Genomic DNA, 547,109 nt, shown 5'->3' on the forward strand with positions numbered 1-547,109 from the left:
GCATCAGTGTAGATTACAGGCTCCCAAGTGTTGCAGTCCAGGCAGGTCATCTGACATGTTGTACAGGGGTGGTGGCAGGGTATGGTACCCAAAAAACTCTGGTGGGTTTCCATCCAAGTGGTGAATGGAGTGACATTTAAACAGAAAACGCCATTTTAATTTTTTTTGAAAAATAAAAAATACGTCTTCATATCCTCCACTTATACATAATTTCCTGGACTGAACTCTGAGCCCAGAGCCAGGATGAAAGCTACACCAGATCAGTTTTCCCCCTACAGGTGAAAGGGTTCTGAGACTTAGCTCAGGTCTACTGGAAAGGAAATGCTTGTGTTCAGGGTTGCTTGCTGGCTGAGGGATGAGGACTGGGTTAATTTCCTATGTTGTCCTCCAGTGTGTGCAGGAATGGGCCAAGAGAAGACACTGAATGGGAGATGTAGCTCTGCCATCCATACCAGTGCAATGCTGGGGATTCCCAGGGATTCACTACCAGGGAAGCTGCTCTACCTTCCACTTTACAGCAGAGTCTGTGGTGACAGGATTTCTGTCCTTCAGCTGTTTGGGATCTGTTTAACCCTACCATCAGACTTTCCTTCTAAATGATTGCCTGATTGCATTCCTGCATTATGAGGAGCTGGCAGTCAACAAATACAGTTTGATCACTGCTTTGCTCTTTACCTCTTTTCTTTCTCTGAGCTGCTCTCAACCCTCACCATCCCTTCAACCTCAGCTAAAGGGTGCAGCTCCCTTTACAGTTGCTTTCTCTCCTAAAAGCACAGTTGTTTAACCAGTTGGAGCCTTACTTTGAGGACAAAAAGGAGCAGACCAGGACAGCTGAGAGAGATAGTTGAAGTTAAATTTCTCAGTAGATGTGAGCAATTCTAATGTATCTCTTGTCCACTTGTGAGTGGACAGAGCAAGCTCAAATACAAGGCAGTCAAAATTACTGACAGTCAAAACATCTAACTTCCCCTCCCAATCAGAAGTTAGATGTAGTTTTCCCTTGGTAAGGTGTGCTGATTTGAAGCATTCCCAGCATCTCCCAGAGTTACTATCTCCTTGGCTTCACACTGGAAAGTCATGTGTTACTCAAAAGTTTCAAATTCATATTAATACATCAACAAAGGACCTTCTCTTACAAAGAATCCGTAGTGCAATACAGACAACAGATCAAAGCTTGTACTGGGAAATTGCTGTAAAACTTACTGTTTAAACTCAGTCTGAATAAGATTAAGGTGTACATGAGCTATAGCCCCTGTGTAGAGGAACACAACTACCCTTTGGGTCCAGTGCTAGCTCTGAGGGTTCAACAGCAAAAAACAACAGTGCACAAGTGAACTTAAAACCTTCCAAAGAGGCAATGGCAGAAGGGACTCAAAGAGACAGCATGTAGTTTTTGGAAAGACACCAAGTTTGGAACCCCAAAATTTGGAAGAATACCCTGGGAATGACAGTGTCAACACTTGTTGGGGCCTTGCTTTCTGAATGAGGTGATCATGGTGGAGCAGTGGCTCTGCAGTGATTCAAAAGGAACACTGCCATCTAGTGCACTTCGAACAGAGAATTTTCATACTATAAAAACGTGATTTGCATCTGTTTGGGCAAGGGCTGGAGGCACTGCCAGATAGAGAAGAGAAGGCATTGTATTTTTGTTGAATAGAGAAGCAGCATTTTAACTCATAGGTGATCACTAAGTATGAAGATGAGGAGAAATTAACAACCCCCTTCTAATACCCATTATGCAGAAGTAATTATTTTAACTGAAATCTGTGCTTGATCTATGCAATAGGCTTTCACCAGCTGGCAGTGGGTAATGTGTCAGGAGGGTGACATGCTCACCTATCTCCTGTGCTCACTTGCACCCAGACTGTTCCATGTCCACAGGCTTTCTCTGTGTACCAGCAAGACTCACGGTTGTAAGAAATTGCTGGTTGTAAAACTGGATTGCTATCTTATGTTTAAGAGAGGTGGCCTAATAGGCTCTATTAAAGCAGTAACAGAGCAGAAGTGGCAGCCCTTCCCCTGCTTGGGAATAACTCTTTTGCTCTAGCATTGAGATCCCCAGATGCTGAGATGCAGGGTGGGAAATGCCTGTGTGTGGCACCAACAGCAGATGTCTGCCTGGTGGCAGACAGCTGAGCTCTGCACTGTGCAGCTGCAGGGGGCCAGTGGGGAATGAGACTCAGGGGCTGGCAGAATGAACTCTTCTCAAGAAGGAGCCACTCAAGCTCATTTTCAAACCCATCAGAAACCACCCCCTCATTACTTCAGTGCACGTCAAAATAATCTGTTCAGATGGTTCAGTCCACTGTCACTAGGTTGGTTTGTGACATGCCCTGCTTACCTGACCTGCTGGTGAACAATGCCTTCTTTCAGATAAGGACAACTGAACAGGTTTTGGCTCTGCAGCCTCTTCCATGGAGGAAGAAAGGATACCATACTCTCCATCCTGCCTGTGAAGTAGATGAAAGTTCTTTAAAGTTGGATCATGATCCTTATGGGGCTTCGGGAGGATTCAGAGGGAATTGCAAAGTGTTTGTTAGCCTCAAAATGGCTAATTAGTTTTAATCATTGGCAGCAACTCAGAAATTACAGCTGGTTCTCATGCTGATGCCCTGGAGCAGCAAAGCTGTTGCCCACAGTTAAAGGTAGCCAGTTGTTCCTTCCTACTGCAAACGCCTGACATCAGGGTAAACTTTCAGACTTAATTTTATGTCAAGAAATGTACCCAATTCATTCTGCATGGGGTGAATCACCACTGTGAGCATGCTGTGTGGACTGCTTGCATTCTGATGAGGATGATAGCTCTGCTCCTACACTCACAAGCAGAAGTATGTGCTTACTTAGCAACAAGCAGCTGACGAATTCATCTGATCCCTCCACTAGATGGGATGCAAGCACCATAATTTCTAAGCATTTCTGGTGGAAATGTGAAGTTCCAGCACAGCCTGCTCAATATAACTGACTCCCATGCCAGATATTGCTAGCCAGGGGCTATGAAAGGCAAAAGCGTTTAGTTCCAGTTCCTCTTCATCAGAAAGAGCACAAAAAGGGAATGATTCAGTGCCCCAGAAACATGATACATAAGTGATTGGGGATGACATCATTCAGCAATCAGGCAACACGGTGTCCTGCAACCCTCTAGGTCCTAACCTAATGTGAACAGAAATGAGGGAGCAAGCCAGGGTTGAGACTTGTCACTTCAGCGTTGTCACTAGATACAGCAAGTGCTGTCAGCTGTCCAGAGAGAGACAAGCTTATTTTTGGAAGCAGTAAGAAAGTTAACATTTTTATAGATCTCTAACCTTAACACAGTACATTCCCCCTCCATTACTGCTAGTATAGTTATGTCCACTGTACCACTAAATGTACTTACTCATTATCCTAGATTAATGATAGTAGATATTATGAGTAATAACTCTACCCCTCTTTCTTTATGCTTTTAATATTTTGTGTAGAAGTTAGGAATATTGTTATTACTACTTTCTCTTTGGGGAGAGTGGGGTGGGGTGGGGTTATTTACACAACAAATAACTAATCTGTCCAAATACCCTGAGCAAGCAGTACCTGCATTCTGGACAAGCAGTCCTGGTTCCCAGCCTCTTGAACAATGTTCTGCACTATCAGGGCCCTTCATCACCATGAAATTCATAGGCAGCTAGACACAGTCCCTTTTAAAAGCCTCTTGGATTTTTATCTTGACAGTGCAGCAGACTAGATATTGATTGTGTTGACTCTAATCTTAAAGGTACATTTTTTTCCAAAATTAAATGTGAAAATAAATACAATCTTGAGGTCACTAAGTCACGTGGTATATTTTTATATATTTAATCAGGTTTGTTTAATCTCTTTACTTTCAGTTTTCAGATTGCCAAACACTTTTGTCCTGACACCACTCAGACAGAGCTCATGTACTGTCAGTCCAAATCGGACAGTTGAGTAGAAAGCAACATGAGCTTGTGGGACCTGGCAAGGTGTAAGGAATAAGTAAGAACTCTAGTATGAGCATGAGTTGATTAGCAGTGCAATGATTATATGCTTTGTAATTTAATGCCTAGCATTATGTTCCAGAGTTAATGTCCCCTGGAGAGGAACTGAATGCTTGTAATTCCCCCCAAGCTAAAGCCTTGGAGGCCACAGAAGCAGTTAGGCTATACTGCATCAGGTACCTTCAGCTCATGCTTTCACTGCTTCCCTAGGAAAGACTTACATTCTAAAGCAGTTTCATGGCAAAATGATGGATGCTATTCCCAGGGAATCAGGGAATACCCTGGCCTCTTCAGGTTATGTTTACTTTGAGCTAATGGCCTCTCAACTTCATTTTGGTACAGCTTTGTTTCATTTATCCCTAATGGTGCAGTCGCTACCACTCTAACTGTGGCTCCTTTGATATCCAGCAAGCATTGTCACATATCAGATACCATAGGCAAGGCAAAATCCCCTTTGTTCTGCGTGACAAAGTAATATTAGAGGGTCAGAAATGCAGACACAAGTCTCCTGGAAGTTCCCTTGATGTGCTGACATCGCTCACTTTTCAGCAACAATTGCAACTGAAAGAGCAGCACAAGTGCCTAGTATGTGCCTCTGGTATGCCTGGAAGCAGCATTTTCTTACACTATAACTTTTGACTATAATTGCTGTTGTTTCCTCACTGTCCTTCTCAAGAGGTTTGCAGGTCACCTTTGTGTGCTGCTATTTAGTTATTGCTTCTTGAGATGTGTATCATTCATGCTTTCATGTGTATCATGGCTTTCATATTTCACCGGTGTCAGCACAATTGTAAGAGAACAGCATTTTTCTCCCATTGCAGACTTCTCCTGGCTCAGGTGATACCCACCTTGCCTGTGATGATGGACCAGTTTAGACAGATGCTGGCCACATTGCCTGCTGTCTGTGTTCAGAAGCTGTGTTCCACAGTGAGGTCCTCATTCAGCAGACAATAACAGATAGTTCCCACCCACTGAGAGCTCGCTGCCTAGGGTTATGGAAAAATATATCAAGTGGAGGTCAAAGAATAGTAGAGGGCAATAATAAAACACTGGCCACCCTGCTTTCCATGGGCCTCTTGCCTCAGGGGTAACAGTCAACCTTGCCTGTGTAGGACCAGCTGTCTCTTGCTTAATACATACATACACACATGCACACACACACAGCCTGAGCATAAATTAAACAGCCTTTAGAGCGCTAACGAAGAGCAAATGCTAAATTCAAGCCAGATGTGACCCACTACTTAGACACCAGCAAACAGCTTTGGGCTGGAGTTCCATGCTCTTGGAGGTGACTGGGATTGCAGACCTCATGGAAGGTCTGCAAAATCCACGTAAAATCCAGTGGAGGTTCTGGAAGGTCTCGCCCTTCCTCCAGTTTACAGCATTCCTGCACCCAGGCTGTCATCCAACGGGCAGGCTGGCTGTCCTGGTGCCCCTGCACTTTGCCTAAAGATAATACTTTTTGGAAGAAAGCAGGTGAGGAGGGATTTATGCCAGTAATGTTGTTTTAACTATGTTCTAATTAGATACTTGGAAAACATATGGATGTAAACCTTTAGAGCCTGACAATCTAGAGGATCTCATTCCTACGTATCCTATTCAGTGTAGGCATCTTTCAGGGCCCATGTAATCCAGACTTTTCCTGGTAATGTTGGCTCTGAGTCTCTCATATCCAGTGTAGCAGACAACTGAGTCAATGCAGGGCCAAGCAGGCAAGATGGAGCAGAAATCCTGCTGCAGAGTGTCCTGCTCCATGGCTTCAAAATGAACAGCAAACCTGGAGAAAATATCAGTGGCCTTGGTGCTTAGAGCCAATGCCTGTGGGAAAAGAGCCATTGGAACGGATTTGTGGATTAGGAAATCCCTTGTGAACAGGTCCAAAGCTGTCCTGGAAATTACATTTTTAATTTCAAAAGACAGCTTCTTCTGAATTTTTTTCCTTTTCGATTAACTAGGAATTGCATCAGCATCCCCATTATTTTTTGCTAACTAAAACTCTGTTTGAGTTTCAGTCCATAAAGCTCGATCAAATGCATTTTACTATTGCTGTCTAAACATTTCATCTGGTTAATGTCTAACTCCAAGTATTTTTAATATTTGTACTTACTAAATTATTCGGAGAGAAGCTACTGATCCCAGGCCAAACGCTGATGTCATTTACACCAACAATTAGCACAACATTGCCCAACTCCCCTCAGGTGCTGGCAGGGCTGGAGGCTCCACTGTCCTCCCTGGTTCCTCCCACAGATGGCAGCCTCCAGATTTGGCTTTTCCCCGCTCAGCTGCTGAGTGAAAAGGCGGCAGGGAAAACGGCCTGGCTGGATTTTCGCCTTGAACATGAAAGATTCTTGTCCTCCTCGATTTAACCTTCGCTTGTCAGACTAATGGTGGCGGGGGGAAGAAGCCAATAACCAAAGTCCGGAGAAAAAGGACGGGATTTCACATTAGTGCATGAAATATCAGGGACAATGGCACAGTCATGAAATAGCTGTCAGAAAAGTCTGAGTCAAACGCAAAGTGAAATCTTCACAGGAAAAGTAAGCAGGTCCAGCTGAGCCCCCCTGCAATGGCATGTTTTGGGGTACAGCTACCTCTTGCAAACACTTTTTAGAGACTTAAAAAAGCTCTGTCACTGGCTAAAAATAAGCCTTGGCAGATTTCATGCAGACGTTGCAAAGCCCTGTTGCAGATAGGAACTAAAGCCCTGCAAGGTATGATCTAAAAGTATTTTCTACATGGAAAGTGAGGCAGCAAAGGTGGGCTGTGCACACATCAGTATTAAGTAGAAGTATTTTGGCAAGGGGTGAGATTTTTATCTTTTTGCTGTAAGTGTGCTCCCTGCTGTGCCAGCAGTTGTAATGGTACAAAGGTGTGTTATAGTGGTAAGATTTGCCCAGCATGAGCGTATTATTCTGATAAAAGTACTGGGATGCCAACATAGTCATGTTAATACTAGAGTTTGTATAGATTTACTGAACTAAAGTTGAGCAGTACAACCTTGGTATATAGATAAGGACAAAGTATCTTAACCAAATATATGGAGCAAGTAAATGACTGATCTGGGAATAGCTCACAGCAGTCGTTCTTCCCAAGCTGCTTCTCAGACTGCCCAAAGCTATTCTGTTCACATTTCTTCTCACCCAAGGGTAACACAAAGCATCATTGTTTGTCAAAATGTCATGGCTTAAAAAGAGATGCTGCACTCTTATTTATAAAACCGAGAGGAACAAAACATTGGAAAGTATTTGTGTCCTGTCTGTCCTCCTTTCAGTAATACCTCTAATTTTTGTGTGTGCTTCTAGAGGAGTGAGTTTAGTCAGGCCTGGCAAAATACAGATGTTTCTGTGGAATCACTTGTGATAGTGATTTGGGTTGTTTGGGTATTTTTTTTAATGTATATTTACCAATGTAAATTTATGCAGAGACCAGCATACCCATCTGTCAAGTGAAAGTACAACAGTGGCTTAACAGTATACATCTAACTACTTGTAATATGTTCATTATTGGAAATGGCTCTGTCCCTGAGGAATTTCACGAAGCCTTGGATCTCAGGTTTTCTCTCCATGTAGGTGTGGGACTCAGCTCACAGAGCCCTGCAATAGAGACAGCCTTAATAAGAGAATAAACAAGGAGGAATGCAGTCTCCAAAGGGAGAAGGAAGCGAGAGGACGGGGACAAGGGAAGGCTCGATAGAGCTACCAAAAGTTTAATGGGATGTTCAGTAATACCAAATGAAAAGGAAATTACCCTTTATTGGGGGAAGCAGTAGGGGGGGCAGATTCACTGCTGCACCCCATGTGAAGGTTATGCTTTAGTGGTGCTGTTCTCCATTTGAGCTGCTTTATTTCCATGGCTCTGCATCCCTGTCTGAGCCACCATATACCTCACTTTTGTAGCAGTTCAGGTAATGGAAGTTCTTGTTATCCTCTTCAGATCTTTGCCAGCTGTCTTCCCTGCATGTCACACCAAAACTTGTCTTCTTTGCTCCCCACAGAAAAGCTGTGTGGGCAAGGTGGAATGGCCATGGAGCTGTTCTCTCCAAGGAGTACAGAGAAGCAAGACCATAGAGCACTGGTCACATGAGAGTCACTAGGGGCAGCTGGAACAGGCACAGATGGCTCTTCAGCTAAGCCAGACTGAAAAATTTTAAGACAGTCATCAAATCCAAATTAAATATTTCTGAAGTTCAGAATATTTTTTTTTCTTTTCGAACTTCATTTTTCTGTGGAAAAACTCTGTTAATTCAGTATTTTGGGACAAAAATTAATTTTGAATTATCTGGATTTCCCTCGGGAAGGAAATTCTGCTTTTCTATGAGCTGGAAGTGATGTATCTTAAAATTCCCAGGCAACAATCTTATATTGGTATTTTTAATTCTGAGGACCATTCCCATGAGTTTCTAGTGTTTTTAAAGTAGGTCAAATTTTGAACACAAAAAAACCTTAAGAGTTATGCCCCTTTCATCTTTTCTTAGGAGCAATAAGCCTTTTTGGTATTATTGCTGGCTTAAATATTAAACAGGAAGCAAATTACATTTCCAGTCATTAAAGTACAATAGAACAGCTCTATTGTCTGAATCAGTGCAATATTAGGTCAGATTGTCACAAAATGCTCGAAAATGAAGTCATATTGAAAGAATGCAATAAATTAGACTTTTTATGCTTTCACTAGGAGCTCTGCCTGATGAAGGGCTATTTCTTCAGCCCTACCAATTAAGGTAGGGCATTCATCCCCCAAAACTTGAATTCTATAAACATCTATATGGCATTTGATATTCACATGCATAAAGCCATCACAAAATTGCAACACATTTCAATGTTGCTGTTTGTAAGAGTCCAATCTTACTTCACCAATAATGGCATTTGCTTGCAACTCCATTGGTGTGAAGAAGTTTTTCCCTGTACCATTTGAGCTCAGGCAGCACAAAGATGTGGATCTACAGAGCGGCCTTTTGTTATGGCGCTCTTCCAGTCAAACCCCTGCTGACAAGAATGTAATGCTAGGACAGACCTGAAAGGTCTTGCAGGGGCAAGCGTAGACAACTCTCGACAGGATCTGACACCTAGTGCCTGGTAGCTTCCCAGAGTGTTGTCCTGACTGTATTTGTAGTCTTGGATTTGCCATGAAACCCAACAACAAAGCTAGGCAGCAGCTGGTACACGCTGCTGCTAAGAGAGGTGACATGGAGCTGACTGGTGCTATCATGGCTTCAGGAGGAGCAGGAGCTGCTGGCTGTTGCTGAGAGCCCTGGGGAGGTTTGGGTTGTTTCTGGCAGATGCTCTGTTCCCAGTGTTAGAGTTCCCAGCCTGTCCCAGCAAGGCAGCGTGCCACTCAGGATCCTCCTGCTTTGCTGCCTTGGGCAACTGTCCAGAGGGCAGCTGACCCCAATCTGTTGTAATTTTTAAAGCATCCACCATCAGGGATCCTATGGCCTCTGAAGACTGTTAAGAGTGTTGAACCCACAGGAGTTTATTGCCAGAACTTTGTTCTGTTCTCCTCATTCATTCTTCCCTTTTCTAGTCTAAACAAATCTCGTTCCTTTGTTCTTCTTTTGTAGGCCATGTTTTCTAGGACCCTTACCATTGCCACTTCAAAGATTTTAGTCTCTGATCTTTATAACCTCTTCTAAATGTAGTATATGAAACCAAACACAGTATTTCAGCTGAGATCTCCTTGGCACTGGGTACAGAAGAACTATTTCTCCCTGGGCTTACTGTTGGTATGACTCTTGTGTTTGAATACCTTAGCATGAGATTTGCCCTCTTCTCCTTTGCTTTTTATTTCACTTGTGATTTACCCTGATCTCTATAGTCTCCTTATGTCATCTTTTTGCCTCCTCAAGGAGGAAACTTGTTAACTATAGTTCTTCTAGAGTTAATGTATATTTCTATTTCATGTTAAGCAATTCTATTAAATACCAGGTTGTTGGTTGGATTGCTTCCTGAAATTAACACAGCTGGTTCTCATCAGAGCTTCTGAGATGTTTGTAACATATTTGAGCACGATTTCTAACCGTAAATTTTAAAAGTGTGCTCGCTATCTTACAATTGTAAATGATGACATCAAAAGGAAGCAGACCCACATCACCACTGGAAATACTGTTCCCTCTCGTGTGAGGAAATCACCTCTAACTTGCTGGGCATCACTGATACAACTGCAATTCCCACCAGAAATGTGGCCTTATGAACCATGGTGGACAATAAACAGTGTTCAAGGAAAAGAACTCCCTCTTCTGCATCTCTTTGAAATCAGGACCCTGTCCCTCCATGGCATTAATCATAAATATAGATTATGAGTTAATCCATGTATTAATTCATTGCCATGTCCACATGGAGTTACCTGGAGTTACTAACTGGGAGATATCTGCTCTCTAATGGTCACATTATTGTCTCACTCAGTGGAATAGCTCAGCTACAGGAGCCTTCAGCTCATTCTTGATACTTAGTTACAGATTGAAAGATTTATGTATATGAAGTGTGCTCAGTTTTACTGTCATGCGACATTGTTTTGACAGCCTAGATGAAGTTCCAGGTATGACATTATCAAACAGAATATGCCCTAGAGAAATTATTTTTCTGAGGATTTTATTTCACACTCTGTCTCATCTTAAAAATGCAGAACAGGCCACAAGAAACGAGAAGGAAATTAAAGCTTTGATTCGGCACAGAACCTCAGCATATGCTTATGTTGAAGCAGCTATGCAGTCAGAATATGCCCATGGTTGAAATCCTAGTGCTTCACTACAATACTGATCTGAGTCTGATGGGGGTGTTTACCTTCTTCTAGTACCGGATTTAATTTGCTTACTCCCATTATATTAAAAAACCCAAAAATTTCCCTCCAATGTACAAACAGCTTCAAAGACAAAAAAAAGAGAGTATCTTCTAATTGTTATAATTGGGCAAAAGAGATGTAACGCCTATAAGTGGAATAAAAATATAAAGGTAATGCCATGTTCAAGGTGGTAAAGGGGGAGGAAGAGAGATGGCCTTGTTTTTTATACACCAGTTCTGAAATGGAACATACCAAGGGAGTGAGGGTTGCTTCAAGAGAAGCCCTTGGGAATGATGAGAGCAAAGAAGCCAGGCCCTGTCCTGGTAAGGACCTCCCACAAACACCAAGTCATGGCACAGAGGAGCTTTCTCCAAACAGGTAGTGGAACCACCCAAGCTCCTGGGAATGGGAACATGTGGCTGCGCAGGAAGGACCACAAGGGGCGCTCCCTGGAACACTGGTGACAAACTTTGGCATGGAAGATGGAGAAAGCACCTGGAATGGGAATGCGTCCCTGCATGGCTCCAAGAGACACACATAAACACTTGTGATAGGAATTTATAAAAGAAACTTGGGTAAGGGTGATGACTTTACATTGGGTGATCCACGCAACCAGAAGGACAGAGAAAAGCAAAAATAACTGATCTCTAGGATGAGGGAACTGAAGTGTTATGCTGGATCACACAGGAAAAGTTGGGCAGGAAAGAAGTCAAGTAGGAAGCACAGCGTTCTTCAAAGGAATGATAACCACCAAATCTCAACTAACCTAGTATACAGAGGAAGAAAGGATAGTAAGAGAATAATTTAGACAAAGTGTGAGTTTAATTTGACCGGAAACAAGAAGGAAGCATCAGAAAGGGGAAGGTAGGTCAGATGGGCAGTTCTGAAAGAACAGTGCAACCATCAAGGACTACAATCACAAACACCAGCAAAACCCAAAAAAAACCCCAGAGATGTTGATAACAGTTAAAACCCCCATAAATACAGTAATGGTGTAAGAACAAAGGAAGGCCTGGGCCTTCTCTTTAATGGCAAAGGAGGGAAGCTGACACGGCCCATTCCTCCGGTCCCTCCTGAGGAACCAGCGCCTGGGAGGCTCACGGAACGCTGTGGCTCCTCGCTCTGGGCCTGGCGGCAAACACAGCACCTACACAGGCCGCCTTCGCTGCGAGAACACCTGTGGGCTCTGCCTGAGGGGCTCTCTGCTCCACCTCTAGGGACAGAGGACTCATTGCGCCAGGCGAGGGATCCCTGGGCCAGAGCGGGGACGAGAGAGGCGCTCCTGGGAAAACGCCTTTCCCTCGCTTCCCGCGGTGAGCGCCTCACACAGGCTGCGGGGCGGGCGCGCTGCCGCGGCTCCTGCGGGCGAGGAAGGAAACGATTGTGTATCCCTTCCTCCCTCCCTCCCACCCCCGGGACACCCGGGCCGCCCCCCCGTTCCCTGTTCCCAGTTCCCGGCCCGGCCCCCCGGGGACCCGCCGCGGGCTCCGGGCGGGGGCGGGGGCGCCGCCCCATTGGCCGAGCGCGGCCCGTCTGCCGCTCGCCCGTTGGCCCGCGCCGCCGCCGGCCCCGCCCCGCTGCCGCTCTCCCATTGGCCGTCCACGCCGGCGGGGCCCCGCCCCGGCCCCGCCCCCTCCGGGGTCATTTAAGTTTATGGAGCAAAATAAATAAATAAAGCGGGAAATAGAAATGCGTAGAAGGCGGGGGGGGTGGGGCGGGGGGGGAGCGCAACCTAACTTGCTGCCTGCCCCGCGGCGGCCAATCGCTACCCGAGTGCCGGCAGGACTGACACCTCCGCCCAGCCAGTCAGCGCTCCCGAGCGGCGAAGGCGGCCGCTAGCGTTCCAAAATTCTGCCAATGAGAAGCGCCGTCCGTTTGACCGACGTTTGCGCCTTCCAATAGAATGGGAGAGTAGCGGACCGGCTTCGCCTATCGAGAACTAGCCGTGAGTCGCGAGCAGGGGGGCGGGCCCAGACGGCGGCGAGAGGCGGGGCCCGACCCTGAGTGGCGGCGCTGCGAGCCAATGGGTGCGGGCCGGCGGGGCGGGGGGGCCGGGGGGCCAATGAGGGGCCCCTGCGAGGCGGCGGCGGCCGCCTCTGAAAGTGCCGCGAGCCGGCGGCGCCCAGCGCGGGGCAGGGGAAGATGAGAGAGGTACCGGCGCTTCCGGGGTCAGCGCGCGGCCGGGGGCGGGGCCAGGGCGTGCTCCGCCCACAAGGGGCGGGGCGGGCGGTGAGGGGCGGTGGGGGGGGCGAGGGGCTCCGGCGGCCCGGCGGGAGGGAGAGATCCCATCCCGGGAGGGAGAATTCCTGTCCCGGGAGAGAGCGGAGCCGGTGGTCCCGGGCGGGGAGGGGGAACGGCTCGCACTCGCCGCCTCCCGGAGTTTTTTCACCGTCCCGAAAAAAGTTTGGGAGGCGGCGGGGCCACTCCCCTGAGGGTGCGCGCGGCCGGAGAGGGAGACTTGGCACCGACATTCCCCCCGCTCGTCCCCCCCGCGCCGCTCCTCCTCCTCCTCCTCCTCCTCCTCCTCCGCCGCTGGGAAAAGTTGGCGGCGCTGGTTTGTGTGAGCGAGGGTCGGGGAGGGAAGAGATGCCCGAGAAGCGCCTGGACACAATCCCGTGCAGAGCGCTCTGGGATGACCCCGCTCGGGCGAGAGGGTGGACCGGATGGCCCAGTGCGGCCCCTTCCAGCCCGGCCCGGCCCGTGCTGCTGTGGCCGTGAGGGGCAGGTCGGGGTTATCCCGGTGCCGGTGCCCGGGAAGGAGCTGCTCATCCCCCGCACCGAAGGGCTCAGCTCCTGAGGGGAGTTTGGCTTTGGATCGGTTTTGCTGCCGTCCCCTCAGGCTCACGGCGCCGATCAGCTGTTCCCTGTTGTTCCTGCCCGGCTGTGGCAGCGCGGTCCCGCCCGAGCGCGGCCGGCAGCGCTCCCAGAGCCGGCGGTGCCCTGTCCTCGCTGCCAGGGCCCGTGCCCAGGGGACAGGGCTGTGCCCCCCATTCCCTGTCCCTGCCGGCACACAGGGCTCGGCGCTTGCCGCTCGGAGCGCAGGGAATAAATGGATTTACAGGTTGGGAAGGGAAGGGGCTGCCGCGCTGCCCGTCCTTGTTCCCAGACTTCACGACCTTCTGTAGCCGAGCCTTGTAGCCTGAGTGTTTCTAAGGTTAAAAATCCCTCCTGTCAGCCTTGGAGCCCTCTGTGGGAATGGCAAATGGGAGATTGTGAGAAAGTAAAACTCACCGTCGAGTGAAGCAAACTAATGTGCAAAGCCTGAAGCTCGGCACTCTGAGCAGAGTAATTATTTAGGAGCAAAGAGTATCTCCATAAAAGCTGTTATTGTCTACAGCTACTGGGTCACAGTCCTGAAATCCGAGCGCCTTCCTGGGTCTTTCTGGATGCCTGGGATGTGCCCTCATATACGAATTATGTCTTTGGAATTTACGGGGCTGAGGTTGTAGAAATGCAGAGCCTTTTCGCATCTGTGAGTCTCGGGGTGCTCTGCAATAAAGAGTAACTCAAGAGAAAAATAAATCTGTGATAGGAAAGTACTGTATCCTTCTCTTACACACACAAAACCCTCTCAGAGGCAAGAGCTCTTTCAGCTGTTCAGAGGATGCAATGAGGACACGGTGCTAGAGCTGGCTGGGAGGATCCTTCCCTCCCCAGTGGAAAATGTGGTATTTGTGAAGTTGCAGTTTTCTGCAAGAAAGTTCCAGTTTTACTGGGGAAAAAAAAAAAGTTATATTATTCTGTCCGGAAAATTAAAGTGATGGTTCATGGCTACCTGCCTTGCAGACTTTTGTCAATTTTATTTTCTGCTTGCAGGGAGAAACCACATTTAACAAAATCTTCCCCTTAGAGACTTCGACCTTTTCATTTTTTTTTCATTCCCCCTGTTTTCCTGCCTTTAAAGGATTTGCTTGGAATTTTTATTCCACAAAGGACATGAGAGCTTTACTTCTTACTCTGAAATGCAACTAAATATTTTTTCATAGCATGAAAATTCCAGTATTTGGCCAGCCTGATTCAAAACTTCTGGAAACTTGGGGCCAGATCTTCGGCTTGTACAAACTGGCTAGTTCCATTGTGTTTAGTCCACAGAGGATTTGGCCCTGGTTAATTAATGGTTCACTCGAGGTCATGCAGCGAGTTGATTTTTAAAGCTGGAGACTGAATCCAGAGCTGTTATTATTCGATCCTGTCATATATCTTGAAGTTTACTGCACAACATTATATTTTTCTTAGACAAGCTGGATTAATAAGAGGCAGAATCCACGAGGCTCTGATTGCAACTTTTCTTAAAAATCATGTTCTTAAAAAAAAAATCTATTCAATCGTGATCTTACTAGAAAAGCGAGTAAATATGTTGTAATTAGTGCATAGGTGACACTGACTACCGAGGGAGAGAGAGGCCTGAAAAACTGCTTTTGTTATTTAAACCTTTCTTTCAAAGTACAAAAGCATTTGATTGGCACTTCACTGATTTAATAGTCCATTTGTAATGCAGGAAGAACATTACAGAAAATTTTAGCATTATTTTAAATGTCATCATTTAATCTGTAGGTGTTTTTTAAAAATCCTCATTTCTAGGAGGAGAAAACTTTCTGATAGCATGTGGAATCTGTGACTAGTCAGTTGATAAAGCTGTGAATGCCTTGGGTCTTCCAAAACTAAATAGTTTATGAGTCTTAAAATGTATCCTGTTTGTTGTGTTAGCACAAAAGTAAAATACATGAAAAATCCTTCTGGCTGAATATTTAATGTTTGGTTTTACTATGATGTAACTTTAGGAATGGAACCAAAACCCTCTGGTTTAAAATTAGGATTTCCAGCATTCATATTAAAGGGAAGAACTGTTCGGATCCTGTGCAGCAGCAGTGCTAGATGTATGAGATACCAGCTAGCCCATTCCATCACCTGCATTTACAGAGGTGCTCTTTCACCTGTACTTGCAGAAAGATGCTTTATGAAGGTCGATTTTTTTTTCCTGTTTTACACATGGGGAAGATAAAAAGGCCAGAAATCCAAACAGACTGGCTGCACACACCCCTTTCACCCAATGCTGCTGATTTTTCAGGGGAAAATAAATTTTCATAAAGTTCATAAAGGCTTGTCTCTGCCTTCCAAATGTTTAAGGAGTGGCTCCATTGCTAAAATTTTATATGCTAGAAAGAGTCAGAATTAAACAGCACTGAAATGACTTCCCAATGTCAAAGAGACAGAGTTTGAACAGACCTTCTGCCTCCCAGGCCACAGCTGCACCTATTGGCTTCATTGTCCCATCCCTCCTACGCACATGCATGCCTGGCATTGTTTTGGAAATACAGCAGAAACTTGATAATTCAAACCGATGACTTGGAGAGTCACTTGTGGAATTAATTTATTGGGTAAATTAATGACTAGATATGCAGGCAGATTAAAAAAAAAAAAAAAAAAAAAAGAGACAGTGTGTCATAGTGTATGGTTTGTTCTGTTACCTCAGAGTGATTTATTTGCCACTGCATGAATTGAGCATCCTGGAAAATATTTTGTTAGAAATTTTGTAAGTAAAGTCTTAAATCTCAGCACGGTTTTGTTCTTGTTATGTAAATCTGTGAGGGGAATTGGGTTTTCAGCTCTTCAATGATGAGTTATAATTTGGGATTAGAAATTAATCCATAGCACCTATTTTGTGGCACAGGATTTATAGCATGCCTCAGAGGTTAAACCATAGCCTTAGTATACTGATCTGTGCTGTAGGCTTATTTGATTTCGGCAGGGCTGCCTGCCTAAGACAAATAGGATTTGATCCTTGCTGGGTAACCTTGGTCAAATTCCAGGCGGCCCTCAAGACTTACTATTTCCATCTTGGTATTAGAAAATAAGTGTGTTCTTTCTGTTTATTTTTCACAGGGCCTCAGTATTGTTCAGTATAGTTTGTCATGTGAGGCTGTAAATCCCTTCAAGCGAGGTGGAATTTTAGATTTGCAAACTGTTCCCAAATGATTGCATGTGTATCATGAAGGAAAAGGCAGTCCTCTAGCCAAGAATGGACAGAACTTACCGAGTTTAGCTCATTAAGATTCCAGAGTGACTGCAGATATTAATGTAGATGATTCTATTGGGAAAAAATAATTATTTTTAATTTGCTCAAAGTACCAAATTAATGTTAAGTAAGCGGAATTCATCTGTAATTGCCCAAGAAATCTTACCAGCAGTTTAAGCTATCTGAAGAGGTATTGCAGAGAGTGTGTACAAATCATTACATTATTGATAAACAAACAAAAAAAAATACAGTGTCTCAAACTGGCAGCTATTAGTAAACTTTGCTTGTTTACCCTTACATAAGTGTGCTGACCCTTGATCTGGGGTATCAGAGCAACTGAAGCAAGTCAAAATTCAGTTCTTCAATTTTCATTAGCAGTATATTAACTGAGAGGAATCATTGAGCTTATCTGAAACAGAAGAAAATAGTTGCCATTGACTGATTTTCACAACCAGAGGTGATTTTGGAAGGTCTGTGTTGCTTTGGGAAGTCCCGTGTTTGTGGCCTGAGTAGGGTGAGCAGGAAAAAAATATTTTGGTGTGTAGATAATTTTGTGCTTTCTGATATCAGTGGATGTCAGATTATACTCTGATTTTCCCAGATATTCATGAAAGATGCCTCAAGGAATACCAGAATAAGACGTTTCGTTATCAACTTTTCTTGTAAGAGAAAGTTCTGATTTTGACTCTTTGACAGCTTAATCAAAGAAATAATAATTCCTTCATCTTTCCTTATTTTTTTAATCCAATATGGGGTCCAACCCAGTTATTGCTTCTTATATTTTTTTGAAAGCATACTGAAGACTGAGTACTTCTTTACTGGTCTGGATTCCTGGCTTAAGACTTGGGCCTCATGAAGATCTCTGCCACGAATAGCATATTTGACTTTAGGGAAAAATTGCTCAGTCTTTGTTTCCTATCTGTACAGCAGGAATAATACCATGTGCTGTCATCACGAATATTTGCAAAGATATGTACGCAGAGAATTTCAAAATGCAGCCATCAGGGTTATAAATAATATCTAAAGTAATAATTTCAGATGGTAGGTGCCAATTTTTCCATTGGCTGTTTGGTTTGACAATAAATGCCAGTGTCAGGAGTTTTATAAACTTTGGTGTAGTTATTCTGGGTTTGCATCAGAAAACAGAAGGTGGCTTAGACATGAATTTCCTCTTTGAAATGACTGAAGTGACATCAGTGGAATTATACAGGAATGATTTTGGCATTGATACTGCTGAAAGACATAGTGCTCTCTGAGTGCTTTGGCCTCATACAAAGTGAGCTGTATTAGTAGTACAGGAGTTCAAAGCTTTGGAATTGTAGTCTCCTCTTTACCATTTTAAGTTTTCAAGTACTGCAGCTAGCAAGTAGTGTTTCTGGAAGAACTTCCAGGATTCAAAAATGAGTGTCTCCCACCCAGCAGTAATTGTGCACACGAATTACTTAATTTCCCATATGACTTTTAGAATATCCATTTGACTAAAGCTTAATAAGAAAGTAGAAGTTTTAAAGGATTTTTGTAACAAACTGCAGTCAGACATCTAGGCTGCTTTTCTTATATCTAGGCTGCTTTTCTTATACATAACACTTTCTATTTCCAGACACTGTAAATATTGGCCTTCAGAATAGCTTTGTGCAGTGTTTACCCACATCACTTTATGGAAGATGAAGAAAGCAGAAAATACCCACTGTTTCCAAAACTGGTGATAATTTTTAACTGCTTGTATTTTTGCGTGCATCTTTTGAGACCCTGAGGCTTTATTTCCACCACCACTGGTTCTGGACACTTCCCTCTCCCACCAGTGCTAGTTGTAAGTTGCAGTCATTAAGGGTAGAAGGTAGATATTGAACACTGTCAAAACTCCTGTAGAAACTATGGCTTTTAGGTGCAGTGAAACCAGGGCAAAGTTCTGGGAAACAGGTTGGAAGTGCCTGAAGTTTGGGCAGAAAAGCTGTCATTCTTCTCTATTTTTAAATGTACCAGAATGAAATTAGGGATTGAAATGGCAGGTGCTGCTGTTCTTCTGTTAAAAGCGGCAATATCTATTTTGTTAAGCAGTTTTCTGTTTCATAACTGTAAAGTAAATAAATAAAGTCTTTGTGCTGTTTAGGTGGAGTTTAAATGTGGGGTCCAGATTGTCTCCAAAACAATTTGTAGGACTTCTCCCCCCATTGTAGTGTATGAATAACACCCACCGAACTCAATGTGAGGGTTTTTTAATCGTGTGGCTGAAAAGAAGGGTCCCTATTTATAGCATTCAAACGTTGGCAGGTGCAAGACTGGTGAGAAATGTTAGTCTCACACATACAAACTAGTTGTTTAGGAGAGACTTCTCCGTGGTGGGAGCTGCTCCTCGCTGGGCCGCTAGAATCAACAGCAGCGTTGCTCAGTGGCTGTCTTCTTGTTGAGATCAATCAGCTTGCATTTCCAGGAGGGTGTGTAACGAAGAAGGGCCTGATGGTGCTGATTGCAGTAATATACATAGCTATGGCAGCCTTAGCTATTATTTATAGAAGTGCTAATTATATCAATAGAAATAGCAATATTAATACTGTTAAGTGTCAGAATCCACGCTTGACAGCATGAACTAAACACAGCTACTGTGAAACAAAGCAGCCAGCTTGTCTCCCTTGTCAAACCACCAATATGCATTTCAGGAAGAGTACACACCCACCTTAATTGCTTGGGGTCTCACCATTTTTGCTCATCTTGTTATGTCACTATCATTTGAAGCTGAAAACTCACAAGACCGGCTGTTCCCATGAAGTATAGACTGTATTCAAAGTCAGTCTGGAAAATTCAAACTGTGACTAGAAGTGTTACAGTGGATTCCAGTTTAAAGCTGTCATCCTACAATGCTGGAGACTGCAAGTGTCTTGAAGTTCAGAATCAGACCCAGACTTTTTTTTTTTTTTTTTAGTTTGTATCCTACCACTTCTTGTTTACAACGTAGTTGGTGAGGACACACGTAGATTTCAGTACCCACAGTTACCTTCAGACTACGTTATAGCCAGCCTTAATTGGCATCTTTTAAAGGGCAGAAAACATATTACCAAAGAATAAACAAAACTAAAAGAAAACAAGAGCATATTGAGACTTATTGTCTGGCTGCTTTTTTAACATTTAAAATATGCTTGATTTCCTGTCACAGCTCTTGTTACATCTGCCTACCTCTTGTGACAGTGTTTTAGACTGACTTCCCACAGGAGCTTACAAATCAAGCAGGTTAATGTCTTCATTAAAACTGAATAACAGTTTACTTTGGGAAAAAAACATATTAAATATTTCAGGATATTGAACACCAAACTACTATTAAGATTTAACTAATGCATTTACTTTGCTGACACTTGCTCTCCGGTGGGACGTGTAGCTCAAGTTAATGTCACTCGAAGTGATGTTTAAGACTTCATGAGAAAGTGTTTCCAATCCCTTCTAGATGATTTTACTCTAATTCTATCACTCTGTACTTGAGAAAAAGTTTTAAATAAGTTATTTCAGCAACTTGCCATCCTTATTTTGGAAGTGTACTGGGTATAAATGTCTCCTTTAGAGTTTTAAATAATCCTTTCTATGTCCTAGATACATGTGGTGCATTGTGTAAAGACGGTGACAGGCTGTTGGCCTCTGGACACGTAAAGAATGTCCTTAGCAAGCTCTGCCTTTGGGAGGAAAATACAAGGATTGTTGCAAACAGAAAAGGTTTTGGGTTTTGTCACTCATGACTGAGATCTACCTTAAGGCATGACTGATTTAGTGGATCAGGGGGATAGAATTGGAGGCACATGGCCAGTAGGTCAAGGTTTCTCAGCTGGCAAGTGGAGATATGCTGCGTGGGCTGCTGCTACTGCAGAGCTGTGGGCTTGTGTCGTTCTCACTCTCTGCAGAAACCATTTGCAGTGATGCCATGTGGGACACAGGGGCATCCCATCAGTAATAGGAATGGGGTTTGTTTGGGTTTCTTTTGTTCATGTTGCAATGCAAATTCTGTTGGTGTAATTTGCTTTATCAGCTCTTTTGTTTTTGTTGGGATTTTTTTTTTTTTTTTGACCTCTTCATTTGGCAATCCTACAGTTTACTTATCTATTATCAGAGCTATGTCAGACAGTGATGCGTCATTCTTTCTGGATCCGACTGCAGCAGCATCCCAGTGCATGATGCAATCAAACAACATTCCTCCACTGGCAGATTTAGACCAATCCTTTTGAAGTTTGTTAATGTATCCAAAATCAAAGCCACTTTCAGTTCTACGCTGTAAGAATACTGATACTTTATTGTAACCCTTCCTGTAGATGGTCTGTAATAATCCTAGAACTCTTCTGACATCCCTTTAAACTCTGTGAACAGGTGATCTGTGAGTAAATCTCCCTGAGGAGTTACAAACTTGCTTGAATTATTTACATCTACTGTAGGAATCCTGTCTTGCATTGCATACTGGGCTGATTGCATAGATGATACAAACTGAGCAATGCAGAAAGAAATGGAGGATGTGCCTAGAACATAAAGATATGCCTTAGACTCATGAATATATTACATAAAAAATAATTCCGACTATAATGCTGCTGGTTTTTGCCGTGTTAACTTCAGGGGAAAAAACTGTCCACAAAACTTAGGATCTTGGTTATAGCCATAAAGAAATTGTTGAGAAAGATAAATGGCTTAGAGAATAATTTATGCAATAGAACAAAAATAAAAAGCCTGTTTTAACTACTAGTGGGTATCTGAAAGACGTCATTTCTCAGTGGTGATGTTCTGCAATATAATGAACACTGGCCTCATCTCATTTGGCAAACATGGTAATTCCTGGTAGGACAGGAGATAATTAATGAGTGCACATGGAATATGAATTTTTTTTTTTTATTTTAACTCATGGTCACAATGCATTCAAGTTCAGTAGAGTAGAAAAAAGTAATTATTAATTTTAGTAGTATAATTCTGTGGGGCACTTTTTGAATAAACAAATACAGATCAATATTTTTTTGGATTTACTGGTCATGCACATTTATTCAGTATATTGTCATTCACTCCCTTTAAGTAGTTCCACATGTCACATTTTTGGGAATTTTACATTTGTGCCTTGAAAACAAAAATTGTTGTGCCTAATCCTGCCTTGCAAGATAAATAAGACAGACCTGATTTTTTTTTACCACAGTGGCTGAGTACTTGCACCCTTTTGGTGCAAATACATACTCGGGTTCATGATTTGCTTTCTGAAAGGCGTCATGGACGTTTGTTAAGGCTTTGCATTTTGTTCCAGTAAACTGTAACATTTTGGTCAAAGGGCGTTGACTTTAGTGGAACAGAAGTTACCAAAACCCAAAGACTGAGATGAAGAGGGTTAATAATTGCCCTTTTTCAATGATGGCTCACCTTGGTGCCACTGGGAGACATTTACCCAGCCTTGCTCTGTGGATGCCATTCACTGGGGCTGATAATGTGGTGTTTTTACCTAAGCAGCACTGCTCCTGGACAGCATGATAACCTGGACCTGACCTGATAAGCTTGATAACTCCAGGTTCCCAATTAGTATTGATGTTATTTGCATGTGTATGTTCTAATAGGAATTGAGGAGTCCCAGATGAGATCAGTGCCCCCCCATCACTGCTGCTGGGTATTTTACATGCTGTAAAAGAGGCACTGCCTCAGGAAGCTTTTAGTTAAAAAGGCAAGTCAGGAGAGAGGTGAAGGGAACAAAAAGTTAGAATTTCCACTGTTGTGGTTGCAGACCAAGACACAGGGAAAAATTAAATAATTGTATTGGGATAATACAGGGAAAGGAAATAGAGGTTTTCAGAGGCAAGTAACTCCCACTAAAGCAAGTATGGGAGTGATGTGCCAACCTGCCATTTGTGCCTTTGAAAATTTCCCCAGGGAGTCTATTGTAGAGCCAAGCATGGAACTCTGATCTTCAGTCCCCCACAAGACAATCGTTCCTTTCTGCTTTAAGAGTTTTTAATTGAAAAATACCATCTGAACAGTGTCTGTAAAGAATTACTTTTCCTCAGAACCTCCAAAAGAAAAGCAAAATGATGTGCTGCAGCAATAAATTAACCAGGGATCAAAATAAAAACCACAGTCTTGTTATGAAAACCAGAACTGGTGGGTAAATACTGTGAATTTATGACACCACTGGAAAAATAAATCCACTCTGGTAAATGTTAATACTTTTAGAACTAAAGATTTTTGGTTTAATTATTAAACTATTCAAAACTCTTCTAAGCAGACTTCACATGTAAAAGCTACAGAATGTTTAAAAAAACATACAGAAGTTCATCCCTTGCTTTTCTGCAGGCACTATTTATATCTATGTCGGTGTTTGTTTCAGAGGAGAGAGTAAAACTGAAGACCACATGACCCTATCTTACTCTCCCCAAACAGCAGTGACACTTTTCCTTTTTCTATAGGGTTGTATGTATATTCACTCACACGTTCTCATCACTTTGTCAGGAAAGACTCCTTTCCCGTTTTGCAGGTTGGGAAACACTGGCAGAACTCAAGGTTACACAAATACAGAGAAATCGTGAGAGTCAGATTACTCTGCTGGAGTGACCCATGTTCAGGCCACTCCAACACGTTCCCTAATAATATTTTACAAGCCTGAGCCATCTGTGTGTGATGAGATCAGAAGTAAGGAAGTCTGTAGTTGCCAAGAGAATTTTAGCAAGCAGAATTGTACAACTACAAAGAAATCCTACAGCATCAACAAAGGAAGCTCAGAGAAATATTCACACTGAGCTCTTTTTGAGTCTTTTAATTGGAGACTGTTCCTGTTAAATTTTACAGGTTTGTTCTTCCTGTTGCACACCTAATTGTTATTGACCGTACTGTGAGCTTTGCATACATTATTAGGAGTCTCCAAAATGGCTAATCCCATATTTTGCAAAAGCAAGAAGAAGCTATTGCTGCATCTGCACATGGAAGGGTAGTCAACCCCTACATCTTGGCTGCATCCCAGTGGTTTCGCTTCCTTCCCCTCACAGACACACACAAGCTCAGAAGTATCCCAAACGAGAGACCTCCTGAGAATTCCCTGTCTTCTTCTGATCCATGGACTTCTTGCCATGTGTGGACTTCACATCAGTGAGATGGGCTATTACTTACATCTTCCTTCTTTTACTTTGTGTAAGATGAAACTTCACAAAAACAAATAAGTACAAAGTATAGGCCTTTCTAAAGCTCTCAGCATCAGTTTCACTTTTCTCCCTTTGAACACAACCAGGACTTGACTTGACTGGAGGTGGAATTAAGCCCACACTGAGCATTTTCAACACTTGCTTTCACAGAATAATTTATAATCCTACGAAAGGGATTCTGAAGTTCTTCAAAGGATATGAATCTTTAGCTCTCAAGAATGGTTCTGATTCTGGAACAGAAAGTCCCTTGAGCTGCTTTCTTGGTCACTATGAGTTAAGTTCAAGTAGGTTTTCTCCCAGTTTGTTTTATTAGAAAATGGTATTTATTTGACTGTGGTATGCTACCTAAAATTGTTATAATTTGTTTCTTTATTTCCATAAACATTTCTCTGTTTGTTTTGGAAGAGTGGTTACTTAAGGAAGAAAAAAATACAACAAAAAAACCAAAGTACACTTAAAAATATATTGCTTGTCTCCCATATCAAATTTCTCTTCTAATCAGTGTATATAATTTTCCTATGGCACCAATCTAAACAAAAAAGGGCAAACAAAAGAAAAGAGAGGGAAGAGAGACATTAGAATCTATTTTCAGGATGGCATATCAGACCACACGCACTAATGGGGTAGAATAGATTTATTATTTTGGGCAGTACAGTGGAACTTATGAGAAGCTTTCTTTTTTTATACAAAGTTAGTTCAGAGTAGATTAAAGTTTATTTCAAACTCAGCATATTTGACCTCAAGCATCATAAGAGTCATGTAGAATTGGCTCATGCTATTAAATTCCTACAGCGAACTCCATAATAATGATTAATTTCTTTCATAAACTCTCTTCATAATTAATACAGGTTTCATTGTGGGCACTGCTATTCTCATATTGATTATCTCTACAATTTAGATTGGACTCGTAAAATGATGTCTTTGTTTACTCTGATGGCCAGACATTTATTTTACTTGGATAATTCTCATCATTTGCAAACTGGACTGGGGATATTGCTATCATAGAAATTACAAATATTTCAGACCTATTCCATGCAAGAGCAGGGATAATTTTTTGGCACCTGAGATTAATAATACTTTGGTGTTTTCTGATGCTTTTCATCTGAGGATCTGAGTTCTTTATGAACAATTAATTAAGCTTTAAGACACCCTCCTGAAATAGAAAAGCATTAGTAGCCTCCTGCACTGGATAAACTCATATTTAGAGATGTTGACTGACTTAGTTCAAGTCACCTGTCAAGTTGTCTACATGCAAGTTGGATATAACCCATATTTGCTGATTTGCTATCTTATCCTTCAGTTCTGAGTTTTTCTCACCTGGCATGACAATTTTTGATGCGGCATAGTTCCTTTTGGCAGAATACACATTTTAAAAATTATAATAGCTGGGTATGCTTCAGCTGCTTGAACAAGTGTAGACCTTTCTTGTTGCTTGTTTCTTTTAAAAATAATTTTATTTTATTTCTAAGAGTCTTTAGTAAACAACAGTAAAATCAGTAGACTTCTAAAATTCTAATAATCCCTTGTAAAAAAACCTCAAAACGTGACTTTCACATTTCAGACAGACTTCAGGAGAAGCAGCTTTAGCTGGAAAAGTAGAAAATAGCAAATGATGGTATGGAGAATGTAAAGAGCCACAACCTGGATTTTGTAACATTACCCTGTGCACGCCGTGCAATGTTGTGCAACAGGTGAGCCTTTCTCTTGGTCAGTCTTGTGTATGTTAACAATATAAATCCACTTTATTGCAATATTAAAGTAAAACCTTCTCATATAACTGAGAGACTTCAAGGATGGGACCAGTACATTTTGTTTAGTTCAGTTGCCCAGACCCTAGAGGGTCCTGAGCCCCATGGTAGATGCTGAGCTCTCCTTGTTTTGTTAACTTCAGAGGATGCTGGGGGGAAGTTGCAATGACAGGCAGAAGTTGATCTTTGGACAGCCTTGGAGCCAAACAGGAATTCCATTTTTTGAGTTGAATTCAGCCATCATGCTGTTGCCAAATCTACAAGCAGAAGGAAATGTGGATGTAAAAAGCAGCACGTATATACATATTAATGCTTCCAGTAAAACATCCCCCATGCCTGAGGACAGTAAGTGCAACTGAGGACATAGTGAGGTTTACAAGAGTACCTCACATGTTGAGATGCTTTATAGTCCCCCCTGTGAATAGCCTAGCGAAAACCATATGTGAAATATAAATATACTGGGACTTAAAAATGGAGCTGCATTCCAGCCTTTTAAGTTAATTTTGTAACATGCTGCATCTGAGGGCTTGATGTGTGTTGTATCCAATGCTAGCTGAATACTGCAGGGCTTAATAAATGCAGCGTGTACTGGAGACACCAGAGGGTCTGATGGAAGACGTGAGAGGAGGAGAGGAAGATGGTGGAAATAGCACATTTTAGTGAAAGAACAAATCAGGTTTGAACCAACTGCATGCTTGTTTCCTTCAGTTCGAAGGCAACAATGAACTCCCCTTGTCATGCTGAGTCAGTTGGCAGTGACTCACTTTATCAGTCTCAAAATTGTCCAGCATTTCATCAGAACAGGATTACACAATGGGTTTTTCCTTTCCCCCCCTTTTTTTTTTTCCCAATACACTTTTAGTATTAATAGGCCCGTGAATCATCTGATGTTAACATGTTTCCTCATTAACTTCTACTTTTTTAATTATAAGATTAATAATCATACAACTTCCCAAAGAGGGAAGTACAGTAATCCCAACTTGACTTGAAATTCTCAAGGAAAAACTTTTGTAGTTATGCGATTCTCTCAGTTAAAAATAAGTTAAAGCCTTTTGTTACTTTCAACAGGATATTGGCATAGCTAACATATGCTCACAATTGTTCAGCTGAGCTATGTGTTCTCTGTTGGGTGTGGAGAGAAAACTTGTACGTGGAAACAGCAGCCAATGTATCAAAGTTGAATTTTTCTCCCCAGCATGAATTTTTTTTTGGTTTTTTTTCTGCAAAAGCCTGTTGGAGAAAACACTCAAATGCAGTATATTATCCACAGAAACGGTGCATACAAATGATGTGTTGTATTTTATGGGTGTATTTATCCCTTGAACACAAAAAGACACCTGAAGTTACCTAAAATGCAAAGTCTGTGGTTCTGTACTTAAAAACAAGAACATCTTCACAGATTCTGTAGTTAATGAGAAAATTTAGGTCTATGAGGCTTTATATCAAACTCTGCATATTGGTGCACTTCACCAGATTCTTTGACTTTAGCACCTACACAGTTACACAGTTTCAATGAAAGCGATATGAATAAACTAAAAATGTGTAAAAAGTGATGTTGAGTTGGCTGGACAGCAATGCATCTGTTCTAAAATCCAGCATTTCTAAGTTCAGCCATCTTGTCTGCCCTAATTTAACATCTGTATTTTCCACCTGCATGATTAAATGAATTGTGTTCAATCAAATCCATTTTTTAATCACATATTGAGGGCAACACATGTATCTTCAGTTTTTAATCTTAGAATGTTTGAGATACCTGGAATACGTTCAATGCCTGTCCCAACACTGACGTCTTATCCTGGTTTTAATCCCATCCGTCTGTGTTTCAAATCCGTCCTGGTGGACGGATGGAAAGCTTCCAAGAGTCTTTGAATAATTTTTTAATTTTGTTCTTCAGTGGTTCTAGTTCTTTGTTGTTAATTAGATCAAACCACATTTCCACTGAGGCTGTAATGGTAGTGTCATCAGCCTGTAATCTGTCAAGTCCCTCTGAAACCTCCTTCAACTGCTTTTGTAAATTTAGTACCTCTCTGTAAAGTTCCTTGCAGAGAAAAAATGTGTGCTATTTTTTGATCAAAGTCCTTCTTGTTCTCAGTGCAAATTTCAAGACACTTGTTGATGTAAATGCAGAATCACGTGTTCCTGAGAGGAACACTGAGTGTCTCTGGGAACCAGGGGCACTTTTTTCACTCAGGTTATCCTTTTTCACTCGAGTTATCCAGCCTGCTAGTGAGAGCAGATTTGTCTTTAGGCTCTATAGTACAGGTTTGGAAAAGTTTGGCCGTTACTTTTTCATTTAATGTGGCTGAAATACAGCACTGAGCAGCCATATGTCAGAAGCAGAAGAAATAGTTTTAAGCATTCTTGTTTCCAATTTGTTTTTTTCTGTCTAACCAAATAGTAAACACAGCTTTCTCATGCATTTCTCATTGCTGGATGGTATCTTTGGTATAAGTGCACCAATATCTGTGGTTTTCATTTTTTAATAGCAGCATACAAAGCATACACATACATTTCATTGTCTGTAAACTTGTGGTCATTCAAAGATCATTTGTCATGTTCAGACAGGCAACCTGCACTAATGTCACTCTTCAATGCTGTTACTTTTTCTTTTATTATCCTCCTGTTTCTTCTCTTGGAGATTCTTGTAGTGGACAGCTGAATTTACAAGTCTCTAAAAGAAATGTTTCAATCATTGCTATCAATTGCTCCTTTTGTGTTCCACTGAAGGCAATATCATTAAGACAAAATAAGGTTGCATCTGTCTTGTTAAGCGGAGCTTTTCTTTACAGCATAATCAACTGGTAAGCTTTTTTCTGGGTCTTCAAGACACAAAGGTGTCTAATGTTTAAGAGCATCTAGGAGGCTTGGAACACAGATTTAAATCATCATTACAGCTACGTTTAATAATGATAATGACAGCATTAAAACATCTCACTTTTAGGATCATCAAACTCATCAGAGTCCTGCTTCAGTAGTTTCACTTAAAAGAACATGTCATCTGGAAGAGACTGCAAAAATGAATTGTCTGCATTTTTTGAGATGGATATGAAGTCATCCTAACTTCTTGAACAATTTCGACAATGCCTACATTATAGTGTTAAAGAATTATCTTGGGTTTTGTTACTTTGGTACATGCATACACTTGTTGCTTTCTCCAACTTCCCTTGAAGTCAGATAAATGAATATTTTTATGTGCCTTAACCATTAAGCTCCAGTTTGTAATACTGGTATCTTTAATATTAACAGCAGAGCAAGAAGCCTGTAGTCTGGATTTAACAGTTAGGATGGAAAACCTGTGTGAGAACTCTGGCTTTTGTTAGAGTTGTTATCGAACACTCAGATTACTTAATGGAAGTTTTTAGATACTAGAAGTATTGTATGTTCATGTTCAAAACTTGTTTCATGTGTTACTTTCTTTTTAGCATAAATTGGAAAATGATTCCATTGACTAGCAGCATCTCTCTCATCAGGCCCTGAAAGTGTTATTCCCCATGTAAGTAGGAAGGCAAGAGTTTATGTTTTTTGCTGTCTTTTAAGAGGGACAGAACCGCTTTACTTGTGTCACTTTCCTGTTGAGTCTTAGAATGTTTAAATTTCTCATTTGCAGATAGAAAATAGAGCCTATTTTTCAAGCATCACTTCTTCCTATTCTTTGTTATTTTCATGTAAACATTTCTAAGTGTCAGATCCTGAATAGTCAGCCCTGGATTGTTTCTGTATCTGACATTGTAAATATAGGTAACATGACTCATGGTCTCTTTGCCAAACTATATATAAGCAAACCCTGCAGCAAAATCTATTAACATCTTCCTTGGCTCTATTGTGAGGGGCTGAGCAGGCCATCTTGGGTCAAATGTATTTCTGCTTTTGAAACCCTAGTTTTGTCTGTCAGGGCTCTGTCTCACCAATTACATCTGTGTGAATTTTGGGTTGGTGTTTACATGGGAGAGCATGGGGAGCATGCTCTCTAAAAGCCAGTGCAACTCAGATGCTTTCAATTGCTGAGAAATAAAAATATGCTAATCTACCAGTACCATACAATTTGTGCTGCTTGTGTTCATATTTATCATATTTAGTGGTCCTCAATGGTTCATTGCCATTTTTTGCCTCTGGGGATTTTTTTTTGTTTGTTTGTTTTTTCAGTTTCTCTCACAGCTGCAAAGTAGTGTGCATCCATGTGCCAGCAGTGTGCAAGGCCAGATTTGGGTTCGAACAACCTGGTGAAAGATGTCCCTGCCCAAGGCAGGGGGTTGGAACTGGATGATCTTTAAGGTCCCTTCCAACCCAAACCATTCCATGATGCTATAATTACCCTCTCTGTGCAGTCATAGGTGTAGTTCTCTTAAATGAGAATCTAGCTGTCAGTTTGGCAAGTAACTATTTAAACTGTTTATTGATGTTTTCTCAAAGATGGAAGTGCATGTACTGCTTTAAGAGGGAGAAGGACGTATCGGGTACTGCAGGAAATTCCAAGAAGCTTTCTGTGGGTTGTAAATGTGGCCACAGTGGGAGAAATGTGTGGAGCGGTAACTGTGTGGGATGGTTGGCTCTTTATCCATCAAGTCCTTCCTTGGCCCCACAGGGATGGTCTTAGGCCTGAGCTCTGCTTAGAAATTCCCAGGACTTGATCTAATCTTGAGTGCACGTGAGAGAAGCGAGGACTGAAAGGCTGAGTTAGCTGGGAGGAGATGGAGAATGAAGGTGCTAAGAGGAGCAGGGTAAAGGCTGCAACTCAGTCCTGGTGTTTTACTGTACTTTTTTAATTACATGCCACAATCCACTGCCCTTCCCACACTTGTGCAGATCTCCATGATAAGCCTAAAGACTGCTGTAGGAGATACTTTTTTAGCTCAAGTAGTATTGCCTAGGAATTTTATTTTGAGCAGAAGGATTTCAGTTCAGAGTAAAACTTGTGATGTTAGAGGCGCTTATGGCTACTCCTAAAACATTCAAATAATTTCTGGCCATTTAATTGTGACAATTGAGTAATTCATGGTACAATGTTTTACTTCCAGCTTTATGATCTGCCTTTGCCACAGTTTTCAATCTACTTTCTAGTCTTTACACTTCTTTTTAGCTGTTAGAAAACAAACTGGAAACATCTTCTTTTACTCTGGTAGGAAGGTTTTTATTTTACTCCTTGAGGAGACTGAGATAACTTTATGCACTTTTCCCTTACTTTATTCCCCATTTTGCCTGTCTCGTTCCTTGATGGCTTTCATTCTTCGATCAATTCCACCAATTTTAATTGGAATTTTTTTTCCCGTCTTCTCTTGTGATAAAAAGATATTTTCAAGTAATCTCTTTCTTTAGGCCCAGTGGTAAAAGGGCTGTCTTTGGGAATTTGGACATCTATTTTCCATTAACATGAATGGAATGAAGTGTTAGTGTCTGGCAGGGATTTGAACACCTTTGAGCTATTGTGAAGCAAGTCTTCTCATTCCTCTGAAAGTGAACTCTTATTGTAGATAGGGATGGATAATCTTAAGCTTTGAGACCTGTGATGGTGTTGTAACATGAATGTGGATAGAACCTGTAAGTCAGATTTTTTTGCTTTATTTGTCTTGCACATAACATTTCTCAGAGGACTAGCCTGCAATTATCCCAAAGAACTTCCAGCATCATTAAGTACCTAATACTAAAAATTCATAGCAATTGTTATATCTTGTCTGTGCCAGAAAATGATGTAATTTATCACTTACCTTCGTATTTTGAAACAGGGGTCAGACTGAGTTGACTTTTAGCAGTATGGTGAACTGGCGCTTTTGTTCCCTGGAGGTTGACTTCTTTTGCTCCAAAATTACAGCTTGAATTTAGGATGTAAAAAGCTTGTAGCCTGCTTGACTGGGAGGTTCTAATTAAAGATTGCATTAGATGTGAGCTGACACTTGTTTGTTTCCAGTCAGTCTCCTAATACAAGAATTCTTGGATGTGTCAAGCAGTGTTGACTCTGAAGACTATTGTCAGTCATTTAAATGTAGAAACTATTTGCTGCTTTACTGGGTTTTTTTTCTCAAGAAATAAGGCAGGAAAAAGAAGAGATAACTCTGTTACAGAGACCTTCAGCATTGTCACATTTTGGTACTCGGAGCCCTGAATACTGTTTATATTGAAACGGCAATTTGGGAGAGTAGTGCCCCATAAATTCTCTTCATTATAACCCTGTGGCTCCTTTTCTCATAGCTATTTTAAAGATGCTTACACGAGCTGCACATGGTGCCTAAACAGGCAGCCCCAGTCTCAGTCATTCCAGTGCTGCACCAGGTAACCATTAACAGCTTGCTCACAGTTTGCCCCTATAATCCCATATCTGAAAATCCTCAGTGAATTTTTATGGTACATTGCAGCTTTACTCTGGGAATCCCTAGGAATTTCAGGCTGAAACTCATTTGCTTACTCAGTTGGATGGATGTGTGATGTATAGCTCGATACTTACGCAGGAATTCTATCAGACATGGTTTTCTTCCATTGCTTGGTGCATGGCCCTCAAATGGTTTCCTGAAGCTGGTGAGAATTCCCTTTAGCTGTGGTGGTAGTACCTTTGTTTCTGAAACAGAAAGTGTAAAGGTATACTGGCATTTACGGTTCTAACATCTGTGATGTTATCACAGTGTGTTAAAAACAAATGTTGATGCATTCTGAGACTACAACAGAGACTACTTAAAGTCATATTTGTATCCTGATTCTTACCAATATTTTGTTGGCTTCAGGACAACTCAACAAATGGAACAGTAGGACAGCAAAGTACCAGTTAATATAAAGTTATCTTTATTCCAACTTCTGTTTATTTTGCTGAGTTTTTTGTTGCATATTATCAAATGGTTTCACAATGTGACCTCTGACTTTGAAACAAAACAAATTAAATGTTAGTTAGTACTGATTAGTGCAACGTTAACATTGATTCTTTATTTACTCAAAAGTCAGGAAATTAACGTTCCTCTGACAAACTTAATTATGCCTAATTGCACATATATTACAAAGGGGATCTCTCATTATATAATCATAGATAATCCTGGTAGCAATACAAAATCTTACAGTCCTAGCTAATATTTGCAAAGAAAGTTATAGAAAAAGAGCCCTTTGACCATAAAATAGTATCTGAGTTGGGCTCATTACAAAACCTGACTGAAGAGTAGCATTGAAGTTGGTACACTTTGTTTCTATTATATCATTTTGAAAATATTATGTCACCTTGTTCTGTACGTTCTAGTTCTGTAATGAAAGGCCCTTTTGTTCAAACACAGGCAAAATAAAAGAGTTGTTTGTCTGTAGGATACCAAAGCTCATTTCTGTCAGACTTACACCACCACTAACCTTGCTAGATTTTCCAATTTTTGACAGGTTTGATCGAGAGAAAGGTTCTTATCTCTTTTCTTGTGTAAAATAAGACCTGAGGTTTAATTTTCAGTTATTACAACTTTTTGCTTTTACTTTCTTTGGCTTTAAATAATAAACTCTCTCATCTATTCCTTTCAAAATGGACTTCAATTAAATCTTCAGGAAAAGAAATGCACCTCTAAATGTGTCCTTTAAAACAGCTGAGCAACCTGTGTTCACTTTATCAAAAAATATTGTCCTTTAGGCTAAAACTAAAGGACTAATTGGACTCAGTCTAGTCTTTCTAATAGAACTCAGCTTATAGAAAAGTAAAATAAAAAAACCACCAAAAACCCCCCCCCAAAAAACCCCAGGAGAGACCAGGACATTTCTTTTCTTTATTACATCTACTGCATCTTGGTTCTTTATTCTTCAGAAACATCCTTGATTAAATGTTTCAAAGCCAACAAATCCTGCCCACCTAGACACAAAAATAATCCTGAGGTGGTCTACACATAATCAAGGCTTGTGAACATGAAACTTTTATACTTAATGTTGAGGGCACTGCTGTTAATAAAAGGGTTATGTCCTTACTAGTGTTTTCAGTGTGTGTGAGACAGGGCTCAGCAGTTAAGTTTGTTCTTGGAGAGGGCTTCTGAGGCTATCAAAGACAAACCTTTGCTTGATGTTTTACTCATTTCTACTGCTTTACTGAATGGTCTTACAATATTTAGTTAGCCCTGAAACAGAATCAGGCACTTTTTTATACTCACAGGTCAGAGCCACTTGGTCTAAATGCCCCCAAGTCCCTGGTCTTTATGTTTTCTCTTAGCTGGCAGTGGGATTTTAGGGGCACATATCCAGAAACACTAAGCACAGGGACTTAGCAGGAATTTGGGGCAGCTGAAAACAGTGAAATTGGTCCTATGGTGAAATTTTGGGCTGAAATGCTTCCAAGTGAGAAACAAGCCTAAGAGCTAAAGTCCAGTCTTTTCAGCAACTTACAACTTCAGTTTGTCTGGTAAATGGATTGGCTTACCCTTGCCTAGAATACGTGGAGAAAAGTCTTGTAGAGGAACTTTCTCACAATGACTGAATTTGAGGAAAATAATCCTACAGCCACTGAAGGGATGTCATGGTGAAGTATTAGATGAATAATGACACTTCTTGCTGCTTCTTTCAAATAGTACAGCATTATTGTAAATACTATGATTTTTTACTTTTGGTCATATATCCTTAGCTTTATGAAAATACATAAAGGAATATCTAGTTTTAATAATGCATTAAAAAGATTTTTTTAAAAATTCTGATCATAATAGAGCTTTTTAAAAATCCCTGGCTTTTAAGATAATCACATAACTGAAGAGTTTTTAGATGTTTGAAGTTTCAACACTGTTTGTCTCTTTTCTGTAGAGGAGTTTTGTCCACTTCATGTATAGTCAATAAAAGTTAAAGTAGGAAATTTGTATCTGTATATATCTGATACACTGAAATTGCATTTTTGTTTTTATTTTTCCAGAAATGGCTATTCATTTAGGGGGCAGTATTCTCAGATGTGATATTCTAAACTAGGAGATAATTACCTCTTGAATGAGTAGCATCTTTGAAAATGCTGACATAAATATTTTCCAGGTAGAATGGATTCACGCTGATAAGCTTATGAAAATATTGTTGCACTCAGAGGGTAAAATAAAACCTTCCAAAATATTGCTAGTGATGTGTCTCAGTTTTTTCACCCATCTAGATCAGATCTTCATTCATGGTAAACTTAGTGCATCTCAGCTGCTACAATCACTGGAGTTGTAGAAGTTTGTGTTGATTTGTTGGCTGGTTTCCCTCCTACTATTTAAACAAGGTAAAAGTAGAAATGCTGACCACCTTGAACTTCCAAATTTTCACTGTGGTTTATGTCTGAAATCATTATGACTGAAATCATCCTGCAATCAATAGTTTGCATGCTCCTTAACTTTCTATGGCAAAAATAGAGATCTTTGATAGCTTTCATCCTGGTTATCTGGCAGAAGAGAGTGATGAATGCTGATTTGTTTGTTACCAAAGCTCTTTTCATGTGATAAAACTACTTTTTACTATTTGTTGTTGAGTTTGGGATGGATTCAGTGTGGATTTTCATAAGAAATTAATCCAATTTCTAGTCCTTAAGTGTTGACTGAACTGCAATGTCTCTAAAATGGAATCAGGCGTAACCTGTGGAAACTGTATAGTTATATAGTAGAGGGTGCACCATACAATGCAGTGGGCTATGTAACAAGATCTGACTTCATTGTAACTCCACAGCTTGCATGAGGGCCTGGCAGCTTAGCTCAACAGCTAAATTGGTCACTAATGGCCTGCCCATGCAAAAAAAGGTAATATCCCAGCACCCTGTAAGTGGAGAGGATGAACATATATGTACAGCCAAGGCTACACATAACTACACCTTGTTAGGGGTTAAATAATTGCAACACAATCTACACATCCAGGACAGAAAGCTAACAATAACACCTGGACGTCCCAAGTTCATGTGCATGTATGTGTGAGGGCTTTTTGTATGGTTTTGGTTTTTGAATTGGAAAGCAATATGTTGGTGCGATACTGTCTTCTGGAGTTGATGAGGTTCTCAATCCCTCTAGGTGGTGATTGATATACACCATGTTGATGAGTATAAAAGCAAGGGATTGGCCTTGCTGGTACAAAATTTGTTATGTTGTGGGATCTCACTCTCACAATTTACTGATGTAGCAGTAACATTTACCCAACTCAGTACTAGAGAAATGTATGACATGGGATGATTATGCAACAGAAACACTGTTTTGCAGCCTTAACATAAGGTGGCCTAGGGGAGCAGTCATTGTGCAAAGTGTTCCTGCACTGAAGTACAGGTGGTGTCAGCACAAAGGAAAGTGGGTATTTGGTACACACTGCTTGCACACAGATTTACACAAATCTATTTAAGTTGTTGGAGACATGTCAGCTTTGCATCTGGTTTGTTATTCAGGATATTCTGCGATTAAAACAAAACAAAACAAAAAAAACAAAAAAACCCCACAACAACAACAACAACAAAAAACAGTAGAAAAGTTCTGGTTCAGTTAGTGCATCCCATTTCTTGCCAGTCAGCTGAACTGTCTGAGAGACTGATCCATAGAGGCAACATAGCCTGAACTTGTGATCAGGAGAGGCTAACATGCCAATCTCACTTTCTGTTCTCAACAGAGTGATTAACTTTTTCCTTTTTTTTTTTTTTCTATCTGTAAAATGAGAATGGCAGTAGTTTTGTTGCCAAAGGAAGTAGTGAGATTTGATTTTTTTATGATTACATGCACTGAAATATGTTATGATGGACCAAAGTGGCTATTTTAAAGGAAGGTATTACTTATTTGGAGATCTGGCAGTAAGTAGTGACTGCTGAGATGGGAGAACAATTGAGATTCTTTGCGTACTGAAAGGCACCACCAGAAGTGCACTGTATTTCCCCTTTCCTGTCCTCAACATCATCACCAGTTAATCTGCAAGAATAAAAAGCTTTGTGTGGTCCCTCTATGTTTTTTGTTGGCCCCTGCTGATGTAAATCGAACATACTGTCCTCCTGTTATCTTCAGGTTTAAAAAAACTATTTTTAATCACTTCATACAGGTATCTAATTTGAATCAGCCTGCCACACTGCAGGACTCTTGAGCTTTTTTAATTGGCATCTCATTACATTTGCACAAAGTTGCAGAGACACTGCAGGACACCAGTAGAGACATGTGAATCACCAATCCTGTTGGGCTGGCAACAAGATGGTGTGATACACCAGGGGAGTCTCAGAGACCCGTGTATGCGGTTAACGGGACTGAGTGGAAGCAATCAAGTTCAGACATGTTGCTGTGACTGCTTCTAGGTCCTGCCTGTACCATCTGAAACAGAATCGTGATGGAAGCTTGCCTGGGATTTTTAACAGCAGTATGGTGTTAAACCAGCCTGGTTTCTAGGAACAGTTCCTGGGATTCTGGTAGTGCAGAGCTCCCTGAAGTTATTAATGGAAATGTCATGGGGTAAATATGTGAAGTACATCAAAAGCCATGTTTTAGCCCATCACAGGGATAGGCAAGGTAGCCAACCAGTTCATGGAGTCAGTCTCACTTAAATTTCTTCAGCATTTGAAAATCAACCCTTAGGTATCTGCTAAGAGGCTAATGTATTTTTTCTGAAGGAAGTAGCTCTTATCCTCAGACATGTTTATATGATGCCGTGACTCCTTTTCCAGTTTTGGCTGCCAACAAGATATGTCTAAACTTAGCATGTTGGTGTGCCTGGAGACATAAAGTGGAGAGGAGAGACTAGAGCAGTCTAGAATATGTTATTAGGCACTGAAGTGCCTACCTTCCCTCTCAGTCCGTCATCCAGAATCTTTTCATTTGCAACAAGATCTTTCACAGTTATGGTGGGGGCTTTGGTTTTCCCTATGTTCCCCTTACTACTGAAAATCAGGGCTCTGCAACTCTTTGGATGCTCTGGCTGCACCAAACACGACAACTTTTCACCTGCCTTTATGATGCTAGTTATTGTTTCTCATTCTTTTGGAGGCTTTGCTAGAGGGGTTAGGGCTCTTTTGCCTTCCTAATGACAGTTGCTAGAGACTAACTCTGAACTGAAAAGACAAATTTGCAGAAAAAGAAAAGCAGGAGTATCATCTACTGGGTAGACCAGCATTGCTTGTTCTTGCATTCACAATGGGTAGTGCAGCCTTTCACTAAGTGAGCCGGGAGCCCTGTTCCAGACTCTTTTCTCCTGGGGTGACACTGTGCATGGCCTAACCAAAATTTGGTGTCTGTGCCATGGGAGATGTACGATCCTGGCACATGAGAAGGGCTTGCCTGCCTGTTCTGCTGCATGGCCAGGCCCAGGCCAGCCGTGTGACTGCCATGCAGGCCCTCACTGTCACACGGCAGCTCTGTGTCCAGTCCTGTGACAGAGATGAAAGCTGCCAGCAGCCACACGTCCTCCTTCCTCTTCTTGCAAATGATCCAAGTACATAGCCATTGACCTCCTTGTGTAATGGAGAGGAGGAATTGCAGACCCACAGGAGTGTGGTGTGGTGGTGAGCAGGATTTCATTAAGCATTTTGAATCAAGCAAATGGGCAGCTTTATGCTGGCAAAACATTAAATCAGGGTTCTCCATTCAAATCGCACCACTCAGGATTTTTTAAAATGGTTTAGATGGATTAAATGATTAATAAGACAACCCAGAATCGAGCCATTGATGGTTAGGATCTAAGTCTAAGAAAGACTTCCAGGCAAGGAACCAGTTGTGCCAATCACATCTTGTGGGGTTTTTTTTCATTCAGGTCAAACATATATTTGGACTTTATAATGATTATGGTTAATTTGATTAATTTCTGATTGAGGGCCAAGACTAGCTTAAGTTGGAATCTACTCCATATTTGCTTTCCAACAATCCTGAGGTTTGAAAATGTTTGGTTTAGTTCTATAGTTCTGTGAGTACACAAACCCCATGAGACTTTGGAAGGGGTGGCTTTGGGTTCCAGTTTGGGTCTGGCCCTAAGCATTGTTGTAAGTGAGGGGAACTGGGCTCAGTTCTAGCGTTCTTACTCAGATTCAGACTTCCTCAAAACATGAAGGAATTTGTTATCCTGGTTCAGATGCATATATGACGTCTCTAGAAAGTTAGAGGAAAGTTAAAAATCTATGTGCCTCCCAAATTACAGGTTTTGGATCTGTATCAATTGCAAATCTGAACATTTTTCAAACTTTAGTGTTTCTGACTCAGTACTCAGATTTCTACCTGAATGTCTTATATTTGAAGGGTCAAGTCTGTTTTTTTTTTATCCAAAGCCGGTACATTTTAAATATCTCTTCAGATTTGTATGTGTAAGGTTGGTAGGACAAAGGAATTAATGTTAGTTTGGGGTCAAATATTCCAGGCTGCCAAGAACTTCTCACATCTGATATCCTCATTTTGAGATAGACCTGTTTTTTAAATTTTTAATTCAGAGACTATTCCTATTATTTGAACTGAATATAAGGATACGAGAACTTGTGATTTTCATCAGCTGGCTTTGACACAAGTCCCCTTGACAAAGTATTTATATTTTTCCCATGATATTTGCCATCGTAAAACTCTGAGAGATGCCAGGCCAAGATGGGAAGACTCTTCACATATTTACAGTACCATCTACTCATGGAACTACAGTTGAGTCTGTTTTACAGATGGAAAAACTGAGGCAGTGACTGCTCAATTGGTACTTACACAGCCAGATCGAGTTACCACAGTTAGAAGCAAAGTCTACAAATGCCCCTTCTGCTTTCCTGACCTTACATACCCTTCAATAAGGTGATTATGGTCATAAAGTCCGGAGAAGAAAATATGTAATATGACTAAATGTTTGTAATATATATTTGGAGTAACTTGGAGAGCTGCCTCTACATATGCCAGGTGTGTACGTAGCTAAATATTACAGAAGGAGTTGAACTAAGTAATGTATTAGAGCTTCTTCTCTTTATATTTTACCCTAAGGTAAGAGAGGCTGTGTTTTGATGAAAAAACTAATGAAAATTAACCTTTTAAAATAAATTACTTAATCCTTCTGTATTTACTGTACATCTGGATGAAACCAGAATGTTTATAAGCGAAATACAAAAATGTGTACCATCTACCAGTGAACAAAACTAATCAAATTCACCAGTCACCAGGCTGGTTAATATTATAAAGACTCTGTGAATCATGAATATCCAGCCAGCCTGAGGGTACAAATCCATGAATCTAGGGAGTTTACCTGTCTCTTTTAGTCAGCAGGCTATCCCTTTTCCATCACTACAATTTAGGCATATATTGCCTAATAATAAATGTGATAATAAAAATGTATTTTGGGAAGCGGGATGTTTTAATAGAGCTTTAGATCAAAAGTGAGATTCATTTTACTTAATTTAGCCAACTACAAGCTAGCTGCTTAGCCTAATCTAGTTGTGTAGGCTCCCTGTTTAGTGGGGAGACAGAGAAAGCTGGGATGAATTGCTTTTGGGAGGTGCCTGTCTCTCCACTGACAATAGAGGGAGCCTACACAACTGGCTTAGACAGGACACTTAACTTTTAGGTGGGTATGAGTTACTCCAGGAAAAGTCTGTTTTGCTTCAGGAGATTTGAGTTCTCATCTGGTTTTTCTACTGATTTACAGCATAACCTTGGGAATATCACTTAACCTTTTTTATATATATATATATATATATATATATATATATAATATTTTTTTTAACCTAGTATCTCCATCTAAAAAATACTCTATGGATAAAGTTCTTGGAGAACCTTTGCCAAAGATGAAATACAGGTGCAAAATGTTTTTTCCCTGTTCTTCCTACTTTGACGCGTCTGTTGTCATTACAGTAAACAGAATTTTTGTGATAGCATAAGCTTACGTGTGATGAGAAGCAGGGCTGAGTGAAAATTATTTTAGAAGCAGCGTGCATCTTCTTCAGATGTGACACAATACTGTAAAAATAAAAATATAGATACTGGTTACATATATTGTTTCTCCTATCTTTGCTTCTGCTTTGCACCTTCCACCACCCATCCATCCCCTCTCCTCCCCCCGGCAAAAATATATAAGGAATGGGGAGAACATTCTTCAGATTAGACCTGTATTTTAAATAACCTTGGCCTGTTTGCAACTGGGAAAATGTTTTTTTTACTTGAGAGATTTATTTCTGTCCTTGTAACACCATGTACTATATGCATTGCACCTGTTCAGACATAAGCACAGCACATTATTATAGCTGTAGGGGTAGAAGCTTCCCAATATATATATTTTTGAAAGGAGGGAATGCTGGGGAGAATAGCCCTCTCTTTTCAATTGTTTACCGAGCAGTCTCTTAGGAAGACTTCTTCCTCATCAAGATCAATTTTCCCTGCTCCCCTATTGTCTGGGGAAACCTATCTTCAGGAGCGTCTTTTCTTGAAAAGATCTCATGACTTTAAAATCATCAGTGGGCTTTGTGTAGTCTGCCTGTCAAAAGAGATATGTTTACACCTTCCCCGCATGTGTTAGAGCTATAAGGTTACGGAGCAGAATGGCTGATAGCTTCACGCTAATACGCACAAAAAAAAAAAAAAAAATGTATTTATGATAATCATATGGGCTGCCTGAAACAATGCGCTCCAACATCCTGTAACATAAATAAGAAAGGTGGAGCCAGGCGGCAGCGGAGTGTTTATTTGCCAGCGAGGCTGCTGAGCCCCGTGTACCTTTGCTAGGCTGCCTCAGCCTGGCGGTATTGAACCTGTTGCTGCATTAGCCGAGTTGTATTTTGCTAGCTCGGGGAAGGAGGGTTGTCTGCTGTCTGGTAGGAGGGCTTTGTCTGTGTGCGCCTTTCTCTCTCTCTCTCTCTCTCCCTCCCCGGCTCTGCCTGTCTCTCGCACTCTCGCTCGCTCTCGCTCGCTCTCTCTCGCTCGCTCTCCCTTCCCCGTCTCTGTGGTTTGTAAGGTAGGTTGCAGTGTGTGTATATACACAACATCAAGAGCAGGAAAATGGACTCATTAGGGAGGCAGGCAGTCATTACCACTCACACTGTACTTCCAGGGAGACAGCGACTATGAGGAGACAAACTGAGGACTGGGGAACAAGGTAGGCCAGTCAACTTTTATAAAACATAAAAGAATAAAGCCTCTACTCTCCTTAAACCACCAGCAGTTCTTTATTCTCCCCCCCCCCCTGCCCCCCCCCTCGATTTTTAATTTAGAGATGTAAGTTTGCCAGACCTATTTGCCAGCTTAAAATTCGGAACATCTATAGAAGGCCTTACCCTGTACAAATGTTCCCCCCTCCCCGACTTATTTAAGGGTGTGCCCCCTTATGATTCACTTTAATTACTTTTTTTTTTTTTCCTAATCATGAAGGAAACAAATACGTTTGTTTTCCAACACTAGTTCCAAGTAAATCAATATCTTTCACTCTTTTAAAACAGCTCTGTCCGTATGTTTGTGGGTCTCTCTGCTTTTTCTTTTCTGTTTATGCAGTTCCATCTGTCCGTCCATATATCATGTTCTCCTTATTTACTGCTAAATGGGGGTTTATTAATATTTGCCAATGACTTTTAACTGTAATGCCGGTGACCAGGGTTAACGGTGACTCTCGTTCTTTGTTTTCTATATATATGCACACTGTAAGTTTAAAGTCCATGCTTGGCATACAGTAAATAAAAGCAAAAAAAGAGAAAGCAGGTTCCACTCTTCCTGACAGGATTTTTATACAGAGATTTTGCTGTTTATCTGTTTTGGTGTGGGGGCAGAGGGGGTTAATTCTGCTTATTGTACGTGTACTTTTTCCTCCTGGATATTTTTAACATCTATATTTCATTATTAGTGTTTTTGCAGTTTCCTTTGCTAGCAAGAAAGGAGATGTATATTCTAACTTTTGTGTTGCTGGTCTAATACAACATTATGGAGGCATCACTGGGTTAATAAGAATTCAAACTTTCTAAGAGGGAGTTTGTATCCTTGGCTGCCCCCCACCCTCCCACTTTATGCATGGTTATGCTTGTGTTTCCGTGTGTACTGACGGGGAAGGGAGGGGGGAAGGGAATAGATATTTTTTTACAGTGGTGGCAAAATTATGAAATCTATCGAGCCATTTTGTCCAGAAATAGTAACTATTTATTTACCAATTTTCACTCCACAAATATGCTGCTTATTTGTATTTTCAAACATTGAAGCTTTTCTCTGAATTGATTTTTTTTTTTTTTTTTTTTTTATACTTTTTTTTTTTTTTTCCTGGGGAGGGATTTGTGATGCATTTCATAGCCCATTTAGCATTGTCGAGTTTTTGGAGCCCAGATTTATCATGGGTTCTAAAGACTGCTTAAACTGATCCATTTGAAATGGTCTTTTTATCTGAGCTCTTGTCATTTCTGTTGGAGAGTAAAACTGTTACTCTGCTGGTAACAGAAAAAAAAAAAAAAAAAAAAAGAAAAAAAGAAATAGGAAAAGGGATAGTGGAAGTGAGTTACATAAAATGTTCTGGAGAATCCTAAGTAATTATATAAAATGGACGCTGATCAGTGGAGGTTTCTGAACAGTAACAATCACCTTTTTTTAGTAGAAAATTATTTATTTAATAGCAAGAGGCGGACTTCTTAAAAACATGCATTAGGCCTTCCTTTTAGCACAAAGAAGTCCATAATGCAATATTCCTAACCCACCTGAGGCTGCCTAGGAGAGTCTCCAAAACCTTCAGATCCTTTGAAATGTTTCTTAAAAATCCATTATTTTGCAGCCAGAAAGAACTTTCGCTGCCAACAGGTTTTTTTGCTGTTGTTTGGTGGTTTTTTTTAGCTGTCCTTTAACTTACGAGTCCCCATTTCTACAGAAGTGCCTCCTCACTGAACAAACTAAGTTAATTGAAATCCAAAGCAGCAGATCTATTCACTGGCACTATAACTACAGAAACTACTTGCTCCATTTTATTAGCAGCTTTTCCAGAACATGAGTGAAACTTTTCAAGGTTTTATATATCAGTGTGCCAAAATTTAGCGGCTCATTTCTTAGCTGGGGAGTGACATTTATTGTTTACTAATTTTTTTCCTCCTTATTTTTATTAAAACTTCTAAATTAATAATTTGTTGATAGACTTTAAATGTGTTTGTTGCTCTAAATGACCCGTTAACTGTAGCAAGGTATTTCTTCCTCTCCTAAAGTTTGAATCTCAGGCTTTGAAACTCAGATTGGTCGTAGAGGGGATGCTGAAGTTATGCCAAAAAAATGTAGGGGTCTTAAAGGTGGATTTGCTGATGCCTCTAGGTGGTGGTAAGCCTGGAGTGAGGCAGCAGGAGTGTTTGCAGCCATCCTCCTCGGGGGATGGGTGAGGGGTTTTCAGGCACCTGTCATTTTCTCCTGCACCAGTGCAGGTGTATGTTCCTCCACAGCCCAGGTTTTTCGTAGGAGAGCACATGGACCTGTCCTCAGGATTCTTGCATGTACTTTTAGCAGAAGCTCAGACTCGTCTGAACATTTTTGAAAAACTTTAAAAATTACTACAAGATACCTCTTGATTTTATGAAAACTCCAGGCAAGAGGAATTCAAGCAGAGAAAGAGAGTCACAGTAGGGGAAACATTTTTCGTTATCCGGTAAGATTTCTTTCTAATAGTAAAACCGCTTTCACTAGGAGGATGTAATTTTCCTTGAACCCCAACTATATTCTATTAAAAAAAAAACAAACCAACAACTTAGCTTTTTCAATGGCACAAAGTCCGTTTGCAATCTGGATGCAGCAGCAAAGGGTAAAGTATGCCTAAGTAAACTTAAATCCAGCATATGGTGATGTATCTGGAACTCGGGGAATGCCAGAGCTGTTGGCACAGGGGTTGGGTGGCGCGGGGCAACGCGGGGTGCTCCGGGTCCCCTGCCCGCAGCCTGGGCAGCTGTGCAGGGCAGCGCTGGCGCTGCTCATTGGGTCACACTGTGCTTTATTTTAGTGTTGGAGCAGACAGTTATCTAACACACCCACATGAGGAAGTGCTCTGGAGCAGTTATTTCATGCCTTGCCATGCCCTGTAGCTAGAGCAATTTTGGGCTGAATGGCGTGTGTATGTGCCGCTCTCACTCCTGGGAGACGAGAAGCAATGCTGTTGGAGTTTTCGTGTCTGTGTTTTTGTGCTGGGGTTTGGGTGCTTTGTTGGTGTTTTTTTTTTTTTTTTTTTTTTTTTTAACAGGATCAAAAAATGGGATATAAGACAGTTAAATCCAAATACCAAACAAATACCAAGTCAAATTATTTTTAATAGTGCAGGATTTTCTTTTCTCTTAAAGGAGGAAAAAATATCTCTCTTGTTTATTTTGATAAAGACAGTTGTAGCAATTTCCTGAGTTGACTATATCATTATTATAAATATTACTCACAGTTTTCCTATTTTCACATTTTCTTCATAGGCCTGGCTTATTCATAAGGGAAAACAGCTGCAGAATATTAAGAAAAAATTGTAATATTATTTATATAAAACTTTGATGTAAATAGGGAATAGTGTCCCCTGCTAGAGAATTCTGTGGGATGGCTTACAAATCCCATACAAGAGAGATTACAGTCTTAGATAAATTGTTATTTAAATCGTTTCAAGAAAACCTTGCTCATTTTTGCAGACCATATGAGGTTTTAAGCAGAACAATTTGAATAGAAGTTCTGTTTAGAAATTGATGGCATGCTGTGGCCTTATAGATTTCAGTTGGTTTCACTCCAGTCTGTTTTTATAGGACTTCTTTAAACTGCGATCTGTATGGTAAAGAGCTTCTGCTGAAAGACATTCATAAATGTTAATGAGAATTTAAAAATTGAAATTTGACTTCAAGTTATTTAGATTTTTTTTAAGCAAAACTTTTAGAAAATCCAAATCCTTTATAAAAGTATTTTTTTTCTTTTTTTTTCTTTTTTCTGTTTTTTTCTGAAACAATGGGCTGGGAATAGTTACTGTTAAAAAGTAACTTGTTCTTTCTGAAGGATCTGACATTCGCACTGTGGTGCAGAGGGAAAATGATGGCAAATCACAGTGAAACGGACTTCACTGTTCTTGTTAGTTTGGTCCAAGAAAATTTTAGAAAGTAAACAAACAGCATCAACTGTGAAAAATAACTTGGCTTTTTCATAATCTATCTATGCCAGTTTTCTCTTGGTGAAAAGTAGTGTTTGACCATACACCAAATTTTGAGATACTTTTGTAAGATCTGTACCATTTTAACTTGAAGAGATTTTAACGGATGTATTCAACTTTCAGTTAGGAGGAAATAAAGGCAAATGCTTTTGTCCAGGTGGTTTTTCCTTTGATAGTGTTGACTGTATTCTTAGTTAGTATTTATTATAAAAGTTAATATTTAGTTCTAGTCTTTGTTCTACGGCACTGATCCAATTCTTCTCTAATAGGAGCATTTCAGAATGACTACTGCTTATGTCTCTCATATTTTCTTACACTTTTGTACTTAATCCTCCAGCACCATTGTGTGCTCTGACGGCATTTTGACCACCCAGCGCTGGCAGGAGCTCTCTTTGCAGATGGGTCTTGTAAAATGGTCACCAGAGGCACGGGGCCATGTGCCACCTCCTCTTCTGTAGCTGCTGGGGCAGCCAGGGCTGCTGGTGCCACAGGGCAGGTTGCTACACATGCCAGAGGTTTGCAAGAAGAAAGAAGTTCAGCTTTTGCCACGTGCAGAGAAGAAGGGAAGACTGTATCTTGAAGTAGAGAGAGTACAGGAATGGGAAATTGGGCTCATGGGATAAAGCTGTCTTTAAGGAAAAACACCCCACTGTACTTCTGACAGCAGGCTGTTGGCTTTGGGGAAAGGAGTGTGGAGGGTCCCAGGCTGTTTGAGGAGGCAGATGTTCACCTCCCAGACAAGTGACCCACTGGCTCAGTTGGCACTAGGTGGCACTATGTGAGGAAAGGCCATGGACTATTCCAGAACAAAGGCTAAAATCCTTTCATGCCAAGAATGGCCTCATCCCACCAGTGACAACCTGCTCCACCAGCCCATGGAGGGCAGATTTGCAGCTTGTGCTGTACTTGCTGTTCTCAGGCACTGCTCCTCAAGATCTTTCATGGCAGGCAGGGACTCTAACACAAAGTAGTTCTACCTAATCAAACACTGGCAGCATCTGTAGGACTTTCTCCTGTCGTAGTTCTTTCCTTGTGCTTTTCTGCAGTGAGTGGACACAGATCACTAGGTAATATTTTATGTCCAGTTTGTACAAATGTAAATGACACTACCAAAGGTGAACAAGAACCTATAGGTCTTCCAGAATCTTTGAGCTACTATCAAACCAGTGGGTACAGAAGTCTGAATCAAAACCAGTTTGTAACTACAGCAAAGAAGAAAGGAAACCCGAATAGGCAGTGCTTTCACCCTGCTTCAGAGCACCTATGGGAAATCTTTACAGGACAGACCATTCTGTAAGCTACACCAGTAGATGACCTCTTAATGTTACACTTTCAGAGTGCATTTATCTTGGGGTTATGGTACAGCTAAAAATGAAAGCAAGTATAGTGTGTCATTTGATTCAGAGTATGGGAATTACTGATTTTTCCCTTTTTGTTCCTTCTCAACAAAAATACATGCTTTCTAATATCTTATTTCTAAGATCATCAATAGCTGTGTGACAAATCTCTTGAGGATACAAAAGTAGGACTGGGAAAGTTGTGTTACGGACTTCTGAGTTGTCCTTTCAGCTGACTGAAAGTTAATTATTGATTTCTATTTCCTCCCTAGAGATGCCTTTCTTTCTGACTAGAAAGTTAGTGGTCACAGTGCAGGAATGTGAAAGTAGTTGTCATGTGGCAGTACAAGATTTCATGGGCAGGATGTCAGGAATGTGTAAGATGGAGGTTGATATGGGGAGAAAGTGAAGAAAGACAACTAGGTAAAAGCTTGTGTCCACTGTCATTTTATGTGGGTTGGATGTGGAGTCTGCTATTCTCCATGGCTCTGGCTCCTAAACTCCCAGCAATCTGAGAGCTAAGTGAGTCACAGGCATTAGTGACAGAGGAATGCTGAGAATAAAAACAAAACAACAACAAAAAACCCAACCAAAAAATCTCATTGTTTAGGCACAAACACAAGAAAACCATGTTTAATTGCTGATGTGCTCCCTCTGCTGGTTCTCTAAAACTAACAAATGCTATTCCCAGGAGACCGGGCCACACCCTCTGGGACACTGCCTGACAAAAATTGTGCCAAATGAATGGCTTTGAGCTCTCTTGCAACGAGCGGTAGTAACAGCAAAAGAAGTCTTCTGATGAAGGGTGTTAAAACCTTGGATACCAGGCATGACTGCTGAGAGGTCATGAAATGTTCAATCTGTAATTCAGCCTTTTTTCCCCCCAGTCTTATATTTGATAGGTGTTCCTTTTCCTATGATTTCCCAAAGTTTGTATTTTCTTTTTTGCTGTGGCTGCTTCTAGGATTTTTCCCATCTGAAGGGGTTTTATCAAATCTTCTCACTGATGGTTTTAGTTTCAATTTTAGTGTATGTAGTATCTGAAGAAGCCCTAATGTAGCTTGGGCTTTGGCAGCTTCCAATTCTTTCTGTCTCTGTCAGTTAAATCTGCTTGTCAGCTTTATACTGTTGTGCCCACTTCATCCTGTCCTTTGGCTTGAATACCGGCTGTTTTTTCAGGATACTCTTGAACATCCTTCCTCGTTGTGATGAATCTGTATTTCTTTTCCAAACATAGACTGAATTGTTTAATATGTTTCCCTACACAGCATATTTCCCCAGTAGATAAGTTTTTTAAATGCAGCATTTTGTGCTTTTATGCTATGAAAAAAATGTCCTGGGTAAGAATGAGTACTGGAGACAAAAAAACTGAATAAAGCTGTGTTAATTTCCATTGAATATTTAGAATGTGTGGAAGATTTCTGACATAGTAATTATTCAGTAAAAAGTAGTCCTGTGTTTCCCATATTTTCCACCTATGTGGACTGTCACGAAAAAGAGCTTCATCTTGCAGCCATTGACACACCAGTGGGAATCAGCTGTGCAGAGCTGTTGCAGGACTAGGCTCAAGTTTTCCATGTAGAGTAATGAAAAGTTTCCTTTCTGCAAGTCTCATGTTTCCCATCTAGGTGACTGCTTATTAAATCTTTATCCAGTAGGGACAATAAACCAAACAGCCTGGTGGGTAGCTAATTGTCTGGAGTGACTCAAGCCACGTATAAATCTCATTTGTACTCAGTACGTTGACTCTCTCTGGCCTCGTCGCTCTCTCAAGTATTCATTCATTTTGAGACATCTAGAATGAATGTAATGCAAAGAAAAGAATCCCTGGTCTTTCTATCTCGCTGTCTCAGAGGATCTTTGTAAACTGATGCTCCTTTATTTCCCTTTCACAGGCCCTGCAGTTTGGGATCCCGTCCTTCTGAAAGATAGTGCAGGGTACTGGCCCCCGTGTGGGCAGTCACAGCACTGAGACCTCATCGCCCTCCTCTCACCAGCTCCCTGGATGGGAGGAATTGTAGCAGGGCTTGGCATCTCTGTGATAGCCTGCCATCCTGCTGTACCTGCTCTGGGGATAAATAGAGAGTGCAGCGCCTGGGGCTACCAATCTGGCACCTTTTGCTGGTGCTAAACTAATACAAGTGATTAGAGGTGACATGAGTTCCCGGCGAAGGCCCAGCCTGTCCTGGTGGACCGTTTGAAGTCCAAGCCCTGTTTTGTAATTTCCAGCATTTCATGAAAATGCTGCTTTCATTTTTCTCTCCGAGCCATGGCCAAGTTTGGAAAGCTTCAAAGCTTGCTCCAATTGATAAAAAATAAAAAGTGTTTTTAAGATGGTGACATGTCCTAAACGAGCTGGTTCCTTATGAGCTATACCAACCTCAAATCATTTATCCACCAAGTCAGTCAGGCTCATCCTGAAACGTTTCACTGCTGTGAAAGCAGCTGCTCCTGAATGAGATTAAAAGCCAGTTGTGCTTTTGCAGTACAGTCAGCTATGCACAACTTAGTGTCGGACAAGAGAAAGTACAGTTATTTTTCCCTACTGCTGGGCATTTCTGGATTCTCAAATTAACTTGCTTTTTCTACTAGTGCCTGAGTCCCTTTTTACAGGGGACTAGATCCCATTCCAAGCCTTTCTTAGTACTTTGGTAGACAACATATTTTTTCCCCAGTGTGTTTACAGGGATGTTAAATATTTTTGTCAGCACAAAGTCATAGTGCAGTATCTGAAGTTTTAATCAGATTGCAGTGCAGTTACTACTGTATTCAAGGAACTACTGAGGATAAGCTGTGCATTATGGAAGCAAGATTCACAGTCTGTTTCTAGTTTTCTTTGTTATTTTCAACCAGTCACTTCATGTCCTAGTGTCTCAGTTACCTGTCTTCAAGACAGAGATAATGAGATTTATCAGTTTCTGAAAGCAGATAGGAGAGTTAGTTATAGCTGAACTAGCAAGTTTTATCCTTCCCTCTTGAGTCTGTGCCTTGTCATCACCCTGAAGTGCATTGCAACTTCTTTCTTTACTCTATTGGCTTTTCTTTAGCCTCCCCTTGAAGTTCTTGAATATTTGTGGTCTTTCTCTGGCATGTCAGACTAGAACTGACACCTGAAGTCTTGGAGTTAGGGTTTCAGCTGGGTTTTTGGGTTTTGTTTTTTATTTTTTTGGAAAGGTTTTTTACCTCACGGAGGTGAAGAGCTACTGTTTGCTTAGGTAGTTTGGATGACATTAAAACTGTTCTGCCCTGCTCATGCAGGCTGTATCCTGATGGCTCTCAGCTGAATTTAGCATGTATTTTGAGTCATGTAATTTCACAGCATTCAGCCCTAGGTTGTCTTGACCAAACTCCTATTAATAATTGAGCTATCTCAGTTAAAACTGTCTCTGTGCTGGAGTGAGAATCTTCTTGTCTAGATCACATCCATATCCAGCCCTGTGATAATTTATTCTGCTACCAGAATTTATTTAATTTTCATTCCGTATCTTTTGCATATAAAAGGTTGAAAACAAAAAGAAGTGAGCTAAAATGAACTTTTCTGGAGTTTCTTGGTGAAGTCTGCTGGTGCAGGAACATGGTTTAATAGACTGTAGGCTGTTTTAAGTTATTAGAATCTGGACTAACGTTACTATGGAACATTGGCTTCAGTGTGGTAGAAGGATACAAATGGAGCATTTAGGAGGGAGGTTTGTGAAGAATGTGAGCAGCTAGAAGAAATAAAAGCTGAGACACAGGCAGGGGGCAGAGCTGTTCAAAGAAAATGTGGACAAAAAGTCTGAACTTCATGCAAAAAGTGGGGCTAACTTAGTCTCACTGGCAAGAGAGGGAGAAAATTTTAGCAGGAGGGTTCTGTATGAGTAGGACCCGAGAGGGGTGGGATGAAGCCGCAGCCCTTTCCTTTTTCCTTATGAGCTGTGAGCTGGAATAGTCATCATACAGTAATCATCTTCAGAGGACTGGGCTCTTGGGTTTAAAAGAGGTTCCATGTAAAATTTCTGAATGTCTGTGTATCTGTTAAAATGTTTATGGATTTTATTTTGCCCTATGTTACATTTTTATAAAAGTGGACCAATTCCATGAAATTTAGAAGAACCAGCCTTGAACCAAGAGCTGAATTTAGCTTTGTATTTCTCCCTACTGGCTGCAGCTGGCATATGTCTGAAGCAGTAAAGATGATGCATGGTACTCCACAAGTGATTTGTGACCAGGAGACAGTTTTCTTTAGGACAGTGCTGCTGCATTTGACCTCATTTCTGCTGTGTTAGATACTGTCTCCCTTGTGGCAGCATACATAGGTGTACTAATAAGATTCTTCCCAGATCTCTCTTTGAAATCTCAGCTTATAGAGTTGATGAAAGGGCTTGCTTTTACAAGATATTGGTGATTATTCTCTTAATGCTCGAGCAAAGGCAGCAAAGAATTTAACAACCAAAATCATGCCTTTTTTTCTCATCTGCAAAAGTTTAATCCTGAGACCCTGTGTGATTTCTTTTTGTTGTTGTGGTTGTTTTGGTTTGCTTTGTTCCCATTAACCAAAAAAGTGAGATGCCAGTTCTGTCTAAGTCTTTCCCAGGCTTTTTTAGATAAAGGAGTTACACATGTCCTTCAAAACAAAGAACAGTTGTCAGCTGAGTTCAGCAGGAGGAGAGAATGCTCACAAAAGGTTCTAGGACAGTTTAGCCATAGATAGCTGCTGATATGCATAAATAGCACTTTGCATTTCTGAAGAAACTTATTCAAATATCTTACAGTGTTTCATGAAAGTAGCTAATTTAGTTTTGCCTAATTTCAGTAGCTGAATCAACATTATTATTTCCATTTTTTAATCAGAAACAATCGAGGCACAGAGAGAAGAAGGAAGTGAGGCCTTTCTTTCTTCCTTCCTCAGTGTATTGTACATGCAGATGGGAGTTGGAAAAGTAAAGACCATGTACCATGGACAAAGGAAGCTCAGATGATTCTTGGCTATGTTAAAGACTGTTAGACTTCGTTTGTTTTTTTTTTTTTTTTTTTTTTTACACCATTGTGGTATTATACCACATATGCGACTTCTTTGCCATTAGTCTTATCTCTGCTTCCAAAATGAGATAAAAGACCTTACAGTAACAGGATATTGAGGCCAAATACATTTAATATACCAACATGTCAACAAAGTCTTTAACAGCAGATTTTTTTTTAGAAAAAAAACCTTTTTGGTATTTTGTTTGCTTATTTTTTATAGTTACTCTGTTAACTGAGTTAAAGTAACTTGAATTTTTTTCTTTTCCCATGGTTGAATTTCTTTAATCTGGACGTACCCTGATGAGCCCCAGTGTTAGCTTTGCCTAAGAAGTAGATGTTCAAAAACTGGACCAGTCTGTCACCTCTTCTTGTATGGCAATAATCAAAGGCCAAAGTTTCATCTGGCTGAGATACATAGTGGTGCTGCTTGATCCATTAAATAGTCATCAAGAGAAGACAGGAGCTCCCTATCACATATAAGGACAAATGTGCCTTCAAATAGTTACGTTGTTCTGAACTTCTTGTGTGTATTTCTGCTCTGTGCACAGCGGCTGCTAACGTCTGAGAACTGCCATGTGGAGAGAAGAAAGCTGCCCCTGAGGGTTCTTTGGGCACAAGCATTTAAAGAGGATTGTTACTTGTCTGTGTAAACTTGTCAGTGGGGACAAAGCCTATGGGAACTCTCTGGATCTGGGCAGAGCACAGGTGTGTTGCTGCTGAGGCATCTCTCAGAGAATGAACAGTAGGAGGAACTGAGTTGCTTGTATATTCAACCTGAAAGCTGGACAAGGAATAGCTGCATTTAACTTCTTGTTACTCGAGAATGAGATTCTCAAGATCTTGAGATCTCAGTTCTTGAAAACTTGCAAACAAGTTTTGGGTTTGTACCGTTCTCTGATATTTTTTCACTTTCCAGGAGCCAGTTTTAATGTCTGTTGATGCTTAGAAGACCAGATTGGAAGGACAGCAACAGAAAGTTTTATTAGCCAGCACAATTAATACTTTCTTCCTTGAGAGCCAAATTCATCTAGTGTAGTATGTTTACAAAATCAAAAGCTGGAATGCACAATAAGGTTTTGCCTTTATCAGAGACATATGGACTCACCATCACTGGATGTATCTGTGAGACTATAACAAAGAACACTCTTCAGGCATGTCTCACTATTCAGGGGTCGAAAGGCAAATTGGATGAATGTCCCTTCTAAAAACTGGATGAACCAGCTTTTTCTTATGCAATTTCCAATTTCAATAATCCCCAAGAATCTTGTAAGAGCCAGGATGGAGTCAGTAAAACCTTGTCTTATTAACCTCCAGAAGGACACAAAGGAGTTTGGATCTTGAGGCTGGTTGGGATGCCAAGTGCACCTCTTAAGTGTTCTCATACTGTTTCTCAGCCTGCTGGAACTTTTGGCAGACACAACACAGTAAAGTTCACAAAGCAGATGAACAGAGAGATGGAGACCAGGTTTACTGAGGTAATTCCCACCTGAGAAAGGCAAGTCAAGCCTCTTTGTACAGGAAAGGCAGTAAATACCTTTCCCCCCTCTACATCTCCTAAGTAGAGGTCTTTCTCCTGTGACTCTTTCATATATATATGACCTGGTTTTTAGATTGAATGGTCTCTCAGATTTATTCTGCTGATAAGCACTGGTCAATTGTATTTGAGTCCTCTTAGTCTTTAGGATACTTGTGTCCACTATACATGCAAAATTCAGACACAAGAATATTCTACAAAGGTTCCCTACTGCACAGTTACCTCTGCATCTTGTTGTGGTAGTAAAAACTGCCAGGTTTTTTCTGTCATTAAGGATCTTCAGTGTTATGCATTTACTTTAATAAATCAGTTTCTGGATTTGGTTTTTAACTTACTGAGGTACAATGTTTGCTACATTTAATTAGGATGTACATAGTATTCAGAAATGCCAAAGCAGTGCTTTATAGGACACCCCATTTTTCCTTTTGGTGCCATGAGACCCCTATATATCTGTATGGGTTTGGGGAAAAGATGGGTTAAAGAGTCAACAACAATGTAGTCATTAAGTCAGCAAATCTAGTGGACACTTACTTCTTAACCATTTTATTGAGCTCACATCTTTTGTGGCCCTTCCTTGGTTTTTGATGGGGGTTACTGATGTGTTTAAGGGAAAGTTCTTCTTAGCTGTCCTGTTTTCCTAAGTTTAAATGTGCCTAAAGAACAGTGAGAACACAGTGGAGAGTTTGGAATCTGGAAGAATGACAGGCCATGGATTTCTCCAGACTTTCTGGGAAGCCTGAGCAAATGAGCTGAACTTCTGGGTGAGTCTCTCTTAACCAGAAGTGTTGAGGCTCCTTGCTTTGTCAGAGAGAATCTTGCTTCCTCTCAGAGGAAATAATTCTGCATGATTTGAGAGAGACTTTAATGGTCTATATTCCATTTTTTAGGAAATATGCAGGAAAAAGCCGACTTTGTCGTATGCATAAAGCTGTAAAGCTTCAAGTCTTTATTGCTCTTTGTTTATTTTATAAAGCTTTTACTTTTCTATATCCTTATTCTGAATGCCTGTATATTTCACCTTGACAAAGGAAGCACAGTAAGCCGAGCAAATGGAGTGGTGAACACACCACTGAGGAGTGGTGTTCAATTTTCTTCCTTATTTTCTGCCTCAGCAGGTCAGGAACCCGCTCCTTGTGGCAGAAGGGGCCATATGCCACGGTTCCTGCTCTGCAGTGTAATCAGATCTGCTGTGTGTGCACAGTCAAACCGAGCTGGGCAGAATTCGGGCAAGGTGCACCAAGCTCACCGCTAGTGAGCAAGGCAACTGTAGTAATTCCCATGCTCAGGAGCCTCAAAGCTTCTTGGAATCACTGAGTTTACTGAGAATGCACCATAATTGAATTGGATGTTTAGAATACACTCAGTATATCCCAAACTTGCCTGACTGAGTTCATGGTAGTTTTCTCAGCAGCTGTGCTGGATTTGTATGGGAGTAGGTTCTTCTGGATAAGCAGCATTAGGAGAAGGTCCTGAGTGAGATAAGTACAAATCAAGGATCCTGAGTACAATCCTCAGATACTGAATTTACTTTATTTTTTTAATTCAGGTCCTATTTTTAATGACCTTAGCTATGACTCATGCAAGAAGAGAAGATATGAAACATATAAATAAGAGAATGTTTTGTGTAGACTTTCATACTGATCTGAGTATTTTACCTCTGCTCTTCTGTTCCCTAGCAGTGAACTAGAGTGATGGGAGAACCTTCTGCATCCCTTGAAGTTTCATGAACAGCTTGTGAAATGCTCTGAAACCTTTAGGTAAAAAAGGCTGGGGATAACACGATAATTATTGCTACATTTAACTTCTCTTGATCTGGGAGGAGTGAGTGGAAAATGCAAACACATATGTTACCCTGAGAAATTAAGATATGCTCATTTCAGAAAATTTCCCAATAAGGAAACCATCTTCTTTGGCTTTTATCGTTTCCCTCTCTATAGTGTTTTGCCTGATGATGTCATCAGTGGAAAAATACACAAGTGGAAGAAAGGGTAGTAGGGCTGAAAGGCAAATTTTGACACTTCTAAGCCTTGTATATTACTGATGTCAATGAAAGTTTTCATTCCAGTTCAGGGCTGCAGTTCTTTTCAGAGTTGCAGAAGATGAGCAGAGGTGGGCATTTGGGTGGAGGGGAGAATTATCTGCAAGTGTCCACCTGGGTTCTGCAAAGGACCCAGTTGAGAGGCTGATTCCCCAGTGATGGATAAACATGGCTTTGGCATTATGAGCAGTGCTGATGTTGTTTGTATCTTAACCCCTGGCAGAGAGAAGGGTTCAGGACAAGATTTAGAAGTAGGATAAAGTGAATCTAAATTCGAGGGAAACAAAGGGTAAGGAAGAAGAGGAAGGCTCAGTTCCATACTGGTGCACAGATTCCTGTGTTTGTTCTGGAGTTCATGGTGGGGCTGAGTGTCACCAGCAGCACCACTGCATTTAGTCTGCTCAGTGTGAATAGAATCTGTAAACAGTTTTGTGAACTGTCAGGGTATTGCTTGTGGAGTCACTCTTATGGTGACTCTTGCCTCTGCCATTTCTTTCCTTACCTTGTTGGTGGGCTGAAGTTACTGTAGCTTAGCCCAAATTCACATGTATGAATATGCTTTGTTTATCTGTCTCTGTCTATCTCTCTGTGCGCCTGCTGCTTGTCTGCCTGCCAGTTTTTTCTTTGTCTCTATCACTTCATCATTGAACCCATCTGTGTAGAAAATGGGATATTTGGCTGTCTCCTATTCTTTTTATTATTTTTTTTATATTATTTTTGTCATTTTGTTCCCTCAGACTTACGAGAATGAAACTCGTACTCCTGGGGGTGCCAGGCATTTTAGATCTTGCGTTTAGGAGGAGCCGTGATGCTTTTTGCGTCTGTTTGTCTGTCCATCTGTCTGCTGGTCTATAATAAGCTGTGCAGCGAGACAGCAGCTTACTATCTGTGTGTGTGAAATTAGCTAATTGGTGTTAGCAGCAATATTTTCACATGTTTTATAAGCAAAGTGCAGCAAGGTATATAAATGTAGATATGATCCAGAGACACACACACATACACACACACACGCGCGCACGCAAGCCTGTCGCTGCTCATGCATAGACGCTCAGAAGTAATTAATGTTAATAAGATTTTAATGTGCTTGTGAGATCATAATGAGGAGAAATGAATGCTCTGATTAGAAAAAGGTAACTGTGTGTGTGTTTTGGCTTAGAACAAGATTTCCTCTCTTTTTTTATAAATCGCAATTTCAGAACTTGTTTGTGATTGCATCAATCGGTTTTTATTTTCAAATTAGAGGTCTGTTTAGCCATTTGAATGATTATCCAAATCAATGGGTAAACCCCTGATCATAAGGAATCGTGCAGATTTTTTTTCCCCTTAGAAAGCAAAGCTACTACATGACAGGGCTGGGCAGCCTCATCTTTCTAGCATTACATTTTTTTGATGTTGCTTTTAAAGCCTCATCAGCAACTGTTCTCAGAGACAGTGCTCGTTTTTTACAAATAGAGATGTTTATCTATAGGTGTCTGCGGTGCATAATCAACCACTGAAACCATTGTGCCAAGGCACATTCCTGTTCATCAGTAATGATGAATCCTCAGAGTCCAGGTGATCACATGATACCTTGATTATATTTTGAAATAATTAGTTTAGGAAAGCAGAACTGTATTTATATTTTTTTTCCCTTTCATCAGTCAGTTTCCAAATAAGAGGGATGGTAAAGTGTTTGCAGGAAATATTTTACAGGCTAGGATGTTTTTTCATCCTGGATGCTGTGTAGTCACCAGACCCCAGGCTGGCCAAAATCCAGCTGGACACTAGGGGTCCTTCTCTCCAGCAAATCAATGAAAATATTGTCCAGAGGGCTTCACTTCCATTTGCATACTTATTTTTGTTATAAATCCCTTCGGGATTGGGATTTTATTTTTTTTTCTAATTGACACTGAGAGGTTAGATAATTTGTTTTAAAAACATATAGAATTGAAAATGCAAATTTGAGCAGTCCATGCTCCAGTGCATCCCATGTTGTCTACGACCCACTGGATTCTGGTGGTGCCTGGCTTGAGTGGTGTTTTAAGGTGTTAGATCTGTGATTGAATCCATGGAATAAGGTTCATTTCCAGAAAGTGCTGGGGTACTGCAACAGCGGTTGTGCTGAAAAATGTTAGAACATGGTGATAAGACTGCAGTTTCCAAATTGTGCTGAACACATACCAGTGTCAGCAAATACAGCTTTGACAGGTTTTGAAGTCTCTAAAGATGATGATGTTCGTTTATAATGAATGAATTTATTTTGGGGAAAGGAAGTGGCAGGCATTATGTATATTTGTTTATTCCTCTAAGCACTCCTTTCAGCTGGCTGCTGTACAGTCAGGCCTCTAACACTAGTTCATCATTCTGATAACTCAGTCAATGAACTTACTTTCAGGAGGTACCTTGGGATATTGTCTGCACGAGTGTGTGTCTGTGTGGGTACACTCAAACCTGCACATCCATGCAGTAAGGCCAAAACAAAGCATTCCCCAAGTACTGCCACCATCCAGGTAAGTTTTAATGACCCTGGATGGAAAACAGACATCTTTACCTTTCCTAAGTGCTTATAGTTGGAGAGGTGCTTTACATTTTGGCCTAAATGAAATGGCAGTCTGAGCTCTCACAGTAAGGAAGCAACTAATTTGGTTTAAAAACCATCAATCCTTTCTATAGGTAATTTTGTTAGAATATTTTGAAAAATATCAACCCCGGTTTAGGATTGGTATTGAACTGAATTAGTATTGAATTAATGAGATATGATTAATTTCCAGAGAGTGCTGAGGTACCACAGCAGTGGTTGTGATGAGAGGCAGTAGAACACGGTGATATATTGCCATTTCCAAATCATGAGGAGCAAAACCAGTATCAGTAGATTATGGCTTCGACACAGTTTGAAGCCTCTGAAGAAGATGATGTGACAGATCAAATCCCACTTTGGAATTAGTGTCTACCTGCATTACTTTCATTGCATTTCTTCTTTTTTTTTTTTTTTTTTTTTTTTTTAATATGTGTGTGTATGTGTGAACATGCCAGTTTCCAAGAACTGTCTTCCACAAAGTTGAAGACTGAGAGTAGAGGAGCAAGGTAATTATAAACTCTAAGTCCAATGAATTGTCACCTTGGAACAGGAAGCAGCTAAGCAATGCAAGGAATTTCCCTTTAAATTTGGGTGGTTCTTTCTGTGTTCTAGAAGTAAAATGTTAAGGAAAACACTCAGTTTGGTGTTCACAGCTTCGGAGATGAAGTAGCCAAGCTCCCTTCAGCTGTGGGCCAAAAACTCCATAAGGCTTGGGGAACTCAGGAGGAGCTGAGGCAAATTGGTTAAGTGCATGAAGTTAGTATGCAAAAATGAGTTGTGCTGAGTCCTTGGGGGACTGCTTTAATTCAGGAGTAAATTAGTCTTAGACCAATCTAGTTTAACTGAATAAGGAGCTACAGGGAGCTTTGCTGTTGAATTAGAGCATCCACTCACAGCTTCAAGACAATTAAATGTGTGCACATTGGTGTCAAACCTTTAGTTGATTTGTCTTAACATTCTCAGTGTCCCCATGAAGGCTTGGCTTAAGAGATGGATAAACTGTCCCAAGTAATTAGTTCTGTACTGGGGATTCAAAACAAAACAAATTTCAATATCTTGTTTGCTTTGAGGGAAATACCATAATGCCAACTATTGCACTGTTGTTGACAGAGCAGTACTGATTGCCCTCCCTCTCCTTGGACACCATGGTTTTCCTGTGCAGTTCTTGAAGGGCCCACAGATACTGAGGGTGGCTTTCTGTTACAGTCAGTTTGTACATTAAAAATTCCAATATAAAACATAACAAAGTTAGAGATACCCTGTATTTGCAATGAATTCTAGAATTATTACAAGAAAAGCGAGCGTATTCCCAAGTTCTCTTTCTGCTTTACTTATATTTGAGTACTCCAGTGTAGTTCAAAGATGAGAAAGAGGGTTTGGGGATGGGTTTGTTAGATTGTGATGGCAGAACAGAATATGGTGGGAGCATAGTAATGACAAGCTGCTTGGGAGAAACTCATTCTCTCTTAAAGAGGGGGCAAACTCATTCTCTCTTAAAGAGGCCTATGCACAGTGTGAAAATAGGAGCTCATAATTGTATGTTGAGATTGTGCTCTGAAGAGTCTTTTAGAGTCCATTTGCCAACCTTACTTATATTACAGCTGTTCAATTTGACTTTGTTCCTAAGTACACATATAAGGTTAAAATTTATTAAATCATAAATTCCATAATTAGTGAATAATTGTGAGTTAGTTGATAAAACTTCCATACTAAACAACATTGGGTTTGCACAGTGAAAGCCCTCTGCATGAGGATGGATTTTGAAAATATCTGTAGGTTCTAGTTCGGTCAGGCTAGGACAGAAAGTAGTAATCAACTTGAAAGCTTCATTGGAGATAGTCCCCTGCTAGCATCAAAGAAGGAGTGTTTGTTCAGTGTGCTAACCAATCCAAGTTTTTTTCATATGAAAACATATGTCCTAAAACTGTCAAGACTTAAGCTCTGAAAGAACTCTTTCTCATCCTACTTGCCCAATTCTATATTTATGTTTCTAAAGAAGGAGACGCTTTTCTACCAAAGTTTTTAATCCCCAGAAGCACCTGCTGAAGCTGCTGGATGTAAAGAACTTCTACTGGTATATGCATTTAGAAGAACAATTTTAGCTAATAGTTGGCCAGAAGGCTCTTTGGTGTAGCGAGTTTATAAATTCCCAATAAATGGCATGACATTTCTGCCAAAAAAGTTGTTTTAAGAAGTTGTTTAATTGCAGAGTGTGATATTTACATGAAAGTAACAAGTATGGCTATCTGTAGGAAGGCAGGAGCTGTTAAAGAAATCAAGTTGTGTGCATGCTTTGGTCAGCTCAGCTTATGAAAATACCAAACACTTTTGGAGTAGGTAAGGTCTGGAAAAAACTAGCCATGGAGGAAGTTCCTGCCTTAGTCTGTCATGGCAGATTTGGCCAAGTCTTTGAACAATGTAGGTTTTCAATCAGTTGGAGTTCTGTTTGACTTAGTAATGGATATTCATACTTAGCCATATGAAAGAGATTTTTTTTGTTTATTTATTTTTAATAAGCTCTTCGTCTCGCTGTTAATTTGCACTAGATATTATGCAATCTACAGGTTGATTCACACATGAAAGGAAATGGCTTCATTTTTCTGAAGTTTTATGTGTGGATGTTGGGAAAACTGTTTGGATATTTGAGGTTTCAAGTAATGTAGAAACAGACAGCACTGAGCAACTAGACAGAGTTAGAAACATGAATCACTATGGCATAGATTTGCTTCCTGGTATTTCAGTCTTGTTATATTGTGGACATGTGTCTTGTCATTAGCAGAATTTCAGTGGCTTCAGGGTTAGCTGCAGTCATTACAGAAATGCACAGAGTAGTTTATATGTGTGCTTACTCCTACAGTTAGGCCTGTGTTTACTAGTAGTGCATTTGGAAAGTCTGAATGTATAAGAAGTATTTGAATAATGAGTTTGAGTAATGGTTCAATTTCTTCAAAAAAATGTTAAAACCTAATCTTGTTCTCATTCTCCAAACTGCCACCACTTTAGTAGGAACAGACCTTTATACCTATGCCTGTGTTTTTATTCAAAAAGAATTGCAAACTTACTGTGTTTCCTGAGGCAATAGATACTATGTATTTACGTCTCTTTAAGACGTGATTGTTATTTTATAGCTCCCTGTCAAGTAGGTTGACTTTAATCGATGGGAAGAGCCTTTGTGTTCTTTTATGTGAAGATCTTTCAGATCTGCAGGGCACCGTGAGGTTTGGGACTTGCCCATAGGATCACTCTCTGCATCACACTTCTCAGCCTTGCTGTGTGCAATCCTTGTCTTGGCAAAAGCAGCACAGCAGCCTCTACTTCTGCTCTGGGTCTCTGTATTTGAGATGCATCAGACCACCCTACTGGCCAGCTGTGTCTTCTGTGTGTGATCCTGGGAATCAGACACCACGGTGCTTAGCAGTGTCTGCAGGGTTTTCTGCCTCCACGTGATGCCCTGAGCTCAGGGAGATGTGTCTGCCAGCAGGCATTTTGTCTGGAGTGACAGCCCAGGTAACACGAACTGCTGTGTGAAGTCTTATACATTGGGACAGCTGAGGTGCCTGTCTTCTAGGCAGGCAAAAAGCTATGAAGTCTGACTTGGGAAATCATTTCTCTGCAGTGTTCTTTCATGATATTTGCCACAGACTGGAGCAATCCATTGAGACATTCGAGCCACTCAAACAGCTAGAAGCTCCCAGCACTGCTGCCAAGATTCTTATCTGACCACATGATAAACATTCTTCCTCAGGTATTTGCCCCGAACATCTGAAGAAAAGCGCTTGAGGCAAGTGATGTGGCAGGTTGTAACTTGGTTCTCTTGGTGGTGGTAACCCAGCCTGCTCCACCCCAGCAGCTGCTGCTGAGACACTGACCCTGGCAGCAGGATCTGCACCCTCTCCTCAGGACAAGGGAAGAGACCCAAGGCAGTGGGAAACAGAGCAAGGAGTGGGGTAGGGGTAAGAGGAGGGGATTTTGAGGGGGTGAGGAAGGCAGGGAAGGAAAGAAGCAGGGACCAGCGCCATGGGATTAGCCATAGCAGAAGGGCGTGGACAGTGACTTGTGTGAATAGCTGGTGTGAGCAGAATCTGCGTTAGAAAGATGGGAAGGTGACAGGGTGGAGAGGTCTGTTTTGAAGGGAAACAAGGAACAGTACAGACATGTCTCCACCTGTGCACACTTTGGGGTTCATCGCAGAACTGGGAGATGTCATTGCCAATGTGTTGGTACCAAGAAACTTCCTTGCTTTTGGAAGAGTTTGAAAACTCATGGAAACTAAATGGAGTTGAAGTCCACTTATTAGATTTTCTGCTCTCTTAATACAGTCTTGATGAATGTATTAACAAATTTGTCAAGTTTTTGTCAAAACACAAAATTGTGCCCTGGTACAATAGATTTCCAATGCTCTACCTTTGCTGATGCTTTCAAGGAGTTTTGTACCTTTTATTAGTTTTTCTTTCCCTGATAGTGAGCAGATGACCATTTTTTCTTTTTTAATTTTCTGTTGCTACTTTGGTGAGACTTGTTGCTGGCATTGGGCTAGTGGAAAGGTGTAGCAAGTTTTGGATTCTTTTCTATAGACTTTCTGTTAGTCTCTAACACAGGAGTTTTTTGGTGGGAACTTCACATCTTCTTTGAAAGCACAACCCATAATTTGTCTTCTTACATCCTGAAACTTGTCCAAATTGAATAGAGCTGGAAGATTACTTCCTCTAGAAGTAATCCTCTGGAAGCCTTTGAAGCTACATCTCTATCTAGAAACCTTAAAATGTTGATTGACTCCTTGTTTGTCAAATATTGCTGACATATATCAAGCTTATAATTCACAGAAACATTAGATCTTTTTCTGGAAAACTTCTGCCTGCTCAGTTATCACCATCTTGTATTAGTGCCATTAATAATTTCTGCCCAGGTGCATTGCTTGTAGTCCTGTTGAATCTCATCCAGTGCCTCTTGAGGTTTCTTTTATTTGCCAAGGTAATTTTGAATTTTATTTAGCTGCTCACTGCCCTCCCAGGTTCATTTTTCTACAGATTTAATAAAAAATGTTTTCTATTCCATCATCTAGGTTATTAATAAAAATGTCAAATAGAACAAAACTTAGGGCAGAAACCCAGCTGATGCATTCTTGTATTTTGATAATTACTTCATGGATTCCCTTATCCAAAATAGATTTGCATCTGTGTGATACTGTGGATAAGCTTGTTTTGCTCCTAGCATGCATATAAAAATATATAAGATGTCAAAGGCCAAAATAAAGTCAAGGTACATGACATTTGCTTTCTACAAGGTTTCTTTTCCTATTGAGAAGGAAATTAGGCTGTTTTGGCATGATTTGTTCTTAAATCAGTGTTGAGTGTTACTCATCTTTTATACTTAAAAGCTTAAAAGGTGGTTTGATTCATTGTTCATTAGTTTTTCTGGGAATTAAGGTTAAATTCTGTGGTCTGGAATTTCCCCATTCTCTCTTTTTTTTTTTTTTTTTTTTTTTCTCCTCTCTCTTTGCATGGTAGGTACTAGATTTATTCTTTGAGTCTTTGTTGTCTTCTACAAAGTCACAAAATCTGTTTCAGACAATTCTTTAAGGAGACCAGGATGAATTCACATACAAATGACTTGAAAAATATTTAACTTAGCTTAGTACTCTCTAATTTGTTTGCCATTTCTTCTGGAGTAAGACCATACTCCTCTTCATGGGTATTAAGTTAGATAAGAATTATCCTTGTCTCTCCACTTGAAATTTTCAATGAATGGTGGTAAAAAAAAAGGTGTTAAGCATTTCAGCCTACTCACATCATCTGTCAATTGAACTTCCTCTACATTGATTAACAGAGCCACATTTTTCCTCATCTACCTAAATGTGCTAATAGAATGGTTTCTTGCTATTCTTGACATTCCTTGTTAATTTTGTGCTTTGAACCATTATGATTTTGTCTCTACAAGTTTGTGTAATTTTTATACTTATATATTCTGATACCCTATTTGCTTCAGGGTTTTTATCCAGTCTTTGTAGCAGTAAAGAGCTCCTACTTCAGTGATGTTGAAACCCTGCTATTCTCTTTCTTTCCTCTTTATTAGGATAGCCTCTGCTTTTATTATTACTGTATGACATTATTATTACTGTTGTTGTTATGTTTCATTATAAATTGTTGTTTGTACTTAGCTGTTAGATTTTTTTTACCACCTGCCCCTTTTAGTTCTTGTTAAAAGAATTTCCAGTGGGTTGGCAAGTTAGTGCCCAGGCATCCTTCTTCTTTTGTGAGAGGTCAATGTCCTCTTGTCCTTAACCACATTTCCCAGAGTTAGATAAGTAAAATCTCTTGTGAGAGGTGCCCATTGTATCCATGTGTGATGCAGTTACCTCTAGTCTTTGTGTCCTTGCCTGATCCCTGCCTCTGCTGTGAGGACAATGTGGAACACCAATTCCTTCAGCCTTGCCTCTAGGAAATGGTAGTCACTTTTGAGCCTTGTAATCCTTCAGGTAGTTTTCTGTAGTGTTTGGAGAGATTTTCTGTGTTGGTTTTTGTTTTGTTTTTTTAATTCCTTATGGTCTCTTTGTTGTACCTTCTTCCAGTGTTGCCTCGCTGAGATGCAGTGTTCAGGAGAGTACCCTGACCTCACTTAAAAGCCACTTAATTCCTTTGTAATATGAATTTACTGACTTAAAATGGTTTCTATTATCAATGTATTATGTTTATTTTCTTATACTTCTGGTTTCCATTTTCTTTTTAAACACCCCCTTCTTTTCTTCTTTAAAATTATTTCCTTTCTCTTAGCTTGTGCATTCCTTGTGGCAAGTGTTTGTGTTTTCTCATGTCAGCTATGTCTTAATAGACTCACTCTTCTTCTCTCACTATTCCTCAGACATAATTTTCTGGAAGTTTTTGGAATTTTGCAGATCAGTGCCATTGCAACCATATGGTTTCCTATAATTGTCCTCTAAAACTAAACTTTTTTGCCCTGTTTCTGTCCCAGCTTTGCATGTGTCTTCTCTATTGAGTAACTTTGTTCATGCTCATTTTCTGTTTCAGCCTGCTGTAAACCAGATGAAGGTTGAATGCTCTTTGCCAGACTTTAGTCACTTAATAGCCACTTCAGAGCATTTGAACCCTACCTCTAAAGGCAGTGGCAGATTTCTGTCATCCTGAAAGTCTCATGTTGCTACAAATATTCAGAGGCTTGTATGGAAGGAAATCATCCATGAAAGCATGAAAGCAGATATTCAGTAGTCCTTGATTTGGCACTTGAAAAGTTGGAGGACATATAAATATGAATCTGTACCCTTTTTTTTTTTCTTGGTGTTTTTTTTTTTTTTTTTTTTTTTTTTTTTTTTTTTTTTTTTTTTTTTTGTGGGAGAGGGGTTTGTTTGTTTGTTTTGGTTTGGGGTTTTTTGTTTGTTTGGTTTTTTTTTGGTTAGTTGGTTGCTTGCTTTTTAATACCAAATAATTGGAAAATTCCAGAGAAGATAATATTCAAAGTGCCTGGACAATCTGATTATTTACATTAATTTCTTTAGAGACCAGCTGCTATAAACGATGTTTGGGTACAGGTTACTTAACTTCAGTCATCTTCAAGGAAAATGCAGTCGAGACAGCTATTTAGTCTCCCTCTGTCATCAGTGGAGAGGAGGAGAAATACCTCTAGAGAGCTATTCATCCTAAATATATTACAGTTTTAGGATGGGATTAATGGCTCTCTGGAGATGATTAAGGTGGCTTCAGTTAGATATCTAACTTTTAGGAAGATAATAGTTAGATTATATGCATCCTGGTCCCATGCCTGATCAGATTTATCTGAAGAATATTTCTACAGTCCCAATATACAACACAGAAAGCTACCATGTTTTCTCTTATTTTGTAGAGATTTTGTATGCTTCAATTTTCCAGAGTTTGGAAGAGTGGTATCTTAAAAAGCAAGGTATTTTAAAATACTTTCTTTTTTAAATGTTAGTTTGTCGCCTTACCTCTTTGATTGTTATTTGCTCCTTAGTTTGATTTTTGGTGAAGAAACTGTATTCTTTGTTTCTGTGTGGTCCCTTTTCTGTGAGTCCTGTCTTTTGAGACTTCCCTTCAGCCATTTGCTCTGGAATATTGCAGGTGAATACTGTTCCATGTCACCTTCCTTATGGATGACATGAAGACTAATTGAACACAGGTTTGAGGATATTAAACTCTTGTCTCTGAGTTAGTATTTTTAGGTGGATATTTGTACTTTTATTTCATGATGTAGCCACTAAAAATAAGTGATCCTGAACAACAGATTAAACATATTTGTTGATTTTTGGGGAAGAGCTAATGTCATTTTGGTGTTGCACAAGTTTCCCTCTTCATCTCTGTACAGCCGTAAGGTGTCCATGACACTATTATTCTGGCCACTCTGTTGCCAAAAACTTGTCAAGAATTCAGTGGAGAAATCAGAGAAGAGCAACAGAAGTTAAGAGGCTGAAGAGATTGAAATATGAGCAAAGATTACAAGATTTTAATATGTACAGTTTGGACTAAATGATGACTAAGACATATGATAACAATCTACAAGTATTTGAAGGGTGTAAAATATTAAGACAAAAAAGGAATTATTTTAAGATGTTCAAGGGGGTAAAACTCAGCAAGGAAAAATTTCAGCATGAATCATAAAAAACTTCCTGAGACTTGCATGAGCTGGAGTCCTGGAGTGTGTTCTGCACGAAGGTGGTAAAAACCCCACAGCCTCACTTAGCCCAGAGATCCCACAAAAGAGCACACAAAATCTCTGCCACCCATTTCCGAGAGCTGCCACAAGAACAAGTGGTGCTGTTGGACACTGGGCAGACAGATTCACCTGTGTCCCAAGCTGGGCTTTCTCAAGGGCTCCTGCAGGATGAGCTGCAGCAGGGAGGGTTCATTCTGGTGGCAGCAAGCTGCCCTCAGCTGCTGTTCTTATGGAGCAGCCCTTTTCCCATCGTATGGCTATACATTCCCATCCATTTGATAAGCGTAGGCGGAATCAAGCTGTCACTAACAGAATATATGCACAAGACTCAAGGAAATGTAATGAAGTATAGCATTTTGGAATATCCTGGCAAAGGATTAACATGACATGTTAGGTGTTTTCTTTTTCCTTTTATCCTTTTCTTTCATCTCTGTAAGTTGGTGCAATCACATTAAAAACTGTTTTTTCATAAACTTTCCCCTGCAACTCAAGAGTCATCAACATGTACTTATTCAATCTGATAAAGGCTGCAAATTTAGACTGTATGTTTAGTTTAGTTAGGAGGTTCTAGTGAATTGTAGTGGATTAATTTAAGTCTAAAAATATTAAACTGTCATGACCACTGTGTAATTGGGATGGCATTTTTGCTAAATAGGGACTTCTTTACTGTTTACAGCTGGTTTTGCACTCACAACAGATACAGACAGAAGGAGTGAGGACTACAGTTCTTGCTCCCCCCTCTGCCCTCTGTTCCTCATTTTTATTTTCCTGTGTGCAAAACCATCCTGCATGCCAGCTTGGGAAGCTGGCATCCCTCCTGTTAAGACCAAACTTGCTCTCTGTTGCAGTATAAATAGTGCTTGCTTCCAACTTCAGAGCAGTACCCAGCATTGCATGCATACTGTAACTCACTGCAAAGCAATAGCTGTGTTAAAGGTTTTCTGTGCATAGAATGGGTTTGTGGCTTTGAATTCACTCGAGAACTCTGAGCAAACATCTGGGGATAGGCCCTTAAGCTTGTGTGATATTGGGTTACTGTAATATTTCAGTTCTGGAGTGGCTGAATATAAGGAGGTCTTACTTCACAGGTATGTACAGGAGAAAGCAAACCAAATGCCATTCTTTATAGCACTCCAGATAGAAATCTGGGAGCACACCCAACTTCAGTAGTTTTTAAACTTCAAACTGCTGGAAGTGGAGGGGGGAATTGCGCCAGGTGAGCCAGATATGTTTTGAAATGTCCTCTAGTATGCTGGACTGGGGATTTTGATTTCATAAAAGTACATTGTTCTGCTTTGTACAAGTACCTGACTGGGCAAAATGGGAGACTGTTTTTTAAGACAGAGGCCACAAAGAAAAGCTGTCGAGGGAAGGCTGAAGGGATGGGCCATTTTCAATTACAGAAGAGATTTGTTCTGGGAAACCACTACAGTCTTCGTTGACAGCACGTGAGGTTTTGCTGTGACCTGTTTAGTTCTTCTGCTATTGAAAAAATATCTTCGAAAAAGTTACAAGATAGAAAGCAGTTGCTGTTTTCCTTAGGTTCACTAGAGCTGATATCTTCCCAACTGAAAATGCTGGGCTGTCTGCTCCAGTCATACTCTAGGGAAGAGCCTTTCCATTCTTAACTATCTGTCCACCTACAGTCTAAAACCTCAAGAATAAGAATTCTTTTATCCTTCTGTCAGTTGTTTCATTTTCCAAGTGTGGATGATTCTGCTTCTGCACCACCAGCCGTTGTTTTAGCTTCAGCCTGGATGCACCAGAGCAAGTGCTGCCGAGAGGGATGCTGGGTTTTGGGGTTATGCTGTGTTGCTACAGATCATGTCACCTCAGTGGGTAAACAGTCCAAAAATAAAACCAGCAAATGATACAAAAAAGGAATCCAGTTATATTTGTATATCTCATTAGGTTTCGCTCCTCCTTCTCATTTTATTGGCAGAGATATCAGGGGAGGGTACATCTTCATTGGAGAAGAGGTAACTTTTTTTTTTTTTTTTTTTTTTTTTTTTTTTTTTTTTTTTTTTTTTTTTTTTTTTTTTTTCTCTTCCTATGGAGATTAAGTAGGAAGAAGTTTAGGATCTCCCACACCAGTCTCATTTGAGGAAATCCTTATTTTATCATGTTTAGAAAACAGCTGCTGATTTAAGATTTGTTACTAGTAGCGTGCCTGGGGCTTCTTTGTTTAGTTACTGGGCTCAAAGAGCTGCTGTCCCAAGCTGTCATTTAACAGAGAAGATTGCTTAATATTGCTGGGAGCCAAAGGTATAGGTGGGTGGACTGTCTTTTGAACCTGAACTTGCCCTGTAGTATAGTGACAGATGAGCAAGGGTAGAAAAAAGGTGAGATTCCACCAACAAGGGCTTTGGGGTCAACACGTGGTCTGCCCCCAGAGCTCTGCATGACCTTTATTCATTTTTGCAGAATACTGGCTACAAGAGGCTCTTCTTTTCAGTCCCTATGTTTCAGTGTTAGATTGATAACTAATCATTCATGTTTTCTTCCGTGATTGTTGGGGTGTCCCCGACTGACTGCTTGTCCATTCCAGGGGGATAGCTGAGAATTGGCTGGATAATTTTGTAGGAACTCAACCTGCATTCTCCATTCAAACACTTAGTGCTCTAAATCAAAAAAGGCAGTAGGAAAAAAATATTGTATACCTTTGAGTTTAGTACACCTGGGCCCAGTGAGCATTTCTTTACTTACTGGGGGAGTTTGTTGTTGCTTTTCTCTAGCTTTGTGCTCCAGCATGCTCAGCACCTATGTGGTTAATGGTTTTTCTGGAAGTGAATTACATCACTCAGGATAGCTATGGCCCTATCCTGGGTATGTTTCCAGATCACATTTAAAGTTCTTTCTCAGATTATGGTCCAGCCAGCTTTTGTTGCTTTTGAGTTGGAATGGAGAACCTTTGCCTTAGATTCGTCTGTAGTAAATGTTTTACCTCTGCCCGATTTCGATCTTGAAAAAAACTTGTTTTTCAGACAGCAGCTATGGGTTTGATAGAATGGGAGTTATTATGACTCTCTTTATAACCATAATCCTGTGCTGTAAGAATTCTGTATGTCTCATGTCCCCTACTTAGGATTTTTATGTAGTTATTTATAGCATGTCTGCTGGATCTGGGATGCGTGCGGAAGGGGCATGACTCCCCAGTGCTTGGATCTGCAAACATGATGGTGCAGGGAAAATTGTATCTAATGGACTTCTTCATATATTCAGTATTAAGACATTGCTGAGAATACAAGCCTTGACAAGTAGAAGTGTCAGCTTTTTTGTATCTTTTTCTTTAATACTCAAAACACTGAATTTAAGCCCACTTGAACTCAGTAGCTAGAGGAAAACATGCGATTTCCCTAAAGTAATTTCTGTAAGTTGATATTTTATTATAGCCTCGCAAAGGCCAAAAAATGAGGTATTCCCAGTGAAAGAGTTAAAAAAACCCCCCATAATTACAGAAAACCTTTGGTATGAAGAAGTTGTTACTATTTTTTCTCTGAAAACACCACTGTTTCTGTCACTTCACAGAAGTTTCTTTGTACAGTAGACAAAGAAACATGAGGAAAATAAAACACATTGCATCTGGGATTTAAAAAACCCCAGTATTTTCTTTGTTCCAGCTAATCCATACTGTTAATTCTAAAAGCTAAATAGAATATTTTTCTAAAAACTTAGTATGCAGTTCATGCATTTTCATGGAATGTCCTTAACTATTCACTGACTCACTCCCTATTCATTTATAGCTAATATATGGCACTTTTATTGTGGTTTCTAAAGTATGGAGGTTATGTGAGTCAGATGCAATTTAGAATAGAGATTATCTTTAAATAATCAAAAACATACTTTGCCAAAAATACTAAAAAAAGGAAAGAAAGCACCCAGTGTTCTCAAAATATGAAGTGCTTTCTAAAAAGACTTTTTTTTCAATAAATAAGGGAGAAGAAATGTTATGTAAACTTAAGTGTTTGGCAGACATCTGTTTACTTCCTCCAAGGAGACATGGGGTTTTAAGATTTTCTGAGAAAATGAGAAAGGCACATCCTTGAGTTCTTGCACCAAGGACGTCATGGAAGCATTTTTCCTTGAAAATTTTCAATAAGAAGACATAAGGTTAGAGCTGGCATGAATGATAACTTTCTTGAAGAATTTAATCAAGGACATTATGGAGAATGTGGGCGTTTGGATCTCTCCTTCAAAAAGGGGGGAAAAAATAAACAACCAAATACCCCTCTGCCTACCTCTTTCATTTTTTAAATTTTTATTTTTATTCTTCTTTTTCCTTCTTAAACTGATTCTTATTCTCTACAAAGTTTTTCATTAATGATACAGTGTTAGTAAGGGCAATTGTTAGTTTTTTTGCTGTGACTTTGAAGTCCCTTTGTTGTGACAGCTGCTAGGCTGGCATTTCCTGGACATCAGTGGGATATGATGATAGCTTGCCTGCTTCCCTTCTTTCTGATGGATTTTCTCAGAAAGGATAGCAAACTGGCAGACTCGGATTCCTGTATGTAGAAAAGCAGCCGTTGGATCGTGGTGGGCTGGAGTTGAGAGAAATACGGCGATCCAAAGAATTATCTTCTGTTTTGTAACATAATCAGCAGTTTGATCTACAGGCAGAATCAAAGAGATCTCAGACTTAGGAAAACATTCATCCTCCTGCTTACATCTCCCCGTCCTCCCCTCCCATCCCCACCCCACTTGATTTCTTTTTTAAGAGTTTAGTGCAGCAACAAGTGGTGCTGGCCTGTCAACCTGGTGCCAGCCTAAGTAGAAGCTGCATTATAATAAATGCATATTTTCACTATCAAAAGATACCATACTGTTGGCTTAGAAAAATTCCAAACAGCCTTGCACAGAAGGCTTTTCAACAATATATTAAGCCTCATATTTTTCAATTACAACAGAGCTTTTTTCCCTCTGCTGATCTTTTTTTTTAATAGCCCAAGGAGCAAATATGTCTTGGTTTTGAGCTTTAATCTGGTGCTTTGTGTACTCTGATGACCTCCTAATCACACTCTCCATGACATGTCAATCTGCTGCAATGGAAAGTGGGTGATTTGGGCTGTCATGAAAGTGTTGATATGCTCATATATCCTGTGCACTTAGGACAGAGGAGTTCAAAGAAATGCATTAACCAAAGGAATGAAATGTTATGGGAACTCATAATTCAAATATCGAGTATTCCTTTCCCAGTTCATGAGTGGTTCTATATCTGTGTTGTGACTTTAATTGTGAACACCAGGTGTGAAGATTCCTGTTTATTTTTATTTAAGCAAAACCAAACACAAAATATTTCAGAGCTGATGCAGATGATGAAATGTAAAGATGTGTGATGTGTTTAGTAAATAGTCAGGGTGCATATGTCTAAACAAGGAAAGAGTTTGTAGAATGTGGTTTTAGTTTACAATGCTCCCCTTTCATAACTGTATAACCATCTGCCTCTGGCATGTTCCTTAAAATCTGGTGAGCCTACACTTCAGTCTGTAGCCTTCACTGCTACACTGCTGTTTCCTTTACTGAGCTAGTGGGATCAAGATCCCACAAGTTGTCAACATCTGCAGTGTTATTTTTTATAAAAACTGAAAGGTGGGAGTGACCATTGTTATAAAATGGAGGCTGGTCTAGCGTGCAATTTGAGAGGTACAGTGTGAATGTGAGTCTAAGGGTGGGGGGGTCTTCTCAAACCCTGGGCACTGATAGGACTTCCCCTGTGCTCTGAGGTGTGTTACCCAACTATTCTGCCTGGGATTTCCCATCTGTAGTGTGAAGGGAATGACACCTGCCTTCCTGGGGAAGTTTGTGTCACCAGTAAACTGAAGACTGTCTAAGGAACCACTTTCACCTTCATAATCCAGCACCTTTTATGCTGTTGTTTAATGAGAAAGGCATAGATTTATGACTCTGTGGTATTACTGTTGTTTGAGGAAGGCCTGGTTCATCTGGAACATCTGAACATCTGGAACATCTGAACATCTGGAACATCTGAAATACACTTTTCTGGTTTTTCCTGAGTAACAACGTCATCATTTAAAACATTACTAAATCTTTGCTCTGAAATGTTTTACTAAGGTTTTTCATCAGCTGTTCTGTTTCAGCAAGAGATGAGGAGATGTAGATTTCTGGGTCTGCATCTCTATCCATCCTTGGCTTGCTAGAAATCCTGAGCGAGTTAATTTGGCTGCCATGCACTAAATCTTGACAGATCTCCTTGGATCTGCCTATTGAATACTGTGGTGAAGAAAGCATAAAACTTGCCCATGGATACACACTTGAGGCTTTAAAATTGATGTTCCACTTTTCCTGTCCATAAATCGGTTACAAGGGTGAAAAGAGAATAATGATCTATATGGTGTTTTAATCATTTGCACACCTCACTGAATATATGATGTGGCTTTAAGGGTTGTGCATATTTCTTTTTGATGCATGGTCTTGGACAAGGGGTTAAAGGATGAGGAAGTCTGAACTCAGGTTAGTGGTTCTTGTGGTTTTGTGGTCTTTTGTTGCTGAGACTTTCTATTTTGTTGTGGGGTTGAGATTTTTTGTTGGGTTTTGGTGGTGGGTTTTGTGAGGTTTTTATTTTTTTCTTTTTTAGTTTTTATTTTAGGTGCTTTTTGATGAAAAGAAACTTGAAGCTCCTTGTCTAGGCTGTTCTTGAGTTGTGGTGTAGATACTTTGAGGGTATAAACCACAGAGGAAGTTGGGATAAAATAGCTACTTAAAAAGAGATTAAGGGATTTACTTCAGTGCCTCTATGGGTTGTGATTTAAAGGGAGAAGGACCTAATTTTTCATATTACAGCTGGTTTTATTAGCTACAGGTTTTAACTTTTTGGAAAGATTCTCACATCTTTCTGTCAGCCAATTTTGGGAGTTAATCCAGACCAGTCAACAGAACTGTATGTTGCACTTGATTTCTTGGTAATTTTAAAAGCTTTTCAGTATCTAATCTGTCCAGTATAACTCCCTAGTCTTTTGCCACAGATGGTATTGATCAGCAAGAATAACAGATAACTATACTTAAACTCCATTTTCCAGAGTAAAAAAAATAAAAAATAATAAAAAAAAAATTAAATTGGGGTGTGGAGGGAAGAAGGCATTACATAAACCAGAACTAAATACCAAATGATGACTCCAGATCAAAAGACTTGAAACTTCTACTTGTGGTTAGTTAATATTTTCTTTTTCCTGCAGAGTTATATTTGGGACAGGAGCTGAACTTTGTCTTCCAACTTGCTTTTGCCAGTGTTGATCACAGCTTTGTCAATCTTTGAGTTTGCTGGCACCCTTAGAATTTTATGACCACAGTACTAAATGCAGTATTTTTGTAGAGGTTCTTTACTGGAAACTGGTTTCTGTGTGAGAGATAAATTGAGGATGGTGTGACATTGGTCAGTTGAGAAGGAAAGCTCAGTACTATTATCACTTTAGTAACTGGAGGATTTTTCAGTAGTCCCAAAAGAACAAAATTATATGCTAGGTAGTTGGTGTTTGCATTTGAAAGGGTTTTCTCACTGGTTCTTATTCACTTATATCTGTCTATCCTGTATGAAAACCACCTTGAACCTCCTTAAATTTTGTTTCACGAAAGCTTTACTCTAGAATTGGTCTCCATTTGTACACATTTATTTTGTCTTTTTCAAATGTCAGCTCAGTATTTCAAAAGTAGATTCAATCATGCCTGAAGTTCTTACCATCCATTTTCAGTAGTGGATCATCCATTAGGAAATAATACCCTCTGCATTCTGTTTTTCAGGCTTGATTTGTGCTGGGATCAGAAATACCCAAAGTCTCTTTTGAAAATGAGTTGTAACCAAAATGTGAGGTTTCTGTGCTGGCCCATATGCATCCCTCCTGTTCATCTGTGTTTGGGTTACTTGTCTTGCCTGGGAAAGGCAATAGAGGATTTGTTTGATTCTGTGAGCATAGTTGCTTTCTTTCCTCTTTGACATATTGCTACTTCTTAGAGTAGTTGGAATGTTCTTTAGTGGGTTCCTGTGGAAGTCATTCAGTGGTAAAAATGTTTTCTTTCTTGGGAAATGTTTAATAAACATGAACAGAAATCCAACACAGTCCAACCCCCAGTGGTTTCTCTCATGTAACTTTTCCTTATTTCTTACATTTCATTGTACTTGCTTTTAACCAAAACCAGCTAGCTTTAAGTCTACATTAAGACCACATTAAGGTCTAACTTCAAATTTTGGTCTAGAGTTTGGAAATAGGAATGTCTGATGTTTAGAAAAATACATATTTTTTTTTCTGTGTGAATTAAACCCCAGTTGATGGATTAAGTGGGGGTTTTTTTAAGGTAAATGGGATAGTGATGGTGTTGGAAAACAAGTGGAAAGAACAAAAGCTTTATGTTCAGGCTGTAGTCCAGAAGTCTTAAAGTTTCTTTTTCATTTTAAACTTCTGGAAAGTTTTGGTTGGATATGAGAGCTCAAAGTGCAAATAAGAAAATAAATTAAGAAACTTTTCAGGTTAAATCTTTTCAATCTGTTTTTCTCCATAATGCCTTCCAGCATCTTGTGTTTTCTCTTTGCATTCCATTCCCTAAAAGCCTCTTCTAGTTTCATGCCTCTTTTATGACTAGCATATTATTCAAAGGTCTCACAACTTTTGTGGCACTGAAACTGTAGTATTTATTCCCTTCACTCCATTTCTCTAAAAGTGAGGGAGAGGCACAGATGAGAAAAGTAGCTGCTGTGCATGTGTTCTGTAGCTTTAGTCCAATACGCCATAAATTTAATCCTAACCCACCTTTGGCTTTCAGCATGGAAAGCCCTGAGTGAAAACAAATAATTGTTCAGTCTTCAGTAACAGGGAGTGATACCCCTCTTACTCTCATATTTACTAACAGAACCTTAACATGGTTGGTCATGCAACACTGATGGAGAGGCAGAGCTGTTGTTTTCATTTCTTAGATGATGAATTGAAGCGTGGTGAGGTTGCCACTTGCCACAGCATTTGTGCAGAGCCTCTGGGTGAACCTGATGCTCCACAGCCTATGGCTGGTGCTCCAGAGCATTGATCATCCTTTCATGACAAACTATTAGTACATGCAGCATGTGCCAAGCCATTGTGGGGAGATCTATCACAGCCACTTAGGAAATCTTTTGTACAGTTCTCTCACTCCTAGGGAGGAAAAAAAAAAACATCTAAAGTCTAGTCTGCTTTGAAGCGAGGTTTCTGTGTTTGTATGTTAAAACACAACCTGTTTGTGTTGTGGGACTTCAGAAAAGTCCTAATCTCTACAAAGATTTGAACTTCAGAGATTTCTTTGGCACCTTTACAGAATCCCTTTCACGCACACACCTTCTTGAGTGAAAATAGATCATGAACTTACTGTAAAAGGGAAGAGACAGAGATTGAGAACAGTAATTTCCTGCCCAGGTGACACCTAGAGGGCAAGTTCGGGATACGGGCAGGCATTGTTCTTGGAAGCACCTTATGTCTGTGAAAGAAGACAGGAAACTGAAAATTATCCTCTTACTATCTTTAATGAAATAAAAATACTGGAAATCAGAAAGATTTTGCCAACTGTGAGTGCAGAAGTCATAGCAGGATGCATTTTACTGGAGGCCTCTGGTCCCCCTGTTGTCATTATCCTTCAAGGTGCGAGACAAACCAGGAATGTAAAGCTTGCATGCTTGATTTTCTCCACCTACCCTTTGCATCCCAAGGCTTTGATTTTCAAGAAGCCAAAAAGAAATTGAGGTTTCAGCTGTATTGTTTAAAGACTGAATCAGAAAACTTGATCTCTGATTTGTTCCACTGTATCCCTCTGAAATGAATGTCAGGTGAAAAAAATTAGATCTGGTGGAAGTCCACTTGTGCAGTCACTGTAAGTTGGTGAAGGCTTGGCTCTGCAACTTCTGAGTTTGGAACCAAGGCCTCATTCCAGTTCTCATTGCAGAATTGAAATCTTCTGAATTGGCTTTAGTAGCTTTGGCCCAGCATAAACCTTTGTGGTACTTCTGAGATGCCTAAAAGCTCTGGTGATGATTTGTTATGGTAGTTGGTCACCCAACTGCTCCCATCACGTTCCCTGTGCTTCAGTCTCCCTGTGTTTGCAAGGGTGCTAAAGAAAGCTAGGCCAAGCCTGAGGTCTCCCGGGCCACCTGAAGATCTATTTGGACCTCTGTCTTCCATTGGAGTCCCTTTTTTGTTTTAAAGATAATTATACTTCCCTTAAAGTTTCATCAACTTTCCAGTGAAGCTTGGTAGCCAGGAAAAGGACTTGCAAACAACTGTGTGCAAATACACTTAGAAAAAGTTATCTTCTCAGAGAAACTGATATTTAATGATAATATATGGTAGTATTGTCATTAGCGGAGATCGAATTTGGTTTCAGTGGCGTTATTCCTGCATGGGTTTTTTTTTCATAGTGTTTTTCCAGATCTTATTAATGATTCCCTGGGTTTTATAGCATTCATTAAAAAAAAACCCAAACAAAAACCCTCCAAAAAGAAAAGAAACCCAAACAATCAAACCAAATAAAAAAAACCCCAAGAATGATCAGCTGCCTTATGATCAAGTCACTTTACATGAGATTGGGACCTACCATGTACAAGTTCTCCTTTTAAATAAGATGGAAAATCTCTTGAAACCAGGGGAGAATTCTGCTCTGGTCTAGAAAATGCTGAAGCAATGCTTTCAGCATTAAAGAAAACAAAGTTTTATAAAATGACTGTATTTTAAAACAAGATAGAGAATCACAGCTTCTACTATGTTGCCCATGAGGAGCAGAGTCAACGTTCTTTAAAAAGCAAAGTTGTAGTGAATAAGGACTTTGGTTTCCTCCAACACTAAGTTAGAGAGACCTACTCGAAAAGAGAGAAAATAAGTAAGCCCTTGAGCTTACACACATTTCTTGAAGAGAATCTTTAGAGAACTGCAGTGAATGCAGCTGAGTGCAGGGTGTGAGGAGACACCTGCTTACAGAACTGGGACCTCCTGACTCCATAGACAAGCTGTGAATCTTTTTATTACACAAGCCCTGAAGTGCTCATGCAATGAAAATTGAATAAGGGTTTCTTCCACTACCATATTTCAATTCTGTAACTTTTAACCATATTAAGGACAAAAACTTGCAGAGAAATTTTTATTTTTCCAAGTGAAAGACATTTTTTTACAAGAGGTTTTCAATTATTTTAACAATCTACTTGTTAAGTACCATTCTGCTTGTCAACATTCCTTGGGCTGAGAAGGTGGCAGTGCAGTTCTCTGATAGGGAATTCTACCCAAAGTTCAATATCTGTAGGGTACATCCTCTGTCCTTCTGCACTACCTGAAGTACACAGTAGGATTGTACTTCTTGTAGGATTGTTTGTTTTTATTTGCAGTAGTGGTCTTACAGGAAGTTCTGTCAGATAAGGTCCTGAAAAAGGCTGAAAGGATGGGAAGTATTACCAGGTAATGAACATTTACATGTTTTTGAACAGATCTGACTCTTACTCCATTTTCTTTTCCTAATGACTGCAAGCAAAGGCACAGTTAGGCTTCTGCAATGACATTTATTTGATCCTAGTTAAGTAGAGATTTTAAGAATTGTTCTTGAAGTCACTGCCTGTGCCAGAAGAGCATGAATTTAGACAGAGCAATGAAATAATACGAAAATATCCCTTGATCTTAGCAAAGTAGAATATAACCTGTCTAGGCACTGTTTGCTGATAATTTGCTTTCTAAGGTGTGCTTATAATCCATTCAAAAATACAGTTGAGAAGTTACTAGAATTGCAGAGAGCAGTATTTAGAGTTTGGGCAGTGGTGGAAGTCAAGACTGGACATTTCTTTGCCAAGGGGAGACTGGCAACTTAAAATCATCACTTTTCCCTCCTCACTGTTGTTAATTGTCTGTAGTGCTTTTATAGCTGAGGGCTGAAGAAAAAGCGTGTGTTACATATGTTTGGTAGACCTTCAGGAGAGCAGTTTGCCTCCTTGTTTTATGTATTTTACACTGTACATTGATGTCTCACACAGGAGGAGGAGAAGGAAAAAGCAATAAGAAAAATGGTAAAATATTGATCATGGAAGGAAAAAGTAAAGACATGCTCATAAAACTCTGAACATTCCTAGGGCATCTCAGGAGGAACATTAAAAGCAGACCTCTGTCTAGATAATTTCATAAAAAAAGGAATAGATTTCACAAGGGTGGTACATCAAATGGCTTTATGGTATGACTTACGTGGATGTTGCAGTGGGATGCATGATAATTTGTAGTAGTGGAGGAGCATAGATTAGACTTTTCTCCACCTGCTAGAATTTTTTCTCTTATAGGTATTTGTTTTTCGTTGGCTGACCCACTTTAAAACAGTTACACCTTTGCATTTTGTCTCTTGGAAACAAAGTGGCATTTTAAATGAAATACTTTTATCTGCTACTAGCATTTTTTAGATTCAGAAGAAAAGGAAACCTTGAATTAAATATCAAATGCATGTAATTGATCTACTGGTAAACTTTCTATATTGTATCCTGCACCATGATTCAAAGTCTTTTAGCAGCCTTTTGAGGGTTTGTTCCTCAGTTGTATCTGGTTATTCACATACTTTTTGGCTACACTTTGGTATTTCATCAATACACAGGGCATCCATAACAAGGGCAGTATTGTAGAAAGCCCTACAACATCCACCTGTGTGGGCATGGAGCAGCTTATGAGGAAACCAGGATATGAGTAAGAAAGAGAAGAAAGGCTGTTGCATGTTCACTTTGGTTTGGATTGAGATCTTCTGAGTGTTTTCTTAGGAACTGTAATGAAAACCTGGAATCTGTGCCCCTCATTCTAGCTCATATCTCTGTGGCCTGGGAAAATCTGGCCTCCCTGTTCTAACACTGGCCTTTGGGAGGGAGTCAGCAGGAAGAAGAGCATTCAGCAAAGAGCTGCTGGTTCAGCCTCCAAGACTGGGGTACTCACCCTGTGTGTGATGCATCCTCTTGCACATCACCCAACACAAAGAAAGGCACTCGCTGGTCCTGTTCTGCTGAATGCCACAACCCAAGAGCTGCTGTGTTTGTCATGAGCCAGGGCCCAGCCCTGCATGCAGTGTCAGTGGGTCCTCCCTGGTGCTCAGCTCACTTTCTCTGAGTGCTGGTGGAGGCAGATTCTGTGTGTGCCTTACCTCTGCAGGGCAGTCCTTCAGGCAGCTTTCCTCCCCTATCTTCCATCCACCTCTGCTCATTTCACCACTGCCCCAGAGGCAGAACCTTGGTGTAGTTACTGTTACTGAGTGGGTAGTTTATTACTAGGTAGATTTTCTTTATCTGAAGGTCTGCTATTCATTCTGGGTGGAGGTGTTTGGCTCCAGTCACATTTATCTGTCTGTGTCCACATTTCAAGGATTTCCATGGTATTGACATTTCCATTACAGGAATTTGAAGAATGTTCAATTATATACAGGCCATGAAACATATTTACTTTTTTTTTTTTAATTTTTTTTTTTTCTAATGTCTGCCAACTGTTCTCTGCCAAACTTTAAACTAGTCTGCCATGGCTCTCAAGATTTTAATTTTTTTTTAACATATTTGCTATATTGTTGTATACACGTAGCACACGCGCAAATAAAAGCTCATACTGTAGTATTAGAAGACAGGACCAGATTTTATCTGGAGGATTATTGTAGGCCTGTTTCTAATTTATATAATGTTTTTGTTAATAGCAATACCTCTTTTAAATGCCCAATAAAATACTGTAGCATTAATTTAAATAGAAATTTCAGTCATTTTAGATATTCCCCCATTATAACAGGTCAGGCTTTTAACAGATGTCTCAATAACTTTGCTATTAGCAGGAATATTTCGTGAATTAAAATCAGGCCTCTTTGTCTCTGTCACTCGTTGAAATGACCTACATATTTGGCAGATGGAGAGGACTTGCTTGTGCATTAGTACTGCTGGGGTAGGGTTTTTTCAGCTGTGTATTTTTGGAGAAGAGAGGAGGATTTAACATAAGTTAACATAGTTTATTTTTTATTAATACCATACTTCAGTTGCTCTTTACAGAAAAATCATATTAGGCACATCTTGCCTTTTAAGCATAGAAAACATCTAGGACATTTCTCCTGGGCACCAGACTCCTGCCTTAATGTAAACCTTTCAGTGAAGCAGTGGACAACTTTTTGCAAGCGTGTGGACTAATGGGGCTGGAGCAGAAGGTGCAATAACTCAGCTGCTGCAGAGGTCCTAGAAGAAATCTCCTCTGGAGACCTGAGTGCTTTCCAGGCCTTTCTGGGGTGTTGATTTTTGTGATTAAGTATTTTCATTCCCCTTCCTGGCATAGAGTGTGCTTTTAAGCAGTATGCGAAGGGTTTCGCCTAAAATGGCTCTCTGACACATTGTTGTGCTGGCACATGGCTCTGTTTTCTCTGAAGAATCAAAAAGGACCTCTTGAGCTGAGTGATGGCAGCAGAGCCCGAGTTCTTCTGCAAAGGGGCAAACTCTAGAGAGAGATTTAGTTGTAGATGTGGCCTGTTTATCTCCTTCAAAATCACTCTCTGACGTCCTGTGCGTTAGTGCAGGTAGAAATGATTTCGTATTATTTTTATTCTAAGTTTGATTGAAATGTAGCTAATTAGATGAGGAAGTAGAAAAGCTCCACACATGAATGTGCTGCCTGAGCAAGCAATATATCCCACAGTCATTAATCAAGAGTTAAAAAACACCTGGGATCAAGTGAAGGTACTTATGGGATACATTTGGACCCCAATTCAGTTTATTCTGAAGGCCCAAGTCAAGGAATGATACTAAATTTCTATAATTTCCATTGACATCCCAGAGAGCTGCAAGTATTTACTATTTTTCGAGTTAGTTATTTGCTGTCAAGTATATCAGTACTGTCAGATCCAATTTAAGGGCGTTTTGCCAACAAGTTCAGAAAACAGCAAAATTAGTATTTAGAGCTATTACAATGGTATTCTATTGCCAAGGATTCTCCCTGCCTGCAAGGAAATATAACTTTTCTTGCCCAGTGAGAACAGCTTACAGGCCAATTGGCAGCCAGGAGTGCTTTACCAGTCATCTCTCAAACCTTAAAGTTATTCCAGGAACTAAAGAGGCAAATCAGGAAAGGTGTTACATTATCATAAACCTGTCATAACATAGTACTGTTCCCCTGGCCTGGACTCCTTAGGACTCCAATTGGGAATATCATTATCAATATATCATAATCAATAATATTGAGTATCAGGTTATTGTGGTGGTGATGATGATAGTAATGAATACCACAGTTGTCAGCTCTTAACTAAACTAGTTGTTTAGGAGAATATGAATAAATTCATGCAAGGGACCTGGTTCCCCTTCTTGGAATTTTTGGTCTTTTTCTTACTTTATTCAAGTAGAATCTTAAGTCTTGTCTGGAGTGAGATGGCCTAGTACATTTAAAATTAAGGTGTACTGTTTTAAGGAGTTTCCAGGGAAATAGGAGCTTCCTTAATTCCACCTGGCCTGTTCTGTTATATGGTTTACACCTGTGTGCTGTCAGAGGAAAAGAAAGCATACACCTTTTCAAAGGGAACATCAATTCTTGAGGTGGAAACAGTAAATCATTGGGTTAATAATTGTCTAGCTGGGTATTGTGCTGTCTCTGAAATAGGAAGGGAGGTTTCTGATTTATTAGAGATTTTGTTCTAACAGGGATGGAAACACAGCCCCACAGAATATCACTGGATGTTTATTATTTGTGTGTCTAAGTAAAAATGTTGTCTTTTAACTCTTTTTCGTCTTGTACAAAGAATGGCTGTAAGGACTGTGAAAGACACTTAGGCAGAGACAACAGGGGAAAGGATGTGGTACATCCCGCGCCCATTAACACTGTCAATTAGCACCATTTATCTTGAAATTTGTCCAGCTTGGAACACAAAGTATGCACATCAGGGTTTGGGCCAGACAGAAACATAGAAAATGATGGTATTTGTGGAGACACCCGCCAATGTGGGGGAGAGAGCAAAGGCACACAGTGATTCTAGAAAGAGCTGCATTTTTTTGTGTGTGTGAAAATTTGATTATAAGATTACTCTTTCAACATAAACACAATTCCCTAAAGACTTATTAATGCTTCAGTAGCATAGTGGAAAGACTCTAGTGCAGTCCGCTTTAATAGCTTTCTGGCTTGAACCCCAATACATAATGTTCTAGTAATAGTTTATGGGTGACTGCAATAAATTGGTAGCAAGTGTTTTCCATTTTTTGGCTCTTCTTATCAGTTCTGCTGGTGGAACATTTTGTTTTGAGAATATTGCAAAGGCAATTGATCTGCTTTGGATGCGCGCTCTAGAGTTTTGTGTCTTTTAAAATATATGTATATATGAGCTTTTTCTCCATGTCCCACGATGTACCATGCAAAGCTGAGGGCCACTAAAATGTTACAAGGAATCTGAGCAGTTGGTTAGACCCAGCAGGACTCCACCTACCCTAACTAGTGCTCTGCAAGTACTGCCAAAAAGGCAGAGCTTTGCTCCCCCCTCCCACTTCCCTTCCCAGTACTTTCATTGTTCTAGTCTTTTCATGCAGCAGTGGAAAATTTGTTCCTGTCTGTGCAAGAATAAAGATCTTTCTCACAGGTTCACTTTAGACCCAGGTGGCTTTTTGAAATAGAAAGAAACAAGGAATATTTTACACTTAGTGGTTAGGGAAAAGAGCCACTTTTGATTAGAGATGGGCCTTATATGGTCACCTTTGATTTCTATTGGATTTGGAGCTGAACTTAACTGTAATTACAGAGTGAAATTCCATGGCCTCTATTATGCAGGAGCTGTCCCTCTTGGTCTTCAAATCAATTAATTCATAGCTCCAGATCATCTCTATAGCCAGGCTAATTGAAACAGCCTGCTTTCATCTCCATTCCCAGGACTAGAAGAAGAGTTGGGTAGCTGAACCCAGACTGGAAATGCCTAGCTGTTTTCTGTGTGTAGGAGGCCAGACAAAACCCACCGCCAGCCTGATTGTCTCTGGATTCCAATCCTCTGGGTATGATAAATAAAGTCAAAAGTACCAAGAGAGTAAGCAAACGTTAGCCAGTGGATTTTGCCACTGAACATCCTGTGCTTGTTCCTGGCTCCATTTTATTTCTTTAAGCAGCTGTCATGCTGACTCTTTGTGCAATCATCCAACATAGTTTGTAGATCAGATTCAAAATGAAAATAGGTACATTTCTCCAAGATAACATTAAACACATGTAAAATTAAAGGACAGCTGAATGCTTTCTTCATTCCTTTAATCTTCTGCATGTACTGGAACATTTGTTTTATATAAAGGTTATATCATAAAAATACTGGACTTGGGGCAAAAAATCAAATTTTAAAGAATGTAAACTGAAGTCTGGAGATCACTAAAGCACAGAGTGAATAGTTACTCAAGAAATATTTAAAGTAACTGAGTGTGGACTTTGCCCAGTTAAAGGATCCCAAATGACAGCAGGGGAGTCAGTTTGTCATACAAAGCTGCAGACAGAGAGCTGGAGATGAACAGAAAGTACTGAAAATCTGGCCTTGAGACAATAAATGGAAGTGTTAAGTGGATGAGAGCAAGCATTGACAAGGGAAGTTAGAAATGGAGAAGTGCAAAATGAGGGTTGTCATACCAGAACCGCTTCTAATGGTGTTTACATTGTCATGAGCCTAATAAATGTGGATATTTCTTGTCTGATGCATACTAGTGATATTATAAAAGCGTGTTATGGACTCACAGGAAGAGAAGAGCATCTCAGTAAAAGGGTATGCAAGTTGGACTCTGACCACAGAGCCTCAGTGCTACTTCTGGGCAGTTCCCATCCTGCAGTCCTGCCCTGCTTTCACTGCCTCTTGTGAACATGGACCTCTTTTTCTTGTTGCTTACTTATTTAACCGAGTTATTAAGATAATCCTGTCAATTACTTGGGAATGCTGCCTAAACAATTTGATTTCCTTATTTTCCAAGGGGAAAAACCCAGGAGCCGTGTTCAGATGCAGGTCTGGGAATCTGTTGCGTATTTTATTCATGTAGGATCTGCAGTTTTCCATCTTTCATCCTTTGTGGCAGAGGACAGCTTACAAGCATTGCTGCTAATGATGCCCTAGGCTGGCTCTTTATCTCCACAAACTGAAATTTGTCCCATTTCAAACCAAGGATTCTGGGCAGGGTTGTCCAATAGGTAATTTCCCATGGTAAACATTATGGTAACTGGAGTTATTATTCCAGAGCACTGAACTTTCAGTGTCTTTTATTAGTGCATCACAGAAATCGTGCAAGAAGCAACAGCAGTCAGATGTGGCCATTGTTATTAATTTCCATTGTGCAAAAGCAAATATGCAATGTGAAAAATTCAGAAACTAGATGTGTTTCTAATCATTTATATTATTAATATGCCCTTAAAATAGATGTGCAAGAACAATCATGCAACTTAAAGACCAAAGAGGGTAATGGAAGAAGAATAGTTAAAACCCCATTTCCACAAAAAGTCCTGCTTTTTTGTGCTTATCTTATTTATTAAGCAGTTTGTTTATTTTTATTGAGGATCAGGTTTGCAAGTGTATGTTTAGAAAGCTACTCACATTACAGACAATCAGTAAGGTCTAGTCTAATAGATATTAAAATGAGCATAATATTTAAATTAACAAAATTCAAAAATGTGATGATGTTGAGAATGAGCAATGAGCAAGAAGACTCAGTGAGGTTTCATTCAAATTATCTGCTCTGGTTTATAGAAAGCAATAGTTTTCTTGATTTTGGGGGGATTTTTTCGATAGGTCAGAAGCAGACAATTTGCAGGAGAATGTTCTTTTCTTGATGTGTGTTCCTTTTACATTTAACTGTATTTCTCTGCTGCATAAAGTGGGCTACTTACAATGCCATGATGTGTTTGGAATAAACAGCAGAGTGCTATATTTCACTGTAAGTTCTGTCTATAGAAAGTGCTGGCTCCCAGATCAGCTGTTTACATTTTTCTGAAAAAGCTTCCATCTGTTACGTCAAACTTGTTAATATAGGTCCTCAGGATACAATAACATTAATGCTTTAAGTATCCAAATGAAATGTCAGCGTCCAGTCGCAGATACCAATTTCAAATGTGTCAGTGTCCTGAATCCACCTCTCTTTACTAACAGGCCATTTAATAATCCATATAAGTATCTCTGGATGTCTAAGTCTTTGGAGGTCTGTGGGGGTCCAGATGTACAAATGCAGTTACAGCAGCAAATCCTCACAAAAGCTTTTCCACTGCGCTAGCATGACCACATAAAATTTGGCCTCATTTCTTTCTTTTTTTTTTTTTTGGCTTTGCAGCTACAACCATCCAGACCTATTTAGAGTGAAAATAGGCTTGGTAAGGGAATTCTCCGAGCTTCATGTTGTTCCCAGTGAAGTCAACAGCAAAGTGATTGCATAAATACAGATATACCTTACTTGCATGTGTATTTTGCCCCCCATTTAAAAAAAAAAATGAAACCACATAAACGTTACAGTTTATTTTGTTTCTTTTTTTTGTTGTTGTTATGGTTTGCATTCCTTCAATTTAAAACATAACTGAGTCCTTCATATTTTATTTCTTGTATGAGCTACTGTAATTTATTATTATAGTGGCCATTCGACTAGAATGAAGATGTATGCCCCTCTTTTGATCCTTGTAAAGATGAAGGGTGAAATGTAAGTTTGTTATATTACCTTTCTTGTTTCTACTCTTTTGTATCCATGGTTTTTTAATTTACATTGCATTGTGAATGAAAACCCTTATCTTCTGTAATGTTTTTTTCCTGCCACTCAAATTTTGCATCAACACAAAGGGTTTGTTCTTCAGTTTGTGTTCAGTATTTGGTCACGTTCATTATGAGATGTATCTACAATACACAGATCACGTTCAGAAAATACCATTTCTCACTGTGTTTTCCTTGATATCTTATTATTAAGGGCTGTTTTTCAGTGGATAGAAATCCATTCTATGCATAAAACAGCATTCAAATGAGGTTTACACATCAAATCATACCTATTTTTATTCTGAAATGCTCAGTGATCAACAGTAATTTCAAGTACAATGGTTATAGATCATCTGAGTCCTAAGCACAATGGCATTGGTTAAATAGGACCATGCAGAGGGTTAATAGTACAATAATAATTCAAATAATCCTCTTCAATTCCGTAATAACTTTGGCCATGTGCCTTCATCCAACCCCCAACACCACCCTCATGTACTCTTTAAAAAAATATTCACATTACAGACAACCTTGTGTAACAGATTAACATAACATATCTGGAACATTACTCAGATTTTTGGGCAATGGCAATCTGAACATGTTCATAAGTTTAGCTTTTTCTCTGCAGCATCCTGCTGTTAACTCTTGACTTTTTCTAATTGGGCATGACTCTACGTAACTGGAAAGCGCTGCCCGTGGTGTCACAGGGAGGGTTGTTTAAGTGTGGGCGTTGGAGGAACTCTGCTGAAGGGAAATACTCAGTGTTTTAAGGGGCTCACACAAGTAAACAATACTGTAAGGACTGAAATTTTACACTCACATTCAGATTTGAGTGGCCATGATACCTATGTGATGGATTATTTTAGTCATGATAGTGGATTACACAGATATGGATGCAAAGTTGGATATACAAGAAAAATGTTAAAAAGGCAGAGTTTTCTTTTCTTTAAAAAAATAAGATGATGTAATGTCTCTGGGTTAGAAACAGAAATTTAATCATTTCTCGCAGAAGACTGGAAGTGAGGAAGCCTTATATTTTCTTCTGTTCTTTATCTCACTCTGACTTGTTTTTCTGATAGCTTTTGCTCTCTTGTAAAGTAGGAACCCTGCCAGTAAGATTTGTGGTGGAAAGTGTTCAGGGCACCAGTTATTACTGTTGAAGCATGATACAGCCTTCAATTTAATGTCCCTTTTTTTTTTAGGTGACCAGACCTAAAAACAAAATAACTCTCTGCTATGAGTGGGATTTAAAGTATAACTCCCATTTATTTTTTTGTAACAGATTTCATCTTGCCCATTGGCAAAATAATTGGCCTCTGTAAAGAATCAGTAAGCAAACAGCCAAGCAATTTTTGCTGGTACATATTGTAATTCCCATTTTAAAAATTACTAAATAGAGATCGCCTTTTATAAAAGCTATTTTGGTATATCAGAGGGATGTTGTACTAACGAAAAGAGGAAAAAAAAAACCCAACTCTGTCATTTGAAAGAGACCATTTAGCCTCTGAACATATTTGCTCCACACTAAATAATAGATGTTATTCTCAGAGAAATAGAAGATGTTCTATATAGTTCTGTGGAAGCTGTTTGTTTTTTTCTGGATCCTTCACTCACTCTATCCACCTGCCCCCAAAACAGCAAACAGATTTGGCTAGTATGTGTTGTAGGTAAATTTTAGGTGTGTCATACAAATTATTAATTTAATAAAGTTAATATTTAATTAAATTTTTAATCATTAACAAAAGGGGAAAGTTCAGAGTTGAGATATTCTTCTTCCTCCCCATAAAAATAAACATTAACTGTCAGTCTAATTCCTAAGCATAATGTTGATTTGGAAAGTTAACCATAGTAGATGGATGTGAAGATATTATTCTGCAAAGTCTCAAGATTACTTTCATGCCCTTAAACAAATTGTCCAAAAGTGTTGTTGACAGGGCAGTACCTGCAGGAGGAATTATGAGTGTTAGCATTATCAGTATATGGATATAGGCATCGTATCATCCCTGAGAGCTTTTCCATTTGTTTTCCCATCCTGTTACCTGGAGAAAGACTCAAAGTCACTGTGGTTTTTCAATAGGTATTTTTTGTTGAGCACAGCTCTGCTTGCAGTGGGCAGGTCAAATGAATAAATTCTGCACGTAGGGAAGAGGGTGGTAAGGTCTGCGATGCAAGTCTATTCCTAGGAAAGGCCATCCCACTACTCTTGCCCTGGAAGATCCTTCTGCTCCTTTGACAGATGAGCAGCTCGGGTGCTGCTGTATTTCCCTATGGCAGGATCTGCGGTGGGAGCCCAGCTCCTTGGTATCCCTCTGCCTTCTCTCCCCTCAGCCTTGAAACAGTGAGAGTTGATCTTCAGCTGCTGCTTTAAATGCTGATTGTTCTCTGCTGATAAGAGATAACCACGGCTGTTAGCACCTTGATTTCATTTCAAGCAGAGGGACCTGCTGAGGCTGGGAGGCAGGAGCGTGGTGCTGGTGTTCTCAGCACTGGCTGCCTGGGAACTGCTCTGCTTGGGATGAGCCTGTAGGATTCAGGCCCATTCACCCACAGCAGTGCTTGTTTAATAGCAAGACTTTAGTGCTTTTCCATGTACCTGACTGGGTGCTTTTTGCCAGGAGGTGAAGAAAGAGACGCTTGAATTTGCAAAGTCTCATTCTCATTCCCTTTAGAACTTTGAGAGTGATGGAGTGAAAGTGCTGGTATTTTTTCGTCCAATGCCATTGGTATCCTGTGGTTTCTTTGGAGAACTCCTTCCCAGGCCTTACTTGGCAAAAACACTGAAATACATTACTTAACTTTCTATGCATAGAATGGAAGCTGTTAGTCAAAGTCATTCTTTTGTGGCAGAGGCACGACAACGAATTTTTCATTCCCAGTGTCTGTTTTAATGTTGGAGGAGGCATCACTCTAATTTTGTGTTAGCCAGTTTTCATTTTGAGAGCTATTTGAAATGCCACTTCACAGTTACTTCAGAGCTTCAAGGTCCTATCGTGCAGTGCAGTGCCAGATTTTTCTGATGCATGCAAATCTGCAGTAGGAAAGTCAAGCGTTTCTGGATCCCTAAATCTGATCTTTGAGTTGACAGAGAAAACTATACAATCATTTCTGGCTTTTAAAAGTTGTTTCAGCCACAGATTCGTTTTCACTGAGATTCAGAGGTATTTCCTTTTCTGAATAGTAGGGCTTGCCATCAAAGTCTGAGAGCAAATTTTTTCACTTTTCTTGTAAAAAAAAAAATCTCATTTTGATGTGAGTTTTATTTATTAGCATTATTTATATTGTGACAGCATCATGGATATTCCTTCTGGGCTTGTGCTCTGGGCTTAGAGCAGCACAAATCTGGGCTAGACCTAGAGACTTGCAGCCATTTGTTTGGTTGCCAGTACCTCTGGAAACACCTGAATACCTGGACACTAAGAAGCAGCGTTGTTTATGTAATTTCTCAGTACACTCACAGGTCTGGCAGCGTGCACCCAACTTTCCACGTGGGTGTGCTCACTAGTCAGCACATACAGACTTTGGCCCACCACTGGTTTTTTGTTTCATAGGAAAAGGGAAGAGAACAGGGGATAGGAGTACTTTGTGATGGAATAGATATCTGTAGCTCTCTCAGCTAAATACAAGGTGTTGGGTCTCAGCATCTAGGCTAGGTGGGAGGAATCGGCAGAGGAGAGGGTGACATTTCTTTGGTAATTGACTTAGCTGGGTATCTGAGAAGAGAAGGAATTACCCTCTCAAGATGCTCCCCTTGTTCCAGCCGTGAAGGGAGCAGCTTAGGCCACAGTGACTTTTAAATGGCTGAAGTTAGATGAGAAGACTTCACCCTAAGGCCTATGTTTTTGTTTCACTACTTGCAAAGTGAGGATAACCTAGTTCTATTTGGTTTTGCTTTAAAGTGCTTTGAGATGCTGGAGTTTTGCAAATCTGAAGTCGCATGACATTTGGAATTGCACAGTTAATAGGGGAGATGTAATTCTGGGACTTTTTTGCTTTATATAATTAATAGAGAGGAAGGAAGGCTTTGTTGTTAAAGCAGTGGAGTGTAACCTGAGATAAAAGTTCAACACTGTGCTTTGTCACAGATTTCCTGAATAACTCCAATCTTTGTGTCTCAACTCATCTGAAAAGTAGTTCCTGCTCCTTCACCCTTTGGCTGGCTTTTCTGAAAAGTTTTTTTCTAGTGACAACTGTCTTCCAGTCTGTGTCAGTGCAGTGCATAATGCATCAGTCTCATTGTGATCTCAAAACTCTACTGCAATATAAAGTGTTTATTATCAGAAAATGTTGTTATGTGTTGTATCCCATGTTTCAGAAACTCTGTTTAGTCTCCTTTAACATAACAGGACAACACCTTGCATAATCCATTGACTTGTATTAAATGAAAGAATGGTGCAAGTTTGAGAAAAATATAGATAGAAGTTATATATGTAAGTCCTATTAAAATGATATCAACTGGATCACATGTTTTGAGGGGTAATTCTACAAGAACAAGAAACAGATTATACTATTGAAAGTATTTGTACTAAAGCTTTCTTGATTTAAAAGCTCTGCTGTGTAATAAGCAATGAGTTAGAGGAATCTTATTGATTTTGGTAAGATTAAAGCATAGTTAGGTTTGATCCCAAACTATCCCTTCACTTTTGCTCGTGAATTTTCAGCTAAAAGAGAAGGTCCTTTTGGGTTGTTTTTTAAATCTTAATCTGTAAAAACTTTGTCCTGTAAGATATGGTGCATTCTTGTAATGGAGATGTCTGCTAGCTTGCAATATAGTTCCCAACACACTGTTAATACAAATGCTATATAATGATGTTATCTCTGCTAAGGCTTTTACTAAATCAACTGTCCTCATGTCCTTAAAGCAGAATGAATGTTAGAACTAAAAATGTGCCACTGATCTGAACATCTCAGTCTTCATATTGATTAATATAATAGTTATTTTTGTGATATTATCAATTTTTAATTAGACCCATTCTTGTTACTTGATTTCTATGTACTGGTTTTTATGCATTAATCTTTATAAAAAATAAATATCTGTAATGAATGGTAGGAATAACTGGAAAAAATAAGGGAAAGAGTGATGTCAGGTTTGAAGATGTTTTGTGGGTGTCATGTTTAGTACTGTTTCAAGTGTGTATTTTTGTTCTAATTCCCTTTATGTTTAGACTACACAAAACTATTGCAGCATGAAGGAACTGTTTTGTGTCCAGAAGTCATTGCAAAGTGGCAAATATTGAATTTTTAATGTTCCCCACTGAATATAACTGGGGAAAGACACATTTTCTAAGAGGTTCTGTAGATTGTTTTGTTTTGTGGGTTTTTTTTCCTAGAGGAGATGCAAACTAAATTTTTCTACTGTGAGGCATTTTAGGTATGCCAAGTAAGTCTAATACATGTATTGGAGTAATATTGAAAAATTCAGTAAAGTACAAGAATAAAAAGAATGGAAAATAGGCTCAATTTTGTTTTGTTTTTGTTTTTAAAAATAAAAATGTTTTGAATGTCACTTGACAAACATCAAATGATGATAGTGGGAAAAGCTTTGGAACTGATATTTTGTCAGGGATTGCAATAAACAGTAAGAGTCTTTTGTAATAATACTGAAAATACTTCACCAGCAGAAAAAAAAATGCTTTTGCTGTGATCATCTATTTTTGCAGAAAAGAAATTTGATATTTACTAAAGTCTTAGCATCTGTCTTAGCAACCTCATTATGGATTGATAGATACATTGACAAATTACGCAGCGGAATAAATACAAAAAGCTAAAACTGATTGCAAATAAGTTTTCTTGCCTTTTGATGACCTTTTGTTTCTTAACTGGGGTATTGTGAGCTTCATAGTCAAAAGAAGAGCACTTGTCCTGGGAGCTTTTCTTCACTCTGTTACACTTACCTGTCCATTGATACCAGAAAAATGTGTTTCTGATAAATGTGAATGCTTCACTAGTTAGAGATCAAAAGCAAATGTAAGAATTGTACCAGGACTGCTTAGGGGTGTTTTGACATGAGGCTGATTCATGTCAGGGTGAAGGATTCTGTGATTTTCCTTTTTCTGGCCCATACAGATGCCTGAGCTTTGATTCACTTTGTAAATAGAAGGAGCATGAAAACCAGTATACTTTTCCTCCTCACTAAGGACTAAAGTCAAAATCTCCTTTTCAGTGGTAATTTCTGAACACCAGTATAACCAAAACAGCTATAGCTGTAGCCAGATAACTGGGATCCCTGCTCAGAGCTGCTCTCCAGCTCTTCAAGGAAAACTTGGATCTGCTTTGGCTGAGCGATTCTCCTTTGGTACCACCTGCTGCTCATATGCGCTGGGCATCCTTCCCAGGGGCTTCCAGCTAGCATTGTGTAAGTACACACTGGAAAGGCTGCATAATTCATGAGGACATAGCTAAGTTATCTGCCTCTTGAAAAATGTCCTGAAAGCACTTCTAAACTCAAAGAAAGATCCTACTTTGTCTTCTGGGTCTAGTAAAATACAAAAGGTTTTGGGAGGATTTGCTCTTTGTTTTGTTGCAATTGTTTGCCTTGTGAGACTTCAGCAATTTTGAATGAAAGTCCTTTTCCTTCAGCTGAGGCTTCCAGAGGAAGATTTGAAATCAAAAGTTAAAGAAGGGATACTTCAAGGGCATTGTGTTTATATCGCTAATGCTGCATTTTTTTGTCTACTGAAGTATTTGTAAGCTAGCCTTTAAGTCCATCAAAAATACATTTTAGTGTTTTGTCTACATGTTTTCTGCTTATCCTTATTTTCTGTAGCATTAGGTATATTCAGAAATACAACTATTGCTTATACACTCTTCTCTATGTGTCAAAGAGAATTTGTAAGTCATTTATGTGAGCAGTACACAGTAAACCATTCTCATACAGTGTACTAAATATTAAATATACAGCATAATGTGCTAATAAAATGTTGCTAACATAAGTAGGCCACCTAAATTAGAGACTAAGCCAACTCTGTGATTAACTGTCTCATCTCCTGAATTGCACTTTTGGAATACTTTGGTAGGGAAAAAAAGTATAGTACATAAATATTGACAAAATTGTAAAGATCTAAAACCAGGAAAAAAAAAAACCAAACAAACTATGTTTGACCACTATAGCAATTAAGAGTAATTAGTAAGATTAATATATAGAGATTAATACGTTCTCAGATATCATCACATTGTGCACACTTTTGTCAATGCTGAGGGAATATTAGTACCTGAATTGGCATTGGAACAGGCTTCCCAGGAAACTGGTCACAGCACCTAGCCTGGCAGAATTCAAGAAGGATTTGGACAATGCTCTCAGGCACATGGTGTGGCTCTTGGGGTGTCCTGTGCAGGCCCTGGAGTTTGACTTTGATGATCCTTATGGATCCTTTCCAACTCAGCAGATTCTGTGATTTTGGTACCCCAAAATCATTAATCCAGGGTTTCAAAAGCAATATTCAAAAATAATTCAAATAATGTATTCACTAATGCAGGGTTTCAAAAGCAATATTACAGAATCATTTCTATGAAATGCTAGTTTAGAGAAGTTTTCTGAGATTCACAACCATGTTTCTGCCGTGGTGATGATGATGATAATACCATCCAGACAAAAAGATGTGACTGTGTAATGGCCTGAGGTTACTGAGGAGGAGATGGGCGTTGTTTTACACTGCTGAATGCTGGGGACTTCAAAGGGTCTGTGCTAACTTCAAGAAATGTCACCTGTTTTATCCAGCAAGGAACTTTGAACTTCCCTCATTTTCAGCACATCACCTGGGAAGGCTGTGAACACCAGCACTGCCTTAGACAGAACAATGTGTCAGAGGGGAGAACATAAAGATGGGCCCAGCTGGAGGTCTGGCTGAGATCAGCATCTTGTCGGAACCTCAGGGACCAGTGGTGATGACCTTTTTTTTGGTTGTGGCACAGATGAGGTTTGCTTCAGCAGGGTAGCTTTGTTCAGTAAAGAAAATGTGATTGTACTGGGGCTGTTTTATCCATTGTTGTAGAATTCCTGGCTGGAACTTTCACCAGGTTTTCTCTCTGAATCTAGCATCTTCCTAGCAGATGTGCAGAAGTTGAGGAAGGTGCATATGCCTCACAGGAATCTTATTTTTGCTCAGCTGCAGTTCAGAAACAGCCCTCCTATTCACTAGCAAACACATGAATACAGAATCTTTATACTAAAACTCTTATTTCCATATTTAAAATTCCAGCATGGTTTGGTAAGAGGAAGCTATTTGGGGGTTAATAAGAAATTTGTATTCTTCAAAACAACCCCAGCTCCAGAAAAATGTCCACAGCCTTATAAAATACCTGGTTTGTGTCCTAAAATAAAGCATGTATTTCATGCTCTAAAAGTCTGAGGTTTGTAGCTGAAAAAGATTAAGTAAATAATTCAGAATTTGTTATGTTTACTTGTTAATAATTAAGCAGGTTAGTCTGTGTACTTTTTATAGGCATTGAACTTTATTTATTTATTTTTATTTACTTGGCTCATGTTCTGATTTTTAAATTTGAAGAAGTTTCTGCCAAGGAAGAAATCATGAGAGAAAAGGCATCACGGAGTTAAGTACTGCAAAGGAAACAAAATCTGTAGGGACACATAATCTCTGGAGAGAATGGAGAATTGTCATCTCTCACTTCCCTTCTGCGTTCCTCTAAACTAATCTCTAGTGCTTTAAGGGAATTAAATTTTAAAGGTGATAATGATTTTTCAGACAAAAGCAGCACCTTTGATTCCTACATTGTGTTTCCAGTGACCACAGACAGAGGGGTTTCTCTTTGTTATGAAGTGACATTTGGTTCCTCTCGGTCAAAGGGAAGTTCCAGCCTTGTTACATTTCAGAAACAGCACAGAAATTTGAAGGAAAAGATCTGTAACAGACACATCATGTGTCTGTTCTCATGTCGTTTGAGTGAGTTACAGGCTGGGGAGATGCTGTAAATCTGCTGTGAGTCTGAAATCTTTGTCTTTTGAGGAGGTATGGAGAGGCCACAGCAGCATGAGTCGCTCTCCCAGCCACATTTGGCACCATCCATGGAGAGACTGCATCCTGTGGCTGGAGAAGGTTTAGTGCAAGTGGATCAGTCTGGGCACCTCTGCTTTCCATGGTAATGAACAGGCCAATAGCTTCCCAGGCTCCTCTTGAATCCCAGTGTCTGTCACTTGAGAAGACAATGTGATGAGAAGCAAAATAATTCTGTGTTTTCTGTCTTTTTGCTTGTTGTTTTATGTAGTCCAGCCCTGAGCATAGATTGAAATAGAGAAAGAGAAAAGGTTTGGATTTGGGTTTGGTTCCCATCTCCTCCCCTGCCCACTGCTAATCACATTCCCTTCTTACCTTAAGTAAGGCCACTGCCTAATATTTTTGAATGTTTGAACTGTTCCTTTGGTCTTGGCAGAATATGATATCATTTGATATTTTCACTCACCTTTTCCGAAGGGGAGGCAAAGCACAGGGTAGTGTGAAAAGTCAGTTGAAGTGATCGGCATTAAAAGACAAAAGCTGCTGAAATGTGAGAGTGATCTTTGGACCGTATATTAAAAATCAAAGATTTTAAAAGACTGTTTATGTGAAAATTAATAGCCTGATTTTGTTGACAGTTGAAGTCTTCATCTGTTACCATGGCATGTTTTAATTCCCTGTCTGCACTGTTATTTCCTTCTGAAGAAATACACAGGCTCATTGCTAGTACCTCTGATATTAAAAATGCCATTTGCTTCTCATGTTCCAGGTGACGATTTCTGTTTAGGTAAACTTATGGTACATGAAGTGAAGGCATATGAGCCTTGCATACAGCATTAAAAATGCTCCCTTTTCTCCATCATGCGACTGGTGCCTTCAAAGATCATTTAGTCCTGAGCCTAAACAGTTATTCAAAATCTTCCACAGAGATAAATATGGGCAGGAAGTATTTTTCAAATAGATTTGAGTACTGCACAGGGAACTTAATTTTTTTCCTGAAAGACTTTTTCATATGTGAACGATGTAACTGCAACATGATTGTTTCTTTACATTTTTTCAATACATGTACAAAGCTTCCTTTTCCACAAAAAAGCCAAATCATGTCCAGTTTATTATTTTATACTTGCAGACCAGGTCAGTGGTTTGCTTTGGGCAGTTGTCTTCAAAAATTCTTCACACAATGTCTTTATCATGGAATTTAATTCTAGTCACTTGATTTATTCTTTTTTTTTTTTTTGCCCCTAGACAGATGAGCTTGACTCTTCAGAAAAGTTACAGAGATCTCTACTCTAGTTCTCAGTGGACCGAAGTCCATATCACAAAAACCCATTACTACAGTCAGTAAGAGTTGTCCTGTGGTTCTAAGTCCAGTGAAGGGTTGAACCAGCCATAAAACCTGACTGTTCAACGTGGTCCCTCAGTTCAAAGCAGAGGGGTAGTGGTGAGCCTGTGTGAAACAATCTCCTCTCCTGCTAGAAATACTACCCTGAGAATGAGGGGATTTCAAGCTTTAAGTGTGCCAGATAAAACTTTTCTACAAACACTAAGTTCTCACACAAATAGTTTTTTTTTTGTGGGTTTTTTGTTTGTTTGTTTGTTAGTTAGTTTTAGAGCATTGTGATGCACTGTCCATTTTGCAGAGAATATACTTTGCCCAAGTTTCATGCTAAGTTGAATCTCAAAAGAGACCAAGAGATTTACGGGTACTCTCACAATGAATCATGTCTGAGATTCTTTTTTGGCTCCCATATTCTTAGCATTAGTAAACAGTGATTCCTTTCATTCACTTGCTGCTGGACTATAGTTTGTATGCTTGATGACTATGTTTGGGAGGAATTGAACCTAAGTGATGCTAATATAATTTATCCTACTCTTTGAATTTTGTTCAAAAATCCCCCCACTATAACCTTGAGAGAAAATGTAAATAAATTGACACATTATTTACATTTTCTTGAATGGAATGTAATTTTCTTGGTTTCACTTTATCTGATGATAGGTCACTGAACAGTGTTTTTTTTTCATTATTAGCAAATGTCAGAAGGCTATGCAGCCTATAAGACATCAACATAAAGAAATGAAAAAGTGTATATAGTTCCTCGTGTTTGCATTTTGAGCAGTACAGGATGTTACTGTACAAGCAATTGGCATAGTGGAAGAGGCATTTTTAATTTAGGACAGTTTAAGTTATCCATTTCTATATTTCTTAGTTATGTGGTAGATCTCATTCTGGTTAGACATTTAAAAAGCAGAGTTAATAAATGTACTTAATTTACTTCATCCTGAAAAGCACATTTTTCTAGGAAATCCCCATGGCCTACCTCGAGCCTCTGTGAGGACTGACAGACTTAAAGCTTTGAGCCCAGTAAGCCTCTGGTGAGCCTCTGCTGTGAGGTATTCACCTCTGCTTAGTACGTGGAGTTAACTTTCATGTAAAAGTGAAAAAACCAAAGTGGTTTCCTGAATTGCATGCAGAGCTTTTCACTCCACTGATGTCATACAGATGTATCAGATTTTGAGGGTATTACTTGATATGATATAATTTGAATCACCAATAAGCTGTTGATCTAAGTTAAACCACAAGGTGTAAACATGGAGGTTGGAATTGAAAACAAAGCGTATGGCCTGGAAACAGATGTCTTGGTCCAAAAAAATTACTATCTCAAGTATAAGGCTTGATTAATTTAAATCATGTATAAAAACAGTTATAGAACCTGTGCTAGAAATGTTGCCTCTAATTAAATTCAGGCATTCAAATGTTTAGAAAGGATCAACTAATGATTGTGAAAATAAAGTAACTGTAACAGTTCTACAGACTCTTGTACAGCAGCTTCTGCAAAAATTTCAGCTGACAAGAGGGTAGCTTGTCATCATGAGCAGTTACACAAATTTCCAAATGCCAGTAGGCCAGAGAAAAGAAACAGAGAGTTTTGACTTGGATTTAATCCTTTGCAGAGCTTGAGGAGTCTAAACTCTGCAGGAGGTCTGACTGATCAATGGGTTTTAAAATAGAAAATTTTCTCTCGTACCTTGTGACCAGATTTTCCCATGCTCTTTTCAGCTGTCCCGTGCTCCCCAGTGCCACCTTCTCTCACTGGGCTCACTCAGCAGAGCCATCTCTTGCTGCAGCACAGTGTGCCAGCAGGCACAGGGTGGTGCAGCTGGGAGATGAGGTTGGCATTAGGCAAACAGCACAATTTTGTACCTCATAGTATCACTTGAATTAAACATATCCTCATGCAATCCGTCCAGCAGCATTTAAAGGTCAAAAGCCCATCCTCATTACTCAATATCTGGGCCTTCTGCTTTGCTTTATTCATTGTCTGTGCAGATCTGACAGACTGTTCCAGACCATCCTTGCGTAATGCTGCAAAGTGCTAACAGCCACTGTCCAGTGAGTCTCTCTCTATTCAGCCAACTGCAGACCTTTGGAAAGTTGAAGCATTTGTTGCACAGCCTTAAATCTGGCAAAATAAACCTTCTTCCCTAAAAAAAGCTGCCATCCAGCAGAATCTGCTGAGTACACTCAGGGCTGACCCACACTGGCTGGGGGATTGTCATGGGGAAATTTCTGCACATGCTGCCGAAGGCATCATTCGATTGTAATGACCCCAGGTAGAAAGCACCCAGAAAACAAAAGGAGGATGACAAGATCTGAAAAGAAGCTATGAGCATGTCTCAGAGAAGGAAACAGAAGCATCGCTGTAGTAGCCAGGAACTGGTCAGGCTTGGAAGCAATGAGCCTGAAAGCCTAATGGTGTTATATCTTCTTTATTTGAGAAAGCAACACTTTGTGTGCTTTCTTTCTAAATAAGTAAAGGTTCTCCAAAGATGAGTTCGTTCTGATAGATAATCTGTTCTTACTTGTAATCCCAGTAGTTAAAATGTCTTCATGGCTAGCTATGAAGAATCCCCATTAGCAAAATATATAGATTATTTTTATAATATACAAACAATTTATTAATTTTTAAATTATTTTAGTAATTGGTCTAAAATTATATATTTAGATTTTTTAAATATATATTGTTAAAGATTACCAGTAGTCTTAGTAACTGCTGTACTCAAGCTGGCATTGGCTTTGGCCACAGGTTCTTAGGTGGAAAGTCAGCACTTGAGAGGAGCAAAGGGATCTTCCTGCAAGGAAGCAGGAAGCCTGACTGGAGTGGATTTGGGCACTGTAATCTAAGTGAATCTATTATAACAGGAATTGGAAACTATGACAATCTGGTCCCTAAACTATATTCTGAATTGGAGAAGGAGGGTGCCCAGCTCCTACCTTCAGTCTTCAAAATGCTGACGTTTTCCTCAGCTCTGTGACAGCCACTTATGAATATTTTGGGAGTTGACAGTATATAGTACTAGGCCTGCTTTTGGTTCTTTGTTTCTTCAATGCAGCCCATGAAGAGGTTTTCTGAACATTTTAGTCATTAAAGCCATTTATATATAGTTGAAAATATGAAAATGTTATATGTTTTCTTCATTAAAAAAAGAAACTCTTCAGACTCTACCTGTTAGAGACCCTACCTCTAACTTTTTCCAAAATGCATTTGAATGACAAACATAAGTGCCAAAACTTTGGTTGTGACATGCATTTGTTTTTTATGCCTAAAATGAATTAAACTACACTTAATTGGAAAAAAAAAGAGATTTACTTTTTTGAAGCATGGAGTCTTAGAAATCACGCCCTAATTACTTTGTGTCCAGCTGTATAACTTTCCTCTCTGAAGCATGTGCATAGCATGACATTTGAAATACTAGTACATTTAGTTTGTCACCTGTGCACTACATGTGAATGTGTAGGATTTTGTTTTGTCTTCCTTCAGATAGCTGTATTTATATATATACAGCAGTCCACCCACTTCCCCCACTGAGCACCAGCTATTTGACTGTTATGGAAACTCAAGGGTTTTTTTGTGTGCAAATCCCTAAACATACTCATTTCTTTTCTTTACAGCAGCATAAGAAAGAAGTGTTGAGAGCTGCTCTTAACCCTTTTGGAGGCCGAAGTCAAAAGGTAAAACCAAATACTAATGTTTGTGTTTCTGAAAGTGTTGGTATCATAATTGTTTGGAAATGCTGTTTCCTTATCACATTTGAACTGAGATTTCCCACAGGAGAAAAGCAGGATACGGTAAGAGGAATCAAAACATTATTAGACTCTTTAAGAGCCACCAGTATATCTGAGCATAAATTATACAGGTAAGTTACAACTGGTAAACTGCAATTATCTGTTTTACTTAATATGAAAACATTGGTGTTGAGAGTCAATGGGAATTTCAGTAGGATTTAATATTGCTAAGGATTTAATGATTTTTGTCTCACTATTACTTGATAGTTTTTATGATATATAAAGTTTTTTCAAATAACAGTAAAACAAATCCTGTAGCTCTTTTCTCAGGCAAGAGTCCCTCAATGGGAGTTTTGCCTGAGTGAGAACTGAATGAGGTCTAAATAATTAGCAATTAAAATATTCAGTTATTGTGCTATTGAATATAACAAAGCACTGAAGGTATTAAAAATTGCTAATCTCCTTCTTATTAAAATGTTAACTGCTAAACATAATACAGTTTTGCATTTCTATCATTCATTTTTGCAGTTCATTAGTAGAGGTGAAATGTTTGTGACAAATAGTCATTTGAACTTCTAAGGGATTGACTTTGTTTTCCAGGCATTTTAGTTAATATTTCCGACTGAGTTAATTTACAAGCAGAAGTTTCTCGCGTGGATTTTAGTAAGAAACCTGATCATGAGTAACTTCTCATACGCCACTCATGAGTATTTGCAGAAGAAAGCCAGAGGTAGGCTACTCCTCAGGAGGCAAGGCTGGGCAATTTGGGTATCCCAGTTTATACACATCTTGATCAGCAGCTTCTTGTAATGAACTCCAGTGATAGGTTAAGGGTTGTCCACAGCATTTACCAGGCAATTTTCAGCAAGACACTTGCATGTGAACAGTTCAGCAACAGGCTAAGGAACAAACCTGTGCCCCCCCCAGGCCTGTTAACTAGCACAGGAGCTCTGTATCACCGTGCTGGGTGATGTAAGGGCCAGACTGTTCTCTCATCGTGCTTCACAGGGCAAAAGAATGAGTAAGAGGCATCTCTTGTCTCCTTCTTTTCATAGCAGCAGAGGAAGTGTGGGAAGGGAGAGTCATATTTGATGGTAGAGAACAGAGTGGTAAGTGAAGGTGGTAGCTGGTAGAGGAAGAAGATGAATTTATGAAAGGATTTGGTGACAGGTGAAATTCCCAGGGGACGGCGACACCCTCAACGCTGTTTCTCCTGTAGTCACTCCCTGGAGTAGATTTTGTTACTTATGCCTAAAGGGTTTTTTTTTTTTTTCCTGATCTTTCTGTAGAGACATTTAGACCTAGGCATTTAATTGTGCCATATAACTGTTGGCAATTCAGGCCATGATTCTGCGAGGATTTACACGTGTATTTCGCTTACAGCATTATGAGTAATACTGTTGAAATACACGAGATTAATTGCAGGACATAAAGTTAGGCACGTATATTTGTCTTTGTAGTAAAAGAAGTGCAGTTTAATTTATTTATTTACTTTCAGGGTGGGGAATTATTTTTAAAAATACATAAATACATGGGATTTTCCACTAATTTTGTAGCAATGAAAGTGGAGGTGGATGGTAGCAAAATAAGCTTACTGCTTGTTCCCCAAAATCACATTTTTGTCAGGTTCTCAGCTGTAAAGTATGGGTAAGAGTAAGCTGTTATCATTTTCCTTTTTACATGCACAGTTAAACCTCCAGCTAGAATGAGATGATCATATGATTTATTATAGAGGACTGAACAGGACAGAAATCAAACAGGGAGGCATGTGTACTTGTGTGGACTCTTGTTTATAATTTCATCAGATTGGTGCACACCTCAGACATTTTATTTAGTGATAAGATATGCAAATTATCCTGGAGCCAGCATCAATACCTTCACCTAGATGTCAAAACTGGCAGAGATTTTTAAACCAAACCTCAATAACAACTTGTATTTTAAAGCAACAATTCCTAAGATACAGCTGCCAACTACAGACAAGTAAGTGTAGAATTATTTCCTACTTTCCTTCATACCATTTTCCTTCCTCTCTTGTTTACCTCCATGGAGGAGCAAGGCTGCAAGCTTACCTGTAAATACTGGGTGTAACTATGGGCAACAGTGCAGAGGAGCTATAAAGCTATTTGGAAGTTTGTGCAAAGCACAGGAATGCAGTTAGAAAATGGGGAGACCTACGGAATGAGACGTATCAGAGGAGATACCTTCTGTTTCTCCAGATGCCTACATCATGTCTTTATATCTGTGAAGGTTTGGGTAGCACAAACTCTTCATTTCAACTGCTTCTTCTGTTGTTGGTTGTAGTTTTCTTGCATTTATCAAAATGTGGTAGTAGGAGCCTGTGAATACAGTGGAACATTTGGCTGGGAGCTTTGCCATGAGATTGAGAACTGAAATTCCTCAAAGCTGTAGATGTTTAGCTGCTGGGGTTTTGATTTTGAGTGTACATACAGTCATGAGAGAAAGGGTGTCACTGAATGTGCAGCCTGGGATTTAAATGTTAGATGTGTTTATTTTTTGAATCCTTGTTCAAGTCAGTGCGCACTGACTGTAAAGTGCATATCCTGTGTATTTTCCCTAGATTCCTCCTCTTCTCTCTGTGGATGTGTGCACATAACTATGTCCAAACACTTCCATCTGAAGTTTTCCTGGGACTTTCTTGGCTTGTTTTCTTCTTGTTGTTGTTTTTAGTGTGTGTACATAATTAACCAGAAAGCTATCTGGACTGAAAATATCCAACAAAGGGTGAAGTTTTGATTAGAAGGATTAGAAGATATAACCTGTTCATAATTTGCACGTCCTGTAATACATTCCCATGGATCTGGGTACTCTTTGTGAAAAAGCCAAAATACTCAAGGATTACTGCTTGTGTGGATTTGCAGCAGAACATTTTGTTTACAACAACTAATTCTAGGACCTACTTTGGTGTTGTGGATACTTAACTCCTACCCATTCAAAGAAACACTTCAAAATAATTAAAGTAAATGCATTACATTTATTTCAAGGTCTTCTTAAATAAGAAGCCAATGCTTTTGTTGATAAATTAAAAATAAACCTGAATTTTTGGTTGTCATTTCTGCCAAGGCTGATAAAGTTAAATCATTGAAAACTAGGAAAAAAGGAGATGAAATTTGTTTTTTCAAGCTGAAGTCCAGGCAGTAGCATATTGCCTCCCTGCAAAATGCTTACTGAGGTAGCACTGGAAGAAATACAGTGGGTGTTGTGGTTTGTTCCCTTTTAATGCACTGCTGTAAAAGACTTTGAAAGATTTGGACATATTTGAGTGAATTTCCCTGATAGGCTGTAGGAATTCTCCTGGTTTATCCTTTCACCTGAATGGATGCACTTTAACCCTCTGTTGCAGTTCTGGTGCCATGGTTGCAGCTACCAACATTGACACTTGGCCAGCTGCCACAAGAATTGATCACATGCTGCTGTATAGGGAACAATTGCCTAGATCTGATACTAATAACATTTTTAATCCTACCAAAACCTATGCATTCATATTTGATAGATGTTGATCCTGGAATCTGTCATGTTCTTTCAACATCAAGCTTCACAGAAAATCTCTGCTTTCATACAGAAGTCCTCCTTCCTTGCAGCTCCAGGAGGCGAAATTCAGCTTCTTTGTTTTGTTGACACTACATTTGCTGGGTTTTTTTTCACTGCTGAACTTAATTCCAGGCATCCAGCAGCATTCCAGAGGGAGAGGGGACCAGCATTGCAGCCTGCACTGCTGTTTCTCTGCTTGGGATGAATAATAGCCCACTGGGCTAGTTAACTATTACACTGACTTTTTCCTGTTCCTTCATAGTTGATTTGTGCCCAGGGGACATGGGTTACCAGAGCCTGGCTGCCAACCCAAAGTTTAGTATTGTGTGTCAATGTGTGTTTATGTTTACCTGCATACATATCTCTTGTGTTATCCAGCAGATATTCTAGCAAAACTAACAATGCCAGGCCACTGTGCCTGGGTTTTCTATATAAAAGGTGTAAGTCAGTGGTGATGTTTTACTCTGCCTCCTTTACTGTTTTTGACAATGAACGTGAAAGGATTGGCCTCTTAAAGCAACACACTGGTTTCCTTGTTAAGTGCTTGAAGCATGGAGTTTCAGTATGTTAAAATTCTCTCTCTTAGAGCATATTTGAATCATGGCCCTGTGATTCATGTTGATTTGCCAGGGACCATGACCTGATACCATGACCTGATACCTCCTCTATGAAAAAGATAACATCCCTCTTCACTGAGAGTGAAAAAGTGGTGGCAAGAGGTATATGTCAGGGAAGCTTTTTGAGGTTCAGAACAAGATATTTAACCACCATTGGTTTTTATCAGATATGTGCCAGGGTCAAAGCCAAGAAGAAACTTTCAGTCATTCTCATTTTCTTCTTCATCTGAACTGCAGATCATCTTGATGTCATGGCACACGTGACACCCCTTTTGCCACTTTGACTTTAAATTCTTTGTTCTGTGCCAGTGACTCAGTTTATGTTCATCAGAAAGAATAAATAGCAATTTTGCTGTCCAGATGTCACATCCAGGTGTCCAGACAGATTAAAGTACTGATCTTTAATATCTCTGGTGTTTGTTTTGGGAAAGTTAATTTTATTCAGTGGATAGCTCAGGACAGTGACTTTTTTTTCTTCTTCTCCTGGCCGATTTCTATTCCATTGTCTTTAAAACCCAAAAGAAACTCAGCTTCCCAATTTTTCTGTAAAAGTAGAACATGGCTTGACAAGGAATTATTTGTAAAAAAGAAGGCTAAATCCTCCATCTGGTGGTTCAAGATTTTAACTTCAAATGTTATTGTGTCCTGCAAAGTTCAGGAGATACATCTTTCACTGAGTAGTATGGTGAAATAATTTCTTTCTTCTCTCCTTCCCTCCCTCTCTCCTTCTTTCCTTCCTTTTATTTCTTTTCTTGTCTCTTTCTCTATTTCTTTCTCTCTCCCTTTCTGTGTTAGTCTCTCCTTGTTTCTCTCCCTGTCCTCTCTTTGGGCAGATGGACATCTGTTTTCCTGTTAGACCTGAATCAGACATTTGTGTGGGGACACTGTGGGATGCTGCTGCTAAACACCTTCCATGTGCTTTTGTTGTTCATTTAGTAAGCCTTCCATTCAAAGCCAGCCTTAAGTTATACAGTAATTTGATGAGCAGAGTAGCTTTCCTGCATAACTCGGTTCTCTCAGCAGTGTGGGTCATTAAAAAGTCCAACCCCTATTCCTCCTGCACCACAAGTGAAATAGCAGACAACAAAATGAGAGACAGCAAGAAGTCAGCAGCAGTGGGAGCTGGACCACTTCTGTAGCAGCAGCAAGTTTTAGTGCCAAGAAGATGAGGTGGACCATTTTGACTCTGACAAACAGCTTTGAGGCCATTTTAGTCATTCCCTTTGGCTCTTTGGAATCAAACTTGTATCATTCTTACTGATATTAATAGGACTTGGGGGATTATACAAGTCTCTATGCTTTCCAAAGGCGTATCTTTAGGATGGCAGAGAGATTTCATGAAAGTAGGCAGAGGCTCTTCTGAGAGAAAAGCAGCTGAAAACTTGATTTTTTTCTGGCGAGAAATCAATATTGAGAAAAGAAAAAAAAAAAAAAAGAAGCAAGAAATGTTGCTCCTTAGTCACTTATAGAGCATTTTAATTGCGTAAGTTTTTATAAATCTGAATTGTGGTCATTTGCTGCAGAACTTTGATCTGAAACTTTTTCCTTCCTCTGAATTAAAATATCTTTACAATTATGTTTATAGGCACATATAAATGTTTTGGGATTTTTTTATGAGATGGGACTGCCCCAGGATCTCAGTATCTCTAAGTGTTCTCTTCTAAGTTACGTTTTAACAGTTTGATTGGTATGTGGCTAAAACACAATGTTCCAATTCCACCTGCCTGGCTGGGCTATAAACGTGAGATGCACTAATTCCATATAAACTTTAAGCTTCCTTGAGATTCCAGAGGCCACCAGACTGAATCACTCTCAGGTTATCTCCTCCACTGAGATTGGAGACTCATATCATTATTTCAGAGGTCATCAAAAGAAAGCATCTTTCTCTTTGCCAAGGCATTATACTGCAGCAGAGATTCATTCATTTAGGAATAACTGAACCTCTCTAGATCTTGGGGAAAAATATTTTTACCTAACCAAACTCTTTATGTTTAAGAAACAGCTTTTCTTTGGTTATTTTGCAATTAGTTTTAAAAATCTTCATCCTCCCACTATTCTTCATTATAATTGGTGACTCTGAGCAGAGAGATGTGTGGAGGCAACATTGCAATGTGAAAAACCTAGTTATTACCCAGGCTGATCCAAATAAGCAAGCCCAGCATCCTCTCAGGCTCTTCAAAAAAGTGTGGAACGTTTTCTCCAAGCAGTTGTCTGGGGAGGAGAGCTGCACAGATTTTTGTAAAATGCCCACATCCATCTATCTCTCAGGGAGATCTGCTTCCTATAGTTTGGAGAGCTGCCTGTGGATTTTTGTGGAGAGTTGCTTGTGTATGTACACTGAACATCCATGGCCTGCAGGTGATCCTGTCATCTCTAACCATAGTACTGTGCTTTAGTAAAATAGATTATTGTTCAGTTACCCAAGCTTTGTTTATGTCACTACTGAGAGGCAGCAGCAGGTGAGAAGTAACTTGAATATGCCCTCTCGTGGTGTTGTATTAAGTGCTGTTTTCATTCTCCCGTTAGAGTTTCCATGATCTAGCCTTGAAATTATGAGTTATTTTAAGTTTTTCAGATCCTCAGAGTCATTCTGTAGTGTTTTAAGATGCTGGACTTCGTATTCAAGAAGTGACATGACCTGTTCTTCTCTCTTCTTGGATGCAAATCCTCGTCTATTTTTTAAAGAATAAATGTGCCCGTAAATAATTTCCATCTTATAATGAAATCCATGTTTATCTGAATATTGATGTCTTAAACAGCAAAAGGAAGATGATATTGAAAACAGGTATTTTTTCACTTTGAAAACAAGTATCTTTTCTTTCTTCTTGTGTAGCTATTAACAGTTTTACATAGTAGTTAAACTTGTATTTACATTTTCAGATCACATTTTTTGGAACATTGTGTTGAGAGGGAAAAACTGTTTAAAATTCACACTTCTCCTTTAGAAACCTTTTCCTTAACATCTGGTAATATGGGTGTTAGGGTTAATTTGGCATGTTGTAGGAAAAATACATATAAGCCTTGAGCTTAAATTTTCAAACCTATACAGTCAGAGCTATGTACAGTTGATCTGGATATAGCTTGCAGAATTACAGAGTTTAGCCTTTAATTAAAATCTTACTTCTTTTCGACAGTCAAGCAATTGTTAAATGGGTGTTTTTTTAAAAAACAAAAAGCATGATTTAGCAGAAGTTTTTCCTGCTTTTTTGATCGATTTTCTAACCAGAAATATTTTTTCTTGAAGTCTTGCCAATGGCAAGAGTAAGGAGGGAATGTGTGGACTCATGCAGAGTGCTCACTAGGGCAAAACAAAAAAAAAAGAAAAAGAAAAAGAAAAAACAAAAAACAAAACAAAACAAAACAAAACAAAACAAAAAAAAAAAAAAAAAAAAAAAAAAAAAAAAAAAAAAAAAAAACCCCTAAGCTATGTCTGAGGAAATGTCACATTTCTCTGATATGAATGAAATGCAGAACTGTCTTCTTAGTGCTTTGAAAAAATCAAATGAAGTAACCTCTCCATTTACAGAACAATTTCTCCCAGTGTTCCATTTCTTATTGGAAATCAAACAGCTTTGTTTTTCAGCACTTCTGCAAAGTTAGTCCCTTGTGTACACACACAAAACCCCCTAAATCTATGCATCCTAGGGAATCAAAGATTTGGAAGGTATATTTTTCATAGGTAGTTATAAATATGTATTAAAAAATTCCCACTGCATGAATTTCTTAAGGGGATAATACATGAAATCACAAAGGAAAATGTTATGGCAAAATGTACTGAAGTAAAAACTCAAATTTAGAGCTTCACATTAGGAAGAACGACTGAAATAACAACCTTGCACAGATGCTAAAACCAGAACTGTTGAAGTAGAACTGGGTTTCAGCCTGAGGTTTTGCTTTTGACCTCTTGCTGATATGGAGTTCTAAGACAACGTTGGTGTCATCTTCAGTTGCCTCTATAATCTCTTCAGTTGTGGAAGATATCTGCTCGTGAAATAAAACTAGAAGTCATCATTTGTTTGTATAACTTCAGGGTATTAATTCTTAATTCCTCTTATCAAGGAGATAAAAGATCACAGTAACTCCTACAGGAAATATTCAGGTGGATGATCCCTGAAACCAGGAACTAATATTTTATTTTCTTTTGTTTTACTTGATTTTGTTTTGTTTTATTTTATTTTGTTTTACTTTTCAATAGGAGGGCCTTGAGGAATGTCTGCGGGCTTTTTGGGCCTTTCAGCTTCTTATCTCCAGTGCACTGCATCCACTAAATATGAGAAGAACTTTTTCCTTACACAAAGCTGTCATTGTTTCAAGGCCCTTCTGCTCCCTCTGAACGTGTATTGTAACAGGTGCCTCACTTTCTTGGCTCTCCTGGAGAAGTTTTATGAATTAAAGCACCACAAGTACCCTGCACAGTGGCACTATTAACAGTGTGGAATGGGGTTGGGAGAAAAACTCATACAGAAGCTGCACACCTAGGTGCAGTTAGTAAACAGAGATAGTTCCCCTCATTAAGCATAATTAAACCTAATATTGACTGCAAACTGTTACTTACCTTAAACTTCTCTGCAGACATTGTGAGAAAGGGATTAACTTAGCAGATAGGTACACTAATTACTACTTTCTTCACATTAAAGTTACCATCAGCAAGGCCCATATTCATAAATAAAACATAGTAGGGGATGAGAGACTGAGAAATATGTAAATTCATTTGCAGGAAAAAAAAGACCAAATTAAAAAAAGAAAGTTGAGTGATGCTACTGGAAGCAAAATGGCACTCTAGCTAATTACCATGAAAAGTATGATAAATCATGGACGTGTATCCTTGACTTCTGACTGATAGAGCCTGCAGAGTGCAATCTCTCATGCGTAGCTGCCTCTGACTGATTTAAACCCCTACCACTATCGGGTTTGATGGGAAAGCACAGAAGTGTGTTACTTTTTTTTTTTTTTTTCCTTGGGTATTGTTGCTACCTCTTTCTCCTAGAAATGACTTGCAATTATTGTAAAAATACAGTCTGATTTCTTGTCTGCAGAAGAATTGTTGTTTGATGCAATTGACAAACAAAGGCTCCAAAGATGGTCTACTTATGGTTTAATAGCTGCATTTTCAAATGCAATTGATGTGGTATATTGAGACTACTATAGAAATATAACAAAAATGTCAAGGGAGGGGTTGCTTTTGCTTTGCTATACTTATTCTCATGGGAGAGATCTTGAGTCCCACAGACAAGATTAAAAGTCAGAATCAGTTTAATTTATGACTTTCTATTTGTTTTCTGTAGAATTTTAGGTGAGTCACGCTGCTGGTCTGTGCTTCAGCTTTTTGATCTGTTTCCTCCCAAATTTCATAGTTGCTTCAAGGGACTGCACACACTTAGGATTATTCAGATGAGAGGCTTGCAGGATGAGGCCATACTATGTGTTATTGTGTCAGTGCTGTTGCTGCTTAATCCTGTAATTTATATTATTATATCCTGTAATTTTATATTAGAATACATAATGATGATGTGATTGTTTTTTAGGAAGTATTTTCTGTTTTGCTTGTGTATCTGTCCTGAGTACTTTTTTGGTTGAGCTATATCAGAATAAAAGTCCCTTTTGCTGGGCTGGCTCGTACCAGAATAATCCGAGGACAGATTTATCCTGAGTTTCCTGAGCAGAGCATAGCCCAAGCCACAGCACAAGAGAAGCTTGAGTACACTAGTATTTAATGCGCAAGGTGGAAATCTACCATCACAGTGGTGTTCTTATTATGTGTATATTTTAACACAAAATTATTATTGGCTTCTGCTGTGTATTAGCCTTTAACTTTTTAAGAAAAGGAATTCAGTCTTTGTAATGCTCACAGTACCACATTTTGCTGAAAGAAGGGAGGGAAAAGTGAAGTTGTTAGGTAAACATCTGCAGATAGTTTCTAAGCAGCAAATATCTTGTTTGTTTGCTAATTTGTTTAATTTATCTTTTTGGTTTCTCTTTTTTTCTAGAGCTATTTACCCCTGTGATATTCATATGATGTATAGGTAGGAATGTGTAGTTCCCAGGTATGGGTATTATGCATCAAGAAACAATGCTTAGTAATTTACAGTGGTTTCCTGCTCTGGTAACCCTTACTGTTTGCAGCTTTTTGTGTAGCTAGATGTAGTGTTTATAGATGTTATCTTCATTTGCTTTTTGCAGTTTCATTGAGTTTTGACAGCATAGAATTTGAAGAAATATTTCAAAATTGTTTCAGAGCTGCAAATTGCTTTCAAAATTTACATGGCTAAATTCTGCGGTGACATACACATCATAACAGGTGATTAGCAAAGCAAAGAGATGTCTTCTGAGCAACAGTCCAAAATTATTGCTAGCTAGCGAAATCACAGGTTAAAGTAAGAACAATTTACTGGAGTAAATACAAATTTAAAGGCTAGTTAGTTCCAGCATAAAATATATATATATTTGCATGACTTCTCTTGTTCAGGACTACACAACTGCAGCAAGGGGCTCTCACTAAGGATTCAATTTGAGGAGCTATTTGTTATGTCTGCTTCTTCAGAAAGATTTAGAACAACTCTGTTATGGGCTTGATTCTTTTCTTGCTTGATTCTTTTTTCCTGGTTCCCTTCCTTTTCAAAGGGAAGAAAAAAGGGTCAATGTATAGAAAACAGAGAAATAGACTTGAGACATGGATGTTATGAGGCTGCATAGCCTGTAAGTTTCTGTTTATGATCAAGATGCCTGGCCAGACTTCTCCAGACTTACCAGCTGAATGTCGTGGGGAGTCCTAATCACATTGTCTGTAACAGTGGACAGCCTAAATCCTGGGCAAGCATTCCAGCATTTGGCCTATCAGTAACATCTGTATGGTTTTTCTGATTAGAAATTGAAATTGGGCATATCAGCCTTATAAGGAAACATTGCAAACAAGTGTTTTTGATAAACAGTGAATATTAGGAAAACTCCATTACATAAGAAACCAGAATATAAAGTCCAGCCATGTTTTTTTGGGAGGAAATAAATTATTCTACTTTGTATGTTAGTATTCTAAAACTAAACTGTGTTAATTCCCATTTTCTGCCCAGCCAGCTGGTGTCCACTGGACTCCAGTGGGCACAATAATAACTGATCTCTTTGATCTCTTGTCAAACTCATTCCCTCCAGTTCTTCTAAGGGCTCTTAAGCTTCTAGCAAAAGAATTATCTAAGTAATAACAAACTTGAAGCCCAGTTACCTCTGCAAAGCATAGGCCAAATCCTGTGAATTCATAGTGAGGCAAAATTTACACTGAAGTCAAAATTAGGAGCTTTGTCACTTGCAGGACTTCTGTCAGGCAGAAATTCCTACTTACTTTCTTCCCCTGTGGTAAGGATGGCTGAACACACTTGCAGATTGTTATAAAATTTAGACACAGAAAATGCCTTTTTTAATTTTTTTTAATTAAGGCATATATTTTTATAAGCATTCTTTTATGAAGGGAGTGTCTCATTTAAGTAATAATAGTTCTTAAATAATAGTTGAATGAAGTATTTGAAGATTATAATTTTCATTCTCATCAATATCAGGACAGCAGGATCCCATGACTGACTTAAGACAAAATGACTGAGTATGGACATATTTCTGCCAAGCACAATCTAGAAATAGGAGGCCAAGCTTTAAAAGATGGATGATACTTTTCAGATGAATATAAGTCATATTCTTAATCAACTTGTAGAAATTTATTTGAGTTAGGCAGAATGTGTCTGTTTTAAATACTCTTCCATTTTCTACTAGGGACATAATAGGTTTCAAATCTTTATTCAGCTGCACTCAAGTCTGAGAGAAAGTCCATGGTTTCTCCATCAGGAGTTGTTCCCAGTGGAATGCTCTCTAGAATGACAGTAGTAGGGTTTATATCGTTGTCCTCATATCAGAACCTAACAGCAAAAGTGTGTGGCTCTGAGGGGGCTTCATCAGCATCTCTGTGCTTTCCTTGTAGATATCAGTAGACTCAGTTACTTCTTTTGGCATGTTAAATACCATGTTTTGAAACCTGCAGTTCCTCGCTTCTCCTATTTCCTATTTATTCTTATTTTCCTGTTTATTCTTATACTTCCCCCCTAAATTGTGTTCTCTAATGTCTCCTTCTCTCTTTCTGTTTTTCAGTAGCTTTGCTCTTTTGTGGCTAAAGCCCTGAATTTCATTGTCCTTACACAAGTAAAACACCTCTTGAAGTCAGTCATGGGTTTATCTTCTCATGTTTTGGCTTTTGCTTGTTGGGCAATTACATTATATCCATAGAAAACCCTCTGTATTTTGGGACATAGGTTTCAGCCAACCTAAGGGCATTGATTATACATTTATCTGTAGAATGTAGAATGGATCTGTTTACTTCCAGTCCCCCATTTGGAAGCCTGTTAGGAATGTGCATGCTGCTTTAATAGGCAAATACTAATAAGAAGGTAGAGAATAAGTTTTTTGTCGGATAGGTTAGTACCCATTTAAAGACAAAGATGGAAATCTGCTTGTTTAATGTTCAGTAAGATCTCAATGTTGAGTGTCCAGGGGCTGTGAAGAGCTTAAAGCAAAATAATTTGGGAGCTGAGGAGATAATTATATATGAGAGGAAATCCTGGGAAGGGCAAAGAATGCAGATGAAGGCAGGCCAAGATAGATTCAGTGCCACTACTAACTCCCTATTTACCTCTCCCTCAAATATACAGACAATAACCTTCAATAACCTATATGAGTTAATGAACATTTTGCTGCATCCAAAATGTTGATGCAAGTGATCATTGCTTCTACTGGATACCCAAGTGTCTGAGCCCACCCTGGTTCTTTGGAGTCCCAGCTTACACTTTTTTTTTTGTCTTGACTAGAAAATAGGAACTGTTATTTCATTGGAGAAGAAGGCTTTTATTTGGGTGTTGCAAATTTCTGTTAAGATTATTTCCTTCTGCAGTAAAATGGAACATATGGGCCTTTTACACAAAAGGTGTAAACTATGAATGTCAGGTCACTGTAAGAGATAGTCCAAACTAGATGCAGTTGTCCATAGTTAGTCTTGTGCTTCGTTTCTCCCTTTTCTGAAAAAAAAAAAAAAAAACACCCTGACCATTTTCTCTCTTATCAAAACTGGAGACTTTCTGTGTCTGCATCTCTGATGTGCTGTTAGGCTGTAGCAGAATGCTTACAGATGAAAGTGTTCTTACCCCTCTTTCCTTTAGCATCTACTATTGGCCGTGGGACTTGGGTTTCACAGTTAAATGAATTTTTGTCTGCTCTAGTTGCCTGTTCTTCTGCATGTCAGATCCATTACATTTTTGATGCAGTGGATTATGGTGTTTTAAGGACATACAGTAGCTACTACATGCTTGTGAGTTAACAAAATTTAAGTATTTAAATCACATAGGAAAATGAAAAGTGGTTTTTCCTGTGTTTGGAATGACTAGTAGCTTTACAGCCATCAAACTGAGCATGGAATGACCAATTGACCCTTCCACTCTGTATGTTGACTGGTGACTATAAATGAGAAGTCTTTCCACCCCTGCCATGAGGTTATGAGACATGACTATGTAGTAATTAATGCCTCTGTATCATTTTTTAACTGCTACAGAAATATAATATCAGATGCTCAGATGGCATCAATTGGCTTAGCTCCACTGAAGGCAACAAAATGCGATGCCAACTTATACCAGCTGAGGATCTGGCCCACAGTTAAAAGGAAAAAGGGGACAGGCTGCCAATATGGCAGGGAACATATTGAGATTTATGGTAGTGACTTAATCAGTAAAAAGTTCTGCTTGAAGTGGTTGTCTCTTTGCACATTCACATTAGTCACTTGAGCTGGAGATATTTGAAGCTCTAGCACAGCCTCTGCGGGCACATTTGTGCTCTTGCACTGTGTTCCACACGCTGTGCTCTTAAATATCTGAGAGCATCCCACATCACTCCTGTTCTTCTAGCTGGCAGTTTCTCTTCAGAGGTCTACACACATTCTGGGCCATATATATTTTTCAACATAATTTTAATTTGGATGACCATGTTTTTTCCCTTTTGCCTGTATTTCTGATGTGGCTTTCTTAATCACATCTAAAAATGGGAGGAATTTCATGTCTTTTGTAATTCTTATCTAGCTGTTCTGTTTGCATTCAAGTATTATGTCAATCTTGATAAGAATAAAAAAATCCAGTGTTCTGCCTTTGTATTCAACTATGTCATTTTTTTACTTGGAGATAAGGTGACTGTACCTAATGTAATACCTGTAAATTTTATCTGCTATAAATATGATTGAATAACTTGAAGGATAGAAATTGTCTTCTCTGTATTACAAAGTTAGTGAATGAAATACTTATTAAAGATGAAATGGCTGTAGAATCTCTCCAACTTTTTTTTCCCTCAGTAATACAACTACTGTAGCATTTCGTTTATAATGAGTGCTGTCTCTAAACTTGTGAGCCATCCCCAGTTCTGGTACCTTGTTTTGGATTTGTTAACAATGTTCAGAGAATATAATCTTTTGGGGCCTGGCAGTTTCCATGCTTGGTCCCATCCATAATGTAGGTTATTCGAGAAACTCTGTGATCCAGTCTTGTAATACAAAGTTGAGGAAACATTTCTCTTTTGCACTGAAATACCTGCCTTAAAAATGTAATAAACTGATTGATGACTTGGAATTGGACCTATGATATTATGTCCAGCCGCTTCTAGATCACGCCCTAGAAATACACATTTAAGCAGGATAAACTTTCAAAAGTAGAGGTATTTGAATATCTAAAGCCTGTGAAGTTTGTTGAATTTTAAACATGTAATGATTTTTATATTCTGTGCTCTAAAGTACAGAAAAATAAACTAATCATTAAAACCTCTCCAGATACAAAGCTCAGTTTTTAAAGAAGTTTCAAAGGATGCTTTGAATGACACTCAGTCTTTCACCACAATATATTTTCCTGCACTTCAAAGAGTGAGTCTTCTGTGGCATCTGTATCATGTAGGTGCTGAAATATGTACTGGGGAGGCGGGACACAGTGTTAACCTCTTTTTCTTTTAGTTTGCTGATTATTGTGGGTTTCAAAGAATCCAGTGCTACCTCAGCTGGAGGACTGTCTTAGGAAAAAACATACAGGACCCAGTCCATTGCTTACTGGGGCCCTTGAAAATATTTGTATTTCAATCAACAGTTAGAAGTTTAAACTTAAAGCATGTAGTATCTTCAAATCCCATATGCTGATAATTGTAAACAGTACATATGAACTCTTGAGAATATCTTAAAGTACTTATAGAGAAGGTATAAGTTGTATTAAAATATTGCAACAAATGTTTAAAGTAATATTTATTCTTATATTCTCAGTGGATTTTTTAGAAATTGCATGTGCTTTACAGGTTTCCAAATTATATACATTTTTAAAAGAATCTTAGAGTGGTTTTACAAAGTATCATTGTCCCTGTTTGATAGATGCAGAAACTGAAAATGGAAGACTTAAGTAATCTTCTCAAGGTTGTAGGATAATTCATGGCTGAGATAGGGATGGATTCTTTCTTGGCATTGAGTGTTTCATGCACTATTCTGCTGTTTCTCAGTGTTAAAGAATGCTACAGTACCTTTATGATACATTTTAAAAAGAAATGCAACTCGTGGTCTCATGTTTACAAGTCTCTTTGAAAACCCTTTTCTTTAGCTGAACGTCTTCATCTTCTATCCTGACCTCTCATCAAAATTAAATTTTCATACACACAAGCCCCACAATAGAATGGAAGACTGAATGTCATCTTTGACTTGCTTGGGATTAGAGTCAAAACCAGAGGGCAGAATCTAGCTAAGAAATACTGAATTTAAATTCTTATAAATGTACTTTAATGCTTCAAGAATTGTTTCCTGTATATTGGACCAGAACAGAAGGTTAGTAGGAGATAGATGTCCCCAGTTATAAATAATTGTGACAACAACTAACAGTACAGTGCACTTGAAAGAACATTTAAGTCTTGCTGCAAAATGCATCCTAACTACAAAAATGACAGCCTGCATGGTGCTGTGGATGGAGGGCAGCTTGTACTGCTATTCAGCATAATAATATTAGCTTGTATCTGCTTAGAATATCCCAGAGTTTTGTAAATATCTCCTAGAAAGTAATTCAATGTTTCTTATTCTGGTATTATGTAGGAGTGCAAGAAGACATAGTTTGTAAGAAATTTGAAGTCATGTTATAGTACTTCGGGGGCACAATGTATAATTGATATTCTTTTAAAATTACAATAGCTTTTACCTTACAAGCACAGTGTTGATGCTACACTTTGTGGTCTGCCTGGCACCAGTGAAGACTGTGGTTAATCCAGTTTCTTATTTTACAGATGTCACTGCAGGAAAGGATACATTATTTTTTCAGGCTCCTCAAAGCTTTGCTGAGGTGCACACACTTGATATAATTTGAAGGAAAGTTTAACTTCACAGAAAGCATAGCTTCATCCTGCAGTTGTTGCCAAAATAGTGAATCCTGGCCTGTTCCATAATGTCAAGGATCCTTACCTAGAGTTTAAAGAGTGTTTATTGAATCACTGTTGTCATTAAACTCTATTGCACAGTTCTGTAGGGTACTTTCTGTTCTTGGACAACCTAAGAAATGTCCTCACCTGCTGCTAAGCCATTAGAAACAATTCTGAGCTGTATTTACATTTGAGTCCTTCCTAACTGCTCTCATCATTCTCATGCCAATATCAGCCTTAAGGAAGACATTCTCCAGTGAATGGAAGGACACAGGTTCCCCTGCTACTGGAGGCTGTGTTATTACATACAGTGACAAGTAGTATTATGTACATGTATTCCTAGGGTTACTTGTCGCCTTTGGCCCTTCCAGCTGAATAGATGTGCTTGTGGAATAATGGAATGAATAGGTGCTGTCTTTCCAGATTTTTCTCTTTTAAATGAGATAAGTTCCTGTTGTAACCACCTCTTTATCAGAGGGTCACGTCGATTTGCCAGGCATTGGGATGCATTGAGTATTGTTAGTATGATTCCTATACTGTGTTCCAGTAGGAACTTCTTACATCTCTGGAACTGGAGATTCATAAAGGAGAATCCAAAGCTTGTCAGTATCTGTCAGCTGCAGATCTGGAAAACCTAAGAAGTGCATCGTCTCAGGCTCAGAGAGGGAAGGACGTACCCTGCATTAACATGGAGAAACATGAACTAACTTGTCTTGCTGTCTAAATATTTTAGAACTAATCAGATGAATAAAGCTGAAGTGATAGCCAGTAAAATGCCATTTTGGACCTTCATTACTGTATAAGCTGTCTGAAGTCTATGCAGAAAAAATAGGTAAAAAGCTGTACTAACACTGACTCTTTTTTCTTGAAATAATTGGTCTGTCAACTCAAGAAGAAAGTGACTTTAGAAAACCTGAGAAATGAGCCTGTGTTGAAAATTTCTATAGCATTTATAGCCTTTTACTCTCCAGCCTTGCCTTTACTAGAATTATTCATTGTTCATATCGCAGAAAGTAAATTTAATTCTTAGTTCACAAACTGGTAGAGCTTCTTCTAGTAGACATTCTAGTAGAGCTAGAAGAACCTCCTACTCTTACTGTTGAACAGTAGATAACCACGTAGGCCTTTTTCTGCTGGGGGATGTTCAGCAGCAAATTGAGATTATTTGGGTTATTTAATACCCTTTCCCCTACAGCTCCAAAAACATGTAGGATGCTATAACTATTCTTCACTGGAGAAACTCTGATGATTAGGATACTTCACCACTAGGAGTTTCTGGATCAGAAGAGCTAACATATAACACTGTAAGCTAAGAAAGCACAAGAAAACTTGTTAGACAGAGCCAATGCTTCTGTCTCCTGGTTGTACAGATATCATTGGACCACCAAATAACAAAAGCATCATGATGAGTAATTCCAATTCAGGTTTAGATGAATACGTCAAACCATGTAATGCTGGATGAGACACCTCTATAATTTACAATATTCAACTAGTGCCTAGCCCATGGCAATACTATCCACAATAATTATATGCTACTGCCAGCTATCTCGAGGATCAGTTTAGGAAGAGAGCAGTTGCTTTGCCCAGGGAAATTCAGATTAGATGTAAAATTGGATTTTTCATAAGGCCTTGTTTTTACCTAGCTACGAATGTTTCCTTAGCACAAGTGAAAACTTTACACATTTTAGCTCAAACTGTACTCTACTAAGCCTCCCACATTTATACCCATCTTCTTGGCAGTCATCCCAAAATATGTTTGGGTTGAAGCATTACACATTACATTTGGTGAAGCTTTAGCATTCCCTGTTGCTCACATCAATCCTTATTTCTGTTTGCTCTTGTAATTTACAGTTAATGAAAATTCTAAGTTTACCTTTGTTTTTGCTGGCATCTGTACAAGAGAGCCCTTTCGCCTTTTCAGCCTCTGATCCAAGTGAAAAGCTGGATCCAAAAGGGAAGGTAAAGCCTATCTGAATGCTTTCAGTTTGTGCAGAAGCCCTTAGCATGCATGTCAGCATTGTAACATTACATTTCTGAAGGAACAGCAGAGGAGCCTTGCTCAAGGCTTGACCTGTGCCTGGGCTTGTGAGTGGGCTTGTAAGTAGCAGGTAGAGCATCTGATCCCAGCTTGAGAACACCAGATCTCAATGGCCATCTGGTTAGTGGCCTTAACCAGTTCCTGCTCCCTTCCAGTCCAGGCAAGATTCTGTCTGAAATTAACAGGAATTTGCCTGATTACCAGTGTGGGAACTTGGCTAATAACAAACTGGTACTGATGACCTTAACACAGCGTAGGCAATATTGACAAAACAAACCATTCTGGAGTCAGTACTGTCTTTTCTAACGAGCCTGTTAAAAGTTGACTCACAGATTTTCAGTTCAGGAGATACAATTTGTGTTTACCTACGGTACCACCTATGCACTGAGCTGGGTATGTACAAGGTTATAATGTTAAGCAATGAGCTGTAGACAGATGGTACATGTAGAATTTCTGTACATGCACACAATTAGATAATGTACGTGATTTGTATTATGCTTTTTAAGACACTTATTTGAAAGACAGTTTTGTGCATTAAAAAATCCCATGCAGCTATCAAGTTATTACAAAAGTAAGCTTTAAAATACACCCTTTTAATTTATTTTTGGTGCTCATTATGTGTTCTGAATCATTGCTTGTTCAGAAACGTTACCTCTTAAATTAACAAAATATTTTGCAGGTGAGAAACACTGAAAAATTTAGAAAAATGTGTAACCAGAATTACAATACAGTTCCATATTTCTGAGAAAAGCAGGTTTCATGAAGGCAAGCCTGACCAGGCCTTCCTGATTTTGCTTATAGTGCTATGTTTTTCACAGGTCATCAAAGTGTTGCATTATCAGTAAGAACTCTGACCGCATTTTGGAAGTTCATTTCCTGCTTTCTGCTTCTTCTTCTTGTGTTGCTGTTGCAGAGGCTGTGCAGTCTGGGCATGGGAGAAAAGCACTGTTTGCACCTGTTTAAAATCTCCAGTGCTTTGTGTGGTTCCTGGGCAACAGGCAGGAATCCTGAAAAGCTAGGCTGCACTTGCTCAATTGTTGCTGGCAGCTGTGACTTTGAGAGAGCACATAGCAGCTCGTTAGCAGGTTGCTTGTGTTATGTGACATGCACCAAGCATGTCAAACCCTGAGCTGAGCTCGCCGCCTTTGCTGCCTGCAGTCGAGGCTGGGTTGCCTGGGGTTGCAGACTTGGCCAAGGAAAGCATTTTAGGGATGTAAGGTGAGTTCCTCGTTGGTAAAGGGGCAGGGAGGTGAGGCAAGGAGGTGTGACTCGGTGCTTTCTGATTAGGAAAGGGTAACAGGTTCTCTGCTCCAATGAGTGCTATTTTCCTCCAGCAATTTTGTTCTTTTGGAGTGTGTTTGCAATGGTGGAGTTCAGAAATGCAGGGGATAAGATGAATTTGAGTGTGAAAGTGTGCACACACACACATGCATACATTGTATGTGCATTACCGTGGGGTAATTCACAAGATGACTTCATTGGATAATTTTAAATTTTATTATGGGCTTTGATTTCTGGGTCTTGTTTACTTTGAGGGATCAGGATCAAATCAATCCTTACAACCTTGATCTTGGCCTATTTAGGCAGCATCCAAGCAGCAGATGCAGTCACACTGTTTGACTGGCAAATTCAGACCATTTCATCTTCATATCTACTCAGTTTGTGCCTCTTGGCTCAATAAAGCATCTCTTTGCTCTTGTAAAAGGAGTTAGTATGTGATAAATCTAGTTAAACAAACCACAAAGCTACAACATCCTTACAGTCTGTTGAAATCTACATCATGAGGTGGGAACAGATCTGCCATTGTCTTGAGATCTGTTTGCACTCTATACAGTTTTAACTAAGAAGGAGTGATCTACAGACTGATCTTTTTTCTGCAGCTCCAGAAAATCTCCTTTAGACACACAGTGCTAATATTGACAATGGAAGTCATTATCCCAAGATGAAGAAAAAGCAGTCTGGCTACTAAGGAAATTAGATACACTCGTGGGAAAAAAAAGCTCACCTTGGACCACTTAATGAAAAGATAATGTAACAAATATATATATATATATATTTATGTATGTATGTATAACATATATATAACCGCTTGCCTGGCCAGTGGTTTGCCAGCAACTGGAAAGATTTAGTGCAAGGCAGCAAGACATCTCATTTGTCCTGCCCACAGGTACAGTGAGTAACTGCCCTGGCTCGAGTCAGGGACGTGCTCTTGAGCCCATCTCCTGATCTGCAGAGGGATATGATGTGGGCATGGTAGTTTTTCATTTGAACCATGCTCCAAGTACATGCTTCACTGCTTATCTGTTGTTGTTGTCTTCTTTATCTGAATATAGAAAGTGCTAGTTGTCAGGTACTGAGGGTAAATGTGATAAAATTAATAGAAACCAGAGTATGACATAATCATGTACATTCAGCATGAGTCCCTTGATTTATTTTGTGATCAGAGCTTTTTGTTTCCTCATCTAGAAAATTGTGATAATTGGTGTTTATCTCATATTGCTGTACAAAAGCAGTTATGTTGTAAACTTTCTTTTCATGGTCGTCCCTGTGTTTTTCTGTTGTCATTTCCTTTTCTGTCTTAAACTTGGTTTATAATCTGTCTTGCCATAAAGGGCCTTCTGAATTCATCTTCTGACGTTAGTTTGGCTATCAAATCATTGAAGGGAATAAACTGAGATATGTGTGTACGTCTGTGTGCTGCTTTTGCTGTCTTCTGTCATGCAGGCAGGACTGAAAAAACTTGAAAGTTGCCATCCCTTTAGTGGAAATAAAAACTTACAATATACAAGAGTATTATTCTTCAGGAAAGTACTTGCAGTCCTTTTGGTTGGCCTTGTTTAGCACTGTTCTTGATACCATCTCATCACTGCAGTGAGAAAATTGCAGGTTTCCTCCTTCTCTGCAGGGAATTTGGCAAATTCCTTTTAATATGGCTCTACTGTTTCTAAAATTCAAAAAAAATGGGATCTGTAGGACTTATTCTGTCAGTTTTGAACATGTAGTTAGCTGGCAACAACTGTGCTGCACAGCACACACAAGTCAGGGGCTGGATGTTTATGAAACACATGAGAATAGGTGTTGCATTTTCTTGTGTACTGCTTCGTTTTACATAAACTGTATAGTGCCAAAAACAACCACTTAAAGTGCAATAGAAAAATGAGATTCAAATGTTAAGGATATGACTTAAAGCTCTTGCAGCCAAGTACAATAAAGTTGAGAGACTTACTCTGTTTATAAATCATACTGTTGTCTCAGGTATTCCAGCTGATGCAGTGGAAAGGACAGACCCCAAAAAGAGGATTATGTGAGATGCTACATGTAGGTAGAGGAAGATGAACACTGTAGTCTGAAATTCTAGTGGAAATACATCTCAGAAGATTTTCTTAATTTCTAACTTTTGACAACCATGTTTTAATTCATTCTGTTAATTACTCCTATGTTTTTTACATGCCTGGATTCCAACAGTCTGCAAAATAAAATGTCTCCTGTCTCAGAATGGCATCCTTGCTTTGTTGCTATAGATGATATCTGCATTCATATGCCATGACACATCTTTCACTGCTGCCTCATGAATAGAATTGTAGCGAGATGATGTACTTCACTGGGAGCCTTGCTACACAACTACAGCATGGATTGTTCAGAAAATACCAGACAATCTCCTCTTCCATAGGCTCCCTGGTGAGACTTTGGGGCTAGCAGATACATCTTGAACCAGTCAGAGTGACAATAGACAAGTCAGAAGTGGCTGCATTCTAAGCTGAACACAGAAGAGTTACAGTCACTTTAACTTGGGTTGCATCCAAACACTATTTTAGAGGGAGGAAGGGAAGGTAAGAAGTCTGCCTCTAGGGTTGTGAGCATGGGCAGAACCTCTCCTTTCACCTGTAGTCTGTCATCTTGTTGGGTTTCATTGTTGTTAGTGGTGGAGTTTTTGTTGTTTGTTTTGAGAGGGGAGTGAGAGAGCTTGTTTCCAACACGGCATCTGCCACATGTCTAGACACTGATATGTAAAGACACTTAAAAGGGTAGTGTTCCTTTTACTCTGTGGTTCCACCACTGCAACAGGTAGTGAGTGATACCTGTTGTCATATTTGTAGTCCTTAAGTTTGCTCATAGCCTAAAAAAGTCCACCTTAGCACTCGGATACAATGCTAGCCAGCTTTGACCTTCTGGCTTGGTTTATTCTAATGCATGTCAAATGGAGGAAGAGGAAAAGGAAGAGAGGCCATAGAAAGAGAACTGTAAAATCATCTAACAAGGTGACATCAATACATGATCTAAAACTAAAAAATTAATTAGAAGATGAACTTTCCTTCCAAACTACACAGTCCTCTCATCCTGAGCTTCCCAAGTAGCCACTCTGTTCCATCACTGAGTTTCCTTTTCTATGTTTCAGAGGGCATGCAGCACTGGATAGCATTGTTACTCCACTCTTCTTTGTGTGTAGTTCACAGCTTGGTCCTTCTGCCTGGTCCCTGGGGGGTCATGTCTTCACATAGTCCATCAGACACGCCTAACTTCAGTAACAGTGCTTTAAAAGATAAAATAGTCTATTTCCCAGCACTGAAATTTCACTTCTGTTACAGAATGTGATCATTTTGTTACAGTGATACTGTCTGGGCTAAATTTACTCTTGTTTGCTGTGTTATCCTTCTCCTGCTCTCTTTTACTCTGCTACTGATCTGCATTGAAACTTCATAGCAAAAAGTTCTCTTAAGAAACCAGACTCTCAGAAAACAGACTTACATGGAGTAATTTTCTTCTTCAGTAGCTGAAGGTCACCTTGCCCAGTCTGTTTGTGGCTTCAGCTTGCTTATTTTCCTCCAAGCTCAACTAAATTGACAATTATTTGGAGAGGTGAAACTATTTGTCCTAATTAATACCAGTGGGCCCAGCTGGGGATAGAACTTGAGACCAGTCAGGTGGTGTGGGTAACAAAACCTTCTCCATTTGAGAACTAGGTACTGAAATGGAGAAGTTGGGGGTATCTAGGATTGAGACTGCAATGTTCCTGTGGTAAGATTTTGAGTTTTTTAACTTTTTTTAAAAATTCTGTTTGAGTTGTTGTGTAATATGTTGAATGTATGGATTTTTGAACAGGAGAGGCCACATCTGAGAGAGGGAGGTTACCGTAAAGAAAAAGCTTCCTTTCAAATAAAGAACACTGAATGGTTGCTACAGCCCTGTAGCTTTTGTTGATCCTGAAATAGTTAGTGGTGCATTTCATGCAGTGTCAGAATGTGCTAGGTTCATCCAGCAGCTGAAGATGTATGGATTAGCTACCAAGTGAAGAACTACAAGGGAGTTGTTGCCTTTCTGTTATGTTGTAATTCTGAAACGAAAACTATGACAATGCTAACAAGGTGCATGAAGGGGTGTCTTTTTTTAACAGGAATTTTTCATGGAAATGGTTAAAAATAACCTTGGAAATCTTTGAAGGTGTAGTTTTCGTGCAAGGAGGTGGCAGAATATTATGCTCATCTAACAAGCATCTATCATTTCATTGCTGTTTACTCTGCTCCTTGATCATCCCTCTCCATTTCTGAGCTACCTTTATGTCGGTAGCTGTCACTGAAGACTTCTACTTGCTCCCTTGCATCTGACAAAGATTCTAAACAGGGCAGATTCTGGTTGTTGACTTTGAGAGTAGATTTAAGCCCAATTTACATAGATAAGATTTGGCGTGCTATCCTATCCCGAGTGTCTGTTCAGTGAAAAACATGCAGCTCTCTGTGCCTCTATCATTTTGTTTGCCAGCAACCTGGCAGGAAAAACTCTTTTCAAGTCCTGACCTGGCTGATGGCTATTTGATGGCATAGAAAGAGAGGAAATAAATAGTGATTGAAGTAGTCCAAAACACATTAATTAGGTAAGGATTTAGACTAGCATCCTGCATTTCCCTGTCACCTTCAAGAATGCCATTGAATTGTACTTCTAACCACCACACCTTTTCTATACCTGTGGGCTAAAGGCTTTGCCCATGAGGAAAAGGACTTTCCCAACCCTAGCAATAACACAGTTAAAGGTATGGGAATAGGTCAGCCAATGCCTGTTATGGTCCTGTAGCCACAAGACAATCCATCTTCCCCTTCATAAAAATCTGGCTGCGGTACTATTGTGTGTAACCCATGCTGATTCTAAAAGCAGTATGAATTGTATACATCTTGCACATCAGTTTCAATGTCTTAAAAAATGAAGAGGTTTTTTTTTTCCTTTTTCCCCTTCCTTTGAAGTTTTAAAGCAGAACTTGCTGGTGACCCACTTTTGCTAAGAGTTCTCTTAACTAACCCCTGTACTCACTTATACATTTTTTTTCCTCTTCCACCCACTGTCTGTCTAGCCTGGTTTAAAATTTTTATATATGTACTTTTAAAAAATTGATTAGTTGGAGAGCTGCCCGTTCTTCTGCGCTGTATAATAAGGATTTAAAAACTGCACACTGAATTCTGTATAGTGTAATTAAAACTGACCCAGATTTGGACCTGAGAACACCAGGACTTAGCCAAACTTGCCATGAGCTGAGTTCTGATGGCAGATGGAAGCTAATGAGGACACACTACACTCCAGAATTTCCCAGCTGCTTGGCCCCTTTTTGTACAAACAAGGTTTGGAGTGAAGTCCCAATCCCAAGAGCATGTTCAAGCAAATGTACTGCACCCAGTGTTTTGGGAAACAAGGCAGTGCTGTCGGACTGCTTTGGGGAAATTTTGATGCATTATTTCTATTGGGCTTTTACTATGTATCCCAGTGTAATGAATAGACTGTCTTCCATCTTGTCCTAGTCTGAGTGTGATCATATGGCTCAGACCCTGTATGAATACCTTCCTTCCATTTCAGTTGGGAAAGCTTCCACTTTAAATTAATGTGTTAAGTGTTAAGATCCCAAAGTAGTGGGTCTGCCTTCGACCTGTGGTTCCCTTCGGTGGATTCAATGTCCTGGGACTATTCAGGCAGATGTAATTGAATCACTTTGAAGCAGCTGTAGCTGGCATGTGGTCTCTCAGATTGCTAGCACCTGCTTGGTTGGGTTTTTTTGTTGTTTGTAACTCACTAGAGTGAAAATAGTGCCAAAACCAGCATTGGTCTTGGAGCTGATAAAGCACTCCAGCTCCTATATCCCTTTCCCCTTCTAGCCCAGCCACCTCATTACTGGTGCCTGCAATAATGTTGTTGGTAGTGAGCAGAAACAGGTTTATGTTTCCCCTCCAACTGCCTCCCTCCCCTTCGAGCCAGTGCATTGCCAAAACTGACTCTGTTCTTCATAAGCAGTAAGATTTAATCGTGCTCAGGTGTGCAGAGCGTCTGTGCCCTCCTTAGAAAATTGGGCAGCCCATGGTTTGCTCTGTCTGATGCAGGCAGCACCAAATTTATCTGCTGCTCTAACAGTCTCACTGCTGGCACGGCAGAGTTACTGTTCTTCGTGTGTAACAAATGACCAAGGAGTCCTGGGAGGTTCTGTTCAACACTTCTGCTCCCTTCCTCTGGTGTAGTGTACTCAGATTTTGGTTACTGTGTTCCTACTACAGTCAAACTTTTAATATGGTAAGATTTCAGAAGGGACCTCGAGTCACTTGGTTGCATATCTGTATCCTGTGATTTATTGTAATCAAAGTTCAAATTAAACACAGTAGTGCACTTGGCCAAATACAGTAACAACACACAGTGGTGTGGTTTTCAATGTAATATTACAAGATGGCATATTGCAATGTTAATTTTTTTAATATATCCCTCCACTGACTTCCCCTTAGTTTGTGCATAAAGTTTATGTGCCTCCCTTTTATTTTGTCCCTCTGTGCCCCAGAGAAAAAGGATGTATCTGGATTTTTAGTTCCAACCATTTTCATCTTTGATATTAGCCCCACACCTCACTTCTTGCTCTTTTGCTGTCTTGCTCTCTCATGTAATTTTTTGGATATTACCACTTATTTCTAGGGTTAAGAGGGTCTTGTCCTTGGCTGATGTATGGGACTTGATTGTCTCCTTCAATAGCTTTAAAAATTGCTATTTTGGGGAACTAAAAGTCAGTTTCATTAAGTGTTCCAGGTTCTTAAGCTCCTTCCCTCCTTTTAATCTATATCTTGCATTTACATCACATTGTGAAAGGTTTTGATTTGTCTGTAGATATTTGGGATGTAGGCAAAGTCTCTCCTCCCATGGAATATTCCATCTCTGCTTCAGCACATGTTAATCCATAGCTCTCTGTGGTTTGTTGAGCTCAGGCATTTGAAGGGTATTACTGAAGGCAAGTTATCTGGGGTTCAAAATACAATTTCAATTCAGTTGAAGTTAAATGTCAGTTTAAATGTATAGAATTAATTGGGTTTGGGGTTTTTGCAGTATACAGGAGATGTTTCCCTTTATTTGTTTGGTTTTACAGTATAAAATACTCCTGGTTTTACCTTTTAATTTGCATTGTGTGCTTATACCCTGATAAACTACCTTGTATAACTTGTAATTGTGAAAGTGGTGCAGCTAAACGTTTTAATAGTTGTCTGGTGGAACTACAAAGGAAAAAAGAAAAATGGAATTCCAATCAAGACAGAATTGTTTTCACTAATCCAGTAAGATTATGTCACTGCTTGATTTTTCTCTTGTCCTGTTGTGATTTGTAGTGTTTTGTTTGTTTGTGGACTTACTTTGTTTTCTTCCAATCTACACTCTGTCTTTCCCACTCCCTTTTGTTTAGTCTCAAAATGTCTACCAATAAAAACATCCATTTGTAATGATAGCTTTTCCTATTCTTTGTAGTCTGGAAGTGTTGCAGCTGCAGATATCATCTACTGAATAAAATGTCAGCCACCAGTTCTAAGAGGGGAGGCTTAAGTTAAGAAATAGCCAAGGCTTAAGTTAAGAAATAGCCAAGGACTGTTGCTCTCAATTTTTAGAGACAGTATTTTAAAATATTTTCACTATTTTTTTTAATTAAATAATGGAGAGTAAATATGGAATATTTTATCTTTTTCAGATGTTTTGAGTACCTAGCATCCTTTGATGGGATCAGTAGGATTATGGAAGGGGAACTGTTCTTGAGACCACAATGGATATCCCGTGGATATCTAAATAAATAGCAAGAGCAAACTGGAAAATGTTGTTTGTATGCAAAAATACTTGGGGAGGTAGGGGGGAAACAAGCAAAGAGTAGTAAGTATGCAGGTATCTATCTTAGGATTTCTTAGTTCCATTTGTAGCCAGCTAGAACAAGAAAGCATCTGCCACTCTTATGGTTGTCTTGAAAACAAATATAGCTTTAGGTCAGCAGCAAGTGCTAGCTGATATATTTTATTTCTAGAATGCTTTTTTTTCCCATGTACTAAAGTTTACTTTAGAAATGCAGGCATTAAATAATTGTGAATTCTACACTAAGTACAAGAGGTAGTAGAGAACCAGTGGGATTTATGTTCTCAAGAAGTCTATCTGGCATAAGCAAAGAGAAAAACGTATAGATGTTCTTTGCAGTCCGCTAACATCCTGATGATGAGTTGCCAGTGAAGTGGTGTTTATTGTGCTGAACCATGCTTTTTGTGCATTTAATTTGAAGGTATCCATTCAGAGACTGTACATCTCTTACTTGGATACAGATAACTGATCGATTTTATGTGAAGCATGCTGGTTTCTTTGTGCCTATGGAGTACACTGCTTTTCAAACTAAGATATATTAGGAACTAGCACAGGAGGGTGACAGAAAGGACAACAAGGGAAGTTAATAAATTGATAATGAAGTGGGATTATAGAGGATTGAGCATGGATATTAGAACCATTTCAAACATACTTTTTAATCACTACCACTCTACTCTGATTCTGTCTACTGGCACCACCCTGAAATGTATTGTTGAGTATTTGGTAAAAGACCACTTGACTTGTCACTTACTGGCAAGCATGTCCACAATCTTGACAGGGGTCAAGAGGTTAAATGAGTGACAGGCAAGATTCTTCTGCTTGCCATGCAGTTGGCCTTTCTAGAAGAGCCTTTACTTATTTAAGTTGACAAAAATATTTGGAATACTTGCAGTACAGTGTCTGATCTACAAACAAATCTTTTATTGTCTGGGCTTTGCCTTCCATCACTGCATCATAAACACACAAAGGTAAGAAATCAGTGACCAATTTAACACAGAAGTGAATATAAAAAGGTACTGTATTTTACTTCCAACTAACAAATAAAACTGTGTAAGCGAATCAAACTAATGCAAAGTACAGAGGAGGAGATGCTAACAAAAATGAAATGGGCTCTAAATATGAGACCATTTTCAAGAAGAAATCCTAACCCAATTCTTTCTGTTACATTGACCAGGCAGTTTCTTGAAAGAAGTATGAGCTGTCTCATATGTACTTAGAACACATAACTCTTGTCCAATTCCCAAAGCTTCAGTTTCTGCTTTTCCCAAAATTCTGTGCTCGACAACTGGACAGAAGGCTACGCTGAATTAAATTTTATTGTTCTGGTGTTCTCCATCCATTTGCAATGCACATAATCAGGAATTCAGCTATGTCCCAAGAAACCCGTTTAACCTAATGAGAGCAAATGGCAATGGGTGTTCCTTACCCGAGACAGCAGTGCCAACATTTCTGCTTAATTGGGACATATTTGGCTGGTTCCAGTGCTTCAAGTGGTTTTTAAACAGGTGTTTAATGGGTGTGGGATTCTGAACTCTGCCCTTTTGATACAGCAGTTGCCAAATAAAGATTAACAGAAATAAAAAGATCTAATACAGAATAATAATTTTTGTCTTTGTGTATTTATTCAGCATAATTTTTACTTCAAGTCGCAGGCGGGTGGGGAGGTGTTTCTTCTCATAATTGAGAAAGTCCATTAAATAGAACAACAGGATGTCTAGCAGGGTGTCCTAATTAAAATTACCCTGTAATTTGAACAAAACATTCATTTGTATGTAGCTAAGGTTGACCTAAACCCCATCTAAATCAGGAAAAATTATTATACAATTTTTTTTTCTGCTGAAAATGAAACTTAGCATTCTGCCAGCAAACAGCATGGTTCTGTTATTATTCAAGAGTAAGGATTTTCTCTTCAGTGCTCAAAAAAATAATGTTTTGAGTAAATTTAAAAGAGGTTTCTCTCCTACCTCTACCCTTTGATAGCATTCATTCATGGTTGTGTTTCTGCGGTGTTTGAAAGCACAGAGACAATTTTGTTCTGTGCATACTGTAAGGCCATCTGAAGCCTCTGGTCGTGGCCAGTGTACTGGTGAACTAATAAGCAACTGAGATAGCAGCTGCTTAGCAGGGCTGATTGGCTCGGGCTTGACTTTGCTCTCTGCAACTCCAGTTTCTGACTGGCTTGGAGTGCAAGCCGGGTAATTTTGTTATCTCGGGGAGTGTGGGCCTGCATACATAATCCAGGCTGTCTACACAACTGAGGAGACTGTATGCTCCGTGTAAAAATGACCTGCTCATGCTTTAGCTGTCATGCCTTAAAATGCTGCTGAGGCAAATTGTGTTTAATATAATTTATCAAATCAAAGTGAATGTTTGAACGAACTAACTTCAGAAATAGTATTTGTATTTAAAAAGGAACTCGCAGCATCTTTAAGTTGACAGAGCTGCACAAACTGCAGCTTGTGGATGTTGTTTCCAGGACACAAGGTGGTGGGAGCTTATTTATTTATGCCCACTTTCTGGGCACGTTGGGAATGAGGAGGATTTCCAAAAATGCTCAAAACTGATTTGAATTTGCTGCTGATGGATTCAGCTTGGACTTCTTTGCCATAATTTGAGTGGAAAGAGAATCACACCCTTGTTCCTTTGGATAATCCCACCCATATGTACAAAAAATGGAACTTGATAAATGCCCATACTTAATTTGGTGCAATAGGAGTTCCTTCCACTGAATTATTCTTCTGCTTAAACCAGCTTTTGCATTTTCATCTCTCAGCTTCAGTGGAGTATATAACAACAAAAGAAAGGAAAGGGAAAAATCTGATGAACGATTTGCTTAACCTACTTTAGGCTCCAAGAAGAATTGTTAAAAAGAAGGCGAAATTGGAGGCTGCTGTTGTGATAATACACTTTTCAACTGATCAAGAGCACTTGAATAGAAAGTATTCAAATGTTGGCATAATTTAAAATTTTAGATTCCTGTCATTGTTTTAAAGACAGTAAAAACTGATGTGGGCATCTGTTGTAATGTGGAAAGAGTAAAATTAATTGAATCAAACAGCTCTTGGCCAAGGTATTTTATATGTGTGTTTGCACATATATGTCATCATGTGGATATTTAAGTATGCATGCTTTCCAATGGAGGTTATTCTGCAGAGAAACATATTCAGTGATACCACAGGAAGAAAATATGCACAAATGGGTTTTGCTGGTAACTGTACCTTAAAGGCAGTTGAAGGAAAATGGGAATCTCCTGTTGGGAAAACTAGCCAAGCCTCTTGTCTAGGGGTTGCCTGACTTGAACATGTATAGGTTTGTGTAACAACCTGTACAGCTGCCTGTGGATGATAGAATAACTGCAACCATCTTGACAGTGTGTAGAAGACTGGAATGAAAAAACTGTAGTTGTGTGGATGCCTTTGCTTCCAACTCATGTATGCTGGAAAGTATTGTTTTGCTGTTGTTGAACAAAAAAAAGTCACCAATTCTTATCCCTGGTCCATTGTTCTGCCCTTGAGGCCTGGTTGTAACTTGGCAATGCAAATTCTAACTGCAGTACTGAAAAGGTGAGCATTGGCCTTTGAGCTGATGAAAACAGGTGAGGATAAGTTGTCCGCGCTGATTCTTTTTCTCAGTTACTTTAATTCCAAAGATGCTGAATCACCTGCAGGTACTAACTGCTAGTGAAGCTCTTCCTTAGTAACTTCTGAAGATATTGTAGATGGTGATGTCAAGTGACTCCTTACCACCAAAGGATCTCTCTTGTAGGATGTAAAATATCCCAATTCCCTGGAGCAGGGAAGCAAAAGGGAGGAACTTCAGTGTCTTCTGTATTCTGCTAAAATCCAGATACCCATCCTGCACAACTGTCTGGACAGAGTGGCTTTAGAACTAATGAGGGTTGCAAAGTTAGTTCTAGTCAGGACAGAATTGATGTTTCTTCTCCAGGAAGCAGCAAAAGAAATGTGTAGTATGCTAACTGTAGAGGTGTAAAGGAAAATTCCTGCTCTTTATCTCCAGGTGTATTTTCTGAAGTCCTTGAAAGATTTTTCAGGAGCTTCACCATGTTCTGGTAACAGTGGTTCTTAATCACAAGCTTTATCATTTGCCTTTGGCAAGAACGCTCAATTCTTTCCATTTGAATGTGGGACCTTGCCTTATAGCCTCAGGGAAGTGTTACTGTAATGCATGTCACTTGAGGCTAATTCAACCTGCCACTTGGAAAATGCCCTTGGTGCAGATTGTGGCAGTGCACCATTATCTCAAGCTATTTTTCATCATAGGCAGACTGCATCTGTTCTCTATGATCTTGTGTAGCCCAATAGTTTATTTTAGGTTAACGTGTGAGGTAGGGTCCTTTTTTACCTATAAAGCTGTGATTGTTTCAGCTTCCAGCTGTGTGATAAGTCTTTCTCTTGTGTCATACCAAAGCAGCCCTAGACATCACAAGGTGTAAGTCCACAGCAGCTTAAACTAATCAGTGTTGACACTGCTCTGTTGCTGTTCCTGCACTTGAACAGTTCTGCTTCCTCCCTAGCTCTAACTCCCAAGTTTCCTGTCTGGATCTCGAGCTGCAATGAGGATTTGATGTGGCTAAAAACACATGGGAAAGAAGCCTCGTTCAGCTGAAAGCTCCCCAAACCAGGCACTTACACAGTCCTGGCTCTAGGATGGACTTGGGGACATGTGACAAGGAGAGGAAGGAGATGAGGGAAGGGTGGGATCGTGGCAGCTCCAATTAAAAACAGCTTACATCATAACACAGCCATGCTTGTAAGGTTCTGAAAATGATAACCCAGTGGTTTCAGTAAGATACAGCTGTGAGCATAGGATATGATAATCAGGGGAACTGTGGCTTTGGAATTTCCTTCCTCCACTGTTTTCTAGTACATCGTTTTGCTACACATCAGAAATGCTGAAGATCATACACCTCAACCTTTCCACCCTTGAAAAGGGAAAAAGATACGAAGGCTTGATTAATTTCTTTTATGAGGTTTGGTTGCTGTATGCCACTAGAAGCAGATCAGGCAGAGGGGAAAATAAAGAAAACACTTTTGTAAGCAGTAGGGAATTTTTCCCTTTGAAAAAGAGCTAGAACTTCATTAACATTTCAGCCAGCTTTAAATTAAAATTTGCATCTGAAAATAATCTATAATGTGTTTTGAGTGCCAGTGAGTCACATTAGGGCAGTATCAGCAAAACCTTGTTGTCTGTACAGCTTGTGATGTGGCTCCTGTGCCATCAGTCACAGGGCTACTGTGCCACTCATCCTGGTGTGAGGATGCCCATGGAATTAACACTTGGCCTGGTGCTGATCACATAAAGCCAGTGTGCCCCAGGCCATGTGGCTGGCTGGGGCAAACTGAATGGAGCAGATGACTGCTGGGTCCTGAATTCTACACCTGCTTTTTGTGCAGGCTAACTTGGCCTAGTGCTTTTTACCAAGACTAGTCCTATTCCATTCCGTTGCAATAGGTCTGTTTACACCAGAAGAGATTTCTCTTGTAACATTTCTGTAGGACAGGCCTTTTGAACATGCCAGCAGAGTGATTGGGTCATCTTTCACCCATGCCTATGCCACTGAATGGTGGTACTTTCGTTTTTCTGCCCCACTGAGCACAAGTCATTGAGTTTGATGTTGGGAAGAGGAGAGGTCTGTAGTGAAGCTACCAGCTCTGCTGTACAGGCAGGACAAATAGTAAGACTGCTCTGTATCCCTAGGTTTTGCACATATGAGAGAGTGTAGGCATCTGCAGCATGCAGCTTGATTTTTTTGTTGTTGTTTTTCTTTTCCTGCAAGGTTTTTATGTCAAATCTGCATGGATTAGCTTTGTAGCTGTCCTGAGCAATTGGTACCCCAACTGCGGAGCCTTTGGAGAAAAACGCTTTGCCGATTGTATCGTGCTTTTGGTAGGGCATGCGTTGGAGCTCCTGACAACTGTTTCTAAAGGGGTTCCCTTCAGCCAAGGTCTTAAAAAATAATTTTTTCCTCTTTTTTTTTTTTCTCTCTCTCCTCAGGGAACTAGAGGGCTTGACGCATCCTTTACATCCTGCATTTACTCTGACCACAGTCCCTCCCTGTTCTCACGAGCGGAGCTCAGCCCTGCTTCCCTTCCTGTTGATTCCCAGTCAGCTACATGGTAAGTTTTCATTATCTCTAGACTTGTTGCCACGAGGTAAAACTCTGGCAGACTCTCTCTAAAATCCATTAGCACTGGGCATTGAGGGCAGAGCACTTCATGCCCATCAGAGATCAGTTGTATTCCAGGCTGGCTGCAAGGAAACGAAGATAGTATTGAATTAGCATTGGAGCTGAACTTCAGCATAGATTGTTATAGGAATAAAATATGAAGTAAAAAATGTGACAGAATTAAATCCATCAGTTCTAATAAAAGAAACAGAAGAAAGCAAAGAAATATTGGACCCTTAAATCCCATTAACCAGGCCAGAGAGAGAATGCGTTAAAAGGAAGCTGCACTGTATCTTTTTTCATTGTTTGATGAAATAATCTTTTTCACCCTTTAAGTAGTGTGTTTAAAACTCCTAGTATTTCTGAAACAAAGAGAATATACAGCCACCGAGCTAGCTGGTTTTTATACCTTCCTTTCTGAGTATTGTCCTTCAGTGCAATACAGAGCCATTTCTTTGTTCTCACAAGCTAGCAGTTAAATTGTATGTAAATGTATGCAAATTAGATGCTGTCTAATAAAGAGAGTCATTAGATGGAAGAAATATTTAGTTTAGGGGGAAAAAAGAGAAGAAAGCAGGTGTATTTTGCAATAGAAAAATGTACGATTGCAAAAGCCCCTCAAACTTTGGGTGAAGGCTTTTTATAAAGCCATTAAAATATTTTCTAAAAGGCTTGCCCTACTCTTGGTCCTATTTTTTGTGTGGTTTTCATGTATGTGCACTTCTGTGTTCCTAAAACTCACTGCCTGTGCTATATATACAGACATGTAAGTGTTGTTTTCATAAGTATTTTATTTCTTTAAATCATGTAGCTATGAATTTACACACATGTACCTTGTACTAGGATGTGTTTTCTGCTGAGTTGATAGATGTGGAATTCATGTGCTAAATTTTATTTTCGTAGATAGATTTATTCATTGTGTGCTCTGACTGGATACCTTTTCTCACTAAATCATCTTTCTCCATTTTATCAACCCTATCCTCAACAATTTTAAAGCTTTATTATTTTTTTTTCTATTTTATTTATTCACCTGATCACAGTGCCAGATGCATTTCCATTCTTTCTCTTGCATTTGCTGCCAAGTTATCCCTTTTGAGGTATGGACCTGATTTAAGCCTGGAGCAGCAGTGACCTTTCTAAACATGAAGTTGGAGCTTTACTGTCAGGTGCCATAACACCAAAATGCTCAGAATATGAAGCTTTGTGTCATCCAAAACTGGAGATTTCACACCCATGGATGGAGTATCCATCTAGGCTCTGAAAGATTTAAAATAGATGAATATTATTTTCTTGCCACTTCTAGGGAGATGAAATTTGAGACTTTTCTCTCTCTACCTTTTCAATTTCTACTCCTGCCCTTTCAGCACTTCCATTTGGGTGGACCAGTATACAAAGGTGATATGGGTCAATTATCTTGAAGTCGTTTTTGTATTTTGTTTCTGATGGTCAGTTTGCATGGTTTCAGGCAGAGACAATAGCTGTATGTCAACTTGCCTATTTTTTATGTTGCAGTTTTGCAAGTCTGGAAGTCTAAAGACATATATGTATATGTGTATAAAATATACATATATAAAAATAATGTTGTTTAAATATTTACATATAAAGCCAAAGGATTGGCTTTCTTCCCAGAATTACTGGAACTACCTTCCTCAGGAACATTTGGACTTGAGAAATCTCTACAGCAACACTTTTTTTACTGAAACTAAACAACTTGTGAAGTGAGTAACTAGCTCTGCACCCTTTGTTGTTCATATGGGTTCTTTAGCTTAGGGTGATGGAGAGACCTCTCTGCATGGGTAGATCATTTCCAGTCAATTATGAATAGATTATCTTTTATTGCCATTTCCACCTCTCAGTTTCTCAATAGCTTATTTCATGAGAAAGATCTTACAGGGAAAGCTTGAGCAGAGTGGGAGTATTTTTTGCCACAGTTCTAGGAGAAGTCCATGCTGTGTGCTGCATCTGAGCAGTGTGTGTAGTCTGGGCACTGCCTTCCTTTCTGGACAGCTAAAGAGCAGTCAGGCTGATCACTTAGAGCAAGCTGAGGCCCAGCTGCCCAATGTCCCAACCACCCTGGCTGAGCAGTCAGCAGAGAAGCCATAGCATGTCTGGTGCCCAGTGGGAAATGTAGGCAGGGTGATTGTAAGGGCATGGTGGAGGTTTGGCAGTGAATATTTCAGGTACTTGTGAAGGCATTATAGAACATGTAAGGTGAAGATTGTGAGGAATGGAAAGGAAGTCTAAGCTGTAATATAAGGATGCTCAAGAGAGATGAGGTTGAAATGGGAGTTACATGGGATATACTGGTGACTAGGAGGGAAGAGGCCATGTTAGCAAGCAGAAAATATTGGTGGTTTACGGACTCACTTGGGGAATCACTCTTCTAGGCTGTCTGGCATTGAATGTCCAGGAGAACTGAGTCATTAGTGATGCAGGCATTTAACATGGATGTTTACACAGAGTTTGCAATCTAGGTAGGTGTAGTTATGCACATTCTTCAGATTTTGGGGGGTGATAGTTGATCCTGAAACCCTAATGGAGAGATTTATGCTGGACGTGGGACAGGCTAGCAAACAAAGTACCTTCTGTCTCTCACATTCTTGATCAAGTTGCAAAAAATACATGTAGATGAGAGATACTCAAATTGGGGAAGAGCGATGTAGGCTTAGGGGCAGGGATCTGATTAATTCCATATTCCTTTCCGTGCTTCCTGTGGTCTGGAATAATTGTTCAGGGCAGGAGAGAATTCTGTGCCTACCTACTTTTGAGGATATGCATCTTGCTACCTTATCTATCTCAACAGTAACAATAATAGAGCTTTCCTACTCTTGGAGTAAATTGCAAGCATATATATGCATTAAAAGAGACTTCTGTATCCTGTGATGATGAATCCAATAGCAGTACTCTAGACAGATATGGGAACCAAACTCCCAGTGCATCAGACCAGGCATCCATCCTGTTAATGTCTTCAGCTTCAGCAATGGGAGGCACAAAAAATCCTAAGTCGTAATAGTGGAACAACTAATTTTTTTCACTAGTGATCTTGATAGCAAATGAGAATTTTTAAAGCTGCACCTCTCAGGAGCTTGTGCATCTTGAAAGAAATAGTTTTAAGAAATAAAATATGCCACACTAAACTAATCCTAGAGCAAATGAACAGGCATTGGGACTAGCAGCTTTTGCTATTACCTACTGCTTATTATTGTTATTATTATTATTTCTTTTTAATTATGCAAAGTGCTAATCAGTTTGATTATGCACAGTGCTAATCAGGTTAATTATGCAAAGTGCTAATCAGTTATTCTCTAAGCACACGAGGAGAGCAGAGGTGCTGGCAGTGAATGGTGGTTCTAGATGGGGGTAGTCACGGCAGTCATTCCTTATTAAAAGAGGAGTAGGTGAGATGATAGGGGTTTTTGCTTCCATTAAAAAGTAAATAAATAAAAAAAAAGAAAGCCATGAGGGGGATAGTTCTGGTGGGGTAATTCTTCTTTCACAGCAAGGCAGACTTTTTCCAAGTCAGCTCATGCTGTTGGCTAATTTCTGTAGTAGTTGGAGTGCACTGATTTGGGAAAATGTATTGCAGGGAGTCTTCTAATGGCAAGGTACATGGTGCACCCACTTAATAGGTCAGGGTGCATAACTGGAAAAATCACAAATTAAGGGAGTTTGGTCAATCTAACAGAGTCACCTTTTAAGCACTGGTAAGTGGGGATAGTGATAATGTAACATGGATGGCAGTAGCTCGTGTGTTATTATTCTGAAGATCCTGTATGCGCATACAAAATGTGTTTCTCTCTGTGTAATGCCTTTAAAAGCTGCAGGAATCCAGGGTGCCTTATCAGTGGAACGTATGTTAGGCTGTGTTTTTCCTTCCCCTTCAGCACTAAATTAAAAACTAGAATTTTGTATTCCTGTGAAACAAGATCTGTTTTCACTAAGCTACGTTCTCCCGATAATTACAGAAGATTCAGTGTGTCTCTCTTACTATGCTCAGTGTCTAATATCTAACCAGTATTCCTTATTTGATAATGTTTCAGTATTGGTGTGGGATACATAAGCATTACTTTTTTCAGTGAGTAATGGAGATGACATTCCCAGAGCAGAAAGCTACTTGCTCCTAAAAGTCCTGGGTAAAGAATCTTATGAGATTTTTGAAGTCATTAAAACAAAAGACTGCTTCATGTAAGGTCATCAGTACTAGAAGGTTACTGCACCAACAGTGCAAGAGAAATTTTCCTTGAAAAATTAGGCATTGAAGGTACTAACTTAAGGGGAGTCATGACAAATTTTAAAGGGTATTTAGGGTAGGAAGTAAAGCAAAGCATCACTGATACATGGCTTAAACCAGAGCCTGAAAATTAATAATATTGCCTTCTTGGCTTTGTGACTGCTCCACAAGACACTGATTCTTAGAACAAGTTTACTACCAAATATTTGGTCACAGATGTTCCTCTATTCTTATAAATTGTTTCTGGTGTTAGAAATCTAGAGAAATCAATGGTCCAGCATCAAGTCTAATGCCTTAGGTCTGGAGGAGGAGAGTATGTGATGCCAATAAAAACTCAAGTGAGAGGAGGAGACACCAGGCACCAGTGTCCTGAGCCTCTGCATGTTTTGCTGTCAAAGCATCCACATCTTTTAGAGTGGGAATTAAATCCAGAGAAAACAAAACTCATATCCTGTGGATATTTCCCTATAGTATATAAATGCTTCTGTAGTCAGGAGACTCTTGAAAGGCTAATAGCATAAACTCCACACCATAGTATTTGCATCTTAGAAATATAAATCTACCTGAGACATAATCATAACTTCTGTTGAATTTCACCATCTCAGATGGCTGTCCTGATATTGGGGAACTAGAAAGGCAAAACTCACATTCTGCTCCTAATCCTACTGCTGTCTGTAACCCTGCTAGATTGCTTTACCTTGCTCTGCCTTAGTTTATCTTGATGACCAAAGTATGGTTCAGACCTAATGCAGTGGAGTTGATTTTCGAGGCAAGTGTATTTTTTTCAAAAGACTTTGATATCTCTGAACTAGAGGGGTTATAGAATGCTGTGTACTACAGGGAGTTGTATTATTAAGAAGCATCACCAAATCTTGTGGTGTTGTCTAAATTAGTACAAGATGGCACCAAAATAGTTTGTGTATTCCTAAAGAGTGCAATAAGTGGATGGAGAAAAAACACAGTTGCCTTGACATGAAGCTAATGAGTTAGCAACAAATAAGGAAACCTCAAAAAGGAAATCTGTGCCTCCTGGGCTTGAAGAAGTGCACAGGGAAGTCATTTGCTTGTATGGCAGAAAGTCATTGCTTCAAAACTCCTTTTCCATTTTCTTGAGGACCTGGTGTTCAGAGGTGCAGGCTAACTGCTACTCAGCCCAGCAGGAGCTGAGTGTGCTCATTGGCATTCACACAACTGAGAGCTGGTGGAGAATTACTAACAATAAGATTTTAAACGTTCAGCCTGACCTTTTAAAGTTACTGACCTGCATTCAGGTTACAAATACACAGCAATTTTCTCTTGAGCTGCAAAGATTCTAAATGTTAAATCAGTAACTCAATCAGACTAGCAGCCCTTCTCTTTTCTGTTCTCTTATGACTGGTGTAAAGGAACAAAAAAACTATCCAAACATATCCATATCTTACTGTGACACCAGTACTTGGAAGAAGCCCCAGTGACATAAACTAACACAAAGTGACACATTGTTTAAAAAGTTGTTTCGAATGTCTTCTCCCATTGATCTTCTTTAAGGGAGATAAATAAACACTGTGTGTGGTGCAGCCAGACTGAGTATTTTTGCTCCTACAAATGTTTATACATTCTCTGGTGGTTGTTTGTAATGCTGTTTGTTGACTGGAGATTCCAGACCTGTATGTTTGTAATGTATACATTTACACAGGAGCCGTGCAGTTTGGGGAGTGCAGTCAGGGTAGTGCCTCTTGTGAGCACTGCCAGGTGAATTGTGGGTGGTTTGTTTTTCTCCTCCTTCCAAAGTAGTGAATTTGTCTTTGTGCTGCCAGTGAAAGTGAGGGCTTTGGTGGCAGGAACTTTAGTAAAGCAGGACCTTCATCTCCATGAGTAAAGTCATATAGGATTTGTCTGGTAGGATGAAGTTACTTTGGCTTTTCATCTAATTAACAAATTACTCTATCGCACTGTCAGTTCATTCAGTGGTGATGAGGATGGTGTGTGTTTTCTCTCAGGAGGAAGTGACTGAGGTTGTTACAGATGACAAAATTCCTGTTGGCTGAGACTGCTCCTGTTTTACAGTTCTCCCCCTGTCTTGGAAAAAAAAATTCCCTTTCTCACTTACTGTTATTATCAGCATCCTAATCCCCAGGGCAGTGGGATTGCGTAGAAGATTTGGGGAATGATGCAGGCACTTTCTTCCACTAAACTGAATGAGCATAGCTGCCTGAACCTAATTTATGTGTCGGAAGAGTTCAGCTTAATCAGTCACCATTTCTCCCATAAGGTGGAATTTTCTCGAACCCATGCTTCTGTTGCGTTTGTGTAAGTTAACATTATGTGATTTGGATGTTCCAGCTTGCCTTGTGCTTTCCTTTCTGGTCTCTCATGCACCTTATCTACATTTATTAGACACAGGTTTCTCTGCCTTGCAGTTACCATCACAGAAACCACTCTCATTTGAGTATAAGCTTTATTGACACGTAACAAATTTTAATTAGTTTTAGTAGCTTTAAACACAGGTTTTGGGAGAGCTGCTTCTGCCTCAGGTTGGCTGTTTATAAGTCTGCTACTAGAAGAAAACATTTGGTTTTGCCCATGCTAAAAATATTCTGATAACATCTAAGAGCTCTTGTGTCTTCATGGTTTGGAATGAAATCAATTGAATGACCTTTGTGGCAGGGAAGTGTTTTTTTTTTTTTATTCCACTCTATGCTTGTGCATCTCACCACTGACAATAGCGTGGAAATAACTAAGACCTACTGTGATGATGAGATTCTTAATGAAGCCTCTCAAAAGGCAGAGGTCTGTCTAGGTCTGTCTGATGGTCCTGCAGGTTGCCATACTGTTGATGGCCACAAAGCACTGACATGTTGGTATGTAGCTCTTTTTCACATCGCTGTTTGGAAATTCAGGGTATTAAATGCATAGGGGGAAAAAAAAAAGTGAAATAATATTTCATTTAGCTGAAGTCAAACCTGTAAACACTAGAACTGAAGTTGACAGAGTAACCTTAATTTAAGTTCCCTGTCCTTTTCCAGTTTTTATGTGATCACCTGCTGGTTTTGGTGGGAACCAGGCTTCTCATAAAAAACCTGATGGAGCTGTGGTGGAATAGAGATTCTTTAGTAAGAGGCTGTTTTCTTTAGGGCCAGTTGCCTCACTTACTGCAAACACTGGAAATCATTTAGTATATGAGGCAGAACATAGCAGAAACCAAAAGGGTGCTTTTCTTCTCAAGATTACGGCGAGAGCATGCATGTGCTTAAAGCAAAAAATGTGCTTGAACTGAGTTGCTTGTAAAATCAGACATCTTTAGGTGGGCTGCAAAGCAAGCTGGTATTTCTGCCTTCTCTTACCAATTCATGTACTCATTTTAACTCTTCACTATTTCTGCCTTTTAAAACATTCTGTTTGGTTTCCTTTAAAGCAAAAAATGAAGTCAATACCAGTAGTAACAGCCTGCCCTGGTCTTGCACGACTTTTCTGGTATGCAAAAGACTTTTTCTTTCTCTTTTTTCTTTTTTTTTTTCCCCTACTGTCCCTATGAAATTGCAATTTCCAGGATTTTGACTTTCAGTTGGTAGGAAAAAAGCACTGTGTTCCACATTTATTCACTGACAAAAGTGCACACAACTCTTCCTGACACTTTGACAGTTTAGTGGGAGACACTGCTGTAAGTAGAATGTGTCTGTCTGTACCCAGGTCCGTTTTCTAAGCACTGAGAATTCAGCTGTTTTCTTGCAAATTCTTTTTTTCATATTTTATTACTACAGAGAGAATACAAGGAGTGCTTGTTTCTTTCTTTCTTTTTTTTTTTTCCTCCAGTTGACACAATCAGTATTATTTGAAGAAAAAAAATTGCACACAGAATGGGAAATAGGGTGGGAAAATGTAATAGGAACTGCAAATCTTTTCTGTCTTGTCTGAGTAAATGAGAGCTGATGAGAGATGCAGCACAATGAGGTCTAGGGAATGCTTGCTGAACTGGTATATAAAGATTGTTTCATTTTGCTTCATTTCATTTTACTGTATTGAATTTGAAAGGGAAAATTGCAGCGGACATGAAAGTTTGCTGTGGAAACACCTTTGGTTGCAGTACCCTTGACGTGAACCTGGGCAAACATGAAAAGGAACGTTAAATAAAGTAGTGTATGAATTGTTTAGGTGTGCTTCAGAAGCTACTTTTTAAAGAGTGCCCTTTCACAGAGAGTGTTCTGCCTCTCAGGTTATTCTACTTCTTCTGTTTTTAGTCTCTTAAGGTGTCATTCTGGGTCATCTTTTGGGTTTTCTGTAATTTGGTAGTGGGGGGAGAGTGGGTCAAAACCATACTGATTTGTAATAGTATGTGGTAACATCATGTTTGAATGTCAGTTTTCAAGAAGACTGGAAGGAGATTATTTCTCCCCCCATTTATGCCCACCCTAAAGGTTCTTCTCCCTTTTTCAAATGAATATAACTTAGGGGAACTTGGTTCTGGGTGGGACACTACCATAATAATAAGCTTCTCAACAGACAATTTTACTTTTACCTTGCATATTATAAGCTGCAGTGCTTCTGTCCAGCTGGAGCGATTGCACATTCTTTGCTGGAAGGAGCAGGTGTGAGTCAGGTTAATCTGAAAATTATTTTTCTTGTGCTACCTTAGACATCCTTAATTCTTAAAAAAATGGGGAACACAGAATTTTTTATGCCTAAATCAAAGTCAGTTGTGTGTCTGAAGTAATGCATCATGAACATCAAACATTGCTGTGTAAAAGCTCTGACAATGTAGAATTTAAGATTTGACACTCCTGCCAGAGCCATTACCCTTGGGAGAGACCTTTGGTGATAAAACATCTAAAAATTAAACTTTTTTTCTAATCTAAATATGTAAATTGTAATGTTGAGAAGGAAGATTCAGCATCCTTGTCTTCAGACTCCAACTAGTGTGTTCTTGTGGTGGGTTCATGTCATGAGCAGATTTTAAGACTCTTCTCCTGGAAAAGTTTTTTACCTTCTGGAAACTTCTGGATTTCTGTGAGGTAGGAAAGCTTGGCAAGCCTTTGCCTGGATAGCATTAATGCTTTGTACACACTTCCCCTAATCAACGTCCCAGAGAGTGAAGAGGTGGGAGTAGCATTGGTGGGCACTGGAAGAGAAACAAAAGGGGGTGGTTTTACTTTTCTCCAAGCAAAGGGGTGGTTTAATGGCATTGTGTAATACAGTTCTTCTACTCTGAGGGTTAGGGAATGATTGCGTAGGTTATTTAATTCCTCCCCCCTCCACCCCTGCCATTACCACTGCCTCTAAATGGAGACCTGCAAGTGCAAGGGTACCCATAGGGATGTCAGTGTCTCTGGGTGTGATTCATTCCAAGGAGCATCATTCAGTTTCTCAAATCTGGATGTTGCTAAGTGCAATGGATTCATGAGCCTAGTTCAAGCACAATCCCCTTTTTTCCATGGCTGTGGTTTTGGAAGTGGAAAGGTTAGGTTTTTGGTTGGGGTTTTTTTTTTTTTTTTTTTTTTTTTTTTTTTTTTTTTGTTTTTTTTTTTTTTTTTTTTTTTTTTTTTTTTTTTGTTTTTGTTTTTGTTTTTGTTTTGTTTTGTTTTGTTTTGTTTTTTCCAGATAAACTTCATAGGCTCAGACAGGGAAATCTTTGGTAACAGAAGTGGCTAAACCAAAATTATTCTTGACCTAGGAGTAGACAGCTCATGGAAAAGGGAGGTGTTCCCAGTGTCATGAGTAGATGTAATGGCTACAGAGCATTAAGAAAAGATCTAAGAATTTAAAAGCTCATTAAAATGCAGAACGTGTTGGGATATTTGGAGGGCGGGGTAAGGCAACCACTCTTTTCTATAAATTTTTCTAGTCCAAGTCTTTATGCAGTCTGACTAGCTATGCTATTTCATATACAATAGTAATTCAAGGAATATTCTTTTTATCAGAATAAACAAATTTTTGCTGCTTGACATGTGAAATGTTTGTGCTAGTAAATTCCACAGACAGCCTCTTCCCCCCGCCCAGTATTGTTTTGTCTGATTATACAATCTTGAAAGTTTAGAATTGACTGGTTTACAGTAAGAAGCATTAAGTAAATGCAATCTCCCTATTTTTAATAACAGAAGCTCAAATTTCATATGAGATCACACCAGTACTCCAGTGTAATTAAGTTTATGGTTTTCTTATGCACTTCAAATGCCTGCGATATGCAGTTAATAGTATTTTTCAGACAAGTATTAGGACACCTCAGCAGTGATGCCAGTGTGGGATGGTGTCTAACAGCAGTGCAGACACCACAGAACAAAGGAAATTGCAAGACCCTGTCATAATTTGTCTAAAAATATGCATGACAGCAGACCTCTTTTTTTTACCTGAGTTTAGAGAGTGATAAGGCTTTGAATTAGAGTGAAGCTTCATAAATGAATCAGGCATGAAACAAGATTTTCAAGCTTGGCTTTAAGTCCAGTGTGTATTGAGAGTGAAATATGGCTGGTTATCAGATCTTCTGCAACTTGGATTTTATGTAATGGCTGTACCCCAAGTCTATTTTCTGCTATGCAGATTTTTAGCATAAGGCGATATAAGACTGCATAGGAATATCTGGAGAAAAGCTTTGGATGAACTTTTCATCTGTGTACATATATACAGATACATTTTTTTGTTTGTTTGCTTGCTGCTTGCTTGAAGGAATACTGATTTTTTTCAATACAAGAGCATTCTTTTGTATTTCTAAGGAAAGAAAATAATACTGAAGATGACTAAGAATTCCAGAGAAGTAGGCAAAACAAAATATTTCATTTAATTTAAACTGGTGGAGATTTTTTGTTTACTTCAAAGAAGTTTTGATTTTCAAATGTTATGAAGATGAAGGCCAAAATTTTCATTTTATGAGGAGGAAGTATGTGTCTGACTTGGCTCCATCTGACATGCTTGTTGAATGCTGAAACTTAAAATTTTACTTACTTAGGCTTGGATGTAGAGCTGGATCTGCACATAGTGTGTCTATAGATTAGAATAAGCCCTGATTATTCCTATATCTTGGACTGTCTGGGCCTGAGTCTGCAGCACCAATATTTTGTGGTTGTTGAGATTCAGCTTTGTTGTGTACGGAAGTGTTGGAAATGAGCCCCTGATTCCTTTCTGAAGCAATTCCCTCTGATACAATAGGGCTGTCAGGCTTGCTGACAGCAATGGCAAAGTTCTCACATGTCAGTAAAGCCTCTCCTCCCCTGGAAAGCTGAAGAACAGCTTGCTTTATATAAGTTTTTAGGGACACAGCAAAGCCCAATAGGTGATATGTGGGCCGTGTCCTTAGTCACCTTTCCAGCTCCTGAGCTAGCTCCTGTGCAGTGCTTACCTGTGTTGTGGGGACAGCAGATCTGGGAAGTCCCTGGCAGGTGGCCATAGAATGGCCCTTCCCTTACTTTATTAAAACAGCACATGCAAATGCTAACCAACTGTTTGTTTTGTTCATGCAGATTTTTGCCCATGCAAATTTAGACTGCTGGTTTCCTTCATGGCACATAAAGAGGTTGGAATGTCCTTTTGAGTGGGTAGTAATAGCAAGGATAGTTTAGTAGCACCACTTTTTATTCTGTTTGCTTCTTATCAAACGAGAACTGTGCAGACTTCAGTGTGACTGGTACAGCAGTGAGGACCACGGGGTTTGGCCCCACAGGTATTAACTTGTGCCAATCCTATGGGGGGGAGCTTTCTTTATCTGATATCTGCCTTTTAGGGGGACAATTGGGGGCGGGAAGCAGCACAGTTGGGACAGGCAATGGGAGTACCTGCTGTGGCTTCAACTGCCCATTGCTGGCTGGGAAATGCTAATTGACATTTGAGAACGTACTTTATATGAGAAAGTGATGAGTGAATGGAAATTAAAACAAAAGGGTTGAAAATAGAGCTGTAATCAATCTAGCCCTGCATCTCAATAAGCCAGGGGCAGTATTTCATAGTGAATTTGGGGCAGATATTGCAGCAAGTGACACAATAGCAGGGGGTCTTCCCCCCACTCCCTCCTCCCCTTCCATTAAATCTACATTTGGAAGGTGGATGGTGCTGACTCATAAATTAAATTGGGGTAATACATACAGTGTATATATATTTCTGTCACTTTGTCTCAAATTAAACACGAACCTTCTCCCCTGACAAGATGATAGAAAAGTTAATTGCTCGCCCTGGCTTTAAATTGGAATTTGAATTTGCAAAATGCTAAAGGTTTATGAGATCTAAATCATGAGGAGCTTAAATTACATTCCTGTGATAAAATATTAATAAATCAATTAAAACATAAGCCGAGTATAATATTACTTTTTTTGTAGGAACCTTGAACACAATAATTCATTAGAGTGTGCAGTAACAATTATTGTATCTTTTTTAATTTTCTTTTTTATTAGTTTCTCTTTTTTTAAACTGGGGAAAAGGCAACATCAGAGGGGAAAACACCACACAATGGTGGAATATTATCCTGGTACCAAATCTAGTCATCTCCTAGTAACGCTGCACGTACATACAAAAGCATCTGAACACCCTGAACTCCACACAGTGCACCATGGCTCCACTGTAACAAGATTCACTCACTGAAAGCTGGGGGCTGTTTTTCCCCTTTTCACCATGGGAAGGAAGGGCAGTAGCATGGGAAGAAGGGAAAACACCTGACTGCTCCTGTTTTGTGGGGGTTTTTTTCTTCTCTAGCCACTTTCCATGCCATTTTAGCATTTTCTTTTTTTTCCTTCTCCCTTCTCTTTATTGGTATAAGATTGGTATGATTTCAGTGTCAAAACTATAAAAAATTTCTCAGATTTTTCTATTAAACTGCCAGAGTTTTTTTTGTTGGGGAAATTCAGGTTAGAATTGGATTTCATTGCTAGATTTTTAGTTATGTTTTGAACAACTCTCACAGCTCTAATCTTTACATAACCCATTTCTGTGTACTATATAAAGAGCACTTCAGGCACAGTGTGGAACTTAGTTATTATTTGAGGAAGGAGGTGTTATGCTAGCTCAGCATGCATTTCTTATATGCAAACATTAATACACGAGAAATGCAATTATTACATATACCTGCACACCTCTAGTGCCTGTGAAGGTGCAGATTCCTTTGTCAAGTGCTTTTTACCTTCTGTGAAATGACTGGACTGCATGTCTGATACAGCTATGCTTAGTAAAGGGTCTAATTGCTATTATTACATTATTTGTGTTTGAATTCTTGAAAGGTTATTTAGTAGAAATTATGTGTTGGTGCTGAATTGGCAGCTCTGGGGACTGAAGTCTGCTGTACACATCTGTGGGGTAGGTCCCGTGGCTGAGTGTGCCCTGCCTACCCTTTCCTGCACCTCGGAGTTGGGCACAGCCATCACTCCTGGCAGCCTTGGAGGGTCTACTTCAGACTCTCCTGGCTTTGCAATTTGCATCTTAGACCATGGGTTGTGCAGATGATGTGTGCTGCAGTCAAGGTTTTTTGACTAAACTAGAGCATCCAAATAGAAGTCCCAGCCTGGTCCCCCTCTCTGGGGATGAGAGGGCTGTGTGGGAGGTGGCAGGGAAGAGGTGCACAGCTGCTGCTCCCACCTCTCCTATGAGCAGCCTGCAGCCAGCTCCCTCCAGCAGCACGGGGCAGCTGCTTTGGCCAGCTGAAAGCAGCCAGGGCCAGAGTCAGCTGGGGAGAACAGTGACAGAGATCCAGGAGCAGGTGGTGGCTTGTGCTTCTAACCACCTGTCTGAGTAACGCTTTTCTGTGCTGCCCAGAAGTAATGGCAGGCTCCAGTTTTGCCTGGATATGGGATGCCTCATGATGCTCAGGGCCCTCTTCATGGTGAGCCCATAATGAGTTCATTGAAGGATCCTGCTTTACCGTGCTCCTGGCTGTCCTGACTTGGGAGTGATCTCAACTTAAAATTAAATCTTAGTTTTCACAGGCTTTTGCATTTGCTGTCCCTCTGCTCATGAGACCAGGCAGGGTCTGTTGTAGTGATGCAGAATAAAATCAAACTTTGTGTTTCTAAGCACACGTACCATGTCAGTACTGCTAAGCTCCTCATCAATATTAAAGAGTCAGTTGTCAGTTTTTAACATGCATTGTTTTTCATTTTCCCCATTTCATGAAGCAGGGGGGATGTGAGAAAAGTCACTTTCCACCAGGTCACGTAGCAAACCAGTGGTGGTGATTCAAGTGACTACATGTCTCCCAGCTGCCCACCCTTGCACTGAACCTCACCAAAACTGGAGAAACGCCTGTTCATCAGGAAGTAAATGATCCAAGCTCGAAACTGAGCTTGTTTTGTGCAGACTGAAAAGCAGCCATCAGATGCAATTAGCTTCTTGTGGCTACCAAAATGGGGTAGCATTTAAACAAACAAGCTAAAACTGAAGGTTTCGTATCACCAACATGGTCTGATCTTCCTTTGTTATGATTGCAATGGATTGTTGAGGCTTGACCCAGTATTATTTATTCATGGCGCTTCATAATTACATTTACTCAATAGATTCCATACTTCACAATTTCTGTTATAGAGTGTGACTGAAACTTTGTTCATCCTTGTAAATAAATTTTTTTAATTGGATCAGTTGAAATTCATGTGTGTGTAGGGAGGTGTTCCAGATTTTTCTTGTGTACAGGGATAACTTCCAGCACAAGTGAAGAAAACTTTTAATACCAAGTCATTCATCAGTGTTACCTTTCATTGAATTATAGGAGTTACACTGGTAAAGTCATAGAATCATAGAATGGAAAGGAGTTGGAATGCACCTTAAAGATTGTCACCTGCCATGGGCAGGGACACCTCCCATTATACCAGGTTGCTCAAGGCCATATCCAACCTGACTTTGAACCCTGACAGAGTTGGGCAATCTACAACCTCCTTGGGAACCTGTTCCAGTGCTTTCTCTGTGACTCCTTGCTGAGAGGTGAAGCAGACTATATGCACAAGAGCATTGTTGGTTCCTGCCCTGCATGGAGATGGAAGATTTTTTTTAGCCATGGGTGACATGAAGTGCTTGAGGTGGTGAGCTGAGGCTACATATGGGCTCATAAAAATGGAGAGGAGGACATGGACTGGCCAGTGCCAGTACCAGGAGTACCCTACAGTTTTGAGGACCACCCTGTCAAAAAATTTACTTCCTTGTCCCACATGAGGACTGCCATCTCTTCTTTACTCTGCCCCAGGGAGGCATCCAGAGGACGGATGGACGGACAGACGCTGCTGTAAGTGCCTGTTGGGGGCACTGAGTTCCTCGCCGATGATGGTAAACATGATTTGGCTCCCGCGCTCTTGTAATCAGGCTTACTCTTGCTGAAGCAGAGATTGCTCTATTGCAGTGCCAGGCCTGTAGCAATACCAACTGTTAAATAATAAACAGGCCCTGGTTGCTGGCAGCAGCTCCTGCCCCCCGCCCCCTCCGGCACACGGTGCCCGTTCCCTGGGTTTACCTGCCCGCCTGTGCTCCGGAGCGCGGAGCAGCGCCGTGGTCGGCCGAGGTGGGAGCAGTGCAGGGACATCAGTCTCTGTCTAATCCACTTAGTTTATTATTCCCCAGGGACCTGGGGTGGTACAGCCAGCATGCAGTGCTTTGGCAGCACTAACAATGGCTGGGCTGTCGTTCTAGATAATATTACAGAGTTTTCCCTGATGCGTGGGGTATGTTAGTCCTCGGCTCAACTGCCCATTCTCTAAGGTCTTATTTTCTTTACCTTTATTTTTTTTTCTCTTTTCTTGGAGGGGTGAGGTAGGTGGTGGAAGGGACAAGTTTCCTGTGAATTAAAAAAAATAAACTAATGGGCTTAACTAGCTTCTTCTCCTGGTGCCAGAGCGGCATTTATTGTTTTATTGCAATAATAAGTATTATCAAGCACTTTTCCAGTATTTTATTGTTAGAATGGATGCTGAAATGCACTTATTTTAGTGAGTGAAGGGACTTCATTATGGAAGTCACCCCAGCAATGGAGAAAAAATACATCAGCAAATAAGCCTTCACACTTATCTCCATTTTGGCCACTTCTGTAGTTTTAGTTTGATTTTCTTATTACTTTGTACACTGTATGCACGTGGAAAACAGTACGTCCTGGTTTCTATAGAAGTGAAGCTCGAGCTTGGAGATTAGTTAGGAAAAATATTGTGATATTGTGAAGAAGAAGAGATTATACTGCAGAGTTAAAATGTAACTGCATGAATAGATGCAAGCGTACATATTAATTTCCCTTTCGTTCTCCAAACCTCGAGGGGAACACAAGCCAGAATTTTCACTTGGTGGGATAATGATTTTATTTTTTAAAACCTATATATGAAATGAATTGTAAGCAAAGATTTTTTCCATTCCATGCTGCTACAGAGTTCTATATTTGGAGTCAGCTAAACTTTGCACAGTATAGACCATTTTGGTCATCTGTGAGGGAAATCACTGAGCTGTGGGTTAGGCATGGCATGGATGACACAAAAGATCTTTGTGTTTTTAACAAATATTGTGCTGTAAAATGTGTGGTGTCTTCCAGTGTTCTGGAGGGAATTCTGTCATAAAATTCCCTATCAACTCCACTTGAAACTCCACCCTTTATCATAATTATGGCAGGTGCAAGTATAAGGAAGCAAATGTAATTAGTAATCAGACCTGCGAGTACTGCCCTGTCGCCAGCTTTTTATTTCCTCTATGTAGCTTTGCCATTACAGATCTGAGAACCCTGTAAAGCCCTTGCATAATTAATGTTTAGGTTTTAAACCAAGAAACCCCAGATGGTGAGGTCTGGGGCTCACTGATGCTGTTTCCTCTAAAAATAGAGGGCGTTAATGTGAGCATATCCATCCATTTTCAATAGGTGAGTCAAGTTAAATACTCCAGAACAAGGTGTGAAAACTTGAGTTTGTCTAAATCCTTGGGCCAAATCTCATCACGTGGGGTTTTCAGATCATCTAGATGATGTTAGGAGACATGAGCAGTCTTTGCTTCCCATGCCATTTGTTTTCCTAGCATACTTGAGCACTTCTGAAAATTCTTGTGTGTTTTTTTAATCATCCCTGAAGGCTTTGGCCTCAACAAGCATCTGGCATTTGACGCAGTCTGTGTTGAGATTGCAGTAATGACTTCTTCCCCTGTTTGTCATTTACTTGAGCAGATCTCTACAGACGGTCTTTTGATTTATTCTCAATGGGAGCAAGTTGGAGTTCAGTGCTGCTGGATGTCTTCAAAATACGGGAGAAGTACAGACAGTGAACTTGTTGGTTAACGTGTTCTTTCTGAAAGTTGTAGAATTGACGTAGTTTTATACTTTTTTTAAAACTTTTTTTTTTTATTTCGTAAGAATGTTGAAGCGATGCCAGCAGATAATTTTCAGGAGTCTCGAGCAGGGCAGCTACAGGTATGCAGGGAGAGGCAGTGCACTCAGGAGATTAATGAAGTGCCTTTGCAGCTGCTATTGTAGAAGCTGGAAACCTTGTTTCATTAAGCAGAAAAATAAACTACAGAAACAGAAGACTCCCTCTCCTTCTTTCTAAAAGTGTTTCCTTTCTTAAAATGCACATTTTTAATCCAGTGGGAAGAGTCTTTTCTTACTGCTGACATACTCCTTAAATCATATTGTTTTCAGGCAGTAGGTAGAGTGTGTAGATGACTGACATTTGCTTGTAACTGTAACTAAAACATAGTTTTAGTGACATCAAAAAAATGATTGCATTTATAAGCTGAACCATTTACAGCAGGTAGAAGAAAAATTTAAAGCTAGAGTTAGGAATGGAAAACATCTTTTATCACTTTGAGTGCCTGCAGCTGTGCCATCTTGGGGTGTGATTTATTTAGAGTTGCTGGCCAGTAGTTGGTCAGGAGAATCACCAGGAATAACTGGTGGGACCCTTGGGAGTGATTCAGTAGGTGGTGCTGTTCCCTTGAAGCCAGCTCTGATGCTGTGCCCAGCAGGATATTTAGGGAGTTGTTTATATCTTCAGCTCTAGCTTTCAGGTAGGATTTGAAAATTAGCTATTTGCTGCCATAAAAAAAATCTCATTGGTGCCTTTTTTTCTTTTTTAGCTGTAACAATATTTTTAGACTCTATGTGAACTTTCAGTAGCATGGGTGGTGGGAAATCTAGTAGAGGATAGAACATAATGGTTTCATATTCATCTCATGTATGCTTGAACCTGAAGCTTGAAGCAAATTTCAGGATCTGTGAATTCCAGGAGTTGTAACTGGAAAATCAGCACTATGGGGATATGGGAAAATGGCTTTAAACTGAAAGAGGACAGTTTTAGATTAGATATAAGGAAAAACCTCTTCTTTGAGGGTGATGAGGCACTGGAACAGGCTGCCAGAGAAGCTGTGCTCCATCCCTGGAAGTGTTCATGGCCTAGCTAGCTGAGGCTTGGAGCAACGTGCTCTAGAGGAAGGTGTCCCTGCCCATGGCAGGGGTTTGGAACTACATGATCTTTAAGGATCTTTCCAATTCAGTTCTGTGATTCTATGATTTTTAATTTTTTTTAATGTACTGTGTGGATAGCGGACCTGACTTGGCTTCCAGCACAAGGTGAAGTTGAATCCTGAGGCAGACCTAGAGAGGACTCCAAACATTCCAGCTCTGGGAGTTACTTGAATGTGAGCTCTCAGTGATGGCCCTCCACTGAGCTGCATTCTGGTAAAATACAGTCATCAACTAACAAACAAAGCAACACATATTTTTCAGAGGATATGACCAGTGTCTTTCCAGACTGTCTCCAGAATTCAGATTTTTTTCTCAGAAATCTTCAGAAGCAGTGAAACCTTTCTTCTGTGCTGGACTTGTCTTTTGTGGGAGGATTGCTTGTTGTGGTGTACCCAGAAGGAAGAATGCTCTTTTTGACTCTAGAGGTCACATGAAACATAAAGTCAGAAATTTCTTTTTGTATGGTTTGAGGTCAGAAAGGTCATTCATGTTTTGAACCCAGTTTTGCACAGATTCTCTCCATCTTGAACCCATCAGGAGGTTAAAGCTCCTCCCTTCCATTGATAGTTTTGTTCCACTGGTCAATTCCCTTGCTGTTTAAAAATGTGAGATTTGTTTTTGCTTCAATTTGACTTTTCTTTCTTTCATTCTTGGCTTCATGTTCCAGACTTTGGTTCTTGTTACGCCTTTCTTCACCCAACTGAAGATCCCCTTAGAAAACAATGCAATAGAGAAAAGTAAAAATGCCTTTCCAAGCCTTCTCATTACCTTCTGTTTATGCCTCCAGGGATTGCTTCAGCCATCTTTGTCACAACTGTTTTTTCATGTTCAGTTATTTATTTGTTGTAATCCTTTTCAGAATCTCTGTTTTACAGGGTGCAGCACACCCCACCTGCACCCATGTCCCATCCTGTAATACATCATGTGTTCCTTTTTCTTGAAGGCTTGGCCTACTAAAAAGTTTCATTTGAAAGAACAGAAGTTTTGAAAAACCTGGTTGTCCCCATCTGTTGATATCCTGTTCTCCTGATATTTTATCAGTCTTTGCATCACCTGGAAATTTTTATCAGCAGTGATTTTATGAGTCATTGATCAAAATGCTGAATAGTCTTGTTGTTATTACTGATTTTACCTGTATCTTCTTCAACCCACCTGTGTTTGAAGACCCCTTAGGGCAATTGCTTTCTGAGGGTCTTCCATTAGTTAGCAGTTCTACACATGCTTTCATTGACAGAACTAGAATGTTCTGCAGTAGTCCTAAGTCAGATGCCTATAAAACTCAAATACATATTCTTACCAAAGAATGAAATCAAGTTTGTTGGAGAAGACCTGTTTTCCATAAAACTGTGTAAACTAGCATTAATCACTTTCCTCTTTCAATTCTTTATCAATAATTTCAATCAGCATACATCAGTGCAATTGTACTGGTGTCAGTAGATTTGTACATTTTGCTCACTCAGAGTGTTCCTAATGAGTGTGTATTACTAAAGAAAGCAAAAACCAAAGCAAAAGTCAGTGCTAAAGACACTGCAATGTACTTGGGCACTTCTTTTATTTGGAGTAGCAGTCTGTAACTTCTCAGTGTGGTTGTGGATGGAATGCATTGGTAAGTCCCAGCAGTCCCCACAGGCAGAGTGGGCACTGGGGAAGGTCCCTAACTGGAATTTTAATCCATCAAAATGTTTATGGGATTACTTACAAAAATTAGAATTGGATGTGAAATCTTCTTTTATCTTGCATCCAGCATATGTATGTGCTTTGTGGGCATCGAGACAATACTCCCACACTCTTTTCTTGTTTGTACTAAAGCTCAGGGTAAAGCTTGGTTTTGCTGAGCTGGTCTCTTCCAGTTCCTGAAGTTCACAAGGGGAATCTAGTGGGGAAATTCTCCAAACACCACAGAGTTGTAGGGTACTGCTGAGATGGCTGTGAAGCAGCTGTGTTGGTGTGGAGGCAGGAGGCTGATGACTCCTGGAAACAGATGGGTCTTCCTTTCAGATAGCTTCAGACATGATTTTCTTTCCTTTTGGGTCTTGAGATGCTTTGTGCTTTAAACACCCTATTGTGTCTAGTAAGCCTGAAATATTTACCATTTACATTACCCTCCAAATGAAAAATGTTGAAAGGCTATGCAAGTAAGATTCCTGGACTACTCAATTTCACTGTCTAGTGCATGCAAATTTGAAAGATGTGAAGATGTGGGTGAGAGTTGTGTATAACAATATTTGAATTTTCTATAAAACAAATATGTGGATTTTGTTTTTTTTTTGTTTTTTTCTTGAGGGTGTGGAGACTTGGCCAAAATTGGGCTGGCATGGATGGCAAAAAAAAAAAAAAAAAAAAAAAAAAAAAAAAAAAAAAAAAAAAAAAAAAAAAAAGAGAGAGAGAGAATTTGAGCGTACCAGAATGACCTACTTAAAAAAATTAAATTGGAAAAAAGAGTAATGGCTTGTAGCTACAGGATAATGGAATTTGGGACACTTCATAGTAATCTTGCTTTTAATTGACAACAGGCGTGTTTGTGCTTTATTGTGGAAGGACTTTGTGATCAACATACCATTGCTGCATGAAACACTCCACTTTTTATGATACTGGTCAGAGAAAACAGTCCAGGATTCCAATCTCCAGGTCCAGGATTTTCATTTATATCCATTTGCACTGTATTATGAGGAAGATTCACTCCGACTATTGAAAAAAAAAATCCACCCAGTCTTCTTCTCCCTCAAAAAATCCTTCCTTTCTTTCTGGACATTGAAATGTCTTCCTGCTCAAACGATAGCAAAGGATGGCTGGTGTTTCTGGAGAACATTGTGTTAAAAATATTTGGTAGGGAATCCCTATTTCTATATGGTACAAGGGATTGCTGTTTCTGATCTGACTCTGGTCATCATTGTGATAGAAATATTGTAATTGCCATAATGTATGGATTGTAGGAGTTGAAGTGGAACGTAACTGATTTCTGTGTTCTAATGATAGATAAAATTCATGAGTCTCAAACCTACTCTTTTAGAGTAGACTTATTTTACTCAGTAGCCATATTCTGAAGCTTCATAAAAGCATTCTGCTTTCAAGCCCTTACAAGGAAGATCTTAGTGACAAACCAATTGAATAGCATTTTAACTCATTTTTTAACTGAGTTTTCTTACCCACAAACTTATTATCATTTTCTCATTCTTCTTGATGAAAAAGTCTTATATAAGATAGAGATAAACTATATCTTAGTTTATCTATACATTCAGTCCATAAGCCCTTCCCTTAAAAGTTCTCAGTAGATTTGATGAGATACTATATGCCTTGGGGAGCCTGAATGATTTATTAAAATCCCACCCTTCATCCCCTTCCAAATATGACAGTCAGAATTCAAAGTGAGAATAATTACAGCTGTGCAGTTACAGCAGCTCTGAAAGACAGGGTAATATGAAGACTCCAGAGGAAATGTTAACAATTCTAATAGTTTTTCGTAAAAGACAGAGAGACACTGTCAAACCAGAGGTTTAAACAAAGAATAGGTTAAAATAAAATAAAAGAGTTAAAGGCCATCAAGGACTAGTTGAGCCCTGGAACAAATGATAAGCAAGCAAAAAATTGTTGTCCAAAATACTGATATCTTGTTGGCACAAGGAGACATGTCCCTTCTTTGCCCAACTAGATAAGTCACAGGGGGACACAGGAACTAAATGAATCTCTTTCAGTACCTCTCTCTGAAATACTAAATTAAGGTTAGTGGCTACATTTGACAAAGAAAAAGTGTTTCATCTGTGCTGCACATAGTGAACTATTAGTGTGACTGCAGCATTTAGACAAATTGAATGGCGTGCTATTGTCCATCATCTTTTTATTCTCCTTTTTTATCCTAATTTTGAATAATTCATAGGAAAAATGATCACTTCGTAATGCCACAGACTCACAGCAGGCAAAACTAATTTTACATGATATGAAAACAGATTTTATTTATTTAAGAGTAATATTTAAAGAAAACAACAACTTTTTTGACACCAGCTGCTGGGAAATAAATAGAATATTTTATGACAGAAAAAAAAAATCCAAATGCGTTAAAAGCTGTTCCTGAGAGATGGATTAAAAAGTAAAATATAGATGTTGGGCAGATAAATTTAAACTTGGTGGTCACTGATGTAATTCTGTTCCTTAGGGGAAGTGAAGGATAATTTTCTGGAGGAAAGGAAGCTTCAAAGGAGTGCAGAGTTGTGCTTAAAAACTTGTCTGAATAGCTGATCTCTGTTCTGGTGACTGGGGGCAACTTGGGTGACAACTCTTTAAGATCTTTTGCATCCTCTAGACCAGATGGGTTTTTTCCCTCATGTCAGTTGCATGAGAAGCAAGCCTTCTTTTTTTTTTTTCTTCCCTAGTTTTTTCCATATCTGACCTCAGCTCTTTAGGAGGAGAAACTTTGAACCAACTGCTTTTTTGCTGCTAATTTTTTTTTTCTTTCTCTCCTTCTTGGAGTGGCTTGATGAGTGCGGGAAGAAGGCAATCTTGGTGGAAGATTTTTTTTTTTATGAGGCCCTGCCCAAGAGTAGAACGAGAGAGTGGCTCAATACCCATTTCTGGTGTCTCAGGATAGGGAGGAGGAGGTGGAGAGCAGGAGGAAAGTTGCACAGCGTTTTAGCACAAGAGCAGTTGGAACAAATGCCATCAGTAATATAAATGTTGTGTACTGCATTTTCATGTAAAATTGTTTAACTTAAAAACTCTTAGTGACAGAGGGAATGTAAATCTGAGGCTGAGAGCCGGAGTCCCTAGCAGAAGTTTATTATTATGCCTGATAACAGCTGAATTCCAGCCTTTTTGCATGCTATAAAATGGGGCAGTTTTGTCTATTATTGGCGCCGTGTGCAGCATGCAGGGAAGGGTTTGTCGGCAGTTCAGCTGTAAGCCCCCATTTTCACGGGTTTATAACTCTACTGTTAAAAATTCACTCCAGGCTGGAACTTGGCACACGAGATGGAGTCTCTGCAAGTTATGCTGAAACTTAGGCTGTCCTCAGGCAGCTCCCTGACAGTGTTAAAAGACACAAGGGGTGTGTACGGCTCCTTTCAAAAGGCAAGGGAGAGCAAGGATACGTCCCACCATTTTGTGCCTTTGATTAAAAATTGTGGTGTTGGATTCTGCCTTGCTTAGAAGGAGCAGCCTGATGCCCCTTGGTGTTCTTGCACATCTTAAATTTGGGAAGAATTTTATTTAAATTTTTATTTAATTTATCTGTTTTCTTCCTCGTTATTTTTACGTGGAGAAAATTGATCAAAGGCTTTGTATACATTTCCTTTAATGGGATTTAAATGCAGTGTTGTTTTGCTGTGCTTTAAGGTTTAAACATTGAATATTTCATTTTAACTAGCTGTCATTAGTTATTATTTATATAGAGTTTAGGTGATTATAACAAGCCCTCGGTATATGAAGTGTATTTTATTTAATGCTTCCAGTAATATTTTTCGACACATGAATTTCCAGACCATAATACAGTTGTAACTTCTGAGTAGTTATAATGATGCAACCTCTGCTTTGACCCAGTCACCTGGTCCAAGGCAGGCTGTGATCTTGTGAAGAGAGCATGGTTTGGTATTTGTATACTCTCGTTTATCAAGGTATGAGGGTCAACCCGTTTTTTTGAAGGGACTTTCATTTTTCAAAGCAGTTGGGTGCTTTTATGGTGCTGTCATCTTGAAAGCAATGCCATCAGGATACTTTTTTTTGGGTTTGTAGCTGGTCATGGTGATCAGGGAGCACCTTCAGTGCTGCAGACCAGCAACAGTCCTTTAAAGAGAGGAAGCAACTGGTGGGAACTTTTCATGAGATTGTACAGGTCTGTCAGTAGATAGGTCCAGCTGTGAAATCTGAAGTTGACCTAGGAAAATGAACCTTTTTGTACATCGCAATCAAAAGCCTGGGCAAAAAGTTTCAAGAGCAAAAATCTATTTGAGTTGTACCAAGAGGCAAAGGCTAAAAAAAAAAAATCAGTGGGTTAGATTTCAGTCTCTCATATATGGAAAGATGGTGCTTGTCTTGATGTCACTAATAAATATAAAATATGTATCTAAAAAATCCTGTGTCCATTCTTTGCAGATACAATTTTGTTTAGATTTTTTTTCAGCATTTGACCCATTAAGTGTCAAATTCTTGGCTTATATCCATTGATTAAAGAAGACTAGGAATTAAATTGGCTCAGTAAAAAAAATTCTCTTCTCTTACACCATCATAAATAAGAAATAATCCTGGATTTTTGTACAAATGTCAGTGTTCTGGTTTCACTCTAGCTTATATCTAAAATCAAAATTTGGCCAATTATCGAAAATTTGGGAGTTTCGGTTTGTGTTGTGAAATAGGAGTTGGTTGGCATTGGCCTTCCCTTGCTGAGGTCATCTGTTCTGTTTGCCAAAATCCACGTTGCAAAAAAATTTCCATGATATTATCCATAATATGAACCATTCCTGAAGGATGACTTTTGTGCCTAACCTTGATTATCTCTGGATAAAACAGTTAAATACAGTCTTCTGGGATTTGCTACCAAATATTTAAACTTCTTATTGCATTGGAAATACAAAATCCACGTAATGAATTGTAACTAGAAATGAATCTGAGCGGCATCTTCTGGAAGTAACTTTTTTGCTAAACTTTATCTGTATTCAGATACCGTTGGCAGAGCAGGTGAAAGGGCTTCAGGTCAAGGGGGTGCATAAGTGATAGAGTTCTGCAGGATCAGACTTGGAGGTCTCAGTCTAAAAGGCATCATTAACTCACTGTTACCTTTCAGTGCCTTTCTAAAATCTTCATTTTAGACGAGAGGCCTGCGTGCAGAATTTAAGAGGCTTATTTTCTTATACAGAAATAATGCTGCTAAGCTGCTAGAAATCTCAGCAGCTTAATATAAATGTTCAAATAAAAAAGTTAGTATTTTAACTGTATAACCTTCAAATATAATTAATAATGAAATCCTAAGCAGGAGCCTAGGGGAAAGCATTAGGATTCTTTCTATTTGTGGAATAGGTGCAGGTCTCTAGTGTGCAGTTGAAAATAGGGACTAAATATGAGCTGATGATTTGGAAATCACTCATGTGTGCTGCTGAATGCAGTCACAGTTGGGATGTAAAGTAGAGCACAGGAGAAAATGAAACAGAGGGACCTGAGCCACCAACTTCATGCTCAGATAAAATACTGGGCTTGTGTACTAGATGGGGATATTCAGATACTTTTTTTTTTTTTTTAATTTCATTTGGCCTGAGGATTAAATTAATGTTATCCTTCTAGTGCAGGAGGTAGTATACTATTTTTTTCTTCACTCTTACCAGTGCTGCCCAAATTATTATTGTGGAGCTTAATTATGGGAAACAAAAATCACAGTAAGAGGGTGTGTCATGACTGCCTGTGTGATGAGCCTGTTAAGATTTTTAGCACAGCAAGATGCTTTTCAGAAACACTGCTTCCCAGAAAAAGATGTTGTTGAGTGTTAATCCACAGGTGGTAATCGTGTTCTGACTCAGGAAAGACTAAAAGAAACTGTTCAGATAATGAAGGGTGTTCTCCAGCATGGTTGGAATACATTGCTCTTTCTGTGTTTACACTTTTCAAAACCTGTGCACCACTTCCATGCATGAAGGTTGCATGGAAGGCCACCAGTTTCTTCTCTGGCAAAGTGCTCAAGCTCTGCAGTATTGGGTGTAAACAGGAGCTATGGGATTATGTGCCAGAATTTTGGTCTCAGTAATGAAATAAGCAGAGAGGAAAACTATCTGCAGATACTTCAGTCACAAGGGATGACCATACAGTACTCTTCCAGAGTGCAAGTGGAAAAGGCAGAAGCCCTGAAAAGGACTGGTTCTTTCTTTTTAATTTCCAGTTCTTTAGGCATCTTGAAGCATATGGTGTAGGTTTGATTAAGGTATAAATGTGTTCTCAGCTTGGGGATTGCTACATCACAATCCTTTGAGTCACATGATTGGGAAGGAAAAGAAAAGAAATATGGATGGGGAAAGTGAAGTTTGGTGTACACAGTAGTCAGCATTCACACATGGCTGTCACACTGTGTGACCTGAGGCATTGCAGAGATTTCCTATGTAGGTATCAGTTGCCATTTTACTGACAGCTTCTGGAAAAGTGATGGTATTGGCTAATGGAGCAATCATACTGCTTGTCAGAGAAGAAAAATTATTTTTAGGCTTGTCTTTTATAACAACACCCTGAAATGGTTAATGATGCCTAAAAGAGGGAACATAGAAGTCAAACTGTTATTTCACATAGTCTGTTTTTCCAAGAGAAATAAGTAAAAAATCTCATAAATTGTGGAAAGGACACTAGAGATTCACTGCCAATCTATTCTTTTAGACCCCCACTCAAAACTTGGTAGGTTCCAGGGCTGCATTTCAATCCTGGGGCACCTCCTCTCTTGCAGATCATGTTGTTTTCTGCCCTGTCCATTCTCTTACAGGGAGGTGCGACCTCTCACTAGAATATTTCCTGAGTTCTGAGGTATTTATAAATCCAGTTTTGTGGTGCTTGAGGTATGAACTTGTGTTGTTGGTTCTGTGTGGGGGAAATTAGTTGTCTCTCTCTACCCCTGCTTATTTCATTTTTTTTTTTTTTTTAATTTTATGAAGTTTATAGGAATCAGCTTTTTTATTCAGGGTGATAATGCTCTAGCAAATCTGGTTGAAATTGGTAAATTAAGAGTGTTAGTGAGAGGATGTATTCAGGCAGCACAATTTTAGCCTTAAGGAAACCAAAGGAAAAGCTGGTGTCCAGAGGCAGGATATCTTTAGTTATTCCAGACTCAACCAATGATTTGCTCTATGACCTTTGGCAAACCACTTGTCTCTTTATGCAGTAAGAAAATACTGATTGATTGTAATCGATCTCTGCATGGGATGATGGTAATTTTCAGATTCCTGACTGAGGATCTCAGGGTTCTTTATTGCCCAATACTGAGAAGGTAGAAGGTAGTGGTAAACAGGCTGTCAATATTTTCTGAAGATACGCTGTCATTTGCCTTGATAATGATTCATACTGAAAGATTTAGGCAGGTTCTGCTGTTTGAATAATGCAGGTGAAAATGTTTTTCTGATTCAAAGGCAGTTTGGATATGGACTGTGCAGCTTGAAGAAAGGAGACCTAAGATAATTTGTGGGATTGAAAGGTTTACCTGAATACTACATTCCCTTTAATAAAATATCTGGAAAATTAGGAGAGAATTGTTTAACTCTTCCCGTGCTATCAGTGACTTACTGAAATCTGCTGAAACAGATTACTTGAGTTTACTTGCTTGCGGTGGTTTTTTTTTGATTGTACACTGGCAGATTTGTGAAAAGTAAAGCATGAAGGCTTTTTTTATTCCTGTCACCTGTCTGTAATGCTGGAGCCCATCCCTCCCTTTTCTTATTTGATCATGGGATGCAACATGTGAGCTGTGCACTGAGAAGCTGGGTGTTGGCATCAGTTACAGCAAACAAATATTTAGAAGACTGGTAAGTCAGGCCAGCTTAAAGTTTAAAAGCTAACCTTTACTAGACTGGCATTCATTAACACTATGTATAGCAAATAGTTCTTAATCATTATTAGCTATTACCACTGAGTATTCGAACAGTTGGTTCTTAACAATCCCATATTTTTCCAACTATCACTTAAAAACTTGAATCTAGAAAATTAACTAACAGTATTTTGACCAGCTGGAAGAATAGAAATCACTCTGTTTCTTAACATCTTCAAGTTTAATATTAGATATAATCATACAGTGTTCTACACCAACCAAACCAGAATTTGTCCACCATACCTTCCAATAAAACAGTATCGTAGCATTCAAACTACATTGGGACTGGATAAGAGAAAAGAAAAATAAAGATTCCTTAAAATAAAAAAATAGTAAAGGAAACTATGATAGCATTATACTTGTAACCTGAACTGGGTGAATTTTAAGTTTTCTTTAAAAACCATATCTGATAAAGTGATAACACGAAATTTGCATAAAACATGACAAAATTTGGGATTGCTACAAACCTTGTCCCTCACAGATGCCTACAATGTTATGAAAAGAAAAGACCACCTGCATTTCTTTTATATATGTGTATATATATCTATGTGTGCATAAAACAAAACTTCAAGGCAAAAGTGAGAGAATTTCTTCTCATTCTTCTTCTTTGCCCATCTGTACTTTACTTAGTCCTTTCAGACTCTTTTTTAGAGAAAACAAAAAAAGGCACAGATTTCAAATTTTTGGGTTGCAAACTGCCTTTAAAGATCCCTTCCACTTTAATGTTTCTGGCTTCTGGTTTTCAAACAATTGCCATTTTACCTAAAAGGGCAACGTGTTTACAGATTGTATGTGAAATCACCTTCAAAAGTAATGCATTTCCTGAACAGATATATTTTTAGCAGAGTGGTAGCTCAAAGCCAAGAACCCTTCCTAATTGAAACTATACTTTTAGGAACTTAAGGATAGGGTTCTTTATTTTTTCCTGATGTGGACACACCTTATTGTGGGTGACATCCTAGGAAATGAGAGGCAATTCTCCTCTTATTTGCAGATGTGAGGCTTCTCTCTCCTCCAGGTTAGCTTGTATAGTTTTCTGTTCAGGAACTAACTGGGGTTGCTTCTAGTGCAAAGTTAAATCTTGAATATGCTTTTAGCTGGTTTTGTGGGGGATTTGTTTTTTTGTATTTGTGGGGCATGGGCTGGTGCTGGTGAAGTTGTTTTCAGATGAAGTTTAGGAACTGGAAATAAGATGAGCCAGAGCAGTGTGACTAATGAGTTTTCTGCAGGCCATCAGCAAGAGTCTCACCAATGGTATGTGGACTGTCATCCTCCTTTTAGAAAAATGGTGGTAATGCATGGTTCTTCAGAAGTCCTACAAATAGCAATCTGGCACATTGCATTAGGATTTTAAGAACAACAAGGATGCAGATTTAGTAGGCTAATATGTTTAAGTGGCCTTGGTGCCATCTTATGTAAGATGGAATTTTCTGCAGCCTGCAGAGCTAGGAAATAATTCTGTACACGTTTACTGTGTAGCAGTTCCTTCTTTTGGATTTAATGTGGCTTAGAACTAAGAAAAATACAACTTTTTTCCTGTAATTCACATTAGATATATTTATTTTTTTTTTCTGTGAACATCAGGGCCCTACTGTACTGGTTATTTATTGCAGTATATTTAATACAGACTTACAGTCAATGAGGACAGAAAGGAGATCGCTGACTACATAAAACCCCAGGCTGGTTTCAGTTATAGCTCAGGAAATGGAAATTTACTTTCTTGCCCAAATATGAGGTTCAGTCAGTCAGAAAATATAGAGACATTAATGTCATAGGGCATTGTTAAAGAGTAAAAACTTCAGCTAAAAGAGAGAAATGCGCGAAGGGAGAGTTTTGTGTCAGATGGCTACAGCAGAAGATCTGGCAGCTGGACTTCAGAGTTCTGCTCCAGCATCTTCAGATCTGCTGGGAGAATAATGTATCTGTTGTTGGCATTACTGAATCTCTAAATGGAAAAGAAAGCGTGTTTCTAAAGAATTTTCAGATTCAAGGAGGAAAGGCTGAATTTGCTTGGAAATTTTAGCCCTGTTATTCTACCAACTGATTATAGGGACAGTTGACTACATGTAATTAAAACCAAACTTCCACTCACTCGATGTTAAATAATATGCTATTTTATATAATAGTGTCTATTAGTACACACAGATGCATAATGAGAATTTATAGGTACATGTGACTCCTAGAATGTTGCTCTTTTTATTGTAAACTATTGCCCTAAATTTTGGCTTCTTATCATATTTCATTCTTTTGCTTGCTTATGTTAGAATAAATAGCCAGCAATATTTTAAAAGGTAGCCCAGAGTGAAATAGCAGTTGGTGTTCTGTGTCCTTCATGTATTTCACAAGTGCTTTTAGTGTGGAAGGTACAGGTTTAAATTTTGTTCCTTATGCATTGTTTAATGGGGAAGGGAGGGCAGCAGAGCATGAGATGGTGCTGGCCTGCATTAATTCAGAAAGAGTTCCTCAGCACGTGCAAAGAAACTACACAGTTCCTCCCTGATAGACCCACTTCCTTTTTATAGTTATTTGTAGAGAAAGTGCTTGAAGAGTGCTGAGTTCTTTCTGTGGGAGGTGCAGAGGAGGGAAAAAGAAGAATTTTAGCTCTTCCATACAAATTACAGGTGGGTTCATCTTTGGTAAATGGGGTAAATGAAGATGCATCTCAGTTGTGACAACAAAGGTCCTAAAGGATCTATCCTTTTAATTTTTCAAAGTATATTGAAGATATAAAAAATGTAGTTGTATAATATGTAAATGATCCTTTTTTATTTATGAATATTATTTTCACTGTCTCAGCAATTGGGCCTGAAATATTTTTCTGGGCTTCGTTGCAACATAAAGGCATTAGATCAAGAATGTTCCAAAATTCAGATTGGCTGGTATTTGCTTATATCACCATGACTGAATGTTACCAGTTTTAAAATGCTTTTTTTGTTGTTCGGGAAATTTTAAAACAGCTTTGATTTCAAACATGAAACTTGGCAAGTGACTGGTCCATAATGTGTTCTAATCACTTCTGGTATTTTGGAAAAGACTTGAAAAAGATTGAAGTTGTTATTTTATTAGAAATTTAGTTACCATTTGCATATCTGAACTTCTCATCTTCTTTACCTGGAATGCAATTAGCATATGATTTTACAGACTTTGTCCAGTGTTAGTGTTAACACGATGGAACTTAATTTTGTGTTTTTCTGTACAGGGATTTTTGTTAGAATTTTTTTACTGCTAAAAAATTATATACCAGTTTTAATTCTGTAGTTTGGTTGACCACCAGGATGATAAATGTGATCTCATCTGTTTAAACATAGGTTATGGAACAAGTCGAATACCCAACCTTTTTTTTTCTAATAACATTCTGTTGTATGTTAGGTGTGTTTTGGTTTTTTGTAGGGCAAATGGAGCCAATGTGAATTTTAGTTTTGCAACTTCAAGCAATTCAGTTTTTGCAAAAGGCCCATGAACCTGAGCTCATACCATGTACTCCTCATCTCAAGTATCTGAAGCAGAGATAAATATTACATAGATTTAAGTGTGTGCACTGCATATCTCAAGGTCCCTGGAATAACTACAAATGTAATTTGTATTGGACCAGGCCAACGGGATGCTGAGGTTTCTGAATCCAGTCCTGCAATGTATTTAGATATATTTTGTCTTCAGAAAATAGTAGCCATTCTTTTTAAAAATCCATTTTAAACTTATCTAGTCATTATGCTGTTGCTTTATTACCTAGATTTTGCAGGATGTGGCTGACAGTATAAAAATCTTTGTTTTTACTAATATTGAAAGTAAATGGAAGATTGTGTTCTCCTTTTTTTCTTCCAGATATTATTTCCTGTCCTGACACAGTGATCAGTTCAAATCATTGCTGATACATTCGCTTTTTTTTTTTTTCTGCATTGTTTCTGGGGAAAAAATTACAATAGAGCTTTGCCAAATCACAGTGCAGGAACTGAACTTCCCTGAACTTTTATGCAGTTCCAGCTGGGTTTGAATTTCTCTTCTTGTAGGATGATGTCTAATTAAACCAGAATTACATATATGGACTTTATTGGGAGGTATTTGAGAGCTTGCATCAATGTTACATTAAAAGTTTAAGCAGCAGATTTTCAGTACAGTCCAAAGGTCTCAAAGTCCTCTGGTATTAAATTTGCAAAGATTTCTGAGATGAATGAAATTGGAGGAGGTTGGTAGCATTGTCCCTGTAATATTGAATCTCAATAGCCTGTACAATAAGATATTGTTCAGTATCCTCCTTGGGCCTTGAGTTTAATATGGCAGTTACATAAACTGAAATAATGTGAAACTTCTGGGCATGGTTAGTGCATGACATTGTGCAAGATGGAGCTGGTTTTGGGCTTCAGGTTAATGGCCTTCTGGCAAAAGCATAAATAATGTGCTGAAGTAGAAGACAGCATTGATTTGTGCTTCTGCCTGTGGTGGAATAAAATCTGTCCATGTGCAGTCTGGAAAAGTTCTGATACCACTTGTGACGCACCTGCTTGTATGACGTCCAAACTTAGCCTGTACTCCTGACTTTGCTTTTTTATTAATTTTACTTACTCTTAAAAGATAGCATGGCCCTTCTTACACATCAGAATCCCAAGTTCCTCCCAAGGTAGACCTGTGGAGATAAGGCTTCTGCTTAGGGTAGCATGACAGTGATGGACCTACTGTCCATCTGAAGTCCCTCGGAACCACAGAAGCCACACATGCACTTGCTACTCCAGACATCTGAAGTGGATATTGCCACCTCTGATTCTTTCCACTTCTCTGGCATGAAACCCACAAATTCATGCCTCTCTGCTAATACACTTGCCTCACTGTCTCTTTTTCCTATGAAGGAAGTGTCACACCTTCATCTTATTCCCTTCTTAGCCTGCAGCAAGAAGAGAAAATGGAAGCTCTGCAATATGGACAAGGCAGATTATCACAGTGTTGATGGGGAGAAGCAGGTGCTGGTCAGGGAGAAGAGATGGGCTTAGGCTGCTGTGTGAGGGTAGAAAAAATACTGGCGATCTTAGGAGAAGATCAAAGGTCCCAAAACCACAGGTGATTGAGATTGTCAGGTACAGTCTCCTGATGTCACATGTCAAGACAATGACCATGAACAGCAAGTCAAGAGGAAGAGTTGCAACAACTTTCCTAAATCTCTTACAGTTGAAAATATGTAGCTTTCACTCACTAACTCAGTTTTGCTGTCTCAAGAAAGAGAGCATTAAAAGTTATTTTGGCCTTATTCTTGAAGTGGCACAAGTAAGCAGAGGCTGTGGTGCTAGGGGTACATTCTCCACAAAAGGAAAGAGAAAGAGGTAGGATACAGTGAACTTCACATCTTACTGACGTTGATGATTTTGTCCTGGAAATAGTCAACTGCTGTGTTTCATTGCTCAACACTTAGGGATATCTAGATTTCCAAACAAAGGTTTATCACTTTGACCTTCTCTGCTGTATGTCCCATGAGATTTAGGTGCATTGCTCCAGGGTTTTTCATTCCACCTACATACATTACCTTTCACCCAGGATCTTGCCCTTTCACAGGTAAGGGTCAGGCTGAATTTTTTGGGGGCAGATCTGTGAAGGAAGTTGAGAGATAGTACCCATTAAACTTTGAGTGTACACTGTGTTTCTGTGGGGATAGCTCAATGTCATCTCCTGTATCAGAAATGAGCAACAAAATGGCTTTAGCTGTGCAGGGCCGTTGAAGTTCAGGAACTACAACTGAAAGAGTACCCCGTTTCCAAAGAAGAATTTAAGGATGTCATATGTGATTACTCTAAAATTTTAATCATTAATACTAATATTCTAAGAAAATAGGCCAGATGATTGTCCCTTATCACAGTGACTGAAATATATTATTTTGTTTTCCAAGGGAGCCAATTTCATAACTAGACCATACCAGTGCATAGTAACATTATGAAGTCAAGCAAACACAGTGAGAACCTTCTATTTCTGAGTTTGAAACAAAATTCTGTATTGGCTTTTGATAGCTTTTTTTATATTTTAAGATATATTAAATACCATGTTGTTCTGGCTCATGCACATCTCCATTATTTGGATCATACAATTTTGATTCCTTTCCCATTTGATGATTTTTTTTTCTGAATCATCTGTTTTGGATGCTGTCAATATTTACATTATTTTTCTCAACCTTAATGAATTTATGTAGGGATAATAATCCTAGCACCTATTGCTCAGCATCAGAGTAGATACTTCTTTCTATTCTTTTGTAATACCATTGATTAATAACTCATTGCTTCCTATCTGTCAGACAGTTTTTATCCACCTTATTGTAATGGCATTCAGACCATAATTCTCCAGTGCCTCTATGAGCTTCCTGTGTGGTACTGTGTCAAAGGCCTTGCTAAAATCCAAACAAATTATATCCACCACATTTCCTTTATCCGCCCAGTTTGTCACCACACTGAAATACCCAGCACAATGAAACATTTATTGATGTAAGTTTCTCTGTTAAACCAGAATAAATGTGAAGGTTCTGCTGTGATTATGTGATAGAGCCTGCTTCTTAACAGGTATTATCGTTTTATGCACTAAAGATAATGTGAGCCATGGGAGATGACACCATTCAGCAAGAGCAGTGAGGCTGTGAAGATCAAAGCATTATGAACCTTGAAAAGAAGTGGGAGAAGCTTATACGCTACAATAGCTTGTAAAGGGCATAAGTAAAGTCTTCAAGCTGTATTCCAAGGGATGCTCAGTGAATATCAGCTTCAGAGCTGTTTCACAAAAAAGCTGTATCTTTAGAGAAAGAATTGTTTGGGCAAGGCCTCGTGAAAGCTGCATGCTGTCACTGTTCCTGTTCCTTGGGAACATAAACAGGATCTAGGGACAGCTTGTGCAAGAAAACAGTTGGAATAAAGAATATCATGGTTTTCAGCAGCCAACTTGATTACCATCATCGCCCCTGCGTAGGAGGAAAGCTTCAAGAGGTATTTAGAAGGATGCTGGGTCCCACTGAACCATAAGAGAACTACCCATTAAACTCCTAAACTTTAGGAGTCCAGGTCAGATCCTAAGTGCAGTTACAGAGACCAACTTTTCTGTTGGTTGAGAAGTTATGCTTCTCATGTGCTTTCACAGCTGGGCTTCTCAAGTGCTTGTTGCTTACTCTGTTAGCAGTAGGAATAAATGAGGGGAGTGGACTGTGCTGTTCAGGGATCCAACACATTTAACAGGTTTGAGGGCCCTTGTGGTGAAGTTGCATCCAGTACCTGTTTCCAAGTGACTGTTAGAGTGGATTTTGCATTGCAGCTTTTATACAGTTGATTGTGTCTAACTTTCTGAAACTGAGATTTCAAGGAGTCTTAGTCTTCGCCCAAAGGCAGGTTTTATCATACCAGAACAAAAATAGTTCAGATACTATTGGGGAAAGTGGGATGTGTGTGAATTGTAGCCAAAAATACACCTTTTTCCTGATTAAAATGCTTTTGTATCTGAAACAGCCATGGTTCAGAAATTAAAATTTGTAATGGATGTCATCTTCACTGGGAAAGTAAACTCAAAGGATGAATGCCATGAGAAAGAAAAAATCTCTGTGGGCACTCATCTTTGCAGTGAACCAATAACAGATGGAGATTTACCATTTTGACAAAGAAGCTTTCAATCTAGTATTGTCCATTCCTGCAGTGGGAGGAACCCTTGATCCCAGCACAGTGCTGTAGGTTGTTCTCTGCACTTATTCTGCCAAATTACAGAGTCCCCCAGGTTTCTCCCATCAGTGGCTCTGTGACTCTGGTTTGAGCCACAAATGAGTTTGAAGGCAGAACTGGAAATAAACTAAATTCCAAGATATTTTTGAAAGGGTAGTAAGAGCTCCAATTCAAACTTTTTGGTAGGATTTTTCAAGCAATGGCATTTATTTATTTATTTTCTTTTTTGTTCTGTCCACTCAGACAAGGGACAGGTGACCAAAATAAAGCTGTTTATAGAGAACTAATACCAGCTAAAGTGCATTCACCTAAAAAAAGGCAGTCAAGTAATGCTATATCTGTGTTAATAAGATTTGTTCTTTTGTTTTACCAGTGAACCTGAACAGAGAATTGTGCTGGTATGTCTATACTGGTTCCAATTTCAGAGTTTGTATATTTGTTGTTAGAGGAGGAGCTTGTACAATTGACTTTCCCTTTTTGTTTCTGTGACACAATTATTCTGGGCTATATCCTAAGTAATTATTTAGATTCTAAAGTTGGATTGAGGTCATGAGTTTTTGAATACTCTCTTGAAGGTAAAGGGCTATGGTTTTTGTTTGTGTGTGTCCATTTGTCATCCAGTGCCTTCCCTTTCCCTTATTCCCTGGTTGTTGAAGACAGGTTCCTTAGTATTATCAATGAGGTTTGTTTCTTGAGTAAGGACATCAATATTTTACCTTCTTTGAATAGTTACTTGTGGCAGTGGCTTCATCATTGATTTCCAGTTCAAGAAGTGAACTTGAAAAAGATCAATTGACTGAAGTTATAATTTCTACATCTAGAAATTTCTAAAGATATCAAAAAGCGTTGTACTGTATTCTCCTCTAGTCTTCATTCTCCTCGTAACTAATCAGCTATATATGACTCTAACTGACCTGATCCAGCTGACTTAAGGTACTCAAGCAAAAATCAAAGCTTTACAGATATGGAACTTCTTTATTGCTAAGATTTTGCAGAAGGCTGACATCTTCTGAAGTGTTTCCCAATAACGAATTAGGCAAATTAACAAAGTAGAGTCAGGAGCCCATGCAAGTAGTGGAATATTGCTAATGAACTTCAGTCATTGTAGAGTTGGTAGCTTTCCTCTCACAGTTTTCAGACTGTGAAAAGTGAAAGCTGTTTACCTTCTGATATTTGTTTTTAAGGCCTTTGGTAAGAGGTAACTCTTGCTCTGTTGTTAACATTTTACCCGTGTGCCTCGTTCCTGACCTGCCATGCTTCCTTAGTCTTGCAATTCCAGCTCTTGGGCTTCTCTCAAACAAAGTTCATTGACTGTTCTTGAGTCATGTCTCCTTCTTTCCACCAGGGGATTAGGGCACCCCTTTCACTCAACAATCATGATTTCCTGCCCCACAAGTGTTAAGCATCCTCACCTGTGCATAGGAAGGGAAGTTCTTACAGAGAGCTTTTTCCGAGGCTCCGTTTCTAGTATTAGAAGAATCACAGTGTGTTGCTAATTAAGCCTGCCTTGAGGAGAAGGAGCATTTTGACTGCAGGCACTTAAACCTCAGGCTAACTAAAAGAGTCATGCCAAATGTTGCTTTCCCTCTTTTCCCTTTCCAATCAGAAGAACGTGGGCAAAGCACAAAAGACTTCAGGTTAAAACTACTAGGGAGATACGCTGATGAGCAGTTGTCAGGATTGTGCCCAGCCTGGGAAGGAGGTGCTATGCCTTTGTGTTTTGACAGGAAAGGGCAATGTGTTTCCATGTTCTCTACAAGAAAATGGAGATTTTGGACAAAATTTGCTGTGGTGAAGTCCATGCACCAATTTATTCCTATTTAGGTCATCGGAATAGGGCTTCAGTGGTGCAGTCTCTATGCTGGCTCTCTACACAGGGATACATTTCACCCTCAGTGAATGCTCTTTGTTTTCTCAGTTGAGGTCAGTTTTTCCCTGCATTCATTAGAAGAAATAGCTTTGGATTTTAAATACTGCTGCCCCTCTCCTTCCCTGCCAGCAAGCCAGCATTACAGTCCTGACGATGTTAGAAAAGGGGTAAATTTGGAAGGGAAAGAAAGTGAAAGAAATGGAAGTTCAGAGGCTGAAACTGTTATCATTTATGTGGCAGTTGTGCTGCTGCCTGCTACTGATGGACTTACCAGTTTTTTTGCCTGAATTTCTTCATTGTTTGTCTACCTTATTAGATTTCAATCAGGAGAAAGAAGGAAAGTTGTTTGCCCTAAGGTTCTCTAAAGGAAGTGGAACATCTGTGTCAGATGGTTCCTTCAGGAAAAATTTCATCCAAGCCTATGAAGATTATCTTGTGGCAGCATCATCCTAGTGCCTCTATCACGGGGCTCTTGTTCATTCAAATGCTCAAGAATTGTTTCTGATTCTTCCTGTGCTGTCCCCTTCCATGGTCTCTGCTCGCCCTCCTGCTCTTCAATACCTCTTTTCTCGACAGAGTGGAAAACTTAAACCTACAAAAAAGTTTGTGAGCTCCTGTTTGTTTGTGGTGTCAGTGTGTGTATGAACACGATTGTGTGACAGTATATTGTCTGAAACAATGCGTTTTATTTTAAACATCCATGAAGATGGATTGAGAACTCTCATATAACAGTGAGTCTGAGGAATTGGCTTTTTACTTATGGGAGAACAAAGTAAAATTACGCTTAGGAATTGCTCCCAGCCTGTGGTACATTTAAAAACATTATTAGATTTGCATCCAGGATTTATTTGACCATCTCTGTGAGTGTGCTGCTGGTGAGGAGAATAGCTTTGACTTTGAATGGGGTAAATTAGGCAAGTTCTGCTGTCACCTTTTAAAAATAAAATTTAATGAAATTTTGATTTGTTCCTTTAATGAGTCATTGGTACATGGTATGTGTCTGTGTATATTGCTGTATGGTTTGTTATTACGAGGCCAAATCCTGACAACTTATTGCAAAATTGTTTTAATTTATTATTAATATTTTTTTGTTTTTCTCATTTCTCCTGGTTTTGGAGCCTTTATAATTAGATATAATTAAAACCACAGGTTTTAAACTCCACTCTAACATTTAAACTCATATTTATGGTACAACCCCTGGAGTTTTATTGTCATTCCAACTATTTCAACTGCATTTTGAAAAAAAAATTATTTTTTTGCATCTGTTCAGATGCTGGGTCTACAGCTACCACTTCTTAATCATCTGTTTTGCACAGTAATGTGACATTTATTTTACATGATAAGAAACCATGCAGTTTTATAGATGAGCTATTTCATATCCCTTAACAAAAGGTTGCAAGGGACCTTTTGCCTTATACACTTTAAAAACAGCTTTCCTCTTTTTGAACTTGTCTTTCTCTGCTCCTCCATGCAACAGTCTGAAAGTGCTGCATGCTGTAGAACGAATTTGTAAAAAATGTTGTTGGCTGGCATTATGTAAAACCATATTTTCCCTTTTGGTGCGTATGTTCTGGTCCTAGCAATGTCCTTGTTTTGCTGAAATTAACATTTTTATCCTCACAGTCTTCGGTATGTGGTGGTGTTTTTCTGTCTTTTTTAATTGTGGGTTTTTTGGTGTTTTTTTAATTAGTATAAGGTTGATTGTTAAAATTAAGTGGCAGAAGGCTTCTTTCCAAATTATTCAGAGATCTTTTGCTGAAGAAATATATTTTGCTACTCGCAATTGCCTTTTTCCCTTTTTCTTTCATTGCAAACTACTCTGGGAAGAGCTTCTTTTAACAAAAAAAAAAGGCTACGCTTGACTGATAATGCATTGCTTTGGATGGTGAAACATTATGAAAGTTTAATTTTTAATTAAATCTGAAATACCAATTATAACTGAAAGAGATTTTAACCTGTTTCTTTTCAGACTGCCTGAAGTTATATTGTAGATGCTGAAATCACTGCACCTTAAAAACAAAAAGATTAAGCCCCACTGCATTCCTGTAAGTAAAAGCTTTTCCGGTACCTTTTGTCCGTATTTTTCCTCTATATGCATCCAAAGGGTTAGCACAGTAGCTGGTCTTGGATAAAGGTCAGAGTCCCCTTCAATGGGATTTAGAAGTTCAAAGGATGTTTTATTTAAAAATTAGAAAGGAACTTACATCTTGCAGATCTTTAATTTCAGAGCACTGAATAGATCATTCTTTCCTGCTTTGTTTTGAATAGTATTAGGAATACTGTGCACCTCTGTTGACTTACAGTTGCTGTCGCTTTGTCAGCGAGGATTTCTGCACACTGGTGCAGAGATAACAGAAAGTAGCAGAAGATTCCTTATAGCACAAAATACAGTTTATTCTCTTCTCATGATGTCGTAACAAATTCTTCTTCTTTGTATGAGAAAAAAAAACCAAACAAACAACTTTCTGATGACATCACAGGGGACTTCAGCTGCTTTAGGGTGCAGATGAAGGCTGAAATGCCTAATTCATCTCTGCTGTGACACAACGAAACAGTCAAAATTACATCCACGTCTCAGCAAGAAAGGAGTCTTTTTCTAAGAGCATAGTTACTCCATAAATGCAAGTCAGATTGCACATCATTCTGATCTACCCTTATTTAGAATCTGTTTATTGAATGCATTTGGGTTAATAATTAAGATTTGGAACTTCAGTGACTGAACAACAGGCATGCAAAAGAGGATTGGAAAATACAGCAGATTCAGATACTCTTAATCAAATGAAATAATATATGAAAAGATCTAGAAGCTAGTAGAAAGAAGGAAAAAGATCAATTTCGGTTGAACAGTACAAAGCTGTGGAATATTACAAAGCAAAGTCAGTTTGTTTTCTAGTTTAAGATCAAAATGTGCAGTGTGTAATGAAATCCAGAGCCTTCTTCCAAAGTGGTACTTTTGTACTTCAGTTTTAAAATACTTTAACTATTAGAGAGGATTTATCGTGCCTTTACCACCACCCCCACCCCCTTTTTTAATATATTTTAATGTTTTATTGTAAACTAGCTGGAGGGTACAGTTACACTGTGGGCAGCTAAAGCCTGCCCCTCCAGCACACAGCGCCAAGCATGACTCAGACAGGCAGATTGTGCCATTCTGGCTCTACTCCACTGTGTTTTTACATTACTGGCAAGGGCCATGCCATTGTGTTGTTTAAATATTGTGTATTAACTGCAGGCTGTGGCCAGTGAATGGTATTTAACATTTTCTGCTCTTCATTGCTGAATGTGAGCAGCTTCCTTGGCCACCAGAGGTTAACCTTGCAATTACACTGGTGAGCCAAGTTGAAAACACTCGTGGATTTGCTGGGTCCAGCAGCAATTTAAAGGGAAGTGTTCAGGGAAAAATGGGGGAACTCGTCTGAATCTGTGAGTACCAAATTTCATGCTTGTCTTGCAATTAAGTGTGAACAACCAGGGAAATTTTTGTTGGAAAGCAGAAATAATTCTCTTTCCAAAAGGCAGCATAAGAGTGAATTAAGGCAAGTTCTTTGAATCCTTGGGATCCAGATGGTCACTAAGTCCTGCATGGACAGCCCAAGACAAAATAAGAGTAGCAATTGGCACTGGCTGGTATGAGCTTCTTTTCATTATATGAGACTCTAGATTTTGAAGGGGAAATAAATACACAAGTGTAAAACTCATCTTTAGGAAATATTTTTGGTTTCCTTTTTTTTATCAGGAGTGTCAAGTGCATTCACAGAGAGGTGTTGAGCAGGTCCAAGTAAATCAGTGGTCAAACTGGAAATGGAGTGTGGGATCATGACTCCTAAGACAGTTCTGCCTAGGTCTTCTTTCCATTCCATGAAGTAAAGGGCCATATTTTTAATCCTTTAGTTTCTTGTGCTAATAGCTTAAAAAAAATGAACAAAAAAACACCAACGAACAAAAGAAACTACAACAAAAAACTAGCCAAACCCACCCCCCCCCCCCGCCACTTTTAAACTTGTAGCTGCTTTTAAGTTTTGTAGCCTTGGCATAGCCTGTCTCTAGAATGCAGAAGAAAAAGGTGAGGAAAGTTTCACATAAGCACATATAACCTGTAAAATGAGGATGTGGCTCTTGCTATACCTCATGTCCATGTAAATAGTTGCTTGACACAATAAAAATAGTGCCACTTTTTGTAGAGGAAGATTATCTTTAAGGATTTCTTTTGTTCCCTGTATGTTTGCTGTAATCAGGTGTTTCTAGTTGTAAGATCCTTAAAAAGATGAACTTGCCATTTGGACTTTCCTGTATTAACGCAAAAACAGCAAAGAGAAAAGGCAAGACATATCCTGGTAGTTTTGTAATTTATTTCTTTAATTAGAGAGTGGAAATCTTGCTTTAATATAGGGATGTCCCTAAAGCAAGTGATTAATATGAGATGAGACAAATTTTGTCTAATAAAAAATATTAGAATATGGCATTAGAAGAAACATTAAGATACACATCACCTGAACATCTGTCAGACAGTTGCATGAAAGTGCATATCCACTTGTTGAACGTGATACAGAAATTCTCCTAATGCAAAAGGTCTGTGGGCTGGATTTTTGCTATGTTGGGTTCTCTGAACTAAGGTCATGTGGGTTGATAGGCAAGCAGGTCAATGGGGATATTCAAATACTTAACTTTAAGGATGTGGTTTAGTACTTTGCTGTTTGCAACTAACTCAAAATAGGATGAGGAGGTACCTCTAGTCATGCTCAGTGTCTGCATGATTTTGGAACGAGACAATGAGAGCACACCTATTATGTGTGGAAGGAAAATATGTGCTTTCAAAGTTGCCATGGGTCGAGAGCAATTCAGAGTATATGTCATGTTATTTTTGTTTAAAAAGTTTGGTTTTTCAAGATTTCAGCTTTACACAGCCTGATCTGATCAGTGATCTTTATGTCTAATGAATCAATGAGTGGCATTGGACAAACCATTTAACCTCACTGTGCCTTGTTCAGCAGATCAGTCTTTCAATCTGGTTCAGACTGATACAGCTCTGTGAACATGACTGAATTTGTGAATTTGTGTTTGCAGAGCTCTTAGGGGATAAATCGTAACCATTGTTATTATTAATAGGTATGTTGTGTAGACAAATCATGAGGGATGGCAATACAGCCACCCTTGGGGGTGATCTTTCACAACTTGCTTGTGCCTTTGTTTAATCCCATCACTCAAAAGTAGCAAGGCCAACTCCAATTTACAGAAGTATTTCTCATGTCATTCTCCCCACTTTTGAGTACTTTATTGTTCATGTTCTCTTTCTGTTTCATTGCTACTTTACTCTGTGCTGAGTTAACCTTGCATATCAAACTTTATTCCCCCTTTTTCTTTTTCATTATACAGCAGAGGCATTTGTGTAACCTCCAAATTACAGAGACCAAATTCATTTTGTCTAGTGATTGTTTGCTGATGATGTACGAAACAGACAGAAGACAGTTTGAATTTTCATAAGTTCAATTGAGCTTGCAGGCATAAGGAAAGGAAGAGGCAGAACCCAAGCCAATGTGACACAGTAAGCTGGCATCCCAGAATGCAGGCTGCATGTGTAGCGTCAGGATGTCAGGGCTGGGGAGGCCTTCGTCCATCACAGCACTGCTTTTAGATGAAGGAAGAGTTTTGAAGCAACAAACAAGCACTGCATGCACTGCCATGTTCTTTACAGTGCAAGAATCCTCACAATCCTTGATGGATTTGGGACCTGTCCTTTCCTCCTATAACTTACTGTTTTAGCTAGAATTTCAGGTGTAAGATGGGCTTTGAGTCCATTCCCAGTTCCTGGTCCTCTGACAAAATGTGGACTCTCATGAGTTTAAGCCTTTTTTTTTTTCTTTTTGATGCAAATATTGGCTTGTAGAAGTTGTGCTACATATGTGAAATGAGTATGGAAGTGTGCTTGCTTTGAACAAAGATCAATGTCTTGGGGCCAGCTATCCCTGAGGAATAGTGTTAGCGCTAACAAAGAGAATTAATTTTGCCTTTTCCCCTTCCTTTACCAAGGCATTAATCCAGAAGCTCATGGGGATAAATTCTGCCCTGATTTCTACCTGTGGAACCCCAGTGGAAATGTGGAGAGGTCAAAAATGTTTGTCAAGGCAGAAATTGTCCTAGAGTTAAAATTGTGGAGAAAGCAGAAATTGGTTGATTGTTATCTGGCCCAGGGGCAAGAAGATATGTAGGAGCCTTACTTGGCATTATATGGTTCTGAAAGTTTTGCTTTCATTGTACCTTAAGGAGAATATATTAAAAAAAAAAAGGTCTAGTGAGTGAAAATTTATAATCAAGAGCACAGTGATTAATTGTTCTTCATGTCCACTGGGAGAAAGACCTAAAGAAATCAGTTCAACAAGCAGTGAAAATTACCAAGTTAGATATTAGAAGCCTTGTTCTGACTTACACAGTTTGTAAAGTGCTGGATCACACAACCTATAGGTCTATGGAAGTAGGGGAGGTTTCTTTTTTAAGGAATGGCTTGGAAAACCAGCTCCCAGAGTGTGTTGGAACTACCCATAAGACAGAAGACCAAACTGGATGGGTTCTGTTATTCCCTGGCATTTATCTGATGCAGTGTACCGTTTGGGAATGTTGGTATGTGGCAAGTGCATTCCTGATTAATAAAGCCTAATGTTCCCAAAAGAACTCCAGGGTTCTCATTTTTCCATCCTCTCATAACTGAAAGCACACTGTATCTTCAAAGATTTCATTGGGCTGCCAGCGTTTTGCTTTGACCCTTCTTTTTTTAGAGAAGAACAGAGGAGGGAGTCGTATAGACACGGAAAGACATTTTCAGTTGTGGTGAGTCTGCAGGGCTTTCTTTCCAGTCAGTGCACAAATACTGATTTGTTTCAGTTACTGGTTTTTAAAATTTGGATTAATGGAGACACTCCAGGTATTGCCTGATACGAGCTCCTCTGATAAAGAACATGGAGGCAGTTGAAAGTTGCAAATAGGATTGATGATCAGAGCAAATATGTAATGAGGCTGGAGTAAAGCCTGCTACAAAAAGGTGAATGTCTCAGGAGATTAAGAGCTTTGTAATTGTTTCTCTTTTCTTATGATTGCCTCTGTTTTCTGAATTTTCATGCAAACATCCTAGAAAGATGTTTTCACTTAATGAAACTGCAAATCTCAAAATGCAGTTGGCCAAGAACTAAGAAAATTTTCTTAGTTCTCGGGTTGGTTTTAATCAGTTTCATTCACAACTTAGCACAGAAAAGGAGTTGGGAATTATTTTTTATTAAGTCTCTTGTGGGTATTTTTGTTTTCTTACAAATGTTTAAAGGGTATTTTGGGAAGGTGGAAGGGGTTGTGTGGGGCTTTGTTTGTATGTTGTAGGTCTCGAGGTTAAGGGCATCAGCTGCAGTGTACAAATGGGTACAATCATTACTTTTTTTCATAGATGGCAGCTCTTGTTTTTGCAGAATAGTGGCCACAACAGATGAGGATACGAAAATGGCTCTCTGGTGTGTGGTTGTTTTAGTATAAAAAGGAGTATGGGCTGTGATTCACTCATGTTAAAAAGGCATGGGAATATAACCATTGATTCCCTGCATAGCGCTGCTGTAGCAAGTTGTAGTAAAACACTTCAGCACCTGAAGATGTTATGGTGAAAGGGGAAAATCTTTCACTCCATTTATCAAAGCATTTGCTACTCCAAGATAAAATAAAGATTAAATATTATTGAGCAAGGAAGGTTATCTCAGACCAGAGATGTCATTAGATAAACTATGAAAGGAAAAAAAAGTAACACAGACCTGGTCTTTTCCAAAGTACGTTCTATTTTGTTCCATCTGAAATGAAATTGTTTAGCTAAACCAGTATATAATGGGAGGGACCCCAGAGAAAGGCTTTGTGGTTACTCTATATTTACATCAGTGTCCCTGAGGACACTCTTGCTGAATCATTTCAAATTCCAGAGTCTGATGTAGGGCAGTCTGATGAATGTAAGTAACCCAAATTTTCTGGTCTGTTTTATTCACTAGGCTAAATTGTCTAGCTCTGAATTTTACTATAGAGGATCTCGTTCTTACTGCCTTTTTTCCTGCCATTGGCCCTGGAGTATCTAGATAATAGATTAGGAAGAGATTTTAATCTGTTGTGCCGAAATTAGTCTGTTTTTAACAGTTTCCACTGGCATGAAAGAGATCAGAATATTTGTTTTATTTGTTTATTTTTAAATAATAACTAAAAAGAAGTATTTGACTGTGCAAAATATTTTGGTGTCAGCAATAACTGAAGGCATCTCTGAGTCAAAACCTGCATTAACAATTTTTTGAACCTGTTGCTTTCTTTGGCAGATTTTTTTTTTCCATCATACTTCCTTAGAAATTTCATTCTAGATCATGCAGTGATCTTACTGAAATTTTGAATAGTTAAAATCTTTTATAGAATGGAAGAGTGTTATCTCATTTCTTCCAAGATTTGCAGCAAGTATTCAAGAATCCTGTGACTCTTGGCAGCAGAACCTTTTCAAGAAATAAGATGTGTATTTCTCAACATCAGTGATAGCAGTTGTGCACCAGATCACTGCATGTACTCTCTGAATACAAACCAGATTAGATCATGATCAGGCAGCCTCAGTTCATTTAGGTGGGGTATAGTGGCACAGTTCCTATGTATAGAATTTGTAAGATCAGACCATCAGTAGAAAAATCAGAGTCAGAGACAGATGAATTCTCATCTCTTCCCAATTCCTTTTTCCATTCATTAGGGTTTCAAGTGAAGAGGATAATGTGTTTTGTCATGTCTGTTGCCCTGTTTTAATACACAACTAACCTTCTTATGTCTGAGTGGCTGTCATTTTTCCCAGAACAAGTAATACTGGATTCCTGAAGCAAACAGCTCTAAAATGATCATCCTTTGCGGAGAATTTAGTGCCTTACTGACAGCTTTAGCCTGCATGTTGTTATAACCAGAGGGAAATTCCAGCAGTCAGGGCATCACAAAAGCCTGAGGAATGCAGAGAGAGGATGCTGAGGGACCCAGGAGCCAGGTGACCAGGAAGGTATAGAATTAAATTAGTCTATCAACTCAACTGGAAGTATAGCATGATTAGAAATGAAAAATCCCTGAGCCAACAGGCGAGGTCGCTATAGGTAGTGATGCTCATGGATGGCACCTGAATGTCAAAGTTTTGATTGCTCATAACTATTTCAATCCTGCAGGAAGGAAAGGATTATTCTTTTTACTTCTGTCAGGGCTTCAGTGCTATTTAATTTGCCTTGGTGCCTCTTGGCCATGTGACATCACTCCAGAAATGATCCCATTTGCGGTTTCTTCCTGTGTCAAAAATTACCATATTATGACTTCTCAACCTCTTTGTGTGTGTGTGTAGCTTAGAAAATATTGCACTTTTACAGATACATCTGCCCTCCCTGTGATAGTGCTTGCCTTTCAAGAATACATTTATCATGGCAAGCTCCTGATCACTTTAGCAGTCTTAATTATGCTGTGATGTTCTTGTGTCTACATGCTGATACTCGTGGCTCCAGAATGGCACTGAAAAGAACAGTCAGATATTAGTGCAGCTCTAGATGTCTAGCAAATACTTAGTTTCTTCACGATACCAGTCATGGCCACCTCAGGTGTTTTTGTGCCCTGTCCAGGGAACTGTCCTTTGGCAAAAGTTCAGGAAAATTCTTAGGAAGGTAATCCCAACTAATAATTAAGATTATATTCTATAACAAACATAAATAGATAAGTTTTTAGACTGGTATTGAACCAAAGCTTTGTATATAGTCCCTGAACTTCAGTGATGCTCAGAACATCATTCTCTTTCATATGTAAATCTCAGACTATTGCAAATATATGGAAATAGGTGGTGAGAGGACACTGCTACCAGATTTAAGGCTAGATGCAGTAACATTTAGGTGCAGGACTACAAGTGGAATTCAAACCCCAGAGTTAGGGGCTTTGTCCTGTACTCAGGATGTACTAAGGGAAAAGGGAAGCATCTTGTTGGATGGTGTTCAGCCTAGAGGCAACCAGAGGGAAGCTCTACAGACTAAAGACTTGGTGATTCTTCCATGGACAGGATTTCTTCCCAGCAAGATCTTTTTCCTTACTGCAATCCATTCATGTCCTAGAGAATTCGAAATGTGCTAGGTACATTTTACTTTTTTATGAATGCATTTTCTATCCTCTCATAGAATTTGCCTTTCATCAACATGAGATAGGAGAAAATTCCTGTGCCTTAGAATGGTGGAAAACAATTCTGATGTCCCTGCATTGTCAGGCTGTCAGTGGCAGTTTTCTATGTGATTGTCTTCACTATGAGTTAATTACATTTAAAAGCGTGTAATGTCTAAAAATCTCTTACACTGTCTCTGTCATAATGTTTAGAATGTATCTATACCATATAGTAGATATTCTTTAAGCTCCTTATTCTTCTATTCTTTGTAAAAGAAATATACCATATAACAAAATAGAATTTCTTCATTTAATGCTGAACTAATTCTTCAAGCTTTGTTGTGATTAATCATGGGTGCACTGGTGGAAGTTTAGAAAGGATTGTAGGCTTTTCTCCCTGTTTTTTCTTTGTTGACCTGGTAGGAAGCCTGAATATCTGTGTTATGAAACACTTAAGTCTCACTTCGACTGCTGCCAGTACTTGATCCCACTGTCTGAATGGGATAGGACTTTGTAATTCCCCTCCTCTGCTTCCTAGAGCTGGCAACTCGGGGCTGTGGAACTGGGAGAAATTCAGGGCTGCAGGTAAGCGATGTGACAAAGCCAGTGTTCTTTGTAGTGCCTGTATGCAAACATAATTATCACCTGTGATCCCTGCCAGATCTCTGCACACCATTTCTGGATGAAGTGCCACCATTTTCTGATCACTTCTTTTACCAATAAAGAGGGAAATCTTGGCCCAAAAAAACCTCCCTGGGATTCTTCCACATTCCTTTCAGTGGAGACAAAAATCATTGCAAACATATATGCTTGAGCTGGGTCTTTGCATGGGTTGGATTATCCTGTGTCTGTTGCATTTATGTATACAATGTTTCCCCCCTCTCAAGAAGTCCTGCCCCAAGTCAGGGGTAGACACCAACTGCTCTGGCTGATGTCCTGCTGGAAATGCAGGACTTTCCTTAACTGATGGAGAGGAAAGGTTTTACCTTTTGGTAAAAGTATATATCCTGGGTTTTTTAGAGAGCCTTTTTTTTTTTTTTTCTTTAAGGTTTGTTTTGAATTTATTCCTATTTTGTGGAATTGGAGTGGAGTTCTTTTGTGAAAGATTATAAGACTATATTGGTTAGAAATTATTCCCTTCCCCCATTTTACCTAGTTCAATTTTAATACTAATTTACAAAGCAGTTCTTCAGTTTGTGGAGTTGATGAAGAAGTAATAAATTTCATATAGAGTTCAGACAGACTGGTTCTTCACTGAGCTGGGGCTGGGCTCTTGCCTGCTGTGAATCCAGGAGTAGAAGTCCCAGTCTCTGTCCCAGTTTGGCCTTTTTATTCCTCTGCATCACTGATTTTATTTACAAGTGGAAACTCCTCCACCAATCGAGAGCTTTCAGAAACTCATCTGCATTTGTCCTGTGTTTCTTTAAATACAAAAAGAGATAATGGACCCTCCTCTGTACTTTCGAAATCTCAATCTTCTCAATTAAGGAGTCAAATATTAAGTCAAATATTCTGTGTATTTGCAAGTGTAGCACAAATTCATGTGGCTAAATGGATAGCAGTGGGGGTGGCACTTTAGACAGGGACTCCATTTACTTTGATGGGATATTCACCAGTTTCAGTTCTTGGAAGGTCAGGTTTTTGTTTTCTTTCACCACTTTGCCAATATAGCACTATGGTTATAATTTCTCCAGTTCATTCTTAATGGCCATGTCATTAGGACTTTTTGGTTCTATTGCCTACTTCATTATTTGTGTGGAGGGCAAGAAATAGTGAGAAGCTTGAGAAATCCTAATGCAAATCTTACTGAACACAAATTATAGAAACAGGCATCACATATACAAGGCATATAGTGGCTGCTCAGTGTACCAGTCCAAATTAAAATGTGCTCTCCTCTGCCCAGTAGATCTAGACCAGGAGAGACGAAAAGAAATTGTGTCCCGTCTTCTCCCAGCTCTCCCCAGTTCATAACTACAATCCCAATTATGTTGTCAAAGTGAAGTTTTTATGGGAAAAAGGTAACGTATCACCACAATAACTTCTGAACATAGCCCTTGCCTCAGGACTTGGTGAAGCACAAAAGGTCTTTTTCACCTCCAGGTCCTGAACAAATAGAAATGCCTTGAACAGTGAGCCAGCAAAATGTGAAATTAAACAGGGGCAAATGTACATTTATTTTATGTATAGTCACATTAATCAGACATATCATTTTTCTTTGGAAATGACTGTTTCAACAAAAGCAAAATTATAGCAATTAAATATGTAAGGAGGAAAAATAATAGTATTGATTTTGTTTTGTGTGGCTTTGTTATTTTTTGCTTAATTTTGTGATAAGTAAGTAGTAATGCATATCTTATTGCACGTCAATCTGTTTGTTAGACTGCAAGAGGCACTTAGATTTCAGAAAGGTGAAGGTTCAGTAAGAAGGAGGCTAATGCTTAGTGACTTTTTTCATTGCACGAAACAGAGCTAGTTTTTCTACAGTGATGTGCAATAATGCAAATACAGAAATAGCAAAAAATGAAAGGGCTTACTGCTTACTTGGAAATTCTAATACACAGAACTTTCAAAACAAATTTATTTTTGGCTTTTTAATTATGTGGAAAGGTTCAGTATCACTTCTTTTTGAATCCTGACTTCAAAAGGAAATGAGAAGTCAATTTTTCTCCCTTTACTTATAGCTTTAAAATGCCTCAAAAGGCCTAGTAGCTGACTAGCAAAAATAATCAGAGAATCATAGACTGTCCTGACTTGGAAGGGACCCACAAGGATCATCAAGTTCAGCTCCAGGCCACCCCAAGAGTCACACCCTGTGTCTAAGAGCATTGTTCAAATTCGTCTTGAACCCTGCTGGGCTTGGTGCTGTGACCACTTCCTTGGGGAAAGGGCCCAACAACCCTCTGGAGGAAGAACCTTTTCCTGATATCCAGCCTAAACCTCTCCTGACACAAGTTTAGACCATTCCCTCAGGTCCTGTCACTGATCCCTGCAGAGAAGACATCAGTACCTGCCCCTCCTCTTCCCCTGCTAAGGAACCTGTAACTGCAGTGAGGTCTGTCCTCAGTCTCCTCTTCTCCAGGCTGAACAGACCAGTGACCTCAGTCACTCCTCACACGGCTTCCCCTCAAGGCCCTTCACCACCTTCATAGCCCTTCTTTGCACACTCTCAATTAGATTTATATTGTTCATCACATTGTGGCACCCCAAACTGCCCCAGAACTCGAGGTGAGGCCACCCCAGCTCAGAGCAGAGCAGGACAATCCCTCCCCTGCCCGGCTGTGATGCTGTGCCTGATGCCCCCCAGGACAGGGTTGGCCCTCCTGGCTCCAGGGCACTGCTGGCTCAGGTTCAACTGTCCATTGATTTGAAAAGAAAAAAGTTCTGGGATCTATTGCTTTTTAAAATTCTGTAAGAGTGTTGTTCAGAGAAGTTGTGGATCCCCATCCCTGGAAGTGTTTAAGGCCAGGTTGGATGGGGCTTTGAGCAGCCTCCATTAGTGGAAGGTATTACTGCCTGTGGCACAGGGGACAAGATGGAACAATATGATCCTGAAGGTTGCTTCCAACCCAAAACATTTCATAGGTTTGAAATTTCATTTCTATGATTTTATTAATTCCTAATGTTCTTTGTAATGCTGTAAACTGCATCTCTCTCTCCAATTTTTCACCATCATTCTTGTGTCTAGGTACATCTAATTCTTTCTAATAGAAGAATTAGGGTGTCAACCTCTGTTTTTGCTGACAAAGGCTACTGTAATAGATAGTTGAGTATTTCTTGTGGATGCCAGGAGGAATGACTATTTTGTGGACAGATATTGTAGTAGACAGAAGTATTGATTGGGTTTCATTGTAATAAACACTGCCAGATGTTATCTCAGTGTGTACTGTTTGCATTAGTAAATAAATAAATTCTCCAGAGCACAATTATTCCCTATAATGTTTTTTCAAAAGCTCACTCTTGTCTTACTGTTGAGCTTCCTCTGCTTTCTGTGCAGCTTGAGAAACTAATTTGAGCATGTGAAGCTAATTGTAAAATTCAAATCTGGCTTAGGTTCACATACTATGTCAAGGCCAAATCTGGCATGTGTAAGTGATGGCATCTTCACTTGATGTGGTCTTTCTTCATCTGAGACTTTTTCCTGTAGAAAATAAGTGAACAGGTTTTATTTACTGTAGTTTTATTCTCCATACTGGTGAACACGTTGTCATGGGAATGTCACAGTAAACATCTGTGTCCTCTGACTCTTGGTAAAGGCTCTGAGCTTGCAGGTCACTTGGTACAAAGTGATGGTCTGGTTCCAGCCTACGTGCTGTCACTGAGGGCCTTGGTTAAATGCCAGTGCTTGAAGCCCAACATATCACCTATCAAGTTAAACCAGCTCTGAGTAAGAATCTGACCTTCTGCAGAGACCAAGAGTTCCAAGGGTCCAGATTCACAAATCAAAATGATCAATCAAATAAAATCAGTTTGAAAAGCACACGAGTTCACAGCGCATCATCAGAGTGCTCAGCATCACTGTGGGCCTGTGCAGCTCCTGCACCTGGGCTTGCCTAGTGCTACCTCTTTCCTCACAATAGGCAAGGCACATTGAAGCAGATTTAGATCTGAGCTCTCTCTGATTCCTGGTGCTTTCAGCTCTCCTGAAAACACTGAGCAAGTCCACGAGTGTTTTCCTGAAGTGTAGTTGGTGTCCATAAACACTCCTGTTAAATGAGGGCTGAAGTTGTGTAGTGTAGTGCATATTCTGAAAATTATTTCCTTTTATTTTCAGTGAAGCCATACCTGTTCCCTGAAATAGTGATTCCTTGCTCTGCTGGACTAATGCATCTCATAATTTATGATTTTGAATCATGTACTGAACACTGGCTTTCACTCAGATACAGGTTCCCTTGACAAGTTGGCTCATTCCAAAGTCTTCCCAAAACATACTCAAAACAATTTAAAAGGTTTAGGAAGATGCAATGTCTATTTGAATTCTCTGTCAGTGAATCAGCATTATTAACCTTACGACTCCTAAATTAAATCAACATTCTCTGTGTCAAATCCTAAGTTTAAATTAATTTTTAAAAAAGTTTTTTTTTTCCCAAATTCTTAATAGTTTTACTATTGTTTGTCTGCTTCTTCCAGTTTAGCAGCTGAATTTTTAACTGTACTTAGTCTGTCTGCCTATGTATATTTAGAACTTTTATCTATTTTACTGGAACTTTAGGTAATAGAAGCATTTTCATGTGTATGTATTTACATCCATACTTCACAATCTGTAAGGCTACTCCTTCTCAAAAATTGTGTTTTGGACAAGGATCATCAAATCAATACTTTTTTTTTTCTTTTCTATTTGTCAATGTCTTCCTTTTTCTTCTTGCCAAAAAGGTAAAAGAAAAAAATTAATGAAGAACAAGAGAAGAAGAAAATGGGGGATCTTCCCACTAACTTTTTCTTGCTGTGTACATGAATGCTTTCAGTAATGTCTCTGAAAACTTTGAGAATAACTACTGGCTCTCAAAATTCCCCATGTAAAATTAGCAATATGTGGCCATTTAAAAGGCAACTCTTTTTCTCATCTCACTTCCCTTTGAATAGTCAAGTGCATGTCCAAGCTACAGGCACGGAAGAGTAATTCCAAGTTGCATGCGAACACAGTGTGTCAGCTGTGCATTTTTCCGGTTTCTAAGGAACAAAGATCACAAATGTGAAATGAAACATAACAAAGAGGCACCTGAGTGCAGATCTGAGGGCAGAATCTGCATTGGCTCCATTTCAGCACAGACAGTGCTTAAATCTACTCGTGAGTCCTGAGATCTTTACCTCTCTCAGGTTAGCAAATGTATCTAAGGGAAGAAGCAGGAATAGCTAATTCCCAGGTGATTTTAATGATTCATGCTCCCTAAAAGAAGGAGCCATGGGAAATATGCCTGAGCATCACTATTTTGTTGTGTGCTATAGGATGTTTGTTTAGTGAAATGGCTTTGCTAATAGATTCGCTAATCAGTCGTGTCCCAAATAAAATAAAAAGTGCAACACAGCCCTCCTTAGGTTTGGTCTTCTGCAAAATTAAATGCCTCATTTGTGTCTCTTATCTAGGAAGGAAAAATGGATCAAATAATGACCAAAGCTTTCAGTAGCTCTGAGGGTCTTTTGATTTTAAGGTGTAAGGACTGCATGAGCTTGCTGCTACTTCTTCTTTAGGGCTTATTATAGAAAACCTTTGCTGTATTCTCTCCTCCTGCCCTCCCTGTCTCTCAGCTCTCAAGTGATACAGGGCCACAACAGAAGACACCTCAGGTAAATGTTGTAACAAAAGCTGATGTGACTACAGGGGGATTTTCTGTCTGGTAGGTCGATATATACATTTCCCTTGCTCCACATTTGTGTGGAACAAAATACCCTGCTTTCTAATGATTGTTTCCTAGGATAAGGTTGGAAGTTTGTCCCCAGAACCAGTTTGGTTTTTGGCATCCCCTTGTCTCCTTGTGCAGTGATGCCGCTTAATGCTCATTCAGGCAGTGGATTTGTGATTCTGGTTCTTGGCCTAAAGTGGATTGAGATTCATAAAAAATAATCTCAAATCACAAAGCCACCATGGGAGGCTTATAGCTTCTGTGACTATCTCACTTGGGCGAGATTTGAATCAGCAATCAGGAGGTGAATGGTTTTGTTCTTATCCCACTGCCAATTTCCTGAACTAACATAATCTGAGTGTGTGTCACAAAACTTTATTTTCCAACTGAATGCATTCATCCTTTAAAAACAGGTTAAAAAATAAGAAACAAAATGTAAAGGAAATTTAGCATCCAAAAAATACGGAACAGTGCTCAGGACTTTAAAATATATGTAAACATCAGTTCCTGCCAAGTTAGTCATTACTAAGAGTTGTTAATACGGGGGATTGATTGAGAGAATGATTGTTGCTGTAGAATGATGATTTAATAAGAGAAAAATCTGATAGATTTGACATGCTACATAAAATGTGCAGAATGGTTATTCTTTGGTAAATTGCAACTTTCGGTTGTACCCTGTACAGATGTGTTTGTTCTGTGCCTTGCCACATTCCCTTTCTTTTCCTGTTATTCTCTTTAATTGCTAGAAAGCATTGGTACTCACCATTGTTACACGTGTCACCCAGAAAAACATACACACACTCCATTTTCCTTCCTCCTGTTGCCTTCTCTCACCCCTTTGCCTGGCCTGAACTCACCCACCACCTGTGGTGTTTAGTGGAGCACTGCAAAATGTCCTGCTCTCCATCTTTAGAAGGTGTCTACCAGGAGCTCAGTTTTATTTGCTCTTTGCTAGCACTGCCTTCACAGGCACTGTTCTGGCTGATGATTATTTATCTGCTATTAGTCTTAAAAAAAATGCTTAGAGCTTTATAAGCCAGAAAATGAAGGCTGTCTCAGCTCAAGGAAGTTGTACAGGACAAGAACATGAAACAGTCCTTTTATTATTCTCATCTTTACTGACAAGCTGTACTCTGTCCTTCCATTTTTCAGCAATAATTTATGAGAGGTTGGTTTGGGTTTTTTTAAAATCTGAAATGACCAGTGCCTCTGTGAAGATCCTATTACAAATGTTGTTGGTGTCTTTGGTCTTCTGTGAAGCCTAGTGGTGCATGCAGGCCATGCCCAAATAACAGTGATCACCTTGATCTGAGCTGCTGCTGGGCCCTTTTTCTGCAGATAGGGGAGGTTGGTGTCAGAGGCTGGCCACAAATGGCCTTTGGCTTGCCTTGAGAAAATGTAGGGCTAGCCCTCATGCTTCTACTCTATGAATAATGATAATAATAATAATAATAAAGAATCCTAGAGTCTGATTACAACAAATAAATTCCATAACACCCTCTGCATTATATTGGTTGTGCCAAAGAGCGTAACATAAAATGCCTGAGAACAACAGCAATTCAAAACAGCAGCACACAGTGGTGTAATTGGACCCCAAGCACATAAAAATAACAGTTTAGAAGAAAGGAAAAAAAAGGCAGAAATGGGACCACAGAGTGGTATCAGGGACAGTGTCATGAAACTGTGGTGAGATGCATGAGCCTAGTAGAAAGAAAAAGAAGGGGTGGGGGGTGAGTTACTTATGAATCAGTACAACTGTGCTTTGTTCTGCATGAGTGTTTTAATAGAGCAAGTGTAATATAAGGATCAGGTGGGCTCGTGGGAATGGAACAAAAGGTTTTGTAAAATTAAAGCAAAATAATTATAGCTCTAGGTGTAGAGTGAGCACACTCCAGCAGTTGATAGCAGGAACCTGCTCAGAATGGAGAAGGAAGGAGGGAGGAAGATGCAGTTGGAAAGGTTTTTTGGTTTGCTTTTTTTTAATCCATGCATACACATGCACATGTACATATATATATGTGCACATATAGTGTAAACAGATTCATACATGTATGGTAGCAAAGACTTTAAATCAGTGACAGTTTTATGCAGCTTTAGAAGTCACTAATAGACCCCCACAAAAAAAATGCATTAAAATGAAAATTTAAGGAATAGTCTCAAATGAATTAATTAACAAAAAAAAGGAGCAATACCAGCAGAACATTGCTTTCTGAAGGAATAAAGGGTTAAAGTCTAAAACAGAGGCTGTCATATGACATGGGAGATGTTCTTGCTGTAAAAGCCCAGTGATGAATGTGTGCAGAGTGCCCAGTATACTAATAAAGCCAACTCAAAGTCCCAGCAGTGAATGTGATCGTAGGGGGTTCACAAGAAAGCTGTCAGCAATGCTTTGTGTTGCAGAAACTCCCATATTTGGGCAGAGCATTCTGCTGTGCTCTTGTGCAGAAAACACTGTTTCCTACCTGAATTTCAGAGTAGTTTTACAAGCAAGGTGAGAGCTTGGCTGATCACCAAGTAGCCTCCCTGTGTCTAATTGGGTGTTTTTCCTTACTATCTGCCTGTATATGTACCAAAGTGCATGTGGATTCTGTATAAAAGTAGAAAACAAGACAAAAACCTGAAAAACAGTCCTGACTCACCATGCACTTTCTCTCTAAGTTGCTGATTATCCTCAAAATATAATTAAAGAGGAGATGTCCAGGATCCAGGAATGGAGAAAGCCTGTACTCAGGTGTGCATTCCCTTTCTGTCATGTTGGTCTCACAGTTTTCAGAATGTGCTCCTATTTTGGGCAGTGAGTTCCAAATAAATAAATAAATTCTTTTTATTTGTAGATATGCTGAGAGAGAAAGAAGCAGCAAATTTTAACACCAGCCCCATTGACTCCCCATAGCACCTGTGGGTTAGGATGTGTTTCCTTCCACTTATGCACTGCTGCCTGGAACGTTATAAGGAGTATGAGCAACCACCAGTGATAAAATGAACATAAAGTGAGAAACTGGTTTTGTTACAGCACTCAAATCACTTCCCTTCCACGGTGGATGGTGTCTGATGGGCAGGACGATTGCACCTCATTGTGGTGCAGTTTGTGGAAGGGGAGGTTCAGCGTAGCCCACAAAACTGTAGTTGCAGGCACAGCTACTACAGATGGCTGGTGTGCAAGATAAGGTCTTGGCAAGGGAGGGGGACAATTAGCTTGCCTCCCACTACATTTCCCCTTATTCTGTCATCAGATTTCCCTTATTCAGAGTTTGTTCAGGGTAATTGTTCACAGACAATATATTTTTGTGCTCACGGTGCAATCAGAGGCTGTTCTCACTTGTAGCAGAGCACATCTCTTAGGTAGTGCTTTCTGCCAGAATGTGGAGGCTGAGATCAGAGTGAAGCTTTATGAGCTCCATTTGGTGCTTTTTACTTCCGTCTTGTTTCTCTCTCTGCAGGGGATGTGAAACTAGATTTGTCCTGTTTCCACAGCAGGGTTTTGGTTTATTTTGTTTTTCCAAAGCATTTCATTCGGTGGCGCAAATCCAGAGGAGAGTGTGTTGCAGAGATGGATTTGAATGTCAGACAGAAAGAGTTGTGTTTAATAAACTCTTTGTTGTAAACTATAGAAACTTGAGAGCAGGAGGCCCCTGTTTAATACAAACATTCTGTGGCTAAATTATCACTCTAAGTATTTGCCCTGAAATTTAAAGGGCAGTGAGACAAGGTAACTGCTAAAATGGATGTTTATGAGGTCTGACGCTCAAATTTGAAATTCTTTGGTTCTGGTTCTCCTCTCAAACTCTTTCCACTTTCCATCTGCCTTTGTCTTTTGACTCAGAGGTGACTGCCTAATAGAACTGAGTGGAATATAGGACTAGTTAAAATGAAATTCAAAAACCAAAACCAACAAAAAGCCCCACCAAAAATAAAATTAAAGAAAAACAAACACCAAAGTTTTATAGGCTTTTAGATTTAAAAAAAAAGGAAAAAAGATGCTTTAATAGTATGATACAGCACTTAAAGATGATAGCCCCACATGCAAACAGCTGAACATGTAGCTCCCATTATGTATGCCACTACTGCTTATCTCCTCTGCTCCCCTGCTTTTGAAAACTCTTTTCTGTATCACAGCACAAGCTACCTATCTGTGTTGATCTCATTTTGAAGTGTTTTGTCAACATGAGCCTATTATGAAATTAAAGGTCAGTAAAAGGCCAGGCATTCGTTGGGGTAAGCACTGCACGCTGGAAAGGGAGGGGTCAAGAATGCCTCATCACATCCCAGGCTTTCAGATGTGCCTCGTGTGTGTATTCCTGTTTGGGAACAGAGACGCTGTAAAGCTTCAGTCGACCCCTCATTCACAGCAAGACACAAGATGCCAGTATCTGTCACATTCCAAGTCCTTGAAGCACTATTGAAGTCAGAGAATTCAAAGTCCCAGATTCTTGGCTTCTTTTGAGATCGCCTTATTTTCTTCCTTGCCATTCTAGTGAATCCGACATACATACATGCACATGCATACTTGTGTAGACGTACTGACATCTTTCCAGAGCATGAAATTCAAAAAAGGGAACAAAAGCACTGGTTTTTCCCCTTGTCCTGTCACTTTCTGACAAAAAAAAAAAAAAAAAAACAAAAAACCTTCATAAGTTGTTTATATTCCAGCTTTATTTTCTTCCATTCACTCTTTGCCAGGAGCAAAGCATAAAAGCATAAAGGGTTAAGATAAGAGCAGCCCTGTGTATTTGTATTCATATATTATATTTGCATATAATATACATTATTTTGATAATAAAACCTGTTCTAAATTGTACTGAGGAAAAGGTAGTATTTTCCACTTTTGCTCAGAAAGAACTGATGCAGCACTGCTCACATTTCCCTGCTTTTCCTCCATCTATTTTGGAATTTGATGAGCAATAGCATATAGGCATCAGTAAAGTCTGCAGTCCCTTCCTTTACTCTTTTGTCTGATTATCCTTTTTCTCAGTCTGTAGGAGAATGAGTCTAATCTGGCTGGAGAATTTGCACCCTGATTTTCTCATACGGCACATAAGTTTTTTAGATAACAGTAGGGACAATTTCTGGTCTTATTGAAGTTGTTGGCAGTTCTCCAGATGATTTGTTATAAGATTTGGCCTTGAGAAAAAGGATCAGTCACACTCATCTCCTTTTAATTCTGAACTAGAATGACCCGTATCACTGCCCACTGATGGCTGCCTAGGATACTAGCAGTGAAATTTTGGAAAACGATCAAAAGTTCAAATATATGCAAGAATGCATGAAACCCCCTGTCTAAGAGACCAGAGAGAATACAGTTTGCCAGAGCAAAATATGTGTTTAAATAGAAACAAAAAGAACCCTAGAAGCTTGATATGAAAGAGATTTATGTCCATTTTATTATTTTTCTATACAATGTTAATTTAGGATGATGTCTGGGACAGTTCTCTCAACTTATGTATGTGTTTTTTCTAAAATCTTTTGACTGCAGAGCATTATAAATGGTGCAAAACAAAGTCTCTTTTCCAAGTTCCCTACAGTGAGCGACTTAAGAGCATTTAGTTTTAGCATGTATTAGGACTTCATGTCCTCAGAGAACAGATCCTGCCCCTTTGATCTCTAGATATAAAAATCACTGTTTCCCAGTGGTTATAGAAGATCGCTGGGGCCCCAGAAAAGTGCCATGAAGATACAGAACGAGGATCTCACAGTTCCAGTCCATTTCCAGCATTGCTGTTGCTTCTTGTATGTTTTGAAAAAAAATATTAGTGATCTCCAGTAATCTCCATTTCTGAAATTAATTTAAAACTACTTATATAACTTAGCAACATGCCTTAGGGAAGGGAAAAAATAATTTTAAAGAAATAGTCATACTGTCTAACTTTATCGTAATTTCGTTTATGTGTTTATGTGGGCAGGTAGTCTGCAAAATAAATTTACAGGCATATAATTCTGTATGTCTGTATCCTGTGCAGTGGCCCTTGCCATGGGAAAGGAGTTGATCTAAACCAATATTCAAATCCAACAGTTTTCTCTGTCTTTTGGAGGGAAGGAGAGCTAGGGAGTCAAAATAACGATTCAGTTCTGTCTGCAGCTGAAGGCATTTTTCTAGCATGTTGCTATCTGGAGTTTTTCCTTTCAAAATTTCTAGTAGGAGGTGAATTTTCCAGTTGGTTTGACTCTGCTGTTAAAGAAGCCAAGCTGATTTTTTTTTTCTTTGATTAAGTGAATAAAATGTTAAGGGTAATTAAGCCAAGGAGACTTTTAAATCTTGTTGATTTTTTTTTCTCAGTTCCTAACCTGGTAAACAAACTGCTTGTATCCATCTTTGCAGAGATAATTTAAAACCGCTGTGCTGAAAGTATAGCATAAAAACACCAGTTTTCACTTCAGAGACAAAAACACTCTGATGACCTTCAAACCTCGTGTGTTAAACTTGCAAGTAAAAAATCATGTTTTTCATTATTTCTGTTACCTCAAGGTTACTTCAGGGCTAAGGTTCCCTGTGAAGATCAAACAAGAGGTTTCTTCCTGTCTTGCACATCCTTACGTATGCCCAGATTATGCCCTCTGTGAAGATACTAAACCGCAGACATGTGGCCTTGGAGCTGGAGGGAGGATTGCTTGGTGTTATTAAGGCTCTGATCAGCAGACCAGACCAAGATCCGGCTGCTCCTGTCTGGCTCAGTAACCTTGGAAAAGTCAATAATATACTTGTGCCCACATTCCCCAGCTGTAAAAGGAAGGGGATGCTCTTTCCCTGCTGCAGAGGTACTTTGGGGATAGAGCTGCTCTCTGAAGCTGATGGTGAGTACGGAAAATGTGCGTGTGGATCGGGCTCCCAGCCCACACCACAGTGCTGGATTTTCCTGACAGCACACAGTCCTGAAGATCCCCCAGAACATGATCCAGACAATTCCAGCATGCCCTCTCCACTTCTTCCCGAGCACACCTTGTCAGCAGCTGCTTTGGGAAATGTCCACATCTCCTTCCCTATTGCGTAGGGCTTTTGGCACAGAGGAGGCTTCTGCACAGGGTGCTCCTCTCACCCCGTGTGCTCCTCTCACCCTTGCAGGATAATGAGCGAGCTTGCCCAGCCTAGCTCAGCTGGAGTTTTTGGTAACCTTTGCAGAGTGAAAGTGATTGTTTCAGAGCTGCTTCTGTGATATATTGTCTGCAAACCCTAAGGTCCCTGATACATTTCTTTTTACATGTTTTGCTGTAACCTTATTCATGCAGGCTGATCATATGTGCCCCAGATACAAACAGGAAGAAAAGTTTCCAGTTCCATCTGCTGCAGTCTAGAACGATTTTATCCACCATTCGCTGGGGGAAAGCAATTCTGATTTAAATGGCACATAAACTGTGCACTATTAGTCTGATAGGATAAAGTATTACAGGTTTTTTCCTAGTGAGTTTTTACATTTGAGCTGGAAATAATTGTGCTGCATGAACTCTAAGTTGAGAGGTGTATTAAACAAAAAAACAAACAAACAAACAAACAAAAAAAAAAACCAACAGAAAACTTGTGAAATAGTAGAGGCTTTAACTTTACATCGGTGAGGTCTGTTTGTTAAATCTCCACAGAAGGATTCTTCTACCAAAATACCCAGCCAGCTCTTCTCCAGCAACTTTCAGCAGAGGTAGGCAGGAAATCCCATCACAAAAAAAAAAAAAAAAAAAAAAAAAAAAAAAAAAAAAAAAAAAAAAAAAAAAAAAAAATTAAAAAGCAATCCCTTGGAGCCACCACTGTTTGGAAATGAACAGTTAACAAATGCAACCTTTTCACTGATGCCCTAAATTCCTTTGTCACTTAGTAACAGCCTGCACAAACTACACCTCCATGCCTGACCTAAGTTACATCATATTGCAATGTTGTGGAATAAGCTATTGTTGAATGTGTGCAGAAAATTTGTTGTAAGATTTATGATATTATAATGAATAATTATATTTTTTTAACTAAATAAATGACAAGGTTTATTTAATGAAAATATCATGTCAGTGCAGAGAGCAAAATAAAAAATAAGTTCACGTGCCGTGCTTGGATCGAGGGAACTGTCACTGCATACCTTCTTAGCTTCCTAACACTGCTAATGGGAATAGTGATAACCTTTATCTCCCCACTGGGCTGCAGGAGACCTTGGTGTCTGCCAGGAGACAGCTTTCCAGTGGAAAGCTTTCCACAGCAAGCTGGTTCTAGCTAATCATCTTGTCAGTCCTCCCTAAGGCATCGCCGCCTTGGGGCAGGTGAGGGACATGATCCCACCTTCCTGAATCTGTGGGATTTTATTAGAAGTAGCTCAGGTTTGTATCAGTGTTACTGTCCAGAAGTTTGCCTGTTGATTTCAGTTGGGATTTACCTGGAAAAAAATGTATCATTGAGCAGCTGAATTTTAACTATTCAGGACCAGCTAGAATCCTTCAAGTTACCAGGTTATCACACCTAAATGTGGGTTTAATTTGCTGTTCTCTTTTCCTCAGAATTAATGATTCCTTTAGGTTTATTGTTTGGAGTTCTGCTTGCTTCATTTCTAAGAAGGCAAAGACGCTCACCTGTGTCTAATGTTGTGGTCCACATTACACAGATAATGCTGAAAGTTAAGCCAGTGAGGAGGTGGGATGGAGATGGTCCGTGTTAATCCAATGTTGATGGTTGGGATGGAGCGCTGGGAGCCTTTGTGACACAGAAACGAAAGCACTAAGATGTTTCGAGAGAGATTTTTCCCTGCTAGGAAAAAAAAAGCACTGCAGAGCGCCTGTCCAGCTTTGGGTAATAAAAGTACCTTTGAAAGCGAAAGCAAATAGATGCTGCGAGCCGGAGGGGAGGGGGGGGAAACAACGCGAGGTTCAAACGGCGGAGTGGCCACGCAGTCGGGTTTGTGTCACTGGCCTGGGGGAGGGATTCCTGCCCAAAGAGGCGCCTTAGGACGGGGCTGTTCAGCCGAGCCGGGGCTCCGGGAGCCACTTGGGCGCCCGGTCCTGGGGGAGCCCTAAGCTGGGTTAAACTGGGCTGAGCTGGGCTGGGCTGGGTTTAGCTCAGCTGAGCTGGGCTGGCAGCCTCGGGGGACCAGCGTGAAGGAAGAAAGGGAGGAAGGAAGGAAGAAAGGAAGCGGATCACAGCGTATGAAGTCTGAGAAGTGACAGCGTTTTGCACTGGAGGCAGCTGTGCGAGGTTACCTGAGGACAGTGTCTGGCTCTACTGGCTGATTGCTTGGAGCATTTAAAAAAAAAAAAAAAAATCATCCAATTAATGGGGGCACCTCCTAAACAAACCAGATATCCCTTTCACCGTGCAGTCCCTGTTGAGAAGGGTATAATTTTGCATTAACTACACTGGATAAGTAAGAATTTGTTATGTTCTGACTTTATCCAGGAAATTCCCTTTTAACCCAATTGTCCCTATTAAGTGTGTCAGCTCTTCTTTCAAAAGCTCTGCTCTGCAAAGGCAAATTAGTGTATTAATGTGGAAGCACGTAATTTTAAGACAAGAAAAAATTGGGAAGCCCTTATCCATTTTTTCAGAAAAAGTTTTTTATTTCAAATTATTGCAACAAACTCTGCTTGCTTACAGTTATTTATAACAATTAAATTTATTTTTGTTCATGTTTATTTTTCACTTTTAAACATTAACAGCAGAATTATACTTGCCACTTTCATTTTCTTTAATCTACTTTAATTTTGTTTAAACTTGATTTAAAGTTTCATTTTCAGATTCTCATCTAAATATTGAAAATCTAACCTGAAAGTACCTCCTAAAACTGATCTACTATTCTTTGCTCTCTTCTTAAATTATGCATAACGTAAACTTGACAATAGCCAGGTTTAATTCTCAAACGCTTTATTTATGTCAGTGTAATTCAAAGCCTAAGGGAAAACAGTTAATCTTATGTACAATTAGCATGTAACTCTGTTTAGCTGAAGTTCAGTGTATTTCCCTCACAAGTGAGCATCAGGGAACAGGTCCACTGTGTCTTCTTGAGACCTGTGTGAACTGTTGGCTACTTCAAAGCATCCAGAATGGGCCCTACCCAGGCTCTTGGAAGTTCTCCTGTTTCCAAGGCACTTGTGTAGGTAGGTATATTAGCCATGGGATATATTATTTATGCACTGTTTTTAGAGCTGTCAGAGGAAAATCAGTTTCAGGGAAGAAGGGAGCAGTACTCTTGAAGTGAGGTTTTCACCTTTCACATGCTGTTTGTTTCCCCATCCTGTTTTGGATTTTGAGAGTGCTGTCTTTTGTGGAGGAGATGGTCAGTGCCCCAGAAAAATGGACTCTAGGGATCCTGCTGTTCAGTTGCTGTTTGATTGAGATGTTTGGGGAGAAAAGTTAAATAATTTTTAACATGAACTTAAAATCAGTTTGGGCATATGGCACTGTAGGAGAGTGTGTACAATGTGTATGTGTGTACAGTATTCCTAAAGATATTCCTAAACAGTGGTTTCAGTATGTTTCTAACTTGCCTTCTTCTTACCAGTAGATATATAGGATATACATTACATAAATGCATTTTATTAGGGGTTATTTGATGCCTCTGGTGTAGTTAATGCTCTGAATGTGTTGTTTTGAAATTCTTAGTTCTATGTGAGGAATTGTTAACACATTTTATCATAGTATGGCATGGATTTGTGGGAATTCCATGGTTTTCTACAATATTACTGCATCATATGACATGCACACAGTCCTTCTAAATGTAGTGAAGTGTTTATGATGTGATGTTAATCCTCAATTCAGGGCCCAAAAGGTGTTTTCACTCATGTAAGAAGTAGCCAGACTCAAGGTGATTTTAACAGATGATGCATTTCTATCCTAAAATGGATTCAAAGGGGTTCTTTATCATACTGTTCAATCTCAGGTGTGTCATTTTTTTTTTCTTCTGCTCCCAATATGGGTGTTCCTGTTTTGTATTTCAGAACCTAGGTTTTCATTTAGCAATTAATGTGCATGATTCAAGTCACTCCTTCTGTATTTTATGAATTTTTTTCCAAATATAGTATTTCTCTGCCTACTGTTGATTGAGCAGAATGGGACTTGCCTACACAAAATTTCTTAGGAAATACGATTTGCACATCCAGATTTCTGACTACACCCACTCTCCCCATTATTGCAAGGTGTTAATCTAGTTGTATGATGGTGCTTGCACAGATGCATACATACATACCCTCTTTAAAAATAGGCTGTGTGCCTAAATCCTTATGGGAGAGCTAGGTCTGTGTGCTCACTGAATATTTAGCCCTTGTGGTTACTGCAACAGAGTTTTTGTGAAGACTCTTCTGTATTTTTAGTAGGTGCTTTTAGTAAGCAGTTTAATCCTAAGTAGCAGCTGAGTTTTTTGCAGGAAATTTTAATTTAAAACTAATTTTAAAATTGCACATATCCTTTTTAACAATACTTTGGATTTGAGCAGTTCCTTTCCAGAAACCTACCCTGGAGAAAATGTTTTTAATCAGGTTAAAATGGAGGCAAGATAGGAAAAAAAAAATGTTTGCTGTGGTGTGACTGGAGCAGTGCTAATGAGCTCTGCTCTAATACATGAAGGAACATATGGCCCCCATCTGAATACAAACTGGACACAAAGCAGTAATTCAGCTGAGATGTCCTGAATATTGTAAACTGGGTGAATGTGGTTGAAGGTGTTTATAAATGGTGGCTGAATCCCACACACTGACTCACTGCCTTCTGATGTCCGGGGCTCAAGGTGCTATTTGTAAGAGTATAGAAAATGACCAGTAGAGGGAATTCTTAATTAATGCTAACAAAATAGCAAACTGAAGTGTTATGCTATGAAGAAAAGACTTCTTGTGCTCATGACGCAGCAAGAGACGGATTATGGAGAGGGCGAGTTAGGAGAAGAAAAATCACAGGACAAGCAAATTGAGTATTTACTGGCAAATAATTGCTCTCTTAAGCTGTGGCTCTCTTCCTAAATTCTTGGCATTCCTGAGCACTAGAACCATTTTCAAAAAATGCATCGTTACAGAGTAGATGTTAAAAAACCTCTCAAAGGCTGATGGTGCAGACTTGTGCAGGTAAGAATGTGTGCATTACTGCCTATATTTCTTCTAAAGCTTTAGATTGCCATCGTTTGCAGGACTGCTACTTCTCTCTTTCTCCGACAGAACTGGTGTTTTGGTTTCACAGCTGCATTTCGTCTGAAAGTTGGGGAAGTGAGGCTAGTCTTTTAGGCAGGCTGCAGTGTGTGCTTTTCTGTCAGCACGGAGGTATCAGGACAAGGAAACAAAACAAGCTGGGAAAAACTATATGGCCCGCTTGTATTTTGTTTAAATGGGTGCTGGCTTTTGTGGAGGTGTCTCTAATTGAAAGACTACACATCAGCTTAATGTGGGGCAGGAACTTACTGCCTGTATGTGCTTGTATTGCCACGCTGATTTCACTGCGAGAAGGTTTGTGAGATGCTGCAGGGAAGGAACTTTTTGTAAGGGACTCACTCCTAGGGACTGCCTGCGTCCCCAGGGCTTCCCTAGGTGTGGCTGCCCCGGGAAATGAGATGTTTGGGACCCCACTCTGCTTCCTCCTGTCTACAGTGTGCCTACCTGTTTCCTACTCCTTTCCATCCCAAATTTCACCACTTATAGCCAAGTTTGATGGGTGAAAGTTTCTAATATATCTGAGTTTCCACTTTTTTTTTTTTTTTAAGTAGACAGCTATTTAAGGGGGAAAAGTTATTTTAACAGCCTCTCTGTGGGACAGGCGGCCTCATAATTAAACCCAAAAATTATACATCAGATACAAAACTCTTGACAGAAATCCGTAACGCTGGAGGCTCATTTGACTCCTCAGGAGCTGGCTCAAATTTACAGAGGATTTTATTTTTGTTTATTCCACATGCAGAGTTCATTTTCTAACACTAAAAAAGGGCATGGAGATGCAAAGGTGATTAAGAATACTTTGTCTTAAAATATGACTCTTACTCACATCTTAATCATCAAATAAAACTGTAACAGTGCCATTTTTTATCAAACCTACAGAACGCTGTCCCTCATTTCTTCTCCTCACTTCATCATGTGCATTAAAAGTAATGGCTAAAACAATTTCACTTCTCACAAGTTAATGAAAACAGCACGGATTCCTGAAGAGCAGACATGTTCCTTTGATTTTACAGGGGGTTTATTTGGATTGTACTGACCGTGAACAAGCTGAGCACTTGATGGATGGGGGCATATGTGTGTTGGAGACACAGCTCTGGAAAGCCACACAGAAAGCTTCACAGAACCCAGTACCAGATCCTTCACAAAAAATAGCCAAGTTCTCCGTAAAGAATAATAGTGGTTTAATTTTTAACACAGGGATAGCTTCTCATTAATAGGTATCAAATTAAAATTGACTTAGGTCATTAAACATGGACAGTGTTTAGTCCTCATAGTTTATTGTACCACAATTGTGGATATTCTGTTTATTCAGTATTATGCTAACTATTTCTGTAATTATATTATATTTATAATTATAAAGGCTTTTCTTATTATTATCGCAATAATTAGTCCTTTTTAAACTGATAAAATCTTGGCTCATCTGGGGTTTTGGGTACAGAGTACTGCAATATACTATTATATAGCATGTGATTGAAAAGTAAAAATCCTTTTATTGGTTTTAGTGTTCTGCCTTTAAATTATTGTCCCCACTTTCCTTGGGAAAATCTATTTTCTCTGTGCAGTTATATTTATGTCACTTCCACTACATTCAGTCTTTGTTTTCTTTGTCATTTTGACACTTTCTAAACTTTTCTCATCCGAAAAGCTTTTGAGGGTTTTAATGAGTCTTTTACTCTCTGAACCCTTTTTGTTTCTCCTCTATCCTATTTGAGATGGGGTGTTCAGCACTGGCTGCAAAACCCAAAGCAATGGCATGACAGCAGCTTATGTAACCACATTAAGGAAGTCTCAGAAGTATTTCCTTTGGACCCCCTGTTGTTCAGTGTGAGGCCCTGAACAGCCCCCACTAAATCCCTCAATTTCCTTTCCTGTGCTGGCTTCTGTGAACTTACCCAGCTATGGGATATGGAAGCGCTGCAAATTATTTTTTTGTTTCTGCTAATGGGAAGGCTAGCTCCAGAATCCTGTAGAAAGTGGGAGTTTTTGAAGTCAAGAGAAGTATCTGTGGGGAAGTATCCTTGTACCTTGTGTGCAGTGAACTGGAAGGATTCCATAAGATAGTGACGGTTGACATGGAAAGGAAGTACAGCTTGTTCTGTGGCTTCTAGACCATCTGCAAGTGACTTGCAAGAGATGAGAGGGTGCCAAATAAAAGCACAATTGTGATATAATGGAGGTATGAATCAGTCATTGGTCTACTCTTACTGGAAAAAGCATGCAAAGCCTGGGACTGTTCCTCGGGTGGTACTAGGATACTTCCTTCATTCCTTTGAAACATGTATTTCAAGCCCTAACTTCAAACCAGCAGTCACTTAAATGTGTCTGGAAAAAAGAAGGTTTTTTCAGTTTAGATTGTCAAATGTTATATTTTTATTTCTGCAGATAGATAGAGGCATGTTATAGAAATATGTAATATGAACTCCCTGGGTCACAGTAGAGCATATCAAGTTGACTTTTGCTGGAAGCAAGTGAATTTTATTCCTGTTCCTCTCCTCTCCATTCACCCCCCTTCACTCTTCTTTTACCTCCTCTTCTTGCCTCTCCCTGTCTTCCATCGGAAATTTTCTTCTTTTTTCCTTAGTCAAAATTCTACCTGGCATGGTATATTTTTCTAGTGTAAATGATCACTTTCAGCATTGAGGTGATGAAACATACTTTATGCCTTCTTGGTTGCCCAAGAGAGAACAAATAGATTTTGAAAAGCAGATGGTTGACTAGAGAGCCCTAAGGTATTGCAGAGCTAACAGGTGCAGCTCCCTATTCTGACTCTGCAAAGCAAAAAAATCCTATTTCCCAGACAAACCGGAAAAAAACCCAGAAAAAGCAGCAAAAAGATGGACTTCAGAGTCCAAATACATATATATTTTTAATAATGTTTACGGTAGGTTGAGCAGGGACAGTGTTTGTATGCTGGAAGTAGCCATCCCTTGCGAAGAACAAGGCAAACTTCACAGCTAAAGCAGAGTGCTGGAAGGTAGAGACCTGCACTGAATTCCATCATGGCCATTGATGAACTGAGCGATTTGCAAAGCTCTTTAATGTCTGTTTCTCACACAAAGCAGGACAGTAGCAGAGGAATAACTCTTGTATCCTTCTACAGATCCTTGTTAACCCTGTATGGGAAAGGCTAAGGAAGGAAAAATGTATCCTAGAGTTGAAACGCTAGATACTGAGTCAATTCTGTGCATGTTTCTGAAATATAGAGAGTAAATTGTTGAATACCTCAAGCAAAACAGCACATGTAGGTCATTAACAGCAAAAGAAAAATCATATCATCACCATTACCTGTTTCTAGCCACATCTGTGCCATCTTAGACATCTAATATGGAGTAGATGACATATCTAGTCAGTCTTCCAGCAGTCAAGGAGCTATGTCTGCACTTTTCCACTTCTGCAGCTATTGATAACTTCAGATGTAATTTATACTGGGTTTTGTTCACGCTGCCATAAATCCTAATTCAGAATGAGAATAGAATATCAATGCTTCATTATTAATAACGTCATTAGGCCCTAATTTTGTGATCATAAGTTTGAGCCATCCAGCTGAAAATCCCTGGGGTGTGCTTGCTGAATCCGTGTTGGGAGCACTTCATTGTTGTAGGTGCTCTTAAGCACATTTGGTCTTGGTGAAACAGAGGACTATGAAGTAGTGTCTAGAGGTCTGAAGAGTTATCCTTGCAGGAGCAAGTAACTTATACCAGTCAACAAAAGAAGGTTTTTTGCATTGCCAGAGGTGGAAAACACAGAGACACTAACTTCTTGCCTTCTAATTTGAGTACTTGAGTACTGGTCTTCTACTTCAGGGCAAAATAAAGGAAAAGCAAATCAGGAAGATAACTAATCAGAATTTTAGCTAGTAGCAGGAAACAAGGAAAGGGCATATAATGAGCATGGCTCTTTTTGCCCAAGCATTAAATATTAACATCTTTAAAATCTAGATTGCAAGAAAAGTGTTTCAGTGTATTTAGTCCAATTAGAAAACAGATTCATAACCATAATCACATTTTTAAATTAATGAATACAGGAATAAGAAGGTAATATAGATCAATAATCTTATGTAAAAGTTTTTCTGGGAGTTATGGAATCTGGTGCATCATGCCCTCAATTTTTCCGTAAAAACATTTTTCCGTTAGTCATCAGGTTGGAGCAAAGTTTATAAAAATTGGAAAAACAAGTCATAAGAGCTAAAACACATTTTGAAAAGTTAAAATGAAAATATGAATAAGATGGAAAACTTTTTGAGGAGTTGGGAGAAAATAAGGTAATGGGGGGGGAGGGTTCTGCTTTTGTTTAAAAGATGGGGTCTTGCTGGAGAATTAGGTTGTAAGAATAATGTAGCCAACTGTGAATATCTGTGATACTGTTTGAGGAAAGATTTCTTTCCTGCTCCTGTTTGCAGGCAAATTGCCTTAGTTGTCCTGGTCCTTCTGTTCAACATAATTATCAGCTGAGTTGAAGGAGATCTCCCTACAGCTGTGAGTAGTAATGAGGCTTTAGCATTTCTTTGCACATCACTACTAGGATGTGACCTCTCTCCCTAGAAAGCTCACCTTTTCATTACAATGGTGTTACTTCTTTTCTGCATATTTAAGGCATCACTCAGGTGATGCAATCCCTTCCCTCTGCAGATGTAGAAAATGTAAACAAACAGAAGTTCCAGAGAGCATCTTTAACCTTGGATGTGAAAGGTGGTCAGGGATGGAGGTTTCAGATTATTGGGGCGGGAGTTTTAAAGGAGAGCAAAAGAATGGATATATTTAGGATTGTGCTTTAGCATATTGCATAAATGATGCAGGAAATGCAGAGAAATGCCACAAACACCTGCACAGAGGGAGGTGTCAGAGATAGAATGACAGCTGCTTTTCAAAACTCTGATGACATCTGAAATGTAAATACATGTAAGGCAATGATGGTGTCCTTTTGTGAAGGCATTTCCATGATGATCTTCCCCCTCACACCAGTTCACCTACTCTCCTGTGATGCAGAATTGATGTGACATCATGAAATCTCAAGAAGAATAGAAATCAGACAAAATGGATGATTCTACAAATGGCAGATTATCCTGTCATTTTAGAAATACAGGAAGCTGTGGTGTGAGTCAGTCCTCAGAACATGACGTTTGAAGTGAGATGTATAAAAAGTACAGGAGTACAGAAGCTCAAGTATTATGGAGAGGTGATACTGTGTGGCAGATCTACCTGGGATTTATGTGCTGACAGGAGGACAGGTGTTGGGAGTAGGAAGGCTTTTTATGATCAAGCAGAGTATCTCAAAGTAGCACTGGTTTTATGTGTGTGAATGATAGACAGTAGTGAAACAGAGTACAGCAGAATCCTAAGGCAAGGGATTGTAAGTGGGCAAATCATAGAGGGGATTTATGCTCTATGCAGCTATGGTTCAGATGATTTGGCTATGCTTTTTCTTTTTCTCACACTTTTCCCAATTTATTTTGTATTATGTATCATGCCTATAATTGTTTTCTCTTGTTGTTTCTCTCCTGACATGTTTAATCCCACAACACAGTCTAGTCTTGATGTTTTCCTTCTCCTTCAAAGAGTCCCAAGAGAGAGAAGCAAGGAAGGTAGATGTATTTGACTTTGGAAAATGATTTGATGCCACTTGCAAAGGAAATAAAATATATCACAGGGGTCTGCTGCGGGGTGTGGAGTGAAAATATTGCTTGTTTGTGACAAAGGAGTGCCTTGAAGAGTGCTTCGGCTTGATCAGTCTGAAACCCATGTCTCACTGTTTCCATTACAAAGACTTTAATGTTCCTGTTTCTTTTGGAAAAGGACTTCATCTATTTTGAAATAAATCCAAGGCTCCCCAAATGTACTGTTTGCTTGCAGGCCCAGCACACGAGAGCTGTGCATCAGGGTCACATTGCAGAGGGGTCAGGAGAATATTCATTCTTTGAATGGTGAGCCACGTTAGCCAAGGAGTCTGCATGGGACCAGCCCCATGGAGCAGAGGACTGCAAGGACTTGGAATGTGGGGACATGGCCTGCAGTGCAAGGCCATGGCTCCTCCCCAGCCCAGGGGCACCAGGGATCCTGCACAGGTGGTGCTGTGCTGCCCTGGGGATTTGTAGGGCTACGGTGGGATGGGGAGATCTCAGTGGGATTGAGTGAAACCCAATAGATCTTTATTTCCATGAGGCTCATCTGGTTTGCATGTAGAAGGCAGGACATTGGGACCTGTGTTATGCATGAAAGCAGAGTAATATTTGTATGATGCCCTCTTGCTTTCAGATCTGTAACTCAGTGGTAATCATTTCTTCAGTGGATCCCAGACTGGATATGTTTACTGGAGTTGATCATTACAGAGGCTTAGTACATTAATCCAAGTTCTCAGCAAACAGTGGCTCAATATCCTCCCCAAACTCCCAGTAGCTTCCTGTCCTGAAGGCATAGCTTTCTGACATGTATTTTTTTCTTTCCCTAATCCTGAGATATCCCTAATCTCTTCCATCTTCAATCCCAATTTTTCTAGTTGGCAGCAGAGAATTATTTCAGTGCATACCTGTGGAGCTCATTCCCAACTTACCATTTTTATATTATTAGTTTCACCTAGTGTTAAAACACTGCTACAGTTCTAATGTGTAGAAAGAAAGAAAGTAAATTTACCCTCTGAAAGGGACAATACAGCCTTTAAATTTGTGGTAGGCATCTCTGATGGCACATCCCTGGTGATATGTTTTAAGTTCAATGGGTTTTATTTTTGGTTTTCTTTCTTTAGTGTGTTTCTCTATTTGTATCAACATTAGATTTTTTGTTTAGAAATATTGTGAAGTTTTCATTTTTAATTTTTATTCTTCTATTTCAGCTTTTAAAAGAAATTCTAAAAAAACTCTCACGTAAAATGAGCTCAAGCAAGCTGCTGCCAGCTGGTAATTTTTTTGTACTTTAAGTAGGCTTTGTATTTCTCATGGGCTAGCCATTGTGGCCTGAAAAAACTTGTTATACCAATCCATTAATCGAGAAAAATACAAGTAAAGGTGACAGGGGTGTTTGCACTCCCAAGTTACTGCTATGAGAAGATGCGTCATTTCTGGGAGACCACTCTCCTCCTCCTTTGTCAGCCTAAAACTGTCTAGTCTTAAGCAAGCTTGGCAGAAATGGAGGGGCTGCCTAATTCCCACTGTTTTTTTTTTTTAAACCAGGAATGAAACAGAGTCAGAAATTACTCCTGCCTGCAAGAGAGGCTGCAGTTGCACTCCAGAGCCCAGTGTGAGGATTGTCCTTCCACCTGGGCCAATCTTCTTACCCAGATGGGTCTGGTGCCTCCTCTTCCCGAGCACTTGCTGGGTGCCAACCCTTCAGTGTGGAAGAGGGAGTTGGAGGAGCTGTGAGTGTTGGCCAGGGTGAAAAGTGAAAGAGTGTGGGAGGAAGAAGTGGGAGAGGGCAGTAATAACTGGGAAGACTAGGGATATCATGGCTAGGACGTGACAGAGGAAGAGAACCCAAATCTAAAGGAAACCAATCCTCAATTATGCTGTTACTTGTGGGGATAACTTGCTTAATTCGCATAACCTCTTGCCTGTCACCATCTGCAGAGCTACTTCAACAAAGAAACTCTCTTTTGAGATTAAAGAGGAGTTGGAGGGAAAAAGACACAAGGTCTGGTCTTCAGATAATACACATGAACTTGACAAACTGATTGTAATGTCTGTGTCTTGAATTCTTTATCTCCGAGTGAAGAATTAAAATACGTGTGCTTCAGAGGGGAGCTGCGATGCTTCATCCATTTGGAAATTATTTTTCTCCTTTAGGAGACAGATGCTTTACCTTTTCCATGAAAAGTTGTAAATGTTTCAGAAACAATTAATGAAGCTTCCTGACATCCTCTTGGGTGAGGAAATATGATTGCTGTGGGAAAACTGAGGCAAAAATCTGTCATGTGAATATTTTATTTTAATAGTTAATGAACAGGGAAAAAAAGAAAGTATTACTGTAAAACATATGAGCAAGATTGTGGAAAACTTTGGCAGGGAAAGGTTCTGAGACAAATTCTGTCTTGATTGGCATCTCTCGAAGGTCAAAGTGTCTACTCATTGTATAAGGCACGATTAAATTTGGCTCATGGTGTAAATATAATCAGGAGACTTACATCTTAGTATACTTAATTTCAAAATGTACGTGCTGTGTATGGCAGACTTGTAGAGCAGAAGTAATTATTTGAAAAGTGACTACAGGAAAAGATAAACTTCCTTTGGTTTCAAGACAGCAGTAGTGCCATTACTTTTTACATGAAAACCACCAGTCTCTTCAGTCAATGGCAAAAGAACTTCAGCAAAATGCTCCGCACCATCTCAAGGCATTGGTGTTTGTGTACAAATTAACAATTTCTATTTAAGGATTTGGAGAGTGAGACACAGAAATGTAGCAGGCCACACAACAAATAAAGTGGCAACTGAGGAAGCAAAAAAAACAGATGCCCTAACCTTTTCCTCTCTGTTTGAATCAGAAGATCTATAGTCCTTGGAGCACACATGTGTCCATAGACTTCAAGCTGATTTTTTTGCTTTCAGCCTCTGTATAACTCAGATGATCCAGTTGTTTTCACTCTGTCATCCCAAGATCCAAGTCATTCAGTCAGTAATCCTAGGTAGTCCCCTTTCTTTACCGTGACAAGACTCCCTTTTTTAAAAAAAATCTCTAGTAGATTTTAGACTGAATACACATGAAGCAACAGTTTGAACTGCATTCACTACATGTTACGAGCAGATTGTAATCATATGGATATGTGTGTATCAGTAGACATTGAATGGGTAACAATAATATCTGTGGCAATCCCTTTCTCTTCTTAGACATTTAGACTTTTATATCAGTCCAGTTTGTAACCTCATCTGTTAGTCAAGGATAATATAAATCAAGGAAAAAGTAAAACATTCAGCTGGTAGGAAATGAAAAATTTATGGTGAGAAAAGAGAATCCAATAAGCATTGGATACATACTGACACTCAATGATTATTTTAGATTTCCATTTGTTTGGCTGGTTTTGCCTTTTTTTTTTTTTTTTTTTTTTTTTTTTTTTTTTTTTTTTTTTTTTTTCCCTAAGGTAAGCCTCTCAAGAGTCAGCAATTATTTTATATTCCTGTAAGTCAATGAGTGGCTTACCATGCCCTTTAGAAGGAACAGACCAGTACTCCACTTTGTGAAAACCTAACCCCTAAATAAAGCCAGGTTCATATGAAAAAAAACTCCCTTAACTAGCAAAAAAACCCCGACAACAACTGAATAACTGATACACACCTTAGCTTTTGTGTTCCTGAATAAGATACGAAAATACAATGAGCAGAAATGGGCATTATTTCGTACCCAGGGAGAGCTGATGCTTTCCAGCGCACTAGCCTTATTTAAAAATTGCTTGGTTTTTAATTGTCTTGCAGCCCACCTCATCTGTGCACCCAGAGGATTTCCCTCTGCCCTTTTAAAATCCACAGAGTTGTTGGGAATACTAGACAAGAACACTTTTCTCTTTCTGCTTGCTTATGCAATTCCTAACTGGTAACACAAAAAGAAAGAAAAGCTAATTCTGTGAGGTTCTTCTGGGAGAGGAAGGTTGACGAGGGGAGCACTTGACTTCTGAGGTCAGAAATCACAGACTAATTACCCAGCAGTATCACAAGTTTTGGGCTGCTCAATTGCTCTCCCTGGATAAGGGCAACACTCTCCAGGACATCTTTCTCCAATTCTTGAGTTGTCAATATGCCATATGTGCCTGAGCCCTGATTATGCAGTGGGGTTAGTTATGGTAACTGAGATTTATCATGATTTTACTGTATTTCTGTTATTCAAAGTGTGTTAAATTGCTGTAGTTTCTTCTGGCACTCAAAATCTGAATGGTCCCTTGGGTGGTAGAGAAGGGAAATTGACTGATGGTGTTCACGACAAATATGTGAACTGACCACTTCCCTTATGGCCACACTAGAGTCTGGATTCTCTAATAACTGTATCAAAAGAAGGCATAAGATGAGGAGGTCTGGTTACCAACTGGTCTTCAAGCATAAGAAGTAGACATTTGCATTCTTTTGTCCCTGAGCTCTAAATCAGGAGGGACAATCCTCACTTTGAATGCCATGCTTATTCTCAGCATGATGTGTATGGTGGAGGAAGCATTGAAATAATGCATTATGGCTAGGATAACATCAAAGAAAATGCTTCAGTTTTTATTCTCCCTTCCATAAAAGGATAAATTAAAACAGAATGAAACACCAGAAAACTTGAAAATAAAAGCAAATCTGTATGTGTGGACATGACAATTTATTCTGAAAATCAAAATAAATTCTTCCCCCATTGCATGCCATTGTTCTGATGACATAATTTTCCAACAGCCTAATCCTATACCTTGCTTTCTTTGATGTGCCTCCTCAAATTCACTGGCCAGCCTATATGGTGGCTTTGAGATTTTTGATGTTCTCTTGCTTGGTTGGCTTTCAGAGTTACACCAGGTAACTCTGCTGATACTACATTGTGCTTGGAACAGGATGTAAAGGGGTGTCACTTTATTGCACCAACAGTCTCAGCAGGCATTGAAATAAAAAGTTCAAACACACCCCCACTCACAACACGTGGCAATGACTATAAAAAAATGGGAAGTAGGAGCTTTTCAGGAAGAAGGAGTCTTAAGTAGACAACCTCAGTCTACACCCTCCTTTGAATTAGAAGTCACATGGCACAGTAGCCTTTTTATTTAAAAAAACAGTGTCTAATCCCGTTTTTTTCCCCCTATGGCTTTGTGGGTTTTTTTAATTTTACAATAATTACACCTTGTATGGCAATATCCTGTCTAGCAGGATTCTACACACTGCTGTGGAATACAATCCCAAGTTCCACCAAACCATTCCCACAGTCCAGACAGGGCTGCCTCCGGCTTCAGGACACACCAAGACAGTCACAACAGTGAACTCCATTCAGCTGGAACTAAGAGATACTTTTACTGCTCAACAAAAATAAATCCAGAGAGAAACTAAATGAGTTCTCAAGTGGCAGTCGAGGTAAAATATGTGTGCATGAAAGGGGTGTAGGAGTCAAATTCCAAGTGTGTAAGGAGAAGCCAATTGTAATCAACAGCTTACTTCTCACATGTTTGGTGAGGAAGTGTTTAATTGTTTTCCCAGCTTTCTGGGGGAAGGTGCCTCTTGATGCATTTCCCCCATGCATTCTGCCAGAAGGGGTTTCCCATGTGTCCTGTGGCAAGGGGGGCTGAAGCAGGTGTTGTGCCACTGAATTCCTCTCTGTCTTGGGTGAGTTAGTGATTCTGTTTGGGTTTTGTGAGCTGAAAAGAGTAGGAAGGTTTCTGCCATAAACAACTTGTGCGAATTGTTGATACATTAGGGGACAAAGAACATTGATCCTAGTAATACATTTGTCTGAATAAGCACATCAGTACTTGGCACATTGTTATTAACACCTTTGTGCACTCCTTTTCTTCCTCAAAGACAATGTGCCTGCATACAAATAAACCTATGCTTTCAACTTTTATGTCAGTGCATGACTGTGGGGACAGAGGAGAGACTTCCAGCTGTACAAATATACTAAATACGTCCTCCATTATTTGTGGCAAAATTAGTTTTTTGGACCCTACTGATTAGAACAAGACACATAGTTATTACTGAGGATATCAGCTGTAGGAAAGAAACACTGTCTCATCTTTATACCACATATCCCATTCTTTTGTCAGCTTACATTATAAATAAATAACAAAGCAATTTGACACATGCCCATTGATTAAAAATAAAAGTTGTCAGAGTGAGAGGAGAAAGACAAAAATATGAATTATTAATAACAATATTAAGCAATGCAAAAAAGATGCTTAACATGCAGGAAAGTCCCTGAAAAGTCACTTAGTGAAGGGGAAAGAAAGGACAGCTGTGAAGACCTTCCCTCTACTACTACTTTGTCTTTTCTTTGCTACTTGGGCCCTTGGAGGTGGAGGTCGGGGTGAAAGAGGGGGATGGTTCTGTTAATTTGTGTAATCTTGTTTACCTCATCTCTGCTATTTCCAACATGTGCTGCCTGCAAACACAGAAGTATCACATAAGGAATGGAGTTAATGTAAAATGATTGTGTTGTGTCATGATTTGGTTTGGCCATTTTATATTACTGAGAAATCTTCCTGGCAGTGGGTTTGAATGACCAACTGACAGCCCTGGCACATCATTTGGAGAAGCGAAGGTAATTTATACTCTTCCTAAATTATGTGTATCACACATACCTGTGATTTAATATGCAGATATTATGGTATACAAAAATGCTAGTAATAGTTTGTGTTCCGTACTTTGTAATGCTCCAAAGGATAAAACATAAACAGTACCTTAGTAGCTGGCATAATTATGCATTTCTTTTCCCACCTTCTGTCGCTTATTTTGGTTGCAACTATTTAAATGCTTTCATTTATCAGACCAGTTTGGATGGCTGTTGGGTATATTGACCATCCTGGCAATACTTAATTTTCCATCTGTGAAGATCAGATTTCTTTTTTCACTGAAGAGGAAAGGAGGAAAAAGTACAATGGTGAAGAGAAAAAGAGACAATTGCAAAATTTTCACAAAAGCTGAAGGAAACCCCTCAGTGACAATTCTGTTTGCTGAAGAATGCACTTGCCCTAAAGCAGGTACAGTGTGTACTATCAGAGCAGAATAGCTAATCAGAAAGTTTTCCTGGTAGCACGAGAAGTCCAGTTGTGGCTGAAGTCATGCTGTCTCTAGAGGGGTATTTTATATTAGACTTCCTCATGGCCAGTCTGAGCATTGTATTATTTGTAGCTGAGGAGATGACACCATCTTAAAAAAAAAATACAAACCTGCAGGAGCAGTAAGGCTCCTACCCTATGCTTATGATGTTAATGTTTTGAATTAACAAACTGTTAATGAATTCACAACATGATCTCCCAATTATTGTATGGTAATTCTAGAAAGCTTCTTTTTATGCTTCTTTGGTTCACATAAGAGCTGAGCACTTGTAGGTTCTATGGATTGCATGAAATTCCAGAAGTGCTCAGAGCTTCTGAAAGCCAGGGTGGCATTTAGTTACCTGTAGTGCAGGTACCTCCATCCTCATCTGGGCTCCCTTTGCAGTCAGCTGAAGAATTTTAGGCACTTAGAGGTGTCATTCAGCTTGCCACAAAAAAAGGCATCTGAAATGCTTCCTCATATAAGGGATCACTTCTGTTCATAGGTTATAAAATCTAGATGAAGACTGTAAGCAGTTCAAAAGTTATCTGAAATTCTTCTATGCTTGTTGTCACAAGCTTAGTGACCAAAATGAGGGAGTTGCCCTAAAGATGTTAGTCTTCACTTCTCTGTTTCTGTGTGTACAAGGGGAGCACTGTGCAGGTTTGGAGGTTGTGAGAAGATGGACTTCTCTGGGTACATAATTGTAATGATGCAACTGCATATTAGGTCCTGAATGGTTTGCATTTACATTTTACGAGCTCTTTTCAGTTCCCAGATACTTCATGTGTAAAGATTAGCACTGAGTGGATATGTCTCAGCATGGGTACCTTACACTATTCCTGAACTTGGCTGTATATGAAATTATTGGTCTTAAATATTAATTGATGTAGCCTGACTCCCCTTAGTACTTCTAATCTGCTGTATCTGATCCCCAAGGTTTTGGTGAACATTAATTTGTGCATTAAAAGACTGAATTTAAGTTAATTTCTTTGGTTTGGATAAGTCACACATACCAATACTTGCTTAACAGAGCTCAAGTAGAGATCAAACCAAGTGGAAGGGAACAGCTCCTGGGACAGGACTGAGTTTATGGCGAGGGAGACAGTTTCCCTTTGTCACATACCCAGAACTGTAAGCTAAAGTCAGAAAAAAAAAAAAATCCATGTAAAGAGATGCTTGCATATTATGTTGCTCTATGATGGAACTTAAAGGCAATAATTTCTTAAATTGTTTTTTGTCTACTTGCACCATATGTAGCCTTATTCTAAAGTCTTGTACTAATGTCTGCAAGGAAATCTTTAGACCATCAAAAATTTTTTCCTTTGAGAAGGAGATTCTTAAGAAAGTAAATAGGCTTTAAAATTCAGCAAGGCAGGTTAAGACAACCTTTGATAAGGAATTTTAAAAATCTGGGAGAAAGCACTTTAATAATACCATTATGGTACTTTTCATCAGCCTTACTGCACCCATGTGCAGTATTTCAGCTCTGTAAACTGAAGCTTATTTATGCTAAATGATTTGCCCAATATCTTATCATGGGTAAGTGGCAGGCCAGAAATGGAACCCAGGAGTCCTAATTTGATTTCTTGTTGAATTCAGAGACAGTTTAATGCCCCTGAAAGAAAAACACTCAAGAATTCAACAGGAGCACTCTGCTTGAGGAGTCTCCCATTTCAATAAACGTGTGGTTATAGCATGTCTGTGCTCCACTGGCCGAGGTCCCCGAGGCTGTTTTCAATCCAAACCCATGTCTCCTCTGTGGGTGCCCATTGCCCTACTGAGTGTTTCAGTGCTCTGAACCAAAAGTCTTGTTCTTAATGGCCATACTGGGGAAAATACAGCCATCGAAAAGTGCCACCACTGCCAGTGAAAAAAGCGAGTGCGGGTGAAATCAAATAAACTGTAGAGTCGTAAGAATATAGGCTGCAGTTTGAATGCTTCTACCAACGTTGGGCTTCTGATTTTAGAGTAGTGAAGATGAGACAGCAGATGATATTATTTATCTTCAAATCCCTGTCTAATCATATTTACCATCTCTGTGAGATCTTGAATAAATATGGATAAGTCTTTGTGTTTTTTAAATTCGTATTTTGAAATTTGACAATGCATTGTGTGAGCTTTACAGGGAGGTATTTCTGGTTTTCGAGAGAAGCCTCTTCATGTCAGCTTGTCTTCTTGGTAGCTTTCACAGTATGTGATAAGGAAGGTAAGAAGTAGGGCAAATAATACATTCTTCCTGCAGCATTTGGGCAAACATTTGAAATCAGTGGGTTAAAACTGTTGGCTGGTGAAAGAGACTAGTGTAGACTCTGGACCTAGTCTGGAAAATTCAATCACATAATCTTGAAAGGAAAATTCAAGAGTCAGGGGAAATGCAGTCCAACACAATTTGTTCAGTCAGGACTTTGTTTGTGAATTCCTGTCAGGATTGACCTCAGTGTGTTTATAAAACTTAAAAGGGATGTTCTTTCTTACAATTCCAAATTTTCCCTTGTTCAGAGGAAATTTTGCATACGTTACCGCCAGTTTGATTTCTAGAGGCAGAGTATGAATTTTTTCAACTATGACATGGAGGGCATAAAATGAAATTCTGTGAGCAGAGTTTTTCATTAATGTCTTTTTTATGTTTAGCTGGAGACAGAAGCAGTCTGACTTTTTTTACATTTTTGCTGAGGATCAGAAGTTCTGAAAGCCGTGACTAGATGGAGAGGTAAAGATGCACTGGGTGCAGCATAAATGCTCAAGCGTGGGTGTTTTTCCCCTCATGAGATGCTGTAGGATACCCCACCTGGCCTTCAGTTGCTTTCCCCAAAAGACATTTATCTCAGAAGTGCTAAGTCCTATCTGCTAGCCATGTCCAGATGTGATTAAAGTGCTTTTCTGATGGCACTTGAAAGCTATGTTTAAGCAAATGCTTTGAGCCTTAAGCCCCAAACTTTAAATACTTGAAACCATATCTAGGATATGATTTATTGATGATAATCCTACCATAGAGTGTTTTAGGACAAATCCTTTTATAGCAGTTATTAGATGAAATGTTGGACTCTGTTAAAATGGTGTATAATATGAAGAATACTTGATTTCATTAATGCTGGTTTGATAACATCAGTTACCCTCTGGCAATTTAGGTGAGCCTATAGCCAAAATTTTTACCTTTAAATGCTCTTTCTACCTGTACCATGTACTGGGGGTGTGATGGGCACTTAAGAATAATTAGCAAATGGTTTATACATAACAGTATAAAGTTCATACCTATTGATCATAGAAAAGTTTCTTGGAAGTGGAACTGTTTTGTTTAGCCTCTGTATTAATTGCAAGGCATATCAAACAAAAGAAAAAACAATTTACATCCATGTTACTGAAATCTGTGCAGGATACGAGAGGGAAATGTTAAATATCTGCAGTTCGGTAAAATTTGAGGTACAAAGGAAAAATATGTGTCATCTGAAGTTACTCAGGATGGATAGCATATGTTTTAAACAGTTGGATTAAAATTCTAGATATATGTATAGCGTGAGTTGATCATGTCCTAGTCCATGGGCATTATTTTTTTCTAAGCTGGGAACATAAGGTTATATATCAACTAAGCAGATATGATCAGTCTGATCTGCTGGGTCTTCTTTTTGAAGACATAATCCTTATTAAAAGCAATGCTGTGAAGTTTGAACCTTTTTCTTCCACTTCAGACACAGATATTTTTCTGCAGCTATTTTTTTACTGCAAAAATAAGAGTAATATCTTTTGCAAACTCTGTTCTCAACCTTATTCCCGCAAATCTCCCATTGACTTCAGTTTCTTTACCTAAGTAGAAACCAAATCAAAAGTTAGTGAAGTATTTCAGAATTATGAGCTCTCTTTAGAGGGACTTGAAGAAATAAATTTATTTGGTGGTGAAATCTGAGGAGCTTTTAAATATAGCTAGTCCTGTTTAAACCTTTTGCAGAAACCTATATTTTGTTGACAGTCATCACTGACAGGTTTAGTTTCATGAAACTCCATCCTAGAACCAAACTTAGAAATTAGCCAGGTCATTTTATTTATTTTATTCTCCAATATTTTTTTAGTCTTACACAATGGGCAGTCTCATTTGTTGCCTGTAAGCATAGCACAGGAGAGAGGGAATGTAAACCTGCCTGACAATCATGAATGGAATAAGAAACAGTTATCCTGGCAAACCTGATGTTAATTTAGGATGCTGCAAGCTGTGCATTTTCTTTCTTTAATTTTTGATAGTTCTCTTTTTCATATGCTCTGCCTTGGTAAAGGCAAAGTATATGATCTCTGCTTACTCTGACAGATTTATTTTGATTGTGCTAAGTACTTGGTGAGTTTGGGGAAACCATCATTTCTTGGTGTTACTACGTGGTGATTTGTCTTCTGGTTAAAGCTTGGTTTGTGAGATAGGAAAATGAGGATGACATCTCCAGCTATCATCCAGGGTCATTAAGTGGACACCAGCCAACTATTTCCAGTGCACAGGTGGTGGTAGCATTGATTAATTCATGATCACAAAGTGCTCTGGTCTACTGGCATAAAAAGCAGAATAGAAGTGCAAAGTGTTATTAATGGAATGGCTGCTTGACATACTTAATATATGATGTTAAATATCTTTTGAGGCTGGATACATTATGAGTGTGAGTGACTCGACTGAAAGTAGTTATGGTTATTCCTTTAATTGAGAAAAACAGATCCTTACTGAGTGCATCACAGTTTCAGCCCTCATAGTAACCTCCTGGTTTGGATTATGGGTCAGTTTGGTTCATCTTACTAACATATGGACTAGGAACTGGATGCTGGCAGCGTCTTTAGAGTTTGGGGAACAAATGCAGTCTCTTTTTGTGTTCATGGCTGGGAATTTCTCTGCCTCTAATAACTAGTCTTATCCAAGCTTTCAGCTGTGATTTCATTTCAAAAAACATCGTGCTGCAAGACGTGCATGTCTCCCTTTTCCAGGTGGAAGAAATTTGTAGTTGTTTAGGAACTCTGTAAAACATAACATTAATTCTGGTTGTATTTACACTGGGACAAATCTTACCCTGGTTTATGTTAATATGAAATTTACCACTCTGTTACCAAAGCCAAAGGACTTGGCATCCTAAGAGTCTTTTCCTGTTTAGTGGGAAGCACTTGCTGATTGACCACTCTGTGAAGTCATGGACGAGTTACGCTATCCAGCTTTTCTCCAGAGCAACGCACAACTACAAGGCTCTTTTTGTGGAATTTCAGTGTTTACGCATGATGTGAAAACCAGAAGGATGTGCACACCTAGATTAATGTTTCACTTTGCTGGCAGTGGTTGCAGTTTTACTGAAAGTGTCATAATAGCTGATGTTTTTCTTAAAGATTGTACTCTTGAAGTAAACAGATAATGTCAAGTTCTTTGTTTTTTGTTTATAAAATAAGTTTCTAGTCCTCGTGATTGGAGGGAAGATACTGAATTTATGATCAAAGCATAATACAAAGACTCAGGAATGAAAAAAATATAAATATAAAGGCTGGTGCTTATTTGATTGTTTAATAATATTTTTAAAACTTTAGAATTTTCAGAGGAAAAATGGGGAAAGTTCTGAAAGGCAGGAGGGAAACAGCATGAGCTCAGGATCCGCAGTAGTTCATTTGCATTTTGTTTTCAGCTTGGTCGGAGGAATAGTTTAGTGGTCTGAATACTGGCTTTGAAATCCCTGTGCAAGTTGAATCTGTATCTACAGTATCAGCAGCAGGACTAGGAATAAAATTCGCACCTTCACACCTCTACAAAGAACAAGTATAGCAGTGAGAATTTATTACATATTTAGCTAGCCATTTAAACAAAGATTACTGAGACTGTTCTGTCTGGTATTACTTATCTGTGTCTTTATTAGCTGACCAAAAAATGCCCTGTTTGTAATTCATCTGTGTGATGTTTCTGTGCCTCTGCTTGCTTGCTTGGCTAGATTTCGTCTTCTCTCCCCACTTGAAAGTGTTTGGGCAGAGAAAGTACTTACTAAATCAAATTTCCAAGGTATTTTTTGATATTCTGCTGGTTTAATTCCTTAAATTAGGTTCATCAGTGTTAGTGAATGTTATGTGCCCATACACACTAGTCATTAGAATTGCTATGGGAATTGCTGGGTGGAATTGTAAGTTCTTTATTGTGTGGGAATCAGACTGCACGATACTGAGGGTCTTCTCTGACTCCAAGAGCTGTGAAATAGTTTTCAAGACTTAAAATTAATGGTTATGAATAATTTGGGTTTTTTCTTTTTAAATTCCATTACAAAAATAACAGTAACAATAAAACTGCAGATAAAATACTTTGCCTAGGGAATTGCTTAGTTTCTTATTTGGACTGTAGTACTACCCAGTCCCCAAGTAGGTCTGTCTCTAATAAATGTTTGGGTAGAAATTAAGAGATTGCCCCTGCTTTAGATCTTCATAATCGACATCAGAGATTCATACAAATGAGAGGAAACATTGCTATAGGCAAAATATCAAAGGACATTGTGGTGATTATCCTTTTGTACAGATGGGCCAAACAATTCTGAATTGTATAGAATGTGGTAGGCACAGGACTATTCTGTGGATGAAACAAAACAGTGTAAATTGTGACTTTTTTGTTTTGAAGGCTAGAAATTTTAAAGAAACTATGCTGAGATTTGACTTCCAGATAGAATACTTTTGATTTTCAGCTTCTTTCCACAAAAAAGATTCTTTCAAATTTCAGTAAAAGTATTTGTCCTTCAAAAACCTCATTCAGCTGCAAATAAAAATTTTATTGATGTTTTCACAAATACATTTCTTTTTTTATCAGCCTTTGTTGGAGAACAGTTGGAACCTGGTAATAATGGGCTGTGGGACATCAGTTTTTGTAACTGCCATGCTTGAAAACTTGTTGAAAGGAACCTAAAAATGTATATGACTTCCTAAAGGCCAAACCACTCCCATACACTTTTGGAATCTGTTGGGATTCTTACCAGGTTATTCTCCACAGAGTGTAATTCAAAACAGCATTGCCTGTAAGAGATTTTAGGTAGAGTATCTCCAGAATTATAAGTCAGTTTTTAACTGTGTTTTGTTGATGGGAGGGAGAAGTAGTGTTTTTCTTTGTCTTACCTTGTTTTTTTTCTGTTTCTTAAACAGAATGACTCCTTGTAGAATAAAATAAAAAGAGAAACCCATTGCTTTTCCCTGCCTTGCTTCCACTTGCTTCCACGTCCATTCTCCTTCTTCTAGAGAGTAAGTCAGGGCAGGTGCCAGGAGTGCTGCTTCCCCAGCCAGCAGCATAAGGAAACTGTCTGGCTGTACTGAGAAAGTTTTCCCAGCTCTGTGTTTATTAGCCTTGTGAGGAGAAGCAGGAGCATTGAAAGCTTTTTGGAAACTCAAGGAAAAAAAAAAAAAAAGCATTAGCTGGCATTTTATATTGGGGATTTTATACAATGCTGACAAAAAATCAAATTCTTAAGACTCTATTTTCATCCAGTAAATCTTTGGAGTGCCTTGAAAGCTTGAAACTTCTTTTGCTAGACCACTTTAGAGCAGCTAGAAAGCTATTGTATGTAAAATTTGTACTGTTTAGTTTCTGACAATCAGATGGGTTTTCTTGGACCCTGAAGAATAAATTTAAAGGTACAGAGAAAACTGTGAGTCTGTCCTCTAGATCCAGTGCAGTTTTAGGTGGGGGCAGGGTTATACGTTAGCATCTCTTAAATGGAAAGCTTTGTACTGCCTCAGAAAGGACACTGTAATATTTAAATAAATCTCCAAGTAAAAATAAAATAAAGGAAATGGTGTGACTTGGCAGATAGATCTTGACCTCGTGCTATTTTTACAAGTCAGACAGATGTGCAGTCTCCGATAAGCTGGTACCCAGAACGAGCTATCAAATCAGGAATCTGTGGAGTCACTCTTCAAATCCCAGCACTAATCGCCATGATAAAGAGCTACCTTTCGATTAATCCTGTCCTGGACTTTAGACGAAAGATACTGCAGTTTAATTACTGAGTGAAATCCACTTTGTCTGATCTGCCAGTCTGCACTGTAATGTCATAATATAATCAGCTTCACCCCTGTCTGAAGCTCTAGGGCTGTGAAGTCCAAGGACTTGTTTGATTGGAAGAAATAAAACGATGTTCAAACAACCACCAGCCACAGGGCTGTAATTACCAAAATCTTGTTTGCATCTGTCTGTCATTTTCTCCATTGGTTTTTTATGACACGAAGAAGCAAGGAGAGATCATGGTGGATAAGAACAGCAACCTGACAGGTGACAAATCAAGATGTGGGGTGGTTTTCTTGTAGAAAATAATCATTGTAAAATATTCAGGCTAATTAAACTGTGTCTCTTTCCTACATATTTCCCATCAGCTTTGGTGACACATGCTGGTTCAAGCAAAGCCAGCCATCAGCACTGTCATTTCATAATTAAAACTTGTAACTGAGCTGGGAGTGCCTACACTGGTGGTTCCAGCATAGGGATGGAGTTGTGTGAGTGTGAGAAATCGTACTTTTTACTGACGTGACAGAGGCAGCAGGACTGCCCCAGTGGGAGATGTTTCCTCACACCCCTCTTGGTGGATTTAGCCATGATTTGGAGGGAGTGTTTCTTCAGACCAAGAGGCCGTGGCTTGCTGTAACACATTACTCAGCATGCCTTGCACAGGTGCATGGCTCACCCTTCACAGCTGTGTGGCAGCTCATTGCACCAACTCACCCTGAAAGCAGTGGGAGAATTTAGGATGTTCCTGATCTTTTGATGTCCGGCCTTCTTCCCCTCCACCTCCTTTATTAAGGGTGCAACCAGGGAGGGCTGGTAGAATTTCTTTTTAATGTGCCATGGAGATTATTGTTCTGGAAAAACTCATTAGCTTTTCCAGGCTCATTTCACAGAGATGACTGAACAGTGGTGACTTCCTCTCACCTCTGACCCTGGCAGAGCTGGATCATTACCAAGAGGTGAAGAGAGCCAAAGTTTTGAATACATATTTTTTTTTAAGCTATTTTTCTGGCCATGTCAGGGAGGTTAGTTGTGGTGTGGAAAGAATAGTTGACAAAGTTCTCAAAAATGGTTTGTTCTAAAGTTATTGCTAGACATAGATGCTAATGGCCAGAAAAGGAAACACACCTTTTCTCTAGCTCCATCTTTTAGAGAGGGCACTCTTAACCTGTGGTTGCATTGAGTGTGGTTGGATTTGCTGACATCTTTTCATTGCTTAGGTTTTCATCCCCCAACCACCTCAAAATCCTTCTTTATCTCACATTATTTCCTTATAATTTACTTTTGCATCTTCTTCGTCTTTTGGCCATTTCCACACAGATCTTCCTATTTCTTCTTACATGATATAGTCAGTCAACTCCTTACCATCTCAGCTACCCTTTGGACTCTCTAGAATGGAGTTTTTACACTGTCACTTTCTCCCAGCTCTTCTGCCCTAAAAGCACTCCCGATTTCCATTTGCTTTTATAGAATGAGCTGGTAGATTGTTGTGAATCACAGCTGGAGTTTGACAATAATCCTTGTGCTGCTTCCTCCTCATAGAATGGGCTCGTTCAACACCTGTGACTGAAGGGGCCGTGCACAGGGTGAGATCTCTGGGTGTCCTGGAGCTGTAGCCTGTGGGTAGATTTCTGTGCACAGACCAGTTCTCTGTACTGCAAAATCAGAGCAATGTCTTGAGGCAGAGACTGGGGGTGAGGAAGGATATCAGACAGAAGTTGTTAGCAGTATGTGTCTGTGCCTTAAACTTGCAGCACATTTACTTTCTTCCTCTTCCTTTTGTAGCCTGTGGCTGACAGCAATGCCTGGCATTGCCTGTCAGCAGGGATGGCATGCAGGGTGTTTTGCAATGGAAATCTGGCTTTAAACCTAACTGGGTTTGTCACTACTGTTTTAACTTCTGAATGGTATTTAAACATTACAGTCTGCAGATTCTGTTCCAGCAGGATCTATCCGGAGGAGGCTGTCTAGAGAATCTCCTCTGAAGCAGCTCTGACCAGCAGCAATGGCCCTAACACTTTATTTGTGTACTTTCACCCTCTGTCTAATCCTTTCCTTTAGAAACAGAAATGTCAGAAGGAAGATATGCACAGCTTCTTTTAAATCCCAAGAGTATTTTCCAGCATGAAGAAGTCCACCTAGTTTCATGGGCTTGCGGCTACCACTGGTGCCTTGCTTCCCAGGGGAAAAGTATCAGGGAAACCTGAACAATAGTTGTATGGCCAGTTGCTACAGGAATAATTTCTTTTCCAAGTGCAAGGATAAAGGAGGGCATAGGGTGGCATATAAGAGTACCTAAGAAGAAAAGAAGAAGTTAGTCTATATTGATCAGAATAAATTGTGTTAGTTTCTAAGAGGAAAAAGATACATGCAGGTGGAGTACAAGTTTAGTGTGGAAACACATTGTTACAATATACAATGATGTTAAATTCCCATCTCTCTAAAGACTTCAGTTCATACTCAGGTGTTTGGTGTGCTTACAGACACAAGGATGGGGCATCCTTAATGGCTCTCACAGGCTTTGATGTGGGGAGTTTTGTGTGCGTGATTCTGTGCTGCAGCCCGGCTACACCTTTGGGGCTTTCTGCATAGATGTGGCACAGGTTCTGGGGTATCTTTAGACCACATTCTTTGGACTGACATAGGAGCTTGTCAGAAGACCCAACTCAAAATGTTCATGGCTCTGTAGATAATTTTAGTCCCTTACCTGCTCTGGAAAAGTGAATTTCTCTTCTCTTTATCATTCAGTGATACTTGTAGGTTCGTTGTCTTAGATACCACAGCATCTTCTGCAAAACTATGATGCTATTAGCCATAGTACTGAGTGAATTAATGATTTTTGCTGTGCAAAATCAAAACAGCAATGATCCATAGTGAGAGGACATAGCACAGACAGGAGGAGACTAGAGGAGGAAGAACAGCCGGCAGAGGAGTGATCTGACAATTGGAGAGGAAAAGTGGAAGACTCAAATCCCATACTTCTTCACCCATGATGCTGTCTGTTCATATTTACTCCTTAGCTCTCATACTGCTTGCTCACGCATAGTTTTGTGCCAATGCTCATATTAGCCCCACAGTTTAGGCTGAGCTCCACAGGCACATGGCTCACAATGACATTTTTACAAGTACTTTGAAGTGTTATCAACACATTCCTAGATCTCACATGGCACAACCAAAACCTGTTGGAAGTAGAGTGAGACTTGTATACACTGGGAGCAGTTCCATTCAGGTGCATGAATCAAATCCAACTCATGGAGAATCAGGAGCAAGAGTGAATCTCAAGTCTGTTCCTCAGATGTGTGCAAAGTACTGGGATGTAACTAATTTTCTAATTGAAAATTATAGAATCACTAAGATTGGAAGACATCTACAAGATCAAGTCCAACCTCTGACCAAACACCAACATGTCAACTAGACCATGGCACTAAGTACCACATTCAGTCATTTCTTGAACATTTCTAGGGGTGGTGACTCCACCACTTACTTGGGCAGCCTTTGCCATTTGTTCCAGTGGTTAGCCATGCTTTAAGTGAAGAAATTCTTCCTGATGTCCAATCTGAACCTCCCCTGGCACAAGCTTGAGGCCATTTCCTCTTGTGTTGCTACTTGCATGGGAGAAGAGGCTGCCCCCCACCTTGCTGCAACCTCCTTTCAGGTAGTTATAGAGAGCATTAAAGTGTTTCCTGAGCCTTCTTTGCTCCAGGAAAATTGCACCATGGTGCTGATGGGAACATTTCATCATATCTTCATTTCAACATATCACTCTTTTTTCTCTTTAGCACAAAAACTTTGATGAAGAGAGCTTTCTGGTCACTTCTGGTGATGTAAAGATTGAAAACTTCAGGGGTCTATATCTGAAGGTACTTCACCAGGTTGCTTGGTATTTGTTTTTGGGGGTTTTTTTTGTAACATTTGAGAGTTTGAGACCTCATATTTATGTCCCAGTGAAGAAAATTCTTATCCACTGGCCAGCCTTAATTAAACTTACCCTCTCCCTAGTGGCAAGCCTGATGGCAGCTCACTTTTCTCTGTCTAAGCATGTCCCTTCATGCACCAGAGAGAGGGGTGCTGAGAATGCCAAGGAAGGAGGGGAGCTAGGTCTTCTGCTCAGCACAGAGAAGGTAAAGCATACCCCAGAACTGCACAGAGTAGCTCCTCATCCATTTACTAATGAGCACCTTGCTGACATCAGCCAGCCTTGCGTGTCCATCAGCCGGGTCACCCTGCCATTCATCAGAAGGCAGGGCTATGTTTATATTGCATGTGGGTCATGCTCACCCCACTTTTTAAATGAAAGTTGAATTGAAGCCCTCACAATTCTGTAAGAGTCAGAGGAGAGTTGATATTTTTGGTCTCCAGTCCTGCCGGTGCTGTTAACAATGTTTTAAGGGCAGAAGGCAACTGCTAATTGTGATGTAACTTGAATGATTTCATCGCTTCACTCCTCTCACCCTACTGGGACATTCATCAACTCTTCCTGGTCAGTGTTGACCTGGGATGCCAGAAACCTGGCAATCTCAAATCACAGCTTAGCCAACCTAAAGTTGATTTATCCACTCTGATCCATTTCTGTAAATGTTTTTTGGGTTTTTTTTTTTTTTAATGCAGCTATCTGCAGAATAAGAATTGTGTGAAGACTTCCAATTTTGTTGTGGTTTAGAATTGTTTCTTTTCCACACAGATAAACTATATCATGTCAAGGGTGAGGAGAAGCCTCATTTTAACATCTTATTGCCAATCCCCCAAGCTACACATTTTTTCCTAAGCCCACTTGTCTCATAAATTGAAAATACCCTTTTTGGAATAGTTATCAGTTGTAGACTCTTTCACCCCTTCAGCATAAAGGGTAGTTGAGAAACCAGGGGCAGCTTACTTGACTATCAGAGCCTCTATTGAATTCATCCACAGGTCTAAAGAGATCAAAATTCTTTGAATTGACCCTATCTGTTGCCAGTCTGAAGAGAAATCCCTCAAGCTTTCTCCTTTCTTGTCATGTACAGTCTCCCTTTGTCAGTTCACGTCCAAGGTCCCATTTTCATTTTCCTTAGGGACAGCAGGAGCCCTAGCAATATCTATCTTTATAAAGCCTTCAATGAGAGAGCAAGAGACTCAGCAGGAGGGTGTGGGGAGAAGGGTAAAATATACTGGGTGAGTTTCTGACCCTGGAGTACCTTCTGCTGTCTCTGAGAACCGCAACCTTATCAAGAAGCACATTTGTGGCTTCTGTGGCAAAGGATGACAACAAAAGCAACTTTGTCCACCACAATGACTATTCAGAATTGAGGCCTGGATTTTAAAACAAATGCATTTGGAGCATAGATGTGGAAAGGAGGAGAAGCACAAGTGTTGCTTATTGGGGGCCCTGCAGACAGAAAATTATTGTGTTTCTAACGCTATTGATTTTTTGCAGCAGCTGATATTTCAATCTGAGTGCAGCATGTCTGAGAGTCTACGCACACTGTCAAGAAGAAATATGATAGTGTCTTAAAAGATTAATAATATCACTGGTCCTCAGGAGGCCTGTCTTAATTCACCGGCCTGTTCCTTGGCATGTACTGTAATTTATCTAGTCTGATTTGAATAGTAAATGGCAATCGGCTGCCATTAGGGAAATAGGCATCAGTCTTATTGATCCAGGATGGGCTGGATTTTATTTAAGGAGAGCTGCAAAATGTTATTAACTTCCGGATGAGAGGCTGGGGGTGGAGAATTTTTTGCAGTGTTCCAAGGCAGGGTGAATTGCACTGAATCCTGAAAGTCTTGAAATAAATAGTGGGAGGGGGGATGCTCAACTGCTACCACTTTGTTTTCAAAGACACCAGTTATTTCCAGCACAACTATTCTCTTTCCTGGGCTCTCTGTCTGTCTGTCAATGACTTAGGTGTCTTTGTTGGGGGCAAGGGTACCAACATTTGGGGAGAAGAAAGAGGGATGGAATTGACTCTTGACTGTGACGCATGAATTGTGGATTTTCCAGGCCTCTCACTATGCTTCACAAGAGTTCTGCAGTTTGGCCTCCTCTTGAGCAATGTGTAATCCTTGCTGATGCTCTGCTTTAGGTGTGTTTGGAATGGCCACCAGTGCTTCCTGAGGGGAGCACCTAATGTGGATAAAAGGGAGGTAGTGCTGCATTGGCTGTAAAGGTCCTGTCATACCAGTTTCTTATCAGCAGTCCCTATGAAAAATTCAAAGAGGTTTTGGGTAATATTTAGGTGCTCCGAATCCAGCTTTGTTTTTCAGTGGACAATGTTGTTAAGTGTCATGCTGAGCTGTGGATGTGAGGAAGTCTGGTGCAGTTTCAGCCTCTACTCTAACACAGAAATGAAATCTTACAGCAGTATTGGGAATCTGAGAACTAAAGCTTTTTTAATAAAACTAATCAAAAAGAAGTAAAATTACAGCAAATACCTTGGGAAATTTCCAGTCTCATGGTGTGCCACTGTGGAATAACCTCTCCAGGGAAGAGGTGGGAGCCCAGTTATTTGGCACTCTCTAAAGTTAGACTAGCTGGAGCATTAGAAAAATAGTGTAAGGAATACCCCAGCTCAGGTGGGAGGATGGACTAAATGATTAAATACCACAGGTCTCTCCAGCTTTAATCGCTGTAACTCTTTGATACATCAGACTCTCCCAGCAGGAATCACTAAAAAGAAAGATCCAGGAGTGCTGTCTATTAAAAGCTTAGAGCTGCTTCCGCTTCATCAGGAGACACTGTGAGGAACAGTGGAGGAGTGGTGTACGTAGGGGGAGTTCAAAGCTCCCCTCCAGTCCCACTCTCACTGGGAAGCCTGCTCCTTAGGGAGCAGTGTGGGAATGGTGGCTCCGGGCAGCTCACAGACTGCCCTGCACCAGGGTCCCTGCAGGAGGCACTGGGAGGACTGGGCTGGGGTTGCTCTTTTGGGAGGTGGGAAGCATGCAGTGGAGAAAGGGATGGGGAAGGGAGGGTGCTCTGGTCAGTGTTGGCTTTTTACCTTTGAGAGGAATCTTGAAGCTCACAAGAAGATCTTACCGATATCTTTTTCCAACAGTATTCACAACAAAGAGGGAAAAGTGCAGCAACATTTCCGAGAAGTAGCTTCTTGTTACTTGCATTCATTTTGTACCTAAACCATGGGGATACGGAGCAAAGCTCTACAGGAAATGGCCACGCACGAAAGCAATAAAATAAATTGAAACTGACTTTGGGGCTTTTTTGAGCAGTCGTAATTGCTATACATTGTGATGTTTGCATAAGAAATTAGTTAATGTGTAAGAGAATGACATGTGATATATTTTATTTGCCTGATGACTGTAGTCTCTGAGTGAATGACTTATTAAGGTTAATAAAAAAAATTTGCCTGTGACTTGTAATAATTCGATTGCTAGAATTTAACGTTCCCTTATGCACAGTTGCCTAAAGGGGGGAAACTAAATTATACATACGTTCTAATGGCCAACTGGCTATGCTTTTATTTATTTCTTAATAGCGGTTTGAGAACAAACAATGTGTTCTAAATGGTTGGTCTGTCTGTCTTTCTGCCTGCCTGGGCAGGAACGTTATGGCTTTCTTAATTCTCCTGTGTGATTTATCATCCCCAATTCATTGTTTTGCATAACTCTGCTCAAAATGAAGAAATGTCATTATTTTGCAGTGAAAAAGTTGTCATTTGCATAATGCCTGCCATTAATTATTGTGAGACTAATGCAGTTGTTGATATTTTTAGGGCACAGTGGTACATCCTGCACCTTGTATAATGTCATTCTGAAAACATGGGTAGTTAATAGGTGCCACAACACTGCACAAATGCAAGAAAGGAGGAGAAGAAGAAGAGGAAGGGCACATAAAGGAACAGGCTATGATCTTTATTTAGATTTTTCTTTTCCTGAAATACATGTTGAGAGATGACTATAAACAGAAGCAAAAGCTAGGAAGCTGTGACATCTGAGAGAATGAGGAAATGAAGAATCAGAAATGTTCCTTTCTACATATGTTAGTCAAGGTAGACCTAAATAAAACTCATGCTGATGTTCCCTGGAATCTGAGAAAACTCATGGAAAAAGTCAGTGACTGTTATCCCATAACTGGCAGTTCTTCCTCTCAGAAAAGTAATTTTTTTGTTTTAGTGTCTTATTTATTTTTACAGTGGAGTTATTTTATGATTCTTTTTCAAACCTGTAAAGAGAAAAGGGCAGTTTTCAGGAGACAACCTTCTGCCCCGTGGTAGTGGGCACTTCCTGAGCCTGTGGTTGTGATTGTAGGCTAATGGGAAGAAATTACTTCAGAAGACCATTAAACATCAACAGATCCTAAGGCTTTTTGGTATCTTTACTAGAAAATAAGAACCTCTACATCTCTTTGCCACTCTACAGATCTGCTATGTCCTTTCTCTGCTGATGTGTCTTAAAATGCCAGCAGGAGAAAACATGGCCATTTACTCCTCAGATCTTGAGATTCACTGCCTCCAGAGAGATGTTGTTTTGTCTCCTGTTTTCTGCCATTAGAATTAAAACAACAACAAAGAAAATTAAACCACAAAAGTTCAAATAATGCTAAGAGTCTAACTGAAACCCACAAAGGGCAGGAAATTCATCTCCAAACATTGCCAGGCTGTCCTCAGCTCACCCTATTGTCACAGAGAACTGAAAGTTGTTCCTACAGTGTGTGATCTTACAGACCACAAATGCTGCAATATGTAGGCACAATAGGAAACACAATAGAGGAACAGACACTGAGCTTTATTCTCGGTTTCTTGGATATGGTAGGTGTGAGACAGACCCTTAAGGTAACAGAACATAAGGCTATTTTTTTAATGTGTTTTCATTCACTTAGAACACAAGTGCAGTATCTAAAGAGTGTTTCATAAAGTTGTCATTCCTAGTTACAAAGTACACCTCAACTATAAATTGCAATTCTTAACATTACAGAAACACTCCTTGTGTCAGTGGTTGATTTCTTACATCCATACCACTGCCCCTGCTCAAGACTTTTTAGAAGAATATAATTTTAAATACCTCATGCTGGCAAGAATCCTAGAGAATGCAAATCAGAAGAAGAAATTTCTGCCTAAGATTGTAACAGCAGAATGTCATAACTTTGCTCTTCATTGTGCCAATGATCTGAATGCCTCCAAGGGCTTTTCAAATCTTGCAGCAATGTATCCTGTGAGACACTTTTCCTAATTGACAGGATTAGAGAGATGGTGTGGTAGGAAGGAGGTCCCTGTCCATGGTATCCCACCCCCACTGGAGAGGTTTATGCTACAGATGAGCTGCAGATCTGATGGAAGAGCAAGAAATCTTGGAGTGCTCCTTCTGTAAGATGAGTTCAGGAGATGCTCAGCACCCCTTAGAATGAACAGATATAAATTTCCTTCCTGTCCTTGATACAGGCCCCCTGTGTGGCCACAAAATTTCACATAATTTCTCTCATAATTTTCATCAATGAAGAATGAAAATCATTCCAGACATCTGAGGGTACATTGTGAGGATTAATTCAGCAAGATTGTTGAGATATTCAGATGCTATATTGATGAGTATCACAGAAAATCCAGAAACAAAACCCCATCTTATTTCATACAAGACTTGGATGCCACTCAGTAAACAAGGCTTGGGGCCACACATTGAGCAGAGAGGATAAAAAAAAGAGTATTTGAATTAGTCTCATTTCCTGAATGCTATCCATTATACAGAACACAAAATATACAATCATAACATGGAAGATTGTATTGTAACACTACAGCTGTTGTGACAGACTTAATTTTGATATTTTCATACTTTTGCGTGCTTTGCTCTGTGACCTGAATGTTTTTGCTTGGTTTTAAAAGGCATTTTTGAGCATAACATGCACAATAGACTAAGTGCAACTCCCACAGAAATCACTCCATAGTGTGAATGCTGAACAGAATGTCACCAGAACCAAAAGGGGTATCATCACTGGTAATTTCATAAGTTTGGTGGTTTTCATCTCAGAAATGAGTATCACCTATTGGAATCTCATCCAGTTAGGAAAATATGTTGTATTTCTATATCACAAGTCTCCCGAAAGAATATCTTGTTCTCCAAACATTTCTCTGTTTCACTCTTAACATTTTGTCCTTAACATACACTTTAACTATGGTTGTACCTGGGGAAGGACATTAATCAGCATCCAGTATGTTGACAGTGCAATAGTAAATCATCGGCTGCAGCCATAATCCATGTGCTCCATAAATTCATTTTGAAGCTGGAATCTCTGTGATCTATGGGTTAGCCATGCTGAAGCTTAGCTGCTGTCTGATACACGTCAGATTGGTCCATTCTGCTCGTCAGAAATGTGCATTTCTTAGTGTGGAGTAGTGTTTTCTGCTTTTGCATCATTGTGTTTAATAGCCCTGATGATAAGGGCTGTTAAAGCCTGAGCTGTATTTTCTGATTTTGACTGGTTGCTTTTTGAAACCATTTTTCCTTTTGGCACCGAAAGCATCCTGTGCCGATGAATTCCACAATTTAATTATGGACTGTGTGAAAACATACTTCCTTTTGTTTGCTTTAAACCTGGTGCTTGATAACTTCTTCGGATGCTTTCTAGAAATATGTAATGAGAAATGGGGAGCAATTATTAACAGTTCACCTTGTCCTTGTTTGTTATGATTTTATCAAGCTCCTTTATATTTCTCTCAGTCATTTATTTTTCAGGGCAAGGAACCCAGCTCTTTTTAATCCATCCTTGCACAGAAGTTTTTTTGTGCTTTGAACATCTTTGTGCCCTTTTCTGCATCTTTCTGGCTGCTTATTTCCTCTTTTGTCTTGAGAGCTGAAACCCACATAGAGTGTTCAGTATGTGAGTCGATGATGAATTTTATTAGAAGGATGTCATTATGATTTTAGTTTTATTTTCTAGCTCTTTCTTAATAATTCCTAAGGGGTTTTTTTAAGGGTTTTTCTTCTCCTTTATCATCAATTCTAAATATTGAGCTGGTTCTTTCATAGGTATATCCACAAGGATTCCATGCTGTCTTTCCACTGTAGCAATAGCTAAATTAAATCCTATTTTGTTGTGTGAATATTTAGTATTTTTTCTCCTATGTCATGATAACTTTCTTTTAGGAAATTACTTTGGTGAGGTTTTTAATATTTTTTAATTTTAGCAGCATATGCCCATTGCCTCCTTCTGAGAACTCTATGGATTTGTGAATCAGAATTTCCATCTGCAAAAATTCATGTTGCATCTTCCCTGTTTTATCTACTCAAGTGTCTGTTATTATTTATTATAATTTCTACCAGTTTCTATGGCATAGACTATAGACCAATGTGATCTATGTGGATCTTCCTAAAGCCCTTTTTTACTATTGCCATTAAATCACTTTCTGTTCTTTTGTTGTGCAAGAGTTATTAGTTAAGCTCTTTCATGACTGAATTTCTTTATAACAGTTTCTTTTATAACTGTTAGATGGGAACCATTTATTCTTTCCATTGCACATTTTCTCAGATTTAACCTTCCAGAGAAGGGATTTAACTTGTAAACCTTTTAAAATACTCTGTAGTGAACACAACTGCAAGGAATTTATTTGGGATTTTTGTACTTTGAACACTCCTTTTGTACCTCATCTGTTGGCAGAGACAGATTTTATGTAAGGTGTCCAGAAAGGTTATTCATGGCTTTAAACAGTTGTTCCTCAAGATTTTCATGGCCCTGCCTTATCCAACGTTTTCTTTTTTAAAAAAAATCAACAAAATATACTTTTTTTTTTTTCTGCTTTCTGTGTCTCAATATAACAACTTCTTTTTCAGCGGTGTCTTTTTACTTCTAGTAAATCCCTTCACTTGGCTTGCTTTAACAATCCTATTATTTTCTTGTTTTCACATGTGGCTGTACATTTGTTTTGTGAGTTCTAAATAGAAATGAATTACTGCAGGACAACAATTTTCAAGGTTCTTGCATTGAAAGGAACCATATTAATGCATTTCTCCTGGAGATTTTTGCCCTCTTGCAAAGGATTTTCCATCTAAAGTGGCAACCAAATTATGACAGTTTACAACCCAGCATATTCACGTAAGTCAGAACTGTTTAGGGATCTCTTTAGTACCTCAGGCTGTAATTTGCTGTGTCTGCCAGACAAACTGCTGAGATGTTCCTCAAAATGATTGAGGCAGACGACTGGGGGTCAGGATTATTATAGCTATTCTAAGGAAAGGCTTTCCTGTTACTTGTAAGAGACGTGAATCTCTGATAACATATCTTCTAACAGTAGCATCTTAAAACATTTTACCCTTAGCTGCTTCTTTTTAATTTCCTTTTTTCTCTGTTCCTTATTTGAAATAGGATTTTCTTCCTGAAATTGTATATTGCTGTAGTGGATTGTGTTGTTATTTTTTCCGTCATATAGAGAACTGAATTTACTTGTGTTGTGTTCATTATTACAAAGTGTGTCTTTAATATGCACGTATTAAAGTAGGTTTAGTTATCTTAGCACTAAAACAAAGTTGCTCCTTCTTCCTTAGGTTTTCTGCCTCTTCAGTCTTCCATTTTGCTTTTCATAGTCCTTATCAGCATTTTAGTAGGATGGTCCATGGTATGATTCTAACATCATTCTCTTTCTTTTTAGGCATGGAATTAAAACCCCAGGAGATTTTTGTTACTTTTTAATTTTTACTTTTATTTATATATACATACATATTAATTTACAACAACAGTCCCTCATCTGTGCTTTCTGCTCTGATTATTATGAAGTGCACCCTAGTATTGCAATGTACAACATCTTCTCCAGCTGATGAACTTTTCTTATAAGTCTTTTTTTCTTTGTTTTAATTTTGCACTCTTCTTAGTCCTTAGTTTTTATATTGAGGTGCTTATGCATTTGTCCTGGCTGTATAAGATACTCTATTCAGAGTGATAAGCACACTTATTTTGACTGTTGAGGCAGTTCTTTGCTGTATTTGGTATCTGATTTTTAGCAATTTACATTCTTTTCATACAGATTTCTCATGGTTTCACCCATAGTTGTTGCATTTTTATGGTGTGTGCACAGTTCTGTACCTCTACCCTTATTATCTCCCAGACAGCATTTTTTAATCTGCTTCACCTTCTCTAGTTAGAAGCATTTCTGCTTTGTGGGATCCCTCACATCAAAAGGATTCTTAAACAAAACTTCTCTTAAATAAAGACCAGCCTCCAAAAAGAGTAAGTTTAATGTAATGTCTGAGTTGCTAGCCTCCTATTTAGCCAGTTTCTCATTCCAACCAATACATTTCTGGGATTAGAAACTTGTCAGACTGAACTCACAAAGTGGTTTTGCTTTTATGTTACGTATTGGCTGACACATTTCCCTGTCTTTTGGCTTGTCAGGATTCTGACCTCCCACAGTCTTGGGGATGCCTCTACCCCGGAGGACCTACAAGACCTGGAAGCCCTCCCAGTAATACACTGTAAAAAATATTTTAAATTGGTTTCAGAGTACATCAGAATCTCAATTATCTAAAGAACATGGGAAGAACACTGAATAGGGCTTGATAATCGCGTTTACCAGTAACCAGAATGCCCTGCATGCCCATGGATCTGTGGAAATAATTAGTAATAGAAGCAATTTACCATTTAATTAATAAATGACAAGGGGCAAAACCTTGTCTGGGTTCACTGAATTTGGATAATTGAGGCTCCACTGTATTTTAAAATCTGAAATATTAACCATTATTCTGTGTGCTTGAGATAATAATCATTTAAAAATTGTGCAGATAACAGGACCTAGGTCTGGTTGTATTATTTCTATAAAGGAAGAATTTCATAATGTCCTACATGCAGAGCTTTGCTCTGCAAGAAAAGATTACTTTTTTCTTAAAGTATCTGGACTTTTCGTCCTTAAATATATAGATCTGTGTCATCTTTGACTCTGTAACTACATTCAGGAGCCAGTGAGGAATTTCAGAGGGCAATGAATAACCTCTCACCACGATGAGTAAGAACTAGTGCAGCAGAACATCTTCAGAGTGGTTCTTATCTCAGCTGCCCACAAAGGAATTTAAGATTGATGGAGATAACTTAAATTTTATAATGAAATAAGAAAGACACTAGATTTGGTGCCTACCATAAATAGCCATTCAGAATATGCTGTAGGAAGTGACTTGTGGAAAGCTGGGATTGAAGACAGATATTCTTGGTTTATAGTAATATTCCAGTGGATTTAACTGCCATAAAACACTGGTTTGCTACCTCTTCAAGTCCTTGGAAAAAGAGTCCCAGGCTTCTGCCTTCCTGAGTTTTGCATGTCTGTCATGCCATCTCACACATTTAATGGTTCCCACCTCTGGCATTGAAGCAGTATGACTGAAGAAAGAGGAGCCTCTAAAAGATGGCATCCTTAGCATCACTCCTAAGATGTCAAAAACTGTGATTCCCTGTTATTTCTCTCATTCAGGTTGTTTTTTCCCTTCTATCTTTTTGTCCCCCAAATCTCCTCCATTCTGCCATGGTTCTAAGGGATGCTGCAGAAGAAAAGTGGTGCGGTCATAAATGAGACTCTGCATTTAAATCTGAAAGCAGGGAGAATGGGAAAAGTCTAATCTCCTTCAGAAAGGCTGTCCACTGCTAGAAACCTGCTACTGGAAGCAATCTATTCCTGTGCCCAGGAGGCAGACTGTAAATCAGTTTGGTTTATACTATAGTTTTCAAATACACAATAAACATCAGAGAATAGGCAGTCCTTGCTGAAGTGTAATTCCAGCCCCACACAGATGTTTCATTCATAAGAAATCGGAGAAATTAACAATAAAACCATGCTATGAAGTTGTAGGTGTCAGGGAGTTCTATCTGTTGTTTCTGAAGAAGAAAGTAGAATGGTTTGTTTCAGTCAAGTTGGTGCTGTGCTCACATGAAAAGTGTCACAGAATTTGGTGTGTACAGTTGTTTGTGGTTAAGGGGTCCATTACCAGAAAAGTGAGGACATTGCATCAGAAATGATGAGTTGGCACCATTCATGATGGTCAGGGAAGCTTGGTTTTGCAATGAGCCACATCCTGCTCTCCTGACTCTGTGAGTAGCTCCATTGAAGTCAATGGTAATTACATCCATTAAAATCAGTGGAACTACTTGCATCAATAAGTAAGATTTGGCCCAAAGTTGGTTGATATCAATGTTTTTAATCTCTCATTTTCATAAGTGCTAGGTTCATTCAAGCAATTTAAAGTGAGGTGAATAAAGAACATTCTGTGCTTTGAATAGTTTGGCATCATACACGGACAGAGCATGTGATTAATACCATATTGTTGGCTTTGTTCTTTGCTTTTCAGTTGTGGCTGGCAATGTCCTTTTCATAATTGCTGGTATCCACCCGAGCCTATATAATCACTCTCTCCAGATTTTCTACCATGCTCTTAGATTTTTCCTGCACTCAGTGTAATATGTTCCTGTATTCGTTACCCTCCCATCAGAACTATAAAGTGTTTCTGATGTGCAACTCTGACACGAGCAGAGCTGACATGGAGCGATGTGTTCACTTGACAATTTTTTCCCAAACCAATGTTACCGGTATTTTCCTGAGCGTAACCATGGCACTCTTTTGTAGTTGTGCTTATGGGAAAATATGTGGAAACACACTGGTTTGGTAAGTGGCAGTAGATAGGAACTTGGGCTTGAATTTCAGACATTATAGTTCATGTGGCTGCCTAAAAGAATTAGAGGATAAGCAATGAAAAATAGACAATCTTTTTCTCTTCATAGAACTGCAAACATAGAATACTTGGAGCATGATACTCTTGGTGCTTTCTACTGAAAACAGTCAATATGTGATATTACTGTTAAAGCACAGCTATGATTTCTGCAAAAATATGGATGAGGAATGACATTGCTGAAGATAAAGCTCTAGTGCCAATGTTGGTGAAATGCCATTTTTAGCAATTCTACCCTCATTTTTTACTTTTTTTTCAAGAAGTTATATACAGTATGTTTATTTCTCTCCTGTGAGCTTCCTGACAGTGTGTAACTTCCTGGATGGGCCTTCTTTGTCACCAGGAAATTTCTTTTATAGAATAAGACAGCAAGGACTGATCGTTGTCTGTGCTATTTAGCATGTGTCAATAAGTGAAAGCCTTACCACAATCAGAAAAGATTCATTAATATGCCATGAAATTCTGCACTGGCTTCTCAAAGGAGAATTCCATTTTGTTGTGTTCTCACTGATGTGACATTCAGGACAGGTTTTGCTTTTAATGAAGTGTGAGGTCATTTGACTGATATGAAAGGATTTTTACTGATTTAACAGCAGAATGCATAATTTATGGTTACATAGGGGTAAAGGAAAAAAATGTTACATAGATAACACCTGCATGTGCTCATAGTATTAATCTATTCACAGTTAAGTTCCTTAAGGAGATGCACATATTCCCCTATGTATGTACTCCCTGGTGTTCCTGAGGGTGGAATTTTCTCCAAGGTTTTGAAAATCTGGGAGTTTCTGGCCCATATGTCTCTGTGGGTACAATTTGCTCAGTTTTGCTGGATGTTTGAGGTATCTGCAGGTACTATGCAGAAGGGAGAGATAAGATTTGGATCACCAGCTGAGGGATGAGAAGGATTTATCCTTGTGAAAGCAGAAGACTGGTACTGAAGTCTTTGCACAATGAAGTATTTACATGTGTTTACAGCTACCATAAATAGTCCCTTTGCAAGTTTTTTTCTTGCATTGTTTATCTTCTTTTTTCTTGCATAGTTGATTTATCAGCATTCTAAGAACTCTTTTGACATGGATAGTAAATATTACATGTTTCCTAAGCACATCACAGATCTATCTGTAGGTTATAATAAACATCAATTGGATTCTTCCACTCAATCCTTTATAACATGCTAATAAGCATTTATTGAAGCCTTTATTAATCATTTTCTAAACCTTCAAAAGTAGCATTCTTAAAAGTATGACCTACTGGCAATGTAAGAAATCTGTATGTACTGAGTGGAGAGTAAAAGATGGACAGTCCAAATACAAATTCTTCCGAAAACAAAATTGGACAATAGCGATAAAAAGTCTTTTTAAGTTCCACTGCTGTCCAAGCATTTCTTCTAATCACTTGTTGTAGAGTGTTATCACATCTTTCAGCAATCACATCTGAAAAAAATTCTCACTTGTAGATACTTAGAGAAATCATAAGAAGGTAAATTAATTTCAATCCTGAGCAGCTAAAAATTCAGTAGGGTTGTGCTCTAGTAAAAGCTTTTAAAGATTGATAAATGCCTCAGAACACTGTCTTTTATAATTAAATCTTTTAGACTGATAGAATGGCCAAAGGATTCTGACTGTGTTATTATATTTACCATTTATTACTTTTCCCTGTATTTCTGAAGAGATGAGAGCACTGGAGGTCAAGAGTAAGAGAGGACACTGTCTTTTGCTAAATTTCTTTTCAGTGCTTTATTGTTTTTGACTGGTTTTTGTTCTTAAGAATATGGGTAGCTCCATATACATCCAATTGTGACTCTCCATATTCAGGTTTTTCTGGTCATGGTGGTTGGTATTGGCCTGACTTTCTGGCTTTGAAACTTCAATTGAATGATTAATGTTTGATCTCTTTCTGTGCTGCAATTGCTTGTTTCTAGTTCTTAGTCGTTCCGAAGAAAAAGAAATAGTGGAAATACTTCTAAGACTTTCAGGAATTGTATCACTGTTTCATCTTGGCTTGGCTTGTAAATCATTATTTATATATATATATAAATATATCATTATATATATTTATATATACTATATAGTATTTGTAGTATCGTTATACTTTTTGTAAACTGAATTTAGGGTAGCTGAGAACTTGCATATTAATTTTACTGATGTAAATCAGTTGAGTCAGGTCTGTTCGTTCACAGGAATTGCAGAAGTATCTATTAGCCTAGAAAAATGCATCTGGTTGAATGTGTACAGAGAATTGTTACTTTCTTCTTGGACATATTTACATCAGATGGATCAAAGATTCTTTAGGCTTTGTGGAGACACAGAATGAAGGTCTGATCTCTAAAGCAAGATGTCATTCAGAGATAGGGAGATCTGATAGTGTATAGATGATGGTGACCTGAGTCTCTATCAGTCTCCAGCAGCTGTCACAAACAAAATACGTGGTGAAGGATGGGCCTTTGCTGCTACTGAAGGTATGATAAAAGCATACTGATACCTCTGCCACCTGCTCTGTTAACCCATGCAGCCTCGTCAAGCTTCATGTTTCTCAGCAGGACCAAGTCAAATAAAGCCATACATAGAAAAATATTTTAATTTGTTTTGGTGTAGCTTCTAAATTCCTATCTGCAAGGATTTCACAGAACCACTAAGGTCTAGTCTAATCCTTCAGCTCAAAGCAGCTTCATCTGGAGCATATTTGCTGAGTGCCATGTTGAGATATTTTTTGAGTATCTCCAAAGATGGAGGTTCTACAGCCTCTCTGAGTAGCAAATTCCAGTGTTTGAGTACCCTCAACACCATTTTTTTTTCATGTTTAAATAGAATTTCGTATATTTCCGCTCATGCCCATCCTCTTATCCTTCTATGGGAAAACATGGTCTTCTTTACTGCCCCACATCACGTATTTGCTTCAGGTCCCCCTGAGCCTTCAAGAAAACTTTCTGAGATAATTATCTACAAAAATCTTACTCTAAATACTCCAAAAATAGCTTTTAGTGCTTACAGCAGGGAGTAGGATACTTTTCTTCCATTGTGTTAGGACACAAAGAATTTACAGCAGTTCTGCAGCAAAGTTGGGATGACCAATTTAACAGTGGTAGGATTAAGATAGTCAGTTCCTTAAGTTTTTGTCAGAATTTGTTGAGGTAACTAATTATTTTGGTCAAGATGATCTACAGATCTTTTCTTTTCGTTTTCCTCTGTTTCTCAAGAACTTATTTCTTCTGGCTTGTAAGGAAAAATAAGTCTCTTTTCTGCATTCAGAGAACCACAGAGTATTTAAGAGTTATAAAGAATCAGGAGCTCCTACCCTGTTTCCATCTTTAAGTGTTACTGGCCATATCGAAGCTTCTGCTGCATAAAGAGATGATGAGGGTGCCAAAGTTGCACCTGTGTATATGAGGCTTAAGACTTTGTTAGAAAGCAGAATTGATCAGTCTTTCCTGATGGGGTTTCAGCCCCTTCTATGCAGAGCTGAACAGACTTGATTGGTTTACAGTGTCCATGTCATTCTTTGAATTTGTCTCACTGAACTCATTGAAAGAATTCTCTTTTACAATTTCTCATTACTGTTTGTCTGTTGATAAATTGGACAAATATTTTTTCTTCTAATATATAAATGCTTATTGTTGGTCCTTGAAATTCTGATTCAACAAATTAGTGCATGGCCCATGTAATTTATTTACTTTTAAACTGACATATTTTCGGCAGTTTCAACTTTTTAAAGATTATTCAGGAATGTGAACGTTGGAATGGACAGCTGGTCTTTACCATTTTGTCTCAGACATCTACTAAGGCCCAATATGTGCATAGATTTTAGCTAATATAATTGCTCTATTTGAAAGGATTGGTATTTTTACTAAAGTAATTAAAGCAGATCAACGTCATGCATGTATATGGTTATACTAATGTAATATTGAGTTATAAACCCATGGAGTTGCATCAGTATAAAATGACATAAGTCCTTTTTGGAGGGGAAGGAAGGATAGGGCTTAAATTTGTGTATTTTAATTTATTTGGAAATAAAGTGTTACTTTAATATTCAATTTTAACCATTAAAGCTGCTCCAAGTAATAATATAGTGTGTTTAAGATCCTAGCTATCAATTAGTAAATCTAACAGAAGGATTCCTAAGGAGGGATAGATGTATGTCAGATGTTGAGTTCATTTAAGCAATGTAGGATGTATTAGATGTTTGTCCCTGCCTGTATTTTTCAGTGCAATGTATATATACAGAGAGAAGGGTACATTTCTTGAACTCCAGTAATACTCACTCTCTTTGTCATTAGAAAGGAGAGAGTTTGCATTAAACAGGTTTCTTTTATGTTCTATCTACAAAATTTCAAAGAATGCTGAACAAATGAGGTAGGAGTTTGTACATTTGTGCATCAAAGAAATGCTTGAATACTTTCTTATGTGTATAAAAGTACATTGTAGGGCACCCTCAAAGAAAAACTATATTCTGTAATCAATCTGCCTCCACTTGAATAATTAAATAATGTTTTCCAATTTAGAAATGCTCTTAAACACACTAAAACTATAAAATATCCTGCTGAGAAAAAAATTAATGGACTAGTTGCTAAATGGTCACTACTAAAGACATCATAAATGCAGAGTCATTGCAGTAATCACAAACCGCCGTTTTTAGCAGGATGTTGGTATTTTCATAACAGATCCTACCAGACTGATGATGCTTAGATAATGCAAGAGCTAACCAAAAATCCTCTCTTTTCTTTCAATTTGGTATTTTATTTGTAGATGGCAAAACAGCTAAACTTTTCAAGTAGAGTGGCTTCCCTGTTACTAAGTAAGTTGAGCTGGGCAGTTAAATAAACAGTAAGTTAAGTTGATGGAATCACTTTTTTTTTTTTTAATTTTGAGATGCCTGTGTCAGCCATCAGGATAAGGATAACTTTCACAGTGAGAAAAGCAAGAACAGAGTTTTGTTCAGTAGCTGCAGTTCAGTGTAATGACTGAGAAATGGGAATATTAAGACTACAAGAAATTAAATGAAGATACATAGAAAATCTGTGTGAAAAGTATATATATTATATTTAAATACCATCTTGTCCGTAGATTTTCTGAAAACCCTTTTAAATGGACCATTTAATACCAGATAAGCATAAAATTACCACAGGAGCTGTTCTTCGGTGTGATCAAGTGTATGAAAGAATTATCCAAAAGTCTTTGATTTTGTAGTAGTATTTCTGGTTTAGTTATCAAACATGATCTTGACATAAAAAATCTTCTTAAGGGGTTAGGATTTTTTTCTGATTTTCAGTTACAGAACTTGTTTGAGGTTTTTAAGCACATCCTAATGATAATTTGTTTATTAATTAAGTTACTAGTTAATGTACTTACTGCCTGGTTTTCACAGGAGACTGGATTTTTAGAATTCAGTATATTTTCTCACTCCTGTAAAACGCCAGGATATGTTATTTAACCGTATCTGAAATTTTGCAGGATTTAGAAAGGATTGTGGGTAGGACTGTCTTCTTCAGCTGCCCTTGATACCCAGAGGGTTCTTTGTATCTTATTTCTTTAGCCTATATACCCAGTAGTTTGTGGCTTAGGGATTCCTGCCCCTTTCAGAAGAGTCCACAGGTCATGTATTACATCAGCAGTTCATTTTCACTGCCTTGTGAACAACTGGAAAGCCAAAATGCAGCTTCTGCAATGAGGGGGACAGAAAGAAATCCCTAGTGACTTCTTGACTGGCTTTGCTCTTATAGTGTGAAAACTCCTGCTCCTCCTTGGAGATGGTAGGATGTGAATGAATCAAGTACTGAGTTAAACATGCTATGATCTGTTTAGATAACTGGTCTGATGGAAGCTTTATCACATTATGGTAACACAGAGGTCTTTACGGTCACATACTCCCCTGGCAGCTCCAATTGTCTTAACAGAAGCCTCCCAAGCAACCAAAAAGGTTGAAGTGAGATATAGCTCCAGTCTAAGTGATGGTACCTGCAACTCCATCTGGTGATACAGGAAGTGTGGCATGATGGTTTCTCCTCATGTGAAGGTGAATACTTCCATTTATTCTCTGTTAATTTGGGAAAATTATGTTTATTTTTAAGGCCTAAGCAATGTTTGGTCTTAAAATTGCCAGATCAACCTGGATCTGAGGTTGTACCTTCTTCCTTCCCTCTAGGGAATGCTCTCCTGAACTGGCATAGGGTGGCCTAACACTTGCGTTTTAATGACTAGCCTGAGGGAAACTGTTAGTGGTACCAACAGGGAGTCCATCTCCTGACAGGATGGCAGTGATTTCACAACTGTGCCAACTATGCTTACATGGAAAAAAAAAACCTCCCAGGAAAATAACAGCATAAATTGCTACTGCTTGCAAAGCTACAACAGCAGAGTAATGTAAAGGAAACTGATTGTATACAATCCTCTTGACTAGGCAGCCTGCTGAATAATAAACCTTCCCAAAGCCAGCAAGGCATATTCATGCAATAGCTGATGATTTTCTTTGTGCATGCCTTGGTTTATATTGTGTACCCTGCATATGTTTATATTTATACAAATGTTGCTGCGGAACAGAAGCCTGCTGTAAGCCCCCATACTCGGGGTATGCCCGTATGTGTGTTTGTGTGTGTCTGTGTATTTGTGTGCATGCACACACGTGTATGTGTGTATGTCTGTGTGTACGAGAAGCAGATGCACTGTAGGCAGATCAAGCAGATAAATATAGATTCAGATAGAAGCAAAAGCCTATAAATATAGGCACTATATAGAGTGAAAGCAGGCAGATCAGCACAGTTTCGCTATTACTTGCCTTCTGTGTAATAAAAGAGTAGCTGACACTGACTAAGGGGATGACACTGTTGGCTCTCAGCAAAGTGAAAAGGTAAGAAAACTTCCTTTCAATATGAGCAGCAATTGTGACAGAAGATTTACTATATTGAATAATTTGCTTAATACAAGTCATGTAGTTTCTTCTGAAGTCAAAGCATAGCATTTGTAATTTTACCTTAAAATAAGTATGAGAAATAAAAATCCTGACCTACAGTCTGAAAAAGTGCTACCTCTAGTTTCTATTTTACAATAAGCATTGTGCACTGTGCTTATCAACTTTCTGCTTCTGCTCTACAACCAATCTTCTTTGCTTCAGATCCTGCAGTCCCTCCAGATGAACTTGGGTGTTAGAGTATTGAGAAAAGCATTTAAGTGCAAAATAAACTTTTAGAAGTAACATATATGTGTGTCTTAGCCTTCTGTTTGTAAGTCTCTGATGCCTGTTTTAGCACTCATCTTTCTCTCTGTTGTAGCAATATACCTTTGGCTAATCCATAGCTGTAATATAGGTAGTTAAAATCAGAAAAATCTTAACCTTACTAGAGATAAAGAAAACTTTACAACTGTTCAGAGGAGGTTGAAAAGTCAATTTTTTCTTATTCTATATCTCTTTGATGATGTCGTTCAGATAAATCAAGGTTGCTGGAAAATGCCTGTAACTTGTCAATGCTGTGTTTTATTTTTCTTTGTATAATACAGGTAGTATTGAGGAGTTTACAGCAAAGGGCTGGCAGCTGAGAGTTTGGCTTTTTATTTCCAGCTTGACCACTTGCTTAGAGTGAGATCTTGCACAAATTATTTAGAATCTATGAACTTATCTTCCCATCTGTGAGTAAAATTAATAGTAAATATGTCACAGAGTTGAGTAATTGAATAATACCTTGTTTGGTTAATTGGTGTCGTGATTCCACTGGAACTGCTCACAGGGCAGGATGTTCATAGGAGTCTGTCTTTTTGTACAAAGTGCTCTGATAGTCCTGAGTTAAAATGAAGGGATAACAGTAGGAAATACTGCTGATATTTTGTGTTGTGCTACAAAAAATTCACTTGTTTTTATTTAGTTGTGTTCAAAAGGTGTCATTAACTGACGAGTATTGTCAAGTTTCAGTAATCTGAGGAACTTGCAGCAGAGCAGAAGAAAAGCAAACACCAGCATGTGTATATTCATTTTTGGACCAGCCATACTTAGTATGACAAAACAGAACCAAAGACAAAAAATTAAAATGTCAACTGGTGAAAGGCTTACTGTGGTATTTAGCTTATGTAATTCAGGTTTTCCTAAAGTATCTAGTCTAAAATAATTCTTCTCTGCAAACCAGAAGAGAAAAGGCAGCTCAGAATATCTGGGGTTTGCTCCTGAACATGTTACTTGGTTTGGTGCAAGCCATTTTTTATTCAGCTTTCTTATTTTGATATCTGAAAATAAACTCTTCCAGGTATATTTTAACATACTCAGTTTATACCACAGTTTCCTGTCACCTAGGTACTTCCTGAAAATTTGATTTTCAAGCCACATGAAGTGTCCTGTGTAGGTGCCTGTTTTTACTGTATCTATTGAGATACTTGAACTAAACTCAAAGAGGAGTTTGAAGTCATGTGTATATGAACAACGAGAAGCTGTGGGAGATGCCTCACTGTTAAAGGAGGTGCTGGCACTTGCTCTTGTCCCTGAGCTAGTGATAAAGCTTTATGAAACAAGGAGCTGCAGACATGGTTAAAGTGCTGCAGCTGATGGTGGCTCTGGGCTGGAGGATGCTCTCAGCTCTGGGCACAGCTCTCACACCTCACCATGCCCTCTGCACTTCAGGGATGCCTCAGGTGTGTGATCTACCCATTGTCTGAATATCCTTGACTTATTCAGGCTCCCTGAGGGTGAAACCTCAGTGTTTTAGGAGTGGTGTTTGAGAGGAATAAGATGAATTAATGTGATAAATTACTGTACTTCAAAAATCAACTGGTCTATCCTATAAATTCTTCTGAATACCTCCTAGTCTTTTCCTTCCTCCTTTCCAGACTGCTGCACAGTATAATAGTCACACTTGCTTCAAAACAAGCTGTTGCTTTTAGGGAGTAAAACAGATACTAAGGTTTGTTGGATGAGGATTATACTGATCCAACAATTACTTGAGAAATACAGTCTTTTCAAAATCTCATAGGGAATATCTGGAAGGAAAGTTATGCAATCCCAGAAAGCATTTACTGTGAATTCTGAATTTTGTTTTCTGCTTCCTTTCCCTAATTCTGATAAATTAGTAATTATTTACCAGATTAAATTATAACATTAGATTGCTTTTGCAGCAGGGGAAATATAAGTTTAAAGAAAAAAATTACTCTTGATCTAAAACTCCACATGTGTTGATTTCAGTCTGGATCAGATCTTCGCAGCTGAGTTATAATCTTGAAAACTGATGTTTATTATGGAAACACTGACATAACCTCTATTCTTTTGGTCCTGGCAGACATGGCAAAAATATCCAGAGACCATTTTTTCTGACTGACTTCTTTGCTAGTCTCCTTGGACTTTGCTTTCTGAGTCTTTGCCAATTTTACTGCCATTCATTTTGACTAAAACCGTCTTGGAAATATATCAGTCTGTAGGAACCATTAGGAAATAACACCATTACACATGTTTAAGAGGTTAGCCGAGGGGTGGGGGAAGCTTAGCAACTTCTGCTGTGTCATGGTCATTCCAAAACAGTGAAGTCCAAAAGGTTCATGTGAAAGAGAAGTCGGTAGGAGAAAAGTAAAGGTAAATTGCCAAGAAAAACATACTTGTTGTGAATTACTTTCATTGCAAGTAAAGTCATGTTGCACAAGGTCTGCAAAGGTTTATTGATTCTTTAACTAGCAGGAACAGTTGGCAAGCATCCCTAGTATATTTAGGTTTTGTCTCTATCATTTTAATATTTTTTTATTATTCAATTTGCCATTAAAAGCCCATGGCAACCTAGCACTGTGCTTATGTCCTCCTACAGTCATTAAAAAGACAGAATCTGTTTTGAGAAACATTAAGCTTACATGTAAAATCATGAAATCCTAGAGTAATAACTTGTTTATAACCTTAGTTTCTCCCTTATGATAGTCTTTAATAAGAAGTCACATTGTTTTTCTGCAAATACAAAGCTATAGTATCTTTGATACATGCAAAAGGCATCTGCTATTAATGTGTTTCACTAATCAAAACCCAAAAAAATCTATCCAAACCAGCTGTCTAACATAATGAAAAATAATGTTGCTTTGTAGTTATGTTCTCTTGTAGGGAGAACATCTATCAGAGACGTTAAAGAATGTAATATACAATTAGATACAAATATAAGGTTTTCTAGCACACACATAAGGGTTCCTTTAGGATTTTCTGACCTAAATGTGTATCCAAGATGGTATTCATAAAAGGTCTGGTAGGATTTTGGAGGTGTGTGGAATTTTAAATACTTAAGTATTTTTATCAGAGTAGGAAGCTTTTTGAGTCCATTTGTATTTTCTGTTGTTTTTTGTGCTCTTTTTATAGATAAGCTCTCTTCTTTCCCCTTTTTCTTAAATCTCTGGATGTTTTTTTCTCATGCTGTATGTGCAAAACAGATGAACTTTTGTTTATTCAAGTTTTTTGTGAAATTTAAAATTAGGTAAACATTAGGAGGAGAAAATTTACGTAATGAAGTTTCCAACATTTCTGAGTGATTGAAGGCAAGTGGGTTATAATGGAAACTTTATTCAGCTTTGCTTGATAGTCCTCAAGAATATACCAGATCTGAACTCTTGTATTTGTATCCTCATATTTTTAGGTGAATCAGATCTCTGCTTGAACCTGATATGTAGAGTCCACAGCTAGTTGCTTAGAATCTGACATGCTAACAAGGCCTTAAAAATAGGTGTACTCTGGACAATGACGAAGCAAGCACAGCAGTGCTGCAGCTGCCCTTACCAATATCTGAGATTGGCTTCTCTTAGCTGGTATTTCTTTAGTCTCTTTCTGTATCTATTTTGTAAAACGTCCTGTAAAGCATTTTATGCTTGTAAGCTGTGTCCCATAAGATGAGAATATACTAAACATCCAGACTAAGTTTAAATGGTGCTGAAAAATATGTTCTTTTTCATATGCAGTCTTGTCAGAAGAGCAGAGATTTTCATTGTTTGATGTGCTGGTCCTCTGGTTCAGCTTCCATGAAACACTCACCTTGCATAGCATCACTCAAAAGTTTGCTTGTGGAGCATCATTTCTAGTGGCTGCATGACAGGGAAGTAGAGTTTGCCTTCTGGGTCTCATTTCTTTCCCCAGCATTTCCCTGGTGAGCAAAGGAAATATGCCTGGGCATGTTTCGATCTGGCCCCATCTGTATTAGTAAATGCTAAATTCAGGTTGCATGACTCGGTCCCGTTTAATGAAGACCTTATTCTTTTCCTTTAAGGGTCAGTTTCATTTTCAGACAAATCAGAATCATTTGGCTGCACGTGACTTTTTGTGTAAAACTTTTCTGGGTAATTTCAATGCAATTCCAGTTATGTGCAAACAAAATGAATAAGCATGTGCAAGACAGTGAATGAATGTTTTCTTTTCCTAACAGCCTGACAGAGATCCTGACTGCATGCTGGCTGACAGTACCATAGTTAGTGTTAGTAGATATGGACCTGGGTAAAAAAAAAAAAATACTAATAACAGAATACTCAAAAACATTGCATATCTGTGTAATTTCCTTAAAATAGGGTTTGCCTTTCTTATAACATGGAGTTTTTTGTTTGCTCACTGTTCTATTTGAGGAGCTGTAAAAATGTCCAATGTTAGATCTGTGAAGAAAAAAAATGTCGTCCATTAAACACAATTTGAAGAAAGTAATATGGGGAGTGTGTGTCTTCCAGTAAAGATAATGCAAAAGAAGTTTTAAGAGCACTGACACTTGATTTTTTTGATTTTTCTTTTTTCTTAATCAGCACACTTGGTTTCATATCTGGTATGAGACTCAGTGTCCGCTCTGACTTACAATAAACTTCCTTTTAGTCTTCAGTCTTTCAGCATCCTTTAAAGTATGTTAACATGCTTTGGAATGCCACTGACTTTATTAGAGAAATCTCCCACCCAGTAAATAAATGGATGCCCAGGAGCCCTGGTGGTGTTCCCTTGCTTTGTACAACCCAGTGTCAAGTGGGAGCCGACAGAATCTGCACAGCCATGTCTCACCTTGGAGGCAAAGGATTCACAATTCACCCGTGTGAATGAGACAATTCCCCCTACTGACTCAAAATTATTCTCATTAATGAGCTAGAGGCCTGTCTCTCTAAACTGATGGCTCTGGGTGTGTGGAAAAGAGAGAATAACATGAATATTTTGGCAGGCTTAAGAAGTGAACAAAATAGGTTGAACTTCCCTTGTTTCTGGTCTCTTAATTCTCATATTTCCATGTCACCCAATCATCTCAAAAAATCCAAGGCTTTGTATTGCATACTCTGCATAGTGTTCATGATTTCTGGGTTCCTGCAAGCCTAAAGTAGGTCCTAAAGAAATTAGTAAAAGATTCATGTATAGTATTACTAAAAAAAGAATTCTGTCTGTAACCTTAATGGAACCTCATGGTCACTAAGAGCTTGCTAGGCATCTTTAGACCTGGCACAAAAAGTGTCACAATGGCATTCATTGGTAGGTTTTTGTAGTTTCTAATAGGATTTGGGCATGGATGTGGGGGAGGGAAGCCTTATTTTTGGACAGAGGGGTTTATGGGTTTTGTTAAGCATCTGCTCTTCTACCAAAGGGCATGAAAACAAAAAGGTTGGGAAGATTGCATTTAGTGCAGAAAGGCACAGTTCTGTTTTAACATGCTTTGCTTCCCTCTCTCCGTGGCACAGGCAGTGAGTGCATGTCCATGTCACCTCTGTGCTCTGCTTTGCGTGTCTCCCTCCTCAGTGCGAGCAGGAGTAGTGTAAATCAATAGTAAATGCTCGCCGCCCACTCCGAGCTGGGTTACGCAATAGCACATACCGTGTACACAGAGACAAAAAGGGAAAAGGCACACACAGGCTTTACATTCAAAAGCTCTTGCATAATTTTGCTTTTCTACAGCCAAAAAGAAAAAAAAAAAAAAAAAAAAAAAGGGAAATAACAGATGGGGAGACTTGCAGGGTGTTTTTTCCCTTTTCTCAGACTGTACAGAGGCGAGCTTGTTTAACATCCATGGTCATTTCTAATTGCCCCGTGCTGCAGATAAGCAAGGCAGGCTTGCTTATGCCTGAAAATAAGACTTTTTTCCGGCTTCCATGATGTGGTGCACTTCTCAGGTAATACCAGACAATCTGTTATGAAGTGTTTAAGGCTGAATTGGTTATTTGTTTAGTCGTAATGAAAAAAGGAAAAGAAACACCTCACTTCAACTATTCGATACATGTTGCGAAGTGAAAGAGGGACGAGGAGTAAGTGAAGTTGGATTGAATTCTCTGACGTTAGCTTGAGCTTTTTTTTTCTTTTAATCTTTTTTCCTTTCTGAAAAGCAAAATATCTCTCAATGTAATATTTATGTAAAAAGCCAGTTATGTAACTCTCGCCTGCCTTTCGCTTTTGTTACCTCTCAGGACTGTACAGCTCTACTGTTTTTTCCTGACGACAGATTGTATTAAAACCTGCAAATCCTGATGAAAGGAAAGAACGACTGGGTGCCCACAGCACAGACTTTAATTTTGAGCCTTTTTAAGGGCTTCAGGCTGGAAGACAATGGATGTATTTAAGATCTGGTTTTGGCTGGAGGAATTCTTATTGAGTATTTTCTTGTCACAGTGTGCTCTGGAACATCCCGGGCTTCTGCACAGTGTTTCTGCCTCTCTCCTCCTCTCTCTTCTACCCCGCCCTCCAACTGTTGGATGTATACAATGAAAGCTTTTTCCCTTTCCTCTCCTGACCTTAACACAAGTGTCAGGTCAGTCTCTGTGTAACAGCAGCAAGTGCAGAAGAACAGTGAAATTTTAGGTTGTGCTGAACTTTTTATTCATTTCTATTTTAAGTGATTGATGTCCATAAAGATCCAGAGATTCTTCTAATTAGAATTGGTTGGGGTATTTTAATTTACTTCTGTCAAATGCAAGAAAAAGTACATATAGCTAAAATAATAATTAATTTAAGAAAAAAAGAAAAGAAAAAAGAAGTATTCTTAGGCTTAAAGAAAGGGAAGAAATGGGTCAATAATAAAGAAAAGTTCATACTTTTTTTTCTGTTCATTCTACAGGAGAAAATTATTCCTGTAGCTATTGCAACCAATTTATTCCTAGTTGTATCCTCTGAGGATCTGACCTGTTTGTGGTTGCGAGCATTGTGCCAGGGTTTGTTTTCTTTTGCCCTTTACAAATCGTTCTTGTCTGCCTGCACATTCTTGGACAGATTCTTCCCCAGTGTAATGCTACTAATTCTGTTGATATGATGTCAGGAGTCTATTAGGTCAATTATAAAGTTATAGGGCTCAATCCTCAGTTATTTTAAAGCGTTTCTCTGGCATTAGAAAAGAGCCATAAAATGAGACTGCATGTGAATTATGCCCACTTCAGGCATAATAGAAAAAAAAAAAAAAATGAAGCTGACATCTTTCAACAGTGATCACTGAGACAAACTTTAAATGAAACAGGATTTTGTGAAAACAGGAAGTAGAATATTTTAAGCTCTGCAAGTATGTTTTAAGCTGTGTGAGTATATTTCACCAAACTGCTGGGGAGTGCACATAAATTAAGAAATGTATTGGAACACCTGGATTCTGAAACCAGCCCTTGCTTTGGCTCTGGGCAAGGAAAACAACTTCTTCCTCCATTTGTGTCTCAGTAAAGAATCACTTAGGGATTATACTGGTAGATACTGTTTTATTGTGCCCTTCAGAAATATTCTAAACCTATTTTATTAATGTTTATAAAATCAATTCAGATACATAGGGAGAAGGCATTGAAATAATTTGTAGAGGTTAAAAAATCATTTAAATTTCAGGCTGATGTTGCCACACAAACCAGACTGTGGACACCAACCATATATAAGATTTAATAACCTATATAATGTATTGATAATGTATAAGTGAAAATAACCCTGGTCATCAGATGATTAAATTCTGGAAGACTATCCTGTAGGAATTATAGAGCCTGAAAACCTATGTAATTGCAAGGTGTGTCTCAATCAGCATATCAATAGCAGTTTATAACATAGTTGCATGCTGTGGAGGAGAGTAACCTCCTTAAAATCCCTTATCCTGGTGTCCCTTGTAGCTGTCAGCCCTTTATAAAATGCTCGGAAGATGTAAATGGTGTAACTTTACAGAGAACATGCTCAGTAATGAGTCCAGTGTTTGACTTAATCAAAAGAGTAATCATTTGTCTTTGAGTGAAAATTACTTTCTGCTTGTCTTTTCAGAGTCTCAGTCTGTAAGTTTTTTGTCGGCACTGATTGCAATGGGAGACTTATTTGGAATAGGTGTACAAAACCTGATAACTTTTAATGGCAGACAAGCAATTTCCCCTCTTAAAGGCATCTGCTGCTTTTCAGTTACTGAGGCATTTCTCTGCATGTCACCAGGTTACCCCTAACATCCCAGTCTTCAGTCCCTGGCTTTGCTTTGTATGCTTGGGTGGACTGCTAGCAAGACACTAACCTTCCTTAATGGTCAGACAGACATTTAATTATTTCCTGAGTATTTTCTAATTTAAAAAGGGAAAAGCCCTTGTAAATGTCTGCTGCTAAAACTCTGGTTATATATGCACGGTTGAACAGCAACCAGAACGAGGGAATTTTGTGTGTTCTGCAGAATGGAAATCTAATTTTAATTTATGGAGGAGAGGGTGATTTGACTTGACCAGATGCTAGACATGCAACCTGTGAAACTTCTGTCTGCCTAAATTCATAGGCAAAATAGGCAAAAGGGATGGTTTGAACAGTTTCTGAAATGAGATGTTAATATTCAGTTTTAATGAATAAGTCTTCACTTCACAACTTAAAAAGACTCTGCTATTTTATTTTTAAACATAAGCTGTTTGAGTCCTGTCTCTGTGAAGATCTGTGCCTTAGTTTTCTTAAATTCAAGTTTGTTATTTTAGAGAAAAGGTTAAATATGAACCCTAAAGATTTAAAAACAGCAACAAAAATGAGAAGAACTCTACATTAATTTTTATTTTTAAATTTCATTCTTTCTCTTCCCTGACACATACTTGGGGTTGGGTATATTTGAAAAATAGCTAGCTAAATTATTTTGCTGTATGCAGCAATGTGCTGAATTAGCTATGGTAGGCTTTTTATCTAGCAATTATTCTGCAAGGTTTCCTCCCTCCCTCCCTCCTTCTCTTCCTCAGAACAGTCGTTTCTGCAACTCTCACACTTTGGTTGAAGTTTATGACAATTTTGTGTCCTTCACTATCAGTAATTCATTGCAAGTGCCTTCAGTAGTTTCACTGGTCTTTTTGCCTCGCATAAGTCCCTAGGAAATGCTGCAAGAAGCAATGTTTTTGGAGTAATTGTAACAAAAGTATCAGGCCTAGCTGCACTGAATGTTCCCGCAGTCCTCCTTTTCAAAGCTATTATCTTCCACATTGGCAGCAAACAAGGCAGCTGGTTCATTTCTCTGGGAGAGAAGCTGTGTGTTCTTGCCCTTGCTGTTTAACCCGTGTGTGCAGGTGAGCCCTGACTCCTGCAGGGAGGGGTCACTGAAGTCCAGAGGTGTGGGGCAGCTGTGGGGGCATGTCTGCAGTGCCCCAAGCAGGGTCAGCACCTGGATGCTCCTTGCTTTTTTTTCCTCTGTACTGTGGTTAATGTTTCTGTGTTGCCACTAAACGAAGCAAAGGCTCTGTTTGGACTGAGTGCCTCCATCAGGGAACCCCACGAGAGGATGTTCAGTGCTGTCTGTCAGGACCCCTGTGGGGAAGGAGAGCATCCTTGTTTGCTCATGGATTTGTTCCCTGGATGTCTGGTCTCGTCACTGCCAGCTACTGAATGCTCATGGCTGGGGTGGGAAGGGCGTTTAAGCTCTCTGCACCTTGTTGATGCAAAGGCTTAAAAACAACTCCTTAAGAAGTGACCTTTAATATCTGTAGTAGAAGAGAGCAAGGGAGCTGGACTTGATGATCCGGAAAGTGTGCTCCAGGGTAAAATCTTGTAAAAAACCTATTTCAGTTAGTTCAGTTTCTGTGGGGACTCGATTTGAGGTATTACTTCATAATTTCAACTGAAGAAACCTCTGACTTGTGTGACTTTTTGGACGTGTGATGAAACTCACCCCTTTAGGGAAGTTCTTGCAGGGACAAGATACAAAGAGTTTGTCTGTGTAAGCAGCTGAGAGGATTGCTCAGTTCCCGAGTTTGTGCTGATTTATATGTGACTCGTTGCTGCAGAATAGATGAACTGGCTGCTTTGACTGTGAACAAGAGAAAAATACACTGAGTTGATAATGCTTTAAATCAAAATAAATAATAACGCTCTTCTTCATGGAAGGACTGTAAACAGGTATTAACATAAAACAGTGCAGAAAGCATCTGAAACCACCTTTGTCCATAGTTTCCACTGCATATATTTCTTAAACTGTTTTTCTCTTCACATTTTTTATTAAATATCCTGATTGTCTTCAGCTCCTTACATCACTGGAACAAAAAAAATGACAAAGTTTCAATCCCATCTTCTGGGTTCCATCTAAATATACATTCCTGATTAAAAAGTGTCAGTCGCTGGTGAGGCTGGAAATGGCCTGTTCTGCTTTGAGGAAGGGGGAGGCAGATCACTAATGGTTGCTCAGGCTGTCATGTTTCTGAGAATCAGCTGTTTTTCCTTTATACTGCAAAGATTAAACAAAGAATGTTAAACATTTCCCACTTTAGCATTTATAATGGAAAGCGGCTGTAGGGCCACAGCTTGCTGCTGCAAGGGCAGGCGTTCATATGAGGAGTTGCTTAAAAAGGCTTTTATTTTCTTTGAAGGCCTATCCATTCTCCCAGCCCGGCCGCTGTGCTTTGCAATCAGGTGGAGGCAGCTTTAAATTTTTACTTTCATTTAAGTAGGAGCTAATTTACGTTTGGAAATGAAAGTTAAAGCATCTCAGCCATCTGCAAAGTGGAGGAGGAGGCAGTGGGTTTCTTTAACTTTTCAAATCTCTACAATCCATTTTTTCACACCAACAGGCAAGCAAAAATTATCTTTCAGAGCTCCTATTAGTAATCATATGTAGTATTAATGATATAATTTCTTAGCTTCAGTTCTTTATATTAGGTTCTAAAATATACCTGTTGGGTAAGTTCAGTTGCCTTTATGCTTGCATCCAGCTCAGGAGTTTAGAAATAAAAAGTTGTAGTCTTGAGTGCAGCAAAATCATATTTTTTGACCTCCAGACAGCACAACTTTCTCTGTAGCATTTCATTAGGGATTAAGTGGAGCACTGTGACTTTCTGTTTGTCATAGTAAAAGCAAAGGACACTTAAGGGTGTCTGGTAAATAAAAAGAAAAAAAAGAGGAGTGACATTTTTATATACTGTCACTGTATATACTTTTATCATATTTGTTTATCACCTTTTCTTATTTTTCAGTTTCAAACAGTTCATAGTAGAGACAAATAAATTGTTCAGTCTTTCTTAGTTAAAAATTTCAGTGTTGTGTTAATATATATTCTATTTCCTGTCGGAATGAAATAAGTGTTAACACAGTTAGTTGGGTTTTATTAACAGAGCAGCTAAAACTGTCCTTTGCCTGCCTCTCCATTGGCTAGTTTTCAGAAATTCAGTAGTCCACTGTCATCTCACAGGGACAAGAGTTAAACTTCTTAAAAAAATTCTGGTTTCTTGTATAAACTGTAAGCACCGTAAAGAAATCAGATATCCATTTTCTGCCTTCTCCAGCCTGCCTGCAAGTAGATTTTGTCTAAACAAAATCGCCTTGTACTCAGCTGTCACAAACATTTGTGTATTACTTAGATGTCTACATGAGTAATTTCATTTGCCTCCTTCAGTAGCTTAAATATGTTTGCAAATGCTTGCCCACCTTTTCGTTCCTTAAGGCAAGCTTTTTGCAAATTTTTTTTTATAACTCAAAGTTTGAGTATAAAAAATACTTCAATCTTCTTGTGACTACGTTTCTTACAGAATGTTGGAATTTTTGGACTGTGCATCTGTTTAGGCATGGGGAGAAAGACAAGACTGAGATCATGTAAGTCATGAAACTGAGGGTGAATAATCCATACTTTGTTCTTTCACCATTTTTACAATTTATACCCAGATGCAAGTAATAAACGAAAAAGAAGAAAAAAAAAACTAGTTAGCTTTTATTTTTAAAGTGATTAATGAAAAGCAAAGTTCAAATGAGGCCACAAATCCTGGTGGTGCACAATGGGTTGATTTATTTTGTAAATAGACCATGGATAATTAACCATAAAACAAAACTTTTCTTTTTTTTTTTTTTTCTTTTTTCTTTTTCTTTCTTTTTTTTTTTTTTCTTTTTTCTGAAAATTGCATAATGACACTGGTTTCTTTTAGTCGCTGTGAGTTGCACAGAGGGATAACGACTTATTCACAACTGGTTGCAACTAGTTAGAGCCAAGAAAAGAAAAATCCCAGAGCAAAGAGAGGAAAAAGGCTGTTAAAACCCTACTGCACTTGCAGTTTTGTAGTCAGGCATTTTGCTAATGGTTACAGACTGGGAAAAGCAAGAGCAGATATTTACATACTCTGATGGTGCTTGCTGTGTTATCCCATGTTTTGACTCAAAACTCACAAGGAAAAAACAGCCCCTGCAGCTGGCCTTGTGGTCCACAATTTTGTATTGACTTCTAAATAGAATCATTTATGCTTTGTTGCAAGTTTCCATTATGTGTCTTACTACTCTGACACTGAGGGAAGAGTCTTCTGGATAGTCATAGTCTGACTTGCTGCCAAGTCCTCTCGTGAGCCAGAGAGTGATGCTAGTTTTTCAGATATGTGATATGAGAAAACTGTCTGCCCAACATCCCAAAATTTGTCTCTTCATAATCCACAGTCATCTGTGGAAGGGCTCTCTGATGCCCAAGAAGGAGAAGGTCCAATTTGTTGTGAAAGTACATTCACTGCTAATTAAAACTACCAGCTGGGATTACAGCCCTGGAGACTGTAAATAAAGTAGAGCCTGAGATGTTCAGATGATAATATGGCCACTTTTGTGGTGGTTTGTATTAGTTGCCAATACTTAGATTTGCTCATCTCATGCCAATTTATTAGAGTGAAGAGAAGGATCCTGTAGGTAATAGGCAATATGGAAGAGTTGGAGTTGCCACTCAGCAACTGGCTATATGGACACCTTAGCTTGCTCTCACATGCCACGTGTGCCTTGAAATACTTTTGACTGTATATGTAACACCTGCAATTCACACAAAGCTAAAATCTGTGCTGCCTGTTGGTGCAGCTGTGCTGTGTTTCACAGATGGTGACTCCAAGGGACTTGCAAAAAGCCGTCCTCACTCCAAATAGCCTGGGTGGGCAGAGGTAGTGGTGATTATCACCAGTATTGTTTTGGCTGTGTTGTCCCAGTTTGTTACAGCAGTGTTACAGACTGGTGTTTGTCAGGGTTCTCTATCCAGCACTGATTTCTGGGTATGAGGTTTCTTCTGCGAATTTGGAGAATTTCTTTGTCAGAATGTACTGCGAGACTGAGGAGAGGAGAAGCAGATTGTTAATGTCAGAGCATCACCTCTACCTGCTTGAGCTTAGTGAGGCTGACTGGGAATAAGGATTCCATGGTCTTAGTCTAGACTCCAGCTACAAGGCAGGATCTTAGATCAATGCTCTAAACACATAGCTACAGAACTGATGAGTTCCCACTGTGTTACTGACACTGGTAACTACAACACATGGGCTGCCACTTGTAATCTGCTTTTAGGCCAAAGAGGAGAGTTAAAATAGCACTTAGCTTGAGCAAGAGGCTTCTGTTGTGGGTGGGAGTCATGCTGGGAGCAGCATTAGCATTGTACTTACAAACTACATTGCAGTGGAGACAAGACCCCAAAAATAAGTTAACTCTCCAAGGCTCAATACAGTCTTTGGCTTCTCTATGGGTCCTCCTGGAAGGGAACCCAGCCAAGGTCCACTGTGTTAGTGCTAAAAGGATGAGCCATGGCATTCCCCTTGAAACTGCTTTTTGTCAGGCTTGTGCTTCTGGGAAGTGTGGCAATGTATGGAATCTGCTACATACTGTTTATGAGTTAGAACTTGATTTTATTGACTAACAGAGTCCATGTATCTTGTGACAATATTTTTCTGTGCTTTGCATCATGCCAAAGAGACAGGGGAGTGGTGTTGGCATGTCTTTGTATGAATAGGTCTGTCATTAAATATTTGAAATAGAAACATCTGAAATAGATCTTGCCTGAGAAGAACAATGGGATAACTAGAGAAAGCCAGTTTTCTCCAAATTTGCTTTTGGGGCTGGGAGTTTTAAACAAACAGAATGAAGGAAAAAAAAAAAAAAAAAAAAAAAAAAAAAAAAAAAAAAAAAAAAAAAGAACAAAGAGAGCAGGTTAGTGCATGGGCTTAAAAACAACAAACCCAGGGAGGCGTGAAGGGAGACACAAAGAAAGTTAAAAGAAATGAGTGGAGGGATGCTTAGCAGAGGGAGGGGTTTTCTTGTTTGTTTGTTTTAATAACTAAGATCAGCTAAGGGAGAGGGAAGCTGCTGGTAAAAGGACTGAAAGTCCTTCATTCAGAAGAGGCACTGTGTGTAAAGGGAACCTTTTTCACTCTATGTGGATCTGAGCCCAAGGACCGTTGATTGCTAGTGATGAGGATGCTGAGGCATGGACATGCATTTGGGTATTTCTTGTTTTCTCTTATCTCTAAATCTGTATTTTTATTTTGTGCAGGATGAGATTCAGTCATCTTCCTCAGGCAGTTCCTCTGAAATCTTATTATTAGGAAAGGGTTACAGGCAGCTTTTGCTGAAGGCACACACAAGATGAAGGGTAGGGTTTTCAACTCCTTTCAGATTGTGGGAAGTGTCAGCACATGGGTCCAGTATGCAGAACACAAATTCAACATTCTGCTTGGTGTGTGGCAGGAAAAGCTCTGTTAGAGGTAATTGTAGTTCAGGCTTTTGACCAAGCCTTTGTATTTGCCTCCTGTGCTAATAAGGTATTGGTGAGGATATGCAAGCCAAACCCCTTTTATTTTAGCCACTCTTATCTCCTCCCAAATACCTCTCCCCAAATCTAATACATTAAAAACTCCACAAGCAAGGTAGCAGTTTTCCCCAAGATTTTGCCCATCTCAGCCTTGCCAAGTGTGGCATCTCATGTTGTAGTAGGCAGGTTTCAAGTTCTGGTTAAAAATGCTTACATGGGGAACTAAGCAGTACAGTTGTTTGCTGTGCTTCTTCTCCAAGCACTGCATTCAGAAATTCACTTTACAAGAAACAAAAGTTTTTTGGTTCTTACTAACATTCTGACCATGTTACAAAACCCCTCACCAAATGGCATGAGCATAAGCATCTCAGTGCTGAAACAGCCAGGAATGACTGGGAATGATGTGCTGTCATGGTTAAAGGCCTACCTGTGCTTCAGCTCTCCTTCTGGTCTTCCTAAATGAACAGTTCCATGTGTTGGCACTCCTGCTGCTACCTGATCTGGGGGAAAACCCTCAGTTCTTCCCTGTTTAGGCCAAGATTTGTCTTATAGTTTCAGTCAAGCTTCACATGACTTCATGGTATTTTGCATTTTAGCAATTTGCAAATGTGTGAACAGTGGAAAAAAAACAGTTAAAGGATTTTTAGATGTTAAATACCTTATTAATTACAACTGCTCTTACATTTTTCTACTAGTTAAGTTTAAGTTTAAAGGGCAGAGCAGAAACAACTGACATTCCCCTTATTTCTCCTTACTTCAGATTCTTCTGTAGGAGTAGGACTGTCTGTGACTCTCAGTCTGCTGCTTTATCCTGCTCAGAACTGGTTCTGGTACTTCCTCGAATGACAGCAGTAATTAATGGTACTTGACCCAACAAGATGTGTGTTAGTTGTTACATAACTGGCTGCATGAAAAAGCTTCATACCTTTCATACACCAATAAGCTCTTGGACAAGAACAGCATATCAGCTGGATTCTTAATAATAATTAGATTGTCACTGATAAATTGGTAGTATTGTAGAGGTATCACAAGCTTCTGAGGCTCCCTAAAGTGTACTGAAGGTCAGGACTAGATAGAAGCACTAAAAAATACATACTGGTATTCTCTTTGTGTAGAAATACTGGTTCATTTAAAAAAAAAAAAATCTTCCAGAATTCTTATTTGTTTTTTCTATTCATATTTCCAGATAAAGCTTTTTGGCATTTGTGGAACAGGAATGCATTTGTTTCAAACTTTTATTTCAAAAATGTATTTCATGTTCTAATATAAAATTTAAATCAAAACTGAGAGTAGCAATCAAAACAAAATTATTTTGTCAAAACAACATTCAATTGATTGAAATGATTTTTTATTTTTGTTTCATGGGTAACTTTGCAATGCAGTGTTTAATTCAACTGTGAAACAAAAGCAAATTTCAAAGTCTGGCTATCCTTTGAAGCAAAAATGTTGGGTTGTGATGGGGCTCATCTAGGTGGTGCTTAACAGAGTGTTTCATCAGAATTCTGCTGAATCTTTTTAATTTAAAAAAATAAATTAAAAAGTGTGAGGATGTGACAGGACAAGAGGAAGGAGGCCTCAAGCTGGGCCAGGGGAGGTTCAAGTTGGACCTCAGGGGGATTTTTTTTTCACTGAAAAGGTGGTTAAGCATTGCAATGGGCTGCCCAGGTATGTGGTGGAGCCCCCATCCCTGGAAGCACTCGCAAGCAACTGGATGTGGCAGTTAATGCTGTGGTTTAGGTGACTTGGTGGTGTTCAGTCAAAGGTTGGACTCAATGATCTTGGAGGTCTTTTCCCACCTAAATAATTCTATGACCCTTAGACTATGCTGAAATTATGGGACTTTCTATCTCTGTAACAGTTGATCAGAATCCATCTCTCTGTGTGTAGATCTCCCCTGAAATGTATTCTGTGTTTCTGCTCAGCAAATTGGAAGCCCTTCATACCATTTCAGCTCTTCTAACTTCCATCTCTCTGGGCTGGTTATGAATCAAATTCTGGGTGCACATCTGAGTCCAGCTGCTTGCAAAGGGAGCAAACAGTTGAAGGTAATCATAGTGTAAGTGTGAAGTTAATATTAGTATATTCATTTTATTTGTTACTTCCTAGATTTGATTTAAAAGGGACCTTCCCTTAGAAGAACACATTCTGGTTATTGCTTTGCATCTTTCCTTGTCCTGCATAACACTCATAACACATTATCTCTTTTTCTTCCTCATGCAGAAGCTGTACTCTTAAATAGTGAAATTCTTCTGGCAGCAGTCTTGTCAAGGGCCACAGTGTGGTAGATGCCTTGAGGACATTTTACTTTATAGATTACTGCTTCATCTAAGTTTAAATTCTTCAGGATTGGCCTAAATCTGTTTCAGTGAGAGCACTCCACAAAAGGAAAGCATGGATATAAGGAGGGCATGTTAGACAAATAGGCCAAGGGTGAAGATTAAAAGCACAGAACACAGTTAACAATTGTTCTCTTGCTGGAAAATATAAAGCATCTGACCTTGTCTGAACAGTGTGATGATCCTTATTTTTTGAAGGACTGAGCTACTTAGCCCACTGGTGATACCTTGGTTATTCAGGTCTGTCTGCCTTGAACTTGGATAGATACAATGATCTCATATTCCTTGAGAACATCAGCACTGCAACATCTGTAAGTTTGGGATAGACCAGTGAACATCTGATCACCCATTCAATGGAAGTTGTGGTTCTGCAAACTTTGGAGATCTCACTCCCATTGGAGGTAAACAGAAGGTGATGAACTAATAGCAGTTGATTTTTTTTCCATTCATTTGACCACCTAGCCTATTGTTTCTGTTTTTCAAACCAGAAAAGGGGTATTTTGTGATACAGAAAAGCTGCTTTAAGTAAATATATATTGGGGCAGTAGTGCAATAATGTTGTTGGTTCAATATTTCTCTGTAAATAGGCCTGTAACAAGACAGACAGAAAGGTATGCTTTGTCCCACAGCTGTCTCCTGTATTCACTAGCATTTTTTTACATGATTAATCACATAACCTACTATATCACTATAAATTAAATTTAGTCTTTAGAAGACTGATTTAATTTGAAGAATGTATTTTGCACCAGTCTTGGATATGAAGGATTGGGATATTAATGTATTCAGGCCTTTAAAAGTACAAAAATAAAAGCTCCCCCACCTCAGAGCTCGGTAAATAAATAAATAAAACAGTTTATATTGTGGACACGCTCACAATATTTCCTGCATGCTGGTGGAGCAGCACACATCACAAAGATAATAATATAAGCAGTAAAATACCCCAAGCAAACAGAAAGCATCTGTAGATCTTGCCTAGCTGGCTGATATTATTGGGATGGTTGTTTTTAGCTTACCATGCCATTAATGCTTTGCAAATGTATATGTGCATGCTGAGGGTTAGTCAGGAATTGAACTATGTTTATAATGGTTTTATTCAATTGCTGCATTGTGCCTGGATGCCTGCAGATATGTAAGAGCACAGGAAAGGTACTTGAGAAACTATTAGACCATGTAGGAGCTGGTCTACCAGCCCTAGTCACAGGAGAATGTAATGAGCCATAAACAGGATGTAAAGAAACATTTGGAAAGATGTTTGGAGAAGTCCTGGCATATAACTAATGAAGTTTTTTTTTTAACTGACATCCCCAAATTTCTTGTAGAAAGCAGATGAAGTTCCCTTGGAACGTGTATTGAGCCTCATCTAAGCTCTCTCCTTGGCTTTAGCAGGTTGGAATTCTCAATTCACACTGCTGGATGCAGTCAGAACCCATAGCTCTTGTTCAAGCTATTGCAGCCTGTGCTACCTTCTGCCCCAAATGAGCACTGGCAGTACAGCTCTCCTGGCTGCAAATACCAAAGTTAGAAAATATCTGATGTTAACTTGGTTTTAAGTGTTACTTGGTGGAATCACCTCTGGGAGTATGAGTTTGGGGAACTCTGAGATCTCCTGATCTTTTTGTTCAGTTTTTCCTTATAATTACAAATGGGCCATTTTGCTGGCAAATGACAATTTTAAGCATAATTCCAAAAGGGTTCCCAATAGGAGGATTTGAGCAACACAGGTAATGAAGCCCCATTAAGAAGGCAGACTCCCTTTTCAAGGATCAACAGTCCTCAGGTCAAGTCAGAGACTTTCCCAAAAGTTAATTTGGGCAAAAGAAATGAGTTTACCCCACCAGCTCCGAAAAAGCCATTAGCAGTACACATCCACAGAATTGTCTTCGTGTGTGTATTTAGGTTAGTTCTGGATTCCCTTTTCAGACTCGACTGTTTAACAGAGATATGGCAGCAGCTTCAGAAATTGCTGATTCCTGTCTCAGGCATGAAAAAATTCACAGTATATTCTCTAATTCCTATTTCTATAGCAGTTTGTAAAGCATCTTCACTTACAGGTTTTTAATATTCAGTGAGAAAAAATTTGGGAATAGGGTCCTTCAGTTAAGGGGTGTGTTGCAGAAGTGCATAAGTCATTGCATTGTACAAGACCTTCAGATTTTTGCAACTTAAACTTCAGAAAGGTTCATATAAATATGAGATTGCTATATTTATGGGAAAGTCTTGATATCATCTTGCTGTTATGTGAGGCATTTAAGAAATCCTGAAATATCTTTAAAGATGAAACAATGGGAAGCTGCTTACCTCATGACATAATAAGGCAAAATAAGGTCACGAAAAAAGTCGTGGTTGCAGCTCCAGCAACAGAACTGAATGAGTTATTTGTAAGAAATAATTTATTTGCCAAATACAGCTTTTCTTGTCCCATCAAATATACACAAGTTGATCAGTCTCTTTGATTCAGGAATCGTTGGAATTTATTCGATGACTGCTTTCAAAACTTATATTCTATGGACTCTCTGTAAAGGGAGGTGAAAGAAGGATGGCTGTGGTTTTAATACTATTTGCAAAAGCCTATTCTGTAATTTTCCTCTCTGGCATCCATCTTATAAATTTACATTACATGATGCCAGGCATTTAGGAGTCTATAGTTTTGATGAAAGGGGGTAACAAGTTCAGCTTCCATACAAGAGTTAATGTTCATACAGCATGAGTTAATGTTTAGCAGATAGCAGGCTTCACACAGGTTTCTGAATCCTCACACCTCCTTCATATTAGATTTATTTTATTAACCCTATGACTGAAGTGGTAAATGATAAATGGAAAAAGGAGGTCACGATGTTGCATGGATGAAGTGCAGAATGGGGTGTGATTATTTCATGAGTGCACTGATTCAGAAGCTCAGGGTGAATGAAGGTAGATGCATCTTTCCTCTGCATGGAAGGGCAGAAACATGTCATAAGTAGTTGCTGGTGTGTTGCATTCATGAAAGGAGCATAGCATTCACTTTGCAGCCACCAGAGAGTAAAGGAAAGACAGAGAGCCGCAGACATCTGTTACTTTGTTTGCCTACCTACCCCTGTTCCTGGAGGTTTTGAAGTAGGATTTGAAAAGTGCATGTGACAGTCATTGTTTCTGGCCATACTTTACAACAACCTACTGACTTTAAAGAGCCAAAATTTGGACCTGCATTATTTAGCCAGCATTATACACAGGGCACTATCAGTGAAAAGGCTGGGAACAAAATATAGTTCCTAGTTTCCTGCCTATTATTTAGTACATATCTGATTTGAAATCTATTTTCTGCATACCCTTGCGTGCACATTCGTTGGCACATGTGCTTCTTGCCATTATGGGGCAGATCCCATAGATTTTCTGCGTCATTAGTACAGAGAGCCAGTCATTAAAAAAAAAAAAAGCTTATTTGCCTGAGCCGTTAAGATTTTTTCTCACAGTTCTGCCTGTGGCGCCTGTCACTAGCAGTCAAATAAGGACAATTTTACCATTCTCTCCTGCTGCTCTAATTTTTTTTTTCAGTGCCAGTACATGTATTTGTTATTCTTTATAACTCCCTTTGAAGTTGGGAATCCAAGGGGAATCTAAAACCGACCAGATGTTTCTGCTGCTGGAGACACAGAAGACAGCAAGGATTAAGTTTAACTGAAACTTAGTTCTCTACAAAACCCCATTACAGCGAGAATTCTTCCTCAGTTAGATTTATTTATTATTTATATTTGCACTTGCCATCCTGGGTAGGTGATACCTCAAGTCATCTGGCCTGGGAGAAAAATGGATGATTTATCCAAGTAAATAGTGTATCAGCAGCTGCCTGTGTTGATTTCCCTTATGGGGTTTCAGTTCCATTACACTGCATATTTCCCACCCACACTCTTTATACAGTATTTCATGCTGAGGAAAATCATTCCCATCTCTGTAACTTCAGAGAACAGATATGTGGAACCATCCAGGGAGAGGGCAGTGCAACTCCTGCGTGCGTGGGGAGGGGTGACATACTTAAGAAGGTACTGGCCAGAAAACAGCACGAGATTTTTAACTCCTTCTCCTGGCACGGCTGAAAGATGAGAGAAGGAAATAAAAGCTGACATGGGAGACTGAGTATGAGAAAGAAGTGTTGTGCTAACCTCCTCAAAGTGAGGGCAGCAGTCGTCTCTCAGGTGGGAAAGGACATGAAGAAATGTTTTTGTTTACTTCTGAGTTCAAGTGAGATGCTTTTAAAGCTGCAAGACGAGAATAAGCAAGAAAAAAGTTTTTAAAACAGTCTATGATATGAAATATGTGTAGTCCTGTGCAGTATTCATCTCCAAGTTAAGCAGTGGGCAATCCTGCTGCCTGCTTCTGCAGTCATGAGAAATAAACCATGAGAGAAAGGAGTGCATGTTCAGGCCTCACAGAGGTCCAAATGGGAAGGCAGAAACAGAACAAGACCTCAGTCTCTACTTTGGGCATGGCTTAAGATAAAGTTTGGATCCACTTTCAGATTTTAAACACCTCAAATTTCTGGAGTACAAAGGTTACCAAGTTACCTCATCTGAGTTTGTGGGACTGCCTGTCCCTGTGCCCTTCCATCACACCCATATGCAGCTGTTGAGTGTGCCAATACTGTTCAGCTGAGTCAGAAAGAGCTGAAAAGGTGGTTTATTTTCTACAGAATGGGGATCCAAGGAGAGGAGAGAAACTCAAGAGTAGTGCCCTGCTAAGGGGAAAACAAGCAGAACTTATCAGCTAAGCATGTTTGGCAGAGGACAGTTGACTGGCCAGCACAGAGGAGCCACAGCACAGGCTGTCTTCTGCTCACCAAGAACATTACCTTTGTTCTGGGAGAGAAGACCAAAGACAATTGTACTCCTCTTGTCTGCTGCTCACAGGCTCTGATTGCAAATCTATAGGAAGACAGGCTTTATCAGTATCTTTATCATGTCTGAGCTGGCTTGGTTTTTTTGAAGTCCAGTCCTCTTTTGTGTTGTTGGTAAGTCAAGGTACATCTCTGGCAGATTGCATTTTCCCTTTCCTCTCTGCTGTGGGATTCCAGCAGCTCTTCCCTGATTTTTCTCTATATGGATTCACTTGAGTGTTTCACACCAAATCTTGCTGCTTCACAAGTCTTGATGTCACAGCCACCATAATTAAGAAATAGTATCAGACTCTGCCTAAGTTACTCTTTTAATTGGCCAGATGGATCGCTACCACCTTCACCAAGGCACTGTCCTCCATCATTAGCTGTTGGAGTTGCTGCCTAATATTGCAAGGCCCTGCACACCACCCTAATTTGTTTTTAAACAGGAAAATCAAAATCCTGGTAATTGTATAGAGTCTCCCAATAAACACCAGGTAAAATGCATGCACTGTAACAAGCTCTCTACAGAACAGCAAAAGGGAGTGGAGCAAATGATTTGCTAGCACCTATGCTTACTTACTGCTTTTCTGATTTCAAAATAAAAAGAAATTAGGTCCTGGAAACAGTGGGTGATTTGGGATGTTCTGTAAGGTTTTGAGGAAAGATAAAAAGAAAAAAGTAATCACATGTTTTTCATTTTATAATTTTAGGACCTGAATTTCCCAGCTTTGTATTAAAGGGAAACAGGTTAAAATCACAGAATTTTGGACTTAAATATTTTCTTTAATTTTGTCAAGGCATCAAGGCAGATGGTATGAAAAGCATTTATATTGGTCTCTCTGCTGACAGAGCTTAACCTAATAATCCAGGACTTGGAACTGGGTGCTTCGATAAAAACACTTTCTGAGAGATTTTTCTATTCAAAACACCAGGAGAAGTTTTTTAATTGACAACATCAAAAATTAGTATCCTGCCAGGACTACATTTCTTTGCACCTTATTACTCAGAACAAAAGATTAATATGTTCTCATTCTGAGCATGAGAGTTTTCAATAAATTTTTCCTTAATTAAACCAAAGATGAAGTGAAATGGTTTACCACAGGATTGTGAGAGTGAAATGAGGAAAAGCCCAGTTCCATGTGTAATGTGCTGACCCTGGCTGATCTTTAGGGTGCTACCAAAGGTACTCTGTCCTTCCCCTCCTCACCTGGACAGGGGAGAGAAAATATTACTCTTGGATTGTAAGGACAGGGAGAGATCACTCAACAATTACCCTCATGGGTAAAACAAACTCAACTTGAGGAAGCATAATGTAATTTATTACGAGTCAAATCAAAGTAGGATAATGAGAGAGAAAACCAAATCTTAAAAACACCTTCTCCCCAACCCTCCTTTCTTCTTGAGTTTCTCTAACCCCTCCCTGCAGTGACAGTAGGGGGATGGGGAATGCAGGCTGAGGTCAGATCATGAAAGTTGTGTCTGTCAATCCTTCTTCCTTAGGGGGAGGACTCATCTCACCCTTTCCCTACTCCAGCATGGGGTCCTCCACAGGACCCCATGTGTCTTAATGGGAGACAGTCCTCCATGAATTCTCCAACATGAGTCCTTCCCACAAGCTGCTGTTCTTCACAAGCTGCTCCAGTATGGGTCTCTTCCACAGGGTGCAGTCCCTTCAGGAACTGGCTGCTCCAGTGTATCTCCCACAGGGTCATTAGTCCTGTCAGCAAACCTGCTTCAGAGTGGACTTTTCTGTCCCTGGGGTCACAGGTCATGCCAGGAGTCTGCTCCAGCATGGGCCTCCCAAGGGAGGGTAGTCTTCTTCAGGAATCCATTTGCACTGCTGTGGTGTCTTCCATGGGCTGCAGGTGGATCTTTGCTCCACCATGGACCTCCATGGGTTGCAGGAGCACATTCTGCCTCACCATGGGCTGCACCACAGGCTGCAGGGCAATCACTGCTCCAGCACCTGGAGCACCTCCTTCCCCTCCTTCTCCGCTGACCTTGATGCCTGCAAAGTTGTTTCTCTCACATATTCTAACTCCTTTCTACTGCTGCTGTTTCACAGGTTTTCATCCCCCTTTTGAAGCACATTGTCCCAGAGGAGCTGTCACAGTCGCTGATGGGCTCAGCCTTGGCCAGTGGTAAGTTCATCTTGGAGCTGTCTGGCCCTGGATCTCTTGGATGTAGGGAAAGCTTCTGGTAGATTCTCACAGAAGCCATCCCTCTAGCCCCCTTGCTACCAAAGGCTTGCCATGCAAATCCAATATCCATATCAGTTATTTCTTTGTTCTAGTTTAAGTACTTGATTCTCTTCTAGTAATTGCTCTGTTCTCTTGTTTTTGATGGTGTGCTAGTTATTTTGACTTACCTCAGTCTTTGAGAGATATACAGACTTAGCTCAGTCTTTGAGATTAAGAAATCTCAGCTTTGAAAATGCCAAATTAAACTGTGATTCTGAGTTCACCTTAATTGTGAGCACCTTGACATACAGAAAAGGCAGCATTCCCCATTGTAGTCTGAACTTCATCCTTTAATCCAACTGTAGTGGGGAAAACTGAAAGACTGAAGCCAATAGGTAAGAAGATAATGTCATTCAAATCTAAAATTTGAAGCTCAGCACTGTGCAGCCCCCACCTGCATTTTTAGATTTTTGTATGTGTGTGTTCTTGAGACATTGCATTTGAAATATATACAGGAAGCTAAGCTTAGCTGGAAGACTGTAACTTGTAAACATTTTCCCGTGTATGTTTTGATAGAATGGTATGGGGGCGTAGGGCAGAGCTGTGGATTTAAAAAATACTTCTATGCTTTCGTAACACAATCCACAGTCCATTTTAGACTTCATTCTGATTAAACAAAGATACTCAGACGTGCCATGGAAGTTAGCAAATAGTAAAACAGGTTCCTCAGTATTGTGACACCAACAGTCCGAAGCAGCCTGACCAAGTGGGAAGTTACACCCTTTGTTGGGTCAGTTTCTGGTGTTTTTCCAGCTGCCCTAAAGTGTCTTGAAAGATAAATTAGTGTCATTTACAGTTGTCTTCTTCCATATAGGAGCACTGCAGGCAAGAGTGTGTAGTGGAAAGGGCCAGTTCTGCCAGCAGCAGGTGCCAAGGACATGGCTTACCTATTGTCAGTAACATGCTGTCTTGTACAGTCAAACAGGAATCTCTCTTTTATCTCTTGCAGTCTTGAGTATTAGAGTATATAGGCAATGAGTCCAAACCCACAGGGAGCCAGAGGGTAGATTGCACATCTGACTGTGAGAGCCATCATCAGGCCAAGTACTCCATCAGGCCAGTTGGAAAGGCATCCTGTTACTGAGAGGTAGGGCTGGATTTATGTTGTGCCCAGCCCGCTCAGTTAGAGAGGAAGGATTAGATAGCCCATAACATAGCTGTGATACTCTTGAGCTCCAATGGGTTACAAGTCCTTCTGCTGTGCTCAGAGTATTACATGTGTGAATAGGGTAAGGACTTGGATACAACCCCAATACCCCCAAACCATCTGAGTTATTCCAACAGAGTAGTGTAGACCTCTGTGGAGCACATTCTCCACCAATTTGCATGCATTTGTGTTCTGTTGGTCTTGGAAAACATTATGCCTCCAGTTCTCAAGCAGTGTTCCTATTTCCCTCATGGTTTAACAGCTGCCTTGCAGTTGTGGTCCTCAGATCTACCTTTCTTAGATCTCCAGTTTGCTCCATGGCCTCTTTCATCTTTCTTTCCCAGGGCCCTGGACAGATTCTGAGCTCCCTGCTAGGTTGCTGTTGCTTTGTGTCTGCCCTCAGATTGCGGGTGCTGGTGTTCTGACAGTCTACCCAAAGACTTCCTTGCTCAGAGGAAATAATAACTCTCATTCAGCTGCTTTCTTAGCATTTATTGTGACATCCGAAGACAAATGCAAACTCATCTCTAGAATCATTATTCTCTTTGAAGAACAACGGATTGTCAGGGGAGACATTTTTTTGTGTGGATTCACTTAGAAGTTCTGTCCCCCAGTGTGGTTCTCCAGCTGCCCCTGTCATATCCTCCGTTGTTGTTTATCCAACTTTTAATAATTTCCTTTTCATGCTAGAAAAGGCCACATAATTTTCTCTCTGTGTGTGCATGTATTTGTATCTACTTCATGTTTTTTCATTTCTTTCAATTCGTAACATACAAAATGTATAGGAAAAGGCATTCATTACACTAAATAATATATTAATTATTTATGCATGGTTTATATTTTTTGGCCTAAATTTTGTTGAGTACCTAAGGATTTTGTGCACCTTCATTTAGTCATTAAGGTATTTCTTACTTGCCTCATGTAATGAATAATTTTTGGAAAAGACACGCTGATTTTTGAATAGGGAACACCTGCTTCTGTGTAGAAACAAATGGAGGGGACCCTTGTTGGGATTATTAGGAGAGGTAGAGACTATGAACATTGTTCTGTGTAATCAAAAGAAAGAATATCACTGAACACATTGCCAACCACATTGCTTCCCACACTGAGCATCAGCTATTTATTGCTTTTTTTGGATCATCAAAACTACTTTGAGGTATCAGTGGAATAGCTGAGTGGCTTTGTTTAAATTATTTTGGTTTCAGGTGATCTCTGTTTCTGATGGGAGATCAGGCCTAGTCTGGAACCAGCTAGAGATGGTAGTTTAATTTGCTGTGTTAACATAAGCTTTCACCTTAAAGTGTCGAGATCAGCACAAGGCTTGCCTTTACAGGAGCATGCACAGATATGAGGGTGAAAAATGTCTCAGAGAAACTGTCAAGTTCTCTGGGTAGAGTAGGAATGTTGTTTATTCTGCTTCCAATAGCAGTGGCACCTTACCTTGTAGGAAAAGGAACAGAAGGAAGCATCAGAGAGAGCACTCCTAAAGTCATGACTTTGGTTTTGACAGTTTAAGCATTGGATAGCATTTAAAAAAAAATAATTACTTGCAAGTAATCGGGTACAACATCACTAATTGTGGCAGGGGACAGGGAAACAGAGGAAAATCAGTGGAAAACATTTGAAAGTGCAGCCCTTCTCCTGCTGGAGTGAGCAGGACTTCTTTGGCATCTTTTTTTCAGTTCTGTGTCCCTAAAAAAATTCCAAAAGCATGTAACACGTACTTAAGAGGAAAACTGAACACCATACAAGCCTGAAACACCTTAGCCCTGGGCTGTCCCATACTTTGGCACCACTCTCCCGGAGGACCTGGGGAAGCAGCATGTTCTTCCTCCCAGGGACAGTGGGATGGAGGCACTGGACATGGAGGGCAGCTCATGTACAGTGGCCTTCCAGTGAGGTTAGATAGATACCAAGGTTGGACTGATCTGAAGGTGGAAATTGTGAATCTGAGGTGAAAATGGTTCCCCATACTGGGATCTGTTGTGTGAGTGCCAGATCTCTGCCTGGCTGTGAGTTACTGCACAGCTTTTCTTTCTGTGTTTTGTTTAAAATTTACCCCAAAGTGTTTGTAGTGTAATAGTGATTTTTCTTTCTTGCATTAACACAAGTGTAAGCTATGTGTTGGATTTATAAAATAAGGATTTTACAGGCATGAAGCACATCCATCTGTGTTACATAAACATAGATACATTTTGGGTTTTTTTTCCTTTCTTCCCATGTTTATGCTGCACAAAGAACTAAGTAAACCAGATACAGTTATGGCATTGTTGGCTTTAATCTGCAAGAGATTTTAAAACCTTTTCTCTCATTATAATGTATTTAACTGCTGTTTTAATGGCAAAGAGGAATTCTGTGGCTGCAAGCAGAAGAATATGAAGGGTCTAGTGGCTTTCCTGTGAGAAGAATATGAGAATATTCACTGACAGAGGAGCTATGAGGAACAACTATCCCAAGCTGTGTCTTTGACAATTGCTGTCATATTTTCCACTTCCATGAGCACAGCTGGGCATGTGGTGGCAGGGTGGGAAATTCCACAGTGGCTGGAGGCAGAGTGCATTGGGTGCTGGCCTGGCTGACAGTGTTGGAAGTCAGGAGTTGGAGCTGGAAAGAAAAGAAGGATGGCTTTCTACAGCTTTGAGACAGTCAGGGGGGAAAAAAGCCCCAAAACACCAGTTTGGAATGTAGGGAAAGAGTCGTTGAAAGATTTCCCCTTTCTAGACTTCTGTGCCTCAGAGGCTGAGTTTGGTCTTGATATTCAGGTTCTTAAAATACCTGTACTGTCTTTTAAGACATTTGCTCCTCTACTTCCAACTAAAGATTTGTTGCAGCTTACTTAGATATCTGTTGAAAGCTTTGGAGGTTGGTTTATTTATTTATTGGATTTTCTGTATCACTAGTACTTCACCTAGGGGTTTTGTGGTTTGGGTTTGTTGTTGTGGTGTTTGGGGTTTTTTAGGGGGAAGGGTGGTTTGATGAGGTTTTTTTTTTTTTTTTGGTGATCCAAGTATTTGCCCAGTATTAGGTAACTGAATGTGAAAACTCTGAATGATAAAGAAGTGATGCAGGTCTTACCCTGGTGAGCACTGAAGTCTGTTTGGGTGCAGTCTCAGCCACACCTGGTTTTGTTTGGGTCAGTCAAGGATACTGTTTCTCTGACTTACACCCGTGTATCAGCTAGACTTCAAGGTGATGGAGTTGGCTGCATCTAGAGATGCAAGGAATTGAAGAGGTTGTGAACAACCAAGAGAGGAGACAGCAAGGTTCCTCATTTTCTAGTGCTCCAAGTACTAGGGATTGTTTCTCTTGTATACATCCTGTTTTATATGTTGCTTGAAATTGAAAATTGGATCACAGTATGTTTTACTTTATGTTTTGAGCATTACATGCTGTTCTTCAAAACTTCTAGGATTTCTGCTTAAGAATGGTTTACTCAATACTTGAGTTTGATAATCTTTGGGACTTTATCTAAAATATTACCTTCTTAAATTATCATATAGATTGTTTGCTACATCAGATTGCCTTGACTTTTAGCTACTGTTTTGTCTTAGTGTTCAGAAGGAATGGTCTCTCTTCTCATTCTTTGTATGAGTTGTTTCATAGAGCTGTTCCCTGGCCTACCTTTTTAATGTTTTCTAATTTCTCTGTTGAAAACTTGGGAATGCTGGATAATTCCCTAATTAGGCAGACAGCTGAAATAATGGACCCCAAAATGTAGGCTGTTAATTATTTTTCAGTGCAACAGCAATGTAATGTGTGACAATGGAGCTTTTTGCTAACAAGTGAAATAATTTTGGACATACTGAAGACTAGAGTGATTAGCACTTAAATAACACCATGCTTCTGCGGGTAGCAGAGCACTTCATAGCATTTAATGAAGAAGGTCTTCCTTACATACCCAAAGGATGTACTCCACTGTCTCTAACTCTCCTCACAGTGAAGAGAGTAAACTGGTTCAGGGAGAGGTGAGGGACGAGGCAAAGTTATAATTTGTGGTTTTACTGTCTGATGATAGTAAAACACTGACCCAAAGACTCCATTTTTGTCCTTTGCATGAACCCTTAGAGGGACCCATTCCCAGCAGAGCATTTCTGCAGCAGCTACTGCCTTACTGGGCTTGACACAACCTGACAGAATGGTGGCTGGGGGGAAAAAGCCCTTCTGCAGGTCCATGCCATGGCTAAAGAGGGAAGGGAGACTATAAACACTTTGTAAAACTGTAAGTGGAGAGCTGGTTATGGACACAGAGGTTGGGGGAATGCAAGAAGAAGGAAGAAAGTAAATGAGCTGGTGTGTATCTGAGGGGGAGAATTAGTGTATGTGTGAGCCCAAGAATGGGCAAAAGGAGAGAGAGGTGTGAAATACAATCACATCTGCTTTCAGCTACTTGGACACAGAAACTCATTTGGTTCTGAGCACTGAAAACCCAAGTATTTTGTGGCTAGTGCTCAGCTTTGAAAAAATGAGTTCTCTACCTGTGTTTTGCAACACCTTTGAACTAGACCCATGTAATGAATATCACCATGTTGTGGCCTACCAGAATTATTTTAGGGTAATGGTCAACTTGAATTTGTTAGCCTTTATGTGGAAAGGGTTGAGGCCACTGGCTCGTGATTGCTCTGAGTAATTGTTTCAGCAGTTTAAGAGTACCATACTGTGAACATCTCTGTGTGCTCAGCCAGTCCATGAGGAAAGGATATCAGAGTCAGTCTTAAAATCCTTTATAAATAGCTACAGTTGGTTTGCTATGACGTTTTTCCTCGGTAATTACAGTAAATATGAACTTTAAGTTGTATCAAGTCTTAATGTGTTGGGTTTTTCTTTTTACTTTGGCTTCAGCAGTATTTTTAAATCCGTGAACTAAGGATTTGTTTCTAAATTTTATAGAAAAACCTCCCTAACCATAGAAATACAGGACTAAATTTGTTTTCTGGGCATTAACATGGCCTTAAAGCAAGCAAAGTGGGCATGAAGGGTGATAGCTGTGCTTGACTCTTAGGATTGATTTTGGTGTATTAGACAAGCTCCCTTTTAAATTCAATATTCTGGTCTTAGGAATAGCCAGGGAGGAAGGCAGATACCCGCAGACATATATGTGTGTGTGTGACATTTAAAAATTGTATTACTTGAGAAAACACCATCACTGTTACAATTTATTCACTGCTGAAGCATACACAGAGCTGAAAAAGGTCTGTGCTGATTAATGAGACAATTATACACATTAATACCAGATTAATCAGACCTCATACTTTTAAGACAACAACATAAAGACACAAATACGGTTCTGAAAAGAATTATCCTCTCTGTTGTCCCTGACTGGCTTGGCTGAGATCTACATAATGATGGTTGTACTTCACAGTGCTAAAGCACTGTCACTCAAGTCCCACGCATTACTAATTAGGAAAACGAAACACCAATAATCTGAAAGACTTTCAACCAAGCCCTTGAAGCAACTTTCTGGTTGGCAGATGATACAGGAATGCCACCATTCAGACCAATGCCGTGGGTTCTAAGCTATTTATGTCCTGGATCCCGAATAGATGCAACATGAAAAGTCTGTCTTTGGAAACATATTTTGTAACAGCCTGGATACACTCTCCTGCCCTTTTTGAAAACTATGACTCTCATGCAGTTGTATCTGACCCCAACTTAAAGTGCTGTTAATGGGAAATAATGAAAGTTTAAGCAGAGGTTATCAGAGGTTTGGCTATGAGCAAACAAACATACACTGAAGTTCCACTACTGCAACCAGCCAGCAAAAGGGTACCTCTGAAAGCTCACACATTTACTGCATAAAGCACATTTTCAGGCAGAATAATGTTTCTTTAATTATTCCTGTCATAGAAGGTGGTCCTTGGCCTAGTTTCATGTTGTCTCAGCAATGTGAAATGTGTTAGCCTTGAGCATGTAGCATTTGCAGCTGAGTTTGAAGGCAGTCTCATTTAAGCTCAAGAACTCTAGTGTTTCTCTTTTCAGGGAGTCTTGTGCACAACAGCATTGTGTTTAGTTGTGACTATCAGGATGTACCACCATTCTTCAGGGCTGGCTTTAGCATGCCCCCCATGGCTCCTCACTGGCTCTTGAGAGGCCTTTTGGCTGTATGTTTTTATTATTTCTGGGTTTTTCCAGTCTTATTGCAGTTTTATTTTTAAACAGTAGACATAGCTGACTCGTGCTGTTGACTCCATGACCTGCTTCTCATTTCAACTCCCACCTGCTTAAAGAGTTTAGTAGTTGGTAGACTGTCTTCTGGGACTGATGTCTGAGCAATGGACCATTGAAAAGCAAAATGAAATATAAAACTCCTTTTGTGTCAGGAGCTCTGGATCTGCAAGTGAACACCTGCTCTGCTGATCACTGAACCTAGGGAAGGGAAGAAAGAGGAGGAATCTCTTGAGAAGAAAAATGGCCTGCTGCAAGTCAAACCTCCATCTTTCTTGCTGTATTAGCTAATAGAAGTAGAAGTGAAAAATAGCTCTTTTTTTGTTGTTCTTCATATGAAATACATTGAAATGTCAGGAAGAAACTAAGTAGTTCAGTGAGGAATGAATGGTGCAGGCTATGGATTTTTGTTTTGGTTTTATCATCAACTCACTGTGTGACTTTGATCATGTGTCTTAGTTTTACCCTGTATTAAGTGAAGCCTGGGAAAATACGCAGTGTGGGTTTTGATGTTACACTTTATTTATATGGATTCCCAGGGACCCCGCAGTGCTTTAGTGACTGTCCCCCCATTATGGCAGTGCCACGTAGGCTTCAACAACTTAGAGTTGAGCTAAACTCTGACAGGTAGAAACTTCATTATGCTGACTTTCCCCACAGCTAGCTTCTCCCATCAAAAAGCAAGCCTTGATTTAAGCTTCGGTGAAGTAACAGCACATTTCTGGTTATCTGAAGAGGCTCAAATATAGCGGAATGAATTTATTAATGATGTATTCCCTCACAGCAAACAGATTTGTGCTCTCCCATAATTAAGCACTACAGGAATAGTACTTGTCACCTTCCCTTTAGAGGAAGTGAAAATAACCACCATACAATGTTAGGCAGTTTTCTCCAAAATAAAGTTTTACTGTTGAATCCTTGCAAGTCTTATATTAACAAAAACATATGTTTTATTTTCTTGGATGTTAATACAGTTTTTTGTTTGCATATAAATGTTCTTGTGGAGTGTTTATACCACTCTGAAGGAAGAACACTGTTCGTACATGAAAATCTGTAAATGAAACCAACTTGAAACAAAAGTAAAGCTAGCACATCTGCTTTAGTATCTCAGAGAATAAACCAGATGTGTGTATATATAATATATACATGCTAGTAGTAGATGTTAAATTAGATTTTAAGAATTTTTTCCAGCTTAATGGCCTAAAATGTTATTAGTAACATAGATAAGGAAATTACTTAATGAAAAATATATGATTTTTAACCTGACAGTGTCCCTCTTAATTAAGTTATGAGATCCTTAGATGAATGATGTTATAACAGTGCAGTGTGTAGCTTCTATTATTTATAAGACAATGCCAAAGAGCTAGCTCAAACCGATTAAAGCAAGGAAAATCTCATTGAAACTTGCCATTCTGAGCAAGTGAATGCTGAATCTTTCTAGGGAATTCATGTAGCTTTAGCATCTCAAGCACAGTACCCAGCTAGATCTTTCTGATGCAGGAATTGCACATTAGGGGAAAATAATGATAATAATATTAAATTAATCAAAAGCAAGATCTTGGCGGGTTCCAAAATGTGGGGGGAAAAAATAATAAATAACCAAGTGTTTCAGTTGTGGTGGTGGATGATGAAATTTAAGTTAGAAATCTGGGTATCCTCTGCTGGCACTGAGCACCGCTGAATCATTTCCGTCCCTCTCGCTGCGAGGAGCACCGGGGAGGCCAAGATGAGCAGCTTACCCAGGTCCCAGCTGCAAGCCCAGCCCAGCCCAGCTGAGCAGTAAAGCAGCAGGGTCCTTGGGAGAGTTTGTGATCTCCGACTTGCGAATTGCTGTTGGAGGTCCCGTACCTCATATCTTCCTCTGTGGAATGTGTTTTATGATTTTTGCTGTATAGAAATTAGGAATGCTGCCTGGCTCTGAAGGCAGGAGGGTCAGTTGCTCTTGATGTAAGAGTTTTTAGAAGGATAAATATTGGTTTTGTTGGTGGCTAACTTATCATTAGCTAATTTTTTACTTTTTTTACCTCTGCCCAGTTATTTTGTCAATTAGGTACTTTAATAATTAAATTGTCTACAATTTAATCAAATAAATAGTAAGAAATCTGAAATCCCAGAGATATTGAAATCATTGAAAAATTTTCCTTCTGGGTCCCTGATTTTATCCTAAATATCAAAATCGTTGAAGTGTGATTGATTAATAACTCTTACTTTCTCTTTCCTGTTCCTAGCACTCTTGAAGGCTGTAAAAATCATAAATTATGTGGAATTTCAATCAAACTGAATGCAGCATGAGCAGGTTATAGAGAAGAACTTGTAACATACTTGCAACTTTTTTCCTAGTTTGGCTTCAGAAAAATCCTTAGCAAATAATGAAGTAGGTGATTTGAAAGGCTTGATTCTGGGAATATTGTTGAAGCAGTCAAAATATGAAATTGCTAAGCAGATCTTTAAGAAAATACGTCTAATATCTTAACATGATTATAATTTTAAGCTAGTTTTCCATAGTAGTTCAAGCTCTAACCCCTAGAACTGGTAGACTGTAATCATGTCTTATACTGATCATGCTTGGCATGGAAAATGAACGTATGCAAGGCTTAGATTAACCATGCACCACAGATGTATTCAACGAGCCTGTTTCCTGTTTTGCTTTATAAGCCCCCCCAATCCAATCCTTTAGAGACATTTTTATCTGCTAATAAGCATAATTGCAGTCATTCCTGCTGTCATTTATAAAATTATAAGACATTTATTTAGTCAGTTGTGGTGTTTAAGGCTGTTAAGTTTCCCTGACCAGAACTGAAGCTCTGCTGGCAAATGTTTCTCTAAGATTTCAGTGGGACACCTGGTCTCCTGGTTCTCTCTCCAACAGATCATTAGTCTGTGATGAGCCATTTACCATGTAGAGGTTTGTACCAGAGACACAGAAAGTTCTGGTTCTCACCTCTATCTGCTTTTATACCATTTGTGGTTGCATAGAGATGATCCGGTTTTCCCCTGAGTCTTGCAGACTGTAGATATAGACCCTAAAGCCTGCAAGCTTTCAGCACTGTCCTTCTCTGTGAGCAGAAATGCAGATCCAAGGGAGTTCAAGGAGAGAAATGAGGTGTGTGATGAGGTGAGGGTGAGACCATTTCAGAGGAGTAGAAATCTGCTGAGGAGGCTGCCCTAAATGTCACATCGGATCATAGAAACATAGAATTGTTTGGGTTGAAATTAAGGTCATCTAGTTCCAGACCACCTGCCATGGACAAGGACACTTTCCACTAGACCAGGGTGCTCAAAGCCCCATTCTCAAGGGAAAGGAAACCTTGCAGCCCTTCTGCCTCTCATGGTAGCTTCTGAGCTACATCTAACTTCAGACTTCATTTCTACTGTAAACAATTTCAAAACTGTTGTTTTTTTGGTTGTTTTTTTTTTTTTTTTTTTTCCTTCTGCCATATTTTTAAACTGCAGATAATGAAAACAATTTGATGGATTCACATGGAGACTGGAATTTCTGCATTTATTCTGATGTTACATACAAAGTGACTGACAGGCTCAGTTCCTTATTTCAAGAGTTGAGCATATCTTTTCAAATCAATAGGAATTTTGCCATTGACTTGAATTTGAATTGTTGAAAGGACTCTTGTTTTGAGGGAAGATATCGAAATGTGTCAGAACAAGCACATCTGCTAGCCAGACATCACTTCAAAATCCTGAATTTAGTAGAAAGTTTTAAAGGCTTTGTGGGAAATAATGGTCTGCTTTGGGGAACTGCAGAGTATACAGATTAATCATCTAGACAGAAGTTTGTGAGTTGAGGGACTCTTCAGGACAGAAATGCTGGAATCATGAGCTAAATGTTACGGTACATCACTTGGTTCTACTAAAAAGGTGTATCATTCTTTTAACTTGTGAAAATCTACTGTCTAAAGGTATGTCAAAGTAAAATAGTTCAGGCAGGGGCAACATCAGCAAAAACTGTGACTGTTACTAATTTCACCCTCACTGGTATTTGTTCCATGCAATTGCTGTTTATTCTTCCTAATTCACAGTATAGATGATTTTTTGTTGTTTATGTTGTTTATCCACATGAATAGACAAGCTCATGAAATGGTCTCAGGCAGCAAATGGCTTTGGAAGTCAGACAAAGTGAACTAATCTCCAGTTTATAAACGTATAGGGATGCTGAAAGAACAAATGCTTCAGCAAGCAACTTTAAAGAGGAATTGGGATGTGGATTTTCTGAAGGAAAGGAATTGGAGGTGACAGAGCACAATACAGCCTGAGCACAATGACACACTGAGTAGAGAAATTTAATTACATAAAGAGGGATAATAGATGAATCAACTAGGAAAACAGACACCAGAGAGAGCAGGGAGAAAAGAAAAAGAAAAGAACCATCTGACTGTAGAAAAACAAAACAGAGAACTTTGCAGTATCTTACTAGCCAGCCTGTGAAACCAAAGAGAGTATATGAAATTTTAAAAAACTCATTTGTTTCTTAGACAGCCAGGGAAAGGACACTGAAAGGGGAGAAGGGACTTTGCCCTCATTCAGCTCAGACTGCTTCAAAGGTCTGCCCGGTGTGATAAATAGAGCAAACCCCTTTGTGATCTCTGGGTGAAAGTCACGATAGCAAGGCAAAAAAATCCTTCAGAGGCCAAGTCCAGCAATCCTCAGCCCTGACTCAGGCAAAACTGCCATTGTTTCACACATGAGTGTCTGGACAACAGAGGATACAGGGGCACTGAGCCAACTGTTTTTTGGGGTTTTTTTTCTTTTCTCTCTTTTTTTAAATTTATTGTAGGGGAAAAAAAAAAAAAGCTGAACGGCTTTTCAGCATGGAGAAAACTGTGAGAAAGGGCAGGGGCCACCCAGTTGTGGTGCCCTGTCAAGGCTGAGCAGATCCTCCACTACTTTCTTTACACCTGCCCCCAGTCTGCTTTATGCCTTGCATCATTCAGCATGATCTGGTCTCCTTTCAGACCAAAAGGAGAACTTTGCAGAAAGTTATGAGCAAACAGTCTGAATGGAAACTGCTCTGCAAACTTAATTATAGCATTTGCAGTTAAATGCAAAATAGTAGCAGAGCAGTGGGAACAACTGGGCCTTCAACAGAGAGAGGCCAAGTTTAAATGCTCTGATAGTTAGATGGATCCAAATTTGAATTTGGACAGCTTTTTAGCATCTTAAAAGAAACAGTCTCACCTCTGGTTCAGGATGTATCCTTTTTTCTCTCTCTCTTCCCCTCCCCCTTCCCTTGCTTTTGTGTACAAAAAAAATCATAGTCAAAGCAAAGCAAGCAGCTCTGGTTCTCCTATAGGCTGCATTGAAATCAGTGAAGCATCTTGGTGATCTGTTGTTCTTAAAAGTGTTCACACTGAGTCACTTCCTCAGCATCTTCTTCTTGCAGCTCAGGGTAGAATTTCATCTCAGGTTTCAGTGATCTTTTACCCAGGCACCATTCCAACAACTTTAGAAGAGTTGCTTTTGACTTACAGCATTGTAACAAAGAACAGAATCTGGGCTTCAGTAAGGACTTCAACATTTGGCCACAGTCCCATGAAGGCCTTTATTAATTTATTTTTTTATTAAAATGGACAATTGCATCGACTTTAATAACCCTTACCTCAAAGTTCACTTGAAAGAAAACTAATAAGACTTTTTACTGAGAGAAGAAAAAAAAAAAAAAAGTTTAGCTATGGTCAGCCAGGGTGGGAAATTCCATTGTGGCTGCAAGCCCATGGCAGGTAGAGTGGAATTTAATGAAGGAAACTGCTGTGTTTTTGTGTCTTTCTGTATGTTTTTCCTTTAAAACCAAGAGCTGGGCAGGCTTCCCATTTGACCTGATGTGACCCAAGCAAATTGCTTCTTATATAAAAACAACTGCAGACTTGGAGGATGTGAAAATGCACTGTATCCTTTTTCCAACTCAGGGAAAATGAAAGCCTGAGAAACAGGACAGCCCTGTCAATACTCGTTGAGCAAAACTATCACTCAAGCCCTATAAAGAGAGATTAGAACAGGCTTCCTTATGCCAGAGGGATTCATTATAAGTTAGATCTCTTTAGGTGTTTTTTTTTTAAGCAGACACACTTACCGTCAGTGAGAGAAAAATCTATATTTCAGAATTTATTTTTTTTTGTGAAGAGAGGAAGAAAACTCTCACAAAGGAGGAGTAAGAGGGAGCAAGGAGAAGAAAAAGGCTTTAACTAACACACCCAAACAACAAGAAATAAATTGATAATTGTTAAAATTTGGGCAAAAAGCCCAACTTTTAGCCTTTGCTGTAACTTGGGAGAGCACAGGCGCAGTGATTCAGGGTGTGTCTACTGATATTGTATTCAGATGTGTTGCCTTGGCATGTGTACTGACGGATTTATTTAAAAAACAAAGCAAAAAAAAAAAAGGCATTGTGTGCTCGTGAAATGACTTCATAAAATCCTTCCCTTTATGAATTATTTTGATCACAGGGCTTGTTGTTTAAATTTCTAAAGTACTGTGCTTTTTTTTTTTTAATTGCCTTCTTTTCAGAACTGTCTGTTCTCAAGTTGGCACCTTCCGCATAGCAGCATGCGGAGATTAAAGGAGAGGGGAGGGAGGGGAGGTGTGGAGGCTTTCATCAGACCAAGGGGGTGACGTGGTGCATAAGCAAGCTCACATCTTCTGTTGGTCACCCCTGAAAGGAATCCTGAGCTCTGAGCCACTTTCCTCCCTTACAGGCATGTCTAATCTGCATCACCCACTCCAAGGAGACACAAGCAAACACTTGGACCGTCACATGCTGCCATGTTAGAGGAGTCAGAATAAACTTCTGTTTGCTCTGTCTTGCTTAAAATGGAGGTGAACAGCTTCCTACTCAGGAAAGCAAGATATGGTAATACTTTCCAGATTCAGTGAGGCCTATTTTTCCAAAACAGAGAGTTTGCTTGTGCTCCATGGGTTTCTGACTGTTGATGGAGGCTTTTTCCTGCCATGGCTCAGGAGTCCAGCTTAGAGACACCATGAGCACTCCCAGCATTGCACACTAAGGGGGCACCGTGTAGAAGGAAACTCCTGATTGTTGTGTTCCAGATATGGTGTTAAGGATCTGCAAAGTCAGTGTTAGTCACTTCCAAAAGATCAACATTCACCATCATCATCATCATCCAGATCCTGTAGTTATCTAGAAGCTATAATGGAATTTTCAGATGAGGCATGAAACCTACGGTTCAGGAGAGCAAGGGTTCACTTGCAATGACTTATTTTTATTTTCTGGGGAACATTTGCAAGATCCTTATTACATTTTTGTGTTACTTGATAGAGTCTAATGTAACATAGTACTTGTGACAGTCTGCCCAGGACTATTGCTGCTTATGTCAAGGAGGAGGTCAGAACAGCACTGACCTGAAAAAGGCTGTGACCTTTTTCTTGTAAGATCATATTTATAGCATTAGGATTTCCAAAGAAAGGTGGTATTTCTGCCCAGAATGGTAGTGTTTTCAGAAGGAGATACCCTGATTCATGGGTCTGGCACTGATTTGAGGTTAGAGTTAAGAGATTTATGTTACATGTATTGATTTTTTTGGGTCTCTTCTCATTGCCCTGTCTGCTGAGCAAACAGATAACAGCTGCACATTTAAATGGGTATGGAGACAGCAAACAGGGTTCTAGATTGTATCAAAAAAGATGCTGATTCCCATGGAAGCAAAGGATCCTTGTTTGGTTGACTGGATGCAGAGAGGTTTTTTTCTGTCCTTAATGGTAAGACCATTTGTTCCCCTGGATATCATGCCCCCTGAGCCAGAAGACAAGGATGGTGAGCAGAATGAAGCCCCATAATCCAAGAGAAATATAGTTAGCAACCTACTACACCACTCAGACACACACAGGTCTGTGGAGCTGGATGAAATCCACCCAAGCCTACGGAGTGGAGGTACTGGCTGAAGTGCTCACTGAGCCACTTCCATCCTGGGTCAACAGTCCTGTCTGAGAGTGTTTCAGCATTGGAATGGGCTGCCCAGGAAAGTGGTGGAGTCACCATCCCTGGATGTATTTAAGAGACATGTGGATTTGACACTGGGGGTCATGGTTTAGTGGTGGCCTTGGCTGTTCTCGGTGAACAGTTGGACTCAATGATCTTAAGAGTCTTTTCCAGCCTAAATGGTTCTCTGATTTTTTTGCTGCATGGAATTTTTCTGCAGGTGGCATAGCTTCCAGGTCCTGGTAGACTTGTTTTTAACTGTGTACAGGAATGTTCCAAGGAGACAAATAGTGGAAACCTTATTATCTTATTCTAGAGAATTTTCTTCATCATTTAGAGACACTTTGTTCCCAGAAACTCTTTTCCATAGCCTAATAGATCATTCTGCTACAGAAAAATACATAGAGAAGTACATAGGAATTTTATGTTCACTTCAGGTTCTTTGTCTTTGCAGATTAGGCATCATTCTTATCTCCAGACCTGCACTTTGTGTGACAGGAGGTGAGTGTCATTCAACAAACTTTCCTTGATAGCAGCTCTTCTTGTCTTTTAGCCAGGAAGATGTATTATCTTTGACATTATGAAGCTTATGTAAAACTATACAGAGAAAAATGTGCTTTTTTACTTCCTGTGTGTAAACACTAGAACCCCTCCATGCAAACTCCATGACAAGTCTCCAGAATGGAGACCACACCATCTAACTTTTCAATGTATATATATAAATTGGTGTATATCATTAATGTATTTATTCAGTGTATATATATTATATATTCATCCCGTAGCAGCTGAATTATTTCTTTAAAATATGATTTTCTGTTGTTTCTGTAATTTTTTTTTGCAATCCACTGTCCACACAAGTGTTTTTCAGCCTGGACTGTTTCTGTGGCATCTAATGTGAAGTGCAGTGCACAAATCAACAAAATGTTGTGACATTCTTACTGTGCATCTTTGGAGAGGATACCTACTTTAAGAATTTTTGAGACACAACATAATTTCTGTGAATTACATCTTTTCCTAAAGAAAATGAAATAAGTAATGAGCACTGGTTTTAAGTTAGTCTTAGTGTTACTATGCATGTTTAGCAATACATAATTTCAGCAGTAGAATGCAGTGCCTATCCTGTCAAATCAGTCTTTTTGCATCATTTTACTGGACAAAGCATTTGGCAGAGTGAGAAGATTAATTTAGGGGCATGACTGTCTTCCTGAGATTTAAAACTGGAGCACTGTAAGGTGTCTGCATTTTTGACAATGGACTTTAGAGCTCATCTGAGTTCCAGCAAAAGGCCTAAGGAAATTGCTAAAAAGAGGTCAAAGTTCATTTGGCAGGTCATGGAAGAAATCCTTTTGCATGTCAGTTCTCCCAGTTTGGGTGGACTGTCACAGAAGCATGTCATAATGTGCCATCCGTTTCTTGAGTTACATAAATTCTCAGCAGTTTTTTTTAGCCCCTACTCTTATGGATCTTAGCAGGGATTTTGACCAAGAAACAAGCAAGTAGTGCTTCAGGATTTAATGCTAGATTTTTATGTTCCTCGTCTTGGCCATGTATATGACCAGATTTCTGAGTGAAAGGCAGGATAAAATGAAGATGTTGCTCAGTGAAAAGCAGATGAAAGAATTCCTGGTTTAAAAATCCAAATTAAAGTATCAGCAGGAGATTTGCAGCCTGTTTAGAGTATTTCTGATTTGTACAAGCCTGTGTGGACCTACTTCTTTCTCATTTAATGGCACACCCAGAACTTCCATTGACTTCAGTGCAATTATTGTTACAGCTCCAGGAACTTTCCCAAGAAGTCTGCACCAAAACCAATTTATCTAAGTGAGAATGCTTCCAGTGGCACCTGTGTGCCTGGGTTGGGCTGTACTTGTAGGTACCTCTAGACTGACTACTATGGGAAATAGTCTATGTTCTTGTAAAAAAGGGTGTAAAACAAAATAGATGTTCTGGTCAATAGTACTTTTTTTTTTTTTTTTAATGTAAAAAGTAGTAACAACATGAAAAGCTACCAATAAGAATTATAAAAATTTTATGGTGGGCACTTTAATTTGCAATATGTAATGGCTCAGAAAGATTTGTTTTTTTCTGGCATTTGAGACTGTCACTGATTTTGAGATGTCTCAGTTCTACTGGGAACTGCATTTGTAAATATTGAAATACTTACCTTACATATGCATTTTATGTTATATATATTTGTTATATTTTCAGAGCAGTGACAGAAATATAAATCCTGGCATTAGTATTTTGAATTTTGGTAGGTTTGTCTACCTGAAAAAATTCTAAGGGAACTTAGAAACTCTTGTGGATACTTCTAACTGCTTGTTATTTAGGTGTATGACTAGTCCTGTAGGACTAAAAAATCAGGGGAATAGCTAACCAGCTGTAAGCTAAATATATGAGTGCATGTTTTCATAATCAGAGATTTAAATTTTTCAAGAAACTGCACAGGAATCTTATCATCTGCTTCAAAAAAACCAGGACATTTTCTGGAATAAGAAACAAGAGCATTACTAACCTAAAGTATAGAGAAGAAAACTTAGACTGTTGAAACTGCGAAACGGGCTGAAATGAGGAAACTGTATTTACCCAGTTTGGAATCTGGCAAGTGCACTTGAAATACTTTTATTTTTCTTTCTTTCTTATTCACAGAGTTGCAGGATTTGAGTTAGGTCTAAAGTCAAAATAAATATGATGTCTCACTCGAGAAGAACTCTACCTCCTTTATTTAAGAATTTGTATAAAGCATTCAACGAGGTTGAGTAGTATTTTATTTGGGTAAATTAGGGTTTGAGGTTTGTAAAGTTTAAACTTGGTGCCTTTTGAGAATGATTTAAGACGGGAATGCTATAATCATCTAGTTATATGAGGCTAGAGCAGGTGCTGGGGATGGAAAAATGCTTTTTTCCTCCTTCCATCTCTTCTCTGAAGAACTACTTAATTCTTCTGGCAGGAATCTGTTAAAAGCTTTTCATAAGGTTTCCCTGTAGGTAGACAATTCACTGCAGAGCCCCATAGGCAATGCCTTTGGAGGTACTGGGAGCAACTCATGCACAGGCTCGTCCTTCTTTTCCAGGTGGAATGAGAAAAACCGGAAAGTATGCTATGGGATCCTCTCTGTATTTCTCTTTTGAGTGCAGCAGAGATTGAACAAACTGAAGAGTAGCTTCATCATCCATTTCTGCTAGTGGGAATAACATTACTTTCTGCTGTATTTAAAACAATGAATGGAATTGGGTTGCTTTCCCTGCTGTGTGAATATGTCAGTTATTCCAGTTTTGGTTATTTGAATATTCAAACTAATAATAAACAAAAGTGAAAATACCTTGAAAATGTTTAACTTGTTACAGTTTCTGCTTCTGAATCAAGGCAACTTGAGCTTGTCAGACTAGATGTCCTGTAGTTGGGCAAATAAGTTGTCATGCATTCCTTACTTCTTTGTCTTTGTGACAGGGGTTCCTAGATGTCAGAACTTTGAAATTTTTTTTTAAACTCAGGGTCATATTCTCTTCTTAGTGCAGATTTCTTCACAAAACTTCTGCTAATATTAATGGGATTCATACATAATCCTTTATGTAGCTACAGAGGAAGGGATCCCAAATATTTTAGTCTTCCCATCTGTATACTGAGAACGCCATCAGATGAGAAGGTAAAAAAGAGTACCAGTTTATAGCAGAAAAGTGTTAGAGGAATTCCCCCAACACATACTTCCCCCGCAGGAAAACAAGAGCATGTGTGTACAGGAAAAGTCTGACAAGTTTGGTGTGAGTTGGGATTTAAACTTCCTCCAAGCTCTGAAGTTCAGGAATTCAGCCTTTGGGTCTCACCTGTAGCAATTTTCTTAGCTCTCAGGGTCAAAGTTGCAGCTAAGGGTAAAAATCTTTCTTAATTTTGCAAATCTGAAAGTCAGAATTTTAGATTTTTCTTTAAAATAAGTGAAGAGAAATTGGCCTTTTCAGGGTGAATTATCCTCTTCCTTTGATAGTCCTGTTATGATATGACAGATTTCTCTTTGCAGGTTCTTGTCTACATGCAAATTTTATAGATAGCTCAAATAAGGGGGTTGAACACTGCCCAACATTGCCACACTTGGCTGTGGTCAGAAAAAGCACAGGTCTTCTTTATTTCTAATTTGAGCTTTCCTCTTGGGTTCCCCTGAGCTGACATTGCCTGGCATAGGCACAGGTTTTAATGTAGGGTAATCTCCCATGTTTCTGGACTGTTTTAATGTTTTGTTTGTTTCTCTCTATTTCCAAATGCCCTGTTATCTCAGCTGAATCACTGAAGGGAAAGAGAATATTCCGGGGAGGTATGATAAGAGGCTTGCTCTTGTTTTATACATTTTCTTCTAGATGATTACTCTTGGCCTCCATTAGAGAGGGAGGACTGAGCTAAATGGAGCATCTGCCCCCATATATTCCCATGTTATTCAGGAGACTTTATGCATGTACACAAATATAAACACACACACAGGTCAAGCCTTTCAGTCTCCCAAGTGCTGTAGATAATTATTTCCATTCCTTTTCTAATAAATAGGTAAGTGGAAACAAAAACTTTTCCTATGACGTGGGTGCCAGAAACATATGAATCAAGAACCCAAAGCCTCTTTCATGTTCAGGTCATAGTTCAGTTTCTCTTACCTACACACACACCCTTCCTGCTTGGAACACTGTGATATACAGCTTCAACTGTCCTTCTAGGAGGTGGAAAAGGACAGTTCTCTCATAGGAACTCTGTATGAGTTCCTTTGAGCACTCTGTGGGACTAGATTGCTGTATGGGACTTACAAGACGCTGGTGTGAGAGAAGGGCATCTAATTGCCAGTCTTCCTGCACAGGAGCAAGAGTGCTACTTTCGTGCTTTCCAATTGTTTGCAAGTCAAGCCTGTTCATGCTGCAAGTCCCAAGAATTCAGCTCTGCTACCATGTCAGTGAATTGTTCATTAGCCACCTTATATTGTGTATACCTGCCCAAATGTATGTAGATGTGTTACATTCATAGTTTATGTGTAAATATATGAAAGTATTTAGTGTACCTACATGCAACCAAGGAAAGCTTTGTATTTAGCAGCTTCAAGTCAAGTGACCTGGTTGTGAAGGCTTGAAGGTAATTTGAATACTCAGAGCAGTCCTCCTTTCTTCTCTGTAAAAGGACCATGTTACATATATCCATCTGGCAAATTAGTTCTTTCTAAACAATTTTGAATAATAGGATAAGGACTGTATTTTTCTTACAGAAGTGTGGGTGATCCTAGAAGTTATGTCTATTATAATGAAAGCATGTTTCAGATGCAAGAAAATTTTCTGGGGTTTTTTGTGGCCTTGTGTAGATCACAATGGCCCTTTACCACTGTTTTTCCATTTCAGTCATTGTGAGTCTTGAATAACTAACATTTGGAAGCATTTTTGCAAATGAAAGCTGGTTATGAAAATGCACGAATAGAAAAGCAAACAGAATGATCCTAGACGAGTGTTTTCCAAAGGCATTCTGATGAACTTCCCCTGAAACTAAGCTCTGTATATGTGAGCTTCAAAAAATAGAGACAATATCTGTAGTATTACATTTAGCTTTATTCATTAAAGAAATGTTTGAAATGCATTATTCTGTTTAGTCCAGCAAGGAGCCCCAAGTTAACTGATGTGTTATGGGCTGCTCCATGGCACAAAAGCATAACAAGAGAAAATACTCTCTTTTCCGTTCCCAGTTTTTGCACTGTGACCTGACATTTATGCATATTGCATAAAGCAAATTCCAAGTACTACAGCTTCACTGACTTGAGGCTGACAAACTTTTTTTTTCCCTTTGACTTGCTTTTTGTCATTTTCTGATAAGTTCAACACACCGTATACTATGCATGTGTTTCCAGACAGCACAGAAAGGATTGGTTATAGACTTTACATGAGGCTACACCATAGCTTTTGTTCATGTCCAGCTTTTCAGTACAAAAATAATGTGTACCTGAGTTCAACCAAAATGGTTGTGTCTGCCTGATCATAGCGTCTACAGAGCCAAATAATCTAAAGTATGCATGGTTTGATAGACTAAGCATCCAACAAAAGCTTCCTTAAAATGAGTCATATCTTTGACTCAACAGTCACATTAGTTGAAATTAATCAGTCTTCCTGTTGCTGGCACTGGGAAATTTAAGAAGAAAAGCAAAAGAATTGCTGCTACAAAACAATGCCATCCATTGTACGGCAGTGCCAGCCAGGGATACCAGGCAGCAACCAGCCAGGCCAAATCAGCACTTATTTATTAATTCCAGGAATGTCTCAAATATTTGAGGGCAGTTTCCGGACAGAGCAGTGATGGCAGAGGGTTCTGGCATTTCAGTTTGTCAAGGCGTCATGGATCTCCTGTTGGGAAGTGTTCACATTAGGGCACTCATTTCATTACACTTGAAGTAATTGTCCTTCACGCTGTTCTAGCAGGAGTGGCAAAAAAAACTGCATGGACAAATAAAGCAAGCAGCATTTCTTTCAGCATCCCATTGGGAGGGCAAGTTCGTTTTTTTCTTTTTCCATTTTTGAAACTTAATTTTACATCAAGCAAGAGGTCAGGATTCAAGCACGAGAGTTCAGATGTGCTCACTTAAAAAGTATGTATGATAGTTACTATGTCCTTGGTCATTTTTAGGCATAAAGGAAATATATCTTTATATTTCCTTACTCCCTTTCTGTCCTAGTGCTGCCTTCTCTATGTTTGCATTACAGATTCAGTACATCTTTTGAAAGTACCACCTCAGTGTACAGACACATATTCCTTCAAGCATTTCTCTCCCTCCATTACCTCTTCTTAACTGACAATTATTCAATTATTCTCCCATGCCAGGTCTAGTTCTCATTTTCTTGGTCTCTCTCTTCAATTTTCTCCCTTCTGTTTTCACAATTCAAAGACACTTCTTGCCTTATGGATTGAATGCAGGCATAGCCAAGTCCATGGCTCAGAGGTAAAACAGTGCTACTTGGGCAAATTGTTTGAGCCATAAATCTATTAATTTATTAATGCTGATTCCATGGACAAGTGTTCCCTTCTGACCTCTGGAGTTACATCCACACTTTTGCATGAGCAAAATTCTAGATTTCTTTGTACAAACAAGATGCTTACGCATCAGTCCATCCCAACCTTGACAGCATAAATTCACACAGAAAAAAGAAATTTGATCTTAAGAGCCATAAAATTAAAGGGAAAAAATCTTTGAAAAAGTTTTAAAATCTATTTTATAGATTGTCATTCTGCATTGTAATATGAGCATGTTGCAGAAGTTCCTTAAGCAATGCAGCTAATATCTGAAATGAATTTATGGATTTGTCTGACTTTTGTTCTTCCTCATCCAGCCATAGAATCCAGTACCAAACTTACGTCCTGCATTTCTGTCACCATGCCTTTTCCAATTCTCTTTCTGCTTCATCCTGTTTACTCACTTCCCTAATTTGTCACTATAGGTCTAGCGTGTTTCCAAGAGACACAGCACTCAATTTCTTTAAAGCACGCTTTTTGTTCTTTCATAAGTTATATTGTTCTTGTCCCCTTCTCATGTGTTCAGACCTGGTGTTAGGCCAGACCCATTGTTCAGAACTGAACGAGTGGTGCTCACTGTAGCCCACTTGGCTGCTGACAAATGGCCTCCAACCTAATTTTCCTCTACCAGAGGCTGATGGAATTCATGGAGCTCCTGGATTTGCACCCTGCTCCCAGAACTGGTTAAGGATGACTGTTTCCCACTTCACACTAGCCTGCTCTTGTTTGCTGTACTTCTCCCTTCCAACCATGAAGTGCAGAGTAAGGTGAAGATTACCAGCTTACCCAAGAGCAATCTGCAGTGCCAAGCCAGATCCCTGAGAGAAGCACAGCTTCCTTCATGCTCACAAACCCACTGGTGATCAGAGCAATGAAGGTTTGCTGGGGTCAGTCCAGAGAGGGAAGGTGAATGCAGGGTGGCTGTAGAGCGAGCCAAACATGGTGATTACAGTCTGACATGGAAAATTGTCCCAGGAAAAACAGGGAGCAACTATAGCTTAATATTTTGGGAGTGGTGGGGGAAACAACGCACATTCTTCTTTGTAGACTGTAGCCTCAGTAAAATGTAGGCATTCTTTCTGAATGGATGTGTAGGTCTTGTCCTGGGCAGGTTGTCTTCTTCCCTGTTTTTTTATGTATTCACCAAATGTGTGAGAAATTGAAACTGCACAATGAGCAGCATTTCCTCTCTGCAAACTTGCAGTGCACCAGCTATGAGAGGAAATGTGTTCCTGGGGATATGCATCTTTTATACTCTTTTCTGACTAGCACTATGTAATTACATCTTCAGTCAATAAAAGGATGTGTCTTTAATATATATATATACTCATGCACATATATATCATTCCAGTAAATAGCTGTGGAAAGGAGGGAAAATAGTTATAAAAACAAGCATTCTGAACAGCAAACAAGCTTAGTGTATAACGAAAGCAAACTTTGAAGAAACAGACCTTCATGAAGGAATAACATTGTCGGAACCATATGTTTTCCATGTACCAGGAGACTGTTTTAATAGTTTACAAATGTATTTAGCCACAGAAAGTCTAAAATTAGTCAATGTTTTAAAGGGCTAAAGATTGACACAAGTCATTCCAGTTAGTGAAGGACTTCTTTTCATCCACATCCAGTGAATAAACTTATGTGACTGAGCAGATGTTTGTGGGGGACTGGTTTTCTGTGGCTGCTGATTAGAGTTGTACAAAACTTTGCTGCTAACTTGTAGTATTCATTTGTTTCAGGCGTTGTGCCTTGTGGGAAATATGATGGCCTAGACCACAAGTAACTAAAGTTCTGACCCTGCTACTGCTACTGCTGTGGTCCATGGTCTAGAACAAGGTGCTCCTCAACACTGTAGTGGTTTTGCTCTCATAAAATAGGAAATCCCTTTGTAAACTGCTTTAAGAACTGCTGATGAAAAATGCTGACTTATGAGCCATGCCAGTCTCTTCTCCCACCCTTTGTTTGAGTTTAGTAGCCTAAAGTGAAACTCAGGTGAGTCTTCAGGGCCTCCAGGGTTTGCACTGAAGTTGTACAAAATCTTGTATACAGCTTGTTTTCACTTTAACAGCTCCAGGGTTACTGCAAGCTGGGCTCCCCATCGTTAACAGGGCTTGCAAACCTCAGGAAATCCTTCATCATCTGATCTGAATTATGAATTGGCAAGGAAATCAACATCTTCTGCTGAGCAGCAGAGGTTTTATGAGGCTGTGCAACACTGTCTCTACAAAAGCTTAGCTCTGTTTCAGTGGTGCTCAAACACCAGCTCTGCTCTGTTGCACACCCTGTGCATTCTGCTCTTCATCCTTAGATGAACTGCATCCCAGATGGCTCCATCCATGATTGACTCTGTAGTGTGTGTGACCACAACTGAGGCATGTGTACTGATATCACACACCTCTGCTGAGCTGCAGGCTGGTCTGGGCTCCTGCCTCCATGATACCATGTTCTCAAATGGAACAGAGGTTTGCCCTTTCAATCCCAACTGGGCGTCTTCCTCATCATGACTGCTCTTTTCATTGTGGTTTGAGCCACTTGGAGAGAAAACTGAGTCACAGAGCTACCTGACAGTGTCAGTCACTGAATAGTGTTCAAGCATGCTTTCCTATTAGTTCTGTAGTGGCTCTCTATGCTCACTTGACAAGTTTTAATCCCAGTGGCTCTTCTATGGGTTTTCAAGTCTGTAAGGAACTTGTCTCTATTCTATACACACCTTGGTAGGAACAAGCTTAAAAAAAGAAAGATGTACCTGGAAGAAAGGAGGACAGGCGGCTTGGTCCTCAACAGATCTGATACTTTACCAGAAATCTAGACAGGATTTCCATCTTTTTTGCCCCCAGGGTGATAATGCAGTAATGCAAAGAAACCTGAAAACAGAAAAATCTTGCTAGATTTTCTGCGTTACTGGAAATCTTAATCAGATCTTTTATTTAAAAGGTGCTCAAAATGTACATAAGAAAAGGAGCTATATTAGCTCCTATACTAAAGTATTCCTTTCATTCTCTGTCAAAAATGGTCACATGCTAAACATCGAACAAAAAAATTTGAAATGTTAAAGGAATAAAACTCTTCAGGGAATAAATTATTTTTACAACTGGCCAATATAAAATAATACAGTACAAGTCTCTTAAAGTAGTAATTGATAAAGGAATAAAACTGCTAAAAGAGTATATTTTTCACTCGCTGGAGCTAACTGTATAATAGCACTCAGCTGTATTTAATCTCTGGGGGCCTCCGGAACAGGCACAAAAATGAACGTAACTTAAAATCGACGAGTGATCTTTCATGAGATCTGTGGTACCTGCTGCCTGCTGGCAACAGCCATGTTGCTGCAGCAAGCCTACTCACTCAGCCCCACGGTACTTTGCCTTTCAGAGCCTTTTTTTTTATCTGTATGTTAAGTAGGTAATTCCCAAGACATCCCTATTAAGTGAAAAAGAATGACTCTTCCAGCCTGACACACAGGGAAACTGAGATACAGGGAGGATAAAGCCTTTGCCTGGGGTCAGACTGTTTTTTTCTACCATGTAATATGGCTGTAATGGGCCTCAGTCCTTCCACAGAATGCTGATTGAAAACACGCTAGAATAAAAATTTGAAATTGTGGTTTCACTGGATGCTGCAGAACAGGATTACAAATGTGCTGGACCCAGGTCCTTTAGCTTCCTACAGTGCATACTTGAATCCCAGTATAGAAATCAAGTTCCAGTTTTATTTTTAGTGTTTGGGTGATTAAAGAATTCTTACATTATATTATGGAGCTATGTGTGTAGGCTTCAAAGGCTGACCTCACATGGGCAAAAAGAGAGCATCCCTAGAGGGAGACAATTCCCCCACTGTGTGGCCATCGTGTGATTTTTGTTTGCCTTTAAAACAGGTCTGTTCCATGAATTTCTCAGATTTTTATTGAGGAAAAGAAGATAAAATTTTCACTAGGTAGGTACATGCAGAGATTCTTGGCTGAGGGAAATGGAGAGAGAGTGAGGACTTGGAATAATGCATACAAATGGCATTTCATTTATCCTTCTGCTGTCTTGGTGGGTCTTGGAGAGGCCAAGTAATTTCTAGCTGGTACAGGCTTCACCCAAGTAATGTTCTCTCCCCAGAGTCTCTTCCTCTTTTTCCATCCACTGCTCAGACTGTCTGTCCCAGCAGAACTGCTTCATTCTTCTTGAGATCAGTCACACTGAAACAACTGAATAGAATTAGAGTTTTTAACTGTGTCAGTCAACTAGTTTGGGTTTGCTGGTGCTTCTTTCCTATCACCCATGAGCTCATTTTCCATTCATTTAATCAGAAGACCAAGGACTTTTATCTAAATAGTCCTAAATTTGGCATGTATTTTATAACTGAATCCTTCTTTATGTTAAAGTTATAAAACTACCTTCTTTTAATAGCACTTCCTTATAAAGCTATTGACTCAATTGTATGAAATTTTAATGACATTTGAAATTTAGAAATGTATCTACATTTTATAGGATTTCTGGATTTTGGTTCCCTAAAAAGGAAAATAACTGACTTCCTTATTTTCTTACATTGTTTACTTTGTTTAGTTCTAGTGGAGAGTATGCCAGAAACTTTGATGAGTGGGTAAAAAATAGCAGAAGATAAATGTGCCTTTGTAAAAATCTACCCCATGCATGCCCTTGCATCATATTGCCTAGTCTGTTTATTGTAAACAGACTGTATCAATTCAGGAATAGTAGCATGTTTTTATCAATAAAACAGAGATAGTTTCCCTTTATAATCCACAGAATCAGTTAGAAATTTCACTCACTAATTATTTTAGGATAGAAATTGTTATTCTTTGAGACCTGGTGGGTGAAATAAAAAAAAAAAAAAAAAAAAAACCAGCTAGAAAAAAGAAAAAGCTTCAGTCTTTTTCTTAATGGTGATTTTAAGCATACAGAAAAAAGTGAGGAGAGTGAGAACAAGAATAAATTGCAGTATTCCTAACTTACCAAATAATACATTTTGTTTCTGCCTCACTTCAAAATGACCCAAAAGAATGCTGTTTAAACTTGGCTTATTCTGTAGATACCCTTGAGAGTCTGCTAATAAATGAAGCGCCAAACAAGTGAGTTCCGTAGTTTCAAAGTGGTACATACATAACATATGTAGACAGAATATCACTTGTGCCTGAACCTCACTGTTTTTCTGTTGAGCTCTGTCTCCATTCTCATGGAAACCAACCACTGATTGACAGTAATGCTGTGAACTTCCACTTATTAGCTAATGCTGACTTTTCTTGAAAATAGGAGCTGAGTGTAGCATTATGGAATATTCATGGAACAAAATTCCAGAGAGAGAGGTCTCAGGGTCAGGAGGAGGGAGGGAATGAGAGACAGATGCCAGATTGCCTGTAGAGAGTCCAAGCATGTGTTTTTGTTTGTAGCAATGATGCACATGCCTTTTGCGGGTGCAATTATTGCTTTTGCCTTTGAAAGTTTTACCATAAATCTGTTTCTCAATCTCCCTTCATTTTTGACCCAAATTAACCTCTTCTCTATACAGTTCTGTTACTTAACTGCAGTTTCACTTGGGAATATCCATGCACCACCATGCTCTAGGTGCTCTCCCCTGAATTTCAGAGATCACTCTGAATTCAAATCTGTTTCTGATCAGATGTAATTCATTAGTCTTTCTGTCTTTTCATGATCTTCATGTACTGGATTTTATCCTTCACTGAGTCACTGCAGTGAACAACACCACATGAGAGAAAAAAAATAATTTGCCCTTTATTTTTGGTCTCTGCCTACCATGCAGCTTTAAGCAAGGGCATATGATCTGTAAGTAGATGAAAACTGAGACCTAAAGTATTTGAATATCCATTTAACATATCGTGACACTTTCCTTTTAATCTATCAAATGCTTAAAAATCTGAATTCTCTTGTTCTAGCAATAAGCTTGTCTTACTTGAGTGACACTTCAGGTCTAATGAGGCTGACTGCAGGTGACTCACAGCTAACTGTGCAACAGATGTGGGGTGAAAGCTTTTAGCAGCCATGCACTTCCAAATGGGAATTCCCTGCCTGTAGTATCTATGACATTGATACTGTGCTATTTTCCCGTGTCAGACTCAGGATTTATTGCGGACCTGACAGGTTCAAAGTCACAGAAGCTACTTCTTGTCGTAGAGTGTTTCAGAGAGGAGGCATTTAATAGTGTATTAGCATTTGTTAGTTTTATTTAGGAAATGGAGAAAAAAATTGCATCTCAGTATTCATGTACTGCTGGGGAGCTTTAAACCTTCAGTGAATTTCCTAACCTGGCCCTCATCCTTAGGCTGGGGTGCTGACAAATGTGCTGCAGCTTACCAGGTGAAGAGATTGCAGTTCAATTCAGCTGCCAGTTGTGCCATATCTGGCTCAACAGGATATGTACTGGTCTGAAATGTTGTTAAAGTTACCATAAGAAGGCTAATTATCAGAATATAGATTCATATCATATTGTGTGCACAGTCAGGAATTTTCTGTCACCTCGTCTTCTGGAAAGAGAAGCTCTCAATAGCTCAGGAGCTTTTTTGGGGAGGATATAGCCTGCTGCCTGTGAGTCTCCTAGGTGCTTTGGGGAAGCTTCTCCTTTGGTATGTTCTGCAATTTGCAGGACAGATGCAGGGAGAGAAAGAGCTGTGCAGCAGCTCACAAACACGAGCCCTGAGGTGCTGGGGAAGTCAAGGAGGGGCAGATGGGTTGGCAGAGTCTCATGGTTCCTAGTGTGCTGCCCTCAGTGGCTTGAAGTAACTGTAGCCTGCATCAGTTCTCCCACAGCTGAGTGACAGACTTCATCCCACGTTGGATGAAACCAACTAAATAGGGTTGGTCACTTGGGGTAGCTGTTGAGTGTGGATGCCCACTGTCCTAAAGGGACTGTGAACTTAGTGGATTCCAGCCAACTGCTCTCTGCATATATGAGAGATGTATCAAGAAATACTGTGTATCGAGAAAGCCATACTTCTGAGCCAGAGGTGTGTATCTGGGCTCTCAGAAGTAATTTAAATGCATATATATGTATTTTTATTTTATTTTATATAGGGCAAAGTTGCCTGAAGCCTGTTTATTAGTTAATAACCCCCTCCAGGTTACCGTCTCTAATCTTGTAATGAAATTGAGTTAATAAATCCAAGATATTATTAAATAAAGTAAGTATTTAATATTGCTTGTCCTCTTTGAATCCAAGTTGCAATACAACAGAATTTCATTTTATAAATAACACCTTTCGTGCTAGCACCACAGGGCATGATTCAAAAGAATCTAAATAGAACATGAATGCTGTAATCAAATGCAGACCCCAGGAAGGCAGATTAAAAAGGCATGTTGCTGGTTAGCACAGCAGACAGGGTAAGTATAGCAGGTCACAGCAGAAAAGCTAGTTACAAAAACAAGGGCACAATCAAATGAAAATTGTTTGCTTGCCCACTCCAAACCATGACTGACTGCTTCTGTGTCCGTGACCTATTTTTTTTAAATAAAGGCAGATTTTGAGAGGTTGTTACATTTTAATTGCTTTGTACTAAACAAGAAAACAACAACAAAAAATTCTCAACTCTGCGTTTGCATGTGGAGGACAGCAGGAAAATATCTATTTATAGGTAGAGACAGTACAGCTGGAGAAGACTTTTCCACTAGGTTTATTTCATCTCTGTTTATCTCATCTGTTTGCACCCACTGCCAAAGGCTGTGTGTCTCCTGCTATATGGAGGAGCACAGAGCAGAGGGAAAAGCTGCAGGGCACTGCCATGAAGCTTGCCTTGCAGAGAAGGGGAATACTTACATCCTGCAAGTGTTCAGGGCCGAGGCAGAACTGGCAGGAGCAGAGCAAATGGGTGTCCAAAGCCCATGAAGCCCAGGGTGCAGAGCAGCCCTACTCTGGTGTGATTCTCCTGCAGCGCTGCCCGGCCACCCGCAGCTGCCCAGCTCTCCTGGCCTCGCTGTCTTCCTGTCTCTCTTCCTCGAGGGTGTCACAAAGGTGGAGCAGAGGTTAATGGAGCAAAAAGCAGAATTAACCTCCATGTGCTTTTCTGCAGCTGCTCCCAAGATCTGGTTGAGGAATGGCCTTTCTCTAAGCACAGAGCTTTAGCTCGTGGAGGGATGCATGGAGGGGAGGAAAGAAAAGTCAGGGTCTCCAAGCACTCTCCTCCCTCTGCTGCGCTTCTTCTCTCTTTCTTTGCTGGGATCACCCTTTTTGAGGCTTGTTCTTTCTATACTGATAGGAGGCAGGCAGAGAAACCCTTAGGGGTTATTGTGTTTAGCCCTGTATTCTCTGTGTGTGCCTATGTACAGTTGCTGCAAATGCATTTGGTCTTCTAGTTCAAGGACTGACAGCCAAGACAGGGAAGAAATAAAACTCTGATGATTTTATTTATATGTATGTGTGTATGTGCAGATGTACATTCACAAATGTATACATTTATATTTGTATGTGTAACATGGCTGTGAATATTAAAAAATATTATATACAAGAAGCTTGTGTTACAACTAGGTACCACCTCCCCTACTCAGAGTTGTTTCCATATAGGAAATATGAAAATTCCCAAGAAAAAAAAAGTCAGTACAATTGCCTCACTAAGCTACTTAAAGAATCAAAGTGTTTTGATAGGCAGTGTATTAATTTACTTTAACAGGTAGAATCAAACTAGCCTAATGCAAATAATGTGTCACAAAAACTAGTCTGTAAACAGTATAGTGAAAAGAAAAAAAAAAGAAAAATTAACCTTCCAGAGTGGTCTGCTGTACTCAAGGTAAATGAAATATTTAGTGGTGGCAGCAGCAAAAAAATGAAATATGAGATCTTGCATCCCAAGTTATTAGTGACCTGTTAAAAGACAGGCTGAAAAGTGCCTTTACCAAATTAAAACTTTGAAAAAGGGCACAAATGGGAAATGTCAAAATAAAAAATCTGAGGAAAATGATTGTCCTCCTGGCTCTTACTGTTTTGCAGTTCTGAGGCTGTGGCCACTGTTAATGCTAGTGAAGCAAGAATGGCACAATTCAGTCTCCTGAAGTCTGTAATGGAATAGTCTGCACTGAAAGGCAGACAGTTGGAATTTGCTGAGATTTTGATCAGAATTGCATGATCTGTTCACTGCATGTGTTTTTTTGTTTAGTCTAATTTTCAGAAACTTCACAGGCTTTTTTTTTTTTTTTAATAGAAGATTTCATTTGGTTCTCTGTTCCCTGTGTTTACAGTACAGCGATCCTTAATGCTTAATGATACTAAATAATAAGAATGCCAGAGTGCTTAATTTAATGTCTGCTATTGATCTCTGGACTGTTTAGCAAATGCCTTACTAAACACAGAGGGCCATATACTGCCCCCTCTTCCATCTATGTAAATCTCCTAAAGGCAGCGAGGGTATTGGGAACTTAAGGTCAGTTGATCAGCCTCCTAATTGTGTTTCCTGCTTAGAAATGTTAAAGGTTTTCCTTGTCTCAGACAGGAATTATTATTTCAAATTCTGTTCCATTATTCTTTGTGTGCCTTTCTGCTCTCTGAGCACTCAGCTCTCTGGACACCTCTCACTAATAAGGTTTCACTTGCAAGAGCTCACATTTGTCTCTGTTTTCTTCAGTATTTCTGGCAATTCTGGTAAACATAAAGGTAGTGAGAGAAGCGAATGCTGAGCTGATTTGCAAATGAGTGAAGCATTTCTCAGTGAGGTCAGATGAGCTGACATCTTCTCTCTGTCACCCAGCACCCTTCCAGGGGAAGGACCTCTTTGGTATCAGCTCGTATGGGCTGGATGGTCAGATTTACAATTTGCCAGTTAATCTGGTGAGATCAATGAGATTCCCGTCCTTCCCACAGCTCTCTCAGTGCTGTGTCAGTGGTGTCACTTCTGCTGCTCTGCCTTAAGAAATCTCTTGGAAATGCCTCCTTCTTTTATTTTATTAAGATCACCTTGGTATTGTAGAGCTACAAACGCTTTAACAGTCTCTTCTCCTAAAGATCTGAGCCTCAAGAAGCTGTGATTTACTATAAATTTTGCATTAAAGGCTCTTGGGTTTTATTTTCAGCCATACTTCAATCTTAAGCTTGTTTCTGCCTTACCTACCTGCATTTTAGACTGACGGTTGCTAGCAAAATCTATGACAGCATTACTTTGCCAGTAAGAATGCACAGATGTAAAACTAATTAGTTTAAAAAACATGTTTTCATTTGTGTCTTGTGAATATGGTCGTCCTCAAGAATTCAACAGATCAGGAGTTTTTTTGAGACTTGGTACGCTGAATGTTGGGGTGGGCGCTACGTTCTTTCACTACTGTATCTCTGTCTCAAATGGTAAAGTACCCTAGGACAGAAGTGCAGGTTGAGATTGCCAAGCCATTTTCAGTTATCTCATTGGTCTTTCAGTCTTTTGTCGCACTTCTCCTCTCAAGTAGGTCCTCACCTGCTGTACTCTGCTTTCCTAGTCATGACCCAAAACCCAGCAGTGCCAAGCACCTCAGTTCCCATCAGCAAGCTCTGATCTTTTACTGCTGTGCACGTGAGGCAGGTTTAACAAGCTTGCTAATAATGACTTGTAGCATACTGGTTTCTCGTAGACTCGGGCCATCCCCCATTCTAGGTCTCCAAATGTGCTTGATAAATTATTTGAATTACTCTTTCAATTGCCATCTGTAGTTCCTCATAAAGAGACTGCTATTTGCCGTGCGTCGTGCCAAATCACGCAATAGTTTTTGCAAAGCCAGGGACTGTACTGAAATCACCAAACTCGTGTCACTTGTGAGCTGCAGTACAATAACATGTTGACTCTAAGTAGGTTACAGTTGCAGTCTTGTGAGATGAGAAGGAAGACCTTGGAACTCTGACCCGTAAATCTCAAAAATTATGGGGACGCATGAGAGAAGAGAATTTCATGTCCCTCGAGTTTTTTAATACATACATAAAATTATTATAAATATGAATCATAAAATGCATAAAATTTCAGTATTATGCATGAATAAATATAGAAACATATGCATACAGATCTACACTCACACATACATATGTTCTGACCTTCTCCTCCTTCCCCTTGCCTTGAACTTCCTCCTTGAATGTGCCCTAATGGTGGAGTGACGACCATCAGACCTAAAGAAATGTAGTGCTGCGTGAAACCTTGCAATAGTGACGTCTGTTCAATTTGGACAGTTTTGTTTGTCTACTGGGAAATTGCATGAACTTCCCAAATTTTTTTTTTTTTTTTTTTTCTTCAAGTTTGCATTGCCCTCCTCCTCCCCACCCAAGGGAGGGTAGCTTCAGGAGAAATGGCTGCTTTCTTGCTTTCTGCTGTGGTGTAAAGTTTTCCGTCGAGAGACAATAATGTACATTCCTCTGGCAGGACGGGATGGATTTTTTTGTTTCTCTTGCTGTTGTTTATTTATAAGACATTTCCTCTTGCTTAGTGGAAGTTTGATCGTAAGAGGCTCCAGTGATTTTCCTTCCCACCTCTCCCCTCCCTAATTTCTCTGCCTCGGCACTCGCTCTGGAACAGAGCGAACTCCAAAAGCCCATCGGCGCAGGGCGCGCTTCGCAGCCAAGCCCTGCCACTCTCCAGAGACTGTGAGGTGATTCTCCTTCGTCACTGCTTGGACCAGGAACCACAGCCCTGGTGAGTGGTGAGCTCCCAGAATTTGATGTGTCAAGGCTTCTATTCTCGGGGCCGCCGCCGCGGCGAAGCGAAGCGAAGCAGGAAATAAAGGTTTTTTGTTGTTGTGTTTTCCCTTTTTTTTTTTTTTTTTTTTTTTTTCCTAAATCTGAGAACAGACTGAGCGCCGAGCGCAGGAGGAATACACGGAGCCGGGAGCGCAGCGGCTGCCGAGCCGAGCGCGGGGAGCGGCGGAGCGGGGGATGCTGTGGATGCTGTGCCCGCATCCCCCCGGCCACCGGCGGGGTCAGCCCGGGCAGCGGCGGGGGGAGCTCAGGATCCCGCTCTGGATCCCGCTCTGGCCGGGGGGGGGAGCGGGACACGGGGCGGGGGGAGCGGCCGTGGGCGGGAGGGGGGAATGTTAATCCTCCGCTCCGAGTTTCTGTCTGGCAAGTTTTCATGCCTCTGTGTTCTCTGAGCATTTACATTATGCTCTGAATACCTGATTGCCCAGCCAAGCAGAAAAGGAACTCTACAGTGGATGCATAGTAAAAGAAAATGCTTCCGTGGAAGCCACCTCTGGGAATAGGAAGAACTAGTTGGTTTATAGGCTGCTGGTCCATTTGAGGGAGTGGGAAAGGTTGTAATTTTTTTCCCCCCTCTTTTTTAACTCTCTTGCTTCCCTTCTGTTCTCTTTGTGTCTGTACGGGGAATTGGGAATCAGGAAAAAAAATGTACTTTGTAGAACTTCACATACAAAATCTTGGATGCCAAAGAACTGAGTGTCTCAGCCAACATCAAGGTACTTAGAATTATTTTCAGCTGTTGGATAGGGAAGACAAGGCTTAAAAAGCTGCAGTGATTTGCTCACGGCTGCATGGGAAAGGCAGAAAAAAAAAAAGGAGTAGGACGAGCACCTCTAGCTCCAGGCCCAGATTGTCTCCTTTTGTCCTCTCCTGCCCTGCTGAACATATCACTTCTGTTAATATTTTTCTGCTGTAATGCTAAAGAAGGCCAGGGCAATGCGTGGGCTGTTCCATTCATTCTTCATCATCTTCCATATTATCTGACTTGAAGAAATGAATCATTTCTTGACTAACATTTTCTACTTCTATCAAATAGGCATATAAGAAACAGAGGGTAGCAGTCAAAATATTTGTATTTTGAGTTATTATCCTGTTCTTTGAAACATGTCCCTGGCAAAAGACCAAGATCTTTAATGGAACCAACATATCTCACACAGGGTATTAACTAGGCAGGCATTCTTCTCACCCTTGCCTTGCTTTTGAGTAGCATTTATTCAGCAGGTGTTTCAACAAGCTTGTCTCTGTGACACCCAGGCAGGCAGCCCCTCTTTGATTACTGCTGGTCACTTGTGACATACAGAGAACTCCAGTCACCTTTTCCCTGGTTTTGTGCCCATTCTGGGTCCTAAGAACTGTACATACAGGCTGGTGGTGAGCAGTCCTCCACTGAAGTTGTCAAAGGCTTGGACACTGACTTCAGAACTGAGCTCAGTGTCAAGTCACATCCAACCCCTATTGAGGTACTCATTATTTCTTATAACCAGTAAGTAAAGGTATGTAGGATTTGGTGGCTTTACTCCCTGGCAATTTTTGCAAATATTTTTGTTTGTTTCAGTCCCCATGGGGTTATCAGTCCCTCCCCTTGCTTCAGTTTCAGCCTGAAGTTTTACTAAGCCTGAAAACTTCAGATGGAAGACAGGCAGAACCTCGGAGTTCCGTATTTTGCATTGGAACCATAAAGAGCTGTGAACTCCTCTTTTTTCATGTACAAAGCCCCAGGCTGACCACAGACGTTTTTCAGCACTGTGCAGCAAGGGTTAGCTGTTTCTCTTCATTCCCTGGTGCTGCAGACCTCTCTCTGAACTTAAACTAAATCACCAGCTCTCAACAAAACCCGCAATTAAGTTGGCTGATCCCTTCAGTAAAGAGTATTACATACACATAGAAATAACCTTTACATACATCAAAGCCTCAATCCAAATGGTCCCAGCTTTTGACTAAATTGATGTTAAGATCCCAACTTGGCTGTTGCATCACCTTTCTGCAGTGTACTCAAAGCAGCTGACAGATCAGAACATCCCAAACTTTCAGGCAGTTCACATCACAGATAGAAACATAATGGATTTTTTTCTCCTCTCTGAATGGGCTATACTGAACGCCCACACACACTTTTGGGTCTGATCTTTGAAGCTTATCTCTGATTTACTTTCTCCCTCCAGGCAGTGTAAGTCTGAAAGACATAAGTACTTCTGAAATGGAAAGTTCTCAAAGCACAGTGCTAAATGTCTGAAACTTCAAACTTCTGCCTGTATAACACTTGTTCTCTAGATATACTGAAGTCAAGGGCTGTCACTCCGGCATCTTTCACCAAGAAGGAAAAACAATGTTTAATCTCTTTTTTAAGAGTCTCTGTGTTGCTCCAAATGTCTCCATGTTTAAATTATTTCATTAATTTATTTATTCTCCCAAGTCTCTCTGGTAGCAAAGGAACTTGTCTTTGCTGGTATTTATTTATAGCAAAGTGGGAAAATTCATCCATCTTTCTTATTATGGTATAAGCTGCTTATTGATGGTAGGCCAAGGTTATAATAGTTTGTCTATGGTCTAAAATCATTAGGGTGAAAATCTGCAATTTCAAATCATATTCTAACCGTCTGTTTAAACACTTTAGAATGGCAAGATTATAAATTGTCTCATTAGTAGTCGCTTCTTTATCTACTGCAAAATAGTTTATCATAGTTGCTTTTAAAAAAAATGAAAATTAATACTTATGGTCATTCTTTTAGACATTCACTGTTTGCTTCTAGCAGTAGCCATTTTAGTTACAGCATCACTTCCAACTGGTAATCTCAAAGTGCTCAGCATGCTCTGCCAAGTTAAACCTCTCTCTTTTACCCATAGATAAAGTGGGAAAGTTATCTTCCTTTGCCTGATGCAAGCAAGGAGAAAATGGTATTCCTTCCCTCATGTTCAAACCACCAGTTTATGCTTTTGGGGAAAAGAATATATATTTATGTAGTAGAATGAGAACTACTGTTTTCTGCACAACAATTGTTTGACGTGATATGCTTGTTGTTCTGTGAGTGTTAACTGCATCAGACAAGAACAAAGCACAGAAAAAGATGTAACGATAAAGGTAGGCAGATTCATAGGTACAGGGATGCTTCAGAAGTATAAGAATTTAAGCAGTATCCAGAGATAATTTTTACAATAAAAGTACATAAAAGCAACTGCCTTGTTTTGAGTACATTTTCTGTTTTGAGGTATTCTCTATTTGTTTTCTTATTTTATATTGTAAACCTCTCTTTTCCAAAAGTTGAACAACAGCTTGTTTTCCTGGGTAACAACGTTGAAACAGCACTAACTTTCCTTCCTGTAATTCAGAAAAGAAAGTGAAACTTCATTTTGAATTAAGTCATAGGACAAGAAAAGTTAGGAAAGTAAAAGGGATTGCAAGTTACTGACGTAAAGCAGCCACTAACCACAGATATCTAATTATCAGCTGCAGTCAGTCCTCGGCTCAAGGATAAAGAAACAGTGAGGTTTATGAATGGTAAGGTAAAGGGGTCTTCTTCCTGTCCTGGGCTGAGAAAGGGAATGCATGGGTAATGTAATGGGAATGGAGAGAAAGGGAAATGGCTTTAGGAGACTGAATCTGTATCCCAGATGCATCATTATGATCTTTACCTCTATCTATTTCTCACTTACACATCTGAAAAGTGGAATTTTTCTCCCCACCCTCACAGAGCTACTGATCAGATTTAGCCAGGCTCAGGCATGCTTAAAAAGTAGAAGTGCCTGTAAATGCAGCATGTAGATCCCCCCCATTGCTGCCTTGCTTGTTTTTTCATCTTTGTAAGCTTCAAGTTCCTGGAAGCGAGGCGAGTTCCAGAGCTAGCATGGGTCTGTGCTGCTGGCAAAACAAAGCAGGTGCAAATTACGGTGGAAATGAAATAGCTGGTGCTTTGAGGCAGTGGAGTGCCCAGTTCACCTCAGGGTATATGTCTGCATTCACAAAACATGACTATCACGCATACCCTGATTCATTAGAAGTGTTATCCGGCAAACAAGAAGCCTAATCATATTTTAGTGGGAACATTCTTATGATAAACTCTGCTTTAGTGAAACTCTGCGTATAGTGCAATTTCTTCTGGCCGTGTATATTACACAGTGAAGAAAAGCTACCCCGCTGCGTATCAGAAGGCTGTAATTTCATTTAGGGGTTCTATTGACATCATAAACTGCAAGAGCAGAGCTCAAGTGGCTATTTAAGTCATAGGAACTTCAGAGTGAAATTACTGCCTGGCAGCAACTGGCCCTCCCCACCCGGGTCCCCATGTACGCACTTCATGTTTTCATCCCTCTGCCTATAAATAATAAATCCCTTCAGTGGCTTTGGAAGAGAGTATTTCCAAAGCACTGGCGTTATCTGCCACCCTCTCTGGCAGGCAGGGGAAGGAGAGGGAGCCACAAGCCAAGGTGGGAGATGCCTGGGGAAAGGCTGTGCTCAGTGCCCGGGGAAAGGCTGTGCTCAGTGCTCACCTTCCCCATGGTGGCACCTGCTGCACCTGAGTGGAAAAATTAAAAAAATTATTTTAAAAATCCCCCTTTTTTATTTTAGCATTTAAATAATGGGCAGGCGGCATTTGTGTTGACAGAAGTTTGTATATTTCATCCCTATGGATTTCTTGTAAGAAAAGAGCGAAGGCATGGAACACTTGCTTTTAATCAGGAAAGCAAGGTTAACCTTTTATTAGAGCTTTTTAAGAAACCTCAAATTTAAGCTGGGCACTGGAAAAAAAAAATCAGTAGAACAATGGATAAGTTTTGTGTGCCATAGATACTCAGTGTAGGCATTTTAGTTTGTCTGTCTGAAAACCAATGCATCTCAAGTTCATGTAAATGTTTAATTTCCCTTATCTTCATCTTTTTTTCCAGATAGTAGGAAAGAACTATTTTTCGTACTCAGTGTTTTCAAGACCTTGGGGTACCAGATAGGTGTTAAATTACCAGTGGGAACAGAATTAATGTTTATGTATTTTCTCTGCACTGGTTTGTCCCTTGTTACATTTCATCTAACAGAATGATGGTTTGCAATGTTAAATTATAAAAAAGTGTTCCATTGTAATATTAGTATTTCCATTCTTTATAAAGGAAACTTTATTTTGCTCTTGAATCTAGCTTTTCCCTTGGAAATGCAATTAAATCATTGCCTCTACTTCTTAAATGTCACAATCGTGTGATTCTTGAGACCATGGTACGGCTTAAGGGAAACAGGAGCTTTGAAATTAAATAAACAAGGTTTATATAGTTATCAGACATGGCAGTCTGCAGTAGCAGGGCAAACTTTCTGCTCTGGAGGTGAGCTGTTCACACTTGCATTTTGTCTGACTTTGAGCACTAGGGAGCCTGGATAGGTTAGTCTGGATAGACAGTTATCCTGGAGAATATTCCTTCAGTGTTCCCAATGAGTCTGCAAGAGCAGCTTACACATATGCACACATTGCCAACAAAAGTGAATTTTGAGCTCCACATTGCTGGTTCTGGGGGTCAGGATGCAGGTATCCAGTAGCATCTGTGCTCTTTCTGGTGCTGTCCTGAGAAGCTCTAGCCAGGTCTTTTTGTGCCATTTCTCTTCCCCTTCCCTTTGCTTTAGGGACATTTGAAACTTGTTATGACTGGAGTTATTATGCTGGCTGTGTGCATGCTCCAAATAAGAAAAAAAATGAAGTCCACAAACTGTGGATAACAGCAGATCCCACAGTACAGTGAAATCAAAATAGGATGTTGAATGCCAAGACACAAAGTTCTCATGGTCCTTATCTCTGTATGAAATAACTGGAAGTGGTTACAGTTTCCTTCATTTAGTATAACTGAATGTATTGAGGGCTGAGTATCTTCAGTGAGATATGAACTGCCTGATGGCATCCATCCTAATTTCAGGACGTGATGTCCTGGCATGAAGATAGCCTATTGTCCCACTGAGTCTTGAGTGCCTGAAATCTAAAGCTATGTTACTGTGTTGGTGTCTGTCCAAAAAAGATGTGTGTTCTACTTGTACCATGTGGAAAAATGAATAAAATATCTAAAGTTAAAAAACAATTCATAAACACCATATGCACATACATACTGCATGCACAACTTCTCTTTGAAAATATTACAATGGGACACCCTTCCAGATTCTGGTTGTAAAAGACTGTAACAATTTCTTCTACAGGTTTTTAGTCAAAAAAATACTGCAACAGTCTGTTTTCTTTCAAATCAGCAAAAGTATAGTAGAATAGAAATCGTTCTTTAAAATGAAATATCGATCTGTCTAACATACAGTTCTTCTAAAGCTGCCACCCTCTTAACTTGTAGGTGCCAAAAACTAATTCACACATGGGGATACTGAGGCAGAAATTGGTGAGGTGACTAATCTAACACCATGTCCTCATGGAGCCCATCTGGCTCTGAGTTGCTGCCATAGCTGCTTTGATTAACTCTCCAGAAGGGCTGCTGCAGCCTGTGTGTGATGTGTGAGTGGAGGCTCTGCAGGTCCCCAAGTAATGCTGTGGGTTGCAACTCGCTGTTGGGACCCAGAGCCTCCCAGAGCAATGACACCTGGCCCTAGGGCAGAGCAGGGTCTGGGCTCAGCTCTGAAGCACCAAACTCACTGTAGCACATTTCTTCTGGGCAGGACATAATCGTTTCTGCTGAATGTCTGCCTCAACAAAACAAAAACCCAAACAAAAATCCACAGAGAGAGGCTTGAGTGCTCTTCTGGTCCTATCTCCTGTTTGCCACAGAGCAAGACCATCATTTGTTTTGCTGGCATGCTGCTGCAGTGTCTTTGTAAAACTGGAGAGAGGCTGTGGCACTGGGTTAGAAATGAGACGGATGACATTGCTGCAGTAGGGAAAGAGCAGAAAATATCTGACATGCTTTTTTTTCCCAACCCTAAGATATGCACCTGGGTTTAATATTAGATAGGATCACTGAGGAAAAAAGTGGTTGGCAAATTTTACTTTTTCATGACTTAAAATGACCTGTGATGTATCAGGCTCAGCGGTGAGACTCTGTAGCATGACTTCATTGTGAGATTTCCTGCTTCCGCTAGAATGAGGGGTGCTGATGGTACCACTTCATTCTTGTTCCTGCTTTCAATGTGTGATAACCTGCCATGCAGCTACAGCTGTTTTTACTTTAAAAATATTAGTTGTCTGTCTGATATTATGTCAGTGAGACTTGCTGCTCCATAAAACGACTTTGCTCTCTAGAGCAAAGACACAAGTACAAGGGCAAGCTGAGTCATTGGCTGTATTTGGATGTTTTCACATACTTTTGTGAGGAAAAATGTATACCTGACAGGAGGGAGGCTAATTCTTCTCTGTCAGTCAGTGCATGGCAGAAGGTTTAGTGAGAAGAGATCAGATGGGCTTGAATGAATTTTGTAATTCGGAACATATCTAGGAAATAGAACTGAATGATGTATAGAGAACTTCTCTGTCAGTGTGGAAAATTAGAGATTTGAACAAGATGAGTTTAATACTGAAATGAAATGAGAAGAAGTTTATGATTAATAGGGTCTGGCAGAGACAGCATACTTATATATAATTTTGGAGACTTAGGAAATGATCCATGGGTAGATGTGGGTCTGAGGGCTTAAGGGGGAAGGGGAGGAGTGGGCCCACAGCGAACCAGTTGTTTCATCTCTTTTCAGTGAAAGACCCAAAAGTTTACCATAGCAGGCATAAAATGGAATAGGTAAAACTTCAATTTCAGAAATTCAGAGCATCTTTTAAAACACTTTAAAGGTTGAATAGATAAATTAGGAATGAAGTATGTGTCGAGCTGAAACAGGACTTTGGTTCATCTCATCTTTATTCCTGCTTCTGAAGCAACTAGCATCAGCTGTTTCAGGGCAAGACATTTTCCTTCTGGATACTTTCCTTCCAACTGAGCAGTACTGAATGCTGGACCTGGAGCCTAGATTTTCTTACCCCTGTGACAATGAACCTGTGTCCTGAAAATTCACTTTGTTACAGTCATCCACAAATGGCAAGATATGCAGATAGACAAAATGTCTTGTCTTACATGGCTACAGATGCACCTCATAATCATTAAAATTACTGATTGGCCTGTTAGGAAAACATAAAGAAAATTATTTTGTGGAAGCTAACAGAAAAGGGTAAGATTCACAGCTCACTCATCTTCATTCTAGGCAAATAATTAGCTGTTTTATTATATTCTATGGGACTTTAGAAATTTGGGTTGTATTCTCCCCCCAGGACATGGTGAGGTTCTATATATTTTACCTTGTACACTCCTATTTTGAAATTTTCCTTCAGAGTGAGAATTATTTCTCCTGTGAACACCTTTATATTTTTACCCTGTGTAAAAGAAAAGCCATGTTCCCATACTGATGTTTTCTGACTTACAATTATCCATGTAAAGTCAGCAAACATGGAATAATTACTTCTAATGCAGACTTTGCAATAAGCAAGTTTTATTAGAAATGGAGAAAGTGCAACTCTGGTCTTTGCCTGTCTTTCTCCAGAGTCTCATCCTAGTGCACTTTCCTTTAGGTGGCACTCCCACATTAACTTGTGTATGACCTGAACAGCTGTTTGTGATCTATCATCTGTCACCTGAAATGTGATGGAGAGACTTAGAAATTATATTAATTGTGGTGTCCACATCCTCTCTTCATTAAAAGTTGAAAATTGCTGTTCAAATATTTCATAATCAAAAATTAATCCCAGTCTACCTGTTCCAAATCATATATTACACCCTCTGGGAATGAATCCCAAATCCCCATTACAATTTGGATGCACTGTCCTCTGGGTATTGATTACAAATTCTGGTTATTGTTCACATACTTTGTCATAGGGGGAATTAATCTCAAGTTCCCGTCTACTGTTCTGGGACTGAAAGCTATCTATAATTAAGATTTTTCTATTAAATGGATATTGACAATGAGCTTTTTCGTCTACATTTTTGGGGTTATCTTCTGGCAAGGAAACTCCGTCTGAGCTCACGGAGAGATTCTTTGTGCTGAGTATTCTGACCACCAATTTTCATGCTACCAGGGTGCAGACGTTTTGCAGGAGCCAGTGGCATAACTGGACTGTTCTCTAATGTTGATTGTTGGGTAAGGAGATGCAAACATTTTCACAAGAGCTCAGCAAAGTGGAGCAAATAAACAGATGAATAAAACCAGAAGAGTTGCGTCAGAAATGCAGAGGAAGATGCGAGCATGCAATTGTGAAGTGCTCTACAATTGCAAACCTTACGAAATCATGACAGTCTTAGATATGTAGAAGGGAGGAATAATTTGCTCTCCTTTTCAGCAGTGGATAGAATAAGAATGAAAACACTGTGGTGAAGGGTAGCAGTATAAAAATACCAGAGAAACAATGTATTTTTGATAGGTGAATCTGTGTTCCATCTGATTAGTTTCAGCAACTTTGACTACAAAACTAACTGCTGTTATTTCCACATAGATTCAATGGGTAAAAAATTGGATCAAAACAGCCTTGTTTTCCAGGGAATCTGGACTCTGGACCTAGGTTTTGGTGTTTCAGACCCACCACTGCTGCTAATAGACATGGTGTTTCCAGTGGCAACAGTTGTCTCATGGATTCTTTAACACTTTAGAAAAGATCCCTGTTTCCTTTTTTCCCTCTCTTCTTTAGCAGTGGGCAGCCCTGCAACCTTTTGATCATACCGACTTTGTTCGTTACACGACTGAACTCTGCTATGCCAAACATCCTTTCAGAAAGTTTGACATTTGTGCCATTTGAAAAAAGGGAGGGAGAGAGGAGGAGAGAGGGGGAAGAATGAATCCTGGCGGCTTCCTCCTGCCCTTTTGATTAAGAGTGCAGTAAGTCAGCAGAAGAGGTGGGACTTTTAACAAGGAGGGGGGGTGTAAGCTGGTTGTGATCTGTGATGTATGCACAGGCATGCACACGGAGGAAAGGAAAGAAAAAGGCAGGAGACAGACAATCAGAAATTATTACCAGAAATTAGCTAATGGGTGGAAAGTTTATGGTGACAATCAAAGAGACAAGATGAGACAAAGGAAGACGGCCTGTGTTACTGTCCTAAACGTGGTGAGGGAGGTTGAACTTAGGAACTTCCAAAAGCCCCTTAAGACCTAATAATTTTAATTCTTTGTTCCTATTCATTACTTAGCACCTTTGTTCCTATTCATTACTTTGCAACTGCTATTTCCTGTACATATTGTATTCTACATTTTCTGTTCTATGATAAATTTTGTGCAATCATTAATGCTTCCAGTTCTGTTAAATTTCTGCCCAGCTCTGCTATCCCAGTCTTTGAGATCTTGCAGAGTTTATGGAACTGGAACAGCTGTTCATATGTCGGCATGCAAAGGGAAAAGGGACAAGGCTTATGTATTCTAATGCTTGGAAAAGAAGGCAGGGCTTTGAAGACAGGCCCTTTAAAAGTCCTGAAGAAAAAGTACTGAGTGTTTTAAACTAAGTCTGCAATGATGTGTAAAATAGTTCTCTGTGTGAAAATCTATATTGATTTTCTTTTGCTTTGTTTGTATAGAAATTGTTCTCAGAATAGATAGGCTTTGACATTTTGCCTTCTCCTGTGCTTAATAAGTCATTTGTGTCATCCCCTCCTGCACACACATGTGCTCCATCTTTTCCCTGGCTACTTGCTGCTTCATCCAGATCATTTGTAGAGCTGCAGGTAATGGATAATGGCATTGGAGACCCTGCTGCAACTCTGGTGGTCATGGGATCTGTGGTGGGAGGGAGGACATGCTTTGGGTGGTGACAAGAATGGATAACACAAATGGCTGTCATAGTCCATGATGCAGTTCATTGCTAGATATGCCAACAAGCAGAAGTGTATTGGCTTTGGAAAACCAAAGATTCCTCTGTTGTGAGGAGCTGGAGGTTGCCATCAGAGTCCTTGCAGTAGTTTCCACTTGGCTTCACACATAGAAAGGCAGCTTTGTTTTTCGATATTTTTTTTTCCTTTGGCAAAGGTTGCCACACATAATCTGACTGGTAAGATGATGTGAAAACAAGCACCTCTGGAACCCTGCACATGTTAGTCCCTGTTCTTATGGTAAGATTTTGCAGATGCTGTGATGACCAAAGCCTTATGTGGCCAGAGAGAGAGGGAAATTAGGAGAACAGTTTTCAGTGAAGAGTATTGACTTTTCTGCAGCAATAATCCTAGAATCATAGAATGGTTTGATCACCTAATTCCAACACTTCTGCCATGGGCAGGAGCACCTTCTGCTGGACCAGATTGCTCAAAGCCCCATCCGGCCTGGTTTTAAATGCTTGCAGTAATGGACTATCCACGTCTCTGGGCAACCTGTGCCACTGCCTTACCAGCCTCATCATAGAGAATCCTTCCTCATATCAAATTGAAGTCTACATTCTCTCAGTTTAAGGCCATCATACTTTGCCCTATTACTTTATACCCTTGTTTAAAGTCCCTCACCATCTTTTTTGTCAGCCCCATTTAGGTACCAGAAGGCTGCTCTGAGGTCCCCACAGAGCTTCCTCTTCTCTGGGCTGAGCAACTCCAGCTCTCTCATTCTGGCATCACAGAAGTGCTCCAGCCCTCTGGGCATCTTCATGGCCCTCCTCTAGACTTGTTCCAACAGTGTGGAAAGCCACAGTCCTGCTGCCTGGCTTTTCCTAGAGCACTCCCTTTGCTTGTCAGGGTGCTGTCAGCTTCCCCAAATTTTCCTGCTGCTGGTGGTGGCACCAGCTTCCATTTCCCAGTCACTGGTGTCAGACAGCTGTGCTTTTGAGGGGGAAGGAAGCAGCCAGCGAGGAGCTGGGTGTGTTGGTGCTCATCCCACTTGCTGTCATTGCATTGAAAACAAATCCTACGGGACAGGCCAGGGGCAGTGGGGGCAGTAAAGCCTTGCAGGAATCCTTAACTGTGGGAAAGAGGGAGAAAATGGCTCATGGAACTCCACCCACAAGTGGCTTTGTGCGGAGGGACTCACTGAAGCTGTATTTTTAACATGGCTGGGTATAAATGACCCATTTTTACCTCTGCATACATCATCTGCATCATCCCTTCACTTCCTTCCTCTTTAAGTGATGTGTTATGCATAGATTTGTCATTTACACTCCAACTGCATTTTGCATTATTACATTTTAATGATATTTGAAGTTCTTGCATACATATTTGAGTTCCTGATATAAATGAAATAAAAAGAAATAATCAGCATACTTGGTTTATCTGATGGCATAAAAGTGTTCTATCGTAACATTGGCAATTTCTTGAGTAGGATCAAGCACAAGATCAAATACTAAGAGAGGATCCAAGTACATCTGTCTATCTCAATGTCTCTAAAGTTAGGGTTGTTCAAAGTCAACAGCTGAATTTTGCAGTTTGGCATCATATATACCTCAGATAAAAGAATATTTAACCAACTCTCCCCCTTAAGCTTTGTAACTAGTGGTTTAGGTTAAAATGAAACAGAGGTCTGAGTGGTCCTTGACTCTCACTGTTTTTTTGTAAATGAACATCTCACATATTGGCTTTGTTTGAGGATGCTCTGCATGATCCAGAGGGTCTAACCTCCTCCATCCTGTATCTCATGTCGACTTACAATCTGTTATAATCTATTAGGAATCTTGAGGCTTGAGGGCAGAATTTTGTGTAGGGATAAAAGATGCTTTCATGTTGGTGCTGTGGGATATATTTTTTTTTTTTAATTCTTTCTCTCATTCTCCATTTCATGAAAATTCATTAATCTGTGACATTTAAAGACTCTGTCTGAGAGGTGTCTGGAGCAGCGGCCGGCTGCATACATCAATAGTTTCTCAGAGTCTGGCACTCTGTCAATATTTGGGGGCCTCAGTAACAGCACTTAAATGCACTGCCTGCCAGCCGTCACGCTCTTAGCGTGTCTGTGAGACTCTGAATGAGGGGATATTAGCACGACGAGTCCTTTCACAACTGGCAACACTTTAGAGACAAACTGCTTGGTAGGTATCTCTCCTCTTCCCTCCCCTCCTGTTTTTCTGGCATGTCTGCTTTGTTTATCTGATGTGATTTATGTATTTACACACAAATATGCATCCTGTGAGGAGGCATCATAAATCCTGAGGCTAGAGGTGGTATTATGGCATTATGTATATAACAATGGAAATGGGCTGAAGCTGGATTTGGACCCAGAACCAGATTAAGGTTGGGTTGACTTCTGGGCCAGTTGAGTGAGGAACAGAGTTTTGTTTGGATTTCATGGTGCCAAAATCTTTTGAGTTCAGTTCCAAATAATGAGGATCTTGGACTAAAATATTACAGGAAGTGCTACTGTGGCAGTATTTCAACCAGCTCCAAACCAGAAGTGGAAAACAAGCCATTTCAAGACTTGGGTTCTATTCAAATCAAAACTGTTACAGCAGGTTCAGAATCCAGACCTTCTGTTCCTTTTTTAATCCTATCCCACTGCATAAATTGGATTCACAGTTGAATATTACTCTGGATTATCCATGAAACCTCCTTTTTCAGAGTTAAGAAAACCAGGAAAACAAAATGCAACATTTTATTCCTTTCTCTGGTGGAATGGGAAGTACAGTAAAATAAATTTGAATTCACAGATGTTTATTGATGTCCTTCTTCTCCCTTTTGTTTGGTTGGACCATTGTGGCAATCACTATATTTAATGATACAGCCATATTTATTTTCTCTTTACCCATTGTGCTTCACCTCTTGCTTATTATGTTACTGGATATGGCTCTGAAACCAGGTTGTCTAGAGAAGGGAAAGGCCACAGTGTCTGGAAGTTTGCATTGGCTTTTTAGAGCTGAATTGTGGAGGGAAATCAGTCCGTGAAACTGTCTGAATCTTTCAGTTTCTATGTCTCCTTAGAATATACTGGTTTTTTCAATCCATTTTATGCCATATATACCTAAAGGAGATGAAGGGATGGAGGCAAAGTAACCCCCCCATTATGAACATTTTACTGACTGAATTTTGGGACCAAATTCTTAGACAAATATATCTAAATCAGAAGCTCTCTGAAACCACTTACTTATCATTCCTAATTTGCAAGTCCAGTAACACCAGCCAGTGCTCCTTAGCTGTGACCTCCAGCACATCATTCAGTGATAACTTAAGTTGACAACTTCTTCATCCTTTTCCAATAATGTTCAAAAGTCTTTTTTTCAACAAACTTCCCCTGGTAGCACCTGCAAAAATTTGGCACGATAACAAAATAGACAAAATTATTGTGTTAGAACTACCTTGCAAGAGTATGTTGGCAACAAAAATAGCTAACTACCATTTCTCAATCATTTCTTCGCTTGTTTTAGCACTCTCTCATCTGCTGCCTTTATCTTGATTTTTCCCTTACTCCAGCTACAGCTGCATCTGATCTCCATTTTCCTGTTTGTGTCCCAGAGCACCTGCAGTTATAGAGTATTTTGTCACCTGTTGGAAAAAAAAAAGGAAAACCCTGTGAAAGTTTACAAATGTCTCTGCAGAGGCAGCGAGTAACAGGGATGTGTTTATCCCTGCTTCAGGCTGAGCAGCAGGGAGAAAACAAATGGGCTCAAGGCTCCTCCAAACGCTGGAGACGCGTATGGCTAGATGGCAGCAATGGCCAATAAGTACAGTCAATCGACAGGGAGGATGATTTGTTTTTAACGATGGTAATTGCTCCTTCAGCAAGTTGTGGGGGACATGTGTATGCTGAGGGGAATGGCCTCCTGCAGTGCTGCCCTTGGACAGAGCAGGACTGCCTTGGCACTGCTGGCTCAGGCTGTTCCCTCTCGCAGGAGCCGTGCCCGAGGTGCAGCCTTGGGGTTGGGAAATGGCAGCGGGGTCTCCTAAAGCTGCCCCAAGGATGGAGAAAACTAGCATGAGGTTAAAGCTGCCAAGGGACTCCAGGACACTGGGGGCACCATGATCAGGCCCCTACGGTAGGAATTATGGTCCCATGTGCTCCACAGTTCCTTCATTCTCAGTGTGCACTTGGCAGTGCCTTTCACAGTCTCAGCGAAGGAGCGCACAAGCTTAGCGTAACCCACGCACCTTTTGTACCCAGGGAGAACATCTCAAGGCATAATGGGGCACATTTGAATTCCGTCCCCAGTGTTTTAAAAACGTGACTGACTTTATTGTCAGTGACAGCCGTGTATGCTCTCAGAATCCTCCCCACCCCCAGCCCCGAGTGCTCTACGTGGAAGTTGAAGAGTTCGCAGTTTTGCAGTCCTTTCTGTTCCTGTGGTGTTTATTTTCCAGCGAGCTCCAGTTGTCTTTCAACTAGGCAGGCTGGCCTTGTGAGATGCACAGGGTCCTCAAAAGAGAGGCAGGCACACACCTCTTCCCTGCAGTCCCACAGGCTCTTTCCGCCTCCCTCCAGGTACTGAACTTGCATTTCCCATTCCTGCTGGTGACAACTGTGTGCCTAAAACCCCTGCAGAGGGACTTCGAAGTTTGCCTGTGAGGCTTTCTGCTTTTTTCAGCTCTTTCAATCCAGCTAGTCTTCCTTCCCTGGAGGGAGGCGAGGATTTGTCCCCAAATAATGGGGGTACAAAAGTGCTAAGGGGATCTTGGGTTTCAGGCTTCATTCATTACATGTCCCTGTTGGTTCCTGGTAGCTGTAAACGAGATGCTTTCTTTGAGTGCTGAAATTGATGAAGCAGGAAAAATCCAGGCTTGCTGTCCGTTCATATTTTACATCTATTAATAAGTAATTAATTAAAAAAGAAGCTGATGTTCCCATGATGGGCTGCTAAATATATGCGAGTCAAACTACTGGCATTAAAAAGAGATTTGACTGCAGTTGAGGAGTTATTTATATTTTAGTAAATCATATAGGCCCCAGTTGAGATGAGCAGTCTGTTGTTTCAAGCGCTGTACAGACCCACTGTAGGAGGTGCATGTAACCCCAACAAGCTCAGAGACTGTGGAGACAAAGGGTGGACAGAGAGACAACCATAAAGAAATTAAATAATAACTCACCTTGGGTGCAGAGGCAGGGGCTGAATCGAGAAGGGAATGAAGATCCCCTGCTTCCCTGTTCTTTCATTAAGTCAAGAGCTGGTTTACTCACAATTCAGCCCTTAGATTTAAAACCTGGTAAAACTGTTGAATATTTTTTTTTTATTATTTACTGAAAGCTGCTCACCTCAGATATGGGTTAGCCAAAATTATGCAAAGAAAACCCCAAAAACATAAGACTAAAATTAAAAGTTTTGGAAAGCCAGAAGATTTTGTTTTGATATTTCTAAACAAGGTTTCTGGTTTCATTTTGATATTTCCAAACAAGGTTTCTGGTTTTGTTTTGAGACTTAGTCAATTTTAATTGAAATATATTGAACACAAACAGAAAACCAACCCATTTCATTAAACACATTAAACATAGGTGATTTTTGTTTGGGTTTTGTTTTTTTTTTGTTTTTTGTTTTTTTTTTTCCATGTTCTCAGTTTGGTCAGCTAGCCAAATAAATCAGTTATTTGTACAACTGTAGTTCTAATTAGAATGTTGGGCCCTGGGGACTTGGGCTATATATTTCAATACAGTACATATTTATAATAGCATGTATCCTGCCTGGTACTCCATATATAATAATAGCAAGCAGTCAAGTGCACTGGGGAGATGAGGGCACTAGGGAAGACCCAGTGCCTTTTAGCTCTTCAGATTGTTACTTTCAGTGGTAGTTATATTTTGGAGGGCATTGCTTACAAGATAAAATTTGCATTTATTTGAGCAACTCACAAATGGTATTCGCTGCAAAGCTATCATTAAAGGGAAATAATTTAGGAGAAGGAACAAAGGATACATTCTCAGCCAAGGCTGACATGTAGACACTTTAAGAGGTCCTTGATGCCATAGGAAAAATGCTGTCTTCTCATTTTATTGTGACCTCCCAAAATCCTGAAAACCAAGCAGTTAGGTACACGGGCTGCTCATAAAGTGCTGTGACTGTTCAGCTGTATTTTGCCTATTAGCAGTGTTTCTACCTTGCAAACAGTGTAGTCATTTCTGTGATCATTCCTGTCTAGAAGCAGTTTCCTCTGTTCCGGTTCAAAGCTGCAGAGCCCATTTTCTGTGAATGACTTCCAAGAGGGGGACTCTGGCATCAGAGAATTCCTGATGTGCTTTTTGCTTGTGTGTTGCCACACTCTACTGTAGGTAGCTGGTAGGAACTGAAGGAGTCACTTGAAGCTTGGCTGTATGTTACTCTTCCTCATCTTGTTTTAACTGATGCGGTTTATTGTTTTCTCCATTTGCATGTGTTCATGAGCAATAAACCCAGAATTTTATTCAGCCTTGTAACCATGTTAGAGAAGCACTAATAGGAGAGAGTGAGATGTTTTCCTCCCAGCACAGCCAGTGTGATATTCGTCCTGCTTCTTTCTTGCAGTAGAGCCCCACAGCCTGAGCTTTGGCACCCAGGGCACTCTGCCACCCAGTCTGCAGTGCCTCATGCTGTGATTTGGCATTGGTGATGCTCCCTCCAGGTGATTTCTCTGCAGTGTGCAGGGCCAGTGCTGGTTTTGGTGCTGCTCCAGTCCCAGCTGAAGGGCTCAGGTGTGCTTCTCATATGATCTTCATGTAATGAGAGAGAATTCTTCCTATGAACCTGTTGTGGGTGTGTGGGGAAGGAATGTGCCTTAGGATTGGTAGGCCTTGACTGCCAATGTTAAAATATACAGGAGTTACAGAATTTTCTGAGTTGGGAGCGGCCCACAAGGATCATTGAGTCCAACTCTTAAGTGAATGGCCCACACAGGGATTAAACCCACAATCTAGGTATTATTAGCACTGTATTCTAACCAGTTGAGCTAATCTCAAGGTCAAGCCCTTGAAGATTAGGATCAGTGGAGAATTCTTTTGGTTTCATTTCCCTTGACTGAAGAATTGTCACTGTACAATGCACCAGTCTTGATCTAGTTTAGCTGCAGAATGACACCCAACTAGGGAGCCATGGATAAAATCTAAGAAATGAGACTTGACCAAGCCTTCTCTGACTCCCCACAGGTATGCTTTGATGTGGTTAGCTTTATGCAGACTTTTGGAAACTTCTTTTGACATCTGTGAAGGCTTCATATTACTTTGTCCTTACCTTCAGAAGTCTGGGGCATTAGTGGACAAAACAAGGTCCTGCTTTCTTTCTGTATCACCTCCCAGCTGCCCCATTTAGTACTCTCTGATGGTGAATAAAGCACTGAAATAGCCTATCCAGAGAGGTGGTGGGTGCCCCATCCCTGGAAGTATTCAAGGGACACAGCTGGACACAGCTCTGAGCAAGCTGATCTGGTTGAAGAGAGAGATCCCTGCTCATTGCAGGAGGGTTGGACTAGATGACCTTTAAAGGTCCCTTCCATCTCAGATGATTCTATGATTCGGATTCTGTGATAGGTACCACGGGGTTCAAGGTAAGTGAGAATGTGGTAGGATAAAAAGGTAGATTGGATGGGTGAGACTGGAGACTTTACATGGGGAGCTCAAAGTAGGCTGCAGTATACAGGAGGGTGGGAAGACATATTTCCTGAGTACATATTATAGGATCAATGCATATAGGGATCTGCCTCCACTAATCTTGCCTTCTTCAGGAATTCCATTGTTAGATTCCAGTGGTCCTAGCCCTCAACCCAGACATTCCCACGAGAAACACGGGTCTTCTTGCTGATGCTGCCAGTGCCCTGGGGTAGAAAACTGTGGAAAAGTGAAATTTTTATTTCTGGTTGTTGCTGTTCTCTTTGTGCACTTACTGCTACAGTACCAAGCAAAGGTTTGTCTAGACCAGAGCTCAGGGTTACTTATTATCCTCATAATCCATTTCCTTTTGCCAACAGCAGTGGCTTATGTGGCTAAGTCAGAAGGGAATGCTCCCATCACAGGCAGCCTCTTTTCTATGATCTTCATTAAGCTTTGGGCCATTAACTCAAGATGCGTGATTATTTTGTTTGTTCGAACAGCAAGACAAGCAGAGTCTCCTCTGAGTGTTTCTTTCAAGCAAACCAGCATGACTGAAAACTGGGAGCTTGCCAGAAAACGTTACGTGAAATAGTAGTGGCAGGTTCATCTTAGTGTGGGCGGAGAGGGAACGATGTACCCTCTCTTTTACTACTTCAAACATGCAGTGTCCATATGCCATAGTTGAGTTGGTTTATGGATGGAGTATGAAGGATACTGCTCCATCTCCTTCCTGCAAACACTGTGTGAGCGCTGTGGAATATAGGATCTTGGGCATATGAGTATCAGCTGTTGCTGCAGTCCAAACACACAGCATCAATATTCAGTATGCTATAGACAGTACCGTTTTCCTCCTTTATATTTAGTGTTGGTACACAGAGCCAAATACTGAAAGGGGGGTGGGTGGGTCACATGATGAAATTAATACCATTAATTATTTAGAAACAATCAAAGGAAATACAAGACATCTGGCTTTAAGCCCAAACAACTCATGGCACTGCTGTTGCCTTGTAACCTCATCAGCTCTTAGTCCAGTCATCTCTCTTCTTTCATAATGAACACAGGAGATGCTTCCCCCTACCCCCCTTCCCCACCCCTCTTTCCTGCCTTATTTCTGGCAGCTTAGAACACAGATCACAAGTCTGAACTGTACAGTTTACTGATTTTGTGTGTATAAACTCTGATTAGTTCTGTGGTGAGGAGGCATCCCCCCACATCCCCATGCTATACAATAGTGTTTGATTAGCAGTGTGTTGCCGCCATAGGTCACGTTTTTCTCCTCACCTTGATATTAGGGAGTAGCTGCTGTAGGAGGAAAAGGCACTGTTGCTACTGTAGTGCTAAAAGTCGTCCAACACACGTGTTGCAGTAGGCTGTGCACAACATGCAGTGAGAGACGGTTCCTGCCCTGAGGAGGGGAGGTTCTACGTAGGCAAAAGACTGGAGCAGAACAAACATCACAGCAAACGGAGGCATTGTGCCCATGATTCTGCAAGAGGACTGTGGCAGACCCAGTCCACTGGCCTTGGCATTCACCTCCCCCTGGCTAAGGCCAGTGATCTTATCCTTTGTAGCCATGGCCAGGTGCTTTTCCATCAGAATGATTTTTTTGTTGGAAGTTCTTTTTCTTGAAATTAAAATTTTCTTGGGTAATAACTGTTTTAACCAAGAAAAGTCAAATAAATATTTGCCTACTGCTGGTTCTGAAAGATTCATTACTCTTTTTTTTTTCCCTCTTTTTCCAGGTAGTTGAAAAAAATCTCTTTTGGTTATCTGTGAGGTGTATTTTGTGGAAAGACCTTCTCATGAGGAAAAAAGACCCACTTTGCTGATTCTTCCAACTCAAGAATAGAACATTTTGGGGTCCCTTTTCCTCAAGTGATTATATCATCATGATAAAATAGTTCTGTTTTCTCTTCAGCTCAGTCTTTCTTAGTATAGATGATTTGATGCAGTTTAATTATAAGATTCTCCTCTTTCATAGGCAAATTAGTATATACGACCTCCTGAAATGGTTTTATCGGGGCAAAGCAAAGTTCTTTCTGGTCACTCTTCTTTTCTGTGCATTGGTGAATGTGGGCCCATTTTGATGACTCAAATGCTGATGTATTGAAGTCATTCTATTACGTCTTTGTCTATGGAGAAGCACAGACTTTCATTTTCTTGCTTTAATCCAAAAAGCATAGATTCACTGACTGTTCTCTTAATGGTTGTTGAGAGCTGCTTTGAAGAACTCTTATTTTATGAAAAAGCACTGAGACTTCTGTCACAGTAAGCATCTCCTGACAGTCTTTACCTACTCTTGACTACTATTTTGAAGATGCACATTCCCAATTATCTGTGAAAAAGTGTTGAAATAGGCTTTCTTGGTTCTGAGATGCTTGCTTTAGACTACTGCTTTCTATTATTTGTAGTATTCCATTGCCTACTCTTGTCCTCAGGAAACGATGGCATCAGTTGAACATATTGGGTGTGATTTTTTGAAGTATGCAGTTATCCACATTCAGTTCCTTCTGCATTTAATGTGTGTTAACACTACCTTCAACAAAGGCAGAGTTAGGCCTATGCAGAAGGCTTTAAACACTGAAAAATGAAACCCACCTCTTGCACCCTGGGCTATTTGCAGGCAAGAACATATGTTATGAGTGCTTCTGCTGCTTTTCACGGTGTTTGTTAAAGGTGCTTAGAGTCTTCTCTGAGTAATGGAGTAGTTAATTTTGATGCTATGATAGATTTGTTTCTTTTATGTTGTCCCTTTATCATGTTTATCATGTAAAGGTATTTTATCTCCTGGAACTAAATGTAAACAAAAATTCTAAGAAACTAAAAAAAAAAAAAAAAAAAAAAAAAAAAAAAAAACCAAAACAAACAAGCACAAACAACCCCCCCCCAACCTCTTAGATTAAGCTGTTCCAAGGTTTTGTTTATTCGTTTACTTATACTAAAGCCAGAACTTTTTATTTCGTTTTCCTCAGATGTAGTCATTAAGTACAGTTTCTTGTTTACGTAAAACTTACAGTTTTATTTTTCTTTTTTCTCCTCTCCCTTTTCTTTTCCCTTCCCTGACATCTGCATCGCATGTTGATGTCAAGAGCAGCAGTGGTTGGCAGTTTTCCTCAACTTTGCAAGAGAGAGAGAGATTTGGTTGGAATGAAACCTTGCTCTGCATACAGCCTGCTTGAGATGCAGCATTGAAAGGTATAATCTCATTTTCTGTCTTGAAACCAGAGATGAAAACCACAAACAGGTAGAAATCTCGGTGCCAAACCACCTGTTGAGTCACAGCCTAAAAGCCTTTGGCGATACTTTCCTCACTGTATCCAGTTGGAATGGTTACATGGCTGAGTCCCACAGTATCTGTCTGTACCTGTGAGTTCAGTAAAGAGGCTAATTCACTGGAGAAGACTGGGATTGAAATTCAGTTAGAGTTAGCATGGCAAAGAATCTTCTGCTATTAGTCTTGCTTTTTGCCTGGAGTAGCATACATCACTCGTATAACTCAGTTCAGCATTGAGAATACCAATCCTGAAGTCACATGCTGTGTATTAGAGAGAAAAATGAGATTTGTTGAAACAGCTTTGTGTGGAGTCCAGATCTGCAATAGCATGATATCCTAGAGGTCAGAATTGAGGTGACTGGATGAAACTGTGAAGACAAAAGTTGTGAAATACCCTGCCGGCAGCATCAGTACTTCATCTTTTGAGAGTATTACAGTTCAGAAAATCACTTGAAATCAAGTTAAAATGCTATCCTTGGACTGCTACACATATGCTCCCTGTGACATACGCATTACAGAAACAGCCACTGTGTGTTAATATGGCATTACAGTTTTGGACTCCACCCACAAAAATTAATAACATTCTTCAGATAAGACTGATGTAGGATGCTGACACATTTAAGCCCATATGCTCTTGGACTTGTGTCCTCCAGTGCATGAGAGAGCTAGAAATACCAGAATTTTTCTTATTTCCTGTAAAGCCATGCTGGTAAAGTAGTAGAATGTGAGTGCTGGCAGGCTGGCAGGGTTTGGACCATGGATAGCTGAACAGTAGAGCTATATTTTATACTTTTACATGCTCTTATGTGTTCTGTTCTGTTAGTGGTACTAGCTGACTTTCATGGGTTTGCACAAGCATAATTTAGAACAGATTTGAGACACGCTATTTATATTTGTGCAGATTGCTTCATGTTTGTGAAACAATTATTTCCTGTGGATCTGTAGCATTGTCCAGTGTTGCGAAATGCTTTCATATGTATATATGACTGGTTAAAACATGACATGTGTTTTGAAGCAACATGACAAAGAGCAGTAAAATCTGCACAGTAACTGAGCTTTACTTGGCTGTCCATATAATGTCCAATTAATGCGGTTACTGTGCTCTGAAGTCTCTCCAAAGCTGAATAAGACATGCTGTGGCCTTGTAAAAGATGCAGTTTTTCCCTGAATTTTCTAAAGATTTCCGTTACAGATGCTACAATGACATGAGGACAGTGTAATCTGTATCTTTAGTAGCAGTAACAATGCAGGGTGTGAAGTATATCCCCAAAATCTGAAGGTGTGAATGCTAACCCATCAGCGAGCTGTGTGAGAATTCTATAGAGTAAAACCTAATTCTATGCTGAAGAGGAATACTGTGAACACCCAGCATAAAATAGAAGATGTTCTGTTCTCTACTGCACTATCTTGAGCCAAACTTGGGATCTAAAAGCCAAGCGAGGTTCTTTCATCACCAGTCATAAAGATGCTGTAAGTCAGATTGTCCCCTCAGGCTATATTTTGACAATGTAGTAAATTGAGCTTTGGGAACTTTCTACCAGATCGAGAACTCTGTCACCTCAAAATTCAAAGCACGGATCCATTATAAATTCTCTGATGCAGTTTTAAAAATATGTTTTGATGTGTTGACTTCTACCAGCAAGCTCTGTGCCTTATCTGATACCTTTTGTTCCTTGCTGCTAGCGTTAACACATATGAGGGCTGGCAGAAATGGCATCTCATGCCCTCACTTGATCCAGGTGAAGTCTGTACCATGGAGTTTTCAATTAGTGCAGTCTGTTAAAGAGTCAGTAATAAAGCACCATCAATTCAGTTACTTCCCTGCATTTTGTTGTCTTTCTATTCTTCCCTTAGTCCTGGAAAGTGGCACAGACATCAGGAAATACAAAATTTGATCTGTGTTACAAACGGAATCAGAAAATGTCTTGGATTTTGTATATGTGTACCAACACTTCCAATCCAGTGAACTGTGTTGAGAAGTGTGAAAAAACCTAAGTGCTCTTTCTTGCACAAAATGAAGACAGGGCACTACAGGAAAAGTACATGACCAAATTCATTTTTGCCTAAACTCGAGAGCAACTAATGAACAGACAAACCTTCAGAGTTTTGATTTGAGGATGGGTTTGGCCAGTATTAAAATTCGTACAAAATTCTTATTGTTTTCTTCTGCCTTCCTCCCCTTTGCTTTTCTCTGTTGTGTGATGAATGTATCATGTCCACATCTTGTGACTGTAGCTTTGTGTTTAAAGCCACATTAGCACAATGAACGTCTTTACTAAATTATATTTCAGAATTCTTGCAAGGATTCTGCACTTTGGAAATGCAGAGCTCCTTGCAAAATCTTCAATTTCAGAAATGTTCTGTGTTTGAATGTATATGGTTTCCTTGACCTTGGTGTGCCAAAATGATTCTCAATCTGAGGATTTTGGTCTCTTGGAAAGAAGAATAGGGGAAGAGAAGGGAAGAACTTTATAGTGAGATTTTTGACACTGCTGTGTTTAAAACTTATTGTTTCCTGGAGTTTTGAGAAGTTTTCAATTTGTTTTCCTTCCCTCTCTAACCTAATTAATTTTCAGGGATATCCCCAGGGAAGTAATTTATAAGACAAATGAATTACATTAGAAGTTGCTGTCATGGTATAAGCCCCCTTGTTTAGGGTAAATTTAATATGTTTCTGTGTTCTTCCCATCTATAAATACTAATCAACCAGTGACAGTCTGCTTTCTTTATTTTTCGTAAAATTTTGTTGTCAGTGTTGAGAGTAGTAAAAACATGGAAATTAAAAAGGAGAAACATTGCTGTAATTCAGCTGTGGCTAGCAAAAATCTTCTGAAGTGTCACTAGCAGAGAGGTAGAGCTCTCTGCTTTGATTTTTTTGTCTTTAAAAATAGTCTTTTTGTAGTTAAGAGTTAAATAATAACAAGTATACAAGTCAACAGTTTTCCGCTCACTGTAAAATAAAAACATTCACCCTCGAGGAAGAATTTTTAGGAAGGAGAAGCACATACCAGTGGCATTGCTCTGTTCAGGACTGTCCCAACTCAGGGTTTGTACTGGTGAAGCTGCTTAACCTTTTGAAGCCCTTGGATCCTTGCACTGTCTTTTCATGCAACCTTTTTTTTTAATATCCATGCAACCTACTGACTTCAGCAAGATAGTACACACATTAAAACACACATTAAAACATGTACCTTGGGCCTCCAGGGCTGTGCATTCTTTTCTGAAAGATTAAGGAGACACAAGGGATAATTGCTGCTCCTGGTAAAAGCAGTAGGAGTTTTGAGAGCAGGAGCAAGTTTGCTGTAAATTCAGGCCAAAATACAAGTTTGGAATTTATTTGGATTCCAAAATTTTCCAGTAGCATTGCAGCTAGGTCCTTATTCCTGAGGTTGGATAGTGACACTGACTTTCCTATTCAGAGAGAATGATATGCAGAAAATAGCTTAAATGGGGACAAACCAAAGTATGGTGCAATTTTAGCAACTTTTGTTTTGATTAGATGGAATAATTCAAGGAAGAGAACTTTGTTTTGTAAAACCATAGTAAACATAGCAAAACATCCCAACACAAATTCAGCAGAGTATCCAAGCCCATGTGTAAGTCTCAGCTTGTGCTCCAGTGTCTCTGCCTGACATGGGCTTTCTGAGCCCACCATGGCCAGGTTCCAGCTGCTCACCCCCACCCTGAGCAGGATTTGGGGATCGTCTTTTGGTAAGTGTGAGGAACTGCCTGGGAAACTTGCCTCAGGAAATGATAGCAGGGAAAGGGTGTTGTGCAGGGAGCGTATTTTGAAACACTGGATGCACTTTTTTTAGTCTTCTATTTCCATCCTGTGTTCCCAGCTTTTCTAAAGGAATCCTAAGTAATTTCCAAACAGAATTACTTCACTAGCAGTTGTGTGGCCCTCATGAATATAGCAAAGCCTGACAATCCTGTCTCACTTTTTCTTGAGGTGCTTAACAGTCTTACAGCATTTTAAAAATCTTCTTTCTATGTCCAGATAGCATTGTCTTTACTTAAAGATAAGGTTCAGAGGCAAATATAAAACATTCATTATAGGTCTGCACTAACTCTGCCTTTTTTCTTTTTTTTCTTTGAGATGCTAAATTATTTTCTTTTCCTTACACAAATTATAGCAAACACAGTGCAATCCCACAGTCCCCAGCTTCAGTTTTAAAATGGATCAAGTTTAGGTTCTGACATAATTGGCAGAGTACCATCATTTTTCTACCCCTCCCTCAATCTGGGCCATAATTGTGGATATCCTGTGGACTGCAGCCCAGAGACTGCCAGTGCTGGGAGCATACGGAAGGGAAGAGATGATGGCAATAGCTCTGTAGCTTGACCTGACATTTGCATTGTTTCTCAGTCGCTCAGTGTGATGAGGGGAGCAGAGGGTTTGGCATGAACTGTAAGAAACTGGCCAAGATTTGGAGGAGCGGTCTCCCCTACCTGGCTCAGATGTTATTAGTCGGTGCTGTTTGCACTTCAAAAAAATATAATACAAAGAAGGGGTATTTTAAATAAAGAGGAAGAAAGCAAACAGATAGAGAAAGGCATGCTCTAGGCAATTCCACTGCTTGCAATGAAGTTTCACTGGGGATAGATATTGACCCCATAAAATCCCTGGGTCACAGACAGCCTTATGACAGACCCTGATAGCTTTGTGAAGACAGATTATGTCAAGCCCTCAAATTTGGAAACATAGCAATTCCTCTGTAGTAAGATTGCAAATGAACACCCATTTGGAGATTGCCAACATTATCACAGTTTGTCAGGGTGATCTCACAGCCCACAAAGCGCCGTAAGAGATTGCTTTACAAGTTCTGAAAGATTAGAGCGTTGAAGTATGTGACACTGGAATGATGCTTTGATGCCTGGCTTTGTCAGTCAGCCAGACAAATAAATAATATCCAGTGTTTTTATTAGTGTAAAGCATAACAGGTAATAAAAATGTATGGAGACACACTTTCTTGTTGCAGCTATGGGGAGCACTGAAATGTAGACTAAGAGAAAATGGGATGTGTGAATGTCAAACCCCTCAAACAGGCAGTTGAGTGTCTGTGTGGGTCAGTAACTTATTGCTATATTTCAGCAGGTACTAGTTCAAAGCATTAAAATCATTGCATGGCTAAATGAAACGGCAGAAATATTTGGCAGTCTTAGATTTTGGTCATCTGGAGAAGCATGAAAATATATATTCTTGTAAAATAAGGATGGATTGTTAAGGCCCTGGGCTGCAGAATCTGTGGGTTCCTCTCATGAGTTGTGAGAGAGAGCAATGTAGGTGTGCATGTAGGAAGTTATATGAAATTAAACAGCAGGAGAGTGTAAAATCCAGCCTTTCTTTACAGCCTGGAATTGTGGAAAAGCTTTTGGGTAATATGGCATGCTCAGATTTTTGTTAAGAGTTTCAGATCTCTTGAAACTTAAGAGATCAATGTGAGAATAGTCTACAAGCATGAAATTGGTGTTTGGGAATTTGTATAACAACTGAACTTTATAGGCTGCCCTTTTCCGGATTCCTTCCACATACAACCCAGATTTCCACAAAGGATGCCTAGTCTGAAAACCATTTGTGGAGCCTCAGATGAAAACTATTTGCACTGGTAAACAGTTCCAAACAAGGCAAATTTGTTAAATCTTTGTGCTTTGATGCAAAACATCAGATTGTTTTTTGTATATACCAGTGTTCCACCAAGGATGGAACATGAATCTGATTTATGTAAATTTTCAACCTTTAAACTTTGTGGAGCAGAAAGTATAAGGTGTTTGTTACACTCCTTCATTCTTAGAGAGCCACAAAGTTGTAGTAATGTCAGATCAGCTACAAACTTCTGCACCACTGATCCACCTGTAGTTAGAGGCTGGTCATCTGCATCCCACCTGCAGAGCAACTCATAGTTTGTCCTTGACCCTGGAGAGCTTTTGCCCCTGTTTCTCCATCCACAAGGGCAGCAGAGCAATTACAGGTATAATACACAGGCGTTAGTTAATGATTGCTTACACAAACCTGGAGGAGCTTGGATGAAAGACCTGGTGTAAGGGCATAGAATTATTATGACTATTATTAGCTGAATTCCTAAACCTAGACAATGTATTTGCACATGTAAGTAATTATGATGCACTTCAAGGCATTCTGTTTGTAATGCTTTGTAATGCTTTGCTCTCCATTTCCTACAAATCAAATTACTCAGGGATAGATTTGATTTCCACATCATTTTGAAAATATTTTCTTTTTCTTTTTTTAATTTCCTTTGTATTAATTTTTTTCAAAGTTCAAAAACACAACCAACTGTGACTAAATGCATAAACCCAAACAAAAACCCCCTAAAGTATAACAAAATTAAAGACAGCCTAAGATGATATGCAGCAAACAATGTAAATCATACCTAACAAACGTGGTTGTAATAATATACCTTATCCATGTCTGATCCACTAATAACAAATACTTATTCAGAGAACAAATAACTCATTCTTCTTCTCAGAGAGAGAGAGAGAGGCAAGACCCAAATTCAAATTATATCTTACAGTCTAAACAAATATGAAAAACCTGCCAAATCTTCTTATAGAAATCCCAACAATCTTGTGTTTTCTTGGTATCTTTTGGGAATAAGGAGATTGGGAGGAGGGGAAAGAAAGGCCAGCTTTTACTGGAAATGTGTGTCCTGATCCTGTAGCTATTCTGTGAGAATTCCTTGGTGCCTTCTGTTGAAAGGTTTCTCTTGCGGGTACTGGATTCAAACCAAAACCTGAAAGCACAGCCTAGGGTTATTTTTAATAATTTGGGATTTTCTCCTCCCTTATAAGAAGTTTCTTCAGAGTGTTAGGTTGACAAACAGATTACAAGTGAACTCTGGTCAGTTTATAAAATTCGTTAAGAGAAAAAAGACTCTTAGTAGAAATTAATGAATGCTTTCCTTTCTCCCTCATGTCAAAATAGGCTTTTGACATTTTCACGTTTTTCCCTTTTGGTTACATAAACAATTCCTATTTGCTTAACAGGATAACATCATCCTCCCTGTCCTACACTGTGGGTGTGGCACCATCCTCCTCAGTCCCCTCCCCGTTGTGGAGTCAGTCAGGTTTGGTTTAGTTCTGGGCCACTAGTTGCCACCAGTGGTAACTGGCACAGGTGTTTCCCTAAGTGGGAAAAGGCAGATGTTCACATATCTTGCAAGCCATGGCACACTTCACCTGCCACACAGCACATATTTGTTTTTTGTGACCAGGTCCTGGCTCAGCTGGCTGCAGTGCCAGCTTTGTCACTTGCCCTGTCGGTGTAGGAGGAGCTCTGGTCTCACTCCCTGCTGGCAAGAACTCATGTCTAATGATGTTTAAAGAAGCTGAGTATTTTCCCTCTCATGCTAGACTTTGGGGTAGAAAACAGTGTCTAGCTCATGTCTCTTCTGTTGTCCTTGTTGCATCTCATACTCCTCACTCCTCCTTTGTGGGCTGTGGTTTTGGGAGGAGAAGAAATTCAGTCGTTTGGCTGTGTGAGCTGGTGAAATCACTACCTTCCAGGGGCTCTGTGCTGGGAGGTGTAGCAGGATGTCTCTGTGTGTCTTTTGATTTTGCCTTGAGGCCTCTTGTCATTCAGCAGCACCCCCCAACTCCTTGCTCCTCTTCCACTGTCCCTACATGTCCCTTTAGCTGCTGGTCTACCCAAAATGCCCCAGTGCCACCCCTTGCCTAGGATGGTCCTGCAGGACTATTCTCTTTGCCTGAGAGGTTATGGTCATGAATTTTGCAGTTTCCAGGTGATACTTTTAGCCACTGTTATTGCTTGAAGTTTAAAATGTGCTGTTGGCTGAGTCCAGGCTGCTCTTGCAAAGACCTACTGTCTAATTACCCAGGTAACACATGTATATCAGAAATAAATGGGGGGTGAGCAGGATCACTAGAGTGACTAAGGGTAAGGAAGCATTTTTGGAGCCTCTTGTATGGTATTTGGCATCATGATCTTCAGTTTAAATTCTATCAACACCAATTTCCACTTAAAACCTAAGCCATAGAAATTTCTCAACATCATAGCTGAGAAACATGCCTTAAAAATGTGAGCCAAGCATAGCTGGTACAGTGTCATGTCCCAGTGTGTATGATCCGAGATTACTGCCATTTAAGCTGTTTTGGGTTTTTTAGTTGAGGAATACCCAATTCCACAATCATGACTTCCAGCAAAGATGTTTTCTTCCCAGACCAAAATTATGAACCTTATTAGCTGGAATGTAAAATGTAAGAGCAAAGTGGCAGTACTGGCTGCAGAAAGAAAGATCCCAGTTTCTGATACAGACTAGCAATGGGGTAACAGCATCCACCTCCTTTAGAGCACCAGAGAGAAAATCTTAATGCACTTTTTATGTATTCTCTTTGAGATTCTTATTAAATGTCAGATGCTAGGCCTTTATTCCCTATACATCTGTATAAAAGTCCTGTCAGGGGAAAGAGAGGTTTGGGAAAAGGGAAGGTGTTTATAGAACATGTTATAATAGAACATGCCCTATGCAGGGCAAATTGACTTCTGTGGTACGTGGGCTTAGGAGGGAAATGGGGTAACAAGAAAAAAAAAAAATAAACGAGAGAGAAATTAATGTATAGGCAGAACCTCAGAATTAGATTATATTCTTTCTTTTCATAGTAAAGTTACCAGCTTTGTGAAGCAATGTCCTAGGTATTTAGCCTGTAGTATTTTCATAAGAATGTATTCCTATTTCCAAAGAGACAAAGAGCCCAGAACATGATTTAGGGATTGGAGGGAATGTATATCAGTTACATATGAGTAACTGTTCCTTGTACTGAAATGAAAATTAAATTTTTGATACGGCTGTCATTCTTTGATTGAGAGACGTGAAGCTGTAGAATTAAGCTTATAGTGCCTGTCATTTCGTTGGGCTCTGCCTTAGTCAAGTTGGCCAAACTATCAGAGAAAATGAGGTTCCTGAATTTAACCTCTTGTTTTTAGCACTGCAGCACATCACTGCACTGCCCTGTAGCACAAGAGCTGCTCAAAAAAGTATTGTTCAGAGCTTGAACTGCTGAAGTGCTGGTCCAGAGCTGTACTTTGGCACCTTCAGTTAATCTTTTCAGGTCAGGGTAGTAATTTCAATGTCTCTTGATATCTTGTGTCTTGTCATGTGTTTGCATATCTCTCAATCTGTCCATGATTGTGTTGGTTTAGATGGTTTCGGATTTTAAACTTACTGCATCTTCCTTTAAAAGTTCCATTCATTTAGTCAGTGTGAAGATGGTGCTTCTTCCAGGGCCCCACATGGGTTTCCATTTCTGTCTGCTTTCTGGATTCTCACAGGGAAGAGGTGGCATGGGATCTGTTCAAGAGGGCTGCATTCATTTTCCGTAGACATACCTCCTGTTTCACAGTGATAATGTGGAACAGTTAAGGTTGCATTTATTCTTCAAGAGCTGAACTGTAACCCCCACTAGTGTGAGATCAGGGTCCATGTAAGTAGGAAGGGTTTTCTTATTTGTTGGACAACTGTGGTGAGGTCTTAAGGTATGAAACCTCTACATCACAGCCCAAAGTAATGGATTGTCCCCAGAGGGTGGCAACAGCAGATGTTTGTAAATGGCAAGACCAAGCTTCCAGTATGATCAAGAAAATCATTCTCGGTGGAAATTTCACTTCATGGTGCTGAAGGGAAGTGATGCACCATTTATTGACACAACTGAGGAATTTTACACTCTGTTGGGTTTTAGATAGAGAAGAATAGTAAAACAGCTTCTATCTGGCATGTTATCAGTGCAACCACCAATTAGAGGGAATTGAGTCATGCACGATGCCTGCAGCCTGCACACCAGGGAAAGTAAACTTCTGCAATGCATAGCATAGTCATCAAACTCTCTGCATGCACATCTAATCTGTGCAACAGTTTCCTGGCTTATGGTCTAGTGTGAATACAGGTATACATTATTGCTCCCCATAATTGTGCCAGTGGACAGCAAGAATAGACATACCATATCTTGGAAAGGCATCAGAACAAACAGGCACATGTTCATCTCTCCATGCAGTCACCGTGTATCAAAAGCACAGACAGACAATACATCATATGTGAGGGCAAAAAAACCAGACTGCACCCCATGCAGCCATCACACCTTGAGAATAGACATAAAATGTGAAGCCAATATGAATACACAGCTCCTAACAGTCTAATAGAATAGATCACACCACAGCCAGGTACATCTGTTCTCAGCACTAACCATTATCATTAGCTTAAAACACTTAAAATCACTGAGCTTCTTCAGGTCTGGGGACAGATTATAGCAGGAAGAATCTGCTAAATAGATTTAGCAATGTTGCAGGCAGGGACCTTGACTACATTAAAACGATACATTTTGCATCTCAAAGGCTGTAGGCTGTTTTCAGAGGAACAGTCTGAATGAAGAATGACACTAACACTGGATAGCAATTTCTTTATCACTGTGTAAATACAGAGTTTGAAACCCTTGGACAAACAGCTGTGCCAAACTGGAAAATAATTTGCCTGTGAAAAATCAGGCTTGCAATATATGGCAAGTAATCAGCCATCCTGTGCTCTTGTCAGACTTCTGTATAGGCTGGAAAGACTGAACTGTGACTGGACTTCAGACTGAGGGGCTGACAGAAAGAATCAAATCTCTCTTCTGTAGGAAAAGAAACAAAAGAAATAGCATGTTTCTCCCTGTCTCCCTGTGTTCACATGCTGGTATCTGACTGCTGTGAAATGTGAGATATGGATTCTTGCAGAGACTGTCAAGTCATGAAAGCATAGAGGAGCTTTCAGAAGCAAACAAACAAAAAAGCAGTTTGATATACATGCAGCAGCCACTACTAAGGTGGTAGGCTGCTTCTTGTTTAGGCCTTGCCCTGAAGGAGCTGATGAAGAAGGTATGTGACTGGTTCACTGCCTGGCTCTTCAAAAGAAGTGAAAGCGGAGATAGAGCATAATAACCATGATTGAAATAAATGTATGAAATACTATTTTTGATAATAAAAAATGTCTGGGAGATGCTAAAGAGAAAAAAAAGGACATGTATGTTTTGCACATTAGCTAAGAACAAGGTCTAAAGGAATAGGTAAAAGTTTAGCCTGTGTTCTCATACTTGTCAGGAAATTTTTTGAACTTTATGAATGGCCATGAAGGACTAATAGCTCTGCCAGAACTTCAGTGTGTGGTTCCATGTATCTTCACCTAGACTAGGAATTCTCCAAGAGCACCCTATTAAGAGATTAGGGGAAAAAAGCAATAGCAAATACACACAGAAGACTATCCTGGTTTTTATTCAAGCTCACTCTTTTTTGTATCTGAACAGAGAGCAGAGATCCCATCTTCCACATTGTCATCTTTTCCATATCTCCCTCCATTCTATCTCATGGCACAGATTTCTGAGGCATTAAGGCTGACAGGAGTTCAGTGTTTCCCCACAACAGAGCAGGCTGGGTGTGTGGAACCTCCTTCCTTGTTCTGATAAGGTGAAGTGTCTTTGTTTTCACCACCTTGACCCACAGTTTCTTAAGATGTTTTTCCTGGGTCTGAAAGGGCACATAATCTCCCCTTGCAAGGTCCTGAGAATGCTTCCTGGGGAGGGAATCCCTGCCTTTGGGGTACTGACATAACCTGCACACACTGAGTGGAGGTCCCCAGAAAACTGCAGTCAACAGCCAGGCTTCTCTGGCAGAATCATTCTCTCTGTGCTAAAGGACAATCTGTCACTTGCTTGGGAGGCAGTCTGAACCCGTGCAGTTACATCCCTGAGGAACTGGTGGTTAGTGTACACCTTACCACCCCCTACTTCCTATGGGAAATGAATTTCTTTTATCATGTCTTCTTAAATATAAATAAAGAGCATCAAGCATGTTAAAAAAGCCCCATACCAAGACAGGAAACAGTATTGCACCCAGTTCTGTCTCTGGAGAAAAGGAGTAATTCATGGTAGTTATGTTGCATGGCACACTCAAACCAATATCCGGATGATGCTGTGGTGACAGGGCCATGGCTGGGGAATCAGGACCAGAATAGGACAGGTGATTACCCTGGCAGTTGGGAAGGACAGCTCATGACAAGAAATAACCCGTGGTATATGCCTGTTCATTCAGCCCCAGAATGGGGATAGGTGGGATATAATCTTTTTAAGAAAAAACAACTAATAAAGTTGCCAAGAACAGATATTTTATAATCTGTGCTAAATCTCTGCTGGAAAACATGAACAGCAATGAAACTGAGAAGACACTAAAAGAAATTCGGGGCAAAGTGCCAGACGCCCAGACGGAAGCAGAATGTGGACCAAAAAGCTTGCGACAATTGGGTAATTATGGTTTATGAATTTCAGCTTTAATCTGTAGTTCAGTGAGTCCTGATTAAATATCTGTTAAACACAATTAAAGTTTGTTTTTGTATTTCACCGTCTTGATCAGAATAATTAGAGACTGCGTGTTTCATGTCAAAAGTAGCAAGAGGAATTTTAGTGAATGAACATCGTTTTTAAAAGCCATTTGTAGCACCAGCTGTTGGCATTATTTTATATTTTAGTGTTATCAGCATAAAGATGGGTCCTCTCAATGCTGAATGCTTTCCAGCGGGGCTAAGATTCCGGGAAAGGCGTGATACAGTCAGAACTGTGCCGGGCCATGGGGCTACACGGGGAGCCCAGGCTGGCGCTCTCTTGCTACAACATGAGACTGTGCACTTAAGTAGTGGAGGGTGAGAAGTGCTGTGAGCAGGTCATGTAGCGCCCAGCCTGTGCTTCTGTGCCAAAGATGTTTGAGATAGCAAGTGCGATGAGTGATAGGAGGGATCGCTGGAGAGGGCACGGATCTGATGAGCTGCATTTGGATTCTCTCATCGCGGCGCCTCATCGGAAGCTCCGCGCGTCCCCAGGGTTAGGTGTTAGAGTGTTAGCCCGGAAGGATAATTGTGGCAGCGTTACGAGTGCTCTTGGGAAGGAACCCTTCGACTGTGTGGTGGTGCCTTAGCAAAGGCAACAGGCTGCAGTGATGGCCCTATGCAGTCACTGGAAAGGATGGGTTTGCCCGTGCCAGCTGCTGCGAGGACTTTGTGTGTTTGTCTTCATCAGAAGCAATTCTGTTTAACTCAGGAGAGGGGACAAAGTCTACTGAGTCGTTCCTCAGAAAAATAGGAAATAAACATCATCATGGAGGAAAAGCAGGATAGTTTTAAATGAAGGGAAGGCACACTGAGATACAAAGCTCCATGTACAGAAGCTGCTTTTTTTCCAGGAACCTGAAATGTATCTGAATATCACCTGAATGTAGTTAGGGTGAGTAAATAAACCCAGGGCTAGGGGGAGTGTGCACAGGTATATGGCCGACCTGGTTTTACCCTTCATCTGTCTCTTTATGCCAGCAAAAATGAATCTTCAGTCACAGTTAGTGGTGCCTGAGGAGGGGCAATAAATCTCAAACATCATAAGCTAAAAATTGAAAATACGTATTAAAGAGACTTGAAAGACAGTGACAGTGTCTCCTCTTGAGAATGTGTTTTGCTGCTCTGTTGTTGAGTTTACTTCAAATTATGTGGTTCCCTTGGCCTCGACAGTTTCAGCATCTTTGCTGAGTGTCTAAAGAAGGAGAAATGCAAGTGTCCTGTGTGGAGGTGACAGTCTTCAAGCACAGGACTGAGACCACAGTCCTAAGGAGTAGTCATCCATTAGTAACAGCTCTCAGTCACCAGTGGCCGTGTGGAGGGTCTCTGTGGCTCATTATCATCCTGCAGAACCACTTCATTTGCTGGCAGCTTAATGATTCAGTAAGAGACTTGCTCAAAAAGCACAACTCAAAACTCAAGAAAGGTATTAGCTTATCTATAGTTTATTTGGGGTTTTTTTAAAGCACTGGTCAGTTTCTTTGTACTGTTTCACCTACCTTTCCAGCTAAGAGGGGGAAAACAGTGCCAGAGCAAATAGAATTTCTAAATTAGCCTTCCAATAAAACTATAGATCTATTAATTCCTAAGTGAAATCAAGGTTAATGGTGAAAGAGTTGAACAGAACTTAAAAATCAAAGATACTTTGGAAGACAACATCAAAGGCATATCAAAATATGGTGGTCTTTTTATAAGCTGCAAGCCCTGAAGAGATGGTGCCCCTAATAGAGCTGAGGGAGAACGGATCAAAGCGATGATCACATGAGTCTTTAAAGTAGAAAGAATATGTGGAGTGAATCTATGAAGAGACAGGTTTTGGATGAAACTTGCATAGCACTGGGATCGTTTATCATGTCTTGAAGCCCGGGTGCAGTACAAATGATCAGATTTCACCAGGGAAGGAGGGAAAGGATATTTAATTCAGAAAAGGAAAACTCAGACCAAGTTCCTATCTGTGGAATAACGGTATCCATGTTTGAATGTGTGTATATTTACATACATGTATGTAAACAAATGCATTTTTAAAACTTATATTTTATGAATATTAGCCATACCCACTTTCTTCAGGAGGAATATATTCTGGTGAAACAAAAGACGTCAGTGGTATTTTGGTATTTGGTTGAGTGTATTTTTTTTTTATTTTTACTTCATAAAGTTACAAGGAGGGGAGAAACAGAGTTTGAGCTTTTCTGTTATCTTCTGTTGCATTTCTGAATTACTCTGATTTTCCCTTGGAACCAGCTGCTTAAGTATATCTCATCAAATGGCTGAGCTTGTCCAAATCCACTACCCTTATGTCTGAGATTAAAAAAAAAAACAGGGCAGTGTGTAGGTCTTAATACAAGTTGCTTTGTATGGGGGTGGGGAAATGGAAATACTGATTTGTAATTCAGTGTGTGTAGGCCTTTCACAAACTGTATACAAGCCCAGTGAAAAAAAGAAAAAAAGAAAAAAAGAAAAAAAAAAAAAAAAAAGAAAAAAAAAAGAGCTATTTGTTCTTTTGGCAAAGGTGTGCGTAGTTCTTCCACAGAGTTTTATACCACGCCTGAGGGTCATTTCTCTTTCAAAGAAGCACTGACAGCTGTGATGAACGGCATTACCTGGGAAGAGGGAATATCTAGATGTTTAAACAGATCAGGTTTCTTCTTATAGAAGAGTAAACATTAGGTCACAAATCTGACTGTTCTAGTTTCATGGACAATCAGGATCAATTCTATGCTACTTAAATGTGAACTGGAAAGGCTTAAGTGTAGCTGCATGCCGACATCAACAGAGGAGGGTAGTTCACAACCTGTGTACATTGTCGCAGCTATCCTTTTCCATGAAGTCATGGATGAATGCCATGTGCCCATGTTGAGTTGCCTCCTTGTCAGCAGGCGAGATTGCCCGTCCATCACTATTATCTACAGCGGGGCTCATTACCTGCCAGCCAGTAAACATCTCACTCTTGCCATCTGCAGTGAATTACAAAGTGACTGGAAGAATCAGGATCAGTTTGCCTTGCAGAATGATTGTCAAGTTCATTTTCATCTTTGGAAGCCCTTTGGAAATGGGAAAGATGGTGACTGGGATGAGAAAAAGATGATGTCCATTACCCTCAGCCGTGCAAGCTGACTCATGCTATTCTTTACATGCCTTGAAATTTTCACAGCTAGCAGGTGAAATAATTTCTTTTATTCTTGACTGGCTGTATCATTTGTGATAAATAGTGGTGCCATTTTCACATGAGTGGACAATGTGTTCTCTCATTCAGGAAAGTTTTTTTTAATAAAAACATTAATTGTACTCAGTACAAAGACATCTCCCATTGACAAAGTTCATGTCCAGCCCATCAGTGATGCATTCAGAGAGGAGGACAGTGTATTACAGTAATTTTTGCTGTTAGCATTTTGTCAGACAGTGGGGTTTTTAAGGCTTCCAGGTAGCTTAACAATGATTGTAAACCTTGATGTCACTGCATGGGCTTACAGTGAATTTCAAGCGTCTGCCTTAGGGAAGACAGAATCTATTTCATATGGCTGTTAAAGGAAAACATTAAATGAGTCGGGTAGGTCAAGAATCTGTCAATAATCCTTGGTATACGGTCTGTTGGTGATGTACAGATACAGATTAGATGTCCTGCTGTTGGTAGAGACAAGGCAGACAGAGGAACAGGAGTGTTTGGAAACAAAAGCCATTCTAATGGCTCTTTCCTTTGGCTTTCAGGACACATCAGGTTAGTCCAGAACCTGGCCCTGGGCTTGGGTATCTGTCTTTTTTTCTTTGATCTCTTTCGGCAAAATACAGAGTTTAAAAAAAAAAAAAAAAGATAGAGTGATATGTGTTTGGTATGTCAGCCAATGGCCACATGTGCAGTGAGGAAATTTTCTCTGAGAGCTCCCAAAGCTCATAATCATTGTGCAAGACATAATTATACTCTTTAGAAATCCAGATCGGTCCACAGTAAGGGGAGGATGGGAGGGAATGTTACAGACGGATTTTAACAAGTGTATGTGTCTCCTTTCTGCAACAATTTTGGTCTTAAGTGCACTTGGCTAAATTTTCATTCTCCCCCGGGAGGGTTAGTGGAGGGATTTCCAGGCTTTTCTGTCTGCCTGCAGCAGGCTCATGGGGAGCAAACACGCTGACTACCATTCTTTGCACCTGCTTCAGAGAGGGGCAGCGTACACTCCCAGATGCTTGCCTCAGGGTGCCAGCAGGAATGGGGGAATAGGAGGAGGCTGGCACTGCTCTTCAACAGACAGTCATCCCCCTTGGGAGTCTGGAGATGCCAGTGGGAAAGATGCACCCAGGACTTTGGAGCTGAGCAAGTGCTGATGACAGTGTTATACCTGATCCCAGTAAGATAAATAAAGAGGTTCAGAGAAGAAAGCTCTCCTGAATCCTTTCTTCACTCTCATAATGCTTCAGGAAGAGCTGGTATTTAGCTCTCTGTAAGGGAAGAGCCTGGTGCTCTTTTTTCGAGAGCAAAATCAAATTAAACTGGAGAGCAACCCCGATTTCTGACTGGGTTTAACCATCTTAACTAATCATTGTTTTTAGGCTTTCTTCCTTTTTTTTTGTTTTATTTTTTGCTTGATCCTTTGAATTGCAAACGTCATTTGCTAAAGGAAACAATTTCCTAAACAGTGATTTTGCCTGTAAAACAGGGATTCAGAATGGTCTGCCATCCCGATCTTTGGTGACACCCAGACATCTGACTGACTAGGCATATTTATCAATTCTTAGATTTGCTATATTTTGAATCTGGAACAAATGCTTATAACAAAGCAAATGAACAATACTGGAGTAAACGAACAATACTTTCTGAACCCGTGAAGTAGATGGAAATTTTGCCTTGGGCAAATAATGTCTGGAGCTTCACAAACACCCTCACTTCATACAGAAAAGAAATAAATTGCAGTTATTTCTGTAGCAGGCAGGGATGATCTGGTACCTAGAACCAGACAGTGGATTACTGCATGATGGACAGTGTAGCCTCTCTGGATCATACCTTGATATTCAGGATGAAAGCTAAATGTCAGCCCTTACAGCAGGGTTTTGTGTGTTGCATTTGGCAACACATGCATACTGTTGTCACTTTTCCCATCTCCAGGAACTCTGCAATGGAGGGATCTGATTATTGGATGCCAGATTATCAAAAGCATTTAGATTTTTAAAGATGTCACTGATTGCCTGAAGGTAACTTTCAAGAGTACATTAGCAGGTTAGGGTCGTTCCTTTGGCACTGGGTGCCTTTTAAAATTCTGGTCGCTGCCTGCTGTTGTGTTTGATTATAAAAATTTCTCTAAAGATCTTCGTTGCCACCTCCAAGGCTTGCCAGCTTGCCCACCCGAGTTGTCAGTGCCCTCTAGGCTTCTCCCATATGAAGCATGTGATATGGCCTGCTTCTTTCAAACTACCAGGAAGCACAAAAGTATTGAGAAGAGGGCGTAAATAAGAGGGAACTAGAAAAATACGGAATTTGAACCGACTTTTTGCAAAGAGTAGAGAAAGTCTGTACAATGAGCATTGCACTGAAAGCCACAGTGTTGTCGTTGTGCTGTGCTTGCTGAGCAGGGATGAGATGAATCTGAGGGGGGATGGCAGGCGGGCTGTGGGCTTCACGTTCACACTGAAATACTGAGCAGACAAATCAGCTGCAATGTGAACTTGAGCCATTCAACAGTCAGCATAGTTTGGCTTGATAAACAGCCTCTCAGAAGAAGATACCTACGTCACCAGTCCAAGCAGAGAGAAAAGCTCTCCTTTATGCTGTGTTTTGACTATTACGTGCTTCCAAATGGTACATTTAGTGACACTGATAGAGAAAAGATGGCTCTAAGTATCAAGCAAGAGGGAAATGATAGAACACCAAGCTGTTGAAATAGCATATCGACTAGCCAAAAGAATGTCTGGCCACATTTTTAGATGTTGTAAAAGCAGTATGATTATTTAGATCTTAGTTGAAACATGCTAAGTTATACTTGCAAAATATCCAGCCCTTTGTTTGTGGTAATTCATGAAAGGAAGAGCTTTATCCATGTGTGTGGTTAACTATTTCTGTAGGGGTGTTGATGTTCTAAAGTTTCAAACACAGAATTTTAAACCAAATCAAATGGAAATGTCATTCCTTGTAACAGGTCTCCTTCTTTGGGATTTTTGAATTGTAAAATACCTAAAAAAACATCCAAAAAACCCAGAGACAAATCTGAATCTAAAAATTGCAAAGCCATAGATACGCTTACTCTAATGACTGAAGCAAAATTACAGATATTTTCCAGCAAAATAACTCTGTCAAATAGCACTAGAATACTTGCAGTTACACAAAGAGGAATTCAACACACTTGACATTTTGCAAGAATTTTGGGAATTTTCGTAATTTAGAAATTATTTTGGAAGTGCTTTAGGTGGCATGCTATAAGAAATAGTTAAAAGGTGAAATAACATACCATGATTTCATACACTTCTTTTTTATTTACTGATATTTTCCAGAAGGACCACATAAAAAATGTTGGGTTAATAGAAAAGTTCCCACCAAGTTCACTCTGCCTTAAATCAGATTAATGACAATTCAGAACTCCTAAAAATAGCAAGAAATAGGTTTTGGGAACCTTTTAATTGAAAAAGTACATTTGCAACACAAGCATTGAATTACATTTCTTCCTAGACTTTGTTTGACAGAGTTAGTTTAGTTCTCTGACAACTGCCAATGCACGTTTTTCAGAGATGAAGGTGGTGTTCTGTACAAAGTGTATGGTAGAGTGAAGTACATAATGAGACTTTTGTGGGATTTTAGCTGGTAAAACACCTGCAAAAGGCTGCTTACGTGTAGGAATTGAGGAAGACCCTGACTGAACTAAAGCTTTAATATTTAAATGATTGTGGCACTGTTTACTAGTGCAACACTTGTTAAGGCAATTCTGGGTTGTATTGTTATGTACTTTCTTTCCTTTTTCTGCAATATAAGTTCAGTAGAATGCTCTAAAGAAATGGTGGTCCAACATCCTTAACAGCATCTTTCTTGTAAAGGTCAAGATAATATAAGGACTTCACCATCTTTTCCTCATTCAAATTCTCCCTTGACTTCCCTACCTGAAAGGTATAAATATCAGCTGTGAAATCAAGTTCTAATTCCTTTTCACTCACAATTTCACAAGTTGAGCAACTTGTTCTAGTTTATCACAGTTGGGAATTTGTTTGATTTTGTTAGTTTATTTTGGTGGAGAAGTTTATAACATCCAGGCAGCTGAGGAATAAACAACACCTCTCTCAGTTGCCAAATCCTCCTCCAATGACGCCTTAGGACGTGGGGAACGACGTTTTAATTGAAGTACCACATTCCACAGCTGAACCAAAAAAGGTCACGCTGAGGTATGGATGTGGCTGGGTTTCAAGGCAGGATCAATGGTCATATTGAAGATTTTCTTGTACTTTTCCATCTACATATCTTGAATCCAAGTGATGTAAGATGAGCTTTTCTCCCAAGGTTTCTACACTGTATTTTTCAAGAAGGATTGGTACAGGAAAAATTTGATGGTATCTAGATGGCACTAGGGAATGCACACCTTCTGTTTTTTTAAAGTGGAAGCTGAAATCCAGTTTAAAATAACTGCGCCCTTTTGTTAGGGATTTCTGAGACTGCACATGTGTGTATATAACCAGGCACTTGTGACAGTGTCATAAGATGATAAAGCTATTGGACAGCAATGCCTGAGTTTGCCTGTCTGTACAGTTCTATAGCACAATGATGTGATGTGCACACATAATTGTACTGCACATACCCAAGGTGACTAAGACAGGAGTTAAGTTTGAGGGCTGCCACAGAAGGAGCTGCATCTGGAAAGAGTATCTGGGTCTTTGTGCAGATTGGTACTGTTTGAGCACAGGAAGCTGTGGAAGAGAAAGAAGGTAGGGTCTTGTCAGCATTTCAGCTAGACATAACCAGTGCAGGGAGTTCTCATATGTGATATTTGATGCATCGTTATTGCTTGCAGGCTTTAGACACAGCTGCTGTTAGTAAATGAGGAGAGGTTTTCCTTCAGTTCAAAATGTAGCTATCTTGTTTTTGGGTCTTGAGGTCCTTCACTGAATCTTGCACTGAGGTGAATTCTTCAGAAGACAGGATCATCCTCCATTTGGCATTTACTCACTCAATTACCTTCCTGCATTTTGTGCAGGCCACATTAGACTCTTCATATTTTATTTGTTCTTGCCAGACCACATTTATTCATTAGTTGTATTTATTGTAGTTCTGGTTGAGACAGCACTTTTATTGCAAGCCCCCTATCTTTGGTGGTTTATAACTTTCTGAAACAATAACCTTTTTGGCTGAAATTTCTCAAGCTTGTTCTAAGCTCAGAGGTGAATAATGTTTCAGTGAGGTTGAAAAAAATCCATTAAGCCATTTATGAGGACTAGACGTTCCAATAAACGTAGGCGCATTTATTTTTTGATGACCTACTTATTCCAATAAAGTACATTATTATTCTGTTTTCTCCTGATTTAAATTATGTTGTCTTTTAAAAGAGAATGAGGACATTTTATACCAGATTTTTAGACGGGCTTCAAGCGAGGTTTGTTCCCATGCAGTTTTGTGCAGGCAAGCACACTTGTTTGCTGCACTGAGCTCACAAACAGGACTGTTTATGGGTGCAAAAGCTTTTGGAGCTCAGCACATTGTTCTCTGCAGGAAAACAACAGCTCAGTCCCTTGTGGTTCTGGTGGATAGCTGGCACTGCATATGCAAGTCTGACTGCACAGTGCAAGGGTAGATAGACAAAATGAGGCCATCTTTTGAATATGGGTCTTTAGTTGTGCAATGATGCTAACTCAGTGTGAGGATTCAGATATTGCTTGTGCAACAGTACACTGAATATACTTCTCCTGTCTTGCAGGCATGGGATACAATTTTTCATCATGCTGTCCTGGACAATGTGCAGTAATTTGACAAGTGATAAAGTCTTGTGCAATTGAAAAGGCACTGTTTTTCTGCTTCTTTTTTTTTTTTTTTTTCATTGAACTTCTGCATAGACAATGTAATTAAATTCAACTATGCTTTGTCTCATGTCTACCCTATGCCTTTCAGTACACATGTAATGCCTTGTGTGTTGCATGCATTGTGAGGAAGTTCTAATGTTTATGCACACTGAGGTAGCATAACAATATAGCAACCTTTACTTACTATAGTAAAGATATTGTAAGTTTATGCCAGTGTAACTGGGAGCAGAATTTGGCCCAGTAGGATTAAATGTACTGATGAACTTTGGTGCTAAACTCCATAACCTTTGCACAATTAAAATCTCAACTTTAACATTGCATTAGCCTAGGTTAGCCTAGGTTTTCATTTAATTACACATATTTGGTTGAAAGCTTCAAAAATGTTAATATTTTAAGTCTCTTCTCATGTTTATAATTGAACTTTTTTGTGTGATTGTTTTCTGCAGTAATCAAAAGGACATTAGCATGGACAGGAAATGAATCTGGAACTCTAGAGATTAATATTAATCTGCTAATGTCCTGTCCTGATGTTCTCAGGAATCCTTTCTTCTCTAGCACATTATGGTACTTTAGTAATCAGCAATTAGGGTAAGGTTTTTCTCAGGCCTGAACTACGTCCTCATATGTCTCTCGTTTTCTGATTGCTGTGGGAATGGTGGTTCTGTCCCCTGTGGAGCCAGAGCAGAACGCAATGTTTCTTCTGCAAGAGACATACTGCTTAGACAAGTGCAGGGCTGGAGGCTTAGCACATTATCAGGACAGAGATTTGAGAATTAGTTAGGGAAGTTTAACCTCAGGTTATATTGCTGTATGGGATTTGCCGTGCTTCAATGCTTGTAAATACTTACCTTGATCCTTGTGCTAACTCTGCATAGAGCCATGGGCTCAGTAGTGGTGCTTTGGGAAGCACAGACCCAGCTGGCCCTGACCCATAGCAGCACATCACAGCCTGGGCCTTGCCGAAATCTGCATCAGGAAGCAAAGTCTCATCCTCTGGTTGTGTGCTTCAGACAAGACTTTTTTGCAAACCCAGTCTCTGGTGTCAGGCAAAATGTCAGAGGGACTGTGGAACCTCTGCCCATTTATCACCTCCTGCAATGGACCTTGTCCAAGCCCACAGACACACCAATGCCACCACAGAAATCATTGCATCCCTTGGACTTCAACAGACTTCACTGACAGTGCTTAAGTTCATATATGGAGCGTTTAGGCAGCAGATCCTGTAAGCCACAGTATTTCCTCCCTTACTTCCTTCACTTGCCACTCCCAAGAAACATTGCAGCTCCATGGCATTTAGGAAAGACAGATCTATCTCCAAGTATCCCACTCCCATTTGCATAACAAAGCTGAAAAGATTTTTATTTCTTTTAGCATGTGCACAGAACGAGAGGTGAACAGAGAGAATTCATTTTCAGGTTTTCAGAGCACTGTAGGATTCTGTGGGTTGGTTCAGGGGGAGGGAGAGTTGGTGTGTGTTTTCTTCCTTTTCTGGCATAAGTGCCCCTGGTTTTGCTCCAAAAAATTAATTGATACTCCATTACAAACTTCCTACATTTGTTCTGACTTCTACTTTTATTTTGAATTTCTATTGTGCAATTCCATCTGAATAAAAAAGCCTCTAAGAAGGTGCAATATTGAGATGCAATATTGACTTGACTGTAGCAGATCATTCAATTTTTTTTCCCCTAAACAAAATTTCATTGAAATTGTTGTATTTTCAGTGCCTCACTTTTGATAAATCAGCATCTTCCAATGGCCATATGTTCTATTGGAAAAATCTCAAGTCGTCCTAGTTGTATGCACCCAGATGATACTCAGTTTCATGATATGTTCTGTCGTATGGTATGTGGTGCAGAGGGAGGAAAACAAGAAAGTGATACTGGAAATGACACTGAGGCCTGTGCTTGCACTTCAGAATAAGCAGATTGGAGTCCAAGCATTGCTTAAAGCTTCGAGTTCAGTGATTTTTGTTTTGGTTTAGGATACAGAGTAATTTCCATTTATCTCAAGTTGGGTTGTTTCCTTTATAGCCTGTTTATTCCATTGAAAAATGTCTACATAGTCTGAGTCTTTTACTGGCCAGATACTTATTAGTGGTTTTGCATGATAGTTAGGTAACTGAGCTTCCACTCTTCTTAGCAGATGAAGTGAATGATGAAGTTGGTTTGAGTTCCTAGGAAATAGGAATCGGAATACCATTGCAAACCTCAGGCTTAGTTTTTCTGTGCCACTGTTTCCCACCTGTACGTACATCTCTCTAATTTATAAAGGGTACTTTAAAAATAATTGTTGCCAAAATGGAGAAGTGTGGACTATACAGGTACCTAAAAAGATGAAGAAAATGAGCCCAGAGTCTGGGGCCATTTGCAGGGGAGGGAGGGAGGGGAGAGAGGTAAGAAAGCCCAAGTTTCTCTGGCTGTACAGTTTCTGCTATGGCGCTAGGGTTAAAAGGTATTCACTTCAGGTGGACAGAAAAGCCAAGTATATTTTGACTCATGAGTGCAGACAGCTTGCACCAATGTGGTAAGCAAACTTACCTGCCCAAGCTCTATCCCAAATTCTACACACATCTGACATTCTTTTGAAGCAACAACTCCTGAACTGTACCACTTTATTACCAAACATTTTCAAGAAAACCATAACCACTTATGATTTGCTTTATTACCTTGAATTTTGAGCCATAGCACTTCAAAATCTGCTTTGTGAGCATTTCAGGCAGCATTGTAGCAGCAGTGGATAGAGAGCTGGGTGGCAGCAACATTTGACATCCCAATGCCTAGGACTGATTCTAAGTCATACCAATTCTTTTTGCTCTAGCATTGAGGTCAGGTGCATCCTCCATCTGTGCTCCATCTGCTCAGCAAGAATGCTGATCTGGTGTTCTGTACCTATTGCAGTATATCTCTCTTGCTTTTAGATATAAAAAGGACAAAAGGCCCTGAGGACAGCCACTGTGTATAAGTATTTTTAAAGGTTTGGCTGAAAACATTTAAACTTCAATGGCCAGCAGGAGAGCTGCAGCAAACAAGACTTCCTTAAGCTCCCTGTAGAGCCCTTCTTTTCTCTGGTTTTCCTTTTCCAAAGGATTCCTAGTTCTCAGAAATATGAACGGAAGTTGCAAGAAAGCTCACTCGAAGCACAACCTTTATGCTAAGGCTGTCAGTATCTCAGATATTGACTGTCTTGGGGCTGGTGGAACTTGGGTCTTCTATCCTCTTGGAACTGTGTTGCAGAAATCCAGGTCTTTTTCTTGTGACAGTCACATACTGTCATTTTAAAGCAACAGTTTATTTTATAACTGTATGAATTTATTCCCTAGTGCCAAGGGAAATGTGAGGCAGAAAATAACTGAATCATACAATGGAGTGAGTATCAAAGCAGAGCATGAAATCCCACATTTAATGCTGGTTTCTTGAAATCCAAGGTAAAGCTGACTGATGGAACCAACTTTTCTGAAGATAGCTCCAGACTCTTCATCTGTTTCCTGTCCATTTCACCTTTGTCTGAATACTTACGACTTAAATTCAGGAAGTTCACTTTAGCTAAGTATCCAAAATGGTAGGAATTCCTTTGAATATTTATATTTTCAAAAACAGACTATATATTATTTAAGAACTGTGTTGAACAGGATATGGTGTGCCCTTTAGTGTCATAGGTCTAGCAAAATGCATTGTATGTCTAAACAAAGTATTTTAAAAAGTTCATTATATGTATTTAGTAATAAAGAGCTCAGAAATTCCATCAGCATTTTTCAAGTTTGAGGAAGATTCAGAGTCCAAATATGCAACACTTCCCAGAAGAAAATGCATGTTGCCTTTGTTGTTCCCTCACAAACTGGCATGGTTAAAGGATTAGTTACTCAGCAGTGTTCTGGGTAAAAGATCAGGCTGGTTTGCATTTATTTTTTTTTTTGTAAGGCAGTTCACCCTTACCCATGACAGAAAAGGACAGTTGTATTTATACTGACAAGAGCTGTAAATCAGAATTGGAATAGATTTTGGCACTGGCTCTTAATCATTCCTGGGAGCTGGGATCAGGTATGGCTTGCATTTGTACCTCAACTCTAAAAGGCCACAGAGTACTTTCCAAGAACTGAACAATGCACATGTCCATTTTCTGTGGGTTCAGCTATAGCAGGCTGCAGCCCACTGCTCAAACATCTGTTGAAGGAATGGGCCCATTAAAAGAACACTGAGTCGCTGTAGTGTGGTGGTGCATTTTAATTGTCTCCTGCTATACTTTTTCATGCTTTTTCAGCCCTGTGGAAAACCAAGTTCTCCTCCAACTGGTCAGAAGTGTTCACACAAACTTACTTCCCCTGGGATTCACTATGAGTCACCCGGATTTCAGAGAATACTGCCCATGTGTTCTTGTTTCTTTGTAGTTTGTTTCTAAACAGCTCTTGCACAATCTTGGTTTTCTCTATGGTGCAGGAATGTGGGGAGGATGGAGTTTGTCAGGTTGTTGGCAGGATGGAGGGCTTAAAAGATCTTCTCTTTCCACTGTTGCTTATCAGTGACCTATCAGGCCAGTGGTGCCAGGTAGCTGTGGCAGGCTAACTGCACTGGAGTAGCTATTCAGCACAGGGCTGGTGGGATTTTGTGATAATTCTGCAAAGTATCACTGGCCCCTGGACCATCTTTCCTTCCCTGCTTCTTTTTAAGGAGGGGGTTGTAAGTAAAGGTTTGCACATTCTATTGCAAGCCATCTTGTTTTCAGAAGCATTTACAGATTTGAGTCACAGCTTTCCCATATCTGGCAGCAAATACTGATATGAGAAAAGATATCACTTCCTTGATCAAATTACATTTTTTTTTATTTTTACATTACCCCAGCTGGAAATTACTCATTTTCCTAACACAGCCTTGGTCTTCTACCCAGCAAGACACTTCTACACATGCAGAAAAGATGAGGGAGCTGTGTTTTTGGTTTATTGTTACTATTTCATTTATTAAACAAAAGTGTCAAAATTTTTTACCAAAATTTTGAAGATCCGAATATGCATGATGCTTTCCATATCATTGTGATAAGGTGCTGAGCACTCACAACTTTCTTGGAAGCTGATAAAAACCAAGAGCATTAGGACCTTCTAAAATCAGTCATCTAAGACCATTTTAAACAAACCCTCTAATTGCACAACATAGAAGATTTTTCTACAACTATACAACTGAAGTGCAAACGAAGTTGTATTTTAGTCTCTTGTCTTGCTGATATTTTGTGGTGTAGTATAGCTCAAATGTCCATCTTCCTTTGGTATTGAACAAGTCCCAGGGGTGCTTAATCTGAAGCACAGTGTTCATAGGTTAGGGAAGTAAATAACAACTTACCAAAGCATGTGTTTCCTGCTGTGGAAGCCTGTGAGAACGGGTTGATTCAACATTGGTATTTTGTTTCACTGCCACTTGCCCTAGGGATTCCCAGTCTGTTTTAAAGGTTTGGTCAGGATCAGTGGCCAGACTCACCTGGTACAACTCCTCCCTTTGAGGATGGTGATGAAGGCATATCACATCATTAAGGCTGGAAAATACCTCCAAGATTATCAAGTCCAACTTTAATATCACTTGGTAATTCCTAGGTTAAAGCTATGGGCACAGTCAATAACTGAAACTCAGATTAGACTTTCCTCAGTCTGAACTGATGGCTGCTTACTGTTGAGACCGTCCAAGAAATTCTTGATCCAGCCTTTTCTTTTGGGGAAATGAGACCAAAAGCATCATGTCCTTTGCATGCACTTGGCAGCAAGTGGCAGCAGTTCTGTGCCACTGGGAGAAGCAGGCTCCCTGCAGCCCAGATCTTCAGTGCCTCACATGAAGGGACCTTAATCCAACCACACAAGGGATCTAAAGAAGAGTGCTGCATGTGCCTGTATAAACAGTCTGCAGGTCCCATTGTAATGAGACATTCCTGAGGTGATTTCTGAGCTCCTCTGTCCCAGCCAGGTGAATTCTCCCTAGGTTACACCTATGCTCTTCACAGAAGGTGGTAGAGAATGCATCACAGATTGTGGGTTTCTTAGGCCTTGTGGTTGCAGAAGTGTGACTGGAAGAAACATCTGCAGATGTCTGGGTTGTACAGGAGTTAACAGAGAGAGTGATTTAGGCCACCAAATGTGGATATTTTATTGTGGCCCTATTGTAACTTTTCATATATTTTATATCTTCTAGTGACTGCACAATCCTGGGACTTGCCTTCTGGCTATGATTTATTTTTCCTGTTAAGTCATTGTTCATCATTATGAGCTGAGATTATTTTTCTGTGTAAATTTAACAGAGAAGCATTCTTGAACTTGAACACATTTTTAATTTATAAAAAGCAGCAGAACTCCCTTTGCTCTCCTATGATTATGATACTAAGCAATTATAACTCTTTACCCTTTGGTCCTCACAGCATTCTTGTCAGATTAGTACAGAGAGAGGCTTAAATCAGGACACTGCCCCTGAACCCCCTCACGAGCTGTGGGCTTTGAAGGGCTTTTTAAGCCTGGACCCAGACACAGTCTTGTCTGAACACCAGAAAACAAGTGCAGGAACGTGCCAGGGAAGCAAGGCTGTGCAGTCATTGGTGCAGATGTAATTTCGTTGTTATTGCTAACACTGAAATCATAAAGGAACAAAAATTTAGTTGGGGAATCTGATGAAAGGGAAAGAAAGAGGCCTGCTAGTAGTTGACCTTGGCAGCTGTGAGATGAAGGAATGCAAATGACTCTTAGGAAGACTTGGAAGGTCACTTGGGCAGTCCAAGAGAGGGCAAGCAGGCCTTCCTGGCCACCCAAAATTTGGCATGAAGAGAGAAGCAGGTGCACCTCTGAGTAGATCAGAGGGTGTTCCACTTGGCCTTTGGAGAATTTCAAAGGGACAGGTACAAGGCAGGTCTCACATCTCAATTCTTCACAGAGGGAAGGTCATAGAAGTTGTGTAACTGTTGTTGCATGGGGTTGGAGTATCAGGATTGTTTACAGGAGGAAAGAAGATGTTTAGTGCTTGAAGCAGGGAGTCTTTGCTTGACATGATGAGAACTCCAGTTTTGCCTTTTCAGTTGCTACACAAGAGGCTGAGTAATCCTTTCTCTTATCATTTATATTTTTTTATACTTGCCTAGAAGAATGCAATGATAGCCTCTTCATTAAAGCAAAACCTGGTATTTCTTAGGTGAAGAGAATATCCAAAAGATGGATTAAATATACAAGTATTTAATTGTCATTACATTTTTCTGTTCATGCTACTTGGAAGTGTTTTGCTTACCCCTCAATTCATCTCTGTCCTGGTTTACAGTCTACATTTTTCTGCCCAACGCCAAAAGCTTCCTAACCTTTGTTACTCCTTGTTTGAGAGTCTTTGTGGATTTGTGTTTTACTTCTCACTCATTTACCTCTTTCCCTTTTCTCTCCCTTTGTAAGTTCCTAATATTTATAATGGGTAGGGAAGCCTGTTTGTATTTGTCCCGAATGTTGAGGTCTACTGAAAGGGGGCAGGGGGAGAAACTAAATTGGAGTAAATCATCATTCTTGACTCCTTGAAAGCTGGAACCAACTTCAAAGGTAGTCTCAATTTGGGGGCAGTTGCGCAGATGAATCCCAAGCCTTTTTACATCCTTCTCTTTCTTTCCTCCTCCTCTCTCCTCATGTAGTCCGAACAGATTTGGCAATTTCAGTTAAGCACGTCTGTGCAGATTTTTAAAATCCATTACATAAGTTTGTTAGTTTAAGACTCTCTTCTTCGACATATGAGCCTAAAATGGCTTTGATTTAAAAATGGAACTTGGCAGGGAATTTGTTCATATGGTAAGATATGTTTTTTTCTTAGTTTGGTTTCATTTATAATATGTTTTAATCATTTTTGGTGTTTTCAAAACAAATGGTGAAATATGGGGGTTTTTCTTCTATTTCTGGCTACCCTCCTCTGAAAGGCCTTACTTCTCTCTGTGTGTTTAATTTGGTGCTTGAAAAAGCCTTTTTAGATGAAGGCTGCAAAATGTAGACTTAACGTGCCTGTGAGGAGGGAAAATTCAGACGTAGATCCTGCTGACCGGAACTGTGGGATCTTCTCTAATAGCAAGCAGAAGGGTAACTAAGTGGGTCTCAGAGTATGTAGAAATATAGAAAATAGCTGGGATACAAGGAAAAGAAAGGTGGGACAAAACTGATTCTATATTCATGATCAGTGCATCATGATTATCTGAGCAATTATAATTTTAAGGAATTTTTTTTTCATAGTCTGAGGTGCAGTAAAGCAGATTGCCACCAAGCAAAACTCTTTCTTCTAGTTCCTAAAACAGGGGGGATCTTCATTCCCTGATTGGCTCAAATATCCAGAATTTTCTGTATTTTCTTACAAAAGTTTTTCTACGTGATTTTCTTAGTACACACAGTAACACATAGAAGAGGGTTTTGCCCTTTAGCAGCTGGTTCAGATCATGCATTCTGTTAAAATTTGTACAATAGAATTACGTCCTAATTTTTCAAGTGACCTTCTCTTCGTGTGCAGAGATCCCAACTTTGCTAGGGATGGGAAAGCAAGATACAATTTGAAGTTGTGTTCAGACTTGGAACCTCAGAGCAAATTCTTTTGAAAGAAATGCAAAGCTGACCACCTGGTCTGCCAGTTGCACCTTCCTGTGTAGGAGACCCCAGCTTGTGTTTGTGGCCAGACTGGCTGAAACAAAATACAGGTTGCTTTTGCAAAGGACAACAGCTGAGAAGAGCATCATCAACCCAAAGAGCAGCCTCTTTTTTAAAAAGGGAAAGGCCCTAGAAAAAAAGAAATCTCCTCTACTCATCCTTTGTGGGAAACCCAGCTGCCATTGCTGACAATTTAGATGAGAAAGAGGTAGACTCTGCATGACTGAAGCAAAGGAAGGGAGGATCCACCACAAAAAACTGGTAAAGGGGGAAAATTTGCAACTACACTTCATCCTTGTTAAGGCTGATGTATGAGGTAGAGGGAAGAATCTTTCAGGCTCAGAGATGGGCTTTAGAAGACCAGCCAGAAAAAAAAGCACACGCAAAAATAAGAAAGCAGAAGGCGTGGGTGGTTGTGGGGATTAGTACTCACATATGGAGCCTATCAGCTTGAAGTTACATGTTTAAATCTGACCTAGGTCAATCATGCCCCAAAGTCATTACTGTAGAACAGCTGTTGGGTGGCCTCTGTGAAATGACTTAGGGGTTTGAGCCCAGTTTCTAGTGGCAGGTGTCCACATTACACAAAACCCATCTGTATTAATTACCTCCCTATATCTGGCAATCTCACCAGAAAGACAAAAGTACTGAGGGTTCATCATGGAGACTGAGCTATCCCATTTTATCTTGGGTGGCCCTTCAAGGAAGAGGCTGAAGAACTTTGGAAAAGTATCATGGGAGAAGACAGCACATTCCCTGCTCTGTGGTTCAAGTCAGACCACCAATTTTCAAACCCCTTGGACCTGCAGATTTCACTGGTGCTACGTTTACTCTTGAAGTCAGCAGAAAGTATTTCATAACTGGCTGCTTGCACGATGTTGAATATACATCATTTGGTTTCTACTTTCGGATCATAATAATATAAACAGGAAAACTACATTTTGAATTCATTAAGTTCTTCCTCCGCTGTTTATAAAAGATAAAAACTTCTCGCTCCTTTTTTTTTCCTAAGGATTGATTGGTGTCATGTACATATTCGTTCACTTCTGTTTATGCAAGATAATAAGAGTATTAACATGGAGGTGGAATAATGGTGTTTATAGTTCCATCACCACTGTTTATATAAGATAAAAACAGTTTAAAAACCAGAAAAAAGAAAAATAGTGAGAGAACATTTGCTGTTACATACATATATTATTTTTTCCTACTTCTATTCGTAAAGAATGTAAAAGAAAAAAAAAAGTGTTGCAAGTTGAAGAGGAGCTGATTCTGTTTATAATATTTCTGTGCTGTTTACCTAAGATAAATTAATTTAGAGTTGATGTAATGAGCAGCTTGGAAGGAGAGAATTGGGGTGAAAGAGGAACTGGTGGGGTTAAGTCTGATACTCTTAGTACCTTGTAATCCTTTCCTTTATTAAGAAACATGAAAGATGCATACTGAATCTTTCTAGTGGGAATACGATACCACCGGTGAGGCTGGGGACACACAGTGCTGTCATGCCAGCCAGTGCAGCAGCTACCAGAGGGCTTGGAGGCTTTCTCCGGCAAGAGAGCTCTCAGAACAGAAAGGGTACTACAATAGCCTGAAAAGATCTCATGAACGTTAAACCCCTTGGTATCATTGTCCATGGACTTAGTCCAATAATTGTGTGTGCCTGTATGACTCTGTTTTGTTCTGCAGCTTTGAAGTCTAATCCTAATTCCTTCAGGGAGAAAGGCTTGTAAAATGTCTGCATTTCAGAGAGACAGGGAAATACTACCTTTGATGCAGGCCCTATTGTCGGTCCTGCTCAGTCCTTCTGATTCACCCCTGCTCCTACCCTGTGCACAGGCATATTGACAGATGAGGGAAGCTGGCAGATGTGCATATTTCCTTGGGATGAGACTGATGCTCTGATTCTCAGTGTCAACCAGAAAGGCCACTTATACCTAATAAAGGAGCAACTGTGTGGACATTAATGCATGCCCAGGCAAAAAGTCCAGGAGAATTCGCTTACTTTTCCAAATGAGTTTGCTCTGGCTCCAGTCACACTCTTTGTTTGCTTTGGCCAAACATTCAAGCAGGCAGGCTTGAAAAATCAGATGTTCCTACACTTTCAGATGGGGAACTATCAGCTCACTTTTGTACTCACCCTGTAACAGGTAAGTGCTGTGTGAGATGGCTTTTTGCACATGCTTCTCACTTCCCTTGTACAGGGAAAGGATTCAGCCCAGGAGTTGGCTTGACCTTCTCCAAGTGGTGATGGACTAGCTAAAGGAAAAAGAGTGAGAGAAAATTGAACTGCATCCCTAACCAGGAAGCTATAGAGTATCAGTAAATCTAGAATTGCATCAAAAATACTTCTTTTCTTCTAAAAGAAGCCACCATCCTTTATAATTTCATAGAATAATTTCATTTTTTTTCTCTCTAATCCTGGGTGTACCTAACTCACAATGACGTCTTCATCTCTTCTTCCCAATTCTTCAGCTCAATAAATGTCTTTACAAGGCAGACCATTTAAACACACGCATAAGACCATTTCTATTAAATGGATCCTGAATTAAAGGTTGAATTTTAATGATATCCTTGAACCTCATTTCATTCACAGGTTTGAATTTAAGCATGAGCTTGAGTACGTGGTTTGAGGGCTCAAGGTTTAGCATTAATGCTGTCAAGGTGCAGAACAATGCTGTAAATCAGCTCTGTGATGTGGTCCATTGCACTGCTTGATGCTACCTGTGCTCCCCTGCTCCATATGTCAAGTACTTCAAGCAGGCTGTGTGTGCTTAGTGAGGAGCATTGCACAAGATAGATAAAAAAATAGGTTTTATTGGAAAAAAAATTCCAATCTACAGGTGGACCTTCCAAAGGCAGATAAGGGTACGAATTTGCCAAGTAAATGAATCCTTGAAAATTTCTCCCTACTAATAGCCAGTCCTTACTTCCCTTAGTGCTAACATGGATGCAAAGAGAAAGGATAGATCTGTCAGCAAGCTGAGTAAGAGTTTAAAGGAACTTCAATCAGAAAGTTTTGTTTTTCAGATGAATATATATTGTCATGGGTACAAAATGACATTTCCTGAAGTGAAGGCCATTCTCATCCCTATCCAGAGCATTCCAACGTTCAGTAATATGTGTCTTAATTATGGTGTTTCTGTGTCTAAAAAAGGCTCAGAAATGTCACTTTTCAGAGTTGTATAATCAAGTTGCTCCACCTTGCTATTAGGCATGAATGGCAGTCAGTGCTCCAGGGAAGCCTGAAATTGAAAGAGCAGCAGGTGGGGAGCAGTGGGTCAGGATGGGTATGCATTTAGGAGAGCTGTGTGGGGAGTCCAGAAGTAGAATAGCGGGAAGTGCTGTAAATTGGATTGAACACGTTGCTAGTGGACAGGGTGAAAGATTATACAGCATTTGTCTGTGTGACCGTAATGAGCTTTTTTCCCATAAAAGATTTGGGGAGAAAGTACTGTGTATGAATAGGGTCCCTTTAAGAAGCACTTTTAAAAGAGCTCATTTTCGATTCCAATCATGTATATGCCCCAGCAAGATGCTTGTAGATCTGAAGAAAACAGCCCAACCCTTTTCTTATCATCTACCAGAGATGACAGACTTTAAAAACTCAATGGCACTTTCGATAACTTCTAACAAGAACTGGGACTTGCCTGGCTCCATTTGTCTGGTCAAGGCTGTATTTCTGCAATTTATCCCATGGAGATTTTCAGCAGAACCTTACACTTAGTGTCTAAATTAATGATATTCCTTCCTTTTTGCCATGACAAAAACCACTCTGCACTATATACATTATGCTAAAGTTTTTGTCATGGACACAATCTGTAAAAGCTTTTTCAGCTTCATCATTTTGACAAGCCGATTCCATTAAACCCTTCCCAGTGATCACGTTTGTGTGGTGCACATGGGGGAGGTTGTTTGCTCACATGGTTTTCCCTTCTTTGAAGCAAGGAAACTGTGATCATCTCTCAGGTTACGTGTTATGTCTTATCACTGACCTGTCCCCAGGAAAACCTATTTTGAGAGAACACAGACATTTTCTGTGTAGCTCTCTTAGTAAATGAGTCTTCTCTGTGGTGTAGTCCTTAACTTTTCTTTAAGGCTCTTTTAGAGACATGCTCTTAGCTCTTAAAGTGTGTAGGTTGGTCTGTTGATACGTTAGCATTAAAAAGCTCTGAACACATAAGACATTTCTCAGTAATTTTTACCATTCCACTTGCACTGAAATGGAAATAGTTGAGTGCTTTGAATAACAAAACTCTCTAGCTTTTCTCAAATACATGGTTTACTCAAAATCCTCCAGTGAACTTTCACCACAGTCTGATGGTGCCTCTGCTGGATACCTTGCAGTATTGGAGGCTTTAAACACTGGTAGTTCTGATCCTGCCATACTGGCAAGTGCTAGCTGCTGGTGATTAAAGCTGGAGCTGATAAATGATAGAGCTGATAATAAAAGAAAGGGATGCTTTATTTTAAAATGCATTCTCTCACAGCTTACTTTCTAAGTGAGTTATTTTAATATCAGTTATTAGCAATAAGGAAACTTAAGGCTTTGTGGCTAAAGCAGATAGGAGCCTGGAGGAGAATCAGATCCCACAAAACCTGTGTTTGTTTTCAAGGAATGCTTTTTATCTGCCTGTGCTAAAAATGAACATGGTGTAGAGCTACTTCTTTATTTCACTCTCAGTAAAGCCAGTAGAACATTTTATGCCAACCTTGGTGATGGGCACAACCACTAGACTTTCTGGGATAATTGTCAGTGTAGAATGAATAGCATTGCCTACAGCCTGCTTTAGCATAAATCCAAAATCTATCTCAGTAGGCTTCCAAGGGCATTGAAGCATCTCAGATTCATTAATTCATTTATCTCTGCCCCAAACAATAAGGAAAATTTTAAGTGCCTTTTTTTTTTTTTTTTTTTTTTTTTTTTTTTTTTTTTTTTTTTTTTTTTTTTTGTGCAATTGCTAATAACTTCACCTTCCTTCCTTGTCGAGGGCATTTCCACAGATACTCATATTTCTCAAGCTGACAGATTTCTGATCCCCCAGACTGAATAGCTGTATATCTCAGCTTCCCATCTTACATGAACTTTATCTCCCTCATTTAAAATAGCAAAGCACTGTCTGCATGAACAGACCATTATCCTGGTTGGGTTGTTAAAGTTACTGTAATGCTGACTTTATTTTCTTGTAACAGTTCTGAACAAAATGTTTCCTTTGAAAGGTCTCAGACCTCTATCCTCCCAACTCCTAATCACAGTAATATCCAACCTCAAGGAGTCATTAGTGAAAACTCAAACAATATCCTGTAACAAGTCAGCTATGAAGAAATTGCCATAGTTTATCTCTCTGATTCATGTTCATATGAAAATAATGGGTTGCAAAATAAAGGTAGCATTGCTCTCATGCTATACAGTATCCATTGGATCGGAGCCTTTACTCCCCCACCAACACATCTTCCAAACCCTGAGTATAACTCTGCAGTGACTTATGAGACAGGGTCCATCTATAGAAGTGACATGTTCTTAGACTATAAAGCCAGTTCATTGTGCTGCTTCTTAACTGGCTCACCTACAGACCTCTATTTGGTCATGGTAAGCTGTTGCATTTTTAGATAACTGGGGAAAATGGTATAATGATTATATTCAAATCTAACCCTTAAAGAGGGGTTTACATTTCTGGACCAAATGGATGCAGTGACCTGTGTAAACTGAGTTTGGATGAGTTCTTGGAGTTGTTTGGTTTTGGTTTGGTCTTTGTGAAATGGACACTTAGCTTTTCAGGAAAGCTGATAGATAGCATAAACTATGTCTCAGCACTAAGAGACTTTGTAAAGTCTTGGTGTCTGCTATTTGGTTTGGGCTTCAGCAATTTCTTTACAGAAAGGAGTATGCAGGTGGTTTTTCAGGTTTCAGTGAGGATTTTTCTTCTCATTTGATGTGATACAGGTTCTAAACTGGGCATCAAAAGATGTGAGTTTGTTTCATAGTTCTGCCTTAGTACTGACTAGCTTCAAGATCAGTTTGGCTTTCCTTTTTCCCTTCCATAAATTTGGAATAAGAAGAATTACCCCATAAAGCTAAAAGTGATGTTTCACTCACTGGGGATTTGTTTGGGTTTTTTACAAATAAAGCTCCTGAGATTATGTATATTGAAATCGACAACTTTAAGTCACATTAGTTGCTCTCTGGATGAGCTGTATAGATATGGATAACCTGTACTGTGTTAGGGAAAACTGGCAAGCTTGGAAAATCCAAGAAATAATTCAGACTTTCACAAAACATATCCCACAATTCAGTTACAAGTATTATTTCTACTTGTTCACTGAGTCAGCAAAGGAAATTACCAAGCTGAGATAGCTTGTGATGTTTGGTTGTTCAGGAGAGGAAGTTCAGGACTGGAACAAGAGTGTCACTTCTAAGCTAAGTCCTACTAGAGAAGGTGCTAGGTACTTGCAGTGTGATTTCTTTTATATTATGTCTGACTTTTCCCTTCAATTACATCTTGCAATATTTTGATTCAGTCGACTACCCTGTCTTGTCTTCTATCTATATTATCAAATGGATACTCCAGTTAAAATAAAAGAGTTGGTGAAAAATTCCATTTAAGCTGCTCAAACTCCCTGTAGCTTCACCTTGGTGGTGAGGGTCAGGGAGGGAGGCATATCAAAGTTTAACTGATACAACAGGGATTCAAGAGGGGAGGTGATTTGAATATATTGGCAGTAAAACTGAGAATTAGGAACAGGTTCCTATAAAACCTCATCATATTTAATGATAAGAGGGATCAGATTCTGTGGTAAGAGACTGCATTCTTGACACTTCAGCCACTCATCCCCATATAAAAGAGCAATGAAAAGTTTGGTTGCTCTGAAACTCAGTTTTCAGGGCACACATCACAGAAGTAACGGCATGCTACAGAATGTGCTGTTCTCATACCAAATATGAAATGGAGAGTATTGTTCCCAGAAGCCGTTTTAGTGGAGCTTTATAAGGCAGTTTTGATTTATATTAATAGGCAGAAAGTGATAAAAATTCGTGAAAAATAACTTCCAAAGTATTGATTATGGTCTTGTAGGAAAAAACAGTTGGTTCTCCTTCTGGAAAACTCAGAAGAAACACATACTTAACCTTTGTAGATGCTGAGGGTTTAACACTGCATACAGAGGTACAGCTGCATGACCCTGGTGACTTCAGTGTGTCTGCAGGGGTTTAAAGGCAAGTGAAATCCTTCTGTAATGCTTTTAGTCTTGTTCCAAGAGTTGTGTACTCTCCCAAGAACACAGCTCATGTTCGAAGCAGTACGCATTTTTAAAAATTGAACATAAGCCATATACTCTCTTATCTTCCAAGGATTTGCTGCTCTTGTCTATGGTATCTGTCAGGTTAAGATGTTCCTGTAGGTCTTCATAGAGTCAGGTTGTGATTTCTTTATGGATAGGCAGTCAAGAAAACATCCTGACAGTTTCTTTAAATGATTGTGGCGATGGATCTGACATGGCCACACTTTTCCATAATGATCTTGCAGCCACTTTGCTCCTGATTTAACAAACGCCCTCACAGTCAAGTCCTAAACCATGCAGCTCTCACCAAAGTGAGCAAGCTGGAGTTTTGAAGTGCAGTGTAACCCCAGCCTGGGGCTTGCCAGAGCTCTGTTCATACCCTTTGTGCCCCACCAGCCATGGATGATGCAGACCCCCACATCCCTGCACAGCCCTCCAGTCCTCTTGCAGCTCAGGCTTAGAAGTGTTCCCCACTCCAGCCCAACCTGTTCTCCAGATATTGCAGTACTCGTACACTCAGCCAGTGCCCTTTAGTTCTGCTCTGCAGTGCCATCAGGGGAAAATGATATATCAGAGTACTTATGTCCCAAATTGAATGTTAGTCAGATGTTAAAATGAAAGAAATATTATGGATAGTCAGCACATCTCACTGTGGAAATAAATTACGTACAGTGTCATGGCTCTTGGGACCACATATGATCCAGAGACTCCATTTAGAGAAGTGATCACAACACCACTGGATTTATCAGTTCATGATGGAGAAACATTAATACCCAGAAAGGAAATAATAATTAGCAATAGAAAACTCCCAATCAGTAACTTAAACTCATCTTTCAGGGTCACTTCCTCACATTAGTAGTCTATTTGTATGTATCACTAGATTTTATAGCAATTATCTCCTTATTAATAATAACTTCACTAATTGCAATTATTAATAAAGATTAATTTAGTTCCTAGTACCTTACTTTCCCAGTTGAACATTTTGGTCACTCAAGTGTCATCTGCCTAAATAATTTAGTATTATTTCAGTGTATTTTCTCATGCTGTGCAGTCCAGTTTTGGAAGAACAGAATTCAGGACAGGTACTTGAGAGGGTGTAGGGAACAGGGACCGTGCGCTAGGACTGCAAATCTCCAAGCAGGGAAGCAAATGTGCTTCATTGCTTATCCACATTGCAATAAGGAGAGCATGGGTTGATGTGGCTACTGTGTAACACAGCAGATCCAGCTTCTGAACTGCCACTTCAACCACACTCCCTCAGAACAGAAAATTCACCTATAGGTATGATCAGGGCCAAGACATCATTTTGAAGGTCTGATCCTCAAAGGCAGCCAGAACCTATCCTTGTATAGTTAGGTAGATATGTTTTCTTCTGTTTAAGGTTTTAAAGCTGAGTTCTAAGTGCCAAGAGAAACCAAAATGAAATATTTTGTAAAATGGAAATCCCCAGATTGCTTCTGGATCATAAAGAGAACTCAGCTGGTCAAACACTGACTTCTTCTTTCTCTCTTTTGCAAGAGTGAACAGGGAGCAGGATCTATACTGGGTGAGAACAACTCAGTCTCAATGCAACCATTATTTTTCCAGCGCCATCTTTGCTCCTTTACAGTCTCATGATGGGAGTACACACAGCCACACAGTGAGAGAGAAGGGGATCAGGGGCCTGGGAAGGATTGCAGACAGGAGCAGGCAGCAGCTGCTACCAGAGCAGTGAAGCTGGCCTGCAGCACAGCCCCCTTGGGCAGTCAGAAGTGGGCACTGGGAGTTATTTTGGCAGTGGCCACCCCTTCCCAGGTATTCTGTTCCCAGAATTAGTCCCCTAGCCGTGACCCATTGTCCAGGGTGGTGGTGGGCAGCAGGAACAGGGCAGTGCTGTGGCTCTGGGAGGTGGTGCTGGGCAGCCTCCTTATGCCAGTGGGCTGAGCACCTACCAATGAAATGCCCTGGTTTCACTTATTGTAACAAATCCCTCAAAGATGTAGTCAGTGGTTAGAGTTACAGAAAGATAAAAGTAGTACTGTTCCAGGCCATCTTTTAAGTCAGGATGCATGCTCAAAATGCTACATTTACATTATAAAACAAGAATGTATTTAACCTTTCTTCTTCCTCACTTTTTGTGAGCTTTGCCCTCACCCTGAGCCCCTTAAAGCAATGGCTGCTGAAGCTGTAATGTGCTGTTGCTTCCAGAGAACTCTCCTGCTCTTCCTTTAAAGATGTTTTCCTCTGAGGTGCTTTATATAGAGAGACTTTTCTTGACTGAAGTTCTTCTCAGGGAGCAAGAGACCTCCAATGGATGTTAATTAGAGTTCAGTTTGCAGATGCAAGAGATTACTGATCTTATTTCATCTGTCTCATTGTTTTCACTGAGAACAGCTGTTAGTACTTACTTTGGGCTGAGTTACCTGTGGAATGAGTCAGCTTGATGTCTTTTTGAATGAGCTTACATATACATGAAAGTCCGAATTTCGATTGGATTAATTTCTTTGTCTTATCAAAACATATTATCCAGCCTTCCTGGCAAGTAGAGTGTACTGAAAAATCTATTCCATCAAGATTTGTCTTTTGTGTTTTCTAGTTGTCCATGAAGTTTTCTGGTTTATTAAAGCATTTTTGTGTGTGTGCATGTGTAATGCTCATTTAAAGTCTACATTTCCCAGTACATATTTTTCAATGTGAAAAAGACAAGGCTAGAGTTTTAACCATTCTTAATTACAAAAGAAAATTTAAAATACTCCTTTTACTACACTTAACAGCCCAAATTTAACAATGCTATTAAATACACTATTAACATTAAATACACTAGTGAAAGCAAATGTAAGCTTGAGCTGTGTCATAATTCCTTTACAATATGTGTTAAGGTAGATGGCAAGGCATTCTGTCATCAAATTTGAGAGTTGAAGCAGTCAGTTACGTTTTCTATTATCTTTGGTGGACTATAGCTTCTAAACAAAATCTGTCTTTGGAAAATGACTGATGGAAATATTATCAATAATTTTTGATTCAAAATTGTTGGCAAGTCATCACTGCATTCTTTACAGAACCACAGTTTGGCTGTTTATTTCATTAAAAAGAGCATGTGCAGCTCTAGTTGAGTAGATTTTTTTCAAATTCTTTTATGATACATAACAAAAATACACATACATGTGGAAATGCATACAGATGTGCTAATTCCCATGTACATAGAAAAGGTTCTTGTCTTTTCCTAAAGACTATTTTATTTTGATTCTCCAGTATTGCAGACTAAGGGTTTATACATGGCTGTATAACTGGCTCTCAAGCTGTATTTGCAGCATCCTCTCCCATATGAGCTTTCTCCCTCCCTGCAATAAGCTGTCAGATGTAAAACCATCTCCTCAGCTCATCCCTTTCCAAGCACTAGCTCAACTGAGTGGTGTTCATTTCCTGTCTTATTGAACAGAGTAGCCAGCCCTTCTCCTCAGTCTTGTGCAAATGAAGAAGTCCATGAGGACAAGGGCTGGGCTGTGGAGCTTCCTCTTCTGATAGGCACACAGAGGTGAAGATGCAGAGGAAGAAAAGCATTTTGCCCTGTTAGCCCTTTGTAAAGCTTGCTTGATTTCAAAAGGATTGGGCCCGTGCATGGGTCAAGATCTGCTGAGCAGCGTTTTCTCTGATGTGCCTTTTGGACCATGAGTGTGCTGTGACACACTGCTTGAGCAGGTGTCATTATCACTCCCCAAGCAGACACCATTATGCAGTGAAGCCTGTTAATACAGGTCACTGAAACTCCAGATATTTTGACTGCTAAAGGAGGTGGTCACTTCAAGTAGCATGACCACAGGGAGAGAAAAAAAAAAAAAGGATAACTTGAAGGTCATTTTCCTCTCTGTGTTGCCACATTGCTTTTCCTGATGTGGCCCCTTACCTCGCGTGTGACATCTGTGGCTAAGGTGTTGTCATATTTCTGGTATGCTAACATAACATTTGACTGCCTTCCTCTGCATTCTTGTAATTAACTCCTAATATTAAAGCAGTTTCCATCTCTGGATTCCTCGGCAAGCTGATTGAAAGGCGATTTAATTGCACAGCATTGCCAAGAAACATGTTAGGTGATTGCTGGCTGTAGTAACAAGTAATGTGAAGGTAATAGAAGATATCACAGGGACTAAGATTTTGCTGGCCATTAGCAGAGGTGACTTCAAAAAGCAGATGATAATTAGTATAGATTTCACTGAAGCAAGTTTCCATCTGCTGCTATGGAAGTCACTGGATTTTGAGCTGCTCTCCTATTAAATATTTGCATGTATGTTCCTGGATTCTCTATGGAAAGGACACTTAGGGGGGAAGGGTATAAATCAACAAATAACTGTGTAACCTGCAGAAATATAAATCTATGTAGATTAATCCATGTTTCCTAAATTGCATACTAGATTGTAATTCAATCAAAGGGTAGGGGTCATGTGACGTTTATGAACATTTATGGATGGTATAAGCACTCAGATTAAATGTCAAACCTGGTATTCAGTTTAGAATCACGTACTATTGTTATTCATTAATATATAAAAACAACAATTATATCCACTAAAATCCTCAATTTAATTTGCTGTAATCTGTCTCTGCTGTGTCAGAGATGTAGTGTAGCCTGTTTGCCCCCTCAGATAATTTAAAGGGTTCCACTGAGTTTCAGCCCAGTCTGCTCTTTCCCTCCAGCATGGCACTGGCTCCATTTGGTCCCCTCTGAACTGAGGAATTCTCTAGTAAATTATTTTCTTTATCTTCCACTGGGATTAAATTTTAGTTTTCATACTGAGTGGATGTAGTGGACCCAGAAGGGGAGGAGAGGCAAAACTCTGGATCTTAGATCCAATTCACTGAGTGTATTACACACGATAAAGCTGTGTCCATCACTGGTTCCATATCAGTAAAGGGTGAAAATGCTTTGAGGCAAGAACAGTCATTTTAAGATTATCTAAATGTGTTGTCAGTCCTTCAAGCCTGCTTCTTCCCAGTCTGAGGCTAAAGGACTAACATTGCTCACCTTGGTGTAGTGCATTACATCAGAGAGATCCTAAATCACTTTGCAAAAATGGAGCAGAATCGCTGTCCCAATTTACTGCTAAGAAGGCATTTGAAGCAGGTTACCTCAAGCCACTTAGCAAATAAAGTGTAAGAAGCAACTGAATGCCAATTGCAGAAATGACTTTGGCACCTAAGATTTTAGTGTTGTTGAAAGGAAGCAATGTTTAAGCTAACAAAGGTAATATATTTCATCACGGCTTACAGCCAAAATTTTACTGACTTCCAATAGGCTTCAACTTGAATGCCTCACTCACTTTTGAAAATTGTAGTTAGCCTCATAAATCTATTATCTGCTTATATAATGTAACTCATACCAGTTTTCACCATCTTAACTTCCCATAAATAGAAATTCTGCAGTGTTTAGGAACCTTATCATTAAACCCAGGGAGACTAGATTTCTAAATAGCCTTAACATGAAGACCTTGCTTGTCTCTTAGTCTCTGTGATTTAAATGGAATTTACTCATGTAGCAAAGAAAGAGAAAAGAAGAGTCTAACCACAATGAAGCAAGGACAGGTTTAAGATTAGCTCTTGGCTATTCTGTTCAATGGCCAAAACATCTTCCAAGTAATAATGATTAATTAACACTTGGAATTCAATATTTTAAAAAAAGATCAGTGAATTCCATTTGTCCATTCCACCAAAGAGAGCCATAGTGGATTGAAAACAAGCAACATAAATAGAGACAGGTAACTTTTCTGTTTTTAACACAGAGACATGGAGAAAATGGTCAGCTTTCTTCAATTTCATTTTCTTATGTTGTTATATAATAATATGTCTTGAAGAAATCTACTGTGTTAATCTAATGTAATTAGGTTAAATGTCTCTAGTGACCAACAGTGCCATATGATAAGAAGTTTCACCCCAGCATTTTAATGGTTCAGGTTCTGCTCATGGTTTCAATTAAGTCAGCATGATTGCACAGGGCAGTGAGAACAGGATTTGGCCCATTTCTCTCCCGCATACGTGTTCTGCAGTTATCTAACCTGGAATGAATCATAGCTTCCTCAGACACATCTTGTTTTTCCAGTACTTTACAGGGAAAGTTTTGTTTTCATATATTTTCTTTTGAACAAAACTGGTAATCAAGTGTCCAGACCAATTGCAATAATTTTAAAAAGTAGGGTGTTTCAATTCTGGTGATTTTGCCGGATTCTAGTTTGCAGCTTCTAGTATGTTGTGCCTGTCTATAATTACCCTACAGTTTTAATAAGGCAGGACTATCTTGTTCACTTCTTAGAGCAAATTTGTTGGTAATGTTAATGTAAGTCATTACTCAGCACCTCCAGAATCTCAGGCCATAATTTGTAGAATTCTTTGGCATCCATGTTGTCAAATTTGCTCGATGCTTTCCCTTAAGAGACCTTGTTTTATGTTGCTTATAGCAGAGCCAAACTCTAACCTCAGCCTAAAATTTTCCATTCTGTGTGTTTTTTTCCCATACTGGATTCCTCACACTTTTTTTTCCTTTTTTTTTTTTTTTTTTTTTTTTTTTTTTTTTTTTTTTTTTTACCTCTGGGACTCCAAGGCGCATTCTTTGGCTCAGACCTCTTGTCTCAGGTTCTTCTCTGGTTTGCAGCTCACTGTCCCATATGCCCAAAACTCTGAAAGAAATACTACCCAACAACCAGCCCCTAACAGTGCTTCACTATCATGAAGTCCATGGTTAAGTCTTTAGAAGAAATGTAACAGGAAAATAAGGAGTACGTGCTTAGGAAATGAGATTTTTCTCCACCAGGAGAACTTCCCCGTTACAGTTCATTAGAATAATGGATTCTTGAAAGCAAGATAGTGACCTTCTCTCCGCAAGCTTGATCTTGCCCTTCCTTTCATTTTATGTCATTTCAGATTTTCAGTCTGGGCAGAATCCATCCTGTTTTGTGTCTCATGCAAATCTTCCTTACACGTGGGACCAGTCAGCTCCTTTAAAGAGAAATTTGCTCTTAAAAGGGCCTCTCTGGGTGATCTGTCCAAAAGATGCTATAAGTATCTTGTTTCCTGCCCTGCAGTTTTTAGGATTGTCTCTGCTCTTTGCTGTATTTACTCCACCTCCCTTGCAAACCAAGCACTGGATTTGTACACATGCTTTCTCTCACGCTCTCCTCTACCAGGACCATAATTCCCACAAATAGTTGCTACAACTCTGAACAGATTTTCTGCCTGCCTTCCCTCTCCCTCACACTCCTGTGGCACCTCCTCTCTTTCCCTTCACTCTCTTAACGCAGGTTTCTATTCCTCTGAGCGTTTTAATTGCTTTGAGGATTGACAGGGCTAATCTCTCCCTGTAACTAGACGGGAAGAAGAAGTTGAGGGCCATGTCTGAAGTCCTGGAGTACAGCACATGGGTCCCGTGGTCGTTTTCCACTGTGCTCCTGGTCCCCTGATAACAATCTTCTGGAGAGCACTGTCTGGCCTGACTACCCATTTTTTTTTCAGCTTGGCAAAGAGAAGGGGAGACAGGACTGATTTGTAGCTTTGAACATTTGGGGAGCATCTGCCTTTGTTTTCTGTGTCCAACAGGAGTGTGTCTTCTTGTTACAATTCAGAGCATCAGGCTTTGATTAATTTTGTTTATTGCTTCATCCCAGGTTATTATGTTTTGGAAATAAATATGGAAATAAATATGTTGGCAATAAAGCTTAGACAGTCCAAAATAGACCTGTAGTCTACCAGAAGTTTGCAAACCTTTAGCCATTCCACTTTCATGTAGTTGTTTTTTTTTTCTTAGGGGTCTCAGGGTAACAAATCAATCAAGTCCAAAAGATACTGTGTTGACAGAAGGAACTAAGACAACACAATTTTTCTGTGCAGCTATCAGCTGTAATGTAAGCATTCTCAGCCCTAATAATAAGCCTAACCCCTCTTCTGTGAAGGTCAGGATGAAGAAGGCGAGTTCTGTTTCAGAGTCCTGTATCATCTGGCATGACTGCTAAGAAGGATGCCGTTCAAATCTGGCAGTGTTTTTGTGATAAGAGCATTTGTCCATAGGAGCTACAAGCCTATTTCACGGAGGCTGTTGAACAGCCACCAGAGGATATTTAGTCTCTGCTGGCCTGGAATTATCCCAGGACTGAAAAGCTCCTCAGCCACTACCAGTTTTCTCAGCTACATAGTTCTGGGGTCAGATAGTTTCAGAACTTTCAAGATCTATGTTGTTTGTGAATTTAAAACATTTTTTTTCCTTTCCTGTGGGAATTGCCACTATCTGTTAGTCTCCTTGATCCCTGTTTTATATTGTTACATTGGTACCATTGTGTTTATTAACAATTTGATTTTATTTTTTCTTCCTCTCTTCTCAGATCACTCACAATCAGTTTGTGGCCTTTCTCTGAAGGAAGCTTTCCTTGTCTCTTGTGTAAGTATTTATAACATTTTATATTTTTCATTGACACAAGTTGTGCCTTTTTTTCAAGTTCCATCAAAGTCAGCCCAGGGTCTCTGTTACTTCCCATGGCCACAGCACTCAATACTGAATTTTTATTCTAATGCAGTTCAAGACTTTAATACAGTGTCACCTTATGAGACTCAGATTTTAGTTCAGTGACATTGTGTGATTGATTGCTCTGGAATTTGTATGTGCATTTCTGGATGACAATATGGAAGATTTCTGTTTATATGTGGGGATATACATGTTCTGATGGACATTATGCTGTTGTGTTCTAGTTCAGAATGAAATATAAAGTATTCCATGCTGTGCAAGTGCAAAACAAATATAGAAAACAGTCAACTAGCATTGCAAGCTGTCCATAATGAAGTCTGATCCTGTGGTGTGGGGCCCTTCTTTACCCAGCCCTGGCTGCTCTCTGATCTGCTCTTCTTATCTGAATAGACTAAATGTGCTGTATTCTTATTGACATCCAGGAGTATCAGGATTAAAAATCTGTCAGTGATTTCTTTGGAAGGTGTTCTGCAGGGTTCTTTTCTCACCCAGCCACATTCACTAGAGTTTGGCTGCTGCTATGTAGGTTGGTGATTCGCTGACCTTTTTAACTGAAGAAAATACTATGTTTATCCAGATAATTGTGTTTTCAAAACCCAGAACAGGAAAAATTAATTTTTTCATGGTTTAAGTTTTTGTGAGTTTTTTTCCTTTTTGGGGGAAATAAGGGACGTAGCCTTTGGGAGTGTTTGTTTGTTATCATTTGAGTTTTAATTTTGTCAGGTTCTGACACATGATGGTTTTGCGCATTTGGAACAAAAACTCACATTTTTCTGGGATTCCTTCATACATATTGGCAGCGAAATGTAGTGCTTTTGAAACAATGACTCTTCTTGTTGAAATATAAAGGGAAATATAGCACTACCACTTCATAATATTTACTATAGTTAAGTAAAGACAGACCAAAGTTTTCCAAATGTCCACCAGTATTTTCAGCCACTGTTCTGGGATGTCCAAGCTGAAGCTATTTAGTGAATGCAAAAAATAATGAGGGCTTTTAAATTTAGGTTTAGAACTCCACGTCCAAATATACCTGGACTTTGTGTTACTTCAGATCTCCACTTTGCAATTTAAATTTATGTCTCCTACCTGTTCAGAGAGAAAAGTAGATAACTGTTAAAGTGCTGCCTGGAATTCAGCACAGTAACAAAAAAAAAGTAAAAATGAAAGCACAGTAAGAAAAATAGCTCATTCATATTTGGGAGAGGAATTAAACCTGAAAATCTGTAAATTTATGTTCAAGTTATGTTTTGATTGCCAGAATTTCTTTAAAGGGATGTGAAAATGCAAATGGACGTTCATAATTTTTTCAAGGTGCTTGCTGAAACCACAAAAGAACTTTCTTTTCCTGATACTAGACCTAAAATATGTGGCTTTAACATTTAAAGTTGACCCACTACTTTTGCAATGCAGAAGGAAATGGCACTGTGCCTTCTCCCCCACCCTGTGGGCAGGAAGGTGAGATTTGCTGCAGTGGCTGCAGGAGGTGGTGTGACAACGCCAGCTCCCAAGGAGACATATTTGAGTTGACCTATCATGCCTATGGTGTCCCCATATTTCTTTCCCTTCTCCTTTGCCTTTCATTATAAGGTGTCCCAAATCTGTAATTTACAGCATGCTGCTCCAGTTTTGCTCTGATATATTTGCTACAAATAAGTAGGAGCCTATGCGTGTCCATAGCTGCCCGTGGCAGTGTCAGCCCTGCGAGATGAGGGGAGCAGAGGCGCCCACAGACTGCAACATGGCTTATGTCTAATGTGACATTTATTTGACTCAGAAAGGCAATTGATTAAAGGCCCATTGGACCTTTGCCATCATGTATTATGTATTTATCCAGCAGGGGCAGTTTATAATGGCCCCTGACAAATCCTATTACTTTTGTTGCAGAACTTCATAATATCAATAAAAAGCATTAATGATACTCAGGGATGGGAAGCGTTAACACCACCTGTGTTAATGCTTCCTACAGCAGTGGCAAAACCATTTTTGTCTGTGGCAGACACCATGTGCCTTAAACATTTGCACAAAGGGACCAGTTTAACATTGTCCTACCTCTGCAGGGCAAGGCAGTTAGGTGGAAGCAGCAAGCTGGCTTCACGGTAGCTAGGCATGTGGAAACCTGAAGCTGAAATCCCTCTTCAACAGTGTTTTGCTGTGTGACCAAGCATTTGTTGTTTTCTGTCTGTCTGCCTTTGTTTCTTGACTTGTAGGATTAGGATCATGTGCTCTCTTGCTTTTTTAAGTCGGGCTTATTCCACAGCCAAGAAGGGCTTCTTGGTGCTCCTCCATCCCTAAATAGCAAGCTCCATAGGAGCCCTACTATATTTCAGACATGTCTTTTTCTGTACTGGCTCTCCCCTTTCTCTCTGGAAGGCAGGTCCTTCAGGCCATTGCTAGTCTGGGTTCTTTTTGGCAACAGAAAAAGTGTAAATGGGACATTTTTACATTAGAAGCTGTTAATGGTACCTGACAAGCATGTTTCTGATCTAGATAAGCAATTTGTTCAGTGTCCAGCACTGGTCTCTCTTTTCATATCCCTTCCCACAACTTGCTGATGATTCAGGCTTCATCCTTCTCCCAGATGTTGCACACACATCTGCTTAATTATATGGCATCAGGGTTTTGGAGGTGAAAGGATTTCATAGATCTCTCCTCCAAACTAAATTCCCATTAAAGTGGAATACAGTTAATCTCTGCTCCCCTTGAATGTCCTCAGGACTTTGAGAGACACAGGTGTATTCTTTGTCAAAATAGTTCTCTTCATGGAAGAAGTCTTCCAACCAGCCTGTAGCAGTATCAACATTAGTAAGGTGCTTTACAGGAAGAGAGAGAGCTACACTAGGATAAATAGTTACAGCAGGACACTTTTTTAACTTCCAGAGCATTACTTGTTCAGATGGAATCCATACACTATTGAAAAGTTGTCTGCTGTTAGTGTTGGTAAGTGCAAATCAGAAATGCACCAAAGTCATCCAGCTACGAGGAAGTTGCAGGACATGTTAGCCTAATTCCATGGATAACTGTCCATCTTGTTTAAATAGATTTCTCATGTAACCAGGTTGTACTGAGCTCCAGCATCATTCCTATCAGACTGAGAACGGATTCTAATTCTCGTTACTTGACATCCTAGTTTAGAAAAGGAAAAAAGAAAAGAAGGGGAAAAGTGCAAAAAGGTGTCATTTATTCCCCAGCTTCATGAAGACGTATTTGGTCAAGTAATGATGACCTAAGGGAAGCTGAGAGGCACCTTACTGATCTCATCATAGTTATGAGAACCATCCATCATATGGTCAGTGATTTGTATGTCAAAAGACACCCAGCAGTATTCCAGCCTGCCAGCAGCCACTTTCTGAGAATCCTTATTGACTTTATCAGACGTGATGATGCTCAAATAGTCTTTGATATCTATGTATATGTCCCTGCTTTGGTACTTGTTCACCACCAAACTGTCATCTGTTACCACTCTGAACCATTATCATGAAATAGCAAGAATTAGCCCCCTCTGAATCCCTTTATCTGGTTCTGTGCTTAGTGTTGTTTTGCAGATGAGGAACAACAGTGATCACTACATCAGGAACAGGAAGGAGGCATCTTTTCTCTTCTGAGGTTTCTTAAGCTCTCCTTTACTTGAGAAGAGGATAATAACCTCCAGGTCAAGCTTATTCATGATTCAGAAATGAACATTTGCAAAATGCCAAAAAAGTCTACATGTAATAAACCTTATGTTTACAACAGCTTTCAAGAGTTAGCATTTTTCAAAAATTATCATAATTAATGTAATAAATAGACATGCAAATTATCCAGAAGAATCAGTTGATCTGCTTCTGCAAATAAGGAGGTTTAGGAAGGGAATGGTCACCGAAACAGCAATCTGAGACAGGAAAGGAATATTTTTTTCCCCAGCTATTATGTGTCTCCTGAAGGAAGGGAATGTTCCAAAAAAAGAAAACAACATGGGCAGAGGCAAATGAGAGAAATGGTGAAAGAGCCTCAAAATGGCAGCAGAGCTGAAATTCTACTCTGCTGTATTTATAGAAATGAAACCATAGAACTGGGAGTACACCTTGGGATGAGTGTTCTTGAGCAGTGCAACACTTTTGAGCTTTATTCTTTATCTGAAGATGTAGCCATCAAATAAACTTAAGCAATAGATGTGCATGGAAAAAAACCTCATTATTTAAAACAAATCTGTCAAAGTTCACAGGTTTGTTTTAAAACATCTGTCATAAAAATAGACCAAATATCCAGAAAACTCAAGACATAGCCAGATTTACAAAAAGGGGCAAAATTTGCTCCCAGTTTTCCATTCAAGCATTAGTTTAAGTGTTGACATTCAAATTGTTTAGCAAGCAATAAAAGGCTGCACATAGCTGTGAAGTTGATGTGTGGATTACAATAGAGGCATGTGTACAACCTGCCTTCTAATTGCAATACCTTCAATACATCCACTGGTACTGGATGAGATTGAACTCAAGATTGGCCAGCATGACAGCTGAAAATGTCACACCTTTCTGCCATTATGTATTCTAGCAATCTCTTTGTTCTGAGTTATTTTTCATTTACTTAATGTAATATAATGTATTGAATGTTAGCTTTTTTTTAAATATTACAGAGTACAACAACAAAAAAAATGGACTTTAACTAGACAGTTGTAGGAACATAATTTTTTAGGTTTAACTAGAAAAAAGAATGAGACAGAGAGAAAATGGAGGTGTTCAATGCACTTTTATACCACACTGGCATAAAATAATATATTTAGATGGAAAAGACCAGCCTTCCAAAGCAGTAGCAGCATTTCCTACAGCAGTTTGAATGCCAACCATCAAAATATTAAGACAGACCAGTTTGTTAGGTTGAAATCACTGTGCAAAATGGTAACAACTACAGAGTGTGGCAGAGTTTTTCAGAATATTCCCTTTGTAGTTATGGTAAATTATCATCCAGCTTTGGCAAGTACATTGCTATTCTACAGCTGTATCACCAAATGTCTTTTTCTTTTCTGAGCTTTATTGTGAGTCCTTCTCCTAGTGCAGAAATCCTCTTTGATGCACCCTGCTTTAGCATCATGTTGTGTATCTGCTTCTGTCAAATGTGTACACCACATAGAGGGTAAAATGATACCAAGAGCAAGTTGTGCTGGAGGAGTGATTGTTGTAGAACACAACATCCAGAAATAGCAGGTTTCCTGAAAGTCACCTTTTGATCAAGACATCATAGATTTGTCTGTTGAAGCTGGCACCAAGATATGAATACCCAGGGAGGTCCAAATGCCTGCCCACGTGCCCATGTTCATAGTGAGTGTTCTATGTGTGAGAACCACTATGGAAAATGAGCTTGTAAGAGGATTCCCTCCATCTCCTTTTCCTCTCTGCCACTCCCACTTAAAAGAAGCAAATCATCTGCCATGTAGCTCGTTTGTGTGCCATTACACAGGTGCACATGTCAGAACACATGTGAGTGTAGTCTGCAGGCTGTGCTTCATGAAGGCTGTTTTGCCTCTTGGTGGGAATGGGAACTCTTAGGCATGAAAGATCACAGTGTATGGAGAAATAATGATTCTTTCCTCTGAAGTTCTTGTTCACTGCTGAAGCTTTCCATCATTTTGGATAATATCACACTGCATATGGCTCACAAATTCACCCCCCCACCTAATATTTTCATTTCATGTATTTGCATGCCCAAAATATTAGATTTTTGCACACCACTGAAAGCAAATTATTTTGGATCTGAATAGATCTTGTTCTCTCCTATTCCATCGTACTGAGTTTTAAGTTTAATAGAATAGCTGTATCAGTTTTCTGAGTGATGTTTTCTAATGTCTTAGCTTCTTAAGCATACTCCAAACAGCTTGAATTTTCAAGGACAAAATTGAAATCCCAACTTCAAACAGCATCCAATTTAGAAGTATTCGTGCTTCACCCAATCACCAAAGTAAGGATCAGTTGCAACATTTGGATCTAGGTGTGTATTTAAATTTCATATTTGTCCATGTTCACTTATCCTGGGTGTCTGTAAAGAGATTAATTACTTTTCAATTTTTGCAGTAAATCCACATCTACATAAAAGACAAAAATAATGTGTAACATTCTGGATGCTCTGCAATATGCACTGAAGGTTGTGAAGGAGAACTACTATGTGTGATCAGCATATAACCAGATCTGAAGAATTAAGTTTTTCAGACACTGTTTTTCAATTTTTTGCATTTAAAAAATCTTTTACGTTTTGGGGTTTAGGGCAAATTTCTTGTGTGAATGTCTGTGCATGCTTAACATGGTCCAGTCATGACATTAAATTACTTAAATTCTGCCACAGAAGGCTAAAACAAAAATGCAGTTTCTCTTCCAGTGAACTTTAATGGGAAGGTAGCAATTTTAGTCATACAAATACCTGCAGACTGAGACATGCCTTAGGGAAGATTGTCAAAAATCCTGTTTTTTCTTAACTTGTTGAAAATAGTTTGGCAGATCTTTTTTTGTGGAGCCTGCAATTTAATCTCATGTTGATACTGTGGCTTCCTGTGGCAGTGTCTTCACCTTCCATCCTGGCTTGTGCCAGTGCAACATTGGCACTCTGCTAGTGGGCAGCCCAGTTTTTCTTGTTGCAGGAATGTACAAAGTGCCATAGCCTGACTGGATCTAGAAAAGCACGTAGTGTGTTCAGGGAGAAGCAATGCTTTTGTAAGTGCTTCTGAGCACCAAGGATTTCCCCTCCACAACTTACTCCAACAGCGTTTCCTTGGGAGGCAGGGTCCAGCATTCAAAGGCATTCAGCAAGATTTTGTAGATGAATGGGCACCCTGTTCTGGGAATAAGAATATTTTAAAAGCACAAAACTGAACTAGATATTTAATTAAACTGTACAAGTAACTGCTGAGAGAGTTTTAGCATCTCTGAACATCCCAAAGAACTGAGACAGAGAAATAACACTTGAACATTACAGATGAATAAGAACTAAATATTGTTAATGAGAAATTTATTGTTGTTTATAGCTGTTAATCATGCCCCCACTTTTTTCTAAACTACACTCCCCCCCCTCCCTTTGAGGAGCCTTGTAAAGGAATGTTACTTGCTCCACCCAAATCTTATTAGATAGAAAAAGCTATTTTATTTAACTAAACAATTCTGGAAATATAGGCTTTGCCTTGCCCAATAATTCTTTCTTCACCACTGCTCAATCTCCCCTTCAGGTAAGCAGTTGCTCACCTTACAGTCCTTTTGCAAATCTTGGTCCAAACTCATAATTTCCCTTGTGATAGTGTATCAAATGCTCTACTGATAAATTAAATTTACTGTGTTTCCCTTGTCTGGATAATGAGTTATCTTATCAAAGGAAGTTATCAGGTTAGTCTGCTACAAACTATCTTTGGCAAACTCATGTTTTGTTTCATCCCATTTTCCATTTACCTACATGTCTTTTCCGTTATTCTTTCCTTCAACATTTGCTGCACTCATGCTATTGAAGCTCCTGATGTTACATCAACATCAAACAGGTGTAAGTAAGATCAGAATCAGTTTCAATACACTGTAGTATAGCCTTGCAAAAGCCTATTTAATCTGATGACTGCAAAAAGCTAAGTTCTCGTCTGGCAGTCACGTAAAACATCATATTTTATTTTTCATTGTCATTATAGCAAAGGGCAGGTGGGCTGATTTTGCGCCTCAGCTAGTGAATGTTTGCAATGATGTGCAAAAGGGTTTCTAGAGATAGAATCAGAGACATCTACCTGCACATTAGAGTGCTTGGGCACTTGCATTAGAAAAACCTTAATGTATGTATCAGTAATGAAAATCTTAATTAAGAACGCTGCATCATTGTCCATGAACACTCTTTCTTTCTCTGTGTGTGAAGCTCTTTGTGTATTGCAGCATCTACCTGGTCCAGACAGACAGAGCCCTCAAAGAGTGTGTCTGGCAGATCTCTTGATTATTAACAATTAGCAAATGGCAAACTCTTACTCTTCCTTTGTCTCAGCACTGAAACTCAGAATAGTAGAGCGTACAACATAACTGGGAGGTTGTTTGGACTTTTTGTATGGCTCTTTCCACTTCATTGTTATACTGGTGGGTTTCAAAATCCAGTAGCATTGGTTGGAACTGAATGATGTAACTTAGAGCTCCCAGAATGTGCACAGACACCTATTTACCCAATAGTATATCTTTTCCTTTAGGAGCAACACCCTTGCCTGGCCCACATTCTGTGTGCACAACAAAGTACACTAATGGCTGTGACAACTGTGATGTTAACCTCCCTAAACTCAAGAAATTTGGAGTGAAGGTTCCCAGAGCAACCTTGCCTCTGCCCCTTGCTTACAGGGTCTCTTACTGATACCTTGGCTTTTCAAGACAGACCATACAGAGAGAAGACAGGGAAATGGAGAGGAGCTGCTTGAGGTTTTTTCCCTGTAATTGTATTCCAGTGGCATTTGCTTGTTGAGCATTGCTTGTATGTTTGATGTGGTTTGAAACACATTCAGGAAACCTCTCCAAGTGGTGAACATACAACTGATTTATAGGTGTACTGATAGAAGCACAAACAGTGTAAGGTAAGGAGGAGTGTATGCATGTGCACACACACACATTTGCCAGAGTTGTATCTTTTGCTACCAGATGAGTCAGGCTGTCTTCTCAGATTCACTGTCATGTCACTGACAGTGGTGGTTTCTGTGGACTCATACCTGCATGGTAGCAGGATATGTCCCAGGAAGGGCAGGAGCAGGAGATACTGCTGTTTACTTTGAATAAGAAACAACTGTGGAGTCTCTTGTTGTCTATAGAAATCATCACAGCTGAGATCCACTTAAAAACCTACACATGCAGGGACTTTATTTTTTCCTGTTTAGAAAAAATTCCTCCAGTCTGACAGAAGAGTTCATGCTGAGGCCAGTAGCTCATGCAAGGCACAAAAGCTGCATATGCCTTTATATTGTCGTATAAAAAACCAGTTCTGAGAGTGAAACCCGTGTAATCCAATAATCCCTCAGACTACAGCTGCAGTTTCAGCCATCATTAATATTCTCAAAACCAACACTTACTTCCCTAAGACATCAGAACCCAAAATATTCCAGATTAAATGAAGTAGGATTGAAAAATGCTTAGTGGGCTGGATCATCCATCTTATGTGGAAAGGTTGAGGGAGCTGGGCCTGTTCAGCCTTGGGAAGAGTTGGCTGAAGGAATCTTATAAAGGTATATAAGAACAGCAGTGTGTCCTTGTGGCCAAGGAGGCCAATGGGATCCTGGGGTGCACCAAGAAGAGAGTTGCCAGCAGACTGAGGGAGGTGATCCTGCCCCTCTGCTCAAGCCCTGGTGAGGCACATCTGCAGTGCTGTGTCCAGTTCAGGACAGGAGAGATATGGAGCTCCTGGAGCTGGTCCAGCAGAGAATGACAAAGATGATTACGGGACTGGAGCATCCCTCTTAGGAAAGACTGAGGGAGCTGGGCCTATTCAGCCTCCAGAAGAGACAACTGAGAGGGGATCTCACCAATGTCTGTCAGTATCTGAAGGGACAGTGTCAGGAGAATGGATCCAGGCTCTGCTCGGTGGTGCTGAGCAGTGGGACAAGAGACAACAGGCAGAAACTGATGCATAGGAAGCTCCACCTGAACACAGGGAAGAAATTCTTTACTGTGCAGGTGACCGAGCACTGGAGCAGCTTGTCCAGAGAGGTTGTGATGCCTCCACCACTGGAGATATTCCAGACCTGTCTAGACACAATCCTGTGCCATGTGCTCTGGGATGACCCTGCTTGAGCAGGGAGGTTGGTGATCCATTGTGCTCCCTTCAAACCTACCCAGCCTGTGATTCTGTGAAATGGCTGATTCTTCACTGCTTGGTAACAGGTCAGTGCATCTCTATGTAGTCAGAATATAAGTGAGGAATGACCTCCAGTATGACTTGATGCCATTCTATACCAAAATGCAAATATGCAGTAATTTAAAATTTCCCCTAGTCTTCTTGCTACAGCTCAGTCACAGATTGCAAGAATAGTATCTTGGTTTTTTATCTTCTTTTTTTTTTTTCTTTTTTTTTTCTTTTTTTCCTTTTTTTTTCGTTTTTACTGGTCATTTATACAATTAGCTGTCTACAGTTAGGAAAGTGTAGATTGGTGTCTGGAAGAATATTTAAGAAAATAAAGATATTTTAACATGGTAAAAACCTTGTTATTCCAAAAACAAATGGTTTCAAACATGTCGGTGCTGCTACTTCTCTTCCAGGACTATGTACGTGTCAAGTTTGATGTTTTAAAACAAAGCTGTGTTATAATTATACAAGCATGTTTGAGAAAAAAAAAGCTTATGGAAAACTTAACAGCTGGAAACTGTTTTTTACATACTTGGATGACTCAAAAGCAGCTGAATGGGTTTTTGCAAAACTTTACCAAAAATGACATTTCTGGATTGAGACAAGGCATGAGAAATAGCAGCTGAAAAGGTAACAGTTTCACAAAGGTATGAGCAAATATAGACAGAGATTATTTAATTCATCAACTTCCACTGTACAATCATTAATGTAATGCTCTAAAAATAAAAGGATTCATATTTATATAGTTTTTCAAGGATTTCAAAGATCTGTACTAGACTTTAAGGAACTAAGCTTTGTAGCTGAGCGCTAATCAAATATTAATATTTATATTTCATTGGAATCCCTCATATTCAAACAGGAAAACAAAGGTATAGAGAAAGGCAGAGGGTTTGCCAGAGTCTGCACAGAGAGAGAAGACCACATTTAGCACCCGTGCCTTCGGATTGCTCAGCTTGGCAGCATGGGAGTGCACTTGGCATCAGGGAGCTCCTGGCTTCCCTCTCCCTCTGACTCCTGCTTCAGGCACACCCAGCTTGTAGGTGAAGAGCCTCTCTCACGCACGTGGGCTGGGCTCAGGTAGCCAGCTCCCTTCTTTATGTCTCCACACTTTGTTCCCAAAGGCAAAGTCTGCCAAATTCTGGCTACTGTGGTCGTGGAGCTTGACTGCATTCATTTATCACCCCCATTTCAAGCGTGCATACACTCCTCCTGCTCTCCGTGTTCTGTCAAGGTGAGAGAGCTGTCACCAGAAACCTCTTCTGGGATCTTTTTCAGTTCATGGTTCAGTCTATAACTCTCTAACAATCACTTCACTGTTTGAAACCTCAGTCACTGAATAAATACGATTTTACTGCTGCTTAGTTTGGATGTTGAACTATATTGGAGGAAGCTGCTCTACTTTATACTGAATTTTTTTTCAGGGTGGTGTGTGTGAAAAATAACACAAATAGGAGTGTTTTTGGATGGTCACACTGAGCAGTCAGCAAGAAGAAAAGTACAGTATGGTGAAGGGAAATCTGTTTGTAGTAAGAGCAACATGAGCTTGTGGTTTGCTAACGGGACCAAGAACATGAATTGTTCTCTTTATTCCCAGCTGTAAAACTCCCTCCCAATGGTGGGGAAATCACTTGATGTGCTGTTGTTGCACCTCAGTTTCATCTTCACGGTGTCAACCATGACCCAGCTCACCAGAATACCATTCCTCTTGAAGTTCAGATATTAGCAGACATTTTGTAGAGATGCTTTTTTAACCTAACAAGCCCACTCCTTGTCAATGTTAAGAGTGTCATTGTCTTAGTTTCCCAATTAAACAGGCTTTTATGGCTTTCACTTTTTTAACTTGGCAGAATCACCAATTCTGGGAGCAAAGATTCAGTGTTGCCTTGTGCATTATGCAGATTTCCAGTAGCAACCTCAGATTAAGAATCTGGTATTGATATTTTCAGGGGGACGTAATTTCATTTTCTCAACACAGTTGATCTGAGCTCCTTGAGAAATGGTAATCATGAGACATTGCAGTCTTTGCAGGCATATTTGCAGTAGCCATAGATTTGGTTAGATTTAATCTCTGCACCTAAACTATGAATTTACATGAGGAAAAACTTGAATTTAGCCAGGTAGGAGCACCTAACTCCACAGATTCCCTCAGCAAAAGCAGGTATCATCAGTCTTTTCTCAGCTTTTTGAAAGTTTTGGCTCTGTGCCCTTTATATTGACCATTTTGCTCTTGCAGGGCCTCAGTTTTGTTTTCCCTTTATCATTTCCACTTTGAGCTGTCTAGTGTTGCAGTGGTTCTCACAAGAAGCTGTCCTTGTATTCCTGCCAAAACCAGAATCACAGCCTAAGCCAGCCTTTAACTGGGCATTAGAAGGAAATGACACTCTTCTCATTTTCCTAGCAGTATCACTTCCTCAGCTTCACAAGTAATTATCTGATCCAAAACTTTTCCATTATTGTCTTTAAGTGTTTTGCAAGTCTTATACCTAAAAAAATTCAAATGTTGAGCAGTGTTGTTATGCGTATCTCTCCCTCTTGTATGTGACTATCCTAAGCACCAGGAAGTGCCAGGTTCATGGATCTTTTTGTCAGAACTCCTCTCCTCAGTTCTTGCTTTCTGAGTCATCTTTTAGATTGTATGAATTTTAAATATTTGTTGGCTAGAGGATGATACATTGAGATGACTGCATAGAGAGAGGAGGGGAAGAACTACCAAAAGGCAGAACCCAGTGAGTTAGATAGTCTGTTGAAGATAAATCCTTTCCTAGAGAAAAAGTTACATCCTGTAGTGCCTGGGTCAGTTGGATGTAACAGTGTTGCAGGCTGATAAATTCTCTACTTTCCTGCTAACTATTATGAACAAAACTTTAAAAAGCCCAAACAAACAAAACAAAGCAAAAAAAAAAAAAAAAAAAAAAAAAAAAAAAGGCAAAAAAAAAAAAAAAAACCCAGAGGATTTATTACAATTAAATTTCAACTGTGATTGAAGTAGGAGAAACAAATCTAGTAAACAGTGTTAGAAAGTATTTCCCATTATAATCCATAAAAGAACTGGCATAATTAAAGTAACATGGGTGCATATGGGATGCATTTAGGAAGCAGCAGAAACTTCACAGCATCTTTTTTGCTCCCACTTCACTTCATCAGGATTTTGTTCTTCAGCTCAGCTGCCTTTTCAGGACTGCACCTTAAGGTGTTCCCAGTTTTGGCTGAAAGTTTTGAGAGTGTCACTGAAAAAAAAAGTAGAGAGGAAACACAATTAAAAGTTTCATTCCTCTTGCCTAATTGAAACAGCAAAATGTTTTGGCGTGAGAAGCAAAGCAGAATGTACAGCCCCTCCATTTAAAATAAAATTACTACTTTACAGCCCACTTTGCACACATGAGCCAGGGAGGCAGGCAGGACAGGTGAGAGAAAGAGGCTGCAAGGAGAAGCAATGCAACCTCTTGCACATCTTAAGCAACATATGACATATGACCCTTTGATTCTATATATACACAAAGTTTTGTTGAGCTGGTACAGCAAGGTTGTGCTACCTATGTTTGCATGGTCCACCTGCATGTGTGTGCTATTTTTGAATTTGTGAACCTTCCCCTCAGCCCAGTTACAGTTTGCCCAGGGATTTAGCAGAGTTTTGCAATCTCACAGAAGTCTGGCTCGTCAGATGTAACGTTAAACGAAATTGGTTTGTATTGCAACAGGATTGGTGGGAGGATCAAAAGCTTGGTGTAAAATAAAAGGAGGGTTTTGGTTTCTGTGTGCTGAAATGTTTCTATTTCCCTTATTTTTTTATTAGTGTATATTAAGCAATTGAATTCTCCAATAGTAAGCAAAAAATTCTACCAAAGCAGTTACTAAAGAAAGCCTCTTCAGTTACTGTGAAAAGGACTGAGTGTTACTGCTGTAAAGGGTCTCAGAAACTGTGTTCTTGTAAGGCTAATAAAAATTTAGTTTTAAAATCAGAGGTGTGCACCTAGACAACACAATATATCTGATAATTCTGGTTTAGGCTGAATAGCCTGGGGTCAGCGAGAAATCTGGCAGATTGTCTCTCAGGTCAGGAAGTTGTTCTGGTTTACAAATTCAAAAGCCAAATTCTGTTTTAGTAGTTCTTAAATGTCAAAACAACCCTCTGACCTTGCAAATTACTTTCTCTGTATACTTTTGGGGCTTTTAAGTAAAAACCAGGCCTTTTTCTTAGTGAAATATGGTAGCCTGTTAGTCATCAAATCTGAGAATTTTCATTCCCTTTGCCAGTGCAATAGGCTTCATTCATATCAATGGCAACTGGAGGGAAAAAGACGTGCTAACCTTTAACATTGCTTCCAGTTTATTTCTATAATGTACACTGTGGCTTCTCCAAGGATGAGTCTTCTGTCTGCAGACTTTTAGACCTCATAGCAATAATGAGAGGGAGGACAAGTTTCTCTGCTCTCTTTCAGAACTTAACATTCAATGCCCCGATTTCAGTTTGTCCCCACCAAAGCACTGGAGGAGGGTAAAGGCCATATTTGGTGCAGCTGGCCCATTGCACACTTCTGTAACCCAAACTGATCATTCCTGGCCCCTAATAATATGATTGGTCAAACTTAAATATGGCATTTGAGCAGCCCATTTAGTCTACGTTTCTCCAATATTTTCCTTTTCTGGAAAGTAATTTTGCTACTTCTGAAATTTGGATGAAAACTGAAAATATGCCCTTATTTCATACCTTCTCCATCCACCTCTTCTTCTCATTCTTATATTTTCTTTTGGAAATGAGGTATCTGTCTGGTGCCCCAGTTTCCAGCAGAGCAGAAGCAGCCTGCCCTTCTCACTGTGGATGAGAAATGGCATAGGAGGGAGCAGCCTAAAGCCCTTCTCTGTCCCCTGAAAGTGGAGGCATAACTCACCCTCATGGCTCCCAGATGCTGCTGCTCTCTGCAAAACTGACTTCAGATCATTTTGGTTCTGATATGGTGAACCCCAAAACTTCTTCTGGTGTGAGTTCTGGGCCTCTTCTGCCTCAGTTATCCATAGTATCTAATGTTAAGGCATTGTCTAAGATTTTCTGCCCAAGGATTTACAGTGACTAAGTGATTGTTAATGACTTAGCTTTCCCTGGATTTCTGTAAAATGGAGAGGTCATATTTTCAGCACTTAGCTGTAGGGGAAACTGAGGCATGGGATGCATCAGGATTTAACAGAATACCTAAGCACATAGTTCTTTGAACTTAAGAGTCATGTCAAGAGATTTTCTGAGAAGTAATTTGAAATATCTGCCTCAAGTTGTTTGCTGAAAGGCATCTCATAAATAACTGCACAGTGCTTATAGCAATCAATTAATTAGGTACCACTCTCACGTAGAGATGGAGAAACCAAGGCATAGCATTTGTTTAAGGTCAAGCAACCTGAGAGCTTATGCTCACAGAGTTAAGCAGCTTTCTTTTCTTAGTCTTTGTGGTTGCATTCCTTCCTTTCTCCATGTAGATGACCATTCAAAAGACTGAACAAGGCTTTTTGGAAAAGAGATTAAATTTTGAGGTGTTGGCTGTAGTGTTCCAAGGTGATGGTTATTCAGCCAGCTTATGATGTAGTATTATAAATTATTAAGTGTATTGAAACGTTAAAAAGTAATATCTGCTCAATAATATGCCAACTTAATGTAGAACAAACACCTACTACTGATCTGTAGTTAAATTATTTAATCTAGAACTAATCTACTGTTCAAACCAGTTTTGAAAATGGAATAGTTCTATCACTGAAAATAATTAATTGTTCAAACCCATAGGGCTAAATCCAGCAGTGACCTAAATGATAGGAGAGAATTACACATTGGACATCAGTGTGTGGGAAAGTAAGTAACAAAATAATATGTGTTGCCCTGGTTCTCTCTTATCCTGGCCAGTATCACACACTTTTGTTGGTAGGGTTTCTTGCTGATGCTGCCTTTGTCCTCTAATTCCTCCCTCCAGCATTTGAGTTCCAGCACTTTTATGCTTATTTCACAGGGAGAGTTGGTAGAGGTTTATGTTTTCTTTGCCCTGCATCCATTTACACCCATTCTGTGACCTGGCACGAGGCGTGGGCCCTGGCTGGTCCTGTGGAAGAGTTTGACTCGGCAGGGCTGACCCCACATCCGGCAAGGGGAGCTGCCTGCCAGGGCACTTCTGGTGACCTCGCTGGAATTGCTCCTGATTCATCCTGATGTGAAGATGAGCAAATCTCAGGCCAGTAGCCCTCAGTGATGAAGTGTTTCCAGCAACCCGTTTCAGGAAAAATAGCAAGCCCCTTTGATGAGGAAGAAAAAAAATAGTATTTTTTCTCTCTGTCTCCAAACACCTTCACAGAACAAGATGGGGGAAAGAGAATAGCAAATATTCAATGGGAAAATTTGTCTTCATTTTTTTTGTTCTTTGAGAAAAAAATTCCACACACAAATCAAAACAAGATGGAGCCCTGGAGCCCCACCTGCTGACTTGAGGGAACAGAGAGAGGGAAGGGAAGATGCCTGGTCGTGTGCCAGGCATTCAGCACTGGGCTTGTAGCACTGTGATGTGGCACTTGAAGCTCTAGGGGCCTGGAGCCAGCGATACAAATGCAACAAGAACTCTCATGAAAACGAGCCTCTTAACAGCGTGTGGAGCTGGTCTGTGATGGCCTCAGGAAATCCCCCTGGCTAGACAGGGCCTTTTTATCCACTACATTGCTCTGACTCAAAGAGAAATCTCACGTAGCTTCCTCGACCAGCAACTGAGCATGCATATAGTCTGCAGTGTGGGGCTTTGAAATTTCCTGATTTTCAGGTAGTCATTCCCCTCCTCCTGCTTGGAAGAAGTCTGCCCTACCTTTCTTCATTGTCTTGTCACACGTAGGGTCCAGTGCTGCAAGCACATGGCCCATCCTCAGTCCTCAGCCATCAGCCTTCATGCTGTCCTTCCTTTTGGTCAGACCCTCAACTGATGGACACTGGCTAGGCCACTGGTTGGAGTTGGGATTTTCACTCCTTGGACATTCGGCCCTTTAAAGCCCTGAGAACTACTTTTAAAAGCACAACTGGCAACACTTGTTTTCAGGCTCAGGACCATCTACAAGCAAATGCTTGCGTATTAATTACAACAAAGAGCAAATCTACTTGACATTTGATTTTGTTTTTCTTGTTTCCTTGCAAGCTTGAAAATGAGCTGCTTTTGCCAAAGGAAAAAAAAAAAAAACAACAAAATGCATTTCACGCCTTTTTTTTTTTTTTTTAACTTGAAATAGGCCCCTTGAAAAAACTGACATGTTAAACACCAGCAAGAAAATGATTATTTGGACATATGGCTCCTCTTCCTGAACTTTGCAGAGAGGTTAGATAACGCTCTTTCACATCTTAAAAGACTAGACTGCTGCTACATTACTAACATATTCTTATGTAATAATCTGGCACTGATGATACTTCATCCAGTCCCAGCAATGTAAGACTCGTTTATGGTTCGGTCAGTTATGAGGGATTTTGTTTTTTTCACAGATTATCTTCTAATTTGTTGAGGTTTGCATTACACTGTCCAGAAGTAGAATATAGCATAGCATATCTTAGCATAGCATAGCATAGCACAGCATAGAATAGAATAGAATAGAATAGAACAGAATAGAATAGAATAGTGCACAGAAACATATTGTGGCTCAGTCTTTCAGGAGGGTTTTGCATTGTATAGATTGTTTCTGTTAAACACTGCATGATTAATAAAAAAGCAAAACTAAATTTTAAAATCTAACTCTTAAATTAAGACAAGCTCGTCTGATGGACCCATCCATTTACTTTTCAGATAAAGCTGTTTCATAAAGTGAAAAATCTGTGAGAATTAAAATAAAGTTGTCAAACCATCTAAGATAGTGAAATATCACAGAAAAATTGTCACTGCCCTTGACACAACAGACATTGGCAGTGATGTAAGGTCTGGAGGTACTTACAGAATGCAGAGTCACATAGGTGAGCTGGCCAGAAAAACAACAATGTCCCACAGTTAAAATACTTACTATTTTGGAGTATGAGAATGAAACTTTATGAAACTTTTTAATAAAGAAACTAGCTTTTAAAAGACTAGGACCAGAACCCCTCCAGTGGGTGAAGGAGCATGGGAGCCTCTTCATTTTGAGCTAGTTTCTATCCTCAATCCAAGAAACTTCCCTGATAATATTTTCCTAGAAAAATATGTTCACCACATTTTGTTTCATGTTCAGTGACAGAGCTCTGCCATGGAAAATTGTGGATTCACAGAATCCTGGAATGATAAAAATTAGAAAGAACCTCCTTAAGTCATCTGGGTCCAACTCTCACCCTGCTTACAGTAGAGCCAGTGAGGATGAGGTTACTTCTTTAACCAACTTGTTCATCTATGCATTTGTGTGTCTGTATCTATACCAATGTTAGAAGTACAATTAGAAGTACTATATCCTATTGTAATTTTTTCAATAACTGTCTGAAACTTGAGATTTTTAGAATAGTTCTAGGTTCTCTCACCAATAAGCAGAAACTCTTGATCAGAAACTGTCCTGCACAGGAATGAATGTGCAGGTGTGCAGCCACTGTACCTGACTCTTGCTGAGCCTGATTCCTTCCTTTCATTGCAAGACCACTTTGTTTAGTGACACTGAGTTGTAGGGGTTTAAATATCTCACCTAACTAACAAAACTAATGCTATTACCAAGGACTAACATTGACTATTCTTAGACTGTACCCTGTTCCTGCGCAGAGGGGGGGACCCCAGTTCTACTACTCTGCATTAATTGCTGCTGTTTGTTGCACATGGGATGTTCTACTAGATGGAGCAGTGGTCTAATCTGATGTGGCAGCTCCTACATTTTTATCTTTTAAGTGCTTTACTTACATGAATTAATTCTGAATACACTCTTGTGACATTAGTCATTGTTATGATTCCCATTTTAGAGACCCTGTGTCTAATTCTTAATTATACTAATTCTTCCTTATGCTGGTGAGGTTCCGGATCTGAGAAAGGGTCTCCCAACTGAGGGAGATGGATTGCAGAAATGTCAATGGCAAAATGAGAGTTCATTGCCCTCTAGCAATTCTCTATTTCTCTGAGGTTGGAGAGAAATATTGGAAGACAAGTGTAAAAGTGGTTCTGTTGATTTGTACTAAGGGCTACACAGGACTTGCATAGCTCAAGCCTGTAAGAGGTGGTGTTTTAGCCAAAATTAAATTACCGAGATTGTTGACACTTCTTTCAGTGTGGCTAGTCTCATCAAAAGAAAGGGAAAGCCACCTCTGCTGGCCCTTCTTTTCCTTTAATCAGGATATATTATCAGAGAATTGCCATCCTACCTCCCCCAAAAAACTTCAAAACCAAAACAATAACCCCAGAAGGAGAGGCAGTGAGCTTGAGGGAGGGAGGAAGAGATGGAGGTTTTCCCAGGAATGAATAGCAAGTCATTTTAAAAGTAGTCATTATGTGCTGTAACCAGAAGGACCTTCTGTCTTTCTGTATGATAAAACTACCAGTGAGATGTATTGCAAGATAATTAGGAGCAAACAGGCAGGAAAAATGAGTGATGTGCTACTCTTCATTTCCCGAGCCAGTCGTGTTCCAGTCACTGTGCAAGCTGCAGCTCTGTCTGTGGAGAGAGTGGAGGTGGAAATCAACCCTGTCTGTGTCTTCTTCCCTCTTGGCTTCACCCAGCTGAAGAACGTAATGGACAATTCTATCTGCTGGAGAAAAGAGTCAGAACTCCACACCCTCTGAAGGGTTTTTGGCTTCCCACTCTATTTATATCCAAGTCTAAGAGATGAAGTGGTATGTGCATATAGAGACCCTTTTGCAGCTGTCCCTGAAACAAAACTAATGGTTGGACAGAGAAAACAAAAGGCCTCAGTGGGGTTATTTTGGTGGCAATCTCATGTTTTTGGCATGCTGTGACTGTACAGCTCCCCAGACTGCAAGCAATGATGTTGTTCTTACAAAGGTTTTGTCTAGAATGAGGAATATGAGAATAATTACAATTTTTCATCACTGTTGTGCCTATGGAAAAGCCTTCTGAAACAAGGCATCTTTAGATAAGAAAGGCTGGAAGCAGAGGCACAATACCTGTCACCTCCAAACGCAGGAAATAAGATTTGTGACTATGTGACAGCACCAAAGTTAGCAAGAAGGATATATAGCATGTTTCCCGTCAGCATTTAGAACAGAAGTGGGGCAGACGTCCGCTTTAAAGTTCTTCAAATCAGAATTATAATTGTCTACCCATGAAGGTATGAGAGAAAATTAAACTTCCAGACGTCCTGAGATACTTATGTTTCTTTCAAAAATCATAGAATAAAATATAATAGAACAGAGCAGAATAGGCTGAATATAACACACCATGCTGTTTAAATAATTTTCATTTTGGAGAAGAGATGCAATTGGTAACAATAGTATGGATCATGATAGTGGGTAGAGAGTTAATGTTTTCAAGTGTTTAAAAATCTTTGGGAGCCTTCACAACAAACTTCCTTATAAGTGTACAGAAAGCATGTTACCTGTAAAAATCCTGTCCTCCCTGATCTGCTTTTTAACCACTGATCAGATTTCCTTAATTTTTTGTATAATCGCACGTTCAAAATGTTACTTTTTGACCCAATGCAGCTGAGCAGGGAGAAAAGCAGGAGTCCTGCTCTTCTCAGCCAGGTGTTTTATGGAGTTCCCCTAGGTTGCACTGTTGCTTTTCCAGTGAAGGGGATTGCACTGGTGCCCAGCTGGGTATGGCTCACTTTTCAGCACATCTTACTGTGGTGGTGTTGCACTAAAACAAAAGAACAAACATGTAAACATGTCTCTCATAGACCAGTTTGCAGTATTTTCTCTCTCTCTCTCTCTCTCTCTTTTTTTTTTTTTTTTTTTTTTTTTTTTTTTTTTTTTTTTAAGAGGCTCTTCCACAAAATAGGCATTACATTTGGATTGTCTAAGAGAGTAAAAATATGGAGACCCTCTAATGTTTCTGTTTACATTTCCCTATTGTCAACAAATCTGAAAGGAATTGCCTTGGGAACTGAGAACTGCACAATGTAGGTAAAAGGTGCTTTAAGAACCAACCCTGGACATTCAATATAGTTGGGGCAGGAGGAGGGTGGGGGGAAATGAGGGATGGGGAGGGCTGGTTCTGGTAATCAATGCAGTAAGGAACAAGCTTGTTTGTTTTGCCCCAGAAAATCAAATGGCATGTGTGAAAGAAATGACCTAGATGCAAGGCATGGTACCTTTCTCCCTTTAGCATGCAAAGGTACCTACTGAGCACAGTGGTGCAAATTAGGAAGGATGCTTTCCCAGAAGATAAGCAAGGACTTGATGTCTGTAACAACTGGACTTCCCTGTCTCTTTCTCTAATTTCTTTCGTACTGAATAATCGTGTATTCACCCTCTCCAACATGCTGTGCTGGTTTACATCTCTGAAGAAAAAACACAGACTCACAGCTGTTTATGAAGACAAGCCAATAAATCTAGAGGAATATATTTATACAACTTATCCTGAGATTACATAGTTAAATTCCATTTTTTCATGTAGACAGAGCTCCTTCTTTGCAGAGGAACCAAGTTCCTCTCTGTGCCACCCCGATCTGTTGATTTTCCATTAATGTCAACTCTTGTCAGCTGCACTGAGAGCTACAAGTTGCATTGCAGAATACTTTATATACATTAAAGGAGTAAGTACTCTGCCATTTCCATGTGCCGCTTTTGGCTGGCATTAAGTGATGCGTGTAGAAGTCAGAAAGTGAGGAACAATTCTGGTGGCTTTTCCTTTCATAAGTCCTGCCTTTTGCTCTTGGTAAATCCAGGTACAGCTCTCATAAAGACCTCTTCCAATTCTGTAGCAACATATGGAGAGAGTGTCATAAACATGAGTCTGAAAACTTGTTGCAGCACTGATTGCCTTTTCTATAGCAAACAGCAAACTTTATTCAACTGATCAGACAGACTGAGCTTTCAATTATCATTTCTTTGGCTAAATCTCCCTGATACATGCAATAATTTATATGAAGGAAGAGCAAGCAAGAGGGTACCATGCAAAGCTAGAGATCTGAGTTAAAATCTGTGATAAAAATCTCGGGGGAGGAAGGTGATGTACATTTTCTGGAGCTCCTCCTGGCCTTTTGCATTTATTTAGACTACAAGTCAGCTCTTGGATGATATTCAGGTGGTCCTTGACCGCTGTAGCTTCCAGTAGAAGGGGACCAGCTGAGAGCAGGACTTAACAGTAGTGTTTTCTGCATTAGGTGTTACAGGAGATTTGGAGATCTCCATATCAGGAACACATGCTAATAAAATATGTGCCACATAGTAAAAACTCACCTGGGTGAAATGCTGCTCCTTCTGATATCAATGGAAATTTCCTTTTGACCAGGGGTTGCTATGGCAGCAAGCAGTGGAAATGAGAACAAGGACATTTTGATATGTCTACACTGTGGATTGCAAATTATGATACCCGAGTTAGTTTTAAACAGTCTTGCAAGGAGTGGTCTAGTTAAGGCAGCCTGAAACACCACGTGGCCTAATTTACCGTGCTAAGCAGTTGGCTTTCCTCTGTGCTCAGGGTGTGTTCATGCCTGGGATAGAGCACAGGGGAAGAGGTATTGGAGGAAATGCCTCTTTTAGGGCAATGGGATGAGGAACAGACTGTGACAAGGAATAGTGTAAGGAGGGAAAAATAACATGAGGGAAAGTAAGCTACAAAACAAGAGGAGCAGCAGTCTGTGGAGTCAAATGAATGGAAGCAAATCCAACAGCGACACGAGATGCGCGGGTTTGGGGAGCCAAGGTCCAGCAGTCTCTTCCCGTGGGAATGTTCTTTGCTCTCCTCCTCGAGGGTCAGCTTAGGGCTCCCTGTCTCGCAGCAATTTCTTTGTCAGGGAGACACTGTCAAATCACTGAAGGAAGTGTCCTCACAGACCTCCAGTGGTTGATCCCCTCCTCAGAGCCGTGTTAGTCGAGCTGCTGCTGGCGCTGCCGGCTGAAGTGGTGGAGTCCTGTATTACAGCTCCACAGGTGCCAACCCTCCCCAGCCTCGGCAGCAACCTGCAACAGTTTCTAAGTTGACTTTCAAAGAAAACCCTGAGAAATTATACTGAAAATGCATTACTGTAATGTTAATGTTACTAAGTCAAACACTTAAAAGTTAGGAAATGCCACAGCTAATGTTGTCAGTGCAACCTTAGGGAGGGCCCCATGTACCAATGCCATAGTTTGTAATTACATGGCTGCACTTGGTTTCTTCATTGAATCCCTGCACAAGGTGGTCAGGTCCTCTGCATATTTTATTAGAAATATAGACCAGAGCTGTTTTGCACTCTGTTGGATTATTACTTTGGTACTGACCCAGGGAAGAGACTTGTCTGTGTCATCGTGCTCTACAAAATCTCATCTGAAAAGGAGTTGAGGCTTTTGATGGTACTGTATTCCTCTGTAATCTCTTTTTCTATTCTTTGGGACATCTTCTATCTTCTCTAATATTCCAAATGTGAAAAATTCATATTTTGAGGAGGCTGAGGATAGAACTCCTAAATAACCTCACTTAGCCCAATGTCCCAATTGCTTCTGCAATGTGTCGCTCTCCTACTGACTGTTTAGGTCTTCTGTAAACTGTGCTGAGTCAATGGGTTCCAATGGGGCTGGTAGGCAGATGGGACACAGCCATCTAGCATATAACATTTTAAAAGGTGGAAAAGCGTGGGAACCCACCTTTTCCCATAGCAGAAATTGATAGAAGGAACAAATAATATTGACATCTCGCATCAGCTCTCCATTAAAAGCAAAAAACACAAAAGCTGATGCCAGATTTGTCTGGACACCTATGTCAAAAAAAAAAAAAAAATTAAGATAGAGACATTGACAGAACTTGTGTCTTTGTTTCTTCCTTTCTTAAGCATTTGTACCCAAAATACAGAGTGAGGGGAGAATCCCAGCACTCCCTCTGAAATGCCAGCAGTCAGTTGCATTGTGAGTCCCTTCTCTACTTTCTTCCCATGCTTTTGAGTGGCACTGGCAGGTTAGTCATGCCCATTTAAAAGTTTATATACAGCAGATGTTCACGGAGCTGATCAGGAATTATGGATTTGCTGTTGTAGTTGCAGCCCTGTACAAAATACAGAAAATTTATTTAAAACATAGAGAACATACCTGCCTTGCGTAATAAATTCAAATACATCCCTTGGTGCTGTTTGCTCAGGAGGGGACATCTGAGCCGTGATGAGGGGACATTCAGTGTCCAGAAACCTAAAGCAGGTTCCTTGCATTTGACAAGGGAAAGTTCTGGCAGGGCAGGGGTGTGATGTCCAGGGCCTAAACATGCTGACAGCTCCCTCTCAGAGCAGGGTGTTATCTGCTGCCTTGCTCCTCAGGGGGAGAGACCGACTGGCCCACACCTTTTTAGAAGCAGACTTTGCACAAGTGTCATAAATCTCTGCCTTGCCTGCTACACAGCGCTGCCACTGCACTAGGTATCACCAGGAACCATCCATTTGAACTGCACTTCATTTTGCAGCCCAAGGTAGAAGAAATACATTACTTTGCCACCTATATGGGGGGATAATTTCTCCACCTCCTTGGTGCCTGAGACTTGTCTTACCCCAGTACCCTGCACTGCCTTTTCACAACATCTCCGTCTGAGCCCTGTCGGTGCTCGATTTGTCTGTGTTTGTGCAGACATGCATGGCAAGGATGTGCTCCCGGAGCTTGTGTAGCTCCAGAATCATAACATTCCAGTGATCCATCAGGAAAATTCGACTGAGGGGCAGCATGGTCTTGCTTTAAGCGAGTCAAGGCAGCAGGCAAACCTCCACTGCCTTCCCCACCCTACAGGACAGGTAGTCTTTGAAGACCGTGGGAAGGTGCAGGTGTTTATTTTCGGCAAAAGCTGCAGTGATGTGTAAAAAAAGAGAGGGAAGGGATCTCCCAGCTTTTTGGGGATGGCCTCTGTATAATGCCATTTGAATCTTACTTTTTGTTTGGTGGTAAGTTTTAATAGTTATCCTTTGAGGATTTTCCCTGCGAGCTTATCTGAATACACCAACAGTCTTTTTTGTAATATTCGCATTTCCCCTTTGGTTCAGCCGAGCCCACTGACAGATCATTCAAATTCAATTGTTTTATGTCTAAGCCGAACAGCTAATTAAAGTAGGGATGATTAACCTGACTGGCAGTGTCGCTCTCTCTCCCTCGCTCTCTCGCTCCCTCCCTCCCTCCCTCCTGTTCCAATCAGTCTTTTTCTCACACTCTCCCTCTCTCTCCCTCTCTCTCTCTCTCTCTGTCTTTTGCTCTACTGTGTGTGTGTGTGTGTGTGTTTTTTTTCCTCTCTCCTAAACGTGGTCTGCTTGCTGATGGCAGAATGGCACTCGGAGATTTGTGCATTGTGTCTGGTTTCCTACGGGCAGGCTGACCCAGTGCCTCTAGGGACTTATCAATAGACCACTCAGAAGAGACAGAGACAGGAGAAAGGAGGAGGGGTGGGGGGGGAGAGAAAGAGAGAGGGAGAAAGAGAGAGAGAGAGAGAGAGAGAGAATCAATATCAAGAATAGAAGGAGCTCCGAAGCCATTTTTTTTTTTTTTTAAAGAAGTATCAGGACTTGGGAAGAGGGTGACAAAGAAGGTTTTTCAAAGAGGCAGTGGAGGAGGTTCTAATAAATTTGGAAGGAAACAGTTCCCTGTCTTGGGAAAAAAGGAGAACTCCTGGCTGATTAGCATTCACACCAGGTATGAGATGTTCCCTACCCCTTATCACTGTCGCAACCGAGATGGAAAAAAGCGCTTTCCCCCTTTTTTTTTTTTTTTGGTTGTTTGTTTTTGGTTTTTTTCTTCCCTTCTTTCCCCCCCCCTCCCCCCCAGCCGTCTCTGCTCTTTAAGTAGATGGAGCGAGCGTTTATTTTGGTTCGTTGGTTGGTGGTGGCAGGGGGAGTGCGAGCTGTGGGCATTTGTGTGCTGGGAGCAGGGAGAATGGAAGCAGGGCAGCGGGGAGGGGGCGGGTGGGAGAAGAGCCGGGAGTGTGTTACTGTGTCTCCTCTTTGTGCACCCCTGGGGGGGGTTACCCAAGTTCATTTCCAGCAGGTGGATTTAGACAGGGAGTTACTTAACGCTTGACCGCCAGTTTTGAAAAAAAAAAAAGGAAAAAAAAGGGAAAGAAAAAAAAAAAAAAAAGGACCTGCTTCCTATGTCTATTAAAGGAAGCTCCAATTTTTTCCCTCTCTCTCCTCTCTCTCTCTTTCCTCTCTTCCTAACCAGACAGCGGGAGGGTTTCTGGCTCCTCGCCAGCCCAAAAGCCTCTAAGTGTTTTGCACTTGTTTCAGGGAGCCCGGGGATTTTTTTCAGCATTTTCACTAGAGAACAAAGAGTTCTTTACAAAGGAAGGGGGAGAGCGAGCTTAACGCCTGAGATATGTTTTTCTATTTTTATTAGGGATTTTTTTTCCCCCTCCTAAAAAGAAAGGGAGAGAAGCAAAGCACAGAATGTGTGGCAGCAACAAAATAGATTGAAAGGAAATGCAGTTCCCTTACCTCCAAATTATAATTTGGAATTAATAAGAACAGGAATGGAAGGGGGACAAGAAGAAGTGAGTTTGGTATGTCGTTCTTTTCTCCCTTTTTTTACAAACTCTCTCTTTAAATTCCAATTGCTGTTTTGTCAACTTACCTAGCTGCTTTTTTTTTCTCCCCCCCCCAGCGTAAAAGTTATACTGCAAACAGTTTCTGTTTACTTAAAAAATCAACCAACAAATTTTTACCAGGGGGAAAAAAAAGAGGGAAGTGGGGTGGTTTCGGTAAAAAAGAAGCAAATCAGTGGGAACAGAAATCTTTCACTTTCTGTCACTTAGAAAAAAAGTTGGTAATGGCTTGTTGAAGCTAGGATCCTAAAATACAGATGGGGCACTAACGTCTGTGTCCACGGACCCAGCTTTTCCCTGACCATCTGTCTAAAAGTCACCTCTCATTGGCAGCTCAAATGATTAATCGGAGCTCAGGGATTTTTTTTTTGTTGTTTATTTGTTTGTTTGCTTGTTCCTCCTGTTTGGTGGGACCTTCTTTTAAATGGCTCCATTTCACCTTCTGAGTTTAGTTCTTCAATCGAGCCCCAGATTGAGGGTTTCAGGATAGACTTTCTTGCACTGTAGATTTTTTGTTCTTCTAAATGTGTTTCTTATAGATACACTCTTTGTCTATTTCTACATGAAAAAGGCAGATGTAATATAGAAGGGAATAGCACATCACATTTAAGGTGATGTTTGATCTGAATTTTATTGCTTATAGTGTATAGCACACAGGATATCTTCTCTACAGCATCTCCTGTGCAGTGGTTAGGATGTTTGAAAATATATACTGTTGCAAATTCAGTAGCTTAAGGAAGTGCTTTCTTTAGCCAAATTCTGCCTGCCTTCCTATATTGATTTGTATTTTCCTGGCTTCGACAAATTGCCAATATAAGAACAGCATCATGTAGCAGGGGTACAGAAAACAAGAGAGGAAACTGTATGTTATATCCCCCTTAAAAATCATCAGCACACAATACACAAAACTAGATCTAATTATTACAGAGTTACGATGACTGTTTCTGGCTGCACTACAATACCTTGATTTTTATTTTCATGCTGCAGGCTTTCCTCAGAAGAGGTTGTCTGTTGCAGCTTCATAGGTATCATGTTGTAACAGTTTTTTAGCAACACCTATGCATTGTGTAAGTGTACATGGGGAACAATTAGTCCATTTACATCTCCTCATATGATGAGGGGGAGAATAAATCCATCTTTGGGTTCTGCTTGCACCACTTTAGAAATCCCAGTACAGGATACAGCCCGTCCCTTGCAGAAGTGCAGGGAAGCTGTCCATGACAAGTGAAACCACCAGTTAAAACACAGTTTTGTTTTCATACCAGTATCTAGACTGGGAACTTGCACCCCCACAGCTTCATTAGCTGGGACTCTTTCCTCTCCAGAGCTGTGGTGCACACAGCTCTCCCAGCAGAAGCTGGAGACTCATCACAGGCTGAAGTCCCCGCTCCAAATACAGGTCCCTCTGCTGCAGGTAACCCAGGTGTTCTGCCTTTCCATGGGCAACAGCAATAGTAATGCCAAGCTGAAAGTACTTAGTGGGCTCCCCAGTTTAATGTGGAAAGATTGCCTGAGAGGGATGGACCAGCATAAGAAATAGAAAAACTTTTGTCAAATTACGAATGCCCTTCTTTTACTTAAAATCTGTGCTTTCCTCATTCCTCCAGAGAGTTTTCCCAATCCCTGATGTTTTTCATGTCTGAATATCTTCTATGACTTTCCTCTCTTGCTCTCTCCAAAAAAAAAGAAGAAAAAAAAATCACAGGAAAAGTAAGCAAAAAAGAGCAGAAATGGGACTTGGCCTTTGAAGTTTTCCATAGGATAAGAAGTCTCTATTTTTTCTATCTGAATATTTTTTCTTCTCCCCCAATCTGACCTCTCCATCCCCTCTTTATTTTTTTTTTTTTTAACTCTAACATGATTTTTGTGAGATTTTTGTATCTGCAACCCTGGAGATGGTGATATAGGAGAGAGGTCAAAACAGAGCTGAAACCTAGATTTAGCCCCCTCAATCTCAACTAGAAGGCATCTTCCAGTGGCTGTCACTGCATCCAGAAGTAGGGAGAAATATGATAACTGTCTTTTGGGGACTCCATGGACCTGACCTGAGAGTAACACATTCACAGTACAGGAGAAAAGAGAGAGAGGGGAAAAAAAAATTTAAAAAGGAGGAAAGAAAAGCTCTTTGAGCAGTAACACACTGGCTCTTTCTTCCTGCAGGCAATCCGCTCCAGCTCCTGGCGACGTGTCCTGCACTATCAGATATCATATGACTCTTTATTTGGACTCCCGTTAGCAGTATGGGCCTGTTAGGAGGCTGTTTGTTTTCTTTTCCTTTCATTTCCTTCTCCTTAGTTCCCCCCTATTTTATGTGTGCCCATGTGAGCATATCCCCTTTATAATCTCTCTTTTTGTGCTGAAGCTTTATAGAAAAGAAAAAAGAAAAAAAAAAAAAAAAAAAACCAAACCAAAAAACACTTAATCATTTCCCGGGGCTGTTTTTAATCCTCTGCCAAAATTGAAGTTCATTGTCGAGTTGTAAAAATAAATAACACCTTTCGGCTTTACTTCTCTTTCGCTTCTTCCTGTGCCCTTTCTGGCACTTCTCGCTGTGTCCGTGTGTACCCGTACCCGTGTCTGTCTGTCTCTGCTGCCTGAGGGGGGGAAGTTGGGATACACCTGTGTCTGTCTAAGGAGGAGTACAGAGCTGCCTGCTGCCGCTCCTGCTGCGCCGTGCCGTTCCTTTCACTTTCATAAACTTCCCTCTGCTTATTTATTTATTTCATTTGGGCACCTTTCTCCACACCAAGTTTGAAAAGCTGTCAGGCAGCAATCCCTGTGCTGGGCTTTTCTGCATTTAGGTGAGCAAATGGAGGAGGTTAAGGTTGTAAGGAAATGAAAGGTTGTGCTGAAGGAAGAGAGGATGAAGTGTGAGTTAGAAATCAGACACGCTTTGTGTACGCCGCCCATAAAAGTTTCCTGCACCAGAACTCCGATGCCTAATAATAGGATGGGGGGAGCCAGACAGCAGCTAACAATTGGAGGTGTGTAGCAAAGTAGCCTTATGGCAGCAGCGTTTCTGATACTGAATCACATTTTCGTTAAGGGAGATGATATTTTTCCCTGTTTGTGCTGTCTTTAGTACTACATTGTTCAGACAAACACCGCTGCAAAACTTTTTTGTCTGAAAATGCTAAGTCACGTCAACAGAAACACTGAATTGAAATCAGATTTACTAAATCATTGCAAGGAAAAAGGTCTGTCTTTCCAAAAGAGAGGTAATGTTTTGTTTTGATACTTTCCTATGCAATGTTTTAATTTCTCTTTGTGAACTAAGGATTTCTGTGGAGAATTATTACGGATTGATTTTTAAAGGTGTGGGGGGAAGAAAAATCCTTAAAGCATTTCAAAATGAGAGGTTTTGAAGGGAGGAGATTTAAGTTTTATCAAAGGAATTTAAAGTGTTCGGGTTTTTGTTTGTTTGCTTCAGTTTTTTGCAACCTGAATTGCAATTTACTTTGTCAAGCAAACCTTGTAAATGAGCTTTTTACACAACTTTTCTCCCTCTGTAATTATTGCTGTATTTTTATGGAACTTGGTGTTTTATTTGTCCGAATTTGGTAAGATCAGCAAAGCCGAAATCCTGTTTGCACTGTAGAGACACAAAGGAGTTACTGATACTTTCTGTCAGAGGTGGGTGCTTTGGCCAGCCAGCCCTTCTACCAAGTTGTGCCGCTCAGCAGTGACTGTGTGCAGGCCAATCGCCACGCTCCAGGGGAAAGTATGGACACATTTTGGGGTGTGATTTATATACATTTTGGGCTGATATTCCTATTAACACAGCTGAAGAACTGTAAGTTTTAGCCGTTCCTCTCCGGTGTATACTTAGGCCGGTGTACAAAAGCAATCTTGTAAGTGAGGCAAATACAGACCAGAGGTTTTTTTGTTAAGAATCCAGAAACAACTGCATTTCAGCTGTGCTGTAGGTGTGTAAATTGAGGTCGCTCTGCTAGTTGGTGGTGTTTCTTACTTCTCGTCTAAGACACCTTCCCACTGAAGTCAGTGCAGGTTTTCCTGAAAAAAGGTAATGAAAAGCAGAGCTAGAGGATGAGGATTTAGGGTGGTCCCCTGGAATCACTGTTGAAAACCAGAAACCCCAGAGAGTGTGCTTGCATAGCACAGCATCCCTCCGGAGCCTGCAGGGTGCACTCGCTTTAGTGGAGGTTCTAGAGCTGAGTTGAGATGACTCCTGCAGTCTGAAACTTTATTTGTATATGCCTCCAGTTCCTCCAGATAAATGCCAATGTCTGCTTCACTCTTGACAGCACACTGTTTATTTTTATTTTGTTTTTGCCAGTTGTCCCAATGAGGGGTAAGAGGCTCTTTGATCAGAGACAACATTTTAAGGCTTCTTTCCTTTTCTCTCCTCCTTGACCAACTTAAAACCAGCTTTACTTTAACGTTTCACGCTTAGGCACATTCATGCTCCTGAGGAAGCAATTACAGACTTTGTTGGAAGAAATCTGGTTTTGGAGTAAGTGTTACGAACATTTAAGAATTGTGTGTTCTGCATGCATGGTACGTGATGTTCCCTGGTACTCTACGCGTGCTCCAGTGCTCTGAGCAGTCCTAGCTGTGGGTATTGTATTTATTTGTCAGCTCATTCTGGTAGCCGCCCATGAATTTAGTTGACTTGACAATCAGTAAACAGCTCCACGATAAGGCTGAAGTTTGAGAGCAATGTAAGTGGGAATTAAAAGGCTTCTTTCAAGTTTTTGGCCATTTCAATGGATTGTTGCTCAGCATCTTTATTTATTGGAAAAAAAAACCCATGCTCTTCAGACTTCTTCAACGTCATCTCTGCAGAGTAGATTCTTTCATTTCAAAGATGTTACAAGCTCAAATAATTATAAAAGGCGTATTTAGCTACCTCACAAAATAAATACAGCAAAGAGGTGCAGAGAGCTGAAAGCCAAGTGCTGCTACTAATGCCTGAAAGTGGTGTTCTGGGCTGGGCAGAGAAGGACAGGCTCGCTGCTGCTGACGTTTTGTTAGCATAACTTGGACTTGGTGGAATTGCACCGAAGTTGTGTTTTGACTTGGCTTAACTTCACTGCTTTCATCTGACTTTTTTTCTAAGCCAGCCCAATCCAGATCTGTTCAGCGCTCAGGAGGGTGATAGCCAAGGGACAAAACAGCTTGTCTAACACATGTCTCTTTAGTGCACCAGTGTGTGCCTTGTGAGGCCTCAGACTGGATCACCACTGTCAAGAGAAATGTGTTTTCCTACAGCGTAATAAGTTGTCCTGCTGCTTTCAGATGTCAGAGATCCCCAGTTCAACACTTGGTGAAAAGGTCTGCTCTCAGAAGAGGTTTCCCTTCTATTTAACATTTCATTAGTGCATGCAAGTCATGTAAATGTGATGTGGCCAGTAGGAGCAACAAATCCTGGTTTTATTTTTGCCAGGATATATGTATTTATTCTATGTCTGTATTAGCATTATGGTGAGATGGTATTTCAACCTAAACACCAATTTCAGTGGCTTACCAGTAAAAAAATGAGCTGAGTTGAAATGTCAAGTAGTTGTTCCAAGCTCAGAGGTGAAGCTTATATTGTTTTGGAAAGTATGAGGAAAGCCATGGTTACTTTTTTTCTCTTTTTTCTTTTTTAATGTGTTGGGCAGCCACACTAAGACAGGAGCATTTTCTGATTAACTAATTACTGAAACCCATTAATTTTTCCATTCTCATTCTATTTTTATTTTTTCTTACTTCTTCAATACAAAATGAAAATTATAAAGAGCTAATTTCCTTAAACTAATTAGACTCGCAATTTTAATCTCGCAAAACCCAGGAAATTCCAAGCGATGTTTTTTTGTAACTCTGCCATGTTGCACATGCCTCTCTCCTCTTTGAAACCCTTGTCTTGGCCTTCAAAAAATCCTGGGAAAACACTCAACACTTGCCTGAGCCAGCCTTCTTGGTCCAAACTCTCCTGAACTTCTGGCACTGCTAGGCATCCAGAACCAGATTTTGTGATTTGAGCTCATCATTTTTGAAAATAACAACATGAAATTTCCAGACATTTCTTTGTAAGAAATTAAAGGTTTAAAACAAAACAAAAAAAATTTAATATTTAGAATGAGTCTGTTTCCACTGAAGCCAGCACAAGCAGAATCCACATCCTCTGGCTAAAATTTCTCATGGCATCTTCCAAAACTTGATTTTTGCTCAGATGGCCTTTTCAGTTTTGACCATCTGGAGAGCAGTTAAGTTAGTTGCATGGAATATTCTTTAGGCATCCTCTGAATAGGACTCCTAAAACTCTTTGACCTGTTAATCTCAACTATATATCCCATCAAGCCAGCGTGAGAAATAATTTTTGTTCCATCCTCCCAGAGAAAAGGGTTTAGTGATAATTTCTTTGGCTGGAGAATCAGGAAATACCACTGAAAGCTCTTTGTAACGAAGATGCCAGAGTCTTCTTCAGTGAGATCAACTGTTCTAGATAGATAGATATAAAGATAGATAATCTTTTTTTCTTGTTAAAATATATCTCCACAATTTTCAGAAACCACAGAAAATTATGAATCCCACAATCACCTTGTACAGCTGGAGAGTGCTAAGCAGAGCGGATCTGAGGCAGACACCCCTACTAAAGAGAGAAGCCACCAAGTTGGCTTTAGGCATTAGTTTGTGCCATTGCCTGCACACTGCTGAAGCACCAGGTGTACCTTACCCTAGGTGTACCCTACAAGGAACCTTCTTCTCTGTAATCATTTTTAACATCCTGATCCAATTCTTTAATTTCTATTTTCATTAAATTCTCAGCAAAGTCATCTCTGTCTGACAAGTATGGCAAAAATGGACCTGCTCTAAGTAGTCTCTACTACTTGTACAATTATAGCTTCCATCCCTCATAAACAACAAAAATAACAACAACAACAACAAAAGAACGTATATAGTAGAAAGTTAAGGGGAACACTGATTTTCAGCCTATTTATTTTGTATTATGCTCATGTCAGACACTGTAAGACTTTTCTGGCGCTTGCTTTGGAGAACGTTTGTGAAACTCTGTAGAACTGCACCAAGCTAAGTCAGCAAGTAAGAAGCAATCTTGTTTCTGATCAAAATGAAGTAATGTGCCAACTAATGATGACAGAAACCTGGAGAGCTCTAGGTGCTCCTTTTTATCACAGATATAAAAATAGAGATTCAGACTGCTGCTAAAGATTGCATAATGTCCTGGCTAAATTTCAATGAAGGCAATTATATTTGGCCTCCTTGAATTCCCTCTGAAGTGTCAGTTGTGTAGGGCAATATTCAGCTCCAGACCTGAACCACACCATAAGGGTTTGGAGCACAGTTAAGCAGCTGCCACCTCCCACTCTTGGGATGGTTGTATTAGCTCAGCTCAGAGTAACCACTTTGCAATTTGATCAATGACTGACTCAACAATGACGACAAACAACACCTCTCTTCCATACCTTCATTTGTCTCAAGTGCTTATTATAAAATCTGACAGCTTGGGTCTCTTCCCCTCAATGATTTGGTGATATTTGTAAGAACTATCTCTATTTTGCAGATGAGGAAACTGAGGCACAGAAATGTTTGAGTGACTTTTCTAAATGAGCACAGCAAATCAATTACAGATCCAGGAAAATAACTTGGGAATCCTGGTTCTCAGTCTCATGCTCTAAGCACTAGGAAACACTACCCCTCTGAATGTAAGTTATTGTTATTAAGATGTGGTTTATCTTTCATGTGAGTCGCCATCTGTTATATTGCCTACTTGCTATTAGTTACGAAAGCTATTCAAATTTTAAACTGTTTTGCATTCTCACAGCTACTTAAGCCCACAGTAGACTTTTTGACAACAGTAACAGTGCTTCTCATGTGAAAGAACTGGACAAATATTAACTCATGTTTTTTCAGTAAATTTTTGCAATGCCATAAACCCACAGTTTAGACTGAATTTAAACAGACCTTGAAAAATCCATGTATTCAATGCTGATTGGTTCCATGGCTGTCAGTTGTACTTCAGTTAAGACATGACTGTATATTCTCATAGATATGATTAAGAACATAAATATCCAAATGGTAATTTAATGTAAATTGAGTCATTGATAACTTTATGTGTCTTGGGCCTAACAGCTCTGTGGCTACTACGGTCCTGTGTACATGTAGTTGGACAAACATATTAATCTTGGGCTCTTAGTGATGCTTCTGAGGACCTCAGTGAGCCAAGGAGAACTAGGCAGGTGTACTGGAGGCAGTCTAGAAAAGCCCTGAGCAGGAGCTGGGGCAGGGAGTGAAGTTGTAAAATGAGAAAAGGCTTTTGAAAAGTAGAACTTGCTCTGTTTTTTCTTTCAGTGTACAGGTGGGTGCTAGGGGAATACATCCATTTAGAGCCTCACAATCACCATTTTTAAAGGAGCTGTGAAGGCCAGGCTTGAGAAAGGGTAACCACTGCAAACAGGGAGAAATAGCCTTGTAGCTGGAGAGGGAAAGAGTTGTCCCAAACTCTCCAATGTCTGCTAGCAAGTGGAACAACAGGGACACTACCAGGAAGAGTCTGAGACAGACTGGACACTGACGCCTTTTGATCTCTGAAGATGACCAAGCAGAAAGGGCACTTCCAATACTCCTGACTACTTACTTTTACGAGATACAGCCTACTGAATTTCTCAAAGCACTTTTGCTCTGCTGAGCTAGAACATATCTTTCAGAAAAACAGATAATCCTAAAGTCTTTAAGTAATCAGGATATGTGGTCATTCAGGAATGACCACATATTTAAGACAATTATTCTGAAGATTTTACAGTCTGTGCTACTTGTTTTGAGTCTGAATTTGACTCAGCCTCAGCTATGCCTTTGTCTGATGTATTAAGGAGCCCTCTACTGTCAGAAATCTTCTCCCCATGCTTTGGTATTAATAAACTTTGCTGATCTGGTTAACTGGTGGTAAATTTTTGAGACCCAGAATAGTTAGAGGGAATGAGGAGGTGAGTGATGGAATTTGAAGTGAGAGGTGAAGAGTTACTGGTGGCAGAAGTGGGTGAATAGAGAAGAGAAACAGTATGCAAAGAGAGTGGGTTTCTACTTGAATATATAAGGCAGAAATGAAAGAAATATGTGGCTAAAGTCAAAGATCCAGTTATAAAGAGGGAAAGAGATGGGAACAAAAGAGAAAAAAAGGGTCTTGAGAATAGACACAGAAAGTAATGTGAAAAGAGAAGCATCGCAAAGCTATTAAAGAGAGGAAAAAGAAACAAATTTAGTCTGCAGTGGTCAATAAGGTCAAAACAAATGGTGAAATATCAGAGTATGTTAAGAATGTAACAAAAAGTAGCAATAATTCACCTTGGATTACGGCTTCTCAAGCAGCGGGTACTTTCCCATCTCACAGGAGGCCAGCGGGCTTAGCTCATTATGGCATTGAAAATGCACTACTTAATCTGAAGGTTAGAGCGGGGTTGGTACAGTTTTGAAAGGTCTGAACACATTCAAACTTTGTGAAAAAGACTGGCCAAATTTTCTGCCCAAGGCCTCTCTCTGTGCTCAGGATTAAAACTCCAATGTTCAGGGCATAGCGAAAGGGGGCCCTAATTAGGCAAGAGAAACTCTTCTGACACACATAGCTTTTGCTTCTTTGCTGCTTTCTTTTTTTTTTTTTTCCCTACCAACAAAGGAACAAAGAATAGGGTAAAACTTTATTACGGTAAGTGCACTGTTAGTTCTCTCCATTTGTTTCTCTTCCAGCCCTCTCCAGAGCAGCACCTTTCTTTGCTCTGGTGGCTGGGACATCACAAAATGGACTCGTTCCTCACTCACTGCCCACTCATGGTGCAGCCTGGAACAGGTCACTTAGCCCCTGGCTTCAGATTACTCCAACCAACTCTAAAACCAGCTGGTGGTTTCCTGTCTCAGGGGCAGCTGAGAAGATGGCATCAGCATAGCTTGTGAAATACTTACAAAATTAGTGCAATTGGCAAAGTTGCCTCTGGATTTCACACAGTTCAGTGTGAAGAATTCTTGCATCTTCAAATATTGTAGCATTTCTCTCTCCTGTCCTCCTTCACCTGTGAAATATCTCTGGTAATGCTCATTATTGAGTGTGAGTGTAATGCAGGTTTCATGCTTGGAAGATATTAGTGTCTTCCTTTTAGAACTTGATAAAATCCTCTGGCCAAGGTAAAAGTCTGGTTAGTTTTTATTAAGAAAGAATTTTTTTTTTTTCTGAAGGACATTGGTTTGCTTGTGAAAATACATGACAGGTCCTAACTAATCTGCCAGACAGAGTAAGAGAAATGATAATCTCAAAGTTGCCATTGTAGGCCAAGCACTGAAATGGGGCAGTCTGGATCATTCAGACTCGCTTTTAGGGCAATAACATGCTTTTAAGATTTTTTTTTAAATTATTTTTTTTTAATCTCTTCAAACTGGTTTTGTGTGGCTGACTTGTTTCTGATGTGAACAAAGTGCACGGAGGGAAACGCCATGACACTCACTGCCATGACACTCACTGCTCACAAGAAACACATATCTGCATATTCTTGTTGATGGATGAATTACTGAGTGTTGTACTCCAAATTCTTTTTTTAAAAGGCTATCCTGATGCATTTGTGCAAGCAAAGAAAAAAATATTCAAAAGAACAAAAAAAAAAAAACCCCAAAAACTGTTAGAAACATGAAAGTCCTTTCTAAAGCCATTTCTCCCTGTCACTGGTATGAGAAGAATTTTCATTCTCTTTAAGGCTATTTAAAATATACTTTGGGGCTGAAATAACAGAGAAGACAATCCAATGCATTCTCAGCCCTGAAACCACAATCGGTTACAGATCCTCGTTGCCACATCGCGTCCAGTGAGATAGCTTACTGGAAAAACTGGTCAAAAAACCTCAATATCGATTGGGGAAGAAAAAAAAAAAAGAAAAAAAGAAGTAAAAGGTTCTCTTTCTCTTTCCTCTCATTCTTTTTTCAAAGGAGGAAAAAAAAAAGCAAAACACTGGTTTTACTGTTTAATTAAATTAAATCCCCATTTTTCAGTGATTTTGCTTTCTGCCTATTTTAATTCTTGTATTTTACATGAGATGAAATACCAGGAAACTGGGCATACAGTTAAAATTAACATTAATTTTTTGTTTGTTTGTTTTTAATTTGGTATGAAAGATTATTCTCTTGGTTTCTGCTGCCCTCCTGTCTCTCTTTTCCATATTCATGCACACTCCTGACTGACTGTGAATGGCACTTAATTGTTCACTCATTAGAGAGACCAAGTGGTGGTTCCAAAACTTCATTGATTTGAGATCATGGTAGGGACAACTCTGGATTCTGGAAATGATACAAATTCTTGAAGATACTCCTTGTAAAACAAGTAAGGAATACGATAGTATCTCTTCTAACCAGGATGAATATCACAGCAGTCAGCAGTAGGTGTCACAGGCTGTAGGGGTACATCAGGGATCTGACATGAGAACACTTGTGTTCATAATGTTTCTGTCACTTACCCAGTGCACAATTTCTGACTTACCAATTTTGGCTTGTTTTCCACATCAGGACAACTTGGCACAGGTGACAAAACTAAATTTCTTACATTTTTCTGGCAGACTACTTGAGGAGTTACCTATATGTATGGCAGCAGTATTTTAGGTTGTTCCTGTTGGAAGGCCAACACCACTGATTTGGTCAGTGCTAACATTTATCTCCATGTTGAAAGCAGGTTTTTTCCCAAAATATTGAATAATGCTGAAATTAGGATGCTTTGTAATGATGGAATTAAACTCCATAATTTTAGAATAAAGTTTGATATGGCATTGTTATCCACCTGTAGCATCTTTTCTATTAAGCCACGTGAAATGGCAGTAGTATTAAGGAGGAAAACTTAAGCTGGTGTAATTGACCAGATGGGTGCAGCTGTTCTGTTACATTCCCGCCATTTTGCATTTGTGCTGTTTATTTTCACTCTCTGGCTTTCAGTCATCACATGAATTACCACTGAAAGACTCCTTCTGTACTGCAGGATCTATAGTCATGGGTCCACCAGTCTGCAGGAGTGAGTGTGCTGTTTAGTTCTGTCCTCTCTGGTGTTTCACCTCTCCAGGTAGGGTTCTGCAGACTGGCATCACAGTTCACTCTACTTCCAAGAAGTGCCAGACAAAAGTGAGGCAGAAACTTGTCCCAGTAGGATTAGAGGAAGCCTTGAGTGATTTGACCCAGTCAACAACTGTCAGGAAGCATTGCCACTTGAGGAAAAGTAAATGCCTCATTATTGCTGCTAGACAGATGCACCTCCATAAAACACCTGGAAGTGGTCCACAGACCACAGACAGAACGTCACTGAGGTTGATTTTTTTTCTTCTTTTTTCAAATGGGGAGAGATAGCAGACCTTGTATTTTTAGACATAAATTGTTTATCAACTGTAGTGAGGAAGTAATCTATTGCAGTTGAGTCTCATGCAGAAACCAAGCATGTTATGAGGTGATGTCCCTTTCATCAGATGGTGACTGCGGTGGGGGGAAGGACATCAGACTGCCTGGGCCATCACTTTGAGCTTGCAGGGCATATGTTACTTGTGGTGAGGCTGAAAGTGAGTGAGGTAACCGCAGAGTAAGCTGCTAATGATGTGGATTGTGGGAAGCACTCCTGATAGGAAGCAGACAGTTGGATTGATTAGGGCAGCCCCAGGGACCAGTTGTTTTTCTTTCACCATCCTGGGGTGAAGTTAAACCTGCTACTGGTAGTAATGAAGAATAGCTAATACAGATCAGACTCTGCCAAAGTAACAGCAGTGCCATCAGGAGCAGAAAGTTTTGCAGATTTGTCTGTGTGTGCACTTGCTACTGGTGTTCCTGGTGGGTGGCTGAATCATCCTGATGGCATTCAACAGGAACCAGCTGCTGAGAATATTAAAATGCAAGCATTTATTCCTCTAGAGAGACAGTAGCATCTGCAAAGTTTTCCTGTCTTGATAGTACAGATAATCCCATGGAGTATTCTCTAGTAGTTTTTAACTCTCAATTCATTTATACATGTATTTTAAAGCTGTAAGTGCTTTGTGTGTGCACAGAAAGGAGAGCCTAGTCTTAGATCTGAGGCCGCAACTGTCCTCAGCAGGTAGTTTGCAGCCCTATGCTCAGGCTGAGATACCTTACATGGGCAAAAAGAAGCCAGGCTTTGCCTCCTTCTCCCCCTCCCACCTTTTTTCTTCACCCTCCTCTTGTCAGGAAGAACTACCTTGGAGGTTGGTATTTCATAGAAAAAAAAATCCTAGGCTATGACTCTGTAACTTCCATATCAGGGTAAGCTCTGTCTTGAAATTTATATTAGCAACAATTGTAAGAAATGATGAAAAATGTGAAAAAGCAATTAAATGGTCTGATAGAGTAGGATGTTCAACACACTCATTATTGTTTGTATTTATTTTTCCCAGAGAGAAATATGTCACTTCTCAAGCCTGTAAGCAACACTCCCCAGCCCTGAACTGCTTAGGGATAGCTGTGGAAAGGAAACTGGGCCCTAGCAGCTTTAAGGAACCCATCAAAACCAGGGAGCACTCAGCACCCATCAGAGGCTGCCCCTTAATCCGATGTGGTCCTAACAACAAAGGTCATAACCATAGCAAGTGAGGGAAGAGAAAAAGCAGATAATAGCAACAGTGGGGAAAAATATGGTAATTTCTTCTTTTAAGTCTTTGCTCATATCTGCATATCTCTTCTGCTTTCCTTAGAATATGTTCTCATGCAAATAGTGTGTGATTTCACATGCTAACAGTGTTTACAGGACAGGCAAGGCAGATATTCTGCCCATGGCATTTGAGTAAAGGTGCAGGATTGTTTTATGGAGAAAGAGAAACCAAGTCCTTTTGCAGTGTGGCTGCAATGTTGGCACAGAGAGAAATAACAAGCTGTGGGCAGCCAGAGCGGTGTAGCAAAAGAAAGGGTAAGGTTTATGATTTTATTTAAAAAGGAGCATAACTTGGTGCACTCATCACAGCAGCATTTTATTAAGGTATTTTATCCATATCTAAATAGCCTTGTATAAAATGCCTGCCTAATACTTCATGGCTGTGAACAGTTTGGCTGTTTTTCTAAGCTGGTATATAAGTACATGGTGTTAAAAGAACAAACTTGCCCAAGGCAGCAAACCTCCAATCCTGCTTCCACCTTTTGTCATTTCTAGTCATCCTCAGAGCCTGTCAGGGTGCGTCAGCAAGTCAGGGTTTTGACAGGAACTTACAGACACAAGAGGGACCACAAACACCACTCTACAAAGTTTATTGATAGCCTCTCTCATGATGTGACAGGCCAAGGAAAGCTGTTGCAGGAGAGGTGACAGCAACGGCAGCACTTTATAGCCCTTCCTGATTTCAGCTTCTCCTTGGAAAGAGCTGTTGAAACCTCTTAGCGGTGTTAGACATATAGTTTAATCTCAGTAAGACATCACAGTGATGATGCATACATCAAAGACTCTGTTGTGTTTTCCCCTTTTTATGTGAGTTATGTTTGCTCATTTGTTTAAAAAAAAAAAATAGCATAATGATTTCAATTTTAAGAGGCTTAAGCCCAAAGCTTTGGAAAGTCTTAACAAAGAATGATTTAATGAACTGGCTATTGTGTTTATTGTTGTGCTCAGCTACTTAAGTATGTCATAGGCTCTGCAATACAAACAATTAATGGTCAAGCTTCTGAGCTCAAGTGCTACGGTCTTCTGCCTTCAGAAAAGGAGTAGCAGCATTTGAGGTCTGTTCCCACTTAAGCAGTAGTGCAATAAAAATCCAGTGGATTTAGACTAAATGCCTTGGGGTTGGATTTGTTGCTTGTTTGTTGGTACAACACAATAAAGTAGAACTTAATCCTGAATAAGAGCAGCACTGGAAAATTTCAGGAACGTACTGAATAATACTTAAGCATTTTCATCCCAACATTTCCTCTAAGGACACATCTCTCTTTAAAAAGTCATAAGGAAGAAAAGACTCTTGAGCTTTTTCTTGGATAATGCTGTGGGTGTGAGTGAGCTTTGCTCTGAGAAGATTCATGCCCACCAAATTTAAGAATGGTTGATCTGCATTGCATACCCTGCTGTTAGACCACGGGGCATCATATGGCTCCTAATGCAGCTCAGCTAACAGTGTGATGTTGGTACTCATGCTGAAAGCCACACAGGATGTGTCCCAACAAATCCTAGGGACTCTGGTTCTCCAGTGAAATACAGGCTATGAATAATCTTTGAAAATTACCAAATGACTTTTTTTTCTGAAAATACTTTTGCTCTTCAGTTTTATGATTTCCATCATGTCAACTAACTATTGTTCTAAGTAAAGGCAGAGGAAGTGTCATTTTAATGCCACTGTATTTTGTCATGGGTATTTCACATCTTCTATTTTCACTGCTTATCTGAACTTTGTATTTATCACTGCAAAATGATAATGAGAAGGTAAGGGTTAAATAAAGTAATGAATTTTTAGAACTGTTTATTGTCCTCAAACAGCATGATCCTCTAGAGCAATACCCCCCCACCTAGTCTAAAGAGGCAGCAAAGAGAAATTTGGACGCAAATTCAGCCACTAAGAATGAAGTCAAAGCTCAGAGCTATCATCAAAAATTCCATCCTGAAAAGAAAGGAAAGGCTGAGGCTGCCAGTGGAGCAACTGAGTATCTACAGAGCTATGACTTGGTTTTTCCTTTGCCATGGCTGAAATCAAGCGGTGTTTCTGAGTTATTGACCTCTCTGGCCACAGGAAAATGGCAAACCTGAAAACCCCATCAGTGCTGTCCATGTAGCAAGGACTGCCCCTTTTTCACCTGTTAATACTGTCACATCTGAGTAGCAAACTGCACTAACTCTGTAATAAATATTATAACAATGGTTACTGCTGCATTATATTTTAGTCGGAATGCTTTTACTAGTAAATTTGGATCAGACCCTCTACCATTCTCCAACCCAGTCCCATCAATGAATGCTTCCCCTGACAGCTGCCTGTTCACTCAGCCCTGTACTCTGGTAAATAAATGTGCTATCAGCATAAGGTGTCCATACCAACTCCCCTCTTCATCTCTCATCTATTTACATTCAGTGTAATTCTTTGACTCAAACCATCTCACTCACAAAACTCTGTCCCTTAGCCTTTTATTCTTCAGCTCTCATTCTGTGGGTGAAAGAAATAAACAACAGCTGCTGGAACCCAGTGGCTGAAGCAGTGAGAGTTCATATTTCTTTAGAGACAGAATCTGTGAGGATTTTTGCTCCAATCTTTTTTTTTTTTTTCATCTTGAAGATTTGGAAAGAGTGCCATACATGTGCTCTGGCATGGTAACTATTCTTTGCCACCTGAAACAGTATTTGTTCACGCTGAGATTTCTAAGAGAAAACAACAATTCAGCAAATATACCAGGACCACCAAAGTAGGGCTGCTGTAGCCCACAGACTTTCTTGCAGCCTGTTGACATTACCGGGATTTTCTTAAACTTCCTGGATAGTTTAAGCCCTGAGACAACTACGCACAGAGCATGGGTTTTATAGCCTCTTTTCAAATAAAACTAATAAGGTATACTATGCTTCCATTGTATTTTGTGGGAGAAAAAGACAAAAATGTGGCTGGAAAAAGAGTACTGCTCTTTAGTTTATGGAGCTACATTGTCTTTATGCCTTAGAAAAATAAAACATTTTCTTGCATTTTAAGAGGGGTGAAAAATAAAGTGTGAAGGTAAACACTTTATACCCTTAAGCTTATATTTCAAAAGTGACTTCTAAAATTCTGGGTAGTATGTTTAGAAATGTGGAATTCTGGAGCAAGTGAAATTTTATTCTAGGCCCATGGGGAGTTCTATTTCAAATCCATCTCTTTATCCAAAACCTGGTTCTGAGCAAGTATCTGGAATTTTGCATATCAGATTGTGAAAGTCTGGCAAGACTCTACATAAGGCAAATGGGGGTGGATACATTATACACAGTAGAACAATACTGTGTTCTTTATTAGAGATTTTGGGGAAATATGAGTGACCCTTCCCCAAGGTTTAGCAGATAGCTAAAGAATCCAGGGGACACAGAATAGTGTTTGGCTTCTTGAGGTCTGTGATGTTGAAATACACAAAACACTGTGAAGGATGAAGAACAAGTCAAAAAGAACGTTTAAGCTCCCATAATTTCTCTGAAAAAGACACTTTTGTACAGTAATTTCTCCATTAGTTTTCAGTTCCAGTTACAAGCTACAGGGATAGACATTCATTCAAAGATGATGAAGCCTTCATTATTTTTAGAAAGTTCATCACAGCACATCTACTCATACACCACAAAGTCTTTTCACAATTTAAACCTAAGGAGTTGTCAAAATAAACGAACAAAGTATGCTCTGTAATGCTTTATCCTTTATTTATTTATATTTTGTATTGTCTGTTGAACTGTTTGTTAATTTGAAAAATTCAGTTATTTGTGAAAGGTCAGCATCCTCGCTGTTCCCCTTGGTTTAGCGAGATCTTGTTCTTTTCCTGACTATGCTCCCAACAGCAAACGCAGTAAGTAGCTGAGACAGTTATGTTTGGGCTGGAAGAACCGTGGCCGCCTCAGTTAATCCAAAGGATTATTCCATGACAGATTATCCTAAATGAAGGTTTTCCCAAACCACCTGCTTTCTGAAAGGTCACATCACTTGTGCGCAGCTCGGAGTCAAGCCACGTTTCAGCGCTTGCAGGAGGAGGAATTCCAAAGGGAAGGGACGGAGGTGGCAGAACTGGGTGCCATGTGGTAGGCATGTCAGCAGAGGGAACGGCATGCCACACACCTGCTTGGGGCTCTGCCGTGCCACAAGTTAACATTTTGATGAGCAATTTCCATTCTGTTGTTTTCTCTCAACACATGGGGTTCAAAAAACAGTTAAAAGAAAACTGTACCCATTTGCTCATCTCAGAAGCCTGTGATTTCAGAAGAGCCTGCCAGATTAATTTTCACATACAGAGTATTTCAGAGCTGCAACACACAGAGGAATGCAGTTTATCTTTTGAAATTGTAGTGTGATGGCCAAAGAAGAATAGGTATACGTTGCTCCAACTTCATGGAATAACACTGACTGATGGCTTAAAATTGTTTTTAAAAAAAAAAAAAAGAAAAACAACTATTATTGCAACCACAACCTTCATAGATTTCTCAAGTCTATGTAATAATCATGAATACCTGCCTCTCTACAAAGGTATTTTTCAGTGGCTATATAAAAAAAAATAAAGGCATGCAACAATCGTTTTGCTGGCTGCACATCTGTGAAGAACCTGCTCTCTGTAATAACTGTACTTGAACTAGTTTTCCTTTAAACCTGCACTTGGATGATAGAATAAAATCTATTGGTCTGCTATGTTAAAACATTTCATTTTTGTCCACACTATCTCTGTAAAATCCTGTTGGGTGGAGGCAGAGAGGAGGGAAAGGAGGGGGAACATCTGCAGAATTCCATTGACATTGTATTTACAGAAAGATGCAGGTCTCACAGAGCACTCTTACCCAGACCTTATAATTTAGTCAGAAATAGGCTAGTCCTTTGCTAATTTACCCTGAGCAGTAGCTGTCATGCAGTTGAGGAGAGAATTAGACATGTATTCCTGGTTAAACCTCTAATCTGGTATTCATATAGCCAATTTGGTTGTAAATTTTGGCTACTGAAAATTTTCTGGCTTGCAGTAGGCCTGTATCTGTGTAATTGGAAGACAGAAGAGATTCTCTCACTTTAATCTGATGCTTATCTCCATCCTCCTTAAGGCAGGAGGAAAGCCAAGGGATTTAGCATTTTCCTTGTTTTCTTGCAACCTACTGAGATTAACTATGGTTAGAAGCTCTTCTTGAAGCATTTTGTAGCAGGATGTCAATGCTGCTAGATACCTTTTGTTGCTGAAGTCTGAAGCATTAAATTATTCAATAACTCCTTGTTGTCCTCCAGGAGAGTATCAGCTTGTAAAAAGTGACATGATCAACCCAAAAGTCATCCTCTGACATGCCCTTGCACCCACAGATCATGTTCATGCACTCACTAGTAGAGCTGTTTCATAGGTTTCTCAGTAACCTTTTATAGAGTTAATTTCGCTGGTCCCTTTCAAGGGGTCCACTTGATTATAGACCAGTAAAAAGAGATGGTATTTGAGAACGGTTGATATGCTCACAATTTTTGTAAGCAGAGACCTTGACGAGTTCCTCCACAGTCAGTCTCCTTGGGCTAAAATTTCAACCTATTACATGGGGATTTAGCCACTCATTTCCCATAAACATCAATGGGAGGCATGTGGCTAAATCCCTGTGCAACACATTGAAAATGTATTCCCTTATGTTTAAACTCATTTTGATGCAGATGCTTTCTTCTGCAGGAAGCAAGCGAAACGTAGAAGCCATTTATTTCTTTCATTTGTCTGCCCCAGATCTTCAAACTCCCAAATTACCTTCACTTCTGCCTAGGTACCACAATATCTCACAGGATTTGCTGAATCTGTGTATGACACCAAGTTAGAGGCCAAGCTTCAAGACATTAGGACAATGGATGCTAATTGGTATTTATTACCTACTCATGTGCAGGGAAAATTGGACAGATGACAGGCTGTCCCTTCACCCATGAGAATGAGGTTTTTTCATTTTTTTCAGTCCTCCATCACCTGCTGTATCACATATTAAAGGAGGGCCCCCATGCTGTTTTTAACTAGTGGTCTTTGACGATGAGCTGCAGTGTAGGATCATTGCTTGGCTCTTGGTCGATATGTGCTTTGTGATGCTCTCCCACAAGGTTCAGGGATATGCCATGAACACTATATGGAGACTCTACTAACTTCCTTAGTCAGGAAGAGGGTCTCTGAGACTAATTATTGGAGGGAGGGGAAATGAAAGGCTATCAGGATGTAGGCACAAATGTGAATATAGTATTTCAAAATCACTGGGCATGATTTTCAATAATGGCATATGTGTGTTAAGATGCAATTTTGTGCCTGGAAAGAATTGTGTTCATTATAAATGGCAGGTGCTTTTAAAGCATTTAAATATTGCATTTTCTATTTCCACCTGCACACCAGGTAACTGGGTATTAATATGCTACTAGTTGAGCCCATGATTCATTGCAGGTGCAGTGCTTGGGAAATCAAGGATTGCATTGAGGTCCTGATGAAAATCATGCCCTCAGGCACATCTGAGCTCCATTTTGATCAACAAGCCAAAAATAAGACTTTTATTTCAATTACAGTTCGTCTGATTTTGAACTTAATGATGCAACTTGAAGTCTATTGGCTTAGCTCCTGAGACCCAGGAAGGAGGATGTCTGGGACCTTGCCTATTCAGTGGAATAGAGGTTCCCATTAAATTCACTCTGATCTCATTACATGTCTTTTATTTGGTCAGAAGCTCTATTTTTGCTCTTCCTGGCCTTATTGAATCTGTTGTTGATTCATTGTGCAGACTTGGTATTAATGAAAAAGACTGCCTCACTCAGGTCTCTCTGGAGGGTGAGATTTTCCATAGCCCTGTGTCTGTAGCACGCGTTGGAAGCACAGACTCTGATGGGTTGCCTTGTGAAACTAGATTCGAGCAGAGCTTTATTAATAGGCTGATGAGATGTATCAGCCTGGCGAGGCTGCCTGCCTCCATAATGAGCGAGGGCTGTATTTTACTTCACTTAACGAAGAGAAAAATCCTCAGCAATGCTTTTTCTGTACCCCTGCTATCCCGGCTCCACATTCCACTTTCAAAGACCTCTTTAAAGGTCTCTATTATTCCAGCTGCCTTTAGGTGTCACTCGAAGCTTTGGGTTCCTCCTGTTTATCTGTCCCTTTGTGTGCTGAGCCCTGCCCTGCCATTCAGCTGCCCCAGCAACTTGGGGGTCCCCTGGTCACCCCGCAGGGACTGCTTCCCTCGGTTTGTGGTTGCATTGCTTGTCCACACGAGTTGCACATTAGGTTGAATTAAAAGGAAAGTAATTAATTTTGGTAGCTTTTCTCATTTCCAGCAAAGGTGGATGTCATAGGCTGCACCTGCATTACTGAATTGGAAACTCTGCCACAGGAGAGGATGGTTGTTGTAGGCTGAAGAGCTGCATTTTTAGCTTGTGTAAGAGAGGAAGGGCTGACTTCTGTCCTGCTTTTGTCAGCCATTGTCAAGGTATCCTCGCTTCTTTTGCTACTAAATTTCAGACACCATTAATCTGGTCTTTTCTGTTTCAAGATGGATCTGAACATTTTTGAGTGGGCCAAATACTTCCTTGGCCTTCTGACGAAGCTTAGGTCGCTCATATGGTAAATCATTAATTTGGAGACTATATTCCGCCTTTGCTGGGAGTTAAGAGTGGTGTTCTAATAGCTTCCTTCCATCTGGAACAGTCATAAACCAGATGGATAAGGGATTGGCACCACTTATTTTGAGTCTTTACCCAATTCACCCTGTGTGAAGGGACCTTGCAATATTTCCCAGACAATTGTTGCATGTATCCAGAATCATGAGTGAAAAATATCAGGATCATATATGTGGGCTGCCTCTTGGGGAAAAGTTTGAAGGAGTGGGCAATAAAAATTATACCTTTCTTTAGCAGTGTTACACTGGAGTCCATGATTAGGAACTGTCTGTAAGATTTTTTTTGTATCTAAGTATTATTTGAAAAGGTAGTAATCTAGTTTGAATTCCAAAGCTTATAGCACCTCAGGTTAAGCCATTTCAATGCAGAATTTGTATCTGATATAGAATGAGAAGAGATTGGTTTTCAAGGATGTTGTGTATAAAGATGCTGGCATCTTCTGTTACCAGATTCATTGTTTTCATGAAAATGAATTCATCACACTCCATTTCAGTACATTCCTTTAATATGATTTAGTGAGAATGAAAATATTGCCAGAAACTAGAAGTTGCACCTATATTTATTTATTTATTTTGTTAAATTAGAAATATTATTGTTTTCATTAGTGAATGGCTGGAAGGAAGAAGTCAAGTGGTTGTGCAAATAGCATTTATTATGGAGAGTGTTTTCATTTATGATATGCCTTTAAAGAACTGTTCTTTGGCCCAGGCCACACTGCAGTGTTTAAGAATTGCTTCAAGAACACTTGTGATGTTGCTGAACACCAGAACAGATTCATAATGGTAGCCTGTTTTATTTTGGCTTTAAGAAAAGAAAGGAAGAAAAGAAAGATAATACAAGAAAGACCATGAAATTCAGATGACAAAATTGAAAGTTTCTCAAAGACTTCTTATGCATACCAGATACATGGTTTTGCAAAGTGCAAGAAGGAAAACACGAAGGTGAATGTGCCTAAATGGGGAAAGGTGGAAGAGGTTTTTCAAGTGAAAAAAGCACTTTTCACTAAGCACAAGTCCAGGACAAGGAGATCCATAAGAAAGGTTTATAAATCTCTGATAAAATTTACAGAGAAAAGGATGCAACAGTGGTTGGAAAAGCAAAGAGCAAACCCATAAAAAGAAAAGGTTCTGTACTTTAACTTGAGTTTGAGGGGGAATAGATGGGGACAATGTCAAAGAAAAGAAGGATATAAGGACAGGAATACTAAGGCATTGTAAAGAACTTCTTTTTGTTTGTCATCATTGTTTATATTGAAGACCTTTATGATTTCCAGCCAATTAAGAGCCTTTGTAGACACCTTCCACAGAGGGTGTAGTGGCATATCGTCTAGGATCATATTGTGTATGAATCCTAGAGCATGCAGGGAACTAGGATGAGTAGTGTTGGTGCTCCTAAAAAAATCCAAAAAATCCAAACAAACCAAATAACACAATCTGTTCTGAAAGTTAGCTGGAGAAACAAGGAGATTCAAAAATTGCTCAAGTACTTTGAAAGACCAAGCAGTTGTCTTACGAATTAAATTGGCAAAGCTTGTGTCGGTAGTTTACAAATTGTTTGCCATTACAGTTAAAACCATAAACAATTTTTTGTAGGCTAGTTAGTCTTTAATGACTCTTTCTACTTGGCTGGAAGAATCTGTCAATGCCTGAGTGCCTCAATGGCTAATGCCTCCTGCGCTGAACAGCCCATCCCTCTGGTCCCAGGTGCCATCTCTGGATGGGCACCTTTTGAAGCAATAAATGCCAGGAGGTTCTGTCACTTCCCGCTACCAGCTCGGTGCTGGTCTGTGAAGCAGTAATTGGCAGCCAATGTTGTGTATTGCATCCAGGATCCATTTCCCAGGACATCCATGGGGATAGAAGAGATGGGGCAAATGTTATCACTACAGAAGTTAAAAATTCATTCCAGTCTGTCTTTGTGGTTTCACGATAAGGAGTGTATTAAAAGAGCCAGTTCCTTTTAGCAGTTTCTCCCTGAAATGTGCTGGAATGAGAAGTGTTCAGATGAAATCCTTTGTGCTAGCACCTCTCTCTCTTCATCTTCTGCCATTCCTAAATTGCAAATTTGTCTCAAGAAAGATTCTAAATTGAGGTAGTGGGTCAAGAAATGTGTCTCTTAGAGCAACTCATTACAAAACAGTTAAAATACAGCTGTGCCTCTTGTTATAAAATCAAATTAAACTGAACTATAAAAAAAAATGTAAGAGAACAAAAGCACCAAAGTAATAAGCAAAAACATATTGGCATTCAACATTAGCTCACCTGACCCTCATAATATGGAAATATCCAAACTAATCAGTTATTTGAAAACTGAAGACAAGAGCACAACCTGTTAACAGCAGTAGTCCAGTTTCCCTATAGCCATGTTTGCAGCACCAGTACAAACCAGGGAGTAAAATTTAGACTTGCACCTAGGTTTTGCTGCTAACTCCTTAAATTTGTGCTGGATGAACGCCAAAAACTCTGCTCAAACCTGGGACCAACAGGAAATTAAAAGCTTTTCTCTCTTAAAATGCCAGGAATACAGAAGCTGCACATCCAGTGCTTTCGTTCGCAACTTCCTGAAGGCACATAGGCTGTTTTCATTATTTATTCCAATCAGTATCAAAGTTATAGTAGTCTGGTAACAGTCTTGTCTTTTGCTATTTTGTTTCAATTTTTCTCCAAGTCATCTCTTGCTAGAAACTAGAAAAAACTAACAAAAGGCCAGTTTCACCGATGTCAGTGAGAGTACCAAAATGAGAAAATCTTGTGAGGATTGGGCTCTCACTGTTCATACCAGCTGGAAATAGGTTGGAATCCCATTCAAATGTCAGATGGTGGTGGCAGCTAGTGCTGCTTGATTTTGAAACCTGACATCTTCTGCCCTGCCTGTGTTAGAGGCAATTCTGTGGCCCCACAGCACAGCTTTCAGGGCTAGTGTCTTGTTCCAGCACCAGTTCCAGATGATGATCCACAAAAAAAAGGCTTTTTTCTCTGTCTTCAAGGCAAAGGAACAGCACAGAAACACAGTCTTGCAGAATGACATCTTTAGTTAAGAGGAACAAAAGGCTGAGCTGAGAAGGTCATTGTTTTGTCTCTTCTTGCTTATGCTTGCCTGATTTCTAACTTTAGAATTAATATAAAACATATCTCCTTTGCTCAACTGTTTTCTGTGACTATTTGTATTATCTGTAAAGAATTGTTAACGCCTTACAAAATGTTTTGATAGATCACCAAGATGATCAGTATGTTGGAAATAGGGATCTTAAAATATGGATTACTGATGTGATCATTTGCCCCAGCTGCAACCTTTCTAGATAATCTCTAATACAACGGGTTTAAAAAATACAGCATGTGATAACAGGAGCTGCTTATTTGCTCCCTAGCAGAGCTATGAAGAACTCTGTATTTTCACTTTGCAAACCTTGGCAAAGATATAATACTGTATATGCCAATTTTTTTAAAATGATGGAATTTTGCTTTCATGCCCAGGATTAAAACTGCCTAAGGTACCACCAGTAGAAAACTTGACAGTGGGAGGAATACCCCAGAAGCCTTGTACGCTATTTTTTGTTTAGATAGATAGACTTTAGACATTAAAAGATATTACAGCAGGACAAAGAGTTCTCTGGACTTTTTGCTCTGAGAATTACAAAAATAAGCATTTGACATCAAATGGAACAGTAAAAATACCTTCCCAAACTGTATCTTGACTTGATAAATCTCAACTGAAAGTGAATGAGATAGCTCAAATACCAATGCCCTGGCAAAAATGGAGGAGAGATGTTAGAATAAAAAGATGTATAATCTAGGTTAGTAATTGCTCTTTCTGGTTTTAAAAGATTGGAAAGACAATTTGGTAAACCCTGGATCATTCACTGCTAGCTTACTTAATAGATCGACACAGAAGTTTTCCAAATTTCTCTCAATTTTACAAAACACCAGTTCATTGCTGCAACCTGGAATGAAACTGTTTACAGCTCTAACTAGAAAGTTCAAATCAATTCTTGTCCATTAGAGTTAGGCATAACTGATGAAATATCCCCAGAGGAGTATTGTAAATGTATCAAGATGTCCTCCCCCATTACAGAAATGGGGAAGCATGGTGAATTACTTACCTTCTCTCTTACACTTAATGTCTCTGAAATGCTGCCAGGCAGAAAAGGCTTATCTTGTCTCACTGGATCTAAGAGAGGTCTACGCTGTAATCTGGGATACAGGGGAGGAAAAGAAGGTAGTAGTACTGAGGGCAGACCCATATTAGGCTTTATTCTCAGACAGGACCAAAAGAAAAAAAAAAAAAAGAAAAAAAAAAAAAGAAAGAGAAAAGCTACTCAATAACCAACAGTGGATTCAAAATACATGCAGGAAATATCTGATCCAAAAATCAGTACTAGGGATTTTTTAATAATGTAACTGAAAGTTTTGTGCAGTGAGCTATATAATAAATTCACTCATTAAAATATACACTGAAATAGCATTGGGGCAGAACATACAAACAATAGAAACCAAGAAAACCATGCTTAAGGATGTCTCCAAATGCCAAGGCACAGTGTGCATGGTATTGAAAGTAGCTAGCATTCACAATTTCTCTCCACCAGGAAAAGAGCCTTCAGCCTACTTTTCACTTGCTATGAATTTGGCTCTAGGATTGTACTTGAAGTTGTAAAGAAATATGGGAAGTCTAGGTTCTTGAATCAGAAGGCCTTTTGTATAAGGCCTTTGCTAGAGTTGTAATGAAGTGTCTGGCTGCCAGACACACTTTACATTTTATAACACCTGACTGAGATGTTCCCAGTCTACTCTTGCTGCTGACGAACAAGAGTGCTCAGTTATGGGGTCAGAGGGATCTCAGCTGCATGAGACAGTCTGCCAACAAGCAGAAGACAGTAGAGCAGAGGTGAAAACACAATGTAGTGAGACCTCTTGAAGACTGAATGGCAGAAAAGAGAGAAAAGGAGACAGAACTTGGGAATAGCCATGCTCCAAACTGATCTGGGAAATTGAATCTTAATGCAGAAAAAGAGTTCAGGTTTATGAAAGACTCAGTAAATATCCTGTGCCCTCTAAGCATTCAGAAGGAAATCAGAAATACACAATTCAATAGGAAGAAGTGCTCCTCTTAACAGCCCCAGAAAATACTGCCATAACTAACTATAGTCTATGCTGCCTACAGAGAAACTGGACTTGCTTTGCATGAAAATTTAAGCAACTCAATGAAGCAAAAGGAGCAGGAGTTTAAAAATCCCATGTGTGTTTTTTTTCTGGCTCCTGGTACTTCTAAAACAGCAACATCTACTGATCTCAGTTACAACAAGTGAATGCAAAAGGAAAAGCAGAGGTGGAACAGGAATAATGAAAGTGACTAGGAGGAACAAAAGTAGTATTTAAAGCAAAATATTTGTTAAGTAAAAGCACAGGAAAAAAAATAATGACAAATGGAAAAGCTTCAAGGTCTAATTTAGTTATGTGGGAGGGCAGGAGGGAAAGGGTCTTCAGGATCCTAAATCACATAGTGGACAGTGAAACTATTCCAAGAGTTAAATCACTGGCTTGGAATTGTAAAGCCTGATTTTAAGATTTTTGCTTATTACTTTCTTCTGTGAGCCTGGTAAGTAGCATCATCTCCAAGCCTTAGTTTCCAGCCTGTAGTTAGGAATTGTCTGCACTTCAGTAACCTACAAGGTCTTAATGAGACAAAATATTTTGACCATCATGTCTCAAAAAAGGTTTTCATGAAGGTGAAGATGATACTTCAGCTGTATGGTTCACATAAGTATCTAAAGAAAGAAATATTGAGAATGCACATTACGAATGAGACCTAACTTGAGAGCATGGAATGTAGGTTTGGTTGTACAAAATGCTCTTCCATCATAAGAGAATTATGATAAGGTGTATGGTGATGTCCAGCTCTCCTCCCAATCTCAGGCATAGTTTTCAAAGGATTTGACTCTTACCAGAATGCATTAAACACACAAGTGACTGTTGGAATCTAATGGATATTGAGGCGCAAGCAAAATTCCACTCATATCAGTAGAATATGATCTCAGCACTGCTCATAATCAGAAGAAATCATTGTTTACGAGTTAGACTTTATGTTTTGTATTTTTCTCCCTAATTTTCCTTCCAAGCCATCGTGTCTAAGACAGCTGCTGTTGAGAATACCTGTCAATGCATTAGTGGCACAAGGAAATGGTCTGATCACTCTACATAGCTATAAAGAAACAGTTTTCATTTATGATGGATGTAGTGATGTTCCTTCCTCCCAGCAGAAACCCTCCTGACTCCTCTGTCCAAAGTACCAGAGCCAGCTGCCTCTGCCCACCCCTCCCATACCCACTCTGGGCAGTGTTTTCCCCACGAGCTGCTCTTTTTCATCCTCCTGAGGTCTTTGGGGGAAAACAGCTCTTTGAAACGCTCAGGGAACATAGCACAAATGGGCCCAAAGGCTGCTTCTTACAAGGCCAAGGAATAATCATTTAAACTCCCTGCACTCCAAGATGTATTTCCCTGCTGACACTACTGTCACATACTGCTGTATGCATCTTTTCTCTGGGAAGAGGGAGTTGTAAATTGTTTTCAACCAATCGCCACTTTTATCCCACTCCGTCTGGATGGAGAAGGATCAAGGATCTGAAGCGGGATTACCAGAAAACAACAAAATGCAGACACAGGTTACACTGAGTGATTAGTAGGAAGGCTTCTGTTCTCACTGCTGTGATGTAGCTAGAGAATGTTTGACACCTGACATCACATGTTTAAATTCAGGGAAATTTTCCTGGAAGGTAAGGTCTCTGATCAGTTAGCAATATAAGTCTTCCCATATTAGTGACAGAAAGCCTTAATCCCACCCTATCTTACTCTCTAACTCATGACATGCAATTCTTTGTGATGTAAAACAATTTGCAAAAGTATTAAGAATTCCTTATTTCACCTATTTATATTTTGAGTCTTTAATCTTAGGCCTGGCAAGACACCACAAAATGGCATCTGTGCATACTTGTCCCGATTCCATTTTATTCTGCCATATTTCTCTCCTAATGAACATTTTCAAAATGTTCAGGTGAAGATTTTTGTGGTTATGAGTGTTTATGCATCATTTGGAATCTGTCTTCCTGCTTGAAAAGTTTGTCATTCAGTTAAAAACAGGAAGCATATGACTTAGATGACCAGACTCATGGTATAAATAACAAATGGTAAAAAAAAGAATCCTTCATATATTGCCAAAGGGATATATACCATTTATCCAGACTGCTCAGCTCATGAAACTGAACAAAAACATCACTTGAAAAATAAAGACTAGGCTACCAAAAATAAAAAGGGGGTAAATTTTTCCATTCTGAATCACTTGTACAGTCAACTCTACTAATCCTTCCTGACCAGCCTTGGAGAGAGAGAACAGCTGTAAACATATGTCAGAATAATAGAATAATTGCATATATGGCTTTTCTGTACATAGCATTGCTATAAATAGCATTGCTGATCTCTCAGGACCTTACAAGCCACCTTTAACCCTGTTCTGCATATTCTCATTGAAAATCAAAGGAATTTTATTGCTTCAATAGAGAATTCTTTTATTTCTTTTCATCATGAATTGCAGAATTCACATCTTGTATTTGTCATTGCTCCAGGAATCAAAATTGCCATTAAGGAACTCTGGACCATTTTAGTTTATGGTCTGTGCTATTGGTAAGATACAAATAAGGAAAGAAAGAAGAAAAATTAATTAGGGAGCAGAAGAAGAGGTTGTTTTCCTTGTGAGCATTAAAAAACTTGAGATATTAGAAATTGTACTGTAGAGGAGAAATTTGTGAGCAAAACTACCTGCTGTAGCTCTGCTTAGAGAGATTGGTGTGGTAGGAATGGCAGACATACTCATGGTAAGATACAGATAATTTTGATGATATGAGCTTGGGATACACATACTCTTCATTTCCAAGTGGTGATGCTCAGCCCACTTAAAAGAGGATGCAGTGAGAAGTTTTGGAGTCCTTTAATGGGGTGTATATATGTGTATATATGTATATATATATATCAGAAAAGTGCTTTAGGTAAGCTTTGGGCATAGTGGGTCTCTCTTCTGTAAGGACAGGAGTAATTGACCTTATCCCTTCATCTTCAATCAAATTCTTCAGACGTCACAAAAGAGACATCACAAAGCTCAGCGAGTGTTCAATAACTGTCAAATACTTAAAAGTTACATATGTGAGAGCATGTGTAAATACATATACAAACATGCCTGTAAATATATATATGTAGAAATTAAATAGTTGCCTGCACATATGCATGCATGCATGAATATATATAACTGTTGAGATTTGGTGGGTATGTGTGCAGACATAGATACTTATATATGTTATATATGTTAAATATGTGAGATATATTCATATAGTCACTAATTCCAGTCTAGTAACAGGGTCAAAAATAAGCATGGCATGTCTGATTAAGAAACCTGCTGTCTTTTTCAAAGCAATGACTTTGACCTTCTAATGCAAAATAGAAATTGCACGAGACAGAATTTTGGATAGACTGGACCTTAGGTTTCTGTGGTTCTAATGAAGAATATTATATCTGTAGCAGAGGAAAAACCTGCTTCCTTGTCTGGGAAGAAGCAATTGTTGAAAGTGCATGGGTTGGAGAATTGTTTATCTAATTCTTAGGGGGAAGCCTTAGCCAGCAGGAGATGCTAATGTAGGACATTCAAATTACTCCTGTGAAAAACTAATTTAGAATATAAGTATATAATTCATTACAGGGTTATTTCTTTTACATACATGACATATGGTGATTTCTGAAACTTGGTCTTGTTAAGAGCTGAAATTATCTGACTGAGAAAGGTTTACAGATTTCATTCTTGGAGTTTTGAGCACTTGAAGCCATTAAACAAAAATCCTGAAAGAAGCAGATCACCTTGGAGTGGCTTGAAACAACTTGTTTCTGGGGAAAACAGTAGTAGTGGATACCACAGTCCACAGGTATTCAAGGACATGTGTCCTCCATCCTTCGGGCCTTGTATCATCTTGAAGCAGATGGACTCTTACTGAGATCATGATGCAACAAAAGTTCTTGCTCATGTATTTCATCCAAACCTGCTCTAATCCACTGTGCTCCCTGTCACCCTTGGAGATCATCCTCACTGGAAGGAGGAGTTGAGTGAGCTATAGTATTTGGGGCTTTGTGATGAGTGTGAAAAGCCCCCTTCTGGGTGTTTGGAGGGTAGACTTGGTGTATCCATGGGTCATCTCCGTGCTGTTATAAATAGGCTGCTGTAAACAAGAGGACAAATTACTCTGACTTGTTCCAGACAGACATCCAGTACGTGCAGCTCAGCAGGCAGCTTTCTGAGTCACTGTATGCAAATGAAGCCTCCCGTGAGACTTTGCGATAAAAGAGAAGAAAGCTCCTTGTTATTTCAGTAATCATGAGCCACTGAGACAAATAAACTAAGGCTGCCCATAGAGCCACCCTTAACCTAGGGGAAGGACTATCTGTGGCTCCTGCTTTCTCTTCCATCACTAAAGGCACTGGAATCCTCAGGAGTCACTGGGCCATCTTGATTTAGTCAACTTTTGTGTTTGGTTTGACTAGAAAATGACCTCTTAAAAATGAGCCTATCCTGTGCAGTCAAAGGAAAACTTGACCACTTTTGAGTCAGTCACGGTCCAGACTGGCTGATGCTGTGCTTTTCTGTCTGGATTTCCTAGCTACCAGAGCCCACTTGATGCTTAAATAGCCATTGAAAACAGTGCATGATGCCTTGGCTTTGAGCAAGGAACAGCCAGAAGAGTCTGAATAGACTGATCAGCACCAATAAAGAGTTCCAATCTGACTGAGTAGATATAGAAACAAGCTTTTTCTCTAAATCCAAGATACAGCCATCCAGGATAGATGTGCTCACAGAGGGAGCTCGATATGTGAAATTGCAGGAATCATTTGAGAAAATGTTTGCACAGATAAATGTAATGAATTTCCTTTTCTCTCCTTTTGCTTTGTCATATTCCCCATCCATACAAAGCCACAGTTTATCTTTCTGTCCTCAGGAACAAGGAAGCTGCCAGGCACAAATTGAAGAGCCCACACTAGCACAGAATGGAACGAAACATTCTCCATCATCTGTACCGATCTGGCCAGCCTTTATTTAAGTTTTCTCTCTGTGCAGGCACAAATGCAATTAGGAAACCTGTGATTTCTCCTGAGCCTTGCCAGTCTGACAGCTTGGGAGAAGGAAGTGAGGAGAATGCAGGGAGTCACTGGGCTAGCAGTGATCGGCAGCCACACTCAGAGTGTCTGTTCAATCAAGGAGGGTGTACCGGACACCGAGGTCTCACTTCACAAACTGCGGCGTCTCGGCGCTTGGAGGCACCGTGCTCATTGTCAATCAGGCTGTGACAGCCAGAACTGCCTCCACTTCATTCCCCCTCCCGCCTTCTCTGGAGTTGTAGGAACTGAAGATGATAGGAAACCAGAGTTAATGACAGGTGTGAGGGTGTCAGACAAGAGAGTTATCCTCCTAAATGCAAGACAAAGGTAAATACACAAATGAAAGCCCAGGTACTGTGATGGCATTGAACATTGATGGTGCCAGGAGAGGTAAGTAGGAGCAACAGAAAGAAGATGTATACTACTAGTCTTACAAACTATATATGTGAAAGTGGAGAACAAGTGGCAGGCTCAGGGACTGACTAGAAATAAGTAAAGAGAGACCCAAAAAGGCAGATAAAGGGGCAGGCAGAAAGCAAAGTGTAGAAAAGGCAGAAACACAATGGAATGGATGGGTATCATTTATACTGCATCCTCTCATGAGATTCTGTGCCCAAAAAAATAGAGGTGATGGGATCTTTGAAACCTTCAAAAGCGATTAAACACACAATTTACATTAAAATAAAATGAGGTTTGTGAGTATAACACAACAAGCCGGTCTTAAAAATTCTTCTCTGTATTCATAGCAGCATACAGTAACATCAGCATGAGCTGCATGACTTAGAGCCATACAAATCAAAGTTAACATGGGCCCCGAACACTTCACTAAACCCTTATGCATGTACTGTGCAATGTCAGTGTATAACAAAGCAAGAGGCTAGGTATTTTTTCTCAATAACATATATGTTTTTGTTCCCTACATGCTGTAGATCAGTTTACATAGATGAAATTGCCACAAATTACTTATTCTAAGATTTTGGATGTGTTGCCAATTACTTTACAGTCTTCATAACATGGAAACACTGGATGGTCTGAACACATACATGCTGCATTCTTGTCCTGAATTTCAACACAGATTTGCTTTCAAAGTTGCATCTATGCCATTCCTTGAGACTTAAACCAGAAAGAAGTTCTGATGCATTTTTTAGAGAAATGGTGAGATAAAATTCTTTTTTGGAGGAAGCAATGGGCTGCATATAAGAAAACAGGCCCATAACTTCCACAAGTGAAGTTCCTACAAGAGAAATGGCAAATGGAGTCAGCTCAGCTCCCACTTAGCAGAAAGTTTCATTAGAGCTGAAAAGTAGCATCTGATAGGACACTTCTCTAGAGCCCCCTAACCTGTTAACAGGAATAGGAAAATCTTCAAAGCAACTTTAAGGAGTTTTACTCAGTATATTGCACATAGCAAGTACCACAGCCATGTAACAATACTGAACTTGTATGGCTTTGCGTCTTGTAGATGAATGCCAAGCCAAGTGATCATTTGAGGCTTTACATAGTATGGTATCTTCCTTTCATTTTACACAGGTATCTACAATTGCACACTATAACAAGTAGGGAAGAATATGGGGATTTTAATGTCCTAAAGACTGCAGTGGCCCCTCAGGCTGAAACCTCCTGCTTGAACTTTCAAAGGACAAGGGAATACAATGACAATTATGCTCTTCTGAAATAGAAGGTTTATTGTGTACAGCCAGGGCAGATGCTCACTAAACTGTAACTGAGCTGCTAAAACAAAAGCTGTGTTTACCTGCTGCTCAGTAGATTGAAGTCTGACAGATCTGTTTGCTGCAATGCAAGAGGAGCCATGAGCATGCTTTAGGTTTAATGGCACACTTCTTGATGAGTCCTGAAATACTGCTCTGGGAGGTGAAGAGGAGGTGAAAATACTCTTCCCTCAGTCAGAAACCATCCCTAGACCCATTTTGGTTGGGAAAAGGTGCATCACAAGGGTGTCAAAAAAAGTACAAAGTCAATAAAGAACCATGGACAAAATCTGTCAGATTTAACAGAACATTAATTCAAGCTGGTAAGCTTTAAAACCGAGCTTTTCTTTAATCAAATTTGTGGGAATGTAAACTGAAGCCCAGCTGATGAATCTTGGCAACTGTCATATGATTAGTTTTTGTAAATGTAAATAATAAAAGGATGTTCAGTAAAAGACAACCTTTAAATTAGCCCTATTTAGAACCAGTTGCTTTTCTAATACATAGCACATGAATTTTCATTAGCATCGTTGAGATGACTTCATGCATACTCTGGGGCAAGTTTTGGCCCCAAATGTTCTGTAATTAAGTGCTAGTGGCTTACACAGTAAACTCAAGATTTGGATAACTTACCTAAAGCTGCTGGCATTTAAATGGCCACGACTACTGGGGCCTTGATGTTAATGCCCCATTAATCCCTCTGCTCTGGGAGTCAGGTTTGCCTGCTTTAACATCTGTTGCACCAGCAGTAGGTTCACCTACACTGGCAGTGTGCAGACGGTCAGGTACACAGGGGAGGGACTGGAGATCTCTGCTGAAGGAACTGTTCTAGCAGAACCACAGTTTGTATTGGGTGGAGCCATGCTCATTGCTTCTGCCTGAAAAATTATCTCTGTGTATCATATCCAGCCAAGCCCAGTAAGGGCTAACATTTTTTTAAATGTCCTAGATTCCCATTTGGGTCCACCAGCATCTCTTATTTTAGCAGTTCAGTCAGACATAAAATAGAGATTAGGTTTCTAATACCTAATACACTCTGAACCAGAATAAAAAAAATCTTTGCACCTTTTGGATGTCAAGATACCTGTATTTTGAAATCAGGATCTACTTGCATTTGACTGTCTTTTATTGCTCTGGTCTCAGAAATCTTAGACTTGTCAGAGATGTAGATGCCTTCTGAATATAGAAGCATGGTGTTGTTTGCATTAGTATTTGGGAGGTATCGTAACAAGATCTTTCTTATTGTGGATCCTACTATGATTATCTCTGTGGGGGATGGTTTGAAAACTCCAGCTCATATACAGAGCAAGTGCTTGCTTGCATAGAATTTAATATTTTAGCGCTCTCTGGATGACACTGGCTTCTAGGTCATTCTCAAGCATAATCTCAGAGATATTTTTTGACCTCTTAGGGGCTTTTTGGCATTTGGTTGCTTTCTTAACAGCTGAATTAGCCCGATTAGCTCTGTCATTGATTCTCTTCCATGCCTCGTCTCACTGGTTACAGTAGTACACCCTTCCTTGGGGAAAGTCCAGTATTGTTTTACTGGGGGGAAGAGCCCTGTCTGTTTTCCCAGGGTTGGGTGGAAGGCTATATAAACTGAGGAGAGGAGGGCCCAGATTGTTTCTGTGAGCTGAGAGGCCTTTTTTTAATGTTGGTATGAGGCAGTCACACTGTTCTTTATATATGATTTTAGGCAACATTTGCATATACACATGAAACTTCTAGGTAGGCTTACTTTAAAAATCTTAGTAAATTTTAACAATCCCTTTACACTTAAAGAAAGTTGTCATAAGTATTGTCAAAGTGATAAAAATCACACCACTTTAGGCAGTTTGAGTCACTAGCGACTGCAATGTTATGCTTGGTGTTCAGAAAAGCTCTCAGCTGTCAGTCATACCAGCAGTACACATAGGGGTAGGAGTGCTGGTTTGGACAAGCTAAAGGTAATTAAAACATCCCCTGGATAAGGACTCACAGGACAAACTCTAATATTAGCTTGCACTTGAGGGAGTGAGGGACATTGTGTTTCTTCCTCATATTTAAGTGTTTTCCTAGCCAGAATGGGTGTCAGTGTCTGTCAGCTGCTTGGAAGGTCCTCTGTGATGTACATGGGGCTTTAGGATGCTGGTCCTGTGGAAGCTGGGGTAAGCCATAAATTACTACATGAATCTTGTAAGTGTAGAGGTCAGGTTATCCATGGGCACCAGCTGGAAAATAAACACCCAGCCTGAAGCCACCTTTGTCACCAGATTCCTCGGCACCAAGCAGACACATGGTGGGCTTGTCTTCTGTCAGGCTCAGCAGGAATTCCCTTCTGTTCTTCAAAAAAACCTATATTTGGCTCTCAGATGGACAGGTTACCAGTAGTTAGCAGGGACCTGCAGAAAGCTAATAAAGAGCACAGGCTGTGGTTGGTCAATACATGGGCTTCAGAGACCAAACCAGTTGAATAAATTTCCCTCTTTGGCTGCTCAGATTTGCCAACTATTGCACAACTCTCCCACTCATCTTGGCACAGATGTTTGTAGAGTCAAGCTACAAACAGAGACCACCAATCTTTCTTTCTTTAAATCATGAATTTTTGCAGGGACTGGGAGGTAATTTTTTGCAATGGCCTGGGGAGTAATGAGAATACCTCATCTGATATAGCTTCTGAAAGCACTATTTCATTGGACCTCCAGCCTTGAGGCATGATTTGCAATGTAATCAGTACTGCATTTATGTTTACCATTTTGTGCAGGAAGCACCATTGCTGGTACAACCAGCTAAACTTCTTCACAGATGTATCTAATGCTGAATTTGGAGTCGGGGCCCTGGAGGTAGAGCAAGGGGAAAGTTTTCTGGAGGTCTTGACCAGTGAGAAAGGTTAGCAGAGGTATAACTCAGAAGCCAATATGACCTTTGTATAGTGTCACCTGAAACTTTGTGAGATGTTCTCCCTTCACACTGTGGAAGGAACCAACAGTCAGCAGTGCTGTACTCGTAAGACCTCAGGCTGAGTGGGGAAGTGTCAGGAAGGTGCTGCCCTGTCAGAGCTACATGGCAGCTTAAAATATGAAGTAGCCCCTCCTACATAAGGCCACAGGGGAGTTAAATCACTTAATGTCTCTGGTTCAAAGAAAATTGTCTTTTTTCTCCTTGCTTCCAAAAAATACAAAACCAGATGCCACTCAAATGAAGATACCACTAACCTAATTTTCTCTTTGTTAACATGACTACTGCAAAGATAGACTTTGTTCTTCCTGCTGAAAACTGTCAATAAAAAAATTGTTTCTCTGTCTCTACTTTCCCCTTGCTTCTCTTCCATAAGGTCTTTACTTTCCAGTTAAAAAAACTAAGGATTATTTCCAATGCAGGCTAAAATCAGTCAGGATCTGATTTATTTTATGTAGTAACTTTGATGTCTCAGGTTTAGCTGGTGGTTTTCCTGTTTGCACTCCTTGCTGCTGGGGAGGTTATGGATAGGAAGTGACAGCAATGTTTCATCTCACTGTGTCCAAACACTTGCACTCCTGTCACTGCCACCCCCTGCATGTCTCTGTCACACTTTTTGTCTGTGTATGCAGCTTTTTGCACTGTTTCAATACTCAGGTAAGTGGAGTCTTATTTTTCACTTTTATAGGCTTAAATCCATGGTTCAATAGTATGGAAGAGTGCAAGGCTCACTGTGTCTGTCTGTCATTTACTTTCTTAGGATACTTTCTAGAGAGAAATCTCCCTTATTGCACACTCAGGTTTCTGGATTTGTGACACAAGCATTTAACCTTTCCATAGACTAGCCAACTCATGATTCAGGAGGTCACAATATGCTTTAAAGTCATTTCCCCAACTCCATTCTCACATCTCGTTGTCGGATCCATATATAATGCTCTCTTTTTATGCAACGGATTATCCACGCTGTGTGGCAATTCCTCTTTGGGAACCTGGTGCTAAAAGCCATTTCCTCAGCCTGGTAGGTTTTACTCCTTGCTGTTTTACTTCTTTCTTCATATACGACTCTGCCTAATTCACAGGCTTACCCAATGAACATGAATTAAGTCTCATTCTGGTTAATCATCTTCTAACCTACCAAAGTGTGTTTCATGGGTTTCCATATTTTTATGGATGGTTTTTGGACCAGAAAAACTGTGTACCTTGGAGTCACATCATCAAACTGGAAAAACAATCAAGACCTGCTCAACCCATCTCCCCAGGGCCAATGAAGGATGTGTGCATTGCATGTCTAGTGTTTTGTCTAGGTCAGTTTAGCACAGTCAAATTTCAGTTCCTTCCCCAAGGAGACTACTTTTCAGGTTCATAATATCTTACTCCTTGGAATTTTAGCTTCATGTTTTGGTCCTAATTTCATCTGTACACCTTCATATTATTAGCTACACTCTTTCTGGGTTTTTTGGGGTGTTTGCGGGCGTGGGTTTTTTTGGTTATTCGCACCTTTCAATTATATGCAGCTTGTTCTCATGCCTTTGCCCTCATCTGATAGTCACTGGCATGTAACCAGGCTATTGCAGATGCAGCTCTTAATTTCCTTCTCTAATAGCTCAGTCTTTCCACCACACTGGTTGCTTATGAGGCTCTTCTCTGAACTGTCTCAAATCACTCTGATGAGGAGGTGCCCAGAAACAAATGTCACATTCCAGGTGCTTTCACCTCAGAGCAGAGACAGAGAGACTATTACTGAATCTTGCTGTTATGTGATGTGATTACTTAGCTTTTAATGGTGATGATTTGTCTTGACTTTTCTCTGTGTGTTCAGTCTAGACTGTGGCCATTGTCTGTGGTTCTTTAAAACATTCTCGTTAGAAGCCTCCAGGCTTGTTGATCTGAATTGCTCATTTTCCATTCAGGCTCCTTCCACCTCTTTCCTCCCTCTTTCTCCTCAAGTGCAGCTGTCACAAAGCTCAATATAATCCTCTCAGGGCCGGTGTGTTTCAAATACTTCAGTTAACAGTTCAGCTCCACCTGTTTTTGGAGCCAACCCGGTGAGGCCAGGATTTTTGAGGCTACTTGCTCCAATGTGTAGGAAACACTGGCACTCACCTTTAGCTAGCTAAGGCTATCCAAGCTTTCTTTGAAAATGTTCACACCAGTAATAAATCTTCATGAGACTAGGTTTTAAAGTAACATGCACACTCAGTGTGGGCAGTTCCCAGTCTTTGGGTAACTTGAGCCTAAATATTTCACTTTTGATGTTTATCTATACAACTATGTGGAAAGAACCAAAGAGAAATGCCATGTTGAGATACTCTGGAATTTTTGAAGGTGTTTGTATTCCAGTACAAATTTTGCTTTGGCACTTCCTGTTAAAAGAACGGATGTCAGGTTAAAGTAAACAAATAATCTGAGCAGCTTCTTAAAGTGCATGAAATGTGAAAGGCAAGGCTTCATTTCTCTCCAGTGCTCTCCAGTAGGTAAACCTACTTTGTCCACCTGTCAGTTGCACATTCTGATCCTTGTTATGCTTACAAACATTGTGGTGTGTTGTTGTTATCATGTTGCTCATTCCTTAAATATTTACTCTTGACATGCATATATGCAGATATAAAAAAAGAAAGCTTTTGCATTTGCACATGCCCAGAGTGCTTTGGATTCATGTTTGGCTCTGGAACCCCCTGGGTAGCAGTACTACTTGTGACCTTTGTGCTCACTGCAGTATCCTGACCTCTGTGCTAATTGTAGCTTGGTATTGAAAAGACAGAATTTATGTCCTTGCTAGTGAAGCCTGTTCAGGATAAGATAAGAAAAAGATGCATACCTCTCCACTGTCTGCTGACTTTGATAGTGCAAGATAAGAAAAATACGCAGAATACAGTGGAAGGCACCATGAGCTGTAAACAAGCTGCTATAAATATATTTGTGTTGAAATACATATTGAGTTCTCTTTCTCCTATAGCTGAACAGGGCTGTGCTAGTCCTCTTGGGCTGGTAACACATCACTGCTTAGGGGTTTTGGTAGATATATTCCTAATCAGTAAACTGATCTGAGCAGTTCTGTCTCTTTGAGGTCTTTCATAACTCTTACTAGAAACAAAACTTGCAACAGACATTGATGACCATATTTGATTTTGCAGGTCTGATTCGTGGCATCTTAGTATTTTCTGTTTGTCATTTATATCTAAGTAAAAAGGGTTTGGAAAAGTTGTGTCCAAGTTGTATTAAATCAGACTAGTTGTTTTGGTTTTTATAATTCTCTTTATGTTAGCATTCTTATTTTCTATCTCTCTTTCTTTCAAATATCTAGTATCTAGTTTATCAAGGCCTGTTCTACTATATCTACTATTAAAAAACTCAACATTTTTAGAAAGCCAGGCCTATTTTAAATACAAGCAAAACAGGCAGGTGCCTAAGGCTGTGGATTGATGGAACAGAGAGATGAAATTGTTGGTCCCCAAAGTCTTAGAGCAAAGTGGTTTCTTGCCTGAACGGCTGTGTCAAGAATCTGTGCAAACAGACAACTCTCCAAGTAGTCATAACTTCTCGTCTCTCTTCCCATCAGGCCAGCAGTGTGGTGTTATCTCACAGGGAATGGGCACGTGTACACAACATTGCAAGGCTGCAGCCAGCCAGGGTTCCCTCTCACCATTTGCATGTTGGTGTTTTCAGGGGCAACTTCCGTGCCCATTTGGCTGGGAAGCTTTACGCTTCCTTTGGAATTAAAATGCAAAAAACTACCTTATTTTTTCTCTTCCTGTGATTTGAGGAGATGGTTTAGTTGTGGAATTTCTTTTTCAAGTGTTCCCCAAATCTTCACGTTCTTTCTTGTCTTTCCTGCCACTTAATAGTTTCTACATAAAAAACTTAAAGTATTTGCTCAACACCCATGAATGAAAATGCATGTGAAGTTGATCTATTATTATCTTGATTAGTCTTACAGAGAAGCTGAAGCACAGAGATATCTTTCTCAAGGCCAAGCATAGATTCCCCAGAAGAGGTTTAAGTAGGACCCAGATTTCCTGATTCCTAATGCTGTTCTTTAAAATAAATAGAATTCCCTTTTGACTTGTGAGGATGTTCTTTGATGGTGGTGGCAGCTGTGTTCATATTTTTAAAATATTTCCTTTTTTATCTCACATTCTATTATTATTATTATTATTATTATTGTTATTATTTTCACCATCGTCATTATTATTTCCAGCTCCAAACAAGTTCTGTTTACATTTTGGCAGTCACGAGTTTTCCATCAAATTGGTGGAACCATCACTTACTAAACTTCATAGCATTAAAATTGATGAGATTGAGTTGAAGCTGCTTTGACTCTTCTTTTTTAACTTTATTTTTTTCAGTTTTAATAAAGGAAAATCAAACTGATATGTTCCACATTTACACCTCTACTTTCTTTTACTTGGTATGATTGATGGCTCTGTTTCTTACTACTCTTTTTCTATTATCACGTGTATCCATTTGCAGTGAAATACCCATCTATCTTCACTGTTGTATTTTCACACTGCAGTCAAAAACCTCATTGCCTCTCAGGCACCAATTGCAAACCCTTTTCTTTTCTGTCCTTTCTTGGAGATTTGTGTGGCAGCTCAGTCCATCTGCAGACTAAAAACCTTTGCCTCTTTTTTCCTTACTCATGCCATGAAGTCATAGCTGTCTGTGATATCACAGTGGGCTGCCCTGGGAAGTCTTGTGATATCTGAAGGAGAGGATTATTAGCTAAGTTAACAAAGCAGTGGCAGGACTGGAATGATAAAGGTGTTTATCATACCATAAAGCATCTTGGTAATTAGAAATTTAAGCACAGACATTTCCTGTTTTTTTGAGGGAGAGCTGGAATTTTATCTGCTTTTCTCTCATGCTTCATCAAGGAAGTTCACATTTATAAAGCAAGAGGAATTGAAGCTGCACTTTGTTTTTCTCACTGTAAGAGGGAAGGGAAAAATGTGCAGGCAGCCTAGGTCTATAACATTGATTTGTAACCAACAAAGGAAATGTCTACTTATGAGACACAAATCAATGTAACCAGACTGTGAAAGTGCAAACAGAGATGTGAGAAAATTATTTGATCGTTAGTCTTCCTTTTGAAAAGACAGAGGGCCAAATTCTGCTCTCATTTATGAGGATGTAACTTCCATGAAAACCAGAGGAGACTTGCCAATGTAATTATGAACAAAATTTTATATGGTGTTCTTCTGATAGATGGAGGTGTAAGGCATTAGAGTCAGGAAGGGGGCTAGGCAGAAAAGGAAGAATGCTGTTGTAAAGAGGATATGAACAAGGTTTTGCTGTTAATGAACTGTAGATACAGAAAACATATTGACGTTCCCTCCCATGCAGAGGTGACCTGTATGAACTGTGCACCTCCTTAATTCAGCTGAAATCTTAAAACAGTTTTCATTAACCTGAGAATTTGTTGCCACGGGCTGAGATATTTTCTTGGAGGCAGACTTGTCTCCTGAGAATTATCTAATCTTGCACATTCTAGACTACAGGGTTCATTATCTAGGAAAACCCTGTATTAACAATAAAACCACTGTATTTTGGAGTAGGAAGAAAATTTGGTAGTGTAAGTCCTTTTGGCCCATGAAAAGCAATAGATACTGATTTGGAAGTGAACCCTTTCATTCTTCCATGACTAGTCTTTACAAAGACAATGTGCTTCCCAGGTGGAGGATTTGGCTCCCCTGGAGGTGTTTGCACCCCCAATTTAGCCCCAGATTTAGAATGACAGAATTGGTTGTTTCTAGGCAAAATCAGTTTCTGAAGCTGTAGGTTGACTCCATAGTGGATCTCGGTCATAAAACCATATCAAAACCACTGTAGCTGTGTAACAGAAAATGTTGATCTAGGATGAATTCACACACTGATTTGAATGTTTTCAGAACAAATGGATTATCTTTATGTGGCAGGCTGGATGTCAGATCAGGTGTCACCTGTCCGCGCCACTGCGACTTCAGGCTAGATTAGGTATCGTCTGCTCTCTTGCAGCAACACAAACTCCTGCTAATTTAAAAGTAATGTGATCCTGTGCCCCTGCCCAAACCAGGTCACATCTACACTGATGACTGAGCTGAGTCGGTTCATTAGTGAGGAAACTCATCTCGACTTCAGTTTCAGAAACACCCCCAAGTGAAGGCAAACTACCTCCTTTAGCTGCATACCCTGCTTCAGTCAAGACTACAGCCCCTCTTCAGCAGTTCCCTGCATTTGCACAGATACCTGGATTTCCCCTTATGTCTCCATCCAATTCCATTAGTGCAGCCACTGGAAAGAGAAAGGCCAACACGTACATACATACATACATACATGCACAGTTTTAAAGGCTTGGGACTCATTTGGAGAGGTAGATATTTTTATTCTGGTTAAACTGCTCTTAATTCCTGGGGATATTGTTTTATTTATGCCACAATACAAGATTAAATCAGGCCATGGCTTCCCAACAGACAAACAAAGCGAGTCTAAACAAATTATATTTTTGAAAGCTTTTGGGATAAGAATAATTTTGAATCTAAAATGCATTAAAGTGACATTAAATAACAACAAAAAGCTTATATTCATTACAAGTTAAATTCCCCTCTATAGAAGGAGGCGCAACAAGTTCCGTCATTTTACTTTGTAAACCGAAAAATGTCTGCTTTTTGATTTTTCTGAACTACTCTTGGCCTTCTGAGATGGAGGCAAAACTCTCCCTGGCTCTTGCCCCCAACTCTCACATGTAGTGAATATTTCCCCTTGAGTGCTCTTTGTGTTGTGATATCTTGAAATAAATGTCTTTCTGTCAGGCATTGCTCTTATATAATACATGTTGTCATCTGGAGTGAGGCACAGTTGTGCATATTTAGCTGGTTTGCTTTGTAATGCATCATTACAAGTGACCGAAAACATGGTACAGGAAGTTGTTTGTGTGCTTTTTTTCCATTGCTTATGCAACGCCCAAGCAGAAAATGTTCTTGAGAGCAGATGGTACAGAAAAGTCAATTGCAAGTTCCATTTTCCAGATGCAGAGATGTTTCATGTCTTCTTGAAGCCAGTTCAGATGGCTTTGGAAACTTGAATCTAACTTTTGTTTAACCCTTTACTGGGTCAGCAGTTAAATTGTTTCCTACAGGAGTTTCAGTCCTAATAAAAACAGGCTGACTTCACAAGATCCATTATGTTCTCAGATGCTTAGCTGGAATCTGGGACAGAGTGTTATTATCAGCAATTAAAATATTAATACTGCTCTTCTAGCAAGAATGCTGCAAGTTCAGCAACTGATGCATGTTCTATGGTTTCCATTCATTTCTCTCTTTCAACTTCCCAAAGAATACATAGTATCACAGAGGGGCCAATATCTGAATTTCTTACTGCTTGACAAAGGGATTACTAGATAGTGAAGACAAATTAATTTGACTTCCTACAGAGAAGGTAAGAACTTCTTACCCTAGGGCAGTAACACAGTCAGCTCATGACTGCATGATACTGATAAACTACAGTTTACGACTCAGTAGGTTGCTTGTTTGATTTGGTTTTTTTCACTTGCTTGGGTCTTTGGACTTTTCTCTGTAGTCTTATTGCTGCTGAACTGTAGGCTTTTATTTGATGACAAATAAAAGTATCAGTCCAATTTTTTTTTTCCCGTTGTACCCACAGAAATCTGTGAGAGGTCATTTGAGTATTGTACACTAACTTAGTGGGAAGGCATCCATGAAAATTGGCCAGACCAGTGCAATTGTTGGCCAGACCAGTCACCTTGTGAGTGCAAACACAGTCTAGGTTTAGTTCAGGTCTGACTTTACTATAAGGTGATTTGTAGACCCATGGATTCATAAGAAATAAGACACTTGATCCTATAATAACAATACCATATTGTCAGTTGTTGTCTGTAGATCTGGAGAAAACATAAAGTAGGATTTCTTCAAAGATACTGCCTGGCATACAGTATGACATGCCTTGGTCAGAGGTAGGCATAGAACCAGAGTCTGAACATCTGATCCACTAAGTTTTGATGTTTTTCAAGAGATTATCTGAGCTAAGATAATAGATTTAGAAATAAAAGCTGAAGGAAAACATTATTTATTATGTCACCACCTAAGTTTTTAGCTGTTTCTTCACACATGTGTTCTATTCACGCAGTGTGAAAAGATGAACCTAAACTGAACTCTCCAAACTGAACAAATTCAGAAGTGAAACTGACTTTCCAAATCCCTGACTCCAAGACGTCTCTTAAAATGAGAGAATACAGAAGTTTCAGAGATGACTGAAATCTGGCTCTTACGTTGGTAATAGCATATAATTCAAGTTTAGATACCCAGAAATGGTGATTGATGATGAGAGGCCAGAAGGAACTGGTTTCTTTGGCAAACCTTGTGAAATAGTCTAGAACCACTCCATTTGCAAACAGGCTCCCAAGGGCAGTGATCCCAGCATCAGTCCCATCAGCGTTCAGGAAGTGTCTAGACAATGCTCAGTTATATGATTTAGTCATAGGTAGTCATGCAAGGACGACCTCCTACTGAAGGAAAGTTCAGAATATTGTGACAGCAGAGTAATCTTCAGAAACTCTTTCCTTCCGTAGATCTCCCATGGATTACAAAAAGAATATTTTCAATTTATAGAGAAATTTAACCTGAAGACTTCATCATTGATTTGCAGCATTATCTATTTGCCTTGGAGTAATGAGGGAGTTGCATATTATCATTTACTTTTCCAAGGGGGAAACTGAGAGGTGTAAAACCAAGGGTTTGTCAGAACTATGAGAAGTACTTTATTAAAATGTGGGCCTTCTTTAAGAGACAGAAGGAGAGTTAACACCTAGAAAGACTCGAGCTTTCAGGACAGGATCCAACCATAGCCTTCACCATTCAATGTTCTCTCAAAACCAAACAGAGCTGTTGGAGTGTTTTTTTTCACTCCTTCTTGCTGCTTGGGCTGAGAAGCAAATTGCACATACCAGACTGGCTTCTCAAGGCAATAAGTGAAAATGGCATTTTAAAATAATAGTTGCCATGTCCTGCAAGCTCAGAACTGTCATACTGCATGTGAAAAGCTCACTCCTTCCCAGAAATGAGGTGTAGAAAGTAATAGGAATATGTGTGTGTGCGTGCATGTGGATGTGTCTGGGTCTGGGACACAGAATCCCTACCTGGGAATGGCTTGCTATTATTAGACATGCAGTTACCAGGGGTTATGTAAGACAATTGGAGCTCTGTTTTTTAACAGAGACATGATTCATGCTGCTTGTAGTAACAGTAGGCACCTCCAAATGAGACAGAAAGCAGATGCAGACAAAAGGCTGAAGAAATCAATGTTGGCTGAACACAGCCATCCTCCTGATACCTTCTGCTTGCAAACAGACTTCAGGTTATCAGCTGTGGAGGTTGATGCTAATTCCAAAGAGTTCTGGAGCTGCTGAGCCGGTGCATCTGTATTGGTGGTGTTCTGCAGGGCGTGGTTGAGGCTGCAGGAGCTGGGAGGGGTGATGGCATTGGGCACACTTTGCCATGTTCCCAGCAACTTCTCTGGTGTTCTGCAGGAGGCTGAGGGAGCTGTGAGCAGAACTAGCACTCCTACTCTATTTTCTCAGTTACTCCTGCTGGGAAAGACTGGAACCAAAACAACTTTTGGCTCCTCTGCAGTTAACACTTCTACAGACATTTTTATAGTAATGTGGAGGGAGAGTCAAGACCTGGAGTAGCTTTGAACTTCTGCCAGCGCTCTTCATTAGAGCAAATTGTGAAATCTGATTGAACTAGAATAGCTCTAAGCTCCCCTACAGCAAAGATTTCTGATCCATCTCCTGTGGTACTTCTTTCTGGTCATGGCAGAAATCAGGATATCTGTAAGCGCCCTGATAATTTTGTTCATCTGGGCCATTTTCTTACAAGATTTTCTGTCACAAAATAGCAGGAGTAAGGTAGCTGCCAGATTGTCTATAGTCAAAAACTCAATCACCTCCTCACAGAATTTTTTTCCTGATAAGAAAAAACGCTGAGTTCAGACACTGATGGAGTGCTTATTTACAGTGTCGCTTTCCAAAAATAAAAGGTGGGGAAGTTTATCAGGTCCCCTCAAGTCACTGCCATTCCCTATCATGCCTCCTCTTGGAAGATTGTGGATCTCCTGTAAAATTTCATTTCAGCATCATCTAAACCATTCTGGATAGTAACTTCTGCTGTCAAGGAAGAAGATGCTGAAGATTTGCAAATGGTCTTTTTATCACTCAGGAGACAGCCCTCCTACGTTAGCAGAACTTATCCAACAACAGAGCCAACTGCCTTCAGTTTCATTCAAAAAAGTTTTGAAATGACCAGAGAAGAGACCTCTAAGAGCCACAGAAGAGAGCTGAATACTGAATTATAATAAATCCCAGGAGTATCATTTGCTAATACTGAAGTAAAAATAACAATTATTGCTATGTTATTTTCCTTAATGCATCATGCTGCATATACTGCACAGAAATCACTTCAACTACTATTAATGTTAGTAATCATTCTCCATCAGCCACAACGCGTACAGTTTTAAGAGAATAGTGAAAAATAACTCAGAGTGCCTTTAAAATGGCATTGTAGTCATATCCTGACTCTGTGTTTTCCTGGCACAGGGTGTTTAAAACCCAGATCTGAATAACGCAGCTGGCACTGACATCTCTACATTTCAGGCACACTTAAGAAAAATCCTGGTTTGATGCAGATGATACATAACTTTAAAAAGCAAATAATTATCACAAATATACATCACACCTCAGGACACACTGCTGTCAGTGACTTGACATTTCAAATGATGAGCTTCACAAATGCGCATAACCATCAGATTTGATTGAACAATGTTTTAGAATAATTCACATACTCATCTAGAACTTTTTCATTGTGTTTTGGCACTGATGCATGAAACAGGAAATCTACAGTGGTTTTCTCTTTGCTTGTGAAGAAGCAAGCGCTTTGATCAGTTCTACATACTCCAAGGCTGTAGTCAGTTATTCCTCAATGGATAATGAAACTAAAGCCCAGAGTGACTCGGTTTCTCTGTGGATCATGTGTGATATTTTATATATAGTTTTTGACATAAATCAAACAAGCTTTCATTTGTACAGTTTGAGGCCAGAGGCAGCAAACACACAGGAAGAATGGTATGGGAAAACACGTTTGTGGTGCTTTTTACCTAGTCTTTTCACTGTGTTGGTTACTGACTCTTTAATGAATGACTGGCAAGGGAAATCTTCAGAGACAGAGACAGTCATCCAAAACAACAAAAAAAACCTTAAAATTCATTTTAATTTTTTTCATAACTGACAGTAACACAGTTGTTTAGCTCAGCATTCGGGCAGTGGTGGTAAAAATGTTAAAACTTAAGGAAAGGATTCCTTGTCTCAGACTTTGCCCCTCAGAATCCATGCAAATGTGATTTTTAGTATAAATCCACCTCTAGTAAAGTTAGATAAAAATTGTGCAAGCATTGTCATCTCCTTATAAAACAAGTCACATAATGAGATCTCACGGAGAAGAAGGAATTCTATCAAGAAGATGCTAAGGGTCTTTGAGGGGGGGCAGGGGAGGGAAGTGTTCAATTTTTCTGTTTATTTGGTAACCTGGCTCTTGGTGCTTGAGAAAACCAGATGTATCCGTGCAACTTTTATTTCTTATTTTACCTTGAAGGGGATAGTCTTGTGACAAATGGATCAAATCTACTGAAATTTATAGCTGAAATTTATTCCACTGTCCTACATGGAATTCTACCTTTAATTAATGTAAACAGTATCTCATGGTTTCTGCAAGCAACAAGCCATTAAAAAAAACAGTATTTAATTACTTTTATCACTTACCATGTTGTATCATGTTCCATATTCATGAAAGGGTACTTCTGACTTGTGGTTGAGATCATCTTTCAGCATAAGAACCACAAGCTTGGTGGCCAGACACTGATGCATCCAGTGCTGTACCACTGTGACCAGGACGGGCGGGGGTGTGGCAGAGCCAGTGTCAATAGTGTAAATCTTGATTAAATTGTTGTGTGCCGAGACTACACAGTACCTGCATCTCAGTATATATACATTGTTTGAAAACCTGGTTACTGAAACAGGGAGGTCTATTCTTTGAGGACATTCAGTGCTTTCTGCAATTCACCAGCATCTATGGGACTAAAGTGTTTCAGGGTTTATGCCAAAGTATTTGCAAGGATAGCATTTAATGAAACCAAAGCAACGTGTAGGGGAGGAGGAAGAAACTCAGCTCATTTTCTTCGTATGCTTTCATTGTTTTTGTTCTTCCTGAAAAATAATGTCCTTTCAGATTTCGTTTGACATCTCCATGATGTTGAACAGATTCGGAGAAATCACCAATATTTTGACAGGGTTCCTTGGCAATGAAATGTTCATGAAGCTCATCTGTCATGAGCTAATCTGGCTCATCTAGCCAAAGCAGTAGCTTAGGCGGATATATTACTGTAACAATTTAATTTCTACACATTTTCTTCGTCTCTTGTGATTGCAGTGATGGCAATTCATATTTCAGTTTCAGAAACATTGGTATTAATTGCAGCACAACTATACCTTCAGTTTTGTGAGAATCTTGTTTAAGGTAGCAAGGTGGTGTCATGTTGTCCGAGCGTTGCCCTCTTGTTAACAAGACAATGTTCTGATTGCACTGGCCATCTTGAGTGTTCATGGCTTCAAAACCTGAACCTCTTACTTGTTCCCCTCCCACAAACCTTTTGAGTTTCATGCCATAATGCTTATGCCATGTGTAACCTACAGCATCAGCACATAAATGCCTGAGGCTGTTTATACCCTCAAACTGCTTCTATTAATACTAAGTATCTGTAGAAAAGTAGCACTCAAGATTCAACAAGGCTCGCAGTATACAAGCACTACCCACAAATCAGTCTGTTTCCAAGAAAGGTTATGTAGGTGCAGTTCCACGGAGCACAGATTATTTATTCCCTATTCCATACCAACATCAATAAAATTAAGACTTTATCTGTTTGCCTCAGTCACACCCCACTTTAATGAACTGCTTTGAAAATTACATGGTTTCACTCAGCATTCAGGTACAACTGTGAAGGCTCCATAGTAGGAATATCAAGAATTATGTGTTTTATACCCAGCAATGTTTTGCCAGAATAAGATAATTTTAAAATAATGATCATGTATCTAAATCTACATACACACATAAATATAAGGTTACTTATATGAATATATCTATGTATGTATACAATACTGTTTCTTCTTGTTACCACATGTGAAAAGCAGTCTGACAGACTGCCATGGTTCAGTTTGGCATCACAGATTTTTGTATTCATTTAAACCATTATCTGAATGTTACATTAGGGCTTTTGGTGACTTGCTCCTGCTCTGATTAGGCCTACCAACTACTGACATTTAGTTCCCTCTTCCAAGTAGCAGTTATCTTCATTTCAAATCAGGTGTGCAAAGTCCAAATAGTTGCTTAACACAGCCAAGTATGGTTTTATCCTGCTCTGCCCCCTGTGAGCAGCAGCCAAGAGAGCGGAGCACATTCTGCTTGGGCACCTGGCCACACCTGCAGGTGTGGAATTTACACACCCCACACACTGGGCATGATGAGATTTTCATTAGTGGAAAATAGGCAGCACTCAGAGTTAGATCTTAAATGAGAGAGAATGTTCTGGGCTGAGACCTTGTACCACTGCCCCAGGAAGAAGAGGATTCAGCAGGGGAAGTAAAAAGGGAAGTCAGAAGGAGAAGAATTATCCTTTTTGACTTGAACTCTTAGGCATGGTTAGGTGTTACACTGAGAGTACTGCTTGCAAACAGAAAGAAATACCAGAAGAATCAACAGACAAAAAGGAGACCTCGAAAATGCCTATTCCAAGTGCCAAAATCAAACTTAAGAATTGCAGCTTAAGAGTAGTGAAATTCTATAGTATCAGATAAAATGCACTGAAAGAAGGGGAAAAGAAACTGATGCATAGAAGTAATAGAGGGCTTGTGAGAAAAAAAGTGGGAACATAATGTAGACTTTCCTACAAACTACATTGCTATTCTGGATTTCAGTAAGTACCTCTGGGACTTCAGGGAGAGATTTTTTTTCTCAAGTGCTATTGCAAACATGTCCATGCGGGAAATTGGCCTTTACCAGGCTAGAGCAGCCCAGCCTCTTTAAACAGTCTTTCTGTAAATGTCTAATCCATTAACAAATTAATTTCTGATTTTTAGGCCATACTGATAGTGGACATACAGTGTTCCCAGTAGAATACAGAAATGAGCCATCTCCTCTTGGAAATGAAGCCTTGACTACTGAAAAAAATCCATGCTTATGGGCCTTCTCATAACATGTCCTGTGTTGCTAAATTTTTGTCAGTTTTTTGGCACAAGTTCTGGCCTCTGCTGGAACGGTGGCTCAATCTATCTTGAGTCTATCTTAGAGTCTATCTTGATCTCTAAGACATGGGGTTGGATATCCACCCATAGGCAGCCAATGGCCTAACCTTGTTCATACAATGTAAATGCCATAGTCAGTCCTAGTCAGACAATGTATCTTCTCCTTACAGAGAAACAGTAAAATGTATCTGGAATAACCCACTTCATTAAGAAAGTTGATTCTTGAACAGTGTTTGTCGATGGCTAACACTGCTGTACTCATCTCCTCCTTCTTGTTATGGCTTTAAGAATTTAATCTAAAATGCTATTCCCAGAGAGAAAAAGTGACCAAAAAGAATTGAATTTAGCCTAGACAGCCCAGTCTGAAACTATATCATGACAGTGAATGCATCAATTAAAACTCAACCCACCTGACTCAAGAGAGCTGAACAATATCTGGATTGAGATCAGACATGCTAACTTCCAAGGCACTGGCAAGTTACTTTCCATTGCCTCATGATAGACAGCATTGTTCCAGCACAGCAAATAAGAGTAATCAGAAATAAGCTCACAAGAAGCTCATCTTTTAATTTTTTCATTACTAGGGATCAGAGGAAAGGCAGAAGGAAGCATTCTGACAATATCAGAGAAAATACTATTGCAGGAATAAAATAAATAGCAATTAACTAAAAACTGGAGTCTGCTTGATCAGGAATCACTAAAAAAGAAGTAACAGAAGATAGGTACCAGGTCTCAAGCAAAGAGAAGGAGCCATTTTGCTGATTGTCCCTTGCTGATCTGACACAGGAGTGCCCCTAACAAGCAGGGAATACTAAATGTGTTTGATGGTGTCTCTGAGCAGACAGAAGTACATCCAGGGGGAGAGACAGAAATATCCTGCAGGGAAATAATCTAGAAAAAGCCAGTTTCAGGACCAAGCAAAAGCAGTAAATTGATGTGTATAATACTTAAGTCATCTGTAAAGGAAATTTGATGGTGTGTTGTGTAAAGAGCAGAGTCGGGCCAGTGCTTGCTTCTGTGTGTTTTAGGTAATACAATATGACAGACCACATCAGATCAATGGTGCTGATTAAGGAACAGCCCTGGAAAGGTAGCTAACAAGAGATGAAAGGGTCAAGACACAAATTTCAGGAGGGAGAAGGAGGATCAGTGCCTCAGAATATGGAGTTATGGTCCATGAGCCCATTAATCATCAGCATTATTATGTAAAGCACCACATCTTCTCCTGACTTTATGCCCACTGCCACTGCACTGAAGTCAGTATAAAACTGACCTAAAGTGTACATCTTAAATCACAATCTGTAGTACATCACTACTCTCATAAAACAGACCTTCCTTAATAAAAACACTGATACAATTAATGTTCCTCACACCCTCTAAATTACCAGATAAAACTTGGAAAGAGCAAGGTGGAATAAAAGTGGGTGTATATAAAATGCCCAAGTTACTATCATTAGTGGGAATATTTAAGTAATAAAGTCTGCATTTCTGGAATGCATTCATGCAGAAAATTTATCCTCCAAAATCTTAATTAAGCACACAGTACCCCATGGAACAGAAATATAATGCTTTCCTTTTCTGGGTAGAAGAGCCCGGGTAGACAGGGGAGAAGTTACTTAACCCAATGTCACACATCGCATTCCTCTGTTGTCCTGCTTCTCTCCTTTTTTGCCCTATCTTCTTATGGTCGAAGATCCTTATCCTCTAATTTTTCCAAAACTAAATTAAGTCTTTTACAAAAACTTGGGGTATTTCATTTTCTGTTGCAATCCCAATGTCTTAAGAAGTACCATCAGCCTCGTTGATTTTATGTATTTAAAAAGTGCCTAACAACTGCTGAGGATCTCAGTGCTTTATACTCATCACACTGGAAGAAGGAGAGATATCTTCTCAGGCCACAGCAAAAAACATGGAGAAAAATGAAGATATTTTAAGTATTGCCTTTCACAGAGATTTTTGAGCCCAGATTTTGTAGAAGACTTCCAACAGCCCATCTCTAACAACTTGTCTGCCTGACCCTTGATGTGAAGCCAGATTGAGTGCTAGGCAGTGCTACAAGAGAGAGCCACTTGGATTGGGATCCCAGAGATTGGAAGAGCAATAATGACACGAAAAGAGAGGTGACAAAATATGCAGGATTAGTACATGCAGTTCTTAGGCTTCTCTTGTGTGAAATTAGGAGTGAAGTGAGCAGGAGTTCTGCTGAAGTAAAGACTAAAGACCCAATCCTGTGATTTTTCTGCTTCTAGTACAAGTTAAAAATGCTCATTATCTGAAGTACGAGGCAGTTTTTAAGGCATGTGGGATTTATTCCTTAAAAAGGTGAGCAATAGCCAGATAAAAGACAGACTGATGTGTGGAAAGTGGATATAAGAAGCAAGGTCAGTGTTAACAGAACAGGTGGGGCATATATGGAGGTGGGAAGGAGAGCTTGAAAGTAAGCCATGCTGAGTGTTAGCAAGGACTTAACTCTACAGAATCCTTAGGCATTGCTGCACCTTTGAAATTCAATCCTTGGTTCTGGTCAAAAGTGTTTTATGTAATTCTTTCAAACTAACCTGATGCATGTGGTTCCTCTCCCAAGCCCTGGTGAAACTTAGAGGTTCAGGCTAAGTTGTAGATTTTTTTCTGTGTGTGTTTGAATTTACTTAATTTGCAATTCAAAGCAGACTCCAAGAAGGGAGAACCTAAAAAAACTGGAATCAAAGAAAATGTTTGCTTGAGCCCCTGTAAAATGTAGCTGCCAGATTTCATGTAGCCTGTTGAAATCAGAATTTAGTATATATCTCAGTCACTAAGAAACATCATCATTACAAAATGTGTGAATTGAACATAAAGCTGAATGTATATTTTGTGAAGTACATTATTACAGTGTCATGTAAAATCCTTCATTGTGTCTGTTGGTGCTCATTGGAGTGTTCCTGCTGCATGAACAGTGGAACAATTTTTTGTGTTGCATTTTCAGATATAAATTTCAACTTGCACAGTGACATTAGCTACCTGTGAAATAACAATTACATCTCTTACATTTTTCATTCACCTTCTTGATTTCTTTGATAAAACAAATATTTGCTTTTCTGGTCTGCTCAGAGTAGACAAGATAATTTTTTCATGGAAGTGGCACCAGTGGCTTTACTGTGGACAGGACTAAATATACTGATGTCTCAAGAGTTCTTTGCATAAGTGAAGTGAGCAGGATTTAATTCTGTCCCTGGATGTCAGCTTCAGACATACGCCCAACATACCCACAGTGAGCCACCAAAGGATAATAAGAAACTAGCAAAGGAGGAGCTCTCTTAGTCTAGAGAAGGATCCAAGTCCCCCAAAAATGTAAATACTCTCAAATACTTAGATCTGGATGGTGAAATCACCCTCTAATAAATACTGGAGCTGAGGTTTTTCTGTGGATTCCTTTCCATCTCAGTCCATTGGTTCCAACTATCTCTTGAGCTCAGAAGATTTCAGAGAAAAAAACGCTGGTGAGCAGAACTTTTCCTGCAAGGCTGGCAATAAGTTACTTCCCTGGTGTCACTGCAGTAGACCAGGTGACTGATGAGAGAAAAGTGGAATTTCTGCTTTGATATGAGCCATACTTTTTGTGCTGTAAAGACAGTAAAACACACGAAGGAGGATTTTTTCCTTCCTTTACCTGCCTGAGGAAGTGTTTGTTTCTGGTCGGAACAGGACTGGCCTTGTTGTTCTGCTGAGATGCACCTGAGTGCCAAGTTTGTGCTAGCTCTCCATCAGTGCTCTGTGCTCATGCCACTGGAGTGAGAGACTTCTCAGAAGGAATCCTGCTGATAGCACTTTGGTGGCTAATCCTCCCTCTGCTCCTTGCTTCACCAGATTAGGCTGCATGGGCAGACTGGGGTAACTGGGAACTGACTCCGTGGTCGTTTCCAGCCAGGGCCGGAGGGGTTGAAGTGGGAATTGAGCACAACCAGGCTGCAGCCAGCTGTACTCACAGCACAGAATGCCAGTTAGAGTTGTTACAAGTTTTCTTGCTCTCAGTAAATAATTATTATTTCCCCCTGACCTTTCCTTTTGATTCTTCCTGGTACAGACACAGCCTCTCTCTGTTCCCTGCCCCAATGAACGTCTGCACTAGGTCCAAGGCTTGGAGTAATTTACCTGAAGAGTGATACCATTTGGAAACCACTGTAAGTATATTTTATCTCTTATAAAAGACTTCTTGTTCAGTAAAAAAAAAGACATCTTACAAAAACAAAAACAAACTGCAGCACCTGTGAGCCTTACTGATGAGGGTAAACTAAGTTTTGCTTTTGAAATTTGCAAGGAAATATGTGGGCAAAAAGTATGTCAGTAAAAAACTGTTAAATATTTAAGTCATAGCCTCACAGCATAGTTCAGCAATGGCTGGTTTGATCTGCTTGTATCTTCTAGTTTGGCAGGTTCTCCCTGCTTATTGCTCTAGTTCGTGCTGTCTAAGTTGGTTCATCCATGTTTGTCTTTGCAGTGTTTGTCTTCTTTTTTATTCTTATTACTTTTTAATGAGACACCTTTCCTCTCGTCGGTGTTTCAGGCAATACAGATGGAATCTACTGCAACTTCTCAAAGGTTTACACTGTTCTTTCTGGGCCTTGAGACATTTATGACTTAAGGCCATGATGATTTGGTAGATTTGGCTGGATTACATAGGTAAAGTTGCCTGAGAGAATTCTGATTTTGCATTGTGGTTTTATTATGCTCTGAAATGACCATTTGTCTAATATTTGTACTTTTCCCCCATAAATATAATAGTCTTGAATTCTTTTGATCAATTCTCAGTAATTGTCAGTATTGTCACAGTGTTAGTGTGGCTGAGATGCTCTGATGTTACAAGTCAGGCAAGCTCTGTAGTCAGGACCCAACCCTCATGAGACTTGTGGTTTAGATGGAATAAATGGACAAATTTTAGGCCGTATAAACCTTACTTCAGGCCTGAAAAGGACCCAGCAAATTTCAATCTTACTTTAACTTAATCTCTGAGTTTAATTTAATTATGTTAATCAGTCTCCTGTAAGGGATTTTGGAGTTTATTTTACTTTTCTGTGTTGATTAAATTTTCCAGGCTTTTATTGCACTAGAACATTGGGTCTCTCTTGTCAGTTCTCCGTGCCTCCCATTCTTGCTTTGCAGTGTTCCACTGGGATTTCTCTTTCATATTACATTTTATGGCAATGTTTTTAGGAGTTTGTGTTTTCCATTGTATGACACAAACTTGCAATCAGAGATTTTAAACAAGCTGCCAGTCATGTAGCTGCAACGGCATGAAGATCAATGTGGCTGCAAAATCATCAGAGAAGCTGTGTGAATATTCAGGCAGCCAGCCTGTGCAGGACTTTAAACTACTGAAGCAACACTTCTGGTAGGAAAACTGTGATGGCTCAGGTGGTTTAAAGTGAGCTTATCTTGGGAAGCTTCATCCTCACCTCTGGCATTCAGTGTGCCCTGAATTTTGAGGTGAGGTCTCTGGGCAGATTTCAGTGGGTTCTTGTTGTTCTTTCAGGCCTATTTTTTTATATTCAGTGATTGTACTCATCTCTCTCTCTTTACTTTGTCAGTTTCTAAATATGTATTGTCAATGTCATGTCTGGAAGAGACACAACACTGGCAGTGATAAGCACTGATATCAGGAGCTGTGTTAGTCGCACACAGGCAGAGGAAGAATGTGCAGCAGAACACTCAGGAAAAATATTGCTTAAAATCAGAACGTGAACTATTTCACACTCTTATTTTTAGGATCTGAAAAGCTGGAGTTTGGGGTTTTTTTCCAATTACATACAGTGTCTGAATTACTGAGGTTAGGAACGCATTGTGCACCAGTGAGTTAAGTGCAGTGCTTGGACACTACAGGCATCTCTGACCTGAGGGCACTTACTATAAGGTGATGCCACAGCTGTGAAGAGACAAAATAATGCCTGGAACATGGGTGGGCAGATTCAGCCAGCAGCAGGGCTTACAACAACACCAGCAACCCTGTGGCATGTTTCCTCTGTGCTGTTTAATATGCGACGAACAAAGGTCTGGTTGGTGACCCAGCCCTCCCTGTATTCAGAGGCTGAAAACTGCCTCATTATTGTTCATTATGTAGTATTATTCTCATGCAGTCACATTATCATAGCTTCCCCTGAGAGCCAGGACGCTGCTGTGGGCTCTGCACAGCTACACTGGTTCCTATACCTGAGCTAATTTGTTCAGTGCTAACCTGATGTCTCTGCAGGACAGAGAGCTATTCCCCTCGTAAGGGAAAGTTCAAGCATTAGTTTTAGCTGCTGTGTGAGAAGTACAACACACACTGTCTATTTTTGACAGGGACCTGCTTTGCTGGCCCCACTGTGAGAACGTGTTAACTCATCCAGGGGAAATTCATTCCAAACTCAAGTAATGGTTGCAAGGGAGGTACATGCAAAGAAATCAACTGTGGAGAGCAAGTGAAAAGCTGAGGGAGAGAAAGTTGTATGCAAGAGTGGCAGCAAGAAAGGGGAAGTGTGGCAGGGGTTTTAAAGGCATTCCAAAGCTCAGAGGTAGTAATTAGTTTCTAGATAGCTTTGAGGTTAGGACACCCAAAATATTACCCATTCTGCCTTCATATGAAACAGAAATGAGCCAATTCTAGTTTACAGCCAGTGCCCAGATCATTGCAGCCGCTGCATCATTGTGATTTGCCCACCATTTGAGATCTTGCTGTATGATAGTGCAGTGGTAAGGTACATGGAAAGGAGCAAATGCCTCAGTGCAATGAGGATGCTGACAGAAAACAGAAATAAAATGATGGCAGTGATGGTACATTTTGCTTTACACATGAGCTGGCAAGTATTGATACACACAGTTCTGTTCAGGGATGACAATGGAGGCAGTTAGCCTACTGTTAGGTACTGGAGAGCACACAATGAAGAAAAAAGATAATATATTTTAAGTGGTGTAAATTAGCATAATTAAAAATAACACAGCAAATATAAGGGAATGCTGAAAGTGAATACCAACAAAAGGAAAGTACGTGGACATTGGATAGAAAATTTAAAGTGATAGAGTAGGTAGGATGTTTAGAAATAAGCTGGATAAATCTCTCATAAATCAGTAGCAAATATAAATTCTGCAGGGACCCTCTAGACTTTTAAAGTCAGTATCTTTTCTCTTCCCTGCTTCTGGAATTCTGTGCATCATGTCCATGTACAAAAGTGCCATCTGTTTGCCGTATTGCCCTTCTGCCATTCTTCACAAGGAGCAAGGATGATGATGGCCCTCTGATTATGTTAAGAATCAGTTCAGTATTGGAAAGGACTTGTAATGCACCACAGGTATGTGTGGAGGAGATAACCAGAGGTCAGAACAGAGCCCCTTGCTCCAAGAGCACATTCCCAAGTCTTTTGCATTCCAAACAGGGCAATTATTGCCCTTACTAAAAAGTAAACAGCAAACAGTTCTTTTCCAAGATTATTATGTAGAGAAGAACATAATCATAAGAACTAAAGCAGCAAGGTAGACTTACCCTTATGACTGAAATAATCACATAGGATTGCCAATCAATGAAGTCCAGAGATGGGACACAAACAGGTGTAATTTGGGAAGGTTCCACAAACAGTATTTATTACTTGTTTCATTCTTGCTCATGCTCGTGTTCTTTCACGGTTTTTGATATAGCTATAACAATTCACAGTTTTCCAAATTTAGTATGCCATTTTTACCTTCTGGAACATGAAGATATATTAGAGAGCTTGCTGATGAAAGTGTTCATAGACATAGTGTGCAATCAGAAAAAGAATTAGGTTGGAAGGGTCCTCTGGAGGTCTCTAGTCCAATTCCCTGCTCAGAGCGGAGCTGACTTCCAAGCTGGATTAGGTTATTCAGGGCCTTGTTCAATTAAGTTTGGAAAATCTCTAAGGATGGAGATGCCACAACCTGATTGAGTACTTAACAACTCTCCCTGTGAAGACTTATAGCAATAAGATAGCAATAGAAGTAGACTATGTAAGAATATTTAATTAGAATATATAGGTGAAGATCATGGCAATAGGAGTTCTCTGTATGGGTGATAAGGTAGAACAAAAGAATAGCAATATACTTACAATAACGGCAGGATTGCTGTGGCTTTGCCTTTGCTAGCAACAGTAGCTGGACACTGCAGGGTGGAGAACTTTGTTTGGGGTTTCTTCATAGGTAGTTTTGATCACAGTGTCCCCAGGACTTTTCTTTTCTGAAAAGCTTTCTTTAGATCCTTAGCTGACTTTGCTGATTCCTTAGCTTCCCTCCTGTGGAAGCCTGCGTTCCTTTCAGGTGGTAGTGACATGCAGCCCATGTCTGAACAGTGAGAGAAATGAACTGCTGTGGAGAGGTGTCGTCTCCAGTGGCAGCCAGCACCATTGCTATATCCTTACCATCCTAGTGAGCAAAAGTCACCAAGCTGCAGGACTACAATGTGGAAAACTGATGACACAAGAGCATCTTGATAACACCAGTGTCAGCCTTAGGAGCAAAGTAGGAAATACACAGGTTTGGATAGGAAGAAGTAGGGAATGCTTTGCACAGCCTCCTTGGTGTCACTATCTGTTGCTATAGTATTTTTTAACCTGTCCTTCTAATGAGTTTTGAAGGCCTGGGAGGCACAGGCAGGATCAGCCACAGGACGAAACATCATTCAGTGCTCGGTTTAACAAGAGGACTGTGGCTGTGCTAGCTGACTGACAAGTCTTGTTTCCTCAGACTAAGCCTCCACTCTGCAAATAACAGCAGTCTCCTGCCCAGGGTAGGCGGCTTTGTGTGTGGACAGCCCTGGAGTCAGAGGCTGTATTCCAAGGATGTAACTTGGGCTAACTCTGAGCTGAAAACAGACATTAAATAAAGCAGTTCAGCTCCCAGGAACTTCATTGCCTTGTGCATTCAGAGTCCAAGCCTATGTACAGCCTTTGCTCTCTGAAAGCTGCTTGGGTCACAATGCTGTAAAAATCCAATGGTTTATGCACAGATTTCCTGCAGTCTCCAGTGCATGCTGGCCGCACATGGGAATATCCTGGGATCTGGAAATGAGGTGTGTGCAGGTGTGCCAGAGTTTATTTGGATCATGCCAAAGATCCATGCGGGCTGTTACAAACAAAACCCGTGCAGTCCGTGTACTTTAAAACACATCTGCCCACACATAGGCTATAGTTTACAGCAGCAGTATCATCTGCCCATCCCGTGGCGTGGAGATTTATAGTCCCGGCAATCCAGGAGGCACCAGGGCTGCCAGAATTGGCGGGGTGATCAGTGTGAGCCCCTGGCTGGCCGTGGATGAGCTCGGCCGCACCCCGGAGCTCTTGCTGCCCCTCGGCCGGCCCAGGGCATCCCTTCACCGCCCACCGCCTCCTGGAGCGAGGGGGGAGCTTTACGGGAGGACGGGATTTGTTTTCTTTCTTCCCGGCCCGTTTAAGCTATATCTTCATTCTAACTGCAGGGTTTTCTGCTCCTGGGGCCGGGCCGTGCGGGCGCTGTCTGCCGGCGGCGGCCGCGGGCGATGGCGATGGCGGCGGGCCGGGCCCTGCCCCCGGCCGGGCGGGCCGCCCTTATGTAAGGCCTTTATGTAAGGCTGGACCCGCTCGGCCCCCGCGGGAACGGCGCTGCTCCATCGCCTTCGCAATGGGGAGGCCGAGGCGGCCCCCAAACCCCGTCCCGGCCGGGGCGCAGGAGGGCAAAGGCGCTCCTGCCCTGACCCCCGTGAGGAGAGCCCCGGCCTGTGGAGGGAGGCGGGACGTGCCCCGGCAGGACATAGCGGGTCACACCGGGATGGCTCCAGCCGATGTTTGCAGGGGCACAGCCGCATCCCGGGCCAGGGCAGCGCTGTCCCTCCGGGGGCTGCATCCCGAGCCTCAGTGCCCTCCCTGGCCCGGGGAACGCGGAGTGAGGCGGGTGCTCAGGGCCCTGTTCGGAGCGCTCCCTGTGGGGTTCCAAACCTGCCGCTCCCCCGGTGCCTCGCCTTCTCCAGCCTGAAACTGAGTGGTGACCGACCGCCTGCCTGATGTGCCACTGAGGCTTGATTCCTTGGAGGTGCCGGGAGCTCGTGTGCTCAGTGCTCAGACAGCTGTTTCAGTTGTTTCAGGTTCCAGGTGTTAACGTTTTACTCAGATGACCTCTGCATCCCAAAATTGCCTCAGTGCTTTTCCCTACAAAGCGAGTCTCTGCACTGATTCGTCTTGAACTGGAAACTTGCATGTTTGTTTGCTTTTCAGGCAATTTTATTATGTTTCTGTATAGCTCTCTCTATTCAGAATGCTACAGCCTTGGTTAATATTTGTCAAACGGCGCTCCGACTGTCTAAACTACTGGGACGAGTTTCATTTTATATGTCATCAGTAGGGGCAGAATAAGGAGCTTCGTGCTTGGCCTATTTGCTGCAACACAGTCTCAGGGCCATTGCATCAGAGTCAAAACAAGGAGCAGCTTGTTTCCAAACAAGAAGTATGGAGGAAAGTCTTCTCTGCCTCCTTCCCTGTAAGGGAAAAGAGAGGCGAGAGGGGGGGTGGTGGTGGGGGAAGAAAGTTATCTTTAACAGATTCTAAAAATGCCTTTTCCCAAATATGCAGTCAGTCCCTTCAAAGGTCTCTTTGTTTATTTTCAGGAAGAAACCCAAGACAGCTGAAAACCAGAAGGCGTCTGAGGAGAATGAGATTACTCAGACGGGTGCATGCAGCGCCAAGCCGGGCCTTCCCTGCCTGAACCTTGAAGCTGTTCCTTCTCTGAGCCCGGCCCTCATCCACTCTCCACATTCACCAACAAACCTGCACGCACACACAGGGTCATCTGATTGTGAGTACACCAACCTGCTGCTGGGGTTCTTGAAAACACCTCCCTCACTGTGCACCAGGTTTTCCAGCTGGATGCTCCTCCCATAATGTCATAGGCAGGGCTTCCTCAGGGCTTACCTTTTCCCTTCTTTGGGAATAACATCTAAAACAGAACATTTTTTGTGTTAAGGTTGTGATAATGCAATCAGCCAGAGAAAGCTGAGAGCGTGTTGTTAGGTCAGGTTGCTGCTTATTACAAGTTAAAAAGGGAAGACCCCTCAAGCATGTCCCTGTCCAGCTGGAACTGTTGCTCCCCTCCAGGTAGTCACACACTTCTCATTACCCAACCATATTTCCTGACTGGGGGGTTTCAGCCTGTGCTGAAAACAAGTGCCTGCCTCTGCAGCCCAGGTCTGTAAAGTTTCTATAAAGAAAGGGGAGTGTTTTGTGGAGAGGATCAGTCTGTGAGAGTCTGGAAAATCTTTGTAGACTTGTGTGGTTGTACCAGCTTTGAGGCCCTTGTTTTGAGGGCATTCACTTTCAGATTACTCAGCATGGGTTAATTGCCCTTTAGAAAATGTTCTTATCCATTTTGCCAAAAAATACAAAAATAAGGGAGGCAATGATTAAAACTGGATTTTGAAAAGTCATCTTACCTCGCCAGCTCTTCAAAACATTGTCATTTCACAGAGGTCCTTGCCTGGAAGTCTCTTGGACAAGAATGTGCAGGGTAATGTGAATCTCATCGCTCTCTAGTTTTAGAATATATAGTTTACCTCTTCTGCAGTGGTTTAGGATGTTGTAAAATTTACAAGAGAGAGGACAAAGAAGAAGGATGATGACACCAGGTTTCAACAGCTCAGAAACCAACCAGACTTTGCAAACGCCTATAAAAAAATCAGGGCATGACAATAAAAATCAGATTAAAAAGTATGTGTATCCTTTTCTTTTTTTAATTTAAAAATCCTGCCTCAGGGCCAAGCTTGGAAGCAGTTGGGTTATAGGGATCATCACTATCAAAATCACTTTAGCTGCAATTCATTCCTGTTGGCTTCTGACTTTATTCATTATGAGCTTCTGCTAGAGATCTTGATTTTAATAGAGCTGGTAAACATTGGGGAGAGTTTCCTAAATCTCACCTGGTGATTTGGGGAGAAGAAAGAGGTGTGAAACAATTGAACAGCAGGCAGCATGCAATTTAGTGTATACAAGAATTCTCCTCAAATTGGAGATGTCAGGCTCTTTGTTAAAACTGGGGTGCAGTTTTGTCTTGTAATGTTTTGTGAAAAGAAAAAGCTTGTGAAAAGATGCAAAAAAATGAGCAGAACAACAAGAAAAAAATAATCCTTATTTTCAAACAAAGAATCCCTTTATCCCATTCACAAAGATGAAAGAGTTCATTAGTAAATGGGATTTGAAACCTCACACTGATTTTTTTGACAGCACAAATGGAAACCCATGAAAGCAACCTTAGGACAGAGGCCAGCAGAGATTGTTGGGAACTTGGAGAATGAACTCTTGCTTTTGCTTTCTGAGGTGGCCAAGTTCAGGGTGAGGAATATTGGCAGAGGGCAGCAGGGGAAGGTGGAGCCTGCAGCTCTTCATGCTCTACCTGTTCTGTGCACAGGGTCTTTTAGACCTCTAAGTTTTTAGTGTCCCCAAGTCACCTTCTGGATGATGTCAAAGGTCTTTTCCAACCTAAACAATTAAATTATTCTATAAATAGGAATAAGCTGCCAACCCAGGTTAGATGCTTCTCTCACACTGAAAGTGTGGGGGATTTTTTTCAGAAAATGTGTTTAATAGCAATTTCAGCATTAACATTGTCCTGTCTTGTGAATTGTTGAAAATTAGCTCCCAAAATACAGCTAGAGTCCTGCGAAAACTCAGGAAATGGTAAGACTTCTTGTGGTATTGATCTCTGCTAACTGATCCCATGTACTTTGAAACCAATAGAAAATCTTGAAATTGTTTATGATGAGTCATGACCTTTATCAGGCTGTATTTTTTTTTTTTTTAGGGGTCTTATGCACATAATCAATGCTTGGCATGCCCTTGCAAAACAGCAAGGACCCACATGAACTAAAATGAGACATGATGAGTATTTACTGCATATTTGCTGTAGTTTTCTACCATGTTTTGTGGTATTCTTTCTTAATCCTCAATCCTCAGTGCTAGAATATGTTCATGGACACAAAAGATTGATTTTTGTGGCTCCCAACATTAGAAACGGGTTTCCCTGCAGTTACAAATGCTTTCTCCATACCTCTGATGTGCCCTGTCTTTTGGACTGATTTCATCCCCTCACTCTAGAATCTCTTTGTCCTTCTCTTCCCCTCCTCTCAGAGCTACGGTACCACATCTTTCTTCCTCCTTTTGGACCCATGGTGATGCTTTTCTTCTTTGGGCCAGCAAGACTTTCTGTCCTCCTCTCTACCTTTAGACAGCACAACGTTGTATCTCTTCCCTTGCCCAGATCATCGTACTGCCTGTACCCCCACAACTGGGCAGATACTTCATTTTCAAAGGACATTCTTCATTTTTGCTGGGGAGTTTTCTAGTGGATGGCAAATAAAACAAAAATACTTTAAAACTAGAGTTAGACAGGAAGTTTGGGAGGAATTTTCTCTGAAAATACCAGAAACACCCAGAAAGAGTCAGCATGGCAGGATATATCAATTCTTGGAAAAATGCACAGATGTACAGATGGTTTCATAAGGCCTCATTCATGTATCTGGGGGGAAAAAAAGGCTTGGATTTTATGGACCACCTTTTCAAATCAGTTTGAAATCTTCACTGACCATTTTGCATGCACAGTCACTAGTGCTTGGCAGAAAACAACACCACATATTTATTATTATGAGAAATGTTCAGAAGCCAATCTACTTTAAAATATCAGGGTGCTTTTGGAATGATTCAGATCAATTTTTTTTTTTTCCAAGCATAGGAAGTAAAAACTCTGTGATAGCCATCTGCTCCTCAGCTGTAAAAGGCAGAGGTGAAGAAAGCCTAAAGCAATAGTCTGAATGCCAGTCTTACTGATATGAATACTTAGCAAAAAAAAAAAAAAAAATCCTGGGTAAAGTCATATGTGATCCACAGCATAATTTAGGGTTTCATTCTGTAGCATAGTATGTTCTACATGCTGCTTCTGGTGCTACTTATTCCAAATGAAATTACATTATTCCTCAAATTTGTAGGACTGGGTCTTAGATTTCTGCCTTTGAGCACTGTATTTCCAGCACAGGTGAATCCTTGATGCTAAATCTAGAGCATGGGATGCACTGTGTCCAGTCCCATCTCTTTTAGTCTTGGGAAATGCTGACTCATGCAATATAGTTGAAGAAACAAGTTAGAGGAAGAGGTGCTTCCTGAGGTACCTATTTTCATGGAGGGCTTGGCAGATAAAAAACAGCACTTTGAATTAATTTGGAATTAAACCATAGAGTGGGCTGATAGATCTGTTTGTGACAGCTAGAGGTATAACTCAGCTGGAGTTCTATCTGCTTACCCAGAAGAAAGGTGCTCATGCAAGGACAAGGTTCTGGAAAGGTTATAAAAAAGCAAAGGAAAGCAATGAGATTCGTGCTATTCACATTTTTTCACATATTCCTTTGCTTATGGATAGAGAATGCATTAAGTGCATAATAAGGTTGTAGTTCAAAGGCCTAACAGCCTCAGGTAAAGTTTCTAAAGATTCTGGTGAGAGGAAGAAGGTCATCAGGACCTGGCTGTATTTAAACTGGTTTGGTCTGCATAGGCCACTTATTTCAGGAGCCTTTCAGAAAGCATGTATAACTGTATATATTTTGCAAGTGCCAAGAGATAAGATCACTTTGGCAGAAACTTCCACGAGTTCTCAAAGATACAATCAGACAAAAACTTCATTCAGGCTCTGATGTATGCATCTTAACAGATGTGTCCAAACTCAAAGGAATCCCACGGGAACAGTGCAACTGAATCTCTTTGTCTCTATTGATAGTTAAAAGAGTTATTCTTAGACATTGGATGGTCCATCTGTGAAGGAATTTGTTCCAGACAAGACAAAAGCAACATCTTTGCGAAGAGTTTCCATGGGACTGAGAGGCAGGTTGGACAATCACAGAAAAAACTTCTGAAGCACTATTTATGATTTCAGAGAACACAGAATTCTTGCAGAGACCTGAGATTCTGGTAAGGAATGAGTTGAGAAGAAAAGTAAGGCATGAATATTTTTTAAAAATCTGTTAAACCATCATTGGCAGGTTGTTGAAATAAGGGAGGACTTTCTAAAGTTACATTTTAGCAAGGGACAGGGAGGTTTTTTTGCATTAAATAGAATGTACTTTATAAACACTGTCAGTGATAGGCCATATCTGAACTCTTTGCCCCTACATGCTCAAGTACCATGCCTGACTTGGTCCAATTCCAGCATTTTTCAGCTTTCACAGGACAAGAACATTGAAGCAGAGTATTTGCTTTTTTTTTCCTTTTAAGTGCTGATTTTTGTATCTTCTTAGCCTTCCAGCATGACAAGAAAAGTCGGAGTGGGAACCTCACAAGATTCCTGAACTCCACAGAGCATTGACAGTGAATATGGAAAAACTCTGGAGTTTCATTTTCTTGAGCAGCTAGAGGGACCCACCATTCCCTTCCCAGGAATCTGCCAGTTTGATTTGCCTGGGGCTAGTATAGAGGCTGGGTAGATCTGAAGGTGGTTTGGCCTCATCTTCACCTTTTAGGTTTCCTGTGTTTCTCTGCAAGGTTCTGTGGCAGGAAGAGAATGGTTACATGCCCTGATGGTCTTCCCCCACTCCCTGGAAATTTGTGGCTGTGATTGCCTAGAAACTGCTCTGGAGCTTTCAAGTGGTCTTCCCTCTCAGAGAAGACAAGAGGCACCCTGATTCTACCAGCTTCTTTGTTTAGAGAGTCAGGCAGTATGTCAATAGTCATTTCAGCTGTATTTTTGCTGATCTATGTATGGCATGTCTTAGCTAATTCTGAATATTTTTAGGTTGTTTTTGGTGACCTAAGAAATTATGTATGTTTAGATATCTATTTTAGATGATATAATAATAATGATACCAGCCTTTTCTGTAGAAAGCTAGACTGAAAGCAAGGATATCCATCGTTCACAAATACTGATGTCACAACACTTAATTATACCTTCTTCTTGCAGAACATTTGAAATTTTGTTTAGTAACTGCTTCTCTTTTTAAACTGATTTCTATGTCCCGTGCACTTGTATTTTTGTTTGTAAAATTATCAAAGAAATTTATCAGTCAGGAATAACTTGGTTTTTTCATAGAAGCAGATATGTGTTGTTTGAATTGTGTAGAGACAAAACTAGGTACAAGTACAGGTATGCAAAGCTATAAGCTCACCTCACCCTCCCTCTTGAAAAAGCCATCACAATACACAGAAGAACTGGCAGGGAAAAATGTTGTACTAGTGGTAGGAACTGGTCTCTATATTCTAATCAGTGCACTAAGTGAGTTTTGTCAGGTTGGTCTCTTGGGCTTTTCGTCTCTTGAGAAATGACTACTAGCATATGGTACTTCACTTACAAAGTCAGTGAGTATGTTTTCAGAAGCAACTGTGGAGCTCAACTTCCACTGATGCATAAATCACTTGTATTTGTAACACATAGATGCCTTTGAAAATTTGTCTAATTATCCTAAATGTTGGTTCTGTTATTTGATGTCCCTATAATACTGTCTTGGTCTTAGGTTGTGGTGTTCAGTGCTTTTCTTAGTGCTCTCCATTTAGAGAACTGTTGGTGGTAACATGCAGAGTCTCAGCTTTGGTTTAAAACTGCCATGCACGCTCCCAACTCCCATGATTTCAGGGGACATCCTGAAGATATTTCTACAGTGTATCTATCCTTTCTAAATACCAGGGAAGAGGAGAAGACTTACTGCTCTTTGCAATTCCTCAGTTTCCATTCTTGAGGTGACTGGGTTGGTAATGCTGTAGTGTTTCTCTTTGTAAGTCATGCTGCAGGCAGTGAGACACACTCTGGCTGCCCATTAAGATGTCTGCAGTCTGTTTCTGAGTTTACTTTGTCGTGTCTTCAGAGTCAGCCCCCTCCAAGATTTTAATTACTGTTCTTTATGTTTACAGTCTTCAGTAAATCCTTCTTTTGTATATATTTCAGCTGCTTCACTCATGAAATGAGGGACTGATTAATATGTACAAATATCTATCACTGTTCAGTTTATCAAGATGTTCTAGTAGTTTTTTCAATATTTGAGATTTTGTTTGTTTTTGTGTGTGGGGGTTTGTGTTTGTTTCAGTTTGGGGTTTTTTTATAAGTCTCCAGGGCAGTGCCTTCCTCTTCTCCCCTTGAGCTGGCTTACCTTCTTCCATTACTCCACCTTGAAAATGAAGATGGAAAAATGAAACGAAAATGAAAAAAATGAAAATGAACCAATAATGTCAATTCCATACTAGAATTTCTGTAACCTCCCTGATTACCTTTACTGCTCTCATAGATAGTAGTCTTGTTAACACACTGACACTACTGCTTGCCTCCCTAATCTATCAATCCATATAGTCTGCAGCACTTCATAGGTACCAATCGTTGCTCTGTTAACTTTCTCTGTCTGATATGTTTAAATAATGTTTTATTACAGTATTTGTTGTTATGCTTTTAGTGAGTTTTTCTTTAAATTTCCTCTTTGCCCTTCCTAATCTTTGTTTTACATCTAGTCTGCTACAGTTTATGCTCAGTTCTATTAATGTCACTTGGGCATGATTTCCATGTTTGGAAGAATAAATTTTCAGCTTTAATGAACTCTTATACCTTGTTATTTAACCATTGTAGCATTTTCTACTTCCTCATTTTTCTTTTGTTGTCCTTGGATATGCATATGGACTCTATTAAAGTATTATTAAGGCCACCTCCCTACTGTTCTTACAGATTTTACTTCCTTATCTTTTCCTTTCAGACCCATTCTGACTAACTTCCTCTTCTTTTTTTCCTTTCAATAGTTGTTCTTCTCAAAGTTTCACATACCAAAACTGTCACTTTGAGACCTGCTTGAAGGATATCAAACATAATCATGCCAATCATTGTTATTTCATGTCTTAACCATACATGCTACTGCTGTCAAATCCTGTGTCTTAATTGGGTGAGAAAACTAAACCAAATGTGCCATTTCCCTAATACGGTCTTCAGAGGAGTACTTCAGTGTTTGACGGGTGACTCCTGCTTGAAGGAAACTAAAGCAGCTGCATCTCCATCTCCTTTTGTCCTACTGTGGGTGGTTAAAATGCTGTGCAGCTCAGTGCTTGCATCTCTCCTGCTTAGTCCCTTGTGTGCTGTAGGGAGACACCTACACCTGACTGGTGTAGGAGTGGCCTGGTTTGTTGCAGCTACACAATTCCAAAGTTACAGGTGTAAAAACATACTTGCTCACCTCCTGCTCCTTTTCACCACTGTGATCTGTTTAGCATTGGAGCTTTTTGCTCTTTTCCTCTAAGCTTCCATAGTCACTTTCTCCTTTTTTGTTTACCTGTGGTAGAGTAGCCATGTAATCTTTGTGCTGCGATTCCCCTCAGTAACTTTAGAACAAGGTATGGCCAAACCAGTATTCAAATTAGAGAAAACCAAAACAATTCTTGCATTGTTCTCCACTGAACAGCTGAACAAAGGGAGCTCTTTCATTTGAACCTTTTTTTGAACTAAAGCCTTAACATGGTAGTGGGAGAGAACCTGAAACATAAAACCAAGGGCTTGTTTAATACCACCTACTAATGTTTATAAAGTGTGCTAAGAGGTGTTGTGGGGTAAAATCATGTTCACAAGAAATGTGGTGTTTGATCTACTCCACGGGTGAGAGTCAGTTGTAAGCCATCAGAATGTCACTGAACTTCATTTGCATCAGGCTGTTTGCCTGGTGTCCCAGTGCATGGAGACCTTAGCAGCATGTTCTGGCTGGTGCTGTGCATTTGAATTCCTGAGGACACCAAGTGCTGTTGTTTCTAGAGGGGATGCCATTGTGCCATCTCTTCATTTATATATTTTGTGTCTGTTTTCATTGTCCATGGAGTCATTCACGAGGCTAAAATAACCATGAGATGCAGTCTTATGTATCCACCACTCAGGAAATAGATTACAATGAGAATTCAAGAATCTGTCAGCACAAATACCTCCTTGAGGAATTAACTGCACCTATGAAAAAGAAATAAACATATCGTAGAACCCCTACTCATCCCAGCTTTGTTGTGTTAAACACTGAGAAGATCTCTGCCTGGCTGGGATGTGCAGTATATACTCTGTATCCATCTGTGACATGTGGTGAAACGCTTCTTCTTGAAAACCCACGAGAGGGAAGTAGTATAAATTAAGAGTAATCTCACAGCAGCTATTTTTGCGTTCTTAACCAGTGAAAATGTAAGTGTAGCAATATTGTGCATCTATTAAAAATCTTGAAAGGCTCTTTATAACTAGATGATAGGAGTGATAACGTGTAATTTATTGATGTTACACAGATAGAGGAAGAAATTCACAAAGTAGCAATTTTTGTGTGAAAAGGGGTATGATACAGGAAATAAAAACAGAGAAAGGGACTTCTCGTAGTTTCATGCCTGTGTGGGCAACCATGTCAATTTTAACAAGAATACCTTGTGCTTTGATCCTATGCTATATTCAAAAGTAAAGCTCCCAGATGCTATCTCTAGTGTTTTTGGATGAGTAGAGGGTAGAATGTGCCTGAAGGCAGACCTGAGAAATAACTCCCATGCACTGCATTAGTATCACCTGTTGGTGTCTGAATGCCTGTGTATACATGTAATTCCAGGGCCTTTTCCCCAGGGAGTGGGGGGAAGCACTGGAACTGACAATGCACATTTAATGCTAGACTTCCATCTGAGGGTATCAAGCCACCCAGGAATGCTGCGTTCTTGCTTATTATTCCCTTGATTTATTAGTTTAAAGTGTTCTGCCATACATTTCTATTCCTATCAAAGCTAAGTAGGTGATTTTGGAAATAAGTCTGTTCCCAGAGATTGCAGAGGTCTCACTGAGGACAGAAACGTTTCCTGTGGCCTTCAGTATTGTAGACATGAGCATGTTCTGTTTCCCACTGATATTTAAATCTGAACTATAAGCAGGCCTGGACATTCATCCCATAAATTCAAAATAAAGAAACCACAGTCCAAAGCAGTATGAATATGTGTCTCACGATATTTCTAAGTTGAAATATTCACCAAAGTACCCAGTTGTACTAGTTAACAATTACCCTTTCACGAGTAGATAAAAAAGACAAATGGAAAAAACAACCAAATAAGATCTAGCATTTTCATGTGATAGCTTTCCTCTACTCAGGGCTGAGACAGAGGCACTGGACGAGATAAAAGAATCTTTTCTCAGCTCTGAGGACTGGCATTTACAATTTTTCATCCATCCCTTGTTTCTCCCATCAACCATAGTTCTGTGACCAGAACAAAATCTCCTACACTGAAAGGCTTTTCTCTGGAATCATAGAGGAAATAAGCAGTGCTCTTCCACAAGGCCTCCCACAAAACTCAACCATAACTGACAGCACCCTTTTCCTAACAGACTGCTACACACATTCCCTCTAGAGGATTCTAGCTTGAATGGAAATCTTCTAAACAGGTAATTACTTTAAGAGGTTTTAATCTATATTTTCCTTTTAACCAAAGCCCACAAGCTTTCAGACTCACTGTATTTAACCACACTCAGGTTGATATGCTATTCCTCCTTGTCTTTCTGCCTGGGGGAACACCTAACAATGCAGGGCGAACATGAAGGAGTTCATGGAATAGCAGTTGTTTCTTTTGGAGACATGGTTTAATTTATTTGGAGCTATTAGCCTTCTAATTCATTCCTCCTCCAGACACAGCTCCCACCTTCAACCCCAGGCCCTTCTCCTCCCTAAACAAGGTTTGTGAGTGAGGGTATAAGTTTATACAGCCCCCCCCAGCAAGACAATCAAGAGTAATCCTTATCCACTTTCCTTATGGGGATTCAGTCTGAAATACACTATTAGGATTTAAACAAAAGCTTTTAAAGCAGGTGGAGGTATTCTTAAGGACTAGAATAATCTTTTAATCTGGACCATAGAATAGCAAAACTAATCACCTTCTTTGCCTACGTTTTCCAATTATTTTTTTTCCAAGAAGCATCCACCTAATCATTTTTTGAGTGGGGAGTGCTCACACCAGCATTGCTGGCCCATCTCCCCCTTTCCCTGCTCAGTGACTCTCTTGCTGTGGGTCCACCAGTGAAATGTGCACTCTAAGTAATAGCACATGACACTGGGAAGGGAAACAAGCAATAGATGCACCTAGATTTTTAAAGAGCTGGACTGCCTTAAACTTATAGCCAGTTAAAACAGTTGGACCATGCTGAGGCTTGGCAGGATCATGCATGAGCTCTCTGGGAGCAGTTGAAACAGATTTCATGTAGAACATGAAAATGTTCCCTACTGAAGAAGGGATGAGCACAGCATCGTTTCTCTTCCTAGGAAATGGTGCCATCATGTGGAGACGTTGTTTTCTCTGTTTCCTGTTTTAAGAGGGCAGTTTTGAAGTTTTCTCCCTTTACTTTTAAAGAAGTGCATTAAAATGCTATTTGGCAAACTTGTATTTCACTAGCATAAATAGATTAAAACTGACTGGGGCACGGGAATTAACACCCTTGAAGAGAAATGGCCACGGTGTGTTGAAATCCCTGTTAATGCAGCTGTGATGACAGCTCCAGGGCTTCTTCTGTAACATCATACCTGTTGCTTGGAGGTGGTGTAGATATCCACAGAGGTATCCCCAGTCAATGCAGTTCATTTCTTTGCAATGCAGATACAATGGCATGGCTGTAGATAGTCTGCAGACAAGGTCTGAGAGAGGAGCTGAGATAATCAGTGTGTCTATATGTGTGCCACTGTTTAATGTGGAGGTATATTTGACTGGACCCCAAATCTGTGCCTGGGAATAAAAACTGCCTTTTACCTATGCATTCTTCAAAGTGTCTTTGGAATTTCTAAAATAGCAAGTATACAAATCGGATTGAAAATGGGGAAAGTAAATATCCTGGCCCAAAATGTAATAGTTCTGTAACTTAAAAAAGCTGAACATGCTGTAACAGTGACTTTGGTCACTACACTGCTATGAATTGGAGCCAGTTTTTAACTGGTGATTTACACCGACCCTAAAGATGCCGACCCTAAAGAGGAATGGAAGAATTAAGGCACTAGAGTACTTTGAAAAAAACCTAGGGTTTTTATAAGCCTAGAGAATAAAATTTGAAGAGACCTGTGGAATTAATTCTTGATATTTCTGTAGCATTCTTTATCCAAGGATGCAAAACAATCTATTACAATTCCTTGAGGCAGGCAGTCCTGCAGGATTGGTGCATGATGCTGTCCCTGTTCTAGGTGTGGAGCAAACTGAGGCACAGACATTGCCACTTGTGGCTTTCAGAGCAAACAGGATTACTGCTGATGGACACCTTCTGAGATGTGTCAGGCAAAGCACAGGAAGGAAAGGTAACTTCTCTGCCTGCCCCCCAGGCCTGGAGGCTGAAATAAAAGCTTTTGTGGTTGACACTGGGAATTTATATCCACTGAGTATAGAAGCCATTTTGTGTACAGAACACCTATGGTTTAGTCTTCAGTTTTGTATAAAATGGGTATTTCATCATTCGGTAAACGCTAAAAAGGACAACACTATTAACTGAATAAATCATCCATAGGAAATTTGCTGAGCATTCCCTAGTCTGCAGAAAAAGTCTCCTGAAAAAAGTTTGAGCAAACTCTTTCTTATTTGCCATCTCCTTGGTGTGTTTTCTCCTTGGAGAATAAGGTTGTGTTTATGTGTGCACGCATTTCTGTCTTTCAAACAAATGCAGTTATTAGCTACAAAATTTAGAAAAGTTTGACAGCTTTCAGAACACAGTGATTCTTCCTTCCATAGAGTGTATTACTGACACATTAATAGATGTTGTGCTGGTAAAAATACAGTACTTCCTGTTAAATGTAGACTGCTACATATTTTGATTCTAACAACAATCTGGTAGGGTTAGGGCAATTTGTGTAGTGTCATCTGGTGTTTGTTTTGGATAGATATTATAGAAGGAGATACTGATTTACAAGATGTTCAAGCAGATGATTGGGTGAAAACTCCAGCAAACCTTTAAAGCAACAGAAAGCAAGGGCTACTCCTGGTCAGATCTCCTGCTGAGGATACAAATGTTCTTCTGTGTTCTTGAAACTCCATAGAAGCTTTTCCTCTTGCAGTCCCCTCTTTAGAATGAGGCCAAATATTCAGAAGAATCAGTCTGAGCAGGCGTGGCTGCATTGCTCTCTGCAGCATCTTTGAGATGCACTGAGAAGTCACACATTGCCAGGTTTTCAGCATTTGAATTCTGGTCACTTCCTTGAGTGGAAGAAATGTTACTCCACTAAATTGGTCCCAGAGAGTTGGAACCTGATGCAGGACTAATGTTGCGTATGGAAACACTAGATAGGAATTTTTGCTCTGTTAATCCAGTTTTATAGTGACTAACTTGCTAACAACAGAAAATAAAGCTTTATCAGTTGGGATAAATCAGGTCATTGGAGCTGAAGAAAGCACCCATGGTTGTTGCGGTGCAAAGTTTGGAGTACAAGACACTGATGTATGGAAATGAGAGCTCTCTATGGAAATTGTGGGGCTGTAGTAGCTTTCACATGTTGCAATGGACATGTATTTAGACTGAACTGTTGTGTTTATGAAAGAGTTGAGATATTCATTCCAAAATAAGGATTTTTTACTCACATCTTTCTTAAGTAAGATCTGTTTGGATAACAGGGCTTTGTTTGCTTGGGGTTATTTATTCTGTAAGGTCTTTAAAGAGTATCATAGACAATGGTATATGGGCAACTCCTTCATTCACCTCCCTCAGCTAGAGTACTTTATCTGTGTTTAGACTGCATTTTATGAAGAAAAAAAAAAAAAAAAAAAAAAAAAAAGTTGGAGAGAAGATGGAATAAGATAAGAAGGAGGAGAATACCTATAACCAGTGAGGATGCTTTGGAAACCTGAGTTTGTATTTCCTAGAAAAGACAGGTCTGAAGAAGAAAAGTGAGGCACCTTTCAGTATATGAGGGAGTGCTGTAAAGAGGAAAATGGTCAGCAGCTTTCCCTGTCTGTTAGGGGAAGGGATTGTATAATCAGTTTCAAAGTTAAATACTAAGAAATCTCTCTTGATAGAAAGGTAGACTGTCTGTCTGGGGAGGGAAGGGAAATCCACAATGCTGTTTTTGCAAACATGGTAGACAAATTTCTGAAGAGATAGTGGAGGTAAATTATTCCCACACGAGGAAAAATAGTAGACTAGATGACTGTCTGAAGAACATAATGCATCCATTTGGTACAAACAGGAGGCCATCCAACAGCTAGTGTGGAGAACAAGGATTAAATATTTCCAAAACCACACATGGTAGAGTAAGAGACTAAGGACTAGATGATACTGATTGTCTCCAGCAGCAGCAGGTTATTAAGTTTGTTGTGCTCCCAGGAACTAGTGGCTGTATTACTGATGCACAGAAAAGCAGTTCCAGAAACAGGAAGACCACCTACCAAGCCCAAATTCTACATCTTTGTCCTAGCCCAGGTTGTTTCCCAAATAGGGAAACACTTGTCATTTTGATAATAAGAACATAAAGAGACCATATTCTGTATGAGATACAATGTCTCCCAACTTCTCCACCATCTCTCAAAGTATGCATTCTTTGCAATGCAAGGCTTGGGAAGGTTGTCAGAAAGACAGACTTGGCAAAAATACCAAGCTAGTTGATCTTGTCTGAGACATCAGTGAGATGTTTTGCCAGACAATTTTCTAAATTATCTTGCAGAAGATTGAGGCAAAAACTAAATCTGTATCTGTCTCAGCAAGCCCACCACTTCTCAAGGATATAGAACAATTACTCTCTATTCCCCATAAGTATGAAAGCATGACACAGCCTTTGGGTTTCACTCTGCTAGTCATTCCTGTGAAAGAGCGCACAGTAAGTTTCCAAAAAAGCTTGGATTCAGCATCCCAGGCAGTTTTGCTTCAGGTGAATGCTGTGCTGAGGTCCTGAGCTACTGCTGAGTTGCAGTATGGGTTCATCAGCACTGTGTTCCTAGAAATGGTAGTCATTACTGTGCAATGAGCTTTGAGATACCATGATTTTAAAAGACACTAGAGAAAATCAAATTGTCTGATATTCTTCAGTTATGAGCATTAAGACTTTCAGCAATTGGCTTTGCAGAAAGGGACATCTAGTGGCTGTAGAGAACAAAACCTTGCAAGATGCATTTTCAAGTGTACAACGTAGCCATTTGTGTACAGCCTGCAGTGTTCAATATTCTGTACATCTTTTTGTTTCTACTACATCATGTGTTTTCTGGGAGTAATTTTTTATGGTTTTGACAATCAAAAAAATTACTATTTCGAGCCATAACTTTGTAGCTTTATCTAGGTCTATGTATGGTAATTCTGGCAAATAGAAAACTGCCTCAAGCTAAGCTTGATGTACCTCACTGCTGCACTTCCACGTTTTCTATAGCATCTTCCAGGAGTCCACTGCCTGCTGTTTCCTTCTGCCATTGCCTTCCCCTTTGGTACTGTACTTGGAGAGCTTGTCATTGTTATTGTCATGGTAAAACCTACTTTCTTTTGAATGCCCATAGCATAAAAGTCAGCAGGAGGGGTGGATGAGATTCAGGGAAACACTAATCTAAGCATTCAGTCATGTATTACAAAACAAAAGTTTTTTCCTTTCCCATCCACGTTGTGCTCCTTCTTACTAGTTGAGGATGAATTCCATGCATGTTTCTGTGAATAGCCTGACAGTTTAATCGGTACATTTGCATACGGGCAAATGAAGCTTTTTTCAAAGTTGCACAGTAATATGTTTCACCTTTATGCCATGCCAGCTTCAAATTGTATCCCAGGAGGATTTCAAATGTGCATAATCTGTGCAGTTGTCTGGGCTTTTTTCCTTTCTTTTTTTTTTTTTCTGTCTTTTTTTTTTTTTTTTTTTAAACTGGCAAATGCCTATTCATTGCCCATCTGGGTAAGAATGGCCTTTGCATTTTCACACCCATTCTTTCCTATATGGTTTGTGAATACCCCTCCAATCAGAACTTGCTTCACAGAAAGGGGACAAAACCATTTTACAGGAGTTTCTCAGAATAAGTCCATTGGGATCTCTACATCATGTTTACTGGACAAAAAAAAAGGGAGTACTTAACAAAGACCACTTGAATTTCACAGAAAGTTTCCCACTGTCTCGAGTTTAAAAGAGTGGCAGGCCTGAGAAGAGCCCTAGACAGGAGTCTTTTTCCTGAGCTGGGCATTCTGTGCAGTGACGAGTAGGTGAGTGTGGTGTGTGCAGCTGGGCCTTGTGAGGAGCTGACACACTCTGGCTTGTCCAAGGCTTCAGGAGTCTTTGTCAGAATGTGGCATTTACTGAGAATCAAACCTGTATTGGCAAGTCTGTGTTTTGTGGGCAACATCACCTTTGGACATAGAGCTTAGAACAGCATAAAGTAGGGGTCAACCACAAAACTGGATCTGGACCCGGTTTCCTGCAGAGAGGGAAAGGATCTGTGTTGGACAGCAGGTTTTACTGTAGACCAGTCTCTGGAATTTGTTGAAACTGCTCTTTATACTGATGTGGCTTGTGTAGTAGTGTTCTGACACTTATGCAATTTATTTGGTTGTCTGGACTTTGGATAGATGTGGTTTACAGTGTTGAATGTCAAGGAAGGTAACCTAGAAAAATCATCCTCAAAATTTGTATTAGCTTTTTTTTTTTTACAATTTATTGTGTATCTCTTCCAACCACTCTTCTTCTTTTATCCTCAAGGAGTAAATTTCAGTTGCTTCTCAGTTGAAGAAGTGGTAGATGTTCCAACAATGAGAAGATCTTTTTAAGGGCAAACTCTAATAGCAACAAAAAATAATGCCATTTATGAAGTGACTCACTTGGCTTCAGACCAGCTCCGATACCACAATGAGAATCCTATAGGCGAACTATTCACATCACTCTTCCAAATGCATACAAACCTCTTTTTTGTAGCCAGGATCAACTTCAACTGCCTGTTTTCATTAAGTTAGCTAAGGACCAAATACCCTGTGGCTACACAACTCTTGATTCTCACAGCCAGGACCTGAGAAGGGCTGTTGAAACTTACTGATGAACCTTGCCTTTCCTCCTTTCTATGCATGATTTGTGGGTAAGTGGCAGAAGGCACTTTCCCTGGAAGTCTTCCAGTCTCATGATGCATATCACACCTTTCGGGGCAGGAGTTGTCTTAGGGATGCATTTTTCAGAGTTCTGCTCACAAAATTAATTTTATCTGCCAAGGAGCATTGTAACAAAGTAGGTTTCTTTTCTCAAATCAAGTGACCTGTCTGTAGGATCTCTGGGATGTGTAGAATATTCCACATTGTGCGTGTTCAAGGTAGGATTTTGGGGTTATTGGGTTAGACTGCTGCATACTTCTTATTATCAAGTACCTCACTTGACAAAACCGAACACAGAGACTTAGTTTCTGTGAAAGTGAGTCCTAGGAGAAAACCATGTAGTCACTGATACTACTCAAAGATAGATGGAGATGAATGGGTAGCTGTACAGTCACTTGCTATGGCCTGTAGGAAGTCTTGAAAAGACATGTCACCTATTTATCAATAATTTTCCACTTTTCTGTTGCCCCACTGGTATAAAGCTTTTGCCAAGGATTCTGACTTGGTGTGTAAACACATTTTGGATTCTTGTGTGATCTGACATTTTTGACAGGGAGGTATCTGGAACTGCTCTGGAGGCCTCTGGAGAATTACTCTATCAGGAAGGAGGAGGAAATACATTTCTTCTCTACATTATTTTGTGTAATAATAGTTGCAATGCCCTTGAAGGAATGTCTCCCAGTTTCTAAGATGTTTTTCTAGTCCTATGGTCAGCCCCATCAGAGAAAGAAACTCAGGTGTTGTAGCTAAGCTTATGAGCAAGACAGATGTATTTCACAACCTCCATCAAGCTCCTAATGATTTCCTCCTTGTTTCTGCTATGTGAGCATCCCCTCAGTGTGCTAATCACACATGGAAATTAGTAACCTTCTGGTACAGGTTGGTTTACATCTGTTAACATGAGACTTCTTCAGACAGGCTGGCCCCATTGTGATTTACAGTTCTGACCTTTGTGCTTCCCTTTAATCATCAGCTACTTCAGAGAATTAAAGTAGCTTGTGTCCAAGGTGGTTTCTCTTTGAACCACAAGAACAGAGGGTGCTTGAGACATTGGTGGTCAATAAATGGGAAGGAGAATGCAGAGCAGGGAGGATACCACATTTGCCTGAACATTGGAGTGAGTAGTGTTATACTGCCTGTGGGTGAGATGTAAAGCTCTCCTTGGGGTGCAAGGAGAGACATTGCTGGGCTAAAAGGCATGTGAATGCCTTTCAGCTGCTTTCAGTGTTATTTATTTGCTCTGTACATTTGTTAGACAGTGCCAATAAGCTAGTTTAATTTACTTACACTTACCAACTTCTATTTTTGGATGCTCACACATTACCAAGTTATTGTGGCAAGAGTGGTTAGACCTTTGGTGGGAATATTCAAGACAAAATGCCTGTAATACCAGTGGTGATTTATCATTACTTTGTCTAATTTTCTAGAAACCAAGGTGACACATGTACTACAAATGCTTAAAGAAAAACATTATTAATAGTGGTTTATTTGTTTACTATTCAAGGGGCAGTTGGTTCTTCATAATTAAAAAGTGAAATCATAGTTTCTGCCTGTCAAAATCTAAATAGATGAAAAGTTGGTAAAGAACAGGAAAGGAAATGGGAAAGCATTGAAACCAAAGCAAGCAAGATGAAGACAGGCAACAGTGAATTGGAAAATTAAGAAATTTCTTTTCAGTTACTTGTGAATTTTGAAGATTATGTTGGTTTTGCATCCAAATTGGTTAGATGCTTTTCTAAACTGTTCTCTATTTAGAGTATTCAGCCAAACGAAGACAAAATCTTCCTTGGAATAAATGTCTGTAATTTTCCAGTTTCTGTCAAGTAAATAACAGCAGGGGAACATTTGTTTTTATATGATGGCATTCTGGTGCAAGTCAGAACTTGGGATATGCTAAAAATGAAGGGGACAGCTCATGTTAACTTTTTGCTTTGGGTTCTTTCAGAGAACTGTTTGTCACTATTGGGTAGCAAATGTTCTAAACCACAACCCCAGACAAAACTCTGCGTGGGATTTTAGGAACATTTACAGCCTAAATCTTGAACCAGATTTGGATTTTACAAAGTGACTGCCAGATTTTTGATACAAGTAACTGTACTGTGAAACACAGGATCTAAATTCCTTAAAATACCAGTTTAGATTGAAATCATATTTTCATATATAGCCTTTGCATTAACAACTTAGGGTCATTACAGATTCTGATCTCTTCTGGCATAGGTCCAATCCAAACCTTAAAATCCAGCTTTAATCCATGTGCTCAGTGTTTACAGTTGGCTGGCTCTAAGCTTTTTAAAGCCAGATAAACTGATAGGAAGTCCAAGACTCAGGAGTGTGATTGGAATTCAGGTCCAGCTACACCTGTCTTCATTTGGTTTTGTCCAAAAATTCAGGACTTGAACTTCTGGAAGTGAGTAATGAAGTTTACTTGTAGCCTAACAAAAAATGCTGTGTTCTTACCGATGCCTCTGTGTGTGGTTTTTCCAGTGCAATCAGTTTTGTTTACATGGCGGGAAGTTACTTTTGCCAGCGCTCTCACTGTGGCCCTGCAGAGGACAAGACTCATTCTGTTCTTTTTTTGTTTGTTTGTTTGTTTGTTTGCTTTTGTCACCTGCTTCGCTCCAGGTAACATCAGTTGCAAGGGGATGACAGAGCGCATTCATAGCATCAACCTTCACAACTTCAGCAATTCTGTGCTCGAGACCCTCAACGAGCAGCGCAACCGTGGCCACTTCTGTGACGTGACGGTCCGCATCCACGGGAGCATGCTGCGCGCCCACCGCTGCGTGCTGGCGGCTGGCAGCCCCTTCTTCCAGGACAAGCTGCTGCTGGGCTACAGCGACATCGAGATCCCCTCCGTGGTGTCGGTCCAGTCTGTGCAAAAGCTCATTGACTTCATGTACAGCGGGGTGCTGCGGGTCTCGCAGTCGGAGGCCCTCCAGATCCTCACCGCCGCCAGCATCCTGCAGATCAAGACTGTGATTGATGAGTGCACAAGGATTGTCTCGCAAAATGTGGGAGATGTCTACCCGGTGATTCAGGATTCTGGCCAAGAGACACCCAGGGGAACACCTGAATCAGGCACCTCGGGGCAGAGCACTGACACAGAATCTGGCTACCTGCAGAGCCATTCACAGCACAGTGTGGACAGGATCTATTCAGCCCTCTATGCCTGTTCCATGCAAAATGGCAGTGGGGAGCGCTCCTTTTACAGTGGAGCTGTGGTCAGCCACCATGAGACAGCCCTGGGACTCCCCAGGGACCATCACATAGAAGACCCCAGCTGGATTACCCGGATCCATGAGCGGTCGCAGCAGATGGAGCGGTACCTCTCCACCACTCCAGAGACCACACACTGCCGGAAGCAACCCCGCCCTGTCCGAATTCAAACCCTGATGGGCAACATCCATATTAAACAGGAGATGGAGGATGACTATGACTACTACGGCCAACAGAGGGTGCAGATCCTTGAGCGCAATGAGTCTGAGGAATGCACTGAGGACACTGACCAAGCAGAAGGCACTGAGAGCGAGCCCAAAGGGGAGAGTTTTGACTCGGGTGTCAGTTCCTCCATTGGCACTGAACCTGATTCCATGGAGCAGCAGTTTATGACTGGTCTGGGCCGGGAGGGGCAGCAAGAACCTTCTCAAGCAGATCAAAATGATGTCCCTGCTGATGGCACTCAGCCGCAGCAGCAGCAGCAACATGTAGATGCCAACTCTTCCTCACCAGAGAGAAGCAATGACGTTGAAATGGACAGCAAAGTGCTCACAGTCAATAACAGCACCGAAAAGGGGGCTTTGCAGCCTTCTGTCAACACATCTGTTGCCCAACCATTGCCAACCACACAGATCTACTTACGCCAGACAGAAACCCTCACCAGCAATCTGAGGATGCCACTGACTCTGACCAGCAACACTCAGGTCATTGGCACAGCTGGCAACACCTATCTGCCTGCCCTTTTCACCACACAGTCTGCTGGCAGCGGCCCTAAGCCTTTTCTCTTCAGCCTGCCCCAGCCTTTAGCTGGCCAACAGACACAGTTTGTGACAGTGTCCCAGCCCGGCCTGTCAACCTTTACTGCCCAGCTGCCAGCCCCACAGCCCTTGGCCCCGTCTGCGGGCCACAGCACAGCGGGTGGGCAAGGCGAAAAAAAGCCTTACGAGTGCACTCTCTGTAACAAGACTTTCACCGCCAAACAGAACTACGTCAAGCACATGTTTGTACACACAGGTAAGAGAACTTCCCTTTGGCTTGCATGTGGAGCCACAGAAAGTCCTTCACAACCATGGGCTTAGATTGTGTTTGCCAACCTGCCAGCTCCAGCACAAACACAGGAGGGAGGGCTCATTCAGAGAGCTGGTGACACTGAACACTTCCTGGCCTCACTGCACTGGAGTTGAGTCTCTGCAGACACACAGAGATCCCAGATAGGGGACTAACTGTGCACAGTGCAGAAACAGGCTCATTTCACATGGAGTAAAATGTGTCTTGTGTCCATCCAATGAAATGGTGAACATTCATTGTACCTTGCAAGCTGACCAGACAACATTAAGTGCAAGAGAGTAATCTAATAGGTCCTAAGAAAAACTGTATCTACTGAGAAAGCTTAATCCTGCCCACCCACATAGGTTTTAGAACTGTGGAGGGGTTAAGCTCAAGTAGTGGTGAGGTTAGGGCAAATTCATTATTGGTCGAGCTGCAGCAGTAGGTCCAGGCCTGTATGTTACACACACTGCCACATATTTTCTAGATCTCACATAATACTATAAGAAAGTAAATCTGGAGTTTTGTCAAAAAGTCTTTCTGTACTTCACTGAAGCTGATTGCTGTAATCTCTTGTCTCTTGGAAAGTCAGAGGTATCACCAGCTTTAAGTACAGAAATGCTGGGTTCTGTGAGAAAATATTGAGAGAATACATGTGGAATACAATGGAACACAACATCAACACCTTTCTGTTTAAAACTGCAGCTGCTTTAGTACATGGTTTATGGTCTTTTGAGATAACATAGGTAACCATATTTGCCACTGAGCCAAAACTGTCTTTTATAGCTTTGCCAAGTTATAAGACTTCAAAGCAAGGGTATGTATGTATTTTACATGGAGAAGTTGTCATGGATTCCAGATTGTTTTGCTTGCTTTAGCCCTTGGCTCTTTCTGCTGTTGGAGAGAAATTCTAGTTTAGAGAAAGAGTAAATATTTCTTTCATCAAGCAGTGGTTTTGTTAACATCAGATTTTAAAATAAATGCTGGGTTTGTGATACATGGAGGAGAACCTGGAAAAATTGCCCAAAGTATGGGAGGAATGTAGGTCATGCCTCTCTATTGCATGCAATAAATTTCAAGTCCATGTGTATATGTAAACTTTTAGCTTCAGTTTACCTGTATTTATCACTTCAATGAAAAAGTCCTCTAGACATTATGGCAGACCTGTACATGTGCATATACAAAAAGATCAACTTCTCAGGACTGGTACAAAATGTATAATTACAAGGATCAAGAATCCTGAATCCCAAGATTACCTTTGTGTCTGTTTATGTTCTCCATCTTTTTGTTGTGGATGAGTAGCTAAAATGCTACATAAATAGTGTTGGTATTCAGAAGAATATCCCCTTCAGAACACAATCAAATCTATCTGCTTCCATCTTTGTTCTAAAAGCTAAAAAGACTTTTTTACAAATAACTTCACTGAGATTAAGTATTTTATTTCCCCCACCACTGTACTTTGGTTTTGGAGTCAGATAAATAATAGGAAGACCTATCTAAAACATTCTTAGTTCCTACAAGTAATACCAACCAAGGAAATTGATAGGCGTCTTGAACCATGAATTAACATTTTATTTGTGTGGGTCTGAGAATGCCCTAATAAATGAGCTGTGGTGGCAAGGAAGGATTTAGGTAGATAAATAATTTCAAATTTCATTTAGAAGCTAGCTGGCTCCTGGGAGAATAATTTCACCTTAACCAACATAAAGCTAGGCTTCAGAAAACCCTCCTGAAAAAAATCTTTATGTGTGCAGCCTCAGAGAAAGTCTGTCTGCTACCTTGTCTAGTGCTGGACAGGATCATTACAAAAACAGAGGGGAGGCAGCTGTTCTCACTGTCAGGGTGACTTTTCCTTAGCCCTGTTAAAAGAAGCCAGGCAGAGTGGCTCTGGAAAAGATCCACAGAAAAATTGAGAGGTTTGGGAGATGAAAATGTTTGAATTAATCTTTCTGTTTGGAGGGCTCACGAGAGAAGTCATGGAAGAGTCTAATCATAAACCAGAATTCAGTAATTTAAAGGCCTCTATATCTCTGTATGTTTTATGCTACAGTCTGATGTAGCTTTCCATGCCAAGGAAACCAACCTCCTTTTCTGCTTTCACATGGGTGCAAACATTAGAGATTGCTATTTTTCCATATTCCATGTAGACTCACTTTAATATATCCCTCAATATTGTGGAAATACGGTGCTAGAGTGTAGGCAGTGTCTGTACCAAGGCATAATTGCCTTTTCCCACATATCACACTGTGATTATTACTGGATTAAAGGCTGCAAAATATATGCCAAGAGGATCAGAGCAGAGCACCAACATTGCTGCCTCCACACCTTTCTAATCTGGTGATAGGATGGTGATAGGATATGGGGAAGTCATTTGAGGAGTGGCTGAGGTCACTTGGCTTGTTCAGCCTGAAAAAAATTGAAGGGAGACCTCATTGTGACCTACATCTTCCTCATGAGTGGAAGTGCAGGGGCAGGAACTGACCTCTTCTCTCTTGTCTAGTGATAGTACACAAGGGAATGGCATGAACCTGTCTCAGGGTAGATTTAGATTAGGTATTAGGAAAAGGCTCTTCACCTTTTGGTTGGGGTTGTTGGACGCTGGAACAGGTTCCCCAGGGAAGTGGATACAGCACCAAACCTGGCAGAGTTTGAGAAGCTCTTGGACAAGAGTCTCGGGCTCATGATGTGATTCTTGGGATGGTGCTGTGCAGGACCAGAGATGAACTTTGATGATCCTTGGGAGTCCTTTCCAATTCAGGATTCTATGATTCCATGACCTCAGTCTCAGCACCAAGTATCCATTATGGTTAGGGTTCAAAGAACCACAGAGCCTATATCACCAGGAGCACAGGGGCTGGAAAGGGGGACCATGGACAAGCACTGACATTGCTTCTTCCCCCTTGTAACTCAGGATATGCTATGATTCTGTTATTCTAGTCGTCCCATATTGCTGTCTAATAACAGCCAAATACAAAATAAATAAGCAAAAGGAAGAGCATGCACATTTAATTCACTGAGCAAAGTTTCTCTGACTTGAAAATGAAGAATCACGGGAATAAAGAATCTACAGTGCTCACTTAGGAAGCACAAAAATTTGCATACAAAAAAAGAAAAAATAAAGTTTTGCAATTCTTTGGAGAGGAGAAATCCCAGGAAGGCTTTGAAGCCAAGATTAAAAAGCCACAACCCAGTGTATCTTAGAAACATAAGCAGGCAAAAATTAAGGTGTTTTTATAGCACAATCTTAACAGGGTCTGGAGTGGATGAGACCAACTTGTTACAAACTCTGGGACATATATTGCCCAAGGCAAAATAGAGCTCTGTAAATACAGTCAGTCTCTTGTAAGTCGATCAGACGTTATTCCAACTGACACTGTCATTTTCCACATCACGTGTCAAGCATATTGGCCTGTCTACACACAGCACAGCACTGTGGGTGGCAAAGCCATCAGGAGAGTAAGGATTTAGTGTTTTGAGCAAGTGTCTTTCAACAAGTAGGGATAAACTCCTCATGAGTGCAAGAAAGAGCAGCAAGTGAATTTCATTCATGGACATCACCATCATACATGCAAACCATGAAATAAAAAAAATCAGAGACTTGGGGAGATAAAAAGTAGGTCTTTCACATCTAATCCATTTTAATTATCTCCTCTTAAAATTGAGTATAAGTAGCATATGGTAATCTCACTATACAATGAGTGAATTATATATTACCACAGGCATGTCTTGGTCCCTGAAGATTGGCTTTTCAGGATTTAAAACAGTGCCAAACAGACTGTAAAAAGAGGGAAGCAGGATGTCTGTGGAAAAACAAAAAAGATGGGAAATTGCAGAACAACCACAGGAAAATAATTTTCTCAATCAGTGAAACAGAGGATCATTTTGATTCTTACGGAGTTATGGTACCATCTCTATCCCTGACAGCTTTGGGGATGATGAATTTCACATGTGAAATATACCACAAGTGATTCAGACAGCAAATTTAAAAATAGCTTTTGATGGGGCATTCAGGGTGTTGGTTGTTGTCTACATTACCAGTTCAGCAGCATATCATGAAAACAGTGCTGGATATCATGAAACATGAGACTGTGCCTTATCTTTCAGAACTCTGAGCATGAGGAGGGTTTCAGAGTAGTCTGAAAAAAAAAGTCATATGTCCTCAGCTAAATATTTTTCCCAATTCGTCCTTGTAGTAGCTGGTTTGTATAAACGTAATCAGAGTTCAATTATACAAGTTTCCATAATAAGTTTTACAACAATCCTGGGCACACAAGGCAATGTGAAGATTACATAAGTGTTTTATCTCTCTAGTTTACCTCATAAGGTGTTTTATTTAACTAGCAGTCAAATCATTCAAGTTTCCTATGTCTTACACTGGAATTTTATCTGTTAGGTTGCCCTTTGCATGGTGCTGGCTGGCCTAGGCAATTCTGTGTCCTGAGGTTCCTTTTCTGGTACTCCCTGTAAATGCCTCAGCTATGGCATTTGACCAGAAAAGGGAGCAACAAATGTAAACCTCTTATAGTGTTGGATTCCTCTGACAATCTCTATCACTACTCTCCTGAGAAATTGAAAGCAATTTGACTGAAATGAATCTGGCCCAGGTCAGCTGTCTGGTAATCACTGATTTGTCCCTGTTTTTATTGCATGCTGGTAAGAAATTGGAAGCACTGAAAGGTGAAGTAGCATGGCTGAGACCTTCCTGTCTAGAAATGAGCATGAGGAGCAAGATAGGAGCACAGACGGGAGAGGCTGTACCATTGAAACTGGGTGTAGGTGCCAGGACCTTTAAACTCTAGTCCTGTCTTTGTCAGTGCCTACCCACTATGTGAATTTGAAGAAATCACCTGAGCTCCTTTTTACTGTATATGAATAGGGAGTTCCTACAACCCACTTTGTAAAACATTTTGAAACCTCTGGTTGCAAAAGATATTGCCTGCAAAAACACATTGATTAACAGAATTACTCTTTGTTAGCCAGAGCACCTCTCCAAAGACCCCCATGAGACTTATCATTAGTTTATTGCAAAAGAGTTCTACCAAACTGGCTTAATTTTATGATTTCTTTTTTTTTGTCTGTTTGTCTGTCTCTCTCTCTCTCTCATTGGTAATGGGCAGGTGAGAAACCACACCAATGCAGCATCTGTTGGCGCTCCTTCTCTTTAAAGGATTACCTAATCAAACACATGGTGACACACACTGGCGTGAGGGCCTACCAGTGCAGTATCTGCAACAAGCGCTTCACCCAGAAGAGCTCCCTTAATGTGCACATGCGTCTCCACCGCGGGGAGAAGTCCTACGAGTGCTACATCTGCAAGAAGAAGTTCTCCCACAAGACCCTGCTGGAGAGGCATGTGGCTCTGCACAGTGCCACCAACGGCACGCCTGGAGCCACCGGCACCGGCGCGAGGGCCGTCCCCGCCGGCGTGGTGGCCTGCACGGAGGGGACCACGTACGTCTGCTCTGTCTGTCCAGCTAAGTTTGACCAAATCGAGCATTTCAACGACCACATGAGGATGCATGTGTCAGACGGATAAGTAGAATCTCTCTCTCTCTCTTTGTTATGAACAACAAAAATAGAAACAACAACAACAAAAAAAAAAGCTATGGCACTAGAATTTAAGAAATTATTTTTGTTTCATTTTTACCTTTATTTTCCTCCTTTTTTTTTTTTTTTTGGGTTCATTTCGTTTTGTTGGTTTTTGTACTACATGAAGAACTGTTTTTTGCCTGCTGGTACATTACATTTCCGGAGGCTGGGTGAATAATAATTTTCCCAACCTCCCTCGGATGGTGGCCTTAAGGCCAGGTAGTGCTTCATGAGCTCCACTGGTTGGATCTCTAGCTACTGGCCTCTAAATACAACCCTTCTTTACTACAAAAAGCAAACGAAAAAAAACAAAAAAAAAAAACCCACAAAAAAAATTAAAAAAAACAGACAGAAAAATAATAAAAAAAAAATCTTTTTTCTCACTTGTGAAGAGCACTACAAATAAAGAAACAAAACAAAATATATTACAAATCTACAAGGCCTACTGTCGTTATAAGTACACCGCTTGCAGTGTTTCAATGGACATGATTCACATTGCTGACCGCTTTTGGACTTCACAGTATCCAGTTAGAACTGTGGAATATTTTGCTTCTGGTTGAGCAGCAACCAGAGGAAACAAGGCCCTGCTGGTTTCCACCACGTGTCTGCTTTCTCACACACACGCATCCGCAAACACACAAAAAGGGCTGAGGGGAATGCGAGGCAGTGTGGCTTGGATAGTGTGGAGTCCCTGCAGGGTGAGGAGAAAGAATCAGAGGTTCCTCACCTGGATTCTGCTCCATCCCACGCTGTCTGGCGCACCCTCCCCGCTGCTTTTCTCGTACCACCACCACCACCTTATAGCAGAAACCAAGAAGATTCAGACAACGAGCAACGGTGGCTTTTTTGTAATTTATTCAGTGTCTTCGCTGAGCACAGGGCCTCAGCACAATCAAGAGGGACTTTCACAGAAGGCAAAGAGAAACACAGAGGAAAATCAAAGATATCAGAGGTTACAACCTATGGATCTAGGTACAAGAGAAGGGTTAGTTCCCACAATCTTTGCAAAAAAAAAAAAAAGTTGCATCAGGATTTATTCTTGTGGAAGAAAGAGGAATAAAGGGTGGGAGGGAGGGGAATAATAATTAAAAAAAAGAGTTGTTGGGACTTTTTTAATTCAAAATTTTATAGAGGGGCAAAAGTGACGTTTACCAGATAGAATGCTGATTTTTTTAATATATTTACAACAGTATTTGTGTAAAAAAACAAAAAAAGTGAGATTGTTAAAAGTAATTTTTCTTTGTTTTCTTTTTTTGTTTTGCATACACTGCCACTAATATCTTCTCTTTTATTATATATATGAATATATATAAAAATATATATTTTATTTTAAATTGAGACTGTTAAGGTTAGCTAACCTGCTTCCAGATAGAGGGGGGGAGGGGAGATGATCTTGATTTTTATTTTAAAAAAGAGGAAGGATGTTTTCTTAATTTTCTTTTCTAGTATTATTCTCTCTGTTTTCTAATGGAATCAAGAATTACCTGGGTCGATGAGGGGCTCTGTGAAGTCATCTGTGAGATTATCTACTAGTGTTTGTACATCCTGCAGTATCATTTGAACTGCTACTTTGGTTTTTTGAATTACATGGTTCTCTTTTTGGCTCTTACCAAGCTTCTGTTGTTTCTTTTTTGGTTCCATCTCAGAATTTATTTCTGCTGAAGGACATTTCCTTTTGAGAAAGAGATTTTTCTAGCAATGTTCCCTTGGTTTTGGGGATGATATAAACTGTAGTCTTTCTTCTTTGAAAAAGTAATGAAAGTTTTGGAAGTGTGTAATAACTAGGATTTCCCTTCTTTTTGGTCACTGGACAAGAATTAATCTGCTGTATTGTTCTCTCATCCCTGCCTTGCTCGCTAGAGAGCTTCCATATTTGTGTGGGAATCTGATCCTGCCCCCGATAATTTGTGCTGATGCCAAAACAACTTAAAACGTTACCATTGCAAATAATCTTCCCTTCATTTGCAAAAAGTCTGACTGAAGGGCCACATCCCGCATTCTCTGCATAGACAAAGCTATGAAAGGAATGTAGGAGCAGTGTGAAAGATTGATTGCTGATCTGCATATATATGTTGGTGTTTTGTATTTTGTTTTATTGTGTTTGGACTGGTGTTCTCCCTAGTTGTCTTCTGTGTATCTGTGTAAGAATTTTTCCCCCAAAGCCAGCTCCCAAAGTACATGGGTCCTTAGTTCAGTTGGATCAGTGTTTGACACTATCTTTGTCTTGCTTGAAATTCATGTGAGGACTTATACCAACTGCACTCTGGACTTCATATTTTAGGCAGAGAAGAAGCACCTAACAAAAATATGCAAAAAGAAAAAAAAGAAAAATTGCTAGTTTAGTTTTTACTTGTGTCTATATTTAAATTAAGCTTTCTTAAGTTTACAAAACTTTTTGCTTGTGAACACTGAGCATTTCACACGAGACATTCTTTTATGCTGGACAACTTTCTGAGTATTGACTTGGTAGATCTCCATATACAATTTTGCATGTTCTTTACACCTGCAGCTTCCCTATCCAATGTCTGTGATTCAGTACAGGTAACTTCATCCATATGTTCTATGCCTCTTCCATTACCATTTATATGGGGAAGAAAACCTGGCAGGTGGTTCAGCCTCAGAATCATTCTGTACCCTGCAAGGTATTGTTCAGCAGATCCTACATGCTGAAGCCCAGATTCTTGGCTGCAATATGCAGCATAGAGAGACTTTGAGGTGAATGCCAGAGCAATTGGGTCTTTTATATGGTAAAGTCTTTCTTTGTTGCCAACTTGTTTGGATAGTTCAAGGGGCTGGAGAAGGAGCACGAGTTAGTTAACAAATATTGTTTTAATAACCACACTGGTAAAAGCAATGCTGGCATGTAAATCAAGATGTGAAAAGATAAAGCCCAAGACACAGAGAGGGAGAACTGATAGCTGCCATTTAGACACACTAGATCTATACAGAAAATAAAGGTTCTGGAGACTAGGGTGCAGAAGAAAAAGAGGAAGGCGAACCTAGACAAAAGGAGTGAAGGTTTTTCTCTGGGGAAAGGAGGGCTTTTTCTGAGATCTTTAGTTTAAAAGAATATTCTCCCACATGAGGAACTAGTGAAGAATTTTACCCAGCTTACAAATATGTAGCTGCTCATTTGTCATCTGAGGTCTGGGGAAAAGCTGTTTAATTTGCCATTGTAAACCTGGTGAACTGTAGTCAAGATGTAGCATATTCTGGAATATACTTCTGATACCAGGAGAGATATGCCAGTAAACAGGAAATAAAAATCAGGGTCTATGTCCACCAAATCCAAAATACTATCCAAACTATCCAAAATCCAAGTAGTATCCAAATTTTAATCCTTCTGTTTTCATCCTTCCCTAAATCAAAACATTATCTTTGAAATGCAAATTTTTATAAGGTCTAATAAATTTGAAGTGAATTTTAAAGATAAGTTGAGTGAATGAATGAATGAATGAATGATGCCAATTAAAAAAATAAACATAGTTTTAAAGTAAAGCTAAGGCATACTAGATTGAATTCTAAAACACTTGTCAAAGAATTTAGGCCTAGATTTTCACAAATGACTGCCTGTAATATAAACTGATTTTGTTGGACTTCCAGACTTGATCTTGTAAAACGTGGAGCACCTTGCAGCATGACTGCAAATGTAGCTGAAAGTGCTTGTCAGGTCACTCTGAATTTAGAAGCTCAAACAGTCACCTTTATCTTTTAAAATGTTAGATTCTCTTTGGCAATTCTTCCTCCCATCTTTGAAATACTTATTTGCTGCTTGGAAACAACTATAATATCTGAATGTTACAGGTATATTCAAGCTTCATATATTGTTACAATATGCCTTTGCAAAAAGAATAGCAGTCACAGTGATCTGAAAACCACTGCTGACAATGTTGGAGCAAATCTCAGTATGCTTGAAAGGCTTCCTTCAAAACACCTGATGAAATTATACAGATGAGAAAATGCAGACTGTAGCACACATCCTTTTGTTGAAGCATACAATATCCTGCATTCCTTGAGCTTGATTCTCACTCTCCCTAAAGCTCTCTTTGTATTGCTTTGGTAATGGAAAAGGCCATTAAATAGAACATAAATTCAAGCTTACAAATCAAGCCCTCTCTGCAAGGCAAAAGTGCAATAAAGGAAGCCTTAGAGTGAATGAGAAGTGCCTTCTCTTACTGCTGCTGAGGCTGGTGAAGTGAATTGGGAATGTAGGACTGGCCGGAGCAGAGCTCCCCTGTGGTCCATCTCACCCAGTGCTGCATCTCTGCCATGTGGCAAATTAGAGATGATTTGAATGAAGATGAAAGACCTGTGCTGCATTATTACAAAGCAGTAAGCCTAAGGGAGAAGATTTATTATATAATCCTCGTTAGCTATTTCTACATATAAAATACATATAAAGACAAATAAAATAGGTAGTCACCTATAACCTAAAGACATAATAATTTATGGCTTTACCTTTTTATCCCATATAAAAATTCTATATTGTGGCAGATAATTCTCATTGTCCTTCAAAGATCTAGCTTGTTCATTTTTAGGTGGCCTCCATGCTGTCCTGTGGAGGTGAGTTCCTCTGGTTCATTACCACATTGTTGAAATTATTCCCTTTCAAATTTATTTTGTTGTTCACTGAAACACCCTTATTCTTGTATTATATGAAATCACAAATCAGAGATCCAAAATTTAACTTCTCTTTCCCATTTCGCTGAGGTCTGCCTCTCTCTGGGAAGCTGAATCCACAAGGAATGCAGGACCACAAGCTCAGTTTCTGCTGACTAGCAAGGAGAGGACAACTCCTGAGGGTGTCCATGGTGTGTCTGGGGCATGTGCATTAGCGAGGTTCTCCTACAGTGATCTCTTGCAGGGTACTGGCAGGCACAACTCATAAATGATGGGAACCTAGCAGCACAGTAACCAGTCTGTAAATTGTAGCAAGATATTTCAGTCTGGTCGCTCCTCTCAGAAAACCCATATTAATAGTCCCTCTTAAGGAAAATCAGTGTAGGTGTTTTGCAGGAACTGCTCTGAGGGCACTTTCTCAACATCCATCATAATTCTACTTGGCCCTCTTCTGGCCCATGCTGTTAACTTCAAAAACAGCTCCAGTTCCCAGTAAGGTAACAGGGGAGAGTGGCATTCAATTCACTTTGCTCTAAGATCAAAGAGCCCAAGTGGAACCCGTTTTTCTTCTTTCAATTTCTTTTTCATCCAAAGGAATTGAGTAATAACCCACATACCATCAGCACGCCACTTCTTATCAACCCCACTGACTGAGTTCAGTTGACCTTGAACTACTTGATTAATGCTGGATCACTCACATGGTGGAGGAACATGTTTCTTGCCTTTAGTGAGTATTATCCCAACATCTTCTGTCTCCCTTAGTAATGAAAACGAGCCCCATAGGGAGAAGGTACAAGACATACTCTTTGCAGGGGTGTTGAGTCCAGTTCAAAATCAGAAGCACCCAAACCATTTCAAACATAATCAGACCTTCACTATGCCTAGATCTCTGACCCTCCTGACAGTCCTATGCTAAGGAAATCCCCCAGTTCTCACTGATGAAAGTGGCTTGCTGCTCAAAAGGAGAAAACAGCATCAGCTTGGAAAAGAGAAGGGTCCAGGTAGACCATCCCAAACCCAACAAGAAGGCCAGAGAGGGACTTTTCTCAAGGGCATGTAGTGATAAGATGGGGGGAAATGGCCTTAAGCTGATGGAGTTTAGGTTTAGATTAGATATTGGAAAGAAATTCTGTATGATAAGGGTGGTGAGATACTGAAACAGGTTGCCCAGAGAAGGTGTGGGCTGTAGATATTCGAGATCGGGCTGGATGGGGCTCTGAGTAACATGGTCTAGTGGAAGGTCTCCTGCACATGTCAGGGGGTTGGAGCTAGATGATCTTTAAAGATCCTTACAAACCAAACCATTCTATAATTCTGTGGTAATATCAAATTAGCACCTAGTGGTTGTTCTGCCAAGAAGGACTAGGCCTTGATAATCAACCCTTTCAATTTGGCATCCAGGTCCTTGGAGCCATTGGAATAAACGTGATAGTAAAGAGTCAGCAGGTAGCCTAACTGAAGCAGTATCTGATTGGCCTGAGGCAAAATAGTTGCTTTTCATATTCCCTGATTTGTTTTCATACTGGCTGTGAAAATTTGTGAAGGAGGTATAAAGTGATAAGGACTTGGCCCTGAGAGGTTTTGAGCCTCCTCTTCTCCCAGAAGGCTTGTCTTTGTCTGACCCCTAAACAATCAGAATTCTGCTGAAAAAAAGGCATATAAGGGAAACTACAGATAATATATTAAGTCTGGAATCTTGAGTTTGTAAATGCAATGAACACCTTTCCCAGCACTTGACAGTCCTGCTGACAGAAACCAAATGCAGGTAGAAGGGCTTTGCAGAGGGGCAGGTGCTAAAAATGCCATGTGTCAGACAGGCAAGTGCACGGAGGTGGCCTGTTGCTGGATATACGTCCACAAGGACTGGTTCTGGCCATGCCAAGTCAGTGTTCTTGCTGCTGTTCACCTTATTGTCATGCAAGAAGTAATAAGCTCCCAGCTAGTTTCCTTTAAAGCCACTCAGTGATCCAGTTCATTTCAGCCAGAGCAAAGGAGCCTTCATATTTTCACAGATCACTAAGCTGGGAAATACAGAGAGAGTTTTAGGTATGTGCATATTCTTCAAACTGACAAAACAAAAATATGGGTTATGCCTTCTCTAGCATAAAACAGAGAAATTTGGCCCACGAGGGACACAACCTGTTTGAAAAAGAGGAATACTTAGCTCTCTTAGACCTGTTGTTATAGGGCAACACAAGGGGGAATGTTTGTTTTGTTTTTCTAAGAACATATGTAAATGAGAAACAAGATGTGTTAGGCATTAGTGTATATCCATCTAATTATTCCCAGTGCTGATAACTAATCAATTATATTAGTGCCTCTAAGAATAGAGAAAATATTATGCATTCATTGTTGTTATTTCTGCTCCCCCTCTGCTATAGATCAGGAGTACCTAAGGTGGAAAGAGCAGAGTTACACAAATGCAAAATTTTGGTGAACAAAAAAATTATTTCCCTGTGTAGGTGTGCCAGTATCTGGACAAATATCTTCTCTGAGTTAGAGAGGATATCTAACAGTATATCTAACAGGATACTGTTAGATAATTTTAATTTTAAAATTATGTTTCTAGTAAAAAAACTCCCCAAAGTTAAATATTCATCGGTATTTTTTCATTATATATTTAGCAGTGTTGCTGATCTTTTTGTATTTTAGCCTCTGCAGTGGTGTTTGACTCACAGGCATTAAGAAAGAGTCCCAAATAGGAGAAGCAGAGATTACTGATGTACTGTGAATAAGATTAAAAAATAAATTGAATCCATAATGTGCTTTAATTTGCTATTCATGCTGCAACTGGTAACTCAACTAAGTAATTTCTAGGTTTATTTTAAAATAAAAGGAGTCAAATATATTCTACACATCATTCTAGCAAAGTCATATCAGGAGAAAAGTAAGTCATGATTTTTAAATGCCAATTTCCCCTAAAACTGTTCATTAATATCTTTTAAAATAAAAGAGGCCAGTTCAAGATAAGCAGAACTCTGCTGCTATAACACAATGATTCATGTTACACATGATCATAGTTTCTACTACCAGACCTACATGAACTTCACTGACTTTCTCCAAAGTCAGTGAACTGAGATTTTTGTGCACAGCCGCATAGTCCCAAAGAAACTCTTTACGTTTCCGTAGGAAAAGGACTGAGGTGAACAAACCAATCATAGAACCACAGAATTGTAAATGGCCTGTGAGATCATCAAGTCCAAGCGTTGACCCAGCTCTGCTAAGCCCACCACTCAACCATGTCCCTGAGTGCTACATCCACACGTGTTTTGAACACATCCAGGGCAGTGATTCCACCACTTCCCTGGGCAGCCTGTTCCAGTTTTGCCTCCCTTTTAGTCAAGACATTTTTCCTAATATCTAATCTAACCCTCCCCTGGTACAACTTCTGGCCGTATTCCCTCATCCTGTTGCTTGTTACCTGGGAGAAGAGACTGATCCCCATCTGGCTACAATCTCCTTTCAGGTAGTTTTAGAGAGGAATGAGGTTCCCCATTAACCCCCTTTTTACCCAGATCTGCTTGTGGGAGCCTTCTAAATACTTTGTTACCTGTATTTTAACACCCCAATTTACACATTTGTCCTCAACTATTTTTCAAAAAGCAAAGAACATTAAGATACTTCCTTGGGAAGTAAATACACTACAGCCTTGAATACACTACAGCCTTATAGACAATTGCTTTAAAACAGAAATACATCTGAACAGTATTAAGTGTGTTTTAATTTGGTATCTGTAGCAAAGTTTCATCTAAAATGTTCCCTTCTTACAAAATATGTTGTGTTTTCCTCTTTGAAAGAGTAGGGAAGAAGGAATATTAGTGAGGCATAGTGGTCTCTTCATTTTGGATGATGCTTTTCTGCTGTTTCCTACCTTCAGTTACAGCTACCAAGTTTGTTCCTCTTCCAAAGTGATCTACTTTTGATTGGTTGGCATCAACTCCCTGTAAAACACTGGAGGGTAAATGCTCTTCCTAAATCAAATTAATAATATGGGGTAAGGCTGTGTGATTTGACTCCAGCCTCTCCAATGCCAGTGAAATTAATGAGAGAAAATCCAGTGAAAAGCTACTTTCAAGGGACAAATTCTGTTCTGAATTTCTATCAGTGCAACCTGTATTGGCACTTTTGGGATGGAATGCATGTCACTGCACATAAATATGGCTCCTTTGAATAGTTTAGCTGTTATTCCTTTTAAGAAAAGCATAATCTAAAAATATCCTTTTGCTGCAGCAATACCATTACAAAAAAAAAGAACTACCAATATCCCATCACATGTGCAAACTCCTACCCACTTCAGCCCATAGGGGCATTCTTGTTTTCACTCCTCATTCGAACTTTATTAGCACTTGAGCCCTCTTTGAGCTGCAAAATTTCCTTCACAGCCTTGCAGCCACACCCTCATAAATGTTCTCTGTCACATAGGGCTTAGGTATTACAGTACCCCATATGCTTTCATGAGTTCCCCATTGGAGCCTCTCCTGCTGGAAAGTCTGGTACCAGCGTAACAAAGCATTGCTTGCTTTAGGTATTTTCCAGACAGAACTGCAGGCTTCTACAGTGTTCAGTCTTCCTGCTGCTGACTTGTCAGTGATTCTTTGCCAAGTTCACAGTGGCACTTGAGGAACATGCAGAGCTCAGTTGGGTACTTATTGTTGTGCTCAGCTGTCTGATTCTGCAGTGTCCTGTTTGTACAGTGATTGAAGGGATGGGGTCCCCAAGGTTTGCATCATGAAGCCAATTTTACTGAACACACAGCTGGTTTATATACCTTTCAAGCATAACAACAATATGTCTCTTAATAGCATTGTTTAACTGTGGGCTAGTACAGACTTGTACAGGCCTGTACGGTCTTGCATACATACATACACCCTGATCTCTTCCTCCTTCAGGGTCTGGCCTCAACTTGCCAGGGCTTGTAGCCCTCTAGCACATCCACTTCTGTTATGAGTTCAGCAGTACTTTGAGTCCTGCTTCTAAGCTGTATTCCCACACTGTTCCTACAAAACAGGCAGATATCTTTCTGAGATCTTTTTTCCTACAAAATGGACAGATACCTTTCTGAGATCTATATGTTAAATAGGAACCTTTTCTATTTCACTTTGCTTCTTCTCTTTTTGCCATATTCTTCATTAAACCATATAAAGCCCCCTAGAAGTTCAGCCCTCATTGTTGAATATATACTTGATTAGAGAAGATCATTGCATTCAAGAAACAGGATTACATTCACCCAACTGCCCAACTTTCTTTTAATTTTTCCCATTTAGTCCTTAACTTTCATTTGTCACAAAAGCTGTTGGTACCTATGGGATCTTTGAGTAAAATCAAATTATATGGCGTGTGTGTGTGTGCATGCAGCTGTATGTCTGAGTGTACATGTGGATGTGTGCGTGTTCAGGGAGAGCCAGGTGTTTCTTCCTGGCTTTACAGACAGGCTGCTAATTGGGTGTGTGGACATGCATGGTTTAGATGCAGGGAAGACTTTAGATGAAACAAGGATTACAGCATGAACTGTGGAGCATTAGTACATGACTCTGATAAAGAGCAAGAACACTATTCATGCACTGTATATGCACACATATATTCATAAGAAGCATTTTATCAGCCAGATGCTCTTAGTTGGATGTTTGCCCAAATTAGATGTTTGCCCTCATTGAAAATGTGACACCCAAATTTGGTCCAGGACATTTTTGTGAGTATCCATTCTGAAGGGAAGGCTGAAGTGTGCCTTCCAGAGCCTTATGTGGTCTTTCAGCCACAAAATAAATAAAACAGTCCATCTCAGCAGGCTTCACTAGCATCCATGGGGATGACAGCCCTGGAACAATACTGTTGAGTTCAGTCACTCATTTCCATTGAAATTCAACATGTTTACCTGGCAAAGAAATAAAATCCAAGCAAAATAGCCTGCTTGTTTGCTCCCTTAAAAAGAGCGGTAAAAATTATCAAGCCTTTAAATAGTTAGCAGCACAATATATTGATAGGCTCTAAAATATTCCAGGTTTGGAGTCTAGTTTCCAAAGCACCATATCAAACAGCTCTTTCCCCACCTCATGTACTCTGAAACATGTTGATTAATAATCTATTTCAAATGTGCAGTCAATAACAAATAACAAGGGACATTCTCTTCCTTGGTCTTTGCCAAAATCTTTTCAGGATCATGGTTAGTATGTCTAGAAGATCAGTAGATATTCAGGAGGAGAAGAAATCGGTCAATAAGATTACTCAGTGTGTAATCCATGAGAGCTGCAGGATTTCTAGAACTCATTTTGCACCCATTTAGTTAGTGGGATGAATATGTTTAACTACAGCTGCCTATTTTGGTATCATGCTTGCCCTGAAAGCAGCATTTTATTCTTTTAAGTCTTTTGCCTGACTAGGGGATTTTCCTTGTTCCAGAAAGGGTAATTAAAGATTTAGTAGGATACCTTTTTTCTTTCATTTTCAGTCATAAAAATGTGAGTAAATATTCTTCTTCTTAGATTGGTGGCATATTCCTTCCCCTTTTGAATAAGACAATAATGCAACAGTTTGGGCTGGTTGATTTTTGGGTGAGATTTTTTAATTTGATTTGGGGTTTTCCTTTGGTTAAATGTACATTGTCTCTCTATAGTCAAAATGTCTGTGACTGTAACAGTATGTATTTCTTTTACTGGAGAAAATAGACTTTTTGGGTTTTGTTAACAGTACTAGTGACTTCGTGGAAAATGACAAGTTGCTATTTAGATCTGCTTAGTTAAGTACAGTACACTACAATACAGTATTTCTGAAAGCTAGAACATACAGTACACAATATATATAGCATTTCTATATCAATATATATACATAGTATAATCATTTAACTTTTGCATCTGCCTACAATCATAGAAAAATAATTTTTCACATGTATCATTCACAACCCAATCAACTGCTGCAGCTATTTGAAGCATTTACCAGTAATTATTACAGCTCTATTGTGCTTTTTCATATTATTGGCTTCTTTATTGTCTTTACAAACATTTTTTCAGGCTTTTTTTAAAATCTCTACGTAGTAAGATGTAGAAAAGTAATTTTTTTAAAGAAAAGGTAAAACAGTATTAGGCTCTACAAAAAATTAGAGATTGTTCCCTGCTACTCTTTCATATCAGAAGAGCAACTAATCAAGACAAATAAGGCTCTCTTCTAAAATGTCCTGTTATTTCATTTGTAAAAGTGTATGTCAGACTTTTCCATTCCTAGCTTTGGAGAAAGATGCTGAAAGTGGTCTTTCATTCCTTCCAAATCCTGTTTCTTTAAAGTTTTAAGATTTCCTAAAATTATCCTCTGGGTGGGGTAGAAGAAACATTGATCGCTATATAGAATGTGGCCAGGAGTTGAAAAAAAAATACCTCCATCCACCACTATTAATATATTCCAATTGGATCCTTACTTATCCACTTGTTCCCCCCTTTTTCAAATGAAAACAACCTCTGAAAGTTTTAGTTTCAATTCATAAGTTTTTCTAGGTGAATGTTCCCTTTACCATCTCCACAGTACATTCCTGTTGGTTTTGAATTTTGAGTCAGTCCCATTGGACTTTAATTGTCACCATAGAACTGGTAACAATTAAACTGCTGAAAAAGATGTCACTAGGGATATGTCAACATCCAGATCCAAATAGCCCAGGAACAGCTGATTGACACCCAAGCCTCATGGCTTTGGGTGTCCTTTCTGTATTCTCACCTTGCAGCAGATGGCCCGAGCAGCCAGCCTTGGTTCAAAATTAGCAAGAGAGCATGGAAATTTATGCTTTTCTAATTCAGGTACATCCAATTCACCTGACCTTCATTACTTTGATGGCTAACATATCACTCCTAAATGAAGATGTGCAAAATCAAGTGGATGAGGGTTGTGGAGGAGGTATTAATTTTGTCTCATTTCTCCTAACTGTGAAGACTGGAAGAAATGAGAAACAGTCACATCAGTTACAAACTATTTTCACTGAGAATGAGCAAATCTGTGTCACTGCAAATCAATAAAGTTATTTTGGAGTAAGAAGAGAGGGAAAGAGTTACCTATGCCACAGCTTGGGATATTAAAATGAGAACTTCAAGAATGGGAATTATCAAGTGCCGATGTTGCTAACAGTCTCCTGTCATCTGCCATTTGCACGTATGCAGAGGCCACTACCACATTCTTTTTCTTTCTACTTGCAGTTTAAAAGTTATGGTCTTCCAGCAGTGATTTCTAAGTCTGGCTTTTCTTTACTCTGTGTATACCCATTTGTAAGGGAAGGAGGAGGATATCCTCTCAATATTAGTTACGCAGGTAACAAAACTAGATTATTACATGAAGGATGGGCTTTGTCCCATTAAGCCAAACAGGTGCCATTTCCCAAATTAGTTCCAGTTAGCTGCTGCAACAGAGTGCTGATTCAGTGGTCCACATTTTCTGACCATGCTCTTTGCCTTTTCCTTTGACTGAATGCTGAAACATACATATTTTTGTAGGGAGTGTTCTCATTTGACTGAGAATACCAAATCATTTAAATGGCTGCATACCCATTCCACACTTGCCCTGCTAATCCTTTGTAAGGTTCAGTAATTCATTTAGCATAAATACTAGTTTAATGTGTTTCTTGATTTAATTTCTTTGTTGCCTTTTATTTTTCCTAATGCTTTTTTAAACACCTCAATTCATTTTGCATGTTATACAGTTTACAGTTTATATTTTTAGGCTAAGAAGTGGTTTTACAAACAGGATGGTACCAAACAGGTAGATTATCCACACTAGAGATTGTACTTATAGAACACAGTGTGTACAGATACAATTGCCTAAGGGAAAGTGAAACTAATAAAATAATCAGCTGGTGAACACTATTTTAACATATCTTCTACATAAAAGACAGTCAGTCATTTGTGATTCCAGAAATCTTGCTTTTTTTTTGAACATCTATCCTTTCTTTTTCATTCTCTGAAGAAATACTGATCTTGAGAATTGCAGTGTTCTAAGACACTCATTTCATATGTGCATATTTTCTGCTTTTCTAAGGAGAGAGAAAACAGGAGGTGATGCCAGTTTTACAGTTCTATAGATTCTTGCATTGGCTACTTTCCTTGAACGATATAAACATCAAGGGAAGACTCTGTCCAAATATTAGCTTTATTCTAGTGTATGGTTTTCATTATTATTTCCATTTTCCATCTCCTCGTTGACCAAGCAGACTTCCAGGGCTAATGCAAGCAATGGTCTCACATTTCTGTGGTCGGCAGCATTTATATTCAGCTCCTTTTTGCACTTCTTTTCTTTCTTGTACAGCTTTTGAGGAACACAACAGTTGAAGTAGGTAACACTCACCACGAGAGGGAGAACCTTGTTCTAAGAGAATGTTGCTCTGTGCTGCTGTGCTGGGACAGAAAGGGATTTTAAAGCTCTTCGCTGCAAGGTTAAATAAGAGGGGAGTCCGTCACTTTGGGGGTGTTTACACCAAAGACAGGGGGCCTCCTAGGAGAGGGAGATGCTTGAATTTCATACAAGGGACTTGCTCTTCACCTGTGCCACTTAGAGGAAAAGACTGAAAGATTGAATCTCCAGTTGCTGCTGCTGCTCCTTTTTTTTTTTTTCTTTTTATTTTTTTTTTTTTATGTACGAATAACTTATAAACAATTTATTGTTCCTATTTATTGGTGAAAGAAGTGTCACCACATTTATTGCAGTCAGAATTACTTCCTCACAAGTATCTTCAACAAGCTTCATTGTCTTTTGGGGTGTCCCGTTTCCTTTGTCCTAATGCCAGGTTGTAGTTTGGATTGCTGTGAAACTTATAGGAGTCCTTTAAATCTGGAATTTATTCCCTATTTCATATGTACTGAACAGTCAGTTCCCTAGATCCTTGCTCCAAAGTTCCGGTTCAAAGAAATTCTTACCACTGTAGTTGAATTGGAAAATTGGTGGTTTCCCATTCACTCCACCCATAATGAGCTTTTGTTTGTCAAACATAATCTAAAAAATCTGCTCAGTTCAGGCAGGACGTACTGCATGACTTTGCTTGTCAGCACCACTGAGGTCTATCCTTTTTCCTGAAAACTGATTGGACCAATACTCTGTCGGCCAAATTCGGCAGGCAGGACTTGTGTGCCCTTTTGTTGACTTGAGTCCGTTTTCTCTGACAGAGAAAGCATATGTAGTCCTATAGAAAGCTGTAGTCCTAAAATATAGTTTCATATGCATTATTTAAGATGCTACAGGACTGCTCTCCAAAATTTAGCCTGTTTCTGCCCAAAGTTTTTACTCCTCATAAAACTGACTCAAGATTTGATTTCACTCCACCAGGCAGACCTTGCCTGTGTTAAGGGCTATGTGGTTACATAGTCTCTCCTTGCTGGGAGACTTAATTCAAAAAAGTCCTACAGAGCATGACAATTGCTTCCCTTTATACAAGGCTTGGAACTTGCTTTGTTCAGAGAGTCCTTAATAGCTTTGAGTCTTTCTTTGGGTTTGATTGGTGATTGTATGTTTATCTTAAGTAATTAAATAGGGAGCCAAAACAGGTAGTATAGATACATGATTCATAGCAATCTCTTTTCCCTAATTTACAATGTGTCACTTTTCTATTGTCAGAACAGTGTAAAAGCATTTGGGTATTGGATATTTGGAATTGATTCCCAGTTTCTGACTGCTTTATCCAGAATTGCTCAGGCCATACCTTTTCTGCTATGGTAGTCATGTATTTGGGTAAAATAAAGTTGTTTCTTTATAGTATCTGATTACATAACTGCAAATTCAAACTTTTTGGTAGACTTTTTAAAAGCACTACTGCATTGGGTGTGCAGGAGAATAGATAGTGTGAACAGCATTTCAGCAAAAAGGTAGGACCCCCTTGAAGTACATGTAGCTGAACAGCAAAAAAATTCATTGCTGCTGATTATAGTGGCTAAATTGAAGTTTGTAGACTTTACAGAACACCTGGCAAGTGTTACTCGTTTTGTGTCTCATGCATGCTAGGGCATGGGATGCACCACTGTAGCTCTGCACCCAGAGACAGTGGATTTAGGTGCTGTCCTTTTGCCATGCCTCGTGATTCCATTATGTGCTCTTTATTTTTCATTATAGGCTTATTGGTAAAGATAAACAGCAAAAGTCCTTGCAGCCTGGCATTTTTCTGGTTTAGAGGTAGATATTCAGGATCCCTGCAGCCCTATTTAGATTCTTTCTCTTAGGTTCTTTCCTTGTTCGTATGTATGTGAGTGAAACAGTGCACCTGCCTGGAGGGAAGGACACAGTACATTTTCAAGAGAAAGAGGAATGAGAAAATTGCTTCTTGGTTGTAATTTGGTTTATCTGTTGGTATTTGCTTTTGTTTACATTCTGGGGTGGGCTGCCATCTTCAACAAGGGACTGACTGGGACTGAGGGAAGAGGCAGAAGGTAAGAGGAAGCATGTGCCTGAGCCCAAATGAAGCAGCATGCAGTATTCCTCTATATATTGAACAATTACAAGAGATTAGTATAGCAGCAGCAGCATTGCCCTGATGTGTTCCATTTTCCATACATTTCCCTTTCTTGCTCCTCCTTCCCCATTATGGCCTCTTACACTGTTTTAGTGGTTCCCCACACTCCTTTCCAGTAGTTACAAGGGTTTGATGGAGGCTCTTGTGGCTGTCCAAATTGAAGTTATAATCTCTGAACTGGTGAATATCCCAAAGTCGTTGTTGTGTTTTCCCATGTGATATTATGACAACTGTCAAGTCGTGGCAGATTTTTAATTTGTTAAAAGAGATAGATAGGCTAGGAGAGGTATGATCTGATTGGGATCCAGTAACCTGCTTGCCTTTGTTAATTAGTGAGCTTTATTTTATTTTCCTTTTAAGTTTTTATTTTGAGGTACCTAAGAGCTTATATACCTGTCATTAAAATTCCTGCTTTTCCCACCATAGCCCTAGGTGGGCTGTGAAAAATGACTTTATATATATATATCCCCAAGTATTTGCAGGATGGAGTAGGGAGTTGTTCATGCATGTGTGTACCTACTTGAGCAGGAGAAAACTGAAGTTAGTGTTGATCTGTCCAATTGTATTAGGGTGGCCACAGAGAGCTGCCACTTTGAAAAGTTGATTGCACTACAGAACCTTAGCTTGGGCACTGTTAAAATAGGGACTGTATATTTGGAACAGGGAAGCTTTTTAGTGTTTTTTATCCACACACATGCCATTTCCAAGGTGTACCCTTGCAAAGTTTGTATCAGACAACTTTGTGTAAAACCACTACTGACCTTTTTTTGCTGTATCCATTTAGTTCTCTCTGCAGCCCCCAAACAATGGCTTGTCTCCTTTCTGATTTCTGTCATTTGACTTTGTTTTTGGTAAATGTCCTTTCTGTTTATGAGATCTCCACATCAACTGGGAGGAGTGAAAACGAGGCACGTGAAGGTGTGGCTGGGAGACTGCAAATCCCCCTTTGTTTAGGGGCATTCATATACTTTTACTGAGAGCTGATTTCATGGGGGCTGGGTGGGGTGGGGAGGGAGTTTGTGCTTTTTTGGTCTGGATAAGGCTTTTTATTTTTGCACTAAGTATGACTGCACTGCACTGCATTGCACTACTGAAATGTATTTACATGTGGTGAGATTGGAAGGGGCCAATTAAGCAGGAAGGGAGAAGAGACAGGGATAGGCACAGAAAACAGGATGTACCATAAACCTGACCAGGTTGAAAGAGAAGTGAGGTTACCTTAATTTTAAGCAACTAGTCAGACACTGAGACAGCTGTATTGGATACCTTCTGTTAAAATAAATAAATAAATAAAGCACTATAATCGAAACTGAAGAGGCATCACAAGTTTCTGGGTGCTACAGATCTTTTCTCCCCTTTTTATTGAGAGTGTTCTTCAGGGCTGTGAGAAAGTTAAGAGAACTGCTCATTGTGTAAACCAGCATAAGGCTTCACCATAAAAACACAAATCCCAATTCCAATGTCAAAACTTGCATTGTTGGATAGAATCTCTTCCAGAGGCTTGACTATGATTAGCATCCCTTCAGTAAAAGCAGGATCTCTCAGCTGAAGAAGTGAAGTCACAAGGCAGACTTTACCAAAGGGGCAGGTCACTGAAATAAAGCACGTCTTTCCGAGGCTGTTATGGGAACAGTGCAATAAACAGTCACCCTGAACACTCAATTACAGGTGTTCCAGTCAAGCCTTTGGCATAGAGGAAGCAGGGGGGACATATGGGCAAAAAAAGGGTGGTATGGACTTCAGTACATACAGGAATATTCCTGCTTAAGCAAAGGTGCTGTCTAGCATTTCAAGTTCTCTCTGATTTCTCTCCTTAAACAGATGGTCTAGCATTGTGAAGGTTTTCAGCTGGAACCAAATGGAATCCTAAGCTGGAAATTTTTTTTCCAGTCAAGATGCATTGGCCTATGCTTTGGTCATTAATTTTGTAACAAGCATACTATGAGAAAAAACTAAAACAGTAGCAATGTGCAGCAAGATCCATCTCTGCTGTAGCTCTTTGTGATCAATGAACTCTCAAAAGTTTGTATTGAATCTCTTCCATAAGACTATCATTGAAACTTTGCCAGATGGTAAAACAGGATCCTGGAAAATGTTCTGTAGAGAAACTGGGAGAACATGAGTGCATCTGCTTTGGTCCTGTAGTGGAGGGATCATCTGTCTAATGTACCACAGGGTTTCACAGCAAAAAAGGGGAGGTACTTATCCAATTGCTAAGAAAAGGCCAGAGTAATTGGGGGACTAGAAATCTATTCATGCCCTGAATTTTGGCTTATATTTGAAAGTAAAGTATTCTGGCTTCACTAGTACCAAGACAGTAGTCTTGGGTAGTACAGACCTTTCACAGAGTGCACAATGCAAAGCAGATTGCTGCTGCTCAGTCTCTTGGGCTGCCTCATTTGACAAAAGTGTCAAGAACTAGAGAAGCAGCAGTACGCAAGGGACAGGTGTTGGGTGGGAAAGAACAAGTCTGGAACTAGGAGAGACTTTGGAGTTAAGGATGTGTTGTTCTGGTGAGCTTTGAGATTTCCACTCTTAGATTCCAACCATCCTATCTTGAAAGGACTGGAAGAAAAGAACTGGAGATACTCCCTGATGTACTGTTAGATTAACTACTGAATGACTCTTTCCTTGAAAGCAGGCAGGACAGTGGAACATGCAGCCTGTTTCTTTGCCATCTGCAGGAACCCTCTAAGATGAAAACCACTGGAAGGTCAACTTCCAGTAATGAGTTAGTGGATGCCCAACAAAAGCACAGTTCATTTGAGAGCCAGCATAATACAGAGGCAGGAGAGCACCTTAATTTTGTAAAGTGGCATTTGCTTCCGTAAGAGTCGTGACAGCTACAGAGCTGTGATAGGGGAGGAAATGAAGTCTGTCTGCTGAAGTTAATTCATGTAATGAGCCAATACTCCTGTTTGTTGCTTAGATGAGTTTTTCTTTGTTTCCTGGTTTAAGGCAGCTGCATTTATTGCTACTGTCAAAGTGGATTTGCGTTGTCAAAGAGCAGTAGTAGACTGCTCCAGTAAAAAAAGTGAAGCTGAGGGTTTACTGAGCCTGCTGTGTCCAGAGTGCCTTTCCTGCTGTGGTAAAATAAAGAACTTCTGTAGGTTGAGCTGTTCTGGCTGACTGATTGCTGCATATTCCTCCCTTGTGGTGTGACCTGATGGCAACCATATTTGGACAAGGAGGAACACTGCATGTTTGCAATGCTGTGATAAGATGCCATTTGCACTAGTTTTTTAGAAGTACTGCAACCTGAAGAAGTGGGCTTTGAGCCATGCTCTAAATCTGGGTTTGAATTTGAATTTAAACCTGATTCCAGCTGACTCAGTTTCAACAGAACTGTCTAATCCATGTAAACAGGAACAAAACCATTTTTTAAAAGCCAAATTCCAGGTTATGTTCCCACTCAGCTAGAGTGCTCAACCACATCAGTTCCTGGGCATAAGTGTGATTGAATACTTTGAATAGCTTTGAAGTGACTTGTTCCTTTTTACATGGTCAGTTTGAAACTAGTTTAACTGGAACTACATTTAAATATAGCACAAACTCTTTTCTTTTTTCCAGCATGGTACTATAGCCCCATGTAGACAGTGCTTGACTGAGAAACCAAGGATAACTTGAGGTCTATTTTAAAAAGCCAAAACATATGTTGCTGACTAGAGATGCCGCATAACTTAATGCCCTATTTTTTCTCCACATGGAGAAACACTAACTTCCATAATTCTCCTTCATTTGTCATCCTGCTTCATTGTTGCACCTTTTCTCCTGAACGAAAATCCCTTTGGCCAGTGGGCTAGATCCAAAACAGAACTTCCCTGTACTGTTTGATCATCTTGTTTCTGTATGTTCTTTCCTCAACATCGACAAGCACTACTGAGGATCAGCTTGAGTTTTTGCTGGGACTGTGGCATAGTTATGGTTCAAGAAAATGCTAGTGATATTTTCAACATTATAGTAATTTCAGAGCTTACCCTTGAGGAAAATGTCACGTTTCGGAAGTTCCACAGGAAAAACAAAATGCCAGGATTCACAGTGGAGCTTCAGTGACAGTGCTGTAGCCAAGTTTGTAGGGAATGCATTTCTGGTGGCTGGCAATGCTGACATTTACAAAGGCAATTCAAAAGCAGTAGAGAACTTATGCTTTCTCATCCCTGCTGAACTAAGAGAATTTATACTAATGGAATGATCCCAGGGTAACCTGTCAGTGTTCATCACTTTTCCCCTAATGGGGGAGGCTAAGTGACTGTCACATCACCTTAGACAGTCTGAGTTCACTTCAAAACTGCTCCCCAATGACCTGCCAGCCACATGCCCTCTCTTACTGATCCTGGTGTCCCACTGGCTGAGGACTTGTCACACCAGCCAAGGTAACCAAGAGAAACACTTGGCCTTGGCTAGAAGCCTTTTACCTTTTCTTTTCCTTTTGGTTTTCCATCGAACCAGGTGTGCATTTAGTGGTGAAGTAGATGTCAGGTTAGCTGTTGCTCCAGATGACAGGAATGGCAAAGCCACATGGCAGCTGAGCTACTGTTGTCCTCAAGGACATTGGCAAAGGTGAAAGACCAGGCTCTGGCTGGTGGTGTAGTTGTAAACCTACAGCTTCTGCTGCTTGCCCCTCCAAACTTGTTTTGGTCAGCTATGCTCTTGCCCTCAAATATGCTTTGTGTGTGAAAAACTGAATGCAGTTGTTCTGTTGTCTGTCTTCTTTCTTCTGCATCATGGATGTGGCACCAACTTACTCTCACAACAAGCTTGAGTTTTGTTTTGCTGTTGTTATTAACATGTAATTCTACTGTAGACCAAAAAATATGAAAAGGAAAAAAAATCAGTTTCAAGACATAAAAGACCAGTGAGTGAAAGATGAAAAATTTCAGAAGTGAAGGTGTGAGAGAAGCAGTGGTTAACTGTGTTAAGTTAGAAATCTCAGAATAGCCTTACGTATTTCTTAACCAATGCTTACCAATCATCCAGTAGTGGGGTTAGATAGCTTTCTTGGCTCATTCGTACCTGTATCCTAATATATATATATATTTTATTTTTGTTTCTTTGGTATTGCTGTTGCACATCATGTTGTCTTTTATAATGCCTGATTTTTATTGTATTGTACTTTATTGGTCTGTTTTGGTTTTGTTTCCTTTTGAAGGATGGGAAAAGTAATGTTTCCTTTTTGTTTTGAATTTTTAAGAAAAAAAATGCACTGGAAGTAAACACAAACACATTTTTTCCATTTGATAAAAGGAAAACACACAGCCACGCAGTGGAAAAGGCTAAGAAAAAAGCTCCCCTCTTCTTTCTTGTTATGGAAGCATCCTTTAAAAGATATAGAAAGAAAACAATCTCAAACAGAAGAAGAGAGAAGCCTTTTTGATCCTAGCTCTGCCATCTGGAGTATTCTAGCACAGTGTTCTGTAGGGTTGGGCTCCTACATGGCCAACAGGCATAAAATCCAGAAACACATGGGGCAAATTCACCCCTGGTGCAAGCAGATGTTATTGCAATGAAGTCAAAGGAGGTACACAGAGGATGGATTTAGCCACATGCGTGCAAGATACAGCTGCCTTCCCCATAGTACCCAACTCCCCACTGCTAGAGTTTTTTGCTGTCAAAACAGCTGGTCTTTTGGCTGTGTTAATTGCATAATATCCCTTGAACATTGTTCAAGGTAGGCAAAATACTTTCCCACTGAATAAATCAGTTCTGGATGCACCTTGGTGTGATACTTTTTGCCTACCAGCTTTCAGCTGTTACCCACTCCCAGCCGTGAACTGATGCGAGCTATCTCTGGCTTGCCTTTGCCAGAAAAATGGACTTGACTATTAAGCATAGTAAAACTCTTGCATATTTAACTACTATGATCCAGAAATGGCCCTTGCACTTTTAAGGCATATGGAAACATCCTCTCTGTCTTTCAAAATGGAAAGAGTTCTCTGCAAGTGAAACGCCACGTGCGCGCACACACCCCCGGGCAATCCCTGGGCTCCTGGCCCCAGATTCTTCCCAGACCTTTCTGTGCCCGGCAGTGTCCTGTCTCCATAGTGCCTGGTCATTTGAGTACAGCAGGGCAGAGACTCATGGAGATGAGTGCAAAAAGCATACATTTTAAAAGACAGATGATTTTCCTGTTATGCCAGCATCTTCGAATCCCCATATCAGCTGATGGGTTTCCCTAACCTGACGACTTTCAATCAGTTGTTGAAACATTGGCTTTCTCTGTTTTGTTTTCTAAGGAGGGAATGTGGGGTGGGGAGAATAATGAGGTGTTGTTTGTAACTTCACAGTCCTGATAGTTGGTTTTTATCTTCCATATTTTATGCAAAAACAGACATTATAAGTCAATAAATAATTGTGCCCTAGGTTGAAAGTTAAGTGTTCAGGAAAGGAAAAAAATGGTTGGCATTTTTCTACATTTTTGTGAAGACTCTTTTGGAAAGGAAGGGTACATATTTTTGTTGTGTAGTATTTTCTATTTTTGAATGCATTTTCTTGGTACAAGACTGTTTTGTGGAATTTTTTTTCTTTTTGGTGAACACATTATTTAAAAAAAAAAAAAAGAAAAGAAAGAAAAAACTAATTGAAAAGTTTGCCCTTAAGGATATGCTGCAGTTTTGAGGTTTAACATTAAAAAAAAACATTCAAGGCGCGTGTTAAAAGTTGGGGAATTGTATTGTTGGGAGTTTTTTTGTAATTGTTACAAGAAGAAGTTTGTAGCCACTGCTGTTTATTTTGTTTCAGATGAGTAAGTAAAGGGATTGTTCTTGTGTTATTCTTTTTTTAAAAAAAAGTTATTTATGAAATGTCACAAACACTGGACTGTGAGTTTGTAGGGAAGCATTTTACCACCCTGTGTCTTCATAGAGCTGTTGGTGATCCTACTTCTCATTACTCTGCCTTATGATCTCCTGAGCAAATTTGGAGGGGATGGCAGGAGGGGGAGAGAGAAACTGAATGCCTTTTTGGCTCAGAGACTTGGGGAAAAATTAGGAAACAATGGTTTGGAATTCTAAAGCTGGACCATCAGCTCTACTCCTTCTCCCATCTACCACAGGAATGAGAAAGACTTGCAGTCACTGGAGGAGACAGAAAAATTACGGTACCTGGACGTGGCAGTGTGCAAGGGAAAAGCGACTGAGAGACATGATGCTCATAATGACCTCTGTAAATGACATCTGTTTCTCAGTCAACAACTCCCTTGGTTTGCCTTCATCCTGCCAGTGGCTTTTGTGAACAAGTCACCAACCCCACTGAAACCATAAGGTTGGTTTGCATTTTCCACCGCTGATCAAGCCTTCTTGGGCACCCCAGCAGTGGGAATGACCAGCAGCATTACTCAATTTGATCACTGGTTTGGATTTGAGGAGGAGTAGAGGCTGAGGATGACCTAAGAGGTGTGCCATGTTCTCAATATTTGAAGAACAGGCTTAAAAAACTAAAGCAGTGCTCCAAGTATTCATGGGACTGGAGAAAAGGGAAAGAGGAAGACACCAACAGCCATAACAGAAACTGGAGATATGTAACTGGGCTACATTTGAGACCAACCAGACTCTTTTCCTTCCTGGACAATAATGCAGCCAAATCTTGAGACTGTCAAGCAGACAGAAAGCTGAATGTGGCCTTCATTTCTCCTGCCTTTCCTTTTTATTCTCCTGCTTCCTTTGCCCTGAGATTTCTTCTCAGTGAGCATCTGCTCCACTGAGCACTTTTTTGCCCTCCACCTAAACTGCCCTTGCTTTCAAAATGTGGGTTCAGTCAGGACTGAGTAAAATCATGTGCCTTCTTTTTCCCCTTTTGTAATTATTCCAGCCTCCTCCCCTTCCCCAACTTACGCATGTGAGAGACAACAGGAGGAGGTTCTTTAAAAGTGCTACTTGTCTATAGGTGTCCAGCAAAACAGTAAGGTGGTGGTGAGAGGAAGGGGAGCTGGGAGATACTATGAGCTCCTTTCCCTTTCCACACGTAGCAGATCTTCCCAAGGAGACACCCTCCACCAGCACCTCCTCAGACACTCCCCTCTCCTACAGTGCAGCCGTAGTGAGCATGTGGTGGTTCTTCTCTCCCATTTCAACCCTAGCTTTGTGAAGCACTCAGTCAATTTCAATTGATGCTATTTTCAAGCAGTCACATTGACAAGACAAATGCAGTTCGTGGCCTTATCAAGATGACTTAAACCGCTAAAAAAAATTAAAAAGGCAACTCATTTCCCTCCCAAGGCTTGTGTCGCTTCTAAAAACCCAGTCCATAGGAGTTTAGACTCCTTTAATCTCAGTCCATTTTGATGATGGTGGCTAAAGTGACTAGCCTAGAATTTAAATGCTGGACTGTCTGGTCTCACGTTTTCTTTGCTATCACTCCTACTGTCTGCTTGCTTTTCTCATTTTCAGCTATACTCTGCTTAATGAGGCAGCCCTAGCCTTTGGTGAAAGGTGAGAAGAGCCAGTGGGATCCTGGCACAGGGAAGGTAGCTCATAGACATTTTAGCAAGAGAAGGATATATACTAGCTGCCACAGCACATGCACATTATGATGGGCTGACTGCAGTGTTTTTAGGGCAAATGAACCCCACCCAGTTACTGGAACATCACTTGTTCCCAGGTCAGAACCATGGAGAGAAAATAGCACGTTGGCACAATGGAAAAGCGGCTCACAATCCACAGCTGCTCATGGGCAAGGACAGGGATCCAGCTGCCACCCAGCTTCTCTGCCCACTGTACAGTCAGTGTCCCTTACTCCATGGAGGAGCCAAATTTGCTGGAGAAGCTTTTCTGATTGTAAGAATCAGCACAAAGCAGCCCCTGAGAGGGGTCTGTCTCTCCAGCAGGCAAGGCCAAGGGTAGGCACCCACCTATGCTGTTGCCCTGCAGAGCAGGAAGCTCCATGGAGGCTTTCCTGGAGCTTGCCCTTCCAGAAATCCATCTGTAAAACCTGTAGCACCTGGGTGGTGGAATTAAAAACTCTTCAATGGCTTCCGTAAATGATCCAGTAAATGTAAACATTGTGGATGGGGTATTGGAAGTTTATTTTTTAGGCTCGGCTCTAAAGCCTGGGAGAAGCAGCATGGGAATTCCCCCTCTCCCAGTTAACAAGTCTGCATGTGTGCACATAAATACAAGAAAAAAGGTGCATTCCTACCCATCTTTGGTGCTGATTGTCTTAAAACATTTGTCCAAAGCCTATTTTTGACACATTTAGAGAACATTAGAGTAGACTCTTATCACATGCAATATTTACCCCCAGAAAAGGGGAGGAGGGGGAGGAGAGCAGCATGGGCAGTTGGGATTGTTAGGGTTGGATTATTTTGCATCTTTTGTAAAACTGTAATTTTAAAAGTGCCTTATTCCTAACAGATGCTGGCACTTGGGACACACACACACAATAAAAGACAGAACTAGGGAGAGTCAGATGGGTACATCCATAAACAGAGGTCATTAATCATTATAAAGGAAGCTGTATTGGGAATGACACAGCTGTGTCAGAATTGGAAACAGTTCAAATATTCAACCTCTAAAGCAATTTCCCTTCCACCACCTCCTGCCTTCCCTCCTTGCCAATGGTGCTGCCCAAGAATAGCTGCCTACACCGAGGCCTGTCACTGCCCCATTTGCTTTTGGCGTTGTCAAGTCCAAGGAGTTTAGCATGGTCATGCTTTCCACTGCAATCATGTTTTCCATGGGGCATGTGAATGCCAGTTATTTTGCTTTAAATGCACTTTAAAAAAAAAGAAATCAAATCAAAGCTCCAGACTGTTTCAAATACATAGGGGAAGACAGTGCATATGTGTTTGAACCCAGTTGACTTTATCTCCAGTTCCAATGTACTCCATGCAGTGTGTATGTATAGAACAATGTGTATGCATACAAACACACACGTCAACCTTAAATATCAGCAGACTAACCTTTCTCCTTAAGCTCATGAAACCAGATGCTACACAAACACAGCAGCAGCAGAGGAATTATGGTTGGGCTCTTGAAACAGATCACAAAAAATAAAAACAACTACTTGGTCCTTTCTGTATGTTCAATAATTACAGAAGGAATTGGGTTGTAACCAGAATAAAAAGGAACGGTGCTAAATGAATGAATGGGCAAAAAAATAAAGAAAGAAAAACAAAAACTCAGCCCAAAAACACAGTTAAACTTTTATACTAATTCACACATTGGGTTGGTTTGTTACTTTTTTTTTTGTTTTGTTTATATGAAAATAAAATTTCATCTAAACGAATCTACCGCAAAGATAACAACAAAACAACAAAGCAAGCAAACAAAAATGCATCCTGCCCTGAGGAAGCGCTTATTGATGGAGGATGTTAGAAATCTCAAAACTCTTGGCCTTGCTCTCACATACCACATGCTCAATCAGTCCTTTTTTTAAAATGTCTGAAAAAAAAAAAAAAAAAAGAAAAAAAAAAAACTTTTTGAAGCACCTTATGTGGCTTCCCATTCCAGGAGTGGGAGCTGCCTTTTTTTCTTTGAGCACCTTACTGATGTGTTAATGCTATCTGCTGTCTTTTTGTTCCCGGTGGGCTGAGTGGCTGCTGTGAGCACGGGCAGGGTCGTGCCAGGGCCAGGGGTGCTGCAGAATGCTGCACCCAGGGACATCCATCCACATTCCCATTCCTCGTGGTGCTGGCTGGGACCCAGACGGAAATTCCTCTTTGGTGGAAAGTTCCCATTTCTAAATGGTGGAGGGGAGAGCACACGCTCTTGTGCGCGGATGTAAAAAGTAAAAATCGGACATTTTCTTCTTGGGGCCAAAGGAATTCCCAGCAGTCAATAGATGCTGAGGGAATGGGAAACTGCACCCAGGCCTAAATCCTGAAGTCTTTGTGCAGGCAGCCAGTGACAATGACCTTGGGCATTGTCCTGCTAAGGTGGAGACTTGAGGATTTGGCCGCAGATGGCAGGACATGGATCTGTGCCCGTGCCATGAGACAGCCACCCACCCGCACAGCCCCGCACGCACTGCTGTGCACACACACACACACACCCCACAGCTGTACAGGCATCTCTCCAGAAACACGGTTTGTGATGATGTGAAGAGCAGGTCAAAAGTTTTGAGGGGTTAAGTTCCTTTTTTTTCTCTCATTATACTCTGTAAATGGTATGTCAGTTATCAAAAACAAGCAAATAGAAAATTGTTAAAAAAAAAAAAACCTTGCATACGCCTTTTCTATCAAGTGCTTTAAAATATAGAATAAATACACACATCCTGCCAGTTTTTTCTTACAGTGAGAGTATCCTTACCTGCCATTTAATATTAGCCTCGTATTTTTCTCACGTATATTTACCTGTGACTTGTATTTGTTATTTAAAACAGGAAAAAAAAAAATAAAAAAAGAAAATTAACTGTAGCGCTTCATTATACTATATTATTATTATTATTATTGTGACATTTTGGAATACTGTGAAGTTTTATCTCTTGCATATACTTTATACGGAAGTATTACGCCTTAAAAAAATACGGAAATAAATTTTACAAGGTTTCTGTTTTGTGTGGAAGAGTAATTGATGTTGCTAAGAATGATGTTTGTTTTTTCTTTTTTGTTTTTTTTTTTAATGTTACCAGCACTTTTTTTGTAAGTTTCACTTTCTGAGGTATTGTACAAGTTCACACTGTTTGTGAAGTTTGAATATGAAGGAATAATTAAAAAAAAAAAGACAAAAGAACGTGGCAGGTGTCTTTGTGTGTTTCTTTGTCTGTGGAGAACATGGAAGGTGGATGGCCAGTGTCCTGTGGACCTCTCTTAGATTTGATGGGGCATGCCAGGAGTCCTGTTGACACCTGTCTGCAGGGTCAGCCACAAACATTGCCGTGCTGGGATCACTGTCAAGGCAGAATATCAGCAGTGGTTGATGTTGGGGCCACATGCCTGACAGTCTGGGGTACTGGTGTCCAAGATACTGCTCAGAGATAAAATTAGAGACTTCCCATTCTTCTGATTTTAACTCCACACCAAGTCTATGAAAGCAGGACATTCCACTTGCTCAGCCCTTTCCAGCCCCCTCAATACCAGAAATGCATTCTGCTGGTCACTTCAGGCAAAGTGCTCCTTGGGAGCAGTGGGATCCACACTCAATTTAAGGGGTCTCACGTGCCCTGGATTTCCACTTCTTGACTCTCCTTAGTCTTCCAGGTTCAATATTTTTCTTTCCTCTATCATTGCAGCAAGTGCATTTTAAAAAAGTTACAGCAAAAGTGATGATGTGTGATGTGAAAACCAGGGCACAGACACTGCCAAGCTTGGGCTGCTGAGGCTGAGAATTAGCACTGTGGCACAAACCAGAATTGAAAATGCAGCTGAGCACCTGCTCACATCCCAAACATTGTTCCCACTCAATCAAAACCAGCACTTGGTCCAGAAAAGTCCCTAATTTTGTTTCCAGGTCATATCCTACAAATAGGTTTACTTTAGGATAACTAGCTTTGTGCTTGGGGCAGAATGAGACCCCTGAGAGGAAACCACAGTACCCTCTCTTAGCTCTTTCTCCCTATGAAAATTAGGACTAAATTTGGTCTTTTGTTTCCATAGCATGCAAAACAATGATCTTCTTAATTTTCCATAATGGATGAAGGACAACTATCCCAAAAGTCCTCTGACCCATGAGTGTTAGAAGGAGAAGGATCCTCTCCCCTGGGAGAAACTATGAACAGCTACAAGGGAAGTTTTAGCATGGAACTAAAATGCTGTTTGTCAGCTCCCTTTAGCAGAAATGTCAAATTATCACAGGTCTAACTCCTCCCTCTGAGTCACGAGGGCAAATGCATAGAATTCAGCTCTGGATACTGAGGTTTGCTGGCCCACAGGTGTCACAAGCCATAGCCTGCCCAGGCATGTCCCCTGTGTGCCCCTGGCAGTGGCCACCCTGGGTGGGCTGAGACATCAAGAACCCAGGCTCAGTCCTACCTGAGCTCTTAGCTGGGAGACCTTGTTGTCACCTTCATTTGTGACAGACCTGGGAGGAGCCAGAGAGGCCCAGGCACACATCGTGCCAGGAGCAGCAAGGTGGATCTCACGTTCCCATTTTGTCCCCTCTCAGCCTCACCTTTGTCCCTCTCCACCAAACCAGCCCACTGGTCAGTGTTCCCACTACTGACCAGAGTTTCAGCAACTTTGGGAGATGGGCTGGTACAACCACACCAAGGGTCTTACTGTCTCAGGAGGAGGTTTGGGATGGGAACTCAGCAGAGGAGTGAGATGGAACAGAGGTGATGTGGGATGTGTCTCTATAGCAACCCCATAGGCTGCAGTGCTCCTTAGTGGTGTCACACACAGTGGATGAGGGAGAAGCTCCTGCAGGAAACCTGTCACCACTCAAGGGAAAAATAGTCTCCCAGACTGTACCCTCACATTTGGTTGGTGGAGGAGAGGTTGCTCCCCTCTGGCTTTTCTGGGACAGGGTCGACACAGCTCTAGGGTTTTCCAGCACACTTTGACACACAAGATAAGCCTAAAATGAGAATCCTGACATGAGCCTCTCCTCAGAATCACACCTGTACTAGCTGAGAGTGGGAAAACTGGTAAAGTGCCTAGAAATAGGCTTCTGGGGAGCCACTGCATTTCCTCAGTAATCCTAAGTAGTAACTTAGAAGGATGTAGGACATCTCACATGACCACTTATGGGTGTCCACATGCAGACATTCATTTCTACCATTACAGAGAGGTTTCCCCAGGGGACCCTGAGTCATGGCCTCAGCTCAGCCCTCTTGGAGACTCACACCTTAGATTGTATCTGAAGATGCAGTTGAACACAGAACCACAACAATAGGCTGGGTTCAATACCCTCCTCCAGAGTTGCTAAGGTCAGAAACTTCTGGCCAGTAGACATTTGTTTTAGTTTGTAATGCTCAACCAAGAGCCTGCTGACAGGGCTATGCTCCAGCTGCCTGCCAAGAGCTGGGATGGCAAGGTGCCACCCCAGGGAGAGCAGCTATGACTTGGGTGTGTTCAGCCAGGGTCTGGGCTGGTTCCTTGGCCCAGCCTGGGGTGCTGGGTGTGCACCACTTGTCCCCCAGCACGGTAAGAGCCATGTGGCTTGTGGTCTCCTCACCTCATCATGCACTTCACTCAGTCAGAAGCAGGTATCAAATATTAGTGAGCCGTATATTCTTGAGTTATTTCATGTTTATAATAATCACAGATGGGCTGGGCCCTGGCCAGAGCTCTCCCTTACCTGCTGGAATGAAATAGCAGTCTGAATCTACCAGCAGTGCACGTCCTCCCTTCTCCACACTGCAAGACTGTCAAAGTGCAGGATTGCTTTCCCGAGCTAAACACAGTCCCAAGAGTGCTCCTTGCAGGCCTTTCCCCCAACCCTTGGGCTCCTTGCAGCCATGGAACTGGGCAGTGGATGGAATTTGCAGTGGTAGCCTCCATTCTTGAAACCTCATTTCCCCAAGTGTGCCTGGCACCAGGCATGGCTTGACAGCACGAGGCACATGCAGGCTGTTCCGTGCAGGTCTGTGTACCCAGGCACAGGGCAGAAGGGATGGATGGCTCAGGGTATGGGTATGCAAGGGCTGTACATCCAGCCATGGGACAGGGCATGACACAGAACCCCCTCCAGAGTGGCCACAAGCAGCCAGGAGCCTTTCCCAGCCCACCAGCAGAGAGGTGAAGCTGCACTGCCAGCTGGCAGAGAGGACTGAACTCAAGACCAGTCTTAAGTTGCCATTGTTGTTTTTTTTTCCTAAAGGGCCTTCACTGCAAGAGTCAATAGCTAAATGGCCCATGCAAGAAAAAGTTTAATCCCATTATTGTACAATTGTTTCCAACATTAAGAAAGAAATGCAAGATTTGTACCTGGAGATTTGTGGCTCAATGCTCAGGCTACAGCACCACTCCCAAAATTGGATTTTCAGGAATATTTATTTAATAAATATTAAATATTTATTAACCTATTTTATTTTATGCATATTTAAAGCTTCACGCTTGCATATCTCAGAGTATGGAAAACGGAACATAATTTTTTTAAAAAAAGAACAAGAAACTCAAAGATTTTTTAGGCCAACATTCTCACAGAGCTAGAAATGCCTCCTTGTGCCAAAACAAGGATGAATAATCCCCATAGGAAAATGTGGAAAGTTCAAGTAATTTTTATCAAACCTGCAACTTTTTGTAAGTGCTGATAAAAAAAATTTAATTAAATTACAGTCAAATTTCATTAAAAATAGCTTGATTTTTTCAGAAGGGCTGCAGTCCTAATGTTCCCAGTGGATACCCATGGGATGTGGAACAGTTGCAAACAGTGAGTCTGATTTCTGGAGCCCACAGAGATTTGTGAAATGCTGCAAGGCCAGGTCCATGGGGACAATGCTGTGACTCTACCATAGCTCTGTTTCAAAGGAGGGAAAACATCTACTTAGCTCCTCACAGCTGAGCTCCAACCCCTTTTGAAAGTGGGATGTAGCTGTCTTTGCCTTGCTTGTCATTGCCTTCCTGCAGTTTTCTTTGCCTGACCTATTCACTGGTGAGTCTGTGCACTGAAACCCAAGGCTGAAGCACAGCAGGAGAACGAGATATCATTTCACCAAGGGAACAAAAAATGTGATTTCCTTTAGGAGACACAACTGTATGGAGAGAGACCAAACAAATACTGCCATCAGTGCCCCCACTGCACATCTTTTTGAGGATCAGACATATTCCCTATGGCCCTGGTGAAGTGGGGTTGACTATGTTCCAAAGCCTTGGCATAGATGCTTCCTTTAGCACCTATGATCATTATCCTCATCATCATCATCAATGGCAACTCTGCAACTCATACAAACGCTGTACCATGTGTCTTGCAGACTAAATCATTATATAAGAAGGGAGGGAAGACATAAATATCATTAATCCAAGGAATTTAAAGTATCTGTAGAAAGTCAGCTGTATCCAAAAAGCTCTCCCTGCCTTACAAACCAGCAGGCAGGGGACTCTTTACCCACATCCACCCCAGTATGGGCTTCAAACTCAAATGTGAGTGGAGAAAAATATTCAGTTCACATGGCCCTCTTGTGCCATTAGAAAATTGTAGGCGATAACATTTTAGCACTTCTTTCACCCAGGGACTGTCCTTGTAGCACAGCACTGATGAACCTCTCTCCACAACATGGCTGAGCCTTTCCCCAATTTTACATTCACTGTCTGTTTCACAGGGATTTCACACCAGGCTTTTCTGCCCAAGCCAGAACAAATGCATGATAACAGCACTGGCAGTATTGCTGACCACAGTCCCATCTTTCTCATCTTGTCTCATTAAAATAAGCAAGCGAAGAAGAATCCTGCTATTCAGACAAATTCTATTTTCCATATAGCCACATTGTCCATCATCAATTAGCCTGATGAATGAGGCAGAGCCAGCTGTCTGGAAAAGACTAAAAACAAAGCAATCAAAGGAAAGAAAGAAAACAAACAAACAAAAACAATCAAACAACAGGAGCCAAACTTCCCCAGACAACAGCACAATCCTCCTTTTCTTTTTTTTTTTCCTTGCATGATTTTGAGAGCCTGTAGCATTAAGGGACAGACTGAGTGATAAAAGCAACTTGCCCCCACTGCAGATGAATGGCAGCATTTCAGACAAACACCAGGATTTCTAATTCCCTCTCTGAACCCCAGGAAAGCAATCATAACCCAGCACCCTCCTAGGACTGCCCCTGGACCAGCAAGCATGGAGATGCTGGTCACACACCAACACAGCCCCCCTTGGCACGAGCAGCCAGGCCACTCTGCCACCAAGCCATGAAAGCAACAAGCAATAGCTCTCACAGCTCCCATTCCAGCAGACATGGCTATCACAGAGAGAATTTAGGGAATTATTTTAAAAGCTATTCTCTGAAACAAGCATAAGCATGCCACCAACCTGCAGTCAGCTGCATCTGTCTGTAAATGCATTTTTAGTTCCCAGTTTAGCAGTTACAGGGAGGGAGACAACCCCTCCTGCATTCTCTGTGGTGAGAATAAGCCAAAAGGACACCACTCTGATGTTTTGCTGGGAAAAGAAGAGTGGAGAAGCATCTGCAAGCTCATGGCTTTAATGATGATGGGAGGAAGAAAGTCTCTCAGCCCAACAGGTCCTCATACTCTGAAATTTACAACCTGCCACCCCATGTCACAAAGCTCTGGGTTTTGTGGCACCTCCATGCCCACCCCAGCTCCCAGCAGAGAGCAGCTCTGCAACCCACAGGAGTTCAGCCTGCCCCAGGGATTTGGGCAGCAGTTCCTTTGTCTTTGCCTGAGTCCTGGCCTTAAGCAAGCTGGCAAGGCACCTCTAAAGTTTACAGCTTCTTGTGTCTTCTTGGGTCTTGAAATTCCCTCAAAGCTTTAGAGAAGAAAACTTGTTACATGTCTCTGCTAAGTCAGTCACAGAGCTGAGCCCTGAGCACTTATGGCAGCCCTGCCCAAGGCCTGTGCCTTGAGTCCTACCTGGAAAGGCTTGGCTCCAGGCTGCCCAAGGGCAGCTTTTTCAAACTTTCAGAGTGACCACTGCCTTGGAGGATGGGCTTGCCAGCTGGTAGTTCTCCAACATCAGTCAAATTACATTTTCTCTTCATTCAAATTCTCAATCTACACCTCCTTGAACGTATCCATCCCCTCATGCTGCCAAGCCAGCTCCAGGACAGGAGCTTGGGCAAAGCCATGACAGGGGCTCCTTTGGTCCTGACAGCAAATGCAGCCTGTGGGGCTCACACCTCTCACCACCTCCTTCCCCAGGCTTGACAGAGCACCAAAACTTCACGTGCTCTTCATTTTCCTCCTCTTATTTTTTTTATCTCTTGCCTGCACAAGCTCCTTTTAAAGCTGGACAGCCTTGCCTCCAAGGGGATTTATAAACCAGCACACTGAGGTCAATAGCTCAACTCCAGAGCTGCTTTTGGCTTCCAGAACACTCTGTGGCCTTCACAAGCCATGGCCTGACAGCTCAGAGCTGAGGTCTCCCAAGTGCCCCTTGGCTCAGGGCTGCATTAGCAGCCTGAGCTGACCATAAATACAGGCTGCTGAGTTTAAGATCTCATCCATGCAAGGAACTTTAAGGCATTTAAATCCTGTTTCCTCTCCACGCTTCCCCTAGGTTTTAGATGACACCTACCGGAATCCATGTATTTTCCCACCCACTTATTTTCATCAGACCTTTCTTTGGTCCATTTTCAATCTGTTTGCATGGCTTTTGGGAAGATATTTTAGTGCCTGTGTTTCATCACAGTGCCCAGGCTTTATTTGGGTTTATGTCTTTGGACAGTCTCCAAAGGACTTCATTCAAGTCACTTAATTAGTAACCATTAATAAAATGTATAAACAGCTGCTTAGGAGAAAATCAGATCATAAGCCCAAGTATTTTAAAAAGGCCATTAGTCTGCAATTATGTGTGAGACAAAAAAATGTTACAAAACCATCCTGCACCAGCCTAGGGTGATGTTTGAATAAATACCAAAGAAATTTAGATGCTGGCATCCTCCTAAATTCCTGGCACTGATGGTGGTACTGCAGAGCTGCTGCTCTTCTTGGTGCCCTCTGCACTTTCTCTTAAGTGTCTGGAGTTAGGATGTCTGCAGGGACTCAAGGGTGGCAGCACACATTTGTCAGCTACATGCATGGTTCATAAGCCATGGACCCTGTGAGGCCTGATCCCAAAAACATTCCTCTAAAAAATATAACTGAGTATGCTCTGGAGAGGACTCTTTGGGAAAGGCCACCAAGAAACACCTCTCTTTGCACCTACTCTTGACCTATCTTTCAGCCAAAACAGCTATAGACCTCTCTGGCCAGCCTGTGGGAGTGATCTTCATTTGAGGTGCACGTTGAACTCAGAGCTTTAATTCCCCAGTTGCCCACTTGATGTATGTGCTGGTTGGAGATGTGGTGAGAGCCAGAGACCTTCTCTTCCAGCAAAAAACCCAACAAGGCAGCAGCAAAGGGCCGTGAGTTCATGAGGCAAGCTCCATCTTGAGCCAACTGGTGTGGCAAAGTCCAGCCTCACATCCAGCCCCATCCCAGACAAAGCACCAAAGCACCAGCAGCTCTTCCTGGCTCCAATAGGAATGGGTCAGCAGCTGCTGCATGGCAGCTTAATCCCATTTTCCCCCTTTGGAGAAGCCTCTCCCAAACCTAGTATATATTTGTTACCTTCATCAACTACATCTCCTGTGGTTTCTAAAAGTTTGTGGTGAATTCTCTAAAGTAATAGCTCCCCTTTTCTGTCATTACAAATCCATGTCAGCAAATGAGAGACCACCCCTTACTCCTATGCACCAAAGCATATATTTCCTTTACTACAAATGACCTTAGTGCTTGAAATTATTTAAACTTTCCCTCTGATCTGCTGACATACTTTCAGAATCTGTAGGGAAGCATACAGATGACAAGAACTTTTATGGAAATACTTAGTACCCCAAGGAAAGGTTGGCCAAGAAATTAATTACTGTGATTGGCCCACAGTGACAAACACTGACCCATCAAGACACGAGCAGCTGGCAAGGATGAGTAAGAGCAGTTTAGTTCTCTCCAGCCCTTCCCAGAACGAAGGCCAGTCTTGCAGAGTGCTGCAATAAACTCTGGACATTTTGAAGTTTCACAGCCTTTTGTTTTACTGAAGGAACAGCTCCTGTGAAACTTTCATTGCAGGAAAAAAAATGGAAAATAAATGAAAAAAAACACCCAAGAAATAAAGCACTGAGGATATAGCCAGGCTTCTACTCTGGCAGAGAGTAGGGACCTTGCTGAGCCCTGGTGTGACAGTCCCAGGCTGGGCTGCAGGACACCCCATGGCCTCCCAGCCCAGCTGTGACCCAGGTCTCCTGCAGAGATGCAGAGTGATGGTGGGACAGCTGTGTCACCAGTGTGGAGGAGCCCTGACCCCTCCCAGAAGGCACACTGGAACAAACTCAGACACAGGCACCTCTAATGAGGGACTGAGAAGATTAATGTTCTGCACTGAAAGAGAAAATGTTAGAAAAACAACTAGTTCTCTCACTGCATTTGGTGTCTTGCCTGACTTTTTGGGATATATTTATAGTTAATCAATGTTGGAGCTTTTTTTCTGTGTATCTGAAAGTTTCCTTCCTTTGACTAACACATTCATCCCATAAATGCAAAGCTCCTCCATGCAAACACACTGCAGCTACTCCACATCTTGTTTGGAAAAGCACCATAAGCACAAGGCAGTGGGGCAGGCACTGAGAAGCATTAATATCCTTTTGTGTCTCTCCTATGCCAAAGGCAAAACAACACAGAACTAAGATTTTTATTTCCTTATTTCTGCCTTTTGGAGTGAAACTGTAATCACCCCACTCCAGAGCAGGAATTGAAATTGGACATGGGGACTGAGCTTGCAGAACTAGATGATCTTTAAGGCCCCTCCAACCATTCTGTGATTTTTATGACTGCCTGGGAGGGCTGGCTGGTCTGCAGACTGCTGGAGAAAGCCAAGTGGAAAAGCCTGTGGGATGAGCAGCAACTGAAATGCTCTTCAGGCCCATCCTGTTACAGAGGGGGCTGGTTCTAAAAGCACCAAAAAAGCTTGAGGTCACAACAACCAGAGACCAGCCACAGGGAAAGTTTGTGAGTAGCCAGACCAGTACAGGAACATGCATTATGGCACTTGCTTGTTTTGACTAGGGTATTATCTGTGTTAATTTTCTTCACAGTAGCTGGTATGGAACTGTATTTTGGATTTGTGCTGGAAACAGCGTTGCTAACACTGGATGTTTAAATTATTGCTGAGCTGCTCTTACACACAGTTGAGGTCTTTCCTGCCTCTCACACTGCCCCACCAGTGAGTGGGGTGAGAGGGGACACAGCTGGGACAGCTGACCCCAATGGAAGTGGTGAATTAATTCCTTGTTTTGCTTTGCTTGCATATGCAGCATTTGCTTTACCTATTAAAATGTCTTTATCTCAACCCATGAGTTTTCTTGCTGTTTTTCCTTCTGGTTCTTTCCCCATTCCACTGGAGGGAAGAGAGTGACTGGCTGAGTGGGGTTTAGTTTAGGCTGGGGTTGAACCACAACACAGCAGTGAAAAAAGACCCCTAACCATAGTCCAGTGATGATCTCTTGAGAGCTGTGCATACAGAGCCCATTCCTGAGAAAGCCTCCCTTCAAGGATATTCAGTGGCATTAATCTTCCCTCATAAGAAGACAGTGAAATTAAAAGGGAAAACAGAACTGACAAAGATTGCTTTTTAAACACCATCATTATCCTGTGTGAGTCACTGCCTCACCGTTATCATTGCTACCAAGTTAGATATTGATTTTAAAAAAAAACAAACACATGGTGTTTATATGAGTCAGAAGAGAGTACACAGCTGTATTAGACAGGGAAACCAGTGCAGGATACCTCTTTCTTTCCTTGAGGCACTGGTTATGAGCAGGATTAGGAACCTTTTCTGTAATTCTGCATTTTCTGAGTTGCCTCTCTGGCTGAGCTACAGAGGTGCTCACCATGCTCCCTACCCAAGGGCTGGGCTTTGCTGTGGGGCAACTGCCAGGATACAGCAGAGGCTGCTCCTGAGAGCACAGCCCTGGTGTGGGGCCAGGCTGTCCCTGGGCTGTGGGGCTGGGGTGCTCAGACCCTCCCAGTGTCCTGGTTTGCAGCCATGTGCTGCAGCTTTGTCCAGCACCACCAGGACCAGGCAGAGAGGGGCTGCTCCAAGAGGGAAAGGGGAGATGCTGCTCCAGGGCCACCCACTGCTGTGGGACACAATCTAGCCTTGCCACTGGCAGGAGGGATAAAGACAGGAGGTTGTATCAAACACCACAGAGCACCTGCTATATGGAAAATCTCTTTTCAAATACATTTCCAGAGCCATTGTGCATCCATTCTCACTATGAGCAGCAACACCTTGTCCCCTCACATCCTACAGACAGGCCTGTGGGCTGTCATCACTGCTCTGTGCCCTGTGCCATCACCCCATGTGCCCTGTGACAACCTCCTGGGCCCCCTATCTCCTTTGCCACCAGCAGGAACAAAGTCTCTGCCACTTCAGCTGCAGTCATCCCACGCTGTAGGTCTTGCTGCATACTGGGAAATAGGCTCCTCTTACTCCAGGTATGCCCAGTGCCCAGCTCAGGATGGTGCCCCTCTCAGCTGGCTCTCCTGGATGCTGAAATAATCCAAGTGATCTGTCTTGCTGCTGCACAGGAGCTCAGCAGGGCCCACAGACCCTCAGGGCTGGTCAGAGCACTCAGTCCCCAAACCTGCTCATGAGCTGGTGCCTGTATGTGCAACCTCAGCTCTGGGTTGGGATACATCAGACTAACCCCTACCTGAGCAGAAGAGGGCTCCTCCTGCAGGAATTCCTTGTCAAATTTTGAGTATGAGCTCCAAACCACAGGAGGTTTCCATTTTAAGGGGCAGGGTTTCAATGAAGGTATTTTGTTCCCCTGTGTTCTAGTTCCAGTTTAACACTTCTGAAAATGTTCAGCAGGAATCAGGCCACTGGCATGGAAAGTTGCTATGTGCAGCATAATTAAAAAGAGTGAAGAAGAAGGTCACACCTTCTGCAGCGGTGTTGGGCAAAGGATGAGTAAGAGTCGCTGCAGGAGGAGGACAGTGAAAGTATTACAGGCTTTCAGATGTTTGAAAGAATATCTGTTGTTCATCAGATCTAGCAAGCCAGATGCTCTGGTCTCTTGGCTTTCAGGCATTTTCCATGGTAAGACATTCCCTCACAAAACCCCTTTGCTCCTCTTCATTAGACACCAGCCACAAGGAACCACTCCATGGCTTCAAGGAGCTGTGGTGGCCCAGCTACCCCAGCACCACAGCTCTGGGCCCACAGCACTCACTCCACAACTAAGTCCTCTGAGAAGATGGCTCCAAAGTTCAAAATAACTGCATACAGGAATTTCTAATATCTGGCTTTCAGAGACTTGGCTTAATAGAAATAAATAAATTAGCCTGGAGCTACATAACACTTATGCGACTGTGAGTGCACTGCAGATGATTCTGATGAAGCTGTTGTTTGCTTCTTCAGGAAAAAGCACTTAGTGTAAGATTTTAAAACCTGAGCAGCATGCAAATGGCAGTGAGACAGGAAGATGCTGTTCTGAGAGACACCTTACACTGCTACTCATCTTCCAGTGTGCTCCAGGGATGCAGGGCAGAAAACCAGGGAGGCAGCAGCAGCTCTCAGCATTTTCTGTCCCAGCAGACAGCCCAGAATAGAGGCTGGTTTTGGAAAGTTCACAAGAAACCACAGGTAAAGCCAAGTTCACTGAGGCAAGTAGATGAATTAGATTCAGGGCAGGTACTTGAGGGGGTGAAGGAGAAAAAGTGAAGGTCTGGAGGAGGTTCAAGGCAGACAGGAAGCAGAGAGACTTTAGTTCACAGCCAAGGAAATTCATAAATGCTGCATCCACCCCAACAATTTTCACTTGATATCACTTCATGGTGTGTCTGTATATAGCAGTTGAAGTACCTCTGAAAGCTATAAGGAAGAGTACCAGAATGAAGCCTAATTTCTTGGCTCACTCTTGGGGCTGTAATTTTGTTAGTCTTGCCTCAGCTCAGCGTTCCAGTGCTTTTAAGTAAAAACGGTTGAGACGTTTTTAGCTTCATTGCTCTTTGAAGGAAACGTGACTGGTGCAACTGAGCCATCTCAATCATACTGCAGAAAAGACTTTGACCCAGTGACCCAAGTCTGACAGGGGGAGTAGCAACAAACCCAAAGAGGATGACATTCCTCCAGGTCCCATGCAAACCAGCAGCATGAGGAAGAAAAAGGCAGCAGCCCTGGCTCCTGGAACAACTAATTTCTGAAAAAAAAAAAAAAAAAAAAAAAAAAAAGGGGAAATGGGATCTTCTGCTGTCTTTCTCAAAATAGAAACTAAATCTCTAAATCTCCTGGACTGTTCTTGCACTACTCATAGGTCATGCCTCCAGACTAGAAAGTCAAAATTTGGCAGAGACAACACTTCTGGGTGAGACTCAAGTGTTTGGTGTGTGTTGTGGGATACACAGGCATCTTAGCCAGAGACAACTAGGACTGTCCAAGTCCATTTAGGAAGCTTTGGGTCTCCCCAGTGAGCATCCTCCCCAGGGACACAGATGTCTGCTGCTCAGTCACACCACAGCTGGAAAAGGAGAGGTGGCCAGTGCCACTGCCTGGTGACAACAGTCTATAGGGTGACAACACTGCCACACAAAGTGAGAAGTAACTCTGGGTGAACACTGGGCCAGAGGTCAGTGAGCAACAGGAGGGAGCCACAAACACCCCTTTCAACTCACCTGCATGCACATGTGTGCAAACATCATCTTGCCTCAGACAGAAAAAGAGGATTAAAGATGCCTGCTAGCTGTGGGATGAGCATATTCCTGTCACCAGCTGTGAGAACACCCCTGAGCCAGACAGCCAGGTTGGAGCAGGAATCCCAGATGTCCAATAAAAAGCATTGGCACTGATGATGCCAAGACCACAAAAGCCCTTCAGGATAGAAGTGGTGGGAGGGAAGAAGAGGGGCACAGATACCACAGGAAGAGCTGATGCTGCAGCAGGCTGTTGCTAAGGAGGGATCCTGTTTGCTGAGGATCCTCAGGCTGAGGTGGTGGGGAGAAATGGGAGAAGGGCGGGCAGGCTTGAGAAGATAATAGAGCATTAGCATCTGGGTTTGGGTCCTAGAACCCCTCCTCCTGTTCAAATGGACCAACTGTTCCCACACCAGCTTGCCTCCAGGGTGCTTTGCTCCCTTCCAGTAGTGCAGAGCTGTTCTGTGCAGAAGGAAAAGAACACCCCCTTCCTGCCCTCAGAGGTGTCTGTAGCAGGTGCTGAACCATAACCAGCCTCTCTGAGATTTAGGGCCACTTTGATAAATTATTTTACAACCCCAGCTACTGAAGGTCTGTGCCACACAGGAGGGCATGGCAAGAGCCCCAGCAGCACAGTTCCTCACAGAGCAGACAGGATCATTTTCTGGGGAAGGAAGGAGGGACAGAGGTAATGACAGCCCTGCTGCTCCTCAGCTTCTCGGCATGAAAATATGAATGGGTTACTCTGAAAAGCATAATGACACTTTTGAAAATTGATGCCCTTTTTCTCACATTGATATTTTTGCTCTTGTCTCCTGAAACTGCTCCATCTGGATGAGCCCTTTGGACTTCCTGTGCATGGTGCAGTGTGAAGACTATGAACTGTGGGGAGATACCACAAGGTGAGGTATGTTATGATCCTCTGGCCCCTTTCACAGTCCTTCTTCTGTCAGGCATCCCTGCAGAAGTCACCCTCCTCACCTTAAAACCCCCATCTCCTCTCCTCATGAGCAGCACCTGTTGCCCAATATTGATGCAGAAGAAAACAGTGGCAGGATCCATCCTTCCGGGGACACGCTGCAAAACTTGTGTTCTAACATGACCAAAATTTAATTAAAGCAAAACAGGATCAAGACTGTAATTTTAGAGAGGAATTTGGCAGGATGCTGGCTTGATCCAATCAGCCTGCTTTATGGGATACAGTGCCTGAAGTTACAGTTCTGCCAAATAGAGCGAGCTCCTCTAAACCAGACTATGCCTGAGGTAAAGCAGAAGGAAGACTTGGACCTAAAGTCCCAGTCTAATACCTAACCAGCAGATGAGAGAGTTATTATGCTGCCACCCACCCTTGGAGTCAGGATGTTTTGCTGTATAAAATCCATAGCAGATGTGATTTGCATGGCAAAAATTCCCCATGGACTAAGCTCACATATCTGTGGACTGTGCGGGTTTGGGATGCACCACCTCTTTCCAGGCTGCTGGGAGAGGGAACAGGGAAGGTAAAGGCTGGGCAGAAGGGAATCAATATCAGCAGGATCTGAATCTCATGTGAATCTTGTCTGACAGGAGCTGTGGTAGCTTCTCTGAGGAGCCTGCACTGATTCTGCAAGCTGCTGTGCACAGATAATCCTGAAGCTGACTGACTTCCATTTTGGCCACCACTGTGAAAACAGGTGAGTTTTGTAAAAAATTCAAGCTACCAAGGCCAAGCAGGCATATCCTGCTTAGATGGTAAGGGTATGAATTAAAGTTTTGTTGGAAGTTTGCAAGTTGTGCCAGCCAGAAAAGTTCTGTTTACTTCACATCCAGCAGACAAGGTTATTTTCACATCAGTGTAGGATAAGTCGGCTTGGGAAGAGTCCCCAGGAGGTGTCAGCAATCCTGCTCCAAACAGGGTCAGCCATGAGGTCAAATCAGGGCTTTATCCAGTCAGGTATTGAAAAACCCCATGGATACAGAGTATTTTAACAATACTGCCATGAGGGCACCCTGGCTTGCAGGAGAAGCAGGATGGAAGATTTATTCCACCTGAGTGGCACATTTGAGTGCACCTCAAATACTGGCTGTAGTGACAGCAACTGTGGTGTGAAAGCACAATAAATAACAGGAGTGGAGGGCAAAGCAACCCAGCCAGAGATGGCAAAGTGAAAAGTGAGGAGCTTGGGAATCAGCAGGAGTAGGGAAGGACAAACAGGTTTGGGAACAGAATGCTGAAACTGTGGCTGGAAACCAAAGGAAGAAACACGAGCACAGGCTGGAGAGATGCATGAGGGAACATCAGGACTGATGGGCAAGGAGATGGGGGGATATTAAGAGGAAACACTGGCATTTATCCAAGTTATTTGAAATTTTTACCAAAGACTGAAAAGAAGAATTAAGGAGCTGGTGTTGAAGGTGAGAGCAAAGAAACAGGCTGGGAATGAACCAGGTTTGGGAACTATGGCACCTCTTCCCTTTGTGCACATGGGGCAGAAAGCCTGTGAAGGAGTGAGAGAACCAGAATTCTGAGCATATTGGTGGCATACTCTTTGATTTTGAGGTTCTAACAACTTACTACTGACCTGTTTCTCTGCCTTGCTCCAGTGATGATACCATGTTGTGACAACCAAGGCCTGCAACATGTCCAGTGTTTAACAAGGGCAAATAAACACCACATACTTGATTTTGGGGTAGTAAAAAGGAGAGGATTTTATGAGAGAGACATTGCATTAACCACTGTATTAAAAAAGTTGTACTGTTAATAAAACCCACGGCAAATATCACAATCTAAATTGCTTATGCAATTTTAATTCAACTTTGCCTCTGCGTGTGGTGCAATCTATTCTAAATTAAATGATCACACGGATTATTATCTTGCTCCACAAGACCTCTGCTGCAAAGCAAACACAAGGAAGTCATTAAGTCCCTTCCCCAAAGAGCTTCCAGTCTTGGGAAAACCAGACAAGGGGGTGTGAATGGAGCCATTCCAGGAAGGAGGTGGGGTGGGAGCACATAGGATAATGAGCTTCAATAGAGCAGAAGTGTTTACAACTAGATTATTTTTGGAGAATTACATTTGGACAAGAGAGGCTTCGATGAACAGCCTATAGAAGCCTTCCAGTGCCTAAAGGGGCCTACAAGGAAGACAGACAGACTTTTTACAAGGGCACATAGTGACAGGACAAGGAGGAATGGCTTTGCACTGGAAAAAGGTAGGTTTAGACTAGATATTAGGAAGATATTGTAAGGGTGGTGAGGCACTGGAACAGGTTGCCCAGAAAAGCTGTGGATGACCCATCCCTGGAAGTATTCAAGGCCAGACTAGAACTAGATGAGTTTTAAAGTCTCTCCAACCCAAACCAGCCTATGATTCTGTGAGACTATTTTTTTCTTCCTCTAGAGTCAGACTAATATTAAGAAATGAGATAAAAATAATTAAAAGCAAGAAACAAGTTTCACAAGGGAGGCACAACCAGGGGATCCACTGACACACGAGGCAAGGCAAAGGGAAGCTTTCAGCACTTGACGGTAAAAATGTGAAGAAAAACAATGGTGATTTTGTAGTTAAAGCAGTGTATTCCCCCTGCTGCATCTCCCTTATGTTCAAGGAGGCCAGGCAGTGTCTCTTTATCGATCTGTGGTGTGGATACATCCAACAGCTGACAGCAGCAAACCCTGTTTGCCATCGTGCCTTGTCGCCCCATCACCCCAGAGCCAGTGTGAGCACCTTGCCAGCCACAGTCCTTGAGGAGCTGCCCACAAACAAACTGCATTTAAAAGCTCCTAAAAGGAAGTTAAAATGCCTCCATCTCCCTGCTAGCCCCCCTGTGAGGAGTCATGCATCTGCACCCAGCACAGCCCTCAATAGTCAGGACAAGCATCACTTTCCCCTCCAGCTTGAGCCACACTAGTGCAGCAGCAGTGTTGGACTCTTTGCAAACTCACAGCTCAAAAGCCTCTGTTGGACATGGGCTCCTCCCTTCCTTGACTGCCCCAGGCACGGTTAGAGAGTGTATTCCCCCAAAAGTGAGCAGTGTGGCTCAGAGAACAGCAGAAGTTCGACTGTACAAATCCAATGTAAGCATGGTAAATGTAGTCCATGTCACACCGTTTGGGGGCTCCCAAGGGAATGAAGGGGCTGGAGAGCCCTTCACGGGTCATTTGGCCTCATAGCCTGGCAGCCATATCCTCCAGCAGGACACGGATGTGTCGCCCCAGGGGCTGGGCAGTGACTCATCACACTCCTCCAGTGCCATCCACAGAGCTGCCATGGGGCAGCACAGCCTTGGTTAAAGGCCCTGGTGCTGATTAGTCCCATCAAATCCTGTAGGGGCATTTTCACCGTCCCCAGCCAGGCTAAAGATGGCACTGCCACCCCTCACACCTGACAGGTATGAGGCCTTTCTACAGCACCTCTCCCTCCTACTACTCTCACCCACAAAGAGATCTGCCAGCAGAGCTGCAGGCAGGAGAGATGATCCAGGCTGCCCAAGCCCCAGCGCAAAATTCTGAAGTAAATTCTTAAAAATAGGTAGATAAACTCTGCTCTTTTCCTTTCCCACCTACAAGCCAGCCTGTGGCCACCCCGACCTGTGGGTGCACAAAGAAGAAGGGCCACAAGTCACACCTGCAGTGAGGGGAAACCTCAGCCCTGCTGCTGTGCTGAGCTTCCTGCACCCTCCTGACATTTGCTGTGCCAGGGCGGGGTGGTGGGCACAACCCAACCTCCAGAGAGAGGAGATCCACTGGCATCACTCGTACCCCAGTGACTGCAGTGAGAGGGGGGCTGTGCCTCAGGGACTCGACCTCACACCTCCAGAGAAGCCCCATGGCAGAGATGTGGCAGAGCTTGTAGCCATGCCCTGGCCATTTGTGCCCTGCCTACTGGCACTGATCCCTGCAGAAGGATGCTTCCCAATATCAGCCTCCTTTCCAGCTTCTCCCCTGCTTACCCTCCCTCCTTTCATCTCTGCTTTAAGGTAGTTCATTTAAAGACATATATATATTTTTCTAAACCTCCCCCTTCTTAAAATCATCTCTGCTTTGATTTTTTTTTCAACTGTTTTTGTTGTTGTTGTTGTTTTGGGGGGGGGGGGGGGAAGTTGTTGTTATTTGGTTATTGGTTGGTTGGGGTTGGGGGGGGAGTTGTTTTTGTTTCTGGTGACAAGTTTCTCTCTGCCGGGCAAGCAGCATCTCCCGGCTCCCCACCTCGCCCCCAGGAGGAGCGGGTCCCTCCCTCGGCAGAGCACGCCCGTGCTGCCCACCCCGGCTCCAGAACCCTCCCGCGGGGTCCCTTTAGGGGCAGGGCAGGCTCTGGGGCAGCCGGGGAGGGCACGGCGGGCACAGCCCCGAGCGCTGCCCCTCTGCGGGGTCCCGGGCAGGGGCGGGCGGGGGGCGGGGGCAGCCCGGTCCCGCCCCGCGGCTCCGCGCCGGGAGAGCGGCAGGAGGGAGCGGGTCTGGCCGGAGTCAGCGGGGCCGGGGACCAGGACCGGGACCGGGCTGTGCCCCGACGGGCCGGGGGTAAGTCCCGATCGCCGCCTCCCGTCCCTTTTCCCGCAGCCCCCCCTCCCTCCCTGCCCGCTTTGCCCCGCAGCATCCCCGGGACACAGGGCGGCCGGGCCCGGGGGCACTCGGGGGGCCGCGGCTCCCGCCACATCCCTGGGGTGCGGGATCGGCGGGAGCGGAGCAGCGCCCGCAGCTGGAGACGAGCCCAAAGCCCCGCCACACCTGGACCCGCGCTGGGAGCCCGAACCCTTCCCCGCACCCGGACCCCCCGAGGCGGAGACCCACGGGAGGAGCGTCCTTTTCCCCCTTTTCCTTCCCTCTGCTCTTCCCCACCGCTGCCACCCTCGTCCCCGGAGCAGTTTGTCACCCCAGGGTGGGTGGTGGGTGTCCTGCCACCCCTGTGAGGGTATCCGGGGACACCGGTACGTGCCTGGATTGGCAGAACCCTGACCAGGTGCGGAGTGAGCAGGATTGGGTGAGGGGGGTCCAGGAATGAGGGATCTGGCAGGGATCTTGGTAGGGAAGACTGACTTTGGGAGGAGAGTCGAAAACACTGCTCATGGATATAAAAAGCAGAAGACTAGACAGGAAAGCCATAGCCAAAGTGTGTATTGGGATGCTTTATGCCTTCTGGGCATAGATATCATGTGTGATGTTCTGTTTGTTCCCTGTTCTGGCCTTGCTGATCACCTAGGCTGCTGCTTCTTCCAGCACTACAGAACCAGCCTTTCCTGGCTCCAGACAGCACAGAATTCCCAGAGTGGGAACTGTGTCCGTGCAAGGGACACAGTAAAATGAATCCTGTCTTTGGGTGGCTGCAGCTCAACTGTTTTATCAACAGTCCTGGACTCTGATCTACAAGAGATCTTTGTGATCCAGTGGAAACCTTAACTTCTTTGTCAGGGTCGAGCAGAAGAAAGAGAAGACAAGCACAAGCTGTAAAAGATTGTTTCACCCCTGTTCTGAGGGATCTGTGTTCACAGGACGTGGGGAAGTTCAGTTTCCATCTCATTCAACCCTTGTCCTCTCCCAGCTACAAAGCATCAGGGGAGAATGGCACCAGTTTTAAGGATGAGTATATCCCAAGGGGCTGGAGTAATTTATACCTATTGCACAGCTACTCTTCAGGAGCATAGCTGTGCAGCACAGATGCTGCTCTTCAAGGGGTGAGGTGAAACAGAATCATATTTATACCACTGGCATTGCAATTGTCCTTGCTTTTCATACCTGTCATACTCATGATGAGTTCAGCAACAGGGGCAGTAGCAAACGAAAAAAAAGATACAAGCCATTAAATGTCATGGAACAACCTTGGTACAGCAGCTTTCATATTTCTGGATAAAAAATCCTCCTCTTATATCAAGGGAGGGTAGGTTACTGAGAACAGAAAAAGAAAAGCAGAGCACCCTGCAAGCATCTTTCCATTATTCCATCCCAAACATCAAGCTGGTTTGCTTTTCAGCACAGGAAGCACATCTTCTGGCCAGGCATGGAAAACACAGAGCACAGTATGGAAGGAATGGGAACAGCACCATCCGTCAACCCTTTACAAGGCAGGCAGGGCTTGGGACATGCTGCAGGAAAGAGGGAATTCTGGAGGTGGTGCTTGCTGCCAGACAGCCAGGGATCAAGAGGCTCTGCCAAGCTGCCAAACACTCGAGTGTGTGAAGTTATTGAAGACATTTTTTGATGAAAGAAAGAAGAGGATACTTCCCAGAAGAAAAGATATAAGTTTGGCCAAGCCCTAGTATGTTTGAATAACTGTGTTGGGTCTTCCTCATAATTTCAAATTGTTGTCTTTCAGGCTGCCTCTTGCCCAGCTGACTTGTTCTGTGGTGTGACTTTGGTGCACCTCAAAACCATTGCCCACTTTCCAAACTGCTGTATTGGTTGCTAAGATCCACCTTTCACATGCACACAGGAGGTGAAATCTTGCATTTTTCCCTTGGTTTAGATTCAGTGAAAAACAGAATAAGCCAAGCAAGTCTTTAAGCAAAGCTCTGCCCATATATGAGCAGAAAAAAGACCTCTCTGACTGGCTTGAAGGAGAATTCATAAGGAAAGTATAAAAATGATAACAGTACCCAAAGGGGGCACTGTTTTCCACAAGTATTGCAGAGCTCTGATTTTTCAGTCCTCTCTTTTTTTTTCTCTTTGCAGTGGCAGCCCCATGGCCCTCTTCACCAGAGCCAGCAGCCATCCCAACACAACAGACCCCCTTCCCTGTGGGGCAAACAGCACCACAGAGCCTGAGCTGCCCCATTCACACACCTACTATGCCCTCTGCTACTGCATCTTGATTCTGGCCATCATCTTTGGGAACGTGCTGGTCTGCCTGGCCGTGCTGAGGGAACGCACCTTGCAAACCACAACCAACTACCTCGTGGTGAGCCTGGCAGTGGCAGATCTGCTGGTGGCTACTTTGGTGATGCCGTGGATGGTGTACCTGGAGGTGAGTACCTCTCAGGAATGATTAGCAGAATTTAACCACACCACTGCAGGCGTGGTCATGTTCCTAATGAAGGCAGTAGCAACATTTAGACTGATGTGTGTGGAACAGCCCTGGAGCTGTCCTGCAGGCTGTGTACTGCTTGGGTGTGCTACATGGAATGATTAAAAAGAACAGGAATAAGAGTGTGTGTGTGTGTGTGTGGGAAGTCATCCCGGCAAGATAGACTCTTCAGTTTGATTGCAACTAAAAAATATTATTAAAAGTCAAGTTTTATTTCAGACTAGAACAGTCTATCAGCTCAAGTGCATTCCAAGCCTTAATGAAATCACATTATGCTTTGCTTTAGAAAATACTTGGCACTCATTCTTGCTGTGGACAGGGTAGGACTGAGGCACATCTGTGGAGCAGCCTCTGCCCCATGCAATGCCTTGGTCATGATTTGTGAGCACAACAGTAGGTCCATTTCCTAGCTGTGTTTGTAGACCCATTCAAGACAAATTTCCATCTGCAGAGCGTGGATAATCGAAGCAGCTGATGCGAGAGCATCCAAACAACAGAGAAAAGAACTCATACACATCCCAAACCTGAACTACCAATCCTGGAATTGCACAGTACTTCCTATAGAACTGGGCTGTTGGACTCCAGCAAGACTAAAATTTAAAAAACAGTCCAAAGACCCCCAAAGTTTTGTCAATATTTGCTGCTGTTTATGGATCAGCGATGCCATAAATGAAGCAGAAATGGCATCATGCTTCAATACACCGTGAGCCTGGAAATTGCCAAAAACTCATTCAGTCCCTAAAACCATGTAGAATACCTATTCATTTACTGAAGGCTTGCCAAACCAGATTTCAGAACTGGCCCTTATTTATGGAGAAGCTTAAGGTGGATGAATGCCTCAGATTTAAACACTGCTTGTGAAGATTGTGCTTTACATTCCATTTTTAGAGTCATCATTGGCCATGAAATGTGTTATTTTATCAATCATGCAGGCCAGAACTGTCTCATTCTGAGAAGTCTTTTGGGAATGTTGTGACAGAGCAGCAACAGGAACATTTTACAGCATCAAAATCCTCATCTCCACTTAAGGAGGTTTCTGGCACAGAAGTGCTATTCAGCAGCGCGTCTAGCAATCTTCTGGGACCCAACATGTAGGTCTGACACACCAGTACTGCCTCCCTCTTCTTTACTGATCCCTGGTGCTGTGGCTGCTGAAGCTCAGCAAGGTTTCCAAAACAGTGGCATCAGGGTGTCCTGCCCACTGGAGTCTGAAGGTGTTAAACACCATCATCATGCCTTGTAGGCATGGATGGAGGAGGACATGCAGCAGCATGGCTGGGAACACCCTCCTCAGTCTTCTCACAACATCCAATTCTACCTCCAAAGGGGAAGAAAGCTTCAGGGGAAGGTTGTCACTGAGGTCTAATCTGCTGATACCATATGGGAGTCACACTGTCTCCTCATCTTGTCTCTCACATGGGAGCAGTGAGATCTAAGCTTCTCTGTGAGCTCCAGGAGCTCTGCTGGACTGGTGTCAGGGGGAGGACAGAGCTGAGTTACTGCAGTTCAGCAGTCCTGGCCACGTGAGTGCTCTTTGTACACCCACTATGCAAACCCATGAGCAGCCATCTCACAGCTGCAGGAGCCAGCAGCAGCCCCAAGCATCAGCTCTCAAACACAAAACCCTTCAGGGAGCCTGCTTAGATGCACCACTGCTTTCATGCCTGCCATTGCCTGATGCAGCTTGGTTTCCTACTTTCCCATCCATGTGCTCCTCAATGTGGCATCACCATTCGTATCTGAGTTGTGGAGATTTTGTTGTTTATTCAGAGTTCAGGAGAGTGGTGCATATGCATAAGTTTAAAAAAATAATCATTGCACATTCATAAACTGGAAAGCTTCCTATAGAGTTTGGAAGTTAAAAAATAATAACACCACAATTTCGTAGATAAAGCAGACTGGTCATCAAGGAAGATGAGGTGAAAACCTGACCTGAATAGTCTATAGAGATCTTTAGCATTGTGTTTGATAGAGCCAGGATTTCACCCTGGACACTTGTCTGCTGCATAATCACTGAGTGGTAATGAGAGATTGTATCAGCTCTTCTCTCTGTAGTTTGCTCTCATCAGCTGTAAGAGAATAATATTTGACCAGCCACCTCACCCAGGCAGATGTGAGAATTCATTCAATTGATACCTGGGATATCCTTTGATATTCCTGGACAAAAAAAGCACCTGAGGGGTAAAGAGGTACCCTGCCAGCACAGGAAAACTAGAAATGCAAACTAGAAGGTTCTAGCTGCTGTAGCAAAGATGATTAGAGCAGAGCAATAAAAGGAAGAGCAGGAATAGAATTTTTAAAATTTCGAACAAGGAATGTAATAAAAAGGCTCTTCTTCACTGTTAAATTCTGGAATAAATTCTGGGTTTGTATACCCCACAGGTAAATATTAACTACTTCACCAACTCCAGCAGAGCTGCTCCCCATTTTAGAAGTGGCAGGTGGAAGCGAGAATGGGTTTTAAGCCCAAACATTTTGATCTGTCAAGCATCCTCTTAGACAAGCTACAGTCTAGTATGCAGGTGTTGTGATCTGACAGCATCATCCTGAGAGGGCTCACTTCTGAGCCACCCCCACCAGCACCTTCTTCAGTTTTAATGGTTCACATTCTTGAGCTCAGCATTTTAATGTGCTCAGGACCTTGGAAGCTCCCTCAGTTAAGTGCTTGTTCATCTGCTGGGTTAGCAGCAGCTGGCTTTCATGTGAACACCTGCCACTGGCTTGGTGAAATATTCTTCAGACTCCACAGTTCACACAGAAACTGCATTGCTTTTTGCCTCAAACTGCAGAAACATCCCTTACTGGGTCCCACTAGAAAGGCTTCCAGCATTTTCTTTTTTTAATATGTTTTGAGGTGGTCAAGCAGATCTCAAAATATGAAACTAAAGTAAAACCAGGGTAGTGTTTCTTTGGAAGCTGAACCTACCTCTTAAGGTCCCTAATCTCAGATGGGCAACCTTCAGTTTGCATGTCTTGTAGCTCACCTAACTGTGCAGAAAAGCTCAATGGTTTTGGATTGACTTCTTTTCCCCCTTTACTTACTTTTTTATAAGAAAACAAAGGAGCACCATCATTATCAAGAGGACTGGAGAAGAAAGCACAGTTCCCTTCTGCATTCTGCAAGCCAATTCCCATTTCCCTCCCCTGCATTTATTCAGGGTCAGAGGGTCTAATGGAAGACTGCCTCATTCAATACCTGATTTCTGAAATGTAGCAGCTGGATCCAGCAGAGAACACCCTAAAGACACAGCTCACCTCAGCAAGTTTCTGTGCCCATGTGTGGGAATGCTGCCACTATCAAAACCACTTAATTTTCTCAGGATTATTTCTTAAACAATTCTCACAGAGTGAATTTTGTATTTATACAAGTGCTTCTCTCTGCAGGGAGCTGCGTCCTTCCTAGGCACCAACACTCAGGGTTGACCCACTGCCTGAGAAGCCAACCTACTTGTGGCACCCTCTCCAGTATGGCCTGGGATGGGTATTTTTGAATGGGTATTGAAAACCTCCAAGGATGGGTTCTGCACAGATTTGCCAAGCAACTGGCTCCACTGTCCCACTGCCCCTATAGTCAGAAAAGTAACCTTCATAACCAGATTGCACCTTCCTTCCAGCTCTTGCTTGTTGCCTCTTGTCCTCCCAGCACACCACTGCTGTGAAAAACCCAGTTCCACCTTCTTAGCTACTTGCCTTCAACCTTTTCAATAACCTCCCACTGGGCACTAGAGGGCTGTTGTCTCCCACTCCCCAAAGCCATCTCTTTTTCAGACTGAAAAAGTTCTGCTCCCTTAACTGGTCCTCACAGCTGCCCCAGCCTCTGTGGATTGTTTTGGTGGCTCTCCACTGGACTCACTCCTGTTTATCAATGTTCTTCCTCTACTGATGCCTCAAAACCAGGTGTAGTATTCCAGATGATGTCTAAATGAAGGTGGAGAGACCAGGAACGAGTGGCAGTTTCTGATACCTTCCAGGGTCCAGCTGAAACAGCAGGATCTACAGGGCTGAAGGCTAAAATCCAGGCTCTCTCCCAAGCATGGACTTTTCCCCTTTTTTCTCTCCTACTCCCCCATTCAGCACAGCACTGGGTTTGTTTGTTTGCAGCTGAACAAGGAGGCAGCCTGCCCTCCACGCCCTCCACCTCCTACAAGGAGTGGGCACTGGGGCAGACCTGCTCCCTCAGAATCAGGCTGTCATCCCAATCCCAAAGAGAGCAGGGCCACACATTGCTTGGAGCATGTTTGGCAATCAAAACGGTCATTGTCAAAAACTTGGCTGCTCCAAAATCCACTTTTCTCCATCACCAAGGCTGGCTGTGGCTGAGCCTTCACAACCACACACTTCAGATTAAAAATTCAAAACAACCAGAACAACTGCTTGGTAGTAACTCAAGCCCCTTTATCTGAGTAGTCTGTGAGTTCTCATTCAGATCTAATAATCCAGTTCTGTAACTGAGATAAGAATTCAAATAAGGTTTTTGAGAAGCCTCAGTCTCAGTTTCATACATAAATGCAAAAAAATTGCAGCACTTTTCCGGCTTGCTGCCTGCAAGAGCACTCTGGCAGCTAAGCTGAGAAGGATTTTCAGCCCTTAGATTTCCTCAGATAATCATTAATCAAAGGATAAATACAGTGATATCAAATTTAAATCAATTTATCCTGCTAACCCTTGAGAGAAGGGATAGCTGCTGTTTCTTCTCCTTTCCTCCTTCTGCAAGAGCAAATAAAGGATTGGAATTAAAGTGAGGTTCCTTCTCCACATCCTACTGCTGTGTTATCTTGCACACAAACACAGGTGTCTCAGTTTCCCTCTGCCCATCGCTGTGGACATGAGCTCCTCCAGCTCCTGAGATGCTTGGAGGAGAGCAGCTCCTTACACACAGCTTGTCAGGACCTGGTGCAGAGTAAGGCTGACAGTTCTGTGTTGCTGGTGCAGGTGACCGGCGGGGTCTGGACCTTCAGCCGTATCTGCTGCGATATCTTTGTCACCATGGATGTAATGATGTGCACAGCCAGCATCCTGAACCTCTGTGCCATCAGCATTGACAGGTGAGACACAACACCATCCAGGGGGACAGTCTGGACATGGGGGACAGCCCTGTGCCCCAGCGGGGCAGGGACAAAGAAGTGGGGTGAGCACTGACAGGATTGGTGTCTTCAGGCCAAAAAACCCTGAAGGTCTGTCCCTGCCACTACTGCTGTTAGTGTGGCTCTGCTCATATTGTGCAAGAAGAGGTCTGCACTGGAGGGCAGGGAGACACAAGCAATAAAACATCCTCAGTGGACAGTCAGACACATCCTCGAGCTTTTTAAAGGCAGGAACCACAATTGGTCATCCTACTCCCACTGAATGCTGAAGGAGAGTTTCTTCTTCTGGAGATCTCACTCATGAAGCTTTAATAAACAAAATCTTGCCATATACACAGGGAGTGATGAAGATTATTGCTGTGTAATCTTGAGCTTTGCTCTGGTTTTCTGCCTTTTAAAACTGAGCCTATTTTAAGCAATGCTGAGGGCTGGGAGCCAAGACCTTGGTACATGTGATCCTACTGGGACCATGGAGTGGGAGAAGGGAAAAATACTGCATGCTGTATCTTTGTAATGTGTAGTTCAAGGATAATAGTGCAAGGCAGCTCTCACTGCTGTATTGGTCTGATGTTCCTCCATGGGAATCTGTATCCCCATTTTAGTTTAGCTCAGAAAGATGAGACTCCTGTGCCTTCCAAATTTTTGCCCTGCTGACCTGCATCTCCTGGGGCACCCCAGCAAATTAAGGTCCTTGACACCTGCCCCTGAGCAACCCTCTGCCTGTCAGACAGAGGGCAGATAACACCAGGCCAGGCAGTTGAGACAAAGAGTTTACTTTATGCTTACTTCAGAGAGTGCCCTTTCACAGGAGTGGCCATATAACTGTAGGGCTTGAGAGGGATTTCCTGGGGTTTCTTGATCCATCTGAACCTTGTAGCTTCACATGCTGTGAGTTCTGCTGAGCGTTTCTCTGCACTGCTGCCAACTAACTGTGATTTCCTCTGTTCCTCCCCCCAATGTCCCACTTACCATTTCCACAAATTGCTGATCCCATAATCTGATTTTCTCTACTTTCCTCTGCTGTTTCTTCACCACGTCTACCATCATGTTCCCTATGCTGCTTTCACTTCTCCTGTTAAAAACCTTTCCCTCCCTCCTTCCTCCGCCTCCTCTTCCCGGAGCTGGTTTGGTCTGCAGGTACACTGCAGTGGTGAAACCAGTTCAGTACCAGTACAGCACTGGGCAGAGCTCCTGCAGGAGGGTCTCTCTCATGATTGTGATAGTCTGGATGCTGGCCTTCGCAGTGTCATGCCCTCTCCTCTTTGGCTTCAACACTACAGGTAGGTGACATCCTGAGCAGTAGCATGCAGGAGAGGTTGGCAGTGGAGCTGCCCTGTGTATGGCCAGGTCATTTAACATGGGTTCTGCAGATTTGCCAAGTTACAGGAAATTTTAAGGAACTGGAAAGCACACTATGAAGGAAGAGAAAAATCCTCATGTGCTCTTGTCTATAAACTTGCCATTTGCTCAGGCAGACACTGACTATTGCTCTAAAGGGCAAACTTTCCTGCTCTACTGCCAAATCAATGCCCATCAAGGTGTCCAGGTCTTCAGATTCCCATCAAACAATCACTTTGAGCACACAGAGGAAAACGTGCAGCACATACAGCACACACACCCCAGACTTAATGGCATCTTGCCAATATCAACAAGTTCAGAAGCACAGTTTTTTACTCTGATGCACAACACATTTCTAAACAGCAGGGATTGCACATTAGCATTGCTTGTTAGAAACCTCCTTCCTACCCAACTGGCTGTCTACTTCCTTAACTAATCCCTTGAGGAGGGCAAACAATTTAGCCTCCACCTTGGAAGCTGGTTGGTCTTTTTTGTTTCCCTCAGCTAGGGCAACACGGTCTCTCTGGAGGCAGAGGAGCAGGGGAGCCTTCCTTCCCTTCCCATTGAGTCACAGGCAGAAGTCTGTGCTCCCCATCCATCCTCTGAACTTCTTGAGGCAGGAAAGGGATGGGAGTGGGAAATTCACTGCCCCCCTCTGCCTGGTTCAGACAGATAGGGGTGAATGCACACTCTGCATCTAGACAGCTCAGAGGCTGTCAAAGGAATGACACTGTTTTACACTACAACGACACAGTCTCTGACTTCAGAAGGCTGAAAATGACTCCTTTATTTTTTGGGATGTGTTTCTCTTTTATACTATTCTACACAGACCAATTTGATTGGTGAAACAAAGACAAATCTCTTCAATCACATTGGTCAGACCAGAGAGACATCAAGACATTTCCCTCCTAGGGAAAGAATGTAAACAAAGTTACAGTTACAAAAACATGTCTCTTGTTTACAGAAAATTCCCTGGGAAAAGAATTTCAGAAAACCAAAACATCTCAGGGACAAAACCAGGGCTATGAAGGAATAGGAGAAAGGATAGGAATAGACACGAGAGAAGAGAACAGAGCTGTTGGCCAGAAAAGCAGGCAGATGCATGCTGGCTAATGCTAGATGGCCCTGTTTTGGGTTCATTTTAAGCATCACTTAGGTAATTAGGTAAACTAGAACATAATCTGCACTCCTTAGACTGCCTTGGCCCCCAGCCACCTTTTGTCTTCCTTTGCCAACACACCAGAGCCTCCTTGTACTAAACCGAATCAGCTCAGCCACTCCTCTCTCTCTCTCTCTTCTCCTCCCCAGGGGATCCCAGTGTCTGTTCCATATCCAACCCTAGTTTCATCATCTACTCCTCTTTGGTGTCCTTCTACCTCCCCTTCATGGTGACCCTGCTGCTCTATGTCCGGATTTACCTCGTGCTCAGACAGAGGCAAAAGAAGCGAATCCTCACCCGGCAGGGCAGCCAGAGCACCAGCACCAAACCGTGTAATGCACACCAAGTAAGAGCCACATGAACCCAGTAGGAGCTGTCAAAAATGACAGGAGTGCATCATCTCTTCTCCTCAAAGGGTTAAAACACAGAACAGAAAGCATAAGGAGAGGCATAGCATGTTTTCATCCCATCTCTCGCTCATACACCATGATGATATTTGAGGTGCAGACACTCCAGTTAAATCATTTTCAGACCTCTAGAATGAGGATATTCCCTGTGTATCTCTGCCCTCTAGAAGTGGCAAGTTGAAAAGTGCACAGCCTACTTCAATATTTCTTCAGAGCAGGGTTTTTTAAGGCATGCATAAGTCTGGATCATTTCTTCATTTATTGATTTTAATGTCTTCATTTATTGATTTTTGCTCTATGAAGCGTCACTCTCAGGGCTTCACAGGCTTTAACCTCTGTTATTAAAATAAAAAGCCTTCTTCATCTTACAGACTTAAGAGGTCAAAATACTCATGGTGCATGCAACATTTGTTCCACTGACCTTTCTAGATGAAATATCTGCAACCATGGGAACTAACAGTTTGAAAGGAATTACCTGGTCATGCATATCCACTCCTTTTATCCATTTCTGCACAGTGAAGCTGCTTTAAAAGGGTGGGGATGCTGAGGGGAGCAGGGCCAACACAAAAATACAGATGAGAGGTTAGCAGAGCAGGTATTATGCTCTGCTCTTACATGCTTCTCCTTGGTGGGATGGAGGCAAAGAGTTGTCAACTGCTGGTTCAACCCCAGGTCAGTCCAGAGGACATGATGCAATGCAAGAGGCAAGTGAGGCTAAGGGAAACTCCTACAACTTCCCTCATCATCCTCCGGCCCAATGAGCAGTTTGGATGGTTTCCAGTTCCTCTGTGGTGTCCTCTTTTGCAGGAACACATGGAGAGAAAAGCTTTGCCAAACAGATGCCAAGGCACGTTTTCCCCCTGTCTCTCGCTCAAATGCACGGGCCAGGAGATGTCTACAAAAAGGAGGTTGCTGACTGTCTTCAGCCTGCAGCGGTACCGCAGCTTCTGCCACGAGGCAGCCCTCCCCAAGGCACCAGGGGCCACCCAAAACAGCAGGTGGGAAGAGAGGAGGAGGAGCACAAAGGCAGCAGTGGAGGTACAGAGGCTCAGCAATGGTAGAACCATCAGCAGCTTGAGGCTGGCACAGCAGCAGCCCCGACTGATCCAGCTGCGGGAGAGGAAGGCCACACAGATGCTGGCAATTGTCCTGGGTGAGTGAGAGCCATTCTGCCTCTGGGGTGCAAGGAGTGATGGTTTGGGACTTCCAGGAGCACAGAATCTCCTAATACAATATTAAGATTTTTTTAAAACAGAAGCTGGGCCTTGGCTTCAGCTGTTACTGCTTCACAAACTCAGGAGAGACAGTAGTGGGACATTTAGGGATCTAGAATAATGCTCCCAAATGTTGAGAGACACATATGCTAGTGTTTTATTTACTGTGTTTTGTTACTCCTGTGTTTAAAATCAGTGTCCAATTAAGCCCTACTAGAGGGAGCAACAGCCAATAGTTATGCTTTTCCTTTTCCTTTGTTTTACTATTACAAGGCTGGAACAATCCTAGGTTTCCATACACACGGAAGCTCTTAGATCCAATTACAGAAGGGGAAACTGAGGCAAGGAGCTGCAAGGAACCAGTTCATACAGCTGGGTAGAGAAGCCAGGGGACTGGTGTCCCTGTCCCCTGCTGTGGTCACCAGATGCACTGTTACTCCCCATTTTACTCAGCAGTAGCACAAAACTAAAGCAGCCTTCATCCTAACCAATTGTAACTCATTAAAGCAGCTGAGGCTTTCCCTCAAAGTTGTGGCCACTTGCTTTTGTCTGTCATCAGACCACTTCTGAAGCCCCTTCCATTCACAAGGCTGGTCCCAAGGAGCCCAAGCTTTTGCCAAATCCCTCTGTGTCAGGAATAAATGTGGCCTTCAGTGTTTGTGAAATACAGGAACATCATGGAAATAGTGAAGGGTTGGAGTGAGAGGCCACCAGTACAGGCCCCTTTCCAAACAGCTGCTGCTCTAAACTCACATAAACCATTTTTCTCTCTCTCTAAACCCAGGGGCATTCATAGTCTGCTGGCTGCCCTTCTTTTTGATTCACATCCTGAATGCCCACTGCCCATCCTGCCACGTGCCTCCAGGGCTTTACAGTGCCAGCACCTGGTTGGGGTACGTCAACAGTGCCCTCAACCCCATCATCTACACCACCTTCAACACTGACTTCCGCAAAGCCTTCCTCAAGATCCTCTGCTGCTGACTGTGGGGCCACACTGGGCTGTAGGAGTCTGCAGCAGCCCCTGGGAGGAGGAAAAGGCAGGGACAAGCCAGTGAGTCCTCAGCTGGGCAGAGCCTCGGGTGTGCAGCAGATCAGCCACCACAGTGCATCACTCCTGGGAGCTGAAGGGCTTGCAGGGCACACAGGACATGCCATCTCTCATCTTGGCTGCCTTCATGGTGGAATGATGGATTTGCCCTCCCACAGCTGGAACCTCAGCCTGCAGAAGGCACCCAGCTCATGCACAGCAGTCCTAATAAGAGGACAGAACTTGACCTCGCTGATAAGGACCCTGGATGTCTTCAGTCAGAAGCCAAGAGTGAAAATTGGACAAGGAAACTTAGAAAAGGAGCACTGATGGAGAAATAATAGCTTTCCTGTTGTTTCCATCAAAAGGTTTGCCTGTAAAACTGGGTCAGTCTAAGTGCTTGAGAAAATCGCCCTGGTTGCAAATGAAATCTTCCCTTGTGCTGCCAGCTTGTATTTTACTGCTCCTTGTAAGGCAGAGAGGTGGCTGCCCTCCCTCTGGTAGGTCAGCTCACATGAGAAGTGCAACACTACCCTGTGGTCCCCTCTCCTCCTGACCCAAGGACCAGAGGTAGATTGGCCACTACTTCACTACCACACGCCCCAATGATCTACTGGGGCCTCTAAGAGAACAAGGCTCTTGATAGCTGCCCTAGGTTCAAACCTGTTTTTTCAGCTGGTTGCATGCACCCTCTCTCAAACCTTGTTCATGATCTCTTTGGAACCAATCTTCACCTGTGCTTCTCTCCTGACAGGAGCACTGCTAGATTTAGGGTTTGTACAACCTGGCTTCTGCAATCACTCTGGTTACAGCCCATACCTGGGGGAGAGCTTGTTTCATAACATTCCTCCCAGTAAGAAGGGACATTTGCCTTGGCATCAGCCCCAGGACTCTCCTTAACACCCCTTGCCAATACTCTTGGCATCACATATGGCACCTGTGTATCCCAGCATCCAGGAGCTGGCCAAATACAATCCAGACATGGTCTCCTTCCCCAGCAGTATTGTACAAAGCCATCTCCAGTAGTTCCTGGATGAAACAAACCAGACAAGTCCTGATGTACCCTAAGCTGGTCTGGTGTCAGGGCACTGTAATGCTCTTCCCCTCATATAGACAAACCTGGCATGGGCCAGAGAGCCTCAACACAGTTCTCTCATTTTGCCCCCTTGCTGTACTGGATCAGAGGCTTCAGCTCTCACTCGCAGGGCTTGGCTTAGTTGTGCTGTCAGCCGTGCTCTTTGATAGCTTTGGGCATAACTCTGTGTGCTGCTCCAGCCTGTGTCCATGCCACAGCTTCTCCATCTGGGAAGGGCTTCTTTTCTTTCCTAATATGAAGCCAAAGCCATTGTCCTCTGCCTCCAGAGCACACAGCAGAGCTCTAGCTGCTGCTTTGGTTTGCTTGGGCTTTGATCCTGAGGATCTTGTGGAGAGCATGTGTCATTTGCCTGGGCAGGTGCCCTCCATACTGTATTGTAGCTGCCTTAACCCAATAAAACACAAGTGTGATTGAAAGTTTTGGTATCTTTGTCGTGAATGTACCTCCTTCCATAAGCCTTTTGTCACCTGTGGCCCTCTTAACACATTCCCTGTAAAAAATTATCATCCACCTGAACGCCCACAAGGAGTCTTTATTATTACTTCCATTTTCCTTGCAACTGGGAAAGAAATCAAAGGCTGCTGTAAGAACTTCCAGCAGATGAATTCTGGAAATATGGTCAATTAGTTTCCCAGCTCTGCCAGGCAGATATGCAGTACTGTTACTCCATCTGCTCAAAAATGCTGGATAGCACAGGAGGCACTCAGCACACAGGATGCTGGAGGTATGAATCAAGTGAACCAGCCTGTGGACAGATTGCCACTCAAGGAGTTCTCATTAAGATGCTGCATAACAGAGATCACCAGTCCAGTTGCTTTATATAACAATTGTCAGAAAGGAGGAAATGGAAACATCTTATAAAGAATGAGTTGGTCCATTTCAAGATCTGGCCTAGCATGTCACAGGGGTCAGTTTGCTCTTACCTGAATTTGAACAGGTTCTCCAAGATGATTCAGGATAGAGGTAAGAACAGGAGGTGTGGCAGAAGACTAAGCAGCATTTTGGTGTCTACACTGCTATAAGGGATGGGGAAAATTCTGTATCTAAACATATGGTCCGTCCTTTTCTACGATCTGAAGTACCAGATCACAGAACTGACTAGGTGATACTAGGGACCAGAAAAAAAAAAAGGACAGCACAAAGCCCTCACACAATTATAAAAACCAAACTCTGAACCAAAACAATCTCTCTCTCCCCCTCCCTTAAGTGAGCACCATGCCCTGTTTTACTCTGTCAATGCAAACATAGGTGACCCCATAGAAAATGCCAAGGACAGAAGCAAAGGTGCAAGAAATTGATGCCCCTCCAGCAAGCTGAGGGCTCCCCCAAGACACACCCCCGCTCATTATTTACAGCAGAGTAATCAGCATTCTCCTTTTCCAACTGCTTGATGTCTCTCACTAACCTTAATTTTCTACATTTCCCTCCTTGGTGTTTTGTTTTCCCTGACTCCACAACTGGCTGGGAGAGATGAGCTGTGACTCTGTGCTCTGCATTCTGTGGGGATTCATTTCCATGCTGATGTTCACATTTGAAGAGGCTTTGGATAATGCAGAAACCTGCTCTCATGTGGAGAGGAGAAGGGAGCTCAGAGACAGGCACGGGTTGCTCTGGCAGCAGGGCTGGGGCAGGGCTGCAGGTACAGCAGGGGCCCCACAGTCTGTGCTCACCTGCAGGCAGCTGGAATGGGACACCTCGGGTCCCCTGAGCTGGGAGACATTTGTAAACGAGCCAGTGGAGAGAGCAGCCAGGAAGCAGCTCCACCGTAGCTGAGGAGAGTTAAGACCCTTTGGAGATGAAGGAGAACTGGCAACACACACTGGGATGATCAGCCCCACCCCCACAAGGTACAAGGCAGCCATCCAAGTACTGCCTGTCTAGACACATTTACAGCACGCCTGAGAAATGGACACGAAAACACCATTTATACCCTGAAACCACCATCTCCCTGCTCAGAGAGCCATAGGCTCTGGCTCAGCTGCAGGAACCCACATGAATGAGCCACTGAGCTCATTCATATCCCACATATCCCAGAGTTTGCTATTCTACATGTACCTGGGGCTCCCCATCTGTGACAGATGTACCACATGTGTTAAACTTCAGCTCTAGGACTGAGAACACAGGTTATCCAAGTTACTAAAATCCTAAATGGTACCAGGCACTGAACTGAAGCCATTCAGAGTTAACACCAAAAGCTCTTACGTTGAGTTTTACACTGTAAAATATAAACAGGAAAGAAACCATAAAACACTCTACCTTGTCAGAGGCAGCGACAGGCACCAGATCATGTAAGAATCTTTAAGCAGAAGAGCACAAAGGTCCATGGGGCAGAAGATAAAACAATCTTCCATGAGAAAAAGAGCTGGTTCCTGGGAAGGCAAGGCAGTTATGGAGGAGGTGGGTTTCACCTGCCATCACAGACAAATGCTCTGCAGGTGACACTGCTCAGTGAATATTTTGCAGGTACCTTGCAGCAGCTGTTGGACATGTTGTTTTAACAAACCCAGCTGCAGCCAGATATTAAAATCCACATTTGCCAGACTACAAGGACAAAGCAAAGTCTTGCTGCAGAAAAATCTCACTTCCTCAGGTAACCCTCCTCCTTAGGTCCCTTAGGGGCTGACCTGGCCTGGGCTGGCCTGGCCAAATACTCAGCTGAGCTCAGCTCACCCCACTGTGGGGCTAAGCACAGGGAGCTTCCCCCTTGGGAAGAGGAGTGAGTACATCTGGAATCTGCCTCTCTGAGAGGGATTGGAGTGACAGGGGGTTCTCTGTTCCCAGCTGGGGCCAGCACAACCTGCTCAGGAAGGCAGCTCCCCTGGAAGACAGAGCTTGGCTGCAGCTTATTGCTGCTCCTGATGTGATGTTTTCTGAAGAATGTCTAATCAATGCCAGCATTTCAAGGAAGGATCAACAGCCTGCAGGCTGCTGATATGGAGACACTCAGAAAATTACAAATAGGAATTATGGACAATCCAGATGACACTTGTAGCAATCCGATTAGTTTCAGCCAAGTGTGTGATGGTTTGGTCACAAAGTGACAGACCCTGGCAGCCTTCAGTCTGCAAACACACCTGGCTCTGAGGTGTCTTATCTAACAAGAATAATGGGCTCATCAGTTCTTTCTCTGACCAATGCAAGTATCCCAAATCTGCATGAGCTTTTGAATAAGACTTTGAAGTGAGTTTTTCCTTATCTAATGGTAATAATGAATTAATATTAACATAACAATGTAATTTCCTGGCAGTATCTTGCCACCTGACCTGCTGCCTTATGAACAAAGGAAGGCACACAAGACTGTAGGAATTTCAAGGTGTGAGGGATTCAAAATTGTACTTCTTCAAAGTCAGCATCAGCTGCTATGTACATCTTGCTGAATGACATTGAACAGGATGTAGAAGATGCATCCCAGACCAATGCTGCCTTTCAATCTCAAAAGCCACTGATCAGTTATTCTCTGTTACTCTCCAAATAGTCATTCTTAAGACATAGCAGTGGCCTTTGTTGTTATGCCTTCCTGACATCGCTCATGCCACCTTTCCTTGGTTCTTTACTGCCTCAACTGTCAGATCAGGAGCCCACCAACTCTGATGTCAACCACACCTCTCTACAACAGGGATCCATTTTGTCCCAGGCCAGGAATTCTCCTGAGCTTCCTTCGTGATTCTGGAATTGAATCTCTTCCTGCCAGACACTGGTCTCATCCCTGAATGCCTCTGGAAATGTGAGGCAAAGAAAACCCCTGGGGCCAAAGACAAAAACGAACATAATTAAAAATTAATTTCAGTATAATGATTTAAGCATCTCAGTGAGACAAGCATCAGGCTGTTGCATCTTTGGTGATGTGGGGAAGACCTTTCTGGCTTCCTGCCCTGGGGACTCTTGTCAGTTTTAATAAGTTTTACTGCACAGCTGTGAGCATGGCAAATTGAACAGCCAAAAATAAAGACCACTTTTCACCAGACAGAAGCACAAATACTGAGGGAATCACATTTCTTTCTGCCATCCTATGTCATGGCAGAAGGGCTGTGGTACAGGTGGACTGCTCACCTTAGTATGCCTCAGCTGAGAGGCAGCAGCACTGCTGTCTCTCTGTGGGGCTCAGGTCAAGGGACAAGAGCAGATGGTTGATGCTACAGGACTCCCTTGAATATCTGTGATGGCACTGGCTGTGGGCAGCAGGGGACCCAGGTACCAGAGCTGAGTCCAGCACTAAGTACCCCCATCAGCCTCAGCTCTGGAGGCTACCAGCATTACTCTGTGGCCTTTTGCCTTTTTGCAGCCTGAACCTGAATTTTGCTGAATTCCCTGAACCACAACAGAGTGCTTCTTCCTCCTCAAGACGCGTGCAAAACAAGGGATGGGAAAAGGCACATGCCAGTGGCTTCTGCAACTTGATGT

General features: G+C 40.4%; 2 protein-coding genes across 19 annotated transcripts; both read left to right on the forward strand.

Annotated features, from left to right (window-relative positions):
• The first annotated feature begins 12,850 nt into the window (after nt 1–12,850).
• Nucleotides 12,851–484,689, forward strand: ZBTB20 (zinc finger and BTB domain containing 20). 18 transcript variants are annotated; one of them, XM_083884721.1, is made up of 13 exons: nt 40,764–41,590; nt 48,837–48,872; nt 100,306–100,362; nt 134,194–134,315; nt 173,994–174,069; nt 267,980–268,055; nt 283,863–283,909; nt 323,536–323,636; nt 369,297–369,352; nt 450,313–450,409; nt 456,844–457,031; nt 475,851–477,458; nt 482,609–484,689. In XM_083884721.1, the coding sequence occupies exons 12-13, from the start codon at nt 475,871–475,873 to the stop codon at nt 483,025–483,027; spliced, it is 2,007 nt and encodes a 668-aa protein (XP_083740847.1). In that variant the 5' UTR covers nt 40,764–41,590; nt 48,837–48,872; nt 100,306–100,362; nt 134,194–134,315; nt 173,994–174,069; nt 267,980–268,055; nt 283,863–283,909; nt 323,536–323,636; nt 369,297–369,352; nt 450,313–450,409; nt 456,844–457,031; nt 475,851–475,870; the 3' UTR covers nt 483,028–484,689. The 18 variants fall into 18 exon arrangements, 16 of the variants coding, with proteins under 16 accessions (XP_083740837.1, XP_083740847.1, XP_083740845.1 ...); XM_083884719.1 differs by lacking the exon at nt 48,837–48,872 and having other exon boundaries at nt 40,764–41,449; nt 41,546–41,590; nt 100,303–100,362; XM_083884720.1 differs by lacking the exon at nt 48,837–48,872 and having other exon boundaries at nt 40,764–41,309; nt 41,546–41,590; nt 100,303–100,362.
• Nucleotides 484,690–530,881: 46,192 nt separating this feature from the next.
• On the forward strand, nt 530,882–541,566 carry DRD3 (dopamine receptor D3; the record flags this gene model as incomplete). Its single annotated transcript, XM_083884950.1, is given in 8 exon segments — nt 530,882–530,926; nt 530,930–530,998; nt 531,000–531,323; nt 536,316–536,428; nt 537,605–537,747; nt 539,114–539,310; nt 540,179–540,524; nt 541,370–541,566. Coding segments are annotated over 8 exon segments (1,434 nt in total).
• Nucleotides 541,567–547,109: the final 5,543 nt, after the last annotated feature.

This window comes from Zosterops lateralis, assembly GCF_965231275.1.
Source record: "Zosterops lateralis genome assembly, chromosome: 2".
NCBI classification, from domain to species: Eukaryota; Metazoa; Chordata; class Aves; order Passeriformes; family Zosteropidae; genus Zosterops; species Zosterops lateralis.

Excerpts from the sequence above, each read along its gene's own strand:
- ZBTB20 (XM_083884711.1), top strand. The coding sequence starts at position 475,871 with ATGACAGAGCGCATTCATAGCATCAACCTTCACAACTTCAGCAATTCT. Across the intron at positions 477,459-482,608 it reads GCACATGTTTGTACACACAG|GTGAGAAACCACACCAATGC; the intron begins GTAAGAGAACTT and ends GGTAATGGGCAG.